Source organism: Solea senegalensis, linkage group LG6 (assembly GCF_019176455.1).
Source record: "Solea senegalensis isolate Sse05_10M linkage group LG6, IFAPA_SoseM_1, whole genome shotgun sequence".
NCBI classification, from domain to species: domain Eukaryota; kingdom Metazoa; phylum Chordata; class Actinopteri; order Pleuronectiformes; family Soleidae; genus Solea; species Solea senegalensis.
Genome location: NC_058026.1, coordinates 11,206,673 through 11,783,388, shown reverse-complemented (window position 1 = coordinate 11,783,388; position 576,716 = coordinate 11,206,673). Strand labels below are relative to the sequence as shown.

General features: G+C 40.8%; 23 protein-coding genes across 38 annotated transcripts; 13 read left to right on the top strand and 10 right to left on the bottom strand.

Moving 5' to 3' along the window:
- The first annotated feature begins 15,659 nt into the window (after nt 1-15,659).
- LOC122771156 (GTP-binding protein Rhes-like) lies at nt 15,660-17,288 on the top strand. The gene has a single exon (XM_044028536.1). It carries the CDS (start codon nt 15,907-15,909, stop codon nt 16,531-16,533), a length of 627 nt encoding a protein of 208 aa, XP_043884471.1. The 5' UTR covers nt 15,660-15,906; the 3' UTR covers nt 16,534-17,288.
- Nucleotides 17,289-19,787: 2,499 nt separating this feature from the next.
- LOC122771155 (phosphoribosyl pyrophosphate synthase-associated protein 1-like) lies at nt 19,788-30,195 on the bottom strand. Of its 2 annotated transcripts, XM_044028534.1 has the most exons (11): nt 29,593-30,195; nt 26,545-26,597; nt 26,154-26,220; nt 24,777-24,949; nt 24,070-24,185; nt 23,836-23,891; nt 23,509-23,654; nt 23,295-23,339; nt 21,883-21,953; nt 21,293-21,439; nt 19,788-20,262 (listed from the first exon to the last, which is right to left on the bottom strand). In XM_044028534.1, exons 1-11 carry the CDS (start codon nt 29,748-29,750, stop codon nt 20,104-20,106), a joined length of 1,191 nt encoding a protein of 396 aa, XP_043884469.1. In that variant the 5' UTR covers nt 29,751-30,195; the 3' UTR covers nt 19,788-20,103. The 2 variants fall into 2 exon arrangements, with proteins under 2 accessions (XP_043884469.1, XP_043884470.1); XM_044028535.1 differs by lacking the exon at nt 23,295-23,339.
- A 1,436-nt stretch (nt 30,196-31,631) lies between these two features.
- On the bottom strand, nt 31,632-36,620 carry si:dkey-45d16.4 (trichohyalin). Its single transcript, XM_044028862.1, has 7 exons — nt 36,507-36,620; nt 35,279-35,401; nt 34,612-34,753; nt 34,406-34,514; nt 33,393-33,483; nt 33,008-33,193; nt 31,632-32,763 (listed from the first exon to the last, which is right to left on the bottom strand). Exons 1-7 carry the CDS (start codon nt 36,541-36,543, stop codon nt 32,636-32,638), a joined length of 816 nt encoding a protein of 271 aa, XP_043884797.1. The 5' UTR covers nt 36,544-36,620; the 3' UTR covers nt 31,632-32,635.
- A 1,593-nt stretch (nt 36,621-38,213) lies between these two features.
- Nucleotides 38,214-50,995, bottom strand: LOC122770513 (bMERB domain-containing protein 1-like). The gene is made up of 6 exons (XM_044027410.1): nt 50,760-50,995; nt 46,766-46,886; nt 45,165-45,238; nt 43,446-43,560; nt 42,207-42,277; nt 38,214-41,637 (listed from the first exon to the last, which is right to left on the bottom strand). Exons 1-6 carry the CDS (start codon nt 50,836-50,838, stop codon nt 41,525-41,527), a joined length of 573 nt encoding a protein of 190 aa, XP_043883345.1. The 5' UTR covers nt 50,839-50,995; the 3' UTR covers nt 38,214-41,524.
- A 1,160-nt stretch (nt 50,996-52,155) lies between these two features.
- Nucleotides 52,156-71,571, bottom strand: LOC122771574 (phosphoinositide 3-kinase regulatory subunit 6). Of its 3 annotated transcripts, none has more exons than XM_044029220.1 (22): nt 71,478-71,571; nt 63,989-67,077; nt 63,157-63,332; nt 62,882-62,986; nt 62,509-62,600; nt 62,320-62,388; nt 61,677-61,809; nt 61,385-61,454; nt 60,962-61,154; nt 60,122-60,269; nt 59,377-59,463; nt 58,018-58,261; nt 57,313-57,579; nt 56,725-56,824; nt 56,177-56,311; nt 55,057-55,164; nt 54,839-54,941; nt 54,580-54,641; nt 54,325-54,415; nt 54,148-54,200; nt 53,890-53,996; nt 52,156-53,516 (listed from the first exon to the last, which is right to left on the bottom strand). In XM_044029220.1, exons 3-22 carry the CDS (start codon nt 63,206-63,208, stop codon nt 53,360-53,362), a joined length of 2,376 nt encoding a protein of 791 aa, XP_043885155.1. In that variant the 5' UTR covers nt 63,209-63,332; nt 63,989-67,077; nt 71,478-71,571; the 3' UTR covers nt 52,156-53,359. The 3 variants fall into 3 exon arrangements, with proteins under 3 accessions (XP_043885155.1, XP_043885156.1, XP_043885154.1); XM_044029221.1 differs by having other exon boundaries at nt 63,157-63,238; XM_044029219.1 differs by lacking the exon at nt 63,989-67,077 and having other exon boundaries at nt 63,157-63,238.
- Nucleotides 71,572-72,246: 675 nt separating this feature from the next.
- pik3r5 (phosphoinositide-3-kinase, regulatory subunit 5) lies at nt 72,247-93,141 on the bottom strand. Of its 2 annotated transcripts, XM_044029152.1 has the most exons (18): nt 92,876-93,139; nt 83,634-83,749; nt 81,229-81,344; nt 81,062-81,130; nt 80,346-80,484; nt 79,213-79,282; nt 78,366-78,540; nt 77,610-77,778; nt 77,397-77,465; nt 76,407-77,269; nt 76,119-76,235; nt 75,863-75,994; nt 75,652-75,745; nt 75,267-75,343; nt 74,943-75,036; nt 74,627-74,709; nt 73,798-73,913; nt 72,247-73,700 (listed from the first exon to the last, which is right to left on the bottom strand). In XM_044029152.1, exons 2-18 carry the CDS (start codon nt 83,731-83,733, stop codon nt 73,550-73,552), a joined length of 2,634 nt encoding a protein of 877 aa, XP_043885087.1. In that variant the 5' UTR covers nt 83,734-83,749; nt 92,876-93,139; the 3' UTR covers nt 72,247-73,549. The 2 variants fall into 2 exon arrangements, with proteins under 2 accessions (XP_043885087.1, XP_043885086.1); XM_044029151.1 differs by having other exon boundaries at nt 75,652-75,994; nt 92,876-93,141.
- Nucleotides 93,142-96,959: 3,818 nt separating this feature from the next.
- Nucleotides 96,960-152,474, top strand: ntn1a (netrin 1a). The gene is made up of 7 exons (XM_044028854.1): nt 96,960-97,141; nt 97,323-98,359; nt 126,754-126,942; nt 135,060-135,209; nt 137,393-137,446; nt 145,712-145,786; nt 150,385-152,474. Exons 2-7 carry the CDS (start codon nt 97,336-97,338, stop codon nt 150,714-150,716), a joined length of 1,824 nt encoding a protein of 607 aa, XP_043884789.1. The 5' UTR covers nt 96,960-97,141; nt 97,323-97,335; the 3' UTR covers nt 150,717-152,474.
- A 1,487-nt stretch (nt 152,475-153,961) lies between these two features.
- stx8 (syntaxin 8) lies at nt 153,962-190,958 on the bottom strand. The gene is made up of 8 exons (XM_044028559.1): nt 190,832-190,958; nt 188,799-188,898; nt 188,605-188,699; nt 187,811-187,921; nt 184,183-184,316; nt 183,088-183,180; nt 161,426-161,527; nt 153,962-154,713 (listed from the first exon to the last, which is right to left on the bottom strand). The coding sequence occupies exons 1-8, from the start codon at nt 190,846-190,848 to the stop codon at nt 154,649-154,651; spliced, it is 717 nt and encodes a 238-aa protein (XP_043884494.1). The 5' UTR covers nt 190,849-190,958; the 3' UTR covers nt 153,962-154,648.
- Nucleotides 190,959-192,468: 1,510 nt separating this feature from the next.
- LOC122771172 (TBC1 domain family member 24-like) lies at nt 192,469-196,808 on the top strand. The gene is made up of 11 exons (XM_044028558.1): nt 192,469-192,718; nt 192,899-193,041; nt 193,129-193,390; nt 193,583-193,699; nt 193,890-194,306; nt 194,402-194,641; nt 194,739-194,894; nt 195,416-195,479; nt 195,570-195,668; nt 195,784-196,081; nt 196,180-196,808. The coding sequence occupies exons 1-11, from the start codon at nt 192,513-192,515 to the stop codon at nt 196,338-196,340; spliced, it is 2,163 nt and encodes a 720-aa protein (XP_043884493.1). The 5' UTR covers nt 192,469-192,512; the 3' UTR covers nt 196,341-196,808.
- Nucleotides 196,809-198,242: 1,434 nt separating this feature from the next.
- LOC122771686 (zinc finger protein 239-like) lies at nt 198,243-202,384 on the top strand. Of its 2 annotated transcripts, none has more exons than XM_044029394.1 (3): nt 198,243-198,350; nt 199,890-199,961; nt 200,074-202,384. In XM_044029394.1, exons 2-3 carry the CDS (start codon nt 199,913-199,915, stop codon nt 201,174-201,176), a joined length of 1,152 nt encoding a protein of 383 aa, XP_043885329.1. In that variant the 5' UTR covers nt 198,243-198,350; nt 199,890-199,912; the 3' UTR covers nt 201,177-202,384. The 2 variants fall into 2 exon arrangements, with proteins under 2 accessions (XP_043885329.1, XP_043885330.1); XM_044029395.1 differs by having other exon boundaries at nt 198,243-198,386.
- Nucleotides 202,385-202,916: 532 nt separating this feature from the next.
- cfap52 (cilia and flagella associated protein 52) lies at nt 202,917-214,181 on the top strand. Of its 2 annotated transcripts, none has more exons than XM_044027458.1 (15): nt 202,917-203,057; nt 203,193-203,281; nt 203,870-204,069; nt 204,808-204,944; nt 205,033-205,161; nt 205,282-205,381; nt 205,476-205,592; nt 205,872-205,972; nt 206,169-206,339; nt 206,828-206,976; nt 207,159-207,304; nt 207,868-208,016; nt 209,137-209,239; nt 212,531-212,642; nt 213,135-214,181. In XM_044027458.1, exons 2-15 carry the CDS (start codon nt 203,221-203,223, stop codon nt 213,314-213,316), a joined length of 1,857 nt encoding a protein of 618 aa, XP_043883393.1. In that variant the 5' UTR covers nt 202,917-203,057; nt 203,193-203,220; the 3' UTR covers nt 213,317-214,181. The 2 variants fall into 2 exon arrangements, with proteins under 2 accessions (XP_043883393.1, XP_043883391.1); XM_044027456.1 differs by having other exon boundaries at nt 202,917-203,066.
- A 1,470-nt stretch (nt 214,182-215,651) lies between these two features.
- On the top strand, nt 215,652-225,986 carry LOC122770960 (ubiquitin carboxyl-terminal hydrolase 43-like). Its single transcript, XM_044028196.1, has 2 exons — nt 215,652-216,584; nt 225,822-225,986. The coding sequence occupies exons 1-2, from the start codon at nt 215,961-215,963 to the stop codon at nt 225,984-225,986; spliced, it is 789 nt and encodes a 262-aa protein (XP_043884131.1). The 5' UTR covers nt 215,652-215,960.
- Nucleotides 225,987-226,036: 50 nt separating this feature from the next.
- Nucleotides 226,037-296,627, bottom strand: LOC122770959 (receptor-type tyrosine-protein phosphatase delta-like). The gene is made up of 39 exons (XM_044028195.1): nt 296,488-296,627; nt 294,263-294,404; nt 288,627-288,815; nt 287,392-287,400; nt 285,194-285,211; nt 283,441-283,551; nt 282,276-282,287; nt 281,498-281,767; nt 278,472-278,581; nt 277,888-278,085; nt 277,399-277,524; nt 277,118-277,265; nt 276,685-276,830; nt 276,402-276,546; nt 275,287-275,589; nt 274,049-274,242; nt 273,799-273,825; nt 272,930-273,047; nt 272,044-272,631; nt 271,566-271,660; nt 270,979-271,235; nt 269,809-269,899; nt 269,116-269,340; nt 268,867-269,027; nt 267,501-267,512; nt 266,535-266,647; nt 265,770-265,867; nt 263,666-263,789; nt 261,067-261,242; nt 258,835-258,858; nt 256,340-256,459; nt 255,653-255,807; nt 253,919-254,204; nt 250,588-250,766; nt 250,374-250,500; nt 249,309-249,434; nt 249,046-249,200; nt 248,037-248,172; nt 226,037-226,066 (listed from the first exon to the last, which is right to left on the bottom strand). Exons 3-39 carry the CDS (start codon nt 288,778-288,780, stop codon nt 226,037-226,039), a joined length of 5,367 nt encoding a protein of 1,788 aa, XP_043884130.1. The 5' UTR covers nt 288,781-288,815; nt 294,263-294,404; nt 296,488-296,627.
- A 3,919-nt stretch (nt 296,628-300,546) lies between these two features.
- On the bottom strand, nt 300,547-301,647 carry LOC122770958 (dynein regulatory complex subunit 4-like). Its single transcript, XM_044028194.1, has one exon. The coding sequence runs from the start codon at nt 301,645-301,647 to the stop codon at nt 300,547-300,549; it is 1,101 nt and encodes a 366-aa protein (XP_043884129.1).
- A 4,575-nt stretch (nt 301,648-306,222) lies between these two features.
- LOC122770957 (stress-70 protein, mitochondrial-like) lies at nt 306,223-315,296 on the bottom strand. Its single transcript, XM_044028192.1, has 8 exons — nt 315,248-315,296; nt 313,017-313,381; nt 310,730-310,957; nt 310,431-310,653; nt 308,419-308,513; nt 308,197-308,289; nt 306,773-306,913; nt 306,223-306,588 (listed from the first exon to the last, which is right to left on the bottom strand). The coding sequence occupies exons 1-8, from the start codon at nt 315,294-315,296 to the stop codon at nt 306,502-306,504; spliced, it is 1,281 nt and encodes a 426-aa protein (XP_043884127.1). The 3' UTR covers nt 306,223-306,501.
- A 7,243-nt stretch (nt 315,297-322,539) lies between these two features.
- On the top strand, nt 322,540-402,545 carry LOC122771064 (ubiquitin carboxyl-terminal hydrolase 43-like). Its single transcript, XM_044028364.1, has 15 exons — nt 322,540-322,789; nt 346,684-346,787; nt 356,226-356,318; nt 359,872-360,007; nt 361,182-361,326; nt 371,206-371,374; nt 373,589-373,700; nt 378,135-378,238; nt 382,662-382,739; nt 383,289-383,418; nt 385,941-386,060; nt 388,271-388,520; nt 392,522-392,680; nt 397,356-397,517; nt 397,984-402,545. The coding sequence occupies exons 1-15, from the start codon at nt 322,574-322,576 to the stop codon at nt 399,111-399,113; spliced, it is 3,108 nt and encodes a 1,035-aa protein (XP_043884299.1). The 5' UTR covers nt 322,540-322,573; the 3' UTR covers nt 399,114-402,545.
- A 10,704-nt stretch (nt 402,546-413,249) lies between these two features.
- On the bottom strand, nt 413,250-417,586 carry mchr1a (melanin-concentrating hormone receptor 1a). The gene is made up of 2 exons (XM_044027725.1): nt 417,529-417,586; nt 413,250-414,744 (listed from the first exon to the last, which is right to left on the bottom strand). Exons 1-2 carry the CDS (start codon nt 417,584-417,586, stop codon nt 413,723-413,725), a joined length of 1,080 nt encoding a protein of 359 aa, XP_043883660.1. The 3' UTR covers nt 413,250-413,722.
- A 9,653-nt stretch (nt 417,587-427,239) lies between these two features.
- Nucleotides 427,240-437,129, top strand: gga3a (golgi associated, gamma adaptin ear containing, ARF binding protein 3a). Of its 2 annotated transcripts, XM_044028549.1 has the most exons (17): nt 427,240-427,287; nt 427,870-427,954; nt 428,267-428,342; nt 428,444-428,542; nt 428,628-428,751; nt 428,974-429,077; nt 429,902-429,982; nt 430,149-430,286; nt 430,553-430,634; nt 430,777-430,896; nt 431,678-431,890; nt 431,985-432,049; nt 432,136-432,515; nt 433,119-433,405; nt 433,952-434,121; nt 434,265-434,375; nt 435,164-437,129. In XM_044028549.1, the coding sequence occupies exons 1-17, from the start codon at nt 427,251-427,253 to the stop codon at nt 435,272-435,274; spliced, it is 2,283 nt and encodes a 760-aa protein (XP_043884484.1). In that variant the 5' UTR covers nt 427,240-427,250; the 3' UTR covers nt 435,275-437,129. The 2 variants fall into 2 exon arrangements, with proteins under 2 accessions (XP_043884484.1, XP_043884485.1); XM_044028550.1 differs by lacking the exons at nt 434,265-434,375; nt 435,164-437,129 and having other exon boundaries at nt 434,016-434,115.
- Nucleotides 437,130-437,885: 756 nt separating this feature from the next.
- On the top strand, nt 437,886-440,744 carry sumo2a (small ubiquitin like modifier 2a). Of its 2 annotated transcripts, none has more exons than XM_044028552.1 (4): nt 437,886-437,966; nt 438,918-439,037; nt 439,601-439,672; nt 440,208-440,744. In XM_044028552.1, exons 1-4 carry the CDS (start codon nt 437,946-437,948, stop codon nt 440,271-440,273), a joined length of 279 nt encoding a protein of 92 aa, XP_043884487.1. In that variant the 5' UTR covers nt 437,886-437,945; the 3' UTR covers nt 440,274-440,744. The 2 variants fall into 2 exon arrangements, with proteins under 2 accessions (XP_043884487.1, XP_043884486.1); XM_044028551.1 differs by having other exon boundaries at nt 437,888-437,966; nt 438,906-439,037.
- Nucleotides 440,745-441,827: 1,083 nt separating this feature from the next.
- Nucleotides 441,828-451,292, top strand: jpt1a (Jupiter microtubule associated homolog 1a). Its single transcript, XM_044029426.1, has 5 exons — nt 441,828-442,032; nt 444,018-444,160; nt 447,766-447,863; nt 448,025-448,052; nt 449,710-451,292. Exons 1-5 carry the CDS (start codon nt 441,977-441,979, stop codon nt 449,904-449,906), a joined length of 522 nt encoding a protein of 173 aa, XP_043885361.1. The 5' UTR covers nt 441,828-441,976; the 3' UTR covers nt 449,907-451,292.
- Nucleotides 451,293-452,369: 1,077 nt separating this feature from the next.
- zgc:174863 (uncharacterized protein LOC100136852 homolog) lies at nt 452,370-461,387 on the top strand. Of its 2 annotated transcripts, XM_044029211.1 has the most exons (9): nt 452,370-452,492; nt 455,427-455,509; nt 455,592-455,930; nt 456,330-456,644; nt 457,354-457,473; nt 458,044-458,076; nt 458,912-458,956; nt 459,094-459,135; nt 459,670-461,387. In XM_044029211.1, the coding sequence occupies exons 2-8, from the start codon at nt 455,437-455,439 to the stop codon at nt 459,132-459,134; spliced, it is 966 nt and encodes a 321-aa protein (XP_043885146.1). In that variant the 5' UTR covers nt 452,370-452,492; nt 455,427-455,436; the 3' UTR covers nt 459,135; nt 459,670-461,387. The 2 variants fall into 2 exon arrangements, with proteins under 2 accessions (XP_043885146.1, XP_043885145.1); XM_044029210.1 differs by lacking the exon at nt 458,044-458,076 and having other exon boundaries at nt 452,406-452,492.
- Nucleotides 461,388-462,910: 1,523 nt separating this feature from the next.
- On the top strand, nt 462,911-467,199 carry si:rp71-81e14.2 (uncharacterized protein LOC100002239 homolog). The gene is made up of 4 exons (XM_044027704.1): nt 462,911-463,476; nt 464,022-464,363; nt 465,752-465,897; nt 466,230-467,199. Exons 1-4 carry the CDS (start codon nt 463,284-463,286, stop codon nt 466,323-466,325), a joined length of 777 nt encoding a protein of 258 aa, XP_043883639.1. The 5' UTR covers nt 462,911-463,283; the 3' UTR covers nt 466,326-467,199.
- A 1,919-nt stretch (nt 467,200-469,118) lies between these two features.
- sept9b (septin 9b) lies at nt 469,119-535,474 on the top strand. 7 transcript variants are annotated; one of them, XM_044028139.1, is made up of 11 exons: nt 469,119-469,291; nt 494,898-495,560; nt 519,082-519,267; nt 523,611-523,739; nt 523,865-523,946; nt 524,559-524,696; nt 527,990-528,107; nt 530,392-530,487; nt 530,619-530,715; nt 532,719-532,770; nt 533,480-535,474. In XM_044028139.1, the coding sequence occupies exons 1-11, from the start codon at nt 469,270-469,272 to the stop codon at nt 533,682-533,684; spliced, it is 1,788 nt and encodes a 595-aa protein (XP_043884074.1). In that variant the 5' UTR covers nt 469,119-469,269; the 3' UTR covers nt 533,685-535,474. The 7 variants fall into 7 exon arrangements, with proteins under 7 accessions (XP_043884074.1, XP_043884073.1, XP_043884072.1 ...); XM_044028138.1 differs by lacking the exon at nt 469,119-469,291 and adding an exon at nt 481,019-481,109; XM_044028137.1 differs by lacking the exon at nt 469,119-469,291 and adding an exon at nt 489,019-489,238.
- Nucleotides 535,475-576,716: the final 41,242 nt, after the last annotated feature.

The following is a 576,716-nucleotide window of genomic DNA, read 5'->3' as shown; positions in this document are numbered from 1 at the left end:
CATTTAAATAATCATTGATCACAGATTGGACGGCTGTTATGGGATGATGAAGTGTTTGGTGCTTAACCCTCAACTCGAAGATACTGCAATCAAGGGCAGCTGCCCAGAGCAGCTTAATTCCCCATGAGTCTAGACAGTGGTGATGACGGTGGTTGATGGCTGATGAATGTGATTAAGGAGAAATATAACGGAAGGAAAAAAAAAGATTCTTCCTTGACTAAATTTACACTTTAGAGCTTTGTGAAAATCACAAGCTCCTTTCTCAGTCCTGGTCCTCATGGAGGGACGCACTGCCCTGCACGTTTAAGATTTAAGATGTTAAGATGGTTCAAGATGCAAAACAGATGGTTGTTATCAGGCTTTTGCAGAGCCTGATGATTTGAATCAGGTGTGTTGGAGCAGAGAAACATCTTAAACGTTTATCATACAGCGTATCGGCGATGACACGTTTGCATCACTCTGTCACGTGTCCCAACTTTCAGAGACACGTGCCAACATTGTGGTTATTACGGTAATTTCACCATTTTTTGGCCTGTTTTTGCACACTGAGACATAGACTGTGTTTTACACACACACACACACATATATATATATATATATATATATATATATATATATATATACACACACACTATGTATACTATTTTATACTCAAATCAAACAAATTCCATTTTTTGTTTCTCTTCATTTTAAATTGTTAATACACTATTTTAAACATGCAGTACATTGTAAATAACTGCCAGATATTCAAAGTTATTCTGGAAAAATTGTCAAAAATCACTTATTCGGAGGACATTTCTCTGGCACTTTTATGGTTAAAATAAGCAGGACATTTCAAAGCTTAGATGTTAAAGGGTTAAACATGCAGGACAGGGGCCCCGAGGACCAGGATTGGGAAACACTAACCTAATGTGAGCACAGGTTTGCACAACTATTTCTCTTAAGACACTGCATTGACTTTCATTCATCTGGACAGACTAAACAAAGCCCTTATTCGGACCAGGTTTTGGTCTTCATGAGGACTATTGGTCCTGACAAGGTCACTGTTCATGCCAGAAAAGTCCTAAAGAGGTAACAAATACAAGAGCACACACACTCATGCTAATTATTTTCTAATTGAATGTAAGGGGAATTCCAATCTGTGGAAACAGTTTTTCCAGAAAGGAGCCTATAAAATGGCGCTGTGGCCATTTAGATCAATACACTATATGTACCCAGTGAGTGATTACCTCTGCCACTTCACTGCTCCACACAACCATTAGAGCTCCCGGGGTCAGTGGTTTACAGCCTTGACCCAGTGAAGATTATACCACAAATCTGTGTTCAGACAGGTATTTTTCTGCAAAATGACACAAGAGTTCAAACTTATCTGTCACAGAAAGAGAGGAAGCATGAAGAGAGAGAGTAATCAATCAGATTTTTTTAAAAACACCTCTGAATGTGCTCATTTAAAGCTATTAATAATTAAAAACGATTTGTGACAAGCTCGGTTATAAAGCGAGAGTAGCATGACGGCAGCTCTGTGTACGTGAGCGTCCAGCTGAGTCTGGCTTACAAGCACAGTGAGGGACAGTGAGACAGACAGAGGAAGAGAAAAACCTTTTGAATCAAGCAGCGAGCGTGAAACACAAGCCCACGTGCTACGAGAGGATTGTAGTAGTCGTCACTTGCAGTGTTCCAACATCCACTGAGCTGCATGAGCACAGCTGACGGCTCACACAAACATAAACAAGAGAAGTGCTCGGTAAAGCAGCAGAAAATTCTGTGGTTTCAACAGCGAGTTATTTATCACTTATGAGTGTGTTGTCCTTAGGGCTGAAACAGTTACTCAATTAATCGATTATTAATAGATTACTCAGTGCGTTTTTAAGGAATTTTTCAGTTTCTTTTTTCAGAGAAGGAGCGTCTTTTTTGCCAATCAAAAAAAAAGGCCACACCAGTTGCTGCTGTCAGGTTCTGACGCATGTAAAAAATTATTCTCCAAACTTCCAAAATTAAAGTAGTTATTCCTTCCATTTCGTAAACTTAAACAATTCCATTTAAACTCAAATTCACAACAGTTATTCAGTGGAAATATAATTAAACCAACCATTCTCCACGGTCAAAAAACTGTACACTCCTCCTCCCGGTTGAGCAACAACCAACGCTTCCCATTAACCTGAGGTACATGGCCTTTGCCTAATGGAGAGCACATCCTCCTGCTAAGTGGCAGGAGGTTCCAAAAACAAAAACACCACAAACGACTCTTACACAGGATATGTTTGTGAATATAATAGAAAGCTCACTCACATTACACCTTTATTTCCATCATTTGTCTGAATTTATGGCATCGCCACATTCATTAGCATTTCAGAAGCAACCTGGGTGATTATTTTACATCTTACTATTTGCTTGCAGAATATGTCTACACTACAATGCACACAAAAGGTCATTTACAGTCAAAATACCCCGCAGTGTGTGGCCGTCTTGGCGCGTGTACAGTTGCACTACAGGTCCAACTGTGAATGTAATGGTCTCTCAATGTCTGTTGTTGTTTTTGCCTTTTCTGTACTGACTGTGGAAAGGACCACATCAGTAAACTGAACACTATTATGTGTCCCTGCTCTTTAATTGGACAACAACAGTGTGAAACTGACAACAAACCTGAGCTGCAGCATAAAAAAAAGAAACAACAGGAGCAGATGAATCAGTGTGGATCAGTGTGGACTTCCTGCCCGTTCTCTTGACTGCACTCATTTTCAAACTGCCCACTCTACTTAACGCTGCAGTGCATGTATATATTTTGTTGTTTTTATTGTGCCTCTGTTGGGTCTTTGTGAACACAATGTGTTTGCATGCTGTGTCCTTCATTGGAAAATGAGCTCTGTCAAGCAAAACTGTCAGACCTGTCTATCAAACCTCTGAACAAGCAGCAGCATTCACACCTGCAGCACTTCTTTATGTTATAGTCAGAATTCAATGTTTTCAGCCACTTCATTAGTGAAATGTTGCTCTTGCCTGCTTTCGTTGGTCTTGACATAAAACAAACCTCTTCCTGTTTGCAGCACGGGAATGTCGCCGGGTGACATGAGCTCTAAATACTCCTATTCTGTACAAGTACAAGTACTCGAAAATGTACTCAAGTTAAAGTAAAAAAGGAGTGTACAGTACAGTTCTTCCAAAAAAAACATATTTAAATAAAAGTAAAATTACAAGTACACAAAAAACCTACTCAATTACAGAATTCATTACTTCCACCTCTGCTGACAGAACACAACTGTATATATGTGACATTCTTTACCGTTAAGCCTATTTCAGGCAGCCTAACGCCTAGAAGGAAGGAATTAGGCTTGCAACCAGAGGCTGGGTTGCCCATGAGCAAGGCACAGAACCCCTGTTGTTCCCCACGTACAGAAAGGTGCTGCCCACTGCTCCTGCACCTGTGTGTTCACTACTGCTGTGTAGAAAAAGGATGGCCAAATTCACTGTAACTAATTTCTTCTATTTCACTTTTTTCTATTCATTTATTTATGTCATTCTACGTTTCACCGTTTTTTACATTGCACAGAAATAAAACCAAATTTAAACTGTGAATCAACTTTAAGCTTGAAAATCATAATTTTATTGAAATTATAGTTATAAAAAGTAAACTATACCAAACAATAAGGTATATATCATCACAAATTGACACAGCTTATCAGTATACTGGTAACTGATATTAATAACCAAAAGGCAACAAGTCACTGCCTGTTTTAGCGTTAAAACAGCATAAATAACACATTCACACGTCGGGGGTGAAAAAAAAAAGAAATAAATGCACATAAATAAGACAAATGATCACAACTGGCATGAGGCGACACCACGATGAGTCATTTTGTATCTGTCTAAATAAACAGGGGTATGATATAACTGTCATCTGACATGGTCACTTCTCTCACAACATACCAGCAATATGAATCAGTGACTGACTCAGAAAAGATTCTAGACAGCAGGAGAGAGACAGAAGATTAGAAAATATGTATAGTTGTGCTTATAAGTGGTTTGTGTGGGTGTGTTTTCTGTGTATGGCCTTATGCACCTCTCAACAAGAGTATAGAGATATAACAGTGATACGTGGTAAACGTGCAAGTTAACCAATGATCTCTAAAGTCTGCAGGGTGTAGGTCTCTGGCTAACAGGATAACAGTTATTGGCACTGTACCAAAGTCTCTAGGACATAAACAAAATCTGGCGAGCACCACAGTTGTCTTATCGTCAACATTCTTCAGCATACAGGCTGCAGGTCAACGTGTAGGAGGAGCAGCGACAGACTCAAGCATCTGAGCTGGCGTCAGAGCAGCAGCCAAAGTCAAGTGCACAATTTGGTTTAAGAGTTGTACAGCTGAATTTTCACAGCCAAAACAGCATCCACTGCTTAAAACTTTGTCTAACAGTGCTTTAGAAAGTCTTTAACATGGTTAACTTGGAATGATTTGTTTTTGGACATTGAGACAAAAACTCAAACAAATGTTATTTAAAATTCAAATTTAACACGCATGAATTTGGAGTTTGTGCATAACTGCAGTGTTTTTTCAAGATAAAACTTTTCCTTCATTTTAAATTGTTAATACACTATTTTAGCATGCAGTAAATTGTAAATATCTGGCAGATATTTAAAGTTATTCTGGAGATGGGCAAAAGCACTTACTCACGGGACATTTTCTGGCCCTTTTACGGTTAAAATAAGCAACAACAAAAAAGACCAGCCTGACATTTTGAGGCTTACCCTAGGGTTAGGGTAACTAGGAAGACCACACATCTCAGTTTCCTACAGTGTCAATACACTCCGCTATCTTGCAAGATGAATAATAAAAAAATTTAAATCAGAATCTGGATCTGGATCTCCCAACAAAATCAAATATTTGTTTCTAGGCCATGATCTAATCATCAAGATATTCACTATAGTCAGTAACTACACTAAATGACCTTCAGGTACAAATTGCCAGTAATCACATTCATTTAACATCACAATACATCCCCCCTCATCAGAGTGACAAAAGATGCCGTTTAATTGAACTTGATGATGGCTCTGTGCGTGACGCAAGATTGTTTAGATTTCTAGGTCAGATCTACAGAGCTGCATGTGTGAAATAACTGATCGTCTACCACGCAGAAGAGGCCCAGTGCTTAGACTCGGTGTACAAAAATAAATCATGAGATGAGCGAAGATTTGCACTACACAGACAATGTGAAAAAAATAAAGTGCTCTTCAGATGAAATCAGAAACAGTCATGTGATAATTTACGTACAAAATAACTAAATGGAGGATTATTCAAAAATTAGAAATTTAAATATTGTCCTGATATTTCATGTTTTTTCAAACATGTGGGAATATTGATTGGTTTTAGGGCTGAAACAATTACATTCGAAATGATTATAATTCGATTACTAAATAAATTGTCAACTATTTTGATAATCGATTCATCTGTTTGAGTGTTTTTAAGCAATTAAAACAAGTTCTTGGATTTTTCAGCTTCTTAAATGTGAATATTTTCTGGGTTTTGTTGCTCCATGTAACAAAGAAATCATTAAAAAAAACTTTTTTGGTTTTTGGACAAAACAAGACATTCCAGGTTGGAGAAACACTGATCAACATTTTCTGACATTTTATGGACCAAACTAAAGGTGCAAATAATAAAGACAAATCAATTATGAAAATAATCATTAGTTGCAGCTCTACTTGGTTTATACATTTCTTTACAAGGGCCTCAATTAATAAGACGCAGTGAAACCACATGTTCACATACTAAAATATCCTTTTCCATTAGAAAACTGAGCCTGTGGCCACAGCAGCTGTGTCAGTGACAGTGCGCACATCCTGGTTACATACTGTACCAACAGGGAATGAATGCTATTAAACCAAAAAAACACTGGCAGAAAGAAGGAGAGTAAAACATAACAGAAGTACATGAAAATCTTTTTTTACATATACACACACATATATACTGTATATGTAAAAAAAAAAACCTAATTTTTAATGCACATATTAAAAATGCATGGCATTTGCCAGTGAGTGTGAATACAAACTAGCACCGAGAAGAACTACAGGAGCGCCACATTTGACACTAACTATTAAATCTTATGATGGCTATACTTTGAAAGCTTCCCACTGTTTTTGTTTTTAGCGTGAAAGCGGTTTGAAAACAGAGCACAATGTAATGGGCATCAAAGTGTGGGAGGAATAAAATGTAGGGCGACGATCTGAGGCAAGTTACACAACCCGTTACAGCGTCTCTCCACATGAACCTTCACCTACAAGAGTACCCTTACTAACGTGGAGGGCTCTTGTAGTTGCCACTGCTAGAGCAATTACGCTGTTCTCTTTTTCTGAGAAGAGGTCATTACTAATAACGTGCCATGGGTGGCTCAAACAGACACACAAATTATGAGGACTGTGGATAGAAGAGACCACCTGCCTGAGACTACATGAAATTCACAGTTAAGTCAGATATTTAGACAGAAGTTGCAGCATGTTCCAAATCAGCAAACCCTGTACTAATTGCTCCTTCCAATGATGGCCGAAGACAAACATGTAAAAATCTAATCTTAATTACAAATATGCACACTGTGTACAGCGAGGTGAACTGAAAACAAAGTTTTGTCGAAATGCGTCTGCCTTCCACATTTTCATTTTCATGATCTCTGGAACTGCTGCCACGATCAACCAACGGGATGTGGCGTGACCGATCACCCACCTGTCACACTTTGTAGCACAATGCAAAGTGACAACCCATCTGACTTCTGATGATGACTCTCACGTGCACGCAGAAATAAATGTACACAGAAAGTGATGTAACACAGAACCTACAGCGAACCATGCAGACACTCTCCGACCGTGAAATTTATGTGGACTGAATGCAAAAGGCAGTGATGGATTTTTACGAGGATTAGATCCACTCCTGTATCATATTACTCAAAATGGATGCAGCGGAACTAGAAATAACAGTCCTGCAACTCAACCAACAGCAGCACTTCACTCTGACATCAACATGTGTAGTGAAGAAGCAGAGTTCACACGCTCTTGTTTTAAACTTTAGGTCCGCCGTCTCGGGTTGCCAACCGTTCCGTAAAATAAGGATCTGTTCCGTATTTGAAAGTTCAAAGACATGTTTCGTATTTCCTTGTTTTGTGCTAAAAAGTAAAGATTAGTCCACTAATTAAACATTGAATGACAAAATTAATGACAACGTCTGCCATTCATTACTATCCAACAGAAAATGGGCGCGCTTAACTGGTCATCCAGTCACTGTGCATCGTACTAAGCACCGGTATTTTGTTTGATAGAAACGCTAATGTAAAACAGCATAACTGCATCTTTTGAAGTGTAAAAGTTTGTGGTGTGTGGGCTTAATGTAGCCTATGTAGAGTGTGAGTATATCAGGCACATCTCAGTAGAGAATGTGAGAAGGTCTGATTCACTACATAATGTTTGGTTTAACTTGCACAGTTGTATGTCCCACATTGTAAACAAAAGGAAATTGAAAACATTGTATGATGGGTGAAAAGGCTGTCTCAAATTGCCCGCAGAGAAAAAAACAAATACACGTCATATGAACCCAAAAAGCTTGTATGAAATCTGTTTACAAACTACATTTTCACAACAATTTTAGCCACTTTTGTAAACACACAATTCAGTTTCAGTTAAGTGTTGTGTTTTGGTTTCTTTTAATAAATGTTTTGCTCTTTCAGAAGACTCTGTGGTGAAACTAAAGCACTGAACCAGAGCAGCTAAATCAGTCCGGCTGTCGCTGGTGAAGAACTACTGTAATGTTCATTTTTACTTCATCTGAATACAACAACGCTCCACTAAACAGCCATTAAAAATGTCTTCATCAAACAGTTCAACACTAAGCAAATAAACTAAACTAAACTAAACTAAACCAGTGTGTCATAAAAACAAACCCACTGAACACATGTCAAAACCAGAGGAATACCACTGCTTTAGCTTCATGCTAACAACACAAGCTATACATACGAGTACAACACTGAACCAGCAGCCAACGAAGAGCAAACAAACAAACAAACAAACAAACAAACATACATCTTACACAGTGATGTACAGAAATGTCTTACCTTTGCTTCTTTCTCACTATGAAAATCTTAGCTTCTAATGACCCACACTTGTCTAGACTATTTCTGACCATTTTGTACTTCCAGGTCAAAGTTCAGCTGTGAAATCAGTCCAACCTGTTCAATTCACAAAGAGGGCAGCTGGCAACCAGTGTGATGGGCGCATCACTACCACCTTCTGCTCCGGAGTGTGGATCAGAGATTATTATAATCTACCCATTCATTCTTTCTGTTTCATAAAATCAAAGAAAATACAGTTTTTTGTTTCCTTAACAGGTTTTTGATCCTCAGAACCTGAAACTCCTGAAAATATACCCAGGTCTTCTCTCATCTGTCTTCTTTCTTAAAATATGTATAACATTCTTTTATTCTATTAAATTAGGCGTCATTCATTCATTCATTTGATTCACACCTGTAGAGGCTTTCTGTTGAATCTATTGACAGTTTGAATGAGATGCTCCTTGGGCTGCTTAGATACTGCCCCACATAATAGCACAGTTAAATTATATTACACATTGGGACATAATGAACTCTGTAAAACTATAAAAAGAAATTAATTTGCTTTGCGTTGTGTTTGCGTATTCATGACTTCATGATTATATAGGTGATATTCACTCTAATGTGGGACCTTTTGTTAGGCAGGGATGAAATCTGTAATCTTTTTAACATAATTCTTAATCACATCATTACACTCTGAATATTTATATATCATACACACCGGGGTAATAAATCAGCAGCTCATTTTCGAGGTATCATTTTGAGCAGAGGCCTGTAAAAGGGGATTTAAAGGACGCTTTCGTTCACAAATGAGAAATAACGAATGCTTTCATGTTCATCATTTAATTAATTTAAATGCAATAATGTTTGTGAAATGGCAAACATTTGGTTCTTCATCTTATATAAATAAACATATAACTTTATATTAATCATTTGAGGCGTGTCTCGGATTCAAAGTTTGTCTCCACAGCGTCTTTATTATCATTATTATCATCTGAAATAACTAGAAATGTAAGTCCACGTATAATCTGCTCCTCTGGTGCGTGGTGTCGGATAAAATCATCTTCAGATTAGAGAGCGACCGTTTGTTGCTACAGTGAGAAACTGCACAGTGTCATATTCCTCTCCTGCTGTCTCTATCCATCCCTCTCTCTCACACACACACACACACACACAGAGCAGGTGTATATCCTGAGGATATACATGCTGAGTGTCCGTCTCATTTTCAGAAGCATTTTCAGGAGCAATGACTCACTGTGATAGCGACAGTTTTATTATAGACCATGCAGGACACATTAATCCATGAGTCATCAGCTTGAGCTGATTTCACATACACTTCCTGTTGACACTATTTGAGGGATATCATGTACTGTCAAACATTTGAGCTATTTATTGTTTTGTAAACCTGCACATCATTCCATTTTCTCCAAAGCACTTCATCAAATTTTCTGGCTAAATAAGGTTAAAATTTACATCATACAATTTACACGAAGCAAATCCCATTTCACCCTTGTGTGGTGTTCATTTGTGAACAAATAAATACTGAAATATCCCTGCAACCCATTTTAACTTCAGTGAAACCCTTTGCCTTCCCAAGTATTAAAACCACTTATTCTATAATGAGTGCGTCTCATCGGTGCCTCCTTAATTGGCCCTCTTTACTTACTTTCCTAATGAATTGTTTTTAATTCCCTTCAAAACCAAGTTTCCAATCGCTGACTTTATTCTAATGTCAGCAGAAATATTCCAACACCATGTGAAGAGCGGGGCAGAGAGGGTGTGAATAATTGAACCACTTTATCCAACAGTCCTTGTAACATTATACTTTTCTTTCTTTTCTTCTCTCCATGATTTAGATTCAGTGATCGGCAGAGCACGTTTCACTCCATCAGTATTCTGAAGTTGTGTTTTGTGATTTGCAGTATATTAACATAATGCTATGAATCTTTTTTTCTTTTTTCTTTTTTCCAGGGGCTCAGGGGCAAACAGCATTCATCAACACGTGTCTACACACACATTATTTATTTATTTGTTTGACTGAAAGGAGGCAGTTAGTGTGTAATGGCTTTCAAGTTGGTTATTACACCCAAGAGATATAGCTAATGTGGTGACGGTGCAGCGTGATGTTTGTCGAGTAAAAGTCCCCTGGTGGTGTTTATTTCTCTGCTGAGACGCTTATCAACCAAGCACCACGAGCATCTCTCCGTGACTCGAAGCATTTGACGCGAAACCACTTTGGTTTCTGAAATAATCCTATATGTGGTGTTCAAAGTGCAGTAGAAATTAAATGAATACGGGTTTTGGTTCGGGATATTGATTTTGCAGTATTATCCGTGATATTTTTTTTAATTACAATTGTGGCAGTGCATCAGAGGTAAACACACAAAAAAAAAACATAGCACATTTTTTTTTATTGAAGAAGAAAATAAAGGGCAAGGACTGATGAAACTAAGTGCCACGTGACAGTATGACATAGGCAGCTAAAATAGAAGAGGGCATGGTAAGAGTAATAGTCAGAGTGCATTGAACATCACTCCAAAGGTGCTACTGTATTGGGCTTTACTGCTCAAAATAAAATCGTGATGCAGTTTGGAAGCAGGACAGATGGAGCCCTATAAATAGCATGAGTGCGACCTGCAGGACACACGACAAAGGAGAGTAGAAGAAGACATCTTATCTCCTCCATCTATGGATAATATCTCCATGTTTCAGTGAAGAGGAAAAACAGAGAGGCTACACGTGAGGCATTGGAACCGAGGTGAAATGGCGACTAATGATTTTCTACCCCATCCTTGGCCGTTTACAAGAATGCACACACACACACACACACTCATGCTCATGAACAATACTGAGATGTACATCCTCAAAATCTAGTGCAGTGGTTCCCAAGCTTTTAATATTCCCGTACCCCTTCAGACGTTTGACCTCTAGCCATGTACCCCATACTCCTGCACACTTGAAAAAAGAAATTGTGTCTGTCTGTTGGATTTAAAGAAACCTACTGCTACTACCCCTGGGGAGACGAGTACCCCATTTTGAGACTCACTGATCTAGTGTAATGTATGTTTTTTTGTCCAAGATTCTGTCAGCTCCTTAAACAGCTGACTGTTATCTTTAAGGTAAGTAAAGCACTTCTTTTCCAGCAGAGTACAACAGTGAATATTATGGAAAACAACAATAGCACATAATCTGCTCTTATGTAATTGAAAGCGAAAGGACAAGGTGTCCGCTCTCTCTGGTAGTATCTGGTAACCGTTATCTCCACGTGTCCATCTGTACATTGACGAAGATGAGGACACTGATAGCGGTCGCAGCCGCACAGGTGACTCGCTTGTTGACTTACATGATCCTAGCAGACATCCCATCAGTTCATCAAATAGAGGAGCACAGCAGCGATTCAATTTGAAGCTTTCATACCTCACAAACAATGATAGCAAAAAGTGTTCTCTTAGCTACTTGAGCCTTTCTGTCCAAATTAAGCAAATCTTGATTTAAAGCAAAACTGTAAAAGGGAGGCAACAAAACATGTGTGTCCATTTAAGACATGAGGTTCATGGCAGGAGGAAACAAAAATAAAGTATAAAGTGAAAAGACAATGATGACATTGTCCGTATCAATTCTCTTATTAATATTTACTTCTCACCCACTGTACATGTATGACTCATTCCCATTGCGGTGACATTGTAAACCACCTGCACACTGAAGGGACATGTGAAGTGGAGTCACGATACAGACATTCAATTGATATCTGATTCTCAGCTACACCACCAGCTAAAAACGGTGGTCGCTGAGATCCCATGAAAGCACTAAATGCACACATCTATGGGGGAGTTGCTATACCAACAGATATTAGGTTAATCAACTATTCCATATATAAGATGGGAAGGCTGAAAGAAACACTCCTATGAATTGCAGTGAGTGCACAAAGAGACAGTGTTCACTGTTAAACATAGCTGAGGTAACACAAGTGTGAACTCACTTGGAGGTTAAGTGTGAAGCATCAGTCGAGAGCCTGAGGCAGTAATGCATCATTACAGATGCCATCTGCCACAATAGAGGGAAAAGAAGTCCTGCAGCCTACTGTTATCATCTGCCTTTTATTGAAAAGTGGTCGACATGCAACCATAACCCTGGCAACTGCTGCCCTCACACTTCAGCATCACCACAAGAAAACATAAGTATAGATTTTTTTTTTGTACTAATTTTTACAAAGCATTGCTTGTCTAAAACCTGCAACCTTCACCAAATGTGAATCAATCTGGGGAAAAATAAAGGACACTTTTTCCTCCCAAAACTACATCTGTATCCAGAAATTGTTTTGAACCCACTTGATTCATCGCTTCGAGGGTCATTTTACAATGTTCATTTTTATGAGTACAATAAAACATCTACAGTCCCTCCCCAACCCCAGCACGTGTGGTGTGAGGATACTCCAGCACCACTGAAGGTTAATTCATGCGTGAGGGCAACATTTATATTTGGCACCTGTCAGATCTTAACACCATCATTTTGACAGGGTGACAGTGAGTGCAGCACATGTTTTTCTACAGGAGTACATCAACAGAAGCGGTTCTTCCTCCTCCGTGGCACACAAGGGTCACAAAGCTACCAGAAAATCAAATGTGTGTTTTTATTAGGGCTGAACCATTTCAAATAAATATGTCACTGTGATTATTTTGACAGGAATCGCGATTGCGACGTGATTTGCAATATCAGCGGGAGTGGTCATTTTTACATCGTTATTCTCATTTTCACTGGAAAAACATATGTAAGACGATTACTGTGTGACATTTGTGCAGATCTGTGAGAAGCAAAGATGTTCTCTTCAGTCTGTAGAAAAAGACGTACGGGGTTTGATGTGTAGATCCTTCGATTTGGAAATTATATTCCGCAATTTCGATAACATTTCGATTAATTGTGCACATATTCGGAGGATCAAAGATGATTTTCAAAAGTATTTGGTGGGGGCGGGGTTATGACAATGCGTCACAGTAGACAATGGGATTATTTTACAACCTCCCCATTTCTTATTTTCTTTTTCAGTTCTTACTCCACAGTTAGATTTTTGTCACGTTCTCAGCCACTGTTTTCTTACATATACAGTACTTATATAGTATTATAGGATTATAAACAGCTGTATGATTCACCTGTTACACCAAACAGGTGCTAATGATCGTCATTAGGTTGAAACACAGTCATTCACTGAAACAGGAACAGTGGAATCGCCAGATTCTGTTACCAAGGTGAGGTTGTGGAAGACACGGACAGGTCACAGGTCACAGGTCACCATGGCGAGACTGAGTACAGCGATAATACACAAGGTACTTTTGAAGGCGCACAAAGAAACACTGTGGACACAGTGGTTGGTCAAGGACATAGTGTGGCAGATGAATGACACATCAGGCTTACTTCACATTGGAAGCTGACCAGCATCAGCTCAGAACTGTCAGACACATGTCCAACCCAGGTACACCCATCTACTGTCCGGAGAGGTCTGGTCAGAAGTTGTCTGGGATTACATGAAGAGAAAAAAGGATTTAAAGCAGCCTTCTGTGGTTAGTTCCCAAAGTTCCTTCAAAAACTTTGTACAAGTGTACATATACTGTATAAGAACAGATAACTGATGCTAGTTTGAAGGCAAAAGAGGGCCACACCTTCTTCCGTTCGCCCATTCTATGATTTGTAAATTGATAAAAATCAAGAATCACTGCACCACTGTAATGTAAAGCATAACCACACGTTAGGTATGGCGCGCTTAAGGTCAACCTTCAAATTAAAAATACATCTTGCTAATTGTTACTTCATTTGAGTGTTTGACCTTCACTGCGCAGAAAGCTGTATGTGCAGCATTTGAGACTAAAAGGCTGTTGTCATGGTAACCTTGTAACCTAGCAAAGTATAGTGAGCTGTGCTCTAAACTGAGTTAAAGACTTGTGTGTATGTGGGAAAGCAAGACGTTATGAAGAAAGCTTAAAGCTTTCCGGACGTTTGAATTCAAATGATAGACTTGATAAAGCCAGTACTTTGGGTAAATGTTCTCTACAACAGGCCTATAACAACACAGACCATGAGCACACAGAGGTGAACACGTAAATTCACCAATGGCAGATTCTACCACAAATCAAGATTTAAATTCCACAGCAAGAAGTGCAGACATCAAGGTTTGTCACACAGTGTGCCAGGACTAGGTTCCCCCACTAATAATCATACCATGCTTTGCTCTGCTTCATTGCCCATCAGGAACATCAGCCCCCTGGAGAGACAGTGTATGAGTGAATATTAAGTGTGTTGGTCAGACAGCAGGAGGGGTTACGGTGTTCCCCAGGGCTTACCGCAGTTCCACACTGTTTGCGAACCTAACAAGGCAAGGAGAGGCGCCGTCTCCAAGACGATGCCGGTCTCAGGGGAAATTCAGGCAGTTCACTCCTCCACAACGAACTCTGACTAACTGCTGGCTGGCAGGACTCGTCCTCACAGTCAGAGAACGCACCGTGTCTCATAGGACACGAAGGACAGCTGAAGGTGATTCACGCAGACATACATTGCCATGTGTGACACACGTGATCTATAAGCTGCTTTCTCCAAGTATGAGCAACATTTCATCATTTTTGCAGAGGCAACACTAGATGCTAATCGCACAGTTGTAAGCATCAGGCTTTTGATGAGGCTTTGATGTCTTTTCACTACCTTTAGTACTGGGGTAATGAAAGAGCAAATACAGAGACACTGGTGTAACGGTTAAAGTGATTTTCCAGAACTACTGTAGATCTATACCAAGAACAGATGGCAGAAAGTCAAACACAGTCACAGGACTAACCACTTTAGGTTTCAGACCTCCAAAGGTGAACAATGCAAGTAAATTAGAGCACTGCTTCATGTGTGTCAAAGAATTTATGACTGAAATAATGCACTAGTTATATATACATACATATACATATATATATATATATATATATATATATATAACCAATCTAGTGATTCAAAAGAGGAAATGCACATTCAGAATAACGTTCTCAAATTTGTCAATTTATCCTTTTATAGTTGACTGTACTTATGGTGAGGTAGAGTCGGGACATAAATGACTTATTATGTACCCAATATGCTACTTTGCATTCTTGACAGATTCTTTGCTGCAGTCTAATTACTGGGTCAACTCAAGACACATAACTGGATTCATATGAAGAAGTGTCAGGGGGCACGAAACATTAGAATTCATGACACATCCTGTCGTTTGTGCATTTTAAGGTATGCTTTTGTTTTTATTTGCTATGTAAAGACATTTTCTGTCACTTACATTGCATGCTTCCTTATACTGCAACGACCGCAGCATAAGAAGAATAGACAAATGGGGTTCCTGATTCAACAGCAATTTCCACACTGCCTTCTGTTTATTCTTTTTCAGACATCGCCTCCTCTCTCCTGAATTGGCCCTTTATGCTGATTTGCATGCTCTGCTGTCATTGGCTGCCTGCGTGATGCACTTCAACAGGCTGCCTTCTGCGGATTGGCTATAAATGCAGGGGGGCATGGGCGCTGGCTCACCATAACAGGCATAAAAGGCAAGATACGGGATTAGAAACACAGAAGACACCTAATAAGCAAGTCTGAAGGGCTTTGACAGCTTAAAAAAAAAAAAAGAATAACTGAAAGGTGAAAAAAAGCAAACAAAGAAGCTCAACAAGAGAAACTTAGACACTTAAGAGACAACTAGGAGTCAGTGACAGAGAGTGTTCAAATTCTGTGGTGTCACTTCTACAGCAGATACCCACCAAGAGGAAGTGACATTTTCTTTGCTCATCTTAGCCTAAAAACAAGACTAGCATGTCCCTGGAGGTGAAGGAGAAGACCCATGTGCGTGTAGTGTTTCTGGGAGCAGCAGGAGTGGGCAAGACGGCCTTGATCCAACGCTTCCTTCAGGACACATTTGAGCCCAAACACAGGCGCACGGTGGAAGAGCTGCACAGTAAGGAGTATGACATCAGTGGGGTTAAGGTCACAGTGGAGATCCTGGACACCAGCGGCAGCTACTCCTTCCCTGCTATGCGCAGGCTCTCCATCCAAAACAGTGATGCCTTTGCACTCGTGTATGCTGTGGATGACCCCGAATCGCTGGAGGCTGTCAAGAGTCTTCGAGATGAGATCCTGGAGCTCAAGGAGGACAAGTACACACCCATTGTGGTGGTGGGGAACAAGGTGGACCGGGAGGAGGAGCGCCAGGTGTCCAGTGACGACGTCTTGTCAACCGTAGAGATGGACTGGAACAACAGTTACCTGGAAGCTTCGGCAAAGGAGAACGCCAATGTGGTGGAAGTATTCAAGGAGCTACTGCAGCAGGTGAACCTCCCCAGCCGCTTAAGCCCCGCGTTGCGAAGACGCAGAGAAACCTTCCCCAAAGACACCGACTTCCGGCCTCCAATGAACAAGACCAACAGTTGTATTCTGTCATAGAGGAGAACTGTCTTAAAGGATGGGACAAGAGATGAGCCGACGGGCGGTGTGCTGTGAACCAGAGTGCCGCTGGACTGCAGTCAGTGCTGGTGTGAAGTGAAGAGACGCCCGATTGTGAGAAGCAATCCGGACCAACAGATACAATTTGGGATTCACAAGCGAGAGAGAAACTGAGGGGGAGAACAAGGTTTCGAGTGAACAGAAACAGACTGCCACTTGCAATTAAACGAAGAGAAAGAAGACACACTCGTGACACAGTTGTTTACTTAATGTAATGTTGTTGCTGCTTATTTTTGGTGACATGCTGCTGTGTTTAGATCAATACATGGCTGAAAAAATTGTAATTAAAAACCTTCACTCACATCAAGGTACTTGTATGGTTTACTGGGGGAACGTGTAAATATATGTTGTGAGTTGTGCAGATTTTGTATTTGTCATGTACATTTTTTAGAATGTACCAATTCACCTGTAGCACATTGTCATGTTTACAACTGTTTGCATTCAATTCCAATTGACCATAAAGCACAATGCAACTCTTATGATTAAACAGAAGGGGTGAAAGAGACAAACATGAACTGTAAATGCACTTTTTATCATTTTGGACTGATCATTCTAAATGATATTTGTAGGGATTATTTTATTGTTTCAGTTTTGTATCATCACATCGACTTAGAAGTTACTACTCTGCTGTTTTTTTGACGTGTAAAAGTGGAACGTGGATCTAAATGTGAAATAAAAGACTAAATAAAAAAACTGTTTGGTGGTACTGCTGATTTTAAGATGTGGTTTTTACCCTTGAGTTCACGTAAGGGTAAAAAATATGTAGAGCAAGTAAGTCTTAAAAGGGTTTTGTAATAAAAGGATCATTAATCACAAAATACACCAATATCTCAATTTGCCCCAATATAATTGTCTCAAGGACAAATAACTTCATATTTCATAATAAAATACCACTTTTTTGTTGAAATTCTGTTATTTATGCAATTAGTGTACAATTATTTAATACATTTAAATGTGTTTGTGCTGAAACACACCTGTAAATATTAACAATACTTAATACTTATATTTGAGTGATGCCTGATTCACGAGGTCAGAAAGGGCAACACTGAAATCTGTCACTTTCTGTATAAAGCTTGTATGAACAGATGTATCCAGAAATTATCACATCATCTCATATTAACAAAATAAGAAGTGACAGTCGAGTACACAACAGCATCCACAGTATAATGCTACTTCACATATTGAGTGGGGTCCACACACAAAAACAGAGTGTCATTCTCTATTGTGGTGTTATTCATTGATTTGGATCAGACCATTAAATTGCCGTGTAAAGTGAAGTGAAAAGGAGAAGGGAAAGCTCTGGTTTTCTCAACTGTCTGCACCGCACACAAACTAAAGACATCTGTCGCCATCTGTTGGTGCAAAACACTCAAGGCATTCACTAAAACTAAGGACATTTGTATTTATTACTTTACATGTATGTAGTAAATACACTGAGGTTTCAAAATTCCTTCAAAGTTCCATTCATATTCTCATGCACATCTTAGTTTTTAAGAAGGTAATATCAAGTATATTTTATGTCCTGATGTACGCACACATACCTCAATTAGACTGTGAGGATTAGGCTCTTAATTACAATCTAAACCAGATTTGTTAGGTTCTGAATGTATAAACAATGTGTTCTGAAATGACTGCTCATCACGCCAGACTTAATGAAAAAAAAAAAAGACAATTTCATCTCCGTGGAATATGATTTAAAAATAAGGATGACTGCAAATGTGACCGATCAATTGCAGACACAGTGTGGACGGTGCTAACTGGCTCTAGGCCTGAGAGCACAACTCCCACAGCAGAGGAAAACCAAACTGAATTTGAATAGAACAACTCAAAAGATTCTGATAACACTCCTGTCTAACCAGTTCAGAATGGGTTCTCGGTGCAGTTCCTGAAATAGCTGTGCATAGTTCCCCTAAATGCGACACACACACAGCTGTAATGCTCAGGTAGAGCCCCCCCCCACTTCCATCAGATTAGACTTAAGTTTCCTGTTTTAATTTGAGGAAGTGGCCGAGTTAACGTTCGCAGGCAGTTCCTCTTTCAGTCCACATTTAAACATCCTTCTGCACTTGGTTCTCGTTCATTTGCGAGGAGATGGAGACGTAGCAGCTTCACCGTCATGCAGGTGTGTGGACTTAAGATCTGAAAACACTGAGCTCTACTTTAATTTTGGGGAGAGGGGATTATCTGAGGACTTTTAGCTGCTTTTGAACACAGCTTCACTTTCAGTGCTACGGTTATTAGCATTCAGTGGTCAGATTTCAGCTACACAGACACTCCACCTATAACTTTTTTGTTACAGTTTCACAGATGTCCTTGACCCTAGACTTGGTCAAAGCTCCTCAGCAGATTCAAGCAAACTCTGAGGCGTTTAGAACAAGTTCAGGGTCCTAGACAGAACCCAACGAAGTACTAAAACAAATGCAAAGTGATGTTTTAGCAGATTGTGTTGCTTGTATAAAACTGAAATTAGGTCTATGTCACCGCAATGCTGTTTAGCACAGTAAAAATAACTGTAATGTGTCACATGACTATATTTACTCTGACTGGACTTTTACATGGTCATGCACCAGCCTGTGAGACACACTCGTAAATGTGGAACCCATTCAAATAACGGACCAAAAAATCTTAACCAATGCTTTTACAACTGAATGTACATCAGGAAGTGGGCATAAAATGTCATTAACAATCTAATAAACAGTTTGTATCCAGAGCGTTATAAAACGTCAGAGCTGTAGCACAGAATTTAATGTGCATTAAACTTCCATTATTTATTTTTTTTAAATCTAATTCCAGAACCCTACAGTCATTACAATTTTATCTTGCACTGTGTTGTATTTCATGATTAGTGCTGTACTGTATATAATACATCTCAGCCATTGCAGAGATCTTTGGAACAAACTCTAACAGCTTAATGATTTTCCTCCAACTGCAGCTGAAAATGCGATGAAGCATTTCTGAGTTGGCCATGCTTCATGTAGCAAGCAGCTTAGGCTCTGACTGAAACCTCTACTGAAAGTTTAGCTTTGAGTGTAAAGCTGTTGTACTGTACAATTCTGGCACTTCCTCTACAAAATATAAACCACATCAGGTCTCCACATTTCCAGCTGTGCTACTGTCATCCACTGACACAAGCACAAGTATAACATTTAACCTTAAATCTACAAAAGTCAAAAAAAATAAAAAAATACAGTATCTTACTCATCCAAGAATAGTTTTATTTGCCATGATACATAATGTTACATTTGTTTGCAGATTGTTTGAAGCATAAAGTAACAGTTCGTTGTGTATACAGATAAACTGTGAAACAACAGAGAAAGCATAATTTTAGTTTCTCGCGCAACATCGAGCAAATGGAACAAAGAGATTTGCCAGCAAAACAAGCAGATTAGATTAAAATAGAGACTGGATTCTTGGCCCTCTGTCTGTGTCTGTGTCTGTGTGTGTGCTTTGTGTGTGTGTGTGTGTGTGTGCTTTGTGTGTGCAGGAATGTAAATGTGTGAGTGCGTTGCCTCAGTCATCCAGAGCGATGTTGCGGAAGAGATAGGCCATGGACTCTCCATTGTGGATGCGCCGGATGGCTTCAGCGAGGATCATACTGACGTCCACGGTTTTGATTTTTGGACACTGCAGCTTCTGAACCTCATGAGGAACAGTGTTGGTCACCACCACCTGAAGTTCCAACATGTCAGTTTTAGCATTAGTTTCATGACTAACCACCTCCGAGGCAGCCCTACAGTGTGTGCTCATGCTTAAATTTGCAAATTTAAGACCAACTATGGATCCTCTTCATTTATAACGCTGTAATTTTAAACATAAATATCTACCACCAGCTTAGAAAAACATATGATGAGTCTGAATTCAGGGGATAAGTGTAACAAACCTTGCAACAACTGACACCAACAACACTGATAAAGTCATCACGAACACTTGCTGGTTTTGTTATGAGTGAAAGTTTCTTTAAGTAACTTTTCTGAAACAACCAACCAATAAGGTAACAATTCAAGACAAAATGAACATAAATAAACATGTAAAGCTCCACCCAAAAAAGACTGTCTCTATTCTTTAAGTCAGAAACAGAAGGTACTGTATATGATAAAAATGTTGCAATTTGTGTTTGTGTGTGCATTCTTTTAATGGTATTTTCCTGAAGAACAAAAAACCAACAACTTATATAAACTATGCAGAATAAACATATTGCCTGGTCCTTAAATGTTTTAAGGTCTTTTTATGGGTTAAGACCTGGTTTTACGGTTAATAAGGCATTTAGTTGTGATTTTTTAGGTTAGGGTAAGGGACGAGGGAATGCATCATCATCAATACAAAGTGTGTGTGTGTGTGTGTGTGTGTGTGTGTATACTAGTATTGTCGACTGTGTGTGTGTACTTGTGTTTTACCTTTTCTGGCAGAAACACTGACATTGTCAGGATGAGTTGGTTCTCACAGACCAACCACAACCTATTCCTAATAAGGTAGAACCTAATTGCTGAGGAACTGGTTGAGTTTAGGGCTATTTAAATGGTTGGTTAGGTAAGGGTTGGAAATGATCTTTGTTAAAGCTGTGACAAAATTAATGGAAGTGAATGCAGTGTCCTAACAAGAATAACTGTGCAAAGCTGTGTTAGTATCTGTGTGTGTCTGTAAGAGCGAATGAATGAAATGCACACAGCAAGATGAGACAAAATTACATTATTTATTTTACCTCATCAATTGCAGACTCCTCGATTAACCTTGGTGCCTCTGCAGACAGCAGGCCATGTGTAGCCATGATGTAGATCTTGTAGGCGCCCCTCTCCTTCAGGATTTCTGCTGCTGCAACAAAGTCCCCCACATCATCTATAATGTCATCCTGACAAAGTGAATACTGGATTAGCAATCACACAGGGGTAAGCATGAATGCATGACAACAGCATATATTCTAAATGTGACTTAAAACATTATAATGTGAACAACGTAGGCCAATGAATACCAACATGAATCTGATTAAGCACAAAAGCACCAGAACTATGACATAAACTTTCATACAAGTACAAAAAGTATTTCAAATAATAAAATGATTGAACTTCCATCCTTATAAAACACTTAAAATTTGACTCGGGCATTGTTAATTATTTATATTTATCATTAATTAATTTTATCAGGTATTACCAGTACACTGCTAGATATTTGGCATGTTAGATTCCCCACTACTGACCAGTGGAAAAGTGTGAGCTGTGAACTGGGATGTGTGTTACATGGAGCTATTCATAATAAAGTTAATAGTAAAAGAAACATAAAAGCTTGACGTCTTACAATAATGATGGCAATCCTTCCTCCTACATCTCCAACAACAGTGATAGGCGGCTTCTCCTTCGCCATCATCACTGAAAGACACAGATGAAGAACAGTGATGTCAGGAAGTGAGATCCGTCCTATGAACCTGGAACCCTCAACCAGGAATGAGTTCTTGATGGGAGGTTACATTAGGGGAGATTTAGTGAAGAGCCTTTATTTCAAAACAAACACCATGCAAGACAGCTCCACTCCAACAAGTCTCAAGATACCACAGCACCAATCCAATGAGTAAACGACACCATAAAAGACTAGTGAGTTTGTGCATCTGCTGAGCTTAAACCTAGATGTAAAGGTCCAGTGTGTAAGAATTGGTGATGTCGACGGTAGGGCTGCAGAGTGCAACAGACAGATGATCGCTCTGGTCACCCATCCATTTCCGGAACGGTGTAAAAGACCTTTTGTGGCCTTCACATACGACAAAGGATGTCGTCTTCACCAAGTGCACTGAGTTGTCCGTCAGCTCATGTGGTTCCCATGGATGAGGAAATTGGTTTATGGGTTATGATCGTGTGGGGAGAAAACATAAAACAGACTCTTGGCTGGTTTGTATATTCCGTAAAAACATGGCACCCCAAGATGGCAAATACATGGCTCTTGCCTAAAGTACACATAAAAGCCTTATTCTGAGGCAAGAAAATAACAATATAGCCATTATCCACTTATATAAACTATTATATACTTGTATCTCGTATGTTAAATTTTGGGCCAATAAAGTTACACACTGGACCTGTAAGAAGAGTTTAAACAGTGCAGTTGCAAAACCACATTTGTTATAGTGTTAGATGAACAAGTGGGTGTAAAACGGAAGTCATTTCAATACCACAGACCAGGATTGATTATTATTTGTAATCTAATCAAATAATAAAAAGAACATCTCTTCATATGTTCATCTTAAGGTTTTTTGACAAAATGGAGGAAGTATCCAAACTTCGACATTAAAGGTTCTTCAGAGATTTCAAATAATAATCTTTCCATGTCTCCAACCCACCACGTCCAACCTTTTGGGTCCCCCACTTGGACCATGCCAAAAACCCTTTTTACAAACAACAGGGCACATTTAGAGGTCAGCCTCTAATTAGTATAGGACTTACAATTCTCATGCATCTACTGTTTATTTACGCACCATGGCATATATCATATTGTTCTCTGCTTCTTACTCTGGTCAATTTTTTTTTTTTCCCAACTGACAGGATGAGAGACTGATGGCCTCCAGAAATGACACAACACCACTGACATTCTAATTGTTGTGTGTCCAGCTATAAAATGAAGTGGAAGCCCTCAGTTACTCATTCATTCATTCATTCATTCCATGCAGGCAGGAATAATCAATCCGCAAGAAACACAAGTAGCATCATGGCACATGATCATACTTGGGAGTTCTATCCCAGGGAATGGAGCATGAAGTCTGTGGCTTGCTGTGGCAAAAGATAGGGTGGTACATGGCATTATTGTACAATGAGACATACAACAGTCACAATCACAAGGAACTCAGTGACGTTCTGAAGAGGATATTCTATATACCAAAGCAGCTGTATTCAAAAAGTAACAAGCCTTCCTTTCCCGTTTCTATGTTATTTGTCTTACATGGTAGCTCGAGCCCTGTGTGTCCTGTGGTGGTGCGAGACAAAGGGGGAGAGTTTCGACCATCAGCCATGTCCGACTCTGATTGGTGGGCCTCCCCGTGGATTACTGCAAGCCCAAGCCGCAGCCTCTCGGCGTAGGATTGAGCTCTATGAGATACAAACACGCAGACAGACCAAACCAGAGTCAAAGAAACTGACACAGACAAGACATGTATACAAATAGATAGGCAAGAGAAAGCAGACAGATGTTTGCACAGATGCCCAAGCATACCCACAGAGGCATGAAGCAGTAACATGGTGAGACAAAAGTGCAGTGAGTACTTTTTACCTCTTGGCAGCTGAAGGGGATTTTGCAACAATTATGGCATTCCTGTAATCTGGAATCTGTGGAAACAAACATTCTTCTCATTGGTGGATTTAATGTAAACCTATATACTACATTAAGACTAACATAACTAGTATACGATTAGAATAAAACTAATACAAGACAAATATAACACTCCAAGAAATAAAAATGGCTTGCCCTTGTGACATTATGCCTGTATGATTAACATGTCCTCACCTCCTCCTGGATGTACTGGATGAGGAAAGGTGAGGCTCTTAGGTTGTCAACAGGGAAAGTGAAGAAGCCCTGGATTTCCTTCTGGTGGAGGTCCATGGTGATGATGTGAGTTAGTCCTGCGACACATACACATACATGGTTAAGAACAATTTCCAGCAGTGTTTAAAGCAAAGGGTGAGCGTGTAGGTGTTGTATGTTAACAGACATGGAGCAATCAGCAAAATACTTAAATGATGTACTGAATTATTGCAATGCAGAACACGCAATAACTGCAAAGATTTATCTATGAGGTGTGGCCCATGAATTGTTAATTTCAAAAAATGAATCGTCACAATAACCTTTGACTATCAGTTTATCTTTCAGTCAGTGAATGTGAAGCCAGAAAACAAGGCAGCAACAGCTGTCACAGAAGGAATCATTTTTGACACAAAAACCTCTTTGAAAGATTTTAGCATCACACATGTTTCAAACCTGTCTCCAGGGAAGCATGTGAAAACAAGTGATGAGGACACAGGTAAAGCGGGTTTCTGCTGCCAGATAAACACAGCCACAACAGTGTGATCATAAAAGTAAAAAAAAAAAGTGTAATTGTAGGCAACTGTATCACAGGCACTCAACATCAGACACATGTCGGATGTCTTCCTCCTCTTTAAATTCATAAAAATTCTTATCACATAGGCAAATGCAGGTGTTTATGTAGTCCATACCAGCTTTAGCCAACATGGATGAGAGCAGCTTGCAGACAATGGATCCTCTCTTCCTCATCTTGCACTGCTTGCTGTATGGAAAGTAGGGAATGACTCCGATGATGTTCTTGGCACAGGAGGTCTTCAGGGCATAAGCCATGACCAGCAACTCCATGATGGCTGTGTTCACATCTCTGGAAAAATAAAAAAAAAATATTGTAAGCAAACCCGTTTTGTCTTCATTCCCCCCACAACACGATTTCTTAATTAGTGTGGGAATGTGCCAAGCTAAGAAATATAAATCTTAATATCTGCAGATATGATTGCTCAAGTTACAACAAAAGAAATAACCCCATTAGTCTACAAAATGTAACAAGAAGAAATATTAAATATGTTTAAGAAAACACTTCCACTCCATACATTTGCTTTAAAACAAAATACTTCACTGTTCATGAGATCGTTGAATAGGCCAGTTCCACTACTTTAAAATGCTGCAGAGCAGTTGTCAGTGTAAGGGGATACTGTTTGTAGCCATTTCAGCCTTGAAACAAGAGATCCCACACAGGCAGGTCAGTGGCCTGCTGGATCTGTCCACACTCATAAGAAAGTCAAAAATGTGATGTCCTCTCCTATGACCTCTGCCCATTTTACAAAGTCTGCCTTTTCCTCAAAGCTAATAACTGATTAACAAGGCCAACAGCCATTAAGAGCTTTATTTGCAGTTTCATTTGCAAGTAAACTTGATTTCAACTCAAAGCTCCCTGCTTCTCATTAAAATAAAGCACATAATACCAGGGGAACGGAGCACAAACAGAAATGATTAAACCTGTTTCTGTCAGTAGCAGAGTAATGACATTGAGAACTGGCACAGCTACTGAGAAACTAAAGAGTGCTCGCTCCTTTTTGTCAGCCAAAGCATCATAGATCATCCGTCGTGTATTCACTATTGCTTTTGAAGTGCGAGAGACATATTTTAATAGATATTACTTGTATGCGTCAGTTATTAGAGAATGATATTTGCATATATAAGACAGAACAGTAAAAAAAAGCAAACACATACAAATTTGTAGCATACAATTAACGGCTGTTTGAACAAGAAGTTATCTACATCCAAAGTTCTATAAATCCAAATTAGCAGTAATCTAGTTTCTATCTAGTTTTAATCTAGTAGTTATGTTTTAGCTACCCTGGTTTTTAACCAACCAACTGCCCTTGTCATCTAGTTATTAACTTTGTTCTCGAGCCATTTCCTACCCCCACAGATATATAATGGGTTTATTTATGCTATTCGCTGAAAACAGCTATTAGAACTGAACCAAATATTTAATTTAAGTCCTGCAGAAATAATTATTTGATCATAGAAAATATTAAGGCATCACAAGCATCCTTGGGTCTCACCTGGGAATGGTTTGAATGATAAAGATGTCTTGTCCACGAACGGACTCTTTCACATCAACTCTGGTTTCTGGAGAGAAGAATAAAAAATAAATAAATAAATGCCTCCATTACTGACCACACGGATCTCTTATCTGTGCACTTCATGTAAATACACATAGCGGTACACACCACGTGTCCTGAGAACAGAATATGTCAATGCAGGCTCTGAAATGGGGTAACGTGAATCCCCAATCCACCTCCAAATGTGGCTTTTGTGATCTGATCTGAAGATGCATTCAGGATGTGATGTGATGAAGATCTATGCTTAGCACGGTCACATGTGGGACAGGTCTGAATGGGTTCTCTTTAGACAGTCAATATGGGAATGGGATAAAAATTGTAAAACTCTTACCTGAATTTGACTCTTGATAAACCACTGACTTGCCCAATTCAACACCCAGGCGCCTGGAGCAAGACACAATAGTGCAGGGTTGAGTGATGAAAGAAAACTTAACAGGTCATCAAATATTTGAAGTGTCAACTACAAAGTTTGTTTCAGCCAAATTAAAGTGATTAGGTAAAATATTAAACTAGAAGGATGATCAAAATAATAAATTAATTCAAGAAATAGAGATTGACTGCTACGGCATGAATTAATTCAATAAAAATCCCACAGCCTAAAAAAGGTCAATTTTCACTTGACAACACTTAATTTTTAATTATCTGATATTTTATTGACATAAGTATCAATAACAAGTTTTGTTATCATGACAACATCTTTGGCCATACCATAAAAAAATAGTGAGCATGAAGCACCGACAAGGTAACTTATTTATAGGAGCAACAAATGGAATGTGTTCAGAGTCCAATTGTAAGATTTACAGAAAGAAATACACCAGCTCAAAAAGAGGAAAAACAAATCCACAAAAGCACTTGGCACAGACACACAACTTAATTTTGGGCTTCACATCATAACAAACCTCAGAACAAGCCCAGGCATTATGAATGCCACTGAGCCTCAGGCAGAAAATGATTGCTGTTCATTTGAAAAATGAACAGTTGCTGGATAACAGCACAAGTTATAAAGATTGAACTTGGTGGCTCTTTAAAATGCACCACAGACGAGTGTGTACTTATCCCAGTGAAACTATGTGAGTGCAGTCAGCAGTAATCTGTGAGACAGGGTTAGCTGGCACTGTAGCCTTACAACACTCAATCTCAATTTTCCCTTTCCCTGTGGCTGGGATCAATCTAGAGTGTCCAATTAAACCAATCTTGACCTGTTGGCATTTCAACCGGCAACCCTCTGGTTACAAGCCAAGTTCCTTCCCCAGAGTTGCAGGACTGTCGTGCCAATTCTAGCTGACATGGTAAAGGGTGCAGTAAACCCTGCACAGGTTGCCAGTCCATCACACAGAGACTAATAATCATTCATTCTCACACTTACAGCCAATTTAGAGTGCAAACTCGGGGCAGAAAGGCCCTGGTTCTGACAGGGTAGCAAAGCCAGGTCTTTTTTGCTGTAAGGCAGTAGTGCTCTCTCAATCTCAATCTTGTCCCAATTTATGACTATGCTCGGAATCAATACTACCATTATGTTTATACTGTACATATGCAGGTTCTGCCAATGTGAGTTGAATAACACATATTTTACATACTTCAAATGTATTTTCTTTTTTTAGAATGAATTACATGTTTCTATTTATTTTTGTATTTCAAGCACTTGTATTTATTATTTCAGTCTGCATATAGTTATGGTAGGTTGGAGCAACTGGAACAAAATGATGCAGTACCATCATCTATTGTGATATCAAAACAGGAGACAAATGGCATCCTTTTCCTATTATGAATACACACACATATGGATATACATATGCACATATGCATGTGTATGTATATATATATATATATATATATATATATATATATATATATATATATATATATATATATATATATGTATGTATATATATATATATACACACACACATATATACACATATATATATATATACACATATATATATATATGTGTGTGTGTGTGTATGTGTATGTATATATATATATATATATATATATATATATATATATATATATATATATATATATATATACACATACACACACACACACACACATATATACATATACATATAAATAACTTTATAACAGCCTCATAGACTGTTATAAACAATGTGGTTGCCACATATACACCGCAGTAAATATTAAATCCGTTTGACATTTTCTGTGTGCTCATGTTAACCTTTGTCCCACATCAGAAAGCTACTCCGTTCCAGAATGGCTTAATAATCACCCAAACAATGAAAACTGAGAAAACCAAGCTATTTTTCACTGTGTGAGAATTGCACATTGAGCTTGGTTGCCTGACAATTCAGTGGGGAGGGGAAAAACCTTGCAGCTTACCGATGTCAGTAGGCCAACAACAAGATGAGAATCTCTGCACACAGGTGTATGCATGGATCGGGATCAGTGTTTTCATTGAGATTTAAATACATGGTTTATTTTCAAGTAATTCAGGTCTAACTAGGTTTAACTTCATCATAATGAATCACAAACAATTAAAACATTGTCAGCAAACAAAGAGACACCTAGTATACAGTGTCCCAGCACTACTTATTTAATTAACAGAGAGCAGCGTCTGTATAGTATACGCCTTTAATAAGACATTATTCTCACATTCTTCCAACACCCAGAAAAAATGTCATAATCCAAGAAAACAAATATTTCTCTTCACTGTAACATGCCAAGTTAAGTCTGATGTTGATCTACGTCGACACTTTCTGAGTTGTTTTTGTTTGGTCATTTTCCACCCATAATTGCTGTACTTACTAACTGCAACACCCTAAAACCCCAACTGATTGGTTTGCAGAGGAATGAGAGGACAAGTGGTAAGACAATCACTATGAAACATTGAAGATAAACTTAAATTATCATGAAATTGAACTTGAAAAGGAGGTTGCCTTTGCTTTGCATTCCAGAAAAGAGGTCGCTCTCGTTTGGGGAGTAAGCTTTAACTTCAACACGAGAAACAAAATTGATGGGGTGTCCATTGGGACTGCTAAAGAAAAAAATATGGCAGTGCAAGAAAGTTGCCTCCATAAAGCAGGACCCTTGCCTAAATTACATGACAAAAAAACCTAACCATAATCCCTCCCAAAATGTTATATACTGGACCTTTAAATACTAAATGTCATTCTACCATTAGCACATTCAAAGTTGATCGAAGAGGTGCAGCACTTGTTCCAAGTGTTAGATGACATCACATGGATGAGCTGTAGTGTTAGTGTCATGACTGAAGTTACCATTTATTTCCATTATATATGAATGGAGGTGTAGCCAAAACCTTAACTGAACTACGATCACTCGTGGTCGTGATGTTATGTCAGGGACGTGGCAGTTAAAGAAAGACAGTCATCCATTTTAAAATAAAACCACTTACTCTGTGATCTTCTTTGCCAGCTCGGTGCAAGCGGCGCTGGAGTTGGCGGAAAACACACGATAGCCACTTCTGGAAACATTCATTTTGGTGAAACCATACGACAGTTTGGGGTTTTGAGAGACCAGAGACCTGTGACCCCCAAAACGCCTGATGGGCATATTTCTTTGGAAGTCAATGTGGTGTTTAGTTACGACCCCACGGAGTCGCCAGAAAGAGAAACAAACAAACAACGCCTGTTATTTTACCCGAGGAACCGTTTTAACACACAAATTCCAGCGGTTGGACTTGCGCTGACACCGACAGTGTGTATCACATCGTCGCAAAAAAACTGAAAAATACAAGAAAAGCACACGCTGCGCCTGTAACGTAAGTGTAGCTCTCGTGCGGATGACGTTAGCCAGCCACAAACAACCTAACTCGTCGAAAACAGCCCACACTTTGCTCCAGCCTTGTTTCCATGCGGGTCACCGAGTCTTTACCACCTCCGAAGTGTGCGCGTGTTAGCCTTTACACAAAAAGTTAACAGCCAAATGTGTACACACTGCAAACTTCCTAACAAAGCGGTCCACTCCACTCTAGGTAGCAGGGACAAAACACGTCACGGGCACGCGTTCAATGAACAAGAGTGAGTGGCCATTAAGACAGCCAATCAGAGGCCACGTCAACAAAAAAGTAGGCGGGTAAATACATTTCTGACCAATCAATGCGTGGGAGTTTCATGACGTAAATTTAAAGCGCACTGACCTAGGATTCATTGGCGACAGTGCTTCCTCCAGTGTTTACACTGAAAACAAAACACTCTGAATTAGTATCATTTATTTCCAAGCAAGTTTAATTGCCATTTACGCACAAAAAACGCATAAAATGTTATTAATTAAGATGGGTTATTGGAAGATATTTAACATACTCTCAGTAAGTATGTTTGCATGTCTGAATAATATTTAAAAAATGTTAAATTTTTCTTCCCTTAAAACATTTAATCGATATACAGGGTGTTCACTACCGATATCTGCAACGCCATTCATTATTACCAGTCAGAACTACAGTTTCAGATATCTACAACATCACTATAGCACAAGACAACTAAAAAGGTCTAACAATGTAGATATCTTCAATTGAGGAAAATTAATTACATTACATGTCATTTAGCAGACGCTTTTTATCCAAAGCGACTTACAATGGAATCAAGTACAATTAGCCAGGGGTGGAATCGAACTTACGACCATGATGTCTTTGGTACACAAGGTAGGGTCTTAACCACTGAGCCACTCCACCCCAATTAATCATATCAATATCAGATCATAATGATGTTGCAGATATCTGACACTGGAAAAGAAATCTATAATGACAAACCTCATACACATAAATGAAAAAAGCGACGTCATTCTGACTAGTAAAACTGAGTTGCAGATATCTGAATCTGTAGTTTTGACTAGTAAGGATGAATGACATTGCAGTTATCGGTAGTGGATATCCTGTCTGTCGAGTAAATGTTATTGCCATATGTCATCCTTTGTGGTAAGCAGAGGCCACCATAGTTTCCTGACGTGCTAAGAAACAGGAAGGGGTGGATAAAATAGAGGTCATACAGGTAAAGTATTTAAGTGCAAACAATTCCTACCACTTTATATAAGCTTCACATAGTTTAAACAAGTGGTTAACTTTGCATAGTTTTTGCATGTTCAGTACAAAAACTTCTGCAAAAGTGAGGTGCATTTACAGGTGCATCCACAGTGTGTCAATAGTACATATATATATAGATATAGAGTAGTATATATCATAATAAACATCCATCACTCGGTAAAGATGACATTTTCTTGAGTTTACTGCCATTTTAGGTCTGTTCTACAATATTACTCATTTAAATAGTCACTTTATTATAGCGCAATCGATATACGATAGTAAATAACCAAATGTCTTTCTTCTGCAGTAGCAAATCAATGGTTTAATTTGCAGAATCTAGCAGCTCATATAATAGTTATAGTATAAAAGCAGCATTTTATTTCAAAGCAATATAAAGAAGGCCACAGTAACAACTGTTGTGTAATAAAAGCCACGTCGTTTTAATAACTCTTAAGCATAAAACAAAATGGTAAGTAGATCAGTGGGACATATAATCAAAAGCTCTCTTCATCAATTACACGTTTATATAACACTGTAACTTTCACCAGTGCCAGTTAATCAGACAATGGTTGATAAACTACTGTAGCAAAATAAACATGCACATAATCACTTCCTCTATTCAGTTAAAACATTTGAAACAGTTTCTGTATCATCTATACAGTATGGGTACAAACCGTTGTACTATAAAAGTGCTTAATAAGTGTGCAGTGTATTCAAGTTTTACTTCTACTTTAATCAAATGAAAAAGTGGGGACTCAACAAAGCGGTATGTACAATTGTTCAATGCAACACTACACCTATGGTGTTAACTGATTAAATGTACAGCTATGCAAGTTATTCTTCCGCGTTGTCCTCCACGACACAACGAAAGACTGCACAGTGTCACTGGAAACATATTGCTGTTGATCACACGGGAGAAGCCATTCATCCACTTTGAACCAGCACATGTGGAGAGAGCCTGTCTTCCATTTCTGTTCTGAGTGGATCACCGCAGTGAAGATACACCACACCCTTTCTGCATTCCACTTCTCTGGTGATAATTCGTCACCAAGACTGTGCCATGCAGCACAGGGAGTTTCGAGTATGATCTAGTGTATATCAACTTCCCCATAGCTGGTTCAGGCAAACAATGACGCTCTTATTGTCAGCAAATGCTGTCTTATTTGGTCATTTGAGCATCGTACACACTCTGTGTGTGTGTGTGTGTGTGCACAAACCGACACATTCATATTACTGCAGTGCTGTTAAGACTGACAGATGCTACAGCACACCCCGAAATTATAAAATCTCAACCGCTCTGTCTTTCTACTTCGTTGTTGCCTTTCCCTTCACGGACGTCAGGAATATAATTTCCTGTATGTCATTTAAAGATTGCACTGAATGCAAGAAAATACAGTTGTTGGTTGTTTGTTTTTTTCTTTCAGCCCTTCAACACCTTCTCTTTTAACAAGTCCAAGATGACCTGCCTCTCCTGGCTTTCCAGCTCAAATCTTCGTTCCCTCTCTTTTCTCTCTGCTCCCAGACGTTCCCTCTCCAGCGCAATCTTACCTGAGAATCAAAAGAAAGGCAAATTACAACAGGCCTATGGTTATTGTCTCTGTCCTCCTAAGATAATTTCATATTCCCTGCATGTGATGTGTTTAATCCTGTAGTGTAATGGTTTCCATCTTACAAAATGAAATGAAAATGGACTAAACTGACATTGTATGCATTGCCTATTTTAGTAACAATTAATTGTGGCTATACCCATTGTATTTAAAGCCATAGTAAACAGCCTAATGAATCAACATACTCCTCTGAATCTCGAGTTCTTCGCGACGAAGGGCAAGCTCCTCCTCCCGCAGGCGCTGCTCCGCCTCCGAGCGTTTCTCCAGGAAGCTGAGGATTTCAGAGTATGTCTGGCAGCAGCACTGACAGGGTCGCTTGGCCGTGGGCGCGGCTGACAGCTCAGGTGTATCCTCACGATCCTCTTCTTGTTCTGTTGGGACAGAGCTTACTCATTTAAATCAATTACGGCTTCTATTTAGTGGACATCGCTTACTTCTGAAGATGTGAATTCCTATTAAAAGTAAAGTCAATAAAGTCTTATAACAATAATTAAACAAACGCCATTGAGATTGTGATTGAGAAGGAGTGACAGTGACAGTGTGGAGAAATTATGTCCATGCGGTTTATACCTGCACTATGTGTGTGTGTGATGGTGATGTTGGGTTTGTCCTGCTCCGGTAGAGTTAATTCTTCAATGGCTCGCTTTCTTAGCTCATCATCCTGGAAAAAGAGATGGACAAGAGCACCGAAAAACAAGGGTAATGAGTACCATAAAAAGCAGTGTTAGTTAGTGTAGTAATAATAATAATAATAATAATAATATGTTGTAGCATCTTCAGTAGTGTAATTGGTAGATTGTATAAGCAGTAGTTAGACTTGACATCTAGGTTAACTTGTGACTACACATCACCGCGAGGAAGAAAAGGGGAAGTGAAGTTGTTTTGTTCCCATTTCTCTGATAAGACTTAGTTCCACTGAATTATTATTATGACACATCTATTGTCTACAATACGAATAGACTGTTTAATGTGACAATAGGTGCTGCAGTGAGAGTTTGTGGAAGGTTTCGAGATCAAACAGTAAAAATAGTGTAGAGTGTATGAATAAATTGTTATGCATTGTTGACTTAGATAACAGAGGAAAGATTTGGATAGACAGACCGAGCCAAAACGACTTCAAACTAACAGTGTTTTTTTATATTTATGTCTCTGAAACCATGATGACCATGTTTGGCCAAAAACAATAACTTAAACTGCAAATGACTACTGATGTCCTTGATGAACTGTTGATAATATTACGAAATCGCAACATGGAAGCTGTGTGACTGTTACTGTTGGCCTGTCCCTCAGCTCAAGCAAGGTCTGATTAAAGGCACTTCTTGAATTTTCTTCATTAAACTATAATCATTATCACTATTACATATATGTTTAGTTGCTACCCGGGTTTGAGCCCCAGTTGGAACAAGGGCCTTTCTGCATGGAGTTTGCATGTTCTCCCCGTGTGTGTGCGTGGGTTTTCTCCAGGTTCTCTGGCTTCTTCCCACAGTCCAAAAACATGCAATACTGGAATTAGGTTAATTGGACACTCTAGATGGACCGTAGGCGTGAGTGAGAGAGTGGATGGATGAATCACTGACACTGACCTGGTACTTTGTGCCTTCACTACTGACCAAGAGCCCCTTCTCGGCCTCCAGCTCCAAAACCTCATGAAGAAGATCCTCCTTTTGGGCATATAACCTCTCGGTTCCAAACCTGAGTCCAGCAAATGCACACACACACACAGTACAAATGTCTTAAACTTTGGCTTTGTTAAGGCACAACACATCCATACTATGTTGTCGGTACCAACCTTCGCAGGCTGGGGAAGTCTTGCTTCTTGTAGTAGTCCAGCAGCAGCATGGTCCTCTCCCTGCACCTCCTGGCATCCACCTCAAAGTTTTCATCTTGGAGGGCTGCTGTGATAATTTCACCCACACGGGCCCAAATCCTTCCTAAAAAAATGTTTGTACAGCAGAGATTAAAATTTGTATTCAAAAAGCTAATGGATAAACAGACTGGGTGGATTTGAAATAATAAATAGAGTGAATGATTAAGTCATGTTATGTGCTTGTGTGAATTGTACATTTGTTATTGTCTTTGAAGACATGGTATCAAAAAAGAAAAGGCAGGGGAGGGAGAAGGAGGATGTGACAGGTTAACCAGTTGTAACTAGTTGGGGTTTTTTTTTAGAAAGAAAGGTAGACTATTTGCCTTCCTTGGATCCCTGTAGCTTAACCACCTTATACTAGATTAGAGATACCACTCAAATAAGTAAACTGTCAGTTGTAAATTACAGAAATAGGTATACACATATAGGCCCTGTATTCTTTTACGGAGCACAACATTTCTCATGCCAAAGAAAAAGACACCTTAGACAATCACTTTACTGTTTAATTTATGGTAATCATACTCGGACAGTTACAGTTGTGAATTGGCTTCAGATTAAAATCAGCCACACGTCTCACTAAAGGACTGACCTGGCTCTTTGGAGGCAAATGGATTCTGGGCAATGACCTCTCGCAGCAGGATGATGTCGTGCCGTGCCGAAAAACGCACCTGGCGCTTTCGTGGAGTTGTGGAAGGACCAGCGAGGGAAAACCCTAATATTGATTAAATAACAGAAAAGATTTTAGTACAATACCATAGATGCAGGGCCACACAGTGGTGTAGTGGTTAGCACTCTCGCCTTGCAGCGAGAAGACCCGGGTTCAAGGAACAAGGGCCTTTCTGCATGGAGTTTGTATGTTCTCCCCGTGTGTGCGTGGGTTCTCTCCGGGTTCTCCGGCTTCCTCCCACAGTCCAAAAACATGCAATGTGGGGATTAGGTAAATTGGACACTCTAAATTGACCATAGGAGTGAGTGTGAATGGTTGTTTGTCTCTATCTGTGTGTGGCCCTGCGATGGACTGGCGAACTGTCCAGGGTGTACCCCGCCTGTCGCCCGATGTAGCTGAGATTGGACCCCCCGCGACCCTCTGGTGGAGGATAAAGCGGTTAGATGACTGACTGACCATAGATGCAGACTGGCTGAGTGCTATAATAAAACCACACCGGTCCACACATTTGCCCTGAGCCTATTTGTACTTACAATAAAAAGAGTTCTTGATCTTTATTATTATTCGATTGTGAGGTAAAAACCAAACAGTTATTGCAATAAATCCTTAAATACACTGATCCATGATGAATGTAATGAAAATAAAAAGCAAAACACAACACATGAATGTGATTACAGTGTGTTATTTCACTACCATACATGTTATTAATGCGTCTCTAATGTAGGGGCACACGTTTGGCCTGTGTCTTTGCTGCAGAGAGGATAAGTGCATGTGGACCAGTCTGTCAGCTGCACGCGCACACACACACACACACACACACAGCTGATGTTCGACAGATGTCAGCAGCAGTTCTCTCAGCCCTGTCTGTGCCACACGGAGCCACACGGAGCCCTTCTGCAGCTACACGCGTGGACCGTTTACAAGAGAAACGAGGCGAATGGCACGAGTGGAAAGTGTGAGCCTCTTGATAGCCACACACAGGCTACAAGCAGCACCCGTAACCAACCGAAGCGTATGCGTCACAGGAAGAGGAGGCGTCCTGTGCACGAGCCGACTCCGAGAGAGGCACCAAATGTGTGTGAGGACTGGAGATGTTCGTGTAAGTGTGTGTGGACTGCGCGCTCGGCGTGGTGGTGACAGTGTATCTCACCGTTTTTGATCGGCACCTCCACCACTACTCGTTCCATGTTTCTGTTTCGTGCATCCGGGAACTGCCTGACGCGCGCCGTACACGTCCGCTCACCAGTACAGGTTCACCGCTGACGTGTAGCTCAACTTGGGGGGAGAATCGCGATCATCTGGCCAAACGGTGGAACGACTCCTCTTTCTCAGCTGCACTTACTCAACTCCACCACTAGATGGAGCCATAGGTCAGCTTTTAACTAACTGACAGTTGTTACAGCAAGAAGCTCATGGTGCAGTTAATACACAAAACATCTCCAGTAGCCTTACAAGCTTCAAAATGTGGAAAAGGGAATAACTTCTTCCAGAATGACTTTCAACATCTGAATTCACTGCATGTTAAAGTAGTGTATTAACAATTTAAAATGAAGGAAACCAGTAAGTTTCATTTAAAAAACAACAACAAAAAAACCAGAGACAGCATTTGCATGTTAAATTTGACATTTGAACAGTACAACACATATTTACAATTGCATTTGTTTCATTCATTCAGTTCATTCTAACACGCTCCTCCCTGGCGACAAAGATTTGCCGTCTTTCTGCAACAGTGTGAGTGAAATTACCGCAACGACCACATATTGGTTTTGAAACCATTGCTTTTTTTATCAGATGGCACAAACCGTCGCTTAACAGCAGCGATGCAGAGTGCGCTTGGGCAAACGTGTCGTCTGCAACACGCTCGCTTTTAAAGGGTTAAATGTTTCTCACCTTGTGTTTAAACGTGGTGTAACAAGGCCAATTATGAAGCAGATTTCTCTTTTTTTTACATTCAGTTCTCAAATCGCTGACAGAACCAGACTCAAACATGTGCAGCCATCTGCCGCGACAGGTTGGGGTGAAAGGAAAACGTGGGACAGAGGAGAGAAAGAAGGACGAGAGGGAGACAAGGGAGAGACAGAAGTGAGAAATCAGGGGAAGATATAACCCTAAAACCAGGTTTTAACCCTGAAAAAGCAATTTTTAGGGGTGTCAGAATGTGAGAACCTGCAATTATGTTCTCACTTTCTTAGGTAGACTATATATGTTTTTTTGGTCCTCACAAAGATACCTATACAATAACACACACACACAATCCTTGGACCTTGAGTGAGTAAATAAATTACAGCTACAGTCCCTGCTCTCGTCTCCAGTGTTTCTGTCACTGATACAGTGATAAACTATGATACACGTGAGAAACAGTATCTGTGTCTGTAATGGGGGATAAAAATGGGGCAGAGACTAACAGCTGCAGCATAATAGAAAAACCATTAATGTCATCACACTATGAGACCCGTGATTATAGAGTGCAAATCATCTCCACGGTCATGCACATGAAAGAATAACAAGAAAGGCAGCAGACCTCAGGTGCCTGCACAGCAGAGGCTGTCATCCTCTCTGTTAACCTGTCAGTGGATTGTTAATAGTCCAGGACACACAGCACCTCATCCTTTTAGGATCAAAGGACTGTTCCAGTGAGTGCATCAGAGCAGACTGCCCTTCACTAGAACATGAGCATAAGGAGTTCTTATTCATAACTGCACCGACACCCCTACACTCTTTTTTTTTTATGTCTTCTGAAAAGCACACTCCTGCCTTTGGATACATTTCAGATAATCACATCATATTCACTGGGCTGAGTTGCACGTATGTATTTTAAGCAAATACTGTACGCAAAAGCAAATGAGAGTGTACAGAATGTCTTTGCACTTTTAATTGAGGGTATATAAGATGAGGACTGCAAGACGAAATGCAATATACATTGAAATTGATTTGTACAACAACAGTAGTAATACATAGTGGAAATAGACATTAGAAACACACTATACTGACATACTAAGTCTTCACATATTGTACATTATGTTATTGTGATATAATAATTCAAAAATGAAAGTGGACACTTTTGGATAATATAATATAAACATTTCAAATGGACTGAGTAATACACAACACCCTCATAAAATAAATATTTTAACACACACATACATATATACATATATATGTATATATATTGTGCTGCAACTTAGCGACATGAAGCATAATTGCACATAATTGTGGGTTCAATTCCACGTCAATGAAACGATCCTCCGATCACTGATGCCCACTGAGCCTTCCGATTTTCTTTTGAAGTCATCTACTCTGATAGCTAATTGCTTTCATAATATCCATAATTTCACTTTAAGCTAAGAGCACATGTGAAAAAGAAGTACATTTCAAAAGAAAGGTAAATAATTCATTTAAGTATATCTTAAAGGTAGTATACTCGTTGCTTCCATGCCGGTTTAATATCATTTTCAAATTGTGCTTTTCCGTTTATCTTCCTCAATAAAACAAAACACAGGAAGCATTTCATATTTTTTTTTCATAAAACCTTTAAAAGCAAGATAAACACAATACGTCCTCTGACCAGCGCTTCTTCAGAAAATGGACACACACTCGTGCATATTAAGAAATTGACAAAATAAGGGCAGCCAGAGTTAGGCACACAGGATTTTGTTATTTGCACTGGTTTTAATTCCCCATCAAAAAACACAGTGACATGTTGTGGCACATACAAATGAGCATTTGACTGGTCAACACAGTCACTGCAATAAGACAGAGGTAAGATTGAGTTCATTTCATTGATTTGATTGACTCAAGCTGAGCACATTTAAGAACCCTGATCATTATAAAAATAGATCCTTACAGTCCTACCCTATTTTACTGTACATGCAGCCTTGCAGTTGATTATTATTATTTTTTTATTTTTTTTACATTGCACAACCAAATGAAACACGAACGAGAGTAAACCATCAAGCCAGTGTAACCATAGTAACAAAGCGGTGACAGCTACAGTTCCTCTCATTATTACCCCGTTTCACTGTGCGTTAACAAGCACAGGTATGCACACATATGCTCACACATTTTCACGTTTGTTTTTATTTGTTTTTTAACATATTTCTCCTCCCTATACTGAGAGAGCTGTACAGGATTATAGTGTTTTTTCATGAGGGGTTCATAAAGTCCTGCCCTTGTGGAAACTCACACTGAATATTAGACCCCCTCCCTGACTCTGTGCCCGCACGCCCTTTCTGTATTTATCTTCATCTCCCCCCGCTTTTAACCACTTCATTCCTCTTAATGTTTCCTATTCTCAGCTCCCTCTGCTGCAGCACTATACATGTGTCTCTCCTAAGAGGCGACGCTGTCTCCTCCACCTCTCCACTGAAAAGTCTTGAGTCGCACACAGCAGTGAGAGAGAGTGTAACACACCCTCCATCTGGTGTGAGCTGCGAGTGTTCAGTCCAAATGACAAAGGTGAACAAAATATATTGTTTTTAACTGATTATTTTCCCCGCCATAATCTAGTTTGAGCAAAATTCAACAAAAGTTCTTATCTCAACTTTGCTCGTGGATACATATTTGAACCTCCATGGCAGCATCAGACGTGGTTGCTGAGTGACATGTGACCCATGCAGCAACCATGTAAGTGCAGGGTCTGAAAAAAACAGAGTTGTATTTACCTAATCCAAGTCATGGACTCGTACAAATTCTAACAAGAAAGAAAGAACACTGTGTTTTCTCTTGATGATGCAACTCAAGTGTTTTTGTCACACCTTTGGATTCTCATCTTTATCACACCCACCCAACCTCATTTTTCCTCATTGTCAATATGAGAGGTATATATGGTTGCTATAGTGATTATTCCTCTTGGCAACACAGAGACCAGCCCCACTGTTTGATTGGCCGCCACATCCCTCTGGTTGTGTAAACCACTGGCTGATAGATACCGTCCACAGATACAGTCTGAGGAACGGATCTAATTTGGTTAATGAAAAATGTAGTAGAAGATGTAAGGGGTTTCAACCCTGGCTCGTAGAAGTAATATATAATCATATAGTGTATGAAACACATATTTCTTACACTTGAAATAATTCTATAATATTCCGCTCTGCGTAGCATTTTATGTTTTGTGCACAGCACTTTGTTGACCTCTGGATTAGATTGGAAAATGTGCCTCCTGATGCACATTTCCTGATTTTGTGAATCAATGGAATATTATATACAGTACTGAACTCAACGTTGATCCACAACATCAATGTAAATATGTATGGATGGTAAAAGACAAAAAAAAAAAAAAGGAAAGTAATGGACCAGGATTCATTATTCATACTGAAATAATCTATATACACACACACACCTTGGTCTGCTCATGTTTGCTTTGAATGGATGTGATACTGCACGTACATATTCACACTGTATGTACTCACCTTCTTCTTTCTGCTGGCAGTATTTCAGTTCCTATAAATAATAATAAATAACAAGTAAAATACTGGAGCAGGAGAAGTTGGTCTTGCCAAAATAAGTAAGAACTGGCAAACAACCCACCACTTTCCAAAAGGTCATAGTCATTTTCACAGGTAACTTCATCCTGACAGAGCCTCAGATTAATGTCACATTCATTAGTGTTATCTCTGAAGTGCTAATTATGAAGTCCCAGCTGTGTGTCTGCACTGACCTGCAGGCTCCCGCAGAACAGTTCATTTTTAATGAGAGACGACTGTTACTAACGCACCAATTAAGTCTTTCAGTGCAAAACAAAATTGTGGGTGTGTCGTGAATTCAAGTGGTTTTTTGCTTCTGACTTGAAATAAAGATTACACGAGGAGGGCATGTGACAATGAACACGAAGAAAGAATGGAAGAATGTATGGAAAGAGAGAAAGTGACAGTAGTGATGCAAAATAAAATGAAAGTGAAAGACGAACACATCAGCACATCCTTTGGGAAACTGCTCCGTCCATGTTTCTAAGTCTTTCTTGGACTAAAAAGCTGAAACTGGAAATACTGTCACTTGTTCCTGTGTGTTTTTGTTCTGTTTTCTACTTACTGTTCCTGGTTCAGCGACCTTGGGTTTTGTGAAAGGCGCTTTAGAAATCAAAGTTATTATCATTATTGTTATTATTGTTGTTATTATTATTATTGTTGTTCTGCAGTGGTCAGTTTTGGAGCTCTCCACTTTGGATCCAGTCTACATGATAGAGCAGGTGAAGCCACAGCACTCCTTCAGCAGGGTGAGGCCCGTCTTGGTGAAGGGAGAAGAGGTCTGCTGAGCCCTGGACGGCACTCGTCTGGTTGGTACACCTGCAACACAAAGAAATCACACAATTGCGTGGTGCTTTGTATTAAGTATGTGGCAAAAGACAAATTGCAGGTGTGGTAAGAGCTTGTAATCCACTACACGTTTCAGTCAGTGACCTGCATTTGCAGAAATGTTTTCCAAGGAGCTGTTGGGACTTTTAATGTGAGGAGTTATTAAGCGCTGTGATGGGGATTAATTCCCTGAGAGCACAGCCAGGTATTTTCAGCACTGCAAACATTAATTATTTGGTTTGCCGCTTTAACATTTTGAAAAGTGAAATAAATAGGTAACCATTGCTCCGACCAGTCAAAAATGTAGCACAGCAAGCTCCACCTGATGGTTTCTGAACTATCTGAAAGTATTTACACCCAGCACATTTATTTTTTAAGTGATCTGCCTGGTAGTTGCATTTAGTTCCTGGTTCCTGTACCGTGTGAAATCTAAGAAAAAACATTTAGAACACGGAAATTGTTTTGTCACTGAATACTTCCTCCTCTGCTTCTTAATCTTGCCGTCACTTATCAATACTTCGATGGTGAACAGAGATACTACTGGCTTTATGCTTTGTTACCTGTCTTCATTATATTTTTGGGAAATTTGGACTTGAGGAAATCTGCCATTTCTTTATCTTCTTCTTTCTCCCTGTAGAAGAAAGACATACATGCATGAACATTCATGATTATATGCAACGTCTTCTTTTGCCAACAAAACAAGAAACTGTCTGAACCTTTTAAAAGGTGAGTGAGGTACTTTTAATTTCCTTTGTCGCTCTGACTGCAAGAAAGATAATTTTTACAGAAGATACGGTAAATATGCCGAGAGAAACATCTCTATATTCTAACATGGTCAACGCGGCCTTGAGCACTGTCACATCCTCTTCTCCCACTGATCCATTAGCACAATGCTATTCACGTGTTTCCTTCCTCTCACCTTCCCCCCCAGAAGCCCTTCAGCTCTCACAGCATGCTCTAAGCTGCCAAACAATGTTTGACACCCTCAGACTTGGAGAGTAGAGAAGATTATCCATCCTTGTCCATCCATCCATCTTCTACAGCTTAATCCTCCACATGAGGGTCAGCTAACATAGGGCAATATGCGGGGTACACCCTGGACAGTTCACCAGTCCATCACAGGGCCACTCTCACAATATATAGTGCCCATTTAACCTAATCCTAATATACCTAATCCCCCAAATCTGCATATCTGGGCCTTTCCTGGAGAAAACGGGAACGTTTCGAACGGGTCGCAGACTTGGGGTCTTCTTGCTGCAAAGGCAAGAGAGCTAACCACTACACCAACCGTGTGGTCCTTGTGTATAACAAAAATATTTTGTTATTCATTCATGAGCTTTGACTGGTTCCTACAACGTTTTCCTATGGTGTGTAATTTTTGTGTAAAATGGCGGTGCAGCAGTGTCAGAATGGATCTGTCAGCGAGAGCACAAAAAAGATGCAAACAATCGTATCTCAACCAATGGCACCACCTTATCCACTGACGCAGGCTAATATATCTTTAATTGGAATATGGCTCTGTGCTGTGCACTCTGTATGTCACTCTCCACAGCTCTGTGCCTCAGGAAACATTCCAGGGATTTAATGAGGAACAGCAGGTTGGCTTTGAGGAACTATGAATATGAATGATAATTAACTGAAGACCCAGCTTTACCATCATTAGTGTTACTAGCAGTGACCGTGATCAGCCAATACAAGAATTCTAACAGAGGATTTTCTACTTCAGTAAGAAAGAAAGAAAGAAGGAAAGAAAGAAAGAAAGAATTTGAAAGATTTGTGACAGAGGTGTAGCGACTAACCTTAGTCGTTCAAACTCCACATCATCTACAAGGTAATCTCTTGTCTCAACCAGTTTGTGGATTTGCTGCAGTAGTTCGTCTTCCTTCTGCCGGTCCTCGTTGGACTTGTCATTATCTACAGCACAAAAGAAGAAGGAAACTCAGCAGATATCCATTGTTTTTCCCAGTTTACCTGCATGAGGACAAATATGATGGGGAACTAAAAAACAACATGGAAATAAGTGACTGTATATGGAAATCTGTTGTTCATAATTTGTTGTTCACTAGCAAGGACCATGCCACAAAACTGTGCAGTTAGGAGAGTTTATTGTAAACATTAATGAGGACGAATTAGCTGGATGGAGACGGATGAATGATGGTTGCTCTGGGAGGATGAGTTTGTCGGTAGTGAGAGACTCAGTATGGGTGTTACGTCTCGCCATCAATCCATTCAACTGCTTAAACTACACCAGACATGCTGAGTGGGGCCCTTGCCTGCCCCCCCCCTTCATGTCATTCACCACGGAACTGCGCCTCATGCCTCATCCATCTCTTTCCAGGGGAACATCATGACTGAAGGGTGTCTCCAGATGCTGTCACCTCCTGGCCAGTTTCTAGCTTCTGCAAACAACTGCAAAGTTTCCTCGGGTTTGCCAACTTCGCTTCATCCACAACTTCAGCTTTGTGGTCGCTCACCTCACAGTTCTCACCGGTTCCAAGACACCAAGAGGCATTCCAGATCCTTATATTTTAAAAAGATTTATCTTAGCACCAATCCCCCAGGTGCAAGACCCTGATCGCCTCAGACATGGGGGGATGGGACCTGTCCTCAGCCTCTGAACAGAAGCTTGCACCTGGCTCCGGTCAAGAGGACCTATACGGCAGTGGCAACCGACAGCTGTTGGCAGTGAGGATATCCCTGGAGGAGTGGCTGATTGGAGGGTACCAAAGAACACTTCATGGTTTGGATGGAGCACAAAAACCTTAAATACATCCGCACCACCAAAAGGTTGAACTCTCTGCTTCACCCTCCCTCCCCCACCGTCCAGGGTCCCACAATGGCAGAAGTGGGAGGATTCTGCTGAGGGGCCTGCTACCATCCTTCCTCCTGGCGTCAAGGAGTCCACACATTCTGACGCTGTGGACCACCCAGCTGAGGTGGTGGACTGGTCCGGTTTTCAGGAGTTAGTGCTACATTCTGGTGTACCTTCAACCTGTTAAACGCTCGTTTATTAAAGGTACTTACAAAGTGCCTTTCTGTGTAATGACACTTTTTCATTTTCTACATAGTAAGACTGAGAGCTTACAATATGATGGGGAGAGGTGAAACCCAACAATTAACACTATTATGCAAACACTTGGCAACAGGAAGAAATCCCTGGCAGGACTGGGCTCAAAGATATACAGATTGGATGTGAAGGCGTTATGGTCGAGAAGGATGAAGGAGTCAAGGTAAAGTGATCTGAAACAAATGGAGTTTGTTGGCTGGTTATTAGAGGGATGGTTGAGGCATGGCCCTGCTGCTGAACTTAATTTGATTTTTTTTTTTTTTAGAAGAAGAAAGAGGTTCATGCAAGACTTGTTGAGAGCTAAATTAAAATATCAACACGTTTGAATCTAGTGGCAGGATGAAAAGCCTGGATCCTTTCATCTAATTCTCAACAACAAATTGAATTTGCTTCTTCCTCTTCCACTATCCACAGCCAATAATACTCAAAGAGGAAAGGTGTTGAGCGCTACCTGGTATGGATACTAATTTGTGCAGCTCCATCTTTAGACGAGTGATTTCCTTGCACAGCTGAATGTCATCCATCCTGTGACGGTACAAAACAAAAACACACAGCAACATTTATGGAAGTACACTTATCGCAAATTATACAAAGGAAATTGAGACATCTTGACTTGAGTGAACAGGAAAATAAAAGTGTAAAGAGAGAGATCTTGATAGTGCTGATGCTGTGTTTCCCACAGGAATAGACACAATCTCTTCTCAACAACAATCCCAGTGGCACTCAGAATCAGATCGCTGTCACTCGGTGAGTGTGTTCCTCACTTTCTTTCTCTTCCAGTGACTATTCTAAACAGAAGATCATTACTGACACTGAGCTGGGATGAAAAACCTCCCCAGCCGAATGGTCCCTCGTGTGACCCAGCATCACAGCATCTGAATCTGTTAATATCAGGACCCTGATAATCTGTTATTATCAGGGTCAAACTAAAAAAATGACACATTACTACACACACTCGTCATTGTCAGTAGGGTGAGTGCCTCGTCACCGTGCCTTGTCCACACGTCTCAGAAGATGCTCTCCACACGTGTGTCGCTGGAGAAATGGCCATAAGGTCTGGAATACAAATGAAATGAAGGAAACAACTCTCCCATCTCCAGCCTCTTCACTTCTCTTTGATTCTCCCACTTAATCTGCTTGCTGCTCCACACACAAACGCACCACTCCAAAGCAGTGTGAGTGCCTTTATTTTCAGAGGAGAAGAAGAAGCCTGCGAAAAAATAGCCTGCATAGCTAAAGCAAAGGGAAAGACAATGGAATTTTACAGGGGGTCAGGTTGGGGCGTGATGAGTGGAGGGAATAGAGGGCAACGTGTTTCAGATCACAATGTGGTCTGATCTCTGTTGTTCCAACACTGAAATGTTGGTACGTATATTCTTAGTCTACACGCTTTTTGATTCATAATCACAAAATGATTAGATGTCACACTCCTTCTCTGGGTGTTGATCTTGAGCCTCTGATTTTGGTAGCTTTTACATTTACTGCAGGAAACCCCAACCCCTTTAGTTGTTTACCATCTTCAGTAAACAAGCTTCCAATGTTTTTTTTTGTTCTTTTTAAAGCTCCCAAGTTCAAATTGTTCTATAAATGGCGTACAGCAATATGCTATGATTTGATATGATGTACAGCATAAAGACAGAGAGAAGAGCTTCTTGGTCGGGGCAGAAAATGGTTTAAAGCTTTCAGTTGAAGGTGATTCTCTAGATTTACTTCCAAGGAGAGATTGCTCTTTGGCTAAAGAGGCTTCAAACATGGAGAGAGAGATAAAACAAATATTAAGGTTTAATATTGGTCTGGCATTTATTAGATAGGGGTGTGCTCAAGCCACAAAAGGATTCCACAGTGGCTTTCATTTTTAATCTTCCCTGGAGGAAGAGCTGCGTCTCTTTGTCATTGATGCATTATTCATACTTTTTGATGTGCGATGAGCAGTTCACGCCATATTATTTAATATATCACGCCATTGCCAAAATATGGGCTCTCTAAACTTATACTCAGAAACAGAAACACACCAGCATTGATTCTATATGCTGTCTTTCTAATGGCACTCACATGTATCTGAGCTCCGACTCCCTCCTGACCAGGACATCTCTGATTCTCTCGATCTTCAAGAGCTCGCCCTCGATGTCGTCCACAGTGATGGTAGAGTCGGCCATGGACACCACATCATCATCTGAGGGAGAGAGAGAGAGAGAAAGACTTTTGAGTTTCCAGACTGTTGTAAAGAAAATGTGTTAAATCAGTTATTCTCAAAGTCTTTGTACCACCAACATTAAAATACAGTGGTGTAAATAGGCCGAGCAAAGTCAGCTGGAGACTTTTCACAGGAGGCAGATTTATTCCCGATGAGATCATTTACTTTGTCATCATCCTCCTCTTCCTCACATATACTTCACACACTGGTATAGTGAAATCAGATAAAGATGGAGAGAGAGAGATAAGGTGACTCTAATTTATTATTATTATATTATTTGTTATTTGTTTCATGCAAACATTTCTCAGCTCCACTCCACGATCACATTCCCCGCTATATAGAAGAGCAGAACAGCACTTCTCGCACGTGTACCACTGGTGGCCCATGTACCACAGTTTGAGAACCATGGTGTTACAAGATGACTGACACAAGAAACATTGCTGTGCTTTTTTTTGTTTTAAATGAAAGTCAGTCAGTCATCATCTAACCACTTTATCCTCAACCAGAGGGTCGCGGGGGGGTGCTGTGCAAATCTCAGCTACATCGGGCGATAGGCGGGGTACACCCTGGACAGTTCGCCAGTCCATCGCAGAGCCACACACAGATAGAGACAAACAACCATTCACTCTCACACTCACTCCTACGGTCAATTTAGAGTGTCCAATTCACCTAATCCCCACATTGCATGTTTTTGGACTGTGGGAGGAAGCCGGAGAACCCGGAGAGAACCCACGCACACACGGGTCTTCTCGCTGCAAGGCGAGAGTGCTAACCACTACACCACCGTGTGGCCCTTAAATGAAAGTAGTTGACAAATTACAATGGAGATGGAATTTCTGCATGGAGATTGCATGTTCTCCAGTGTGTGTGGGTTTGACCCTGTGGAGGATAAAGTGGCAGACGATGGCTGGATGGATGGAGTTTACAATATCACACAGAGACAGACAAACTATAGCTACATACAGTACTGTATTCATCTACATTTCAAACGTGTATAAACAGCTGCAGCAGATGTGGTTTAAAACTGCTGCTTGATTAGGTGCAAAGTGGAGCATCACAGCAAAATTGCAATGTGTCATGCTTTGGCACATCTCTCTCTCACACACACACGCTCACACACAGACTTGTGCAACTACTCTTGTTCGGACCCTGCACTAACTTACCAAAGAACAGCCTAACCAAAATATATCCTTAACTGTAACCATAGCTAGTTTATGCCCAACACTAACTCTAACCTTAACCACAATAAGTTAATGTCTCTTGACTCTTGATTTTGATTCTATACTTGACAGTGTTAATTCACTGCTGAGAGGGCCAGTTCTTTGTGGGGTTCTAGGATCCTGATTGGATACAAATGGGACCCTCAAAGTTTCTTGTAGATTTACCGTCAGAGCCCTGAGACTGTGAGACCAATGCCACTGATCAAACTCTCAGATCAGACAGAGCAGTTGGAATGTAAAACTAAAGAATCTCACTCAAGACAGCAACTTAAGATCATTTACACACTTGCCATCAAAGAGTTTTAGCACACAGTAGAATGGATTCTGACGATAACATGGACTAATGAGATTGCAGTCTGAATCTCAATAGGAAAATTCTCTTTCTGCAGCAGCAGCAGCAGCAGCAGCAGCAGCAGCTCCGATTTCATGCAAATAAATAAGGATATTCTGCACAGAGGGTTCCTCAGTGGTAACATGGTAACCACAGCCTTAACCATGACACTGTGCCACACTTTGAACCACATTGAACACAGCAAGCATTTCATGATGACCTTTGACATTTCCGTCTTTAACAGAATATAAATGTATATGAAACTGTACAATGTCTACCGTGCAACACGTCTGCGATGACACTGTGTCAAGGGCCAGACATCTGTGATAGGAAGGGACATTGAATCAGAAACAGCTGAACCACCGGTCTCACTTCAAGTTGGGCAACTAAAAGACAGATTTGGACGGAATTATCGAGGTGATGTGCACCTGTGTTCACTTTGTTTTACCTGTCGCTCTTTGATCCCATGCCCATTTTTACTCCCTGCCAGTTTGTCAGTTCAGTATTGCCAGCTTCACACAATCCTCTCTTTGTTTCTCGGTGTAGTGCTATTAGGTTAGACCTCATCATGTCACCTGGTGACATTCCTGCGCTGACACATGTGATAAAGTGAAATGATTTATTAAATAAATGAGGGTTCTGGGAGGCAAAGGGGCCAAAGACAGCTGCGCTGAATGACTGGACATCATTCAAGCGCTTGAGCTGGGGACAAAAGTGATGAGGCAGAGAGTTGGAGACTGATGAGCTGCAAATTCACGGCCACACTTTTACAGAATATTCAAAGGCATTTTCTCCTAAATGTGTCACATACTCACTGCAGTTCATTCAACACTTGCATTCCTGCAGAGACCTCAAAACAAGCTTCACTTGCAAAGACTGCGGGTTCTTATAGTCTACTGATGTGTTATTCCCTTTTAGAAAATGTTCAATATGACAGCACCGGCATGGTTTGCTGTCTTCTTATATTGTTGGAGACATCATGTTCCTCTGCAGAGCCTCTCAAGGACAGGTTATGCTGCCACTGAGCAGTTATGACTCATCTCTGAGCACAGCACCGTTTTCCCAAGAACCACCGTTCGTTCCTTTACACTTCCTCCGTTTCCGTTCATCTCTTTTTGCCTCTCCTCATTTCACCCTGCATCTCTGCTACGCCTCCCTCTCTTTTTTTTACCCAAGCACCTTAAAGATGTGAATTACAGCAAGAGCTCAATTTACAGGCTTTGCACCAAAAAGACACAGAGCAACATACTAACGGACAGATCAAAAAACAAAGGTCAGAAGGAGAAGAGTGGGATGATGAGAATGATTGGACTGGTGGGAGGCATGAGATAAATGAAAGTGTGAAATCTTCTAGTATGATGAAAAAAGCTTTGCAAACTTTCAGCTGACTCATCACATGAATTCACTTGTTATTGAGCAAGAGCAGGGAAGATAAAAAAAAAGGGAAAACAATCGGTTGTTTAAACAATTTCTTCACCTATAGCTCCTGTAATGTGAAAGTGCTTTTCTCTGGTTTTAAATATTTACTGGGCTCTAAATATTAAACAAAATGTTAAGACAGGAAAAAAAAACAATTGTTAATTGTGGGTTTTTAAATGAAAAGTGACTGTGAGGAGCTGACACATTATTACATTATTGAACCTTTATAAATTCCCACGTGTCACCCTCACAGCCAAGAAAACACACACATACACACTGATTTGTATTCTTTGCAAATCAGTGGACAATCATAGACATAATGTATTCTTTACCCAAACCATAACCAGCACAACTAAATGCCAAACCCTAACCTAAACCTAATTCTAACGCCAAAACCAGGTCTTAATCCTCAAAAAGCCTGTTAAAGTTGTGAGGAGCAGCCAAAATGTCTCAAAATGAGATAGGTTTGCATGACAGTTGGTCCCATGCACACACACACACACACACACACACACACACACACACAAGCACAAAGGACAGACACCTGTGGATTCTTGACATTTCTTTTTCATTGTCTGTCACACTGATCTGTTATATTAAATCTTCAAGTCTAGAACTGCAAATCTGTTAAAACAAACCCCATATGGAATAATGTGACAATGCCATAGATTATAAACAGGCTATATACAACACAGACACATGTGAAGATCCCTCAAAATTCACTTCACTATCACAAAGACAATGTCTCTCTATACTGAAGATGATGATGATGATGAAACTAAAGCAAAGAGAAACATAATTTTACTGTGGCAAACACAACATAGCCTAAGGTGCATACTAACAGACTGACAAATAATAACACTGCAGTGTTGTTTGGTTAACCTGGTTTGCTGGTGTCACTGCTCCATTCAGTGCGCTCCAATGAACCGTACTGATGAGAAGATCCTTGCTTTCTCTCCATCGGATCGGCAGCAGAGGCAGCTCTTACTCCTCTTATCGCTCCTCCAGCTGCAGATGCTGAGAAAAAAGAAGAACCTCAGGGGAGGGTCTCACAGACTCTGTGTGTTGTTGTCTTTCAATGAGTCATCAGCAGGCAGTCACCAGCCTGCAGAGGCAGAGTGAGAGTTCCTGTTGCCCCACCACCACCACCACCACCACCACAACCCTCCTACCCCAGCTCAGGCAGGTGTCAATGTGTCAACACCACTGGTAGTTGTCGCTGGATAGTGGCAAACTAGTGCCATCTGATGGCCACTGGACGCAGTAACTGTGCAGCAGACCTGAGTGTGCGGTGCATCAGAGCAAAACCACTTCCCTATCTCAGTCAACTCACATGTAGTTGACTCACGACATAAAAGCAAACACGGCACTGTTTCCCCAAAAACATTTATTCACATCGTCATATTTTACATTTATAATATCATCCTCTTCACGACATAATATGAAAATAATGTGCAAAATTGTTCAGGAATTCCCAGCTCATGATTCTATTCTCCCCAGAATAGAAGAGACACAGACACACAGGCTCACACGGTTTTAAGTCATACATCTATAATTACACATCACTGCTAGTTACTAAGACTATGTGCTTTTACAGCCTTCGATCTCAACCGATCTTAAAGGATGCACAACACTGAAGCTCCTGAGCCATTTATGTGACAATATATTAACATGTGATTGCGAAACAGAGTGTCTGACTCTGACTTAAACTCTGACTTAAAACCAGCTATTTGACCATATTGTGTCAAATATTGGGACAGTATAGCACAACTGTACATTATGGGAGTTTACCCATCAGGACATAATTACACAAAAGTCATATATTACATACTTACAGCAGTTCTTTTGGCGTTTACCCTCCTTGAGGAATCCAAAAACAACAGCCCTGCACTTTCAGTGCAAATAGATGGCGATTAACACACCCACGTGGAATGCACCACGCTGAGTGAAGGTGGGTCTGGTACATTTGAGACATTTTCTGACAAAGTTTCACTTTCGAAAACATCCCAAAAATAAACTCTACGTCTTGTTCAACATGGAGCACAGTGCTAGCAAATATGATCAGCTGCTTTCTTATTCTGTATCCACAGGTTTCTCCTGATACTATCAACACGAATGTCTCTTCTTTCTCTGTAGTCATTTCTGACATTGCAAATAAACATATATATATGTATATACAGTATGTATATATATATATATATATATATATATATATGTATTTATACATACATACATATGTATATATACATATATATATATATATATACATACACATACATACACACATATATATATATGCATATATACTTACATATAAACATATAGCGGCGCATATTTAACAAACACTAAACCCCAGAATAATGTCAATGATTTCACAACACTTAACCCAACAAGAAACAGGTCAAATTTGAATTTGAAGACAAATGATTCAGTGAAATGTCTGCTGTCATCGTACCAGTCATTCAACAACCACGCATGCATTAACAGCTGACAACAGGTGTCTATCTCTGCATTATTCTGTTTTTAATATGTGTGTGTGTGTGTGTGTTAGTGTGTATGCTGTTTGTATTTGAGGCAAAACCTAATTTCTGAGGAACTGGTTAAGTTTAGAGCCAAGAGTTAGGTTAAGGTAAGGGTTAGGCTTTAACTGGTTATAATTTAATGTTAGGGATAACAATTTATGTTGTCCAAATGTTTGGAACTCAGAAGAACAGCTGAGAAAACACGAGTGCATGTGTGTGTACTTGTCCAAAACACATACAAACCTATCTTTGTGAGGACATTTTGTCTGGACCACACAACATTTTGGCTTTTTCAGAGTTAAGACCTGGTTTTAGAGTTTAGAGGATAAGGCACTTGGTTATGATGGTTATGGTTTGAGTAAGGGGGTAGGGAATGCATTATGTCAATGATGTGTCCTCACTAAGATATAAAACAGGTTTGCGTGTGTCAAGGAGGCAAAAAAGGTAGTGTGTCAATGATGTCATTGTCCAGTATTTACATCCTGTGGAACGCCAGCAGCTTTAATGATAATTTCCAATGACTGCTGATCCAAATACTAGTAGTTTTGACAGTGTCACTATAAACAGGTACTTACTGTGTCTGTACTTACTTGATTTTCTCTCAGTCGCTTGTGATATTGCTCTTGTTGTCCAACTGTCTTAAAGTACACACAGCAGCTCACCCATTAGGAGCAAAACCCTGTTAAGAGTTGACAAATCTCCCTTTATGTTACTGTAATCACAGCGGAAACTGACACCAGTACAGTGTGTGTTGTACCCAGCCTTAAGGTGCTTGAGATGCAGTCTTTGTTCACACGTGGCTGTCAGTCCTGACTCACAGAACTAATGCTGTTTTGGGAGCAGCTCAGTATGACTCACAGGTGATTCATTTTGTCTGTTCATGTTGTCAGCCTAGAATTCTGTCATCACCATTCATGTGATCGAAGCACAGTGTGGACAGTCTGGAGTCTTTGTGCAACATCAGTTGATGATTCCAGCAAATGTGTTGATCGGCAGAGAAAGTCCTTTGGTCATGTATTTGCTCAGTCCGGTGTTTTTGTCGTCTCCCAGACTGAATCTAGATCGAATGGTCTTCTGGATGCAGTATCCGGGATCGAGACACGGGGCGATCTCAATGCTATAACACAAGCATGTTAAAAACAAAACAATCAGTTTTGGAGGTTGCATGGAATGACATTTAAAATGCTTCAATTTGCACAACAAAATTTACATAACAGTAGTGGCTACTGGATCAAAGCTGAACTTCTCATATGAAGAAAAAAAAGCAATTAAAGAAGTGGTGCAAATCAAGCTGTGGCACATTCTAGACACCAAGAGAATACTTACAAACTGTAGGGTTCCACTTTAAAAGTCAATACAGCTGGTGCCCTTCATTAGTAGGGGCTCTTTTTTAAACTGCTGGTGATTTGATGGCAACTATGACAACTAATGACCCGTTCTTTAGTCACAAGTCACAAATTAAGCACAGCAGAAGGCAGAGTGTCTTTCACCTGTGCACGTCGGTAAAGGTCCTGTGCGAGTCTCTGTCCAGTGTGACGGTGAAAGGTCGACCCTCCAAAGAGCGAATCTTGATGCTGCTCGTCCGAATCTTTGACTCCTAGAATGTAAAGATAAAAGGGTAAAATTCCTTTTTATAACACAAACCACTTACATTTTAATATGATATGAGTCTTTGCCAGGATAAATCACAAAAAAATAGTAGAATAATAATAGTATCAGCAATTTGAGAAAATATTGCCTAAACCTACCACAATGTTGCGATGTTGAGATTCAGTGAACGTCAGTGTTAAACAGTTCAGATCTGTGTGTGTGTGTGAGAGAGAGACAGAGAGGCATAGAAAAGGAAACTGGATAAGTGTGCAGAATATTGAAAATAACATATATTTCTCTTGGGACATTTGACTGTAATAGAGATCATACTGTACCATCTGCTTCGCTGGAGGGAATGGCACTGATCTGAGCACCTGCTATTCTTACTGAGACTCCTTTGTCAACGTCTCTGCCGCTTAAAATTACCTAGATGCGCGCGCACACACACACACACACACACAGAGTGAAATACCAAGGCAAACCAGTGTCAGAGGCTATTTCCATAATTACATTTAACTATACTGAAAACCCTATGATGAAAGTCTATAAAGGAAAGGAAAATAATAATTTAATGTAAAAAAGCAAAATACCTTTTTGTACTTCACTGAGACCATAGCTCCAGATACTTCCCCAGCACTCCTCCTGGCTTTATCTGTTGGACGGACACATGTACAGACAAATGGGAGAAGAATGCTATTACATATGCAAAGCACTTCAAAAACAAATATAAAAAGAAACATTGGAACATTGGAAAAAGCGTAACTAAAACACCCTCTTCTGCATGTATATAACTCTGTTCAATGCCTGATTTTGACTTTACACTGAATTGTAAAGGCTGAATGGAATCACCTCGAATGGATGCTGAGACCTGTCTGAATTCCGGAGACTCCATCTGCAGATGAGTGAGGAAGACATCTTCCACCGGATCCTTCATCAGACTATTGAATGTGATCTAAAGGAAAACAAATATCACATAAAAAAACAAAAAAATATATGAAAACTTAACTTTTGAAAATGTGATTCTCCCATATTTGACAAACAAAAATCAACACACAGGATAATTATACCTTCACAAAATAGATTGTGAAGTAGATCGGCTGCTGGCCCATGCGGATATAGTAGGAAATGACATCAGAGATGATGGGGTCGTTCGGTCTGCCTGGGTTTGTCGGTTGCTATGGATGACAGAAAATACATAAAACATTTTGGTCACACTTGTGTCAGAGCAACGGAATATTCTTCTTCTCCTTTCTTGAAAAGATTTTTACCTTCCTGGTGCAACAATTATCTGGGCTTGAGACCCAGTGACTGGTCATAGCAACTGAATATAATGAGTCACTACATGGTCAATGGCTTGTGAGGTAAAACAACACAATTCCAAATTTGCCTTCAGCCTGGGGTCATATGAATAGACTCGCCCAAAACGATATCATCAAGGTTAACATTATACTGTAAATCACATTTAATCAAGTTAAGTGTGGAGAGGAGATTTAATAAAGGAATCAAAGGCATGACTGTTGAAATGAAATTCTCCTTCATGAATTCTTGTGAAGAGAACTCAACTCAAAAGCTTTCGCTCACAAGGGCAATAGACTCAGTCACAACCTATTCATTTTCCCACAGCAAATCTGAATATTATATAAGCTAAAACAAATACATAGAATCATACTTCTCCTTCTAATCATTCTCAAAGCTTCACATGAGAAAACAATGAGTGTCATAACTCTTACAAAACAATATATACCTGATAATATTTAATAATAAGAGTCAGTCTTTCTAAAGGCAGGAATTCTGTTATTTGGTCCCAAAGCCTCTTGGAATTAGGAGAATATTTATACTATGGACTTTCCAGAGAGTAAAAAACATTCTGCGTTTCTTCTCATACAAACAACAGTTTCCACTGAACGGTATGCAGTATCATGAGGATATTAAATGCCCTCATGATAATGTGTCATGTGCCTGTAAGACACTGACAACTACAAGACACTGACAGTGAAAGAGGATTTTAAAATGAAATGTTGTTAGACGTATCTGAAGGGAAACACTTATAGTAAATGGTCTGTATCTATATGTCACTTCCCTACTCTTGATGACCACTGAAAGTGTTTTACACCTACCTAGCTTCAGTATATAAAAAGTCTAAGTAATTTAAACAAACAGTTACATTTCTTTTGACTAGTAACATACCATTTTCGCCAGTTTGGGGATCATGGAGCCTAAACTCTTGATGTTACAGTTGTACCATGGGTCCACCATGCTCAAGTACGAACCAAGAGTGCAGATTGCAGGATTCTCCTTGGACTGACTTACAGCATGGCTTACCTATAAAAAAGGGAATAAGAAAGCAGAAACAATAATACATCAAATGTGAAAGAAACTACAGCAGTTAGGACAAGTTGGAAGGTTTTTCTACTTTGATTAGCCACTGGTTTTAGTTATACTATTAAAAATTGCATGTGTATTTTATGCGTAACTAAATGTGCATTTATTTAACAAGAAAAGCTCAGTGGTGTCACACAAAGAACAGCAACTGACAGAGAATGTAATTGTTTTATGAAACCATATCAATATTTTTAATAATTTTTTTCCATGTGTGTGTGTGTGTCATACCATTGTATCTATTCATTACTATAGACCAACATCACCATTTTAACAGAGGGCAGTTAACCTGTTCCCTCTAGAGGTGTGTTGACTTAACAAGTGAGTGGTGTGTTGACAAGAAAAAGCTGTCTTACTTTTATGGAGGAGACATGAGTTGGAGCTTTGCAAACGGGGATGTAGTAAAACTGAAGGTTGACTTTCATCGTCAGAAAAAGCCGCCGCGCTTCCCTTTTCCTGCAAACCAGAGAGGAACGACATGTTTGATGGAGCCGCTTAACTATCCCAACAAAAATGTTTAGGATCGCAACATATGGCCTTTGCAACATAATAAGTAGTGTTCAGCTTCCTAACCCAGAAAACATTAACACCATACATTTACATGCTTAATCTTGAGGCACAGAATCTATATATAGAGATGCAAGATTACAGTTTTCCAAAAAAGGGATTGTCAGGGGAACATGCTGTGTGCTGTGGAATAAAGTTTCCATCATTGTATCACTCATTGTTCGTTGATCAGTGCTGAGTAATTGTGTCACTGACAAAGACAAATGCAGAACTCAGACTTCCCGTCAACTATTCATGAATGAGTGAGAACCACAGATCATAACGCTTGCAGACACAAACAACTACTGGAAGCTTTAGATTTTTACAGCTCAGACACATGCTGTACAAAGCAAAGCCATGCCCTCCAGCTGCTTTTAAAAAATGAATGAATCTCTCACCTGAAGGAGTAGAAGGCCTTAGCCAGGCGGCCCAGGACCCTGTCATCCCCCATGGTGACTATTCTGGCAGTAAAGTACCTCTGGTGCTTGGTTAAGGGGTTGTGTATTACTGTGCTTCCTGCCCGCCTCTGTCGAGGTTCCCCTTTTCTTCCTCCTCCAAGACTTGCTTGATCCTCCAGGGTATTCTGCATCAGCACCATATTTTCCTTCCAAGTTGGTTTCATCTTGATTCCTTTACGCCGTGACAGCCTTCCTGGGTCTGGATCACTAAGAGAAGGAGGACATTAACTGTTAAACTCCAATATAGAATGAGCATCACTGACATTTTCAATTAAATCCTTTAAAGAGTTTCTCTGTGCAAAAATTAAGTGACTTAAGTGATTAACAGTCTTCAGTGTAAAATGGAAAGCTATAAATATCAAGTATAACTAGTCTACGATAACAACAACATATTAAGTTATCTACACAAACAATAAAGTCCCCCTGTGCATTTGTGCAGCAAATGGCAATGAGTAGTTGTGTTTCATTAGTAAAATAAAAACACAATAACATAAAAATAATGAGTAGCACCATATATTTCACTACTCACTCGTTTCATAGGCGCTCAACAAAATATAACATAGTTTTTAGATATATAAATGTAGTAATTTTACATAATTTATTTTTTTTAATTAAAAATGTAAGGGAGAACCAAAAACGGTGTACCTTCTGCATTGTTCCCATGACGTGCGTAAGCTGGCAGTGTCCAAAGATGATGACAGGGAGGGATCAGCACTGGGAGGGAGGTCTCTTTCGATGCCACTGTCATTGGACATGACGGAGAAGCGAGTCTTGTCAGATGGCACTGGGTCACTGGGCGACTCTCCCAGATCAAAGTCCTCCTGTTCCTGGCTGAGGGAGAACTGGTCCGACATGGAGCTGGATCGAAGCCACTTGGCCAACTCTCGCCCTGTCAACATTTTTATGTATATTTATAATTTACAGACGGCAAAGAACAATACTTCACCCTTTCAGTGAGTGTTGCAGCGTCAGTCAGTAATTCTGTACAGTCGGTCATGACGTTAAGCGACCTGGCTCGGCACAAAGCACACAGTGCAAACTCAAAAAGACGCGTGTGTGTTGTTCACTGCCAGCTGTCATCAGAGCCTAACATACAGCTCATCATAAACCAGACCACAGTGTTTTTTCCTGCTACATGCAAATGTGATGTAACTCAGCCTCATGCTACGTGGTCTAATGGTAAAGTTCAATGACAGGAAGTTAGACTTCTTTACCACTGCAATCTGAAGAATCTATTCCCTAAACAGTTTGGTCAATAATATTTATATAATAATATAAATATTTATAATATAAATAATATAATATTTTATAATGGAGCATATATGCTGTGCATTCAATGAACACATGAAACCCTAGAGCTTTTTACACTGAATAAAGAAGAACCTCATGAACACACCTGGTATTAACATTCGTCCTGAAAGATCTGATTAAGTACAACTCTTCATTCTCGACATTAGCATGTGTCCTGGATGCTTCTCCTGTGACCAGTAATGTACTTTGTGTTTTGTGGCTTATAACAAAGTTGTACAATAAAAGATTAAAATACTTGAAAATGAATAATAATGTAATAAGAAGAATGCTGAGAAGTGTAAAAAAAAAAAAAAATACTGTAAAACTGCAGCAGGTCAGAGGACATCAGTGAAGGAAAGTGACCTCTAATGCATCCTGAGGACAGATTGTGTTTATGCGCACTCAGGAATGTGAACACACACGTCCCCAAACCCACCCTCGAATGTGGTTTGGTGGTCAGACGTAAAGACATGTTCAGGATGAATTGAGCTTGGAATATATCCCAAGTCTGAATGGTGTCTATGATGATTTATAGTTTTACTAAGCATCCTATTCTGGGAGAAAAGTACCGTAAATACACTGAATGTATATCAGCTTCTGTTCAGTAAATGCGTGCACATATAATGAGCTAAGTTATTACATAGTCAGATTAGTTCTGTGTGATTTGTAGTAATAATTTCCCCCAGGTGCCACACAGTGTTGTGAGCCACTCACAGATATCCAGATCCTCTTTCCACAGGTGGAAGCTGATCTCTGGGTTAGGAAGAGGGCAGTCATTCAGCACTCCACTGGACAATGGCTCTGCAATACACACACACAGAGGAAGAAAGAGAGGAAGAGACCAAAACTGTCACAATGACACTCAAAACAAAGCACCCTATCCCTGTTCCAACAACTTCCTCAGTGTCAACACTTCTGTCCATCCCTCGCGCGCCCAGCTCGGATAAGCAGAGAGCAGGTTTATCAGAAGAGTTACTGACATGATAATATTGGGGATCAAAGTGGAAGTCATGGAAATGGATATCCGGAAAGTTTTAAAAATACAGACATGGGACTTGACTGAATGAGACCATGGAGGAAATCAGTAGATAAAACCGAAGCCCAGACACGTCATGTACACACGTCATGTCTCTTTTACAGCTCTCGTAGACTCATTTGAGTAGGAGCTCAGTAAGATGTAAAGTATGAGGATTTATGTTGACTCAAAATGCAACTTGCAAAAAATGATATTTTCCATCTACTAGGTTTGACTCATTTCACAAATCAAAACTTTCACCTGCATGGACAAGCAGGAGTCCAGTGAGCCTCACAAATGTGTCCTGTTGCTTCTCCACTCCTACTTGACCCCACTTTGTTAGATAAACACATGTGACAATGTATGCCTCTGATAGAGCTGCTGTGCCCAAAAAGAAACTTTGATTGCATCCTTTTTCTGAAGAGATTTGAAGCGTATTCCTACCCGGGTCTGTATCAGTGACAATCTCACTGTACAGCCGCTGAAGGCAGCTTCTCAGCGCTCCGCCTTCTGCTCTGCCTCCCTCCTCCATACTCTGCTCTCGAGTCGCCAACACTTCCTGGAAGTACTTTTCGACGTCTTGACCCATGTCCTGTCCAAAAAAAACAAATAAGCAAACAGACGTGAGTGAGTGAACACACAATTACACGTCCACACAAAGGAAGATCAATACATACAGACTGTGTATTAATAGCAAAGAGGTGAGGGGCCAGTTTTGTGTGTGTGTGTCAGCCTTTGTCTGTGTCCTGCTGAGGTGTTACTTTAGGACGAGTGCCAAGAGACAAGTCCACCATGCGGACCAACGGACGACAGCCACAATTCAGGAAGTTTCACATGACATGTACATGTGAGACAGGGACACATGGAGTATGACTAATTTTAAGCAAAAACTGACAAACTCTACTGACAAATACTGCAAGAAAAATCTCCAAACACGCTGTGCATGCTGTGACCATGCAGGTTTCACACATCACTTCTCTGCACACAGAGGTCATTCGCTTCCACCCTGAAAGTGCAAGAGTCAGCTCTGCAGATGCGTCCTGCTTTAAACAGAAACGGTAACCTAAACTTTGTGTCTTCAGACCTTGGACTTCCTGAGTGTAGAACTTTGACACTTATCTTCCCAGTTCACAAACGCTTGAAAGCTTCTCACAGAACAGGCCAAGCAAACCTGCAGTCAACTGATACAGAACAGGCTAATGGTGACAACAACAGCTAAAGAGGGACATACAATGCAGTGACCAAGTTCAACCCAATAGTATTTGTGCGTATAGTTTCACTGACCTTCAGAGCCTGAGCCAGTTTCGGCCCACTGCATTGCTCTGGCCCCAAAGCAGCCTGGATAAAGTGTTGGACCACATTGCTCATGCGATCTACGGGACTGGGAAATCCACCTGATGCTGAAGCTGCAATATCGCCCAACAGCACTTGTTCAAGGGAACCAGCAAAAACTTCTGGGTCCGCCAAAACAAAAACTCTGTGAAGAATATAAAAGTTGCAGACAAAGTATTAAGTATTACAATCAGAAAAAGAGATGCAAATGTTAGCAAAATGGGATGGATGATAATGATAACGCTAATAACAATAACATGTTGACTTGTCATGCCTTAATAATTACATGACAAACAAGTAAGCCAGTTTGTCTTCATGCTTTCAGTTTTTTTCTGAATGTACCATGAAGTAATAGATTATGTATTTTGGACTCACCGCTCCTGAAAGGGATAGTGCTCATTTTTAAGTCCCTGCTCTGCTGTGAACATCCTCTGGTACATCAGACCTGTGGGCAAAAGTAGCATTTACTTACAGCATGTGGTTTTCATATCATCATACAGATTAATTGGGAATTTAACATTAAAACAACCATGGCAGTATGTTACATGTTGTCTCCTGGTGGCCCCTGTAGTGAGTGTGAAATGTGCTCATCCATTCTAACCATCTGCTGCTTTATTTTGTCTAGCTATTCGATATTTTAGTAGCTTAAGTTTATAGATGTCTGTACCTGGAATGGAACGTTCCGTTTTAATTTGCCTTGTGTAGCTGAGTCCTACTGTGCAGTAGGGTTGAGGGTAGGTCAGGAGTCGCTTGCAAAAGTCGTAGATCCGCTTGTATAGCTCATCTGGAATGTAGGCTGTCTGGAATATCAACAAACACAGAAACATTGCAACTATTACTGCGAAAAAAGGAAACATAATTAACATAGACAATGCTTCTCTGCAATGTCTATGTTGGATCCACAGGAGTAGTTACTCACTGCAGGGGACAGGGGGGCCTTTTACACAATAATGATGTATTTCTCTTTTATGGTTCACACGGAAATTATCAAGTTGTTATTATCAAAGTATGCGCAAGCCTAAATTCCACCATTTCAAGTTCTCCACTTCCTTGTTCAAATTTGTTTCTGAAATAAAAACACAATTTCTTCCTTCTATTAAACACCATTTCATGTATTCATCACCATTGTTTACTTTTTCAGAGTGTATGGAAACGACAGGGTGCAGTTATGTGCAGCATCCTCTGTCCTTATGCCCTTGGTTTGGTAATCAGTTCAATATCGTTCTGGAAACTTGATTAAAAAAATCCCTTCATGTAAATATTTAAACAATGGTTCTAAAAGCATGAAGGATGTGTCAGGAACACCGTACCTGAATGATAGCATACATGAGAGTGTGGAGCAGAGGGATGATGCGTTTGCGAGAGTCCCATCTCTCAGCCTGCAGGGAATGGATGACACTCCTTGTCAGTAAATGAAATTCAAATGAACCAATCATCAATGATTCCAATACACTGAAATGTGTAGTTTCACAGTGTTTAACAGTTGCACTGCAGAATACCTTCTCCAGGTCCTTTATTAGCACCCACACCAGAGATAAGCTGTTGGCAGGATTGTTCTTAACCTTCTTATGAAGCGTCCATCTCAGCACTCCTGTGAACACAGAAAAGCAGACAAGACATTCACAGCTGCAAGTTTCCCACCACAATCTTGTGAAATGTGTCACATTTTTCTCCATTACACTGTTAATCCAAAATAAGTCTAATGACTCACAACTGAACAGCCCTCAGTCTGCTGACACATAAATATTCTAAACATGAGCAGGCTGGTTGTACATAAACAATGAAATAAACATCATGAAGCTGGTGCTTCTGCTGTTTTCACTGCCTGTTCTTTCACTTTGTTTCAGAGTGGCGTGGTAAATTATATTGAACCTTTGTTGTAACAGTCCATGGGCTGCTGGTTGTCTGTCTCCCTGGGCAGCAGAGCCTGGATACTGCGGTACAACTCTGGCTCTGGAACTGTGGGTGAGCAGCCAGCTAAAAATAAAATCGAGAGGTTGGGTGTTGAGTCTGGACATAAGAAAGTTTTTGCTCAAAGTTAAACACACATGAACACAGACCAGCCCTGAAGACTATTGTATCACACATTCTACTTGTTTGAAGAAAGAGAAGGGAAAAATAACTCTTGATGTGCATGTGGCTGTTACCTGTTGGCTCCATGCTGTGCATCAGGTTATCCCAGGGGGCCTTGTTGGCCATGTCTCACATGCATCGCAGGTCTATCATCAACTGTATTTTGGAGAAAGACACAGAGTGTAAGTGTCACTTCTGTTTTCTGACGTCCAAGGTCACACGCTGAGTGGGTTTATAGTTGATTATGGGGCTGAAAGAGAGTATAGATAAGAAAAAAGGTTGTTTTTTTTCCATTGCCTGCTTGATGTTGGTGGGTAAAATCACACAGATAAATTGGATGTAGCTTTTTAAAACTTACTTCTACATTTAGGGACATATTGACAACAACGCCTTGTTTTTCTTTTTTGCACTGCCCAGTTTTCAGTTTTTTGTATTGACCATTAACAATAATTTAATTTCTAATTAAGTTACTCACCTCCATAAGCCTCGCGACCCTCTGGTGGAGAATAAAGCGTTAGAGGATGACTGACTGACCTCCATAAGCAGTGTTATATAAATAACTTCAACTTCCTTTGACCAAGTAACCTCTTACACCTCGCACCATACTAATTTTAGTGTCAAAACTTGTGTAAAAAAATGTACTTGTTAGGTTGATTTCAGTTGCTTGAGTGAGAATTTAAAGTAATATAGCCGGCATAGATAAAACTGCAAGAGCAACAAAACCACAACAAACAATAATCTCAGGTTTACAATTTCCTGCAGCAATTACATAACAGCAGGCCGCTTCTTGTAGATGCAAAACTTTCTCAAAAACAACCAAAACCACTCTCAGCAATGTCCCACTGTTAACTATTACCAGCCAAAGTGTGACAGGTGTAAAAGAGAGATAATAGAATATAAACTTACCCATACAGGCAGGAACCAAACAGTTTCACTGTCTTTTCTGTTCTGATACTTGCACTCACAAATGCAATGGTCTCTATGCTGAAACTAACATGTGTGTGTGCGTGTGCGTGTGTGTGTGCGAGTGTGAGAGAGAGACTGAGAGCAAGTGAAAACGAGAAAGAGGCAAGTGAGGACAGTGGTTCATTGCCGAGTGTATTTCCTCTTGTGGGTTGGTACGAGTCTGTCAGAGTCGGGGAGCAGCACTGTCGTGAGAGTCATAATGTATTTGAACTTGTGTCAGTTTTTTCCCAACTTTACTCTCATTCTTCTTTCTTCTCGCTCTCTCTCTCACACACACACACACTCACACACACACAGTGGCAGTCATTCCACAGGCTGTGAGTGCACAATGAAAGGCTTTAGTGTGATGGATTTAGTCTTGATCCCTCTGAGAAAAGCAGCACTTTCAAACACAACAAGTTACAGTGCTGTCTCAGCAGATAACACTGTTTTTTGCTTTTTTTTCACTCTGACTCTCTAAGAGTCTCTACTTTTTTCTTTGATACAAACAACCAAAGACACAAAAGCACGCCGGACAGTAATTGTCCAAGTATGTGCGCGCACACACACACAAACACATGCATACATAACACATTGTTGTGTGTACACACAAAGACTCGCGCCCAAACAAATGTAGAGCTTCACTGAGTTTTTAACCTTTTTCTTGTAAACTATAATGCAGTGTTGGAGCGTACACATACACATACACACACCACTTCCTCTCTGACTGAATGAGTGGGCAGATGACACTATATTTAGACAGACACACACACACACACACACACAGACGAGAGAGAGAGACAGAGAGGCAGACAGAAACAGATGGAGCCACAGTTTTACGAAAAGTTTAAATTTGATTTCCAACGTGACTCTTAACCTTTCCAAATAAAAACTTGGAAAACCACAGTCTGGAAAATGTTTGTTGCAAAAAGACGAGTCACTTAAAACCAAATTACAGCTTTCTAATTACGTCTGAAACTTATTTTAAATGAAACACAATTGTCATGGTTGAATGAGAACACTACATCAAACAATAAGATGTCTTGTGCAAAATTCACAGGAATTTATGAGGTGATAAAAGCATAGAGTCATAGATTTCAGCTGTTCTTAGGTGTTTTAGTACAAACTGAGATTGTTTATAACATTTCATGTTACAGAGATGAAGACAAGTTATGTAAAAGTACTACTTTCAACAATACTCACTTTGCATTGTGCAATATGCTACATATATATCTTGTGTGTATTTATTATTCTCTATTACAGTTTATGCATCAATGCACAATCAATAGAAGGATTTAGACCATGAGAAAAAACAAGGTACTCAAAAGGTGAACAACATGTCTTGTGGTTGTGGCTTTGAAAAGTCAGACAAAGACCAGAAAAAACATTCATTGCTAATTCACCAGAGACTAGAAGTCGGCCGCTATATCAGGTTGATATTTAGCATTTTTTGAATCTATCTACATTGGGTGGAAAAGCCTTCAACAGTCCTGGGAGAAAGCTAAGGCCTAAATTTAGGGATGGGCATTCCATGCAAAAACACTATTCAAATCTTATAATCATTGAAAAATCAGTTCCTGAGCCAGAGCCAGCATATGATTATAACAGGACATGTAGAGGTACTGCTGCTCTGTACCAGGCACTGTGATTGCTGTGCGTCTGCATTAGTCACTGCTGAGCTACATATATACATATGTCCTCTCTTGATACATAACACTTGTCACAGTCAGAGAGTTTGACTCTTTTTGTGGGGTGGAGCTCACAGATACACTGCAGCGTGAGTGAGGGCAACATTACTCTGTCCTGCTCACAGACAGCACCATGCTCTGAGACAGAGAGCTGCTCAGATCAGTGTATAATTGTAAAGTTTGTTCGTAAGCATGGTTTATTTGACGCTGACAATGGTTCCTCTATGCAACTTGTTTGCATTTGAGTATGGAGATTCAAATAATTTGTCAGAGGTCCTGCAAGACTTTGTTTGCACAGTTAGCTTCCTCATTAAACCTGTCTATCTGTCACTGATGGTTTGCATTGTCCTTGCATACAGGGCTGTGTAACACAACAACGTGATTTTACTCATTTATTTGTGATCAATAGATTGTGTGTTTGTTGGTCTGTAAGCGATGTCTGTTAACAAAAAAACCCAAAAACATGTCTGTAAGAGGTTTTAGTTCTTATATGTACACTATTACTATTATACCATCATGCACTTAGTCATAAAAGCTCTTCTTCACCCCAATTAAGAGTGTAATTAGTGAAATGTACATTAGTATGACATTTTATTATGCAAACAGAGGGAAAAACAAAAAATCTGTGAAAAAAACGGCAACATATCGGCCATCAGCTAACGCTGACTTGTTAACATAGAAAAACCCCATAGTCGACCTCTACCAGAGACTGGTGTCAACAGCAGAATAACCACTAAATTATTTTGACACAAACCATGAACATTATTCAACAAAAGTATTTTACCTCCCTTTTTGGACACACGTTTCATCTAACTCATTATAGCTCATTATGTGCAAGACACTCCTCCATGTTTGTTGCTATAATTGTCAGCAGAACCAAGTCAGACGACATAGAAAGTTGGAACAACGAAAGCACAAGCCTCAGTGCCATTACAGGTGCCAAGGACACATACCTTTGTAAAAAAACTTCCTCTATGACTGTTTGACCATTTACAGTTAATGCGAATCACTTCCTGATCCGGGTTTTGGTGATAATACAACAAATAGAGGCAGCGGGTTTGGTGCATCATAGCGGTCAAACTGAAGCCCCCAATAAATTAAAAGTAAAGTTGATAGCAGCTGTAATTTTAATACAGGCATACTACAGGAATCTCATAAAACAGACCTGACAGAGATGCGTGGAAGTGTGTGCTGAAGTGAGAGTGTGCTTGATTTTGTTTTTTTATGAGTGGAAATCCCCAACCTATAGTATGATAGCATGATCGAACAGCCTCGCCATTCTTACATTAAAGCCTGGTCAAACTGGAAGAGGGTGGAAAGTACCTGCAGAGTAGTGTATCCTGTGTGGCCAGCAAGCATTACCTGAAAAACAAGTGCAGATAATGACACTTGAATTTCCTGGCAGGAAATATTTAATTATTAAATGAATGCGGGGGGAAAGCTGTATCCAATGTGAACGCGTCATGAAATTCCCCTACTGTCCTCTGTGCAAGGAGAAGAGGACTTAAGATCTTTATTTGAGCTAAATGTGGACTCACTAAACACAGAAAGACACACATCACAGCAAAAACAAAAAACAAAACACAAAAAAACATTTAAACTGGCGGGGGACATCAATCAAAGTATATCCTGCATCAACAACCTGGACAATATGAGGAAGTCCTCTTGAACCAGTCACTGTATGCGTGTGTGTGGTGTGTGCATACGTGTGTGTGTGTGTGTGTGTGTGTGTGTGAAGTAAACATATGAATGGATATGTGACAATATATAAAAAAGAAAATTAGGATTTTGATTTGGGTGAACTGGTATAGCTATAACAATAACAAACAATCACAGGTCTGTAGAGACACGGTGAAGATTTACGCCGCTCGGTGTGGTGTGCTAAATCCATCAGGCAAGAGGAAAACAGATAGGAAGAGATATAAAGGGATTTCCCGGGAAGGTGTGTTTGTGTGCGCGGTACGGTCACTTCTGTGGTCTATGACAGTAACAACTGGGTCAATTGTTTGGAGTCACTTGAGGATGTTACGTTAAAGCAAAATGCATCCCTCTGTGCATGTTTTGAACACGGATCACAAGAGCAAATGCATACACACAACACGTTTGCTGTTAAAGTCAGTGCATCAGTGTTCATAACTTGCTTCATTGTTAATCAAGTCGGTCGGTTTTGCGATATGAAAAGAGGCCTAAGGATTATAAAATTGTATTTTTAAATACTTCATTGAATCACAGACTAACACAGGTTAATAACAAACAAAGAGAGGGTGGCAGGATTTGTATAAAAATGAACATAGACTTGCAGATGAAACACAAACTTCTATTTTGAAACCAAGCACCTATTGGTAGTAATAGCTGCCCATCACAGAGCAGTGTCAACTCATCTGAGCTGTATGGTGCCACTGCTGTATGTAAGAAAACATTGGTGAAACTGCTGTACCGATTCTACCGTGTCCATGACAGTATAAACTGTTCTGTGTTAACTTGTTTTGCCATATATCTGCAGAATTATGTGTGTCGATACAGTATATGACATTACTCGTGGCTTAAGGCAAATTACATTGTTTGAAATAACTGTGTTTGGGGATTCTCTGCGTATCTGTTCAATCAATTGCAATGCATGTCATTAACAAAATATTTTGAATATTCTACAAATGACATGTGTGGAAAATAAACACACGTTGTTTCCAGAAAAGATGAAAAGCAATATGTATGTAGACACTGAGATTGTGACTGAGATTGTCACCCCACAGCGACTGTGGGTAGGATGAGGCAACCCAATAACATGGTGATAAACTTTCACAAGAGGTCACGGAGTCTAAAGTGATCTGCTTCAACTACCGGATGCACCACATGCGTCACATAAACATGACCAGCAGCACAAATATAGCCACACACAAACACAAACACACACTTGGCATGATGTAGCGTGAGCCATGGTGGAAACTGCTTTCCAAGGAGCTCATACAAGAAGACACAGCACTATACTTAGAAGTGTTGTCATTTGTTTTCCTTTAGGACAAACAAACGGGTGGCGGCTCACACTGAAGAGAGTCTAACGCCTGTCTGCTTTTTGGGAGCTGCAGCATGAGGACTGAAGGGTGTTTCGTAAAAAATTTGGAGGAAAGGTTATTATTTAAAATGTTGGCAGACATGCACACAGCACTGCAGGGCAATGGTGTCGACAGGTTTTTTCAAAATAAATCTCTCTTAATGCACAATAACAATTACTCTATAATTAGTATAGAATTTCAGGCAGACACTCTCTGGAAGGTTCCGCGTGTTTAATCTCTGTGGATTACAAGTACATGCTTAAATACCAGGTTAAATACCTGGAACTTCCAACCAGTCAGACAGAACTGAAGAGGCCTCTTGGATGAGAGATCAATCAACAAACGCTGAAGATACTGTACATGACCTGGATGACTGAGAACCCTCACAGACATGAACAATGGAACAAGAACATACTAAACACTGTGTACGGTTCAATAGCATGACAAACATAGGGTTTTTTGTAGATCATTAAAAAACAATCAAATGTTGCTCCAGTTTATGTGTTGCTAAGGAGCAAAACTAGTTCTTGAATAGTAACCAGTAATGGCAATCACGCCACCCCCAATGATCTGCTCATGTTAGCCGAAAATCTTCTCTGACAGCATTCCCAACAGAGCCCAAACTCTTGCAAGCAGCACTCAAGTGTTGATCATGTGGGCCCAACTTCCCCCAGCATCATTTTTTTCAATCTTTCAATCTCAATGGAGCAAAGATTATTTTGGTGTTATGATGCCCTAGGGGAAAATTGGTCTAAATGTTGCTTTTTTAGTGCGTAACTGAGAGGTCTTTGTGGAGAAAGGTCAAAGTTATGACACGTGACGCTGACCCTTGTGGGTTGGAATGGCCCTGTAGCTCAGACCCAGTCCATCCATTCACTCATCCAAAAAACCTTTAGCTTTTGCTTGAGAGATTAGACAGATAATTTCAAATGTCTTCACAGTAAAAGGTTTGGATAAAAATCAAAAACAGATCAGTTTATCACATTTTAGACAACTGTGGACAACCCTGAAATTGAAACACATTCTGTCAAACCCACAAGGAATGCTGAATGCTACCGAATTACCAACAATATCTCTTTGTTCATCTAATAATTTAGTGAGCTCATGTGGACTGAAGGTTGTTTTTACCTGCTGGGAATAGTCAACTTGATCAAACGTTTATATAACAAGCAGCAATGAGTTGACGGATCACTTTGATCATTGGCAAATCCTCACATGTACTTGACAAGTACTTGGATCAACTCCACGTAAGTGTGTGTCCACTATGGTGTCACTAACTCAGTCTCTCTACTTTGAGTTTGCCTTTGGATCCTGGCCATCATTGTAATAATAATAACGTACATCATTGTACATGATGTGTTTTCCTAAAAGAGTAGAGTTGTAACCAGGAAGCAGTCAAATTATTTTGCTTACTCTTGTTTTGAACAGGAAAAACAAGAAGAGAGCGATTGCTTACATGTAGCCTCAACTTTCTCTTGTAAATATTGAACATTTTTCATACATAATTAGAACATTCCTGTGAAATAAGCAGTGTGGCTGATATTCATTAAATCAACAAATTACCTACAAAATGAACAGTAACATACAGAGGTTGAATTCTGGGCCTAAATTATCGATTCAGTCTACATCTGCACTTTGAGGACTGCAGCCTTTCACAGAAATATTTAACTGTTGTCTCTCATTTTCACTAAAATCAAGCTTCACCCGAAACATTTCTAAACAACTCTGTCACTGTTTTTTAAGACCTCACCAAAGGATGACATCACCAGCCCAATTACCTAATCATGGTTAGACTAAGATTAGAAATGGACATTTTATGCAGCTGTGAAGAGTGTCAACATCTTAACTTGGTCATTCTTGGACATTACATGGCCTATAAAGACTCAAAGCACGTTTTATTGCCAACGACATAAAATACAATACAGACAAGCAGCAAGCTATCTGCACTGTGCATCCCTCCCTCCAACCCAACGTGGTACCACCAGGAAGCTGAGATGTAAAACAAGGAAGCTGGAGGAAATACAGCTGTGCTTTCAGACTCTGTGCAGACACAACAGAGAGCTGAGGCTTCAATCACATCAGGCACTGTTATCAATCCCCCGCTATTATCTCAGGAGGGGAAAAAATAAACCACTGTCCCTCTTCCTGTGTCATAGGGCATTAAGATTATTTTTTTTCCATGTAAAATCTGCTGAATGTAAAAGAGCCCCATTCAGAAGAGGCAGTGAGTGAGGAGGTACTGGAGGGGTCTAACATTAGTCACAATAGCCAAGACAGGCATGATTCATAATGTACAACAACAATAATTTAACTCACATTGACATACCCTCCTGGTGCAGTTACAACAAAAGCTTTGGGTGGAATTTAATGATTCTGAATCTTGCTCAAACTCCCCAAATGGACAGGTGCTGTTTATGTGTTTGTATGTAAATTCAAATGTAATTGTACCCGCCTTTTTTGAGCCTGAGTACTCTCGTTTTGGAAACACTGGCATTTGTCGAATGTGAAATTGAAAATTAAACGACTGACTCACAGCAGACAGACACAACTGTCATTATCATCATCTACTATCTCAGCAGTTCGCTGTCTGTCGTCGTCGACACCTCGCGACAATAATAAAAAACAAACACAAAAAACAACCATAAAGTTAAGATGTTTAAATGTCACCAATTAGTAAAATGTCACATTTCATGTCTTTGGAGCCAAACTTACCTGTGGTTCAGACGTACACACGCCTCCATTAGCCTGACTCGTGGTATTTTTTGTCGACTCCCTCCGCTCTGTGTCGGTGACACTTGCTCTTTTACTCAGCTGGAAACAAGTGTGACAGTGAGTAGACTGTTTGACCACGCCCACTCCCGCAACCGACCAATGAGGTGTCACGTAGAGCTTGCATTAGGAGCCAATCAGCGCACAGATAGATAGATAGATAGATAGATAGATAGATAGATAGATAGATAGATAGATAGATAGATAGATAGATAGATAGATAGATAGATCTGAATGATTTATATCTGGCTCCTGGTTTATTGTTTTATTGATTATTAATTATTTTTCAAGGAAGAAATGATTCGATTTTGGTGTTGATTCCTCATGTGACTCCTTTACCAATCACCCATGTTGATGAGAATTATGCTTTTAAGTGTACTGACACTGTGGGACACTAAGCTGCTTTCTCTAGAAGGTCATTTGTTTTATTATTACTATTAATATTTTATTTATTATTTATTTAAGGAAAGGGATAATGCATATTACTAAACATTTTTTAAAGTAAATATGCTAATTTCCACCTGCAGTCCATTGGCAGGTTGATGTTATATAAGGGATAAAAATGAAAATACATTTTGTGTTATGAACAGAAAACACACAATCAAGACAGAAGTCTGTAAAAATAGCACCTCAATACTTGAGCTAATGTTATCGGCAACATTCCATCACAAGCACATGTTCAAATTAAGATACAATTCAGGATGAAACTTAATCTGCGAGAGAAGACGTATATATATTTTTAATGATCAATGATTTATAATGTCTCCATTTCATGGCTGACACAGTACAATCATAAAACTAGGATTTCATGTGCAACTTTTAATCAGAGAAGGCAGAGGAGGAGAAGAGGACAGTGGTGTCAGATATACCTGAGCAAAAAAAAGAAGTACCTCAAATATTTAAAGTTCAAGTGCTTTGATTCCATTAAAAAAAAGGTCTGGGCACTTTTTCACTGTCAGATATCAGGGTGTTTGTCTCATTACAGCAACAAAAAACATATAAAAATGTCATAGTTTACAGTGGAAAGACAAAGTTTTTTTTGTTTTTTTTTTTACAAAGGATAAAATGTGCATTTGGATGTATTTATAGAACATGAAAATCAACAGTATAAATCTCTGCCCTGAAATGAATGCTTTACAGTCTTTACAATATGTTGCAGCTACATTAAAACCAGTACAAACTTAGACTTTATTAAAAAAGAATTAACTACTCAGGATTGATCTGTATACCATTTGAAATCAAAGGGAATATCAACAGAGCCCCCTACTGGACATTTTCATAACTACAGTTATGACAGAGACATCAGTAAAACTCCTTAGGAGAAAATGTTATAAGTAAAAGCCCATGTACAAAAAACATCACCGTTCAATATTTTACAAATACCGTATTTACATATTGTTTTAGATTCATAGTGTCCATTCTCAGATGTACTTACACTGATAGTTGCATAATACACTCTTGTCAGAAGGATTAAAAATGTTCAAAAAAGGTTTATCTTCTACAGTAAAACTCCAACACATCTGGACTCTAAGGTGATATCAGTAGTATAGACATTTGTCTTCAGGTGCCATCCCATCTGAAACTGAGCAGTTTCACCCCGTTTGACCCTAGTACATTCTGATGTTACTTCTCTACCAAAAGGGAAAAGATGAACTGAAACCTAGAGAAGGAAACTTGAACAGCTTTGTCAACAATAGTCAATGACTGCTTGGAACATAAAAAAATGGATTAATATACAGTAATTGAAACTGTTGTATCAGTAGACATTCTTTCTATCTCTTGGTATGTGTTTGTTTGAAGAGTTCAGCCATGTCAGCAGTTCCCTGGCTTCACTGTCATCTCACATCCTGTCATGGATGACATGGATGACATCCATGTGTTTCCCTCTGCCCGCAGCAGAGTGAACGTAGCAGTCTGAAGACGTACAGTGTGTTCATTGTGTGCACTTCTTTGCAGTCACTGTCTGTTATTATTCAGACATGTGGATAACCACATGAACCGGCGCTCCAGAGGTGTCATGGAAGAGCCCCACTGAAAGTGACAATGGGCAGGCAGAGGAGGGAGCAGAAGGTGGGGTGGAGTGGCTGGATTTGCGCAGAGGTCTGGGATTTTCTTAGTCTCCAGTCCGCAGAGCTGTCCGGTTTATAGCACACTGATATCTCACACCTTTACAGGACGGATGGAGACACAGGAGTTAGATAGACAATATCACTCTCAAGTGTGGAATGTGTGTGTGTGGGTTTAGATTAGATTGACTCCACACCTGGTGACAGACTGAAGTATCTTCTTCTCATCCTGGTCCAGACACACAGCAAAGGTTGTGTTTGCAGCACCACACACCTGCACCTTGTCCACCTTCACCTCTGTCACATTCAACTGCTACAAAAGGCAAGTGCAGAGCATTATTATTATTAAATGCTCTGGACCTCATGAATATTCTCTCAAATATGCAGAGATCCCTGCATATTATTTTATATAATATTATTGATTGTATTTGACAATCATCAACGTTTTTGCTTCAACTTAAACTTAAAATGTAGAGCAGGGGTCTCCAATCTTTTTTCTTCTAAAAGCTACTTTGACGAAATGAAAAAGTGCAAGAGCTACTTGCTACAAACTGAAAAAGCTTGTTTTGCCTGTTTTTTTTTTTTTTTAGAAAATGTTGATGTCCACACTTTAGTGAGATGAGTGGCACTGCTTGGAGTCAACGAGAGAGGTGGTCACTGAAGTGTCCTTTAAATGTCCATCTGACAGTCTGAACTTTGATTTGACACACACACTCATCAAGCCGACAGCAGCGCAACTGTTTGACAACTAATTGGTAAATAATCATTTATTGTTGGAGGGGCGGGACACCTCTGAGTTTGATTGGAAAAAAATGTAAGCGGGGTATGTTTCATTGCTGAAACCTTTGGTGAGCTACTTGGAAAGGGACTGGGAGCTACTGGGAGCTCAGGAGCTACTTGTTGGAGACTACTGGTTTAGATTTATATGATATGATTTTGAGATGTTACGCAGGGTGCACTGAGGTCTCTGTCCTGAAATAGTGAGTGTGTTTCAGAGCTGTTGAGTACAAAAAACAAGAGGCTCACCTGGTTATAGCCCTTCTTACTTTTGCCACTCTGTCTCTTCAGAACCTCAGTCATGACGAGCTGCAAGCACTCCATCTTTGAGTCTGATGGAAATGGTTTGAGTTAAATGACGAGTTACACATCTGAGAGTAAATGCTTCGTTGTTATCAAGTTCACATTGCAAAGGGTACATTTCAATGAATTGAAAAATAAATATTTGATGACTTAATGAAATTAATTTACGACTTTAATACATGCAATGTGATGATGAAGCAGTAGAAGTAGACGACAACTACAGGAAAGCATTCCCTGACTTAAATAAGTGACAGCAACATACCTAGTTCCTCTGGGTTTTTGCATGCTTTGGTCAAATTGACTGACGTGCAGACTTTTGCTTCTCTTTTCCATTGGCTTCTCCCACTAATAACCACCTGATGAGAAACAAGAGGGGTTATTGTGCTTTGCTTTGGAAAAACACAAACACAATCTGAGATCATGGACAAATGAAAATTAAACTGCAACATCATGTTTACCAATCTGCCTGGTATATAATGACATGTATATATATGTAGAGCAGTGACCAGAGAGACAAAAAAAACTCCCTCTGATGTATGCAGTTCTGTGACAGTGAATAATAGTGAGTGCATTCACTCCATCTCACCCTGTTGTACACCAACTCCAACATTAGAGGCACTGCTTCTCGGTCACCATCAATACCAAAGCGTTTACTGGCAGCACCTATATTCAAAGAGAAAAGTTATACGTTACGAGCAGCTCACAGTACAGGAAAAAAGACCAGATCATTTTGTGAGTCATGGAGTAAAACACAGTTGGTTCCCCAGTGACTAACACGAAACATGAGGCATAACCACCTTTCCCTATTTTTTTTTAAAATTTCTATAAAGGAAATGGAAAATCAGAAGTGCAAGTGGCGATGAATGAAACCAGAAAAGTAGAAGTGGACTGAATCATGATATAGAAATAACAGCTTCATTTCACCGCTGTCTGACATGACTGTGTGTGTGTGTGTGTGCGCGCACACTCACCCATGGCTTTGATGGCTCGCGTCCCTGCGGTGTGGCCAAGCTCTAGGGAGTGGACAAACACCTCAGTCCTCTTCTGCCCACTCGCTAACGTCAACTGTGAAGTCAAAGATCCTCTGTTACTCACTGAATCTGAAACTGTGTATTCCATTGACGTGACCGAGGTCCTGTTTCTTTTCACAAGTGCGTGTCTGTGTGTAAAAGTGTGTCTAACCTCAGCCTGATAGAGCTGGATCAGAGCTGGCCGGGCAGCGTAGCGACAGTAGTACAGGACCAAGTCAGCCAGGATGGGCAGGCGCTGCTCATATGAACCATCATAGGACTCTGACTCTGTCTTTGAAGTTTGCTGCAGGCAAGCAAGGCAAAAATAAATACTTCATAGAAATAAATAGCATGATTTCAAGATATCAAGCCAAAGCTCTAATGTTGTTTTCATTTGGTTAATCACTAAAGATATCAAACTCCTGTACCTGGCAGACGATGTTGGCAGGGAGGTTCAGCAGGCTGAGTGTGTTTCTTTCGTACCAAGGGTCCAACATACCAAGCAGATGGGCAATGTCATTAGTACTGTCCCCTGTGCCCAGAACCTGATTTGAACAAAAGAAAAATCATTTAAACCCGACTACAGACTGCTAATATTGGTGCAGGGTATTCAGATTATTCACTAATCTGGGTTTCATTACTACACGAAATAATAGATGATGATGATCAATGAAGATGTTGCTTTAAAGAAAATATAAACACATTCTTCTTCTTACATTAGGCAGACTTGCTCGTTTTGGACTTCCAGCAGGAACCAAAGGACTAGAAGAGTCCCTCCTCACTGGCACAAAGTAGAACTGAAGCTTGAAGACCCTACTGAGACGTGGACATGCGCTCTCCTTCCTCCGCAGGCTGTTATAGGCCCGGGCCACCTTCCCTGCCACATGATCAGCGCCAAACACAACAACCCTCAAAGTTGTATTTTTGCTGTCCTCATCACTGCTAAGAATGGGCCTCCTTCTGAAGCAGACGTGTCTGAGAGTTTGGCTTTGTGGCTGGAGTAGGGGCTCAGAACTTAGCAACCTGACTTGCTGTGGTAGAGAGTTGGAGCGCTTCTCTCGCACCACGAAAAGGTCTTTGGATTCTGTGTTTCCTAAGCTTTTCGCCCTGCAGAGAGACCCAGGGCTCTTGGAGAAGAACTTGTGCAGGTGCTGGCTAAGCCGGGCCGTCGCTTTGGTAGACCTTGGAGAACATTTTTCTGAGATGGGAGAGGAGCCCGTGTAGTCCTCATATTCCTCACAATAGTCACTATCGACCCCAGAAGTGACAGAAAACAGTGATTGGGCATAAGACTCTGAGGCCACAGACAAGGTGGAGAACATTGAGTCTTTGGAGGCAGTGGAAAGGGAGGAGATGGTGGAGAAGGTGGAGGCACGGTGGTTGTCACTGTATCCATTAGGGATGAAAGTCATTGACGGCACATGCTCCTCTTCTCTGTCTCCTTCCTCCTCATCGTCTCCATCTGTCAAATTCCGTTCTTCATCATCATCATCGTCCAGGTCAAACTCCTTTTCATCCTCAGCGTGACCATTAGCGGTGAAGTCATCAGTGTCATCCTCCAAAAGGGTGTTCAGTACATCTGCACAAATGAAACATCTATTATCAAGAAGGTGCTCTTCAGCAAACCCAGGGTGAAAGGAGCAAAAACAAAAAGAACAAACATGTTTTGAAAATGAGTTGAAATGCCACACACTGAATACATTTACCAAAGTTATCTTTTTCCCAGTGAAACATGTAACACTTGGCTGTAGGCAGCGGGAGCGTCTGGAGCATTCCTGGGAAGCAGAAACGGGGGAAAAAAGCAAAAGAACACGACATCAGAGCTATTTACTAGAATTTGAAATATGATATGTTTTTTTTTTTTTTTTCAAACTCTACATCCCTCATATGTCCCTTATTCATTAAGTCTGCCTTCTTACCATCAGACTTCCTTCCATTGGACGCTGGGATTCTCATTCTCTCCCTCAGTTCCTCGAGTCCCTGGATCACATGACTGCGCCCTTTCACAGGGTCACTGATGGCAGCCGCCGTCTCCAAGATGTCACTCACTCCCGAGAAAATCTCACCCAGTTCATTCACAGTTTTCGCCTGCAAAGACCAGTTATAGTGCACTACAGTAAATCTTAACTCGTGACATTCATCTATTAAGATAGATCGGTCTAATAGACAATTACAGTTACATCTAGTCACATGTTTGAAAAGGAGTAGGCAGAAGTATAAACTTATATGTACCTACCCCCATTCCTATTACACACAACTCAATTTATACACAACTTTATCCCATCACCAAATATTTACATATTTACATATATACATATACAATATTCTCAGTACAACACAAGAATATATCTGTCTTTAAACACGACCATTTCCATCACCGTCCTGGATTAAACTGCTGTTTTTCATCCCTATATTTCATCCCTATATTTATATCCCTATATTGCAATTTTAATTTTTTAATTTCACCAACAATGTATCTATCTACAATCTTGTGTGACAAAAAAAACTAATTTTGCTTGATGCAAGAAATATTATCATCTGCCATTATTCGTTTGAAATGCAATTCAAACAGAAAACTGTAGTTTTAATTGATCTATTGACTCTGGACAAGTTTTAAAGACACATTTACACCCAGGATACAACCCTCTATGGATGCTTCAGATGTGAACACGTACCTGAAGCACTCTGTGGATGCTGTGCAGTGGATACTTGGTGCCTAGTGTGGACTGGAAGGCGTGTTTGATCAGGATGATGTAGGTCTCCTTCTGAGAATGTCTAATGTGACAGAGCTGCTCGGCCACTGACAGAAAGTCCACAGGCACCTCACCCGGGTTCATCAGCAGCACAGTCCTGCAGGCAGCACACATGTAACGTCACACATTGTCAATATAAAGATTCACATGGGAAAGGACACAAAGATAATGCTTTGTGGTGGCGGCGAGGGTTAAATGTGTGGAGATGGAGATTTAAAGAAAAGGACTATGTGACAGCCACATCAAGGGTTTCATTCAGTAAGTGACTAACCCTCGAGGCGCTGAGTGCTGAATGTTTTTCTTTTTGATCAGTTTCCCTTTTTTAAACAGAGATCAGATTCATTTACAAAGAACCACCAGCATGCATGAGAGGAAAACTGTTTGTTTTCACCAGAAAGCAGAAGATACAGAGATAATGGTGTGGTACTCACAGTACACACGTGACAGATCCCTTACATATACAGATTTATGAAAAACAACACAGTGTGATAATCATAAAGTCACAAGCTAAACTGTCAGAAAGTGTAAGAAGAAGTTTTTCACTCTTCGATACAGTATTAATTCCAGAAATATACCTAATTGATAACAATAAAAAAAAAACCAGACTGTTGTTGTAACTACTCTCCCACCTTGACAAGTTATCTTGCTGAATTGGAATTGGGTCTATCTGCCTTCTTACCATCAATGGTTGTGGGTTGTTTTACATAATGCTAAGTTAGGGAAAAATAAACAAGCACTGACAAGTTTCAGTAACACAGTGTGGACTTACACAGTCTTGGAGCGCTGGCTGGAGTCAGTAAGGCCTTGCTCCTCTCTCACGAGTCTCTGAAAGGAGATCCCTGGGAGAAAAACAGAAAGATTTGATTTAGTTTTTAGCGTACATAAAACAAAATCCATGCTGTGTCATTTCTGAGGGATCGTAAGGAATCACAATATAATTATTTATCAATGGGAATTGAACACATTGATTCAGATTTGTTTATTCATTCAGTCTTTTGTTGTGTTTCTTGTACGTCCTTTGACCCTTCCTGTAAATTTCAGAGTGGGCGTTCACGTCTTGCTTCTGCTTTTTTTTTTTTTTTGATTAAGCCTAAAGTTACATCCACTTTTTACACAACAACATTATATTAGTTATGTAGAAGTGGGCAGTTCAGTGTGAAACACTGTCGTCTTCCTCTCGTTGGTTGTGTTGTGAAAGATGTTTGTATCACACGTAGAAGAACGTTGTACAGGTGACATCCTAATGCAGTTCTTTCATTTGCCACTAGATGGCAGAAGACTGCAGGAGTTGGACAAATGGATTTTGACGTTGATTTATTTGTGAGTCAGAGTCAGAGACTCTGACTCTGACTGGACTCCTTCAAACATAGACAGTGCTTAAGAGATTTATCAGAACACCTGTCATAAAAACGAGGACACATGCTGTATATTTTGCAAAATCTTTCAAAACCTTGTTTAAAACTAATAATAGTAGAATTATTTAAATAACAAATAACCAAATTAATTCACCCTTTTATACCCAAACCTGAGCCGGCTCACTGGGCTTCTCTGAGAAGTCTGAAGTTAATCAAGCATTCAAGTTTCAACCACTAAAACGTTTTTTGTTTTGTTTTTCTGTGCGGTAATGCAAGTAAATAACTAAAATTTCACATATTAAATAATGTATTTTTTTTATAAAACAGTACATTTGAAAATTCATGCATAACAATAATAATTATATTTTAGCATTAATTTGGGTTAAAGAGCGTCTACATACTGGTGAATTAACCATTACAGAAACATAAAAAAAGGATTTTATTTAGGGCAGCTGTGGCATAAACCTTACATTGGGTGGTGGTCTAACACATTTGTTAAGCACTGTGGACAAAAAGAAAAGGCTTTTAAAATTAATGAGCGCTTCACCTGGGGCCTTGAGCTCCACATGTAGTGTGGACAGGAGGTTTTTACACACACTGCAGTAAGGCTCGGGCCAGGTGAGAAAGCTGCGGAACACCTTGATAGCTTCTTCAAGCAGCTCTGTGTCTGGGGGACAGTATGGTGTCTGCAAAACAAAGCACAAATCATTCCAAATCATTCAGTTTTCTCATGTTTCACAGCATATATACATATATATTAAAAGAAATGAATAATAAAACATGTTAAAGTGATTAGTCACACACATGTGGTGCATTAACTAGCATTATAAAGAATACACCACAGGTTAAAAAGAGACAATAATTAATATGTCTGATCTTGTCTTTGATTACAGCGCAGTATCATTATTATATTATATATGTGTATATATATATACACATACATAATATAAACAGCCTGTCTGATAATTCAGTTTAGTGTAATAACCTGATGTAAAATAATTATTATTATAAAAAACCTCAGTCATAGTAAAATACCCTCCATGCTTTTTTTTCATTTCAGAATTTAACTGTGGGACATAAATGATTTGTTTACCTCAAAAACACAATGTAATAATGTTAATGTTAGTTCAGATGAAACCAAAGGAAAACAGCATTGTGACGCTTTAAATGACACTTTTTATGGAAGTGTTGTGAACAATTTGTTAAAATGTAAAAACACTTGTTCTTAATCATTGATACGTTCAAACTGAGATGAAGACATACCTGAAGCAGTGTGGAGGAGAACATGATGGCGAGTGGAGCCACCAGCTCATACTGACACTGCTCCTGAACCTGGACTCGGAAAAAAAGAGACAGTATAGTTTTTACAGTGGACAGTGGACAGTATTGTCTCTCACTTTGACCATGAGCTTTGCTCTTCGTTGGCTCACCTCTTTGGTCTTTATGAGGATCTGCTGTAAGAGGATGAGGCAATTGTCTGGGTCTCTCTTCACCAACTCTTCCAGGCTCCAGCGATTCATTGACTGACCAGCAGAGCACATCAGAACTGGAACACAGCACATAAAGAAGCCACATGGATTATTATTATTTTTATTTTTATTTTTTATTTAAATTTGAGCAATCCTGTGGCACTCAACATCTTATAGTGATGGCAGATACAGTGGTGGAGATTAAAGAACTATAATTAATGACCAATTCTACACATATGACATGAAAGAAATAATAAAGAAAGAAAGAATGATCTGGAAAAAGACAAATGCAGCGCAAAGAAAATACTATTTCACTTATTGCACTTTCTCACTAAAAACCCAGCAATGCAAACCTGTCACACAAAGGCAGTATGTGATTGACCGTATTTGTGATCGACTAGAACATAGAATGGAGACATTTTACTGATGATCTTTGTTCTGTCATCTACCTTGACTGATATTTTGCACCTTCATTGCACAACCTCGCCACCGACACATGAAAACACTCGACTGAGGCAGGGTATGGTTTTGCCAGGTTATTGAAAAAATTCATGACACAAACTTATATTAATTACAGCAAACTAGAACTGGACATGAGGCAGTTATAAAAGCCAAAAAATTTAAATAAATAAAATAATCACAGCCTGTTCTACAAGGCCCATAACTGTAACTATTCACTTTGAGGTGTGTGCATTTTCATGTTTTGTTCAGGGTTCAGGATGTTTGTACATGAAGAAAACTGGCTGGATGGATTTCCTGTTGCAAGAAAACAGTGACAGTGTCGTGGTCCTATACATCTCAACAAAAAGGAAACTTGATATGAGTGTTTTTGATTTTAGTACAGTAACATCTGCGAAGCTTAGTGTCCAAGGAAAAAACACGTCAGCTGTTGTGTTCACGTTACACAGAAATGTTTCCCAATATCCTGTCAGTTGTACAATTTGTTACCTAATAATCTCTAAGAATCTGTAAAAAAAAACAACAACAACAACAACAACGTGTGTTGACTTTAGTTAAAGGTCAAAAGTAGGGCTGAACAATGTAGCAATTTCTCTGCATGATATTGTGATTCAAATGTCTGTTGAGTAAGTGTCACTAGAGTCTGATGTTGATTTGATCTGCCCTGTTTTCACCCTGCACCACAGTAACTCCATGCCTCACGCTGCCTCCCTCACTCACTCACTCACTCACTCACTCACTCACACAGTGCGGTCTGTGGCACCACTTCCTCCCAGCTGTCTATTCACACAACTTCCTCTAGCACCCAATAACACATTTCCCTGATGAGCTGACAGCAACGGTGTCGTCAACAACAACCTCAGACAAACTCGTATGACCAGTGAGCTGGTGGAGTGTCCCACACACACACACACACACACACACACACACACACACACACACACACACACATCGTCGTCCTTGTGTCAACACAGTGAGAACAAGAAAGACAAAAACAAACAAACCTGACATCTCCTGCCTGTGCTGAAATAATTTTCTGAGAAAAATGTGCTGCATTTGACTTTTGAGAATCAGAAGCCTCGAGTAAGGCTGATGACTGTGATTTAAAAAGTAAATATTAATTTGGCTGATGCAGGAGCCGGGACCGAACTCTACCAAACCAGAGTCACATGTGAAGAAACAACATTTATGAGAGTTCCATCACTGTAGGTGTTTGAGGGACATCATTCCAGTGAGGCAGCAGCACACAACACCAGGACTTCAGCCAGCATTAATAATATAATTATAGACACCAGTGCTTTTACCGTATTTATATCTCCTTTATATATATATTTTTTATATTTCTTATATTGTAATAGTTGTTAACGATCTACAGTAAAACGTGTTTCCTGAGAAGAACCTGCCAACCACCTGTTGTACAGCATTAGCCGCAATCATAAAAAAAAAACCTCTCTGTGTTTCGATGGTGAATAACATTTGATAAATAACTTGACTAGTATGGTTTAATGTAGACAGGAAGTATCACACAAGTTAGTTGAACACTAACACTCACTGTGTATATATTGTATATATTGTAATAATACGTCTGCATGAAGAAGCAAAGTAAAATTGTAATCATTAAAAAAAAAAAAAAATAGAGAATAGTACATATTTAGAGATGGATTTACACTCTAAGTGCAACTAAGTAACCACAGGCTCTTCCATAAGAAATAGAAAATGTTCTCTAACCATTGTCATCTCTAAAACGTACAGGACAAATGCATCAGAATTCAGAAGTGTAATCATTTATCACACCTAAACTTATTAGGCGTTTACATGACTTACATGAGTCACTGCTGACTCCTCTGTCTAATATCTCCACTCCTATATGAGCCAATGTCACCACTGCCGCAGTCCCGGAGTCTTACCGTTCCAGTGGTGCGCTGCTGTGGGGCTCTGTCTCAGCCCGTCCAGACATCTGTCCAGAGCGTGCTGGATCCTGTCCTCTGTACACGAGGTGTGCTGCATCTTCACCACTCAGGTTCTGTGGAGGAAGCGGAGAGAGTCCTGACATTAAATGTCCAAATGCGAGACAATACTCTTCCATTCTCCATTCCAATATGGAAAAACACAATTCAAATTCTTTTTGTGTGAGTGCATACTGTTTATACACACACACACACACACACACACACACACACACACTGACACTCACACTTCTCTGTTTTCATGAACAGCGTGTGTTATCACATCTGCTTTGCATATAGGCAGATCACCTGGTAAGTATGAAAATTGGTCAAAGAAGATAAACAACCCATAAAGGGACAGTTTTGTAGAGGAGGGAAAACACAAGAGCTTGCGTTTTTGTTTTGTTACCATAGCTCCTGAAAATCACAAGCAAGACAACACGGAAAGTTGGACGTCTGCTTGTTGTTGTTGTTGTTTGAGTTTGCTGTAAGGAGCCTGGCCACAAGCTGTAAATCATTTTGCTGGATATAAAAATGTCCTTCATTCAGCATCAGCTATGTTCAGATGCTACAGCAAACAATATAACGTGGACGACGTCCAGAACAAACATGAACCTTCTTATTGACATCAGCTAAAACCTATTTTAGAAATAACACAACTCTTGCTGACAGGCAGCACATTTTAAAATGAATGAGGATAGTATTGGATTTACTCAAAAGGCTGTGACACCATTATTTTATGGTCTTAAAGGTTAAAAAGAGAGAAAAAAATGTCATATTTGAAAATCAGAATGATCAAATCAGTCCGACATGTCATTCCAGTGTTACCACAATCTTGTCAGTACATGATATCTACACCATGGAGGATGCACTGACCTTTAACTTTGAGTTCATCAATGCATTTGACTGTTTTTTTTCTTCCTTTCATGCAGCAACTGAGGACAACCCAGGTGTGGCAAGTTGTTTCAGTTCCTTTATGAACACATCGCATCACAGTTTACGCGTATAAAACTGACTAAAAGAGGGGAGTAACTGATTTATAAAGCAATGGCGTTAATGACATGCAAGGCAGCAAAAGAACTTTGGGTATTTCCCTTTATATTTTACGGCTGTAACAAGTGCTGTGTTTTGACCTGATTGTTTCAAAAAATAAGTTGACATTTCAGATTGACTGGAATAGATTAAACTTGTATCTTTCACATACTAAGATTGTTCGGGATTGACAAGGCAAACTAAGGCAAACTGGAAAACTAAGATAAACCATACTTTATCTGAACTGGATCAACATTGAAATGTGGTTTGAAGCAAAGCTGATGTTTTGCTGCTACTTGACATATTTTTAGCTTCTCTAACCTCAGCTCGGATTTATTCCACAGTGATACAGTAAATATGTGCAAATACTGGGAAACACTGAGAAGCAGAAATACTTCCCTAAAGAGAAGAAGAAAAACTTTTTAAAGATTTCCTAATTTAGATATTAAGCAGATGAGTTGTTTTTAGGGTGGCTCAGTGGTTAAGACCGCTACCCTGTGTGCAAAAGACATCATGGTCGCAGTTGCTTTGGATAAAAGTGTCTGTTATATGACATAACACGGCTTTCTTTTACGAATACATAGTACAAGCATGCTATTTTGTAGTCACTTAAACATCACTGTTGCTGTGATGTTCTCCAAGAAAGACTATGGTTACAGAGTGAAGTCAAAGCAAAGACAGAAATGAGCGATGACAACATTAAGTGTTTCTCTCTGATTACATGTTCTCAAAATTTCCCGAGAGCGACAAATTCCCCAATTCAAATGAAAGCCAGATATAAATACATGCAAGACATAAATAATGATGAATGACTCATAAACATAGACCAAAAAAAAAAGTCCAGATAAGACAATAGGCCCCGCACATAAGTCACAAATGACACCAGTTTGTTGCTTTCACAGCTTTCTCCTAACAAACAAACCAAATATAACGTAATTTAAGTACACTTTTAGTTTTAATGATAACTGAAGGCATAGGTTCTCGCTCAGTTGGGCCGCATTTTCAAACACAAACATTTTGCTGGGCCAGACATTTTCCACCGCCAGTAAGCAGCAGGCGATGACACATTTATGTAATTACATAATTTAAATGTATGTAAGGCACATCAAAAAGGGCATTTAAAAAATAATAAAAGGACTAGTAATACAAATATTTAGGTCAAACCTGTCCTTCGCACACCTAAAAGCATTTGTGATATCTGATTCAGGTGCAAAAAATCAAAAAGGTGCACAATATTATCTTAATAATATGAACATATGTCATATATATATATACATATATGTATATATGACCCAAAAACATCTAAAAAACGCAAAAGATCTATCAATACGGGGGCGTTCATGGTCAGTGCTACTGTAGGAATTTATGTAGGAATCTTTTTAAGGACAGTGAAAAGTGTTTCTCTAGTTATTTCTCAGTGTTTCTGGTGGATAAGACATCCTCTTCTCCAGGCTGGGCCACTAAGAAGTCGGTTATGGGCCGCATGTGGCTCAAGGGCCGTCATTGGATGGGTGAACTTCAAAGGTGCAGGTACTGTTCCATTTCAAACTATTCTTTTAAATGTATGAAAACTAAATGCATGCAAATATAAACAGAAACTGTGCACAAGGCACACAAGCCCAAGGGAACATATACACTCAAAAGGTCACCAGTTCAATCGCTTGTTAACATAACCCTAACCACATAACATAAATATCAAATCACATGGCAGCAAGTCAATGTACGTCGTTCAAGACGACCTGCTGAAGTTCAAACTGGGTGTCAGAATGAGGAAGAAAGGTGACTTGAGTGACTTCGAACATGGCACGATTAGGGCAGGATGCTGTGATTCTATTGAGATGATATACAACAATAACCCTGGTGGCTATTCAATATATGTTTTTACTTCAGGGTTAGCCTCATGCTGCAAACTGGAAAACAAGGTTCACTTTTTGTACACAGTCTATCAAGGTTTGCAGAAGACTATCTCTGAACGTACTGTACATCACATCCAACCTTGAAGCAGCTGAGCTAAAGTAGCAGAGGACCACACCAGGTGCCACTCCTGTCACTCAGGTGTCCTGTGTACCAAATAAAGTGCTCAGGAAGTGTATTCTACATTCAACTATCTACTCATTCACTTTACCTTACGAGATATACAACACACACACACACACACACTGTGCATGCACCTGACCTGCAGACCTTATCATTAACATCAATGGAGAAGTAAGACAGGAAACTTCAGGTTCAGGAGGTCAGAGGAATGAAACTGAAGTACACACCACCACTTCAGTTTTTTTACCTCGCAACAACAATAACAACAATACCACCAGGAACATACACTAAGTAAACAAAACATCGACTGTATGTAGTCCCTTTTCTCAGCTGCCCCTCCTCCCCAGAGAGGTATTGTGTCTAAAGAGGTGTCCCGAAGTGGCACTGAGGGGGCGCATGTTGGACACTGCTGACGGCTCCGGTCTTTGTCAAAGTTGGACAGAGCTGGATTAGAGCCCAGTGAAGGTGGAAGGAACTAATAAGTCAAAGCTATGATGACTCGTTCAACCAGGATGGAGTTTCAATGGAGACATGTAAAAGTAATAATGATATGATGACCTAATATGAGGCGCCACAATGCAGTGAAAGTGTGTTACTGCCAACAATAACATTTCTGGTGAAGATAACAGGTTATGTTTTCAGCCAAAATCCAGCTTTTGATGCTTTTTAAATAGAATTGCGTCCAGGCTGATGGATGTATTATATTACAATATATGTAATTTAACTAGTCAGTTTTATTAGGGCTGATTAACATGAATTTAGGGTCTGTTGCTTAATTTTGCTCATGTTGCGTGCAGCAGGAGTTGAGTAATGTTCAACTTTCCAAGCAGCAGCAGCAGCACAAGCATCAGCCAATCACAACACGTTATGAAAAATAATCCAACAAAGGCGTTGCATTCAAATACGTTTGGCAAAAGTACTGCCTCCTGTCTCTTGGACGCGGTTGTTCCCCAGTTGCAGATGTTTTTTTTTGCATCCCATACTGGTGGACACATGTGGACGTCACCGTCACTTTAGCCACAAAGCATCAATCACTTTAAAGTGATGCATATGTGCATGTCCGCCATTAGTGGTAAAATAGAATACGCTCCCTCAGCACTGGGTGATACTGCAGTTTGCTCTGACTCTGATTTTAACAAAAAAACAACAACAACAGTATGCAGTATGTCAGAGTTGTTGTTGTACAGTTGCGAGTCATGTTGCAGATCCACGAGACTGTGGTGTTTCATAAGAGGATGTATGTAGCACGTCCCTAAGAGTCAACAAGGTCACTTCCACTTTTTCACGGCTTGCCACTTGCAACAGTCGTACACTAACAAGCTGAGTGTGTGAGGTGTGGAACAATACGAATCTCCACAAAGGGGGAGGATTTATAGTGAATTCTTCCATAACATGTATGGAGACATGCAAAAATGTGTCAGCCACTACGGTGTTCAGTAAGAAATTGAGAAACCACTGGCTCCAGACAACAACACACTCATTTTCTACCGCTTTATCCTCCACACGAGGGTCGCAGGGGGAATCTGACACCAATCTCAGCTGACATAGGATAGGGTACACCCTGGACAGTTGATAAATTCATCACAGGGTCACCTGTAGAGACAAACAACCGTCCACTTTAACGCTCATGGTAAATTTAGAGTGTCCAATTTGCCTAATCCCCATATTGCATGTTTCTGGACTGTGGGAGGAAAGCCCACATGGTCAGTTAAGAATAATTAACATCAACACCTCACCCACCAGCATCACCGCTGTGTCTCTTCTGTCTTCATGTCACTTTTTCCGATATATATCTACCTCTAATTTTCCGCTATCTGTCACTATACGCTTGACTTCTTCTGTCTCTTATTCTTCTTTTCTCCTCCATCAGCTCTTTGCTGACAGTGAGGTCACCAAATGTCTCCATCCAGTTCTGTCTGCGACACCTGGGTCCAGGTCCTACTGACTCGACAGAGGTCTGTGTGTCAGGTGGTGACCAATCCTGTCGTGGCTGGAAAAGGTGGATCTATGATGATCTCGTACACCTGCCTCCTGCATTGGCCAGTATTTTCAGGGTTCCTGCGAGGCTTCTCCACCTCGAGTACCATCTCCACTGATGGAAGGAGCCTTAGCAGACAGTCCCCTACTTAACTGTTCACCCTTTCACCATGTTGACATGCAGGTGGGGACTTTTTGACTTCTTTGTATCACAAATCAAAATCACAACCACAATATATGTCAGAAAAATTGCAAGTAGACATTTCTCTACATCACTATGTTGCTTTGTATGCACTACAAGTACAAAGCACAAAAGCTTTCTTTGCATCCTTTGCCATCTCTCTGTTTGGTTGTTTAATCAGCTTCATGCCCTCAAATCCTCCTCATTATTTCAATGTTTCCCAGGGAAAACCAAGCTGTCCCAATGCTCCACCTCTACCTGTGTCTTTCTTCCTCTTTCTCATACCATCCTAATCTTCCTCACCTTCCATCTTCACAGGCTGCATCTCCCCCACCGATCCCATTACCAACTGCTTCCTAACAGGAAGATAGCTCCCCTGCTCAGCTGAGGAAGCAAGGAAGCAGGTGCCTCCCTATTGTTGTGGTGTGATCAGACTCTGAGATACACTCCCACAGACCAAGCAGGACAAATTGTGTGTGTCTGTGTGTGTGTGTGTGTATGATTGAGTCTGATATACACATCCAGTCTTCCTCCGCTGGCCCCCACGACTGTTATCCCCCCGTTCTCTTCACAGAGCGAGTGGATGTGAACCGGCCTCTTATGACTTTAGGAAACAACACTGGTCCAACTCCAAAGCGCTGCTGAAACGAAGTGTTTCCCTTCCGCCCAAAGCAACCACTGAGCTGACCTTAACCCTACCCCTAACTTCAACCCTAACCCAGTTCACAATACTGTCCTTTCACTTCAAGAGCACTATAATGGATATTTTGTTCACGTTAAGTTGAGACATAATATAAAACATTTATGATTTATTCTATTCAAAGTAACAGATTCCTTTTGGTCGCCTTTTAATGACGCCATTTGTTGAACCTTAATCGATGCTATAACGTCCAGGACAAACCGCCGATGAGACGTCAAAGAGAGGAAAGGAAATATTCAACAGTACTAGTTAGTAATTGTCTTCATTTTATTGTGTGTATCTGTCACTAATGGATCAAGACTACTCTTTGCCGTTTGCTGTGCATCATGCTGCAGAATCTCTCCCAATATAAAAGTGCAACAATAATCACCTCCATCACGATGCCACTCTGATCCCTGATTGCCCAAGTTTTTGGTCAATAATTCTGTACCACCAACTGACTGTTTTATATCACGCTGAAGAACTACACTGTGTGCAACTGCATGGAAGAAAATCTAACAGGAAGTATCAGCTTTAAAAATACACTCATTTGTAAGAATTCGTTTAGCATGCAGAGCTTAAACACAGAGCTTGTTCCGTCACTCTCCAAAGCCTTTGGTCACTTCCTCAAGAAACAGTGATAAGAAAAAATAATGTAATGTACTGGACTCAACTCCAAAATATTAGGCAGTGATGACTCCGCTACTCAAACTTTGTCTTTTTATACATTTTAAGGATGCAGATATCCATGAACTCTACTACTATATGGGGAAAAACTTGTTGTAACAACAGGTGTGTTGTGAATGTGCACATACACACAACACACGGGGGTGTAAACCGCAAACTCTGTGTTGTAAAGGTGAAAATGTAGATTTCACTGATATCGCAGCCATAAAGAGACAAACAGGAAGCAATACTGCGAATAACACAGTGTTTATTCAAAGCAGTGCGAGATGTAAAAAGAAAAAAAAAGAAAGTCACTGTGACAGAATGAACGCTTCATATCCAGCATCTGTGCCATAATATCTCCAATCAGTCATGAATCTGTGATTTTATTTTATTTTTGCCTGACACATGGCGAGTCTGTCTCCCTCCCAAGAGGAAAAGATGGTTGTACTTTATTTTATTTATTTATTTATTTATGGCTGTAACTCAAACAAACTACTTTAGTAAATTGTTTCACTATAGTAAATCACTCCTACACATACTACTGTTCAAGTTTTATATGCAGGCATATCATGGCTGGGCTGGTGCTGCTAACAGGTGAGTTGATGTCACTCCAAGTACTGACCTCCGACCTAATCTGGATGCTTTGGCAATAAGTTTTCATTTTCATTCATTTAATGTTTAATTTCAGTGCCTTTGTAAAGCACTTTGAGTTGCCCTGTGTTTGAATAGTGCTGTACAAAAACTTGCCGTGCCTAATGTAGTATTTGTCCTCGCCACACAGGCAGGTAAACCATGTACAGTAGCTTTTTTTTTTTTTCTTTTCAGAGAAAACAATGTCACGGCCTAATTACATAATACAATCACCGATAAAGATAATTCTAAAACATACACAGTATGTGATTGTAATTTTTGATATTTTCCCTGCTGCTTATTGTGACATGAATCCCAGCAAATGCATTCTCTACACATGGTGAAGTACCAGACAGTTTTATTTTGAAATAAAAATCACAGAATGAATACGACTGTAGATTTTGAGACACATGGCTTCTGATTTTAGATAACACTTACAACTTGGACAGGGACATTTTAATATTAATGAGTTTTTATCGCAGCACAAGTTTGCTTTATCAGGATCAGTGGACATTAGATTTATTAGATTCATACTTTAAATAATATGCCAGCTTTATTAGCAAAGCCATTAATGAATGCAGTGCTCCAAATCCACATGTGGCTGACAAGTGATTATGTAGTAAAAAGGATGTTGAGTACAGGCGTTGGCTCAACAGTGTTTCTACTGGGTGGAGTCCTTGAAGACATTTGAAAGTCTGAATGGTTTCTGGATATTGCTGGTTTCAGTTATTGTTCCCTGTCACCTTTCAAAACACAGTCTTTAAATCTATCCAAATAAATGAAAAAATGGCATTTGTCATTACATGACCTTTCAGTATAACCTGCCTACATTTCCATAAATATAACTTCACACCCTCACTAAAGCAATCTAACACAATCCACATAGACATAGAAAATAAGCCGAGGAAGTGAACATTTGAAGTCAACACATCACATTACACTGCCTTAAAATATTGTTCCCCATCTATTGACGCGCACTTTAAACGCAAGAAAACATTAAAGCGCCTGACACGTGCTTCTCCCTCCTCTACTTCCTCTCTCTTTTTTTCTTTTTTTTTTACTAAAAGTATGAATCATACAGAGCTGCTGAAAAAGCAGAAGTTCCCAAAGTGGCATCACAGCGGGGGTCTGTGAGCTCACACATGGGGGCTGTCTTACAGCCCTGCTTTTCCCATCACAGTGATGCTGACATCTGCTCCTCTGACACATAACAAGACTCCTAAAGCTTGCACATGACAGAAAATATGCCCGGTAACACACATTTACATGACTAAAAACAAGAGGACACAGTTGACTCTCTCTGACAAGAACAGCAAACTTCCCAATATGAACATATATGTCACCGTGAAGCTGAATAACAGTGACACAAATTATTATTCTGTCATATATATACATGTAAGTAGAGGTGTAAGAGGCACTTATGCAGTTTATTTGGAGAAATGGGAAAAGCTGGGATACAATTTACATGTAAACAGGGACAATAAAGAAGGTTTTATGGACAAATAGAATTATGTACACACTCAATAAAGTGCTAAAGTCTCAGGGCACCACTTTATTGTTTTTTAAGTGGGTCATATTCTGTGATCACTGGCTTTGGGATTGGTCAGCAGACTGTCAGCGCTCTGTTACAACGTGCAAGTCTTGAATCAACCTGGTGCAACAGATCTTATTCACAGCTGATGTTTATGGACATGGACTTGTAGGGTAAACACAGGTTGTTGTTTTTTTACGATTCCAAATATAACTGTAAGCACATCACTCCCTCTGCTCACATCAAAACAATTCATTATATCACATTATATTTGTTTTACCCCATCTCCTTCACCAAACAGGCAATTCTATTGTAGATAAAACAATGTCTCCCCAAGATGTTCCTCACCAGCTTCTGACAAATTCACAATGTATTAAATAGCAGAGGGGGGAGAAAAAACCTTAAATGTGTCAAACTTTCCCTTTCATGGCATCAGTACGACTTAACTTAAATAAAATGCACCTTACCTGCGGTTTATTGCCCAGCATCCATGCTCTCTGTGCGCGTCTCACAAGCCCATGAAAGCGTCCACGGTCTCCAGCTCGGTGCCTCCCTCTGCCATTCATTCACCAGCGCGCACATCACCGACTCAACACACGAACCCACATCCTGGACGCGGCAGAGAGCGCGGCGCAGTAGCACAGCAGTGACATGAGTGTGAGGCAGGTATGGGACTGTGGCTCTCTGCTGCGCCCAATGATTTCTGAGCTCCACACACACACACAAACAGGAAGTGCGTGTGAGCACAGAGGGAGGCGGCTGTGTGCGCGTGGAGGTGGGAAGTGTCAACTGTGTGCTTGTCGGTGTTGTTTCTCTGTGTGTGTGTGTGTGTGTGTGTGTTTGAAAGGCAGCATGTCGTGGATCTTGAAGGGATGTCGCCCACCGAACAGGAAGTCATCTGTTTGTTTTCATGCTATTTTTCCACGTATGCATGTGTGGAAATAAAGCATCTTTGTTTGGATGCTGTTGCTTTATTGTTTACTATTGTATTCAGAGGGACAATACGTTCTATTGTTGTTGTTTTCAACAACATACAACTTTTGTTTTGACCAATCTATCAGTTGTGCAAAAAGGAATTGAAAGAAGTTGACTGTGACGCCAGTACCTATATAATGTTCACGTCACATTTTGCAAACAATAAGAATGAAGTCGCCACCTGTACATTATGCAACTTGTATTTCTATTTCTCAGCATCTCTCTCTGCATCCCCTTATGTCAGGGAAATGCTGGCCTTACTTCCCCCTCCTGCTTTGCCTGTCATTTACATTTCACATACTAGTGACTGTAGTGAATTCCCCTTCTTCTCACAAAGGAGGAGGAGAGATGTGTTGACAAGTCATACAAAACAGTGACAGTAAACATTAGGACAGTAACATCAGCTCATGCCACTCATTTGCACAGTTTTTTGTTTGTTTGTTTGTTTGTTTTTAAACAGAACTTGAGAACTTAAAGCAAAAATACCTTCATGAGAATGAAATTGCTCCGATTTAATTGAAATGTGGGGTAAAGGAGTAGAGGCAGGGATGGGGTTGGAGTGGACTCATATGAACCATCCAGACCACTAAGGTGATCTGGGTCAGGTTTGGTCTGTGTCCCCAGAACCAGGACTAAACATGGGTGAATATCTGAAACAAACTAAATCTACTAAATCAATTCATTCTTTTAAATCTAGCCTGAAAACCTACATGTTTTACCACTGCGTTTAATAAAAATAAAATAATCATCACTGCTGAACCTCAGCCTTAAGTGCAACTTTTTGTTTCTTTTTCCCCTCTCTATAGTTTACCTCTCTTTTTAAATGTTGTTTTTGTGTTCTATTGTTAAATCTTTAACAATACAATTTTTTATTAAATCTTTGCTGCTGCTGTATTTCTCTTTATTGGAAAGTCCTTTGAAATGCCTTGTTGATGAAATGTGCTGTATAAATAAACTTTAAACACTTTATCCTCCACATGAGGGCCACAGGTCTGCTGGACATGGGGGGTGGAGGAGAGCCTGTACATGCAAACTTCATGCTGTAAGGCAATTCTGGCCACTACTCCACACTTGGGCCCCTTATACAATATACATTCAAATAATGTAAATGTATTTCTGTTGTACTGATTGTTTGTTGTTATTATTACCTAATGGCACTTCACAAATGCAAACCCAGGTGATGGTAAATAGACCGATTAAGAACCAAATTAAGATGAACGTGAGGAAAAACACAAATCACTTGCGTCACTGACTGAGTTTATGGAAGATAAAATCAAACACGAGGATCCTAAACTAGAGGAATTGTGTGGACACATCAACAACAAACACAATTATTATTGAGATGCAAAACTGAATAAAATAAAAAATAAATTACTGACAGACTTACGAAACAAAGAAAAAGAAAATCACAGTAGAATAGTGAGAGGTAAATCCTTGTGGTTCTTTCTTCATTTCTCTTTATGCTTATGTTGCATGTTTCACTCTGTACATAAGTCTTGTTCCTTGTGTTATTTGCATATTTTCTTTCCACTGTTATAGGTGTCCTGGTAGATGATAAGGGAAGTTATTCCACTAAAGTACAGATTAGTCACAGCTCTTTATGAACCATCCTTCCACTATCACATGATGAGAACATTGCCTCTGACCTGAACCATGTAAACAGACTTTTACAGACCTTCCAGTTTAATAAGGAAAACTGAAAAACTCAGTCCACCTTGATTCAAAATGCCGTCTTCAGCTCATCTTGGGCAACAGTAATGTGTAATGTCTGTATTTTTTTTCTGTCCTGTATGTTTTTGCAAACAAAAGCACTATCATATCATTTCATATCTTGGACGATTGTGTCCCACTCATCCCAGTTCATTTCCCCCAAAGAGACCAACAGCTGTCAAACCTCAAGATTTTTGTTAGCAGCTGCTGTCTGAGTGTCTCCACACAGCAAATCTGCTCCGGCAGAGATTAGATAAAAAAAAAATGCTTTTTGTTCATCTTTCCATGTAAGAGCAGATATAAAGCAGACGAGCTGATAACACAGAAACAGAGAAGTGAAGCCAGAACAGCAGCTGCAGGACTGATAATACTCCATCACACGTGAACGTGGACGGAGCAGCAGCTGAACATGAAACACTGATGAAAAACATGACACGCCACGTGTTGCTTGTGAGGGTGAAACCAAATTTGACTCCAAAGATTATTAGACAGATGTATACATGTTTTCGAAGTTTATTATTTGCATCATGTAGACCTATGAGTTCATGTTTGTATTTCACAAATATTTATAAGTCCACATGCATCACATCCAGCAAAGAACAGTATACATTCTAAATTCTAGCTAAAATACAGACACATTCAAAAAAACAAGAGACATCTTCACACCCCTCTGTGGAGTTTAAACGGCCCTGCAGAGAACAAGTGTCCCATCATCCTCGTCAAATACACAGTATGATGCCTCCACCGCCTGGGAGCAGTCCACACTCTCGTGTTAGATGGTGTTTTCCCTCTATGGACACAAGATGGCGCTGGTGCCTCTGCTGCCAACATGCAACAGGTCTGCTGGGGCGACAGCAGAGCCAGGATGAACCTCGCAGACTCTGCACAGGAGGAGGGATGTGTTCTGCAGATGATCTGCAGATGTTTCATTTTCAGGACCTGGTGTTTTGTTTGCATGCAAGTGCCGAGTCTTTGCTTTCTTTTTGGGTTGCCGATTGGCTCGTTCACCTTAAGATGCTCCACGATAAAGAGGCGACACCAGTGGTTCTTGAACATTTTATACCAAGTATCACAACTTTGAAAGGCAGATTTATTCCCAATAAGATCATTTGCTTTCTCATCATCCTCACATGTACTTCACACACTGGTATAGTGACATTAGGTTTAAATGCAGCAAAAGATAAGGTGACTCTAATTATTATAATTTTGTCATTTGTTTCATATTATATGTCAAATCTCCGATCACATACCCTGGCATGTGCAATAGAACAGTATTTGTGATTTTCCTCCATTTACCACCAGAGGAAGCCTGCGTACCACTGGTGGTACACGTACAGCAGCTTGAGAACCCTGGGGCTACACAATAGATATTTTATTGCCTAAAATACTGCATTTCTGTGGACGTTGGGTTCATTTAGGTCACTTGAAGACATGCAACTTGACTATTCGTTGAGTTGTTTTCTGTTTTCCAAAGACACTTTTATAATGTCTTCTGACAGGAACTCACTCAGATTTGAGGTTTTAGGTGTCAACATGACGCTGTCAATGCTTCTAAATCAGATTTTATTTGTGTAAAGGCTACATCATTTGTTAATACTTTGATTGTGCCTCATGTCCCCCCCCCCACACACACACAGAATGCAGCCACATCAGGTGCACTTTCAGATCACTGGTTGATTCCCTCCCTCTCATTTGAGTCTCATCTCATATCTCCACCAGTGGATGTCGTTGTCCCCCAAGTCTGGATGAGCTGACCTGAAGCTGTGCCAACTCCAGCGAGGTCTGATGTTCACACACACACACACACACAGAGAAGGAGAGAGAGAGAGAGAGAGAGAGAGAGCGAGAGAGAGAGAAGACCAAAAAGACCGGTAGGAGGAGTGAGACTTGTTATTAGGACACTCGCAACTCTTAAATCCCGCCGCTCCTCTTCTCTTTTTTACGCAGGAGATTAGGAGAAACAAACAACTATAAACAGGAGGATCTGTGATTTGCGCCTGATAAAGAAGAGGAGCTTTTCATCGCCGGCATTTTTGAATTCTTCCCAGGTAGTGAAGCCTTTATGGAAACCTATTTTTTTAACAAATTTGTTTAACATTGTCCTTAAATTCAGCTGTGACAAAACAGGCTTTCTACAAATAAATCGTTGTGAAATGTTTGCAAACTGTATAACCAAACTTCCTTCTGTCTTCTCACATGTCCTCTGTCTCCCTGGTCTTTTGGACACAGAGGGAGAACAACCATGATTAAGGCTGCGGATGTTGTGCTGTCTGCGCTGCTCATCCTGGCGCTGTCGTCCGGGTGCGTCCTCGGCGGTTACGGGATGAGCCTGTTCGCGGCGCAGACTTCGCCGCCGGATCCCTGCTACGACGAGCACGGCAACCCGCGCCGCTGCATCCCGGACTTCGTCAACTCCGCCTTCGGGAAGGAGGTGAAAGTGTCCAGCACCTGCGGGAAGACGCCCAGCCGCTACTGCGTGGTGACATCGGCGGAGAAAGGAGACGAGAGGAGCAGGAACTGTCACACCTGCGACGCCTCGGACCCCAAGAAGTACCATCCTCCCGCGTACCTGACGGACCTCAACAACCCTCACAACCTCACCTGCTGGCAGTCCGAGAACTTCATCCAGTTCCCGCAAAACGTCACCCTGACTCTGTCCCTTGGCAAGAAGTTTGAGGTCACTTATGTGAGCCTGCAGTTCTGCTCGCCCCGACCTGAATCCATGGCTATTTTCAAGTCCATGGACTACGGTAAAACTTGGGTACCGTTTCAGTTTTACTCCACTCAGTGTAGGAAGATGTACAACAAGCCCAACAGGGCCGTCATCACGAAGCAGAACGAGCAGGAGGCCGTGTGCACGGACTCCCACACCGACATGTACCCACTGACCGGCGGCCTCATCGCCTTCAGCACGCTGGACGGCCGACCGTCGGCGCACGACTTCGACAACTCCCCGGTGCTTCAGGACTGGGTAACTGCCACTGACATCAAAGTCACCTTCAGCCGCCTGCACACGTTCGGCGACGAGAACGAGGACGACTCAGAGCTGGCGCGGGACTCGTATTTCTACGCCGTGTCGGACCTGCAGGTCGGAGGCAGATGCAAATGCAACGGGCACGCGTCCCGGTGCGTAAAGGACAGGGATGGGAGTCTGGTGTGCGAGTGCAAGCACAACACCGCCGGGCCCGAGTGCGACAGGTGCAAACCTTTTCACTACGACAGACCGTGGCAGAGAGCCACAGCCAGGGAGGCCAACGAGTGCGTGGGTAAGTCCAGACTCAGTCTCTCATCTGTGCTCCCTCGTGTGTTGGATCCATTTAATTAGTCCGGGGTGGTTTAGTAGGATTTATCAGCTGCAATGAAACATTTTATAATCAAAGAAAAGAGAAAGATGAGGAACAAATGTAAAGGACGATATCATTTTTGATGAAAAACGGATATAATGATGAATGTAAATGCACAGATATACCAGTATACTAATATAATATAATTTACACTGTATTTGCGGCTAATGTTGATGATGATCTTCCACATGAAATAAAACCAAAGCCACGGGTTTTTTTTTTTTTGCTGCAACTGCGACGCAGTATGAAAATGAAAATATAATTTTAAAGTCAATAATAAATCTTGGCGGAGGCCCCATAATGAGCTTTTAAATCACTTCACACGGAACCACATGAGCTCGGTAATCCACAGGAACGCGTCACACAGCTCCACTTCACCACTGCCTTTTAATTCTTTAATTGCTATTTTTTTATTGTCACGTCACGTGTGCACATTTCCCACATAAAACGGTGACAAAAATGTCACGCGCTGCGATTTAGAATTATTATTAGTAGTATTTATTATCGGTGTGAAGAAATTATTTTTATTTTACTAAATTGTTTCAGGTTGCAAATGAACAACAACAATAATAATAATAATGATAATGATGATAATATGAACGTACATTTATTAAGCAAAATGGTCGATGATTAAAAAAAATTGTCTAATGTCATATATTTTTTATTCTTTTAATTTAATTTAAATTTTCTATAATTTCATTTGTGATGAATCCAAACCTGATGGTCGCTCAGACATCCTGATAAAATACAGTATTTTCAGTCCAAAAACTGAGAATAAAAACGTGCAAAAACATAAAAATAAAAATGCATTAAATGCCTGATCGCATCTATGCTGCTGATCTTTATGCGTTTCATCATCTGCCCCAGTAATAATCACAGTGATCAAACTTGTTTGATGTATATTACAACCTGGCACCATATGATTAGACTCTATAAAATCACAAGTCTATTTAAGCTCAGTATTTGAGGAGAAGCTATAAAAGATTAACAAAACCAAACCTGTGTTTGCTGCACTGAAAGTGGAATATGCAGCACACTTTTCCTCTCTGTGTTCACCTGTTTTTTTAGCTGGTTGTAATTATTGTTTTTGATTTAATCTGATTATAAGAACCTTTAAGTGTCATCCCTCATTGCACAGCTGCAGTAATGTGTTGTCCACAATGTGAAAAGAGGAAACAGAAGAGATGGTAGAAAGATGTTCACGGTGGAACGTGAAACGGTGACTCCCCACACAGACACCTTGCAGAAACCACTTCAACCCTTTATTCCTCCGTGTTGCTGCAGGTTTGCAGGCAGAGAGGCTCTATATTGTTTGGCAGTCACAGCACATGTCACCCACTTTGACACGTAGCAGCTGTCCAAAAGGTTTTTGTTTGCTCGGTGTCGCCTGATTCTCAAGCTCTGAGACTTTCTTAATGGTAGATGTGAACGAACGTGTTGTGAAATCAGAAGAATCAGCTCTGTGACTCCGGACAGAACCACGACGTGCGAAAGGAAAGATATGAAACCAAGGATTGAGGTTTCTTGCTTCTCTCTTACACGTGTTCTCTCTTCATTTTACGCATTTTAAAAATCTAAATTCTTGAGTGCAAACACTTGGCACCTCCATGTTTTCTTTACATTTAACAATCTCCACATGAAAAGACTGATTCATCAATATTGAGGACAGTTTTTAATGACATCATGTAGTTAATGTGTGTGTGATGGAATGAGATGTGTGAAATGGATGAGCACAAGCATCAGTACATGTTTAGTAATCAGACTGAAATGTGAGTGTGCGTTGTCACGTGCCCGACGTTAATGACAGTGCTTTCGATGTCACTGAACTCTCATAAGGATGTAGTTATCGCAGAAGTGGTTCAGTGTGTAGTAAAAGGTTTGGCACTATAAAGGTCGGAACTGACGTGAGCTACAGGCCCCTCCAATATTCCTTTATTCTCACTCTTCACTGAAAAACAGCAAGAAAAAAACCCCCACCACCACCCTCAGATCTGTCTCTGTTTTTGTTTTGAAGTGCATTTTTCCCAATTACTCCCATCTGGATCTGCAGCATTTCTCATGGTCCTGAGTGTGCACCTCAGTCCGTTTTACAGGTTATTGCCTCCCTGCAGCAACAGGAAAGCTTCCCATACAGTGAGTTATAAAGTTGGCACCACAGGCACAGACCTGCTTCACTCTCAGGTCCTGCAGCAAAGGTAACAAGAAAGGCACAGGAGTCAAACTCTGAACAAGAGTCTGTCAAAAATGCTGCTGCAACTAAATAAAAATAGTTCATGTATTCAGCTCAGCTGGATACTTCATTGTCTCAAAATTGTGCACGTTCTGTAATGGGTCTGTTACGTTATGCTCTCTTGACTCAGTAATGAATGTTTTACTTTCATTTGATATTACACTATCATTGGTGCTAATGATGTGTCCTCCTTCCTCGGCTGCCTTTTTCACAAGTGTGAAAGTACACCAGTTGGCTCCCCCCCCCAGTAAACGTTTTGTTTGTTTTTTAGCATCATAGCACACAAACTGAGACACCGCAGTCGTTTCCACATAATATTCTACTTTATGTTGAGAAGTCTTTTATTGCAATTTAAACCAGACCTGTTAATGGAATGTGATGGGTGAAAGTGTCTTGAATAATTCAGGAAGATTAAAAAAGAAAAAAGAAAAAAGAAAAAAGAAAAAAAAGAATAGCTTGAAGGCATGTTGAATGAGAGGACCTGCACGACGCTGCAGAGAGAAGCGGAGACAGAGGGAGGAGCCAGAGATGGAACGCAACAACAATAGTGAAAATGAAAAAGACGGACATAAGTGAGAAAACGTGTGAATGAGATGAATGAGGAAATAAAGGGATACAGAAAGGAAGAGACGTTCTCTTTCTTCCTCCCACTTTGGAAATGCAGTGGAGGCCAGGTTGTTGTGAAACTCTACCCAACCCTGCTGCTGTTTCTCGATATATATACATATATATATATATATATGTTTATATATATATATACTTTGTGTGTAAAACATATATATATATATATATCTGTTTTACACACAAAGTCTGGATGATTAGGATGTTTTTGCCTCATTATATCACAATCTACACTACAGCGAGCTCTGAATGTGCTCAAATGCTCCCAGGTGCTGTTCAGAGGACTCTGACTGACAGGAGTAAACGTGTGGTGCAGAGGAAGTTTGACATGGTTCATTTGATAGCCATTAAAATAATTGACTTTTAAAGCCACAAGCACTTGTATCGAAGGAAAATAATATATATTTGAAGTAGTTTTGACTCGTCGTGGCCGTGTTTCCAACTTACATTCAGGGGTAAAACTCTTGACTAAAGGCCTCCTGCTTTGATAAGATGTGAATATGAACTCAAACCAAGTGTTCCCGCTAACATATGTAAACACTTAAAAAGCAGATGTGCCCATGCTGAGGTTTGGTTGAGTATTTTTCTTATTTTTGTGGATTACTGCCCAAATCTTAATGAGGTTGCAGATAACACCAGAACAACCTAAGCAGGGTTTGATGACAGCAACAGTTCATTTCTTTATTTTTATGGTCTCACTAAGAGGATGACCACATTTTAATGTAGATTGAACATATATACACTGTAGGAAAATTAGATTCAGCGCTGTCAAGTTACGTTATCTCTCAACAAGCATTGGGTGGGTCGTCATGTTTCGTAATTGTGAATGAAATTTGAACAACTCAGGTTGGGAAAAAAAACAAAAACGTTTTAGTACATCGTAAAACTATCAACAAGAACAAAATCAAAGGACGTAAACACCGCTGACGTCTGACAGTGGAGGTGGATTTTTCCCTTTCACACAGTTGTTGTGCTCAGAAGTGTTTACAGGCGTCCTCCTGCACATACAGCATGTCAGCGACTGCAATCCAACCAGGGAGGCACACATTTACTGCACCTTTGTACATAGAAATGACAACTTCAAATGTTTTGGTTTTTTTTCGTTGGAAAAGCCGAGATGTTCCACAGGGCTTTTTCGTCAGGTGTCTCTTTGCTGTCATGTTTGTTTGGTACCTTTCAGGCATGACTGAAGTCTGGTTAATGTTTGAGCAGCTCAATGTGCACCTTTCAACTTCAAAAGCACCGCCGGGGATGCGTTGTTACTCCCCGTCACGGCAAACAAGAGTGGGAATAAACTGACTGAGGAGCTTTGCACTTTGCACTGTCTCAGTATTCCTCACCTTCACTTCTAGAGCGAGGACTCACCTATTTCTGTTGACGTGCGCGCGCACACACACACACACACACACACACACAGAGTTTCTTAGCTTCTTCAGTCGCATGTTCAAACAGAGAGCAGTTACTTTTCTCTGATTTCCAGAACCTCTTTTCCTGAGCTCTTATCACTGTTTATGGCTCGTTTTGTAAACGGTTGCCAAAATGAGTCGCATGTGGTCCAGACGGCCGGCTCAGCCTTCCGAGACCTGTTATATGTCCCAAACAGAAACACTGACCATCAAGTGTACTGTAAGCAAGGCTAAAAAAAAAAAAGCTGTAATCAAACACTAAAATGTCAGAAAGCATACACACGCATACATGTGAGTGTGCTGTGTGTATAGACTATCGTGACAACTTTTCTGATGCATGTTTTGGGATCATTGCAGGGCCCTGCGGTCTCATTATGACTTGGATGTCATCGCAGGTATTTCACTTGTTTAATCATTTAAAATTTAAGGAGCTGCAAGTTTGAACTTCTTAGCCTTCGAACAAGTAGGAATGCTCAATGTTGCCATCGCGCTGGAACTCAGACAGTATTTACAAAAAAAAATATGAATACATGCTTTTGTCTTGATAATGGACACATGTGCTGTCTACTTTCTGTATTGTAGGCACAGATTACACGGCCCCTGAATTGTCCCACAGGACCAAAAACACTGCATAGCCCTGGGTCACTGGACAATAAAACCATTACGATCAAAGGACTTTTGTAAAACGGCTACTTTGAACAGTTCTGCCACCACATATCATTACATCAGTGAGATCACCCACAATCACACTCACTTTAAGCTCAAATTGAAGCAATATATGTGACAAATAATGCAGACTGTGATGAATCATGGGAGATCTTAAAGCTATTAATGTTGGTGTTTGGCAGCAGCCCGCTGGATGTTGGAATTTTGGAGCTAGTTGTTGCTTGTCATGAGGGCTGTTCAAGAGGCAATTCAATTTCCATGGAATTCTGGTTTTGCATGGATAATAGATCCTGACAGGCCTTTGAAGAGTATAAATGGGTTTATATATCATAAAAATGTCCATGCACGACATACAGATTGGACAGCAACATCTCGCTATAATGAAAGCGTGGAGCCTTGTTTTCATTTCACTGCATTTATCTGCATTTAACCAAAGGTCGATCGTCTTGGGGTGATGAAATGAGTAGTGTTTGTTGTTGTCAGAAAAGACTAAAATCTGTTGAAACTCCGTGGCCCGTGTTCCTTGTTGTTCAGTTCACATCCTTTGGGCAAAGTGAACCTTTCTTGCAGCCATGGTTTTGTTTCATTGCTTTGGCTACAACATATAATGCAATACAGATTCTGTTCATAGGGCAAGTCTTCATTTTTAGCCAGTGTCCCAGTGTGTGTGTGTGTGCACACAGGTCTCTGTGCTTGTAGCAGGAATGGAACCTCAGCCTTGGTTTTTGAGAAACGGTTTGGTAGGAGGCCATATTGCTTTGGAAGGAAAGACATACTGTATTGCGTTACTCCGTTGGCCTCTGGCCTGTGCTCACTTCCTCTTGCCACCCTCACTTGTGCTTGAACTCACCACTGACTGAGGCTGCTGCCTTATTACAACATCAGAAAGTTGTCACAGTGTCAACGCCACCGAGCCAGAAACCCAGATCATCGCCGTTGTTATCATCCTCCCCCTGTTTCTTATAATCAGAATCACTGCTGCTAAATACCTGCGGTTGAAAACTTGCTCCATGTGTGCTAATCGTGCATTGAAAACACGGGTCCATCCCGTCAGAAGCACTTTCTTTCCGCAGCTGGCGATAACTGCAGGCCCTTTCCTCCTCTATCTCTCCTTGAAACTCAGCTCACCTCTCACTGAGTGCAGAAGTGGCTCACACATATACGCGCACGAGAGAGAGATCTGGGCGAACTGCACCCGTCCACTTTTCCTGATGTTCAGCAATCTGATTAATCTGTTTCAAACCACCGACATGAAGTAGGTTTTTCTGTGCGGCGATGACAGCTGTTTCATTATTTTCTTTGGAGGAGCGCAGAGAGAGAGAGCTTGATCTCAGCTGTCGCCTTAGGTGCAAAAAGTTAAATGCATTACAAATTCACCCATATAGTGTTCACACATGACTAGGATGGCTCCCAACCCAATGCAAAAGTGCGGGGGATTGACTTTCTAGGACATATATATATATATATATATATATATATATATATATATATATATATATATATGTGTATATATACATATATATATGTATATTGCGTGGCTCCTTGTGTTCAATTTTGTTTAATTTGAGGAATTGGTTCCTTGCAGTCTGTGTGGATAGTACATCTCATTGCCACATTCCTGTTTACATGAGGCATGTGGCTCTTTCTTCTCTGGTGGTAGGCTTTGACAACTATACTGCATTTCTTTCCACCATAGTGTGTGTGTGAGTGTGTTTCTAAAGCTGCATTGTCTACAAGTGGGTGTTCATGCAAACAACGTTTCTGTCCAAGATGTGAGCAACTATTCATTGCCCGGGGAGACATCTGTTAACAAATTAATTAGTGACTTGATGCCGCAGTGAAAGCTTGTCTTAGCCGAGGGAGGATCACTGTGTGCTGCGGGTTTGGAATGAACCACAGGATGAGTCTGGAGGGGGGGAGGGGGGGGTGGGGTTGCGGGCGGCAAAGAAAGAGAGAGGTGTTTTGTGTGTCATGGAAAGGTTTGGTTTCAGCGGGTAGAGACGATTAGGGGATCATTAAAACCCATGGCAGACAACGTTGGCATATGTTCACACATTAGTCACGAGAAACTTCACTCATCAGGTCGATGAATTGTAAACTGCGCTCCGTGCTGCATATCCTGCATTTATATCAACAGCCGTATTTTTACTATAAAGTAAACCCACATGGAGTTTGACAGTGTTGTTGTTGTGTCGTTAACTTGCTAAAACTTATATATATGAAATGGACGTGGTCTTCTGGTTGTATGAGAAATTCCTGTTGTAAAGTGTTGAGATTCGACCGTTTTTGCAATCGATCACTTTGCAGACGTCACCTGCAGCAGCACCTACTGAATGACACCGGTATCCACTCACATGTGCCTCTAAATTGGGTGAAATTCATCATTTTCTATCGAAGAAGAGGGAAACTAGGGATTAAGGCCACAAAGCCCCTCAGGAAAACCTTTATTGACTTTATAAATCATGTGAGAATATAATCATTTTCCAATGGACAGTTCTTTTTGCCACCGGTGGAGTCGCCCCCGACTTTCTAGGCTTCACTTTTTATAGTTATTGGTTTGGATTTCCTGGGAACATGTGACAAAAAGTTACAATGGCTGGACTCACTCTATGCATAAAACACATGCAGAGATTTAATCACTGTTGCTATAACTGTGCGAATACTTCAGAACACTCGTTTTTACTGCACACAGGAGAGAATTACAGACTATTCATTTGGAAAATTCCAAATATTGTCTTACATGGAAGGCACAAAGGACATTTTTGCAATCAGTTGTTTCAGCTTTGGCGCCGATATGCTTTCTTAGCCACACCTCTGAAAAAAAAAAACACTGTTCCTGCCGGTCTCAGCTCACTTCTCTTTTACTCCCCACACTAATTTTTAATATTTTTAAACGTATGGTAACCAGACCCAACGACGGCTGTCTCGAGTGACATGACTCGAGGCAGTTTATCAGACGTCACACAGCTCCCTCTAGAGCCACAAAAGGCTTTATACAACTTCCTTCACATCTGCAACAGTAGTACGTCTTACAGTAAGACCTATCAGCAGACTTTGATATGTAAAACTGCTTTAGTTTATGCACAGGCTATAGTATCACTCATTCGTGCAAGCCACTAGATCTGAAACACACTGTTGTGCATGATACTGAGTCATTGCTGTCATAAACGGAACAGACTGTTCTCGGTTCTTAACAGAGAACCATAAAGGGACCAGTAAACAGGGTGGGAAAACACTATGAGTGTGTGTGTGTGTGTGTGTGTGTGTGAGAGAGCAGGATCTGTGCATGTGTTCGGGATGATGTATTCAAAGGTATTGGCAGCTTTTAAGCATTAAGAACCAGTGAGTGTGTATGTATATGTGAGATCTGATCCTGAGGCTGGGGCCAGCATTGCTGTAGTGGATCAGGGCTGATGACCTCAGCACCTCAGCATGGCTGGCAGCAGGTTACTGCACAGTTACCAAGAGGAGGGCGAAGCGTTTGCGGCCAAAGCAAATATATAATGTGGAGGCAATGACAGAAAGAACAAGAAAAGAAGAAGTGAGGAACAGAGTAAGTGATTTTAAGAGGAGAGAAAAAAAAAACCAACGAGTCTCGCTCTCCCGTGCTGTGCCCTGGGCTGCGTGGTGCTGTCAGTGCATTTATATAACGTGAGAGGAAAAACAAAGGATTGTGTTAGTCTGACTCAAACCCCAAACCCGGACTGGAATACAGGTAAACATGTTGTTTCATTCCCCAAAGTCGGATTTCACACACCCAGATAATGAGATAATGAAAATTAATCATACCTTTAGTCGGACCAACACATGTGCCACAGTTCCCACCCAGAATATAACAAAAGAAGCCAGTACACAGAAGACTAAGATGACAGCAACAAAAGCATTACCAAATCCACTGAAGAGGAGACTGACTTTGTGCTCTGTCAGCACTTGACTTGCTTACAAACACACGTCAGTCAATAAATCAGCTAATGCTTATATATACTGGGATCAGGGCAGTGGTCCATTTAATGAACAACTGTAGCCCGACTTAACTGGAATTCATCAATTTGAATTCATATTCACGAGGCAAGCGGTGAAATCGCTGCATGTTTAACTCCTTCTCGTACCGAAGACGTCACAACAAGCGATGAAGCCGGTGCAGCGTGCATGTGCTGCTACATTATGCTACAATTACCCAAGTCTGTTCACACTTAAGAATGAAACGTCTTGGCGGGGCTTGTGACAACTCCCCTAAACTCTCACTGGAGCAGCTGTAACTCCATCAAAAACACTCCGCGTATGCGGCTGCGCGCGAGAGACACTTTTGTATTCTGCGGCAGCTACGTGTTTGATTCAAGGTGAAAGTCCTGGCGAAAGCTCCCTGCTTACAGTCACACCGCTCGCAGACAGGACCACCAAGCATGAGTGTGAGCACATCGGGCCCAAAGCAGGGGTCCTTAACACTCACAGCTATGTTGGCGATTAATAGCGGGATGAAGTTACAAGCCTTCATAGCGGCCTGCTGCGTAGATCAGAGCGCCCCTGCTGTTTCTGTAGCACACTGTCGTCATCTGAGTGAACTGCAACCAGCTGCAACCTGCCTCTGAGGAGTTAAGTGTCTAATTAATGATTAGACTCTAGATGCAAATAAAGCTAACAGACCCACAGTTGGTCGTAAGTGATGTGGGACGGTTAGCGTTGAATTCTCATATGCTTCTTTACCTCTGTTGTGTTCTGCTTGACTTACACACACACACACACACACACTGTCCATGTCCTGCTCTCTCTCACACACACACACACAGAAAAAGCACCTGTGACAGATCAAGTAGAGTCAAACAATTTTCATTGCGTGTCAAATATGCTCACACAGTGCCAAAAAATCTGTGTGTGTGTGTGTGTGTGTGTGTGTGCACACATTGTTAAAAAGTGTGTGACGTTGATTTATCACCAATGTCTTTGTCGTTCCCATATAAGTCATGGCACAGACCGTGTGTGTGTGTGTGTGTGTGTGTGTGGCAACCCAGCAGGTCACCAGGAGTTTGTAGCACGTGGTCCATGGATGCCATTAAGTCCCATTTGTGTGTGTGTGTGTGTGTGTGTGTGTGTGTGTGTGTGTGTGGGCTTGTGGTTGTTTATATAACCAGCAGTAATACAGGCAGCACACACACAGTCCTACGTCAGTTCTTTATCTTTGGTCTCCTCACAGATGCAGCAGCCTGTAAATAGAGCTGTATTTGAGCGAGTGGCAGGTCGACATGGTTGCACAGAGTGATCTCGGTCAGCAGAGGTCAGCACAAAGTGGACACATTTATTCAGAAAAAAAAAAAAGGCAGTGAATACTCTTCTATCCTATCTGTGTGCTTTTTTTATTATTATTATTTATTTATTTATTTAAATGCAGCCCCTGTTGCTGGGAATCAGACTGAGCATAATGTTTGTATGGATTTGATTTCCACGACAGTCCCAAATGAACAGTTAAACAAATGTAAATCTGTATTTGATGCACACACATGTTTTTGACATTCCCCAACTGAAAAAAAAAAAAACTTTCCTGGAAAATTGTCACTCAAAACAATGCACAGAAATATTTTAGTTTTAATGTAACATGAGAGTGCATCCAAGTCAGGACCATCTGTCCTCACTGGGACCTAAGGTTTCTGGTTAGGATTAAGATGTGAATTAGGATTAGGTTAAGGTTAGAGTTAGACATTAACTCGTTATGGTTAAGGTTAGGGATAAGGCTGAGTTATTTGAAATGAATGAACATAGTGTCCTAACAAGGATAGCTGTTCAAGCCTGTGTGTGTGTGTGTGTGAAGTGGAATGCAGACTTATGAGAGGGCACTTGGGGGAAGGTTTGTGGGGTCATCTCAATTTGCCAGGGGGTGATCCCAGGTTAATCCATCACTCATTAGCTCTCACAGATAAGACACATAAGTGGGGTGAAGGGCTGCTAGTTCACACTTTCTCTCCCTTTCTCATCACCCGACTCAAGAACACAAAACATTCTCACAAGAAACAGGGAGCATCTGATGGAGGAAAGCCAACAACGGCCTCCTTTATTAACCCTTTCCTCTGCTGCCTCTGGGACCAACCGGCCAATTAGTTGGGCTCAACGTCCAACCGAGAGCAAAGAGAGAAGCTCAGAAAATCCTGTGCTGAGCTGATTCAGCTCCTCTGTTGAAGGTCAATTACACACTGAGAGAGGGAAGGGAAAGTGAGACGACGTGATCTGATAGAAAGATACAGAGATGTAGTGGTGAGTGTGAAGGACGGTAAGCAACTGCTGCTGCTGCTGCTGCCACGCTGTTCTTAAGCTCTGTGTGTGCGTGAAGAACTCCTCAGGTTCCCACACGAGTGCCTGCTCTGCTTTTAATAACAAAAGGCTCATATCACTAGAGGATGACAAAGCAAACAAATGATCCTAATTACAGGGGGGCTCAATAAGGACATTATAAGGAAATTGAGTCATTAATGGTAATGTTTGTGGGATGAGATGATAATTTGTGGTGAAAATGAATTTCCAAAAGGGGCCCCCTCTCTATTTTCTCCGAGGGAAAGACGTGGACCTTAATGACAAACGGAGGAAAAACCTGGCCTCAGTTTCTGGTCCTTTCTGTCTATCTCTTACTCTCTAACCTCAAGAGACATTTGCAGATATTGAAATGATTATGTACCAGGTCTCTGTAGATATCCAGATGTCTGTGTGATGATAAAAAAACCTGGAGAATACATTCCCCCCCTTGTTTTGGTTGTATTTTTCTTCTTTGTATTTTCTCCTGTGCAGCAAGGACAGGTCATTGGCCAGAGATGAAAGTTGAGGTAAAGCATGATGGATAACCGATGGGAGATGATTCTCCTGTCTTTCAAAGTCTCTAAGGAAGACAGAAAGTTTAGGGTGAAGAAAGAGTTTGATGGAATGAGCAATGGAGTCCAGCCAGAGGTAGATGTGAGGAGGCAGTTTGCTCCTTTGCCTTATCCTTCAGACTCAGTCATTTCTACTTCTTTTCAAGTTCACTCTAATGCTTATTTTTTATGTTTAATATAATTAAATGCAACAGTATTTCATTTGTCTCCAGATTAGATTGTCTTTAAAGGAGATCTGCAACCTTTAGTATGAAAAGAGACATTTTTGTTGCCTCTCCACCCAAATAAATTTAATCTGGAGCCGCAAAACCTATTCTTGGAGCTGCTGAACTGTGAATTTCTCTGTGAGATGATTAAAGTATCTATCTATCTATCTATCTATCTATTACATTTTTTATACAGATTGTTGCATTTATGAAATTTAAGAACGACAAAAAAGAAAACTGTTGACATTTCGATGCTCTTATTTGAAATAAATAAGACAATATTTGGATTAAGATGGACAGGACACGTTAGAACACTTTTATTTATCGGCTTGCTCTATAAAAAATGAGGTGTTAAAAGAAATAAAGTAAAATAAAATAAAAAATATCGCAGAGGGGCTGAAGAGCCACATGTGGCCCAAGAGCCACAGGTTGCAGACCCCTGCATTAGGTCAAAGGTAATCGGTTTCTCTGATACATTTGTTTACAATGTTAACATCAGTATATTTGTGCCATCTAACACACCGGGACAAATCCTGCTGAAGCCCATTCAAAAACCCATTATCTCTGTGCACCAGTGAGTGAGGACGCACATGAGAGGATGCTGTGTTTGTGTGTTCCAGGTCTGTGCTCACTGTCACACACACACACACACACACACACAACCTTTACTCTCAGTTTACGCTAATGGAAATTTAAATCAGTTTCACCTTAGTTGTTGACAGCTGCTAAACCTTAATGTATTGGGGAGTGGTGCTCTCTGTGCAGGTTTACCTTGTAATCTGATTACGTGTCTCGGCTGTTTTCTTCAGTTATTCAATTTCCTTCAAGGATCCAGAGACAAAGAGGATGCAGTGGTGATGGAGTGTAATAGAGGAATGCTGAGGAAGGTTGAGAAAAAGAGGAGAAGGTTTTGCAACAAAGCTTCACTGTCTCCATCCTGAGGGCGGACTGGACATCATTTGACTCACGATCACAGATGTCTGCGCAAAACCATACGGAGACAACATCAAAACGTGCAGAGCAACTGAGTCATTTGTTTGTAATACTGCATTAGCACCGTTAGGTTCACACTCTTTATTGCCTTGTCAGAATGACTGGCACTGGCATTGTCAGACAGCCACTTTGAGCAGTTAGTCTTTAAAGCCCAAACACTTTGGTCCCGTCTCCTGTGACAGCCACCGTTTCATTATCCAGGGACATTGAGCAACACCGCTTTTTTTTTTTCCCCTCTTTCTCTAGATAGAAAGACAGTGTTGGGTTTCTATGAGGGGCGGTGGGCGGGAAATGAAATTAACTCCGAGCCTTAAAAACAAACAAGGTCAGTGAGAAAATAAAGAATGAGGCGATTGCAAACAGAGATAGAGCGGGGGGAAAAAAAGAAACACAAGACGGGGATCTAAGGAAAAGAATAACAGTCGCTAGTGTTTGGGTTGCTGCCTCTGCCAGTGACCTCATCGGAAATGACACCTCTCCTGCCTGCACAGGATTTCACATTTTAGGCTACAGCACAATGGGCAAGTTGTCTAAGTATTGACAGGAGATTGTGTGCACAAGATGAGAAAATAAATATTTCAACAATTTAAAAAAAAAAATTAATAAAAATCCATTGACACCATCGTCAAGTTGATCCATATCAAAGGTGGTGGATCGGCCGTCTGCCGGGTTTCACAACTTCATAAATCAGCTGCACGGTGTTAAGACAAGAAGAAGAAGAGAAAAAACGCGCCAAAGGGGTCAAAAGTATTTTCTGAAGTCATTTTCATTAGATTAAGTTTAAGTGGGCTATTTGATAATTACAGTCCATTTTCCCTGGCGCACAGAGCACAGCAATCATCCTGTAACTGGGAGTCCGTATCCCGCCAGAGCAAATATAAAGCAGTATAAACACAATCAATAACACATTGGGGGTAATAGTATTCGTGACACAAATTACGCAACCACTTTCAATCCAATAAAACGTGTGTTTTTCAGCTTGTGAAGAATAGTTCCTTTATATGCAACACCCTCACACGGATGTGGTAAGATGTTGAAGTGTCCTCCTCCTGTCTCTGACCAGTATGTCCATTTCGGAGGAAATGGAAATGTAAACCAGGAAATGCTCTGAATTGTGTCTGCATTGGAACAAAATGATCTGAATTGACGCTGTACCTTTTTAAATCGCCTTTACTCAGTTATCTGCACAGTTCACCGAGTGATCGTCCGCAGCACACGGCACCACGCTGCGTTTTTATGATCCAGGCGTGTGTGTGTTTTATCTCCACTGCGGCGTTCCAGAAAAAAAAGTTTGAACTTTTGCCTCAGCCTTGTCTGAATAAATCCTCGTTTGAAATGAGGCAAGAGACAAATAAAGAGGTGCTCCTCCTCCTTTAGTTCATCTTCTACGTGAAAGGTGCATCTATAAATCTTATCCCCCATTCCCTCCCGGTAAGGCAAGCGTTGCAGCCTTTTTTACTCCAAAAAGTGCTGTTGAACTTCTATTTACTTTCCTTTCCATAAAGATAAATCTCTCCCTTCATGTTCTCCCTGAGAGTTTCCACGTGCACTTCTTGCAATTATGTGAAAAATAACAGCCATAGTCTCTTTTCATATTATTAGTGCTGCAAAATTGTGCTTTCATTAAAGAGCCCAGAGTTTATCCTCAGTGTGTGTCAGCCGTTTGCTTGCTCTGGCAAAGACCAGTTCTTCCCTCACTAATTGCCTTCCACCGATGACTAAATTACAATGAGGTTTTGGATTTCGGGATCAGAGGGGTCTCTTTTCCTCCATCTCCACTTTCCCAACTGTATCCTTCCTGCCTGAGTCAGAAGTGTCAAATTTGGTTACAGTAGATATGAATTGCTGTGTTTTTTTGTTTTTTTGTTTCCTCTAGAAGAGTTAAAAAAAAACAAAAAAAACAACAACATTGAGGAGCTACTGTATATGTGCCGCATGTACGCAGCAGTGTGTGCACACCAGCCTGCAACACTTGCTGCACACAGCAGTATGCAGGCACTGTATGGGCCCCGGCAGATGAGTGGCCCTGGAGTCAGTACAGTAAAAACATCTCGGCTCCATCAGTGTCAGAAACAATCTGCGTGGACCGAACCGGCTGCCGCGCGGCCTCGTTCCACTGAAGCTGCTGCAGGTCAGGGTGGCAGCACTTGAGGAAGCTGCTTATGTTGAGCTGTTGTCATTAAAGTCAAGGTGGAGGAAATAGTAGTGTTTGGTCATGCTGTTGTCACCACAGATTTCTATTCTCATAGATTATTGATGAAATGATTTAGAATTCTTCATTGTGTTTTTTTTTTGCAGATAGAATAAACTCATTTTGAATGAGTGAATCTGTTGTTACAATCACTTTTCTGGGGATAAAGTGGTAGAAGATGGATGAAGGAATTAATTATAACAATAAGAAAACAGAGCAGTTGCCATGTGTAACTGCTTAAACAGGAAAAACATTTTTTGATGATCATGTGAAATAAACATTTTATTCCAACAATAATAATATCAGCTGTTTAATATTTATGGCTCCACGATCGGATCATAATGTGTTCTGACGGTTGGCTTCATGCCATGAAGTGCTTGAATACGTGAAGATGAATTTGTAATTTAAAAGGCAACGGCACTGGTCAGCGTTACCTTTACCTGATACCTGAGTGACCGAGCTGCCCCGGAGAACAGCACTGTTTTTAATTTGCATTTCCAGCATCATGTTCCTGACGCCGCTGGACTGTGAGTCACGATCGCCGAGGCTGAAGTAGCAGAACTAACTTCTTTTGGGAGCCCAATGACAACATGTTCCATAAAAGTGATGCATATGCATTCACAAACCCCTGCCACATTTTGATCCCTTTGATCCTCTCCTTCTCTTGGAAACATGTTTTATTATTTGGCCTCTTAGCTCCTCAGCGCCGTCTGTAACTGAGTGTGCGCTCACTTTCCCACATAGTTTCACAAGGCAGCCATGTTTATGTTGAGCCCAAAACTAAAGCTTGTGCTTTACAAGTGAGTCGGAGAGAGATCGCAAGAGATTACGATCAATTGCAGAAAATGCAGATGGTCCCTTCTTGATTCACCATTAATCATATCCTGTAGCGTGTAGGTAATCGCCGAGTCCATCCTGTCAGTCACTGGCGTTCCCGCTCCATCACAGTTGTTGCTCTGGCTCCAACAACGTGCACGAGTCATCTTGTCTGATTGGTGCTTCATCCTGTATATTTTGACTTCACCTTGGTTTTTTTCTGCCACAGCCTGGCACAATCTGGTTTTCGTGAGCTCATCTCTCTGCGTGCAGCTCCCCTCTCTGCTGCCTCTTCCAAGAAAAACGTCTGAGCTGTATCAGAAGCAATGCTCGCTGCAGTGTGCGCACGGTCGTCTGTGACCCAGAGCAACCACCGAGAACTGAGAAGTCCAGATCACGAGTGGAGAAAACGAGCCGATTTCTACCTCCCCTTCCAAGGTATATACTAAATGGTTTCAGAAACTAGAGCACGGGGCATCGAGGGAATTCAGGTTAAAGTTTAAGTCTGCACGCTTTAAGAAATGGATAAGAGCTGAGGAAAATATAAGGAGAGGGGGCGAAATCAAAAGAGGACAATAAATGTGTCACAGACGTGAAGGAGCTGTGCTGTGGGCTTTCAGATTTATGGCCTCCAGCAGCTTCCTGTTCACTCCCTCCTCTGGATAAGAGACTGTGCTTGACTTAGACAACACACACACACACACACACACAGTGACTTGTTCAGCTACACAGCCACATGCTGCCTTTAAAGCCAGATTCAGTCGAGGAACAAATATGTGACCCCAGGTTTGTTTACATTCTGCCTTAGATGGATAATCACAAACCCAAAACCAATCTGTGGACAGTTTTTACGTCCTTTGCAGTCACTTTCCAACGCATGGTGCCTCATACAGAGTGTTTAGAAGAGAGTTCTCAACATTTTTCTTATTATTCTTGAATCAAATCGTGTCATTTGTTTCAGCAAACACGTGTAAACTTATCTACCTCTCATACTCGTAACAGTATTTCTCACAGAAGTTACAGAAATCATGAAAATGAATGCGGACGTGATTTGAAGCTTTTACCATGAGCTTCACAGGAACTGGAATGCATTGTTAGTCGTACCAGGAGAGACTAACACTGAGGAAAGGGAATGTTGGAGAGCAGCAGTAAGACCTGAGACTGTCAAGCTTTTAACAGCAACGCGACTCCAACACCTCTTTTCCTTTTGCCACGAGATCAACTTGTGTTCCTCCTTTCCTCTCCTATCTATGTTGTCATGGCTTCAGAGGATCGTATCAATGCTCAGCGTACCACATTCACTAATGACATTTGCAGGAGTGAAAGCCCAGATTTTCCTGAGGGAAAAAGGAATAGAGGAGGAGGAGGAAGAAGAGAGTCACGGTCCGTTTAGGAGGAGTGGTAACTCGGTAATAGGGACGTGAAAAAAGAATGCATATGGGTTGTGTGTGAAGGTCAAAGGTTTCCCACCTGTTTAGCACAGCAGTAGAGCTGGTGTGGAGAGCAGAGCGGGGCTTATATTTAGGGTTTACAGTCCAGTGAGGAACATTCTTCCGTAGATGCATTTTTATGTATAATTCTGTTTGGAGTAAGGACGAAGATGACGGTCATAATCAGTCCAGGTCTTGAGTTATCGGAATTTATCTTTCCTCTTTGGTTTTAGGATGGTTTTCCTTCGCACAAACATGTACATTTAAATATTAAGATTTCCAGGACAGACAGACAGCTTCATTTTCTCAAGATTATAGTAGTTTCAGTAACACGCTGTCGTTTCCAGAAAACTATCAATAATTTCCACCAGGGGACACCTCCAGGAAAAATGTAACCAGATTTATGCAAAGTGTGTTTTATTGTATTAGGGAGTGGATATCATAAATGTTTACTGAGCAGAGAAAAAGAATTCAGCTGAGCGTTTCTGTCTCATCCCTAATCCGACTCATGTGCTCACCCTCAAGGCTACGTCAGTTCAATATGGAAACACTTGCCAGAGCAAGGTAGGGAGTGCCATCTCCCACAGGGCTCTTATTCACACACTGTAGGTAGAAAGAAATGTGTTGGGGAAGGGCAACAAGCAAGCCAGAGAGACAACGATGAGCCATTATGATGGCTGATGAAGATGTCTTTCCTTTGTCTCTCTCTCTGAGTCACAACAGAGGAAACACTCTGTGCTTTTTCCTGCCTAAAGGGATGAATTAACTCGTCTAATCTTCCCATCATCTAATCTTCAAACACTGTTTATTTTCTCAGCTCACTGCTGCCAATCAGTGTTGGCCAACTGCATTCTGTTCAAATTTGCCGGGTTTAAAATCTTTACTTTATGTTGTTGGAGCGGAGTGATTGCCTTAATTGCAGAGGCTGCGGGATTAAGATGAATCGCTGCTACGGAGGAGCGTGAATTAGCCTCCGTCTCATTGTCTCGCACCGTCAGCACCGGCCCAGCCCAGCGAGCCCCGGGGGCCGGCAACGCACACGACGACCTGCCAGAAGTCATGTGAACCCAAAACACGATGGATCTGCTCGTCACGTAGAAACCAAACTCGCGGGGGTAAATAGACTGCAGGTGATGTTTGACATGAGAAAGGAGAGCCGTTGTTTTGGGTGGATCTGGGGGTTTGTCTCGAGTGTTTCCGATGTGCATCTTCTCAGTAAAAGCCCTCAGTGTGGTGTTTGTGGATGGCTGTGCGGCTCTAGGCAGAGGAGACAGGGTTAGGTAATGGCTGGATGCAAAACAATGGAAAGCAAAGGCGGCGGAGAAAAAGGTTATTATAGCTGGCTTTGACAGCCACTTTGATGGCATCGCGCTGCTCTGCGGTTGAGAGACATTGCTCAATTGATTTACAGCTAATGCTCGAGGAGGAGGAGGAGGAGGAGCAAAATCTGAAATAGATCATGCTGTGATGATCAGATCAGACAATGATGGCAGGAAGAAACGTCAACCATTTGTTTCAGTAATCCGCCCTTTCTCTGGAAACATCTCTCCATCAGTCAAACACCATTAGCATTTCCACACCGAGCTCTTCAGTGCAAACTCCACCGCTCCACTGTCCGACGTGAAAATCAGAAGTCTATAAATCCAAGTATTCCCAATCAGCATCTTTTTCTTACTCAGCCACTACATCGGTTCACACGTGACATGACTTAATATTGAGGTGATACGTCTCTGCCAACACTGTCCGGTTCATCACACGTACGAGTAATAGAAACGTACAGGCCGGACTTGTATTATGTTATCACACACAGCGGTGCATTGTCTGGAACGTCTGTGCAGATGCTGCTCGCATCGCTCCTAAAGCTGTCAGTCCCTCATGCTATTAAGACAGCTGCTCTCAGTGGGCATTGTTCCGTGGGGAGCTATGGGGAACCTGACAGGCCTAAAGAATCTGCATTCACCCTAAAGACTCTTTCACGGCGAGAGCTCTGAAAAGGACCTGCCACTGTCACCGTCCACCCATGGCATTTTTATGGCATAGCTGACATACACATGACGCGCTCTCGTCAGCTGCTCCGTGGCTCCCTTTATCTCTGCACTTAATGTCAGCAGCCCCAAACACCCACCCACCCATTGATTTGAATTAGAAGATCTTTTCTAGGCAGCACCACTTTATCTCGAGATCCTTCACATGCAAACACTCCCATGTACATACACACACTGAGAGCGATGAGCGCACAAATAAAGGAAGAAGGGTCGAGAGAATGTTTTACCCATCTCTCTCTCTGTCACACACACACACACACACACACACACAGACACTACACCATGCACACCACTCGTACAAAGAACCCTTGATTACTCAGCAAATGGATGCACCACTGATCACAGACCAGCCCTTTTACAAACTGGCCTATTATGTACTCTCGGCGTGGGGTGGAAGTGTTGCAGGGGCCCTAGGCAGTGCGTCTGTGTGTGTGTGTGTGTGCGTGCGTGTGTGTGTGTGTGTGTGTGTGAGAAGCTAAGAAGTGCTCCCATGCTGCGCAGCCTAACGAGAGGGCAGGTCAGCCATTAAATGGGCACTAATGCGGGAAATTGGAGGCCATTAGGCCTTTCTTTGTTGTTTTGCCTCTGTGTGGCTAGTTAGACTCTTGAAAAAGGAAAGGCCTTATTAGCCCCCACATGGGGACAGAGAGTGAATATATGGGCCATTTAACTCAGTGTGCAGCAGGGTAGTCTGCTGCTGGGGCCTGCTGGAGGTTGTAAGGTGGTGTGTACACAAATTTACAGTTGATGAATTTACTATGGCGCGAACGTCTCTAAAGGGCTCCCCGGTCACGTTTGTGTTCCTCGATTTGAAAAGATCGCAGGTCATGGTGAGACTCAAAGATGTTTTAAATGATTCATCCTCTCTAATGGCCACAAAAGCAAAGCAAGACACTCCTGTACGACACTCCTGTCGAATGGAAAGACTACCATACATTTAGAGGCTCACAAATTGCTGACTTTTTAAAATTCAATTGAAGGTAAAATCACTTAAATATATATAATTCAGTGTATATGATCAAATTATTCTCTTTACAAAAGTATTATTAATAGTTGGAGATTTGGATCTGGACATTCTTTTGAGTCTGCTCTCCACATGTGACAAATGTTTCTTTTTATCGTATCAGTGTTTTTATCCAAATGGAAACAGAATTTTGGGAGCCCTAAAACACCCTTGTGTTTTCATGTAAACAACCAATATGCTACTTTGTCGCTTATCTTTGTCGTTGCCATCTTCCTCTTCTTGTGTTTAGTGAGTGATTGTTACTTATACTAAGCACCTTCGTCTCTGGTTTTCGGTGTATTTCTGCTGCACGACCACATACAGGCCTGGCATGTGTACTACAGTGTTTAGAGTCATTTTGGGTTTTTTGTGTGGATATAAGATATTTCCTGGAGCGATGCCATGTTTACGGAAAACTTTTTTGAAAAAGACAAAGAAAAAAGATTATATACATTTCCGTGTGGATCGGGCATGAGTGAGACAGGTAGAGAGAGGAGGATCCCTGGACTTTCTCACAGGAGAATCTCTCTTTTGTGTTTGTGTTTTCTTAGAGAATGTCTGATAAACAAATAAACACACGTAGATTTACAAATGGTTTAAAAAAGAGAAGAAAGTATGTAAGTAATTCACTGAAATCAACCAAGTGCATTTACTGAAATGGAACGTAAGCAAAAGGTGAATGGGTTTTTATAAATACAGCACACATTGGTGAATGAAATGAAGTTGCGCTGTGCGGCTATTGACTTTGCTATCTACTGTAAATCCTGTGCTTAACATTAACCTTCATGAGGAAATGCCCTAAAGTAGTTCTCACAGCTCTTTAATTGCATCAGTTGGATAATCAGACTCCATTTTATCACCCACTGACAGACTGCGCCCTCCGGGCTCTGCCTACATGCGCTGGGAGTTGCACGAATTGCCCAAAACACGAGAAAACATCAGAGTGTTAAATTATGAAAGAAAGAGAGGAAGAGATAAATAAACAGCCCGAGTGATCTGGAAAAAAAACGGGGGCAGACACGAGAGCGAAAGCAGCGTCGCTGCAAAAGTCAGCCTTCGCTGCATGTTTAATCTGCCTTTGATAAGCCTGCAAGTCTGATAAATATGCTGTAGAACTTGATAGCAAATAGTCTCATCGAGTCAGCCTTGGGATTAAGCAAGCAGCATAGGGATCTCTGTCCCTCCCTCTGTCCATTTTGTTTTTTTTCCTCTAATATTTTCCTCTCTCTGTTTATTTACCTCGTTCTTTCTCACTGTTTGCCATCGTCTGTGCAGTGTCTGCGACACAAACTTCACATTAAATAATAAGCAGATGTGAAACACGGTCATCTTTTAGGGCCGGCTGACACCCAGAGTTCAGCTGGGGCCGTGGAGTGAAGGGGTTAGAGGGCTCGGGGGGCTAAAGTGCTGCAGCTAATTGGCTGCAATAAAGGAATTAAATCATCCTGACATAATTTCTGCAGTGGGCGCTTCATCCTGCTTTGCCCTTTCTCTTCCCACTCGTTTACAACCCTCGCTTCATCACCCCAGAGTTTTATGGTTCCCAGGCTGCACCCCGCGACACACAGAGCGGGTCCACATTCACATTTTACCGCCGACCTAAGAAGCAGCGAGCGTCCTCGTGTGCATGCCCTTCTTTTGTGCTCTTCCTCGTTAGACGCTCTTTGTTTGTGGAATCTCTGCAGCAACATGGTGGCGATGACAATCAAACGTGAGGGGGAAGAAAGTAACCTGATAGTGATGAGAGTTCATTCCTATTTTTCAGTCATTCACTGACATTTTTGTCTGAGAACCTGAGACTTAAAAGTCATGGTTTCTGATGTGTGATGACAGTTTAATAAAGTGTCATCAAAACATCTTTACTTAGGGCTTTTTCTTTTTTTTCAAAATAAAAAAAGTGTACAGAAAACATGACACAGCAGATTTTCAGAACAAGGAGTGATTGTTGAATTAAAACATGGGCTCCTACTTGCACCATGACATTTTTTATGAAACGCTATGTGAAAGAAAATCCATGTAAGTAATATAAGGCCCCATCTTTGGCAACATCTTTCATTTCAATCCCTTACATTATTGTAAATGTCTTGAATCACTCACTGTTTTAAAAAATTGTAAACTATTTGCAAATTCCTGTCTGTGTCTGGATCAACCGACACAAGACACAACCAGTTGTTTGTTTTTGATTTATAAGAGGTTAAATAAACAGTTGGAGAGGAGGCAATTAAATTAATTGTTGTTATGAGACATATTTCACAAGTTGATTTGCAGAACGGGGGCAAAAATATTCAGGCGCATTAAAGCAACAGAGACGACATAAATATGTCGGTAATGTCACATTATGCAATGTTTTGGTTCAGCTTATTTTCCCGAAAGGCTTTAAAGAAAAGTGCAATTCTTCTCGGCCTGTTTTGGTAGAAACAGTCATTATCAGCCGTCATTTCACCGCCGCCGGTGAATCACACCAATCCTCCTCAGTCTTGTGGTCCACACGAAGTGAGGCACAACTCGAGGTACCTGTCACCAGGGTAGTGCTTTTAGACGACGCCTCGCCGAGACAATATCAACAGGGAATTAATCTGTCCTCAAAATGAGTGTTTGTGATGTCTGCGCTCAATGAGAAATGCCAGAACTTGAAAGGAAAAAAACGAGGCGTCCTTTTACTGAACATGTTTCAGGCGGCGTCAGCGCAGTTACATAACGTTACACCGTCCAGGCTTGTACAGTTTTTTTAAAAAAAGAAACAAAACAATGCAATTTTATTGTCATTCATTGTGATTTTTATTTAAAACCCGTGCCGCATTAGTCACACTCTACCTGCCGACAACAGCGGTGGAATGGAACTAAGCACATTCACTCAAACACCGCACTTATGTGTAACCACTGTGACGGAGTGATCGACTGCACATTACGCTCGCTTTGATTTCAGTCCTGTCCTCGCAGGTTTTGATCTCAGCTGATTGTTTTTCTGTGTTTCTTCTCTTTTTTTTACTGCTTTTAAATGAGGCCTTGAAAGATACTAGTTTTAAAAGGTCTCATTAAAAGTTTTAAAAAAACATGTAGCATTCAGGATTTCCTTAGTGAGATAAGAACATATCTCTATCTATAAATCAGAATTTACAACAAGGAATTCTTTGTTGGGAGTTGTTGTCACGAATGTAGTAAGTGTATAATAAAAATATGGCGGAAAAAGAAAATATTAATGCAAAACAAACAATTAACATGTCTGATGACATGATACCTGAGTATGTTGTGAAGAACATATCTCATTTTTTCAAGTTTCTGTGCACTTGTTCATAACAAGAACACACACTTGTACAGGAGAAGGGTAAAATTATGAGAAAATATACATAGTATTACTCAGTGCGACCACAGAGTCCAGATATTATGGCAGTATGACAGTAAATCCTCCTCTTGTGCGTCTCCCCTGCTCCACAGTCTTGTAGACAACTGTGTGACTGTGGCAGCTGTTGCTGTCATCGAGCATCACGCTGAGTTATAACGTGTTGCTGAGTCTGTCTCACATGAATAATCAGTGTTTTAAAAGTGCTGCTCTGTCCACTCAGATCCCTGCTCGTCTTCTGTTCACTGTAAGAGCTGCTCTCAAATAATTAAACCAATTTGGCACACAAATGTAAAAACAACATATTTATATATATATATTTATATATATATATTTTTTTTTTGTTTGTTTGTTGACATGCTGCACTGCCTTCTTCTTGGTGTAGTTCCACCTTTTTCTTCACATCATGTACAAACGAGGTGTTTAAAATGTTATCTAATAAAAGACGTCTGTTGTTGAGAAAATGTAGTTATACAAACGTAAAGCGAGGGATTCCTCTTTTCATAGTTAATTACTCAACTTTATATTATCAAAAATGTATTTCGCCTGTTTATATATCAATTATCATAATAATCGAAAGACATTATGTACATTATGTAAAAATGATTTGATTCCATATCTGATGGAAATGTTATTTCCACGTTGGCAGCAGACACAGACAAACAGGTGATAACTAATCAGACAGCAGTATCTGTAGTAAATGAATAAACAAAAGGAAAAAACAATGGACTTTCCATTTTCCCTCATGCCATTTACGTCTCGCTCCTGCTTGTATCGTACCATCACGCATCAGATGTTTATACAGCCGATCGCTGAACTGAATCTGAGTGCTGTTTTGGGTTTGACACATATCTGATCCAGTGTTCGGTCATGAAGAGGAGTAAAACTTGCATTTTTCTGGCACCTATGTTAGTTTTTCCTGTCAGCCACATCTCCACACACGCACACAGAGAAAGCAGATAAGGAGAGTAGAGGACAGCTCACTCAGACGCCGCGCATTGAGTCGCACAACGGTTGGGTTTGTGATATAAGAAGAAAAATGTCATTTTTATTTCTGTGAGGGCAGACACGTGTACAAAAGGAGCACGTGCGGCGTTATGTTCAGGAGAGACATTTACGTAATAGTTCCGAAAATATTCTTCTTCAAACTGTCTTTCTCTTAAACTCTCTACAACCCCTAAAGCCGGGGGATGTTTCGCTGGAGCCATACGATTCAAAGTAAACTCTCTCAGTATGTTGACTCCCCTTGGTGTTTGTTTAAAAAGTGGGAGACAGAAAAGCCAAACTCCTGCTGGTCTCCGGCTCACAGGCGGTGGTGTTGGGTTTTGGTATATTCCATCCTGTTTGGGTGACGCAGCAGGGGAGGATGAAATGTCCCGAGAGCTTTGAGGGAAAGTCACGCGGTCTCTTTGTCGGTGATGGTGAAAGTCATTGTCACCGGTGGTTACTCGGAGAAGTTTGTGATCAGGGAAATTAAGAGTCCAACATGTGGAGTCAAAGTGGCAGGGATCAGTTCTAGAACAAATCGAGGCTGTGACCGTTGTTGCTCAATTACCCGGCTTATCGTAAGTATGCCGAGCTTAACGTCAACCTCCTGCTCCGTGGTGGGATTTTTCCTCTAATTAGCCCGAGCGAAGGCTGCCTCTCTGCTGCTACGGGACTGAGGTCAGTTGATAAGAGTTGGGAACCACTCGACGAAACTAATTAGCCGACTTTCCAAAACAGCGTTTCCTAGGATGTGCGGGAAACAGCAACGGCGGATAAACAAATCAGTTTCCTGCTAAATTCTCCAGTTAGAGGTTGAAGTCTTCTGACAGCTGCGAGACACAGATGAAACTCCGGATAGTTGCGGTTCACGTTACACGAGGTGTTGAAAAGCTTCGGGTACACTCGGCTTTGCCCTGCTAATTCAATTACTCTTGTTTTAAAAGGTATAATTTCGCACTTCTTTTTTTAACTGCTCAGCTGGTGTGTATGTATGTGTCGTTTGGCTCCGTTATCATAACGGCTCTCCTAAAAACAGATGGCGGGTAACAGTGCAGTGTTTTCTCAGGTTCTCGTGCTGAAAATGTCTCTCACTTTTATGGAGGAAAATAAAACGGAGGAAACCGCCGCAATGTGGCTCTGTTTCCCTGAACAGTTGCTGTTGTTCATTTCCAACTGAAAGGAAAAAAAAAACTAACTTGTTCTTACTCTTGTTTCTTTTTGAACTTTCCCAACAGCGAAAGTCAAATTGTAAATTTCAATCTGAAAAACAAATATATTAAATAAATGAGTGCTTCTTTTGAACATCATTACAACGTGTTGATTATTTGCTCGATCAAGAAAGTAAAGAAAGTGGAGAAAGCACTCCGAGAGCACAAACTTCTGCCAAAGCCTTTCCGTTTCCCATCATTTCTTCCTTGGGCCATAATTTACATCCCCAGAAGTTTCATCCAAATATGTCCTCGACTTATTGAGTTACGCTGCTCACACAGAGGCAGACAGACAAAGGCTGGCATCAGCTCCGTGGTGGAGGCAGTGAACAACACTCTGAATGTGTCTAAATGACAAGCAGGTGTTTTATAGCACTGCCAGAAACCTGATAAGCTCATGGCACACGAATCACACATCACCTTACAAATCTACTATTGTTTTAAATAAAACTTACTTTGATTTGGAACGAGGTGGCGATGATTTAATCTTTTTAAACGGTGAACTGTGCACTTTGGGCCAACAATAACACACTTTTCTGGTTTCTGCTCACAATCATACTTTAGACAAAGCTCATCTTCAGTATCTGAGATCATATCCTCCTCTCTTCAAACGCCTTCACACCCAGGTTGGATATTGTCTCCACAATTACCAACATGCCTTCCAGGTTAACTGCAAGTCCAGTGGGCTAGAATTCTCCCGTCCTCCTTTTAGGTGGCTGTGAGACAATCTTTGTGGTGTAACAGAGACATGACGGCAGGTCTGGGGGCCATGCACTGATCCACCATCAGCTTTAATCCTCGATATAATGATCCTTGTTACCTGCAGGCAAGCTTACAGATAGCTTTCACCAGCTGTGGTCCAGAGCTGGTCTGACAGAGCTGGACTCGCAGCCAGCTTGAGTTTTTCCTGACACAGATCATTTGAGAGTACGTCTAAACAAGTTTAATCCACCGGCGTTCATTTATGATCTCTGAGGGTAAAAATAAAAAGGCATTTTCACCGCGAAGTGTTTATGAAAGACACATTTGTTCACTTTTATCTCTGTAACGTCTCCCTGCGTTATCGGAGAGTGCGCTTTTCGGTGTGAAAGGCTACAAAACATGAGTCACGCAAAAAGGTGTAAATCTGTATGAGAACAAGGAAAACATTCAATCCAAGTCAGGCTGAGTCATAGGGGGTGACTTATTTTCAATGGAAATATCAAGTTAACGTCATCCTTTTTTTGGCTATTTAAAAATAAATAAATATATATATATGCATCATTACAGACATGCTGAGAGAGCTGATAGACATACCGCTAATTAAACCGCGGCTTTTCTGTAGGAAAGACGGACAGCTGGGAACATCAAGACAATGTTGACAAGGCACCGATATTTGTGTGTCCAACTGGACGTAAGATAACCTCCCATTTCCATATGTACACATATTAGAAGTGATGTTAATAATGCAAGAATGTGTCTGTGGTGGTGGAGGAGGAGGAGGAGGAGGAGGAGGAGGACCACTGTCTAGGACGGCGAGCTTTAATGAAGTTGAGCGTGTCTGCTTCACTGTGCTGCGAAAAAGTCATGAATAAACATCAGGCAGCTAATTAAACTCCGGCTCCGGCAGCAACTGTACTCTTCGGTAAACAAGCAGCGGTGAGGGGTTCTTGCACTTGCTCAGAGGGATTTGCATGGAAGGGAAGGAATGGTATTACCAGGCCTTCACTTTCTGTTTAGTTCAGCATGGACTCTGGAGAGCCAGAGAGGACCTTGAGGGGAAAGTAAAGGGAAGCAAGGAGCGGAGAAACAAGAGACAGAAAGGGCAGGTGAAGAACGCTAAAGAAAAGGTTGCACTTTTACCTTATTATCAGGAAAAAGTTCCCCCACAGTACTGACTGCACCATCAAAGACTCTTTTTTTTTACTTCAGTAAAAGTAGACATTTTTGGAATACAAATACACTTAAATGATGCAGCAGGTGAATGTCACTTCATGTTATATACATATGTATATATATATATATACACACATACATTTATGTGTATGTATATATATACATAAATAATTATATTTTTAACCCATGATAAAAATGCATCATAGTCTAAATAGAAATGGAAATGCTCAAGTAAAGTATAAACAGGTGCTGAACTGCAGTACTTGGTGAAATGTATTTGGTAACTTTCCACCAGTGGAAAATTTGAACTGCTATAAAAAAGTGGAAGCTGCTGAATTCTCCAGTTGAAGATTGTTTTTGATGACTGGAACAAAAGTCTGCTGTAAGCGTTGCTTTCGTTTCAAACACATTTCTAACATATTGCACTCCTGTGTTGACTCCTCCACAGCCTGCAACTGCAACCTCCATGCCCGCCGGTGCCGATTCAACATGGAGCTATACAAGCTGTCAGGGAGGAAGAGTGGAGGAGTCTGCCTCAACTGTCGCCACAACACGGCGGGTCGCCACTGCCACTACTGCAAGGAGGGCTACTACAGAGATCTGTCCAAACCCATCTCACACAGGAAAGCCTGCAAAGGTACAGTGCTCATTTATGGCTGGACACCACATTTGCCTGTTATGTTGTGTTATTTATTGTAACGAGAGATAAACAAGACACAGAAATGAGGTTTTAAAATACATGCAAGCTTTGTTGATGCTGATGTTATCATTCTGCCTCTGTTTTGTCTTTGTGTAACATCATTTGTATGCTGCATCCTTCACCTGAAAACAGGCTCTGTGTAAAGGAAAACTATCAGACCTGACTGAGAAAGCATTTGGGCAGCACAGGGGCCTCAGACGAGAAGCATTTATCCTGTCAAACCGCCTTCATACTCATGTGTCTTTATATGAAACAAATCACGTTTAAATGAGCGTTCAGTTTACTTGGTCACAAAAACAGTCAGTCAAACACCAGAGGATCAGTCCAATAAGGCAACACACAGAATTAACAACAGGCTAGATTCCAGGCGCCAGGTAGACTATAGAGCTGCACTGTGGGAAATAAACACAAGAGAACCTGGCAGAGGTGAAGGTGAAAGTGAGCTGGTTTATATACAGCCGAACTAACGAGCTGCAGGTGAGGAGGAGAAGGGGCGTGGTGAGCAACAGGTGAGGTCAATGAGCTGATTGCATTGCAGGTTTGTGATGAGGTGGAACAATAATCAGGAAAACAAACAAAACTGTGGACTGTGACACATTTGACCAAGATTTGAATCTAATGAACATTTGCACTGCAGTTGTAAAATAATGTTGTGATATGCCAGCGCCGAAACTTATTCTTTGACTGTGGGATTAAACATTTACTGCTTTGCTGAAATTGGTTAGGACTGATACGAAAGCGGCTCAGATGGATTATAGGAAACGAGGGGAAGTCGTCGGTTTCTACATTCCTGAGTCTGTCTCACCCTCATCTCCCTCTGTCAGCAGAGATGAGTTGGTCTGTTGGGATTGTGGAGGTTGTGGTGGTATGGGCGTGTCGGGCTGGGTGCTCCCTCATCGACACTGAGTTATTTGGCTTCGTTTGGGTGGGTTAAGGAATGACAGGACAAGCAAAACAAACACAGCCGAGGTGTGAAGTGATCCCCACTGCAAGTCAGGAGACGAGCGAGGACCCTGGAAAATTGGTGGAAGAAAAGTGTGTGTGTGTGTGTGTGAGAGAGAGAGAGAAAGACTAAAAGGAGATCTCCTACACAGCTAAAAAGACACACATAGGTGTTGGTTGGTCGTAGGAACAAAAGTTGACAAAAACAATCAAAAACCAACACATTCTCATATGATATGACTTGCATTTTGCCTGTGGCTTACTCAGATTCAGGTTTTATTTACCTATCCGTCCATCTTCTACCGCTTTATCCTCCACATGAGGGTCACGGGCCCTCTGGAGCCAATCCCAACTGACACAGGGCGAAGGGCCAACATACAGAGACAAACAACCATTCACACCGACAGTCAATTTAGAGCCAGAGAACCTGAAGAAAACCCCCACCAAACATGGGGAGAAACCCTGGGTCTTCATTCAGAGGGGCAGCAGTGGAGTGAAACATGGGAGGAGAGCGATGATTTGTAAGAGGAAGAGTAGGAAACGCGAAGGACAAGAGGAACACACCCCCACGCAGGTGTGCTGAGTGCTGCGATGAATCGCCTGCCATCAGCCCTCACCATAGCTAATAAGGGTCAAAGAAAGAGAGGTGGAGGAGGAGTTGGTGGAGGTAGATGGAGGAAGGGGGGGAGGGGGGGTCTTGACAGAAAAGAGAGAGGGGTATGTTTTCTCACCTCTTCTACTGCTGCACTGAAAGATAACAGGAGCCGAATCCCTGTGCGAACAAGCCCGGAGACACCCCAGAATGTCGCTTCATACATGGATACAGCTCGCACGCACACACACAACACTCACACACGCGTACCTGACTGAGAGTTCAGGAGTGCCCACCTCCAAAGGCAGTGCAGGAGAACATATTAGCTTCCTGCTGACAGTTTAAGCCTCAGTTTTTTTCATATCATTCATCGGGGAGTAAATAAATAAACTTAACCAATCAGTCAATTTGACCGAAGGCACATCTGAGGAGTAAAACCCCTGCAAAAGGAAAAAAAAAGAGTGGTGAAGGTTGAGATGAGAAAATAATCTGTCTTCCCCCCCCCCACCCCTTCACATTTTATTCCATGATGCCATCCATACCCGGTGCCACTGCAATGAAAGCATGCGTCAAAGCCAGCGCACATAAAGGAAACGTCACACGTGTTGCATTGAGTCTCATTAAATTCCTGACACCCAGCGACCATTTCCAACATGTTTCCTTCTCATGCATGCACACAAACTCACAACAAAGCGGTCTGACAAATGCGTCCATTTATATTCGCCCCTGCAGCCGCTCATGAGTGATATTCCTAAACTGACATTAACACCTTCCGTGGCTTTGGGCCCATTCTCCTGTCGAGCAGGAATGCAAACAAACATTCATCACGTCGCAACGTTGTGTATCGTTAACCCTGATCCTCTGCTGTGTCTACCAGGCAAGCCGATCGCGGCGCTTTAACCCCTTTTTTTTTTGTTGTTTTAACATCCCTTCTCATGTGTCCAAGTCTTGATTCTTTCAGCATCCCATAAGTCACTTGGATGGGGGTTTGTTTCTTGTAACAAAAAAATCAAGTTAGACGCCTTTCAGGCCCTGCTGTTGATTTCCCTACTCAATTAAGAGATTTTAATGAATAATGCAGAGTGTAAAACAGCATTCCATTTCCAACCAGCATACAAACAATTAGTACACTATATTTCCAATGATTCCACTTTTTTTTTAAATCACTTCTCAAAGTTCTACACTCTAAAATAAAATGAGAGCGCTTATAACAGCCTGTCTGCAGTAAGAAAAAGCCAGTGATATGGAAATCTGTGCTTTCCCTCGTATGAGATGGCGATGACTAATTTTAATGATAGGAAACTTTGAATAAATGCGTCATGAAGTAAAAATGCAAACAGTGAGTCAAAAGCAGTGAAAAAGGCACCTGGTATGGACCTTTGGCATCTGGAGTAAACAGATGGTGTGGCAGACATGTTCATGTGAACATTTGGGGCTGTCTCTCGCCTTGGTTTTCATCTGTATATACATGGATTCTGTCTCCACGCAGGCTCGTACACAGCTCTTCTAACTCTGCCTGATGCTCATGCTTTCAATCCACACGTTCAGTATTTTAACACATTCATTGACAGATCATTGACATCAGAATGGAAAATAATGACTCACCAGACACCCTGAATATACTATATTTCTAATCTAATAATTATAGTCCCATAGGCTCGCAGCATGTCATTGCACCCACTACATCAGTCTCTAAACTACAGTGCAGACTACCTTTACATTCTCCTCGGTTTCTCTGCTGCCTCTCAACAACAAACTGATGAACACATGTCGTCATCATTTATAAAATTGCCACCTCACCCAGAGCCGTTCTGTTTTTCGTGTTTAATCTATGAGATTAGCCAGAGTTTATGCGCCTTCCATCTCCTTCACGTCACGTCTGCAAAACACCCTCCAAGTTCCACTGAGGCTTTCAATGACATAAGAAAAAAAAAGAAAAAGACGCCGACAATAAAGGCTTGTGGTAATTACCCCCAAGCTGACAAATGATACAGAGCATGGACTGTTTCTCTGGCTAGTTAAAACTTTTTTGCACACTGTATTTGTAAAGTTACAAATGAAGACTTAGAGGATGTGTGGGATTGTTTTACACGCTGCCCCCCACACACACTCTGTCACTGAACTCACCACACTGACGACCAAACACCTTTATGTGCCTCTTATGACATACTCCTGTTCTTATTATTTTGGCTTCTTCCTGTCTGAGTGTTTCACAGAAGGGACAGCCATTAAAGAGCTTGTTTTTTTTATTCAAAGAGAGCGAGAACCTGTTGGAGGGTGGGCACGTTGAGGAGCACAAGCGTTCGCTTTGACATGTGTAACATAATCCTCCAAGAAAGCAGCTCATTTTCATAGTTGGCCCGACGAGAGCAAGAGTTCAGCACAGAGAGAGACCAATCCCCGTGGATACATTTACATGCTGCAATCCCTCACTTCACTATCACTTCACCCCGCACTGCGTCAAAGTGTTAACACAGAATACGTCTGCCTAATCTGTGATCACCGCGTGTAACCAGCTGAGTGTCACCCCCGTTTGTCACCCTGGTGTTGAATGGAACTCCCTCAAAGGTTAACCATTAGTGACTTCCCTAAGAGCCCATGTTGATGTCGGTGTCTACTCTGTTTTGAGTGACAGCAATAACTACACAAAAGGTCTTTGCCAAATAATGACTCCTGCTCCTGATTAGTCCTCCTTGGAGGACCGTCGACAAACGTAATAAAATCAAGCTTGAGCAGGTTGGCATTTGGTTCTGTGACTGATGGATCGAGTTCAGGCCTTCACATTTAGAACCTGAACTTCAACCATCATGTAATTACATCGGTCAGTGGGATGATTAGGAACATATTTTGCATACAGAGGGAAATTAGGCTTTGATTGAGGGACGGTCTGTTTCAATCAGAGTAACATGCTAAAAACCTTCCTCTCCCCTCCTGAGCATATGTCTTCCATCTGTCTGCTTTTGTTTCTTTTCTTTCTTTTTTTTGACCACATATATAATGCTTGGGATTCCAAAAATACTGTTTTTCATGACTTCACTTATAGCTTAGGATTCTTAGCGGGTGTGCTGATTTCAGCATAATGTCAGTTACACAGAACACACACACACACACAATTCATTGTTGTCATCAAACATCAGTCACAAAATGAGTTCATGTGCACTGTTTTAGGCGCTCTCTGTGGCCAAAAGTACAAGCGTTCAGGCCATGACAGCTTATTATTCTGATCAGTGAAGCACTAAATAACACAACAAACACAAGATTTGGAATGCTGTTTATGTGTGGCTCTTTCTTCTTCTGTCCAAATGTACTTGTTGAGGAGCAGAAAACTAATTATAGTAGAACAGAGAGCTGAGTGGAGCTGGCTTGGCTTTATTCCAGGACCAACGTCTTACAGCATGACAAACAAAAAAAAACAAAGGTGGGGGTAACCGAGGTAAACAAGCTCAAAATCTTTATATTGTACAATCTCAGACTTCAGCCGGACTTTTTTTTTTACCTTTTAAGTTTTCATTCTTTTTATGGCACCATGATTAGAAGAACATCGGGTTATACAGGACTAATGTTTTTTTTTTCCAATTAATTAATCACTTATTTCATTTATACAGCCAAAAATCACTCAGTGAGCTGTAAAATCTTCAAATTCAAATATATCTTTATTGATTTTTGTAAATTTCCCAGAATAAGAAAACCCCCAATTTACCACACCACCAAGAACATAAAGCTCGCCTCACAAATACAATCATATATATATATACAGGGAAGACAGATTCTAGGTAAAAACAATGAAAGAAGCCATAGAGAATTGTGTTGTTTTGGAGAGGATAACACTCCCCTTACAGACACACACATCTCCACTTATTATTAAAAACCGTCCGTCAGGTTTCCTTGCTGGACATGTTGAAACAAAAAGGGCCTCTTGCACTCTTGTCCCCGTATCTTCCAGAGCCATCTGGAGTAGCCATGAAGCACAGCACACAGCCACTTAACCACTAAGTGGACACACACTTAAACCAGCAACTCTCACTCCCCTCAGTAAACCAGCGCTTTAGCCAGCAGGTGGGTCATCCAGCCAGCGAGTCAACCAATTTGTCACTGAACCGGACAGTGAGTCAGTCCACCAGCCTGCAAATGGATGAGGGGGAGGAGAGGGAGGCTTCCCACCTGTAGACCATGTGCTAAGCATGTTGATTTACGTTTGGCAGGCTTGAGGCTCTGAGCAGCGGTTACAGGCAGATGCTCTTAAAAATATAACCTGAGCTTTCTGAAGCTCCAACCACAAATGCACTTTGCCCTCCGAAGCCTCCAACTCCCCTGACACACTCCTAAATTTACAGGCCTGCAGACGTGCCGGACTGGCCTCCATGCTGTTTATTGGGCTGCATATGTGTGTGTGTGTGTGTGAGTGTGTGAGGGCAGACGTGCATCGTTCTTCACTTAGACAGAGCACTGCAATGAAAGCGGTGACAGAGTGGTCTGATAAAGGTGATAATGGGTACATGCATTTCAAAGGAGGCTTTCTTGGTCTGATAAGGAGGAACAAGATGCAGCACAACATCTCTCTGACACACACACACACACACACACACAACAAGAGATAAGTGAGGCAACAGAAGCTGAATCACAGGAAACAGCTACTAGTGATAAAGGTGAGACACTGTATGATAAGGAGGCTGGAAGTCATGGCCAAGATGAAAATGCACAAATTGTGGCCTTAACTCAGGAAAGACTTGTCTTATCAAACTTGTCAAAACACCTCACACAACAACAACCACGTTGTATTGCATTACCTCTTGAAGCGCTGTTTTGCCCGAGACCTGCGGTAATATGGCTCTCCCAGAGAGATTGTCTTTCACGCAGGGCTGACTGAATAACAACTGAAGCAACACTCAGAGGGTCAGAGTTAAAGCTAAAGACCACGACACAGTCACATCACATCCTCTCCAGGAGTAAAGAAAAGAAATTAAAATATTCAATATAATAAGAGTAGGACAAAGAATTGCCCTATAGGAGCTTCAAAATTGTAAAAAAAAAAAAAAAAGATAAATGGTCATATGGCACAGCTACACACCAAAACAAACCATTATCTTTAACAGAATGTAATTATGTGGGGTAAAACAACAACAGTTTATACATAAGAGACCATAGAACCTACATAAACAAACACGGTGCCCCGTGTGCAACAGTGGGTGGAGTAAATATGAAGTTGATAACTGAGTAATGACTCGACAGAACACTAATTCAATTAAAATAATTATCCTTTATTTACACAAATTAATGACTAATTTGGCTGCAACGGGGTGAAATGACCAAAGTGTTTTGAAGCTATAATGCCGTGCTGTGGGCTGAATAGTCTGTGTGGTTAAAAACAAAACAGGCCAAGCCACTAAATACCCCCACAAACCTCAGCGTACATAATTCAACGTTGCCTTTGAAGGCTTTCAGAGTGACAAGTGACACAACACAGGGAGAAAAAAAATCTGCAGGGAGGGGCAAGCGGGATGAACACGGCCAACCCAACCCTGTGGCTTAAAGTCAGCACCGCTGGTTTAGTGGGAAATAAACAGAAAACATAACACTTACACCATGAGGAATAAAGTGGTGAAAGTTTAGTGACAAACAGTGTTGTTGGCTTTATAGGTTTGTAAAGCGAAAGACGCTGAAAGAGTATCGAGACCACTCTGGTTTGGATTAGACTTTTGCAAGGATTTACTGTAAGGACTCTGTGGAAGGTCATTAATCCAACCACCTCTCTTTGCAAAGCGACGCCACTATTTATACCTCAAAACAGATGAAAAGAAACAACTCTCAGACAACTATTTTTCAGCAACCATTTCAAACCCGACAGGGGTTTGGCTGTGAAATGAGTTAAGGGCTGGGGCGAGCAATTGGAAAATGATTACATTCCTGAAGCATATGTGTTCGATAGACCCCCCAGTTTGGGAGGAAGGGTGACATACGTCTTAGGCTCACGTTCAAAGCTCGGCATTAATCGGAAACAGGCAATTAGGATTATCCACCATTATTTTATCATTTGGTAAACATGCGCAACCCATTCTCTTTCACTCGCATACAGCTGCAGCCCCACACTGTGCAAAGACTGGCATACGAGACCAAAACGGCTCACAGCAGCATGTGGAGACTCGTCTGTGTAATTTAGCCTCGCTGCTTTTAATGGCGGTACATGTGATGGTTAATTAGCTAATCATCTAAACAAGCACTAAAGAAAAAAAGACTGAAATGATTGAAGACGACGACGATGTGTCGCTCTTTCAGCCGTGACGCCACAAAACGAGGGGCGCGGCGTTCAGCGTTGGTTTTGTCTGTGTCTGTGCTCGCCTCCACTCGTCTCACCACCACCCTGTTATTGTTGCCACCACTGCCGTCGTCGTTGCCGTGAACCCACCTGCACTCTCGATAGATAGCGTATGTTTGTATCTCCCCACGTGTTTGCATGTGTGTGTGTGTACATGTGTGAGACCACTCACTGTGCCTCTCTCTTCCTTCCTCTGTCTCCTCACAGCATGTGATTGCCATCCCGTGGGTGCTGCTGGCAAAACCTGTAACCAAACCACAGGACAATGTCCCTGTAAAGACGGCGTGACTGGTATCACGTGCAACCGCTGCGCTAAAGGCTACCAGCAGAGCCGCTCGCCCATTGCCCCCTGCATAAGTACGTGGAACCAGCTTTTACTATATCTGCCTCTCTGTAGGATGACATAGCCTGGCCTCAGGTCTGTTGCACACACCTGAAAGGAAAGTTCACACCTGATGCTACATTAACCTGGAATGATAAACACATGTGCATATTCAAATCACACACAGATAAATGAACGCACAACACAGAAACCCTACACGCTAGAACAGCAGACACTCCTACAAGGCTTGAATCCTTTTCTTCAGACAAGTGCTTAGTGTCCGACTTTTGGTTTTCTGACCAGTAAATCTGCTTTCTTAAACAAACACACCATTAAACTGGACCTCAGGGTTACAGCAGCAGAGAACCACTGTCTCCATAAATTTGAGGAAACCCTTTGGGCCGTTAACTCTTGAAGCTCTGCAGTGTCTGAGACAATAGTGAAAGATTGGAGTTGACTCGGGAAGTAAACCAACCAAAATATACACGTAGACTTCTTCTTCTTCTTCTTCATTCAGCTTCGCCACGGCGGATCATCTGCCTCCACCTTTCCCCACATCTCTTGTGACCTCTTCTGTTAACACCAGCTCATGTCCTCCTTCACAACATCCATGAACCTTCCCCGCAGTCTTCCTCTTCAACATCCTCTGTCCGATATAATCACTACCGCTGCTCTGCACGTGACCAAACCATCTCAACCTCTCTCACTTTATTTCCAAACCATCTGAACCTGAGCTGTTCCTTTGAATGTGCTCATTTCTAAACCTGTCCATCCTGGTCACATCTCAGCATCTTCAGCTCTGCCTCCTGTGTTTCAAACAGCACCACCGTCTGCAAACCATACACCATACACCAGAGCAGGTCTCTCTACCGTCTTGTAGACCGTCTTGCGGCACTTGTCTCCACCCTGCATGTCCTCTCTTCTTCACCTCCTCTCGTGCACTGTCCATAGCTTTGGATGGTTGACCCCAGATATTTCAAATATATCCATAGCATTGCCCTAAAGTAACAGCCATTCGTGGGCATCAGTGTTTGAATTGGGACTATTTTGACAAGTTAAAAGGAATTAAATGTTTACTTTAATCAAACATATACATGGATACGTAAGTAAATCAACCTACGAGATAGTCTTAATCCCTGGGAATGTCAAACATGCGGCGATTCCTGTAGTTTAATCTACGACTGTCTCCTGTTCGATTCATCGACTGCGCGCGCCTCGTTTGATTTCAATAGACAGTCGTATTACATCTGCGACTGCATGTCGACCCTCCAGAGCTCTCAGACATAAATCTAAAGGAGTCGCTTACGGGAACCAGACTCATTATTTAAACTGGCACGTGTGGTGACTGAATACAGATGGAAGATCGCTGATGAACAGCGGTATCAGCGGGGGATCTCTGGGCCTCAGGCACCATTGTTTTGGCAGTGGTTGGATTTTCTTATCATTAAATAGACCAATTCGTCATGGCGGAGAAGACCTCATTATGTACACAAGTCAATAACTGGCATACACATCATTCCACAGAGTGTGATTTATAGACATTACTGTTGTGTATGTTCCGAAAGTAGGCGGCGGCTAAGAAAATCTGACACCACTGACATTTGTGCACCTCTTTCTTTGACATGCTGTCACCGTTTCTTTCCATATCAAATCAAATCAAATCCATTTTTACTTGTATAGCAACAAATTACAACTCAGATTCTCTCAAGGCATGTGCACCCTTATATATCCTCTTGCTGCTCTCCACAACACTCAAAAGACAGCTATGCCTCACGCATGAGCGTCAACATGGTGAATACAACGGCATGAAGGAAGGCTACAAGGCAACAACAGAGGCAAACACCTCTGTTGTTGAATATTAGAGCAGCAGAGTAAAATGGACGAGTATAGGAAAACAGATGAATAACAGCTGAATTATAAAAGCCCTATTAAAACTACATTAATTGCAAGATTATAACGTCATTAAGACATCTGGGGGAAACATTGCTCAATAAACTGGCTGCGATTTGTCCCGTCGTTAAACATAATGTGTGTATGTTCACACTAAAAGCTTGTCTGATAGAAAAAAAAACACATCGCCAAACACTTATTTCACCTTCCTTATGAACTAAGACGTACACATTTTGCACCAACACACTCGCACACAAAGACAATTTTGCCGCAAGAAAACTCCCAGAAACTGATCTTTCTTTGTCTTTATCTTTTTCTCTTGGAGTAGAGATTCCAGTTGTGCCTGCTACAACCCCGTCCAGCAGCACAGAGGAGCCATCAGGTGAGTCAAGACGAGAGTTGTGTGTTTATCCGCGCTTCTACATATCCACTCTGTATAACACATGGGGCCTACTGGGCATGGATGATGTGAATATTGTGGAAGTGCATAGATGGAGACAGGGTTTAAGGGATTTCCACAACATGAGATTTTTCCACAAGTGTAAAAAAAACCAACTGCAGAATAAATTGGATCCCTGTTGCCTTCCCTCACTGTGCGAAGAGGTTCATGAATATTAAATCCATTAGCAGCAACCGGGGATGTGCCCCCTTTAATCTCTCACACTTTCACAATTAATCAGTCTAACTGCAGCACCGTGGGGTGTTGGTCTTGTGAACAGCATTTGGGGCTGGCAGTTTGTTTGATTTGGGGATTTTTCATCTCTGCAAACTCCATCTCTCTCTCTTATTTCTGATGCTGTGAAGGGAGAAACGGGGCTGACTGAGGGGACTGCGTCTTGTGATGAAATGGGGGGTGGGTTAGTTTGTTTTTCATCTCATCACCTTACATTTTAGTGAAAATGGTTTGACTTAATATCTGTTCATCAGAATCGATGGGTTCTTCTGCAACATTAACTGTAATGTAACTTACTTTTTTAAGGGACTACCAGAGTATGTTTTTCATTTACTTCAGAATCCACGTAGACTTTTCTTCTTTGTTGAATTCGTGGCATGAACGCACATTTCCCTGGCATGTCATTTTCGACTGTGAAACACAATCTTGTTTTTACAGTACTAAACAGATATACCTGTTGGAATAGTTCAGGCTTGTAGCATGTTTGCTCTGTCGCACCCATGAAGGTGCAGGAGGCCCATCGTACGTGTGTGTGTGTGTGTGTTTAAGAGGCTCCTGCAGCTGTTGTTGGGCCCTGCTCGAACCTCAGCCTTCCTCAGACAGCTTCGATTGACAGCACACTCAGGATATCGCCGGTCCCCAACCCTCCTCCACCTCTTTCTCTCTCTCTCTCTCTCTCTCTTTCAGTCTCGTTTTGCACTCATCCACCTCCTTCGTCTCCCTCTGTTTCACGCTTTGTCTTCACATAACACTGTGGGTGGTGCCGAGCTGGAATATCTGGAGTTTCTCTGGGCCCCCTTGTCAGGAATCTGTCCACTTTTGGAGCATAGGACATTTTCTTCACCTCGCTGAGGGATTACGGGATAAATGAGAGACCTGTCATTTTTTTATTAGGTCAAATAAATGCTTAAACGTGCATTTTTATTTATTTTTTTTGCTTCTTCTGCTTTAGTATTTCAACAGTAAAATCTAAAAATATATGATGGATGTTGTGCACCATTCCCACTGGTATTTGATCAATGATCAAACAGGGTGCGCTGCGTTTAGTCGGCATTCACTTCCCAGTAAAATGAATGCAATGCCTGCAGGTTTTTATCAGCTTTGGCTAGTATTTGTGGGAATGAAGGTCCCGGGTTTCTTCTTTGTCTGTTTCATTTTCTGGCAGTGACGCAAATTCCTGTGTCATTTCTGGCACAGCGCTACAACGCTCATTCACTTTATGGCCATTAGCCTAGCTGTGAGACATGAACGTACGTGGCAAACCCGACTTTTTACAACTCGGACAGCATTTTTTATTTGATTTTTTTTCACTTGGATTAATTGAATGATCACTTGAGAGAGGGACTGAAGTAAATGATAGAAGAGAATGACCACCATGGTGGTGTTTTGTCTTCCACTGACTCATTTTTCATGATGTCAAATTCACAAACTGGTGACAAACTACACTGACAACTGGATCACTGTTCACCTGAGTTCAAAAACCCTTTTTTTAGTGTGAAAAAGGCGACAGAGTGACTTTGTATGAAAGCTATAATTACCTATTTTTCCATTTTGCCTGTTGCTATGTTCTCCCTCTCATAATCCCACTGATTAACCCGTGTCATTGGACGAACGTAAACGCGGCTTGAAGATGGCTATATAATATCTTAAGGCTATGAAGCTCACATAATCTAATCACAACTAAAACGGCTGGGAATCCTCTCTGTCTCTCTCATGTATGACGGGCAGAGGGGCTGCTCGGCCCAGAGAGGTTGAAAACAAGCAGACTGCAAGGTGGAGGACCTCGATGGAAGTCCTGCGCTGTTCATGTCAGAATCATGAGAAGCCGAGGGTCCCACTGGACCACCTGGGCTTGAGGCCCAGAGGATGCATACATTACCCTCTCTGCCTCTTCAGAAGGTCACAGAGCAAATGCACCTCTGCTCAGCCTGGTATTCAAGCAGCTATGATATCACCTAATACAGTGTGCGATGGAAAACAGATGTGGTGATTGTATCATTGTATAAAACAATAAAACTCTATATTCTCCCACGCCCCCCAAACAAAAGTACCCCTAGAATATGGGTTATTTACGTTTTGTTTTTTTAAATGATTATTTTACTGTTAGAAACAGTAGCAGGAGTGGTAGAAGTAGCAATGGAGAGAAAGTGGTTCATTTTTATGGATTGATTTGAAATATAAGATGAAAAAGTGTGACATTGCAGGCATTGGATTGTGTCGTCAAGGAAAACAGATCAAGGAAAAACATGCAAAATGGGATAAAAGAAAAATGAGGCAGAGAAGAAAACATTTTGAGGAGAAATTAGAAGGGAAATTGCTGCAGAAATGAGGGGGGATTAAGCGATTAAGTAAGAAAATGTGATGAAGGGAAAATGCATGCGTGTGCGCGCACGAACGCATGTGCACATGTGATACTGGAGGCTGACAGCTGTGAGGCAGGTGTCTCGTTACGCCTCAGTCAAACAACGGGTCGGGGGGGTGGGGGTGTGGGGGGGGGCGTGTGTGTGAATGCAGGGCGTGAGGTAAAATGGAGTGGATATTAATTTGTCTCCAGCAGCAGGGCTCTCCCCCTCTCGACCACACGGAGGGCTGGAATGCATGGAGAATACCTCCGATGGTGTGGCCCAGACAAAACACACATTGTGCTGGTAGGTCACGGATGGTGTGAGTCGCCACTCCCACGGGTCGTGACAGAAACGTCTGCACAGCAACGCAATGTGGAGGAGATTAACCACTGATGACCTGCGATGGCCACCCCGGCCTGTCAGAATACACAGGATGTGAAAGTAACTGATGATGATGAGGAGGAGGAGGAGGAGAATTGGAGTGGCGATGATGAGGTTCATAAGGGTAACAAGGTTCAGACATACGTGTGTGTGTGTGTGTGTGTGAGAGAGTTGTCTGAAGCTGGAAGTGATCACAATTTGTGTCGGACCCCTCCTTAGATTTTTTGGACGCGAGTCTCGTTTCACACACCCAGTTCAGTTCCGGCCGATTTCATTGCATTTTACAGTTTTTTCAGCCTGGGTTTTTATTACACTCTTAATTGTAGGGGAAGACGTTATTGTAAAGGACATATTTTTCAATATCCAGGGCCAGAAATAGAACAGTACCATATCAGATTTTCACCATCGGTGTAATAATTTTACATTTAATGACATGAAAACCTTGGCCCGACTTTATTCCCTCTCTCTCTGTGTCTAAGCTTTTGGGGCGATGACCAACAGGAGTCCCTGCTGACTCATGTGAAAGTGACATCTCAAATCAGGTCAAGCACTCCGGCAGATTCTACGCTGGCTCTTGTCATTGCGAAAACAAACCATCTTTTGCTCCAACAATACAATGAAATTAGAAGTGAGGAGGAGGAGGAGGAAGAGGAGGAAAGCTCCTTCTTTGACTTTATCACACTCTCGCTCTGTCTGTCTTTTGTTGGACAAGATCCAAACTCTCAGCTCTGGTGTGAGCAGCTCAGCTCAGAGCAGAGGAGAAGAGAGCGGGGCAGCACACTGGGCTCCATAATCTAATTACATGCTTTATTTGCTGCAATTTGTTTCTCAATCAGTGTGGTTGAAGGAGAAAGCCCTCCTCCCGAGCCATCATTTACACATCCTTGTTTCTCTGCCCTGCCTCTGTGGCCAAGTTCACACTGTCTAGTGTCAGGATACCAAAGTGTGTCTCGATCAAGCTGATATATGTTGCATGGAGACCACTTTAGATCAGATTTCACTCATCGGGTGATTTTATCTGTGTGGAAATTGAGCGAGCCACCGTGTGGAAATAACACAAATACTGAGCATATTTGTGTTCGGCCATAAAATACGTGGTGGTGGTGGTTATTTTGAAACCTGGACCATCAACACCTGCTCCTAGATGTCACGTTAACTCGTGAGGGTGTATTTTGTTCTCGCCGTGCAATGTTGAGACAGTGATATAAGATCCAGAAAGTCCAGAAACTCACACACTAAAATACTGCACCCTTGTTTATAAAACAAAATCCATGCTTCTTTTATCTTTTATCATATGTTGCTGCATGGTAAGAATGTGAGGTAGAGCCAGCACACACACTTAAACAAGTGAGGACCACATGTCCTCCCAGTGTGGATCCTCCGCAAATCTTTGAATCCTGCCCGATTTGCACCTTCAGAAGACAGAGTTGACATGATTGAGTCATCACCATAGTCTGGATTAACCAAAAATGTTTGGGTTTTTTTTGCTGGAAGAGCCTTTTGTTTGCTTCCCAGAGTTCTCTGTGTCTTCACACTGTGTCTCTGTGTTTTGACAATTTACCTAAATGTGAGGACAGCATTTCCCAAAGTCAATCCGAATATAAAAAAGGGTGATTTCCTTGCAGCAAGGAGATTTATTAATGTTTGCTTGAGATCATTCTGATCTAGTGAAATGTGTGACATCATAATGTGAATTTACTGGATACTGAACATCAGATGATGCTGCTTTTATTCAGCTGGTTTCTTTGGTTTGTGCAGGTTTGCTGTTGCTAAAATACTTCTAACCTGAAGTGTTTTTGTAAACCAGCATATTCAAATTTTAAGGCAGGTTTTTGTCCAGAGAAGAGAAGAGAAATACTCCAAGGCTATGAATTGTTCTTGATTTCCTGAACTGATTTAATACTGATTCACAACGTGAATCCGTTTCAGATATTTCAGTTAATTTTGCTTGGCTATGAAAGTGATCTTCACGGCACCAAAAGGGTTTCGTCCAACTCTTCTCTGTATTCATAATTTTTTAAAATCCAAATCCACTGAGCTAGTGATCGCCGTAGTGAGAAGATGAAGTGTGACACCTTTGCGGTTGCATGTGCCGCAGCATGCATGGCTTACGGAGGCGGTAATTCCGCCCATGTTTTATACTTGGCAGTGATCTGAAACAGCAAAATGGCAAGTTGGGCAATGTTTGTTGTTTCAACACAGGGCAGAGAGAAAAACTGGAAACCTTTTAAGTGCATCTGTCAACCCTTTTCATCACTCGGCACCACTGAGCTACAGTAGTTGCAGCTATGACTAACCCGTTTAATTGGACTACTGTCCTTCTCCCCGTCTACAAACACTCCATGGACTTTAAATTCTTTGAGCCGGCTGAGAATAAACTTGGTCTCTTCTTCTCGCTGTTGTCCTCATTGTGGTGTGTGTAAACAATGGTACTGTGTGTGTATGCTCCAGTAAATACAGCATGGCCCTGACACACAGCTCAGCTGGTCTCGTCCAGTTTTACGTTCAAGAGCGATCTGTGAGACGTATCTAACTCCGGTTACTGAACTGATCCCAGCCGGGCTTTACGACCCCAGTGACATTATACGGCGCGGGATCATGTTGTTGGGCAGCTTTAGGGAGAAGCATCCCAAATGAGAACGATTAACTTGAAGGCTTGTACAGCACTTTGATGAAAGGGGCAAAGGTCCACCTCTCAGTTACGTGCTCCTCAGTGCTCTGAAAGGCAGGAGACAAAGCGGCGGAGTAACTGCATGTACTCAGAACACCCAAAGCAGAGTTTAGCTCAGTGCTACAGGACTGCTCCCACTTCCCCTGCTTGTAACACACACACAAAGGGAACATTTGTCCTCACGGTAGGGGACTGCCTGGCCCTAAATGGGGGTCTTGGGGTGCTCTCAGCGGGGCCCAGAGCCGTGTCTCTGGGGTACACTAATGGGGAACGAAAGGCTATCAAAGGGAAGTATCATGATGGCATCAAGGGGGGTTATGAGAAAACAAAGCTTCTTTTCCACAGCTCCCCCTTTCGTTCATTTACATGGTAATCAGGTGAAGCTCATATACTAGACTCCACTGTTTCATTTACTTTGCCCGTTTTTTGTTACTCTGTCTATTTCCTATCATTGGCTTCAGCTTTGCCCACTTGCTAACCAGGCTTCATCCTTGTTGAAATTCGGGGGTTTTACTCAAAAAAATCCTGGTCCTTCTCTGCTTCTTCTTCCCACCACCCCCCACCCCCGATAAACTTCACTCCTGCCCTCTTTTTTGTCCACCTCTCCACCCCTTTTGCTCTCTACCAGTATCCATGCGCCCACCTCCTTCTCTCTTTTTTTTTGTTTTTTTTCTGGGTGCATTTTTTCTTGCCGTGGAGTTCCCCAGGCAACCTCATTCAAGCAGAGCATAAAGGAGAGTAAAGGCACGGAGCAAAGATCTGCTCACAACAATACGGTTTGTTCATATTCAGGCAGCCTGAAAGCTCCAATCCTTCTTCCACCGCCCCATCACTCTCCTCTGATCTCTACTACTCGCCATCCATCCATCTCCTCCAGCCAACCTCCCTCCCACCCTCTTTACTATATTCATTACAGCATTGAAGTGCGACTCGCCGCCTAGAATAGAGTTAAAGCAGAGAAATCGTGAAAACTTTTTATGTGTATATATGTATATATATATATATATATATATATATATATATATGTATATGACCCTCACTGTAAGTGTTTGGCAGTGTGACAGCACTGGAATGATATGCTCCATGAATCTTGGTGCCAGTGAGGTGGATAGGGTTGCCTTTATCACCTTATGATAACCTGTCATAAAATGAAGGGTATACGCAGATTATGGATCGTGGACTGATATATTCAAAGTGTATAATATATTTTCAAAATGACCAGTAACTGGTGTGTATTTGACACACACTGCATTTGCATATGTATCAAGCGTTCGATGAACGAGCGTATCAATCTTTCTCCCGTTTTGTTTGAATCACGGAGGATACTCAAATGTTCCCCATCCTGAGTCACGCATTTAATAACCTTTAATTTGAGGTTATAATTTTATGTAGCAACACTGTCCAGGAGTACTAAATATCTTACGAATATCGGATCAAGCTGAATTTAACACCATATAGATATATGTGGGTATGCATGAGCTCGATTTGGGTGACCCTTCTGCATGCGTGAGGTATTTATTTGTTCACGCTGTCCAGAGTGGACATGCGCCCCCTCCTTCCCAAGGGTTCTCTGTCTAACGCTTCATGGATGGCTAGTTTTCCCTTCCTGACCTCCCTTTGTGTGGCATTGACCTGCTTCACACCCCCCACCTTCTACCCCCTCAAATAGCTGCCAGCCCTCAATGCTCTTTCCCACTTGTCCGCACTGCAATAAATGCAAAAGCTTGACACAGTGCTTCGCGGGGCCTTGAAGTGATCCCGGGGTTTTTTCTTCTTCTTTTTTTCTGGAGGTCGGGGGGCTGAGGTGACAAGCGATGTGAGATTTGGAGGGAGGTGGTGGGGGGTTGATGTGGGTGGAGGGTGGTCTACACTAATTCCCACAGTCACAGGGAGTGAGTTGTGTGATAGCGGAGGTCATTTTTATACTTCAGCCACACTGTCGATGGTCTCATCAGACCTTGGCCACAATAGGGCGCCTCAGTCAGACAATGGTGCAATAAAACTGGATGTGTGTCAGACAGACTGTTGTCTAAACCTGGTATTAAAAGAACCAAGATGATTGTTGTTGTTATTATTTGAATGTACTTTGTTTTTTTCTTTACAAAAATGGCTTGGTAATGGGAAAAAAATTAACTTTTCACAAAAATCTGAGATGAAGGGAATTTCCAGCGTATATATTTGATATGAGAAAAGTCTTCTAAGATATTCATATTTGATGTAAATGTACATAAATTAAATGATAAAATATGTACTGCAGACAACAGACATGCACCCTCAGGAGGTAAATCACTAATTTAATCTATTATTGAAAAATGTTTTCATTCATTTTTAGATTTCCTCTATAAAATGTTATTTCCTGGTTAGTTATTTTAATTTATTTTAATTTGTCTTCATTTGCTGTCAGTAATGCTCATATCAAAATATATAACTAAAAGATTATAGGCCCATACAGAGCACTCGGTCAGTAACAAATTCTTGACAAACTTTTTCCCTCACAACTACAATGACTCACCACAACAGTTCATTCATGGTTTGTTTTCCTGACTCTCATTTTTTTTTCCTTCTTTTTTCTTGCAGACTGTGACTCATATTGCAAGGCATCTAAAGGCAAACTGAAAATCAACATGAAGAAGTACTGTAAGAAAGATTACGGTGAGTCAACAGACTACAGAAAGGCTCATTTAAGGACTTGGATTAATGGTCATTTGCACAGGAAAAGCCTAAAGGCACGGGAGAAATACACCTTGTGGTGACTTTTGGGTGAGGGAATCTAAACGAGTGGAGAAATGAGTCGAGTCTTCTTTCTCAACGTCCTCCCTGCGTTGCCGGGGAACAGCTATAGTTTACAGGGGAGGCATTTTACTGATGGCTTACTCCAGCTTTCTGAGGACGGAGACAAAGGATCAAACAGAGGACTACAGATCTTAAAGGAGGAAGAGAGGAGGAAAAGAGGAGCAGACAAACAGAAGAAGAGAAAGGACAGGATAAAGAATTAGGCTGAGGTGTTTGTGTGTGTGTGTGTGTGTGTGTGGGAAGGGGTCATCTCTGAGCAGGCATTTAAAGCCCCCTAACGGATAAAGCCAAGGCAGTGTGACGGACAGTGGGTGCTCTCTCTTAGAGATCCTCATTAAGGCAGCTCACTTCCCCCACAGCCAGTGTGTTTCTCGCTGCATTCCTGTGGGCGTCCGTCCGCCATGCTATTCAAGGTGTGGATAAGACGTATGACCTCTCCCCTCTGTCCTCCGCCCTGACTGAAGTCAGGCTTCCGAAGCGGTCAACCAAGCAGCGGCATCCTGCAGCATACCTCAGCAGCTTGACAGACAGGCCCGAGCTTTGTTCTGCGGGCAAGGGGGTCAGCTTATAGACACCTCCTCTTCCACCAGTGACGGCTGGTGTCGTGAGAAGAGCCCCGTCTCCGAAATACGTATCAGTTCATGCGCGAACGTGCCTGTTACGTGGCCGCATTCATTTATTTCATTTGGCACCAGACGTTCTAATCGGAAATCTGCAATTGTAGATAACGAGCAGTCATTTCGTCAGTGGAACATTTATGTCAGCAGTGACGTAATCCCAAATTAGCACTTGACAGACTGCATTTGAGGGTGGAGAAGTAAAATGAGACATCAGGATTCCCGTCTAGTGAAAACATCAATGAACAGGCCTTTTGAAATGGTACTGCATTTACAGTGTGTGTGTGTGGGGGGGAACCTGCTGGTAATAATGAGTAATAGAGAGATTACTGAGCAAAAAAAGGATGGAGTTTCTCCCCTTTTACATTACTTTTACAGCACATATGGTTCCTTGCCCATGTAGGGTTATTGACATTTTATAAAAGCTGTATATATGAAAAATATCAGAAAACCAAATACAAACCTAAAGGCACATTTATATTTATGGTTAAGACCGTAACCCTAAACCCTAACCCCTATCGCTCCTGATCGATATCTGTGACGTCGTCATGTGATTTTGGATGTCCTGGAAGTTACCATTCATTTTGTAGTCCCTTGCCCGATTAAGGCTTAAGACAATACCGACTTTATATGAGGAAGTTTTGTTCATATTCAATTAAACTCAATCTATATTGCAGACTCTCATAGAATAATTTCTTTGTTTTTTTTTAGTAATAACATATAAAAATAAAACCTCAGCAATCAATTTAGAGAAAATTCATACATGGGCTATCGTATGGTCCAATACTTTCTGAGCCTGGGCAAGAACCTCTCCATCCAAGCCTCCATGATGCCGTTTTCTGATTCGTCCAAGCGACACATACTGTTACCAGCAGATAACAAACAGATATTTTAATGTATTGATTTATAGAACACAGAATAATTTGCATCGCTCATAAATCTTTTTTTTTTTGTTCTGTTTTTTTTTTACATAATTTCTAGTTTAAGTGACTTTCGAGGGCTTTTTAGATTGAGTTAGTTAGTTATTACCGGTTCATGCTCGTGCATTGTGTTACATTCAATCAATCTGTCCGCCATTAGTTTAAGTGCTACATCATCCACTTTCTCCTCACCTTGACTCCACCAGAGGGGCTTTGTGCTGACAGCGTACACGAGAACAGCGTACTGCATCCATGATTCATATCCAACCAGAACAAGACGCCCGTACAGTATTTACCTCATGTAAGCTTAGCAAATCCAATCGGGAAAGTCAGACACAGTGTACATTTACAGCATGAATGGAGGGAACTATACTGTAGCTTTGGAATGTTTGAAAAGACCAGCAGGGTAGCTGAGCTTCACGCTGCCCCAGGAAACGACACAACAAGCTTCTGTGGTCGATATACAGGCGCACATAAAGAATCACAGGAGGGGGTAGTGTGCACGGAGGGGGTGGTGGAAATGTCTGATCGCTAACTACTCTAGACTGTACACAGTGGTTGCTGTTCAAACACAAACAGGGAGAAAAGGACCCGGTGGAAGCTGGCAGGTGCCGCAGAGGCCACGACCAGGTCATTCCACATCAGGCACATCTGACCCTTAAAGTCCCTCACGTGTGAGCGGGGGAAACAAGCCGTCGTGAAGCTCTTTCACCAACACAAACGGTGTGAGGAAAATAGCAAAATGGCAGCCCAACACTGCGCAGCAGACGCAACAATGAATACATGAAGAGTGCTCCTTCACAACAGGCCGACACAAAAGCACAAACTCAGCTATTCAGCGGTTATGATTTAGTAACATGACTGAAAGACAATGTAAACACAAGAGGAAAAAGAGGGAGGCTGAATTCCAACTCAAGACCTCCTGAGTGGTTGGCTTGGTTATTTGAGATAAACAGTAACCACTGCATCTGTCCATGCATGTCTGTTTAAAATAACACCTGCACTGTCACAATCTGACGACTGACGAACTATTAAATTAAAAGACAATTATTTGTACTCTCTTTGTTGGACAAGAGTAGCAACTTAGAAACTGATATATTACCCAAGCACCAGGGACTTCCTGTATGAGGCAAGAGTCTGGCATATTATCCACTGTAAAATCACAGTCAAGTATTTTTACTGTGTCGGGGAGACGCACGGCAAAGTAAAAAGTGAACCAGTGGTGTTTTCTGTGAAGTTTTAGCTGTGGAAAATGTCTTTGTAAAATGTGACTCCCTGAATGTATGGCTCCAAGCTTGACCTTAATGTAAAATGATATACAGCGCACTTCATTCCACCGTGATGTTCAGCTGCATTAACTCTGTACACACTGAAGGTGAAACCAGTGACCCTGAATGGTGGCTCATTTCAAAAGCTGTCCCATCAGCACAGGAGAACCATCATAGAGCTTCATTAAGATCTGGTCAATATAATCCATTTTAATATTTCCCGGGCAAGGATCCATGAGGAGCAGCCCTTTTCTTCCCTCTCTCCCTCTCTCCCCCTCTTCCTCCCTGTGCGAGGACCGAAGCACTTCATTCATCATCTGAATATCACCAAGTGTCTCCCGAGCTATAACGTCTCTAATAGCCATACCCTACCTCTTGATCACATTACCAATCACACTGCACTGTCACTGGTAATGGAACGTAATGCATGTGCAGCCATACAGTATATCACAGCTGGACCAGAAACCAGCAGCAAAAACAAAACAGCTGTTCTTTCACACGCTTTCACAGTTTTAAGTTGATAGTAACTTAAGCATTCCTGTCATTTATTCTGTAAAAGAAACAACCTGAGGAAAATCATCTCTGACAGACATAAAGACAACAAAGAAAGCTGACTTTTGCACAGTACTTATATATAAGTAGATGTCTTGACCATCAGAAGAACAGCCGCCACTGTGTGTTTCATATTTATATTCATCGACGCACTGCAGTGCAGTTTACATTTAAGCATTTAAGCAGACGCTTTTTATCCAACGCGACTTACAATAGAGGAATAAGCCACATAGAAGAAGTCTTGGAAGAGTCAAGGAACAGTGGACTGACAGATGCAGAAGGAGATGCTCCTGGAAGAGCTGGGTCTTCAAGAGCTTCTTGAAGACAGACAGAGACTCCCCTGTCTATCTTCAAGAGCTTCTTGAAGATAGACAGGGACTCCCCTGTTCTGGTAGCGCTTGGTAGGTCATTCCACCAGCGAGGAGCGGCACACGAAAAGAGAGTCTGGATTGTCTTGTGCGCGGTGTTGGCGCCGCCAGACGACAATCCTTTGATGAACCGAGTAACATAAGCCTTTATAAGCGGGGAATACTCTAGGTTTAAATAAATCAAGGCAGTTTTATTTTTGGATTATTGTGGCAAAGCAACCGATGGCCTCAGAAGGTGGCACTCACTGCACGCTGCTCTCCACACCACAGTTTTTATCTGCCAGCTCGTGGTGCGCTGATGATTGAATCGTGGCCACAGTTGGAAAAAACCCCAGCGTACTTGGAAGAGAAACAGCCCCTTTTTCTTCCAACGTGACAGAGATCTTAGAGAACAGTGGTTACTCCTCAGGAAATTGAAGCAGAAAAAAAAAATCAAATTGTGGTGGTTAGTTGACCCACTGTATCTTATTTAATTACCTCATTAAATATCCAGTGACACACAGTAGAAGTCGTTATAAGGGAAGACTTTGGCTCGGGGTGTAGTCGCCTGCGTTACCATGGTAAGGCATGGAAAGACCATCGAAATGAGGCGGCGCCTCGGCACGAAGCACTCGACCACATAATAAATTGTGATATTATGTGGTCGTACGCCTTACCTCTAATCCAATAGATCAGATGTTTGGAAAAGAATTTCAACAGAGAGTGATTTTGTGCAATGTCTTCAATCTGCAGCCGTCCAGGTGCACATCCTGAAGGCAGACAAGGCCGGAGAGTGGTGGAAGTTCACCGTCAACATCATCTCCGTCTACAAGCAGGGCGAGAGCCGCATCCGCCGCGGGGACCAGTTCCTGTGGGTCCGCGCCAAAGACGTGGCCTGCAAGTGTCCCAAGATCAAGCCTGGAAAGAAGTACCTGCTGCTGGGGAACGACGAGGACTCTCCTGGCCAAGGAGGAGGAGTGGTGGCAGACAAAGGAAGCCTGGTTATCCAGTGGAGGGACACGTGGGCACGCAGGCTGAGGAAGTTCCAGCAGCGGGAGAAGAAAGGCAAGTGCAAGAAGCCATAAGCGGAGAAGCGGTGGAGGATGTCAGGGTTCGAGGAGAAATTCAAGAGGAAATCTGAGCAGGTGATTTTAATAAAAGAGAGAGAGAACAGGAGGGACGGACAGAGACCACAGACAGAGAAGAGACTGTTTATGTTGCTGCTTTTTTGTGTAGAAGCATGAAGAGAATTATTTAGGATGATTAGTGAACATTTTGTTGAAGGAGCTCACCTTGCAGATTTGGTTTTATGGTTTATTTTACTTTGAGATTCCTCTCTCTTGTGGATTTGCCGAATTTGCACCTATTACCAGTATATAAAGTTATTTGTGTTGTTTTCTTTATCGCAGTATGAAATCAGTATATTTTATTGTTTTTTTAATTTTATGGATGTTTTCTGCAGGTGCAACAAAAAAAATGACACAAACCCCCCCCTACTTAATAACCACTGCAAGTTTGCCTCTGCATGGTTTTCTTACTGTATTCTTCGCTAAGAAGTGAGCTTGTTTCATCAAACGTCTTCGCTGAGACAAATGAGGCAGAAATCTCTCTCATAAATGTGCCATAAAAGACCAACTTTAGCCCTCAATTTGAATCCCCCTTTTGTCAATTTCAGGAGGAGCTGCAACTTAAGAAAAAAAAAAGGTCACATTTTTACATTTTAGCTGTTTCAGTAATTGGCACATGGATAAAATGCAGTCGTGACTAATCTTTAGTGTTTGTCCAGTCTTCCCCAGATTACATTTGGTGGTTCGGTATTTGTACAAACTTCATTTACGTTCCTCATGTTGAAACGTGTTTAAAATCACTGATCACACCTCCAGCGCAGACAGTAACTGTGATATTTTATTTGTATTATTTCAGAATTATATTTAAACAAACAAACAAACAAAAAAAAAGGACATCAGGCCATTGACTGCTATAAAAATAAGGTTCAAAGGTTCATATCATAGTACAGTAACAATATGATATAATAGTAATGTCATTATTTTCTCTTCGGGGAAATAATAATAATGTGGTGCTACCATTTTATTTCTATATTAATCACTAAGTAATAGCTTGGTATTAACAATGGAAGACGTTGAGTGGGACATAAGAGAGGATGCATTTCAACTGTACAATATGGTAATTATTTTGATTCTGATAATACATTGATAATAGCCTATAGTTATTAACATTAAAATGGTGTTACCATAGCATTTTCCTCCCTGTTACAAATGAGATAAAGATAAAAGATAAAACTCCCCCCATAAAATCATGAGTCGCTCTTATAGAAGAAATTTAAAAAATCTATTGAAATAAATTAGCAACTTTTTGTTGTTGTTTTTTAGAGTATATATATCAGTCTTGGTCTACATGAAACTGACCACAAACATTGTTTAGGTAAACATTGGGTAAAACAGTGACAAAGAAGTGCAAGTCTTTGTCTCCTTTTCTCTGTAGTCTGTATACTGTTTGTCAAAAAGTACTTTTAAAGACAAATGTCCTTTTAAGGGATTTAAAAGTCATACTAAAAATAAAAACGACACGCATCTAAACCTAATCATTGCTGATCGTAGAAGGCAATGGAAGTGCAGGAGGTCAACTTAACCGCTCAAGATTTCAGACACATTTTATCCGCAGTAACCTTTTTTTTGTTTTGGTTTTCCACACTTTCTGTCGCAAACACAACGTATGACTGCAGATTCACAAACAGATCACTGTGCAACCACTCCGAAGCTGCAGTCTCCCATTGACCTGTCACGTCAATTCTCTGCACTTCTACACTGCACGGGGAGAAACTGGGGTGGGGGGAGGGAGGGTGTGGGGTTGGTGGGGGGTTGCAATCACTTGATGCTGCTCAATTCAAAACACATTGCTCATTTATTTGTACGCAGTCCCGTTTGGATTTCACTGAGGAATGTGTGGTAGAAACACTGCTCAGGTTTGTCAAAAAGGAAAGAAAGAAAGAAAGAAAGAAAGAAAGCCCACGGTGTCTCTGATGTATCATAAACTCGGCTTTCTTTTCAGTCCATCCCAAAACACTCTGAGCAACACTTTTGATGTTACTGGTGTTTGTTGTTTGACAAAAATCCCATTTATGGCACCGTTTAAAATGTTCCACAGCACAACACAATCATTTCAAGACACCTGGTTTTAATCAAATGGATTTTCATGATCATATTTGATTCCTCTATTTCAGAAACCTCTTTGTTTTTGTGGGGATTTTTTTTTGTCTTTATTGTTATTATTATTATTATTATTATTATTTTGAATGGACTAAAATGCCTCCTAATTAAGGACGAATGAGAAAACGCTTTTTTAAAAACTCAGAGAGATCAAAATGACCTGTGCTACACTGAAAGATGCGAGGTACACATGATTCAGACAAAGTTGCAAAAAAAAGAAAACGTCAGTATTCACGTGTCTGGTTTGTTGTGCTTTTTTTTTTGTACAATCAATCAAATGATTGTGTTTTCAGTCCAACATGGTGGTATAATATATGCTGGCGGCTGTTCCAATCCCGATGATGACAACACACACATGTGTTCAGTAGACTAAACATGTAACCTGCCTTTTGTCATTAATCCCTACAACATAACATTACATGAGAATTCTTTCTCAGTTTGGCACAATGTAACGTGCAATCACACCTCTATAGTCTCTGAAGCCTCATGCTGTACATTATATTTTTTTCATCCAACTCCTGAGCAATGGTTTGACAAGCTTCCTGATGAAACGCTACACACACACACACACACACACACACACACACGTCAAAGCATTGCTTTGTGTTCATACTATGAATTGTAAATGTTGTTTAGTTGTCACCATTGCAAAGATTTGTTTTGCGATCTTGTTTTTCAATGCGTACTAATATATTATGGTTATTATATATGAATATATTTAATGACACAAGACATTGTGGATTTTATTGTCTTTATCAATTTTTTTTTTACTTGTGGTTCTTTAGATCATTGCCATTAAAGAAGGAAATAACTACTGAACACACCAACCTGGTAGAACTTAATTAAGATTTTCAGCTGAAATAAACCTGTTACGTTGAAAAAGTTGTTTCTGATGATTGTGTGTTCTGTGTTTTAACAGTGTAGCTGCGCGCCAGGACAAAACAATGCGGCGCAGATTTCATAACGGAAATATTGAAGCATTAATACGATGATGAAGCTCTGGCAAAGGTTCACCCCAGCTCAATATCGTGTTACAAAACATTGCAATCCTCCAGAGTGAGTCCTGGGCATGCACGCAGACAGACGGGAGTCCAGGGACTTTAAACTGGAAATGTCATTTATTAGAAATTACAAGCTGAATTGATTTACAAGAAAGGAAAACAGCCGTGTTAGTAACAGAACTGAGCTGTTAGCTTTGGCTCAGAGCGACTCTATAAACAGAGTAAAATCCCAAGACAAATGATAACATTACACAGTTACAGTAATGCATGGGTAGATATAAGTAAGTGTGGATACTGCACAGCTTATGGAATAACTGTACCCAGTATGAGCCTCAGCCCAGACCCAGACAGACTCATGGAAGAAATGCTCCCGATACCTGTGTGAGGTCTAAATGTTGGATCTATATTCACCATAGACCAGGCTAAAAATATTTCTTAAAAAAAAATAAATATTTTACTGTTTGATGAATTGCCAACTTAATGAGCCACACGTTTACTATGAATGAGGAACAATTTACACCCAATGGCATTATACAGTATATTACAGGGTTAACCTGCAACCAAGCAACTGTAAAGAAAAGAACGACAGTGTCACAGTGATGCACTTCATTTCACATATGAGGAGTGAAAGTAGGAAAATAAAATCTGATGACAGACGGTGTTTAAATGGGTATTTGTGTTTGTGTAAACACACTGTACTGTACATGTGCTTTAATATGGCATTCTGCACAGCACTGTCACCGAAGCGCTCGTCCAGTGCAGGTCCAGGATCACTGGTGTCCTTGTCACCTACATGGGCCACGCAGCAATCACGATGATGGCTATTAGGAGCAGCACGATCACCACCAGCATCCCTGGAAGAGGAATTCAAAAAAAAAAAAGATTAGATGATAAAAAGTGAACAGTTTGCAAAGATGATATCTGAAAAGAAATGTATGAGATCATAAAAGGATCATATCTCATCAAAGATTAAGGAAACATAATAATAATCACTACTAACGGTGCAGCAAGCATATTCATAAAATGCACTTTCATTAAAGTCTGTTTATGTTTTGATTTCTTGCATCATCCACCAAATTACGCAGCTTGTATTACTTTAGCACACGTGGCACCAGAGCAAGAGGCTGCTATGTGTCTAAATGTTACCAAACCGAGCGCTAGGCAGCTTATTATAGCAGATTTAGCTCATAAAATCTCAGATTTTCTTCTAAAATACAAAAAGAAATGTTGCTTTTATTTTCTCTGGTGGGATTTAAACAAAATCGTCTCAAATCATCTCACATGTAAGTATGAACAAGTATATAAACAACTAGGACCTGGCATTGTAAACAACAGAAAGTAATAATAACTTTTCAGCCACTTGGTCGCACATACCTGGGGTCAAAGGTTTTTTTCAGCATGTGGATAGAGCACAACTTTTCAGCTGTATAAAGGGACGCCACATCTTAAGCAATAAGCAACGCAACCGCATCAGTTATAGCCTTCCAACTTCCACCGGGTTCCTTTCGCGTCGTACGGGACACAATGTGAAAATGACTACACTACTGAAGACTGGTTTTTTTTAGCGGGTGTTTATGGGCTATGGTCCTTTAGCTCGTGCAGCGAACAACAAATTCAAATGAATCGACACATTTATGCAAGATTTATCATCCAGCCATAACCAAAACAGATTTTCCCACAGAAACTCTTCAAAATCTTGAGGAAAGTCTCCCAAGAAGTAAGAAAGCTGTTGCAAAAGATGGACCAACTCCATATTAAAGTTCTGTATGTGTCATGTGTAAAGGTGTAATGGTCAGGCGTCCTTGTAGTGTATCACCTTTAAAGCTTCATGAGGTAAATTAACACATGAAAGACAGAAAAATATGTCACAGTTTGTCACATTTTAACTGAAGTTGGTTTGTGTCTTATTTTGACTACTTTGCTATATTAATTTGTTATTAATCCCATCGTTTTCCCGGGGGTTAATGTTGAAAATGGAAATGTCAAGCAGCTGAAGAACTCCAAACCTGATCTGAGACAGACTCCAAGAGAAGGAGGGGAATGCAGGCAGCAGACACCGGGGAATACACACAAGAGGTAAGAAACCTACATACCTCACTACCAATTTACAACGTCCTTGATCTGACACAAGTCTCAAGTACTTATGCCCCTTGCCGCATATCACCATTCCTCTCTTGATGACTTAATGCAATTTACATGCATTCAACAGCCACAAAAGCTTTATTGCCACAGACTGCACACTGTGATAGGCATATGTTTCTGATTGTGCCTTGAGAGGATAATCATTGTTTTTCACTGATACTATGGAAGCAAGGGGAAAAATGTGCAAAAGCTCACTCACACTTCATCAAAGTGCTTTACCCTCAGGACCTGAAAATATTAGAGTTTTTTTTATTGTCGTCACCACCCAGGGAAAAAAAACAAAAAAAGGTGGAATTGTCATCCTTTGTGTAAAGATTATCTAAACGACAGGCTTTTGTTTGTTTATGGAAGACATTTTTACATGCAAGGGTTAAAAAAAAAAAGAAAAGTGAAAAAAAAAGGGTGTAAATAATAAAATGAATGTTGGCTGAAATCCATTTTTTTGCTTGACTTTAAGCACCGTGGCAATATGCACACTGGTTCACTTTTATACAGTCACACTTCCATACAACGGAGGCATTGTTAACGATATAAGCACCTGCACTTTTCAGACTCGCGTGGGCCAAAATGTCTGTTGTGGGAAAGACAAATTCCCAGGATGCTTTTAACTTTTAGCCATTTGCAGACATACAGTATATCTGACTGGACAAAGGATGAAATGCATTTTTAAATGAGTCCCGAATAAAAAATAAATTCAAAGAAAGTCTAATGCTAGTATGATAAACCATTGGGCCGCACAGGAAGTCAATAAATTGTATGTTGAATGTAATTTAGACACAGTGTCTTGTCTCTGAGTCAGCAGTATCTGCCTCAAATATCGATGGAAACTCAAACTGAGAAATCTTTGGTACATCCCATTAGAAATGTAATCAAATCCTTTGTATTTGATAAAATGAAACGTCTTCTTTAGGAGATACAAGAGAGAAGTGATGGTGGGTGGTTTGCATTTCAATGTGCCTTTAACATGTCGTGGTCTCTCCTTCTTTGTAGTGTGTATTAAAAAAAGGTCAATACCACAAACCATAACACACATATGATATGGAAATCTTTCGATTTCCTACAGCTTTTCCCCACTACAGTGGCCCAGGAGTGAAGAATTCAAACAACTGCAGCCCCGACTGCTCTGAGCTCTGTCACCGACTCAATGTATCCCATGTTATTTAGCATGCGGCTGGTATTTTCCCTGGCCTTTCACTTCAGGTTTACATTTCTCTCATTCTTTGGCTCTCTTCTCCTGCGTTCGCCTCCGCATCCTAATTAGTTGTCTTTCCCACAGGGAGAGAGACGGGGCGAGATGGAAGCCATGCTGCACTAATTGCTTGTGGTGGTACTGGTGGTCTGATGAAATGTTAGGCTGATGCTGCTTTCTTCGCCAGGATTCGGGATATGGCTGTTTTTGGGGTCCAGATGTCTTAGCACCTCTTGGCTCTTCAGGCCACTCTCATTTTTAAGGTATTATGGTCTGACTTTCTTTGCACGAGACCTCATCCACATTAGTCCAGTTGTGTTTGAAAATGGATAAATCTGCTTGAGCCCCAAATACAGAGACGTTTTGCTTTCACCTCGTCATCAGCCTCATGGCTAAAAGCCTCGTTCTTACTTTTCACCACTGGTTAAATAAAAAATTTGAAAAATTCCAAATTGCAAAGGCAGCAACTGGAGCACTTTTTGATTGTTTGTTCTAATGTCCCAATTGAAATGTAATCCATACAACCATCTAAAAGTTCCTCGCATTAAAGTAGCATAAAATATGATATTTACATCTGTAAATATCTAACTGAAGCTAGACTTTAAAAAAACTGAACACCGCAAATGAAACAGTTGCGATATATGTCAGAGAATTCACAATTAGATATTTGACCCAGGTTAGTATGGAAACAAACTATCTGAAATGCCTCACCTCTTGGTAACACGTAAAAAACAAGCACACATTGCAGGTTGTTATCTTTTTTTCCCCAACAAGCATCTGTCAGCAGCTATGACAACAATGCTATTAGAGGCTAAACTGTATAAAGTCTGCATTTATTACTTATGTCAAGTAAGAGCCACTGGTGAAGACACACAAGACCCGCTCTGACACTCACACTCTTGTTCTCTTAGGACCGTCGCCGTCTGCCTCAGTAACTAAACAAGCTACTCCTGACCCTCAGGAGGCCTCCAGAGACTAATGACAAGAATGGCGTTTGCTACCCAAATAAATGAAGGTTGTGCTGTGACACTGGTGCTGAGGGGGATAGTTGGTGTCTGCTGACAGACTGACCACCCAGGAGCTTTGGAAGTCAGAGTTTGAGTTCATCCCCATCATAGCAATTTTCAGACACATCAGTAAGACAAATCACAGAGAAAATGAATAATTGGCGAGAACCCCAGATAAACAGAGACAACCCCCTGAATGCCCCGCACCACTTCCACCATGCCCCCTGCTTATGGTTCAAAGACCATTTCTGGGACACAAAAGGCACCGGCAACCGTCTGAGAGACGGGGGCAAAACTGCTAATGAGGTTAGTATGAAGATTATCATTTTCTCAGACAAAAAAATGTTCAATGTGTTTGAAAGCTATTTAAGGGTCAAACCAGTTGTCTATACTAGTACAACTCTTTAAGGTACAAATGTAAAAATGTATTTATTTTTTGTTAATTACTGCTTATCCAACAACATCACAAAGCAAATCCATGTATTAGACTTTAAGTTACCTGCTCATGGCAGGAGAGGAAAAATAACTTAAGTCACTAGTACTTGTTCCCTGGGGACCATGAATGTCCATATTGATTTCCACTGCAATTCTTCTAGCAGTTGGACAAGGCAGTGGACACACCAACCAACTTTCCCAATTATTTGTATTATTTATAATATTTAAATATTATAAGATAAATATGACTAAAAAGTATGTTTATTTTAACGTACAACTCACGAAGAGACATCTAGGAAGTGGAAATATCATTTGCAGAAGGATTTGTTATTTTAAGCAAGGTTATTGCAAACCACTGGGAAAAAAAATAGTTTTGGCTCCAACTTCATATCATGTCAAAAAAAAAAAAACAAGGAATGAAAGAACTCATTAAAAGTTAGACCGTCCTTCAGAACAAAGTTTGTATTTCCTTGACAACTCACACATTGCATTTGGAGACTCGGTGTACTCATTTGCTGTATATTCTCTTCTCCCAATTATCAAACGCTTCCCTTCAGCCACAGTTTCTTTAGATGCCTCCTCTAGTCCAAACAGTTCGAACCTTCTTGAGAAGCGAGCCACCTGCGGGATTCATGCGGCTGCAAAACAGACCCTCTCCAAATTGAGGATTAGCTCTGATAAGAAGAGTTGTGTGAGCTCTGGTGCCTGATTCAATTCACACTGCTCTTCAAGAGGCCCTTTGGTGCTATATAGACTAATCTGCCACACTAATCCAACCAAACTATTTCCCGACATTCAAATGCTTATTAGTGATCTCCAGTGCAGCATATACAACACTGCGTTGCCCATAATTCAAGATGATTGATGATTAATACAGATAAACTTAGCCTCTACTCTAGGTCATTAATTCCTTCTTCCATTAAGACGCTGAATGCAGAGTAGCCAAGAATCAATACATTAGACACATTGGGATGTAACTGGCTTTGAATGCCCACACATACTGTGTGCACTTTTGCTTTATTTACTCTTTTAATGTTATAGATATGTATTCATAAACTTGATTTTAATGCATTCAGGCTTGCCTGTGTGTATAGTAGATTTCCATAAACCATACCATACTGTTTCCTCTGATTCAAAACGTGTCTTCTGCATGTATCTAAATTTCTGAAACTGTTTCCAGGTTTTAACACAAATTTGGTCAGTAATAAATAAATAAAAGCCTCGCTCACAATATGCCACCTACCAATAGTTATGTTAAGAATGCTCTCAGCTCGCAAAGTCAGACGTTCCAAACTTTACAAGGACTTGACTAAGACATAACATCAAATGCTGGCTTTGGATGAGACATGGTTTCAAAATAAATAAAACCTTAAAGCTTAGGAATTACAAACACACTGCCATGGAGAGCGAGAGGAAAAGCCCCCCCAAACCATTCGTGGCATGTTGTATTTTCAATTCTTTCTCTCCTTGACACAAAGACGAGTGTCAAACAACCGAGTAGACGAACGGGGAGATGACAGAGAGGAATGGAAAAAAAGAGAAAGAGCATTGAGGTGAGAGTGAAGAAGACCATGGGGGAATTTTCCATCGTGTGTCTAAGAGAAGGTCTGACACACACTGACACACACACACACACACACACACACACACACACAGAAATAGCCCCATGCATGCACATATACATACTTTGCAAACGTCAGTTGCACTAATTTACATGGACAGCTATGAACTCCAAACATTGTGCATTATGCACAGGACACATGCAATGCTTAAGGTATCACATGACCACTTGCTAAAAGATACACATGCTCCATGAATATTCTTCAGCCAGGAACTGGAATGAGGAAGGAGGGAAGTTTGGTGGCAAAAGAAGTTAAACAGAAAGAATGCCCGAGAAGGAGTCCTGATTTTAACACAATATAAGCTCTGGGATCTTCAAACAAACTCACGCTTGGGCACCATAGGGACACAACCAACAGAATGAAGTATTCTGGGGGCTGACCTCCCTACTGTCTGCTCTGCTTCTCTCCACAACTGGCTGTTTCATGCGTCTCCAAGCAAAACAATACAGGCTTTGCCAAAGCAATTCTGTCTGGCAATTCTGTGGGCAAACTGAGACTGGCTCGCACTAACACATTTCATAGGTCGGCTATATCCATCTGCCTCTAATGGCAGCCATTTTCCCTGTGAAAAGCAATAAACACTGACAGAAAAGAGAAGCTGAGACTTTGTGCAAATGAAAAAACAAATGTTAAACAAACTGAAACAGATCTGTAGTAATGGCGAGAGCAGGCCAGTCTTGCAAAGAACAATTCAACTTGACAAAATCTAGTAACAAAGGTCGATGACTGAGGGCCTGATTTGCAACCCTCTGTCGACATCTGAAGACTCCTCAAAGTATTAGTATGAGAGACCCCCTTGCAATGCCCAGTGCGCTATGTTAGCAGGCGTGACAGACAGTCATAGCCAGTCCAACCACCATTCACCAACTACACACTCTGTGTCTCTGTGCCAAGAGGGCTCGTCCACATCACCAGTCGATGAAGAAAGTCGAGGTACAAATAGCGTCAACATTACTCAATTCTGAATGGAAAAATAAGATGACTTTGTATTAATCTGACCCCAAATTACATTCTACAATCTATGGCTATAAATAATCTAAATGCTATGGTACATTAACTGCCCTTTGACCTGCAGATATGTATTCATATCAATAAAACTAAAGGGCAAAGGTCAGGGCAGATTTAAGTTCATCTGACTGTTCCATCGTAAAGGAAAACAAGAAAGACTCACCACAGGAGGCTGACTTTGTCTCCACCAGCTTCACTCTTCGGGTCTCATTACGAATCCTGTCATCTGTTTTGTCCACGAGATGCGCAAGGTCGTCGATGATTTCTGAGAAGCAAAGAACGAGAGACAAAAGAGGAGGTCAATGAAGTTAATTTCTGCTTTGTATTATGCCATTATCTGCCAATATTATGACTTCACAGGGTTTCATTTTATTATACAAAAGACCTCCCAATATGTTTCGCGTAGTAAATTACCCTAAATTATAAAGTGACAGAACTTGTGCAGAACCTGACATCAGAGCAGTCAGTAACTTCAAAAGGCAGAGGCAGCCAACACACAGACATGTGTGTGAGTGGTGGTGAGGGGGGAGTGGGCTGTGTGAAAGCACTCCTCGCCCTTTCAAATGGTTTCACTACTTCCTGAATCCATTCTGGATTTAATCAGGTCCTGATTCCCTAGTTTCTCACCCATGTGCCTTCAATGCGAGACAGAAATTGTTACTCTGACTCACTGTTTTTGGTCATGTTGTAAATCGCAGTGATACTGGTCTGGGGTGCTGTTTGAACGGGAAAAAATATTGGGCTTGGAGCTTGAACTGAAGCCAATATCTCCTGTCCTTTGATTCCAAACCAAGAAATATAAAAACCTAAACAATATGAGACTGTATTGTACACACTTATGCTGCAAAGAAAATTATTATTGCAGATGATTGACAATGAGGCATGCCAACTTTAAAAGTACTGCCTGATCTAGTATTATTGGAGTAACGAGGAGATGCGCTAAATTTAAAAATCTTTATTGCATGAAACCACTGTACCATAGTATAATGCTGTGGTTTTGACTTATCGGTTTATCTTGTTTTTAGTATCACATTATTAATGTTGATTTTTGGCATTGGTGTGTTTGGTCGTGTTACATCTCATGCAGATTATACTGTATACTCCATCAGTTTTTGACTTGGGGTAAAAGTGAAAATCAATAAAAACAAAACTCCTACTTTGTGCGCTCCGTCCCTAATTACTCAACAACAAAAAATCAGATCCTAATTGTTCATGAGTTTTAAAGACTTCACTGATTATTCCTGCGTGTCCAAAGAGTTTGTATACATGTGTGAGTCTGGCACTTTGGCTACTTCTGTAGGAGTTTCTGACTTGATGGTTCTCCAGATGGAAGTCAGTATGATTTGTTGGAGCAAGCAAATGTGTTGACATGTCATCTCCCGGGGTTCGTCCTCACAACAAAAGCATATCTGCTGAAACACTTCCAATTTCTTGATTTATGATGGCTAGGCATTAGAATGTGGTACTAAATAGAGATAAGAATCAGTCAAAACGTAAAACAAAATCAAAACTAATATTCTTTCATCCAGTTTGCTTGTATATTAAGGTAGGTGTAATTACTTTTAACAGGCTATATCATCTTTATCTAGTTAGCTCTGCTCTACAACAGGAATGAGGCCTGTCTTAGCCTTCTCAACTGAAAAATATGTAACAAAACAGAACAAAATGGCTGCAAAGCAAAGGCCAGAGAAAGGGCAACTTCACAGATTCATATAAGCCTCTGATAAAATCAATGGAAGAGGTAGCTAAACTCTTCTTGAAGCCAGAGCTCGTTTCCAAGTGAAAGAGTTGAGCAAGGGAAATACATTTTATTGCTTCTGCTATATTGTAAAAGCATTCAGTCTGCATGATTTAAGATTTTTTTCCCCCCTCAGAAATGGGTTATGTGACTGAATTCCCACAAGTGAGCGACGAGGGTCATCTACGGCATTTGTCTTTGTGAGCACGACCGCCTTTCCCTCTGCTTGCCTTTCAGTTGAAATGGTAAGAAAACACGTTTCCTCGAGTAATAGCTGACAATGCTTGACAAGATAATTAAGTTGCACAAAAAATGTGAAGGAAGAAAGTGAAACGTGTCCATGTGGAGGGCCAGAGGATGGAGGGGCAAGGACAAGGGGATGGAAGACGTGAGAGTGCCGTATGTACGGTGTCCCCGGAGACTCCCACATCATCAACGAAGCATCAGGCAACAATTTGGAAGGAGGAAACTCCTTCACTGGCAGGGGAGGAATCATTTGTGCCGCATGCCACTTCAGCTAGTCATAAAGGATGTTTTTGGTTTGCTCATGCCAAGTTTCTTGAATCAGTCCTGACCCTGCAATAATAATCTGAGTTCACTGATGAATTCACAACCGTGCCAACATACATCACAGCTCGGCCGTGACCTTTAAATACAGCTGCTATGAAACGCTGAATTAAATTTTTGGAACAGCAGCCCTACAGGATATTGACTTTACACATCCATCGTCATTCAGCTCACCCCGTTATCAAGCCACATTTCTAACAATATAATTCTAAATTTCCCAACAAAACTTTTAGCTCTCATGTGTGACAGCTGCTGGCCATGGGTTGGATCTGCCAGACCGCAAGAAGGCCCAGATCAGGCAAGATCACTTCTGCCAAGGAAGTTATTTTAAATGCTATTATACTGGTTAACCCTTAAAAGTCATGTGTGGGAGAGCATGGCACATGTGCAAACAAACAAGGTGCTGTACATTTGATAGTCAGAATCTTTATTTGCAGAGTAGAGTAACTCATCCCATCTTTGCAGCTTATTAAGGATAGTGCTCTGAACAAAAACTGAAAACCTAGTATAATGTTATTTATATAATAAAATCACCACTAAATACGGAACTGTATCATCAATAATTATATAAGTTTTTCAACATCGCAGAAAAACTTTATTTGAGGTGCCCACCCACCTCCAAAAAAGCGATTTATTTATTTTTTATGAAGGGGAATCTTGAATAAGGAACAGCGCTGGACCCACAGCCACCACCTCATCTGTCAAACATGGCAGTGGCTCTGATCTCAGTCCAGCTGAGCAGCACACGAGACCGCACAACAAACAAGAGCTGACGGAGGCTGCAGTGATTTTCTGGGAGAGCATCTGCTGCAAAGATACAAAGTGTCTGCTGATGGCTGCAGGTCAGACATTTCACGCAGTCATGGAAAGCAAATGATTCTCCTACAACATATCAAATGCCATGATTTTGGTGTGACTATTTAAAAAAATTGTAACTGCAAACTGCTTACAGTAATGATTCTTATAAGATCAGCTGTAAAGCATATAGTGACTTATGCAATGCTGTCTTTCAGTGGGCAATGTGTAAGAATCTAAATTGCACATTTAAGAATCTATACTGTAACATAAACTCTGTCAATCATCAAAAAAAAATTATACATGGATCATCAGTGGATGAAGAATGGAGAGACAACCTGGTCCATCTGTGTTCAGGTTATTCCTGCCCAGACCCCGAAGCACACACGGGAATAGGAGACAGATGTTCTCATGACGTCACCTACTAACCCACGCTGGTGACTTCCAGTGTAATCTCAGCACATTTTTTTTTACTTATTATTGTTTCCAAAATTGACAAGTTAATCGTGATACAAATTAGATGGAGTATGGCTCTTGTGGTTGCTGCGTTGGTCAAAGAAAGACTTCGCTGCCGTATGATTTCTTGCAACGTCGTTTCCTACTTGAAATTTTGGTGCATGCACAGAAAACCAAGTCCGACTCCAGACGTAAGTATATACATGCAGTAATCGCACTATGAATCGCATTATCCAGGTATGTTAGTTCGACTAAGACTAGATGGATTTTAGTCGGACTAAAGCATTTCCCTGACATTAAGAAAACCGAATTATTGTCTTAGTCCGACTAAAATCAGACTTTTAACATGCATGTAAATGCATGTGTCAGCAAGGAGGTGCCGTAAAGGACTCAACATCACTATTGTGGCAGTGGCCCACCTATGGAAGAAACATGACCTTTCAGGTTGTTGAGGGTAAATTCTGGGTAAAAAGAATGTGATAGGACTTATTTGGAATGAATGATCACTTATGAATCGCTGCTGACATGGAGCCACTCCACCTGTTGAGCATGTATTTTATAAACAAAAGCCCAAGATACTTGAACTCTTTCACACTGAGCAGTGACTCACTTCAAAACCAAAGGGAGCGCTCTCTTCCGAGAAAGTCATCTTCCCTCCAAGCCTAATGATCTGCACAGATTTTCTGACAAGTCAAACTCCCTTGCAGGAGAGCGCCATCTTCCATCAGCCAAGCTCCTGCATCATAACTAATAACCATGATAAGCCACATGATTGAGCAATTAGTGGACTGTCTGATTCAATTTAGGAAACAACAAAACAAGCCAGGTCCAAGGTCATGATAGAAATGCAGAGCTCTGATACATTGTCCAGATCGACAAAGGCAAGTGGGGGAGAAGGATAATGGAAAAAACAGAGCACAGACAACACGCAGGCCCAGATTAAGCCTGTGATATGTATGTTGCTTGTTGAGTTATGATTACTGTTCATTAAAGGGAGAGGACAGTTGTGGTAATGAGAGACACATCATGTCCATGTGTGTAAGTGAATGCTAAGGTTGAGGTTCAGGGATTCACAAATATAACATCCTGTGCAAAATTTCCTCTGGTTTCATTTTTTGGGAAATGATTCAGAAACACAGAGCCACGCGCCACTAAAACAGTAAATGTTCCTTGCCAATTGCCCAACAGATTTTTATAATGCCACTGTCGGTAAATCAATTTCAACACAAATTACACAATATTACATAACCTTGTTTCACAGACCACAGATATGTCACTTCAAAGGTTTGGTCTCTATTTTAAATTGAATTCTCCAACCCCAGATCTACATCCGCGTTAAGTCTCTAATATGCTGATTCATATTTGCAAGCAGTCGTGGTTTTGGTTTGTGTGTGTGCATGTGGTGGAGGCACTATCATAAACAGCGACACCCCAGAGTGGCTCCAGGATGTGCTGTATTAACTCTGTGTGTTATTGCAGGACTCATTCCCAGAGAGGGCACAGCGCACAGAGAAAATGCTTGTTTTCTCTCACCAATTTAAATACAATCTGACTCAGTGGGGCTAATTCTGTTGTGCTTATTCAGTGGATGATTTCTCCCGAGGATATGGAGAAAGAGGAAAGTAAAGACAGACACCCCACCTCTTCTATCCCTTGTTGTAGTGCAGAGGGGGGGCTGACCACAACTGTTACCAATTGGCCCTTGTGTGACTGTGTATAGAGGGTAGTGCTCTGTTGCCAACCAAAACACACACACATCTCTGAATGTAATTGGAACTTTACTTGGCACACACAGAGGCACTGAGCATGGGCAATTATGGTATTTACAAGAAGTTGCACAGTCTTGGACGAGTTTCTATCAACTTATTTCAACTTTTTTTTTCTTCCGCTCTCGGCTGCTCATTGTAAACAATCTCACCCTGAAGGTCTGTTGGAAGTGAGGATTGGGGGAGTTTTAGCCACAACCTCAAGAAGTTACCCATTTTTTGAACCAAGTGCAGAATCTGACAAATCATTTGAAATCTGCCATAATAGATCTGACATAAATACAAAAAAACAAATGGTCCTAATAATGTTTTTGGCCAATGCAATACAATAGGAGTGAGGACACATAAACACACATAAAACAGACACTTTCCTCTCCTAAAAGTCCCCTAGCATACAATAAAAATGTCACTTTACTTCTTCACACTGGGCCTCCTATTGTTGTTTAAATATTCACACTGGTGATGGGAGTGAATGACTTAACCCTTTGTGTTCTGGTGTCCAACACCAACAGTTCAACGAAGGCAACTATATGTTTCACATCGATGCCAACCATGAGAAATTACTGAATACAAAGTACCATTGTAGGAATTTGATGTGCCGCTTGTCACATACTTCTTTGCTCATGAGAAATTAGCAGTATTAAGACAGGTTACAAGGAAAACATTCAATATTTTATGATATGTGAAATAATATAAAATAAATAATAAAAAAAAAAATGAAAGGACCAGTGTGTAAGAATTAGTGACATACAATGCTAAGACTGCAGATTATAACACATGGGGGACTGCTCACCCCTCCCATGGCCTTCACATACTAGAAGAGATTTTAAGGCCCTTGCATAAAGGACATATAAAAGGTTCTAATAATAATAAACCTTAAATAAATGTGTTTTTTTTTTCTTTAATTTCTTTTTTTCCAGTCTAATCCCGAAAGAATTGTGTGGACATACTAAAACAAGGTCAGTGCAGATAGGCAGCACATACTATGTCAACATGGTAAACATCCAACAATTTATTGTTCTGAGCTTGGTGTGAATAATAGTATGTACTTCATTCTTGGCATCCACCCTGTTTTTTTTATGTATTTTAAGAGCACATGTGCTGCTGGGGTTTGTGAAGACATCACCATACACACGATTTACACTTCTAACATCTGGCCTTCTGAAGTGCTGGGTCACATATGTACAGATTAGTCTCACCACTGGGCTTTATCAGCCACCCCCAGCCCCAATGAATCTCTGGGTCCCTCCAAATCAGGGTTGTCAAACTCAATCACAAAGGGGGCCGAAATTAAAAACTGTGTCCAAGACGAGGGCTAGACTAAGTCAAATAATATAAAATTCAGAATAAACCAAGTTTAAGTAGATTAAATCAAAAATCTAATTTGAAATTCAAGATATGTTATGTTAAGGATATATTAGTGAAAGCAATGGATATAGGATGATTTTCCCATGTTATAGCCGCAGAAAGGCTAGCTATCAACATTGGACTACTGTTTCAAAGTGATGTACACATCAGGCTGAGAACTCACAAAGCATAAAATGGTTCATACTATACATATATATAGCACAAATCCCCCCTAAGGTTCCGGCTCTGTGTTTTCAGTACGCATTTAATCTCTAGTAGTAGTACTCAGTGTGGTACTAATGTGTGTCATATGTGGCCCTATCTTACGCCCAGTGCAAAGTGGTATAAGGTGAAGCACAAGTGTCATTGTAAGTTACCAATGGGCACAGGCGGTATTTTCACTCCCCGCGCCCACGTCGTGTAGGTGGCAAATGCGCTTGCGCTCATCAGTGTGCCCACGACAGGTGTGTTGGTCAGGCACAATGTTAGCACATTAATCTTGAGGCAGCAGAAAGCCACTGTGCCATTGACCAACAAAAACTGGTCTACACATGGCACACATCACTCCTCCTCATCAGTTTGAATGTTGCAATTTATTATCCTGTGCAGTCTAATGGAGTGAAAGTAAAGGGTCCTCCATCCCTGATTTTTTTTATTTTGCATCGAACAAACCCTCATGTGCCTTTTATCTAGTGGGCCAAATACAACTGTATTGTGGGCCTGACGTGATCTGACAAAACCCCCTCACTCCCAGGTAAACATGTTGGAGTTCCATTGCATCATTAAACATTGTCTTGCAATATGTACAGTAACTTATTACATGGCCACACTTGCAAATGATCATAATATCTTGTAATCTATGGTTGTTCGTCACACTGTGTGGTAAAACACTTTTTCAATGAAAACTTTGTGTTGGCACTGTCTCTGTCAGCATTGGACTAAAAGTAACTTCACTACTCCAGCAGGAAAAGTCATAGCCGAGTAACAGCTGCAAGACATTGCCTTCGACCGCTGAATATTCATTCATGCTGATGCGGCAACATGTCAACTATGGAATCATTTAAATTGCTAACTGCAGTGTCACCAATGAGTCAAGTTCTGACTGGTCACACAATCGTCAAGTGAGCACAGTGAGAGGTAAATGTGAACTACACCAAAAAGATGGGGTAATGACTGACCACTTTGACTGCCATTACATTTCCACAGTTACAGCCACAACCATTTTTGTGCTCGATATGAAAATAAAAGTAGTTGAGAGTTTCACTTCTCCAGCCCCGCTCCGTTTACTCCAAAATCCATCACTATGCATGATGGACAGGAAAATAATGACCCTAAACAGTGAATGCCAATGCTTTACATACAATTAATACACAAATTATGTGTTTGGTCATTTTGTAAAACAATGGTTGTAAAAATGGTGTGTAAACCAAAAGCACTGAGAAGAACCCTGGTCGTTACTATGCTTTTGCCACTATTCTTCTTATGGCCAGGTGCCACTGAACAATGCGCACATGATGAGCATGAGGGTGCCAGCAGCAGCAGCAGCGGCAGCAGCAGTGGTATTGGAGGCGGCAGTGAGAGGCAGGGACCACCCTGTCATTGGCACAGCACCTCCAAACCAGCTGCAGTTACACTACGATCACACTTCATCAGCAAGGACACCCAAGAGAGGATTGCATATTGAGAAGCTAGCATCTAATGAAAATTTAAAAACAGTCAAGGTTTGACTAGACGAGGTTCACGGGACATGACATCAACGGGTTTAAAAAAAAATCTGGCTACTGTACTCTCGCTACACTAGTACATTAGTTCTCGTACAAAGTCTATAAAAAGCAATACTATTCATGATTAATGAAAATTATTGTTTTGGAAAATTATTATTCAGTTACAGCACATAGCCAGAGTAATTTTTGTGGTGTAATGTATTTATTCGGCAAACGATGATGTCATGAGTCTGCGACTTCTTAGAATGACAGCTGTGAACAACAGTAACAGTGGCAAGCGAAGGTAACGCAACAATTTTATAGGTGCAAAGAGAATTTGTTGCTGACACTACATTTTACTTAAAAAAAAAAAAAAAAGGATTTCTCTAAGACAAAGCAATAGCCGTGGTGTGTTTTTGTTTTGTGATGTAAATCGGAGTTTCTAAAACTTTTGTGCTGTGCTAATAGTACTGTTTGTTTAACAGTACTATTAGCTTTCTCTTTTATGACTGATTTGTAAACAGATTATTAAAACAACATAAAAAAATCAAAAAAAATTCTGGTTTTTAATTGAAATGATCTGAGTCTAGTAACTCAAAATCCCCCGCTGTGCGTGGAGATTCCCGGCAGTGTGCTGAGTGGCCTGCCAACTGACTGACTGAGGAGTTATGGAGGGTACTTTGATCTTCACGCCAGACTCTGTTATACTCATAATGCGCTCACACGCATGGAGACACGTATGCTCTCGTGCACAGACGCTGACACAAACATGCATGCATACACGTGGTCGATGAGCACTATACAGACAGACACACCCCAAACAGATGAACACACACTTCCCGGACGTGATACACTTCCGACTGACCTTCGCTTCCCAGACTGTATGCTCAGTGATGTTAAGAGAGAACAGGAGCAGCAGTAACACATACTGAGCTGTATTACACTTGATAGAGATGTTTTATAGTGGAAAAGAGAGTTTGGGGCCAGATGGTATTTATCTGTTGCAGATCTGTGAGAATGTGGGACATGAAGCATCACCATGTTATTGTTCAGCCTGGAAATTTCTCAGATAAGGTGGGATGAAATCTGGACTGCACTTTCAATTATGCACTACGCATGAGTGTTCTTTTGAGAAGTCTTTCAATATGGACCTTGAGTTCAAAGTCACAATTTATAGAAAGATAATGGATAGTAAATAGTGGATTATAGAAAGATAACAAGCATCGCAAAGCTCTTGAAGCTTACTTCAAACAAAAGTCAAGTGTTATGATGTATTTAATCATCACATTCAGGCATGGCAGTATAGTTTTATGGAGATATCAATCTGTTTCTTAGAAGCCACCCAACATTGCTACACTTGCAGTTAAACAGAAATGGGTAGTGTAAATGTCTGCGTAAGCAAACAGAAAGGCTATCAGAGACATTTCTTCTTATAATGCAATAATATGCAAGAGGAAGATGTGCATAATTTGGTAAATCAACAAACATGGCAATACATAAATACTGAAGCTCTACTTGCTTGTAATGTTCTGTAATGTTCTGGGGATGAGCCGATACGATAAGTGTCAGTATCGCTCTTTAATGTCTAAAATCAAATAAAGCCTAAGTCACAGGCAGAAATGTTGATAGGTGGTACGTGCATCAGCACAAATGTCTCATTAGAGCCAACTTGTTTAAAAGAAATTAAAGGCTATGTCTGACTGATATTTGTCTTCAGAAACAGACTGATATTGGCACTGGTACATACATACTCTCATATTATTTTGAATACAAAACTGTGGTAACGAACCATCCCCTGCACCTATAATTGATTATATTTCTCTCTGACCAATACAAGAACTGTGATAAGCTTGAACACACTCATGCCAGTGACATGGCAGAGGTGGGAAACACATGGCTCACCTGGTTGACACATAGGATGAACATAATTACTGAAAGTCCTTAGTGAGTATGTGGTGCATTTAGGGTAATTGCCCTCTACAAATGGAGGCCAGAGTAAATGTTTGGTCAATAGTACGGCTGAAACAACTTCCTATCCTGAGAGGAAACAGCCTCTCACATGGCCTGTGGACAGCCAGTAGTGGAGCATGGCAGTGAGCAAACAGTGAAACTATGATGCAGAGAGCACACGCACCACTGTGAGCCACATGCCTGGACGCAACGACACATAGACACAGAGTAAAACCACTTGCCTACACACAAGACACATGAATAACACACAAAAAAATACAGTTTAAATCTCATACTCTGGGCTACAGCCATTTAAACAGCTGTACCTACAGCTGTCATGTAATTACCCAGCTCCTCTAGCTGAAAGGGAGGAGACACAGAATAGTAGAGGTAAGAAAGAAGAAACCTGCGCCAAGGAAACAAAACTAAGATGTAATGACTCCCTCTTCACCTGCCTTTAACTTCACATAATTTCACCACCACAACACATTCATCCCACAGAGGAAAAAAGTCATGAACTATTTCATTTGGAAGGTGTAACAACAGTGTTACAACAAGTCATAACTGTTGTGCTTACAGTGACTCTACTGCCCACGAGTGGTTCATGTGTGGGCTGCACAAAGAACTCAACTCATGTTTCTACAAATTTGAGTGCAATTTCAGAACTAGTGAAATAGAATGAAAGACATTATTTCAACAGATCATTAAAACAATTTAGTCATTTATTTTTTATGTTAGATTTAATATGTAATGTCTTGCAAGGCGCCAAAAGGAATTTACTGTGCTGTATACCTTGGCATTACCTTAAAGACTTTGACACAGTAGACCATGTCACATTGACAGATGGAATCATAACACTGGCTTATCTGAGCATGCTGTACTAGTTTTCAGCTAGAAAAACAATGTGTTCAGTTTGGGTGTGCCCCTGGGTTATATCCTGGGGCCACTCTTGTTTCCTATATATGTAAAAGAGCTCTGTGACAATTTATGAAATGCTGCCTGCCTGTCATGATACAGTCAACTACAGTTCATCCTCTTCAGTATCGAAAACTCTGTCTGTTCAGACCCACTTAACTCAAGCTGGTGTTAAATACAGAAAATTGCAAATTCATGTTATTTTCAAGTGGCAAAGATCTCTACCACGCAAGAGACGGAAATGGTCAGATGTTTCGAGTACTTTCAAGTGCTGGATTATGATGATTTACTGTTTATGAATGCCCCTGATGAGTAAAGAAGTTAGACACTGTGTACCCCTATGCTTTGCGCTTATATATATATATATATATATATATACATACATACATATATATATATACACATATATATATACATATATATATATATATATATACTATTCTTGACCAGGTTCCTTCCTATCTGTCTACCTACATGTGCAGAAACCAAAATCAATATGGCCTTCACTCAGATGATGGACCTGAGAGTGAGAGCAGAACTTGGGGAAAAAAAAGCTTTTAAATATGCTGCTCCTTTGACATGGAATATCTTACAGAGTGATCTGAAATTGTCAGAATTGATCAATTTTGAAGGATCACTCCCTTGGTAGATGTGACTGCTTCTAAATTGTTGGCAAGCCCATTTTTAGAAACTGCACCTGTATCATGATTGGTAGTGTCTTTGATCCTGTACAGTTCAGATGTTGTGCTTTTACTTACATGTACTGTTTATATTACAGGCATTGCTATTTTATTTAGATAAATATAACATATACTATATAAAAAAATATATATATAAAAAAGGTCTCTATAGTCATGGTCAATACAGACACCACAGTACAGAGCATAGCTTGTTTTAAAAGTGTAACAATAGCAACTTGCAAACAATGCGGGGGGCCGGTATTAAGCCAAGACTGAAACAGATGAGAATGATTAGATAACAGATCAAAAGCCTTTTTAGGGGAGCGTGTTTGCTCATGTGCGCAGTGCATACAACACATAAAACAGACGTCAACATTTTATACAAGAAAGAATCCAATGAAGAACCTCTTGTTTCACTTGTGAGATAAACCAGTTTTTTTTCTCCCTTTTTTTTGGCTTTTGTCAAATAATGCGTCTCATCGTTCGTTTGGTGTGCAGATTGTGTCTGATTGCACACATGCAGGATTATCAGATCACAGATTAAATGAATGGGCCGTAAAGTGTTTCCCACTTGAAAGGTGACACATTTTTACAGCATGATTAAAGACTCGTAACTGTTTCCAGAGGGATGAAAGTAAACAGTATCACTTTGAAGGTGAGGTGGGTTAGGTTGAGACATTTCTGTACAGTGTCGCTTCAGTGCACTAACAATGTATGTTGTGTCTACAGTTACCTGTGCCAATCAAGTGAAGGGTTATGACAGGGGAAACTCTTAAAAAGAGCATATCCTGAGCACACAAATCAGAACGGTCCTTAAGACACTGGGGTAAAAACTTATAATAAACATAAAATAAACAAAATATATAATAAATATAAAACATTTGATTTTGGTCTTTCAACTTTTTCTTTTTTTCCCTTATCCACTTTCCATCGAAAATCGTCACTCACATTAGGAAAACTTACAATTACTCCCCTTACTGTCTTTGCACATTCAGTGCATTTGTAGGATTAGCCCACCCTATTCTGTGCATCTGTGTGTGTGGTCCTTCATAACCTTAAAACCTAAAACTTCATTCAATCTCAGACTGGCCAGTGGCCTCTGTGCTCCTCATGCAGATACAAATATGGCCCGTATGCCAATCACAACCTGACAACATGTGCTGGACATGTGGAGTACACTTTCAGAACAAACACAATGATCTCACACTCAGACACTCTCAAATAGACACACCAACTTTGCTGTGCACACACACAAAGTTGTGTGTGCATGTGTTGTGTGTGCACCGTGATTAGTGTGTATGCTGCTGAGGAACAGATGTATGTGTGCACTGCACGCACACATACACTCACTCCAAAAAAAAAAAACAGCCAGCGGATGAAGGTGCAATCTTCCCCCTGTGCTGAAATGGGAACCACGTGCTGGCTTGGGGTTGAGGTAGACTTGGTAAAGTAAGTCCTTCCACTCATTATTTGGGATGACCCATGTTTCCCTGAGGCTGAGTGGAATGCAAGGCAGCTCTCTCTGCTTGTCGTCCCTTTGAACATGGCCTCCAAACCAGAGTGGTTAGCAATTAAATAAACATAGGGAAGACTTGTTCCCGCCGTCACTTGCATTAACCTGCCGAGCCAAGCCTGAGTCAGTCTGAGGTACCATTAAATGGCAGGGAATCCTTTACCCAAAAAAAATGCAGAGGTTCCCAACCACCAATACCACCAACACATAGGGCTAATGTGCTTCCCCTGGACAACAACCTGCCCGCAAAAAGCTCTCCAGGGAAAAATTACAGCACAGTATCAACATCAGTTTGCCGTTAAATTGTACACATACCACACGCACGAGGCGATTCTCCCAAAAAAAAAAAAAATAACAGCAGTGGCTTGGCTGTGCAAACAAAATGTAGTGAAATCACAACATCCTACTACTGAACAGGTAATCCAGTGAGGTAATACCAAACAGTGGACACAACTACATGTTTAATGGCTTAAACCTTGCATTTCACCTGAGGATTAACAATATTACAGCATGATGGTCAGTAGAAAATGTTTTACTTATGTTTACCATTTATAGTAAGTCATTTCCATAAGGACTACAGTAGAAACCAGGCAAATAATGTAAAATGTTGCTTTCAATGACTACTGTGTGTATAGACATTTGATAATGAAGACGCTGCAGGACAAAATGTAAAGAATGTTTATTGCATAGATCAAGTTCTTATCCAAAACTATACTGGATCATTAAATGTAATGAACATGTGTGAGCATGTGTTCAATATGTCTGTTTCCTAAACTCCAGTGTCGTTTGCAGACTGCTCTAGCTTGCTTTGATTTATGTTTAAAATCAAGCAAATGTGCACATCAAGGATAAAACTATGAATTATTCATGACAGAATCTTGTGTGTCTCTAATAAAATATGACATAAATGTTTTTTGTATATAAATGGCATATTCAAATAAGTTATTAGATGATAGATGTGACAGATATGAGATTAATGTTATGGATACAAGGTTGTATGGTGCTGCAGAATCTAACATCAATGAAATGAAATACTAACTAAACTCAAGACAGTGTAAAAAAAACAGATTACTCAAAAGACAGTAATAAGACCAAACCCTTCAAAGAACTCACACAGTCCCTGAGTGTTTGTTTCCAAGCCTTGCATCATCTTACTTCACAGACAGTAATGGGGAAAAAACAACAACTGTGAAATCACACCTCTTTCTTTTTTTCAATAATGTGTGCATTTTTAGGAATATTGCACAAGTTGATGAAAACCCGTGCAACTGCCAGTATGGTGGCCATGCATGTTATTGAGGATGGATGGTGCACAGGGAGTGGAAGGGGAAACAGCCTCACCCAGTCTCTGCACAGACCTGTGAGTGAACATCTGTATGTGATCCGGGTTTGCAGATGAGCTGAGCAGAAGTGACCACGCCTCACTCCTGCATCATACCGGGTTTCTCTAGGTACTCTCCATCATACACACAGTGTCTGTCTGCAGTGAGTTTGTGATGGGTGTCTTAGACCTTTTACCATCTTTCCTTTTAAACATGGTTTATGTTTAGGTTGTGTTCTTCTATTAGGAGCCATAGAACCAAGCCATATTACACATTATGGATAATAGAGTTTACCTGGCCGAGTGTTTCGCAGTCCTGGTCCTGGGGACCCACTGCCCTGCATGTTTTAGATTTTTCACTGCTCCAGCATACCTGATTCAAATTGATGGGTCGTGATCAGGCTTCTGCAGTGCTTGCTGACGAGCTGATCATTTGAATCAGGTGTGCTGGAGTAGGGAAACATGAGGGTCCCCAAGTATGGAAGGAATGGTGGAGTCTTTTCTGGGAGGCAGTCATATCATTGCACTCATTGCTAAACCCGAATGAAAAAAGAGACAAGTTCAAACTGTGGGTTAGAGTCATGAACTCTCCACAATCTTTCAAAATCAAACTCAAAGCTGCCCTCTGCCTAAAAAAAATTTGATCCCAAAGGTATTTTTACATAGAAAAAAAATAAAACAGATCTTTTTACTGCCATCACCTGCCATGTCAGCAAATGTGTGAGCAAATATACGATCGCATTCTAAATTGTTTTTTAAGAGGTGTTTGAAGGCACCACTGTTTTGAATTATAGTGAAGTACTGTTTTGCAGTATTGAATTTGATCAAACTTAAATAAGAGATGACTCTTTAGGCATTTTGAGGTAAACAAAATCGCTCAAAAAAAATGAAATGTGCCGAGTCGGGTTCATTTGATCCATAGGGCTATGGTGTTGATGGTTGCTAATGTACTCTGATATCACTTACCCGACAGACAAAAAAATAACTACATAACAGAAATGGAGGCGCCACTCTCCATAAAAAAAATAAAACTGGTACACCTTTTTCAAATGAAATGATATGAGCTATATAATACACACTCATTATAGCACCTATTAAAACTATTTGCATGAGCGAAAATCCATGTTGGAATGAGAAACATAGACCAAAAAAAGAAAATTATTGTGTTAGCACTCGCCATCATCTATATTCCTCAGAGTCAAACATCAGTCAGCCAGTCTGGTGGTCACACCACCAGACGATGTTCTCATTTCTCTGATGACAACAGCACTTTGCTAAACATCATGCCTCTGGAAAGCACTACTCACTACTACCAGCCTCATTTTCAAACCCAGCAAATCAAACAAACGGTATATCAATCAATCAAGACTTTCTGCCCAGTGTCATCATTAGTACGGTTTATTTGCTCACAGAGCGGTTTCTAAACGCAGAAGCAAGTGGAGAGCTGTGCTCTCTCTGGGGTAGCCGCCTGCTGATGTCACTGTGCTGCAGCAGCATCTCGTTCCTCTCACTCTGCTGTTTATTTGGAAGTAATTAGTGCTGCCCAGCTTGGCCTGTGCTGATGTAGAATGAAATTATAAGCCACATATTAAGTTCATTATCGGAGTAAAGCTATAGTTGTATTAGCTGGCTGATGAACTGAGAGAACAAGGTTCTTTGAAAGCAATACTATCATCGGTTGTCCTGTATTTATAGCACTATGTAAAAGTATTAGGCCACCATTAGATTTGTTGATTTAGCAATGGAATAGTGACCATAATACAAATATATCTCAATCAGTTTATTGAAATACACCCAAGTCTTTTACACCAGGTTCAAGACGTGCTTGAGCATTACATATATTGTATGAGTTAAACTCATCGACAGTTTGCTGATATATAAGACCGACTTTCAGTCACATCATTCCAATCCAAATACCAATGTTGACAGAATTTGACAGACATAAAAGCAACAAAGCCGAAGGTGTCCAAAGACTTATAGTACTGTATATTAGCTATAGTAAAACAGTAAAATGTCAAATTTATCAAGACTCATTGATGAAGTTGCATGTTGCAGCTGTATATCCCTCATCTCACCCTTCCCTTCCAAATATGTTGGAGAACCTATGTGGCCTACACATAGCATCAAAATAAAAAAATATTTTTTTTGTCCTTTATGGGCTATCACAAATACATGTTGGTCCAAAATGGTCAATCGAGGTGACCCGGCAGCTGTTATGAATATAAAAGTCTAATTCTGCCATGATGAAAAATAATAATTTATATCAGATGGTTGTAAACTTAAAAAAAGTATCTTCAATTTCTGCCAAATGAAAATAAATTTAAGTCCCCAAAGTGCAAAAGAGAAGAGACACAAAAAAAGGCTACATAATACATGACTGTCCCTGGACCAAAGCTGCTTCTATGTCATGCCAAAATGGGATTCACTTTCCTTATCTCCAAATCTCAGACAAATGGAGTGCACATGTGGTCAGACCTGTTGCAATGAAAGAATCTCTTGGATCAATCTAAAATTTGTTCCAGACCCTCATTTCAATACAAATTAAGGTCTTTTTCTCCCCACACATTCTGTGGCTGTAACTGTGTTCTCAGTGAAGATGGGTCGAATACCGAGCAGGAAAAAAACATTTTGTATCACGGAGAGGAAAAAGGAGGTCAGGACATGGAAAGGAAATGGTTGTTTTAGTTAATCTGAGAACAGATCTGCTCGAGCTGTCAAAGGTCTATTAAAATTACGTGGCTGTGGAGACAAGCGTGTGGGAAAAATGTCAGAGTCTTGATTCATTTGAATAATTTTTTTATGGCGATTTCTGAGGCAGATACATTTAACCTAAAAAGTCCAGATGAATTCTGTTTGTTTCATTGCTGATCCAGATGAGGCTGTGAGCAAAACATAATGTGTTGTGCTGTATTTATATATGTATACTGTATATATATGATTATAAATTCTGTGTTTGGCTATATCACATGCTTTTTAACTGCACTGTCTGTATAAGATGTAAAATTAAATGTGAGTGCATGAGCTTTTAGAGTACATTCCATATGGTGTGTCAGAGCAGCAGTATTTTATTACAACTAAAACACAAGTCAGAAAAAAGCACCAAAAAGAATCTAGCAATTGAGAGAGTCTTTAACTCTTGCAGTCACATTCATGTTCCAAGCCACAAACTGAAAAATATCAACACTAATAAAGTGAAATGAATGTTGATTTTTCTTGGTAGGAGGAGAGAAGACTGCAGATTCAAGTAATTTCAGTTGGTATGTACTGGACTATTTTTGGCAACATTTATAGTGGAAATGAAAATAAATGAATCGTTGGTAACATGATGTAAGAAATATATAAAAAAAACCTGATGACAGAGCATCGTCTAGCTAAATTTAACACAGAACAATCATGACTGAGTTTCCCATTTCGTTGCGACTGGCAAGTACAATGGGAAAATCTTCAGTATGCAATGAATTAATGTTATGTGCCACATAAAGCCCAGACAAACTGATTTCTACAATGCAGTCCATTTTTATCCAGTTAAAATTGAGAAGAGAGTGACTGAGGGCTTTGGGTTCATCTCTAAACCTCAGAAAAGGGTCATCTTCCTTGCTGACCTAAGCCGGAATCGTTTCTCACAAAAGGAAATGACTGCAACCTCCACTGCACTTGGGTCATGAGCTTGACTTGGGCAGCCAAACTACAAAGAGCTTAATCTATTTATAGGAAAACAGTGACACAGTACAGTGATCAGGGGGGAAAGGAACCCTATAAGATGGAAAGACAGTCGAACGCCAAAGTTACACACCAATTGTCAAGACAACAAGAATCCTTGCCTTTACTCTGCTTTATTACTCAAATCCATCCGCTCTTCAGAAGCATTAAAATATCCTATAACATTTTATATTGTGGAAGTAAGAAGTATCAGAACCCACCATATCTCAAATAAAGTCTGTATCTATGCAGTTCAACAGGTCAAATCACCATACCCGGAATGCCCAGTAGAGATCCCACAAGGCTCCATACTTAGACCTATTTAATTTTCCTTATATATAAAGGATTTTTCTCATACATATATATATACATATATATATATATACATATATATATATATATATATATATATATATATATATATATATATATATATATATATATATATATATATATATATATAAATATGAATATCTGTGAGTTGTAAGTAATTTATGGTTGTACAAAGTTTAGGTGTCACTGTGACTGGCCATGACTGTTAATTTTTAAATGGTGCTTATGATACATCAACCTCCCTGGGTAGTACAGATGGGAAAAATTGCCACAATGTACAGATTCATTCCTGAATGTGTACTGTCCCTATTTTCTAAAGAATGAATAAGTTATCGCGATAATCATACAATATAGAACTATATCCACTATAAGTCAGAAAGCTACATTCCTTATTTACATTTTTGTTTTGCACTGAATTGCCACACTACTGCTATTACTACTACTACACTGTAACTTTATAATGTCAGTAGTAGAATAATTTAAAAAAAGTCTGGATGAATAACAACACAAACAACGTACTGTATAATGGGTTGAAAAGAAAAAAAACAAGCAAACAACACTACCTACCTTTTAGAGACATTACCAGACCATTTCATGATGGTTAAAAAAAACCCACTAGGATTGGTCCTCATAAGGAGTAACAGGACATGGAAAAGCACTGATATTTGCTACATCTTTGAATGTGGTTCTCCAATTATTCATTAAAAAAAAGTGTGCGTTACTACAAAAACACCACACCAGGCTTCGGGAACACCTAAGCAGCCACTAACCTCTGAATCTGTACATATGATTTATTTTCTGCATGTTTCAACACTTTACAACTCAACATGAGAAGGTATAAGATTCATAGAAGGCAAGGCAGCAAGGGAAATGAATGGGGATGAGGTCCTTAACAGACTGATGAAGTGAGGCAAAGGAGAACAGGAAGTCAGAAAAGAGAGGTGAAGAAAAGCTATGGAAGGCCAGGGCCCTGTAGGCCAAGTGAATCATTACCTGATGTCAGCGCGTCTTATAAACCAGAGGCTTACCCATAAATTGTGGATTCTGAAATATGAAGTCAAATATAATACAAACAGGTGCTATAGATATTTTTGAGCAAAGTGTTGAGTTCACATCAAATTTATACTTAACACTCCTGTGGGGTCTAAAAACAAGAGTAGTGACAGACAATTGTTTCAAGAGCCAAAACCATTTGCCTTCATGCTTATTTGCAGTGGAGATGGTCAAATTCTCAGTTACAGCTCTCCCATCACCCACTCAGGTTCATATTATTGGAAACACTGACATCAAGCTGAAAAACCGAGAAGAAAAACATACCAGTCAGAGCATTAGCGCAATGATCCGTCTCTTGTTCAATATTGGTAACAGGAGGGCGGTCTAACACAATCAGCTTTCCCTTCCCTTCTACCACTGGTGTAAACCAAAATCAGCCCAACATCTGCCATTGTTTCCCAGCAGAAGGCAAGATCGTTTGTTCCTTTGGACTTGTCTGGGTACAACTGTTCAGACAGGATATTGCAGAATAGTACAACACCTTCTTTTCCCAGGTGGAAGCTGGTTGCTAGGATAAAAATACAACAGCTCGCATACCAGACAAACTCGGAGGATTGGCCCAAGTGAAGCTCTTTTACTGTGCATTGAAGGTCTATGTTGGCAAACTATGGAGAGAGACATACAAGTCTAGACTCTACACACTGCTCCTGCGTGAGTGTCTGTGACTCAGAGACCAGTCCGCTGCAGTGTCACTCAGTCTCACTACTTCTTAATTGTTGCTGTGGTCTACTTTGTAACACTGCTCTCCTTTAACAACCTAGAGGTTCTTATGCATTTCTGTTCATGCTTATCAGTGGAGAAGCTGGCCAATTAATGCATATTCTGAGGAGCACCCTGTAAGTTAGAAAGTAGATTTTACAGCAGGCATGTGCAAAGTCCGACCCGTAGGCCACTCACGACCCTCGGTTTTATAATGTATTATTTATGGTTTGGACTTTTTTCATTTTTTCGCTCCTGCGTGGCTTAGATTAAATATCTAAATATATTAAATATATAATAGATAAAAGTGACATTATCAATTCTGGCCCTCGTTAGAAAAAGGTTTGGAATAAATAATTAAATAATTGATAAGAAAATTGCATACGCCCATTTGACCCATTAGTTTTTCAAAATGAAAAATGAAACTATAAATGCGACAATGTACGTCAAAGACTGCTGCTGTTAGCTAAACAGCCTCTAATCACAGTATATCATGTGCAGGTGTCGAGCATTGAGTAATGATGTGATTCAGTGCAATTGACAATGACTATATCACCTTACAACATAATGATAAAAAAACAATAGGAATACAAGCGTACCTTTCGTCTACTCTGTAAATAAACACCCCGGAGCATATTAACTGCTATAATTTATCTTGTGAAAGCGATGCATTAAAGGATTTTATTGTTCACCCCTTGATAGATGATCATACACAGGTTTTAGGTCTCAAGTACCACCTTTCTGAACCTGGAATGATGCCCTCTGGTCTGTGCAACACTTTCTATCCTTGATGGAGGCTATTTATGGACTGATGAGATGTATTTAGCCAGAAATAACTCAAAGCCCCATTAGCAGATCTGTTTCCAGAGAACAAAACTCTTAAGTTAAGGACTTTTAGTAGTAGAAAGAGAGATGTTCTTTTCCCTCTGAGACAAAGTATAACAAGGTTGTGACAGCTGTGATGTGTGAGTGCAAGGTCACTAGCTTTAACAAAGGGGATTGAGAGGTGTTTGTATGTGTGTGAGTGCTATTGTCTTTGTTAGGACCAAACAACATAGAAACAATACAGAGTGAGGACATTTTGGGAAAGTGAATGAGTGGGATTGCATTATGTCTATGAGGGTCCTCACTTCAAATGTTGCACAAATGTGTGTGTGTACAGCATGTTACATGAGGCAAGTTGTTCCATTGCTGGACAAATGGGTCTGATTGCTTTCACACTGCAATGTGTAATGTGTCTGGAATGTTTTTGATGACTATGTTCAGACACACATGAACATTAAACTTTACCGTTGTGTTCATCCAGCTCATTGCCGATCTCCTGGCCCATTATCTTCTGTCGGCTGATGACAGCTGCAAGTGCATCCAAGCCTGCATCCTGGGCTGGGAAGCGAGGGGAAATAAATGTTAAATATGACACATTTCAATATGTGTTTGCCAGGAAACAAGGCAGAGAAAAGAATTTTCACCAGAATCATTTTGTGAGTTACCAGAGGGTCAGAACTTTAAGAGGGGGACAATTAAAATATACTCTGCTGGTCATATAATGAGACAAGAGTTTAGGAAATAGGTACGACCAGTTCATTCAGGACTTCACACACATAGGGCTTACTCTTGCTATCAGAAGAAAAGAAGAAAAACAGTGAAGGTGGATAGGAGAGGAGACAAGAGCAAAAGAAAAGAAAAGAAAAGAAAAGAAAAGAAAAGAAAAGAAAAGAAAAGAAAAGAAAAGAAAAGAATTTGGCTTATAGAGTATTCCACGTTTGACACACTCTCTGCCACAGGATTTTTTTTATGACCTTGGGTTCAGGCTCAACATTACCCAACTCCACAAAGAATCCCAGAAGTCAAAACCACCATGAGGTTTGGTTCCACTGTCTTAGCAGGAATCTCTGATCCCAAATCGACAATAACCAGAGTCATCATAGAGACACGGCAATGAAGTGTCACATGGAGTCAGGTGAACCAACATCTGGGTGTTCAACTTGTGTCAAAGTCAGGAAACAGGAAAAAAGCAGGCAATGGCTGACAATACGTCATTTCGATGATGACCATTTAAATAAAGCAAGGCTGTTATGGTTCAGTTCATATCCAGCACACATTCTTTTAGAAGGTGTTTCATATCTTTTCCCCATATCCCAATTTAACCAAAGGTAACACTTTAAATGGAAACTTATGTGATACACATTCATGACAGCACTGCGACAATAAGCATCATCAAAAATTAGATGCCTTATCCATTCATCTGTATAATATTTGGTCTAAATGTTCATTTTACTGTTAACCTGGAAACATGATAGCACAATCACTTAGTAGGAGAAGATTACTGACAGACCAGCACTGATTAATATTACAAATGGCTCTTATTCAATCATGTGTAATTACCTTCAATGATTCGATGTTGTTGCTGTTTAATCTCCCCAAAGGTCAAACCTCTGGTCTCCTCCGACTCATTGACGAGCCATGGGTTGGCTGCATCACCACCACTCATTCCTGCCCCTCCGGCCATCAGTGTCGTCCTAAGAAACACGGTCAATTATTTGTTCGGGGAAATGGTGCAAATGTAGTCGTCTTGGAGACATGAAATCATGAAACAGCAACAGCCGTTTAAGTATCACAGACAATCATAATAATAGGATGCTACAGCTGCACGTAGATTTAAAAAAGTACCCTTTGTCTGTCAATCACCATTCACACAAGCCACATGCATCACGCATCAGGGAGCTTTATCCATATAAGTAAACACAGTTAATATTTTCTGGCTAAGATAAGGGGTACAATACACATCTGTATAGCTCTTACAGCAAACACATCTGTATGGAGCATGGTCCTTTTTTTCCAGTAATGGGATTTTTTTTCATTTTGACAAAACCCTTAGATCATAGTGAAAAGTATTTATTTGTTCATTTAGTGTAAAGTTCTTCAATGATTGAAAATGACCAGGTTAGCTGGCGCAGTGTAAAAATAGTGCATGTAAATCTGTCACAGGACTATGGACTGCTGGGGAGTGTTTCACTCAGACACGGCGACAGACCAGAGAACTTTTGGCGCTTTACAGTGAAGTGCTAAACACTGCTGTGTGTGGTATGAAAACCATTCTTCTACTAATAGCTTAAAGCTGTGTTTCAGACCCCTACTGTGTCTGTCTTGCAGTGATGAGTGCAGGGTTTCTGTGAGAAGCTGGATTTATCCATGTCGGCTGAGAAGGAGGGAATAGTGTCCTGAGCCGCGTGTTTTGGCTTATCGATGGCTATGGCAATGATAATAAAAACCATCCGCCAGCAATATGGCCTCTCTTTTTTTGAGGGTCATGAGGTCAACCACAGGGCTAACATATGAAAACAAGAGGCAATCATTCTAACCATCACACACCGCTGTGTCACCTTAGATATAGAAAATAATAATAATCCCACTATCATAAACTATATGTAGTTCTCTACTGCTCAGCTTGTATAGCTTAGTCTTTTCTTGGTACATTTAACTCAGTCTTTCAAAAAGGGAGAGCTGTTGAATGTCTGCCTTTAATGTCTTTTTTTTTTCTTTATGAGCAATGTTTAACAGTGCTTTTCTCTCACCCAAATAGTGTGGAGACTATTTCAAGCTGCTTTTCAAGTGGTCAGTAAACCATTGTGAGACCATTCACAAAGCTGCCCGGCTGAGCCTGATACCATCAGAGGAGTAGGTGAAACAAGGCATTCGGGGTAATCTCACTGACATGTTTGATTACTATGATGCTGTGTGCCAGGCCTCCACTTCCTCCATGCAAGTTCCCAGTGTGTGAAGATCCAATTAACCAGTCAGTGAGGAGTGCCAAAATCAGTCAGGCACATCTTCTGGCAGCCACAAAGCACTAGATTGCCGCCATCAGATCCTGAGCACCCAGGTCCTGACTGAGTGACTTGGACAGGCAAGATTTAACCAATTACAACTATTTGAGCTTTCAAATCTGGGCACCATGTCCATCTCTTCTGAAATGGAGATGCTCAGAATGCATTGTTTTCAGGTTAGATTAAATTCCACTTTGCAATCTCCATGTCTTTTCTCTTACTCAAAATGCTCAGTAAAAAAAAAGGAGATTAGATTATTCAAGCATGGCCAATCCACCACCTCCCACATTCTGTTCTCGAAGACCACACAGCGGGAATGGGTCCTTGTCCTACCCACAAATCCAAATTACCCACTACATATCACTGTTAAATTTAGGTCACACTGAGCAAACTAAAAACCATATGACCACATGATTGCTGTATATGCCACGCTAATTTATTAGCAACAAACATTTGAGATTCTTTAACGGAGCCTTTTATGTAAATGGGTGTGTGGTCTGTAAAAAGTTGAAAGTCTGTGCACAGCACGGCAAAGGAGATCAATCGCAAAAACCACAGCTTGAGAACAATATCAGAGAAAGGCAGTCTCATTTCAATCAGTGAAAGTGATCCTCTAAACAGTGATTACTGTTCTCACTCTAATGTTATTTCAGTTACCACTCAAAAAACTTATATGGCCAAAAAACGTTCATTTTCAGATGACACCTAGATTTTCCACCGAGAATTTAACTTTACTGTGAGTGCTGCAAAAATGTTTTTGAAAGCAGTCACCTTCATGTATCAGACAACGCAAGCCAAGGATTACCTCCACAATAACTGTATATAAAGACGGAGATACACGCCAGCCTTCCAAAGGAGAAGCCAAATATCTCAAATGTCCTCTGATGGCTGACTGCACTAAATGTCATAAACCTTGCCCCCTTCATGTTTTCAGATAGAACACAGTTAAATTTAAGTTAAGTTGTTTTTGACGCGAGAAAAAAATAAGGAGACATGATTGACAACGGAAATAGACTCATCACGGTACCACACCGCAATCCTTCATTCATCCTCTTTCATTAGCGTGCGTACACACAGTTGTGTTTACATGACTTCAGAGGACATTGAATGTTGAAGTTTAAAGCTGCATTGCATGCATTTTGGTTATTTTTTTTCCCAATGATTACTATTAGTATAAAAAGTGATATTATTTTAATCCTGCATACTCCATCTGAAAACAGGCTCTGTCAAGCAAAATGATTACAGCTAACGGGAACTTTACGTCACTTTACTAGCCCAATGTTGCCTCAATCTGTGTTGACATAAGACAAATCACTTCCTGTGTGCAGCACAGGAATGTCGCTAGGTGACACAAGATCTTAACACCACTACACTGAGACGGTTTTAATGAGAAAAGACAAATTTAGGTCCCCACAACACCACGTCTGTGTCTGTGTGTGTGTGTGTGTGTGTCCATCTCAGGGAGCGCCAAATATGTGATCAACAGTGCAAAGCGAGCAAATCTCTTAATGAAAAAGAATTAGCCATGAAGTCATGCACCTTGTCAAAACCGCAGACAGACAGACTTCCTTTCAAGCGATAGCACAGGGAGAGGTCATGGCACATGGGTCACACCGGATGTGCAAAGACTTTCACAGAATGTTACCAGTGGTATATCATCGAAGCAGAAAAGACACTATGACCTCTCTAGTCAAGGAGATGGACATTCATTATTTTTAATTGGGCACACTGCAGTAGATTTCCTATATTTAGAAACACAGACCTCAGAGAGGAAAGTCACAGAATGAATAGTAACATCTTAGACAAAAGGGACTTTCTTGAACTAAATAAACAACAAACTTGTTATTACAGCACTTTGTCCTTCTTGGACAAAGGTCCCACCATACCATGGGGATACGACAACAGTATATATTTGTAGTTTGAAATAAATCTATAATAAAAGTGACCAATTATGTCAATTAATAAGCTATTGTTTTGGTGAATTCAAACCATCTCCAGGGCTCACATGGGGACTCAACTGCTACACTTAATTTAAATAATGCTTTATATTGATAAATGTGTTTAGATTCACAGATATGCATCAAACAGTGTAATAGAGAAATTGTAGAACTTGTTTGATCACACCGATAAAAAATAAAAGTGCTTAGTGACATTTTGTGATTATTATTCTACCAATTTTGAAATACCTGGAGGTTTCTGGCTCTGTGATATCTCCCTTGAATGTTGCATTGAGCTGCTTCTCTCTGGTTAGCAGGTCATCAATGAGGTTCTGCCTCCTGTCTGCTTCTGCTTGCATTCTGATGAGGCCATGTTAAGGTCATGCAAAAGGTTGACAATACTTTAATTTGAAATACTATGGGGTTAACCTTTTTAAAAACATTCTAATGCCCTCTACCGGAACCAAACTGCCACTGCATGCAGAGGAAAACATCCAGACCAAGGTATGATCATATCTGTGGTTCAAATATTTTTCCTAACCATTCTCTTTGAAAAGATGTCTGACTAAATAAACATAAATTCACTATCACTAGGCTTTTTTTAAACCAACTTTATTTTTAACTTGGAAGATGAGTAGTACTGCTGCAGGCCTAAAATTAGAGTTAAGTTTATTGACCAAAACAGAATCACATCTTCTAAAGTATGTTTTAAATCGTGCAACAAGCATAAAATGTTTGCTCTATTGTTCACATGGATACACTTCAACAAAAACTACAATGACACCCTGTTTTAAATATTGCCACCACAAGGGAAATATTTTCCTTTTCAGGAAGGATAGTATAGTGTATCCTATGCTGAAGGAGATACGCAAGAAAGCATTGACACTCCTTTCTATAGCATTAGAAGGAATTGATACAGCTCTATTAATGGCTGCCACCTAAATCATTTCAGTTCATTTCACTCAATTTGGAACCTTGCACAGCAAAAAATTTCAAATGCAGCTATGGTCTCAGAACCTCCACTGCTGAAGGAGAAAGGATACATGCGTCGAGATGATGAAGCTCGCAGCAAACTTTCTTTGAGCTGGGCAATGTTCTGTTTCAGCTTCTGCTGTGAAGCCCGTAGTGTCATGTTAATCTGAAAAGACAGAATACATTCAAAACAGCAGAATAATAAGAAAGAAAGTGCTGTCTATTTCAAGACAATGATACTTTATTTGAGAGGGTACCACCTTACCTTTGCAGGGTTTCCCCCTGTTCTCTGCTGTCTGTTACGTTCATGAATGTTTTCTGCAATTTCCTGTGCCAGGCGACATGTGGCATCATAGTTCTGTAACCTATAAATAAATGAATAGAATAGAGATACCATGTAACCTGAGCCAGCACTGATTTAAGACCATTTAACACAAGGAGCCACTAATTCATAGGGAGCAAGTTATGAGGTAATGATGGTGCTGCCTCCTAGTGGATTTAATCATGCATTACAGTATCTATCCTCATAACAAACATTCATAGAAAACATTCTGAATGCCTTCTATCAGTGAGGAAAACAAAAGACCAGTCAGACCATGATGAGAACAAGCAACAAGTGTGTTTCCAAATCTTATACATTTTATGAAAACTTGAGAATTGCATTAATAAATCGTAGTTTAATATAAAAAATACCAGGTAATTGTACTGGCTTTCTCATCATTGTCAGTGATTTATACACAGACTACTAGGGCTGAACAATGACACAAAATTGTATCAAAATCGCAATATCGCCTACTGCAATTTTCAGGAGGCACAATATTTATTAAAGCCGAAATGTGTTTTAAAAATATAATTTTAGTTTATATTAATCCCCTTACGTCTTAGGGGAAAGTATTTTTGACCCATCCTAGAATTAGGAGCAGTGGGCTGCCAGGGAGCATTGGGAGTTGGGTACCTTACTCAGGGGTACCCCAGCCCTTTTTGGCCGGGCTGGGATTTGAACCAACAACCTTCCGGTTACAAGTCAAGTACCCTTTGCACTTGGCCACAGGCTGCCCAAAAAAGATGAATTATCGACTTGCCCTGTACACATCTTATTCTACAGACTGAAGGGAACATCTTAATTTCTCACAAAGCTGCATAAATATCACACAGTAATCATTTTAAATGTGTTTTTTTGAATGAAAATGAGAATAATGATGTAAAAATGATCATTCCCTCTGATATTGCAATCGCAATTCCTGTCAAAATAATTCGATATTTATTCAAAATCGTTCAACCCAACAGACTTAGATTTATCCCCTGTCACTCTTTGCATCTTCATGTATAGAAGGCAAAGTGTAGGGCTTCATGGCCAAGATTTTAAGGACTGCATTTCAGATGCTGTGTTCTTATTTACAATGCCCTATTTCAGACACCTTGAATGGTTTAATGTTGTGATACTACACACATTTAAAAAGGCAATAAGGCAAAATAATATTTAAGAAATGTGGATAAAATGTTCAGCAACATAATGCGCCCCGGTGCCCCAATAAAACTGCAATGTATTGCTTTAAATGATGTGTGAAACAACATTTTGTCAATCAAAGTAAATCATTCAGCTATAATTTAACAATTTACAAAAATAAAATAACGACAAATTGCCGTTGGTCTGATAACAATCCCATGACGCGGGGGAATCAGCCAGCCCATGGACAAGTGGAAAGAGAACTTGACATCTAACTAAAGGGTTGCTCGTTCGATTCCCCACCAGGTCAAAGCGTTGAGCAAGGTACCAATCCCCATTGCCCCCCCTGCACTGCTGCTGGTTCTAGGAATATTGCAAATAGACGGTGGGTTAACTGCAGAAAAAAGGTTCCCCTAATAAAATCCAACAAATACTCCCATTAACTTTCCGGGAAAGTTGAAGGAGCCCTCTCATACTCCTTAAAGCTTCAATGACACTGCATTAGCATAGAAGCGCTAGACTGTCAACATGTAATTGCGTAAATCAGAAGCGTTGCATTCATCATGTGACATTTGTAGGCTTTCCATGTTCCTACTTTGAACCAAACGGAACCACGTTTTAACCTGATTTGTAAGTAGAAATACGGTTGTACAACGTACGATTTTCTTCCCCATGGCCGCCATATTTTAGACAAGTGTATGTGTTTGCTCGGTGAGGCTGTAAGTCAGCTAATGTTTGTTGTTTAGCTAATGTTGCGTTGTAAGAGGAGACAGAAAGGGAAACTATCAGTGACATTAGTGTCATTTATAGAAGTAAACTCTACGCTATTGCAGCATTGCATTATTACTTACCACAGATCCTGAGACATTATGATAAAAACTTGGCTATGAAGAGAAATTCCCCTTGGTTTAAAACCATTCGACAGTGATCAGAAGCTAGATCTGTTGCTTGTTTGGGTCTGACGTCGGTACAGCAAGCTAAGAGGGACAATTGACTCCAGTGTCGCGGTTTCGTTTTGCAAAATGCGCCCCCACAGGCAGAGTTACAAATAATATTATTTCAAGAATATGTGCAATTAGGATGCAAAAACAAATTATTTGACATACAGGGATATCATGTTTTTGAACAACTTTTTAAGCCATTACAGCCAACCTTACACGACCCATGTGTAATGTGATCATCCCACTGTTCTAGAAACATTTGTTTACCTTTAACCGTTTTTTAAGGCTGAATGACAGTCTTATGCAACATCAACAGTTGCAAGAGTCAGTCTCTCTCTCTCTCTCCCTCTCTCTCTACTTCAAGTTTTAAAGGTTTAATCCCCCCAAATCAGCAGCAAAAAGCAGACACGATCAAAATTTCTCAGCAGAATTTTCTTTTATTAAATGCCTTTGTGACCAGATGGGTTTTGAAAAATTGCTTCATACTATGTTTACTACCATTTGTGTAACACCCTTTAGATACGTAAAGTAGATATTTTATAAAGAAAAATATGTTTGACAAATGAATCAAAAATCTTTATTTAATTTTAGTGTAATTAAACTGTAAAATGAAAATACTCATGAATCTTAAGTAAGTCCTCCTGACCCAGCCTCTGAGAATGCCTGGTGTTGATCATGCCTACATGCCTAAATGTTGCATGTTGCTGCTGATCAGACAATTGCATTGCTAACCCTAACCCACTGCAAGGAGCAGTTGAACATGTGTCCCTAATAAATGACTTAGTATAGTATGTAAGCATAAATTCATATAACCCCAACCTCCATGGAAAATGATGCATATGATGCTGCCTGCTTTCGTCACTTACAGGATTCAAGAGTTCATCTTGATTACATGTGAAGCCCACATCTGAGATAAGAACCTGTAGGTTTAATGTTTCATAACCAAACAGTGTCTGTTTGGATCAAAAACACTTACCTGTTGTGTCAAATAATAACCTTTAGGAACTTCTTGGAATATATTTGTTTGGCATTTTCTTTGTTACAAGAAGACCCAGCATGATGACACACCATCTCTGGGATAACCCTATTCTGGGAAAGGGATATTTTAATAACTTTCCATGCAAGAAAAAACATGTCATTGTTAATGTGTAAACTGCAGAAGTCTTAAAGAGCCCACTGTGATAAGGGAGAGGTTGTACTGTGCGCCACAAGAAAAAAAAGCAGTTTCACTGCAGTGCGTAGGGTTATTTGAAGGACACAATTTTGCGTATACAAATTGTCACGTTAAAAATCTGTTTTTTAATGTGATGTGGTACATTTTAATTCCTTTTAGTATGATGGCACTGTGGATGCTGCCCAGAGACTGATTGCTTCAGTTCTCAGAAAATGACACTATATGTTGAATGTATAACAGAGAATACGTGAAACAGTTCACTCCGAGTGCCTCAAATTACCGTAAACAAACCATGTTTGTAGTTCACATGGCCACAGCCCACAGGCTTATATAAAGCCCTGATCCTTACAATGGACAGTTGATACCAGCAGACATAGTCAAGTCAAACTTGCATTTCTTTGGAGAATAAGTCTGGACATGATTCACATTTCAAGAACACCAGAATTCTCCTATTGTGAAAATATGAATTCCGTCTCAGTTCACACATCCCCTGACCACGACTTGGAACGTGTCGTAGGAGGCAGAAGCAGGCAAAGATCTCACTCCTATTACAGCCTAGAAGACAGTAAGAACTATGGCACACAGCCACAGACAGACCAATCTTCTCTTAGACCTCGTTCCAGGTATGTTGTTACATTCACACTCTTTTATGATAAATAATGTATAATCTTTATTATGTTAGTAATCAGATCAGGGCGCAATGACAAGTTTGCCTGTATGTGTGTTTAATGTTGTAAAAGTGCAGGAGTTTAATTATTACTGAATACGTAACTAATCCTGATTTAACTCCTTTAACTCCCCAGGTCCTTTTACAGTTATGATACTTCAGAGCTTTTCTCCAACTCGAAACAAGCAAGCTTGGTATCACAGCATCAAGTGCCAAGAGTCACTGCCAAGAAATCAAAGTCTAAACCGCACAGACTTTCAGCCTCTAGAGAACTTAATGGTACTGAAAGTTTTATATTATCATGTCGATTTGATTATATAAATATATATCTCAAATATAATGCATGCTTCTGTGTTTTGCTTATAGGCAGTAAAGGCAATCTTAAATCAGTGTCCATGATGACCATCTCAGAGTCAGACAACTGGGAGATTAGCTCCAACCCTGGAATGAAGTACGGACAGTTTGTAGACTGGGAGAAGATCGACCCTGAAGCTGCAGAAAGATACCAGCACATCGTGGAGAGTGAGCACCGGCAGCTGAAAGCCATGGGCCGGGAAGGATTCTGGGCAACACCGCATACACTGAGGGCCAAAGCTTACTATCACATCATTCACAGCATCAATTTTAGGTGAGAACAAGCATCAAGTATCATGAAGGCAAAAAACAATAAGAAAACGGTATTTAAAATGTATTTTCAGTCATTACGAAACACATTTATGTATGTATTTTATTAACTTTGCAAAATCAGCATGTAGGTTACTTTTTTACTTAAATCAACTAAATCAAATAATCTGAATGTGGATTAATGTGGTATTTGCAGCAAGTCTGTCACTTCAGACAGAGATGTCTACTATGAATTGTCAAAGAAGCTCTTTGGAGAACAGAAAATGAGCAACCACCCTGTCCCAGAGTACATGGAGGCAGAGGAAATACCAAGGTACATCCATCCATCCGTCTTCTATATTAAGACTGATAGATGTTAGTTCAACTATCATAGACATGATAGTAATGTTATAAAACAAGAGAAATGCTAAAAACAAGATTTTTACAGTATCTTATGAGCATGAAAAGAGTTTACAAATAGGCTAAATAAACTGTATTATCTTTTTTTCTCTTTTCATACCCAGATATTGTCTCAACAAAGCAGGGCTAAACTCTGTTAAAAAGATCATTCTTTGTCTTGGCGAACACTTCCCCGACATGAACTTTTGCCCCATTCTGCCAGCCTTGGTCTCCCTCATCCTCCACTTCAGCCAGGATGAGGCCGAGTGTTTCTACAGCGTTTCAAAACTCATCTGTTACCATGACCCCAACAAGCGCTACATTGACCAGACCTTCCTCACCTACCGCGCTTCCTGTATGACTTTTGGAGATCTTGCTAACAGATGCTGCAGGGGCATCCGGAAGCTTATTGCCAGCTCCCACCAGAACCTCTTTGAGTTTTACTCTGACTGGATCATGTGGATTTTTGCGTACCTTCCATTCACCTATGCCATCAGAGTGTTGGATGTCTACCTATTGGAGGGTTACAAGGTCCTCTACAGGTTTGCGGCTTCATTTTATAATCAAAATCCTTACTTCAATGTGGTTTCTTGTGGAGAAGCATATCAGCTCACCCGTTTCACTTAATTCTTTGAAGGGTGGCACTGGCTTTGCTCAGCCTCTACAAAGTGTCAGTGTCATCACGAGTGGCGGACGTGGAGGACTTCAGAGCGGACATGAAAAGTTTCGTGCAGAACATAGCTCGCCACTGCACAGCAGAGAAGCTCCTGCAGAGGGCGTTCAAGATCCCAATGGCTATACGAAGAGAGCTCAACCTCCTGTTCAATGCCAACAAGGACTCCCTCATGCAAAAAGGTGTCAGCATCCACCAGAGGAGGTTGGTATTGGTATTGGTATATAAATTGGTATTTTGTAGTAGCTATGTGTCATTTTAAAAGAAAAAAAATAAATATATATTTTTAATGGCTTTAAAGGCAGACTGTCGAGACAGTGGACTTCACAAACTTCAGCTCCAGGGTTGTGACAGGGACTGAGATGAGAGTTGTTTGGGCGTGGATACCTGAACGCTTCGCCCTTTTCAGTCCCATTAGGCTCTTTAGTACTGCTGAACATGGAAGAAGTCTCGCTTCGTAAGTAACCTTTAACATCAAACGCCTAATGGGTTTATATATACTTTATATGCATGTGCAAATTATCATCATTATAGATGAATTGCCTCTAATCATCACGTCAAATCCAGCAGATTCCTGTGGTTCTGAATGTACAACAGCACTAAGTGGTGTTGTCACTATCAACATGTTTGTTTGAGCAGGAATGTCAAGTGACGTGCAGCTCAATGGTGGCATGTCAAGTTAAAAGTTGAAAACAATCATTTTCTAAATGAGCTGAGCGAAAACAAATGCTAGATCAAATGCTTCACATAGAAAATAATTATTGACTGATTTGCAAATTGAACTGACATTTTATTCTCCTCTTACTTTGATGTTTTACAATAAAGAATAAACAAGACATCGCATAAAAATGCTTTATTGCTCAACAAATTGATCACAACTGAGTAATGTAAAATAACATTTTCAGTTATCAGTGATACTGTAGATTATAGGTTCTAAACATCATAAATGTATGGGGATATTTTTTTTCTTCCATACAGATTGTATTCGCATGTGGAGGGACATGAACCAACAGTCTTGATGATCAAATCAACGGATGAAGAGGTAATTCTGGTTTCATTTCATGATTAAATGTCATTACGCTAATAATGATCATAGCCAATGGAGAGAGCTGAAAGATTTGTCATTTCACAGGTCTTTGGTGCCTTCCTGTCAACAGATATGACAGAAAGAAGAAAGTATGACTCAGGAGAACTTGCATATATTGGAACTGGGGAATGCTTCGTTTTTACGGTGAGACACATTCCTGTAAAAATGTTTGTGTCAACTTCATATGTGGAGTATTATATTCACAGCTATATACCGGGATGCCTCTTAAACTATGTATGAATTATAATTGCTTCTTCAGCTTCGTCCTAACATGGAGCACTACCAGCAGACTATGGTCAACATTATGACCAGAAGAGCTTTCCCACAGCAGGTTCATATCAGGAACGATGGCTCCTCCCATGTGTCCATTAGGGGCAGTTCCCCAGTCACCACCACCACTCTGGCCTGTCCTGCTGGGACTCCACAGGATCCTAGCTACCTGACGATCCCCTTCACTGCCCCAACAGATGAGCCCACAACTGCCAAAGAGCCAAAGAGACACAAGGAGCAACAAGCCAACAAGTTCATAGCAGGCACTGACAAGCAGCTCATCATTGGTACAACAACTAACTCTTTTGTCAGAATAATTAGGCGTCTCTAACCAGTCCACAGCAATGTCAGCCAGCTGATATAATGTGTGTGTGTCTTCTCTCAGGTGGTGATGGGGGGCATGCACTTTGCCTGCAAGAAGACCTAGAGGGAGGATTCACAGAGAAATGTGACACATTTGAGAGCATCCCACTCTGCAAGGCACATTTCAAGATCCAGTCCCTGGAAGTGTGGGGCATCCAGAACTCTATTTCTCTCTTTTTCTGAGTAAAATAGCAAAAGAGCAGCGTTGCTTTTTCTTTCTTACTTTCTTTCTTTTTCTTTTTGATAATTTGTGATGTTGTTTTACTGGACTTGATTTCTAAATGCAAATACATTATATGTATTGACCTGTTGTGAAATCTGAGGATTTACTTTACTTGATGTCAGCAAATTCACTTGTGTCGCTATTACTGCCGAACTTTACAAGCTTACTTGAACAATAGTTCACATCCTCAAGGATTTCTCACAAACAAAATAAATATACAGAACAAATGCAAATCTACCAAACAAAACCCTGTAATCTATTATAAAGGAAGAATGAATAATGTTGTCCAGCGTAATGTACAATATTTGCATTCTGACAAAAACTATGCTTTTCCTGGATTTATGTCGATGTCTAGCTGTTTTCCTGTGTTTGATACAAAACTATGCACCATTTTACTATGTGATGATTAGATTAGTTCTCTCATTGTCTGCTTGTGTGACTTATTTAAAACTTTTTTTTTTACTTTGAGTTTATATCAAAAGATATTTGACCCAACCTTTACATAAATTGCAAGAATTTAAAATGTCCAAAATGGTCAAGTGTGTATTTTCAATTCACAGTCGGCCAATGAAAACTTTTCCTTGTGGGGAGCTGACCATTAATGTGTCTAAGTAAAAGAAAAATCCCAATACAATTTCTCCAGTGTTATTAAATGATCAAACAGTGGAGCGTGTACAAATACTTGGCACGATCCTTAACAACAAACTGACCTTTGATTTGCAAGAAAGCCCATCAACGCAACTTTGGGGTTGACAGAACTTTTATGAAAATGTTTTATTCATGTTTTATTGAATCAGTTTTAATCTTCACTTTTATCTATTCAGAAAAACAGGACCAGTTTACATGGCATTGTAAAGGTGTGACATGCTCAATCTTGAATAATCTCCCTCACATGTACAAGCCCAGAGTTTTAAAGGCCAGGTCAATTCTTGCTGACCCCAGCCATCCTATAGCAGATGAATTCAGGTTGCTGTCTTCAGGATGCAGATACAGAACAAACAGATGTTATTATTTCATCATGGCTGTGAATGACTGATTTGTGTGGCTGCTTGACTTGCATTGTCACTAAATGTTGCAGTGCCTATTTTTATTTACTTTGGTTGCCGCTGGCTGTGCATCAATTTTTTCCTCAGGGGATGATAAAAGCGAACTTTTAACTTCTGAAGTTTGAAAAATGACAAAAGAATGATAGTGCTTTATTTTGCATAGCTTGCATTTTGAACACAACTGATATAACCTATTACTTAGTAAACACATTGTTTGAATAATTTGATTTATGAACGAGACATGATGGCAGGATGCGATGACTGCAATAACATGTCCTGACTATGACATATGCAAGTAGATTTCTGTTGTTCATTTTAGTGCCACAGACATGGAATCAGAAGTTCCAAAGTGCCAATGCAGACCTGCTCAGGCTTTGACTGAGGTGCCATTCACACTGTTGTTAGTTGATGAACCAGCAACATAGTCGTTGAGGTGTTATTTGAAGGTTGACAAACTAAATTGTGTTGCTTTAACAGCAAGCATGGATTGGACAGTCAAATAATAATGAATAAAAAACATCTTTCTGTGTTAACATTTGCTACCTATCTTACCTAGGTATAAGAATATAGTGCAAACGGGGGCGGATGTTTTGACCATGCTGAGAGTGAATGGCTGCGGGATTGACTCATGTTTTACTGCAGTATAACACGCACTGTAACATAAAAAAAGCATTTTATCGTTCCATCTGAGATGAAAGGAGACCCGCCTCTATGTGGCTCTTGATTGGTTTATCTGTCGACATGAAGCGTAGTGATTTGTTAAGGTTATACAACCCTGCTAGTATCCACCAATCAGAGACAGGGTAGGGAATCGTTTCGTCGCCCACCCCGGATGTTAACGAAAGTAGCCCCGTGCTACAGCTTGCAAAGCTACTGCGATTATTTACATCAAACTGTAAAGCATTTTGCCACGGGAAAAAACAGGTTTGATCTCCGTTGCTTCGAACGATTGTTATAAAGGTGGACCACAAAATCATATTTCCCGCTGAATCGAAAACGATGTTATTGGCGACCGCCACAGCGTTAGCATCTGCTAGGTCGTCACTGTTAGACAGTGTAGCTTTGCTAGCCACTTCAGCGATGCTAACGTTATCCAAAGAGTGGTAGGGGTTTGTTCATCTATGAATATATGAAAGAAAACCAGAAATAAATATGTCATATTAATGCGATATATTGTAAATCACCCGTGCAAACTCCCGTGTAGTTTAAAATGCCCTATACAGCCGCGTTTGCTTGTATAGCGTCAGTTTAATACATTTGTTAGTGCAGCGTTGCTTATTACGAGCTAAATACGTTGGTAATATTTGTGTCTCATCTTTAAAATAAGCCTTTTATATGTACTTTTGGCTGGGTCTTGCTTTACTTAGGCCACCATTTTACCATTAAAGCTGACTCATTATAATTTAATTTGCTGTAAGAAGGAAAATATATACTGTATGTATCTTAATTGTATGAACATCACTGGTGGAACCAAATAACTGAACTCTTTTAGTCTTTCATGACAGCAACACATCTCTAAAAAGTTCATGTTAACCATTGTGTAGTATCACCTATTCTTTTCACAACAGTCTGGGAAGTGAGGAGACCAGTTGTAGAAGGTGTGGGAGAGGAATGTTGTTGTCATGCAGGATTCTAACTGCTCTACAGTCCTGGGTCATTGCATGATTTTTTTTCTCTCATGATGCGTTAATTATTTTTCTTGACTTTTCTTGATGTTTCTACTTGAAGACAGTCAAATGCAAACCTGGCCCAGGGCTTTGCTGTCCCAAACCGCACCACACTGTACTGTACCATGATGGAAACACGGCATTGGTGAAATTGATGGACACGATATGTGTTTAGTATTGTCTTGCTGAACTATTCAACAAGCATGTGTTGTTCTAAAACCTTCAATGGTTTTCAGTATTGATAGAGACTTTGCAGATGTACAGTATGTGCCGCCAGCGCCATAGGCACTAATGCAACCTGGTTTTTGAACTGTGTGCTGACAACAAGCTGGATGGTCCCTCTCCTCTTAAGTCTGCAGGACATAGCATCTGTGGTTTCCAAAAAGAATTTCAAATGTTGGTTAATCTGGCCATAGAGCAGTTTTCCATTTAGCCTCAGTCCATTTTAAAGTAGCTTTGGCCCAGAGAAGATTACTGTTTCTCGACCATGCTCACGTATGGCTTCTTTTTTGCATGATACAGCTTTAACTTTGCATTTGTACCCACTTATGTTACTTGCCTATTGCCAGTTAAGCTATTTAGTTGAAAATATGCTCTTTTTTTTTTAATTAGTGCCACAACCATTTGTTGTACCTCTCCCAACTTTTTTGAGATGTGTTGCTCCCATCAAATTAAGAAATTTCAACACTGAATTTTTCCAATTCAGTGTCACTTAGGTTTTATTATATACATCTGATGCGATCAGCACTGAATCACTGGTGTACAATGCTGATATCATTTTTCTCTCTGTTTGTAGTGCTTAAAAAATAGGCTGCAGTCATGGGTCCAGACACATCACCTGTCATTAAAACAGAATCGTCAGACGAAAGTAAGTGTTGCTGCTTCTTTGTATTTTTAACATCATACGACTAATGCACAAGTCAAATTAGTTGGTTTTCTGAGTAAAGTTGAAAGAGTATATTCTTTGATGTGTTTATCAGGTCCAGCTGAAGTGACTGTGAAGGTCATCTCAGACTCCGACATCACTGAGTCGGAGGACTCCAAAGAGCCAGCGAGAGACGTAAAAGACAAGCGTCACTGTTGCTCTGTCTGTGGTAAGGTATTTAGCAAACCGAGTAGGCTAGAAAGGCACAAACCTGTGCACTCAAGGGAGCCCAAGATTGTTCATACATGTCACATTTGTGAGAAGACATTCTCACAAGAAGAGAAGCTGATTCGACACCAGGTTTTCCACAGCAGGACTAACAAGCATCCCTGTCCTGACTGTGGAAAAGTTTTCAATAGGCCTTCACGGTTGGAGAGGCATAAACGCACGCATTTAAGGAAACCAAAGGAGCCTCATCAGTGTACATACTGCCTGAAGACGTTTAATAAACTTAACAAACTGGAGCGTCACTTGCGAATGCACACTGGGGAGAGGCCTTTCACTTGCTCCGTCTGTGGGAAGGGATTCTCTGAGGCTGGCCACTGCAAAGCCCATGAAAAAACCCACGAGGAGCAGCCAGACAAACCTCACAGCTGCCCAGATTGTGGGATGCGTTTCTTCAAGGCCTCAGCAGTCCGTCGACACTTCCGCTCCCACACCGGTGAGAAACCTTTCAAATGCAGCTTGTGTGAAAGTTGCTTCTCCCGCTCAGAGGGACTGAAAAGACACATGCGGAGCCACACTGGGGAAAGACCATACAAATGTATTGTCTGTGGGAAAGGATTTTATACTCGTCAAGATTTGAACATCCATGCGTTGATCCACTCTGGAGAGAAACCGCATCTTTGCCCTGTGTGTGGTAAAGGCTTCTCACAGCTGGGCAACATGAAAGAACACATGCAAAATGTTCACATTAAATCAGATAAGTATATTTGCAACGATTGCGGTGCAACCTTCACACGGTACACGTCACTGATTAAACATCAGAGGACACACACAGGAGAAAAACCCTATCTGTGCGCCACCTGTGGCCGCAGATTTTCATGGAGCCATTCCCTAGCCAGACACCGGAGGACACACATACACAAACAGATGTCTATGGAGGCATCGGAAGATGTAGAAAGTTTTGTAAAACCCTCTGAGAGTCCCAGCAGTTGAAGGGGAAGTGAGGAAATACTATCTCATCATCTAACACTCTTGTGGTTCATTGAGAGCTAATGTTTGCTGTTCAATTAAACACTTAATACAGAGCTCCTAATTCGCTTATCTTCCTTTTTATTGAAATATGTTGGCAATTAAAATGAATATTTCCTTAACATATGGTTGAGCAGTATTGGGCAAACACACACAATCATTTGTGGCACCTGGAGTCTTTTTGCCTTGAAGATTTGACAGCTTTCTCACTTGAGACAGTAAAAGGTCTCCTGCACAACAGGACCTCACAAAAGACTGAAGGCTGTTAATGGCAACATGCAGTATGGAGAAGTAAGGGCGTAAAAAACGTTTGATCACATACCATCTCTGTATTCTCCCTTATTGTCATATTTTTGTTTAATGATTTTGCTATTCTGTGATGCTTTATAATTTTGATTTAATTATATCATTTACAGTTTAAAAAAAAGAAAATACTTTTGCCTGATCATTCCTGATTTCCTTACAGGGTTATGTGTCTTACAAATGCGTGGGGCAGCTTTGTTAATGTCCTCATGACAGAGTTGAGAAAACAAATTTGAAGGCTTGCAAATGAAGTATGTGCACGTTGCAGTCAGTGATTGTCATACTGCAGTGCTTAACTCAAGAATCCAAATTTCCTTTGCCAATTAAAACTGTTTAATTAAAATTCCATGTTTGTAAATTTAATATTTGCTTGTATGTAAATAAAAAAAATATTATTTTAATCAAACTCTTGCAGACTGCGCTGACTGAGAGCAGGAAAGTACTGTTAAACTGATACTATGCGGACACGTTACCTGTTACCTTTACTAATGGGAAACGCCTAATGTGAGTTCAAGAGTGGCCAAAAGTGCAATGGGTTTGAACTTTTAACTGGCGCAGCACTTATCTAGTACGAGTTTTGTGTAATTAAAACTATTATCAAAATTTGTCCTTTTCATTCTTTAATATAATTTCAATATGATTTTTATTTTTAGACTTGTATAGCTAATGTAATGTATAACGTAATCTACCTTTGTGAAACATGCGTAGTAGCTTACTGCTAATCAACAGGTACATGACTGCACTGCTGTAGATTGCTGCATCACAAATGCAAGAGGCCAAAACATTCGTTAATACATATGCAACTGAAGTACTCGAATGTATTTTCATTTGTGCTGATGAAGACGTGAATAAACACTGACTTGTGAAAACATATCTGGGGTGGGTTTATTCAAAGAATGTCAGAAAGAAGCAAGATCTTTCCTCTGAAGTAAGACAGTTCTCTGAGCCAACAAAGAAGAAAACACCAAAACATGCAAATCCAAGTCTGGAGCAATGCCAAAAATGCCAGGATTTGGTTTGACGCAATGGAAAGTTTCTGAAATCATTTCAAAGACAAAATGTGACTGAGAGCAGACAGACACGCAACATGGAAGGAGTGAGGTCGATGCCTCAAGAAAGGTCTATATCAGGGTACATTCGATTCAAGATGGCTTAGACAGCAAGTACTTTTTATAACTGCCATAGCTGGCAGAGTCATTTTGAAGTTTAAAGGTTATAGAGTTAGTGGATTTAGTTTGATGTAGAGTTTGTAAAGAGAAATACATAGTCTGGGTTGGCCGGAGGTTTAAGAGGAAACTTGGATAATAAGTACTTGTAAGAATCTAAAAGAAGTGAGTGTACCAGAAATGATCTTGTGCGCACGAGCAACGTTTTTTATTTATTTTATTTTTTTCCATGTCCCTTTAGGGGCTCCGTAAAATGTCTTACTCTTTGCACAAAGCAGTTACGGGCGCACCACTTTTAAAAACAGGAAAAAAATTCCGAGTGCACGTGAAGGCATCACTGGCTGAATTCCGGCTGTTGCTAAGTAACGTCTGTTTGGTGAGTTTGGTGAGTTCGATGAGTTCGAAGATGATTTTCCCAAAACTATGAGAGAAAAGAACTCTCGCGTTTGTTTTCCCGGTAAAAATTGAAATTGAATTTTTGAAAGTAGGTCTAATTTTTAACATTTTACAGGAAAATAAACATCTAATCGATCCTGGACATGGCGCTTGAAACACAAGACGTCCCTCGACTTGAACTGGAGGCCGTTATTGGATTCAATGGTAAGTTTTCTTTTCTCTACTGTTGTTGCTATTGTTTGCCAAGAAAGATGAGAGTCAACTTACAGGTAGTGAGGTGGCATGCTAATTAATATTCATGAATTACCTGTCATCAAATGATAATCACTATTTGTTTTGCCGATGAGTAATCATCAGTACGTTTTATTAATTAACATGTACTTTATTTATCCCAAAACTGGGATACCTTGTCTTAGAGCAGATACTGACTAATACACGACATACAAACTCACAATAAAGGAACGTTCACATCTATGGTAAGAAAGTATTAGAACATATGCCATACCTATACGGGGAAATAAGAAATTTAATGTTAGAATGTGATGCATATGTACAGAGTGCAAAAAGAATATGAATGTGTTTATTCATGAATACAGTGTCTATTAATGAATGTGATGTTATTAAATTCACTGCTATTTATTTAGTTTTATTTTAAACACTGGTTGCATTTAAATAGTTTTTTTTTATAATGGATAGTATGAACTATTAAATATTAAGAGACCAAACATCACAACCACAGGTCTTTGTTGTCCTTCACTGTAATGAAACATGTCCCATCTTATGTTTCCTCAGGGCACGTGTTCTCTGGCTTGAAAGTGCACCCAGACGGAGAGCACCTCATCTATCCGCTGGGATCCACAGTCATTCTGAAGGGAATCGCCGATGGAAAGCAGCGGTTCCTGCATGGACACACAAACAACGTGTCCTGTATTTCAGTGTCCAAAAATGGAGAGTATATTGCCTCTGGACAGGTCAACTTCATGGGCTTTAAGGTAGAAATAACTCAACTGCATCACAGTAATCAAAATTTCCCAGTATTATCAATGGGCTTTTTGTACGGCAGCCATTATGTCGTCATCTTCTGGCAGTAAAGTCACAGGTGTTACTAATCACCTAATCAATGATGTTCCTACTGTGACGTGTCAAAAAGAGCCCACTATCTGCTCACAGCAGCCATTGTGACAGTTTAGAGTAAGAAAATCACAGGAGTAAATAATCAACATGATAATGATGGTTGAATTCCATTTAGCCATCGTTATTGTGCTACTGTTTTAACACATGTGCTCAAATTATGTCAAAATGGCCGTCTTTTGATGTTGCGTGTAGAGCTGAAACAATTACTCAATTTATTGACTATTCATCGATTATTAAATGAACCGTCAACTATTTTGATAATAGAATCATCAGTTTGAAGCTTTTCTCATTATTAAAACAAGATTTCTGATTGTGTTAGCTTCATAAAAGAACCGTACCCTCCCCTCCCCCTGTACGATCTCCTTCTGCACTCTCATCCGCTGCCATTCCACTGTTCCAATCAAGTGGATTTCTTTCCAAGACTTCTTCTACGTAGCTTATTCCTCTTTGTCTGCTCAATGCTTAAATGTAAACGTACATTATTCATGTCTCTGCATCCAGCGCATGTGGGCTTGAATCAATGTAAAAATAAAGGATGGACAACAAATTCTTATCACTTGTATTATTTAAAACATTATATTTATCTTTACCTATAGGCTATGATAATCATCTGGGACTACGCACAGCAAACAATCTACGCCCAGCTGCTTCTCCACAAGGCTAAAGTCGAGGCTCTGGCCTTCTCTCCTAATGACAAGTACGTGGTGTCCCTTGGGGGCCAGGATGATGGCAGGTACAGAAACTTACCTTGAGCTTAAAATCATGCAGAGACATTGTGTGACATTTGTTGAATGTGTGTTGTGTTTTCTGTGTATTTACAGCATTGTCGTATGGAACATAGAGACCAAGCAGGCCATCTGTGGGAGTCCAGCCTCAGCTCACAGCGCCGGTCACTGCCTCACTGTGCAGTACTTAAACACAAATGACAATGTCTTCGTTACTGCCGGGAGGTGAGAGAGACGCCTCTCCTGGGTTTTAAATCCTTACATTCGTAGTGTGACTGTCATCTTCCCTGTGCTTGATTTTAAAATTCATGTTTTGTTTTCGTGTATGCGTGTGTGTGTGTGTAGTGGAACATTGCGAGTCTGGGAGCTGGACCTTGCAAACAGAAAGATCCGGCCCACAGAGTGTCAGACTGGAAAGCTGAAGAGGACTGTGAAATGTGTCGAGGTTCAAGGGCAACAGAGTCTTTCAATTCTGAGCAGCAAAATGTACATCAGATGTGTGAAGTATTGCTCAGGTTGCCTGTTTATGTATTGCACAGATCTCCGAGGATGATGAGTTCATGTTCTGTGGCACCACCAGCGGAGACATAATGAAAATCAACCTGAAAACAGGGCTTCTGTGTGACTGTGGACCAGTTAAAACAAAGTACAGCCTGGTAGGTCAACTAGAATGGGTCATCCAGCTGCTCATTTCTAATGTCCCTGATTCCAAGTTTCCTGCCTTGGAGCGTGTTCCTTATTTCTTTTCATTTTTATTCAATTTGCAGCTGTAATTTCTTGTGGACATGTTGGTTTCCAACTAATGTGCTTTATTCGTAAAATATGGCAGGTTTTTTAGTTCCTGGGAGTAATTCAGACACTCCAGTGGTGTCCAGTCTTCAGCATGTTGTCCGCATAATAACCGTTTAGTACTCTGTTTCACCGTTTCTGCGCAGGGTGTCAACGTCCTTAAGATACTAAAGTCTGGAGATCTGCTTGTGGGCTCTGGATGTGGCATCTTCACTCTATGTTCAAGGACTAACTTCAAAATTCTGAAGTGAGTTACACAACTGTATTAAGTGTATAAGCACAATTTAGTAATTGTGTAATTTAGATTTTCTTCTCTTGTCGTCAAGCACTTTACAGTTGACATTTGACTTCCTACGATGGTTTTGCCTCTTTATTACGTAAACAGTTATACTGTGCTATCTTTACAGCCACTTTCATTTATTGTTTTTTTTTTCCATAACCAGGAAAGTCCAACTGGAAAAGGGAGTGACCTCCATCGCTTTACGAGGAGAGAGCCAGCAGATCTTTGTCGGGACAGAGGCCGCTCAGATGTACCGCCTGACTATTGGGGACTTCAAAGCTCAGCTCATATCCACCGGCCACAGCACCGCTGTCAGTGACATAGCCATCCCTTTGTAAGTGAGCTACAGTTCAGGGGGGAGAAGGTGTCATCAGTCAATCATCGGTGTCATTTGTCCAACAAAAACAAGTACTTTTCTTAAGCTTGACATCAAACAAGAGCTTAACAAAGGGTTTGCTTTGCCTCATTTGGTGTGGAGGATTACTTTCATATGACGTTTGCCATCTGAAGGATTATATGAACTCTACACAACAAAACTCCACTTGTTACTCATTATGCAGGACTTCAGTACCACATTAAGGTCACTAGAGGGCGACATATGATCACCTCAGCCGTGTTACTCTAACAAAAGCTTAGAAAAACAGTATAACTCATAGATATATCTTCTATATTAGTGCTTAGTAATATATTGAATTCGTTTTCATTGTAATATCAGTAAGCATGTGGATACTTGCATGTAGGATTATTTTATAAAAACATGGTGGTTATACTTAACTCAATAATTCTTTGTACATCTTAATCTTTTTTTTGTTTTTCGGTCAGTGGGACATCTGAATTATTTGCAACCTGCTCTGGGGAAGACATCCGGCTGTGGCACATCGACAAGCCCAAAGAGCTGCTGCGCATCACTGTACCTAACATGACCTGCAACTCCCTGCACTTAATGTCTGATGGACACAGCATCATCAGTGGTGAGGAATCAGCTCAAACTATACACAGACAAGACACTGGAGCTCGTCACTACAAGGAATAGTCAGAGTTTGAACCACCAACACTTCTTCTTACCATTTTCCTCAAAATATTGCAAAACTTCAGTTATTCATCGTCTCAATAATAGCAGACTGTTTCTGACTTTGTGTCTTTTGTCTGCCAGCATGGAATGACGGTGTTATACGCGTGTTTGCACCGGAGAGTGGGCGGCTCATGCTCATCATTCATAATGCACACAGAATGGGTGTGACAGCCATCGCTGGCACCAGGGACTCCAAGAGGATCATCAGCGGAGGAGGAGATGGACAGGTCAGGAGACATAACAGTGATAAACCAAATATCGCTTTGTTAAAGTGACCGCATCAAGGACAAGCCACCAAACAATTAGGTCCAGCCTACTTTTAAGACATTTTTAAAGTGAAACCGTGAAGCTAATTAATGCAGTCACATGATATAATCTATTAGAATTCCATGTTACAGATGCTGGATGGTATCACATGCATTTTTACTGAGAATATAGTAAAATTGGCAAATTATGAAAGATATTTTAGTCAAACATCTCTATCTCTATGTGCAATTTCTTAAGATAAGGAAAGATAAAAAATACCTTAAAAATAATAAAGTACTTTTATTGATCCCCCATGAGGAAATTCACATTGATACACACACAGTAGTTTGAAGCTATATACATGATAAATGAGAATGAAATTTCTTACTTTAATTTTCCATTCTTAATTATCTTGTGTTCTGCATTCTGCTTCATCAATCATTAAAAAGAAAGACAACAGTGTGGATTATTTATGCATCACAGTTGGCGAAAAAAGGATATTCTGTGAGGGTGAATGGGTTCTCGCATTGTTCTCATATTAAAGGTGTGCGTGTGGGAGCTGCATCCGTGGGGCCAACGACTGCTGGAAACCATGAAAGAGCACAAAGCCACTGTGGCTTGCATCAAAATCAAGAGCGACGACAAGGAGTGTGTCACTGCCAGCTCTGGTGTCTGCATCATTTGGGACATTGTGTGAGTAGCTCATCTGCATGCACAGACAAGCCCTGGCAAAGTGACAAGTCCATGGCGAGGACACAAACACAGCATTTTATTTTATTTTGTCTTGAGGAAATCTTTAAGTTGTTGAATGAAATACCTGAAATTTATCGACCTATTGTCATTCATGGATTATTTAACGAATTCAGCAAACAACCTCAAATAAATTCGATTCTTATGACACTTCCTCTCTTTTAAGATTAAGAATGGTATAAATTGAAAGGAATGTTATTTGACCTCTGATACATTACAGTATCCAATACAAACATATTGGACATAATAAACATTGTGATACAAAATGCCAGAAAATAAATGCCAATGTTGTCCTAAGGTCTTACAATGTTGGCGTTTTCCAGTGGTGTTTGGCTTATTCAATAGAATAAAAATGCTGTGATTTCTTTTTAATCAAGAAATGAAAACTTTGACATGAGTTGTCTGTCCTCTAGTTTATGTGATATTGTTTTCTGATGTTGAAAACAATATTAGACGGACAAGAAGCTACATGAGGGGTGGGAAACGAGCGTCACACGCCTGCTAAATGACTGAAATGCATCACTCAAACCTCTCTTATGTGACAGACATTGTTTTCCAGGTCTGGGTCAGTCAGTCTTGGACAATAGGAGTCTTTCTTCTCAATATTTGTTTTTATCTTGTGGGTTTGTCAGGACCATATTTGCAAATATGTTCATGTTTTCTTTTTGTTTGCTTTTCATGTAGTGCCACCTCTCAGACGGCCTGAGGGGAGTTTTGCACACTTAGATGTCATATGAAGGAAGGAGCTCAGTGTATACACAAAATTCCCCAGTTCTAGCCGCTCTGCAGGTGCAACAAGGCAAAGTCTCTTTCTAAATCAAGTTGCAGCTTCCTGCAAAACACAGTTTGTGTCATAATGTGAGACTGAGGGACATCATGCGCTGCGTCCACAGACATTTTGTGGGAGGATGTATAGGACAATTTATTTTTATATATATATATATTTTTAAAATGATCTTGGTCTTTTCTTTGTCATTTGTGTCGTCACAGAACTTCTCGCGAGACGTAGTTTTGATTGAAAACGAAGCAACATTTTCTTCCTCTTCTCCGTCTCTTCCTGTAGGAGATTTGTGAGTCTTCAAAGGGTCATCGCCAACACGCTGTTCAGGACGGTGTGCTACCACCCGGAAGAATACCAGATCATCACCAGTGGCACAAACAGAAAGGTATGGTTTGGGACCACGAGTATATTCCATCAGCCCATTTACCTTTGCCTTGAGATTTGAGACTCATGTCTCCGGGGGAAAAGATGTAGTGATTGTGATTGATATTTACTCTGAGTATAAAGAGGCTGACACTCGGCACTCACAAATCTACCAATCTCGTTATTAATTTATTATTATTGTTGTTAGAATTTCCACTCAGTAAGCATGAGGGAAAAGCCTGTCATCTGGCGGGATCAGCAGACTTGCACAAGACTTGCATGTCTGTGGATGAGTTTAAAAAGCTTGTCATTTGTTTCCTCGGCTCGACGTAATTAAGCCATTGTGTCGGTGTGTGGCAAAAACACTCAGCCCCTCACAAAGTCAGTAACTTTGTGAGCAGTTGTGATTAACTCACCACCACTTGTGCATTTTTTACGCCAAGTTCACAGTGGCGGAATGAGACGCTTATTTCCTTGATTGTGCACTTTCATCCGAACCCCATGAACCTTGCCACACACCAGACCCGTATTGTTGCCTCCCACTCTGCACGGTGAGAGGTGAGGACAAGTTGTGCTGATTAACAGAGCGCTGTGGATGTGCCGAACGAGTGGAGAGTGAGTGAGAAAGAGCGATTCATGTCAGGAGAGCGAGAGAGAGAGAGAGGAGTGCTGTGGTGTTCCTGCCTTCCTGTGGATGTGTCTAAGCAACCCAAGTGCCAGCCAGATTCACCATCTGCTCATCCAGGACACAAGCTCTCTTTGTGGGGGAACAAATACCAATGCACTCTCTCTCTCTCTCTCGCTCTCTCTCTGTCTGTGTGTGTTTCCTTACTTCTGTGTTTATCACAGCACATCATGTTTCTGTGAGGAAATTCCTCACTGTGAGAGACGGAGAGAAGAGATAGAGAAGAAGTGCACCTGACAGGAGGTGGTGGTGATGATGATGGTCGGGGGGGGACATGACATGACATGAACAAATGCAATGCCCAAATTCAAAGACACTGCACTTATTTGATTAATCTTACATCCAAAAAAGGATTATGATGACATTCTGCAGTGTTACAGGGATTCACAATTTGAAAATGATAGTTAAGACGCAAAAATAGTATGACACATCACAATCGCAGTATCTGTAATCTGTATAAGTAATGGCCCTATGATTTAGGGCGATCTATTATTAATCGATTATGGACTATTTTGATAATCAGTTTGTTTTTTCCATTAAAACAAGCTCTCTGATTTTTCAGCTTCTTAAATGTAAATATTTTCTGGTTTCAAATCATTGAAACTGATGTCTGAGAACATCCTCATTTGGAGGTTTGGGGATCACCAATCCACAACATTTTATGGACCAAAGAAATACTTATTATTATCAACTGATGAATCAATACTGAAAGTAATTTTTAGTTGCAGTTGGGTGATGATATTTGCAAAGCTTTTCCCAAATGTGAAGGTGCGTTCTCTTAGAAGGTAGTGAGGTAGTAGGAAGGAGAGCTTCCCTTTGAGAGAGTGTATCTGTGTAAATGTGTGTTGTAACTGATAACCTTCTGTGGCTCATTTGAGTGTAATGATGCAATAGCAAAAGGCTTTAAGGATGGATTTCCTCTGGTCGAGCAGACAGGACTCAGGTCTTACCTGTTATAAGGTGAGCAGCTCCGACCTGATGGTCCAGTTTCCAGGCTGTGGTGGAGTGAACACACATGGGCTCAGACAACGCACGCAAGTAAGAGTCTCTAATAAGCTGCTGCAATCAGATCAGGAAGGAGGAGGCAGGGGTTTGTGACTGTGGCAGGGAAGAAGGGATGGAGGCATTTCATACAAACTGAAGCATTCACGGTGGTATTTTCAGAGACACTGTTTTTGTTTGCCGTTTTGAAAACATTGCTTGCATAAGAGGCCCCATATTGGTAAATGCATCACACCTCTGTTGAATTAATTTACATAATCTCTGCAGCTGTGAACCTTATATTCTGATTTGAGGTTAATCAGCAAAGAAGAAGAACTGATTGCCGATCCTTTGGTGTTGTGGTGACTGTGTTTCCCCCTCACTTATACTTTGCAAAGTTATTTTGTGGAAATATTAATATCAGCATGCAATTCAATCTAAGTAAGCCACGCCGAGGCAGAGGAACACAAAGCTCCCACAGACACACACACACACACACACACACCCTGTGGCTTAAAAGGGTTATCTTATTGCTTTGAGAATCACTCGCTACTACTGGAACTATAAATAACACCATTGTCAATGTCATTCCAAAATAACCCACAGTGTTTGATACGTCTGTGTGAGATGAAATTTCCCCTCCCAAAATGCATCATGGACATTGTCTTGTGCTGAGAAATGAAATCTTTGTCTCGGCGGATATTCTCATGAATGTTGATCTTATTCTGAACAGCTCTGCGTAACAGCGTCGCGTTCAGATTATACATAGATTATTTCAATCTGTCGATGTACTGTAATGCCTGGTTGACTTTTGTTTTCCTCAGTTTAGGCAAAATGGCATTTGGACTTTTAAATACACAAAGGGACTGAGATCGGTGACACGTTTTGTGACAAAATCTTCTCCAGGAGGCTTATTCATTCCTCACAAGACAGATTTTAATAGAAGAATCCATCTGGGCACTTGTTTACTTTGCTTTGACGATCTAATCAGTTTGGCTATTTCCTGTAAATACAAGAGGGACCCCTTGTTGGTGTGCTGTGTTACTCTGATTCTGTTTCTTTTGTCATAAATATGTTCGGCTAAGAAGTGAGATTTGTGAGACATTACACCTTATCGGCTGTTAAGCCCGCTGATTAAGATGATTTCATCTTATTTAAAAGAGCAAACACACTGTTGGTTAAGTAGCAGTGTGTGTGTGTGTATGGCAGATAGAGTCGAACCTGCTCATTTCCTCACACAGTGAGAATAATGAAGCAGAAAGGGTAATTGTTTGGTGACATGTTGCACGTTTCACGATGAGTGTGGAGATGCAGCACAGATGTGTTGTTTGCGACGTCGTTTGTTTTGTTTGTCATTAGCTTTCCCAACAATTACATTTGCATATCAGCAGCAATTAATACAGCTGTATAGCAGACGCCTGTAGTTTGAAGAATACAATTGACAATTTTGATGACGCATGCTGGGTATTTTCTTGCCTTTACTTTAGCCTCGATGAATTCTATGACATAAAACGGTGCAGAAAAGTGTGCTGTCCTACATCTTATGGGGCACTGTCTTTCTTCCACAAAAAATGCCCGTGTTGAACATACAGCGCAATGCCCGCAGCTACATTTTCAGGGTTGTTGCATGTTAATGACTTTGTGCAGGTCGCATACTGGGACGTATATGACGGCTCCACCATCAGAGAACTGGAGGGCTCGCAGTCTGGGGCCATCAACGACATGCACATCTCACATGATGGTAAACACTTTGTGACAGGTATGGACCATTACACATCTGCTGCTTACTACGTTACGCATTGCGTAACCAAAAGTGAATAGAATTTTGGGTATATGAGCATATATGAGCATTTATTGCTGGGTCACATGATTGGTGTAGTGGTTAGCACTCTTGCCTTTGGACCAAAGTGTGTGCGTGGGTTTTCTCCGGTTTCCACTGTCCGAAAACATGCAATATGGGGGATTTGTTAAATTGGACACTCTAAATTAACCATAGGTGATAGTGCATGGTTGTTGGTCTCTGTGTCCCTGTGATGGACCAGCGATGTGTCCCCCACCTACCTATCGCCCCAGGTCAGCTGAGATTGACACAGTTCCCCCCACTGCCCCTCATGTGGAGAATAAAGTGGTTGAAGATGGATGGTTTATTGCTTAAACATGATCATGATGTCGCTTTTATTGACAGAACTGTATACCGATGACAGATTTTTTTTTTTTCATCTTGGACTTTCTGATCCTCTTTTCATACCAGGTGGAGATGACAAGTTGGTGAAAGTGTGGGATTACATGGAAGGTGTAGTAACCCACATAGGAATCGCCCATGGCGGTTCTATCACCAGCATTGGGATCTGCTCCAATAACCGCACCTTAGTCAGCACGAGTGCAGATGGAGCCATCCTACGTTGGAGATTCCCTCACCCTCCTTCCTCCTAATGTGACAACCGCTTGAAGCAACCGAAACGTTTACCACCACACTTACGTATAATCACATTTACTGTTGCCGTTCTCCTTTAATCTGTCTCTATGACATTGTAATGAGAACCTAACAGTCTGACATTCACACGGCAGAATGAGTTTTAATAATGAATGTGATTCGACGACTACAGGTCTATAAAGTTGATTCCTTTTCCAATAAAGGACAGAATTGAAAGGATGAAACATTTTCAGTAGTGCAGTCTCTCGGATGTTAATTCCTCAGCAGAGGAATTCTGCATCTACAGACTGTTTGATAATGGCATACTTTCACAGGGCTATATGATTTAGTACATTAAATACATATGCCACTTAGAAGTGATTTGTCTGACTAGTGCTCAGATTCATGACACTTCAACACATGGCTTCTGTCAGCTCATCTATCAGCAGTGATTCCCTGAAAGATACTCGTTAAAGAGTGAAGCGCTGTACAACAAAGTGCCTCTCCGACTGTCTCGGGTCTAAACCCATTCTCCTCATTATTCTTCTCTGTGGCTTATCTGAATAATTAATAGCTCACCCCTGCTTCCCCCCAAAAAAGTAAAATAACAAACCTACATTACAAACTAAGTCAGCAAAAACATCCCTAGATCAGTAAAATAGGGCATCTTGGTCTTTACTCTTTTCCACCCTGCTAAAGAAAGTAAACATCTACAGTGCGTTTGAAAGGACAGAAACACACCGCTTGTTATGATGGTTTATCACATGTGTGAGTTTCCTAACTGGCCTAATAGCATTACAGAAAGGATATAACGTACTGGATGAGGCCCCGGTGATCTTTTTCAATAAATCGCTACATCTGCTTCAATAAATCCAATTTTTACTACTGGTGAGCTGTGAAATTAAGCTTCCAATGATTAGAATCTGGATTTAGGGTAATGAACACGCTGGATCCCCACAAATAGACCCAATGGTTCTTTAATAGCCATGTCACTCACTTTGTGGCACTTAAAGGTGTATTAGCAGCAGCATTAATGTGCCTGGAGTTTTTAACGAATAAAACTGTGAAAATCATACATATATCACACCCTGTGGCAGCAATAGGAACATACTTTAGCGATATATAGTGTTATAGGTATTTAGTGTTATAGGTGGCCATGAAGAGGTTTAGATATATGGTCATACACTAAATGTGAGAGTGAATGGTTCTCTATATTTGCGACCTGTCCAGATTGTACCCCATATCACCCCATATCAGCAGGGATTGGCTTCAGCCATGTGGAGGATAAAGTGGTAGACCGTGAATGAAAATCATCTCTTTTTACCTTTAAGTATGTTTAAATCTATAGGTTCTTTAGGCTTATGTAAAGTACATAAAAAGGCTTACACTGCCCTCATGACCACAAACCAGCCTATGCATGCATTATGCATTTTGAAGCAGATGTTGACGACACAAATAACAAAAAAGCAATGCATCATTTCCGGGTTCTGGTACCTTTCTGCTGACTCTGCGAAGGACGGGGACAGGACTGGACAGAGCGACGTAGCACTGCTGATGATAAAAGCAGCTATCGAAGAATTTGTGACATCTAATGAGGCAAAAAGTTGCGACAAAAAGTGGACCTCTTCACTCACCCCTCCCTTTCCCATACATATTAGGTGCACATGGGGAACTATAGTGGCATTAGCACACCAGAAAGAATGTCATTCATCCCTGTTTGCATATTAAAGGTGAGGTGGGAGATTATTTTATATATATATGTATGTATGTATGTACATATATATATACATATACATATGTATATATATATTATCTGTATCTAACTATACTATCTATGTTGTTATTTTGTTATTTTTTGAGATTCCCACATGTGTGAAACATGCTTTTCATATATATATCTATATAGATATATACCTATATATGTATGTGTATATATATATAAATATACATATATATGTATATATATATATATATGTATATATATATATATATATGTATATATATATATGTATAATCTAGACATAAAAAAGAGAGCTTTGGTCGTGCATGAGGCAGCTTGAGTGAGGCCACAGTGATAACTCATTGGCCAATTAAAGACAGTTACTTCCTTGTAACCAGTGTGTTAAACAATACATGCAAAGTTTCTGTCTACAATTTGTTCTTTGTTGTGACATTATTTCTGATACTAGATGTCGTGATCCAGGTTAATTGAATTCATATCTTGGGGGGCGGGTATTGGAGGGGAACCTCCAGACAGACACTTGTTCATTGTGGCTCCACAGACGGGAGGGAGGGAGAGAGAGGGAGGGAGGGAGGGATGGATAGTGAGAGGAGAGTACAGACTCAGAGCGGAGAGCCGTCGATGAGGAAGTGCGACTCGACCTGCGGCGAGGAGGGAAAGAAACGGCTCGTCTCTGTAGTTCCTGGAAGGAGCGTGTCACCGAACACAGCGCGCACACTGGCGACAACAACACCGGGAATATCACCGAGGATGTCAACAGAATGAAACCAGCAACTGACTGGCGCCGCCACAGCGGTAAAGGGTTTGTGGAGAGAAGGAAAGTGAGAGAGGAAGAGGAGGAGGAGGAGGAGGAGGGGTAGACAGGCTGGCAGACAGGTGCGACTCTCTAGCCTGTTCCGTTTTCTCTCGGTACTAGTACAGCCATGGATACCCGCAAGGAGAATAAGGCGAGAAAACAACCCATGAAACCCAAATCGGCAACGCGAAAAGAGAAGAAATACAAAACCGGGAGGTTTATGAGGAGGAAATCGTTGCGCTCGTTTGGGAATTTCATGGGAAGGATCCTTAAAACTTTGGGCACTTTGAGGCACTTTGGAAACGCGGAATCTCCGGACGCAGAGGACGACGACGGCGGCTTCGGCCAAACCGCTTCTTCTTCTGGGGGTTTCAAAGACGACTGTTCCCATGGCCCCAGAGAGGGAGCCGTGAAGAAGAGCTCCACGGTGTCCTCGCACGGCTCCGTGAAGGAGAGGCTGTCGTGGTGCTACGGCGACAAGACCCCCGGAGTGCTGGGTCTGAAGAACCACGGCAACACCTGTTTCATGAACGCCGTGGTTCAGTGCCTGAGCAACACGGACCTGCTGGCCGAATACCTCGGGCTGGAGCAGTACAAGTCGGATCTTATGTGCCAACAAGGAAGGGTGAACGGTGAGCTGAAGGCAGAGGCGGCTCAGACCGCCCGTGGAGAAGTGACGGAGCATCTGGCGTCTCTGGTGCGAGGGCTGTGGACGCTGGAGTACACGCCTCACCTGTCCGTGGAATTCAAGGTGAGGACTGACACAGTAGCAGCAAGCAAGGGGCTGGTAGACGCTACTTAATTCATATTCCATGTGTTTAAATAAAGGTTAACCATGTATCTCAATGTGTTTGTTTTGACCAAACTGAAGTTTATTACATTTTTATTAATTAGATGTAGGGCCTAACACAGGGGTGTCAGGGGCCAGATACAGCACCATTTGACCAGGCCAGACCTGGAAAAGAATAGCATCATTAATGTTTTACATTTATTGAAGTGTCTTTTAACAAAAGATGAAATTTATTGAAAAAAACAAGTGGAATTTCAACAATATTATGCTTAATGTGCATTACAACGTACAGATCACAGTGGATCTACAAAGGCACAAACATGTAGTCACAGGTGTCTGGAATGGAAAGAAAATAGTATTTTTGACAGCCCTGGCCTAGTTATCGTGATACAAAATGTTCAATACATACAGAAAATGATCACGACAACTGATAATAATAATAATGAAAATAATAATAATGATAAAAATACTCTACTATAATATAATATAATATATATAATACTCTAATATACTAAGTGTGTGTGCACAACGCAAAAGTCTGTGTTTATGTCCTGAAGAGGTGACAAATACAAGCAATTCATGTTAGGACAGTGCACTGACTTCCACCGTGGCCTTCCAGCCTCAGAAATGAGGTCCTGTGTCTGATTAGGACGAGGTCTTCACGAGGACATAAGGGTCCTGACAAATATCTGGGAAAGGAGAGGTTCTCGAGAAGAAAGTAACAGTAAATGTTTACCTCATTCAAACCATGAATACACGGATAAAGAGATATAAATGTCAGGCTACATTAATGACTGAGGAGAGGGACCAGTTTGTCTTGCGTTTGGCAATAAGCAGGCTCATACCAACACAACAGGTGTCGTCTATTATATAATTAAAGAGTTCTGAGGTTCCTCGTGTTCAGTATTACCAACTGCTATGGCCTGTAATGTTGGCAAAACAAATGTTTGAATACATGTGTTAGGTATGCACTTCGCTGACTGTAGCTCAGAGGGCAAAGGTCAACTTCCGTGAATAATTCGTCTGGTGGCAGAGTTGTAAGAAAAACCAAACCCTTATCACTTTGCCTCATTTTATTATTGTTTGTTGAAGCAGTGGCAGGTCTGTGTGGTTACTGATTACACGCAGGTCGCTCTGGGTGGTCATGAGACTTCAGGTGGTTCGTCTGCATTCCCTGGCTGTCAAGTGGAGGGTGGGGGACGCACCCACACAAACTGTTAATGCGCGTGATAGTAGTGGCATAGGCTGTGTTCCGAATGCACGAACGGCAGCGAAATATCCGTAAGTTAAATTAACATGCGGCTGCGCACTGAGACACAGAGGTCATCTAGTGGCCTTCCCCCCCCTCGAGGCTTTAGCAGATCACGGTCAACGAGCAGACTCACTGAATAGTAACTACTTTTACTGACATACACACACAATCACTGTTCAGTTTGTACACGGGACAGTGAATTTGAGTGGGGCCTTGTCAGCCACAACTAACCTGATGTACACGTGCACAGTATGAGCACACCTGCAAAGCAAGTGATTAAAGCAGAGGAGTGTGATGGTTGATGGCAAAAAAAAAAATTGAATATTAGCCCTTTAAGTTCAAGTCTGAATGCTTGAAGGCTTTTTCTCAAATAGCCTTGTTTTTCTCATCATAGCTTGATACGGCAACAAAATGAAAAGTGTCCCGTCTCTTTTTCTCACCTCGCTCACTACAGCAACACGGTGATTTGTGTCTGACTGTTCATCCCAGAATAGGGGATGTTTACTGTATCAAGTGCATTCAGCCTGGAAAAGGACAATGCCCCCTGCTGAGATGCCTCCAATGGTGTGCACTCAGATGAAGAGGACAGGGAGAAAAAAGGGGGAGGGGGGGGGCTGTCTGTGTAAACCAAACTTATTGTCTCTCCCACGATCTTTGCAAGACTCCCCTTGTCTCCAATCAAAAAAAAGGGGACAGACAGCTCTGACAAGCGATCGTTGTTGCACAAATGTCTCCACAGTGGCCTGTGAGAAGGATTTATAAACTCGCCAGTGAGACGTCTCCAGCGTCCCGGTGAAGATACCAGAATGACCTCAGGCATTTCACAAAGGCAGAGTTAAGTCAACATTTAAATGCTAGTTGCATCGTCCTTTGACAAATCAGCACTCTGGCACCTGCTTCATTCACGGTGAATAACCACATTTAAATTCACATTTTATTGGCCACATGACGCCAAAACCTTGTCCCAAATCACAATATAAGTCATTGTGTGGAAAAAGTAGATTTATTTGACTGTTTTTCTGTTGACTTTTTCTCTTTCACATGTAGAGGATGAGAAAGGAGAAGGTTGACCCCTTCATTCCTGCATTAGGTCCCTCTTTGTTAAAAGCCCCACGTTCCTGACCATGTATTCTCCCACCCAGACGCATTTGTGCATGCAAATGACAAAGATCAGCCTAATGGAGGTTTAAATGTCTAACTTTGCCACAACCACTTCATGACACGCGTGATGTAAATGAGATCTGGAGGGATGAAGTGTCCTTTTATGAGTTGGTCCAACAGTTGTCTACACCGATTGAACTTGATGACAAAGCACGCTCTTTCCATTTGACTGCTTTACACTCCCGACCTAAAGGATTTAACGACACTTGCAGAAGTCTAGAGCGAGGAGTCCGGATTCATCTTTTTCTGCTTGATGGAATGCAGCTCTGCGAGGAGTTCAGCCGAGAGAATGGAGCCTGGTGCTTTAAGGAGTCTTGTTTGTTCTGGGAGCGGAGGAAATGTGTGACAGTGCAGGCAGCGGCAGTGAGAAGGATGGGTTGTTTGTCTTTTCTTGTCTCCAAACTCCTTTCAGGGCCACTCTTATTCCCACCCTCGGTGCTGAAAATGTATACATTGAAGACAGACCCGCACACAGCAGTCGGGATATGTACCACCTGGAATCTGTGCTGAATTTGCACACTTGTGCTGCCCCTCTTCGCTGTTTGATTGCTGCAGTTTGTCAGTGGAGCAGATGGGGCACTGTGTTGAGATTTAATCACTGTAAACACAACAGTATGAGGCAAGAACACATTCTGTGTTCCTTTTTCAGCACTCGACAGATGCAATAGTCAGTGTATTTTACATTTGGCCACAGCTATACAGCAGGACCATGCAGTCAGAATAGTCGAAACACTTTATCTCACACTTGGAAACACCAGTTCTGTAACGGAGCCGCTGTACGCTGTTTTTGAAGCAGCGTGCATTCCCACGACTCACTGAGCTGTACTCCATTATACCTACACTGCTGTGGCACAAGGCAATAAAACGACACAGTGTTGTATCTGTGTAGGAAACTACAATGGGAGGTTTTTAGAGTCCCTACTATGATTTATATAGTAAGCTTGAATAACATGGTGGAGGGTTATATCGTTCATCGTCATGTTCCGGGCTGGAAGAATGTGATCACTGAATCATGGAGGAGAGTTTGCGACCACTAATCTGCTCTCTGTCAGTGTAGATAAGCACCACACATACAGTACATATACATATATATATATATATATATATATATATACATATACTGTACTGTGCAAATGTTTTAAGCAAGGGTGGAAAAAAATAATGTAAATTAAAAGAATGAAATAATGATCAGTTTACAAAATGACAGAGTGACAGAAGAAACGTTTAATTCAAATCAATATTTGGTGCCTTTTCCCTTAAAACAGCATGACTTATTCGAGGTATACTTGCACACCTGGGCAGGTTGTGAACCAACCACATACTTTCTGTGAATGAAGGCTGACTTAACTCCATCTCTCTCTTCACGTAATCCCAGAAAACACTTGACGATGTTGAGATGAGGGCTCATTGCAGGTCATACCGTCACTTCCTAGACTCCTTGTTCCTCTTTTATGCTGAATATAGTTCTTAATGACATAGGCTGTATGTTTGGGGTCACTTTTTTTGTTTTATTAGTTTTAGCAGCACAGGCAGCCAGGTGATTATTTCACCACTCACTGTCCCTTCTTATATTTTACAGATTGATTTGCACAGTAAGTTCTGTGTGCAAGGCATCTGCGGATATACGGGTTTTGTTCAGCTGACACTTTTTTTTCCTACAGATTTGCATGTTCCTCAGCATTATAGATGCATGCTCAACCCTTTACTGGTATGTAGAAAATCAAGGTCCGTGAAGCTACCATATTTGGTTCCTTGCCCAGTCTGTGGTAAAGAAAAAAAAATCCTAAAAGAATATATATAAGAATATACAAGAAAAAAAACACTAATAAAGTGAAAGGAACATTACTTTAGAAAATGATAGACATTTTATCCCCAGTCCTGGTCCTCGCTGACCCGGCCCTGCATGTTTTAGATGTTTCCCAGCTTCACTACACCTGATTGATTTCATCAACTTTACCATCATTGGTTTTTGAGAAGTTGAAGACCGAGCTGTATGATTGCCTTCTGAAACGGCGCTGAAGTTTCGAGCGTCGCTGATTTCAGGATAAAGCTTTTCTCTCTTTCTTCTCATTTCTACGATCTCGCCGTAACACGTGGTAACAAAGTTACTTAATAGAGTTCTTAGGCTTAATTCCATTTCACCACTTAGCCCTACCCCTCCGTTGTGTGCATTCACATGTAGCTGTAGTAGGGTGTCGTGGTTCTTGTTGAGGTAGAGGGGTGGGGTTTAGTGTAAGGACTTAACTCAGGGGCACACTTCAAACTGAGGGCTGTGAGATATTTCCTAGATTAACACAATGTAACTGTCATAAAGTGATAACAGCATGTTGAATCCGCTCACTTGATGACACGTCACATTCTTGAAGGGGTACATACCACTTATTATATAAGATTATTGGATTATTGGTCTGACTTCACAGTGTAGCATTTGTCATTAAAAGTTGCCTGCAGTTGTTTTCTGCTCTTGTGAAGGTGAGTCCTGTGTGGCACAGCAAGACACAGGAAGAAGTTGAATTAGATTAGACTTGGAAAAATTGTGGAAAGAGGAGGGGGGGAAGGACGGATGCTCAGAGATGCTCACTCGCTTTCTCTCTCTCTCTCTCTCTGTGTGTGTGTGTGTGTGTGTGTTGTCTCACAATACCTGGGCTGATAGGAGCTCAGCTGGGACTGATTAGTGGAAAAAATGGTTCTTATATGATAGAGAGAGAAAAAAACAGCCATAATAGAAAAAGAAGAATTCAGAAGGAGGTGTGTATGTGTGTGTGAATGAGTGATAGAGAAAGAGCGCGAGATAGAGAGAGATGAGATGAGATGGATGAAACACCACATGAGGGCAGAAAGAGTGGTATTCATGGAGGCTGTAAGTGATGATGCCCTGCGTCCGCTCTGCTCTGACAGTAGAGGTGAGACGGCAACATCAGGCGGCTGAAAAATGAAACAGAAAATGGAGCACCTCGTAATGACAAATTCTGTTCAGCCTCATTCCAGCCATACCTGTGTTGGGGGTGGGGGGGGTAGTGTGTTTGGAAAAGATGAGTGTGTGCAATCCTTTTAAAGTTCATATCCTGTCACAATCTGTCAATATCCCTCTCATGTGCGTCACTAAGGAATCTATCCAGGCCTGTTTGGCAGGCCGGACCACGGCGAGGTGAGGTGGTGTAAATGAGAATTCAGCGTCAATCGTCTGACGTATGTTTGTGGTAAATTATCAGCCTGCCATCATGTGCCTCCATCTTTGTTTACAGGGTTGGAGGATGGATGTGAGGCACAGGGCATGCGGGGGTAATGGTGTGAGGTGAAGCAGAGGTGAGGAAGATAGAGCGAGATAGGATGGTAAAACAGACAGTGTGTGGAGAAGAAGGGGAATCCAGCCCCGCCCCACCACAGGGAGGTCATGACCCCCCCCTCTGTGGAGACTAAGCAGGTTTATCACTGTCTTTTGTCATTGTGGCATCTTATCTTAAATGCTGGCAATTTTATTTGTTCTGGATTCTTTTGTCTGCTCCTTACGGTTATGGACGCTTTTCCACTATACTTTATTCTATTTATTCTATATTATATATATATATATATATATATATTTTGCTTTTCTGTTAGGTATGGTACCAGGTACCAGGTGCTACTTTTAGTACCTGCTCTGGTGAGGTTCCAAGCGAGCTGAGCCAATATTAATTGGTCAGAGAGTGTCTTCACATCTATTGTCCCTTTCCTGAAGTTTAAACACAGAGCAACTTTCTGTTCTTATATTTATTTTATTCACTTAAGATCTACTCAATGTACTTTCATTTATTAAACAAGCACTAGCCTCTGAAAACAATCAACACAGACACATTTTCTGGCTGTAACTTCATGCACGCCTTGAGAGAACCAATCATGAGTGCTGTTGCATCTCAGTCAAACGGCATGCTGCATGGTGATTGGCTCGCTGAAGCTGATGAGACTCATTTAAATGTTTGATGTTAGGTGATACTGAAGACTTTAGACCTTAGCTGAGCTCGTTTGTACCCAAGTTTGCATGAGAATACATTTTTGAACAAAAACTGCTCTGATCTGTTTTTAACATTATGGTGTGTGAAGATGGAGTTACAGTTTAATACCTACAGGTGGGAGTTAGGTATAAACGGTCATTTTACATTTAAAAAATAGCATCATGAAGTGAGAATTATGTCATCTCTGCTTTTGAAATGTAGTTAATTTCATACACAAACTTAGTTTCACACGCTCTAATTTGATGGTGAATTAAGTCAACAAATGAAACACAAATCAGATGATTCATTGTGATGATGAATGAATTAAGTGAAATTCTTCCTCAACCCACCACTTTGGGTCTGACCCTGTCAGATGTGGGCAGAGAATCCAATCCCTGGTCTAGTCTGATCAATAACTCTCAGAAAAGGTTCTGTGCTCCTTCACTTCAACCCTTTATCCTATTGTTGTCCTTGCCCTGACTCGCTGTGAAGTGTTTGCTTAGATTCCACCAGAGATGTGCCCAGGTCAGCTTTCAACATTGCTCGTGTTTGCAGAGGAACTCAGTATTTGAACCTATTTTTCTGTCCCCTTGCTTTTCTCAGTCTTAATGAATGTTCTTTCTTTCTTTTATAGCTCCTTGTTACAAGAAAACAATTAAGATGAGATTGTGGGGTACATTTCACCAGAGATGCTCTGAGAACCACAACTGTAAACAGATATCAAAGAAATGAACCTGTGATACACACACACACACACTCGGAGAGAAAACAGTAGTGATAAGACCAGCGCAGCAGCCTCCTCTTCCTTTTAATGCTATCATATCTTTTCAACGCCGTCGGGTCGTGTACCAGCCGTACCGTTCTGACCTTGGAAACTCCTTTTCCTTGTGTTTTCCCTTCTGTTTGCGTCCCCTTTTATTTTATTTGTTGCTATGAAAAACTGTGCTGCCTCTGTTTTCTCCCTCTTCTTCTCTGGACTCAGCCACAACCACGGCATCCGTTATGTACGGCTGACAGAAGAACACTCTTAGGTCTGTTGAAACACGGCCAGCATCCCTCCTTCCTTCACACCACTGCGCCCTCTCTCCATCTGTCCCTCATCCCTCCATCCCCTGTCAGTGCATCCTCATAGCGATGAAGCTCATTAGCGGGCTGTCTCTGTCAGGTGTGTGGCAGGGGGGTCAGCACCATGTTTATATTTAGATACGGCGATTCTGCAGGTATGATGTGGTGATTTTTTTTTTAATGAGGCACAGAGCAAAGCCTGTGTTCTGTCAGTCACACAGTGAAGGAAAGTGATGCAAAGACGGGGAGGGAGCGGCCTTGCGTGTCACGATGGCGCTGTCAAACTCACTACTCTTTACTGATTCTCGTGTGCTGTCAGACACAGTCTGAGGATGTAGTTTTACTTTTTCCTCACTGATATGTGAGGGCCTCTGTTTGGAATGGATGTCAGTTGATTGTCCTGTAAACCCTCAAAATAAGTGGCTGTATCCTTTAATGAATTACTAATTAATCTGTTGAGCATTTTCTTAATGGGAAAATTGTGAAAAAAGTCTAGTGTTGCGTCTGAAACATCAAATTGACGATGTAATAAAAATTTATTTTTTATGATATGACATGCATATAACCGTGTGACATGCATATCGCGCCACACAGTTGGTGTAGTGGTTAGCACTCTTATCTCTGCAGCAAGAAGACCCGGTTCGAGACCCGGTCTGCATGGAGTTTGCATGTTCTCCCTGTGTGTGCTTGGGTGTTCTCCCACAGTCCAAAAACATGCAAAAACATTTGGGGATTAGGGAAATTAGAGTGAATGGTTGTTTGTCTCTATGTGTCCCTGTGATGGACTGGCCATTTGTCCCCGTCTATTGCCCTATGTCAGCTGGGATTGGCACAGCTTCCCTCATGCGGAGGATAAAGTGTTAGAAAATAGATGGATGGACATGCAAATCAATTAAAAGATTAAAATGATGGCTGGCAGTTCATTTAGTATTTGATTGCTAATTGATCAATTGACAAATTGTTGCAGCTGTAATAGCATTGTTGTGTCTCACATACACACACACACACACAGGTTTCTGCAGCTATTCTTCTCAGGACAGTGTGTTGACTTCCATCAGTAACAATAACCATAACCAGTCAATGCTTAACCTTAACCTCACCACAATCGAAACCTCTGTCCTAAACTAAAGCAGTTTGGGTAGTTTTGACCTCATTAGGACAAGGTTTTGGTCTCCATGAGGACTACTGGTCCTGACAAGGTCAGTGTTTACTTAACACACACGCAGACACACATATCTGCAACGTAAAGCATTTAAAAATAGCTTCATTGATGTGGAGAAGCACTTTATTTGTTTCTGTACCACATCTGTTAAACACGACTTCATCTGTGTGGGCTTTCTTCTTTTTTTATCATTCTTTTAAGATGATATTAAGAGAAAAGAGTTGCATCAATGAATCAACAACATAAAGTTGTAACAATGGCATAATCGTTTTAGTATGTGTTTCAATAACAAATACCAACTTTTTGTTTGTACAAGAGTCTTAAATGTGCTGATTTTATGGTAGCGTGAACGCTCCGTGTGACTGGTGCTCATTTCACACTTGTCAGATATCATGAGCTTGTATATAATTTTATCCAATTTATGGTCTTATTATGGTCAGATAGTATCAGAAAGACGTTCTTAAATGAATCTACATAATGTGATGGTAAGAGGAGATTCTCATGTGAACGCTCGGAGCTGATGTAGGATGTCAAGACTCCTGAATCCGCCGATAACTAACAGGTTAATCACCATTTCTCTCCTCTTTCAGAGCATTGTGGCAAAATATGGCTCTCAGTTTCGTGGGAACTCTCAGCACGATGCCCTTGAGTTCCTCCTCTGGCTTTTGGACACAGTTCATGAAGATGCCAGTTCCAGCCTCAACAATAACAACAGCAGCAGCAAGACCAAAGCTAACACCAAGGTGAGTCCATAGCGCTGATATTTCTTGCTTTCATTGGTTAAGAAATCTGTCTCTTTTTTGTGTCAGAGATGTTCGTCTCCTTCAGTCTTATACTGACACACAAACACACACAGATTGACTATTAAGTCTTAACGACTAATTTGTGCAGAGGCTTTTTGTCTCAGATAAAAATGTGGTATTATCAGTTTGTGCACCAAGGCAATGTCAAGACAATGTGATTTATGGTTTTAATTAAGTCAGATTTTCTTTTGACATCATGCTTGAGAGTCGAGTCATTAACTCTACCAATATTTTTATATGCCTCAAAACCTCACAGCAGAGTTTACCTACCTTTTAAGGTTTGATTGTAGTTAGTAATGATTTATTTACATTTTTTTTATTATGGTGTCATTCATAGAAAATATGCCCAGCTCAAACAGGTTTACAAGATTACCATTATTGAACTACGGAAGGAAACTGGAGACCATGCAAACTCAAGCGCATAAAGGCTAACCCTTGCTGCAAGGCAACCGGACTAACCACTACTCTGCCGTGTGGCCCCATTACAGACATTAACCAAATAAACCTTATTGATGTTTTTGCAGGTATTAGCCACAAAGGTAGACATTAAACTTAAACAAACACTGTGCACCAGAATATTTCTATTTTTTAAAAAGACATTTCATTCTATGTATGTATTTTTTATCACATTATTTTATATTTTTAAAGTGTGACTCATCCTCAGTTCTGCCTCATTCACAAAATTCATTGAATAGAGTAGAAATAAAATGTGGATTTTCACTTGCCTTTCTCCTCTGCAGTTTTCACTCTCAAGTGCTTGAGCGTGTTACTTTTCAAGATTCAATTTCGTTCTGTCATTAACTGCACAAAAAGCTTCCACAGTAAGACAGCGGGATGCCTCTATAATCCAGATTCAGTAGCAGGATAGTTCTGCGTGCAGCACCGAAACCCCCGTGTGTAATGAGAGAACAACATCTGTTTGAGACGCAGTCGTATGATCAGCTTCACTGTTGTAGCAGAGCTGTGATCAGCTCCGATCACAGTGGACGCTCTATTGTTGTTTGCCTGCGCCACAGTGACAGCAGCACATTTGTTTCACTTTAGTCAAAGAAATCCCTTTTTTTTTTTCGTTTCTTGTCCTGCACGCACGAGTGTCCCTAATCTGAAATGAACCTGTGTGCAGTGACTCTTGGAATAAGGAGGGGATGTGGTGGCCAGCCCTCTGTCTTTGATATGAGCTGCTCATTTGTCAAGCTTTTAGTTGGAAATGAGCCAGCACCGGATGAGAGCGACTGAAGGGCAGACGCACCATGACTGAAATGATGACTTTTTATCATGACTGGAGTCTGACATGAATGCTGGCCAAGAAAGGCAGTTAATGTCGTCTTTGGTGGCGAGCAACTGAAGTGCATTGAAAAGAACACACTAATACAACCACAACAGGTCATTTCAGTGTAGCAGTACTTTAGTGGTTTGTGGGTTGTATATCTTGATTTTTGTTTCCTCTACTATGAACATAAAACCTTGCCCAGCAACAAAACATCTGTTACTTTGTCATTAAAGTCATATTACCATGTCAACCAATCAATTTCTCTGTATCTGACTCTAAACTCAATACAGCACAGGAAAGGGTTGATGGGGATTTGTACTGCATCTTTATTTTCATTCAAACGTTATCGTTGACTTTACAAACTTACCTCCACTTAGGAACATTTATATTATACTAATATTAATTGAGCACATATTTTACTCAATCAGCGATGAATATCTTAACTTTGGTAGGTATCGATTAAGGGTGGGTCAGAATATTAATTTGGTGATAGATCGTCTTCCTTCCTCGTTATTATCGATACACCAGGGTAAATATTGATATTTTAATTAAAAAAAGGAAGTAAGAAGTAAACAGTCCCAAGCGCCACTACTTCATGTCTCCTCGTGGTGGCGCTGCTACAGTGAATGAGGGAAACTTGGGCTGAAGTTATATAGGAGAATGTTTCGTCAAAAGACGCCCTGTCAACCTTCAATACATAGACTTTATGCACTTTGTTCTCTAAGTTGTGAAGAAATAGCGCAATCTGGCACTTTTAACTTTTCACAGACGTTTGGTTTTCTCCAGTTATCTCCAGATATCGTGACGTATCCCCGTATATGTTGATTATCAAAGAATCGTTGTATCGTGATATTATTGGTGTCGTGGACCGTCATATTGTGAGTTACCCTGTGGCTCCGGCCCCTAGTATCTATCCGACTCCCATTAGTAAACGCTGTGAGCTGAATTGTCGCCGTGCCACCCATTGCCTGGCTCCCCTTCTTTGACAGCAGCACTAATAGAGGCAGCCTTTATTCCACATACAGAGCTTAGCCCTTTGGCTCTCATTAGACTGCCAATGAATCATGCTATCATAAAGCCGGCTTTCCTCCAATGCTGCCATGAGGCAGAGAAGAAGAGAATCGCGGGCTTTTCTTTTCTTTTATTCCGCACTGGGGGGGGAACATGTCTGAATTTCTGAAATGAAATGCTTTCCCCCGTTTGTCCTGTAAATTGATTTCCTTCATGTAGCGCAGCGCACTCACGTTTATACTGCAAATGTAATGTGAAAACCTTGGAGCGGCAGCTTCGGAGATTACATGCTCCTCTATGGATGAAGAATGAAGAGTCATTTAACCTCGTGTATGCGTTAGACATTTTCAAGAGTGATTATAGAAAAGCACAAGAACACATTACAGACACACACATCACAATACACACTGCATTAAAAAGGTAAATCACCTAGGGCTGCTTGAAACAATCGCCACAATCACAGAATGAGCAATCAGAGCAGACTAGACCAGAGTGTTTCAAGGTTGGCTGTGGATGCTTGTTATGAATATGTGTTTTAATTTTATGTCTGTGTGTTAAAATATTTAATATGTCAGATTTGGGGATTAGGCAAATTGGACGCTCTTAATTTAACTGTAGGTGTGAGTGTGAGAGTGGATGGTTGTCTGTCTCTATGTGGCCCTGTGATGGACTGGTGACCAGTCCAGGGTGTATCCTCACCCTATGTCAGCTGGGATTGGCACCAGTGCTCGCAACAACCCTCATGTGGAGGCTAAAGTGCTAGAGGATGGATGGATGGATGGATGGATTTCTCACCAAAGTAGGATAAATGAAATGCTTAACATCTCTGCATTCTGGCGGCTATTACTGATCTAGATGGTCTGGTCAGTGAGTGTCGTCTCGTACTCTCAGGGCTCTGACAGTAAATGTGTTCAATTTAAATCAGCAGCCAGGAGTTCACAAAGATGCAGTCCTCTCTGTGACGTAGGTGAATTAGAGGGGAAGGAGGGGAACGCTGCTGAAGATGAGCTGAAAGGTGTGGTCTCTTCAGCTCATTCATATGAGGCAGCTGTCAGTCTGGTCACAGCTGTTTCCCTCTATTACTCTAGTGTGGTTCCATATCACTCCAGAGAAGCATTTTTAGCTTCATACCAGAAGTAATCTGCATCCTCACTAATACACCTTAAAATGCATTCATCAACAAAGCTTTATTTGAATAACAAAGAGCTTCACATAGAAACACATCTTGCCCACAAACAAACACACACCTCAATATACACAAAGGTCAGAGTTGATGGAGCCTGTATATCATGTGACCTTCAGTTTCAGACACTATTACTAACACGAAACAATGACTTTGAGGATTTTTGTGTATTAGACCGATGATGTAGTGAAACTGAAAATGGAATTATACCCGGCTCTTTAATGGGAGCGGCATTCACTCCAGGGTCATATCACTCTGCAATGCAGAGCTGGTTTCAGCTCTGATCGATATCAATGGGGAAATGTAAGACCCTGGTGAGCATACTCTATCAAACTAAAATGGAGGCAGCAGTGTTTTCAAACTTCTGAAATGCAGAGGTAGTATGGCAACAGGCGTATCCGGAGTAGAGCTTCAAAAGCTCTATTTTGGAGTACTTTTGCAAAAGTCCTTTTACTCCATCTTGATGAAAAGGTCAAGTGCTCCTTTACAAGCCAGATGATAATAAAAGTCTTTTCAGGGCAGCAGGACGAAAACACAAAGTCAGATGGAGTTGCGGCTGTTTTTTTTGGCAGCAGACGGAGAGGTGGGGGAGGAAAGTGACTTTGATTGTTTTGTCTGTCACCGGATGCCCTGGGACAGGCAGCCAAAATGATACAGGTCACGCTGAGCTGACAGAAATAAACGAAACAGTGTCAACGGTGTCGCTGTCACTTTCACACACAGTCAGTGAACAGTTCACCCCTAACCCCCCCTCTTGTTTCTTATGCAAACTGTCTGTGTTTAATTGTTGGTCAGCGCTCTTCTTCTCACTCGATATGTGATTCTGCTCTGCTGCTGCTTTTCACGTAATCATGTGAGCATCTCAAGTCCTGATAACCAGCGTTTTGAAATGTGAAAATGAACCAACATTGAATTTATATTCAATTTGAACTAACGTTGCGACTTGCCTCTGACACACTTTTCGTCATCCCCCCCTAATGCTGTGACATTTTGGGTCGAGTTTTGTTCCTGCCATGATTTCTCTGGAGATGTGTTGAAATTCTCAGAGACGGAGTGTAATGAGTTCTTCTTAGAGCAAGTGCATAATCATGTTTGTGTTTCACTGTTTCACTCTGCTCAAGGGTGCACACTACATTGATTGCCAGGGAAAAACATATCGTATTTTGTTTATACAATCAGTTTTTTTTTGTCTGGTGAGGGAAGAACACACTGACCTAATCACTTTGTCAACATATTCAGAACAACTTTGGTAATTATTGGATGATGTGAGTATGAAAACAAACGTCACGTTGATTGTTATGGGATATTGACTCATCGAGGACATACTGTTTCTGGATATTTGTTTATCGGTTTTAGGCACAAGACCCAGTTGTCACGAACCGGTCGGAACAAGGGCCTTTCTGCATGTTCTGCCCGTGTGTGCGTGGGTTTTCTTCCGGGTTCTCCGGTTTCGTCATGTTGTCCAAAAATATGCAGATTTGGGGATAAGGCAAATTGGACACTCTAAAATGGCCATAGGTGTGAGAGTGGATGGTTGTTTGTCTCTGTGTGGCCCTGTGATGGACTGGTGACGGGTCCAGGGCGTACCCCGCCTTTTGCTGTATGTCAGCTGGGATTGGCTCCTGCTCCCCACGACCTTCATGTGGATAAAGCGGTAGAAGATGGATGGATGGATTTTAGGCACGTAGTAGAGGTCCAGTGTGTGAAGTACAATGACTTGATAGTATGAATTGTTGTTTTTCATTACACCTGATTAAGCCGTTCATATTCATATCAGGAGCCAGGTCAGCTCTAGAGAGGCCGTCATTTTGGACCATCATGTTTTTATAATAGCCCTCAATGGACAAACTGAACATCTTTTGATCATCATCAAAACGATGATAACAGAAGGCTACAGAGGTTCTTCAACACACTTGGAAGGGAAGGGTGAGGTGAGGAATATTCGGCTGCAACAACTGCAACTTCACCAATACTTTTTCCACATTGCACACTTCAAGACAACAACAATTGTTAACTAAACACAAATTGTCCCAAGGCAGAAGTGTGAGTGTAGCTGTGACTCTGTGGCAGACTACTGACCTGTCCAGGCTGTACCTGCCTCTTTCTCAGTGCATGATGGGATATGTTGAGTGGTTTATAGAGTGCATGGATGGATTTATTGATTTATTTGTATTTTCCATTAGCAAGACTCTGAGAGGCAAATGCAATAAGAGCCATGGCCTTCAAACTAACGAGCTAAACTTCTCTGACACAGTAAAAAAAGCATGTTAAAGTTTGGAAGAATTGGAAAAAACAGTTACTCTTACAGTGTTGCACTGTAAGAGATCGTACTTGTGAACAGAATTTTGTAAACAGCGTGTAAGTCAAGATAAATACCTTCATAAAGAACCAGAATTGTGTTTATGTGATATGCAGAAGGCTTTAGTAGTATTAAAAACCTTGTTTGTGCAGTGCACCTGATCTATGAGCTGTGTGACTGGTCCAGCAGCTTCACCCGCGTAACGTTGCATAACACCAGGCTGAACACACATGAAGGCAGCTCAGTAATGTTAATCCTGCTCCCAATGGAACCTCACCAAACCCGCTTGGTTTCGCTCCCGCTTCACTGGCACCACGTACGCAGTTTTCCCTACTGACTAACAAAAGACCACATTGAAGAGATTTGCTCAATAGTTTTGCTCTCGTCAAATCGTCATTCTTTTTTCCCCACTGTCAATGATGAGCAATGTTTATGGTGCTGCAAAGATCTGAGCACATGTCACCAAACAAACAGCTTTTATCCCCCAGCAGGTTTTAGAGAACGGGGAGGAAAAGCTTAAGGTACAAGTGAGCGAGGCATTCTCTTGACCGACTGGTTTCAGCTGCCGAACATAGCTGGCACTGCTTTTGAGCCATGGGAGATAACATGATATCAAGAGTCATAATCACACTCAGAACTGGTCCATTACATTCAACCCCTCAGGCCTCAGCAGTTCTCAGAATATGAGGAAGATTTGCTCAACTCTCCTGATATCTCCAGTGAGAAAAAAAAGCCTCAGACTGACAAACTCACACTTCATATTGCTGGAGCGAGTGCTGTATTTCTCTGTGTTCATCCAGTGGAGCATAGTTACATTTTTGCCCGCTGCAGTAGACTCTGATGTGTTGATCACTCTGCTTCATCCCTATAGAAACAGGATGGAGGATAAGGTTCATTAAAGGGAGATAGTCAGTACGCTAACATGCACATTTTAATGAAGCTAAGGCCGTAGTCCCACTAAGACAGGCAATCGGACGACTATTGGCCGTGTATGTCTGACTGTATCTCTCTATAAGCCGGTGCATATTGAATCAGTTTCCTGTTGACCTTTACGTCACAGAAAAAATAAACTATCGCTATGGTTCTGTATGTTTCGTACATGCTGTACATGTCAATTATGATACAGATTAGATGGAGCATGGCTCTTGTGGTTGCTGTGTTGTCAGAAGAAAGACACCACTGCAACAGTACTGAAGCTTATACATCGGCTCCTTCTACTTCTGGGTCAAAGACCGGGTAGGACATTTTGGTGCAAAACTGCAGTCCGACTAAGCCTATACACGCAGGACTAATCTGAATATGAATCACATTATCCAGGTACGTTAGTCCGACTAAGACGTGCTCGATTTTAGTTGGACTAATGTGTTCACGTGACATTAAAACTTAATTATTGTCTCTTTTGATGGAATGAAAACGCACTGATTATGTGATGTGTTGAACACTGGGCTGTGTTACACATGCACACGGCCTTTTAATGCAACAGAGTTGACATACACATTGTGTTAGATTGGGTGGCCACTGGACAACGTGACAAACAATAGAAAACAATATAACAATATATTAATATACAATACTGTGTGCACCAATTTCAGTTTAAACATGACCCAGGTTTGAATATTTACTTGAAAGCTGGAGGTCATACTTGAGAAGTCAATGTCCTCACATATTCTCCTACTGCTATACAACTGTGTCACAGAGAAGCTGTGAGGCTCCAGTTGGTTGGGCCATTATCTAATAGCTGAAGCTCATACTGGCAGGGGGATTTTATACTGAGTTAATATATACAGTACATGTCTGCTTGGACCGGTGGATTTGAAGGATTACTATTTTACTGCCCTCCCCCGGGTTTTTGTGTCACATCCAGGTGAAGTCAAAGTCTTGTGTGAGGCCTTTAGTTGCCGTTAATTCACCTTCAACCTCCAGCACCCAGCGGCCCGCTCTCCGCTCGCTCTAAAGCTCATACAGGTGACATCAAAGCAGCATAGCCCTGCTGCCACAGCTCCCACCCTACGCTCGGCCAGGAGCCTGATTCTAACTGTGAGTGACATTTCTGAGATGCCACAAATTCCTCCTGACAGAGCGGGAGAGTAAGGATTCATCCTGGAGTTTTTTTCTTCTCTTTGATGGCTCTCTTTTTATAAAGAGGGTTGTTGTTGTTGCAGAAATAAGGAAGAATGTTTGAAAAGAAATGATGGAGCTTGTCGTTGGGTACTGTGAAGATGTGGGAGCCTCCGTAGCACATTTTATTTCATTTATTACTGACTGTTGATACTCTGTCAGTGTGAATGAGTCTGGACAGAATGTTCAAGGTCAGTTAATTCTCCTATCTCTCTAAAGGGAGGTTGCACTTTTGACATAGACCTGTCCATTTTCCTCTTTGAAATATCTCTTATCTTCTTCTTTTTTGGCGCTGGCTTCGTCCTTATTTCACATTCTCTGCTCAAGTGTCTTTTTAAAGCATCTTTCATGAAATAATGTCTCAATTTATCAGAGAGTGAGAGGTGAGTGAATGAATAGGCCTTCTCGTTCCACTGCCTTCAGCTCTGTCACTCTGGTGCGCGTATACGAGATGGATTGTTTGGTGGGGTTTGTGCTCGCCGTATGCATTGGAGATGAAACAGCAGCTACGGCTATGCCCGTGGTTGTTTATTAGGGTTTTCTTTGAAATGACGACATGACTGTGGCTACAGTTGGAGATTTTGGCTTCTGCCTTCTATACCAGCTTTGTTGTAATCTTCCTGACGCACAAGTCTATCAGTTTATGTGATCTATGGAGTCCTTAATGGAATGATGTGACATAAAGTCGGTCTTGTGTATTAGCGAGCCTCCAATGAATCAAATGTGTACGACGTGTGTGTTCCACTCCAGGTGATAAGAGAACCAGGATCCTGCTATTCAAGTGTTGGGGAATCTCATACTAAAAACTTGACTCTCTACCCCTTTAGAAGTGATTCTTGAAAGTGGTTCTGAAAAGTGTATAACACATTCATATATCGTGTATTTTCATGTTGATTTTTAATAAAAACCTTGAGAAATAATCATGGTCATTATAGCATAGCTAAATCGACAAAGCTAAAGGTTTTGGCACAGCACGACTGCACTTTTTTTTTTCTTTGCTTTTCCGTCAGTGATATTCTCTTTCTTTAGTACCGGCTATGGCAAGGTTCCAAGCGAGCTAAGCCAATACTAACGTGATGTCAACAGACTGCCAGCCACTGATTGGTCATAGTGTCGTCATGAGCACGATGTACGAACTATAGATCAGTTGAAAAGACTTACAAATCCTAAAGACATGCATTCATCTAAAACATATAGCAAGGAAATCTTAAATCTCAATATCTAACGGGGAGGAGTCTGGTGTATTTAGTGACAGCCTTGCTGAAAGCAGCGATTGAGAGCGATGAGCCGCACCACAACCCCTTCCAAGTCTTTTTAATTAAATGAATCTCATGGTTCAGTACACCGAAAACCATGCTATGATGACTCCACGCGGAGGAGGTACTATAGTAATGGAAAACAATACCACACCGTGTAGAATCGAGCTGTTGCTGAGCTGGAACTGTATAGTGGAAAATTGCCATAAGACTACTGTGTATTACTGTTGTGTAAACTTGTTGTTTGTTAAGGCCTGTACATACTCCACAACAGAGAAATGTGTTCTCTCTTCCAGGACTGCGGGAAAAGAATGATGCCATCATTTTCTCACAGCCCTCATTTGGGAGATCTTGCCGTTTGTTCTTGACACATCGTCTGGGCAGAAGTTATTTTCTTGTGTGATGTCCGACAACTATTGTGTGAACGGCCAGAAATTTGACGTGGGCGTGGTTAATGCGGAAATGTATCTATGAAACGAGTACGTACAGACCTTTACTGTGTCTTTAGGTGTTTCTGTATTTGTCAATATGGCTGTGCCTGCAGTTACAGTCATTCAAAGGCTGTGTATTCCATACAAATTGCAGTCTAAATGAATGTGAACCACCATGCACCCTGCAACTGATGAAGCAAAGTGGAATCAAGCCAGAGTTATTTGATGTCTGTGACTCTTCTCCTGTGACCTGTCAAAATGGCTGCTCTGCAAAGTGCCAATTTGGATGAATAGCTTTACCATGCTGCTTAGCCAGCAGTGCTGACCCACACTGTGTAATGTCACATCGGCACATGACCTGAATGTTGTTTAAAGCCCCGAGTGTCAAGGCTTTAATAAAGTTATATAGCCATATAAAGTCTGTCAATTACAACCTCTTTTTTTATTCTATAATATTCCACCACAGCAAAGGGTATATGCTCACAGCTGCTTTAGGTCCCGCTCAAAATAATATCAGTGGACCTGATAAAGATTCATTCTTATCTTAAGAATGAAGATGTTATGTGTAGAGGACAGGGATGTTCTTTAAATGTGTTGCATAATATAGCACAGCTCACAGCACACTGCCCACTTTTCAGACCATTCGTTGTCTGGAAATGTATAAAATGTAGAACACGACTTCATCTCAGAGGGAACCGGTTTAAATGTCTCGCACACAGTATTATGTTAAGAAATCCTGTGGAAGAAAAAGAACTGCAGCATATTTAAATTGTCTCTTGATGATCTCCTCTTGGTTTTCCGCATTCGTTTTCTCACACTGCTCCGAAAACAAGTTTTCTCGTCACAACAGTGGGTGGGAATGCACAGCTTTGTGCAAAGAGTTTAGCATTTGAATTGAATGAAGAATAACGCTCATTAACATTTAGCTGAAATGACCATGCGTCATCGTGGATAAAAAAAAAAAAAGTTTATGCAGCTGAAGAAAAGGCTTGTCAGTTGAGGGTATGGAGGCAGCAGATATTTGTTTAGGGGGAGTGGCTGTATAATAACTGTGTAGACATGGTGCATTTTAGCGACTTCCACCGTTTTCGTGTCGACAGCTAAGGGCTAAAATATGTTTAAGCGCATGTGATAATGCTCCATAAATAGAGGCTGGGATGAGCTGCGTTGTCAAGAAGCAGGAGAGACGTGACGAGATTGCTATTTAGAGTTTTCTGACTCAGCATTTTGTATTTAATCGCTTTTTATTATAGGGTAAAAATGTCCAGCAAATGGTCTTGTCATCTTGTGTTGTTGGGCTCATATCAGATGATGGTGACCACAAAAGAATTGGGAAAACCTGCATATCCTCTTTCTTTCTATGAGCGTTGATAGCAATTGTGTTTGCAGACTAGAAAATAAAAATTTTGCATTGCTTAAAGGTCACAGTTTGAGCACTACTGCGTGAATTATCAGAGGAGTCGAAATCATCCTGTTAATTGGACCTGTTATATAAAGATGAAAAGTGGGCTGCGTGATGAAACAGCTGCACATTCATTTATTTTTCTCATGACATTTCAGAGAGTTTAGTTGAGAAGGTCAACACGCATTATCCTCATACAGTATCTACACACCGCTCAGCGTCTTAATTGCAGTGTCTGCATGCACACTGAATTGCTGTAGTCGAAAGAAACCCAATTCTATAAGTTCAATAGCACTGGATCAATGGCAAGTCTTGATAATTGGTTGCTGGTTTCATGTAGGTTTATCATTTACTCGTTTAATGGGGGAAAAACATTGTTTATATAGTATGAGGACCTGATGGAGGGTGTATTGTTGTACATGTTCTGTAATTAACCCTGAATCCACAAAGAAAACCTGTTCTCCCTAAACAAAGACACTTCCCCCATTCCATGAATGTATGGGTTATTAATCATGCTACATGACATATCTATGTATGCTCCTGGTCCCTTTCCTCTGTTTCTGTCGCTGATTTCTTGCTGTAAAGGGGATGTTTTTTTGTTTTTTTTTACTCTCCACTGTCGCCAAGTGCTTACTCATTGTGTGATCCGTTTGGTTTCTTTCTTTTTCTCTGCCTTGCCATGGTCTGCTCCCACCGACTTAAATGCCCTCATTAACACCGCACACAAGACAATCCAGACACTTTTTGTGTGTACGACCAGAACATGGGGTGCTCTTCTGTCCTTGCACTTACCTACTCCCCCTGCACTCTCACCCTCTGTCAGTCCACTGTTCCTCTCTAGCCGAGTTCTTTCCAAGACTTCTATGTAGTTTATTCCTCTTTTGTAAGTTGCTTCGGATAAAAGCGTCAGCTCTGAATGCTTGAATGTAAAAGTTGAGAGATCTGATTTGGTTTCAGACGAACGTTAAGCATTTTGTAACATTGTTAAGAAAAGTGCTGTCTAAATAAAGTTTATCTTTTATTATTATTAGACATTTGCTTTTATGGAAGTGTATCCCCGATATGTTGTCTACACCTTCCTGGCATGAGTATACATGAAGAGATGTAAAGCATATGCTATACCAAGAGTCTCTACAGTCAGACTTTAAGTGTTCACATTTGCTTTGAGCATATTTATATCATTTCACAGACTTATTTCAGGTAACACTGAATATTTTTAGCCTCTTTGAAAAGACACTTCAAATACGTGGTACAAAAAGACCTCTTTGGTGTACTTTTAGAAAAGATGGGGGGAAAAAAATTCAAGCTGTGGGCTATGACTTTATCAGCTGTTTATTTGCAGTGTGCATTTCACACGTGTGAATTTCCATTTGTTATTTATAGGTGTGAATGTTTACAGCATGTTCGATGTGTTGCTGGATTACATTTGCTATAGCCTATCATCTATAAAGTTATGCCTCTTATACGAGTTTATTTCTGCGTGTGAAATACTTAAAACTGTACTGCTTTCTGCTGCCTCAACACGGCTCGAGACTGTGATGATGGATTGTCCCTCATGGTGACACTTGAAACGTGTCCTAATTACAGCCATACAAATGTGGAACAGAAAGTCAGCAGAAGCTGACTGTGGGTAGGCAAGCAAATGATCGTAGTTTAACCACAACGGTCATCCATTATCCATCAGGCACTGCGAAATGTCTCATCCATTCTGTCCAAATCCTTCAATCAATATCAGTAGATACTGCATTTTTGCTGCAGTGGCTGTAAGCACATTCCTCTGTGAAGTAGTGTGTAAACAAAGTCATTTGGTCATTTTTAAAGGCTGGGCAAAGTCTCTCCGCTGATGAAGGCCCAATGACGTGCAGCCAATATCACGGACCTAAATCTAGTCAGTGGTCCTTGATTGAAGAATCATTTCCGAACACTCTTAATACTGAATAATATAAAGACTACAGCCATGCTAGCAGCTCTGTGGAGCTCAGCTTGTGCATCATTGCCTCACAATTCATTCAAGAGACATTAGACAAATTCAAGAGTTTGAAAATTGATGGTCCAGCTTGATGTAAAGTCAGAAGATTGTCAAAATCAGTCATCTTTTTTGCAATTATTGGACGGGACGGCGAACCATGAAGGGAGGAGGAGGGGAAGACATGCGGCACAAAAGCACAGGCAGAATTAAACCTGGGTCAACAGAAAAATGGGAACATTGTCCCATGGGATGCCAGCTAATGAACTATCCAGGCCCCCAAAATCACTATAATCCTCTTTATTCTTCTTTTATGTGGAATACATGGATGCAAAACCGTTTCACTGCCCTTAAAGTATCTGTTCTAAACAAACATCTTTTTAGAATTCTTCCAGCACATGCTGCCACCAGGTGTAAGGACATCAGTTCAGAGTAAGACTCAACCAATTCCCTATTCAGGAAGCCAATTCTTCTCCCAAGGGGCAAAAGGAAAAGTGTGAAAGAGAGCATTCACATGCGACACGCATGACCATTACATGGCCTTAGGCGGAATAAAAACAAAACAAGCATCACAATATAAGTCATCTAAAAACAGCAGGTGTGCATAATTGCAAGGGTTATATTTTTTTGAGATTATAGTTGGTGCTTTTTGTTGCATATAGATTAATACACACATACACACATATATATATATATAGATAGATAGATAGATAGATAGATACTGTATGTACTTTAGGGTACCTTTTGAAACCCAAAACATTCACTGTCCCCAATTTCTGTCCGTTTGTCCTTAAACAGAAAACACACACACCTGTGTACAAACACGAACAGTCTGTGCTTCTGTGGACACACATCTTGCAGCAGCTTCTTGTTATTCTGACCTAACCTTCCAGTGTTTGCAGAACAGAACAATGATATTTGTCCGGTGTGTAATGCATGAGCAGTGTCGGTCCCGAAGCACTAACAAACTACAGTACGTGTAGTTGTTCTCACTTTCCTTGGCGCTCATTAATGCACAAAACTTCTCTGTACATCTAATAGTTTTAGAAAAACATACGGAGACAGCTTCAAGAAACTGTGAATTAGTGTCAGCTGCGGCTTTCAGTCACTATGAATAGTTCTTTCCACTTTGGACCCAAACACACATGGGCGTTAGAGGTATACAGCACAGTGTGACGCAGGTTTTTGTATTTGTTGTTCTACGATATTCACCTTCAGTCCACCCTGAGGTAGATTTGAGCCTGTGGTTCTGTAATCTGTTTATTCAGACATTTTCTTTTGTGACTTCTTTTGACTGCCGTTAATTTCCAGAGGGAGGTAGAGTGTGTAAGACGGAGGAATAGAAGTGGAGAAAATAGACGGTGGGGAGATGGCAGATGTTCTTATAAAGAGGTGTTTAACACAAGTGTAATTTAAATGTAAAGGCTTGGCCAATAGTCGAGGAACATCGGCGTGAAACTATCCCATGTGGTGTTGTGCCTATTTTCATATCCTGGTCATCATTATCTCTGCAGAAATCAACATGCAGCATAGCCTGAATGTTACCATGGCAACAAAACATATAATTGCTGCTAGTCCGTGTAGAGTATATTCTCCTCAGTAAAACATTAACAAGCACATATTTCAGCACTTCATAAACAAGTGACCCTGTGTAGTAGAGAATATACTCGACAGCGTCTATAACCCACTGTTCAACTCGGTTTGCTGCAGCTTGGTCAAATATTTGGTTATATAAAGTGTGGTACCTAATGTAGCAAGTCTCCAGCTGAGATGTGGAGCAGGCTGCAAATATCTGTCCAGCTCACCCTTTTCTTATACTCCTCATTCCCATAATTATTTTTCATTTTTTCCATTTTTAAAGGTGACATCACTTCAGGCAATTTTTCAGACACAGCTAACTCGGGCACTCTGGTCCATGTTTTTTTTGGCACAAGAACATCTTGGCTAGGGGATTGTATAATTCAGGTTATCATTATCATGACCATTCATTCTTTGATGGCTGTAGCAGCTGCCAATTTGACATAAGATAAGAAGCAATTTACAGCCCAGACAGGTTATCGGTCAAGCACAGGGCTGACCAACACAGACAAACTAACATTCACCTTTACGGTCATGAATGAATGAATGAATGAATGAATGAATGAATGAAGTGAGTACAAAAAAAAAGGCATGAAACGAATACAACAGCCGTGACGATCACAGCTTGTAGCTGTTGTTAGGCAAGCTGTGAGGGGAAAACCAAAACAAGGGCACGTCACAGGCTGCACTGGATTTTGTTTAGCCACTTCTAATACATTTCTTGCCAATGTCAACAAAGCGAAAGGTGAGCCAGGAGAGGACCATAATCCTCAGATGGAATCAAATGGAATTATATTTGCTCTGACATGTCCACAGTGGAATGAAATCTCTCCAACCAAGAGTGACAAGCAGCACAGAAAAGACGATATCTGTGAGGCCTCATGACTTTTTCACAAGCCCTGTATCGTCTGGGTCTGAGGGTGTGGGATCGACTTGGATGACGGACACAGTATGACATCACAAGTTCTCGTGTGGGTCTGATGTTTCTTACAGCCTTTTGTTTACCATAATCTCTGCATGTGTGTATATGTGTGTATATATACATATATTTATTTATTTAATTAAACTACAGTTTGATTACTTTTCTATTTTTCAATTTGTTTGGAAGCAAAAAATCCAATTCGTCAAACAAACACTGCACGACGTGTTAGAAATGAGATGACATAAATCCTCATTTGTTGGAATACTTCTTTTGCTGACCAGTCTGATTGGAATCTGTCTCTGAAAAATAAGGATTTGCAAGCTTCTCCTAATGTTTTTGAGTAAAACCAATGAGAATGGGTGTCACAGGAACATTGAGGTGCACAGATAGACCCCAGAGGGCCCTAAAGCACCTCCCCCTTTTCCCTCTGACCAGGTAAGGGCCCCAATTTGAAAGACATTTCTACTCATTTTGAATATATTTATGGTTGACCCTTGCCTCTGTAGAAGACTCTGGTTTTTGACACGGTCAGAACAAAGATCTTTCTGCATGGAGTTAGCATGTTTTCCCCGTGTGTGTGTGGGTTTTCTCTGGGTTCTCAAGTTTCCTCCCACAGTAAATTGGACACTAAAGTGACCATAGGTGTGAATGTGAGAGTAAATGGTCGTTTGTCTCTCTGTGTCCCTGTGATGGACTGGTGACCTGTCCAGGGTGAACCCCACCTACGTCAGCTGGGATTGGCCGCCCAAGTGAAGGATAAAGCAGGTGAAGATGAATAATAATGCCCCAAAACTTCATCTGAAGTGCAATGTCTGCAAGTCATTTTGTAGAAACCTGTTGAATGGACCCAGTTTGACGTGTAAGTAAATATAAGCTGTGCTGCTGTAATGTCATTTTTTCAATGAATGATTATTATTATTTTCACTTGCGCTCAGCCTCCCTCCCTCCCCAGTAATATCTGTGCACGCCATTGGAACCAATGACACTGGAAGACTTCTGCCTCCTTCACAAACTGAAAATACTAAAATACTTTGAGTCTTTGAGTATAAGTTTTACAAAAATCTCAGATACTAAAATACTTTGAGTCTTTGAGTATAAGTTTTACAAAAATCTCAGCTCAACTCCCCAGCAAATTAAGCACTTAATGATTCAAGATCCCTTCCAGCTATTCCAAACAAATGACATGTACTACTATACCTAGCCGAAAAATGAACACAATTTTTTTAGCTCCGTAATTACTTCCTCAGCTAATGACGCACCATTGCAACATGCATGTTTTGATTTATTCATTAACCGGGCGCAGCTATTTCTTGACACATCATTCTGTCATGTAGCCAATGTTCTTTCACTTATCACATCACCGTTGTCAGGAAACTTGACACAAGAACAATTTAATATGAATATGAAAGGATGGAAACCTCAGGTGGAATGACAAGGCAATCTCTCTCTCTCTCCCTGACATCTGTTCTTGTGAAGTTAAAGCAAGGATGCCACTAACAGTTTACCCCAGATACCACAGACCCTCTGGCAACAGCATCTGTCTAATGAGGGAACCCAGTGGCTCCTGTGAAGCTAGACATAACGCTGCTTTGATATCATGACGTTCCCGAGTCTTCAAGAAGCGACTACATGATGACGGGTATAAGAAATACATACTTTTATAACATTTAGCAAAACCCAGCGAACATCTTGACTAAAAGTCAGTATCTTTGTCCAGTGGCCATGAAACACACAAAGCAGTGAGCATGTAATGAGCTGAACACACTTAAACTTTAATGTGGATGGGTTTTTTTTTTCACTCGGTGCCAGTTTGGGGCTCCAACTCGAGGCTTATTCCAAGAATCAATAATGCAACATGTCGAAGTAAGCTGCACATTGTATAAATTGCAGGAGTTTGTATGACCACAGACGTAACCCCCCCCGTTAATAAATATGAAATGCACATGAACTTCTGCATGAATGTTGTTCCCACAAATGTGTTTTTAATGTGACTAAATGTTTTGCCCAAGTGTAGAAAATCTTGTCCCTGTGTTTAAAATAGTTCCAACAGAACAGCTGTTGGTGAGGGTAATGTGTTCAGTATCATTTTAATGATTCTAAAATAAACTAGGACTGCACAAAGTCATGACAGGGCCCTCGCGCACCCCACGCAGGCTTCACTGTCTCCCTCACTCAGCAGTCGCTTTTTTTAAATCGGTATGACGAATGCGCTTGGACGAGTTTGCTCAATTACGGAGGATGCAAGTCGCCAAAATGGATGCCAAAAGACTTCTTTGTTAATCTTGGTCTGTAACATCTTTGGAAATTTGGTGGAACAAGATTTTGCTGCAGTGGCTGTAAACAACAATTTTGCCTCTGTTTTCACCTTAGGGGGGGTGCTATAGAGCCCTTGAGGGATGCAGGGGTCCAGGAACTATGCCAATATTGCATTTTTACATGACTTGACCTCCATGCAGTTTCAAGAGATTTTATGCACGTTTACCCCCTCAAAAATGGCCGCAAATCCATGGATATAATAATAATCTGAAGGATAGGTTCCTCACACAAATTTGTGCCAGGAGCTGTTTTGGCCCCTGCCATTTGTGGCTCGTGCCCTAATAAATACATTGCATAGAGGTTATTTACATATTTTTTTTCATCATGTTATTTCACTTTGGACCCTTTGGGCCTCCATGCAGCTCAGTAGGAATAAAGATTATGCTTCTGATTTATTCCCAACTTAATATTTGGTATTGTGTTTGGCCCAAACTTTGGTTTCATCTTGGATGTAACAATGGTAGCTTGGTTGCAAGTACCCACATACAACCTTATCTTTCCAATTTAACGGCCTTAGATTCCAGAGATGATAACATGGAACCACTTCTGCTAAGCCCTCTCATGTGCTTGTGTAAAAAAAAAAAAAATCTTAGATGAATGAGGCTCTTCCCTGAAATCCATCATCCTGATGGAGTAGGCAAGGTCACCTTACAGGTAATCAAAAGCCTTTTTTTTTTTTTTAAATGAATAGATAAAATTGTTCCAAAAATGTAGATTGGGGGTGTTGATAAAGCTGCGTATTGAAAGGCCATGTCCATTCCCCTTACTACAGACACTGTCGTCAAATATCAAACGAGTGGCAGCTGAAACGTTCGCTGTCAAAGGCTTACTCCACTCCCCTGCTTTGAACATATTTTTAAAAAAAAACATTCAGATCTACATATACAGCAGCTTCAACCTCATGGAATATGATCGAACCCTTGAGATATCAGGAGATCACTGGTAAAAAAAAAAGGGCGGTGATGGGACCCGGAGAACATGGCACACATAAATCATGCATAAAACATGGACATGGCCACATAACCTCGAGTAAAACGGTCGAGTGAAAGCCAAAGCGGGCAGCAGATGAATGAGGTCTCGGGTCGATCTGGTGGTAAAATACCTGAGGAGGATTCAAATGTGACAGGGAGAAAGATGAGCGGGGGACTCGTCAATGCAGGAAAAGGTTGTGAGCTGGATGGCCTTCAAGTTCTTATCCGGCCTCTTCTCTCACATGCACAGAGAATGACAGGGGGAGGAGCCCCACTCGTAACATCAAGGACATCAAGACATGCACACGTGGTATGAACGGATACACAACAGCACAACCTATGGGGTGTGTTGTTTAATGTACATTAGCCAGGATGCTTCGGTGTTATTAATCAATAATTCCATAATAACCTTTTAGCATAATGATCTGACAGAGGGATACGTAGAGCAACTCACCGTCTCTCGGCTCTGTTCACAGCTGTCTGGTTATTCTGATTCATCACAGGAGACTATGACTATAATCAGGGCAGCTCTGAGACGGAGACAGAGACGGAGACTCAACTGCTGAGCAAACAGGTGGAACATGTGGAAATATTGCTTCTCCAGTGCTGGCAATGACTGCCTATTGTGCAAAGAAACCTAAAAACAAAAAAAGGAACAATAAACAACACAATTAGACGTGTGAATATTGGCTGAGAGATAGGGCTGTGATACTCAAATGTAAATATTCTAATGTCCAGTGGATAAAACGCAACAATCAGCCATTTTTGTCGTGATCCTGCTTATACTGCAACTTCATCTGGATGGAGTTGTGGATGTTGGTTGACAAGACGAATGAATGGACAGACAGACAGTGTGGCTCACATAATCAGTGAGGGGACATTGGTCTTTCTCCTGTGTCTTTTGACTTCCACTTGTGTGTAATTCCCCCTGCCTCTGTGACATATTTAGTCTCTTAGTTTGTGTGTGTGTGTTCAGTTTTACCATGTGTGGCTGCATCTATGTGTTTCGAGGTCATTGTGTATGTTTCTGTTCTGCCTTTACCTTTCCCTTATGCCTTTGGTTTGTTTTTGTCATTTTCTTTAGTATTATTTTTTTTTATTCAATACCTTTTTTTTGACCTGCAAATGTTCATGACAATATTGTATGATATGGAATTGTTTTGCTCTTTTGATATTCACAATAGGGTATGTGGTTCCATACTGCTTAGCATCTTACATGGAAGTCCAGTTCTTTTCTTACCTCTTCCACCTTAGGTCAGAGGTCAGGGTCACAGCAGCTTCCCTGGAGCTGCATGCTTAAATGCATCCATATCAAGATTCATTGTCCTGCTTAGGCATGGTTCAGTTGATGGCTGATGGCCAACAGAAGGGGTTCATGCCTCTCTCTCTCTCCCGCTTGGATGAACCTACCTCTCTCCCTCCCTCCCCCCCCCCTCTCTCTGTGTATACCCTGGCTGTCTTCCTGCCCTACCATGCAGTGAGAGCCCAACAGTTATGGCATACATGTTGGAGAGGATCGGATCAGCTGCTGCCTGACTGACCGCACTTCCCTGCCCTCGGGGGCGTTACGAATTGAAAGTGTTCGTGGTGGCACACACCTACGCGGAGGCAAAGAGCGAGGAGAGGCCGGGAGAAGGTGAGACTGACTGAGACCAACACCTTGGCACCAGGTCCTCCATGTAGCCGTCCTTGACTGATTTTAGAGCAACCCGTTTTCCCTTGAGCCTGCATACAATTAGCTTGCAGTGCTGCTGTGAAGCGTAAAACATACACTGACACTGAATTATTATCACTTCGTTGTTTTCAACAAAAGGTCTAAAAATGTCACGTGCCAATATAAATTTTCGAGTGGAAGAAGAATATGTGTTTAGTTGTGTTATGAAGTCTCTTGGCTGTGTTATTTAGTGGAAACGTCTGGTAAAAAGAAAAAGAAAAGCAAAACACATCGTGGACGTCCAGTCAGTTGCGCGCCTACGCCGTGCGTCATTGCGCACCGGCGCATCGAGAGTAGTTAATGAGATTCCGCTGACAGAGAGCAGCCAGTTGTTTGAGCGCTCTTGTGTGAGCGTGGATCAGTGGCTGCTGACTGAAACCAACGTGGGTGGAAGTCTCGATCACAGCCACAGTGATTTGCTGAAGGCTCTTCATTTTAGGATGCGCCGACATCTGTGACATGCTCGCGGAGATCAGCGGCCACAGGTAAAGTTCGGGCTTTAACTCGCGCACCCTCTCTGGCTTTTGTTTCTTTTTTCAAAAACATGTTGGTGTTTGCTGCGCGTGACATGGAGACGTTTGTCGGGTTTCTTTCTTCTTGTCACCAGCGCGCATTTGAATGGAGCGTTGATGGACACACTTGGACATCCGTCCTCAAAAATTGTCAAAGTATAGTATGTTTTCCAAAATGAGACAAAAATGTCATAGTTTAGTATGTTGTCCAAAATGAGACAAAAATGTCATAGTTTAGTTTATCGTCCAAAATGAGACAAATATGGCATAGTTAGATGGCTAATTTTAATTAAACAGTGCATTTTCCCTTGAACATCTTCAAATCTATCAAATCTGGCCCTCGTTAAAAAAGGTTTGGACACCCCCAGTCTAAAAGCATCATGTCTTAAAGGTTCAATCCACCCAAAATTGGCAGCAAGAAGCAGACACGCTCGAAATGTTGCCACAGAATTTTCTAGTTATTTCATGTCATTGTCTGTAACTCACTGCCAAGCCCTCTTTTTTAGCCCTTCAGTTGGAAGGGTGGAGTGGCTCAGTGGTTAAGACCGGTACTCTATGTGCGAAAGACATCATGGTCGCAAGTTCGATTCCACCCCTAGCTGATTGTACTCGATTCCATTGTAAGTCGCTTTGGATAAAAGCGTCTGCTAAATGTAATGTAATGTAATGAAGATACCGCTGCTCTAAAAATAGTTAGGTTTCAGTTGGGGGACAGGTCGGTTGTTTTGTCCACTCTGAAATAAGTTTTGAATCTTCATCCTTGATGAAGCGCCTGAATCAGTTGATGAAGGATAACATGCACAGACAGACACGGAAAGTTCTTTTTCTTCTTCATATATTGAACAGAAAAGCTGGCATGAAAGGTAAAGCTAATTAGATTTTTTTCTTAGCTAAATACATTCATTAATTCAGTGAAGCTGCAGCCACTTCAGTCAATCTCAGAAGCTCCCCAGTTAGGTTGCTTGGTAACGAGAGATGTGATTTTTCTGCATTTTTTCCAAAGCGTTTTTTAAATGCTAAGTAATGTGAAGTAATGACGGTGAGAACTCTTACCTCTGTCTGAACAATAGCAGGTCTCTGGGTGCGGAGCATTTTGACGGTCTGGAAGATGTCCACCACGCCCTCGTACCGCATCCTTTCCAGCACGATGCTCAGGGTGATAAACACTCCAGTCCTCCCTACTCCAGCACTGTCGGTGGACAAGTGGAAACAACATTTATAACTATATATATATTCATATGTATATATGTATAAATATATATAGATAGATATATAGATATATATGTCTTAATTGGTGTATATATGGCACAGAGCTAAATTCTTGTCTTCTCTAACCCTTATGCCAAGTTAACCCATCCTGTGGCTTGACAGATCTTCTCTGAATGGTTTTTCAACCCTCCGCAGGACTTTTCACACGTATTCTATTGACTTTTTTAAGTGAAGTGGACAATCTATGCTAGTTCAAGCGTAAAAACAGATTGTGGAAGAGAAACATTGAGCATGGTTGTCAGGGTGTGCAGTGTAAATGCAGAGCAACATGTTTGCTGAGGAGACACAGGCTTGAGTTTGATCGTGGTACACACAGTATCTTTGATAACTACATTTCATTTACTCTGCTCATAGTGCTTTCTAATAAACACCAATATTCAATGGAGATTTTGTAAAGTAAGACTAACACAAATTAGTTTTCCTTACTGCAAAAGACAGCGGGACAAATTGCAAGCAAATAACCCCTTTGATGAGCCAACGTTTTATTTAAAAACGTAGTAAATTACAATACAAGTCCAAAGCAAAAGAAAATTGGCAATTACCACCAACATCTCAAGGTTAATTTTTAAATAAGATACAGTCAATACTTCTCTTTTGCTGTCAATGGTGTTGTTTGTCTTTTGGTGTTGCTGTAATCGTGTTTTTGTGAAAGTGTAAATAAGCTTTGGCTTTAGCCGACATCAAATTCTGAAGTTCTTTTGTCTTGCAAATTAACTGAAATAAATGAATATCAAACATATTCACACGGTACACTGAAATGCGAAGCAGGGCCTGTGTGAAGGATGCGTCTTACCTGCAGTGCACTGAAATTGGCCCATCCTGGCCAAATTGTTCTTTTGTTTTATGGACCTGGCCGATGAAATCAATGAATCCCTCCCCTGACTTTGGCACTCCTTGCTCGGGCCAATCAGTGAACTGGAACTGACGAACCGTTCGTGATTGTCCATCCTAAAAACGGAAATTCTTATTAAAAAGAGACGACAACAACAACAACAACAACAGTACAACTGATTCTGTCTGTCTCTCGCTCTCTCTCGTGAATATTGACACCCTCACCCTGGCATCAGTGACTTTAAACTCTCGGAGGATGTACTGGGGCATGTTGTACTCAGCCATGGGATCCACCACAAAGTACTGGTACCTGGCTGAACGCTCTGCAGGCCAGTACTGATGACATTTCTCCTGCAACGCAAAACAAAACAGAGGCTACAGTTCAGAGTGCTCCATAATTTCTGAGGAAGTCAGTGCGAAAGGATCGATTCCTCGCTATTTTGTCAAGAAAATGTCTCCCTGGTTAGAGAAATTCATTCATTCACTTCAAAGACTTTTTAGTTTTCTTCTCGTGTCGGATAAGATATGATGTTGGTGAACTATGACTCTCATCAGTATCCCTCCCTTTGTCACTCCTGTAACTGTGTTTGTTGCATTTACATAATAACAAAATCACACACCATTCTCCATGAATGAAATATTTCCATGGAAGATGTTTTGTTTCTTTGTCCACAAAATAATGTAACATCCATCAGTGGAAAGAAAGACTGTGATGATTAAGTGTTCCCCTTAATTTAGATGAGGTTCAGACGAGTGCGTTACACTCAATTACATGATCAATTCTCCTTAACACATACAGGTATAGTTTGCATATATAGTATCACAGTGTATTTGCTATTTTTTTTTTCTAAATATTTTTTGTTAGTTTCAAAACTATACTTATTTGCAGCATAATCAGCAGCTATTTTGCATTCATATGTCTGAACTTCATCTACTTTTTAATATGCAATTATTATTATTTACTGAATTTTCTCATGGACCATATAAAAAATAAAGACAGTTTCATAGTCCTTGCAATGATGACATTTATGAATCTTCCATATGACTCATAAAAGTGCCTTTTTTTTTAAAATAAACAATGCAAAAAAAATAACCTAAAATGTTAATATATGAAAATGAAATTAAATATACAACATAGACAAATCTATATACAAACTAGAACCATCAACCAAAAAATATGGTGTGCCAGTATAATCCTCAAATCACTTCAAAAAAGAAGTAAACAAGAACAGAACAATACACTATGCATAGTGATAACAGTGGTGTGTGTGTGTGTGTGCACATTCATACCCGTCCCATCTCTCTCAATTTGGTTAACATGACAACGATAGTGGAGTTGTGTTCCCACAGCATCCTCCAGTAATCCTCTGTAGTTTCAGCCAGTGGCCCTTGAGTGGCTATGTAGGCCTTCTGCTGCCTACACACACACACACAAATGCATTAATTACTGTATGAGAACCACAACATTCTCTCTAAAGATCAAAATAACATGTGCTCTCTTGACCTGTAGCCATCGATGAAGCTGGCGTTGATATAGTCAGAGCCCTCTACTCCTCTGATTGGCTGCAGACACACGCGCGTGGTCTCATAGGGCATGATGTTCACCAGCCGGTTCTTGAACTTGTTGCATGGCAGGTTGGCACTCACGAACCGTGATGTGTGAGCCTTGGCACTGGCTAGACGCTGGGAGAAAAAGCAAAAAACAAACAAACAGCATTTAACAAAGTCACTCAGGCTGACACGTGAAGAAACTTTAAGGTATGAGTGTCAGTGGTAATGAGAGTGAGGACAGATTAACGGGAGGAAGGAAAATTAAAGCAAGTTCAGATCAATTTCAGGTCTTCCATTTAAACGTATTCAGCACAAGGATTGATTTTCCTCGCTGGACAACTGTAATTAGAAAATCAGCTTGACTCTGCAAGCCCGAGGATATTAAACCAGACATCTTCAATTGAATAAACAAAGAAGAGCCGACAGAACAAGAGCAGCGGTGGGGAATGGAAGAGGGAAAGAAATAAGACGAAAGAGAGGAGGAAGACGAAAATCAAGAGTCGGGGGTACAGGAAACCACAAGGCCCCACACTGTCTCAACGCACATATGTGAACCGCGGTTGATCCTGCACCAGTGAAAAATAATAATAAAAAAACCCTGGAACACACACATTCATATGGATGAGTGCAGACAGTCAGATGTGAGGACGTACCGTACACTCTCTCTCACACTCGACCATTGGATGACATGGTGTAAAACGAAGGAGAACAACAAAGAGTAGGCAGAGGGAAACCACAGACTCTGGGGAGAAACAATGGGGTTCTCGTGAACTGAGCCACGGCCATCGGTGGCTACCGGAGCGCCGTGGGAGAAACAGCAGTGCCTCATTTTCTTGCAGACAGACCAAACTGGAAAGTCCCACACTCGCTCACAAAAGTTCACCAGTTCATTTGGAAACTCTGAACCCACTTTCCTCTGTAAGTGACAGCAATTCCTAATGCCTTTTGGTTTGAGTTCTCACGCTGCCTTATCAATAAAGCCAGGTAAACTCAGATTTTCCACACTTTGATGCGTGCCATTATACTCACCATCTGTTAAGCTTGGATAAAATCATGCCCTGTTGGCAGCCTCTTTACACTCACCCAATAAACTGTGTGTGGAAATGAAACAAAAACAGCGTGTTGAATTACCAAGCGCAGCCAGAACAGCTCTCTCTGCCTCTCTTCTCTCACACATGCTTCAAATTTCTGTCATTTCATTTGAAGAAATTTCATCCATTGTGGTGTTTTATTGATGAAGGTGGAAAGAGCTGCTTCAGATGACGCAGCACAATGACCCCACAGGGGTTCTAGAGAGATGAAATCTGGTGACTGGAACAACACTGGCATATGTTTTACATCAGTTTGAGGCTGAGCAAACAGCTCCATTCATTGTCATTCTGGTGGAGACGGCTACCATTAGGACAGGAATGCCAGAGCATCGAGATTGCTTGGAGTGGCCTTGTGTTTACTTTGCCCTCGGAGCGTCGGAGAAGACATAAACCCTCTCTGAAGGAAATTTTTAGCCTGCTTTCAATGTACACAGCTGATTCTCTTTTCTCCCAGCCAGACGAAATAGATAAATACCAGCAGACACAAAATAAAAACAACACGAATAAATGAAACGCTCCTGATTTGACTTCTAATTGACTGCCTCCATGTTTGAAAAAGGCCCACATGACCTAGATTATTCGATTATTCTACATCTGCCCATCAAACTTTCAAAACTACAACATTTTCCTTTCCTACAGCCTTGGATTCAAAAGGCACAATCCCATAATCCTCTTCTAATCCAACCATCCGTAATGACTACATAAAACTCTCAACGAGGGACTGAAAACGTCAGAACCCTTACCGTCCCAGGAAAAGCATGTTCAGTGGCTGTCAAGGTCAGGAATTTAAGACTCAAGCACACAGTGTGTGTGTGTGTGTGTGTGTGTGTGTGTGTGTCCTCGTCCCTGTCTTCAGCAGCTACTGAACAGATCTGGAAGTATTCAAGTTCAAGAATTACATTTAAACCCCAGACTTTTAGGGTGAAAATGAATGATCAAACTTAATTACTTTTAATTGTTTTCATCCTTCTCTGGCACTGTTATACATCAAGTCAAAAATGTGCTCAAACTTAACACTATGTTTATGAATATTGAATATTACTTGATGAATATTTTGCTCTTATTCACTTTCTTAGGTATACCGTTCCCATGAGATGACAAATACAAGGCTGGGTTCACACAGGATGTGTGTGTGCAAGAGCGTGATGGCTGCGTCACTGATCTGCTGCATCTCACTGTGCTGTTCACACCTTTAAAACATCATTAAGATAATACAGCCCTAAATGAACAGTCTTAGTAATGATCAAAATAATTGTTTATGTGATATTTTTCATGCTAAAAATAATTCTTATTGTTGTACATTAATATTCAAATGTACTGATTAAAAAAAAGATAGTAACGGACATAATTATTTCTCGATTAAGATGTCAAATTATAGCTATTTACTTGCATTCCTGAACAGCTCAAAATGTGTGTAAAAAAAGGTGAATTCAGTTTGTTATTTTATTATTTGTTAAGCACTGTTCTTTTAAATATGCTAATTACTCCTCTGCATTCAACTACATGCCAGGACTCCTCACTATGAAGTTGCACATGTGTTATTGTTGATCCTGCAAATATTTCATAATAAAGAAAAAGAAAGAATGGATTGAAGGAACTGAAACACTGGATGCTTTTTACTTTTTTGTGTAAAAATTGTCTATTTTGGCTCAAAAATAGGCGACGGGTCTATCACCAAAAAGAGCATCTGAGACGCACGTCTTGCGTGCATAAAAAAAAGCAAGATGTTCCACAACGCTGCTCATGCATCCAGTGTAGCCCCGTGCCTAAAGCTACAAACGCAGGTTAGCTTAGCTCAGCACAAATCCTGGAAACAGTCGGCTACAGTAGCTTCCCTCTGCTCCAACCTAACAAAACTCACTATTGAGCGAGCAGCTCAATAATTAACATGCTACATGTCATTTGGTCTCTGAAGTGACCGTCTACTGTATTGTCTTTATGGGAGTAGGATGGGCCATTAGCTTCACAGAACATCAGTAAGGCACTAAATAACACAGCTCCAACTTCAGGAATGCTATTGTGCGGCTGACCCTGAGGTCTGAGGTCCCATGTGGAGAGTTGGCAAGAGAAAGGTAACTCTCTTTCATGGTCCAGTGAAGTGTCACGTTATTATCATTAATTGGTTTTGTGAACCGTCATAAATCAGCTGAACCTAATGTATCAACCTTCAGGGACACTGTGAACGGTTCTCACCTTGAACTCCAACTCCATGCCGGTCACATTCTCTCCTGTTTCAATCTGCGTCAGCCTCTGGATGTAGGAGAAGAGGTTGCGAGCGGGAACCTCGGTGTTCCCACAGGTCACAGCCTCCAGCAGCGCGTCATGAATGAAGATGTACTGGTCCTCCGTCTGGACCATGTAGTTTCTCTGGGAGCGCATCAGTGTGACGTGACCGTAGATGTCGACGGCCTTTTCATGCTTGATTCGCTCCGTCATGGCTTCAATCACAATGAAGCAGCCTGTGCGACCCACTCCAGCACTGTGCCAAAACATGGAGAAAAAAAAACAAAAAACAAGGAGGAGGAACAGATGGTGATGTGATTTTCTCATAAAACCTGGGGTATGAAATGTTTTTTCTGTGTTTTCAAATCTGGTCCTGGTGCCTACTGCAAAAGCTCAAACATACTTTGCCTAAATAAACTAAATTTCATAAAGATGCCAGCCAGCAACATTTCCAGCAAAAGACCTGAAATTGACATCAGCGTTGAGTCAGCATCGTGTCTCACAAGCATTAGGCAGATATCCTCTCCTATCGACACACAATCCAGAAATATAATACATTTAGCTGTCCACCCAAACACTTGACATTTCTGCTGTGCTGGTACCTGAATGGTGAAACGTCCTGAATAAGCAAGTTTTTTCTGCAAATGAATAAAAATTTCTTATATGGTTAAATTAATACCAGAGTGTGTGTGTGTGTACGTGCGTGCACTAACATGTGTGTGGTGTTCAGGTGGAATGAGATTTGGTTCTCTGTTAAGACACATTATGATGGAGTTTTGCCTGGATAATTAAATTTGACTGATAATCCTGTTAGATACTCCATCTGACTGCTACAGGAGATTAGGAAGAGCTGCTCTCCTGCCAACCTTTTCACCCCCTCCTGCCTTCATCTCCCTGCCTCTTTTCTCTCTCTCTCTCTCTCTAAATACCCTTGTGACATCCTCACACCAGCTCCTCCACTTTTTCACACTCTTTTTTTTAGACGTCAGACTTCATTTTCTCTCCACCTTGCCTTTTCCTTAATTCATCATTTCCATTCAACGTGTCCCGAATTTGAACTCACCTTGTCTCTCATTCTGCACATACAGTAACTCGCAGTCCTTTGCTCACTCTCGACACTCAATCATTGTCTCAATCTCCCTTCCCTGTCCTCCACACCTACACCTCACTAATTCTTTCTCCAAAGAGGTTCTGCTCCAAAGTTTCCTGTGCTACCGTCTTCTCATCGCCTTCACTCCCTGGTAAGAGTAAATAGCGGCTTCATTCCTGCTCTGCTGCACAACACTGTGCCAAGACTGTAATGACAAGTCTCTAGAATCATAATGCAACAAATGCACAATCTTACCACCACTCACACAGCGGCTCATTTGAATATAAACTTATGAACCCAGATCAACCAGCTTAAATGGTAAGTAATGGACAAATTTGTAGAAAATAGGGTCAGCATGTTTGCTGCTGTTTTAAATCTTTCAGATGATGGAGGTTGTTATGGAAGGAATGCCGCTGTTAAAGCCAGTAAGGATGGTTTGCGGTTTGCTTAATGGCTGGTCAATCTCGTGTCAGTTCTGGACCTCACAATGATTTTTATACGGCTCTTGCACTCTTGATTTTCACAAACCCCAGGGAAAACGATGTCGCCAATTACAAACCCCAAATAACAAGCACATGAATCACACATGCACACAAGCACGTATGCATGCACACCTGCAATGGACAACCATGGGTCCTGCATCTGGAGGATTACAGGCCTTGACCCTGCGCAGGAAGGCCAGGAAGGGTGTGGGGTGTTCAGGCACACCATGATCGGGCCAGGCTGTGAACTGGAAGTGACGAACTTCCCGCTTCTCATTGGATCCACTCTGGACAAGCAAAAGAAAAAGTAAAACATTTTTTATTGTGTTTCTAAATGTGATAATATGGACATTTTAAGGTTTTCACAAACATCAATAAAACTCTTGTGAATTAATTACACCTTTTCATGGTTTACAGTCAATTAGCTGATGGTTTTGCTTAGGATCTGCTAACAATTTAAATAAAGAATATCACCACACTTAAATTTTATAATGTATAACAAAACCTGATGGCGTGTACCACTTATATGACTAGTGTATGAATGTACTGTTCATTTGTTGAACCTACAAACTGATCCATTCTGGTGTTTTTTATAATTGGCCAACAAATGACAACACAACAACGTGGGTCAATATATAATAATAGCTTTAAATCTAATTTGAATGATCAATAATATACCATAAGGTGTTTTTTTGTCATGTTGTGTCACAAATACTGCACATTGAATCAAGTGCCCAAAGCAAAAACGAGTATGCATGAATATTTCAACGGATAAATGCACTTTCAACCTCGTTACCCTTCACTGCATGTAGCAAGTACCTTGTAAAGAGCAAAGGTCCTGACAGAGTAGGTAGCCAGCTCCACTGTGTCCAGCAGAGTGACCTGAATGAGGCCATAGGTCTCTGTGCCTCGGGTTGGCCAGTATTGATCACACTTCACCTAGAAGGGAAGAAGGGAGAAGCAGTGAGCTATGCAGTGCACTTTAGACGTGACTGCACTTCACTGCACGTGCATGTGTGCAGACGCAAAAAAGGAGAAGGGGAGTGTTGAAGCAAATCAGTGTGAAGGTTTGTAAAATTCATACGGTAATGTTGAGAAAAAAATGTGCATATACAGTCAAGATAATCCAGTGTTGTGACATTGAGTGGTGTGTGTGTGGTGAAAGAGAGACAGAAGGAGACAATTCTGCTTTCTGGGGCGTGGGATTAAGCAAGTTGTAACAAATACTGTATTGGTGGGCTTTCTTGAGGATCCACCACAGTGCTGAGAAAAGTCTAGGGATACCTAAAACTCACATGCTTGATGCTTCTACATCACGATATATTCCACTTCAGCTATCCCTACACTTCACATCAAATCCCAGCGTCCCCGAGCACCAAAACACCTCAAATTCCCCTGTTTCAAGCAGTCATATTTGTAGTTTTTCAGTTCAGCCTCAGAGACCACAGATGTGAGAGGAAAAAAATCCCAAAGGAAAGAGAGGGGGGGGGGGGGGCCTGGGCAGAATCAGGCCAAACCAAATGTTATGTGCTGATCCCTCCAGTCCTCATCAAAGACAGCAGAGAGCTCAGCTCTGCTCGATCTGCATTCCACTGCTCCAGACTGGGGATTATGCGTTTTGGCCCAGGACATTCAGGCTGTAATTACAGCTTTTCTGCTGTTGTTGTCCCACCAGACCTTGAGACACTGATGAGACAAGAATGGTCATCCATATAAGGCTGTCTAGATTTTACTGCCAAAGATTAAAGTGGCAGTATGTGGGTATCTCGTCAGTTTATTTGCTGATCCAGGCAGAAATCTTCACAGTTTGGTGTAAAGTAGTGAAATTATACATGTTGTGGTACACATCTACTGCCTCTCTGGTCAAACACCAGCTACTGCATTCAAATTTTACCATTGGCCCATTTATACTGTATGTGAAAGACGGCGACACAGACAGACGGAGCCTTTCGTCCATACTTTGCATTCATTTCGCCCGTCATTGTGCACCAAGCAGGTAAGCTTACTATGACGGACGAAACAGAGCAATACCACCAGAAATCATGGGGGCAGGAAAACAACAAAGACACAGCCTACATCTGCAGTGAAACAACTGCACCCTTGGTGCTCGGCACTCCCCTCTAGAGGAAGTATTGTGTAAACATCCATATCAACGCAAAAGACGCACGGAGGTACAGTATGTAGGGTAGTAATGGACATAATGTTTGGGATGAAAGGACATAAAAAAACGGACGAAAATGGAGTATAAATGGGCCTTATGTCCACTCTTGTGTCACTGGTGCACTCCCCCTTTTATAGACGCCAGAGCTGTGCCTTTGTCGCCTTTCTCTCTCCACCGCTTGTGTGAGCAATTGAGAGGTTCACTGAGAACCTCACACAGCTGCAACTCAGTGTCAGATTTTATCGCCAGACCACGCCCACCTCTACTACCCCCACACACACACACACACTCACTTCGCTCTCAGCCCACGTCTTGGCATTTTTCAAAGTGAGTCACTGGGCGGAGTTAGCCTCAGAGGTAAAGGTTTATTTGCCCTTTAAATGGGATCACAGTAAACGTCTGGTGTGAATACTTTATTATCCATTAATATATGATCTAATAGCACAACTGTTGGTCTCATATAGTTTGACTGGTGCTAAATGAGCGGATTCTGGCAGGATTCCCACAGTGGGACCATCTGTGATCATCTGTGTTGCTACAGTGTAAACCCATAATGACTTAATGTTGAGAAGTGTTAGATTAAATCATTTTCTTCAGCCCACTACTCCCTTAAGCAGGAGATACAGAGGCACTTCCTTTCTACAATTAACGTCTAATGATATTGAGAACAAATGTTGTAACTGCTTTATGGCTTTTATGAACTAAAACTTCATAATGCTCATGAGATTTCAGCTTACTGCTCACAGTAAGGTACTCTGCACTCCCAAAAAAGCCATACAACCCCTTTATGGTTATATAACCAGGGTATAAAGAATGACACTCTTTTATGGCTACATATTATATGATTATACGACAGGAAAACAGGAAAAGAGAAAAACAGCTGTGGGTGTGACCATGCAAACTGTAGACAATAATGTGCACTCCTTCTGAACTGCTGTGGTTAGAATAAACCAATTTCTAGTTAATCATGAATGCCTCGTGGTGAGGTGAACAACAATTCCGGCATTCTCACTTTATTCACTGGCTATTTGAGAGAGAGAAGGAGGGAACCAGCAGGAGAAAAGGGCAGTGCATTGAAAAGGTAAGGAGAAAACCATGAGAGGTGTGGTTGCACTTTAAAAAAGATTAGAAAAAGAGAGAAGAGAGGTCTTGCCTTAGAGTAGAAATAAGAGGGCATCTGAGGGTCAAAGAGACACAACAGAAACAGTTGGAAAAGTGGAGAAGGAAACAGTTCAAACACAAGGCAGGCACAGGTTAATAGGAGAAGAAGCATAGAAGAAAGGAAAGGATAATTCTTTGAACAGGGACTGGACTTGACAGGACAGGACAGCACCATGATTCATATCTCAAACCACTCTCATTCATTTTGTTCTTACATGACATTTTAATTATAATAGATTTTTTTTTACTGACATATTCTTTTAACAACAGTGAAGTGCCGCCGAGCCAAATGATTTTCTCATCCATTACCGACCCCCAGTTGAGCTGTACTTGTAATTCACTATTCCACTCCATTGTGTTTTACTGTATTCTGATGAACCAGCGCCGTCGTGTGCTATCCTACATTCCCACCGTGTCCTCTCTTCACTGCAATCCCATCACTTAACCCATGGCACTTTTCACTTGGTCTCATACAATCTCATACTCAATGTCTATGTGACTTTTTGGTTTATTCTACACAGGCTATTTTTGTAGAACATGACATGTTCCGTCTCCTCTCCTTTTCCATTCTGTTCTCTTAAAGCCCACCTGGACTCTACTGTCCTTCTAAATCCTAAATAATGAACATCCTTCCCTTCCCTGTCTGTCTAGTACAGTACATCTCCACTGCTGTCAAATCAACTGCATACCATTCTACCTTTATATAACTCTAATATCTATTTTCTCTACTCAGATTTAATCTGCTGTAATCTTTAAAATTCCTCCTGACACTAAACTCATTCCTATTTTTCCTCAGTGGTGAGTGAATGAGTGAATAATTAACCTGAATCCAAAGTGAGTCTGCGATACCATAAAGCATTTAGATGACCTCAATAACCTCTATTTTAACAGATATCAGGACACTGTTTGAATATTTTGTCCTGATCTACAGTTGTTGAAAACCAACCAAGACATTGTGTTACATGTGTCAATAGAAAGTATTTTCTTATTTATTTCTTCAGTTAAAAAAAGATGGAAGATCTAAAACTTTCTGTCCATACTGAAATCAAATGAAGGTAATGGAATCATTAAAGTCTGGAAAACGTCTGCACCCCACGCGGACTCTCTGGAGGTCTGCGGAAAGTCTGTTTGAGGCCCCTTGTGGACTGGATGAATTATGGGTTTGGACATCCCTCAGCACTTCCCAGGAACGTGCCCACAAAGTCCACGAGTCTGCTAGTGCAGCAAAGTCCAGACATTTGGACTCAGCCATAGAGCTGAGTTCATGACCAGGTTATACCATTTGGTTGTTTAACCAACTCTGCCAACCCTGTCATTTTTCAAATTGTACTGACAAGAATGTGTCTCTTCCATTCTTAGGGAGATGTTAACAGGTTGTGTTGTCAACTCAGCTAATTTGAAGACTATTTCATTTAATTTTCCAGAACCCTGTAGCAACTTGAACTCTGTTCAGTAAATGGCAGAGAGGCAGAGCAGCCAACATGAAAGTCCTTAGTCTGTATAGTATTTGAGACGATGCACAGATACAAAGATAAATGAGTTTAAACCAGTAGACCCTGTCCCACACTCCTCGACTTCTCCTGTCTTTCTTTATGATAGTTTGACCACTCATTTTCCACCATACATTATCCCACAATTTTACTATTTTACAAAAGCTGCTTAGTCCACTCGTCATGAAACTCATAACTCATAGTAGACTACGTACACATACACGCCACAGTAACGCAATGACAGTGGACAGGCCAGTGATTTGGTGCCAGAGGTGGCTTCTGAATCAGCAATGGAAAGAAAAACCTTGTCCAAGAGCTCCATTTGGGCTGTGTAGTGTTTGCGCTAAATGCATAGACATGATTTGATTAGCTAGTGCCTGTCGGTATATTTGCATAACGTGATCTGAGTGGCTGCTGCTGGGAAAGATGAAAACTTCTGTAGCATGCAACGCGAGGCAACACTTGACATCGCTCCATTCAAAGTGAATGAAAAGCATTTCAGCATTTCCACCGCATACATTATGAGTCTGCTATAACACCTTCTCTACCTCACCCTGTCCTATACCACTAACTCTATCCTATATTTATACCCTAGACCTTTTATTTCAGCCAGTCCCAAACTATACTGCCCCTCCAGTCCATTCTGTTCCATAGTGCCATATGCTATTGTTGACGTGCTGCTGCTGCCTCCCCTGTGGTTCATTCCCTGTCTTATTCTATCCTCGCAGTCTTACCCGTGACTTCTCCTCTAGCTTGGTCATCATGATAATGTTGGCTGTGTGCTGCTCCCAGACCATTCTCCAGAAGTCCCCGAAGGTCTCAGGGAGGGAACCCTGAGTGGCGATGTAGGCATTCTGACGACGGTAGCCGTCAATATAGTTAGCATTGATGTAGTCGCTGCCTGGAACACCTGCAACACAAGGAGAGAGTGTCGTTTAAGGAGCGTGAAGGGAAAGGATTGTAAGAGAAATGTGCAACATGAGAGGCCACAGTGTAGTGTTGGTGTAGTGGTTAGCACTTTTGACTTTGCGACCTGGTCAGAATAAGGGCCTTTCTGCATGGAGTTTGCATATTTACCCCGTGTGTGTGTGTGTTTTCTCCGGGTTCTCTGGTTTCCTCCCACAGTTCAAAGACATGCAGATTAGGGGATTAGGTAAATTGGACACTCTAAATTGACCGTAGGTGTGAGAGTGAATGGTCGTTTCTCTCTACGTGGCCCTGAACAGGGTGTCCCCCTGCCTATCGCTCTGTCAGCTGAGACTGGCACAGCAACCTCATGTGGAGGATAAAGCGGTAGAAGATGGATGGATGTTGTGTGACATGAGGAGGAGAATGAATTTGAACCGAGAATACTGATAAAAAAAACACCCTGCATGATTATGTTTATCCACTACATCATGTGTATGGCTATGATGGATGGCATTAGGCTTCAATGTCTCTCTTTGTGAGATGTGATTTTCTTTTGCAGATGAACATGAACCTTATATTCTGATTCACAGTAAAATAATCTCTATGGATTATTCGAAATCTAAGGCAGGTTTATATCCCAGTAATAAAAAGTGTGGATCATGTGGGGTCTCGGCAGGGAGATTAATGATTTCACAGACCAAGCATCCTTTACTGTTGGATTGTTCAGCGGTCTTGTTTTATAATACATGCTAAGACGATCATGGGACTAATCTGAGCATACTCTGGATGTGTCGCTTTGAATGGCAATATGACTGTAAGGCCGTCTCTGTGTAAGACTCGGCTGACACTGCTTGTCCAGGAAGAGATTGTCTGTGTGTGTGTGTGTGTGTGTGAAATGTGAGAGACCGTCAGTGTGCGTTTGATTTAGGATCAGTCCTGCTCATCTGGGGCCTAATACCATAATCCCAAAAATCACTGAGTCACAGCGCAAACACGCACACATACACCAAACCCCCAAAGTACACACATAGACATACACACAGACGTGTACATGTACATTCAGCCGTGACCTGACTTTACTGAAGTGGGACAAAAAAAACTGATAATAGTTTACGTTTAAAAAGATGGGAGTCAATGAGCTAAAGAACCCAGGCAGGAGGAAACTCCTGGAACAGATTCTTCTTTAGCATCTTCTATTATGAGAACAAATCAGGGCCATAAAATCATAAAATCCCAAGCCATCATTACACATGCACGCACACTTACTGAAATGACAGAGGAGTGTGGGTTGTTTACACAACTTGTTTTAAATGGGATGGGGACAGATGGTAAGAAGAGCTTTGAACATATGTTTATCAACCTCAGTCTTTAAAAGACAGCTTGGCTGAATGCTTTGATGTGCTACAACTTTATTGCGAGGGACTGCAGCAGAAGCACTGAGCAAATAAAACAAACTCACTCGCACACATATTCGGTCCCTCGGTGGCTACACTGGCCTGGCAGAGAGTGTGTGTGTTCATAAACGTGTGGAGGAGACTGTGAGCAAAGGGGCATATCTGCGCCTGTGCACATCCTGGGCATGTGTTTTGAATCTATAGTGGTATACGAGAGTGTGTGTGTGTGTGTGTGTGTGTGTGTGTGGCCTGGGTTTACTATATTCATGGGGTAGAAAAACTGGGAGCTGGCCAAAACCCCAAAACCCCGTTCTGGGTTTTAGAATTAGGTATATATTAAGGTAAGGTTATAGTTGTGCATTAATTTGTGATACTTAAGGTTTGGATAAGAGGTAAAAAAAAATTCATGATGTCAATGATGGTGCCCATGAATATAGTAAGACTGAATAGGCTCAAGGGTATGTGTCTGTATATAAGTGTTGTCTAAGCTGTTTTCTAAGCGGAGAGAAGGACAGGCTCCAGGACAGGCGGGGGTGGAAGGGCTGCTCACACATGCTCTGCCCAGATAAGGCTCATCTGTTTGGGTCTGGCCTCCTACTGTACGCCTCCCTCTCTGCACACAGAAGCTGCCAGTTTCTTTGCCTCAGGTCTTTCCCAGCCGAGGTGGGTGAGTGCGCTTCAAATCGCACTGAGAAAAAGGACTGAGACCATTTTTTTTTTTTCTCCCTTTAGACCTTTAAGAAAGATCAAATCTAAGGCCATGGATGCGTCATGCAAACATAATATTGACTGGGCTATAAATAAAGTGTCAGCATAATTGAGCAGAATTTCCATATGAGGAGAGACGTGATCTGTAGCGATAATTTTTATCGTGGCCATTTTATGTGTCGTATAGGTAGATACAAAAATCAACACAGGCGTAGACGTACAATGACCTAAATGCCCTTCTGTGTTTGTTGTTCTGATTTCCGACTTATAGTGCAAGTGTAGCAGGAGCAAACAGACGCATTAAGACGCTGGCATGTCTTACCCTCTATACTGGAGAGTATAACCCTGGAGTGATCATAGGCAATGACGTTAGCATAGCGGTTCTTTGGTTTGTTGACCTCCAAGTTGGAATTCTCCCACGTGAACTGCTGACCAGGGTCGACGGACTGCAAGACACAGAACTCAAGGTCAGAGCAAAGAACAAGGATCGACAGACGTGAAGAATTACGACAGGGCTCTCATTTCATGTAACGACAGACAATGTTTGCGCGCACAAGTCATGTTTTCTTTGTTTTGTTTTCTTTTCACTAATGTTCTTGTGTGTCAGTAGCTTTATGTTCTGAGGAAAAGCCACAGCAGACGTGAGTGAAATATTCATTACAGTAAGGAAATTCCATTTTTGTTTTAAAACACTGAACACTATTATTATAAATACATCAAAGTCCGCTTGTAAAAGAACCTAAGCTAATGTATATCCTGCTGCTGTAGTATGTACTACTGCACTGTAATAATATCATGCACAGACTATGAGTATTAACCACTTAAAGTGTTGGAATGAATGTCATTATTCCTTATAGACAAATGTGATCTAGAAAACAGAACTGGACAATTCCATCAATGTGAGCGTACAGGCTTTGCCCAGTGCTGTTGAACCATGGCCCCCACCATGAGATGAAACCAAGTATAATCTGAAAATTAACCAGGCTTTACTGATATCAGAAAGGAATGCAGGGGAACGTGATATTCCACTTTCTAGAAACAACAGACAGTGAGGTAGGGACTTTCCACTTTGGACAGAAAAAAAAAAAAAAACTGCTCCCGGGGAAAGATGATAAAAGCATACATTTCTCTGGGAGAGAAAGGATGGTTGTGTTAGACCAACACATTAAGTTCCTGGAGGGTAATTACAGTGTAACCATTACTGTTTGCAGGGAGAGGCAGACATGAGGTCATTACGAGGCTGTCAATGGAGAGGGACGAAGACGAGAGAGCCAGAGCAGTTTAGCAATTTTGAATATTTTATGACACATAATTATGGTTTGGTTGGGGGAAAAATGGACAAGGGTGGTACTGGATGAGTGGTTGTATACGTGTGTGCATATGTGTGTATGTTTGAGCCTGCTTTCCGCTCAGCTGCCCAACATCATGTGTGTCTGATTATTACACCGCAATCGTTTCTGGCCGCTCTCCTTCTCTCGTCCTCAATCCTGCTCCATCCATCTCTCTCACTCCCTTGTTAAGGGTTCAGCACCGAACAAAGCACACAGTCATGCAGAGAGAATGTGAGGCTCAACCGAGCGGTTCCAACGCACACCACAATTACATAGGGCTTCTCCCTCACTGTCTCTTCTAACCTCCTTTACCCTCTTTCCCAACACGCTTCTCCCCAAACATCCTCGCTCTGCTTTTCTACTCTTTGAATAATATTTCCTCGTCGTCCTCCACTCTAAGCGTCTCTGTCACACGCAATCTGTCTCTCTCTTCTGGTAGCCAATTAAAGCTCTATGTCGCCCGCTTCACCCAGAGGGCTTCAGTTTTTTTTCCCCCAAGGAAAAGACAACATTTTTACCCGTTTAATAAATCTCCACGGAGTTCATTGTAATGCTTGGGTTATTTGCAACACAGCCAGGGAAATATGGTGAAATACTTCGATTAATGTTTTTGTTTGGTGGCATTTCGTTATCTTCATGTCGAGCTTTCTGCAAGAAGAAGAAGAAGAAGAAAACTAATCAAGTCCTCTTTTGACGGGGTGAACTTGCTTCCTGTATCTCTCAGAGAGTCAGCTCTCTGCTGCTTCTCTATTTTCTGATTTCTTCTCACTTCACCAGAGGACAGTAATGTGCACTTGATAATCATCTGGCTGTAAGCAACCTCTTGCTGCTTGCAATTTCAATTTCACTTTTACATTTATAGAGATAACACCGCGACAGCATCGAGATGAAATGTGCTTTATCTTGTATCATTCTACCAAGACAAATCAACGTGCAACATAACTGTTGAAGACATGCTATTGAAATCGAAGCTGAACAAAAAAAAACAAAAAAAAAAACGATGAGTCAAAGATAAATCTGCGTGCGACTGCATCAAATCCAGATGCAGTTCCCCGAAGATAAATATTTTCAGGGACGTAGAATCAGCATTCCTACCTCGTACTCTTGAGAGAACTTGAGATTGTCATTTGCCTTGAGGCGCTCAATGTGATCTGCCATCTCAGAGATGGGGATGGGCGGGTGACTTGCCATGCCTGTCGAGCACAGAAAAAAAAAAAGCCATTTTGATATGTGCACATTTGAACTCTTTGGGAAGAAAATGTTAGGAGCTGGGACTGACGGAGGAGGTGTTGTTTAGAGCTCAGTCTATGATCAGCAAAGGAAGCAAATGGAAGTGTTAGATGATCATTTCTCTCTTTTTTTTGTTTGTTAAGTGACCAGAAAATAACAATATGCTTGTGCTGAAAGTTACTGAGGTACATGTCCCTTGAGTATATGCATACTGCTGGTGAAGAAAAAAGACACAGGTGGTTAATAAAAAATAAAAAAAAGCATTAGCAAGTATTCCAGAGGCATTTTGATGAAATGTTGTCAATTTAAGCAGCTTCTTCCTATTTGGGATGGATAGTTAGTTGGCATGGAAATGGACAAGAAAGAAAGAAAAAAAGAAAGAAAGAAAGAAAGAAAGATGAGGAAAAGAACATCTACGGTGGACTAAGACTGACTAACTTGACAAACGGCGATAACCGCGGTACACTGATACACGGTAGGCTGAAAAGGGAAACAACACTGGGTTTAATCCTGTTCATTGAAATACAACCAAATCCTTCACACGTCCACTTGACATCGCGTTTGTGTGTACATATACATTATTTATTTATATATATGTACAAATGTACCGGATGCGAGAGCTCGTGCTACCTGGAGTCTGGAAGTTAATGCGGCGTAGCTCCACGGGATCCGTGGGATGGTGAGATGACATGGCTTTGCTGCAGGGAAAACTGCCCTTTCTGCCTTCAGCCTCAGCTCTTTTTCTGGAATAACACATAAAAACATCATTTAGATGCAGCTCAAAATAATTGGTTTTCCCCGTCTATACGTCTATAGGAATACATGTCATTTGTATACTTAAAGATAAACTATGTGACATTTCGCCATTAAAATAATAATAAAAACGACTATTATTCTATGTTTTGTTGTGTAGTGTACTTACATTAGCCAGAACATTGCCAATATTTTTTAAATCTATATTTACAGTAGGCAATTTTTAATGACGTCATCAACTTTGCCTGAAGTGTGAAATGACCATGGAGCCTTTACGGAACTTTAGGACACTCAACTCCCCTAGATAGTGTACATAATCTCTTTCAAGACTCCTCTGTATTACACAGTGCTCGACGACTCACTGTCATAAAACTACGTCTTCTGTTACTGTTTTGCTAGAGAGACGCCTCACATCAGAAATGACTCACTAAGTGTTTAAGCGCAATCGCAATATTGAAGAATTGTGATGCGAGTATTACAACTTCAGAGACATTTACAGGACTAGCTGTGATTCTGGCTGTCTGCTGGTTTAGCTTTTGAGCAGTTGATTACCACCTTTCTCGCCTGAGACGGTGTCGGACGTGTGCTGTTTTGTTTTTGGTCTCATCTCGAGTGACATGAAAAACGCAGCGCAGTGTTCATTAATTTATTACTCTGACGGTTGACAATGTGCTTGTAAGTCCACAACTTTATCCACTGGGTCACTCTGCAGTCGTTAAAGAAACATTAGGGTAATTCTGACTCTATTGGGATTTATTGTCTGAAGTATTGTTTGCAAAGGCTTTTCAAGACAAATTCCCCCTTTCGGGGCGGAGGGAATTTTAATGAGTCGTGTTTATTTACCTGTCAGGTTTGCTGGATCCAAAAGAGGGAAAAACAGCAGGTAACAAAGAACAGAAAAAGATAAATCGCATTAGTGTCCACTCAAAAAGACATCATCTACTAGAACAACACTGAACCCATCATTCTGTCGCGATCATTGAAACAAAACAAGCAAAAGAAATGAACGGATTACTTATGTTCGACTTAAAAACAAAAAACAACTGCATCCACTGATTTCACGAAACCCCCACCTACATGTTATGACCCAGCGTCCCCCCCGCACTGTGACACCTACTACATGATTACATCCTGGCAGCGTATCGCAAAGCACATTTCTGCTACAAGTGAGACATTAATGGCTGACGACCACCACAGGTCACACGAGGGCTTATGAATTCAAGATTATTACCATCAAGGTTAACAGTTCTGCAATGCCACTTCGGGCCCAGCAATTATTCATGTGCATTACCCACGCTCATTATCATAATGACCAGAAATTATCGTGAAGAATGCTGATGGGCGAAAAATGTTATCTTACCCTAACTGCTCTGTTCGCTAACTTGGCTCCCTGTACGTCCATTTTAAAAACAGATTACACAGAAATCCCCCTAAATTGCAGCAATGATTAGTAACAGATTGGGATATTAATTGTCCCGTTGTCTCAGGGCAGAGGAGCAATAAATATACTTTAATGTAATAGGTACGTTGCATAAATAATGGAAACACAACACAAGCCTGGTTTTGCTCAGCCACAGCCTGCTTCTGTTCTAGAGGAACAATTTTAGCTTTTAACTGCAAATATGAGACTGTCCTCCAATAAAACATACATATAGGTCGTATGCAGGAATTACGACCTATATTTACGTTTTCAAAACATGCGCCCCTAGCGGTTATATATATAACAGCAACCACTTCCGCCTTAGACGCTGTATCTAGTGGCTTCGCCGCTGTCGGCACCGGCAGTCGGCACCGGCAGTCGGCTCAGTAGCGAGAGCGCTGCGCCGGAGCGCGGTCGACTATGGTTCGGTCCCTTACTATACCACCTTTGTAGTATTTTTTTTTTATTTTTACTACCTAACCCTGTCTTTTTTGCCCTAACCCTACCCTCAGTAACATCTGTGCATATTCGAGTTGGCAAATACTACCTTTACGTCGCATTCAGGGGTTTGAAAAAAACGACCCACAGTCACGTTTTCAGAGAACGACCTATATGTACGTTTTCAGGGGTTGAAAAAACGACCTATATGTACGTTTCAGTTGGAAGACAGGTTGGCAAATATACAGAGTCCATAAAATAAATAATACTTCCCACCAGGAGCAGGGGTTTTCAAGTTGAATGAGGGCAACGGGGGCTCGTATCAGAGTTTGAGCGTCTCTTTGTCCTTACCTCTTGAACAGCAGAATGGCAATGACAATGCAGACGATAAAGACGACCGCCAGCACAGGCCCGACCACCCACAGCAGTCCTTCCTCTTCATCCACGATTGGCTTTGGATCCACATCCAGTGAGGTAACGGGGTCAGAATAAGGGCTAGTGGCGTACATGGTCTGCAAGAAAACACGGTTTCATTCTCCAATGATAACAAAGCGTTTGTCGATCGATCAACTCCGTGCGTGTGTTTCTACTTTCACTCACATTCTCAGAGAGGTCGAGCAGCCCAAGCACAAAGAAAACGTACTCCTGTCCGTTCTGCAGCGCACGGTTGCGGAAGCCTCCGTGGTTTTGTCCATCACCGAGCGTAAACTCCAGGGGGAGCGTTTTAAAGTGAGCACTGACATAAGCCCTGGGATCTGACTGGCCAGCCTGCCTGCGGATGCGAAGGGCACGACTGACACTCGTCGTGTTGATCTCTTTCAGAAGCTGAAAAATGGATATAAATGAAAAGTATTGAAAGAATAGAACGGGGGTCTCTGCATGCTCTCAGTGTCTATGTGTGGGTTTTCACTGACTTCCTCCTACACTATAAAGACATTCAGGTTAAGTGGAGTTTATAAATTGTCCATAGGTGAGAATGTAAGCACGAGTTGTTATATTATATATAAATTATATACAGTATATTCATATTTTACTTTCCCTCTGTTCTTAATTGTAGATTTGTATTGTTTCTTATTTTATTGGTTTTCCTTACTGCTGTATTGTGTATTTTATTCCTGCTAACTTAGTGAGTTAGGGTGTCTTATTCTTTCTTTTTATGTGATGCTCTTTGAGTACCTTGCAGATATTGTAACGTGCTATATAAATAAACACCGACTGATTCAATTTCAGCATTACCATATAAAACCCCTATTATTGTTGACTCTATTGGCGTTAATCTACTACACGTTTTACCTCATCCAGGTTCATCTGATCAGGCTCCTCCCAGGGGTTCAGGAACTTCCCTCGGAGCTTCTTCAGCGGCACCACCACCACATAGTAACCCCTGAAACATAGCAAGCGTGCACAGAGTTCAGACTCAAGGACATCAAACTTTTCTTCAGTGCATCAGTTCTTTAACTTCATCTTAGTTATTTGCAATTGTGGATCAGGACGAAGAGCAGGTAGAGTGTTGATGGTTCATATCCAGTTACCCTACAGTATACCAGATAGGGGAGTTTATATGAATGGTGTGTGTGTGTGGGGGGGCACTAATCCCAAGTCTTGTCAGTGATTGTGAAAAGATACAGCCCAGTCTCTTAGCTTATCTTTAATGACTGAGAACAAAGAGGAATTACTCCCATCTCTGCTCACCAATTAGTATTTCATGTCTCATTCAGTCATTTTAATTCACTTGTTTAATTAGTTAGTTAAAGATGCCGGTTAGGCCGGCGCTTCTTGCTCCCTTCACACAGAGCCAGGCTAGCAGCTGTTTCAAGTTGGCTGCTTTGCTTGTATTTGTCATGCAAACGTCAAAAAGATATCAATCTCCTCATATGTCAAACGGTGTGGTTGTTTTTGGAACATGTCTGAAACACACACATTAAAATCAGTGGTCTAGAGCCTTTTCAGCAGCAGTCAGGGCACAAATACCACAATCCACGATGTGTCCTAAGACGACAATTCACATGGAATTGCTCCATGTTGAAATATATATGGCTATACAAAATAAAATATAACTGGCATCTTTGGATTCAGAGTGGAAAAATAACTGGATCCCATAGCTAATAAAGTTTAAAGTGTTTGCTGCAGTGTTTGTGAGTGAGATTGCAACCACCTCCAAACATTTCTGAGGCACACAAAGAAGTGTCTATGAGTTGAACGTGCAGTGATTCTGGCTGTGACTTTAAGGATGAACAAAAACGACCTGCTTTCACTGGAAGTATTTGGAGTTATAAGAATCAGAAGGATTATCATCTCTGCTGCCAACTCACATCATTCCTGATAATCCAATTAAGAAAAAAAAACAATTTCAATATGAACAATTTCAAATTCTGCTGTTAATACAAGACACTCCGACACATATTCATCAAATCAAACCAGTATCGTTCACTAGCTAACATCAGCCTGTCTCGTAATCTCTACCTGACTTTGGCTGTGGTCTGCACAGTTGGTAGCTGCACAGTCACCATGCCGTCTGCGTTGGTTTTTCCCACCACGGTGGGTTTGGTCTTCAGGATGTCTGGGGCTGTAGTGGCTGTGACGCGGTGCTGGAGGCCCCCGGCGCTGTTGGCCCGGTTAGTGAGCAGAAAGGAGTACTGAGTGTCTGGCTCCAAGCCCGTGATCAGCTTCTGAGTCTGCTTGCCATCCACTTCCACAGACTGGCCTTTTCCATACAGGATCTGAACACAAGTTGGGTCACATGAGCGAAAGTTATTTATATTAACATGTTATTAACACATTTAGTTTTCATTAATCTTAGTTATATTCAGTTTGAATAGCATTTAATCCATTAATCTCCTCGCAGGTGGCGTTTCAGTTATCAAACAAAATGCAGTTGAGCAGAATGGACATTATACACAATCTTTTATGCTAAAATCAGCATGTGAACTATTGTAGCCTTTGACTGAGCTCTTTAGCATGTTTTGTTGAGCCATGGCTGCATTTGCAATATGTTTTTTTTAATTGAACAACACCTAAAAACATGTGAAAATGTGGAAATCTTTACTTACAGTAAATGGTTGGGCAGGATTCTTGTCTCGGATCTCCCAGGACAGTAGGACAGAGTTCTTCATGGCTGCTTTGACTCTGAAGTTGGTTGCAAAAACTAAGATACAAAAAAGGAAGAAGAAAACAAAAGAAAACATGAAAAGTATTCTATGATCTTATTCAGTCTCTCTGCTGAATCAAACCTGGCCTTACCTGTGTATCATACATGTCTCAAGCTACCTATTTTCTCTTTTCAACACAGAGACAGTGGGACTTAACAAGGGTACTTGCCCCAAACCCAAAGACTCTTACCTTGATTTAGGAAAATGATGCTGGGATTATGACTACAGTGACAAGACAATGAAAAAGGACACTTAAGATGTTGTGTGTCGGACTGTGCATGTGGGACATTATGTGCACAGCTGTGCTGTTAGGTGTGTTAAGCGTGTCTTGCATCCTGAGCAATGAAGATGGGCTGTTGAACCTGCGTGTGTGTCCTACCTTGGTCTAGACGCTGCGTCCTAAACTGGACACTGGGGCTGTACGGCCCAGGGCCGACAACTGTGAACGCGCACACCCTGACATCATACACAGTATCGGCACTCAGACCCTCCAACAACACACTCGATTCTGGAGCGGGCACCGCTACTTCTGAGGCGTTCCCACGGCTGTTTATATCCTTATACAGCACAGAGTACTTAGTAATTCTCCCATTTTGCTCAATTAGTGGCACTGCTTTCCATGCCAGTTGGAGGAAAGTGGCAGAAGACTCTTCAGAGTATATGTTTTCTGGGTATCCACTTGGGTTGTCCTCTGGTGTAGTCACCTCCATTACCGCCTCCTCCCCGTACCCCATTTTGTTACGGGCTGAAAGCTTGAACACATAGTTTGCTCCCTTGTGGATGTCATGGGCGGAATAGCGGTTCTCCTTGGAGGGAAACTCCACCACCGTAAAGGGAAGGACATCGCTGCGGCCAAAGGTGAGGCGGTACCCGAGCAGTGGGGTCGGTGGGTTTAACGGCGGATACCACTGCAGCAGAGCAGTACCTGTAGCAGTGGCACTCACCATCAGTTTGGGCTTGTCGGGCACTAGAGAGGGCAACATGGGGAAATAACAGAGATAATGATGAGGTAATTAGAGGATAATTGCAAAATACATTATTCACAACCTCGAGCAAAACTGCAAAAAAATATGGCACCAAATTGCTTTTTTACTGGCAGAGGAAGGTGTGACAGAGTGAGGAAAAAAAAAACAGTTCAACTTAATGGACTGTGATGATAATTAGCGATGCAATAGTTTAAATTCATTAGCGGGTGTGTGTGTGTGTGTTGTGCATGTATTTCGTAGCATTATGTCTGTGATGAGAGTTTGTTTAGATTCTCTTACGTGGCAGGGCGGTGCAGACTGTAACAGGTTTGCTGCGAGCACCATCGCCTTTGGCGGTATAAGCCCCGACTGATACAGAGAAGGCAGTGTCTGCCCTCAGGTCTCCAAGAACCGCCTCCTGCAGGACAACAAAAAGCAACGTCAGTTGTCAAAAGCAGCTACTTCATGTGTGGCCTCAGGCCAAAGCAGGCAGACTTTGATCTAATAGCAACATTTCTAGGTTAAACCCGAGTCAAAAAGGTGCACCCTTGGTGACAAAAAGGTGCAATTAAGTGGCTTTTTTTTGTCACTATAATGATCAGACAGTACAGACAGTTAAGGTCTTTTCTTAGATATTTTCTTTCCTTTATTGTGCAATTAGCTGCTGCAGCTCTTGTGGGAAAAATGTACTGGGGATTGTAGCTGGTTTGTGACCAGCTCAACAAATCTCAGAATTTAAAAATAACCATGAAATTATCTCACAAGGGCTCAAAATAGGGGCCATTTCTCAGCACAAAATCTCATTTACCTACACAGACACTCAACACTAATTCACAACAGTCTCAATCTTAACACTAGAAATTAAATTCTGTAATTTCTTTGCCTAAGGAGAGAATGAATAAATACAACATTTTGGCAATATCCCCAGATTATTCTTATTGTTAGTTTTATTGTGTTTTCCAGTGCTGCTTTATTAAAAATCGCAAAGAACATGAGCACGATACAGAAATAAATAAATAAATTTAAAAAAAAAAGGATTTCCATCCACTTTCTGGGTTAAGCCCTCGTTCTGGTCCTAGGTGATTTTAAAGCTTCAGTCTCATACGTATGACTCATCGACTCTGTGTGCTTTATCATTATTATTACTAATAAATGAAAGGTTTACTCACGTATTCAGTTGAGTCATCATATTCCCACTGAACGATGGCATAACATCGAGAAAAGAGGAAAAATAATAGAAAGACGCAGTTGTTAGTATGTGGGATAACATCTAAAAACACTAAACCATAATGTATGTATAAATAAATAGAGATAAGTGTGAGCCTATGTGTTAGTGGTGATTGAGAATTCACAATAAACATCACAGTTCAATAAATGAAATGGTGCACGCATCAAATGTGTAGTAAATGTTCGTGTTACCTGTGAGTCTTCCATGAGGATGTCCTTGATGAAGGGCTGCCCCTGCGGCTCACCGTAGTTCATCTTCACATAGTGGACTTGGTAGCCTCTGATCTGACCATGCTGCCGTTCAGGCGCTGGTGCTCGCCATTTCACCCTAATGGCCGAGGCGTTCACAGTCTCTGCCTCAACTCCTCGTGGAGGACCACTTGGAACTAAAAATGCATTTTGGGATAGAGGTCAAGGATCACAGATGACGGACACTCAAACTGTTCATGTAAAAGTCCTTGATTCTAAAAAACAGATCGGTTTTGGGGCAGATAAAAAAAAAAAATCTAAATATACCCCTTCAAAAAGTCAGTTTAAAACAGTTTTGATGTCTTGGAAAAAAGTCAAAATAGTGGAAGAAAAAAAAAATTGCTTGAGGAAAAACATGGGAGGAAAAAGCAGTGGAGAATAAGAGGCAAATGTAGAGAAAGATAAGAATGGCAGACAGAAAAGGATTGTTGCCAGGGGCAGATTAGCAGTGGCAGGCAGTCAAAGACAAACGACAAAAAAACATAAGAATTCTGAATGAAAACACTCCAGCCACTGCTTGCTATCTGACTAACCCAGACATAAGCACTCTCTGGAAAAAAAGGAGAAAATTCTCAGTGGAGAGTTTGGAGTATTCATGTCTATCAAGAAAAATCTGTGAAAATATTACAAACTGCTGTCGGCACACTGAAACACTTCCATTAAAAGTGAACTAAAAGACAAATAGTTGTAAATAGAAGGGAAAGCAATCACTAGGAAAAGCCTGAATGAAGGAAGGCCAAAGTATTGTTACGGTATTGTTAGTGGGAAACATTGTTACGTCATGCCAGGGAAATCCCAATCATCCTTTTCCCCAAAAAAGAGGGGATTAGAGAAGGGAAAGTTAGGAAAAAACAGGCTGATTAAAAATGGGGGATAAAAATTGCTGCTGGAGGGAAAAAGGAGTTGTAAGAGAAAGCAGCGGTGAGGAGGATTTCCCAGATGTTAGAGGTTTCTGCTGGTTATGAAGGAACAAAGAGGAGGTTTTCCGTACAGGAGGGTCTGACAAACGCTCTTAAGTGCACCATCCATTTAGACTGCAAGGAATGATTAACTGGCCAGCAGAGGCAACTCACTGTTAGTTTCGGTTTGCTTTGTGCTCATTGGGGCTATGTTAGTGGGTAACCGCTGTTAGTGGGGCGGACCATCCTAAGACAGGTATGGGGATTTGTTTTGGAACATACCATCCTCCTCTGTGCGGATAAGCAGCTGTAAACTTTCCGGTCCATCGCCCGCTTCGGTCTGCGCTCGTATCGTTATGCCATACTCAGTCCATTTTTCCAGGTTTTCCAGGAGATAGGGGGAACTCTCCAGAGGGATTCCGTCAACTCTTCTAGTTGTTTTGTTGCCCTCTGTAGTGGAGTACTGGATGGAGTATCCTGTAATGATGCCGTTCTGAAACTCCAGAGGAGGTGGAGCCCAACTTACCAGGACGCTGGTAGAAGTCGGACTCGTGCATGTGATGTCCTGGGGAGGTGCTGAAGGAACTGGTCGGCCAGTTTTGAGGAAGCACAGTAGGGATTGTTTGGGTAAATGTTATTTGGTTGTGTGTGCAAGTTGTTATTGGTGGGTGGAGGAGTGAGGGAGTGAGGTTTGCCGTGGAAAAATGGGGATGAAATTGAGTAGACAAGAGACAGAGAACAGAAGACAAAGAAACATAAAATGAAAACAAAACACTGGAGAACTGAAGGTCATACGAAAAAAAATGAGCCTGCTACTAGAAAGCAAGGTGGCTGAACAAAGATACGGAATGATCGGTTTCACCCCTTTTTTTTTGGTAGAAATGCTTGAGCAATGAATATGGATGAATGGCTTAAAAGAGATGCATTACACAACACTGACTATACCTTTGACACACAAACATACCTTCCCATAACTTACTTGTCCTCACAACCTGCCCAAGCCTCAGGGCTTCATCCGTGATGGGAGTTCTCATCATCTCTATCTACAAACCACTGACTTCTTACCTTGTTTTTTTTACTGATTCTCTGACACACCAACAAAAGACGCATCACTATCAGTCATAGCATAAGTTGCTGTGTAATCCTATCTGGTGTCATTTATCTGGGGTTATATTAGTTGAGATATATCACATCTGAGGTCAGTTAACGTATAGATTCATTACGTCCTCCTTGTGACAATGCAAAAACGTTTGTGTTACTAGTGCATATTCACACTCAGTATATGTACACCGACTGGCTTTGTTTCAATTGTTATTTTTGCATTGTCACAAAAAAAAAACACACATGCACACGCACACACAAACAAACCCGGCATCAGTGTATGCAGTTAGACCTACGCGTCTGTGGTGTGTCGATGAACACTTCATTGGTATACGCCCCGATTCCATGCTTGCTCTTGGCAGCCAGCTGGAAGGTGTAGGTGGAGAAAGGCTTCAAGTTCTTCAACAGGTAGGAGGTTGTAGGCTCAAAGCTTATTTTCCTCTGAGGGGATGTGAAGACAAGAGGACAGCGGGACATGACAATCAAAATAAAAATGGCTGCGACGATCCATCCAGTCATGCATTCATCCTTCTCTTCCGCCAAACAAACGCCCTCTCAGCTACCGCTCTTCATTCTTACCTCCTCTGTTTCGTCAGCACGTCGGTAGACCAGTTCATATCCAGTGATCTGGTTGTCAGGACCCACTTGGGGTGGGGCTACCCAGGACAGCAGGATACTGGTCTCAGACTTGGCCTCGCCCTTAAATTGTAAAGGTTGTGATGGAACTAGAGTGACAGAAAGACAGATTCAGTCAGGAACACTCTCGTCATTATTAAATCAATTTATTGCAACATGTGGAAATGCACTTAGACTCAGCATTGCTGATTAGATGCTCCCTGAACAGGGAGCGCTAACTCTTAGCCCATACAAGACTGAGCCTAAGCAAGACATTGAATAACATTTGAAACATTTGAGGCTGTTCTACTCTGATCCAGAAAGATGGAGGCTGAGGTGGAGCTGATATGACTATCATGTCCTGCATGATCTAACACTTGATGCTCCTGTCTCTTACCTCCAGTCTTGGCTATGATCTGCAGGTCCTGGGAGAGCGGTCCGTCTCCTACTGAGGTAAAGGCCAACACTCTGATGTAATAAGTCTTGTTAGGGGTCAAACCCTGAATGGTGATGTAGTTGGCACTGCGCACCATCAGCTTCTCCCACTGCACAACACAAACACATTACGACGCATGACCGCAGCAGTCGACATACAGGTGCACAGTGTTCAACACACTCAGAAGCAGTGGCAGAAGAAAAACTGAAACCATTTGACATTGTCTAGTGCGAGGTACACACCTGGTTGACTGGCAGCATGTTGTCGGAGGTGTAGTACACTCTGTAACCCACCACCTGTCCATTAGGTTCCTCAGGTTCATCCCAGTGGATGATTGCTGTTGTTGTGCTCAGCATACGACCTCTGACCTGAAGAATAAACAGGATAAGATATTATTAGGGGGTGGGCAGTGGTGCACTGTATGAAATGTGATTTCTATCGATGTCGTGCTTTTCTTATTTTGTTATTTATTATTATCTTTTCTACGTTTGAAGTGTTCCTTTCAAACCGTATTTCATGCTGCAGCAGCACGAGTAGTACTTTGATTAACTCAGTTTCTGCTGTCTCTTTATTCTTTCTCGCTCTGTCACTTCACACATACAGTATGTGCATGCATACACAAACACAGACACACCCACACACACACACAAACATATTGACATTAGACACATGTATCACTAAGGACGGATGTGAATACCAGGTCTGAAAGGGGCTAATGCCTTCATCCTAACCTGTCGAGGAGGCGAGGAGGGAGCCTGCTCGGCTGTGCGAGCCTCCACCGCATCGCTGGAGGGGCCTTGCCCGATGGTGTTCACGGCTGCAACACGAAAGTCATAGTGGGAGTAAGGACTGAGGCCGCCCACACTGTAGCGCGTCGTAGCGATGCCGTCAATCTCTTTATAGGGATCCTCCGAGCCTTTGGCACGGTGCTGGCAAGAGAAGGAGAAGTCAATAAACTAAACTACTTGTGAGATAAGAGTCAAATTTAGGGAAGAGGTTTTGGTTTTTGTGAATGAAGTCACTTGTGTATCATTCTTTATTTCAGTACAAAGTTACCAGAATTACATATACATGTACATATAAATATATATACACATATGTATACACATATATACATACATACGTATATATACGTATACATATGTATATATATATATATATACATATACATATAAGCTGTTAATAACAGTTTATGTTCCTATAAAAATATAGCAAAGCCTTAGCTCCAATTGTGTCTCAGATGAGTAAGGCCGTGTGAAAGGTTGTGCATGAAAAAAGAGCAAAAATTGTATGCGCTTGTGTGTCTGTCACACACCTGTATGATATAATAGGAGACAGGCTCTGGGTTGCCAGAATCCCAGGTGAGGGTGATGCTTGTTGCAGTTCTCTCTGTTACCACGGGGATGCCAGGAGCCTTTGGCAGAGCTGAAAAAAGAAAGCATCAGAGAGACGAGTTAAAAAGTCTTGAAAAACAGTAATGAGATAAATCAGTTTGATCGCTGAACAAAACAAACCCTGTCAGTTCAAAAACTCATTAAGTTTCACTTCAAAGACGGTTTTTGAGGAACTTTATATTTAATCAAAATTGAAAACCATGTATACTGACAAACTAAATACAGACACAGTGATAAGATCTAACTGGATCACAATCAAAGAATACAGCAATCAGAGAATGATGACAGCCTGAGTGAAATACAAAACCTACGGACAGAAGACTATTTGAATTAAATATTAACATTTCTCAAAACATACTGTATAACAACAAAATACTTCCTTCCCTTCCAAGATTAATTCAAAAAAAGTTTTGATATATTGCAACAAACTGAATTTCTCTCTTTTTTTTAATCTTCAGAGTATTTATTATTTACTTAATTTAATATTCACTTTGATTATTCATGTCTTCAGTGTGCATGTGTAATTGGAGCTGTCATGAAAGAGAATTACTTTACTCACTCATCTTGCTTTTATTTCTTTCGTGAGGGGAAACAACTTAAATATACATCAAGGGCCTATTTACAGACCGACAACACTGCATTATTGTGTCCTAAAAAAACACTTTGCTCTTTTGAATAAAGTTATGGCTCACTTGAGGTAAGGTCAAACTACCACTTCCTCTCTTGTCTACTTCCCCTTCACATGTGCACTACAAAAGGGCAAGGATTTCCATGTAACCACTTAAAATGTGCATTGATACGGATCAACACTCAAGCAATTTGTTTTAGCAAATAAGTGGTGGGGATATTGGCCATTTTCATGAGAAAACTACACTATATAGACTAAAGTATTTGAACGCCGGATTATTACACCACCAGCGACCGTATTGATGTATTAAAACGCATATACAGCACTTTCACATGGTGTTGCCCCAGCTATAATGGATTCAATAATTCTTGGAAGACACTGATGTTGGACGAGAGTTCATCCCAAAGGTGCTCGATGGGGTTGAGGTCAGGGCTCTGTGCGGGCCAGTCAAGGCCTTTCACACCATACTCAAACCCGTCAAACCATGTCTTCATAGTCCTTGCTTTGTGCACTGAGGCACAGTCGTGTCGGAATAGAAAAGGGCCTTCCTCAAACTGGTGCCACAAACTTGGAAGCATAGCTAAAATGTCTTGGTATGCTGAAGCGTGTGGTGTAAAGCCTGATTGAAACACCTGAATTTAATATTTAACAGGCGTGGCCAAATAAAATTCATCCTGTGCCGTTTCGCATACCGGTCTGACCGAGGGCCTATCTGTGAAGACTGTGCATCTTTTCCCCATGTGCACATGGGTTTCCTCTGGGTACTTCGGTTTCCCTCCCACCGTCCAAAAACATGCAGAGGTTGAGTGGACACTCATATTGAGTATAGGTGTGATTGTGACAGTGAGTGGTTGTTCGTCTCAGTGTGTTTGCCCCGTGATGGACTGGCGACCTGTCCGGGGTGTTCCGCGCTTTTCGCCCTATGTCAGCTGGGATTGGCTCCAGCTCCCCGTGATGACCCTCATGTGGAGGATAAAGCAGTAGACAGTAAACGACTGGCAACCCATGCCGCTTTGAGTGGGTTTTATGTGACGAGGTAGAGTGGGCTGGGATTGACAGGCTCGGACTGGTTTAGTAGCACAGCGTGCTAATGCATCATATAGTCATAATATACAACAAAGGTTACAAAGGTAATGGAAGCAAGCAACACTTTTTGGGTGCTTTAAACAGCATGACCCAGATTTCAAGATGGGAGCCTGACGCTAACATTACTCCCACTGTTAATAGAAAGTTTCCGACAAGAAAACAATTATTACAGTAACAGCCTGGGCTTATGTGTATTGCACACATTCTTTTTTGCCACAGCAGGGAATGTTATACTCAATGTCTGTGACTGCAGAGCAGCGCTCATCATTTTTTACGATGTTCTTGTTTATGTCTTCTAAGAGCGTCTCGGATTGCAATTTCAGTAAATAACATTGCTTGCTAGCACCCTTCTTCTCTATGGGAAACCCAGGCACGGCACAATATTAACTTTATCTCCCACCATGTTGATTATCTAACCAGCGAAGCGCAATCTGTTTTTATTGTGTCTACATACAGGTTTATAGTCACTACAGTAGACCACACTACACCACTGCCCACACAATAGTTTATTTGAACAACAACACAAAATAGATATGTTATTTAGAATAAGATGTTAGTACGTGCTTAATAATTACTAATAAAAGGCTAGTATAGGCTAGGCTACTTATATGCATGTTAGTAAGCACCTAGTTAATGGTGAATATGTGTTCCCTGATATAAAGTGTTACCAAAATGTTTTTTGCATAAATAATATACAGTTTTCTTTATGGTGACCAGTCGTGACATCACCCATAACAATCAAAACTCCTGTAGATTTGCAATGTGATGACAAACAAAGTTCTGCCAGCAACCAGGCAACTATTGGATGACATCAGCTGTCAATCACACTTATATGTTCTGTGCGTCATCATCTATTTCCCTTTAAACAGAAACATAATTTACAAACCCAAAACTGGCCATTGAGACCATTAACCACTCAGGAAAATGTTTAATTCATATGAGAAGTAGGTTAATGTTTCCTGAGTTCTTTTTGTATTACAATCAGGATGTATTTTCTTACATCCTGATTGTCTTCACCGAGAACACCAGTGGACTTGATACCGAGTCAAATGGCCAAAAGCCGGCCAACTAGCAATTGGAGATAAATAGGAGAGAAATAAGCCACTGTCAAGAATATTCACCCTATACCAGTATCACTAAAATAGTTAGAGTTTTAAATTATACCTATCATGTCATGAAATATTGTGATATTTCAGTGTACTGATACTTTTTTCCATACGCCGGTGAACCCACCTTTCACAATAATCTGTGCCACCGCCTCAATCACGCCAAGTGTTGACATGGCAACACACGTGTAATTGTTAGACTGGCGTATGTCCGTCAGCTCCAGGACATTGCGGCCGATGGGCATGTCATCCTCAGGCGTGAGGTCTTCTGCCCCCAGCATCCACTTCACGTAAGGCATGGGTGAGCCAACTGCCACGCATGTGATGTTGACGCTTCCCCCGGGCATAATCTCGCTGTCTGCTGGGGGGATGGAGAAGCGAGGGGGGACACGGCGCACTGGACCAGAAAGCAATGAAAGCAGGGAGGCAGAGGAGGAGAGAAGAGGATTAGAAATTCATGACAATGTTGTTGAGTACAGTGCAGTACCATGCATAACAATCAGAGTCTATATGCAGTGGGATGATTATTTTTGTTGAGCTCTGAAATGAAAGTTTATGGCATTCAAAGAAGACTGTGAGCATTCAAACACTCTGATACATCACCACTTGGGAGCATGTGATACCAAAATGTTTTATTCATGGTGTTTTTAGGTGTGCTCCATTAAATATTTTATGAACTGAAACACAAAAGATGCTCACAACAAAACTCACAGGAAACACACACATGCACTCGCAGGGGAAAAGTATGAAGAAGAACATGGGGTACAGCATATCTTCAAGGAATACACTGTACAGGCAGGTTCAAGCCTTTGTCACCACACGTAAAAAAAAAAACCCAACTAAACACAAACACAAACGGCAGTTTAACAGACTCAAAAGAGCCACACAGTCTTTACAATACCAACCTTCTCGCAGCTCTGCAGAGGGAGGTAGGACAGAGCACGGTTGGAGAAGATGGAGGAGGAGGAGGGAAAATGGAAAAGATCAGAGAAGAGACAGAAGAGACAGGGAGAGAAAACAAGTTTAACAAAGGTGCATGGCAAGGTGACAATAGACATAGGAAGCGACAAAGAAAAAGGGTGCCAAGAAAGACAAAGTCAGAGTGAGGAGCTGAGAGCGAGAAAGAAAGAAAAGAAGAAAAAAAAAAACAGGCCGTAAAATGGCCAAGTTTGTTGGTGAGAGGCTTCTAGTGCCAGCTGCCTCCATAGCTCGCCTGTCAAACACTCACTGAGCAGCGCCGCAAGATTTTACTGCCCCTGCAAACACTGTTAGACACACATCACTGGCTCTGTCCTGTTTGTGGTTCCTGTGTATACACTGCACATTAAATGTACACATTATATATACATGTCGACATGTATAGTGTAGTGCACGACATTGTTGTCATCATATGTGTGTTTCTGTGTATGTATCCAGTCTTGTAATAATAATGATAATAATAATAATAATAATAATAATAATAAGAGGAATATTATCTGTATTTAAACAGCGAAGTTAAGTGCTTCACAAATTGACATGAACCAAAAATCACATGACCAACAATAAAATGAACAAAAACTAGAGGATATACTAGATATACTATACTGTACTAGGAATGATGTTGCAGAAAAGTTAACCTAATGAAAGTTTTTTTTCCCTTTTCCTTTTTTTGAACAGAGGACAGACAATATCAATATAAATATAAAATTGCCTCTTACATTCAAACATTTGTTGTGTATGAGTGTGTATGCTTGTGTGTGAAGGAACTGAAAGAACTGCAAAGAACTGAAACGTCCGTCAGATTTGGGGAGAAACACAAATCCGGACAATGGTTTGGAAGTTTGCAAAGGTCTAAAGGCTAAGAAGGAAGAGCAGAGAGATTAACTGCCCTAGTTAAACATTCAGCTCTCGTCTGGAAACCCACCCTATTTGATGACTCCACAGCTAAATACTTATAAAACACAGACGGTTTAATAGCAGTGTATCACACTGCTACGATCACGAATCTAATAAATGTATGAATATCGTCGTTAACAATGGGATCCTTAAACCTAAGTGCTCTAATTAGACTGGTTTTTATTCTCCTCTTACCTCTGACATAGAGGTTAGCTGGGGTGGAATAGCGTGTCCCATCGCTGTTGGTGGCAACACACTCATACTTCCCTTGGTCTGACTCCTCGCTCATCTCTATCTGGAGGGCACCTGGATGGATGGAGGGAAGTAAGAGAGGAGGAGTAGAAGAAGGGAGCGAGAGAGGGAGAAAGAGCAATCACACAAAACCACATTTTAAAAAAAGATTACTGGGTTTAGTCCTTAAATACTGTACATCAACATATAAATGGTAAAAGCTGAAGAAAGGGCAAATGTATCCGAGATTTCAGCAAAAATAAGCTGAACTGTGTGTGAGGAACAAAGGAAGCTAAAAAAAGGATCCAGGTCTATAGGGGCACATTAAGACGTTTTTACCACCCTCAGCAGTACTGCCTAAAACATGGCTCAGCTTCCTGATTTAGAAATGGGAAGACAAAAAAAAGTTCTGATACAAAACCTACAAAAACAGAGAATGTAGTCTTCATGCAAGGCAGAAACAAAGAAACCAAGCAGCCAAAATGTGGAGAAATCCAGACACAAGTATGTTATTTACAATTGTTCTTTGCTGAAAATTGAGATGCAGTTATTTTAGGGAGTTTCCAAGGATATAATTTGACAAATATATTGCCATGGCAATTCTAAGACATCTCTAACCCTTTTGGATCCACCAGTGGGATCAGGAGTGTGATGTGATTTTAGAACCATAAGGAGGTAAAGATATCAACCGACCTCCATCAAGGCCAACAGATAAAAAAAGGAACGACATACGCAAAGCCTTGGGAAGGGACCAGTGCTTTCTCGCTCCCTGAAAATAGAAAAACTGTCAAAAAAGTCAACCAGGTTTTTGATTCATTAAAGATGGTGTGGTAAGGCAAAAAAGCGCCCATTAAAACTTTATCAAAAAAGTGGTTGTTTGGGGCGTTTTATTGGTAATGAGAGAGAAAAGAGAAAGTAATGGTAAAAACCATGAAGAAATGTATATGTGTGTGCAGGTCTATGAGTTTATGTGTGTGTGTGTGTGTGTGTGTGTGTGTGTGTGTAAGCCCACTAGTGTCTGCAAGTCTGTCTGAGTCTTTGCCATCTGGACTTTTCAGGCTGAGCGAATAACAGCTGGGAGGGAAAACAAAACTGGGACGTTTGATTGGGCAAATATAGAGAAGGTAGAAGGCTGGGCCAAGTTCGGGTCAAGACCCAAAAAAAGAAGAAAAAGGCACGAAAAAAAAAGAAGTAAAAGTAAATCGGGTCGTTAAAAAAAAAAAAAGCAATTAAATGTGATAGTACGCTTTCCGACCTCAAACTAAGCAAAACAAACAAACGTAAAAACACACCATGCTTTAGATAGGAGACAAAGACTATGTTAAAAAGCTAAATGACGTTAAACTGATGAACACTGAAGAGAAATCACAGTATGGCAAAGAAGAAAGCAATGGACGTGTGTGCTATCAGGTGATCGCTGAGGCTGGGATGGAAAAATGAAAGGATGTAGAGAGGATGGAGGACGAGAAGAGGGGAAGTGATTAAAATCATAGTATAATGAATTGCTTGCTCAATTCCAATTCCCCCTCTTGTCCCCAGCCCACTGTAGATCTAAAGCAGCTGGATGGAATGATCGATATGGCAGAGTCTTAAATCTTTTGGACTATATTGATTAACCCATACAAAGCTGCTTTTCAAGATCTGTGAGACAAGCAGGAACTTGGGGTTGAAAAGGAATCGGGCCACCGTGTGACGTTGATCCTCCCAGCGGTCTTACCTCGTATGGGCGTGCCACCTGAGTGGGCAATGAATGCACGAGATTAGAGAAGGAGAAGAAGAAGAAAATGTTAGTACCACAGAAGGAAAAGGGGCACGGTAGGGAGGGGGTTGAGGGGGCTGGGGTGGGGGACTAGGATTTGTGTATGTGGGAGGGAGTAACTTGGTAAAGAAAAGAGTCAAATTAGAGAGAAGGACTCAAAATATAGATCCTTAGAGTGTAAGAGGAAGAAGAGGCATCAAAGAAAAAGACAGAATAAATGAAGACAGATTAAGCCTGAGGAGAGAAAGACTAGATTCTGGAGAGACAGAGTGGCAGACAGTGACAGAGCTAAAAGGAGATGGGTTATTGATTTGACTTCATTGACTTGTAGAAGGGGCAGATGTGGTCGTAGGAGTGGGGTATTGTTCACAGCTGGCTCTCTAAGAAGTAGACTTAGAGTAAATGAGTAGAGTTAACTGCCCTAAATCTAAACCATGCTCTTGTCCTTCTTATAGACCAAGAACAAGGTGTAATCCTAACAGCGGAATCAATTAAACAAATCAAAGAAATCCACTCTCCAACACTGAAATGCCATTGAAACATTAGCTCTAAGATTCAATTATGCTGTTTTATATCTGAAATATTAGAGATTAACTTGCACATGGACAAGGCCAAGAGGAAAAGAGGGGCGCCCCTGAGCAAGGCATCCAATCCCCATTGTTCCCCAGGCGCAGATAAGTGCTGCCCACAGCTCCTGGCTTGTGTGTGTTCACTACTGGTGGTGGGTTAAATGCAGAGGTCAAATTCACTGTCACTAATTGGTGTGTGTGGTAAAAATGAAACTAACTCTAATTCTAATTTTAGTTGACAATGTCTGACATCAGCTGAACTGTCAACAAATAAAAACATCCTGTGTAAAAAAAAAAAAGTCCACTAGCAGTAAAGCTGTGCATAAGAGAGAAAGACACACACACACCATTCTCCCTCTAACAGTGGCCTCAACTAACGAAATAAAGTGAGGCCGCAATAAATGGGTTTGGTGTGGGTGCTGCAAAAATGTTTTTTACCATTAACATTTCAAACACTGAAGGTATTTAGAAATTACGAGGTAATAGAGAACGTGAAACAACTACCATTTATATTCATTTCCATTTGATGTACCTGTGATTTTCTCAGTAAAACATTTGGTCAATAATATATCAGAGGGTAGTTTAAACTGAGGCCACTGTGATATCGTCACAACACAAAAAGTAGAGTAATAGGCAGTTTAAATTGCCTGTATTCATTTTTAATGACTATCAAAATATTAATTTATGAATCAACACCTTGGTGTCTCACTTTGTCTCGCAGCCAAACATCTAAGCTTTGGCTGACCACACACTCGCTTCATAATGTACACACAGTGATATATTGCAAGGTTTGATTCCTATGATAAAAGCAGGAAACTGGAAATGACAACATTTATGACAAAATGTCATCAATGAACGCACGTTCAACAGTGTTGGAGCATCGAAGGGTGGATTTACTGCACTGCTCATTGTACCATGGTTTATATTGTGGCCAGACTATTTTTACATGACTGTAGCCAAGTTTGGTACAACACCGCACTACAGTTAGACAGCACTGTCAAAGTCTACAAGCCTGAAACCTGGCAGCTATTGATTTTCTTAACAGTCTTCTTAACAGTCATCTGCAGTATTGACTGGTAACTTTATACAGCAGAGAAGACAGTGAGTGAGTGAATGACTGAGTGAGTAAGTGAGTGAGTGAGTGAGTGAGTAAGGGAGGGACAGACTAATTGAATAAGAGAAAGGAGTGGAAAAGTAAACAGGCGAGTGTGGGGAGAAAATTATTGCATTTCTTTGGGTGTGGAGAAGCTGCAGGTGCACAGGTGAGGGTGAGGTCGTCTACCTCAGGGGTGACAAAGATGTGAGAGAGTTTGTGTGTGTGTGTGTGTAATTCTGTAACATGTATGGTACTTTAGCCTGCAGAGATGAGCGTATTTCTCTCTCTGTGCCTGTGTGTGTGTGTGTGTGTGTGTGTGTGTGTGTGTGTGTCACATTATAAATTTGTGTGTGACTGTTAGTAAAATGCATGCCATGCATTTTAAAAACACCTCAACATTTGTAAAGGTGCAGCAGCAGCAACAGTAGCAACATTAGTGTATACAGAGAAGTGGAGAGTGAGGGTGTGGGCCTTGGAACAGCAGCACTTACCAAAGGACTCTGTGGTTAAAAAGATACAAAGAGAAAAGAAACAGCATAGACATGGCATTACAATCGGACCCTTAGTTACACAGAGGAGTTGACTTTGTAGAAACACCTTATACAAGCACTGGAACTCCAAGAAAACACGAGTCATGAATACTGATCATTTACACTGAACTGTGGCTTCAACGCCGACTACTCTGCAATCATCACATACTGTAGTAGAAGCAATTCTAGATAGCTGACATTTTAAGTTGTAACAGTTTGTAAAGTTCTACATTTACTGTTTTTTATTTTTGCTTCATAAAATAAAGGTCAAATAGGGAGTGTAAGCAGGAAGTGGGTGGTAGAGCCAGAGACTTAACACAAACATAGGGACAGAAGCCAAGAGGTTGTTATCTGTGAAGAAGCCAGAGAGCTGGTTGTCCAACCACAAGAAAAGGGGTTTTGGTTCCAGAGTTGGTCCCTGGAAGCAGAGAGGGGGGGCTGAGGAGGGAGGAGGCTACGACAAGTTGGGATTTTACACACTACTGTGGCTATAGAAAGACTGATTGAAATGGATCGAGTTGCTTGACCTGAACAGAATTTCTTTCCGTGTTTTTCCAAGTAACAAATTCTGTCAGTGTATTTCCTCAAAAAATGTCTTCAAACCAACGCAAGACACAGTTTCCAGGAAATAGGGAAAAACAAAAGGTTATTTGATCATTTAGTCACAGCAGTGAGCTATATTAGGGAGGCCAATTCCTCAGTGCATACCACCGCCACCTGGGTTTACCTTCCAAATTCTGTCAGTCAAGAAAGTTGCTGAGATGTGAGGCATGTAGCGCTTGGATGCGTGCTGTTACAAATAATTCAATGTTTTCGTGAAAAGTGAACATTTGCGATGGTGATATGCACGGGAAGACCTCAGAGAGTTGGGAGAAAAGATGGGAGTTCACTTTTGAAGGCCTTGAAGAGTTCAGATGGGGTTGGCAACCACACACAGTCAACTCATACCACAGCAGCAGCAGAGAGGGGCAGCTGAGGAACACAGCCAGCAACCACGGTGTGGAACAGCAATAAGAAAGTGGGGTGAACGAGGACAAAAATAACAGGTTTGCGGGACCAGAGAAATAAAATTGGGGCTGGGGAAAGGCAGAGGGGGGATAAAAAGTTGGAGGGGAAAAAAGCAAAGTAAAGGGGGGAGATAAAAGCCAGGATTTAAGAGAAAGGGAAAGAACGGTGGGATAAAAGCATCATCATACCTGAGCGGAGCTGCTTGATTCGTCCATTATTATTGGACGTGTTGACTGGCAGGAAATCCTTGAACCAGGTAATTTCTGGATCAGGGTTGCCACTAGCAGCACAGAGCATGGTGGCAGTCCGAGAACGCTCCACCACTTTCAGTTGGGGGCCCATGTCTATGGTGGGGAACCCTGAGGGTAGCTGGTCCTCTGGAAAAATCAGAAACACAAGTCAAACAGAGCAGCTTTTTATTAAGCAGTGGCTTTCAACGTACTGTCCCACAGTCGAAAGTAGAGAGTGCGTTTGTTCACACCTGCCATCGGAATGTGTCTTCACTTGTGATCAGATCCCACTTTTCTTTCACTATATGCAAATCCAAATGTACTTAATTTCTGTTTGTGAAGACCAAATGACGTTTTTTACCAGTCTGTCTATCCAGATGGGTTTATTTTCAGTGTGTTTTTGTGTGAGCGAAACATTACACCATGTACCCTTTATTTTATTTATTTATAGTTTATTTATGACCATAAACATGTTGCTATGCTGTTTGTGTGTGCAAAATACCACGTAGAACAACTTGAAACTGACCCATAACAACATAACATAACAAATAGTCTGGGCTCACTATAGGAAATACAGCGAAACAGCTTAACCCGTGAACTGACTAGATTCAAAATATGTTCTGCACGAGCCTTGAGGCAATCCAGCAGTGAGGTCAATCAGAATAAGTAACATTATATTTCACCTGACAAACTACTTCAATAAACCCTTAGGCAACTTGCTTGTCAAACTGGAATCAATGCTAAGTCAAATACTCTATTCTGCTGGGAACCAGCTACACTTTTTTGTCCAGCTGGATCTATTGCCCTCAGCGCTCTTGAAGAGTTCACCCACTGCATAAAATCAAATGAGTATAATAAAGTGCATCCATGGGGATTCGCACCCTTTTGGGACGGCATATCAAAATGCGATGCCGCAGACATCTGAGGCAATTACATCAAACATGAAGAGTCTTTCCAGTGAGATAAAGGAAATCAAAGGCAGGGGGGGCAAGCTTCATTCTGCACAAGAAGGAGACTTAAGAGAAGACGGGGACTATGCTTGGAGGACGGGGAGGATCAAAGGCGACAGAACTCTGTCAAACTGATAAGATTACTGTATTCACACTGGGAGGCACATAGGTGTAAATTTTTTAAAGGGACTTGAAAACTGTGAGGTAAAAAACGTCTGATTCATGAGTCATTCACGAAAAGTGGATAAAGATATGAGACAAAAGGAGCAGTGGAGCATGTGTTGCTGCATGTGTCTGAGATGTATTTGATCTAGAAGGCAATCTATTTTAATATTTACTCTACTGTCCCTCGTGACGTTATCCTGCTCAACCACAAAGAGCCTCATTAACGGGAAACCCTAGCACTGAGCACCTCACCAAGGAGATGCTAATTCTGGTACTAGCCCATCGAACCGTAGCCGGCGGGTCATGAGACGCTGGCTTCGCGAGTGCATGTGTGGCCTTTTAACAGCTCCAGTTTCAATCAATCACGACACCCAGAAAAATGGAAACAGACATGATAAACCAAGAGAACAAGATGAGAAGGTGTTTGTGTGCGCAAGTGTGTCTGTGTGGGTGAGTGGTGAAGGAGGGCTGAAGTGCAAAAGGGAGAATAAAGGGAGACAAAGAAAGAGTGACAGAGAGAAAAAACAAAGGGAATGAGCAAGAGAGAAAACAGACAGAAAGAGAGGGGGAGAACAAGGGACCCACACAGCATAACAATTCTGATATCCCTCCGCTTTCATTATGCAAACGCTTACTTCAAAGCCAGCCCCTCGTAGACAGGAATAATGCATTCTATTTCATCTACCTGGGGTGGGACAATGAAGAGAGTTAGAATGCAACTCCCAGAGATCATACATATTTCCTTTTCCCCTCTTCTACAAACCATTCACATGTGAAAAAATAAAAGACAACGGGAATACCACATGCACCGGAAGAAAATGTAAACGTGCACAAACACAGACGCACATAGACACACGCAAGTGCGCACGCATTCACACTAGCCTTCCACCAGCCATTACTGGGACAGGTGTAAGCAATGCCAAAGTGTATCTGGAACAAAGCTGCTCCCCCATGTGTGTGTGTGTGTGTGTGTGTGTGTTGCTGAACAGTAACGGTTAAGAACCCCCTGAGGTCAGAGCAGATGTGTAACCCTAAACTCCCTTGTTGACGGAGCCTTCCACACATCCCACTGTTTCATTTGGATGTCCTCCCACTTCAATGTTTCCACTGTGAGCTATCCAGATAATTTCACAGCTCATAGAAATCCTGGTCTCCTAATCATGGGAACGGCTGCGCGAACACTGTCCTCTTTATACGAGACCCAAAATGAAATCCACACACATTGCTTGCTGGGGTTGTCATCTGTGATTCTGGAAGCCTGGCCTTATAATCATGGGAACTAAAGTATGAGCTGGCTGCTGTGTTATATGTGCACCTGCAAACAAACCTGTGTCTGTCGCTCAATATTGACACAGCGGGATCATCAGTGATGCATTAATACTTGTATAATACATTGCAATCCAATGACCTGACACTGAGTCATCTTCTGAGAGGTTACAGTTTTCTTTGTGCCTCCATTTTCGTTAAAGTCACAATTTTGTATGTTATCACAACTGCTTTTATGAGCGTCACCTAATCAATTTCACTAAAGTCTTGCAGTTTTAAAACTTTGATAGTTACATAAATCCTCACAGTTTGGTGACAGTGCCATTGTTGGGTCTAAACTAATTGCTCCATGGCTGAACATGGTTTCTAAAAGAAGCGTCAGTGGATGAGATTTACACACCCACTCTCTGGTTAAAGTTTGACCTACCACAAACTGAGGATGTGGTAGGTCCAAATAACTTATTTCACTTTTATAAAGTGGTTCAAATTATGTGACCCCAGTGGTCAGGAAAAAGCCCCACAAATTTAAATGCGTGCAATTAGTTAAAACCTAACGTTTTCAATTTACAACTTTGTTTTTTTTTTTAACCACATCCTTTTTTTTCCCCAAGACATGCTCTGATTCACCGTCAACTTTTAACCCAGTCATGAATTATACAGCACATAAGGCATGTAACTGTTCTCAAGTTCAGCCATTGCCAATCACACACATTGACTGGAAGCTAAGATTTCAATTAGCCTGGTATTAATCCTCAGTAATTAAGCCACCTGACCTTAACACTGAATCCCTGCTGTCAGACAGTCAGTCAGACAGTCAGTCAGTCAGTCAGTCAGTCTGTCAGTCAGTCACTGGAGACTCTTTGCAGAGCCAGGGGAGGCGGAGACACATGAATGACAGGACTCTCTGTGTGCCCTGAATCAACCTGTGTGTGTGTGTGTGTGTGTGTGTGTGTGTACTCTGCAACTGACATTTGGACCGACAATCTATCAGGAGCTATTAGTTGCTCCCAGGTGGCCTCTCATTCATCCACAACACAATGACTCCTCAGAGAAGAAGAAAAGGACTAATGACTACAATCTACTAATCTAAGACTAACTGTCTTAGATTAGGGATATTTTGTTTGTATGTGCAGTTGTGTGTAGAGCTAAAACAATTAATCAATGAATCGATTATTACTCGATTACTAGATTAATCAACAACTATTTTGATAACTGATTAATCGGTTCAAAGCTTTTTTCATGATTAAAACATGTTTTCCAATTGTTTAAGCTTCTTGAATGTGAGTATTTTCTTCATTTCTTTGCTCTGGATAACAAAATAAGACATTTGAGAACATCATCATTTCCAGGTTTGACGAACACCGTTTAACATTTTTGAAGGTTTTCTCACATTTTATGGACCAAACGATTCATCGAGAAAATAACTGACAGATTAATCGATTATGAAAATAATCGTTAGTTACAGCTCTAGTTGTGTGTATACGTGTTTATACGTGTGTGTGTGTTTATGTGGGACATTCTTGATAAAGACAGATACAAGCGAATAGGATCTTCCCCGACGGGTGCCAGGAAGACAAAAAAAATATAGAGCAAGTCTGCACGTACACACACACATACAAACACACATAAAGTGCACATACAAAGACCCATGTGATACAGGGATGGATGGATGGAAGGATGGATGGATGGAGCAAAACAGTACAGAAGATGCAAAGAGTGTTCTGACATAAATAATTTAGAGGCTGCTGTGAAGTAGACCTTAGAGAATGTGCAGCGACAGAGAGAGAGAGAGAGACAGTAGGCATAAGGAAGGAAGTGTATAAAAGATATAGAGAGAAAAAAACTTAAGTACAATGGGATGAACTTAGGGAGACAAAAAAATAGATGAGACAGAAAAAGAAGTGAGTGTGTAGCTCTGTTATTACCCCTCAGACAGACGAGAGAGAGCGTAAGAAAGATGGTGAGAGAGAGAGAGAGGGAAAAAGAGAGCAATGGTAAAACAATAGGAAGCACGTCCTTTTCCCATGAGTATATACTGTAAAGGCAAGCAATGTGATTATCCACACTCGAGCAGCTTCACTCACTAAGACACTCTTGAGCTTCAAACTACCGGTACATAATGTTCTCCTAATGGACTCCACTAACACTAACATCACTATCTGCATTAATGGACTCTCGCTAACACTGATACAACCATCTACAGCGGCGGACTCCAGCTTACACTTGTATATTTATATCGCATATCTACATCGCCTCCCCCAAAAAAAAAAAAGATAAAAACATCCTAAGACCTTCTAGGATGAGCTTTGAATGACATTTTAAACTTTATCAATCAGAATGTATGAGGAGCTTGCCAATAGTCAAGCTAAAACCCATTTGTAATGTATACATTCATCCTGCCCATTAGGGTGTAGACATTATTATGCTTTTGTAAGTACACAGTATGTGCTTACTGTAGCAGAGGTGACTGCTCTATGACAGCAAGGGAAGCTCTGCTTCCTCCAAAATGTCATTAAATAAATTTACATTTCATGACTAACAGCGACTTAAAGCGTGATCAACTAAATGAATAGTCCGTTCGGAATCAGCTGTTCATCACAGATCGTCTGACGCCATTTTCTTCTCGTACATTCCCACATCGACACGGTGCATTAAAACCAGAGGAAGCTCAGCTGCTCAGTGTTATCACTGTGAGATGTGGTGAGCGGGAGACACTGGTGCTGATTGGATTCATGTGGCAAAAACTTCACTTCCAGGGAAGCTCGGCTTCTCTGGAAGTCAATGGAGCAGTGGGTGGAATATATGTACAAATAGCTTCTCCTGTTTTAAAGACCAGCAACTGAGTTATAATGAAGAATTATCAATGCATAGGCCTAAAGTAAATCATACTGTATAATAAATGACTACGTGATATTTGAAGTTAATATAATATATGGTAACATCTATTATGATGTACAGTATGACTTGAGTCATTATCTATTCATACATTCATTGCAATAAATAAACAAAGAATGCTTCACAGGTGCAGTTATAGTTCATGATTTATACAGCATATGCACTTAAAAATGCCCTTACATCTACTTTTGTAAATAATTAATTAATCATGTATGTATACCTCCTAAAATGAAGGGCATTGAAATAATAGTTTTTATTTCATGTTGTTAACAGTGATTACAGAACTGTGTTGGACAGCCTGTGTGAGTCTGTACTAACCTCGAAGAACCGTTAGTTTTGTGGAAGCGGTGATCTCTCCGGCAGAGTTGGAGGCGTGACATTCGTAAACAGCCTCATCTCTGGGGGTCCTCAGTGGCTGGATCCTCAGGACAGAGCCGGACCCGTCGTCAAACTCGATTACCTGTTAGATGGAGAAATGTCCATTTATCATACTCTTTATTTCCACTGTCTAGTTTTTGTTTCAGTTTTCAGATAAAAGCAGGAGCAGAGCAAAACTGAGCTTAAAGGAAAGTTACCAAGAAACCAGAAAAACTACTACGGTATTAACACCTTAATCAGGAAAAATCTTAATTCATGTCGTAATAGAGGTTATGTGTAATAAGGTGTTAATATGTACTTAATAATTACTAATAAAGGGCTAGTGTGCTATTTATGCATGTTAGTGAGCACCTAGTTAATAGTGAATATGTGTTCTAAATGTGTTCCCTAATCTAAAGTGTTACCACAACTTCATATGTGCTTGCTTTGTGCATAAAAAAACTGCCGGCTAAAACCTTTGCCACACCAGCATTATAAAAGTAATATGTCAATGGTACAGACTCTTTCTTCTTTGGTCAAAGCTTCAACCTCTAAATCTGTGAAATATTGTATTGTGGTTTATGTACTGTATACAGGCTGCAGGCTTGATTTCAGCTGAAGCGCTGAACCCTTGCTGGTATTTATTTTATATTCAACAGTGTTTGTAGCTCAGTGATCAACAGTTCATTTTAGAGACAAAAAAGTTTTTGAAGTTTTTAATTCAATAAGGGAAGCTGAGGGGACAACCCCTCACAAACGTGAGAGCTCTAGTCTGGTTTAATCCTTAGCCACAGGGCATTCTTGTATCAACAGTCCAGGATCAATCACTACACCCATTAAAATAGATTTACAGCGGCACTGCACCAGCTGCCCTCGAATTAGGAAGGGAATTGGTAAGAATACAAATATCTGGTGCTCTTTTCAGACTAAGGATATGTAGTAAATTCACATCTTTCAACATTATTGGATTGCATATATTAAATGCTCCCGCACACGTTTAATTCATGCATGCAGTGCATCTGGTTTCTGAGTTCCGAGAAGGTTCCTGCTGACTGAAATCCAATAAAAACAAATCCCACAGTAACTCCTGATGGACAGGACAGCAAAAAGAAAAATACAGTGCGTAGGCTAGATTAAAAAATAAAATATCTCCCCGAGTGATTTAATCACAAACAGGAAGACAGCAAGATGAACTTAAACCTGGGAGGAAACTTGACTTATTAAAGTAGAAAAGCACCCTGAGCTCAGGGTGACACGGAAATGGGTGGAAGAGAGTCTGGTTCAACATCTCCATCTAGGAGTGAGTTGTGAAGTGAGGTGGAGAAATAAATCAAAGGTTAGAGCCTGCAGGAAACTAATAAGGCTGATCATATAAGAATCTCATATACTGTAGCCCACAGCATCATCTGACATATGAAGGAGTCGAGGTAGATAGCGTTTCACAATGTTGTATAACCTTTGGAGTACAAATCAAGAAATGCAGGTAGTTGATGTTCTTGTAATTCCAGTAAAAAGGGCTATTGTGTGTTGTACAAAAATCAAAGCACATCCCCTTCATTATTGAGTTAAAAGTCAACTTTCATTGCAATAATGATCTGGGGCAATAAATCCCTCCTCGCAGCGAACACGCCGATTTGTCATCAAAGGAAAAGCAGTGGCGTAACTAACAGCCTTAATGACTGCCCTGTTTCATTTAAAGCATCTGTGAGATCTCAAAGATCTTTTCAGTTTGGTGTAATTGGCACCGTCACGTGGAACTAATAAACTCACAACATCAAGTCTGATGGACTCTGTGTAGACTGATAAATCAAGACAGTATACAAGAATAAAATGTCATCCATCACCTCGCATCTTCTTGATTCACTTATGAGTCCATAAAATGCCATGCATTGTAAATGTCAGCAAGTATTTACAAGTGAGGGTAATTGACAAGGCAATGCTTTGCTTTCCTGCTTGATCAATTGCTTTTATTTTTGTTTTCTTTGGCGTTTGATGAGCAGAAAATAAAGTATAGAAATCTCTCCTCCGTCCGATATTAAGCAACCCACAATTACAAATGCGTGACTACCATGACAACTGCTAGTTCTGTTCTGATGACTCTGAACCACCCATCCTCATATCACTTTATGACATTTTCTGGGCAGAAAATCCGTGCTATAACAAGGTGTCCTAACTCGGTATCATACCTCAAATCTCTGGTTGCTGACTTTTTTGCCTTTTTTGTTCCAGACGATCTTGGGCTGAGGATCCCCTGTGGCCTGACACACAAACGAAGCCACTCCCCCCTGGACTCCTGTTTGGTCCTCTGGGGTTCGTGTGAATCTTGGGGGTGCTGTGTGGAGAGACGCAAGTTAAGTGAAGTTAAAACGGTATTTGTACAACAACAAAAGCAGTTTGTGTGTGTGTGTGTGTGTGTGTGTGTGTGAGAGAGAGCGAACACATGTGGATGCAATCCAGAAAATGACAGCACATCACTGTCAGTTATTAATTATGACATACATGTGCACATGTATATAATGCAATGGATTATTGTGCTTTTCTGGAGTAAATGCACTTAAACCACCGAATACCTCTTTATCTACAGCAATAATCTGGTCTTTATGCAACTGCAACACATATGTTTAAAAACTACTTTATAACTGAAAAAAAGGACGAAAAAGAGAATGCCAGATGTGTGTGTGTGTGCATACTGGTATTTATGTCATTGTGAGGACCAAACAAAATTTATGAAGCAAAGGAAGCAAGGACATTTTGGCCGGTGCTCTTTCAACTTTAAGAGCCTTTTCAGGGTACAGACTTGAGCTTAGGGTTTCACTTAGGTTCAAGTTAAGGTTCGGCATTTAGATGTAATGAGTAAGGGGTTAGGAAAGGCAATAAGTATTCTTGCTAAGGATGTTGTCCAAGAACTTGTGTGCGTGCTAACTCACTGTTGAAATCCAAATTAAAGCAGAACACAACATTGATTTTGTATGTTTTTGTATGCAAGTCTGCATGTATGTCTACGTCTGTACGTCAGACCGCACTTGTGGGCGGCTTTGTGTCTGGATGTATCGTTTTTCTGCCTGTATGTGTACATGTCCACCACGTTGTCCCCTTTGTCCCCAAAGAAGATTAATATTTCCATACTATAAAGGATTTATAAAGACTTACTCCTGACATGACTACTTAAACCCCTCACTCCATGGATGCCAACAATATCATAGGCACAGCGTTCTTTGGATTGTGACATCATGACATCAGGAAGATTCGGCACGTCAGTCGCGGCACGTCACAGCCAGCTCGCCTAATGGCATTCCAGCCAAACCAGAAAATCCCTACTTAAGGGCTTACTGCCATCTGCCCTGACAAAGGGAGAGAAATTGCTTTTTGCTGTTAAAATGGAGGGAGACAGAGAGGGAGAAAACGCAAAGCTGTTGAGAGAAGGAGAGGAAAAAGAGAGCGTGAGGAAAGAGTGGGGAGAGCAGAAGAACAGAAGAGTGACGGAGATAAAGAGAACGAACGAGAGAGGAGAGACAGATGGAGAGCTGAGTGGGTGAGGGAGAAATAAAACATGAACAAAAGAAGAAATGGCCATACAGAGTAACCTGGAGAGGATCTGTGTCGGAAACCTTGTCCTCTTACTACTGGGGTCCCTCAGGGTTCTGTCTTGGGCCCTCTCCTCTTCTCTCTGTACACCAACTCTCTTATTTCTGTTATTCACTTTCATGTTTTTGCTATCACAGCTACGCTGACGACACCCAACTCATTAGCTTAAATTAGCAAAAATGCATATCCAGTGGAGATATTAGCAGGTGAAATGTGACCATGTGGCTTTAAAGGAATGATTACAGATCAATACCTGGAAGTAAAAGCTGAAATGTTGAGCTCTGGTCATGAAAGGACCCTGCACTGTGACGAGAGCCACATAACCAGCAGTCCAGGTTGAAGCAACATGGTATCATCTGAGCCAGTGCACGGAAGTCAAGAAAGTGTTTTCTCAGCCATGCTGCTCTGCATGTTTTGGATGTTTACCAGGAAGAAGCCTTTCAGAGTTGGAGTGACAGCACATGACGGACTGCATCAAGGATGGACAATGTCTCACTACATCATTGTCATCTTCATATGAATAATCTTGTAAACCCATAACTATTCAGTTACTTCTCACATATAATCATCATTGTATATTGCTATAAAGCTCATATGACAAATCTATCATTTATAATTAGAAGTGTTTCATTGATACTGTTTGCATTTTAAATTGTGTTGGTCTTCACTACAGCTTGATCAGTTTTCATGTACGAGTTTAGGCTCATTTAACATTACCCAAGGTAATGTGTGTGATTTATTCCAGATTCATTTACAGTTAAATGATGCAGTAATATTATTTTTTTTACTTTATTCCTCTACATCAGTGGTCCCCAACCTTTTTTCCTTGAATCCCCCCAAACCAGGGCCCCCTGACCCGAACCCTTGTCCAGGGTGTGCACACAAAAACAATAAAGTACAAAGTTTAGGTTTTTCTTCCTATTCTCACAATGTATAGATAAAAACTGTCCTGTGCTTCCGTTAAATCAAAACCAAGGTATTGCCTTGTTTTCTTTTTTTGATCCCGGGGAGTGTGGTACTTTTACGTTTCTCACACAACAGGAACGTGATCAGGACAAATAGGTTAATAAATTGAAAGGTGGACCAAACAAATGATAGTTTTTATTTGGATGATACTGACTTCTGATTATTCAGTGTCTGATTGGGATGCACAAATATAATTATATTAACCTCACAAACTCAGAGCAGTCAAAGCTCCGTGCCCCTCCCCATGTGATCTCTGGCACCCCCTAAGGGGGACTTGGACCCCACATCATAATATGTTTTATGATGTGGAATGTACCAAACGGGGGGACTGAGGGAGAATTTTTTCACTCCTACATGTTGATAGTGTGAAGGATACAGACTGAAATGTTTGATCAGCGTGAGTCATAATGAATTTCAAAAACCTTACTCCAATATTAGTGTTTTTGTACATTAAGATTATCACATGACAGTCCTGAATTATTACAGATAATTTCACATTGAGTTTAGTTATCACATACCACATATCATATTTTTTACATACAAATATATGTTACATATCACTTGACTCATATATGACAAATCATCATATTTCATAGATACAGGGTGTGTCTTTTATGAGAGTGTACGTTCTGAAAGGGGGCATATGTGGAAGTAAAATTAGGAAAGGTCAAAGGTCAGTGAACAAAACAAGGAGCTGAGCCAGGAAAACATTTCCTAAGTGTTAAATCACAGCATTGCTCAGTTGGTTAGGAGAGATCTCCCTGAAGTTATCGGATGAGTCAATGTTTTGAGTAAAATACGCGCACCAACAGGACATGCTGACCCCTCAAAAGTGTTGGGAGTGGCTTCAGCTGAATTCCTGATAATGCCCTAAGTAATGCCATACACACATGGGTGCACTCTCATTGAGGGATGTGCTGAGAGAAGGTTGGAGTATAAAAGATTGTTTATATTTTAGCTCAGGAGAGACTATTTGACTGTTGCTCCACTGCTGTGGACTTCACATCTGTCTGCATTGTCAATTATTTTCTCCACAACAGCAAAACCTTTTGAGTGTTTTCCACAGTCTGTTCCCAAATCTACAGACACTTAAGAGCAAAATGTGTCCACGAAAATAACACTGCTGCACGTGCAGGTATAAGACAGGAGCCTGATCCTAACAATATTTGTCCACTCAATAAGTCCATAAGTTGTCCATAAGCAACCTAATGCATTGCAGACACTACAGCAGTTTTCTTTTTCTTTAAAATCGCTACATTTTTTTATTATGGGAACAACTGATATCAAAAAGGTGTCTTCTAATCATTTTCAGCAGGCTGTATACTGACACATGTAATGCTGCCTTCCAGATGATCCGCTGTGGCGACCCCTAAAGGGTGAAGCCGAAAGAGAAAGAATGTTTTTGGGGTCAGAATCTGTCAAAATGGAAGGAAATCAAATGAAGGAAATAAAAAGGAGCTTTTTTAAAAAAGAATAAATAAATTAGATCTATGTGGGTATTAAGGTCACATGTTCACTGTGCATGCCTGTAATCAGGGAAAACAAGCAGTGACCATAAAAGCAAGTCAGGGAAGCTGTCACTTGATATTCCAAACATCTGTGAGAGATTATGTTCAATCAATCAAAAAAATTATAACATCATAGCAATATCACAAAACCTTTCAAATTAAATTAGTTTGAAGTTGATGGTGTTATTAGTTAGAACAAGTTTGCATCTCCAGGCGATCTTCAGTGGCTTTCAGCTCTGTCTCCAGCTGCACACTCTTCAGACCTGCTATATGCTTCATCTCTATAATTTCCTGAGACAATGACTTGCAGAGTTCATTTCTTTCCATTTGAAGCTTTCTGAATTTCTGTTTCAGTGCTTTATAATCTGTTTTGCGAGCATTCAGCTGCTTTTCTTTGAAGTTCTGATAGACGGTAGAATGAATACTTTTGAGTATGTTGACTTTTAGCTCTTTTTGAACAGCGTCCTTGTCGACCTTCAGGAGACGCTCAGCAAGACATTTATTATCTTCCAAAATATTTTTTTTCACAGTGTTTTTCTGCTTTAGTGACATATTCATTTTGTCCATAGCTGTCTTAAGTGACTCACAATTATCCACTGTGGGCTGTATGTCTGTAGTGCACTCCCTTAAAGCTTTGAGAGAGTTGTTGTGGTCTTCTATGAGCGTAGCAATGTGCCGCTTCCATTGATCCTTTATGTCACTGAGCTCCTCCTTCCTTGTTTCCTCCAACTCTTTCAATTGTAATCTTTTCTCATTGGTGGCTCGAATTTCTGCACGTTGCTCCTCAAATTTGTTCCTTGTTTGAATCTTTTCCTCCTCATGTTTCAGTTCAAGCTCCTTGATAATATGGTCGTAATCCATTTTCACGTTTTTCATGGTAGAATGTATTGTGCTTTTGAGCTCAGTCTCTAGGTGTTTTTGCTCTTCCCATCGCTGGCTAGTGGAGATGGAAAAATTAGATTTTACCTTAGAGATTGTCTTTTGTTGTACATGTAGGAGGTATGTTGCCTTTTGCTTGTACAGCTCGATCTCTGCTTGATGCCACCGCTCATCCTCTTCTATCTCAGTGTCTAAATTTTTCAGTTCTAGTCTAAATATTTGTAGCTCTCTTTCTGTGACCTCCAGAGTGGTGTGGATCTTGTCCCTCTCCAGCTGAAAGTAGTTTTTATCTTTCCTCTCCTTATCCAGCTCCTTACGAAGGTGCTCAACCTCTTCTATGAGCCCCCCCAGGTTCTGTCTGTCTACTTCTGCAGGCTTTTTACCCGCACCTTTCTTTTTCGGAGGCATTGTGTTTTACAGCTCATATAAAACAGAGAATCAGTTGTAGTTCTTGAGGGTGTTCTTGGTGTTTTACGGCAGTTGGCATCAGTCACATTGCAGAAACGCCCTCTATATCACCTCACTGTTCTATCTCCAAGCCTTCAAACTGTGGAACGTGAGACTCATACTTCGGAATCCTGTTGTTCAAAGGCATTATGTCATAACTGAATATGTCACAACATTGTCATCGATAATGTACGGGCAGCTGTACAGGCTGTACACCAAGAGCTGCAACATCTCTTGGTGTACGGCCTGTTAAATATTATTAGAGGAAGAATTATAATGTAGATTAAATATATATATTTTTGAGGCAAGAACAAATATGCCCAGCCATGGAATAACTAGGAACACTCTCACAATATTTTTATTAGCTTTTCACTGTTACAAGTAAAGTATAATTACACAATATTGTACACAGAAATAAAAAACAAAACATACAAGTAAACAATACAAGACAAACAAGTCAAAAAAACAAAACAAAACACCAGCTCAGATCCATATAAATAATACTAATAATGTGCGGTATGAGCAGTCAAGAAAATCCTTGCAGCATGATATTAGAGACATCACGCTCTACATAGTTCAAATAGGGTTCCCATACTTTATAGAATTGGTCTGTTTTTGAATGTAATATACATGTAAGGTATTCTAATGACACTAGATCAAACACCACTCTTTGCCAGCATTTAACATTTGGTACTTTTTCATTAATCCATTGTAATAAAATATTCTTCCCTGCTGCATATCATCATCATCATCATCATCATCATCATCCTCTGCTTATCCGGGGCCGGGTTGTGGGGGCAGCAGTTTCAGCAAGGGACCCCAAACTTCCTTTTCCTGAGCCGCATTGACTAGCTCCGACTGAGGGATCCCGAGGCGTTCCCAACCTCTTATTATGTTGGATGTTAAGCGTCGGCCCAGTATGAGAGAGACAGGGTTCATCTCCAGTTCTAAGCCCGATATCTTTTCTATTTCGGATAACACATTAGCCCAGTGCATTTGCAGTTTCAAACATGACCAAAAACAATGAGTTAGGGTAGCAATTTCTATCTTGCATTTAAGGCACATGGGAGAGAGAGTAGGATTGAAGTGATGCCTGCGGTTGGAGGATATGTGCATTATGTGTATAATCTTTAACTGTATTGCTTTGGTGCGATTGCAGGCTGAAATTGATTTAGCATGTCTCCAGAAATCCTTCCATTCTTCATCATCAATTGTGAGGTTTAGCTCCTTTTCCTATGTGCCTTTAAGCCTCTGTAACCCAACAGGATGTGTGAAATACATAGCTTTATAGAATAGACTCAGAGTGACAGATATCTCTCTAGCTGTTATAAATAATAATTTATCAACAGGGGAGCTTTCATGGCTCTCTTAATTAAAGTAGTACTGTGCAAGATTTAATTCAATTTAATTTTATTTGTATAGCGCCAAATCATGACATACATTATCTCAAGGCACTGTACATAGACAACATCAAGGAGAGCAGAGAACCCCAACAGTTCACACAATGAGCAAGCACTAGGCATCAGTGGAGAGAAAAAACTCCCTCTTAACAGGAAGAAATCTATGACAGAACCAGGCTCAGAGGTGTGCAGTCATCTGCCTCGTCCGGTTGGATTGAAAGGAAAATGGGGGACAGAGGAGAGGTGGGGTAGAGACAGAAGACAGAGAGAGAGACCAGGGGCAGACAACAACTATATCAAGTTACAAGTCACCCAGCTGCCCCGTTTGTCTCCCGGCTGGAGGGGAGCTGCTGAGGGAGCTAATGCTATGTGGTCTGCACCGACTACAGGGGACTGGCTAACTGATATAGCTTCTATGGTGCGAAGCTGAGTTTCTACCTCACTAAGCCTCGACTCCATCAGCCAGTAAGCTACACTTTTTACAAGTACTTTTATTGCTAAAGAAGCACAGCGAGACACACAGCGAGACACTTTTTCTGACATTTTTCTCTTATCCTTATCCATGTTGTCAACAAAATTCAGCGTTTGCGCCAGAAAATTAGTGATTTTTAAAGGAGTTTGGTCGAATGTGAACAGAGTAATCCCGGTTTGCAACCTACTCCTTCTGGATTATAAATGTTTCCCAGTTTTTTCTTTTTCTTTCCAAATATTCTACATATAATGTCTGCCCAGACTATACTCTAAGAAAATGTCTATTTTCTTATTTATTAATAATGCATCCACTATTATGAACAAATCCCTAATAAAATTTGGTATTTTGCTCGTCACTGTAAAGGACCATCTCTCCCTCAGCACAGACTTCATGTCAAAAACAGCTTTTCCTCCTCAAGATCTGAAGACTGAGTTTATGTCAACACACACATAAAACAACACAAAGCCATGGCACACACATTAAAGCATCACAGACCAACACAAGACAACATTTAGTCTAAATCTTAAGTTTTAACACATTTTGTTAAAATTTTCTCTTTTTCTCATCCTCTGCTCTCAGTCATCTAGGATCGATCCATTTGCATACCGCTTTTTTTCCTACTGAATTTTGTTTCCTGGCCTGGCTTCTCTATGATTATCTATCCTTGATAGACTTCTTCTCCATGTGTGCACACTATTAACCTCAACTTTCATCATCTATTTTCATCTGCAGTTTCACTTCTTTGATTAAATAAACCCATGCATGGGATTTCACTTCTTTCCATTTTCCTTTTCTTCCTCTCTTCAACTTAAGTTTTACAACTTCTATGCTCAATTTTCACTTAGTAGAAGAATATCATGTCTTGCTGTTTCTTTCCAAATGTGGCAACGTATATTTAACTTACTGTTTTGTTACTCATTAGCCCAATTTTCACGCTTTCCGCCCAAAGTACATGACTTACAGGGACTTTATTCCCTTGTAGTATACAAATAGTCGAGTCACTGCTGCTCATTATATTAACTTTTTTAATCTCTCTCTTTCTCTTTGGTTAAATAAACCCATGCATGAGATTTTACTTTTATCCTCTAAAATATACACCTGTGCACAGTTTTTTATCTCCTTTTCACTACCGTTTAGATTTCCCAACAGGTTAGATTGTCCCTACCGAATTTATGCTCAATTTTCACATAGTAGATGAAAACCATGACTTAGTTTCTTTTGAAATCTGGCACCGTATATTCATCATACTGTTTTGTTACTCATTAGCTCACTTTTCACAAATTACTAGCCTCATTTTCTCTAATTTCTTATTCTTTACATTTCTTAAATTCACAATTCTGTTTAACATGTCATGTTTAATTCCGTATTCTCTTAACACTTCTTAGAGGGGACCTAGCTCCCCCCTTTTTTCCATTTATACTTAAATAAAAGCAAATTTAGATGAGGCCTCTACACCATCAACACACCGCAGCCTGTCCCCACACAAATGATTCTTTTCAGTGTGTCCACAGAACCGCTGCAAACCAAATCAACAAATTCTCACTGGCTCCCACTGAGAAAAACACTCACCCTTTTTAAGTGCTGGCTAGGAGTGAGAGTGGGTCCACCTGAAGAGGCCACCAGAGCTGCTGACCCGAGCAAAAATACCCCGTCAGGACACCAAAATGTCGTTTTAGCCAGACTTCCTCCTTCTTACGAACAATAGGTGATGAGTTGATGGTGTAGAAAGAACCCCTCTGACACAAGACTTGTACCGAACAAAAGGGATTTTATTTGGTTGTCAAGCATCAGACGGAGCACTGCAGCATCTCGGGAGAATGTGTTCCTGACGAATCACTGAACAATTCATACTTTTAAGGGCTTCTCTAACATCCACTTCCTATATAACACATGATCGTAAATGTTTAGCGAATCAACAACAGGTTTGACCTCGGGACCCCTTAGTTCCAATATAGGAAGTATCTACATTTCTTCAAAAGGCCTTATTAACCTAAAACTGTCCTGGGTCATGCTCGTGACCCCCATGAGGAATTTCCTGGTTACTTTTTAACGCAATGGAATGCACACCTACAAATACATCTACTCTTCAATATAAAGCTGTCGTACATGTGAATCCATACTCCATCCCATCATGAGGAAGCCTTCTCCTACATATTTGAGACGGAATGTAGCTGTGTTAATGTGTTCATCTAAGTCAGATACTTCCAGTCATCAAGTTAGTCTCTGAGCGAGTGTTGCTCAGCTATTTGGACAGAGTTTGTGCCCTATTTGCCAGTGTAATGCACGATGAGAAGATAATATAAGGTAAAAAGTATAGGCCAAGTACTGAGCCCTGTGAAACTCAATTAACACAGAGATAACACAATTAACTTTTGTTTGTAATAAGGCATTTTCATTCACATTAACAAACTGTAATCTATCAAATAAGTATGATTTAAACCAGCAGAGGGCAGTACCTGTGATCCCAAGAGTCTGCTCCAGTCTCTGCAATAGAATATCAAATAGTAACAGTGATAGCCACTACACCGCCACATGGCTTGCAACTGATTTAACAAAACTTAAAAAAGCCTCAAATTACCCTTTTAATACACTTCTTTGGCCTGTACTGCACATTGCTACCGCCTGAAATAATGTCAATATAACATAAATTCCCACAAGTCAGTGTCACATTCCAGATTTTATTAGAAAAACATTTCTTATTTAATTCTTTAATTTTCCAATAATATAACCATTGTACCCAAGAAAAAAAACAAAGACCACCTCCACTGTCAACTCCTCCTTCTCTCGACATGTACACACACACCATGTGGCAGGTATACAGCACGATGACAACGAATATGATTCACCTGGTTGCTCCAGATTCCACCTTACCCACCCAGCCCACCCCGGAACCCATCAGTCCTCTGTTGTCATGGAAACCATGAGACAACGGAGTGGATCCCTCTACTGCTGGCCTTCTTTCTTCTCTCCCTCCGACGAGTTTGAGCTGCTGCTGCTGCTGCTGCTGCTGCCATCTCGCTCTGCTGCCATCTGTGGGGTGAAAGGAGAAGTTTACAGGTAAGTCATTTGTGAAACGAGTCTGTACCCAATCACTTCCTAACTATTGCAGAATTATTTCTTTTTGTGAGAATTACTAACTTAAATAGTTTAAAGATATTGTATACATTTGCTGCATTTCCTGATAAGATCCATTTCAAGTGTCAGTGTTTCCTACCTTCTTGTAGGCCATTTCAAAGAGTTTGAGCGATGCCTGCTGCAGGCTGGTGGCTGCCTGTTTGATGTTCTCTCCTGTTTCCGAGTCTTTGTTAGCCAGGAGATTTCTGACCTTAGATATCTCCTCCTTCAGTTTGGTGCACTGAGGAAACATGAACATATTAAACTGGGTCATGTGTGACGACATGAGCAAAACGTATACTTAAGCTACTTTAACATGTTTATATGCTCTTTGAGACTATCTTAGTGGTACAAACACTAGGGGTGGGACAATACTTTTTTTTTCTACCGATACAGATATTAGTCCAATACAGTAATTTTAGACCACTTATGAAGATGTTAACACATTTGTGCCGAGTCATTTCAAAGACATAATTCTCCAACTCACCCAACGATCACCCAAAAAGAAGAACTCAACAGCCCAGACAGGATTCAGCTAAATGCTTTTGCTGATCTTTATTTACATTTTCACAGTCTGCATAGTGAAGCATGCAATATAAGACTTTTGTATCAGATTTGACCCCTATTTATATTAACTGTGCACCCTCTGAAAAATTCTTCTTTTTCTTACAATTGGTTCTTATTTATATTTAGATATATACATTTATTTATTCTTACAAAAAGCCATCTTTTGTTTGTCTCTTGTAAATGTGTATATCTGCTCTACGTGCCTTAAGTTACCTCTCTGGGACAAATAAAATTCTTTAAATCTTGGACTGAATCCAACACACACTGTGCTGAAGCAGTGCTTCCCCAAGCCCCCCAGAGCTACCAATCCAGCCTGCGACTGAATACCTAAGAAAAAATCTTGTGATCTGGGGTTGGGTGATTGAACAAATATATTGGTATCGGCAATTGTCATACTCATAGTCCATTCTTGTCACTTTATATTATTTAATGTATGACATAAGAAAATGTTTTTACTGACAAGCTGAAGCGTGACTAGCACACTCTCAAAGTTCTCAGTGCACATTCCACAATACACTGTTCGCACAGTTAGCTTGAAAGATTTCCGAAATCAGTTTTTTGGAGGAATTTGATGTGTGAGCCCTATTCTCTCTCAGTGCACCGTTTACTGTCGTTTACTTGCTGCACTCTTAGATATGTTAAGATATATCGTTTAACATGCTGTTTTATTTACACATGTCCTTGCTTAACATTTGCAGATGAGAATTGTAAACACACGACCATGTAGAAACAGAAACGGCATGTAAATGACATGAACATAAGGCAATTTAGTTTGTTTAATAAAATGTATAGACCTGTTTTAGTAAGGTAAACTTAAATGACTTCTGTTGTGATCTGGCTCTACATAGAAAATAAAATTAACTTGACCTTCAAGGGGGTGTGCCTCCCTAATATAATGGTAGGGGAAACACTGGCTGAAGACAGTATGAAGTAATCGTCAGGTTACAAGAGTTTTACCTCATCAGCAGGAAGCTGGTCCTTGAACTCTTCCATCTTTGATTCCGTGTCGTGGACGATTCCCTCGGCCATGTTGACGGCTTCCACTCGGTCCTAAATGCAATTAATCACAGTTGGCTAAAAGGATCATTGCCTTAATATAGATTAATACTATCTGCAGTAACAACTGCTTAGAGCAGCTGAGTTTTCATCTCAACATTCAGACATGTTTGGGATCCTCACCTTCCTCCTCCTGTCTTCCTCTGCATACTTCTCAGCATTCTTGATCATATTCTCAATATCATCTTTATTGAGTCCTCCTGATGACTGGATCACAACTGAGGACGAGAAAAGAGGATTAAAATACACCAAAACAACATGAAAAGGGATAGCATTGTGCTCTTCTCCGTCTCCAAGTGGGCTCTCCGTATCTAACGCAGCCTGGATCATTTCGATGCACTCCCCACATCCAAATAATGAGCTTTATGACGACAATCCAGTACAGTCGCGATGAAGTGCAGGGGATCTGAGTGAATGTCATGGGGAGTTCATGATCTGCGCTGTATGTTACCAACCAAGCTGGCAGACCCGCGAACCATAGTAAGGATACCTCCGAAGACCGATAGCTCAGAAAAGCTTGTTATGGCAACAACGCACTAAACCACAGGAGTTCATCTGCGTCGAAGAACGGCACTTTATTCACTGCACTGCAGGGTGATACACGGCCACTCCTATTATTGTGCAGCTCTCAACAATAAGAAAAATAACTCCAATGATGACAGAGATATTCACCTACAGCTCACCAATATAGATACACGGCACACATTACTTCCTGCTTCACCTACGCACCTCTGACGTCACATGCTACACTCAGTACACACACAGCTCCTCACACACACATCCTGGGGGCGTGGCATTACGAAGGTGGCTCTCCATCATGATGACCATCGGCACAATGATAATTATAAAGTATAAGTAATTAGCTCCTGGTGGATATGGTCATCTGGCACAATTTGTAGGCGACATTAGAGTGACTGTGGCCAGACTTAAAGTAAGTAAGTAAAGTAATCAATAAACTTTTTTTTTTCTTCAACGCCTGCAGTCTATTCTCATACAACACTTGACATCTTGTTGAGACACACAGCCACAAACCAAGCAAAAAAGAGGTGCTGATGTCCTCCATTGTTGTCCTTTGTGTTGTTGTCTGTTGTGACATGTTCTATGTCAGCTCTAACAGAAAGAACTAGGCATTTCTGCAATCAAAACCACACCATACCACCCACAGACTGATGGCCTTGTGGAAAGGTTCAACCAGACCCTAAAGAGGATGCTCCAGAGGTTTGTTGATGACACCAGAAAGGACTGGGACCGCTGGCTACCCTTTCTGCTCTTTGCATACCATGAAGTTCCCCAGGCATCAACTGGCTTTGCCCAATTTGAACTGTTGTATGGTTGGGATGTGCAGGGCCCACTGCAACCTTTCATCTGGATAAACTCTATGAAGGACCACAACAGTCACCTCACAAGATGGTACATCTCACTGCAACTGTTCAAGTTCACCATCCAGCACAGGACAGGCAAGACTAATGTAGCGACAGACTATCTCTCCAGATTGCTGCACCTCGTCAATCCTCGAGAAGGGATGATGATGTGACGGAGCGGTTTCCTCATTGAGTGAGGGCAGTTTGTGCACGCGCACACACGTCACCCACATACGTGACACGTCAATCATTTCCCCGTCTTGCTCTGCTTCTCTGCATCTGACATAAATACAACCATAATCTATTCCTCATAGCCCCATAGCGAGGGTGCACACTTATTAGCAACAGATGCACTTACAGGCACACTCACCAGAGACGCTGGTGTTTCCCTCGCTGCTATCAGTCAAACAGGGCCGTAGCTATCCCAGCTAATCAATAGGACTCTTTGTGAGAGAGTGACCACCTGACTGTTCTTGTCTGACTTAGAGGCAGTGCAAAAAGTTAAAGAGGAACTCTGTTCAACACAGAAAACTCTTGTGGATTTGTAAATAGCTTGGTTATTCTTTATTGTTCGTTTGTTTTGCATCTATTTCTACTTTGTCTGTTTTTTTGTTATTTTGTAAATATTTTTGTTTTTTGTCATTGGTTCTTTGGGCACGGTGAGAATAAACATCTTGAAACTCAACTAAGCCATATCATTGAGGAGGGTGTCACCAAGGACCCCGCAACAGAGGGTCTTTCTTATTTTTACCTCAACACACCGAGATAACTTACTCTGTTGTTCACGGCCAGTGCCCTTGTCCTTGGCAGAGACGTGGACGATACCATTGGCATCAATATCAAAGGTGACCTCAATCTGGGGAACTCCACGTGGGGCAGGGGGGATTCCCACCAGAGTGAACTGACCCAGCACCTTGTTGTCTGTTGCCATCTCTCTCTCTCCCTGACACACTTTGATCTCCACCTGAGTCTGTCCATCAGCTGCTGTGGAGAAAACCTGACGCAGACAGAAGCAGAGTGGTCATAACCAAGGTTTAATGTCATGTTGTGTTTGTGTGTATGGGGGTATGTACCTGACTCTTTTTGGTGGGTATTGTGGTGTTTCTGTTGATGAGTTTAGTAAAGACTCCGCCCAGAGTCTCAATACCCAAGGATAGTGGCGTCACATCCAAAAGGAGCACATCAGTGACATCACCAGCCAAGACACCACCCTGAATAGCTGCTCCTATGGCAACAGCTTCATCAGGGTTGACAGATTTACTGGGAGCACGACCAAACAGGTCCTGAACAGTCTGCTGAACCTACACAAAAACATACAATGAGTTTCAAATGATGCTGTTGTCAATGCAAGTCACACTCTTCACATTATCATCCATCCTGGGTGTTCAATCTGACCACTCCCAATGTGTTGTCAGATTCAATCACAGAAACCACATTCAGAGGTAGTTTGAGGACACATGTCCACATTCCTGAGCCACATGAATGCTAAGGCTGAGCATCTTCAGTTGTCTCAATTACAATCATTGCATTTTGAACTGTCTATATACTATACCACACGGCTATTAAATTTAATTTTAATTACTCACATAATCTTATAACCACACAGCTTTAACTTACGAAAAGACAAACTAGAATAACCTAAAAATGGTTTTAATTGGTCTGACCAAATAATAAATCCACAATATCAATTCTCTTGCTGATGTACAAGTTGCATTGTCTGGATAGGTTCAAAAAATATTGTCTGAATAAATCACATGGAAAAATGTATCTGCTTTCTGTGAAGTCAGGTAATCTTTAAATTAATACAGTATGTACAGTAGGGGTGTCACCATCTCAATTATAAATCGAATATTGATCAAAACAACGCCGTTATCTTGACCTTCGAATGCAAAGGTGGAATTGTGCTACACTAGTGCAGTCATATTTTCATCTGTGTTGTTTATTTTATTTTTCAAATAACAGTTAGCAGTGCAATTGCAGTAAATATGTCAGTGAAAAGGTGCTTATTGTTACTTAAAATTTTAAGAGTATTGTATTTTTGAATTAATTACTGTATATTTGTCATGCAGGAAAGAAATTAGTTTGAGCTGTTTATTTTATAAAGGGTTTGCCTCTGGGAAAAAAAAAATCCAATATACTATAATGCTTTGGGGGAAACCCAAATTACGTCACAGAAAAAATATCAATATATATCGAGCATCGCTATTCAGCTAAAAAATATTGAGATATGACTTTCAGTCCATATCACCCAGCCCTAAGCACAAGTACACATTGCCTCCTCCTGCTAACCCTAAGCTGCTGCCAACTAATTGCAACAATTGCAACTGCTGATTTGGGCGACATATTGACCAAACACAAACCCCCTCCCATTTCTCTGAAATCACCAGTGTGTAAATACTTATTTGTTCCCCGTGAGTTTTGTCAATGCTCGCAATATCGACAAGAAAACCACAGTGTGTAAGTTGTGTTGTGCGCATGTAGCATCGCACAGGACATCTCCGCATGTATCATAAGGACAACTCTGTTAACACAGGCAACTCTTCCGTCCTCATTTGGAGCGAAAAAGCGATAACTAAAGCTATAGGCGTGTTTGTAACATCACTATTTGGTGGTGGAAAACCCTTGATTTAAGCATTGAATTAGCATACTGGAACCACACTATAAAAGGCCAAGCAGGTCTTCATACAAAAGTGTTGCCTTCCATGTAAAATGTATAACTTCTCTTCTTTTTACAATAAGTTTCCAATTGACTGGTTATGGCTACATTAATATTGTTAATAAAGGATTTAAATTTGACAATAAGGCCTTATTTTAGTACAATGCAAACAAATGGACATTATATCAGTATTGTGCCATGGAGACAATCTAAATGGGAATTAAATGAGTTATGACATAAAACCAATGATCCTAGACTAAAAGAGACAAGTCTAAAAACAGCAGACTCATCTGTACTAAAATAGAGAAAAAAAGATCGAGAATCAGTAGAGAGTGGATACCTGACCCAAGCATGTCAGGACATGGGTTGGGCTGGGTAGAGACTTTTGGAAGATTTTTGGAATTAAATGTGGGTTGTAATAGGTCATGATGTCTGCTGGGCCACACTACTTGACACAAAGCTTTCATATAAAACTAATGGATCTGTTGTCTATATTGACTAAATCTTGATCAGTACTAGACCATGTTAAGCTATATATAAGGAATGAATACAAGGAATAGGGCACAACAGCATCACTGCTGAAAAACATTCTAGAGAAAAAAAAAACCTGGCCACTCAGAGTAGGGTTTGCTTCATTAGTTTTTTCTCAGGCTCGGTTTGGTTTGACACAAAAAGCAAAATAGAAAAGTGTGGCATTTATGTACCTTGGGCATGCGGGTCATACCCCCAACCAGCAGCACTTCTCCAATGTCTCCCTTGGACACTTCTGCATCCTGCATGGCCTTCTGACAGGGAGCTATGGTGCGGCGGATCAGGTCAGCCACAATACCCTCAAACTGCGAGCGGGTCAGCTTCATGTTGAGATGTTTGGGTCCAGAGGCATCCATGGTCAGGTAGGGAAGGTTGATGTCAGTCTGCAAATGAGAGCAAACACAGATTGTTTTATTCTCCAATAAAACATCTGACAATGTCACAGATGCTTTGTTAAATGTAGTTTCTGAATGATTATTATCACAAATCGATTTGATATGGATTAGAATATTTTCTACTTTGTGATATTTGTCAGCTTCTTAACTTTGAATATATTCTACTTTCATTTAGATATACACATTTTCCGTACGCAAAGAAATAGTTTTTTGTTTTTATTATCAAGTTTAACACTTGATAAAAACCAAGCACGTACACACACACACACACACACACACACACACACACAGGGACGAGGAAGAGGAGGGTTAAAAAAGTTATGTTAACACACCTAGAGGACCAAATGGTGGTCATAAAAGTACACAGCTATAAAAATAGTATACATTTGTAGTCAAAAACACAAAAAGGTGTCTAGGTGTGTCAACTGTAAACACAACAGTGCCTAATTGCCCTAATTTTCTGAATGAAGGATGTGGTTCGTTTTTTTATAACAGTAAGAATTATTACAAAACAATTCTCAATATTGCTACACCTACTAACAAATCGTCATGTAAAGGTTATTAACCCTTAGAACTCCAGAGTCACGGATCCGTGCCTTCAGTGCACCTGTGGTAAATTGCCATGGAGCGGGTCAGGACAATACATGTCCTATATGGAAATCCTGGCGGTGTGTGTTTATAGGCCACATCTTCAGGCTTTCCAAAATGCCTGAAGATGTTTTCCTTCATCTTATGTGTTGTTGAGACAAAGTTATGATTGGTTTTATATCGCATATTTATTTTTTGAAAAACAAAGTCACTAAATAGATAATAGTTTTTCTTTTATTTTTGTTCATAAAAACGAGCCTAGTGAACTTTGAACTGTCACGTATTTTATTGATGATGTCATTCCAGCTTACAACCCAGGAAAACTCATTTGTATAGGGAGAAGAAAAGGAAAACTATAAACTAGAATAACAGCAATAATACAGATTGCATCTTGTAATCTTGTAATTTACCTCCGCAGTAAATTGATGACAAAACATAATTGGGACCTAAACTAATGATATTCGTGAATGCATATTGTGATATTTTTCTTTTGTAAAATGAAAATGATGACACCGCAAATTGATAAAACATGATTGGTGTGTAAATTTCTTTATATTCTTGATTTTATGTTAAAATACTAAAATACGTAAACAATATAAATGTCTGACCATTATTGTGTAATGTCATACTAAACACTTTAAAATTCATCCCAATATTTTAAATAATTCTACTGACCAAATTATAATAGTAAGCTAGGTGTCCTGTTTCAATGAACGGAAATATCCATGGCCTAAAAAGATCCTGTAGAAAAGCTGAAAGAACATGGAGAAAAACTAAGTTACAGGTTCACCGGGCCATTCTAAAAGAAAAAATAGCAAATTGAGCTATTCAGAATGAAAGAATCTACTTCTCTAAGATAATGGCTCAAAACAGTGGACAATCTAGAATATTGCTCTCCACCATTGACAGGATACTGCATCAAACACCCTTTGACACACTCAGCCAGGCATCCTCTCTAAGATGTGAAGAATTTGCAGATTTCTTCAAAAACAAAGTAGTTTCTATAAAGGAGGCTATTGGTAACATAGGTAATAAATTTGATAGTACACCCAAAAAACAGCCTTCCAAAATTAAGATTCTTTAGCACTATTACTCAATCTGAGTTTAGCAAAATTATAAGTCAGACCAGCTCGACCAGTCTATACTTCTGACTGCTTTTAAAACCACGGTCGTGAAACCTTAACTGAAAATGTCAAATCTTGACCAAACTATCTGAGTAACTACAGGCCTATACTAAACCTACCTGAGCAAAGAACTTTTTTTTTTCAAAGAAAAGTTGTTTTATTCAGCTAAATACCTTAAACGAAAACAGTATCCTTGAAAAATTCCAATCAGGTTTTAGATCAAATCACAGCACAGAAACGACCCTAGTAAAAAATAGTAAATGATCTCAGACTTTAATGCTAATCTTTCAATTGTACCCAAAGTGCAATTGTGGAGCAGCAAAGTGGAGAATCTGCTTTTATCCATTATGCCCCAAATCTATGGAACACCCTACCTCTGTAGATCAAACACCAAAAGACCTAAAAACATTCCTGCATAAGAGAGCCTTTAGTTAACTCATCTTGTAGACTACTTTCTCAGATTATTCTACATTCAACTGCTGCTCTGATATGCGGATTAGATCATAAACGAAGAGGAATGACTGATTCTTTTTATTACTGTGTTACATGTTCCAGATGTAAAGCAATTTGAGCTACACTCTGTGTATGAAAGGTGCTATACAAATAAAGCTTATTATTATTTTTGTTATATTGGTGCCCCTCTTTATATCGCCAATTTACATATTTGATTAAACATGTGCTACACATACTACACATGTTGACATTCCACAGTCTAATATATTTAAAGGGGACATATTATACCCTATTTCCCCCATTAAAATAGTTCCCTGGTGTCCTAATGAACATGTCAGTGACATGCTTTGGTCAAAATACCATAAGGATGAAGCATCATAGCAGTTCAATAACTAGCTATGATAGTTCTAGTTCTAATAGCTAGCTAATCCCGCCCCTTTCAGAACGCTCAGTTTTCGTGCATGGTCCCTTTATATGCAAATGAGACACAGGTAAACACACACCCACTTCTTCCAGGGCGTGATGTAAATGAGATCTGGAGGGATGAAGTGTCCTTTTATGAGTTGGTCCAACAGTTGTCTACACCGATTGAACTTGATGACAAAGCACGCTCTTTCCATTTGACTGCTTTACACTCCCGACCTAAAGGATTTAACGACACTTGCAGAAGTCTAGAGCGAGGAGTCCGGATTCATCTTTTTCTGCTTGATGGAATGCAGCTCTGCGAGGAGTTCAGCCGAGAGAATGGAGCCTGGTGCTTTAAGGAGTCTTGTTTGTTCTGGGAGCGGAGGAAATGTGTGACAGTGCAGGCAGCGGCAGTGAGAAGGATGGGTTGTTTGTCTTTTCTTGTCTCCAAACTCCTTTCAGGGCCACTCTTATTCCCACCCTCGGTGCTGAAAATGTATACATTGAAGACAGACCCGCACACAGCAGTCGGGATATGTACCACCTGGAATCTGTGCTGAATTTGCACACTTGTGCTGCCCCTCTTCGCTGTTTGATTGCTGCAGTTTGTCAGTGGAGCAGATGGGGCACTGTGTTGAGATTTAATCACTGTAAACACAACAGTATGAGGCAAGAACACATTCTGTGTTCCTTTTTCAGCACTCGACAGATGCAATAGTCAGTGTATTTTACATTTGGCCACAGCTATACAGCAGGACCATGCAGTCAGAATAGTCGAAACACTTTATCTCACACTTGGAAACACCAGTTCTGTAACGGAGCCGCTGTACGCTGTTTTTGAAGCAGCGTGCATTCCCACGACTCACTGAGCTGTACTCCATTATACCTACACTGCTGTGGCACAAGGCAATAAAACGACACAGTGTTGTATCTGTGTAGGAAACTACAATGGGAGGTTTTTAGAGTCCCTACTATGATTTATATAGTAAGCTTGAATAACATGGTGGAGGGTTATATCGTTCATCGTCATGTTCCGGGCTGGAAGAATGTGATCACTGAATCATGGAGGAGAGTTTGCGACCACTAATCTGCTCTCTGTCAGTGTAGATAAGCACCACACATACAGTACATATATATATATATATATATATATATATATATATACATATACTGTACTGTGCAAATGTTTTAAGCAAGGGTGGAAAAAAATTATGTAAATTAAAAGAATGAAATAATGATCAATTTACAAAATGACAGAGTGACAGAAGAAACTTTTAATTCAAATCAATATTTGGTGCCTTTTCCCTTAAAACAGCATGACTTATTCGAGGTATACTTGCACACCTGGGCAGGTTGTGAACCAACCACATACTTTCTGTGAATGAAGGCTGACTTAACCTTATCTCTCTCTTCACGTAATCCCAGAAAACACTTGACGATGTTTAGATGAGGGCTCATTGCAGGTCATACCGTCACTTCCTAGACTCCTTGTTCCTCTTTTATGCTGAATATAGTTCTTAATGACATAGGCTGTATGTTTGGGGTCACTTTCTTTGTTTTATTAGTTTAAGCAGCACAGGCAGCCACGTGATTATTTCACCACTCACTGTCCCTTCTTATATTTTACAGATTGATTTGCACAGTAAGTTCTGTGTGCAAGGCATCTGCGGATATACGGGTTTTGTTCAGCTGACACTTTTTTTTCCTACAGATTTGCATGTTCCTCAGCATTATAGATGCATGCTCAACCCTTTACTGGTATGTAGAAAATCAAGGTCCGTGAAGCTACCATATTTGGTTCCTTGCCCAGTCTGTGGTAAAGAAAAAAAAATCCTAAAAGAATATATATAAGAATATACAAGAAAAAAAACACTAATAAAGTGAAAGGAACATTACTTTAGAAAATGATAGACATTTTATCCCCAGTCCTGGTCCTCGCTGACCCGGCCCTGCATGTTTTAGATGTTTCCCAGCTTCACTACACCTGATTGATTTCATCAACTTTACCATCATTGGTTTTTGAGAAGTTGAAGACCGAGCTGTATGATTGCCTTCTGAAACGGCGCTGAAGTTTCGAGCGTCGCTGATTTCAGGATAAAGCTTTTCTCTCTTTCTTCTCATTTCTACGATCTCGCCGTAACACGTGGTAACAAAGTTACTTAATAGAGTTCTTAGGCTTAATTCCATTTCACCACTTAGCCCTACCCCTCCGTTGTGTGCATTCACATGTAGCTGTAGTAGGGTGTCGTGGTTCTTGTTGAGGTAGAGGGGTGGGGTTTAGTGTAAGGACTTAACTCAGGGGCACACTTCAAACTGAGGGCTGTGAGATATTTCCTAGATTAACACAATGTAACTGTCATAAAGTGATAACAGCATGTTGAATCCGCTCACTTGATGACACGTCACATTCTTGAAGGGGTACATACCACTTATTATATAAGATTATTGGATTATTGGTCTGACTTCACAGTGTAGCATTTGTCATTAAAAGTTGCCTGCAGTTGTTTTCTGCTCTTGTGAAGGTGAGTCCTGTGTGGCACAGCAAGACACAGGAAGAAGTTGAATTAGATTAGACTTGGAAAAATTGTGGAAAGAGGAGGGGGGGAAGGACGGATGCTCAGAGATGCTCACTCGCTTTCTCTCTCTCTCTCTCTCTGTGTGTGTGTGTGTGTGTGTGTTGTCTCACAATACCTGGGCTGATAGGAGCTCAGCTGGGACTGATTAGTGGAAAAAATGGTTCTTATATGATAGAGAGAGAAAAAAACAGCCATAATAGAAAAAGAAGAATTCAGAAGGAGGTGTGTATGTGTGTGTGAATGAGTGATAGAGAAAGAGCGCGAGATAGAGAGAGATGAGATGAGATGGATGAAACACAACATGAGGGCAGAAAGAGTGGTATTCATGGAGGCTGTAAGTGATGATGCCCTGCGTCCGCTCTGCTCTGACAGTAGAGGTGAGACGGCAACATCAGGCGGCTGAAAAATGAAACAGAAAATGGAGCACCTCGTAATGACAAATTCTGTTCAGCCTCATTCCAGCCATACCTGTGTTGGGGGTGGGGGGGGTAGTGTGTTTGGAAAAGATGAGTGTGTGCAATCCTTTTAAAGTTCATATCCTGTCACAATCTGTCAATATCCCTCTCATGTGCGTCACTAAGGAATCTATCCAGGCCTGTTTGGCAGGCCGGACCACGGCGAGGTGAGGTGGTGTAAATGAGATTTCAGCGTCAATCGTCTGACGTATGTTTGTGGTAAATTATCAGCCTGCCATCATGTGCCTCCATCTTTGTTTACAGGGTTGGAGGATGGATGTGAGGCACAGGGCATGCGGGGGTAATGGTGCGAGGTGAAGCAGAGGTGAGGAAGATAGAGCGAGATAGGATGGTAAAACAGACAGTGTGTGGAGAAGAAGGGGAATCCAGCCCCGCCCCACCACAGGGAGGTCATGACCCCCCCCTCTGTGGAGACTAAGCAGGTTTATCACTGTCTTTTGTCATTGTGGCATCTTATCTTAAATGCTGGCTATTTTATTTGTTCTGGATTCTTTTGTCTGCTCCTTACGGTTATGGACGCTTTTCCATTATACTTTATTCTATTTATTCTATATTATATATATATATATATATTTTGCTTTTCTGTTAGGTATGGTACCAGGTACCAGGTGCTACTTTTAGTACCTGCTCTGGTGAGGTTCCAAGCGAGCTGAGCCAATATTAATTGGTCAGAGAGTGTCTTCACATCTATTGTCCCTTTCCTGAAGTTTAAACACCGAGCAACTTTCTGTTCTTATATTTATTTTATTCACTTAAGATCTACTCAATGTACTTTCATTTATTAAACAGGCACTAGCCTCTGAAAACAATCAACACAGACACATTTTCTGGCTGTAACTTCATGCACGCCTTGAGAGAACCAATCATGAGTGCTGTTGCATCTCAGTCAAACGGCATGCTGCATGGTGATTGGCTCGCTGAAGCTGATGAGACTCATTTAAATGTTTGATGTTAGGTGATACTGAAGACTTTAGACCTTAGCTGAGCTCGTTTGTACCCAGGTTTGCATGAGAATACATTTTTGAACAAAAACTGCTCTGATCTGTTTTTAACATTATGGTGTGTGAAGATGGAGTTACAGTTTAATACCTACAGGTGGGAGTTAGGTATAAACGGTCATTTTACATTTAAAAAATAGCATCATGAAGTGAGAATTATGTCATCTCTGCTTTTGAAATGTAGTTAATGTCATACACAAACTTAGTTTCACACGCTCTAATTTGATGGTGAATTAAGTCAACAAATGAAACACAAATCAGATGAATCATTGTGATGATGAATGAATTAAGTGAAATTCTTCCTCAACCCACCACTTTGGGTCTGACCCTGTCAGGTGTGGGCAGAGAATCCGATCCCTGGTCTAGTCTGATCAATAACTCTCAGAAAAGGTTCTGTGCTCCTTCACTTCAACCCTTTATCCTTTTGTTGTCCTTGCCCTGACTCGCTGTGAAGTGTTTGCTTAGATTCCACCAGAGATGTGCCCAGGTCAGCTTTCAACATTGCTCGTGTTTGCAGAGGAACTCAGTATTTGAACCTATTTTTCTGTCCCCTTGCTTTTCTCAGTCTTAATGAATGTTCTTTCTTTCTTTTATAGCTCCTTGTTACAAGAAAACAATTAAGATGAGATTGTGGGGTACATTTCACCAGAGATGCTCTGAGAACCACAACTGTAAACAGATATCAAAGAAATGAACCTGTGATACACACACACACACACTCGGAGAGAAAACAGTAGTGATAAGACCAGCGCAGCAGCCTCCTCTTCCTTTTAATGCTATCATATCTTTTCAACGCCGTCGGGTCGTGTACCAGCCGTACCGTTCTGACCTTGGAAACTCCTTTTCCTTGTGTTTTCCCTTCTGTTTGCGTCCCCTTTTATTTTATTTGTTGCTATGAAAAACTGTGCTGCCTCTGTTTTCTCCCTCTTCTTCTCTGGACTCAGCCACAACCACGGCATCCGTTATGTACGGCTGACAGAAGAACACTCTTAGGTCTGTTGAAACACGGCCAGCATCCCTTCTTCCTTCACACCACTGCGCCCTCTCTCCATCTGTCCCTCATCCCTCCATCCCCTGTCAGTGCATCCTCATAGCGATGAAGCTCATTAGCGGGCTGTCTCTGTCAGGTGTGTGGCAGGGGGGTCAGCACCATGTTTATATTTAGATACGGCGATTCTGCAGGTATGATGTGGTGATTTTTTTTTAATGAGGCACAGAGCAAAGCCTGTGTTCTGTCAGTCACACAGTGAAGGAAAGTGATGCAAAGACGGGGAGGGAGCGGCCTCACGTGTCACGATGGCGCTGTCAAACTCACTACTCTTTACTGATTCTCGTGTGCTGTCAGACACAGTCTGAGGATGTAGTTTTAATTTTTCCTCACTGATAGGTGAGGGCCTCTGTTTGGAATGGATGTCAGTTGATTGTCCTGTAAACCCTCAAAATAAGTGGCTGTATCCTTTAATGAATTACTAATTAATCTGTTGAGCATTTTCTTAATGGGAAAATTGTGAAAAAAGTCTAGTGTTGCGTCTGAAACATCAAATTGACGATGTAATAAAAATTTATTTTTTATGATATGACATGCATATAACCGTGTGACATGCATATCGCGCCACACAGTTGGTGTAGTGGTTAGCACTCTTATCTCTGCAGCAAGAAGACCCGGTTCGAGACCCGGTCTGCATGGAGTTTGCATGTTCTCCCTGTGTGTGCTTGGGTGTTCTCCCACAGTCCAAAAACATGCAAAAACATTTGGGGATTAGGGAAATTAGAGTGAATGGTTGTTTGTCTCTATGTGTCCCTGTGATGGACTGGCCATTTGTCCCCGTCTATTGCCCTATGTCAGCTGGGATTGGCACAGCTTCCCTCATGCGGAGGATAAAGTGTTAGAAAATAGATGGATGGACATGCAAATCAATTAAAAGATTAAAATGATGGCTGGCAGTTCATTTAGTATTTGATTGCTAATTGATCAATTGACAAATTGTTGCAGCTGTAATAGCATTGTTGTGTCTCACATACACACACACACACACAGGTTTCTGCAGCTATTCTTCTCAGGACAGTGTGTTGACTTCCATCAGTAACAATAACCATAACCAGTCAATGCTTAACCTTAACCTCACCACAATCGAAACCTCTGTCCTAAACTAAAGCAGTTTGGGTAGTTTTGACCTCATTAGGACAAGGTTTTGGTCTCCATGAGGACTACTGGTCCTGACAAGGTCAGTGTTTACTTAACACACACGCAGACACACATATCTGCAACGTAAAGCATTTAAAAATAGCTTCATTGATGTGGAGAAGCACTTTATTTGTTTCTGTACCACATCTGTTAAACACGACTTCATCTGTGTGGGCTTTCTTCTTTTTTTATCATTCTTTTAAGATGATATTAAGAGAAAAGAGTTGCATCAATGAATCAACAACATAAAGTTGTAACAATGGCATAATCGTTTTAGTATGTGTTTCAATAACAAATACCAACTTTTTGTTTGTACAAGAGTCTTAAATGTGCTGATTTTATGGTAGCGTGAACGCTCCGTGTGACTGGTGCTCATTTCACACTTGTCAGATATCATGAGCTTGTGTATAATTTTATCCAATTTATGGTCTTATTATGGTCAGATAGTATCAGAAAGACGTTCTTAAATGAATCTACATAATGTGATGGTAAGAGGAGATTCTCATGTGAACGCTCGGAGCTGATGTAGGATGTCAAGACTCCTGAATCCGCCGATAACTAACAGGTTAATCACCATTTCTCTCCTCTTTCAGAGCATTGTGGCAAAATATGGCTCTCAGTTTCGTGGGAACTCTCAGCACGATGCCCTTGAGTTCCTCCTCTGGCTTTTGGACACAGTTCATGAAGATGCCAGTTCCAGCCTCAACAATAACAACAGCAGCAGCAAGACCAAAGCTAACACCAAGGTGAGTCCATAGCGCTGATATTTCTTGCTTTCATTGGTTAAGAAATCTGTCTCTTTTTTGTGTCAGAGATGTTTGTCTCCTTCAGTCTTATACTGACGCACAAACACACACAGATTGACTATTAAGTCTTAACGACTAATTTGTGCAGAGGCTTTTTGTCTCAGATAAAAATGTGGTATTATCAGTTTGTGCACCAAGGCAATGTCAAGACAATGTGATTTATGGTTTTAATTAAGTCAGATTTTCTTTTGACATCATGCTTGAGAGTCGAGTCATTAACTCTACCAATATTTTTATATGCCTCAAAACCTCACAGCAGAGTTTACCTACCTTTTAAGGTTTGATTGTAGTTAGTAATGATTTATTTACATTTTTTTTATTATGGTGTCATTCATAGAAAATATGCCCAGCTCAAACAGGTTTACAAGATTACCATTATTGAACTATGGAAGGAAACTGGAGACCATGCAAACTCAAGCGCATAAAGGCTAACCCTTGCTGCAAGGCAACCGGACTAACCACTACTCCGCCGTTTGGCCCCATTACAGACATTAACCAAATAAACCTTATTGATGTTTTTGCAGGTATTAGCCACAAAGGTAGACATTAAACTTAAACAAACACTGTGCACCAGAATATTTCTATTTTTTAAAAAGACATTTCATTCTATGTATGTATTTTTTATCACATTATTTTATATTTTTAAAGTGTGACTCATTCTCAGTTCTGCCTCATTCACAAAATTCATTGAATAGAGTAGAAATAAAATGTGGATTTTCACTTGCCTTTCTCCTCTGCAGTTTTCACTCTCAAGTGCTTGAGCGTGTTACTTTTCAAGATTCAATTTCGTTCTGTCATTAACTGCACAAAAAGCTTCCACAGTAAGACAGCGGGATGCCTCTATAATCCAGATTCAGTAGCAGGATAGTTCTGCGTGCAGCACCGAAACCCCCGTGTGTAATGAGAGAACAACATCTGTTTGAGACGCAGTCGTATGATCAGCTTCACTGTTGTAGCAGAGCTGTGATCAGCTCCGATCACAGTGGACGCTCTATTGTTGTTTGCCTGCGCCACAGTGACAGCAGCACATTTGTTTCACTTTAGTCAAAGAAATCCCTTTTTTTTTTCGTTTCTTGTCCTGCACGCACGAGTGTCCCTAATCTGAAATGAACCCGTGTGCAGTGACTCTTGGAATAAGGAGGGGATGTGGTGGCCAGCCCTCTGTCTTTGATATGAGCTGCTCATTTGTCAAGCTTTTAGTTGGAAATGAGCCAGCACCGGATGAGAGCGACTGAAGGGCAGACGCACCATGACTGAAATGATGACTTTTTATCATGACTGGAGTCTGACATGAATGCTGGCCAAGAAAGGCAGTTAATGTCGTCTTTGGTGGCGAGCAACTGAAGTGCATTGAAAAGAACACACTAATACAACCACAACAGGTCATTTCAGTGTAGCAGTACTTTAGTGGTTTGTGGGTTGCATATCTTGATTTTTGTTTCCTCTACTATGAACATAAAACCTTGCCCAGCAACAAAACATCTGTTACTTTGTCATTAAAGTCATATTACCATGTCAACCAATCAATTTCTCTGCATCTGACTCTAAACTCAATACAGCACAGGAAAGGGTTGATGGGGATTTGTACTGCATCTTTATTTTCATTCAAACGTTATCGTTGACTTTACAAACTTACCTCCACTTAGGAACATTTATATTATACTAATATTAATTGAGCACATATTTTACTCAATCAGCGATGAATACCTTAACTTTGGTAGGTATCTATTAAGGGTGGGTCAGAATATTAATTTGGTGATAGATCGTCTTCCTTCCTCGTTATTATCGATACACCAGGGTAAATATTGATATTTTAATTAAAAAAAGGAAGTAAGAAGTAAACAGTCCCAAGCGCCACTACTTCATGTCTCCTCGTGGTGGCGCTGCTACAGTGAATGAGGGAAACTTGGGCTGAAGTTATATAGGAGAATGTTTCGTCAAAAGACGCCCTGTCAACCTTCAATACATAGACTTTATGCACTTTGTTCTCTAAGTTGTGAAGAAATAGCGCAATCTGGCACTTTTAACTTTTCACAGACGTTTGGTTTTCTCCAGTTATCTCCAGATATCGTGACGTATCGCCGTATATGTTGATTATCAAAGAATCGTTGTATCGTGATATTATTGGTGTCGTGGACCGTCATATTGTGAGTTACCCTGTGGCTCCGGCCCCTAGTATCTATCCGACTCCCATTAGTAAACGCTGTGAGCTGAATTGTCGCCGTGCCACCCATTGCCTGGCTTCCCTTCTTTGACAGCAGCACTAATAGAGGCAGCCTTTATTCCACATACAGAGCTTAGCCCTTTGGCTCTCATTAGACTGCCAATGAATCATGCTATCATAAAGCCGGCTTTCCTCCAATGCTGCCATGAGGCAGAGAAGAAGAGAATCGCGGGCTTTTCTTTTCTTTTATTCCGCACTGGGGGGGGGAACATGTCTGAATTTCTGAAATGAAATGCTTTCCCCCGTTTGTCCTGTAAATTGATTTCCTTCATGTAGCGCAGCGCACTCACGTTTATACTGCCCATGTAATGTGAAAACCTTGGAGCGGCAGCTTCGGAGATTACATGCTCCTCTATGGATGAAGAATGAAGAGTCATTTAACCTCGTGTATGCGTTAGACATTTTCAAGAGTGATTATAGAAAAGCACAAGAACACATTACAGACACACACATCACAATACACACTGCATTAAAAAGGTAAATCACCTAGGGCTGCTTGAAACAATCGCCACAATCACAGAATGAGCAATCAGAGCAGACTAGACCAGAGTGTTTCAAGGTTGGCTGTGGATGCTTGTTATTAATATGTGTTTTAATTTTATGTCTGTGTGTTAAAATATTTAATATGTCAGATTTGGGGATTAGGCAAATTGGACGCTCTTAATTTAACTGTAGGTGTGAGTGTGAGAGTGGATGGTTGTCTGTCTCTGTGTGGCCCTGTGATGGACTGGTGACCTGTCCAGGGTGTATCCTCACCCTATGTCAGCTGGGATTGGCACCAGTGCTCGCAACAACCCTCATGTGGAGGCTAAAGTGCTAGAGGATGGATGGATGGATGGATGGATTTCTCATCAAAGTAGGATAAATGAAATGCTTAACATCTCTGCATTCTGGCGGCTATTACTGATCTAGATGGTCTGGTCAGTGAGTGTCTTCTCGTACTCTCAGGGCTCTGACAGTAAATGTGTTCAATTTAAATCAGCAGCCAGGAGTTCACAAAGATGCAGTCCTCTCTGTGACGTAGGTGAATTAGAGGGGAAGGAGGGGAACGCTGCTGAAGATGAGCTGAAAGGTGTGGTCTCTTCAGCTCATTCATATGAGGCAGCTGTCAGTCTGGTCACAGCTGTTTCCCTCTATTACTCTAGTGTGGTTCCATATCACTCCAGAGAAGCATTTTTAGCGTCATACCAGAAATAATCTGCATCCTCACTAATACACATTAAAATGCATTCATCAACAAAGCTTTATTTGAATAACAAAGAGCTTCACATAGAAACACATCTTGCCCACAAACAAACACACACCTCAATATACACAAAGGTCAGAGTTGATGGAGCCTGTATATCATGTGACCTTCAGTTTCAGACACTATTACTAACACGAAACAATGACTTTGAGGATTTTTGTGTATTAGACCGATGATGTAGTGAAACTGAAAATGGAATTATACCCGGCTCTTTAATGGGAGCGGCATTCACTCCAGGGTCATATCACTCTGCAATGCAGAGCTGGTTTCAGCTCTGATCGATATCAATGGGGAAATGTAAGACCCTGGTGAGCATACTCTATCAAACTAAAATGGAGGCAGCAGTGTTTTCAAACTTCTGAAATGCAGAGGTAGTATGGCAACAGGCGTATCCGGAGTAGAGCTTCAAAAGCTCTATTTTGGAGTACTTTTGCAAAAGTCCTTTTACTCCATCTTGATGAAAAGGTCAAGTGCTCCTTTACAAGCCAGATGATAATAAAAGTCTTTTCAGGGCAGCAGGACGAAAACACAAAGTCAGATGGAGTTGCGGCTGTTTTTTTTGGCAGCAGACGGAGAGGTGGGGGAGGAAAGTGACTTTGATTGTTTTGTCTGTCACCGGATGCCCTGGGACAGGCAGCCAAAATGATACAGGTCACGCTGAGCTGACAGAAATAAACGAAACAGTGTCAACGGTGTCGCTGTCACTTTCACACACAGTCAGTGAACAGTTCACCCCTAACCCCCCCTCTTGTTTCTTATGCAAACTGTCTGTGTTTAATTGTTGGTCAGCGCTCTTCTTCTCACTCGATATGTGATTCTGCTCTGCTGCTGCTTTTCACGTAATCATGTGAGCATCTCAAGTCCTGATAACCAGCGTTTTGAAATGTGAAAATGAACCAACATTGAATTTATATTCAATTTGAACTAACGTTGCGACTTGTCTCTGACACACTTTTCGTCATCCCCCCCTAATGCTGTGACATTTTGGGTCGAGTTTTGTTCCTGCCATGATTTCTCTGGAGATGTGTTGAAATTCTCAGAGACGGAGTGTAATGAGTTCTTCTTAGAGCAAGTGCATAATCATGTTTGTGTTTCACTGTTTCACTCTGCTCAAGGGTGCACACTACATTGATTGCCAGGGAAAAACATATCGTATTTTGTTTATACAATCAGTTTTTTTTTGTCTGGTGAGGGAAGAACACACTGACCTAATCACTTTGTCAACATATTCAGAACAACTTTGGTAATTATTGGATGATGTGAGTATGAAAACAAACGTCACGTTGATTGTTATGGGATATTGACTCATCGAGGACATACTGTTTCTGGATATTTGTTTATCGGTTTTAGGCACAAGACCCAGTTGTCACGAACCGGTCGGAACAAGGGCCTTTCTGCATGTTCTGCCCGTGTGTGCGTGGGTTTTCTTCCGGGTTCTCCGGTTTCGTCATGTTGTCCAAAAATATGCAGATTTGGGGATAAGGCAAATTGGACACTCTAAAATGGCCATAGGTGTGAGAGTGGATGGTTGTTTGTCTCTGTGTGGCCCTGTGATGGACTGGTGACGGGTCCAGGGCGTACCCCGCCTTTTGCTGTATGTCAGCTGGGATTGGCTCCTGCTCCCCACGACCTTCATGTGGATAAAGCGGTAGAAGATGGATGGATGGATTTTAGGCACGTAGTAGAGGTCCAGTGTGTGAAGTACAATGACTTGATAGTATGAATTGTTGTTTTTCATTACACCTGATTAAGCCGTTCATATTCATATCAGGAGCCAGGTCAGCTCTAGAGAGGCCGTCATTTTGGACCATCATGTTTTTATAATAGCCCTCAATGGACAAACTGAACATCTTTTGATCATCATCAAAACGATGATAACAGAAGGCTACAGAGGTTCTTCAACACACTTGGAAGGGAAGGGTGAGGTGAGGAATATTCGGCTGCAACAACTGCAACTTCACCAATACTTTTTCCACATTGCACACTTCAAGACAACAACAATTGTTAACTAAACACAAATTGTCCCAAGGCAGAAGTGTGAGTGTAGCTGTGACTCTGTGGCAGACTACTGACCTGTCCAGGCTGTACCTGCCTCTTTCTCAGTGCATGATGGGATATGTTGAGTGGTTTATAGAGTGCATGGATGGATTTATTGATTTATTTGTATTTTCCATTAGCAAGACTCTGAGAGGCAAATGCAATAAGAGCCATGGCCTTCAAACTAACGAGCTAAACTTCTCTGACACAGTAAAAAAAGCATGTTAAAGTTTGGAAGAATTGGAAAAAACAGTTACTCTTACAGTGTTGCACTGTAAGAGATCGTACTTGTGAACAGAATTTTGTAAACAGCGTGTAAGTCAAGATAAATACCTTCATAAAGAACCAGAATTGTGTTTATGTGATATGCAGAAGGCTTTAGTAGTATTAAAAACCTTGTTTGTGCAGTGCACCTGATCTATGAGCTGTGTGACTGGTCCAGCAGCTTCACCCGCGTAACGTTGCATAACACCAGGCTGAACACACATGAAGGCAGCTCAGTAATGTTAATCCTGCTCCCAATGGAACCTCACCAAACCCGCTTGGTTTCGCTCCCGCTTCACTGGCACCACGTACGCAGTTTTCCCTACTGACTAACAAAAGACCACATTGAAGAGATTTGCTCAATAGTTTTGCTCTCGTCAAATCGTCATTCTTTTTTCCCCACTGTCAATGATGAGCAATGTTTATGGTGCTGCAAAGATCTGAGCACATGTCACCAAACAAACAGCTTTTATCCCCCAGCAGGTTTTAGAGAACGGGGAGGAAAAGCTTAAGGTACAAGTGAGCGAGGCATTCTCTTGACCGACTGGTTTCAGCTGCCGAACATAGCTGGCACTGCTTTTGAGCCATGGGAGATAACATGATATCAAGAGTCATAATCACACTCAGAACTGGTCCATTACATTCAACCCCTCAGGCCTCAGCAGTTCTCAGAATATGAGGAAGATTTGCTCAACTCTCCTGATATCTCCAGTGAGAAAAAAAAGCCTCAGACTGACAAACTCACACTTCATATTGCTGGAGCGAGTGCTGTATTTCTCTGTGTTCATCCAGTGGAGCATAGTTACATTTTTGCCCGCTGCAGTAGACTCTGATGTGTTGATCACTCTGCTTCATCCCTATAGAAACAGGATGGAGGATAAGGTTAATTAAAGGGAGATAGTCAGTACGCTAACATGCACATTTTAATGAAGCTAAGGCCGTAGTCCCACTAAGACAGGCAATCGGACGACTATTGGCCGTGTATGTCTGACTGTATCTCTCTATAAGCCGGTGCATATTGAATCAGTTTCCTGTTGACCTTTACGTCACAGAAAAAATAAACTATCGCTATGGTTCTGTATGTTTCGTACATGCTGTACATGTCAATTATGATACAGATTAGATGGAGCATGGCTCTTGTGGTTGCTGTGTTGTCAGAAGAAAGACACCACTGCAACAGTACTGAAGCTTATACATCGGCTCCTTCTACTTCTGGGTCAAAGACCGGGTAGGACATTTTGGTGCAAAACTGCAGTCCGACTAAGCCTATACACGCAGGACTAATCTGAATATGAATCACATTATCCAGGTACGTTAGTCCGACTAAGACGTGCTCGATTTTAGTTGGACTAATGTGTTCACGTGACATTAAAACTTAATTATTGTCTCTTTTGATGGAATGAAAACGCACTGATGATGTGATGTGTTGAACACTGGGCTGTGTTACACATGCACACGGCCTTTTAATGCAACAGAGTTGACATACACATTGTGTTAGATTGGGTGGCCACTGGACAACGTGACAAACAATAGAAAACAATATAACAATATATTAATATACAATACTGTGTGCACCAATTTCAGTTTAAACATGACCCAGGTTTGAATATTTACTTGAAAGCTGAAGGTCATACTTGAGAAGTCAATGTCCTCACATATTCTCCTACTGCTATACAACTGTGTCACAGAGAAGCTGTGAGGCTCCAGTTGGTTGGGCCATTATCTAATAGCTGAAGCTCATACTGGCAGGGGGATTTTATACTGAGTTAATATATACAGTACTCTCTATATATATACTCTACTCTCTCTTTTTATAAAGAGGGTTGTTGTTGTTGCAGAAATAAGGAAGAATGTTTGAAAAGAAATGATGGAGCTTGTCGTTGGGTACTGTGAAGATGTGGGAGCCTCCGTAGCACATTTTATTTCATTTATTACTGACTGTTGATACTCTGTCAGTGTGAATGAGTCTGGACAGAATGTTCAAGGTCAGTTAATTCTCCTATCTCTCTAAAGGGAGGTTGCACTTTTGACATAGACCTGTCCATTTTCCTCTTTGAAATATCTCTTATCTTCTTCTTTTTTGGCGCTGGCTTCGTCCTTATTTCACATTCTCTGCTCAAGTGTCTTTTTAAAGCATCTTTCATGAAATAATGTCTCAATTTATCAGAGAGTGAGAGGTGAGTGAATGAATAGGCCTTCTCGTTCCACTGCCTTCAGCGCTGTCACTCTGGTGCGGCGATACGAGATGGATTGTTTGGTGGGGTTTGTGCTGCCGTGCGTATTGAGATGAAACAAAGTTGTTGACTCTGCATTTTCCTTTTGCTGCCTGAAAGTGGCTGCTCTGATGCCTCTTCATTATTCCTTTGAATTGACACTAAACACACTGTATGTTGGTGCTTTCAAAAAATTAAATCTCCTGCTCACTTAGAAACCTGGAAATTCAGACACTCGTTTTGCCTTTTCACCTGGATTTATATATCTCAGCACAACTTTGTCTCATCTCTTAAGGAAATTAAAAGGAAAGATGTACAGATTTTTGATATAAAGTGATGAAGACGGAGGAGTGTTGGCTGTTTCAGTATACTTCTCAAAAGTTCCCCCATGAAAAACATCTGTTAGAATACTAAATGACAATAAGGATGGATAACTCAACTTTATTCAGTTTGAGACTAATTATGAGTTTAGAATAGAGAACCTTAAGGGACATAAAACCAGACATGAAATTGGGTCAGTTGATGATACCGTCCTTTATTGCAGATGGCTCACAGTTATCAGCCATCATCACAACAATTTATATTCAATCAATGGACATTCATTTTGGAGAATGCAATTCATTTATTATCAATCAATTACTAAAATAACTGTCAACTATTTTGATATATTGAGTGTAACAAAGATATTGTTAAAACGGAATCGTTTTGGTCAATGGACAAAACAACAATCACATAGTTACAGCTGTTATAAATGACGTTGTATTGTACTGTTTTTCTTTTTTCTATTTGAAAGCAAATACTATAAACTACCACACGCATGTTTGTTATTTTAACTGGTGACAAGGACCAGATTTTCCTGGTTTCTTGTTCTTTTTTTTTTTTTGGTCTCCACCAACAATCTAGCTTAATATAACTGCTCTCATGTCTGCTCATGTCTACACTGTCATTCAGTTTTGTCATTCACCCCTTCCATGCGGTGGTCCATGTGGACAGACGAACATGAGCACACCTCTAGTTTGAGTCCATTGAGACCATGTGCTCCCTGTAGCACAACACACACATACCACACATCTCTACAAGGAATGCTGTTGACTGTCATGCCAGTGTTTGCTTAAAACCTGGATGAACCTGTTTAGCCCTGCAGTAGAAATGCATGGGAGTCATTAGGATAGAGGCAGATCAAAGCCAGATGAGCCACAGCTTAGGAGTCAAGGGATCTGTAAGAAGGGACCACACTACCACCACCACCACCACCACCACCACCACCCAACCCTGAGCAGCCGAACACAGGAGTGCTGGGACTGAAATGCCATGCTCCGGGATGTTATGAAAAATTAAATAAGTTCTCTCAGGGGGCAAAGAACCAGCACAGAGAGAGAGAAAGGGAGGTCAGTAGGCGGTTGATTCATGCTCAAGCGATGGAAGTAGATGCAGCTTCTTGACCTTCTGACCTCTAACCTTTCTAACCTTTTAGAGTTGCCTTTGCCTCCTCTTTCTTTAACTCTTGTATTCTATTCCAGGCACTGAGCCAGAAGAATGTGTGTTTTTCCATACGTTCAGCTCAGTCTTGCTCGCACACAAACACGTGCCAGCACTTGACCAAAGCACAGTTGGGTATCACAGACACTGCCACCCACCTGCAATTGGGCATTTACTGGAAAAAAAAGGACTTTTGATGTGAATTCAAGACATTTCTTAGGAAATATTTAATAAATGGCATTAAAAATGTAAGGAATGTTCTTTTCAAATAGTTCTAGAACATCTGAAACCTAAATGTCTGTCTTTTATCAAAACATAGAGGGGAATGAGTGTGGAGGGGAGTTTAGTTGAAGATTTGCTGATCAAGACCGAGGTGAATTGAGGACTAAGTGAAGTTAAGAGAAGTTTGACTCACACCATCATGTGCTGCAGAAGTCAGTTCATTTGCATTCTTGGCAGCAAATTCTGAAAAAGCGCTGCATAAATATTTAATTCAATGGTTGTCACATTCTATTGTTTTATATCCCTTTTATTAAGACTGATATAAAGATGTGGAGGAGGCAAATTCTACATGTCCCAGTGGATTAGAAAACTGAATCGCATATCTGAAAGTATGCCAAGACGTAAATGCCTCCAGAAAGAAACAAATCACACTTATTCTCTGACACACAGACATTTTTCATACACAAAATCCATTATGAAGTGAGTAAATAAAACTCATTTTGGTGCTTTGAGGGATCGACAGCTGCTTCTAGGGCAATAAATCTCAGATTGATGCATCTGAAAACTGAGGACAGTATAATAAATTGCATTGGTTTTGATATTGTCATCTAGTAAAAGTGTTTTTTTTCCGCAGTAAATCTTTATAATCGTGGAACAAATGCTTCAGTCATTTCCTAAAACAGCTGTACAATCGTTTTTTTGTTGTTGTAATCTTGATTGTGTATTTACAGCAACTTATTTGGTGTTCATCTGTCCGGTATGTTGGATTTAAGTCAAAATAAACTACAGAGTCCATATATCGCTCAGTAAACAGTGTGTCTTATTTCCGAGTATAATCAGTTATTTTGACAACAGTGGAGCTCTAAGATTCAGTTTAATTAAATTCATTTAACAGTTTAACAGTTTTATTTGTCCCCACAGGGCAGTTCAGGCAGGACAAATCCAGAAGAATTACATTTTATACAGCGAGTTAAAGAATTAGATTTTCCCACAAAACCTGTCCATGGCTCGTGAGTCTGGCACAGTTATCAGTGCAACTGCAGTAAAATCCTGGGCAAATGTCTTTGTGCAGCAGCAAGTCATTTGTCACCGGTCAGAGAAACAGCTGCGATAACTTTGTACTGTGTTTCTCTGCAGGAGAAATGATTTGTGACCACAAGACCTGGTTGGCTTTTGGCAAATTTCTTTTGAAATGTTATTAGCGTTACCCTGCAGTCTAATCTAATCCAACATTAAAATGTTTCCAGTCCATATCATTTATTCTTTTTAAGATGAGGTTTTATGTCACCGGTAATTGGGAATACTTGAAGTATAATTTAAGAAAGATTTATACAAATGTTCAGCCATTTCATATACATTCACATTAATAACAGTTCCCTGAAATTACCTGGTGTTTGTAGTTTGATATTTATATACTGATGGTTGTAGGTTAAACAGGATAAATATATATAAATGCGTAATATCCCTAACTTTTGTACTTAAACAACGAATGCAGCCCATATTCATGTGCGCTGCTCAAATCCCCGTCGGCTGTCGAACACACGCAGCAGGTTTTGTGACGAGAGCGACTGAATGAAAGGTGTAAAATGAGCTCTGTGCATTCAGAGATCTCATTTGGGGCTCGTGCTGTAATCAATGTGGAGATAGAGATACCCTGTGGCTATTAGCCACTCGCATTATCTGCCTGAGTCAGTCAGACAGACAGACAGACAGACAGACCAATGCTCCGAGAGACTCTACGTGACATTTGGCATGATTAGTGTTTGGTGTCGGGAACTGGTTGTGCGAGAGAAAAGTGAAGAACTGTGTGCTTTTTGTTGGTGTTATTCACGTAAACAAAGTCTGTCCTGTAGGTTGATTGTTCAGCGTTACTTCCACCACGCCCACCTCTGCGGCCTGATATGGTAGTGTCTTCCTGATGCCTGTGGGCCTGCTGAGCAGGATCGGTAGCTGTGATGCAGTCTGACCTGTTCCTGTCACCTGTTCATTGTTCACGACGTCCTCTGTGGCCTGAACTGGAAATATTTATAGCTCGCTCAAGCGAAAGCCGTTTAGTCTCACATTTGAGTCATGAAACCCCTGTTCACAATCAACAGTGTTCACATATTTGCATTTATCGTTCAGTAGAATACTTTGTATTGGGATGCAATTCAAAAACCTTCATCATCAGCACGTGGTGGATTCTTAACACGTTTCGGAAAATGTAGACTTTTATTTCATTTATGTTGGCTCGTGTCGCTTGACATGAGTCTGCGTGGATGTATGTGTGGTTTTCCCATGGTTTTACTGCAGCTTATGTGTTAATGTGCCAGTGTGGCAGATTGTGCAGAAGGATAAAGGGTTTAAAAAACAGACAAGGAGATTGTGCAGCAAACAGTAACAGCTGCAGTTTGTCTTCTGTAAGGCAGAGGAAGCAAACCAGCTTATAATCATATCATGGAATGTTTTTATTATTGTTATCATTAAAATGTTTGTACATTTTTACCATAATATTTTTGCATTTTATTCTTCAGCCAATTGCAAACCATGTACAAACAAAAAGAGCAGAGCAGTGAATCAAAGACTCAAAAGGTTTTTTTTTCTCAGTGGCTCATAAACACGCTGCTAGAAGTCAGACATAAACAGAGTTCCTGCAGTGAGTGATAGAGATGCTGCTGTGATGAAGACACATCTAGTCTGACTAAGAACAGACTTTTAACATGCGATTCATAGTCCGATTACTCCTGCATTTATAGTCTTTGTCAGACTGGAGTCGGACTTGGCGCTCAGCGCATGCACCACAATTTCTGACCAGGTCAGAAGTCCTCATGATGGGAGCTAAACTTAACACAGAGAAGAAGATATCATCCATCTCTCCTCTCTTAGTGTCTCTCAACACTGTCTCTGTAAGTCGTCCTCGAGGAGCCCCCTCACCATGGAGCCTTTCACTACTGCTCCTCTTTAGTGTCTTAGTGTTTAAGTGCAGCCTCCTCTCCCCCACTGTCTGCTTGGTTGGACTCTTTTCCTGCATCTGTTTCTTCCCCCTGGTCTCCTTCATTATCAAGGCTCCTGCAGGTGCTATTAAAAACAAACGGGTACGTTGTACAAGTCAAATCTATTGTCTTGGGAAAACCTTTTGAAGAGTTCAATTATTTACCCCCTAAAAGCAGTGGACTGATCTAAAGAAGAAATTGCATCCATTTACTCTCACCTCAAACGTCCCCCTCCTCACGCCACAGCTTTTAAAGCTCCTTCAGTACAACATACAAACAGATATACCACTCGTTTTTGTTTTTTTTATAGTTGAGGTGCGTGTCACACGGTTGGTGTAGTGGTTGGCACTCTTGCCTTTGCAGCAAGAAGACCCCGGTTCGAGCCTGTGTGTGTGTGTGTGTTCTCCGGGTTCCTCCCACAGTCCAAAAACATTCAAGTAAATTGGACATTAAATTGACCATAGGTGTGAGTGAGAGAGTGAATGGTTGTTTGTCTCCCTGCGATGGACTGGCAGACTGAAATATGGCTGAACGGTGTGGGTTTTGGCTCATAATCGCCGGCTTTTGGCAGTGCTGTCGCTAAATTCACCTGTTAAATATTGAGATTTTAGTGATTTCCTTACTAAATGTTGAAGATTAAGTAATTTTTCTGGATTTTTTCATCTTAACTGATCTACAGTTCGGCATTGTTTGTTTTGATTCCTGTGTCGGACGTTGTGCTCATGACTCTTCCAGTAACGACACTCACTGCTCACTCAGTCGCCGGGCAGTCTGTCACATTTTAGTATCGGCTCAACTTGGAACCTCGACAGAGCAGATACTAAAAAAATACCAGGTACCAGGTACTATCCCTGGAATGGAAAAGCAAAAATAAACCAAGTAGAGTTGCGCCGTGCTGTGCCGAGTTGTGTTAGGACTGAAAAAAAAAAAGTACAAACCTGTTGTGGAAAACTGTAAATGTTACTTATTTGCTCTACTTTCAAAGTGAAATGATTCATGGGCTCATCATGCATTAAAAAGGTATATACATTATATTTGTCTGAGGAAAAAATGAAGTAATTGTAATGTATTTAGTACTGAGATAACCATGTAATAAGAGGAATGCAGTGGCAATATGGCTGCATTTTTTCTAGCAGGGTTTCTAGGCAGAATCTGCATATAGTGCCTGTGTAAAAGTGCATTATAGCTTTAGAATAAGCCTTTTATATGTACTTTAGGGAAGTGTTGGGCTTTATCTTGCATCACCAGATACAAGAGCAGCCTAAATGGACAGATGGACGAAGCTTACTACACAAACCCAGAAACATTCTGGCAGGTGAAGGCCACTGTAGTTTCCTGACGATTGGAAAAGGGAGAGTTGTTGCAATTTGCAGTCTTACCATTCGATCTGGCTCCTATCACTCTGAGATTAAGGAGACATTAGGCGGTCAAATGAGGTAATCACATTTCACTTAAAAACTGCCAGCATCTCTTTTGATATGAAATCTCTGTATTTTCGCCGACTGCCAAGCACAGATCAGCAGTGCAGCTTCCGTTCTATTAGGATGAGAGAATCTGTCACCAGCTATTCAGAAATCATCTCCGATCAGAGTGCAAACATCATCCCCTCATGTCCTCCCCATCTCAATAAGTTATGCCCATTCTTTTTTATCGCTATATACCTGGGAATAATCTCTTCCACTTGTGCCTATTAGACTCGTGGGACAGAAAAAAAAAAAACATAGCTCAAGTGTCTGCTGCCAAGCCAGATTTGGCTGTAACTGCTCTGCCCGTGGCTCTTGACTGAGGCTGCTTATTTTTTGTTCTGCCTTTGTTTTGGCATGTCTGGCATCTCCATAGTAACGGTGAAAGAGTGGCGGGCGGTCTCTCCACACTGGAAGCCGAATGAAATGGAGTGGTTCATGTAGTTCTCTTCAGATAGGCATCGGCCTAAGATCAGAGGAAGGTACTGGTTTAACAGCGGGTTACACTCAATAAAAAATCACTCAAACAGTGATCAACCCGTTAAGAGGAGGCACGTGATGAATTGGACACAGCTTTTTTCTTGTGACACTGGAAAAGGTTGGATGGCTAGAAGATTGCAGAGGAAAATGGTGAAAGAGAGGTGGAAGAGGTGGAGCTGAACATGCCTGTGGCTTTCACTGTTATCTTCTACTGCCTTGTTACCATAAGCCAGCTTTGAATAGGTCAAATTAGTGGCAGCTGTTTGGAGCTGAAAGAACAGGGGTGAGTCAGCCAGTTTGTTGCATGGACTGCGATTCTTTCATTCTTCTCCGTCTCTAGAGCGGTGCCCGGGTCCCTGTTTCGCCTTTTCTCTTAGTCAGTGTTGTTTACATGGTGTTAGTTTACATGACAGTAGAGAAAATGATTATTGTGTTCGTCAGACTACAATTGAACTTACATGTTCACATGTGAGTCAGACTGTAGGAAATCACATTTCTAACAAGTCGGACTAACAAGCCCAGGTAATGCACCTTTATTTGGAACAATAGTCAGACTCTCCCTGCAAATGTGCCACCGTTTCTACCCTGGCTCTAACACATACTGTATATACAGTATATATATACATATATATATACATACACATATATATATATATTAGCAGAATATAAGCAGTCCTTAGTTGGACCAGCCCAACTAAGCGGACCAATTATTTTGCTTTGTCAGCTTAAAGAACGGAATATTTTAACACTCATGGATGGAAGCAAAATCAGAAGCTAACAACTGGCCGCAAAGTAAACAGGAAACAGGAAACTGCCTAATACTAAGCTGTGAAGTGCATCATGCCCACTTTATTTTGTGAAATGTAGATGATAACATCATTCTCTGTTCCATGCAACAGCAAATCCTGTCTTGTTGATTGATGAATGTCTTTGCTTCTCCCTCCTTCTATAAATGTGACTTTACTGCTTTTCTCTGTGTTGTATCGTAAATGTTCATGTATATACTGTATGTTTTAACATATTGATAGTAATGGAAAAAAGCATCCAAAATGCTCTGTGTTCTAAGGCCCTTCCTCTGGTGCCATCATCAGGCCAAACTTCATTTGCATCACTAGAACGAGTGTTGCAGCCTCCGTGGGCAGCCACTGTGGCCTGTTAAGTAATTAACTGAGCACTGCTGCACACATTTTCATTAACAGCGTCCCTCCACGGCCCAACTTATCTGCGTGGCTCATTATCACCTGCTCTATTTTACACATTTCTTTTCTTATTGTCTGTATCTCTCTTTATGCCTTCACCTTTTTTTCCTACATCTTTACTTTTTGACTTCCTCCGCCCTCTGCCTCTTTACCGTTCATGTAAGAACAGTCTTTGATATTAGAAGATGCTTGATCGGAAATCGGGTTGAAACTGTTTTGACTTTCATGTTAAGGACACGGGCATGCTCACGTATGATAAAACCTGGCCTCTGTTTGATACCATTGCCGTCAAAATGCTTTTCCTTTCGAGAGAGGGAAGCGGGTCCTGAAGTATGGCAACATTGGATCGCTTAATTTTGCACACGCTCAGTGAGAGATGTCATCTCTTCCTGCAGGAGACCGAAAACGTCAAGCTGACACCAGCAGCTTAAAGTGTGGGGTAATTCGGCTCCTCTGAAATGTTCCCTAGAAACGAAATTACTGGTCACACACACACACACACACAAATGCTCATATAAACAGGCTGCACACACATCTCATCAAAGAGTTATATTTAGCTGATATCCTCCAGATTAAGTTTCCTTTTTTACTTAATTTTTCACTTATCTTTACTCTTGCATCTTTTATGAAAAGGAAGGATGATGCGTTCTATTAGTTAATTTTCAGCCATTTCATTTTTTTTATAGAAGGAAAGGTATATATATTGAGGACCTTGTTTTGATATTTCCATGTAATAAGAAGAATGGAGTGGTAGTTTGTCTGCCTGTTTTCATAGTGCTTTACTGGGTTTTGTCTGTAAACTCCAACAAACGCAAACCTGACAAAGCAGAGGAATGCATTTGCCAAATGACACTATTTACTGTTAATAATAATAATAATAATAATAATAATAATAACTATTCTAACACCATTATTCTTGCGATTTATCTTGTCTTGTGAATGCTATGTGTTTGCGATTTAGGTTATTTTAGATGCTGGAGTTTTAAGAAGCAATGAGCTGATTCAATACTCTTCGTCTGATCGTCTCAGATTTAATTGAATCTGAGACGATCCAAGAACTATGAATATCACATAAATGCGTCACTGAGTAGAAACTGTAAAGAGAGACGTGTACCACGAGCGTCATCTGATCAGATGTGAGTGAGAAAAGCATGCCACAGTGCAGTAATCATGTGAGCTATGTGGACATTTTTTTAAGATAAAAGCAGAAAAAAGGAAAACAATTTGGTGTATTTTTTTTTATACAGACTCTATCAGACTAATATCACTATCAGTGGATCTTCAAGGCTGTGATATCAGTATATGACATAGAAAAAATGGTATCAAGCTGTGCAATTACGAAACTACGATTATGCCTCAAATGATTGGAAAAACAAAATTATCGAAACAAAACAATTATTACAAAATGGGGGCTTTTATTCTGAAAATAGTGCTTTTAATGTTGTAATAGTGTTTGACTTTGTGTTTGACTTCCTGTCCCTGTGTTCTTGACCACAGACATTCAGTGGAATCCCTGTGTTAAACATGCAGCGTGAAAGGATTTATACAATATTCAATAATTCATAGTTATTTTAATGTAAATTCATTTACATATAATTTAAAGACACTTTTTTTACGTGTAATAAATTCCATTTGTTTCCAGTTCAAGTCAATGAGTAATCGTTTGAAATCATCGTGATTTCAATTTTGATCCAAATATGCTACTGTATGTCCAAGGGCTTGGGCGGGAAAAAAAAAGTTGCTCTTCAGACTCAGAACCACTTGGCTTTGTTCAGTCATTTGTCATTCACTCGTCATTTAAGCCTCAGGTTTGATCTCGTCTTAGACTGAGATGAGATTACATGTGCGGTCGCTTTTGGGTTGAAACGCTTTCCCTCCCTTTGCTAGACGGAGACTCATGGCAGCATCTGAAATTCCTGAACGCAGTTCTTCAGGCATCTGCGAGGCTCCACTGGAACAGTCTCGCCTCATGACCTCAGTGAATGTCATCACATTTGATTCAAGACTATGAGCCGGAGGGCTGTTCAGTTATTGTGTTTTTGTGAGAAATAAAGTGCAGTTGTGAGTCTTTCTGGATACACGTGTGTGTGTTCACACATGTGAGAGACACAAACGTGTGTGACGTCTGTGTGAGTGAGCACGTCTCTGTGTGTAGCGATGACTCAGAACAGGGTGCTGACAGTTAAGGTGAATGAGCTAAGCCCCTTGAGCGAGCCAGTTGATTAGAAATGTGGTTTGAGATGATAACTGAATCAGCGTCTTTTTTCAGTTGGGGGCCCCCTTACATATATATATATATATATATATTTATTTATTTTTACAGGTTATTTTTAGTTGCACTAAAAGTTTCGTTTTTCTCCCCATGTGCAGCTTATGATGTTCAGCACACCTTCACAGAAGAGTGATTTCAAAATGACATGTCCTTATTGTGATTTTACAGACTTTCAGGTCAGGTCACTTCCTCTCCAGTGTGGAGCTGCTAATGTCCAGATATTGGCCGACATTAAAACATTTGAACTTTGTTTCTGTTTAGTAGAAATTAAAACATAATATGTGCTGCAGTACAGAGTAAAAGAGAGGGGACTGGCATCTGTTCTCAGTTGTACTCAATTGAGATGCCATTGGTACACATAAGGGGCTTTAAAGCTTGAATTTGTGTTCAAATGTTTACACATTGCCACACAGTGGGACATGTGGCGAGCACTGTTGCCTCACAGCAAGGAGGTTACTGGTTCACACCCCGGTCTGTTGGCCGTGTGATGGACTGAGATGAATGTTTACAAGTTGCATTTCACGAGGCTATAGTAAGGGTGCATTCACGCTAGACAGTCTGCTTCGTTGGTCCGCGTCTGATGTATGGACATGGATGTAATGCAGCTGATTCAGGTCATGCTCATCTTTAAATGTTTAACTCTTTAATGACTTTCCTTCACACCCGCACAAACTCTTCTACTAAGAGGTAATAAATGCACCAGGGTTTTATTCACACACAATGAGGCCGGCATCGCATTAACGACGGCTCTGTTGTATTTAAGTAGATCCCTGATTCATGTAATTAGTAACACCTGTGTTTAATGTTTTCAGTCAAATGTCAGCTGTGTAAAAAATAGATAAATAAATAAATAAATAAATAAAAACCATGAGAGACTGATGCTCCTGGCACTTCCCTGCAGACTGTAGAGGAACTCCTCAGAAAAGTCAAGCATGACGAGTACATGCCATGGGGAATCAACAGGGGTTTGATAAGAACACATGTTTTCATGTCGCGGCTGGAGTGTGAAGATCTCTGGAGGGAAGCTGCGCTTCTGCCAGCAGACAAATTGACAAAAAAGGGCATAGGGCCATAGAGATTTACAGGAGGGGCCGCACCGGAGAAATCACGCAGACCCACTCCCAGACTGAGCGTTCACCGGAGCAAAGATCTGAGGTTACAACAGGGAAGAGAAGTGGGCTCTTATCCTGCCAACCAAATAACATGTACGTCCTTCCTGATACAGAGGGATTCCTGTTATGAACAATGTAAGGCTAATGAATACACAGCATGTGTGCCAACATTGTACCCATCATGCTATGCGCCTGTTTTCAGCATTTTGATTTGAGCACACCAGTGATTGCTTTTAATTTGCTGACACACAGTGACAGCGGCCAAAGGGTTTTCTAGAAAGAAATCACAGGGTGAAAGGTGCGAGAGAGAACAGGGAGGTGGAACGAAAAGGGCGTCACGCTTTTTTCTTAGACGGAAGAAAATTAGACCATAAAGTCCAAGAAAGTTTGTTTTTAACCTCGTGTGCACAATATTATGTGGAGAAACATTATTATACGTGACGACACACCTATAACAGGTGTTGTTGTTGTTGTAAAGGCCAGTTACAATAACAACACCTGCTATATGCCGCCATGCTGAGAGGCATGTTGTGGAAATTCTGCAATATATATTGTGAAATATGTTGTTGTGAAAATGAGGTGTGTCCGTGGGACACATGGACAGTGAGTTTGATGCGTCCTTTTAGATGCTAATGCATGTGTACCTTCAGTATCAACATCCCTGCATTTAATGACAGACTAAAAAAGCCTATTGAATAGCATCCAATGCTTAATTAGCATAAGGGAAATAAAAACATATAGTAAGAAGGTGCAGCACCCCTGTTACCTGGTTTAGGGGAAAAAAAACCCTGGTGGCTGTTCGATGTAGTTGTGTTGTTGCTTGTTGTGATGTCCTGCAGTAGTGCACAAAGGAAAAATGGTTCTTGCGTCTACTTTAAAGTGCTAACTGAGGCTGACTCAAGCACAAGCATGAACTTTCTCTAATTTAATAATGCGATGGTGCTGTTTGCAGCTGTGCTTCCTTAAATTGTGTACACAGGCACTGGTGAACCTTCATTTTTGCAGGAAACGCAGTGTTCTCGCTGATACGCAACACCCAGGAGTCCTGGTGGTTTTGTCCTTGCGGTGCTGCTCCTGTGATGAGATGATGCTGAGCTGATGTTGCTGATGGTGGTGATATGTACCCGTTTGACCTCTCATTGCTCAGAGCGAGAGTTTACAGAGAGGCAAAAACAAAAGAGTTAGAGGACACATTGTTCTTTTCAAAGTGACCTTCGCTCTTTTTTTTAATGCACCAGAAACACACACACAAAACTGACTAATTAAGTAATTCAGTAGTTCAAGTAGTTAGAGCATCACTGTAATAATGGAAACAGGCTCATTTTAGCAAAGGTGAATAAATACATATCACAAATGATTCAGGGTTTCGTCTAAACAGTAGATGTGTCCACTGTCAATCACATCAGCTGTTTTGTGCTTTTACAACCAACACATAGAAAATGGCATGAAAAAGAAAAAAAAGGTGAAACATCCTCACTCTACAGTTCCAGTTGTTACTTATTCAATGACTTTTACACAACAATGACCTGCATGAATGAGAATCTACACAGTCATGAAAAAGAGAAACCTTCCCTGATTTAACAAAAAAGCAGAGGAGGAGCTTTTCCTCCACTGTTGGCTTGTTCTAATACATTTTACAGAGCAAGGCAGACACTGCAATTTATGCCAGAACATGGTGAGCTCTATAAACCAGGACCAATATGTAAATCTTGGAAATCAATTACACTGCCAGAGGCATGCAGACGCCACCAGTCATTTTGTTCCCAAGCAACAGGAGACAGTTGATATTATTAATATTAATATTTACTTAATATTATTTCTTAACCTAGTGTTCTTCCTGTTATTAGGCCATGCTACTAGCACTGCTAGCTTTTGTGAGGAAGTATTCAAAATGGTCGCCACAGTAAAGGGCTGTCTCCTTCTCCAAAAATCAAGTTCACATCGGTGATAAGCTATTTATTTGAAGATATTCGGATATTTGACCTGTCCATACACACTATGTATTATTACTTATTACATTAGTAACGTGAGGTTGAACACTCGTCTGTGATGCCTTCTCTGCTGCTTCACTCTGGTGAAGCTAACAGCTAAGCTAACTGGTCAGTTGTAGATTTTCAGATTCTTAGGGTTCAAGTTTGAACCTTAAAAGTTTGGTCCTTATAATTGATTCATTTATTTGTGTCACTGTCGATGTTCATGGAAAGGATTTGTTGATAATTATTATTTTATTTTAAGAGAATATTGCTCTCAATGTGAACATAGTCACTTGAGCTCAGTTCAGTCATTTGAGTTTTTAGACCTGTTTTTGCCAGTCTGTCTGCCAGCTGGAGCACCTGTGAAATACTAGCATATCAAACAGTACTCTCATAAGCACATTTCATCATACTCTGTCAGACAGTCAACTTCATGCGTACAACGTGCTCAATGCACCAGTGCAAAAGACATCACATCTTTGTGCTTTCAGGAGAAGAGTTGTCAAAGCACTCGGGATGAGTTTGTGTATTTGTTCACGTAATGAAAATGTGCACAATAGACACTGACATGGTGCTGCAGAGAAAAGTGAAAGCTTTTCTCTTTATTTTTAGGACATTGTGTAAAATAAAATCCCAGTTTCCACATGTTGGATTGGGGAAATGCGGTCAGGGTTTCCATGGTGATTCTTGTAACCTGCTCTGAGAATTGTTCTCCATTTTCCATCAGAGGCGTGTGGAAGAGTTTCTCTCACATACCTCAGCCTGTAATAAGCAGAAAGATGATCTACTTAGTTCCAAAGTTCCATCTTAAAATCATATGCTGTCCATCACAGACTGAGAAACTGCATTTCAAATATTGAAAATAATTCACTCGCTTGCCTCATTTTGAGCAAACAGATCAGCACAGAATGGAAATTGGAGTCAACTTTAATATTTTAAAATATCTATACTCAACAGCCCATTCACAGTAACATTTACTGTCAAGGTTACTTTCATTTAATTGTTTTCTCTAAATGTTGCCTTTTGTCTCTGCTTGTTTTAAAGAATAACAAGCCATTAAATTTAAGATAAGACCAAGGCTGGGGATCTGCTGTCACACCTGTGTTCAGCATTCATTAGATTTAGTTTGAGCATAAGAAACACTTGAGAGAAGTGTCATCACAACCAGACCCTGTTACCAAACAACTGTGTTTGCTGTTTAATACAGTGGTTTGATTCTGAATAGTCTGTTATTTTTGATTAGTACGTCAATTACATCACAATCTTTTAGAAGTGTTTTAAACCACATCCTGAACAAACAGTTTTTCAGTGCACAGGAGCAATGGGGAGGATCACCAGGATTACAAAGCTCTTGGTGTTGACAATGAACATGAGGGCTAAGACTCCATCCTATGCATGAGCAGCGTAAGATTAAAAAATAAAAAATGTATTTTTTTTGTATTTTTTGGGAGAGATTAACAACGATCTGCATGTGAAGCAAATAAATGAAAAGGTCAATAACGATGCATTATGGTTGTATTGTTCTGCCTCCCTTGCTTTTTCAAAGCCGGCGTAGACATGATCTGAAAATAAGCGTGAAAATCTTGTTCTGCATATTCACATGCAGCATCTGATTGCATGTAAAGATAGTTAACGTTGGGTCAGCTATCAGGTGCGCGAAAGTCATGATGTTAGCCAGTGAGCTCACCTAAATGGAATGCATTTGTTTTGTTTTTCTAGTGTTATTAATTGCACCTGTGCTTGTGCTGTTATGAGGTGCCAACATTTCTGCCATAAACAAGTGTGAATCTGCTTGATTTATGGCCAAATGCTGGAGAAAACATATAGGAGTGAGGAGAACAAGTGCTATTTTTAAGATTTTCTTACCTAACATTGTGATTAAACACTGATATTAAGCATGTTTTTTTTAATGACTAAATATCAACATTTCATGTGGTGATGGTTCTCAGTGAAAACAACATCACTGTGCCGGTTTATTTCTTTACAAGTGTGCATTTTCTCCAAAAACGTTGATGTGTATTATTTACGCTCTTGTTTGAGATACGTCTGTATATTGTAGAATAATGCATATATTCTTTCTATATGTCCATATCTTCTATATGCCTATATATTTTTTTAATGGTCTCGGATCAATACAGAGCTGGTTCTAACTTCCTGCCTTATCAGTCATTACAAGTGCCCAGCTTTAGCTGACAGCTCTTATAGATTCATTAATCTGCTGCATTATATCAAGTCATATTTGTCCATCTTTTATTCATTGCCAACATTTGTAAAAGTACCTTTTTTCCCTCCTGCTGAATCCGACGCAGCATGAAGAGTCTCACAGCGGTTTAGTTTACTCAGTAAATATCGACGTGACAATGAGGATGTTTGACATCTCAAACACTGATTGTGCCGTTTGAACTTTGCTCGTCTTTTGCGCTAACGTGTTATGAATGACTTTTGGTTTTCAATGTCATTATTTCTTCTTTGCACTGTCATGTAAATAGCAAGTAAGTGTACATTTTACACATAATCTGATACTGAAAATAGAACGGTACATTAGGATCTGCAGCTTTTTTTTAATATCATCGAGAGGATGATGATTGTTTTTGTGCATTTTATGCATCTGTGTGCATCTAAATATTGCTGGAAAGGTAATTGTAATACCTGTGCGTTGCTCTTGTCTTTGTCTGCAGGGACCCAGTCCATTGGACGAGTCTTCCAGTCCCACTTTAGCCAGCACTCAGCAGCCTCGAGGTCGCCACAGTTTTGTCCAGGAACACTTCCAGGCTCAGTACAGGTGAGAGGCATGAACATAGACAACATGCTCTGATATTTCTGAAGCTTTGTTTTCATGGTTGAGTGAAAATCTGCAGACGCAGAAGAAAAGGTCCAATGAACACATCTCAACGCTCTTGGTAAAAAGTAGGATCGAAACTATCCTCATCAATTATGCAGGATGCACAAAAACAAATGCCCCGAGTTTATGTTTGAATGAACAGAGTGCATTTCATACCATTAAACCGATAGATATTCAGCACAGGTGAGAATGTATTTACTCTCACGTGGATAAGAATCAGTGGCTTGAGAAAGTAGGTCACAGACGGGCCTGCAAATGATTTCAGGGGATTTATCTTTAGTACTGGCTTCTGGGTCTTATTGCTTTATTCACAGTGGAAAGTCGGAGACCGTGGTTCTCAGGTTTAATAGACCCTCTGATAGAAGTGACTCGAGACCTTTCAGCAATCTTGTCAGCGTATGTTGACTTAACAGTGAACTTTGGTCGCTGGATGGTAAATCAAGGTGAATTAGTCCAGGAGATGGTTTCACTTCAGACTTTAATGTTGTGGCTGGATGATTTGAAATGACAACCTTTGGAGACGAGCGTTAAACTCATACCAAAGATCTAATCTTTTCTTTTTTCAAGTGTTGTTTTTAGGCCTTTATTGTAATGAAACTTCTGAGAGTTTATAGATTCATTAATAAAATAATCAGAAATAAAGAATTTGTGTGACAACACAACATGATATAGGCATTGCTAAATATCAGGAACTAATTAAATTCAAAGGAATTGTGTGTAGAATTTTGCAACAGTTGCACATTACAGCTAAATATCCTTCACCTCACCTTTCCCTTCCACATGTGTTGGAGAACAAATGTAGCCTTCAGGTAGCATCAAAACCTGTTGTAAAACCATGCTGGCAGCCCTTGTAGAGCTGACCCAGCTTCTGATATACATATAAAAGGCTAATTATTGGTTAATTAAAACAGCCATTCATACAATCAGGAGATTGTACGCCTAAAAAATCCCGAATTTCAGAAATATTTTACACACTGGGCCTTTGAAAGCAGATAAAAAAATGAAGGGAGGGAGGTCTAGATAAGCTTTTCATTCAGTTTGTCAAGATTACAGAGTTGCCCTCATCATCACCACCCTGCTGTGTCGGACTTCAGGATCAAATGAGTTACAAACAGGTTCAACTTTCTACTCTTCTCCGCTTCTTTGAATCCAATTCTCTGGTTTCAGTCAGCTGGAAAATGGGCAAAGGCTTATTTGTGTGAGTTGAGAGGAAAGGTTTACAGAATCATGTCGAACGCAAAGCATGTGCAAGCTTTTGAACAAGCTTGAAATCGTAAATGCATACGAACGCACGAGGTCTGTCAGTGTTAATGCCAGATGTAAATTATGGTCCACTCAGAAAATGGAAACATGTACTTGATGATCATTCTTCTTACCATCTGAATACAATCAGCAGAGAGTGCACCTCGTTTGTGTTTGTGTGAACTCAGTCACCTAAAAAAAAAATATAGATAACATGCCATTGCAGCCTGGCTCTGCTTTGTCTTTGCCACAGAGGCTAAAACCCCGAGTCGTGATCACTGCCGAGGCAAACTTCTCAATGAAATACTGATTCTAGGTCTGTAAGTTGTATACATTCACCGTGATTGGTTCAAAGAGAGTGTTGCACCTTAAATAGAGCAGCTTTTCTGTGGAACTATACAATTCACGATGAGCAGCATCTGGCACAGTTACAGCGCCATATATGGGTGCATTTCCTGTTACTTAATAACTCCATGAATAAATGAAGCTCTTAACTCTCTTGCCTTTCCTACAGTATTCCCTCTTTCCTTCCCTTACATTTCCTCATCTCTCAGAGCCATGATCTGCCCTCGTTAATCTGTTGTTGTTTTTTTTCCTCACTGAACTTTATTCAAAATAATTTCAAACTGTCATTCAAACCCTCCTCAATATTGCCTACTACGAGTCTGTGGTAATAAGATCTGAATGAAGCACCAGTGGCGGCCCCTATGCTGCACAACTCACCACATAAATTCTGATTGAATTAACTCAGTGTTTAATTCTGAGACAGTTTTCTTCCCATGTGACTCACTCACTCACTCCGTCACTCAGATGGTTGGGAATATGTCGTCTTCCCTGCGTTTGTTTGGCCCATTCTGCATCATTATTCTGTCTTAGTCTGAGGTGGATTATTATGTCTACAGACTAAATCCAGATCAGACTTGTCAGGAGTTAAGAGGTGTATTCCTTCATCTCCATTCCTTCAGCTCCTCTTTACATCATGTAGTCATCGGGGGGAACTGCAGTCACTTTGACTCTAAGTACAGACTAACAAAAGAAGCAATGCCTCCTTCACAGTCTCAGTGTCTACTTTTTGTTTCTGGCTGCAGCTTTGTCTGTCTCCGTGTCTCTCTGAATCTCTCTGTGTCTGTAAAACTTGGTTGGCTCTTTCTCTCTTTCTTCCCTCCTCTTCCTTCCTGATTCTTTTTTTATCTCACAGAGATGCTCCTCAGAGGCATTCAGGGGAGTTGTCTGATCTGAATAAATGTTTGCGATTAGAGCTAGGGCTGTCTTGTGGTTTGGGCTGCTGAAGTGGGAGCCGGTGCCCTAGTCACAGTGAGCTGTGCCGCAGCGTTTAAATGAGTCCATGACAAAGCCTCCCTCCGTCTGTCACTCTCAGTTTGTGGCATCTATATTTAATGGCGTAGGAGACATGCAGAAAGCCCCAGCATCTATCTGCATCTAGATAAAAAAGAGAGTTGCATCTGTTTTTTTTCTGTAACAGTGCCCTTTATTTAGATGCTACAAAGCCCCACACGTGACATGGGAAGAAAAAAAACTCTCATTTGTGGCACATGAAACACTAATTAATAATATTCATATCATTCCCATGAATTACCCTGGGCCCGAGCTGCACGATGGACAGAGATAATGTGATTGCATTTCATTTTAGATTGGGAATGAGGTACAAAGATATTCTCAAAAGCCTGGCATTGCAAGGAATGATCATTACAGAATTATTACATGAAATGGGTATAACAAGCATACGAAATATTCATTTGCACGCATATTATACCTACATTATTTCATGGCCACAAATGAGCACTTTGTGCACATTATACCTATGTAATTATATCTATACCTTCTTAAATGTGAATATTTTCTTCATTTCTTTGCTCTGGATAAAAAAAAGAAATCATTAAAAGTGAATCATTTTGTTTTGTGGACAAAACAAGATATTTGAGAACATCATCATTTCCAGGTTTGATGAACACCATTCAACATTTTTTAAGGTTCTCTGATATTTTATAAACCAAACGATTAATCGATAGTAAATAGTTGCAGCTCTAGTAAATACAGCTCTAATCAAACAATATAAATAAATATAAATATCGTCCGATAGATTCTCATTTTAGAATGTAAATATAAAAATACAAGCATACCACACTGTTTGGCTAGACCGTGGAAGTTGAGGCAAGAGTTGTAAACAGTTAATTTTGTACAAGTCACAGCTCAAAAAACCTTTCAAAAAGTTCTCTCTGCCAATCAAATGTTTTTATAGCACATTCTTCGAAGGCTCGACACTCCTCACGTCTTCAAAGCTGCCCTGCAGAGTCTCCACTTTCCCCCGAATGATTCACTCAGCCTGGGATGTGCTCGCATTCACCTCTCAGAGGCATCTGTCTAATATTTCCACACCACGCAGCTGAGTGACTGCTGAGAAATACAGCCAGACACTGACCCTCCTCACTTTGATTTGGACATTTTCACCACCCACAGCGTTTTCTACACGTGCCACTCTCCCTCCCTCTGAAACCACCCAGGTCCCTGTACTATCAGACGCTGAAGTGGATTCTTGGCAGTTATTACAGGCCATTATCAAATCATTATCAGAACCCTTTCATCTCTTTTTATGACGCAAACATGAAAGTTGAGTCATATAGTGGTTTACTGTCACTGTAATCTCAGGCTACATCCCTACACATCAAATCAGACTAGGTCCAAATGAGAGTAATCTCACCTGAAAATGTACAAACATACAGTGTGTCATGTGACCCTTCAGGTACACCAAGCATGCGCCTGTGATTGTGCGGTTAATGAGAAACAGCATAAGAGACAGATTCTCTTTCTGTGAGGCTGATGAGGGGAAATTGAAAACAAGAGAATAGCAAATAGACATTTACTCAAATTTGACTTGGCTGTGCCGTGATGGACATAAACATCCCTCCGTTTTGTCTGTTATGAGACAAATTATTGTCAGAAATTGCAATTTTTCATCTCATAACTCATTGGTTTATGTTATTATTTGTCTGATTATAAAGAGTTCATCAGTTAACGTGACTATGAGTGAGTACATTTAATAAATACATTATTAAGACTGATGAAGCCGTCCCTTTAGACTGATACATTTATCTTTTTACGATGAATAATCGTTGGATAATACCCAGTGAATGTCAACAAGCATTTTTGCTTGAAATGCCCACCGTTGGTGTGGCTCCAGTCCCTGGATTAGATCCTGTCAGATAGATCCAATCCCCGCTGACTTTGTGTGCGAGGAACGAGATGTTGCCTGGCCTGAAGGGCAAATATACAGACACTCATTCACACCTGCAGGTAATTTGTAGTCTTCAATTGAGATGAACCCCAATTTGCCCCAAGTTCTAAGAGTGTGGGAGAGAAGAGAAGAGAAGACTTGTGGACACACGGGACGCACACACACACACACGCAGACTACAGTACACACACAAGTCGATCTAGGTTTCAAACTGAGGAAAGTTTTCCTGTGAAGAAAGCAAGGAGGAAATTTAGAAGGCATGAAGATGACGCTGAGTCTGCAATCACGTCTCCAAAACTAGAGTGAAATTGACAGAGACTGTGCATTTGAGAATGTGTGTGTGTGTATGTGTATGTCTGTGAACTATATAGGCATGGAAGCGTGTGTGTGTGTGTGTGTGAATGTGAATGTGATTTCCCTTGACAGGAGGTCTCTCCCCATACTTTTTGATAGAGGAAGATGAGTGCCCTCCAATTCACAGCCAGTGACACATGACTGACTGACTGACTGACTGACTGACAGACAGGCAGGCAGACAAAAGCAAATTAACTAACTCAGTCCCAGAAGGAAGAGCATTGACCTTTGGAGCTGGAGTTGTGTTAAGCTGGTAGTTTGTTGACTGCATTAAAAATGTGTTTTGTGTCACCTTGGCAAGAAGACAAACAATCAATTTAGCCTCCTAAGCAACAATATGTATGCAGGTGCTCCAGGTTCTAATGGTCTTATTTTACTATTAATGCATACATTTTTTTTAGCCCAGCTATTTTTGGCTGGTCTATAAAAACATGGTTGTTATATTTGCAATATAATATATTGCTATTAACAGAATTCAAACATGATGACGCTTTTATCATGTGAAGTACCATCAAAATATGTATATATTATATAATATAATCATTGAGCTATATATATGTATATATATATGTATATATATATATAAATTACCTGGCCAAATTGGTATGGAAACTGAAATATCTCTAAATGAATCAAATCAAAGCAAAAATTGAATTGAATGGGGACCTTGTGTGTTTGATTGTTTTGTATTTGTGTCAAATGTCTTTGAGCACTTGTTAAATGCACTATACAGATCAAATGTTATCAGAGATACAGAAGACACGGCAGATCAGTGATTAAGTGTGAGCCGTGATGTTATAATCAAATAAAAAAAAAAAAACTAAAATCAGTTCATTAACCTTGTTTGGCAGCAGCAGCAGAAACTGATTGTGGTTGTCATTGAACTGTATTGTTTACCCTTGATTTGCAGACACATTTGAAGGGATTGTTGGTACAGTTGAAACTGACTGTACCTTATGAAGCTTATTTGCTATAGGCCAACTCAAAAGAAACTCATAACCTCAATTTCCTCTGTCTCCTTTTTTCTTATTTTTTTTTGTTTTAAAGTTAGCCTGTAGCCTACCCACTGCACCTACACTTTAAATGAGGTTCTGAGTGCACAGGCTGTTTCTTACAAGTGCAGACTCAAAGCAGTCAACCTGTTTTATTACAGTTGTTGCCGAACACTGGGTGTAAGCCGTGTTGATTTTAGCCGTCAATCAAATAATCAAGAGGTGCAACTGAATCTTAATTAGTTGTGTTTGTTTCACAAACTGTGCAAATTAGAAAGCTGCATCGGTTTTGTTTTTGAACCGAGTGAACTGTGAATCATACACCTGTCAGGCTCACCAGCTCATTTTGAAATGATTAATTAGCGTCAGTCTGTTTGAGCAGCGATTGAGATTCGTTATTCGAGGGGCAGCTCAGGTTTAACGGTTTGGAAAGAAAGTGAGGTTGAGACTTTTTGGTCACGTGCAGAGGTGGGATAGGGATTATATTGGATAAAGGTTGTTGAAGATGGAGGTGACAGGCAAGAGGAAAAGAGGAAGACCACAGAGAAGGTCCATGGATGTTGTGAAGGGGGACATGAGGACAGTCAGTGTAATAGAAGAGGACGGGACAAGATAGAGGTAGATGATCTGCTGTGGCCCACCTCTAAAGGGAGAAGCCCCAAGAAGAAGAGGAATTGGTTTCAAAAACATAAATCTACTATCATTGACGAGGAAATAACAATACCTACTGTATGTAATAGTGAAGCAGATTTCTTCTTAAATTCTATTTATATCAAACCTTTTGAACAGGCTCAGCTCATTCCTGACACATTACATAATAAATTCCATCACTTTTTATTATTGTCCCTGTACAGCATGTATTACATCATCTACACCACTCAGTGTCTCAGTTCTTTACTGCATGTTTCTGTATTTGGTTTGTGTGTTTTGTGGTGCATGTGTTGTCAGAGACTGTTGATGCCCTCTTCATTTCATCTCCTTCTTGCATTCACGTGTCTTCTTCTGCACTGAGCTCGCTGTTGCTCCAGGTGTCTGGTCGAAGTGAAAGAGTGATGGTCGTTTGGTTTGACAGCTGAATATTGTTCATAAGTTACACGTGCGTGCACACACACACACACACACACACACACAGCGGTGAGACTACACGGAAACACTGTCAGCCTCATCCCGAGCTTTAGAGCGGTGTGTGCGTGCACAGCCTGTCAGTCTGCCTTACAGAGAACAAAACTGGCATCATTAGTGAGCCTGTAGATGTCTGTCACGGCACACCAGGTTGAATAATGTCAGCGAGGAAATGTGGAATATGAAAAGTATTGTAATATTTTCCAGCGTATTAGTACATTTGTTGAGTCTGCTTCATGCAACTTGCACAGTATGCATCTGCACACACTCACCGGAAAAGAAAATTGTGCAGAATTGTTGTAATATTTTTGTCTTTGTGCAGCAAAAAGGCACAGTAAGATTGATCGATTCTGCCAAACGCAAGCTACTACTTTACAATATGTCCAATAAACCTTACATAAAAAGTCTGTAGGAAAATGATCCGACTTCTCACTTGATTGTTTACATCAGTAAACATTTCAGTCTCAAGTGATCGTTTCGGGTGTTTTTCAGTAAAACACAATTTTAGTAGATTTTGTTCCACATTTAGAGGAAAATAGACAATAAAACACATATGAGTGGACACCAGTGTTTGACAGCTGGTGTTTTCCAATAGGAGCCTGGATGCAGGTGACATCTGTTTGCAAAACATCGCGTTTTTTGTTTTAAACTACATTTATAAATCTACACTAAGTAACCAAGGGTTAACACGTCCACATCAGCATTTGCACACTTTGAACCTAGAAAGGATAAAAAAGGTCATGTATTTTAAGTTCACAGCTTCCAACTGTAGAAAACTGGAGATGACAATGAACAATCAAATGCAACATGCATTTTAAACATCTATGAATGTATAATTAAGATATTATCTTATCTAGATCTTACTGTTAAGATAATAAATAGAATATGCAGTATCGACGGTATACAGCATGAGCTTTTCAAGGATCGCGCAAATGAAAGATATGGTATTACACTCTCACACTGTGAGGGTTGTGTGACATTCCAACAAACCGATCTGCTCTTTTCCCCACACATAATTCCCCACAAAGAAAGTATTACTGTTGGGGTTAGGAGAGAGCAACATATGCTTTGAGGCTTGATTTGGGTCATGGTTTCTTAAGGTAAAAGAAAGAAAGTGTTCATGCTTGACTGGAGCCTGACTGTGGATTTGTAGTCGGAGAAGACTTTTTTTTGTATTCGCTCATCCATCCCTGCTCTAATTCCACTGCTTGTTTCAGTCACACAATCCTCTTTGCAATGAAGATATGCCGAGGACTTTCTGAGGAATATCGGAGACCTGGATATTCTTATTTTATTTGACACTGAATGAACCACAAGTTCAGAAGTAACTATTTTAGGAAGAGCATTTCGCTCTCAACAGCAAGTATAGTTTATATAGTTAGATATTTATGAATTCATCAATAAATGAATGAATTAATGCACATGATATGCTGTATATTACAGTGATAACTGTATATATGATACTATAATCCACAAACACACAATCATCCTCTGTGATCAGTTCTGTGATCCTGTTAGCTCATGTCTGTGTCATGTTAGTTTTTGTTCCTTTGACTGTCCTGCTGCCAACTTTCTGTTCATTCTTAATCCTCTGAGCTCTGCATGCACTTTGTTGTCCTTTTCTTCTCTGTGCCTTTGTTTCTCCTGCTTTTCCAACAACCACCATAAACCCTTTGCCCTTCACTTCACTCGTCAAAGGTCACCTTTATTCCTTTTCCCCGCCGTCTCTAAATATATGACACTTTCATCTTTTACCTTTCCTTTCTGCTTTTTCGGTTAATGCAGGATCTCATCTGCCTAATGCACTTTTCATTTTGTGCAAAATATTCTCAGCAGCATCCCACCTCTGTTGCGTTGCTTCCCTTTCTTCCACAGCAGATTGAGTACAGATGTCCCCTTTCAGTACTTAGTATTCACCACCACCATTTAACCATCAATGACGATTCATTTCTATTCCACAATATATTCAATGCTAAGGGGGGAATGTCTGTGAGGGTTCTCCGTCTTCAAGGTCATAGTCATCTTCAGTAGTGAGCTGTAGGCAACTGGACTTGTTTGAGTTCATGTGAAGATGTTTCACCTCTCACCCAAGAGGCTTCTTCAGTTCTGAGGGGGAATGTGGCAATTTGGGTTGCAGACATTGATTTTCCATCTGTTCACTGTGTGAATTCTTATACAATGAATGGTTTTCATCTCATGGCCATTCAAAGGAAGGTCACTGGACCATCAGCCTGATGTAAGAGGAGATTTTATTTGGTTTAAACAGGATCATAGTAGAGACCGATGTGTCATAGGTAAGGTAAACATATGTACTGTATGTAATAATGTTTCCATTCAAGACTATCAAACTCTGGGTGCGCCGAGTTCATACTTGTAAAAGATGATTGAAATGTTCTTGTTTTTGTGTCTCCTCAGGTCATCGCTGACATGCCCTCATTGCCTTAAGCAAAGCAACACCTTCGACCCGTTTTTATGTATCTCCCTGCCAATCCCACTTCGACAAACCAGGTGATGTATAACAAAATCATAAGCATATTTATTAGAATTTATAATTCTTATAATGTCTAATAAGAACTAACTTTTGCATGGGTGTGTGGGTTTTAAAAAACATTGTGTCAAATAGTACATTTATTGAGTGTATGTGTTGAGAAAATTATACTGTACTGTACTGTAATTCATTCATTTATTTATTCATTCATCCTCTACAGTGTTTGACAAATACTGTATTTATTCTAACGAGAATCACCATATACATAGCAGTGATCGGCAGACGTTATCTGATACTTTCTTTTTTATGCCACTTCGCGATGCGATAACATGTTGACGCGCCACGTGCTGACCATAAGGTATCACAGGTATCAACAGGGCTTAACACGTCAGCATCATCATCATCATCATCATTCACTTGACATACAAATGACTTACACCTGTAATGAGGACCTTTTGTTGTGGAAAAATAACACCATAAATTACCTAAATTTGGTCGTACTTTTATTGTGGTAGGTCATCTGTTCAAAGGCGGTGCTTTTATTTTGAAAGGCTAAAATACCGGAAGTAGAAGGAAAAATGAGAAACGTAGTGCCAATTAAGTCCGCAAACATGGTTTGTTTTCGCACCTGGCTGACAAGGGCACAAGGTCTGTATATGTTTTGTTGTATTATGTGTGTTTTGAGTTGTTTTTAATCTCAGTTAGTCCTTTATAGAGTTTCATGTGAATGTGTGAATGTTATGCTAGTAGCATCACTTCCTTATTACATCATTAGCATCATCCTATATGTGAGTTATTTGCACAGTTAACTCTTTTACAAGGAAACATACAAATTGAAGCTATTAAGTTGTTGTTTAGTAAACTATAAACAATATGTTTGGTTAGAAATATTGTGCATTTAGTACTCCAGTAGAGGTTGTCCGAAATAGCGTTAAAAGGGCTAAAGAGGAGTTAAAGGGAGATAACTCCTATGTCCATGTGAGTAAAATGGCATGTTTGGAGTGAATTAAGTTTTCATTAAAGCATTCTGAACCACCAGTAAAAAAGCCAGACTATTATTCAGCCAGGGATGCTACAGATACCTCTACCCCCTACTGATAGAGGTCATGTGCATGTTGACGTTTTGAAATTAGTTCACTGTGGGTCATAGTGACCATGGCATACTAGGTAACCACCATTTTGCAGATTATGTCCCACGTTTAAACCATTTCCTTTATACATGTGTCTCCCGTCATGCCATAAAACAAAATTTAATTTGTCTACATTCAGTGCTGGACGAAACCTCCTATCTTCAAGCGTACAGACGTCTCTGCTGTGCGTCCTCTCTGCATGGCTTCCACAGAGCTAAACCCAGACTTGGTTCTCTGACAGTGTGTGGTTTGTCCCTCTCTGCAGTTGCTTGAGCCCAGCATAAAGGCAAATTCATTCAGGTTCAGGGTGGACTCACTGCTGGCTACATACTGAATGACCAAACACACATGCACATGGATACACAAATACACACACACACACTGGCCTCATTGCACTGTCCTGCTGCAGCAGCAGTATCCCAGCAGAATGCCTGATAAGTCTGAGGCCCCCTGAGACACAGCAGGGTCTGGCTCACAGTTTAGCATCAGTGCCTGGGTGCTGCAGATAATAGAGAGAGAGAGTGAGAAGGAGAGGATGTAGTTTCATTGTAATCATTTAACTGTGTACATGTAAGTATTGCCAAGATTGTCCTCTGTAGAACACTTTGAAATATTTAGAGTTCTTAGCTTTGCCAAGATGGTACTCATGGGTGGCTTATTCATTAAGGTGAAGTGAATCAGTTGGTTTCACACAGGGCTTTGACACCAGAAAGCACCAGCACGGCTTCCATTCAGGCTCTAGTTCTCGGTGCCCTCAGCAAACCAACCTGCATTCGCCCCTCCCGGAAATAAAGTTCCATCCATCAACGGGTTCATCCATGGCAAAACATTGTGTTAATCAATCAATCCAGAATGTTGTTTTTTCAGTGTGAATGTACTGGTTCTAAATGTGGTTTCAGAACTGGAACCACGCCGGAGCCATGTCACTGTGACAGCACTAACCAACTTGTATGAGTACAAAACATGGCAAACAAGCTACCCAAGCCTTAGACCGCATGTGATGTGGGTGGACTTAGGGATCAATCTTGAAGATGTCGTGACATGATATTTACACTTGCTGTACCCTAATCACACAGATTCATGCTTTGTCCACAAGCTATCCAGGTCAGTTGGGTGGTCATAGATTTTCTAGGTAAGCAGTCAATGTGGTATTTTAAAGGTCCAGTGTGTAAGAATTAGTGACATCCGATGCTGATTGGCTGAGACTGCAGATTGTAACAAACAGAAAACTTCCATTGACAAGGTTTGTCATTTAGAATGCTGTAGAGACATGGACGGCCTCTACAAAACAAGGCCCTTGCCCTAAATACATATAAAAAGGCTTTTTCTAAGGCTATGAAAACCATAGGCTTTTATTTTGTACACACTCATAGTTATGGATAACATGACCATCCAGTGTCTTTGATGGAGTATTGTGTTTAAATGGAGTACATCCACAGGTTGGTTTGTGATAGGAAGAAAGGTGAGAAATAACATTGTTGATAGTGATCTTACATAAATAAATGTATCTTGTCAACCCCAATAATTCAGTTTAATCCATGTGAACAGGCTCTAAAGCAGCGCCATGAAGGATACTGTCTTCTACAAGCCAACTCTCATCTTGTTTCATTTCACATCTTGGTGTCTCGAGCATTAATAAAAAAAAAAAAAAGCTGCTCAGATCCCCACTATCTGCTCAGTACATGTACACGTTACTCAGTTGAATAATGCATGATGGGAAACAGGAAGAGGTGTCTGCCATCTTCTTTCCAAATGAGAAGGCGTGACCTTGATCTTTTTCTTCTTACACTTGTCTTTTACTGTACTCCGTATTGTCTTTCTTTCATGTTCACTCAAATCTTATCAAACTCCATCCTCAGTTACAGATCCCACCCTCTTTTTCATTGGATTTTCTCTCCCCTGTTTTTCTTGTTCTCCCAATTTCCATCCCTGCCATTCCTCAGAGGATGCATTCACATTGCTGTAAATCAGGCATGTTCCAGCACACAGCAGCTTCCTGTGGGACCATTATCAGTCAAACACAAGACACGCGCATGCACACACACTCAAATACACAAGACAAATGAAACACAACATCCCAAAATAATTAAATCAGGCACAGACAAATCAGACAGTTTATGCCCATGAGATTTAAACAGCTCAACAGTGAATTTCAACTCTCATTTCATCAAATATTTTGTTTTGCTGTTTAGTAGCAGAAATAAAAGTCGTACTAACACAGTAATTATTTTCTAATGTTATGTAAATGTACTGACTGACTCCTTTTAACTTCAACAGTGTAGAAATATTCAAACACTTCAACTTCTACAGTAATGTTAACATTGTATTAAAATATTATCTGTCTTCTCCCTGTCCTTGTGCCCCTCCCTCCATAACACAAATATACACACACAAAAATGCACATACTCCCCTGTCCTTCCCCTTCCTTTTGTTTACCTTACAGACCGCTGTGTGTCACGCTGGTGTTCAGTGCAAAAGGTCAAAGATATCTGCGGGTTGGACTGGCCGTACCTCTTTTTGGTAACTTGTCCCTCCTGAGAACCATGGTGGCAGAGGAGGGCAACATCTCCCCAGACCAGGTACACACACACACACATACATACACATATGAATCTGTAATGTATTATAATAATCATAAACTTTCTTTATTTTTATTATAGTGCAAAGTGCTTCACAATAAAAGGAAAATAACATTTTAAACAGAAAAGAGATGCAAATACAACAATAAAACAACACAGGGTGGAATGAAGTAGGAAAAGTCTAAAGTCAAAAAGTGATGTTTTATATAAAGCAAAAGATGCAAATAAAACAGTAAAAACACAATTGTGCCGATTTTTTACCCTACGTCTACTGACTTGTTGATAAAAATACAACATACAATTAAGTTTTGATAAAGGGAGCGTGGCTAAATACCATTGAGAAATGCTCATGTATGCATAAAACTAAATTTTCTAGCTTCCTTTTAAAAAATTCCTCCTGCCTCTTCTTTTGATCATACTGGACGTTGTACCCAAGTACATCCATTTTGTCCAGTGTCATTTGTCATGATCTTTGCTGAAATCATCTGTAGGATGCTTTAGACATTCTGAAGGTAAAGACATTTAACCCGGGTTTCAGTTTCCATATTATGGTTTCTAGTTTAGTACTTCACGGCTTCTGCAAGAGTTATTTCTATATTCAAAGCAACAACCTTCAGGGTTTTCTTTGATTTCTTTGAGCTGTTGATATATATGTATATACTGTATATATGCATTTCAAGTCGCTCTCTGTATTTACCTGGTTTATTTCTCGGTCTAGTGTATTCTTTAAATATAAACACTGTTTGTTAATTGTCAAATGGGTTCACACAATGTTGATTCAACCTATCAGCTCCACATGACTCATTTCAGTGTCTCTCAAGCTGTATTTGGATCTTGTGTGGCCACGCCACATTTCTGCACTGCACAAAGGAAGCGATTAGTTTTACGTCAATACAGACAGAGGCAAGACAGCTGCAAACAGGTTGGAGTATGAATGAAAAAACAAAGAATTCAGAAGGGAAAAAACGTTAAAACATACACACAAACGCTCCCTCAGTCAGGTCTGGTAGTATTTCCTGACAGTGCCCAATTCAGATAAAGGATGCAGCATAAAACTAGTCTTATATTGTACAAACCAAACGCAGACAAAATAATATATTTTAACAACTACAAACGTCACCAAAAATAATGCATTTATGCAGTTTTAAATTTGTTATATTGACCTTTTCTCCAGGTCATCCTGTCAGAGTTGTACTCCACGGGTTTCCAGCGATCCTTCTTTGATGACGACGACCTGACAGTCGTTGCTGACAGCGACGTGGTCTACGCTTTTCAGGCTCCTCCCATCTCCAGTCGCGGAGGCTCCGCTCCACACTCAGGTAACTGATGAACGAGGCTCCCGTCAAAAGCACTGCTGACTCTGAGACAGTCATCCTCTGTGTGGCATCTTCATTAGCTTGTCTTCACACCTGTTTGCACTTGCACTTATTATTGTTTTTCACTTTCAGTGAGCACTGACATTTCATCGACCACAGTGTTTCTCACTGTCAGATTTTTCACTTTGCGGCGTCTGCAGTGTTCTTTGTGTTTCTCCACTCAGGCTTTTTTATGCATGATAGAACGCATATTGAATTAAATGCGACTGTGGGTTTATGGTCAGTAACTTGACCTGCGTTGGTAGGCAATTAGGAAAGTTGGGGGATTTTTTTTTCAATACAATAGTTGCTTATTGGTTCCTTTATGAGATCAGTAATATACTTCACACGCTGTTGACCGATTAATTACTCGGTTTTATTACATATTATTAAGTGTTATAGGTGTAGATTTACACATTTCATTCTCAGAAACAATTGATAAATGTTACATGTTACAATAGTTACATGTACTAATTATAATTATAACATATGATTTGGAGAACACACACACACATGTGCAAATCAAGTTGGTATTAAATCCATTACTGTTATATACTGTATACAGGGTCCTCAAACAGGTTTACAGCAAACACTCACACAGACGGAGAGACAGAGACAGAAATGTGTATGTAATGAATCACACTTAAGTGCTCTCTGGCAAATGTGGCTCCCATTCTTGTAAGCAGTCTGATGAAAATGATGAATGGCCCTTACCTTGGAATAATTCACAACATCACAGCAGGGCCAGATTATAACTTCATTCAGTGGGATTTATGTCGTGAGATATAAAGTGTAGCGCATGGATTTACACACTTATTACTGCTGAGATCATAAGGTGTCAATGCGGAGATAGAAGATGATGAATGGTAGCATTTGCAGTGTAATTTAGTTTCAGTAAAGAGGAGAGCGGCTTGAAAACTGCGTTATAATATAAAGTTTTTACAAAGAGCTATAATTAATTTTTTATGGTCTGAAGCAGAACCAGACCTTGTGCTTTTTTGTCATAGGATTGTTCACACAGCTGTTGGTAGTTTTTCAGAACTTCAGCTCTCATTGGCGTGTATGGATTAAAACTGCATGAAGTAAAAGAAGCTTTATTGGTCTGAGGTATCATTGTGTTTAGTGAGGGTATAAGAACATCTTTTATTTAAGACCTATGTCAGTACAGTATAATAATTTTATACTTTACTCCAAGGTTATTGTATGTGAAACATTATGGCTGAGACCAATAATCGATTACTTATCGATTTTCTGCCATTTTATGGACCAAACAGCTAACTGATTAATCAAGAAAATAATCAGCAGATTAAGCAATTATGAAAAGCGATAAACCGATAAATCACTCATCGTCCTTCAGCAACACAATCACTCCCCAAAATGACCCTGGTTCTAAAATGGCTTAGTTTTTTAAAGTAGTTTCTCACTTTTTCTTCAGGTATTATATAACTATGTTCTACACATTGGTCTTATGTTGCTAAGGTCTCTATAGTCTCCACTATGGTTTTTAGTTTGTTTTTTCAGTTTATGAGAAAACGTGAAAACTGCTGACTGATGGTGGTGCAGAAAAGCCTGCAGGACTAACAGTGTAATGAAAAATGCAGCTTCCTGGGCAGGTCTGAGATGTGTTTGTTTGGCATGTTCATGGAATCATTTCATTTTTTTATTTGTTACCTTTGTTTGAACAAGTTTATTGATGAAGAAGAGAGTGAATACATGTGTGCTCATAGAGGTTTGAGCATTAATTGATTGATACCACTTGTTTGTGTCTGATACCGCTCGCACAGCCTTGAATATCTACTAATAGTTATATCAGTTGAATTGGCTGTTTTGCTTTTCTTCTTTTATCTCAAAATAATCTCCTGATAGCCTGTGCTTAATGATCCATTTATGTGATATGTTAGGGGTTTTGGATTCATGTTTTTCTTTTACAAATATCCCATGTAGTGAGTTTGATTATAGGCCCATCCCTATTTTAACGAAAAGGGACAACAGTTAGGAATAAGCCAAATTACCGGGACGAGAATTATGTTGTGTTGGAAATTCCTGTGTCTGTCTCCTCCTCCACATTACTTGACTGTGTGAAGAAAAAGGTCATGAGGATGGAAAAGAGGTGAAGGGAGAGGAAGAGATAAAAGTGATCATTGATATGGACCCACGCATGATAAGTAGACATCAATTTATGGCAAAAGGCAACTAGAGAATATAAACCTCAAGTAATTGTATTTCATACAGAGAATTCCTCTGTTTTCCTATGTATTTTAACATGGGATCTGAAATTCTCCAGCTTTATTAGGAAACGTTCTCTGGGATATTGAAACAGCTCCACTTTCAGGTACAATAATGAGGTTTTGCATTCACTTGAAATGCAGCAGAAGGTCTCATGATTGAAAATACTGAAAAATCAATTGCGTCCAGAACCCCACAAGAGCAACCTATTTCAGCTCCAGCAATTCAGGGAATTTGCACATAAATAGAGTGATACAAAAAAGACCTTGAATTGAGTATGAGCTCAGGGACGCTTAGCGTGCTAAATCTGTGTGATGTTCAATTTGGTGTTCTGGCAGTGAAAAAGTAAACGTCAGGCTGGGTTATGCGTTTCATGAGAAATCGAGGGGGCAATTAAGATTTGACGGAGACCGACTGGGTCAAAGAGAGCGCGGGGTGAGTGTGTGTTCGTCACTGCGTTGGATTTTGTGGAAAACATGGTAAAAAAACAAACCTCTCACAGAATCTATTGGGAAGTGACTCACACTAATAGTGTCTACATTTGGAGATTTATACTCAAACCTTTTTTTTTTTACTTCTGTCCCCTTGTATACTGTCACTCCTCAAACTGCAGCAGGTTATACGAGTGTTGAGATCCTGTTACAGTGAACTGCAGAGCTGAGAGGAAACCACTGTGTCATTTCCATCCACTCACTGAAGGCTACATACACACAAGTGGAGGGTCAGTGATTTCTCATGCCTCTGAGGGGTTTATCTGAGCAGTCGCTTCAGTCAGTCAGCTCCCCACAGTGGAGCTATTACTGCTATGTGAATGCGAAAGCACTTTTATACGCACACATACACATGTTTGTGCAGCATTCAAAGTGAAGACGCTCATAGACATAATGCATTCCATCCCTAATACTTCACCGATTTGCATTTAGCCTAGAATAGCGGTAGTATTTTTGAAAAATGATGCTTCCCATCCTCAGTTTTCCCTGAGTCGAGAGATATCTTCATTTTTTTTTTTTGTTACGTGCCCACCAGTGACACTTGGTCCAAGCCTTGGTCTGAGGCTTGAAACTGCAACGCTAATTCCACACTTTTTAGACCCACTCGTAGGGGGGCGGGACCTCATTCCCAGAATGTAAACGGTGTCCACCATCTTTGCTAACAGTTACGCAGTAACAGGACTAAGTGTCACTGGTGGGTATGTAACAAAGAAAATAATGAAGGTATTTCTCAACTCTGGGGGAACTGAGATTGGGAAGCACAATCTTTCAAAAATACTATCCCTATTCTAGTAATACAAAGCTAAATGCAAATTGGTAAAGTATTCCTTTAACCATCACAAGTAAATGCCTAACTCTAAGATGTGAGTACCAGCCAAACATCCTCACTTTCCCAAAATGTCCTCACTCCCTATGGTTGATATTTTCTCTTGGTCCTCAGAAAGCTACAAATACAAGAACACACGCACAGTACTGTATTCAAGGGACTAAACCTTTTTTTATGTCACAACATGGAAACATTGGTTTGGCATCAAGGGATATTAGTGAACAAGCACAGAACAGATTGGACAGTAAAAAATACAAGCACAAAGGTGGGAGCCGACATGCTACAAAAGTCTTCTGCTGGATTTGAATATGTTCCTAATTTTTAACCAAAAGCATTAGGACATTGCTTTTAGTTTAAAATGTGTAAATGTGTGATGAGCTATAATTATGCAATAAAATGCATGACTTTGTTTTTGATAACGTTGTAATGTATGCAGCTTTCATCCACAGCTTTAAAACTGCTGATGAGTACGGGTACACTCACTGCCACACGTGTACTCTTGAAATTGTACCGACACTGAGACAAAGACGTCACGAATGCAAGTTGAACACAGTTAAGTAGCTACGCATCCTGTGTAGTTCCATTACAGACAGCCGCGGGTGCCCAAAGCAAACTGGTTGCAAAGAAGCAAAATTATTCCAGGAAAATTTCCCTGGGGACTTCTTCTTGCTCCTCTGACTCAAAATTTTAAAATAACCTGAAGAGAATGACAGTAGAAATAATGACAGTCGATGCTCTGATCAGCGTGACTGCCTCTGGAAGGTGTTCGTTCTCAAGTCATCTGGTAAACAGCAAGACTCGGCTCTGCTGCTTCATTTACAATGACAAAAATTGATAAATGTCTGTGCTAATAATGCCAACCTAAAATCTTCTTCTGCCCACAAACAGTATAATCCACAAAACAACTTAATTGTGTTTAGGGGAATCAGGCCACAGAGGATGATAAAGTTTAAAAAGCCTCACATCCCAGCTTCTGATATAACAAATGCAGTCCAATTTACTGATCATAACACAGCACAGTTATAGCAGCTAAGCACTGTGGTGTGGTTATTCTTTTTGCATAGGATTTTACTGAACCAATATTTGAGACATACCATTTCAACGATTGCAACTCAGCTACTCTGTTGTTTCCCCGTAACACAAGGAGACAGCATCGTGTTGTGGCCGTTGTTTACATTATATTGTGCTTTTCTTTTTTATGAAAGGGTAAAAAGAAAAGCAGGTTCTGTGTCATTTTCAGTTTTCTTTCAGAACCTCTGATTCATCCAGGGCCAAGCCCATGGCCCCCTGGGTATTTTTAGTCAGGTGTGTGTGGATCGCACTGACAGGGTCACTCATCTCGTCTTGGACCACTTGGGAAAAAGTGTCATTTCTCGTCAGTATGTGCTCAAAGTCCTTTTTGTGTGTGTGTCAGTGTGTGTGTGTGTGTGTGTGTGTGTGTTAGGCAAGTGGTGTTATTTTTACACATCAGTAATGAACAGTGAAGTGAAGTGTTTTGAAAAATAAGACATCAATGTTAAAGACTTTGCCTGTGGTGCAGAAGCAAAATGTGATCATCTACTAAGAGTTAATTGTTTGTGTGCAGAAACTCATCATCTATAGATAATTACACTAAGCAGACTCCATTTTTACACTGTGACTTAAAAGAGGGTCTTTACATGAGATTCTGAAATATCAAATGATTGTGTTTAGCACGACTGGACTTTTAAAATACGTGTAAACATGCTAGTGCAACTGTAATTACAAACAAAATATAAATTTCAGATGATTCCATTGGCAGTCATGACTTCTTCTGGTGTACGTTAAATCAGACCCAAGCTGGGCTTGATGCTCTGTCCCATACATGCACTAGAGAATAGAAATGAATAGAATCAAAGATGAAGCTGGTTAACAAAAGGAATGACAACAGCTAGAATAGTGCATTTGTGGATTCACACAAGCCAAAAAGAAAAATGCTGCAGGCTAACGTTTGGTCTCTGATGTAATAGGTCAGCCTTACAATGCCTTACAAAGGAAGGGAGGCCTGTGGCCACTTAGTGTAGAGGAGGCTGACACACTTCATCAATAAAGTGCTTGTGTACTGGAACAAGAATAGAAGTAAAATGATATGATGAGGTCAAGCTACAATCATAGCTTCAACAACAGCTAGATTTAAGAAACATTCCTTGTCATCATTTTTCATTCTTCAGACAGATACATGACATTTTGCAACTGTAAAATCTAACTGCAGTTGAAGTTAGGGGCGGGAATCACAGGTACCTTCTTTGGCCGGGTAACGTCCACCAAAGTTCCCCTCATTCATTTGAGCAGTGCTACCGTGAGGAGACGTGAAGTAGTGACGTGAATTATTGTATTGCACGCAGAAAGACCACAGCATATCACCAAATCTATATTGTGACCCACCTCTAGTCCTTATTGTGTTTCGATGTGAGAGTCTCCCTTTCAGGCACAACAGTCTGTCAGTTATCCTTCTCACAGAATCTGATACTGGCAACTGTTAGTATCTGTTTCCCGCTTTAATTTCCTGCAGCTTGGGACTGAGGCATTACAGTGTGTGTGTGAGAGGGGCACGAGTGCAACAGGGGAGAGAGAGGAGTAAAGGATTATACAGAGAGACGGAATGGAGGAAGGTGAGAAGAGCAGAAGAGACATATTGTGCTCCTCCGGGCTGATCTGTTTAAGATCATCTTAATCACCACCAATCTCGAGTGATTTCTGTTTCTTCTCTCTCGTACAGTTTCTCCAAATCCCCAAATTTCTCCATCTGTTTCGTTTAATCCCCCTCTTTCTCAGTTCACCTTCATTCACTGCTGTTAAAAAAGTAGACTACTACAGGATACAGCGCTGTATTTTTTTCTTTTCACTATCATCGCAGTCTCTCTGTTTCCGTCCACTGTGTGTCCTTTCTCTTTCTTTCCCGTCTTTGTCTCCTCCCTCTGCTAACACCTCCTGCTGTCTTTATTTCTCCTGTGCCTATATCATGGAGGGAGGGAAGAGGAGGTGAGAATGAGAGTGTACGGCTGGAGGTTCTCCCAGGACATATTTTGGACATGTGGGAGAAATCTCATTGCTCGCCTGCATATTACTTTCTGTTTTCTGGAAATACTCTTGTTTTTTTGTTTTTTTTTGTCAGTATTCTAGAAATAAACAGCTTCATCTCATTTATTTATTGGATAGTTTTGAAAGTGAGCACCTCAGCTGATTCTTAAGGAAGGTTATTCCATATTTGATTATCATTATTCAAGTTGCCAAAGAAAGGGCAACTTGAGTAATGATCTAAAATGAGTAAGAATGTTGTCAAGTGTTTAAAAAAAGTGAGTAATCGTCATTAAATCTGACATAAATCTCAATTATTCATTTAAATCAATGGAGATGATATGATTAACCGCCTCCCTAATATTCCTCTGTTGAACCAGAACATCAACTTCATTCACTGAAAAAAAAAAATCTAAAAGAATCATAGTGAGTTTTCTACAAACAAAATATTCAGTCAAGCTAGTAACGGAAAATTGTGTCTGAACACAATGTGATTCATGTATGAGGGAGTTTAACCTGACAACCTTGTTATCATATGAACTTTGCCTGCACCCAATTATTGCATAGTTCTGCTCCGATAGTGACAGATCTTCAAAGACAGTATTTGTTTGACTCGACCCCTCCAATGCACTCTCTGAGAAACAACTGTGAGGAGGTGCAGCTCTAAAAGACCTCGTTCAGACCTGGTACTAACATCAACAGACCACATTCTGTTGGCCCTATTTTTAAAATGTTTTTAATTTCGCTGACAATGTGGAACATAAAGCTGTGCAGGTTAAACATTTTGTTATGTAGTTAATTGGGTTAAGTTGGTTCCTCTAAGTGAATCAAACCTTCAGTCTTTTGTTGGGTTTATTGGGTTTTTTAATTTTGCTCATGTTTTTCCTCAGATTGAGCTCCTGAGACTCCCGGCTCACAAACAATGTGATGTGTTTCATGAGAGTTATATTTATTATCATTAATGTTATGTTCATGTGTGTTTTTTTTTACCTAATTACACAGAAACTTTATCCAACCTCAGCACTATGATGCACATTTTCTTGTAGACTGTTATATTTGAGTCAGGGATGGTTGTTCATTTGTCCTGATACATTTTTAAAATGGCGTCTTTAGCTGTTTTTTTATGACCACACTTCACTTTATCACCTTTTGAATCTTGCACCTGGCAAATACTCCATATTACTCCATAAAACTGAACTAAAACTGAGCATTTACACAAAATAAAATCTAGCAAACCCGCTCTAAGTCAAAACTAAATAAAAAGTAAAACTAATGAAAAATTCTGAACTATTATAACCTTGATTGTAACCGAAGGAGTTGTTGTTGGCCGGGGCCCAAAGCATCACCTGGTTGTGCATAAGGAGATTTGTCTGTGAGCAACAACTTTCATTTTGCTTTCTGTCGGTTTATCACTCCTCCTCAGCACCCCGTGTTTATTGAAATGAGTCATTTTCGTACTCTTTGTGTATCACTGTCCAATTGTTTGTAATGTGGTTCTCCATGGAGATGTTTTATAAAAATGTTTTTTTATAAAAGCAGTAGCTCACATTAGGCTGTGATATATCGTCATATCACAGCTAAAGGGTTTCGCTTAGAACTACACCCTTAGCTGTGATATAATGACAATATGAGCTATTGCTTAATTACATTGGCACAACGTTGGTAGTTACTGTAGCGTGGGGGTGTGGTTTCAGTCCCTGTGGGGCAGGGTTTTATACACACAGCAACATGACAGTGACATTACTGTTCATTAAAAAACACTTAAAGACCCCATTGAGACCTGGCATTAACGTCCGTCCTGAGAGATCTGATCACAAAGGACGGCGCTAAGTGCGGGCTGTTCACACCTGTCTCTCCTGTGAGCGCTTGTGATCCCTGTGCTGTAAGCGAACACGCGTGATTGTCACGTCTGTCTGCAGGAAGAAAATAATGGTTTTAATTTCTCTGACTGTACAGATATGTTTATTGTCAACGTGTGTGTCAGCGAGTCTAAAGGTCATCTAAAGGGCAGGCAGCATGCAGACCACAATACATTTGGTTTGCTTTTGTCTGCTAAGAAATAATAAAAGGAAACGTGAGTCATATTTAAAGCATTTCCTTTTTTCATCTGATCAGCAATTTGGCCAAAAACATTACCAAGATAAAAATGTTTCATATGAGTCACCACGGAAAATGATTGTATTATATAATATTATATAAAAAGTTTTGCTCCTGGGTGAAGGTTGAAGAAAGCAGTTCACTTTCTTTCTGCAATTCTTTATGGACAGAAAACAAATAAACACTTAGTCAGTCAGTCATCATCTACCGCTTTATCCTCCACTAGAGGGTCGCGGAATAAACACTTTTGTTTACTGATATTGAACCTAATATTTTATTGATATTAAAAAAAATGATCGATATATATGTACTGTTGTTGAATGTTTTATTTACACAGTAATGTTGGCGAACAAGATGTAAGTCATAGTCATGATATTACATGTCATTAAAGGTGTAGGTGTTTTGGCAAAGAGTATTTATGAATGGGATTAGCATATAAAGGAAATTAATGTAATTCAACATTGTTTGTGTGTGTTGGATCATACAGACATATCTTCTGATAACATCAGAGATGATGTTTCCATGGAGAGAAGAGGCTGGGCCTTGTGTATCCCCTTCAGCGTAACATAACAATTTTTTCAAGACCTTTGCATAGCAGTTTCTCATTTTGGCACACAGCACTATGGTGTGATCTCTGTCAATTTTAGTCCGGCCTACCCGCTTCATGGAATAAGCAGCATAACTGCTTTGAACTAGACTTTTTTTGCCGGCACAACCATTGGGAGCAATGTGTCTTGCCCAAGGACACATTGGCACGTAGACTAACGGAGCCGTGAATCAATCCCATAACCTTCCAGTTGAAAGACGACTCGCTCTACCACTGAGCTACCGTCGCTCTAAAATGACTAATGCTTTTATTGAAGAAGTGCAGTAGAAAAGGTGCACTAAAAAAAAAACCCGTATAATAATAGCTTTTTATTATCTAATGCTTGGTGCCTTGTTCTTTTCCATCTACACTTGAAGATTCCACACGTTGATGTTTCTCACATTGCAAGAACAAAGCTAATCAACTGGGTAGGAGATTAAAGAACAGCACCAACACACTTGGTCATGAAAACTCAGCATTTTACTGTGATAACTATAGATATTGACAGAAAAATCCTTGTGAAAACTGTTCTTTATAAAATCTATGTTTAGGATGTTGGCCTTTTTCTCTGCTCTGCTCAGGGTATCACCACAGCCTCCCCTCCTCCCCCTACACCTCCACGGCTGGACCTGACGGTGAGAGGTTACCTCCGTCTGGCACGCTCTCCTCTGAATACCTGAACAAGGGCGGCTCCTCGAAGATCCTCCTCCTCATCTGTAACACAGCGGGGTCCGGACAACAAGCTGTCAGGTGAGCGGCAAACCTGATAAACCTTTGTTGTTGGTTTGGTTTGGTTTTTTTATTTGACTGAATATCACGCAGTGGTTTTATTCAGCTGTTAGTGTTGCATCTTGTGGATTGTTTCTGTTGAGCATGCAGTAACAGTGGCCAGTTAACGTGCATTCATTTTTACGAGGGTGCATTTGAGGGTGTCTCCTCAGATTTGTTAGACTGTGTTTTACAGCTTGTTGAAACAGCAGGCACGTTTTTGTATCTATTGCTCTGCTGTTGTCTTAATAGCCCTAAGATGAACTAAGTGTTATTTATTATTTTTGCATCATGCAATGCTTTCTCTATACTTTAAACTGCTTTAATTACAAATCACAGAAGGATTCACTCTTTTATATGCAAATTAATTAGGAGTCTGCATACTTATAGTGATTATTATACTACACAACAATGGATCATAGGTAAAACAGGGTTGATGTCAGTTTCTCTTCCAGTCTTTCACTGGAGAGAGAATTATTTTATAGAGTGAATAAAGCAAAGTTAACCAAATTATCACAGAGAGTTTGCAGGTATGTATTTGAACAAGATTTTATTTTCTATTTTTCTAAATTTTTTTGGTTTTTGTAACTACAGGAATACATATTCAGATTAAGCAAAGGTTTTAAAAGTTGTAATTTGGCAAACATGTGGTAGGACAATCCATGTGAGTGAGTGTTCTGAATGGAGAGTAATGATGGATCGAATCCTTTTTTTATGATGAGTCGCTATAATAACTTATTGTTTACTTAGTTTAGCCTAAAATATTTGAGATATTGATTGAGTTTATACTGTATATTCACCTTGGTGTGTAATGACTGTGTAATCACACTTAGTGTGATTGATGGACCTGCAGGAGAGCAGTTAATTGCGATAGATAGATAATCATTATGTTACTGAACCCGTGATTAAATAATGGGGGGTATTTTTTGTACCACAGTGCATTATTTAAATTGAAATATTTATCTGACATGTGGTAGACAGTCCATGAACACATGCCTGATGATTGTGCTCTGAGATTAAAGGGTCTTCAACATCGTTATTAGTGCTTTTCAAGACAGAATAAAGCGATAAAAATATCTCATCTGTGATCTCTGATCATATGTGTCACTAACCACCTTACCAAATGTGAATGATTAAAAAAGTCATAAAGCAACATTCTCTGCTCTAAAATGCTTGCAACATGTCCGAGTCGAACACAAATACACACACACACCAGTCATTTCCACCTTAGTGGGGACCACAACACCTGACTATTGCTGTTTTCAAACCACTTGTATTTTCACCATTTTGGCCACAGTTTAACATCATACTGTACATAAACACAGAGCTGGTTTAGCTACAGTCCTGCCCCCTCTCTTTCTCTCTCTCTCTCTCGCAAAAGTGACTGAGCTTTTCTGCTTGTTTTTGCATCGAGGTGAGACAGCATCACTGAGTCAGAGTTCAGGCACACCTCGGAAAGAGTGGGGAGGAACTCTTTCAGTCATTATTCTATAAATATTCACTCTAAAAAGAGGTGAAAAACGCACAGTCACAGTGCTAGGATATATTTCAGGGATGTTTATTGCATTAGTTCTAGTTAGGTGCAGTTTGATACACTTTCACTTGAATGCATTGTGTGTTTTGTACACTGTCAGTTTGTATGTATCTCTCTCTCTCTCTCAGCCACACACACATTCATGAATAATAGAGTCTTTCATTTTCTGCCGTGCTCATAGAAATAATCGTTGAACGATGATGATGTACTTGACTGTCTAGACAAACACAATTGCCTTCCCCATTAACCTCCCACACAGTGGCCTGTAATATACTGTAACCGCTGCTGTGCAGTCATGAGGAATAAGAGCCTCGAGTGAACCCAGAGACGGAGACTCCAGTTTGAAGCGCTGATGAAACACAGACTCTGCTTCTCTCGGCTTTATTTGGCTCCTGACCAGTCACACTGTAATGTGGCTCACTTCAAGCTTTCAGTACAGCACATGAAGCACCGACAGTGAGACCTTGACACGTCTGACACCGACTCTCTGCACAAGGACGTTAACCACCAGTCAACCTTTCCATAAACCTTTTTGCTCAGTTATCGTCTGTTATTCACTCCAAGCAAACCAAAGTGCTCAGATTTTCCCAGTTGATTCTGCGATTTAGAAATAGCTTATTCTCCTCTCCTCACCTCTCCTTTACTGTCCTCTCTTCTGTCAGGTTCGGGCCTCCATTTCTCATGCACGAAGACAGGAACATCTCCTGGGAGCAGCTGCAGCAGAGCATCCTCAGCAAGCTCTATTATCTCATGCTGAATGGATCTCAGGCTCAGGTAATACCCTGCCCACAGTCTGTCTGTCCACTCTGTCCTGTGTCCCCTACTCTAAACTTCATGGGTTGTTTCGACTTGGTTCCAAAGAGTACAGGTTTGAGCTATTTTTAATATTGGTTTTGTGTTTAAAGTATTATTTGTTTTAATCTGTTAGGTCGTTAAATCTGTTCTCAGTTGTCACCCGAGAAGCTGTTTTTAAACTAACGGCAGCAGTTAAAACCGCATAATGTGTTTTGAAATAAGTAGTCCATCAGATGCTTGTTTTTCATGTAACTGATGATGGACTTTTAATTAGAACTCGTTGCACTACTGGGGCTATAAAATAGATTTCCTGTTTAGTATGTTGAGTGAATAATTCTTTGTCGATGAGGCGACAATTATCTGTTTGTGTATTTCTCCACAGTTCATTTAGGGTCTTTCTTTCTTTCTTTCTTTTTTTTTTGCCATTTGTTGCTTAAATCCCAAAAAAATCCTTAAATCTTGTTCTGACACCAGAAGTGTGTTTTCCTCTTAAAAGCTGTAGAAATAATTCATGGTTGAACCAAATTCACAATTCTGTGTCCTTTCCTCTCTGGGTGTTCCTTGGGTGTGTCTTTTTTAAGAGCACAATGCTCACGTCCTTAGTTCTTTCAGTCGAGTGTTACAACAAATGAATTTAAATTAACCATGCAATAGAAGCAAAGTACAACTGAGGACACAAATGTACACAGACAATGACAAAGTAAGTAGTAGTGCCCCTGTAAAGGCAGCTGCAGGGGGTGGCGGGGAAATGTCCCCAACAGGCCACCAGCGCCCCCCCCCCACTGTGAGATGTACTGGGATGGAGGTGACACATGAGTGCACAGTGAAGACCCTGCAGCTGACCTAATGCCATAGGCCTTGTGCTGAAATAGGGACCAACATCGTAGATTTATTAAATTTTTTTATCAATACCAGAGCACCACAGACAACGGATAGCTTTTAGAAGGCACAAAAATCATTTCTTTTAAGGGAAAACTGTGGCTTTTATATTATTATTATTATTATTATTATTATTATTATTAATAATAACAACAATAATAATAATAATAATAATAATAAAGGAATACTTCACTGATTTGCATTTAGCTTTGTATTTTTAGAATAGGGGTAGTATTTTTGAAAAATTGTGCTTCCCAACCTCTGTTTCCCCTGAGTCCAGAAACTTTGCATTCTTTTCTTTGTTACATGCCCACGCTAACAGGACCACGTGTCACTGGTGGACACATAACAAAGAAAAGAATAAAGATATTTCTCACCTCAGGGGAAACTGAGGTTGGGAAGCACAATTTTTCAAAAATACAACCCAAGTATTCCTTTAACCTGCTCGCCTCAAGTGGTGTAAATAAAGGTAGAAAATGGATGGGTTATTATTATTATCATTGTTGTTATATTATCCACAATCCATCCTGTTAGCCTGAATTGTTTGTTAGTTTACAGCCACAGTCATGAACCCTGACAAGCACATCTCTACACGCAGGTCTCATAAACCCGTAAACCACAGTTTGCAAACACACAGACACACAATAACAGTACATATACAGTGAACACACACACACATATAGCCATCCTCTCTGCTGGTGTTTGGGTTGCTGTAGGCAACAACGCCATGGTGACAGGTAATATTCGCGGTGGCCTTATCCTCGTGCAGTTTTCTGCTTTACAAAAAAGAAAGACTGGAAAACGGAAGAAGAAAGAGAAATATCTCAGATCACTATCTCAGTCCCTTAGTTACCCCTCACAAACTCAGTGAACTCCACTTCCTTTAAGGTCTGAATAAAAACAATCATTGGTTTCCTTGGGTTGTAGATTGTACTGATATTTTTAGCTGTAAAGCTCACACATGTTCCTCTGTAGGACTTAAACTACATCAGACAGTGACTTGTGTAAGAACACTGTAACGTGGACACCTATGTGTTTATTTTAGTTCAAGTGTGTGAGAACTTTGTTGCCATGCATCTGGTCGTCAGTTTGTCGTCATTATGAAAGGTTGCAGTGACACCTTGTGGTTTGTTTGGCAAATGACAACCTTCAGTTCATAGGATGGAAAAAAAAGATCTTCTTTTACAACCATGATGTCCTGTTTAAAGGAAAATGTCAAAGAAAGGAAACAAGGCAGAGTATGAATATGATTATTATTCAGATTTTTGTTTTTCAAATATACATTAGGAGTGCTGCTTGCCCTTCAAACATTAGAAATGTGGTAGTAATGCTATGTGTTTGGCTTTTTCTTCTTCAATACCAAACATAATATTATGCAAAGTATCTGCAAATTTTGTGATAGCACTTTATCTAAAAAATGTAGGGGATGATCCTTTGCTTTACTGTTTACTTTCTATATGTATTCATTTGTTCTCAAGATACAGACTGTGTTCAGAAGGTAATTGTCAGGTCTTTTTTCCCACCTATTTCAATATATTTACGTTGACTCAACAAAAACAGTTTTGCCAAGTAATTTCTCATTAGCGCAAAGTGTCCTGTCGGCTCCTCTTCATTAAGTCCCATGATAGATAAGGCCGGCTGAATGTGTGCTTGCTCAGGCAACTTTGCTCCAAAAAGCGGGCCTGTACCTTTTTAATCTGCTGCTCTATGCTCCTGTTAAACAACTCATTTATTTCTCTTTGTGCTTAGCTACTGTTCCTATTCTCTACTGGCAGACTGCTCAGTATGAACACATTAGCAATCAGTTTCTGCTCTCTGCTCTCCAATAGCAGCTGCTGAGGTAGCAGAGGAGTTATTAACCGTCTTGAAATCCTTTCTCCCTCCATGTGTGGAGGTGGCAGATGTAAACATGCAGGTATACAGTAGATCCAGCAGGATGTTCTGAAATTTTAATTCTGAATCACTTTCATATCCATGCAGTCAATTCAAAGTCAAGGGTTTATTATTATTTGTTTGCAATCCATCATTTTTTTTACATTTTAGAAGGTTTTTAGGGAAACTTACGCTTCTAAAGCGAGGGGTAACCCTCGTCTTCTCTGGGTTAGAGAGATATCTCATTCAGTTTACAGCAGACTGGTCATGTGTCACCATTTAGAGAAATATGTTATGCCAGGATACAAACCAGTCCTCAGAAAACCTGTATTCTTCTTTGATTTCTGACCCTTTGCAGCTACAACGTATGGATTTCCCCAGTGTGGGGGGGATTTGTACCCAAATGTTTAAATGTACTTTTGTAAGTCGCTTTGGATAAAAGCGTCTGCTAAATGACATGTAATGAAATGTAAAGTGTGGGATCAATGAAGATACAAAACCTGAGTTATTCACTGGCAAAATAGTTGAAATATTTTGCAATTTAAAGATATCAGCCATGTTTTCCACCCACCTTCAGAACATTACTGTCCGTCTCTTCTGACACAGACCCCAAACAGTCTGCAGCTTCACTCCACCAGGTGGCACTCTTACCAGGTTCTAAGGATTTATTTACCCTGAACTTCAGGAAAGGCCTTTTCTTACTTTACCTCCCTTACTCATGGAATCATTTGCAAAAACGTGGTCATATATTTGAGAAAAAGGTGTGGAAAACTCCTGTTGTTTTAACAGAGTTGGATTATGTATGAGTGTTGTTTTATATCGGTATTTTTAGATATATTTTTATAAAAGAAGACTCAAAACGTATCTTTTTATTCTAGCCTTCAATGTGATCCTTTTTATTCCACCCTGCGTTGTGTTTTATTTGCATTTTTAGTTTATTTTAAAGTTAAATCAGGGTTTTTAAACTCTTGACTCTTGCCTTTTCCTATTTCATTTCACCCTGTGTTGTATTTTATTGTTTTATTCAAATTTCATTCTCCTCTTATTGTGAAGGCGCCATACAAATAAAGCTTATTTAATTATATTATTATATCTTATATCTTATATCTTAACCACACATTGATCAACAGCTTGCTGCTTGAGCATGCTGGCAAAAAAAAAGAAAAAGAAAAAAAAGAAACCTCTTCAATCTGCAAAGCTTTTCTTTGCATTTCATTCCTCTCAGATTAAGGTACAGTGTGTACATTTTAGCAGTATGTCCTGGTCTAGTCAGAACGCCTATGCAGCTGTCAGTTAGTATCACAACTCAAAAGATGTTTGGCTTGTCCTTTGAGGCCTACTGGAAAAACATGGCGGTCCTCTGTAGAGCTGATCCAGCTCATGATTTATAAAAATAAGGTAAATTTCTGTCTTCTATTTCTGTGAAATAGGCCTGCATCCCCTTAAAGACTGAGCTGAAATTATGTATTTCCTCCTGTAGCAGCTGCCTCCTGTTGATGGCAGTATTTTGTCGTGCCTCTCCACTAATACCTGTGGCTGTTTGTAGTTATACAGCCTTTTATAAAGAAAGCTTCCACTGAATATTTTTGAATGCACTGACCAGGGTAGCACTCTTTTATGTCGTTGTAAGACTCTCTTTTTGTTGTGTTGCTCTCTCTGCAGAGTGCTGGCGTGCTGTTTAAGGTGAGAGTGGTTGGAGGATCAGCAGCATACAGCTACCTGTCGCCACAGGACAACAGACCACTCCACCACCCTGCAGTTGACAGGTGGGACACACACACACACATAAACAAGCCCAAATGTTTAAAAGACACATATACTGTACATGCTAAAAACCTGATATTGTATGTATTGATGCACATGATCCATTACTATGTTAAAACAAACAGTATATATAGAGGCTATAAGAATGTGCAATAAAGTGTCTTATATCCTTTTTTTCAGCACAACCTAGACAATTTGATGACATTCTTTTTTCATTTTCACCAACTACCTGTGCAAAAATTACTCAAAATGTTTAAAATCGTATTGAATTTGTGAAATTTGGAACTATGGCACAGTTTTTATGAACAATATGCAAAGAACTACTTTATATCACCACTAAAAATGCAGTGCATGCAATGACTCATAACTCTGTCTCAACCACACATAAGAAGATGAAAAAACAACAGCACATTTTTAAAGCCTGAATATGTAACCTATAACCCTCCATGGCAATTTAGCAAATGTGCACCTTCAGCACAGATCTGTGCCATGTGAGCACTAAGGGTTAATTGATAAAAACGTAGGTGTATTAGTTTTCAGATCTGAGGCTTTTTTAATGCAAGAGACAAAAAGGCATACAATTCCTTTCAGTAGCCAAAGGGCCTTAAGAAGACTACAGGGGACACAGTGGGATGACTGCAGTTGGAGGGTGTGAAGATGAGGCCTTTATTTCCTGTGTAATAAAGATTGTCAGGGGAAGAGCTTAGTACAAATCTCTGCTGGTGTTCTTACTGAGCTGCAGTAAAGGTCAGGCTTTCACACAAGGAGTGAGGAGGTGTGATCCATGTCCATGGTAGACTTGGTGTGTGTGTGTATATATATTGTGTATATGGTGGACAAAGCAAGACATGTGTTGCAGCCCTACTTTACACTACACTGTCAGGATTTGGATCAATAAATATTACTGGATTCCAAAGATGGGAATCGGTATTGGTCTGAAAATCACTGGATCGGATATTATCGGACAGACACTTGCACAGACTTTAAAAATGTCTGAGTCATGTTTGAGAGAACAATACTTGTTACACAGTTAGAGGAATATGTCTCGGAAATGACTCAGCACAAATGTGTTGTTAACAGTGTCATAGTTCATATTTGGTCTAAAATGACTGTGTAGGACTAATCTCCGTATCGGTAGATACTCATGTTTATAATTTTGGTATCTTATTGGACCCTATACATTGATTTTCACCTGAAAAAAAGTGGTTTATTTACACTTTAGGGTTAGAAGGGTCTAGGGAATGCATTATGTCTATGTGTCCCCACTGTTTGTCCACATTATTCCAGCAGATACAATCAATGTACAGGCAAAACAAATATATATGTCACATATTTAGTTTATTATTATTTTTTATTTCATATTTATTTGTACGGGTCCAGTGGTATTCACCACCTGATATATAGTATATACAGTAGGTTTGTTATACTTTTAAAATGGATGAAAGAAACAACACAAAAACACCACCATGTAATTACCAGAATCCCATTATTGGGTTTTGTCTAAAATGTTTTCAACAATTTTTTCAAAGTAATTAAACATCAGTTCATCAGTCCCTTTTTCTGTAGAGGCAACTGAATGCCTGACATTAGAAGGTCATTTGGTATGTGGGTGTGTGGCCTCTGGCTGTCAAATATCTCATTGTGAAGAGTTTTCATTGAGATCAAGGTTCTTTGAAGTCCACATGTTTTATTTGTAGGATAAAAGCAACCACATGAAATAAAGAAAGCCTCGTTATATCATACCACTCTAAAAATCTAGAAACTGTGAATCGGTACAAAATCACTTTGACTTGTACCCCACCAGATACCATCCAGTGACACAATGTCAAATAATGTCTCCAAGATTCATCAGTCTCATGAATTTGACAAATGGAAGAATTTTTATGTCCTGTTTTTTGTTTGTTTGTTTTCAGGCCATGTTATTGAAGGCGTCTCATCCTCTCGTCATAAATAGAGTGATTCAAACAAAGTGTGTCCAATGAAAACTCAACCTACACAAACCAAAACACCGTCGTATTTTTTATTTCAAACATATATATTGAATAATTAAACAGTGTTATTATATTTGTATAAAATGCTATTTAACAAAGGCGACTGAACCTGGTCTGAAGATTTTTTGCACAGTATAAGCCGTGCTTCAGAGTTTGACGGGTTTACGAGCACAAATCTTACATAGTGTTACTTTAGATTTGTGTTCATTTTTGTAATTTACTGCTCTGCCGTACAGTTACATATCATGTTTGTACTTATGTAATGTTGGTCCACAGTGCTCATACAGTAGTGTCGTCACTCTGAGACCCTTAAAGTGTTTAACTGAGCAGCTGCTATATTCTGGCAGGTGTCTGACCAATTAAGACAATTTTGATGTCATAGAAACGGCTTTGTAGAGCATATACCATTCACCGAGAGTTACTGAAACATATAAACAAGTTTTATATAAATTAAACACTACATTGAAACATTTAATATTTTATGGTTTTTACACATATATATATATATATATATATATGTATATATATGTACTCTGGGACTTGGTTTAATGTAAACATGATTGATAAACTCTTTAAAAATGTATTAATATATGAGAAACTGGCTGTTTCATTGTCACTTTCCTTATTATTCATTGTACGTGTCACACACACACCAGTTCCTCAGAAGTTAGATTCTGCCTCATTAGGACCAGGTTTTTGGTCTCCATGACGACGACTGATCCCGAAATGGTCACTCAAGATTTAGAAAGAAGCAGAGCCTAACAACTTTTATTATTTTACTTTTAATTGAGTTTGTTGTAGAGGTTGTATTGACTTGAACATCACTGGGGAGAGAATCTAACATTTTTCCTGGGGTAATTATTTTTACAGTGATTGGTGAAAGGAAGATAAGAGAGAGAGAGAAGTCTAATGTATCTACTGATTAATTTAATTGTCAGATTTGATTATATGCTGCTTATATAATCCGTCTTGTTGGTGTGAGTGTGAGGGTGGATGGTTGTTTGTCTCTTTGTGTCCCTGTGATGGACTGGCAATCTGTTCAAGGTGTGACCGCTGACGTCCAGTGGTAATACATTCGCAATGAAACATATTTGTTTTGTTGCTGCCATCACTAGAGCTGCGTCTAATGATTAGTTTGGTCGTCGACTAATCAGCCATGATTATTTTGTAGTGAGTAGTCATAAACCCATAAAAGAAAAAGCTATTTGTGTGATTTTACTACACTCATTAGCAAACGTCTTGGTTGAATACTCAACCCAATCAGTGGTTATTTTACAGAACAATGTCTCACAATGTGGAACTCATCAGAGACATCTCAGCCACAGTGGAATATGTTTCTAATATTAAATTGAATACATGTGGAGAAAAGGAGGTGTTCTTTCATTATTTTAGTTCAAAGATCTAAGTCAAGGAGCACAGAGGAGACTTTTATTGCTTTTAACTGGTGTAAAAATTCGGGGTTACCAACACACATGAACCAAACCTTTGGCTCGTATTTATTTACAGAGAAATTAGCCTCACACTGTATGTACACTGCTCTGCTACCACTGCTGTGTGCTGGTATAAGTGCTTGTTAGTGTGACATAACTTCAGCATTATCTTTAGTGTTAGCTGAGCTGATGGCAAATAATGTGCAAGGATGTTTTTCACCAATATGTTTGGCAGATTTTCTTTTTCCTCCACATCCATTTGGTAAAAATAAAATGGATGGTTTGGTTCTCCAATCTGCATTTTTTATTTTGTCTAATAAAAGTAATGTATAAACAAAATATTGAATACATGAACAAACTTAAACAAAGTTTTGGATTAAAAAAAATAAAGTTTCTAAGAACAACAACATCAAGTCAATTATTATCAGCCTGATCGATGAATTGCCTCTAATTACCATCCCCCCTCCCTCTGCTCTAAATCATCTCATGAACACTTCTTTTGTTTTGTTTGACCAGACTCGGTCAGACTATTGATTTATTTTTACACATATTTTAAGCATTTCACTCAACCTTTTTGAGGTAGTCAGGTCTGTGGGACCCTTTTTCAATGTTTTCTAAAAAGACAAATTATGCTATTTATTGTTTTTCAACCTCACACATGCTATGTTTTTAGGCTTTCTATTTTTACTGTTTTTATTATTGTACTTTATAAATAAACACCGAGTTACTACAATTATGAATTATGGTTCATCGCCAGAAATGTAACATTTTACCTTTAAGTATGTTTTTGCGCTTTATTTATACATTTTTATATAAAGATTTAAAGTAAGCCTTGCATTACAGAGGCTGCTATCAGCATGTGTGACGGCCACTATAGTTCCCTGACCCTAAGTCCTCTGGATGTTATAATCTGCAGTCTCACATTTAGATTAAGATGTCACCAATTCTTTTAAAACGTGTATGTACAGTAAATGTATTGTAATCTTGCTTTTCATCCGTTGTAGAGCATTGAAGTTCTGTGGCACTGGTGGACCTCTGCACGTAAAGATTGTCATTGAGTGGGACCACAAGACTAAAGAATGGTAGGCACTGTACACAAACTACCCCAACCCTACACCCACCAACCAAATCTTGGCCCTCAAACCCAAACAGACGTACGAAGGATAAGTGAAGCATGTTCTCACACACACACACAAACAGAAAGGTTTGTGCAGCTATTTCACAGACTTCCATTCCCTCCCCTGAATATAACGAGTCCATTCCGAACCCTAACCTGAACTTAACTACAATTCTAATGTAAGCCCTAAATCTAACCAGTTCCTCAGAACTCAGGTTCTGCCTCATTAGGACCAGGTTTTGCTCTTCATGAGGACTGCTGGTCTTGATTAGTCAGTGTCAGTGTTTATACCAGAAAAGGTGCTTAGAACATAAGACATACACACACACACACACACACCTACACACACATATGCCCACAGTTAATTAAGATTTTTCAGATGAGCCTCATGACCTCGACTAAGTTTAAATTGAAACATTTTCTCAATTTTTCAACTCACACTGACCTAATGTTAAATATGCTGTAAATAATTCTGCAAGTGAAAAACTAAAGTGTGTGTGTGTGTGTGCTGCAGTCTGTTTGGCAGCATCCAGGAGGAGGTGGTGAAGGATGCAGAAAGTGTGAGGAACCAGCAGCAGCAACACCTACAGCAGCACAGCTGTACTTTAGACGAGTGCTTTCAGCTGTATACCAAAGAAGAACAGGTGAGTCTGAAGGCCACACAGCATTCACAGAGAGCCCATCCATCCATCCATCCATCCATCCATTCACCATCGACCTTCTACCTCTTTATCCTCCACACAATTGTCTCAGGTGGCACTGTGCCAATCTCAGCTGTCATAGGGCGATAGGCGGGGTCACACCCTGGACAGATCACCAGTCCATCACAGGGCCACATAGAGACAAAATCCATTCACTTTCAAACTCACAGATATTTTATAGTGTCCAATTTACCTAATCCCCACATTGATTTTGGATTTGAATTTTGAATTTAAAAATTGACTGGCTTCAAAGAAAAAATTCAAAGAAAAAGTTGACTGGCTGCAGAAAGTCTTTGAGTCACTGTGACATATAATCTGTTTGAGGATGTGGAGGAGATAAAACAGACTTAATCTCATCAGAGCCGTGTAGGATCCTCCTCACCTCATGCTTGAAGCTAAAGGCTGGAGGTGACATAGCACACTGACACCTGCAACCACATTATCAAGTCACGTTGTATCATGGGTAAAGTATCAGATTTTGACAAGAAGAAAAAAAAAAGTGGAAGGCAGGAAAGCTGCCTCTACACACGCTGTAAACGTAAACTGACTTTCTGTTTACTTTATCAAAGGCGATCAAATAAATTGCAGTGTTTTTTTTCACAGACTTTGTGATTTTCAGACTTCACCCTCAAACTGAAATCAACACTTTATAACTTGCCATTCTTAAGCTTGGTTTATACTCGCCACAGTTCATCTGCTCCAAGGCTGTACATGCCAGAAATGATGTCAAGTTCATAAAGAGGTGTTTTTATCATGAAGTTAACAAAACAACATAAGGAAGAATATATGAGGTGTATCAAACTGTTTGAGACACAGACTTGCCAAATCTATCATTTAATGAAGCTGTGAATGAAGAAAAAGTGATTCCCAGTGTATCTATTCCAGTGTAACCACTTTATGCATTGGCATTATCTTGTTTATTTCCTGTTTGTCCAGACAGTTTCTCAGTATGCCACGAATCCTTCTATTTATATTTTAAATGCTTTTTGTAAATAATACAGTCAATACATCACTTAATAAATTCTTTCATGAATATTAGATTTCATGAAAGGCAATTTAAAACGTAATCCCAAGAATATAGATTTTACATCAAGCATTTTAAGTCGGGCATGCCAAGGAATAATACCCTATACCTGGACTATTCAATTACAAACTCAGTTGAGCCACATTTTCAAACCAAGAAATGTAGCTGGCTCAGACATTTCCTGCAGCCGGTAAGCAGTAGGTGAGGACAAATTTGTCCTCAAAGTGCATGAAATCAAAAAGTTGCACAATGTTAGCATTTGTTTCTCTTTGAAATAAGGTAAACATATGTCTCATATGAACCACAAACATCTCAAAGTGCCTTTAACAGAATACAAAAGAACTATCAATGCTATCAAATATATCAGACTACTGTAGCAATGTATGAAGGTATTTTTGAGGGACAGTGAAAAGTGTCTCTCTAGTTTTTTCTCAGTGTTTCTTGTGGAACCTCAGGCTGGGCCACTATGAAGTTGGTTATGGGTCGCATGTGGGGCCGTATTTGCCATTATAGACTGGCCCTATACCATTGCTATTTTCCCATATTATCAATTGGATTTTCTGAGTCATTCCGCTTCTCCTTTTAACCTATTTTGGGGCCATGTGCTGATTAACAATGCAATAAATCCAGAAGATAGGTTGCTAGTCAACAGATGTAGAATGTGATGTAATTTTCTATTGTTGTAGTCAGCCCACGGTGTCCACCTCAAGCTGCAATGTTCCGTTCAGAGATGCCACAGTTTAAAAAACTTGAATAACTTGAATTGAATAACTGCATAGGCAGATGAAGAAAAGGTGCCCAAGGTGCTGCTGCCTGTAAACATAGCAGCAATATATATTGCTGGTCTATTAACCGCTATTATCTTGTATACACTACACTGCATCAAAGCAAATTCTGCGTTATCTGATCTATATTCAGCAAGTACAAGTATTTTGTCAAATGTCATAGAGGTGTCAGTCATACATGGATGGCCCTTCACGTCAGTTTCCTTTTCGCAGTGAAAGACCTTTAGAAGCACAAGGCAATTTCAAAAGCAAATACCCCTGACCTCTGCTTTTTGAAATAACTAATCTAGTTAATGTTATGTCGATTTCACAGAATGAAATCCATTAGTGTGTAATAAAGATTAGTTAAAGGCTTTATCAGGGCTTGTTCTTGTTCTTCTCCTCATGCGTGGGTTTTCTCTGTATACTCCAGCTTCCTGCCACAATTCAAAGATAAGCAGGTTAGATTAACTGGCAATTCAGTAGCTGTGAATGTAAATTTGAATGACTGTCTCAATGGCTGAGATAGCTACCAGCTTGAATCTTGAATCTTGAATCTTCTCTCAAATACACTGGGTGGATGGGTGAACTGATTTACACCTGCTTCCCTACAGAGGCAATTCTTCTTCGTCAGTAAACACAACACCTTGTAATCATTGAACTCACTGACTTTGCAGCTTGCCCCAGATGATGCCTGGAAGTGTCCTCACTGTAAGCAGCTTCAGCAGGGTATGGTGAAGATGAGCCTGTGGACTCTCCCTGACATACTGATCCTCCATCTGAAGCGTTTCCGACAGGTAGGAAAGCTGTATTACACCTGTGTCACCTTCTTCTCTGCACCAATAGTTTTCCATTATAAATGGATCAAATACTGTGGCACAGTACCCAACTGGGTCTGTGGTTCTTTTTTTATTATTTTTATTATTATTATTTTCTTTTTTTAAATGAGAACCAACAATTCACTTGACAACAGGCACCATCCCTGACCTCTTTCCGTCACTCAAGGTGGTTGATCTTTAGAACAGGTTAACAACATCCAGCAATACCATATGCACAGTCCACAGCACCATAATGTCTTCTGACAACGTCAGCCAGTGCAATTATGACATAAGAAAAAAATGAATTATTGTGTTAGTCCAAACTAGTAGCCTCTCAGCACTCCCCTCACTGCAGGTGCTCATTCTGGCCCCATATGTCAAAACACAGCCATCACATTCAGGTGCTGACTTGCAAACTTACAGACTATTGTGTCAGCAACCTCTTCTGTTTTACACAGAGCGCACAATACAGTTTCTATATCATCTATATCTAACTATACAATCTATGTTGTTATTTTGTTATTTTTTGAGATTCCCACGTGTGTGAATCATGCTTTTCATATATATAGATATAGATATATATCTATATATATGTTTGTGTATATATATATATATATATATATATATATATATATATATATATATATATATATATATATATATATATATATATATATTTATTTTTTTTTTTTATTATTTTTTTTTTCACATGATTACATAAAACTGACACCTCTCCTAGTAGTTGTAGTATTTAGCATTTTAATGTCTAGGCTGAATACGAATATACAGAGCCCCAAACATGACATGACAAAAATGATTCATGGCCATGAAATAGGTATAATATCCATCCATCCATCTTCTACCGCTTTATTCTACACATAGTGGGGGTCGTGGGGGGCACTGTGCCAATCTCAGGGACACTCATAGAGACAAACAACCATTCACTCTCACATTCCACCTACAGTCAATTTTAATGTCCAATTCACCTAATCCCCATATCACATGTTTTGGACTGTAGGAGGAAACCGGAGAACCCAGAGAATACCCACGCACACACGAGTAAAGTGAGCAAGCTTCGGGATGGACAAAGATATTCTCAATAACCTGGAACTGCAAGTGTCTTGCCAAGGTAGTTATCCCAGACAGGATTTGTATCCCCAACTCGCTGAATGCATGCGATACAAATCCTGTCTGGCATAATTACCTTGGCACGACACTTGCAATGCCAGGCTTTTGAGAATATCTTTGTAACTCATTCCCAACCTAAAAGCAAGCTCTATCACACGATCTCTGTCCATCCCGAAGCTTCAGCCCTCTTCTCTCACTTCACTTGTGCAGCTCTCCCACCGGTAGTTCATGAGAATGTTATTAATATTATGCGTGCGCATGTTTTAACTATTCCGTGGCCACAAATTCATGTATGAATACATGAAAAACATCGATGTTATATTTTTAGACTAGTTTTTAGCAGTTGTAATAGCTGTATCACTTAAAGGGCAGATCTCTCTCTCTCTCTCTCTCTCTCTCTCTCTCTCTCTCTCTCTCCCCCTCTCTCCCTCTCCATCTGAGTAAACAAAAATCATGTGACATTTCCTCTCAAAGATCAATCCATCCACTTTCTACCGCTTTATCTTCCACATGAGGGTCGCAGTGGGCACTGTTCCAATCTCAGCTGACACAGGGTGATACCCTGTCAGCAATGCATCAGAAAATAAAATCATGAACATATTGGTACACGTGTGAGACCCAGCGGACATGCATTCAGTGTGAACCAGGCCTTACTCCATACTGATAAGACACTGGATCTCCAGGAGTGAAAAATGAAATTTAATTTAATTTAAACACTAAATTGCACTGAAGTAAAGTTTCTCCCATCAGTGGATTCAAACCTTTTTCATGTCTGGTAACTATGACATGTCGTAGAGGGACAGAAAGTCACAGGGGCATGGACATGGATAATGGTCCATAACTGCAGGGACAAAAAATGTCCTTTCTAAAGAGCAGTTCAAAACACTGGCATGAGACACAGGTGTATGGAGCCTGTGTCAGGGTCTGCAGACAAAAAGCCAAACGTCTGTAAACCTAATAAATCCACACGTCCACATTTCCAAACGGTGACTGGTAATATGTCATATCTGCACACATGCAGCATGTAGCTTTGATATATGAATAAAACATTGTTGACACAGGTGGGTGAGCGGAGGAACAAGCTGTCAACTCTGGTGCGTTTTCCCCTCACTGGGTTGGATATGGCCCCCCACATGGTGAAGCGGACTCAGAGCATGAGGAACCTGAACCTGGGAGCCTGGGCACCTTCCTGGAAGCAGCCTTCAGGACAGCGCCACCAACCTGTCGACATGACCCTCCCACTCGACTATCAGTACGACCTTTATGCTGTGTGTAACCACCATGGAGGAATGCATGGAGGACATTATACCGGTATGGAACCATTTATTTTGTGTTGTTTACTGTATATCATGTTATTTAATACATTATATTTTACTGACCTTTACAAATATGAATATCTGTTTAGCTCCTACTTACTGTTTACCTTTGACCATAGATTGACCACTGTCGATCAGATCTTTTGTCCCCCAAAATCTAAATACAGCACTTTTATTTTTCTTCATTCAAATAAAATTTAGTTTCAACTCCCTTTTATTTAATTTGACACCAGACAGAGGTAGACTTTAAACATGATAACTTCTGGTTCCACTCTCACTGTCTTTATAGACGTGGACTGCATTAAAGAGAAAATATTTAAAAATAAATAGGAAAATGTGTGATCCATCAGCCCTATCCTGTCAATATGCAGAATCTCATCGGTATTTACAGTGACAGATGAAACTCTGAGATGTTCAGATGTTATTAAAATCTGATTAATGAAGATCACCACCGCTATTTCGTTTTCTTTTGCTTACTGCACTACTTTCAGCCTTAAAGTGGAATAAGGATCAATGCTCCAGTTTTGTTTTGTTTTTCCTCATTATCCAAATGCAGCACACTTTCTTTCCTCTATATCTCATTCAGTGACGTCAAGGCAAAATTGGTGTTAACGGCAAGTATGCTGAGAACGCTCCCACTTGTACATTATACTATATAATATATAAATGTATTAATTCATGTCGAAACGACCATTAACTTAGCCAACATGTGCAGGGATTTTCAGACCCCACTGCACTCATCCTGACATACTGTTCCTTATGGTGTACGAAAATGGATGGTTTTACTGTCGTTATACTGTAGTGGGTTTACATTTTGTTTAGAATTCGAAATTAAAGTTATGGAGAAGTTGTAACACAAAAGATCCCTTTCTGCCCACTGCCTATTTATCTTACTAATGAGTTGCTTCCACCTAAATTGCTAAAAGGAGCCCTGTTGTAAAGTGTAAGCAAATCATCATTGTTAATGTGTTGCTACATATATATGTATATATATGTATGTATATATATATATATACATATATATACATATATATATATACATATATATACATATATATGTATATATATGTATGTAATATATATATACATATAATTGCAACAACAAGGAGCCTTTTGTCCCACCAAATGTCTCACCAAATGAAAAGCTAAATATTGTACCATTCTGCATATGCAAGGTACATGAGGAGCCACTCGCCTGGTAATTATGCAGAAGGCTCCTTTAAGCAGGCTGAAAATGTCAGCATAAGCCCTAATGTATGACTTGTTAATATAATAAGGTAAATGAAACGTTGTTAAGTTAAGCTAACAGCTGTGAAATACTGGTGACTTATTAAAAATGTCTGATGAAGCTGACAAACATGAACGTAGCTGACAGAAAAGTCAAAAGTATGCAAATGTCAGGTGCGGCGCTGAGGCGTCACAGTAAACAACTCTACACTATCACTATTTGCCAAGTAGTAAATGATTGTTAGCTTTTTTCGGGGTTAATGTTTGATGTGTAACATCTTACTATCATCACGATTGCCATTGTGTATTTTTTGTTTTCCAATTATAGTGTTGATGAGATGGTTTTCGAGCACCAGCTCATTCTGCGACACAGAGCGTTGTGAAATTGATGTCAACAACTTCATTAATAACTAATTATAAAGCACTGATAAACGACACTAATAGCACTCCTTCTTTCTCATGAATTGCCATCAGGGAACGACTCCACCGGTTGCACAAAGGAAAACCTCCTCTTGATTTGACTCGTAACCTTTTCGGGCAGCTACACACCAAACCAATCAAAGATTAGTTGATTATTATTATTATTATCATTAATAAAAAAAAAGTAATTATATTGTTTTATATTATATATTAGTTTGTATACCCGTACATCAGTCATTCATACTTTTTTAATCTCCCAGCAACCATTCACACGAGCACCTTTTTTTTTCTTAACTGCAAAACAACTTTCCGAGTTTGTCTTTGTCTTTGAGCCTCTCTCTGTTTTCTTATATTTTGTTTTCTTCTGCATCATTCATGGTTGTTGGCTCAGTGGACAGGTGCTTTTGGTAACAAGGTCATGAGGGAGTACAGTGGCCATCACATCAGCAGCGAAGCAGAAGTCTTAGATATATTTGTCTCAGTTGTTCTTAACTTTATGATTTTATTTGTCCTCAACTTTGGCTGTTATATGATGATTGATACATGATCAGAACAGCTGTTCAAACTGTTGTTTTTTTATCATAATCACTCTTGTTTTTGGTCATGACACGTTGCCTTGTGTTTTCTTTATTTGAGATCCAGGTGCGTATTTACGTTATGTACATTTTACATGGCCGCAATCAGGGGAAAGGCACAGTGACTGCGTCACAGGAACACTGTGTGCAGCTTATAACTGCATGAGATTTGAACTTTAGAAATTCATAAAAATAGTCGTGCTGATATTTCCACTGTATATTCTGAGCTCGGCTGGTACTGGCACATTTCGTTTCAGCTGATCGTGCTGTTGTCAGACTTTGTCAAGAGTGGAACTTTAAAGCTCCCGTTCTGATTCGTCTTGAATATTTTCTTGAATGCTTACGGGGCAGAGGTGTTTTTTTTAGCAAATGAACCCAATTTCCCAAAATAAAAGTCTTTTGATTTGTTTTGTCCCAAGTACTAACTCGGAACCCGGAGTTAGTACTTCGGAGACATCACTTCTACAGAAAATTTGATGTAAAACCACTTCCCCGTCTTAATTATTTTGGATTTCATTTTCCCCCACAACAATCTGGCGACTGCCAGAAATTATCCTGCAACCCCAACAGTGTTCGGGGACCTGAGGTTGAGAATCACTACCAAAAAATATGAAGTACAATCCAACAGATGCCTGTGTGCACATGTGCACATAATGTGCAAGTATTTTTATTCATACTCTTTAAAGTATTAAACTTTAGTTTAATACTGTGGCACTGACACTGAAAGCTTACAGCAGTTTGCTAGGATATTCTCTGAGATGAGTCTGGAGATTGATCAGCGTGCAATTGTCGAGTCCAGCCTCTGAGCATGAGGAAAAATCCTCTGTGGTCTGAAGAGAGAGACCAGAGAGATTAATTGAGCTGTTGGAGTAGGACTCTGAGCACAATGCTGGTTGAAATCCAGACACCCCATGTCACCTAGCTAATAGTTTCTGTACAGCGAGGGGGCACTTCTCAGTAGCAACGACTGGGAGACTCTCCAGAACTGAGGAAAGGAGGATTCAGCCATATTACCTCCACAAAAACATGTAGAAACTGAATATTGGAATGGGTTACACTTCAAAATGAAGCTTCATCTGCCTGTACTTATTTCCTGTGTAGTCTACGATTGCATCCCCTTAGCTTTTTGAGAGTCATCATAGCCAGAGTACTGTGTAGGTGTTGTCAGGTGACTATTTTAGGATGAGAAACTTTGCAAACAGCTGAGGCAAGACTATGGCAGTGATTGCATGGGCATGGTTGTTGAGGACATGCAACAAGACAGCAGATGTACCAACCATTACAACATGCTTGCAAGGTTGCATCATGTCCTTGGGTCTTTCATGACATTAAAGTGAGAGCCGTATATGCTGTTACATAGACACATAGACAACTCTCTGGCTTCCTTATAATTGGAATGGTACAGCATGATAGTCTTGTGCTATGTAACTGTCAGTAGAAATATGTGGAACAACACCATCTACATTTATATAGGTTCCCGAAAAGTCTTGTTTTCTTTCTGGTATTCAGCTCCTGGGATGATGGTTTGATTTACAGCACAAAGGAAATGGGTTTTTCCATCTCCAAAACAGGAAATAGAAGAGCGTGCGTTTACTAAAGGGCACTGAAGGTTAATGTAGGATTCTCTCTATGTAATATTGTCTCTTCTGGCAATATATATTCAGGGATGATAGTAATAATAATAATCATAATAATTGGGACCTTTAACTTCAATGACTTGATTTCGTTTGAGAATGTTTATGTCTGTTTTTGTTTGTCATCTTTTTTTATGCAGCTTACTGCAGAAATTCAGTGGATGGCCAGTGGTACAGTTACGACGACAGCAGTGTTGACCTGGTGCCAGAGGAGGAAGTATGTACCAGAGGAGCCTACATCCTTTTTTACCAGAGACGCAACATCATTCCTCCATGGTCGGCCAGTAGTTCCATCAGAGGTATGCTGCCACACGAAGAGCCATAAAATGCCATAAATACCACAGGAATGTTTGAATTGTGTGAAGCGTCAAGGAGTAACTCAGGGAGCAGCATAGAATTGGGGTCACCCAAAAGATGCCCTCACATAACCAGACCTTTCTCTCCACCATCCCTTCTAAAAATGTCAGGGGAACTTATTTGGATGGAAACGTTCCATATGAGGAGATGAGCTGAGATGTGTCATTAAAAAGGCTAATGCCCCGCAAAGAAAATACCAATGGGCTGTCACTTAAAAAAAAAATAATTTAAAAAATAAGTCACATTTGAGCACATTTATAATGACCCCAATGTTCTGTTCACACATGATGCAAATTTCACGTCATGCTGAGCCATTTGTGCTACCGGATCATTTTTGTCATTTTGTCATTTTGTTCTATCTCAGCTGCTGAGTGTCAGTCCATCTGTCACTGTGAGTGTCATTATCGGTTGCTGTCTATGGTTTAGTTTATTGTATTGACCCAAAATAAACAACAAAGGTGTGTAGAAATGAATGTTATTATGTTGCTGTGATTAAAATAAAATAATAAAAAAAGAAATACCTATACCTATCCTGAGCAAAACATTACAAGTGCTCAATCCATATTCAAAATAACTTAATCAAGAGACATAAACTATGCTGCTTGCATTCAATGTAGACATGATATAGTTAACTTCAACAGGTGGTATTTGTTTTTCACTGCTAGTGCGTGTTCAGCTTTCCTGAAGCTCCATCTTCTCTTGTGTGCTCACTATGTGCCTACTCTATTTTCCAGTCCACTGCCTGCTGCCATGTGTGACCTGGAAGTGTCTGTGTGTGTGTGTGTGTTTGCTGCTGTAGGACACTCTGCCACACTGGGCTTAGATGGCAGAACTACAAATCTAGTGATGAAATGATGAAGATTGTGTTACATGTTTTTCATTTTGGCAGATATGAGTTGTTAATGGCACTTATTGCAGCACATACTATTCATCCATAACAACACGTAATACATTTCCAGGCGTAATATTTAGTCTTTTATTTTCCCATTTCACACAGTGCGCTTCATGTGCAGAAAATACCAAGTCCAGATTTGCCCTGAATTGTCCTTGTGCACGACTTGATTCATTGACCCACTATTTGCTCAGTCTCCTTCCTCCTTTCCTTTATATATTCTTGTCCCTGAGCCCTTTCCACGTCCTCTGACAAATGTTCTCTTAACACACAAACACACTCACCCGTTAGAAACTGGATTGCTGCACTCGCTACTAAGCTATGTAGCCTCAGGCGAAAGCACTACAATTAACAAATCCAGAATTACAGAAATGACCAGGTAGCCTGACTTTCAGCCATATTTTCTTCATTTTTATAATAACAATAATAATAGTACACTAATAATACAATACAATAATATAATAATACAAGGATTGCAGCTCAAAGTGCTTCACAATAAAACGGAAACTAAACTAAAATTTAAAAAGAAAAGAGATGCAAATACAGCAATAACACAGGGTGGAATGAAAAGAAAAAGTCTAAAGTCAAGAAGTACTCTTTGCTCGGTCTCTGTAGGAAACTGCATAATTGAGTGCTTTATTCAGCTTACACCACATGTCTCTCTTGCAAAGCAGTGGCTTACTGTCTACAGTGCTGTCTCACGTAGGCCTCATCTCCATGGGGCTGTCACTGCTGCAGCTGTCTTTATTAAAGTCACTCGGTTGGTGCAGGTCCTCCCACAGGTTACAAGCATGCTCTGCTGGATCCTCAACTGTACCTCTCCAAATGGTCAAGGCATTTCACACAGGGTCTTTAGGACTTTACAATTTCACACTACATGAAAAGTGACAGTCCCGGGTACATTTGTAGCTCCTTGAAGCGCAGGAGGTTTGAAAACATTACAAGGTAGGAAGTAGACGTGGATGAGAATGTGGATGGTGAGTCAGGACTGACACACAAAGACATATGTCAGACTATCTACTGAAGGACTAAACAAACCCAAGGCCGCTCCTGCTACAGTTTACTTTGTCAACAATGGGCACTTCAGAATTATTTGACAAATGATTTTAAAATATCCACCATTCTTTGCTTTACAGCTTGAGGCCATTATTTGTGTTTGTGTCTTGTTTGTAACACCTTTATCTCATTTGTTTAAAATCCTCTGCACGTCGGGATTGTCATCACTAAATAAAGTTGTCTCTGTAGCCCACACACAACCAGTAATATCATTCTTACTAAATGGATTCATTCAACGACCTACCTGTTGCCAACTTGCCAACCCATGGAATTAGATTTTTGAAAACAACACTTGAAGAAGCAAATAAAATATCGATTCAATAATTCAAAAATATTGTATTTTATTTTTTTGAAAATACACCTGTTCTTTGCACTCCCGTATTTGTTCTTTGCGCCAGGTTTTTTTTGTTTGCAATTCTGTCCATGGGCGGGCTTTAGAAAGCTGAAAAAATGAGTGTATATTCCAACAATAAAATGCAATATTTAAGAATGATAATCAAATCGATATTTTAGTTGCTTCTTAAAAAGTGTTGTTTGAAAATATCGACACAAATCTAATTCCACACCAGGTTCATTATGATAATGTTTCATTCTGCCTCACACGGTGTGCGTTCAGAGTGGTGCATTTACACCGGCCCCAGCCTCTCGCCAGTTATACTACGTGATTGTCTCTACCTGATACTAGGCACTGCTTTATTTATGAGATGTTCTACTGTGTGAGGGGTTGACTAATCCTCCCCCCTTTAAATCTCTAGAGAGACGAGAGATTATCCGTTTCTACAAATGCACCACCGATGACCTACGTCCATCACTCGCACTACTGCAGGGCGCTCGGATGACTGTGTCTCTGTGTACCGATCATGCAGTGAGGAAGAGAGAGCCTGAGTCAGGCAGGTCATATGGTTTAAGTAAAATAGAGGCGGTGGGTTGGGTACAGAGTTAGTGAGGAGGAGGAACTCATTGTAGCACTGTACAGTTCACACAATGAGCAAGCACTAGGCATCAGTGGAGAGGAAAATTTTTTTTAACAGAACCAGTGCGGCCATCTGCCTCGACCAGTTGGGGTAACAGGAAAAACGGGGGACAGAGGAGAAGAAGGGGGAGAGGAAGGACAAGATAGAGGTGATATAGAGACAGAAGAGAGAGACCAGGAGCAGAAATACAACTATTATATCAAGTGTAGACCACAGTTATGGCATGTTTATAGTGCTACAATGTCATTTATATATAAGCAGCAGCAGACATTGTTTGATAAAAATGTTTAAAAAGATAATAATATACTACTGAGGTTATCTCGGAACTGGTATAGCAGTTGCGTTTGTGTGCAAATGAAACAAAGACATTTTTCCTTGCTACTGCTCTGAGGATAACATCCCAGTGTGGATACTGGAAATGTCAGAATGCCTCTTATCATTAAAGTATCGTCAGCCTTTATCAACGTGATAAAGGAACTATAGCTCCTTTCCTCTACAGAGCAATAATCCAAATGCCTGACAACCATATTATAGTGAAATGTATGTGGATACACTGCCACACACTGCTGTCAGGTATTTCTTAAAGTTTTCTGTGTGTTTTTGCTGAATTTTCCCTGGTGATGGTTTTAACACACACTGGAGCGAATATTGACTGTTTGTTCCTCTGTGTTATGAATGATGTGTTTACCTGCAGCAGCTCTCTGTTGATGCTTGTAACCATCTTGACCTTATTAGACCCTCTTTAAAATGCATGCGATTCAACTCTATGGCGAGCAGCATGTGGAGTCGACTGAAGTTTATTCTGCACCAGTCAGTCAGTCAGTCAGTCAGTCAGTCCTGGGGAAAAACAACCACCAACAAACACCGACTCACTGTGGAGCAGCTGCAGATCAGCAGTGCCTTTTCAAAGCAAATGTTAGCGGGTTTAATCCCTGGGTCTAGGCTACGTGTTGTCATGTCCTTAAGTGAGACTCATATGAATGAATGTGAATGATATGTGATAAAACTCCAGTGTGAGTAACGTAAAAGAGATGCGAGGCGCTTGTTTCGTTTCCCATCTTTCTTTGCCAACAGCTCTTTTGTTTTACCTCCAAAATAACAAATGTCTCATTGAAGAAATAAAAACAGCAGATGTGTTAAATGGGACATTATCTTTTTGTTTAGTTTTAGCTTTGTTGAATGTCTGTGTGGACCAAATTGGGTAGTTATCTAGATTTTGAAGAACCTGAATAACAATTTTATTCTTTTCTCCCCAATTATGTTGTTGCTGCTGTGTGGGTAGGGACAATATTATGCCCATTCTTTGTGGTTCTATTAACATGCACCACTAAGGTCATCTGGATTTGAATAATAGCATAGCAGTTGTGTTATGCGGTAATAAAAGTGAAACATCAACTTTGATGTTGTACCTAGACGTAATCCCTTAATCTAACTTGACAGAAGTAAATCTGCACCATGTGTACATTTATGTCTGATACATTTTGCACTCATTTCAGAACATGTACAGAAAACGTTGAATGTTTCACATGTTTCTGTTAAATTCTATTTACCGCTTCAGCTATCTGGTAATAGAAGTAGAGGAGCTGTCTGGTTGTGTGCTCGTGGGTGAGAATAATTGATGCCATCAGAGCTCCCCGTTTGTGATTTGACACGTCTCTTGTGTTTTTATGTGTGTATTCTCTGTGTGTCTCACAGGCTCTACCAGTTCATCAGTGTCAGACCACTGGCTCATCAGGCTCACAGTGGACAGTAAGCGAGGCAGTCTGGTGTCTCGATCCTCCATCACCTGCCCATCTTCCATTCCCGACTCTCCAGAATCTCCCGTCTTCCTTGATGATTGTTTGACAGAGGAAAAGGGTGAGGGAGCGCGTCCAGGTTTTGCCCCAGTTCCTTTTCTATGGTTTATTTTAAAAGGTCCAGAGTGTAAGAATTAGTGACAGCTCATGGTGAGACTATAATAAACTCCTCCTTTCCCCAAGTGCTTCAGGGAAATAAGGTGGCCTTTGTTTACCAGAAAGGATGTTGTTCTTAATTTGCATAGTAAACTTTTGCTTCAAGTCACAAAACACACACTCTTTCAGGCCTTTGTAGAAACATAGTGGCACAAGATGGTGGCCTCAGTGAAGGTCCTTGTCTAAAACACATGTCAAATCCTATTCTAAATCTAAAGGATTTTATCTTAAAATGTCTGTTCCTTTGGAGAAACACATTTAATGGCAGTATTTTCCATTTCTACTCTCCTAAATGTGATGCACTGAATCTCTAAGATTAAGTCTGTGTCTCATGGTCTTGTGTTTAAACTGTTTCAATACCTATTTTCCAGGGGGTTTCGAGAGCAGGCACTTTGTCAGGGGTCTGCAGGGACGAAGCGTGAGCATGAGAGCCCCTAGCAAGACCAAAGATGCGCTGAGCAAAGTCCTTCCTTTGCGCTGGTCGTTTGGTTCCAAGGACAGACGCAAACCTGACCCAGTGCCCAAACCAGTGCAGGATCCAGCCCCAGTGGAGCTAGTGCAATACTTGGAATCTGGCCGCCGGCCTCGGTGCACAAAGGACCCAATAGTAACACTGATGAGTGAACCCCGCAGCACAAAGGAAGCTGCTGAAGGCAATGCTGCAGGCACTGCCCAGTCTGTTAAAGCAAGAGATGAGCTGCTGACAGAGTCTCCACAGGTCCCAGAAGGACAGAGGAGACCATCAGACAAGACATCCAGTCTGAGACGCGGCAGGGGAGGCCAGAAAAGAGATGAGGGCACCTCCAATATCAGCAACAGCTCTAGCAGTAACACCCTCACCAGGAGGAAGGATGCCAAAAAGCAGAGCTCTTCTTATGCTTCCCAGGATACTGATACAAAAAGAAGTTTGAGTGCTGGAGTTCAGCCCAGTTACAGTACCCCAAGTCTTAATGATGGGACTCTGAGGAGACAAAGGGGAGACAGGCCTGACAGGGAACATCCCACTGCAAATGAAGCAAACCCTAAAACCAAGAGAGGAGACGTGCCGAAGAGCCATGAGGGATTGCTCTCTTTCTTAAAAGGTAACTTTCTGAAAAAGGACAGGGACTCGAGGAAGTCCAGGGACGGTGAGTCGGGAAGAGGAGGAGATGAGGACGGAGGCAGAAGGACATCGTCAAGGCTATCACTGTCAAACGGAGCAGCGGGTGGCAGAACTGGCGTGGAAGGAGGAATATATACTGGCCATCTTGGTTACGAGCTGGCGAACGGGAAGGTTGGACGCTCGGCAGCCGACATCAAACGCTCACAAAGTTCCTCCAATATTCCGACCAAGGCGGAGCCGAGTATGCACAGGACGGCGTCTCTGCATCGCAACGGCGTGGCGGCGTCAGCGGCGCGCAGCCTGACGGCGGACAAGCCATCGTACGGCACGCTGCAGAGGACTCGATACAGCACAACTTCGCTGGGACGCAAAAGGACAGTCCCCGAGTCGAGCTTCTGACACAGAGATCTTTAACACTAAGCCTTTTCTGATATATACATATAGGGAATAACATCCTGTCTCCAAGATCAAAAGCAATAGTGCTAAATTCACAGTGAAATGCCTTTTGCTGCCAGAAAATGAACTGGCTCCACTGATTTGCACCTTTAGCTGGAACACAGAGAGCAGAATAAAACGATGTGGCTCGACTGTCAAACGTCAGACAAAGTCCATCGCTGTTTATTGTTTTTCCTTTTTTTTAAAATCACTTAAAACAAGTGCCTGATAAAATCTAATATGCAGTTAGACCAATGAGTTTCTATCTCTTTTAGCACTGGAAGCACAAAAGCCCTTAAACATAAACACACACGTACACGCAACTGCACATACAAACAAGAGATTTTTCTTATCAATTTATTTGAAATTCCTTTCATTTTGCTTGTAACAAGGACACGCTAAGTTAATCTATAAAAGAAATGTCATGTGGCCACTTGTTTGGAGCTGTGAGGCTGCTGTTCCTGATTAACATCAGTTATTTCTAATTGATCTCCTGTTTAATATGTGTGTAGAGTACAGAATGGGTTTGAATCCATGTGACTCATACTGCAGTAAGTGATTATCACAGGGGGAAAATTAAACATCTCAAGTGGAGTAACTCTGCATGCAGCAGTGGTCTTCTATAGCCTAACTCACCTCACCGCAGCAGAGGCAAACAAGGAAAAGTTCATACGTCTTTCATAATATTAAGAATTCAACAGAAGCATAATATCAGTGGAATATCCACCCTGAGATTATGAAATTCATTTCATTTCGGTTTTATCTTGTGTTTGGTGAAACAACTTTTTCCTGTACTTTACAGAACTGTCTGCTAAGGAAATGCATTTGGCCGTGGGTTAAATGGAAGAGGTGACCATTATTAGCGCAGCGAGGGAGTGTTGAGCTTTCCCCTGAACTCGAAATGCATTTCCATAATATTATTCCACGTTGTTCTTGTTGGATTTGTCGCTGATTACTTGGGGCTGCACTCCTTTGAGTGAGCACATTATAAAAGTAGTCACGTTTAACAAAACAGGTTTTCTCCTTTAATCGTTCCCAGAGTGAACAACCAAAGCTATGAGAGGTTTAAAATGCCTAAATGAAGGCAAAGCACAATAGTTCACAATCGATATGTTTTCCTATTTACTGTGTAATTACCGTGAAGTGTGTCAAGAAGCGACGGAAATGCACAGGACAGCGTCAGTGTCACGGCAGTCTGCTCGCTCACAGGAAGCTGTTGAGTGTTGTCAATGTTTGCTCATTGTTTGCCGGCGCTGGATGACTCTGGAATATCGCTCACCTCTAAACAACTTTAATTAAAGCAGCTGTTTGAATATACCATTTCTTTTTTTAATTCAGGCACTTTTAAATCTCACACACACAAACTTAGCAGGTCCTCTGTGAATCCGGTGTTATGAAGGTTGTGCTGTGCACGTTGTGTCTTTTTCCGCAGCTTAAAGTGTTATATCGAACATTAATGGTGTTTATATTTTTGGATGCTATGCTATGCTATGCTATGCTCTGCTATGCTATGCTATGCTATGGGGACAGAAACAAACCTGTTTCTCGATTGTTTAATTTTTGCTGTGCAGCTTCGTGTCATCGCGCTTCATAATCAAAGCGGTTACTTGTAAGAAAAATGCTGAGCCGAATGACACGACTTCACTCGTCGCGCTCATTTGCAGCTTCAGCGAGAATCGTAGGTCGAGGTGAGGCACTTCCATCAAGGCCACTTACGTAACTGGTGGAGGACGGCCGAGAAGGTAATTTAATTTCCCCTGTCATGACTCCATTAATGGAAATGGGTGATACCCTCGTCACAGGTCTGCATCACATTCTGATTGTTCCTCAGCAGGATAACAGGCCAGCTGTTATCGACTGTTGTAGCCATAATTGAATGCCGTGTATGACAGAGACATCCCATCATTCCCACTTAGACGGAACACATGTATGACCCTAGGTTTGATCAGGGAAACGTGAGGGAATGTTATGTATCCAGTAGCTAATCATTTGCAAATGGATTAACAAAGTGTTTCCTCTCTCTTATTATCAGTCTCAAGCAGGAAACATTGATTCTCATCATGGGAAAAATTCAACACAAACGTATTAGCTACGGCAAAATATGTCGGCGTGCTCTCACTCGCCGGAGTAGCAACTAGAATTAAGTTGCACTTGAAATGCATACGCATGTCTTTTCTAAGGGGTTTGTGGAGTTCATCATGAAGGGCAGTTTTCTATAAAACAGTGCGTTTCTCACGATTTAGTTATGAACACTGAAATCGTCTATATTTTCTTTCATTTTTTTATGTCACGGAAACAAACTGCTGCTTTCCTTTTTCAAAATAAACAATGACACTGTACCGCACCACAATTCCAAGTCTGTGAAACAAAACAAGTGAATTGTTTTGGGGGCTATTTGTCTGTTTCAAGGTATTTTGGATAGGGGGCTAATTTCCTTCCCTAGACTTCATTGCGATTTTTCTTCATCCTCTTTTGCTGCCATTTAATCGTGTTCTTTTTTTAAACTGGCTGAGTCAAGAACACTCAAACAGATCGCCCAATAAATATCTTCCAGTAACACCCACAGACCCAGACAGTTGAGTCTGGGCCTTAAGTGAGACCTTGTGTCACTGCAGAGGAACGTTGTTATTATTAGTTTATACATTAAGCCAGTGTTTTTTCCCCTCGTCATATTTAATAATCCTGCTGCAAGCTGTTGTTATAGCTTTGGTCTATACTGTGCACTGCTGCAGTTTATAGAAAAAGATATATATATATATAGAGAGAGAGAGAGAGAGAGTGAAAGAGAGAACTTAGACAAACTTTGCACAAATACACACCATATTTACTTAAACAACACTTGCATTATCCAGTCATTTTAAGCCTAAGCAATAATAGTTGAGTGTGTTGCTTACTGTTGTTGGTCTTTGCACACTTTTCTTTAACTCTGCTGTCAAAAGAATCACAGAGAAAACAACTACAACACACCTAATTCTCTGTTTTTAAATGACAAGAGTGAAAGGAAAGCTCGGCTATTTTTGAGAAGACGAGGAGGGGGAACTAAAGATGCTCGTACACAATTTATTATAAATGCTAGTCAATTCTGACTGTTTTCCTTCAATTCACACGTGTTTGGTTTCGTTCTGTAGATGATAATATATCTGAGAGATCAATTATAATAGGACACAAAGTTTAAATTGGGACACAAAGTCTGTATTGCATTATACATGTAAAGGTTTGTTTGTTTTCTTTCCATGGCTTAATCTACAGAATGTTTACTATGTTTTTGTGAAATGTAAGTTGGAGATGTTTTATATGCAATTTTTCTACATTTTATATATATAAAAAAAAGTTCTATGTTTGTGTTTGTGCATAAACAAATGAGTGAATAAATGAGGTTATTGGCATTGACGCTGACCTGTGGTGTGTCCTGATATAAGGAAAAGCATTGAGGTGTTTAACTACCGTTTCATTTCTGCATGAGATTATTTTTTCAATATGACAAAGAAAATCGGTGCTATTTGTAATGATGGCCCAGGTACTGTGTGTTTGTGTCTGCATACTTGATTTTTATTTTTTTATTTTTATGCATTGTTGAAGACATTCTTTGTTTCTCTTTGTCACAAAAGCCAAAATTCCTTATTTTCTCTTTTTCACAGTTCACACAAAAAAAAGTAATGAGCCACTTTTTTCCATGCACGACATTTGGTGGATGTGCGAATATTTTAGCGGGTACTTTTGTCCCCACACAGATTTTCCTGCTATACTTTGGCTGAATGATCTGATCAGAAGAGCCAGCTCATCTGGGCACGGGGACTCAACTGTCCACCTGTATCTGAAGGACAGGGACACCTTTGATGATCATTCTGGCCAGAGAAAACAGATGGCTGGAAAGATTAGTGAAATAAGCCATCTCTGCTTATCTGGGAAAAAACATCACAAAACGCAGGAGTTGGACAGAGATTCTTATTCCTGGTCCTCGGCACCCACTGCCCTGCATGTTTAGATGTTTTCCTGCTCCCAGGGATTTGATTTAACGTGACTTCAGAAAATGACAGTCTGATTACGCCACCAATTACGCTTCAGTTCTAAATATCAAACATGTTTAATACTTAACTACTGAAATCAGGAAGACTCTGATGGCCGAAAATGTGCTTTTGTTCATTTTTCCAGATTAACTTTCAATATCTGGCAGTTATTTACAATTCACTGCATGTTAAAATAGTGTATTAATAATTTAAAATGAAGAACAACAAAAACACCGTAGGTGTACACCAGTGAACAACATAACACATATTTAAAACTTGTCTCAATGTGCAAAAACAGGCCAAAAAATGGAAACTATGTACAGGTGTTTCTCCAACTCTGTCCTCTCTGGTGACAAAGACGCTGATTCGCCGGCTTCCTGCATCACAAAGCGTCACGTCATTACAGAAAGGTTCAAATCATGCCTGATAACCACACACGCTACAGGATAATTTGGCCAGATGGTCTGTTCAAATCAGCCTAAAAGCAGAAGAGACACACACCGGATTGTCGGAGGGGCCACATCTGGACCAGAATCTGGCCAATTATGCCCTGATGTGCAGCAGGTGTGAAACATGCAGAGCAGTGAGCTGTTTCGCTAAAATAATCAACAGTCACATACAGTGACAACAAACTCGCACAATAGCAGACTGTGTCACTCAGGCGACCCTCACAACTTTTCCTTTACACCTTGACTCATGGGGAAAATAATAACCTGAAACCGGATCAGAGGGGGCAACAATCTGCCCAGGTTTCTCTCTAATCTGGATTTGTTCTAGTCAGAGCTGAAGAAGCCTCTTGGGTGGAAGATGAAATGCCTTCAACTTCGGCTAACTCCTCAAGATGGACAACTGAGAACATTCACAGGCGTTTTAATGTCTTTGATACCTGTTTTGATCCAATGTGCTTCCTTCAAGGAGCTCTTTCTTCTCATACAATGGGTCCCATTTAGCAGATTAGGAAATTAATCCTCTTTAATATTTAACATTTGACTGCCCACTGCATTGTTCCAACAACTGAGGCTCTTTGTAGCAGCTAAAATATGAAACTACCTGATCCACGGCCCACACACACACACACACACACACACACACGTGCTTGTGTTTATAAAGAGCAGATTGAACCCGCCTTTGTTTCTGCTCAGTGTTTCACTGTCTCGCCCTGTTCTTCGGGATGAATTATGCAGTCGGCGTGTTAAGAGTGTTTTACCTCAATTTCATGAGGGCAGATAGTGTGACTAAAAAGAAGAGTAAACAAAACAAAAAAAGTTAGAGGGAGGAAAATGAGGCGACACTTCGCAGGGATCCCACTGAGAGTGCAGCTGTCAAGAATGATTCAACGGGTTTAATCGGTGGTTCAGATATGATCGTTAATCGCAGCCGGCGCTCACAGTGTCGCACTTGTAGGCAAGTTGGGGGTTTTCAGCAAAGCCGCACCTGTTTACTTTGGCTTTGATTTGATTCTTTTTTTTTTGCTAAGACAGCAACCCCTGAACAAGGTCACGATTTAAATAACTACGCTCTCACTTTTCTTCCAAATGAGGACACAGAGACGAGGAATCATGGGGGCAAAATGTGGAGGCTTAGTGCACCTGATGCTACGCCACAATACATACATTTTCCCTGAGAACCTCTTGAGTGCTGCTGTCCACTCAGTGAGGAGGAACTTCTTTTCTGCATCGACCACTTGGTCCCTCTTCAGCTGCAGCGGCTTTTGTATGATGTTGACAAATGAATATATTAGAAATGTCACTGCCAGAGAGCCCTGATCCCCGGGAGTCGCATGTTTTCGCCTGTTCCTCCGCGTGTGTGTTCTCTCTGCTGTGAGAAGCAGAGGATTAAGCCCGAGTGGCAAAGGTCTCAGAGGATGCATTTGTCAAGGATGATGGAGGTGATGAGGTTGAGGGTATGGGCTCAGTGCGGGTGGGGGTGGGGGTGGGGGGTGTGATACCTGCAGCATGTGTGTGTTCATCTTTGAATCCACGTGCTATTTCTCTTCTTCCTCTTTTTTTTCTCCCGTCAAGAAATAATAGGCCAGTGTCTCAATTCCAATACATACATACAATACATTAATAAAGGCTGAGGTGACTCTTAAATGATTTTTTTCCTATTACTCAGATCTGATTTGTTTCAGCACTGTGTGGACACAGCAATCTCAATTTCAATTTTCAAATCAGACATGTGTTACTTCAGTTTCCGGAGCTAAATCTCACCCCACGATGTTCCTTCATTTCCCCGTACAGGGGATCTACATCTATTTCCCACTTTAATATCGAGTGGCCTCACCTTATCGTGATGATTATGTTTCAGAGGTTATTAATGGGAAACTAAACAAACCAAACAGACTGATCTGTATCAGTTCATTGGTGTGTATATTCACCCAACATACTGTGTAATCCTGTGATTCTGGGAAGGTTTTCTCAAGCATGAACGACATGAAATCCAGATATTGCTTTATTTATTTCATTAATTTCCACAAACAATGGAAGGACTATAGGTCTACATAAGTTTTATTATTGTAAGTATTTTGTTTTTTCCACTTTATAAAAGGTCGACTTAAAACGGCAATAAAACATCAACAGTTAATACAACAAACTATCATTATTTTGTATATAATACATCTGTATAAAAAACCTAACATGTAATATTATCCTCATTTTGTGGATCAAATGTTTTTTACGGCTCCAGATAACATTGATTAGAGTGGAGAGGGGGACAAAAATGTCTCTTTTTTTATTATTTAGAAATGATGAGCTTCTGTGGGCACAGAATAAACTCACAGCGAGAGAAAAGGCACACTTCATGCTATCAACTGTTTTCCATATCACTCCGCTCGAGCTGAAACAATTAATCGATTCATCGATTGTTAATCGATTACTAAATTAATCGACAACTATAATCAGTTTGAAGTTTTTTTCATGATTAAAACAAGATTTCTGATTGTTTAAGCTTCTTAAATGTGAATATTTTCATCATTTCTTTGCTCTGGATAACAAAGAAATCATTAAAAGTGAATCATGTTGGTTTGTGGACAAAACAAGACGTTTGAGAACACTATCATTTCCAGGTTTGACAAACCCCGATCAACATTTCTGATATTTTACGGACCAAACGATTAATCGAGAAGAAATCGACAGATGAATCGATTATGAAAATAATCGTTAGTTGCAGCTCTACACTCCGCCCACTGCAAAACAAGAGGTGCCACCCAAAATAGTTCCTGATTCAACTTTTTTTTTTTTAAACCCCATCCATTTAATTGGCCCTCCAAAATTAAATCCACAGCATAAATCACACCGAAATAAATCTCATCTTAAAATACCAAATGATTTTAATTGAAGTCAAATAGAGTTTTCGCTTTCACGAGCCTGACAGCAGAGACTGAAATGTCCATGAATCATCTTAATCGTGTAATAATAGTTGGTAAAAGGGAACACTGGCTTATCTGAGACACACACATAGCTGGTTCCTGTCAAACAAAGTCATCTCAAGGTTCACAATCTAATAAGTCTCCGCAGTAAATAGATTTCCATCTCGTGCTGCAATTTCTAGCGCACATATTAGCGACACAATCATCACTCCTCCTAATAACATCCTGTCTGAGGCGGTGTGCTGCAAGGGTCGCTGTATGGAACAGGTGAAATATTATTATTTATTTATTTTACATTACAGAAGAGGGCCATTAGACTCATTCATCGACACAGGGATCCAACAAATCCCTTAGAGCAGGGGTGTCAAACATACGGCCCGGGGGCCAGAACCGGCCCGCCAGAGGGTCCAATCGGCCCACAGGATGAATTTGTTGAAATTTCACACTAATCTAAATGTAATGTCAAATGCTCCAGATACCCGTGAATAAATGTTTGTGCCTTTATAGATCCAGTGTGCTGTGTAAATAGTACAATTAGGCATGATATTGTTGAAATTGCACTTATATTTCTCAAGAAATTTCATGTTTTGTAAAATGATCCTTCAGTAAATGTAAAACAAAGGAGAAAAAAACAAAGGGGTTCTTTTTGTTCATAGGTTATTATGCTATTATTTTACTATTTTTACTGGTCCGGCCCCATTGAGATCATATTGTGCTGTATGTGGCCCCTGAACAAAAATGAGTTTGACACCCCTGCCTTAGAGAGATCTCAGAGATCTTTAAAACAAATAAATAAAAATAAAACAAGAATCAGAACCAGTTTGATGGATGGAAGACAGGGATCACAGTCAATTACAGTGTTTAAAAAATAAAAAATATGACATCATCATCATCATTCATCTTGGTACGTGTATTCTTTGTCTTTTTTTGGTCTAAATGATTTAAAATGGGTGTATTGTGCTCTGACAGGCTGTGACAGTGGCACAGATGTTATACTGTTGGTATTGTTATCTCCATTAGAACGCTTGGTTGTATGAGTTTAATTTCTTAAACGAATGGAATAAACTTGACAAACAAATATTTTAGAGCTTGTGCGTGTGTGTGTGTGTGTGTGTGTGTGTGTGTGTGTGTGTGTGGGCTGGAAAACAATTATACCGAGCAAAACTCGCAGCAAAGCATGTCACAAAACGTGTTCCGTGCTGCTGGACCAGTTTATGGTATGTATAAGAGACTGGAAATCCTATTGTTAACTAAGTGTTACCTTCATGAAAATGACATTAGTTTCCTTGTATGAAGACAAAGAAATGTCATTGCCCTCAGTTTGACAAGTGCGCCTGAGAAATGTCCTTTAGAAAGAGCTAAAGACGAGAGCACATGATCATGTGCACCAAACTTATCTTCTTTGTGTGTGTGTGCGTGCGTGTGTGTGCGTGTGTCATATAGCCCTACAGACCTTGAGAAACAGGATCACTCAGCACAGGAATGCTGATTAAAGTCGCCGATGCCAGCCTCCTCTGATGTGTAGCAGGTGCATAGAGGGAGGATTTTCTTGACCAATGTTCCGGTGACTTGTGTGGAACAACAAACTCCACCAGATGAACAAAACTATTTTTTTTTTTGGCAAACCAGTTTTGTTTGTTTTTTTCATTCGGTCTAGTACTTGCTCAGCATCACTTCATGAGCGCATAAATCTTCCACAAGTGACTCAGGGGGGTTTGTGTTATTTTCTCATCCGGATGAAAACCCCAACATTTCATTATTTATTTCACGCAACAGAAAGAGTCCCCACCCACAGGTCTGAGGCTGATTACATTCAGAAAGGAACAAACCCAATCCTATTACCCCGCTGTTCACTCCTTTGATCCTTCGAAACCAACTTTTTCACGAATCCTAACTCCCACTGCTGAGGTTTACCTCAAATATAATGGTGTATGTAAGGAAAGCATGCATTCACTGCCAATTGTATGGAGACCTTATAGAATGCACGAGGGTAACCCAGTGGGATCTTCTGCTGCTGTAGCCCGTCTGCTTCAAGGTTGTCTCTCCATCATCTTGAACCTTAATTAAAAACATTAAAAACCTGCTGCTAACTGGATCATTTGTCTTTCTCACACCGTTCCCTTTAGATTGTTGAGCCTGTAAATCCCAGAGTGTGTCTCGCACCAACAACCGTGCCACATTCAATTGTGATTGTGTCTCACTTGTAATTTAATTGGATTTGTACTACACATTTCCCGGGGCTTCAATCAGTTATTGGATTCAGTATGTGATAGGGAGCCAGTGAAGTTGTTGGAGGACGGGGGGGTGATGTGCCCTATGCAGGAGGAGATTCCGCTGATGATGCGGGCTGCTGAGTTTTGGACCAGTCGGAGTTTTTGGAGGGATTTGTGCGGGAAAACCAAAAAGGAAAGAGTTGCAGCAATCCAGACGGGATGTTACCGGTGCATGGACGAGGATGGCGGCGCTGTGGGGTGTAGGTGTGAGGTGGTAGTTAGCAGACCGAGTGTTTTCATTGACGTTGGCAGTGAAGGAAAGTGTACCATCGAGGACGACGCCCAGACTCTTTACCCGAGGGGAAGGAGGGACAGTGGAGTTACAGATGGTCATAGTGTGAGTGCGGAGTTTTTACCAATGAGTAGGACCTCAGTTTTTATTGTTCAGTTTAGTTTAGCTTAGTTCAAATTCCACATTTCAGCAAGATCCACATGGACCAACGTGAGTCACATGTGGATGCTCTCTCGCTGAGTGACAAAGTCAAATAATTAAACCGTCCAAGTTAGCCAGCTGTAAAATTGTCATCACTAGGTTTTCGCCTTGGCCTCAGTGTTTCAAAGAAGGCCCACGTGGTTATGTTTTGCCTCAGTTCATCAAAGCAGCCAGCGGTGATGAGTGATGTGTATGATCAGCGCTTTACGCTGTGGCTTGAATGTTTATGGGCCAGAAACAAAGTCCAGAGAGAGGATATCTCTGGGTCATGGCAGCCAGCTGTCATTTGAAATGTCAGTGGCTTTGGCAGGTGCAGCAGAGGCTATCACCTTCTTTTTCTTTCCTGTGCATGATTCGCAGCAGTGAGCCATTTATTTCATTCCTGTTTTGCAACACAAGAAAAGATTTGAGAAAACTCAAAATGTGAGCTGCTCTGAAGAAAGGAATCCGTAACGCTGCGGTGAACCTTTCACCAGGGGGACACGAGTCATGCTGCGGTGTAATTGAAATCAATGTGTTACTTTAATCCATAAATTGAGGTGTCTTTTTTTTTTTTTTCCACAAAAGAGAATAACACCAAAATAAATGCAGCTGGTCCATCGCCAGCTGAAAGCAACGTCCAGAATTTACACAACATATTAACATATGACGCTGTGTTTCTTGAAAGTGGAGAACTTAAAAAAAAAAAAAAAAATGTGACCATGAACTTGTCACAAACTCACAGCCATCACCAAGGAAACCCATTTATCCTTTTTGTGAAAAAATGCACGAGTAATCAGAGCGCAGGTTGTTCTGGTGACTGATTCCCTTTCTTTAGTTTCATTCACTTTAGGTTCACTTCAGTGCACATTTGCAAAGGCTCTAATAAATGTAGGGAAAAGATGAAATTATTCTTCACGCACGGGAAAAGTAAGACGACCGGTTCAACCGTTTGACAAGTGAGGACTTACACGACCACTTAATGTGGCCAGTAAGACGATTCAGCAGAGAACCAGTGAACACATGAATGCGTTCACAATTTGTGTGTGACCTGTGTCCATGTGGTCTTAATAAAGAAGCTGAAGTGTGTCTATCTATCTATCTATCTATCTATCTATCTATCTATCTATCTATCTATCTATCTATCTATTTATCTATCTATCTATCTATCTATCTATCTATCTATCTATCTATCTATCTATCTATCTATCTATCTATTTATCTATCTATCTATCTATCTATCTATCTATCAATCTATCTACCTACCTATCTATCTATCGAATAAATGAATGAGGGAAATCAATAGACATGAACAAATGCACTAGTTTTTTTCAAGCAGTCTATTTTCACAACTTACGCCACAGACAGACGAACAAATTGTTTCATAAACAACAGAAGAAAGAAGTTATTACAACAAACAAGCACTGGTGCACTAGAGTTGCGACGACAAAGGATCTTAAAGACAAAGAATATAAGAACTTTTTCTTAATGCCACAAAGGGTTGACTTATGGCAGCATTGCTGTGTATAATCAACTCAGAGTTTTGTTTTTTTTCTCAAGTCAAGCGGGCGTAATTTCATTCTGAAAACCGCGTCTCAGCTCAAAAGAGGTCCAGAAACCCTGAGTTTTACAGTTTTACACTTACTGATTGAGAAACGTCACCGATATTATGCACACATGAGAAAACTACAACACCCATTTCCTGAAAAGTTGGAGCACTTTATAAAAATGCAGAAATAATGTATATATATATATATATATAAAGTGGTTTCACTGACACATGGAATGTGACGCTTGCAACTCACTCAAAAATAAAAAAATAAAAAGTCAGGAGAGTTTGTTCTGGGAGGTTCCACAATCAGCAGGTTAATTAGTAACAGGCGAGGGAATCAAGATCGGGTCTAACAGGAGCGTCCACCAAACGCTTCACCTGTGCACACACACACGCATTCAGGGGACAACAGAACTCTCTGCGCTGAAGGGCCAAACGCGCCGTTGTGTTGCATTTAATGTGAAACTGTCACGCTACCACATGGACTCCAGGGTGAGTTAAGAAATGCAGGCTAAAACTGTATCACACGGAAAGGGAGGGGGGGAAGTCATATTATTCATTTTTAAATGCTTTTGGGCCCCAAGTTCATCTGCGATGGACTGAAAGACGGTGGAAATGTGTTCCGTGTTTGTTTTCGGGGGGAAATGGACGTCAGTCAAGTGTGATTTATCTTGAGAACTGTTTTTATTTGCCTCACTTTGACTGCGAACAAAATAAAACATTAGACATTATTGCCACTGTTGAAACATTCACAGTCCCCTCCTGTAAAACATCAAAAGATGAATATAATAGAAGAATCCAGTATTTGCACTGGGATAATGTTAAACAACTTAGAAGATAGTCTAGTTTGTACTGGAACACGGTACACAGTGTTTTAGGTGGGCAAAAGTATTGGCATGAAATGAATAATGCCTAATATTTAAGCATTATTGTTGATCCTTTTCGATGTTAGATCAAATTTCTTGTGTTGAAGGAGCTGCTTAACGCCTCCTCCTCTTGACAGTCCACGCAGCAGAGCACAGGTTGCAGTCTGTGCTCTACTTTGGTCGTCGCCGCTTCTGTTAAAGTGCTGACACGGTAACACAATCACATGCTTGCTGCCGCACACCTGCTCAGCAGTATCACAAATGCAGTATTTACAAATGTGAGAATGAGTGGATGATGGTACAAGTGTGTGCATTGTATGTGAGGACTTTGAAACTTTGGATCGACATAGTCTGTCTTCTCCCCTGAATGTCTCTGTCTTGGAAAATGCAGCAGATTTGTACGAATGCTGGCTCCTATTGGAAAAGTATGGAGATTCAGAATCATCCACAGACTCACGTTCATCACTACTATTACTTTCTGCACTTGCCAAACAACTGGCAAGGTGACGCGCGCAGTGGAAAACTTCCCTCTGCCACCGACCTTTTTGCATTGCGTTGCAGGGATTCATTTGTAAAAGTTTGTGTTTAATTAGCAGAATGTGAAGACACCGGAAATCTATTCTGTGTCCTTTTGTGTCGCCAATTAAAATTTGAGTGAATCGCATCTGGACACAATTGACTGTAGGTGTGAGTGAATGAGTGAATGGTTGTTGCCTCCATGTGTCTCCGTGAGAAGGATAGAGATGAAGAAGAGTGAATTAACAAATAACAGATCGTTTTTTGGAACGTTTTCCCAACTTTTCTAGAAATCCGCATTGTGACGGCTACAAAATGTGAAAATTATATTGGATAAATAAGTGATACATAATATCAACACTAACGCACAAAGTGATCGCCTTGTCAGATGCCAAACGATGCCCACAACTCACATCTTGTCTATTGACCAGTGGTCAATATTTATTCCACGCTGAAGAGGTTATTGAAATCTCCATACAAAAGAGCAATCTGACACGAGGGCGCGAGGGAGTAACAAAACGTGGAGTCTCGTCTCTTTGTCTCGATCCTTTTTCTTGACCATTGCTGCATTACTGTTTTTTTTTTTTCTCTAAAAAAGGCGGGGTGGCGGGGGTGGCGGTAGTCTGCTGAATGTAGTGACAGTTCATTTTAATTTGTGTTGCTTCTGAATCGCATGTGTGCTCAGGCTGAAGACCGCAGAAACCGCCATCTCATTATGCGCCGTTTGTTTTCTTCAGAGGTCGGACGATCACAGTGCACAAGAACAACAAAAAGAAGACATAATGACAGCCAAATCCTTTTTACAACAACTCTTAATTGTCCGAAGCTCACATCTTGTTTCCCCTAAACAACAGTTCACAGCTGACGCCTCAGCTGCAGGCAACTATATACAGAGATATTTTATTGTTATTTGCATTTGTATGTTTGCATATGTCTGGATACGTCGACAGCCTTCCTATATTAGACGTGATGCCTGTGTTGATAATAGTTTTGTATTTTACAGTCATTATGCTGCATCATTTATTTCCACAGCACAGTGTAGTGAAACATGAAGTGAAGATTTTTTTTTCTCCTGTGACATTAAACATCTGCTTATCTATAGTTCTGTTAAATCATGACGTAAAATAATGACGGCACAAACACTGCAGCAGAAAATAGCAACATTTGCATGAAAAGCAGGGATTCTGGGAGTCCGTGTGGGCTGGTACATTAGAGGTTAGTTTTTCTAACTATTTTCACTGTGTATGATGTGGATGTGTTTAGCTGAGCAAAACTATCAGATTGTTTTTTGTTTATCTACATGCACAGGCACAGCGCCACCCGCGACCCTCATGTGGAGGATAGAAGATGAATGGGTCTATATGCAAATGCAGTTGTTTCTTACTTGAAATGTTAAGACGGATATTTGACGTTAGCGTACTGTGAGCTCAGGTGGTTTTTTTGCATTTTTAAACCACTGAAGCTCTGTAAGCAGCTGCATAAAGCTTTGAAAGCCATCAGGTGTTGGAAATCAGTGACTATGGACTGAGTAATGGAAAGCAGAAGAAATCATTTCGACTTTTTAGCCGCATATTTTTGATTTACTGTGGGGCCACATTAGACGGTATCATCTCCCGCGGCGCTGGCCCCTGCTGACCCCCGTCTGGTACCATTCGCATGCTCACACTGCCGCCATCGGTGGTGCTCGTGTTGACGTGAATCTTCCTGTTGATTTGATGTACAGCTCTGAGAAACTGCCTCTTGAAGGTGTCACTGAGGATGATAAAGATAAATGGGTTGATGCAACTGTTAGCGTAGCCCATGCTTATGGCTATGTTGTACGCGTAGGAGAAGGCGAGGCTTGGCTTCTGCACGCCGAGGTGGATCAGCTGGAGGATGTAGTAAGGAGCCCAGCAAATGAAGAAAGCCAAGCAGATGACCACCGCCATCCGCGTCACCTTCCTCGTTCGAACCCTCAAGCTCCGCGGGGGCAGCGGCGCCACGCTGGTGGACATGTTTTGGAGGATCTTGAAGAACGCCAGGCAGATGATCACAAAGGGCATCGCAAAGGCCAAAAAGAACTGGTAAAGAGTAAACCAGTACGTGTTGTTGACCGGGTCAGGCAGGAGGAGCGCGCAGGCCACCAGGCCGTCTGGAAGAGGCATCAGGCCTGCGTACATCCACACTGGGATGATGGTAAGGAAGGACAGACCCCACACCATGACAATGACCACCGCTGCCACGCAGGGCGTGCGGACGTAGTTGAAGCGAATGGGATGGACGGTAGCCAAGTAACGGTCGAGGGTCATTGCAGTCAGGATGTAAGTGCTGACAATCTGGCTGTTGGAGTCAAGTGCAGTGATGACCGTACACATCGTGGCTCCGAAGTGCCAGCTACCATTACCCAGCAACTGGTGGATGAGGAATGGCATCCCAAGGAGAAACAGGAGATCTACAATGGAAAGATTTAAGATAAAAATGTCCGGGACAGTTTGCTTGGCGTGGCACTTTGTTTTCTTCATGATGGTGTACAGGACAATGGAGTTGCCGATGATACCCAGAAAGCAGATGATGCCAAAGATTACAGGGAGGATAGCACTGGAGTGAGGCGCCCCATCAGCAGCTACAGACAGGGAGGAGAGATAGGTGTAAACATTTAGTCATATGATACAGAGTCACATTAAATCACGTATAGACTTGTGCGTAATTGTTTTTCTTTTTCACACTGGGGGAAACTGAAGTCACATTTTCAGAACAGGAGATTATATATGTGAAGCAAACCATAAATCGTTTTTTCTGTCAGTGACCACATTTTTCAAAATCCACTTTTCTCCTCCATACTTTTTGAAAGATTGGTTGACTGGTGGTTCTTTTTCAATTCAATTCAATGAATCTATATTTATGGGGGGGGAGACATAGTGGACATAAAGTGCATCTGATACACAGACACATAGAGTATATTGCAATTTGCTCCTGAATATACACTATATTACTGAATATAGAATCTATAATTATACACTCCTGTCCCTGACTGGGCTTTTCAGAAACAAAATTTAATGTTTTTAAATCTTTTATCAGTTCTATTTCATTAGGGAATTGAATTCCAGATGTGACTTCCTTTTGATGGAGAAAGCTGTGGTTGTGTGGTGGGATATTTTACAGTTGTTATTGACAAAGCTCCTGGTGAGTCTGCTGTCTTTGGATGCAACCACAGGGTGGCTCTGGTGCTAGATTACTGACACGTCCGTCCATCCATCCATTTTCTACCGCTTTATGCTCCACATGAGGGTTGCGGGGGGTGCTGTGCCAATCTCAGCCGACATACGGCGATAGGCGGGGTCACAGCCTGGACAGATGTCCAGTCCATCACAGGGACACAAACAGCCATTCACGCACACTCTCACACCTACGGTCTATTATGAGCGGTCAATTTACCTCATTTGAAAATGAATTTAACAAAGCAGAGGTCAATAAAGCTTTCACAACTCAATAGTTTATATTTGTGCAGTATATGACAGCGGCGGCGCCAGTGAATTGGCTCTTTATCTCGAATTTTCAGGGCTTTATTTTATCATGAACCTACAGTCTATGTTTTATTGTAGAAGGAGCTGCTTGTGCCCCAGCTGTCACACAGTATGAGATGTGGGAGAAGATTGTGGCCTGCATTCATTTGAAGCAGTTCAGGTTGTTTTTTATTGTCTTTACATGGTGATTAAATTTGAGTTGAGGCTCCAGGTATTTGAATTCTGTCACCGTACTGATGTCTTGATCATGTATGTTCCCTTTGAACTGTTGACACAGCAGATGATTGATGGTCGTGTCGTGCGTTTAAACAAACACACCTGTTACACACATCACATCAATCAAACGCACGCACCGTGTTTTCAAAACAGGTAAAAACACCTTCAAAACAAGAACATGGCAAACACGTCATGTGTTTGTGCAGTTGCCGTATTGAAATGCATTATAGATAAGAACGGAACAGTTGAGATATGAATAACTTCAGTTGTTGGTGTCTGGAGTTGTTCTTTTTCTGGCCACGCTGTGGGTCTTTTTTGGTAAAAAGAAAAAGAGAGTGTAACGCTGTAGCATATAAGGCACAAGTAAAATACTTTGATGGGTGGGGATGTTTAATCCCACTGCTTGTATACAATTTAATTTGTGTTTCAGGTTGTAGGAAAGATTTAGAATCACCCAAGGCGGTTTGTATTGAGCACTAAAGTTACACTAAAGTTAATTCAGGTAAAAGAAGTCAAAGCCCCATCAACATAATTCATGAGTTTATAGTCTGATGTTTGAACACATGGAACCAGGTGGGCGAGACCCCTGTTATAAGTGTTTTTAAGTCAGTGCGAGTGTTGTGAGTGACAGTGTAGACTGAGACTTTGTGCAGCGGTGGAACAAGTTTATTCGGAGCTTATTCTGCACTAGGATTGGGAGATTTTTGTCAGATTTGAAGGTCAGATTAATTACTAGCGCATGATGGATGTTTGTAATAAAAACCGTGTGGAGAGTAATGAAAGGGTGCCTTCAGTATTGACCAATGCTTATTAAGAGCGAATGGAAAAAAGAAAAAAAAACTGAAGTAACATATCTGGTGTGACAGGGTTGTCATGAAGCAAGGTATATTATCAGACACTAAAATAAGCACCTGTCACGTCCCTGTCTCCATCCACAGTTGGCGAAATAATTTACATACCTGCGTGTGTGTGCTTGTATTTGTAACTTCTTCAGGAGCTTTTCTCTCGTCCTCATGGAGACCAAAACCAGGTCCTAATGAGGCAGCACCTCATTTCTGAGGGGCTAGTTTTAAGTTCAGGGCTAATATTTAAATTATGGTTAGGTTAAGGTTAAGGCCTCGGTCAGGCTGTGCAAATGAATGAAAGTCAAGGTGAGTCTTAAAATGCAAGTGTGTGTGTGTGTGTGTGTAAAATGTATAAACCTAAGGAAGCGAGGACATTTTGGCTGGTCCTCATATTCTGTCATCTCTTAAAAGTGTCTTTTTTTAATGCTCAAGACCTGGTTTAGGGTTAGGGTTAGGCACGTATGGTTAAGGTTAGGGTGATGGGGGCTAGGGAATACATTATATGTCTATGAGTGTCCACACAAATAATGCTGCACAAACATGTGTGTTTTCAGATATCCTATGTAATGTGAGATATTTGATCTGAACACGTTTTATACACAAATGTCACAAATATCTGAATGACCAAACTGACTCAAGTGACATCCTCTGAAGTGTAAGTAAATGAAAGTAATTCATTTGTTTAATTGATTCTTTCGTTTCTTTTTTTTTATTATACTGTTATTATTATTTTTGGTATTTTAATGCTGAATTAAGTTATGGGGTGCTTTCACACAAGGTGTGTGATGAAAAAGTGTGTGTGCTGCTGGCTGCTCAACTTACCTCGTGCTGATGAATTATTGTGTCCGAGAGAAACGTGAGTGTCGTTATAGAAATCCATCGGTTAAAAACAAAAAAGAAAGTATATTTTAATCCAAGTGTTGGTCAAAAGGGTCTGCTTTAATCCAGATATGTTGTTGTTTCAGCAAGTTTAGTCTCTGGGCATCGTGCATCAATCTATGAGCAGACTGTGCGCTCTGCTCCTGCAGTGATGATCGTGAAGCCTCTCCCAGTGAACGAGAGCATCTTCACTCAGAGTCAGCGGCGCTCTCTCTCTCTCTCTCTCTCTCCCCCTCTCTCCCTCTGTGTGTGTGTGTGTGTGTGCAGCTACGACTGCGCTGCAGGTTTCAGATCAGTAGCCTGGACATGATTTGCACATCAGTTGGGTTTGTGCGCGCAGACGCATAATTGGGTCATTTAGACAATTTAATTGAATAATATTAATGATGATGTTGATATATTAGAATTGATTGACAGATTGTTTAGAATTTCACAGACTGGGCAGATTGTAAATAAGCTCAGTTAAATCTTGCATTTGAAGTGTTTGCTCTGAGACAGTCTGTCCTCACTTTGCAGACTAATGAGGACACACCTGAAGAAACCCCTCACCGTGATAAATGAGTCAAGCGCCCAAAAAAAAAAAACATCTCTTATCTAAATCATTGCAGGCTTGATTGGTTGATCCACGTGAAACCCACCGGGTGTTTCCAGCAACACACCGCTAGATGTCCTTACTGCTCCCGTATTTGAAGCCCGCACACATCGCACGTCTCTCTCCGTGTGTGTACTTGTATTTATATCTTTGTGAGGACATTTTGTCTTGGTCCCACAACTTTAATCAGGGTTAAGACCAGGTTTTAGGGTAAGGGGCTAGGGAATGTATCATTACTATGATGTGTCCTGTGTGTGTGTTTGTACCTGGTTTTCCTTATGCTGTGGGGACCTAGTTCACACAATCACACCATGGGGACTTGTCTTCCTTATGGGGACAAAAATCAAGTCCCCATAACACAACATCTAGCCTTCATCCACTGTATATAATGTCCATGTTTTTCTTTTTTCGACTATAGTCCTTTCCTTAATCCCTTGCTTGTTGTTGTGTCATCTAATTTTGCTGTCTGCACACGTCTTAGCTGTTTTTTTTCCCTGCTGTAACGAGTGCATTTCCCTTTTGTGGGATAAATTAAGTTTATCTTATCTTATCTTATAAATGACTACATTTTAAGATGAAGTCATGTTTTAAAGTTAAATGAAATTTAGAGTCAGGGTTAGGATTAGGATTATGATTAGGTGTCACATACACCCTGCTGGAAAACAATTATATCTAGAGGAACAGCAAATGTGCCTCTTGGAGAAGACTTGGGACACAATGTCGTTGACAGATACAGATAATATAAAGTCACCCCTCTGACAGCCAACAGGGAGCAGTATTTTGTATTTTCAACATCCCATTATAGGATATTGTTTACACGCTGAAAGAGTTCTCCGACAATGTGCACCACAATCCCAGCTGACATAGGGTGAAAGGTGGGGTACACCTTGGCCGGAGTCTCCAGTCCATCACAGGGTCACACAGAGACAAACAATTCACTCTCACCAGTGTCCAGTTATTCTGGACTCTGCATGTTTTTGAACATGTGGGAGGAGGAAACCGGAGAACCTGCAGAAAACCCAGACTTTACAAAAATCAATTCCCAAATAGCGGTCAGACAGTGAAGAAGACTAGCACTGACACCTCACAGCTGTTGTTGTTCTCCCCTCATGTGTGTGTGGGTTTTCTCTGGATACGCTGGATTCCACCCACAATCCAAAAACATGCAGAGGGTAAAGACCCTCATGTGGTCATGTGGAGGAGGAAGCGGTACAAAATGAGTGAGTGAGAATTTCCGAACGCAAAGGCTGTTAACAGTGAAGCTGCAAATATGTTCTTAGATATTAATCTGAGATGAAATGTGTTTTTTCTGTGACTCTTTTAGCAGTCATATTGTCAGTGACAGCATCCAGTGCCTGTCTTACGCTGGTTCTAGCTGCATGGGCCCAGCAGGAGGTGCACACAGCTCAGACTATGGTACAGTACTTTTTACAACCACATTACAAAAAAAAAACTGAAGGATCACTTTGAGCTCAAATTGCTTCTACCCCAAACACTGTCTCAAACTTAGAAAGTCATCTGTGGAGTAAACAAGTTTAAAAAATGAAGCCTTTTTGAGACATTCTCATACACAGCTACAGCCCAGTACAGCCAAAAGTTAATATCCACAATTCAGTATCCAGCTCGGAGCCACTTTCCATCGACATCAATTAATCATTGTCTATATTGTCCTTACACTTAATCTCATGGGTCTTTCTTCAGATGCTGCTGCAGGTCCCTGTTCACACTTCCAGATAGCTGAGTCACATCTTTAACATCTGATCAGGGGAGGCTTGTGTGGTTATATATAAATGTCACTGTGAATGTCTAGACTCTAGAGTGGTAGAAGAATTTTTTTTTTTTATGTCTTGTTATAATAACAATCCACAGTGCAAGGCTGCAGACTTCCTTCATCAAGAGTCTTGAGCCATTATTAGACACCAAACGCCGGAGACTGGGTCCCGTCATCCTCTGGTGTTTGTTGTTCATGTGTGATGAATGAAGTAGGATATTGTCTTGGTGAGATGTGCTTTGCTCGAGCATGCACGAGGCAGGACACACACCCATTCACTTGCAGTTGGTTGTCTGGGGTTTCTCCTGCTGTGCGATTGCACATGAGCTCACTCGGATATTATCCCGAGATCATAGGAAGCTGGCAGGGCGGTCTTTGGAGAATTTCTGGCCTTAAGTACATTTTCTGAAAGCATCTTGGTCCCTGGACATGTGTCTAATATTTTAATTTGTAGCACTAGCTTGAACTATTATGTTTTGAGTCGATACAACATCCATATGCTGCAGGAACAGGACATGACTTGGGAATCAAACATTTCTCTTCAGGCTCATTGATGCTATCGCCACCGACGACCACGTTTAACATTCTTGTCTGTAGATCTAACCTTCTCGTCTTGGCAACTCTATAATCTTCTTTCAATTCATGCCATACATGAACAAAATGTTTGCTTGTTTCAAAGGAAAGTTTCAAGCATTAGCAGAGGGAGAGATATTACACATTTATCTGGGTTCATCAGTTCATGGAGGCCCTGGACATTGCTGACATTGGCATGAGAGGAGTTTTCAGTGTGGAACAAAAATAAATCTCCGGTCGTACTTAAATTTGCACTCAAGAGCAATCAGTCCTTTTGTTTGAAGAGTGCTTACATATTGAGGAATAGAACTGGACCAGCTCTCTAACCGAAGCAAAAAAGGTTGTATATAATGTCTCGGTAGCCTATTGCATTTTGTGTCTGATGGTCTCTGCTATAAGAGGCTCGTATGACAGAACCCTGTGATGTTCGGTTCACAGATCAAACATCTCTATAAAGAGTAGTTCAGCGTATGCACAAATAAAAGTTCATCAGCCTGTCTACAAAGTCCCGCTGTGATGCTTTTCATGTACAAATTGAAGTGTGTTTCTAAAGTGATGGAACTGCTTAGCTTAAGATGCTTAATCAGTGCCTTGATTTGGAACCACTTTATTTTCATCTCTAGTTCACAATAAGATAATATAATATAAGATAAGATAAGATATTCCTTTATTAGTCCCCCAGTGGGGGAAATTTACTTTGTCACAGCAGCAAAGACAGTAAGGATAAAGATAATAAATAATAAAAATGCATTTCCACATATGTGAAAGTACAATATAGACAGATATTAACAATACAGCTATAAAAGCTTGATGCACATTATAAATCATGAGGAAATTTGTACCTACATTTATGACATGTACTCTCATTTCTCTGAAACTCATTTGAAACAGTAACCAACCACTTCCAAGAGATATATGTGTTTGATAAATGAATCCCAACTTCATTTTATGCATATTTTATTCAATAAATCTTAAGAAGGGAAAATGGAACATCAGCTTTCTGCTCAGAGTCATAAATTGTTAACTGTTAACTTCATGGGATTGTCACGATTTAAACGATTATGCCGATCAGGGGATCATGGGGAATGATAATAAAGTGTGCAGAGAAGTTATTGGAGCCTATTCAAGAATGCTGCCATGCTTGTTCCAACTTTGTTACAACTCTTAATTCAGCCCAATTTGGTTGGAGTACAGACTCTTTTTTCCTCCGTGATCACGTTAACCCACGTGATTCTCTCAAACCACAGGAAAGACGTGTGATACATTTGCATGTCATCCAGATGCCCTACACACATCACTCATTTACCCTAAAAAGCTAATACTGCACCTTCTGAGAACTGCTTTTAATGTCCAATAAATATTGCTCTTGGGCATGTATGTATTTATTTTAGTGCTTCTACTACTGCTTGTTTCATTTTGTTGTTAAGTGCCATTGAGCATTGTTGGAAGAGCTATACAAATAAAATGTATTATTATTATCAGTCTTTGTAGTTCTATAAAACCAGCTCTTCTTTAAAACCAGAGTGGATGACTGCTGAATATCTGCTCATCGTAATGTTAAGACAGACAGGCGTTAAACATTCACTCCACTATGAGGAACTTCACTGAGGTACTTGTGGCAAGCCATCCACGTAATAATCAAAATAATAATTAATTTTATTTATGGCCTTTCACAAAACAAAAGGTCACGTCTGCAATTGAAAATGTACTACTACTACTAATCATCATCATGTCATATTCATATCTGTTTTCATACCTAGTTGCTGGAGCTGCCTTTTAGGACGTTCTGGTACAAATTGCCCCAGTTGATAATGGTCCTGTATCTTCACTTAATCTACGCATTTGTTGTCAGGATGCCTTGTATGTATGTCGCAGGCCAAATAACTTGCTGCAATAAGTGTGCAACACTCTCTTCTGTCTGATCCACAGCCGCCTCAAAGACTAATGATAGCTTTAGTATGACACAGTGCTGGGATGAAAGCATTTTTCACATTTTCTTCTCTAAAACCAGTACAGTGATGTGACCCCATCAATAAAGCCTTTTTAAAGTGCTCCAAAGTGGTGTGTCAAACAAGACTATCAAAGCTTGGCTGACAGGACGGTGCAACACTATCATCATCCTCTTGGTTAAAGCTATTTTTTTTCTCCCCTTCTCTCCTTTTCGTCCTGTTTTTGATTTGTCAACATTTCATTATTACTAACATTTGAATTCATTTGCTGTCACAACAATGGCTTAAATGCTGAGGTGGAAAGTAATGAGTTACATTTACTCGTGTTACTGTAACTGAGCAGGTTTTTTACTGAGTAAAAAACAAATGTTGGCCTGAATAAATAAAAATGTACCGGAAACTTGGCAGTGAATTATGAGGACAGAGGACAGGTGAATGATTTGGACAGGTGGCAAGTGAATGATGAGGACAGGTGAATGATAAGGACAAGTGAATGACGAGGACATGGGATAGGTGAATGATTTGGACAGGTGAATGATGAGGACAAGGGAATGATGAGGACAAGTGAATGGCGAGGACATAGGATAGGTGAATGATGAGGACAGAGGACAGGTGAATGACGAGGACAGAGGACAGGTGAATGATGAGGACAGAGGACAGATGAATAATGAGGACAGGTGAATGATGAGGACAGAGGACAGGTGAATGATGAGGACAGGACAGGTGAATGATGAGGACAGAGGACAGCTGAATTATGAGGACAGATGAATGATGAGGACAGAGGACAGGTGAATTGGCACTTATTAAGGTCCCTGAGTGAGTGACCCATTTTGACTGATACATTATGGCTTTACGTATTTTATTTTGTTAGCACTTTAATTTGTGAAGGTTTGCCTTTAATTAAAAATAATGAATGTGAGATTTGTGTCCCCTTGAACCCCAACCTTGTTAAAAAAGTAACTAAACAGTCATTTTAAACAAGCTAATTTTCTTTAACTTGAGTACATTTTAGAACAGTACTTTTACTTGTACTGTAAAGTGTTGAGTTGTTTCAGTACTCTTTCCACCTCTGCTTCAATGCCATTTTTCTTATTCTGTCTAATGATTTGCTGTGTTTTGGTTTCAGAATACGGACAGAAATAGATTTGCCTTACAAAATGTGCCCACAAGGTGAAAATGTCCACACAACAATAGTTTTTTTGGACCCACAAAGATATAAATTCAAGTACACACACGCGATGATAGCTGGAAGACACTGGAAGAGAATTAGGAGGCTGATTAAACCATTCTTTAGAGTTTGAGAGTTAAGGCAGTTCAGACTGCCTACCTCACTTTGTCACCTTAATTTGAAGACATGAAAATGTTTGCAATTATTCAAACTCCATCTGGGGACCTGGGCCTTTTCCTGCCTGGTAATCCATCATCTTAGTCCATCATGGTGAAAGGAAATAATTAATAATGTACAATTCACAGTAGCCTTGTCTCATGTATTAACTGGTTATGTTTATTCAATTTGACTGGTATTCAAAAAAAAAGTCAGACAATGTTTAACATTTCTCTTTCACAAATTTGGGAAATGCATTTTTTACAAATGGTTACCTTTTGGCTGGTTTATTAATTGGCAGATGTATGGCATATTATTGGTATGACAAATGGGGAAGGAAGAAATCACAAAATAACACTCTCTAATTATTATTATTATTATTATTGTTATTGTTACTTTATATTATTGCTGCTGCTGCTGCTGCTGTTGTTGTCGTAGTATTTCATTAGAGTCATTGTCAACCTCTTTATCCTTGTTTTAGTGCTTCTGGCTCAAACAGATTGCTGGGAGTATTTGTCAACACGAAGTTGATGGCTCTGAGTTTATCCTTTCTTTCAGGTCACTGGTCATTTCCATAAATCCATCTCTATGCATTTTTTCTTGGCTGTAGAAAGCACAATTCTCAATCAGGGATTTTTCACTGTGTCCTGACTGAGCATGTGAATGAAAGACTTTTAATTTGTTTGATGGCTGCTTGAAATGAAATTACTCCATTTCTTTTGTTTACTCTTTAATCCTCGTACAGCAGGAATGGCAACAATGTGCAGCATTTAGACAATTCACTTGATGGCAAAAGGAAGTTTGACTCACTGGACGAGTTGGTGAAGTATCAAAACCAATCGAGAAAACTCCCAAGCTAAAATATCATGGCTCCATGATCTGACGGAGATCAGGGGATAGTGGAAAAGAGAAATACACACTTGTAGAACACAAGGATATACACCATCATTTGCACGCACAAACTGAGAACTTTTAATTGTATGGCACAATTAACTTCTCAGCAGATGTTTTCCTAATTGTCATATTAAAATTTTCATTATGTTTTTCTAATTAACGAGCAACTCCATCCCAGACCCTTCTACAGATGGTTGTGTTGTAGGACTGAAAGCTCCAGTATGGCTAAGTAATGGATCTTACTTTGAAAAGTTGTTGTTGTCAGATGCTGTTTTGAAAGTCAAGATAAACAAAGCTGCCTCTTTAATCTCAGCTGGGTTTAATGTGCGTGCGTGTGTGTGTGTGTGTGTGTGTGTGTGTGTGTTTTCCAGCTCCGTGCACACTGACTGAATGCATTTGCAGCTACTTTGTTCAGTACATCTATTCAACTGATTGTTAATGCAAATACTGTAACTAATCAGCCAGTCTTATGGCTGCAATCCATATTGCATTCAGACATATAGACATACCTGCTGAATTTCAAACTGATCATCCTAATGTTAAAAATTGAAGTGACTTAGAATTTTTTTTTTACACATAACCATCTTAAGAGTTAACAAAAAAATCATCTGAAAAAGAGAAAATACCCAGTGAGTGGCAACAACCAAGGTTTGCAGAAGTCCATCATCTGAACACACAAACAGATGGGCCACAACAGCATGAGAACACACTTCTGTCCCTTTTTATTATGTGTCCTGTGTACTTAAGTGACTGGTGAGTGTATATATACAGCAGTCAAAAGTCATATTGCAGATGTAAAGCTGATTTATGGTCTATTCAGTTTTCATTAACTGTAACCCTTGTGTCCCTGTCTTTTTTATTCTCATCAGGATGTGAACGACAATAATCTCATCTTGTGGAGAGATCATTCTGGTCTTTGATGGAAATCACACCAAATGGAGTGAGAGAGAGTGTCCCAGGCAGATGGACATGTTTCCCATCAACACCAGTCCAAAATGAGAGGAAATATGTCACTGTGAGTTGAACTTTGTCAATGTGTTGCTGTAATACTAAGCTGAGAAGACCAAATTGGCAAAGTTGCACTAATTACATAAAGAGGATTATGTAATTCTGTGTTAATTTACATTTGGCTACATTTTGAGGTGGTAACTTATCTTTTTTATTACCTTGGAAAAAGCAACTTCCACTGAACAGAAACAAATTATGGTAAGATATATTTGGAGACCAAAGACTGATTTTTTTTACATTAACCCTGAGTCAGGAAACTGGATGAGGTTCTTTGAATTATTATTATGTAATGTGCTGTAGTGTAAGTTCAATCTTTCTTGTTGATTGTTTACAATGTCATTGAGTCAGAGATCAGTACATCAGCAAGTTTTTTGTACTGAGGCATTTATTCTCTCAGAAAGAGCAAACATGTTAAAAGGAACATCACTTTCCTTTGTCAGTCTGTGTTTAAAAATGCCTTTCAGAGAAATAATAATTCATGTTTGTCAATATTTGTGTGTGTGCCTTGTGTTCCAAAATAGATGAGAAATGATGGAAATATGATGCATTTATAAAAGTAATCGATTTATACAGTCATTGTGTTGTCATGAGCAACAAGTGACAAGCTGTTTTTCCCTTGCCACAGATAACTATCTGAAATAATGAAAGCATCATGTTCATCAGAAAAGTACAGATGCACAACCCAAAAACTCCTAATCAGGGATTTTCCAGACATTAAAGCAGGTAGTGATGTAGAAAATCACAAAATTAATTTTGCTGCTTCCAATCTAAACGTTATGGGCCTGTTCACACTATTTTTCAATTACCACAGTACAGCAATGTTTGGGGGGGAAAAGTACATCTTCAAGGACTTTGTACTTGCTCCACGACTTGAGTGTAAATTAATCAAGAGTTTTTAATCATGGTACTGCCTTCAATCCACAAGTGTCAACTAGCATTTGCCCAACTAGGTCCCAAGTTGGGTTGACAAATAGAAAACTTTGTTTTCTTTCTTTGAAAAAACAACCTTTTATCAGCATGACTGCTCCACAAATATATAATAATAATAATATATATGTATATGTGTGTGTGTGTGTGTAAAAATGAGTCAATGAACAGAAATCACAACTAACATTTGTCCTACAGCACGTGAATGCAGCACGAGTCACGCTGGTTGCATGGCCTTGCTGCTTTTCACACAACTCAAAGTCGCGAGTTTCAAAAAGCCACTCATGGCACAAAGATAAATATCAGTCCTCCAGATACTCCAGTCCTCTCCAGTCTATCAGCCATGTCTTAAAAATAAGTAAACCTGCAGGAAAATAAAATACTCACATGTGTTTGGACAGTGAAGCCCGAGTACATGCAGAAAATTGGTTTGACAAGCTCGAAATGACAAACATATCTCAGCAAGTGACTGAGAGAACCCCCACAACACCGTGCCATTAGTTACATACAATTTCGTGTTATTTTGTTGCCACGATGCGTCTGTCTGAGCACGAAAATAAGACTTTTGAATAAGGAGTAGATCAATTTCCGAGTTTCATGCAATGCACCAGCAGAGTGACATCAAACATGGCGGATGATGGAGAGTCGCTGGAGTCCTGGCTCAGTAAGTCCACCACCAAACTCCCATTTCTTGTCATTTTATACATTTTATTGATGTGCAATACTTTTCTGTGTATTTGCAATTATCAAAAGTACGAGTTGGACTCTCATGACGGTGATGTTAATGAAAAAATGTCGTGCTAACTCGTCTGTGTTGACAAATAGTGGCTAGCACTGACAGCTGCTGAGAACTGATGAACGCCACTCGCTGAAAACCAGCTTTGGCATTTCTGTGTTTGACTTGTGTGTGTCTGGTGCATACGGAGCATATGGTGAATTATTTATCAAACATATAATTACTATATTACCACAGTCGGTTTTAGCATTTGCTCCCCGGAGTCATCTGCTCCTTTAAACAGCCTGAGGCATTAACTAATCCAATTCCAAACCAGACGAACAACAGCAACAACAAACTGGATCAGTAAAGTTTCTAGAGGCTAGTAAAATAAACAGAGAACGTTCCTTTTGGCTTGTATTGAGGCGTCAAATCTTGGTCACACATTTGTGTTTGGAAATATGTGAAATATGGTGTCAGGGCGACGTTGGATTATGAAATTGTCTATACCTGTTTTTTTTCCGTTTTCAGACAAAGCCACTAACCCTTCCAACAGAGAGGAAGACTGGGAGTATATAATGGGATTCTGTGACAAAATCAATAAGGAGCTAGAAGGGTATACAAATTCAATAAACTCAACATATCATATAATGCTGTATCACACTCATTTAATGTTCTCTGTGGTAAACACTTACTGTAAAGAAGGTCTGCTACAAATGATTGTTTTATTGAAACTTAGCCCAGTGGTTTTCAATTATTTTCTGTCAGGTGGGCATGATTTATTTGCATAAAACTTCTATCCAACCAGAAAACAGTTACACATGAATTAATAGTAGCTCAGCTGTAAAGCTTATTATGAAGCACACTTTATTGCTTTTGTTACTTATATTATGTTGGATAGTTACTCACTTACTGTCATGTTTTTCAGCCCTCAAATATCCGTTAGACTGTTGGCTCACAAGATTCAGTCCCCACAGGAATGGGAGGCGATACAAGCATTAATGGTCTGTAGTGTCAACATTTCACCATGTATTTCATTATGATGTCTTTCAAGTGTTATCGTGGCCATTTCAGTGATAATTATTCAAGCCTGTTTTCCTTGTAGGTCCTTGAGGCTTGTATGAAGAACTGTGGGCAAAGGTTTCACAGTGAAGTTGGGAAATTTAGGTTTTTAAATGAATTAATTAAGGTGGTTTCACCCAAAGTAAGTAAGAAAAATGTTTAAATCCACTTCTGATGCTAATGTGCTTGCTTAAATTGATATCTGGTATCACTTTGTTATTTTTCAGTATCTAGGAGACAAAGTGTCGGAAAAGGTGAAGTCCAAAGTTATTGAGGTGCTCTACAGTTGGACTGTGTCTCTACCAGATGAAACAAAGATCTGTGAAGCATATCAGATGCTGAAGTCTCAGGGTGAGACATCTGCCAATTGTTAGCTGTCTCTACCTATATGTGTATCCCCATAAGATGTAATCCAAACCAGTCTTTCACCTTTTGAGTCCTGCTGCTCACAGACAAATGCAGTCTAAATCATTACCTCCTTGACAGAGATCATGTTGTCTGTTGTGCCTAAAGGTCATATTTAAATTGTCAATTTCCATCAACATTACCTGCCTGTTGTCATTTTTATTTTAGGTATCGTCTTGGTTAACCCAGAAATTCCTCTTGATGTTGCATTAGTACCATCACCCTCTCCAAGAACCAAGAATCCTGTGTTTGATGATGAGAAGAGAAGTAAGGTATGAAAAATTATTCCCGGCTCTCATTAATGTTAACATTCTGCAACTTTCTCTCCTGTCCCTTCTGCAGATGCATTTTCAGTTATTTTTTAATAATGTATGTTGGCACAATTATTAAAACATTGATGATGTATCTCAAATATTCTACATTTTATTGCACGTTTTCAGGCCTGCATATGAAGCCATTATATCCGGATCATCCACTGCCAAAGACCATTTAATGAATAGTTTGACACATTATATATCAACATATAATGTGATCTTTATACTTGTACAGATTCAATTACGATACACTTCAAAATAATGTGTTGAACTATATTAAAGTTGATCTTATTTTAGACTGCAAGAAAGAAAATAAGTGCATGGCCCATCAAATTAACATGTCCTGTTCATTTTGCTATTATAGTGTAGCTAATTATTTTTAGCATCCTGTAAAATAAACTATGTAATGATAGAATAACTAATCACTCATAGCAATATACTTTCATGTTTTTATACATTCTTTATTGGCAATTTTGTTTACAGAAATTTAGAAATGTTTCACTATTGTCTAAAGGATATAAAGAGAAAGTAGTCATAGCAAAGTGCAAGTCTGCAACTTTCCTTTTTTATTTTGTTTTTATTTCATTTCCTGACTCACTGTTTGCACAGCGCCAGAAGAGGTCATGGGTACATGTTTACTTTGGGTTGACTGCAGCCAATCTGTTGATGGAGTTTGTTATTTTCTGGGTCTGAGAGTTGGCATGAGTTTGCTGCTTGTGCTTGGGTCTGTGGGAAATGAGATTGTTTTTTTTCACTCACTGTGGGTTTTCTTCTCCTTGCAGAGGTTAGCAGAGCTACTCAAGAGCAAAAAGCCTGAAGATCTGCAAGAGGCCAATCGGCTCATCAAGAACATGGTCAAGGAGGTGTGTTTTTGTCACATTTTTACATTGTATTGTTTGTGTTTAAACTAGGCTCAACAATAAGTTTTGGTTGCTTTCTGTAAGAGATATTGCTACCAACCCTGTGTTTTGATACCAACAGTCAAGTTTAATAAGTTGTTTTAACAAATGCAATTTTTATTCCTCTCAGGATGAAGTGAGAACACAGAAAGTGAGAAAACAAAAAAGCACACTGGAGGCAGTCAACAACAGTGTCAAACTCCTCAATGAGATGCTTGCTCACTTCAGCCCAGATGACTCCACTGACAGTGACAAAGAGCTTATCGGGGTGTGTTCTGGTTAAATTGAGGCTCTTTGACACAACGCTTGATTCAACCTGTATAAAGCAAAGATTATTGTGTGCTTTCTGGTTATGTGTTAAAGCATACTCACTCAAGTGATTTATTTAAAAAAAAAACAATTTGTACAAAGAACATGTTTCCTATCCTAGTATAAAGTGACATTTATTGTATAACGTACACTTTTTTGTAACCTATGACTCAACAGTTTCTAGGTGACATTAAATATGTGGATTTTCACTTATTGTCCCCACAGGAGCTGTATAATGATTGTGACAAACTTCGACAGACAGTAGCCCAGCTTGCTACTGAGTCTGAGGACAATGACAGCAGCTTGGGTGAGAATTTGTTGCTTAGTAGTTTGATGCTATTGAAACTCATGGCGTGCTAGTACCAAGTATAAAAAGGTTGAGCACAGAGGTGTTCTATTGAACGTTATAAACCCAACCTTCATTCAACCTTTGAAAATGCACTTATCAGGGGACATCCTGCAGGCCAGTGATGACCTCTCCCATGTCATTAATTCCTATAAGAAGATTGTGAAAGGACAGAACATCAATGGAGAGACCGAAGCAGCACAACAAACATCAGGCAAACAAGGTGAATTAGAAAAGAACGATTACAAACAGGTGATAATATAAGGTTGGTACCTATGTAACTGTAATAAAACCTCACAGGCAGTAGAACCTGGTTTAGAACATGTTTTTACACATTTATATTTGAATATAGTGTTTTGTTAGATATAATGCCCATTGAGTGCAGTTTATGTGCAAAAAGAGTTCAGGATTGTTGCTTCGCATTAAAGTAATAACTGACCTTAAAGTGTATTTATTTTGGAATGTTTATCAGTGAGACATACTGAATATACTATGTGTGAGTTTTACACTGGACCACAATAAATGATATCGTACACATAAGTGTGTGGAAAAATGCGAGCACAGTCCATCCACCCATTAGCTAAACTGCCTATTTGAATGTTGTGGGGAAGTTTAAGATGCATCTCCATTACGTTTTTGCAAATTATTCTCTCTGAACTCTGTGAAAAGGAATTTGCATATTGCTCCTATTTTTTTTCTTTAGTGAGTGAAAAGAGTGTTTTTGCAAGTCTCTTGTGAGTCTTTGATAATTGTCTGTGACAGTTAGGTGCATGATGGTACTGAGCAACATCTCTTCTTGATCTATTTCGGATCATTATTTTGTTAGTCAGAGGCAATCCCATAGATGGGTAGTTTTATCCAAAAAGACTATGAGATCTATACTGCTATCTATGGTGCTAGTTGGCTTTTGAGCATGTATTTGGGTGAATTAACTATTTATTGTTTTTTTGAAAAGTTGATTAACACAGTAGTGAATGCCCCTTATGTTTTTCTTCATCTGACAGGCTCCGGCAGCACAAACCAGTCAGAGATTTTGATTGATCTGGTGGGTTTGGGTTTACAGAGCCCCTCTACACCAGAGAATCAGCCTCTGGCATCTTCTGTGGCATTTCCTACTGATCTGTTGTCTGGGTCTGCTGCTGCTGAAGCTCAGTCCCCGAGCCCCAGTGCAATCTCTGGAGCCCTCTCTCTACTGGATGAAGAGCTATTATTCTTAGGTACTGTGTTTTCTTTACAGCTTAAACTATTGTTTGAAAATATTCTTGACACCCAAAAAGGATAGATTTTTGACACATTTGTGTTCATGAGCAGGCCTCAATGATCCTGTGGAGAATACAGCACATGCACAGCAGAGCAAGTCTCTGTCATCCTTTCAGGTACTTTAATTAATCTAATTAATATACTAATTATACCAACTTAAATATTTCTGACTAATGATGTTTTGTTTTACCATGTTTTCTAGGATCCCAGTCAGGATCTTTTTGACACTTCTCTGCCTTCGGGTCCCACATCTACATATTCACTTTGTCCAGATGCCCTCTCTTCAAGTGTAGCCCCATTTAGCCCCAACAAGTCCTCTTCAGCTGCCTCTGCTTTAAGCTTCTCTAAGCCAGTGTTGCAGACATCTCCAGTTTTTACAGAATCTTTTGCAACAACATCAGTCATGTTTCTACAGCCACTCACCTCAGGCCAGACTCTTCTTCCCCAGTCACTCAGCATGACATTACCTCCTCCCTCAGCGATGCACGTCTCCACTTCACTGACAGCCCCTCATTCGCTTTCATCCTCAGTCAGTGAAATTCTACAGGATCTTTCCTTGCTGGATCTCAGCAGTCCAAAAAAGTGAGTAGTACTTGTGTAAAACTAAGGAAGGAATATACAGTAGGTAGGAATTACGCTGTCCATCTGTCACAAGTAATATCTAAAAAAATCTTTCTAAATGATATACACACTTTTCCAGTGCACTGATTGACCTGAGTGGGTTTAAACACCCAACGCTTCTTCTGCCTATTTTAATAAAACACTGACTTTTCTGTTCTGTCAAATGATATTTCAAGTGCAACTAAACCAGTAGCTTGCAGATATGCAGATGGCTCCTCGGAACTACTTTAAATCTATTCCTAAATCTGTTACAAAGGTGGCTTTTAGACTTTATTTTAGTTTATAGCAAATTACATAGTTACAGCCAGGAGGAAGCTACTACTAGCTCAATGACCACACGTCACACACCGTAGTAGTAGTTACAACCAGCACTTATGATAAACTTCATTTCAGGTCCTGTTGGGTCCCAACAGACTCAGGTTGGGTATCATGCACTAGATAGCACATGACTTTCTCTTGCCTCCATTATCTTGTTTTTCAGCACTGGTTATTAATGTTTATTTCTATGTTTTGTATGTTTAAACATTGTGTAACCTATTACATTTCTGTGATCTATCCACACAGTGCAGCTGGTGTGTTGGACTTTGGTAGCCCACTGGTCAAGAGTGAGGATTTGCACACTCCTGCTACCATGTCTTTAAGTCCTGGTATCTCCTCCACCACATCCACCTCACTCCTTATGGGACAGATGCAAGGAAGCTCCAACCCCCCGTCAGTCAAGAGTCAGGAAGATGACTGTCCTCTGCTACACTCTGATTCTCCCATGCACCCTGTGACCCATGCCAGTCCAGGCAGCGGACAGGACATGTCCCTGGCTAATGTCTTTGTTCCTTTGGATGCCATTAGGCCAAGTGAGTTCCAGGAAAAAGCGTTTTTGTGTGTCTGTTTGGTGAAGAGGAGAAGGTGGGCTGAAAAAAAGTAGAACAGAAGACATCACATGGAGTCAGACAGAGTCAGGCTAATTCCAGGCTAGGCAAACATTGTTAGATGTTATTACTAGATAGCCATTGCTAGGATGTTTGTTGACACGTTTTCCGTCGCTCTGCATACGTCATCCAGATTATTGGTCTGATTAGTTGTTGGTGTAACCAGTTGTGTGCAGAGACAGTTTCATCTGCGTATGTTGGTCACATCTCTTGCAAGAGATCTCTTGTCTTTCTAGACTCGTACTCAGTCTCAAATGAGATCTGGGTTTGTCAAATTCTGATATAATCTCCTCACAGTCCACCAGCTGTCCACTGTGTGTGTGTGTGTGTGTGTGTGTGTTGAAAAGATAGGGCTGAGAAATTAATGAAATATTTAAAATCAAAATGTTCTGCACTCACATTGTTGCAAATGTGTTTCCTTTGTGCCCCATGATTCTCTTTTCATTTATTTCTTTGTGTCCTGATTATTAGGTAATGTGTGTCCAGTGACAGCATATGACAAAAATGGTGTCCGTGTTCTGCTGCATTTTGCCAGTGATTGTCCACCAGGCAGGCCTGATGTATTGGTGATGGTGACGTCCATGCTAAACACAGCCCCACAGCCTGTCAGAAGCATTGTTCTACAGGCGGCTGTACCCAAGGTAAAACCTACTGTGTGTATGTGATATTGCTATTATTGTATGGGAAGCTGTGTATTTATGTGTAAAACTGTATATTTAGGTAAATATCTACCACTTTGAAAGCTGTTTCTTTTTACTGGATCTCTGTTCTGCTGAATTTTCAGACAATGAAAGTGAGACTGCAGCCACCCTCAGGGACAGAGCTGGCTCCTTTTAACCCAATCCTTCCCCCAGCTGCCATCACTCAGGTCATATTGCTTGCCAATCCTCTCAAGGTACAGCTCAGCTTGAAGCTTCTTTTATGTTCATATTGGTCCCGATCACCTGGTGTGAACATCCATTCTCAGTGATCCAATCGCATGTGGATAGTGCCAAGTTGGACTGTTCACACTTGGTTAAAATAATATGCACCCTGGATACATCTTCTGTGACCGATATGATCAGATCTGGTGCTCCCATTCCCCGCCATTCATTCAAATACACACTGATGTTGCAAGAACAAACTTATGTTTTTGATGAATCAGAAGTCTTCTCATGCTGTTTTAACACAAACTAAGGTCTTAACCATCAGAGAAAAAACGAATAATGTGAAGATTAGTGTTAATCTTGTGGCACTGGCATTGAGTGGAGAAATACTGTGGAACTGCCACAAATCAGACAATGTCCTCGGAGGGGGCACTCTCTAATCCGTCCTCAAGAATGTGACCACATGCATCCTCAAACCACTTGGGAATGTTGTCTCTGTGATCGGATCATCATGCATTCAGGACAGACTAGGAGTGGTCAGACGTGTACTTGGAGCCATCTGCCCATATTTGGATCACTCAGGACGAATGTTAATACCAGGTCTAATGGGGTCATATTCACTAATACATTAAGACATATATTAAGTGACAGAACACATATAAGTAGTGTTTTCCTATGTCTAAGATATTACTGTATTTCCAATTTTTAAAGTTGTATGACATCTAATGTGCCATAATTATATAATGATTATTGACATTGCCAATGTTCAAGGTGTGTATTATAGCAATCTGTCAAACCATATGTTTGTGTTTTGCAGGAGAAGGTCCGGATGAGATACAAACTGACGTTCACATTGGGAGAGCAGCCACTCACAGAGGTTTGGGAGGTGAACGAGTTTCCCCCTGCTGACAGATGGGGCGCTCTTTAGCCCCGTCTTCTCCTGTATGACGACCAGACAACAATACAGACAATACAGATCTGGTATTAACATCCATCCTAAGTGACCCAATGACAAGTAGACAGTGCTAAGTACAGGTCTGAACACACCAAATGTGTCCCGAATATGACCTTGGATCCTGCTGGTGGTTTAGGGACGCATGTGGTCAAATTCCAGAGCATGCATGAACGCAAAAAATGTCTGCAGAACACATTCAAGCTCTTCCTGGCTGCAGATGCACAGTATTATTACACTTCTCAGGACTCAGTCATTGATGGACTTATGTATAGCCATCACTGCAGGATTAACACACTTGGTAACACAAAAAGGTGATCAAAACAATTTCTTTTTTATAATGGTTCAAATCTTATTTCATGTTACAGATGCCTAAGCATCACACCTCCCAACTCTGTTTCTGTCTGTCACTCGCGCAAACACACACATGCAGACCCACACTGACACACAAACACATTATCAACATGAAATGAAACATCATTTTGTTAGTGACAACAGCAAATATGTCAGCCTGCAGATAGGAAAACCCATCACAATTGCTCACAGATTTTTTTCAGAATGATTTTCAATGCCAGGTTTGAACAGTTGTACTTAATGCTGTCCACTTAATGGATCTCTGATGAATTTCAATACCAGGTCTGCTCTGAAATGGGCCTTCAAGACTCGCTCATCAAATCAGCTCAGAAGTCAAATGAAAGTTAAATTGGAAGGGTGTTTTTAAATTGGACTTCAATTAGGTTTTTTTTCTGTCTGAGCTTTTCTCACTGAACGAGCCAAAGTCCTGTAGCATCCATCTTACAATCAAACTTAACTATAATGCCAGAGGAAGACGTGTAGTTCTGCAATAACAAATGGTATTAACCAGGTGAACATGCACAATGGTTCGGCGTGAAAATATTGCCAAGCTATTATAAAGTTTGGTCACTATATACAATATACATTTTTTGCTTTCATTTTCCTGTTGATGTGTTCTCCAGCCCCTCAGTCATATCACATAGAAGAAGAATATTTGCACTGTTGGATGCCAGACAGTCTTAACACAGATCAAAAACACATTGAAGGAGATTATTAAAACACCCTGCATTGCCCATGATTTGCTGCTTCCACGATGGCTCACAATTACTACTGAATACTTTGAGTTTTCTCCTGAGTTATGTATGAAGTCAAAGCTCCAGCTCTATGTTTTCTGTTTGCTTTCAGTATTTATTGTAATAAATGTAATATTTATTTTGGTTTGGGGAAGAATATAAAAGATCTTACTGTATGATATCGTGATCGACAACATTATTCCTCCTGCATACTCTTTCTCGTTTGCTACATGATGCAGTAAAAGTGGAATCGACTTTGGATAGTGTTTCGTCATTAATAGATAAAAATGTCTATTGTCGTAGATAAAATGTCAGCCTTTCACCAGAGATATTATTCTCATTTTTCTTGGCAGACATTGGCTTTTAAGTACCTCTGATATTTATCCCATTGGAGATGGGAAGTACATTGTTTAAAGTAATTAAAATGCAATGTATAGCTTTGCCTGTACTATAAATGTTTGTGTGAGGGTTTCCTAGCTACCTATATTATTATTAATTTGAGTATGCTTTGGTAAAATACATGAATTGTATGAAGTTGGTGGTGGTAAATTTAAAGATTTAGGCTTACTCTGCATTCATCTAACATTGTGTGCTTTTTGTCTAATTGGGGCTATGAGTGCTATAAAGGAAGTTCTCTTCATATTTCTTATAAAAGTATTTATTTGTCATAGATTGTTAAATGAACTTTTTGAAAAGCTATTTCTGTGCATGGGAAAATAAAGAAAAAGATGAGTCTATTTGTATTACAGTTTTCACACATTCTTCATTTTACACAGTGTCAAAGCATCAGCAAGTGACCGCTGAAGATGGTTTTATTTTTAATGCAGCTCTTAATTATAATCATAATCATTCTGTGCATCTGTAAAATCAGTAGTACTACAGTGTAAAATAGTCCAACCAGAGCTTCCCAGACTTCCCGGAGGCTAGAATTGAATATCTGCAAGATCAATACTGTAATGAAGTAAACAAACATATTTCCATAAATTAAAGCTATATTTTGTGTTAACAAAATAAAAAACACTAATAAAACATGGAAAAAGTGGCACATCATAATATTTTGATTAATATTATCAAATATTAATCAAAATATTAATATTTGATAATTACTCACACTTAAATATCAACAACGGTAAAAAAAAATAACCCCATCATTGTAAGATTACTCATATTTTGTATCAATATCCACAATATGTCAGAATTAAGTAAGATTTTTCAGACTAATTGTGGACAATCATTTATATGCATGAATCCATAATCCACGATGAATTTAACATATCTAAGAGAAACCCAATACATATGAATGGGAAAGTTAAGTATTTTTGTCTTGAGAAGAATTAAATCTAATCCACGACTGTAGATTTAAAAAATAGTTAATTTTGACAGTGGAAAAACGAATATCTGGGCTGCAGATCATGAATAGCTGTTAAAAGATAAAACGGCTCTCGCCCATACCTAGTTGGTCTGGCGCGATTGTGTGCACTCCTCCAACGCAAAGTGGCGCGCCAGTTAGCGCAGCCGCGGCAGAAACAGGCGCAGACAGACAGAGCACCGCAGCAACCATGGCAGACGAAAAACCTAAGGTGAGGAGTGGATTTTACACAGGTCTTTGTGTACTCTGTTCGTCAGAATCCATGTGCGATAATTGCATTAACGATGCCACGAAAATGCCAGCATGTGCGACCAGTTCGTAGATAATCTCATAATATTGAGAGGGAATGCTAAGCGCACACAGTACAACTGCCGCGCTAGCACTGTGCTAGCGGGATGTGTTAGCATAATAAGCTAACGTGGCTAATGTGTCTGAGACCCGAGTGTATTGACATAAAGACGTCGAGAAAACACAAACCCCTTCACAGTTACGGTCTGCATTTGTGATGAACACGTAACGCAAAGGGATGTGAATGTTGTGTGTCCGGGTATCGTCTAGAAGAACCAGAGAAATGTGAGTAACGGCACGAGAACCTAGTGTTCATTAGCAAAGAGACTAAATGAATAGATTAAGGAAAAACCGGTCAACTCGTATGAAATACTGAAATTACGCCTTCAATCAAGTAAAACCCCCTGTGTATCTGGATAAAGAGAGGTGGATACGTACAATATACAGTCTCCATCCCCATTAGGCCCTTGGCCATTATCCTGACTCATAGGCCATGGCTTGCTTAAGGCTAATGCTACATGCTAACTCCTAATGTTAGGGTTCTCATGTTGCGTTTTTTTCTGCAACCAACCACACCAATTCAGAGGTCTGTGCAGCCCGGGTGCAATCAGGCAGATGCAGGGCTTACAACAAATCAGGAAACCCGTGAATAACGATAGAGTTAACTCACATTTTAATCACAAACCTGTATAACACAGACCATACAAGAGTGTTTGACCCCAACCGATTGGGTTTTGTAGCTGTGAGGTCACGTCTACCTAATATGCCGAAGGTCCTATTTTTTTTAACATTATTGTTTATCCAAGCATCACATCTTGTGTAGCAATTAGAATGCAGGCATACTTATGTTTCTCTCTCTCAGGAGGGAGTGAAGACTGAGAACAATGAGCACATTAACCTGAAGGTGGCGGGGCAGGATGGCTCAGTGGTCCAGTTCAAGATCAAAAGGCACACTCCTCTCAGCAAACTGATGAAAGCTTATTGTGAACGACAGGTGAGACCATAATACACAGTAGTGCTTCTCAAGTATATGTACATTGTGTGATTTTACACTGTCCCAGATTAAAGATGACCAATGTGTAAAAATTGTTGATTTCTTTAAGGTCTTGGAAGTAGTGGTCCCGAGAAGCTTGATAAGTCTTTTTTCGTGGTCTTGCAGCGAAAGATGACCTGCAGGTGTTTCACCTGTCATTCAAGAAGCTTCTTAAGAAAAGAAAGATAATTTCATGTCAATTTGATCCTGATTGACAGACTTTTGGACAACCATCATCAGGATGAATGATAAGCTGCACAGATAAGGCTGCAGAACTTTAATAGTACAGGAATTCATTTCTGTTTTAACTTGCTATATAGACTGCAATTCAATTTTTGTCATTGTACAGGCTATATACATCATATTTCATTTATATGGTACCAAATGAGTTCCATGTTGCATAGTCTGATTATGATTTGTAAAGAATAAATGAAATAATACAGCGTGGTTGGCTCATTATTGTTTTGGATTGCCAGAGTGTCTCATAAAGTCTATTTTTAATCTCTTTCTGCTTGTCCACACAGGGGCTGTCAATGAGGCAAATTCGATTTCGATTTGATGGTCAGCCCATCAATGAAACAGACACACCCTCACAGGTAAGGAGACTTGCGTTTGTTCCGCTTACATGAATCAACATTTGTTATGTTATCACAATATTATTACTTGGGACAATGGGTATGTCTCGTTCAATACATTTAAGACATATACATTCAAAACATCTTTAAATTTCAAATTTTCATTTTGAAAATTATGTTGCTTCTTTTTGCACAAATATCCCAAGGAAACGTTGTTCACTATAAAAGTGAGATTATTAGTAGAGTCTGTGACTGACTTAATGTTTTAACAAAAATACTTTTTCCTAATTTAATTTAACACTGAGCAGTTGTACTGCCTCTGCTATTTGTTCACAGAACAGTCACACAAATGAAAGGTTTTGTTAACTTGAATGTTCCCTGTCCCACCAAATCAACTTAATGGTGCTCTGTCATGGATCTCTTTGAAGATCCCTTTATCTATTTTGTGTAATATTCAAACAACTATTCTTACATGTGCCTAAACTGTGTTAAAATGAAAACCCTACATGAATCCTGGTTGAACACTCCCATCTGATGTTTGAACTTTCTCTTACAGCTAGAAATGGAGGATGAAGATACGATTGATGTATTTCAACAGCAAACTGGAGGCTCTTTTCTTTAAAGACTGTTTCCTACAAACATCCCTACCTACCTCCCATTTTCATCCCCCAACATGTTTGTTATGCCCAGTTTCAAATGCTCATGACCAGTGTTGATACTATCCAGTGGAATACTTTTTTTTTTTTTCTTTTTTTCAAAATGCTGGAAGACCGCAGCACAGTTGGTGTAGATAGATTTGGTCACACTGTCATTCACATGTCAACATTTCTGATCTGTGCAGTGTAGACAAACCTGTGAGCTGCCGTATGTCTGCCGAAGAAATTTAAAGCTTGTGATTTTTTTGTTTTATCTTTTGCTTTTTTATGTCGGAGCTTTTGAAGAAACATTTCTTGGTCCTTATTTTTGTTTTTATACTTATGTCATCAAGGTTTTGATTCAGATGTAATTTTGTTATTTTTAAGAAAGCCGGCATTTTAAATTCACTTCTCTGTCATGAAAATGTAGTATTGGAATAAATTGAGTTTTTTTTTAACATGTTGCTGTCAATTGTTCTAACTGGAAGATACCTAGTAAGTATCTTACTGTTTCCAGTTTTATTAAACAAAGATTAAAGGTTTCAGTGTAAATGAAAAAGTATTATTATGTAATTTATATATACAGCAAATAAGATTAACAGAATAACATTAACAATAAGAATGAAACCTATTGTTGCAGGAACAACCTGTAAAGACTGAAAAGTCGGTCTCTCCTACATGAAATAAATAGGATTTGCCCCTAAAAGTTCTGATAAACTTGTAACACCTCATCCAGATGAAGAATTTAGCACAACATTGAATAACAGATCACTCTGAAATGTAAGCATTTTTTACGTTAGCCTTTTTCTCTGCAGCTAGTTTGACATGTCACACAGTAGGAAATGCACAAGTGAAAATAATCAAAGTGATGATGGCTGAGATCCACTCTAGCTTTCTCAGTTTCTGGGTGCATGCCAGCTGACATGGTTAATGTTATGACACCTTGCATTTCCTGCTGAAACATCTTACAATGTTTGAGGTGGAATAGCCCCATTGTGGTGAATTAATCATGTCCTAATTGTAATTACTATTTACACCCAGACTGAGAAACCCAATGTTATTTAATTAAAGTACAATATATCATAAAATCCGAAATGACGACACCAGATATCACTTTTGTCAAGACACATTCTTAGCATCAACTCAATTTAGACCCCCACCTCCACCAACAAATGTGAATCATAAACTTCAACCAATTAGAGACTTGATTAATGTGTCAGTATCCAATCACAGAAGAGGCTGTCCTCTTGTGGGCGGTACTGTAGGTTCCTTGCTCTGTCGTGTCACTCCTGAAGTGATCAGAGTAACCGGAAATACAGCGTATTTGTTTTCAAAATACACCCTAAATGTGTCACTTTTGTAGAAATTCGGTGCGATATAAAAACAAACTGTTAAAATTTAATCGTGTACCTTATAACTATGAATTTACGTTTGAGATATTCACCTTTCAAATAACGCCAGAGCATTTATTTGTCCTATTGCTTTATATTATTTTGAAAAATTGACCGGAAGTTTAATATTACCAGGACAGATCGGTAGCGGTTGTATAATCAGATTGGAGGCAGGTTGATCATTGAGAACCGCCGGCTTGGGTAGACAATGATGAGGCGGTGAAGCACTGCTAATGAAAGTGTAATCTACGTATATCCTGACAAATGAATTAACCGTTTTCGACTTTTCTTGTGCAAAAATGACGACGACCAAGACATTTCAAGGGATAGAGCCCGGAGCCAAAAGCAGTTCCAGGTAAAAGGCGTCGTTGCATCACCACTATCAAATCGACCACTCCAGCATCCTCTCATGTTAACATTAACGCCACACAAATTTCACTAAATTTAAAGGCATATTTGTGATAATGTCTGTCTGCAGTTGCTTCTCGACGGCATCATATTCGTTTGAGTCTAAAGAAGAGGCCACATTGCTGCTAGGAGACAGCTCAGTACCACGCCTTCCCGTTTTTGTCCGTTAGGGATGTACCATTGCCATCCTAACGTTAGCTAGCAAAATGGCACGCATGGACCATCCCTTTTGTACAGATGCTGCTTAGCTAGCAAGACACAGCAGATTTAACTATGTAGGCCTTTTACAGTGGTGTACATGTCGACTATTTCCCCATTAGGTCTCCAAGTTTAGAATTCGGAATCGCAAAGATGCTGTTGAGGTGCTCTGTGATGTAGCAGTCTTGCATGAAAGCCCCTTAGAGGCGAGGGCCTGTTACAGAGAGTGGCCACACCTGACAATACCCCAATACAGTTGCTTTCCGTCAGATGCGGCGAAAGCAATCCGCTGCCGTTTCAGTTTTAGTATCACTGGATTAATCAATGTTTTTAGTGAACTGAATTGATTCCAATTGATTTTATCAGGACAATAATGACAATGTAAATCCGGTAAGATGCCCAAAATACATTAGACTAAAACATTAACCACACGTGAAATCACATTCATTGCAATACCTTTTTATTTTAGAGAATAATACACAGTCAAGAAGAAGTAGACTGCACAGTCTGTGGACTACTGGTTTTAGTTAATATCTGTTAGACATCAAGATAAAGGTCTTATGTGTAGCATTTGATTTTTTTGTTGAATGTATTACTGATACATGCAATTGTAAAAGTTGCATAATATTGTTTAAAATAATAATTTTTAGTTTTTGTTGCTTCAGAAATAACCTTTTACACATATTTTAGGCAAGGGCCTTGGTTTACAGAGGCTGCCATCTTGCACCCCACTATGTTTATGTAGTGCAGAAGGACAAATCAGGCAAAGCGGGCATTTAGCATTTTGAACTGAAAACATAAGGGTCTGATCACATACAGCACTTGCATGCATGAACATGTCTGGAAGAAGCCAGAGGGGTTTTTAACTGAGATGCTTGAGGGTTGTGCTCCTGTGCTTGATCACTGTCACACTTTGGCACTCGCCAACCGATTCAATTGCTTTGTCTGAATGATGGAGGTTCAAAGTTTATTTCAGGTTAAACAAAGACCTCTTTTACCTACATCTTTGGCCCAAGTATCAACAGGTGCACTGAAAGCACTTACTGCATTCCAAATTGTTGAGATATTTTCATCTCATTGCAACGCAGTCACAGACACGGTGTCTTGATGTGCGGCTCCATAGAAAATAATGTATTTATGCATGCAAATGATGCTGCATGTTAATCACCCCTTATTACTAAGCAAACAAAGAACACATTCACCCTTTCTGGTTTGTAAAGGCCACTGTAGTTCCTTGATGTGCTTGAGAAAGGGAGGGGTGGGGGAGGGAGTCTCCTGTGTCTTACACTTTTCAGTCGCATCATTTGATGTCCTTTATTATTACATACTGGACTTTTTAAAACAGCAGTAAATGCATCAGTCCATCAATATATCCTTACTCTCATGAATGCCGTTGTAGTTAATAGTTCTGTTTAATTATATTGCATTATCATGGAAAGTCATTTTCAAAATGGTAAAGCACCAGTAATAATAATATATGACCACTGGTAACAGGTATTAAGCTGAAACTCTCCAGCAGCCAACACATTGGCATTCACAAGTAATTTGCTAATTTAGAGAAGTTTCCATGTCACCTCTTGCTGGAACCAACTTCCAGGAATCTTGACTGTGACTGTCCAGGCATTGTAAAAATACTGTACATTCACTTTGTTTAGTTGCAGTAGCACTCTATGACATGTGTTTTCTTTATTTATCTGGTCTGATCTGACCATCTCTCTCTCTTTCTCTTTTCAGGGTTTTGCGCCCTCCTGGTGGTGGCTCCAACATTTCATTTGGTGCAGATGGGGACAAACCACCTGTTCGGAAAAACAAAATGGCCTCCAGTGTTTTTGCTGAGCCAGAAGACCCCTATGCTAATCGAAGAAACAACCCACCAGGTACAACCAGCCTCATCTCCAAAATTATGTGGCTCTAGTCTAGTATCTTATTTAGATGGAATATATATAAATATCAGACTATTTGTAGAACAACCCACGACGAGCCAAAATTAGCTGAATCTACCATTATTGTCTCATCATCACCATGGCAAGTGTTTTCCCATTGACTGAGAAAATTGAAACTGTACAACTAACTAATTGTCGCATTCAAATAATTATATAATAATGAGATTAGTTAGTTATTAAAATACAAATGATTTTGTAGCTTGATTTGAAACAGTCAAGCTTAATTATCAGATTTCTCCTTTTTCATTACGCCCCATTGTTTAATAAATAAACAAACATTAAGTCCTGGCATCCTTTTTTAATCACTGTACTGAAATAGACTGGCTAGTTTTCTCATAGTCACCAAGTGCCTTTTTCTTTTGCTGTTTTACCCTAAAAGCAGTGGTGTACTGGACACAGCTGTGCAATCAAAGAACACAGCAAACATAATATTTAAGTCATTTTTTTAATTGTTGGTAGAAGTCCAGACAAATCTACGGAAGCATATTGTTGCCACACATACAAAAAAGTGGGCTACTCAGTATTACGTTATAACGAGAAACTATCATGTTATTTAGAGACAAGATGTTTTATAACGAGAACTTATAACGTTATAATGAGAACTGAGCACCCCAATTTTTTTCTATGTATGGCAGCAATGTAAAATCCAACTTAGAGTTTGCGTACTGATAACAATACCATCCACTGTGCTCAATAACTGGAGTATCTCGCCAAGCCTGAAGTAGAATTTAACCAAATTGTGTAAACGAGCCATTGTTCTTGCCTCGTTCACGTTATATTGTGAAAACATCTTTTCTTGAAATAATGTGATAGTTTCTTGTTATAACGTGAAAACGTATTATTTCAAAATCACGTGATAGTTTCTCATTATAACATAAAATACTTAGCCCCCCACTTCTTTGTATGTGTGGGAGCAATACGCTTCCATACAATTGAACTTTAAAAATGCCTTAATGTGTTGTTATGAATTGACCAAGGCACTGTCCCCCTCATCAATATACAGACATGTCTGTGAAAATCCGACACTACTTCAAATAGAAGACCATTTCTTCGCGATTAACATGAAGTGAAAGGGTTTATTGACACAAGCCCACATGGACAGAAACAGACCGTTATTGTTAGTAGGGATGGGAACGACACAGCATTTTGAGAAATATTCTACACTGTATTACTTCATTTTAGGCTCTGAAACATGGCTGTAATGTCCAATATTGACCATCAAAGCAGTGATAATAAAAATGAGAGACTTCTGCAAATTTCAAATGTTTATTTAAGAGCTGTAATGTCATCCCCACTCACTGCTAAATATCAATAATCCACCCAAAGCAATGTTTTTCTCAACAGTTAGCAGTCTGCTAAACAGCTGTGCAGTTCGTCTAGGTCAACTAATTACTGCCTGATGAAAAATAATATAAAATAAAATTTTGAGAATGTTCACATTTCAGATCTAGTCACCATATATATATATGTATGTATGTATATATATATATATATATATTTATATATGTATATATATATATATATATATATTTTTTTTTTACTGCAGCAATGCAGCGTGGCATGGAGTCGATCAGTCTGTGACACTGCTCAGGTGTTATGAGAGCCCAGGTTGTTCTGATAGAGGCCTTCAGCTTTTCTGAATTGTTGGGTCTGGCTTATCACATCTTCCTCTTCACAGTAAGGTCAGGCGAGTTTGCTGGCCAATTAAGAACAGGGATACCATGGTCCTTAAACCAGGTACTTTGGTAGCTTTGGCAGTGTGTACAGGTGTTGTGTCAGCAGCAGGAACCATGAAGTGCTCTAAAACTTCCTGGTAGACGTCTGCATTGACCCTAGACCTCAGAAAACACAGTGGACCAACCCCAGCAGATGACATGGCACCCCAAACCACCACTGACTGTGGAAACTTTACACTGGACCTCAAGCAACATGGATTCTGTGCCTCTCCTCTCTTCCTCCAGACTCTGGGACCTTGATTTCCAAAGGAAATGCAAAATTTACTTTCATCAGAGAACATAACTTTGGACCACTCAGCAGCAGTCCAGTCCTTTTTGCCTTTAGCCCAGGCGAGAAGCTTCTGACGCTGTCTCTTGTTCAAGAGTGGCTTGACACAAGGAATGCGACAGCTGAAACTCATGTCTTGCATATGTCTGTGCGTGGTGGTTCTTTAAGTACTGACTCCAGCTGCAGTCCACTCTTTGTGAATCTCCCCCACATTTTTGAATGGGTTTTGTTTCACAATCCTCTCCAGGGTGCGCTTATCCCTATTGCTTGTACACTTTTTTCTACCACATCTTTTCCTTCCCTTCGCCTCTCTATTAATTTGCTTGGACAGAGCTCTGTGAACAGCCAGCCTCTTTAGCAATTACCTTTTGTGTCTTGCCCTCCTTGTCAATGGTCGTCTTTTGGACAACTGTCAAGTCAGCAGTCTTTCCCATGATTGTGTAGCCTACAGAACTAGACTAAGAGACCATTTAAAGGCCTTTGCAGGTGTTTTGAGTAAATTATTTGATTAGAGTAAGGCACCAGGTGTCTTCAATAATGTCTTCTGTGTGGAATGAATGTATACATTATACAAGTTTCACTTTTTGAATGGAATTACTGACATAAATCAACTTTTTGATGATATTCTAATTATATGACCAGCGTGTGCGTGTGTCTGTAAAATAAACAAGATATTAAAGCTGTTAAGCATTGGATTCTGTATTTGATATGTAGTCATTGCTTCAGACATCTAATCCAATGGCTGTGCATTCCCATCACTCTGTCTTCTATGCTTACTTGGAGCATGTTTACTGCCATCTCTTAGGATCCTTTGTGATCTGGTAAAATGTCCTTCCATTTGCTTTTGCCTGACTATTTTGCCAATCTGGCACAACGGTTGTCCATCCACCATCTCATATTTTATGAAAACAGCTGACCTATATGAAATTGCCTGACCTATAGCTTGGTATGTACGTCTATAGATTTGAAGTGCGTGGCTTCCTGCCAAAATGGTGTTGTCTTTTTTACCATCATTGCATGAAGGGTGTTGTGTGAGCTACCAGAGCTCTATACAGTATACTGTGTATGCAAGCCTCAGTCCTGACCCACGTCATGTCTTTCAGTATGAATGTTATCTATCTGAGCCATTATAGCCATTTTCTGTCTGGACCTTCTCTGGAATTTGCAGATGGGTTCTCAGTCACCCAGGTCATAGTCATCTTCAGCAGTTAGCTTTAGGCAACTAGACTTGCTTGGGTTAGATTGAGGATGTTTAACCTTTCATTCAAGAGGCTTCTTTAGTTCAGAACCGGGTAAGGCTTCTTTGGTAGGTAGTGAGGTGTCTTACTTTGACTTGACTCAAGCTGGTCCAGTTGCCTACAGCTAACTACTGAAGTTGTGGGTTCTTTTCAGTTTAATATCTGATATGTCCTCTGTATGGGGATAAATGTTGAACAATGGGAGAGACTTTTGCAGACATTTGTCTTCGGACGTAGAGGTAATGTTCCAACATCCGTCCACATCTGTAAATAGCTAATTTGTCTTTGTTCTTCCAGGTGGAAAGCCCACAGGTGTGCTGTGTGGTGAGCCTTCAGCGCCCCTGAGGAGAGGAGGGAACCACACCACCAATCACTCAGCAGATGCCCCCGCCATGGTAAGATTGTGTTCCACATCTTCAGATGTTTGAATATTTTAGGTAAAATTTCGAATTATTTAGTACGGATGTTTAGTACGGAGACTGATGATGCAGAATGTACTTTTTATATAAAAATGCTGTTAAAAAACCCTGACATTCTTTCCTGTTTGTTTTCTTAGGAAGGAGAAAATTCTGTGTATGATCATGGTGAGTGCCATTATGACCGCGTTATTGTAGTGCTCATATTCAGTACAACAGCGTCTTGTGTGATGATGCTTAATTGGCACCCATTTTGTTATAGTTGGTTAAGTATATTCGTATTCATATCATATCATATTGCCTGAATGTAATCCTTCATGATCCCTGACTTTGCAATAGAGTTGTTCCGATTCCGATACCGGTATAGGAAATGCTTCCGATCCAATACCACGTAATTTATTAGAGCTCCGTTAGCTCCGACACGGTTCTTATTCGCCGCTCTTGAAACAGTTGCGCTGTGCTGTTTTAGAGGTGTGAAGAAGAACTGATCACCCGACACCTGTAGACAAGGAGCTAACGTTAGCTCATCATGTCGGCGGTTTGGCAGTATTTACCAGTTAGGTCTGTTAGGGTTGCTAACGGCGCTAGCTCCGTTAGCTTACCTACAGTTAAACTGGAGTGGCCTGTTTATTAAACGAAAAGAGCAGCGTGACAACTAACCAGCGTACCTGTGTCCTGCGTATGTATGCCTCTGTTTTTAAAGTTTAGCGTTACTTCAGAGACTCATTTTAACAATCTGGAGTCATGTAAAAATGATGTCACGCGTGTCATTTCCCGGTCAGTTGTCATGGAAACGTGAAGCTCTGCAAGTGCTGCGTTGTTTGGACCAGAGTCAAAAACAAACGTACAAGCTGAAAAATGAAATAACATATCACTGGTAAAAATAAATGGTGTCCATTTGCTGTATTCGTTCATGTTTTACAGAGGGTTTAACCTGAGCCAAACCTTACCACCAGTGATAATCATATCACAGTCATGCAGGCGTACTATGATATATATTTTTTTACAATGCACTAGTATCGGTATCGGTACTCTGTATCGGCCGATACCCATAGTACAAGTATCAGGAGGGAAAAAATGGTATCGGAACATCTCTACTTTGCAAGTGTTCCAAAAGGAATTGATGCTGCCGTTTCTGCGGACGAGTGCGCCTGCAGTTATTAGACTAAAACATTGAAATATGCCAATTCTGATATGTTCATATACTCAGAACGGACGGAGCAACATATGGCAGACAAGTTAGCTTACTGTTTACACAGCTTACACAGAACAGATGAACAATTCTTGTCTGCTTGATTTAAAATTTTAAATTGGTTTTATTTCTAAAGTGACAATGTATTTACTTGATTATGTAAAGCACTATGAATTGCCTTGTGTAAGAATGGTGCTATACAAATAAACTTGCCTTGCCTTGGCTTTTATATGCTATACCATGTTTGTAGTTAAGCTGTGATATGCAAACTGTTGCTTGCAAACTTTGCACTTAAACTTTGGGTCAATAATCCAGCACACAAAACAATGACTCACGAGCGATGTATGTGATTTAACCTAATAGCAGATCCATGTGAAGGTTGAATGCAGGTTTCCAATGTTTCTGTTTTAGAGAGAGAATCTTGTCCATGTGTATTTATTTTGAGTTAAATGGCTGCATACAGTAAATGTAGTGGTGCTGAAAGACCAAGGGTAAAAATGGCATGTCCCATGCAAAAAAGTCTGTCCTCACTTGCTCCAAGCAGCAAGATATTCTTGTAAGAAAAATAAACTCACTGTTCTTCTGTTTATGTTTCCACCATCATTGTGCCCTTTTCCCCCTGTCTGTGTTCAGACAAAAGTGCAGCTGAATCTGAAGCAGCTCCAGAGCAGCATCAGCCACCTCCTCAGCAGCAGCAGCAGCAGCAGCAGCAGCAGCAGCAGCAGCCGCAGCAGCAGCAGGAGGAGGAAGCCCCAGCAGCTGAGGAGACTGTTGCAGGATCAGGCCGCAGGAATCCTCCAGGGGGCAAGTCCAGCCTCATCCTGGGTTGAATTCCTACCAACTTGCCCCTCCATTAATCTATGAACTCATCTTTTTATTTCTCCATCCTTTTTTTTTTTTTTTTTTTTTTCAAAACAAGAATCCCAGCCCATTTGTCTGTCCTGATGTCAACCAGGAACCAGTGCCCTCCACATCCCCAAGTGCATTGTTTTGATACCTCTTTTTTGGAGACCGTTTTGTACTGTTTTTATTGTTTGTTTATTTTGACAGAAGCACTTTATGTATTTCTATGTGCATGGTTCAGCGTCTGCCTTTGCCCAAGTTACGCATTACGCCTGTCAGAAAGGGCACAAGGACCACATTTCTCATGTCAACTAATGATAATCCCTGCTCACCCACCCACCCAAACTTTATTACAACAGCACAAGCTGTATGTGATTATACTAATGGTTTCTAGAACACAAGCCAAGAAAAAGCTGTCACTTTTGCACTGTGTTCAGTTTTGACCCATTGTGCATGCACATCTGGTCTGTAATGTATGAATGTGAGATGAAACTGTTAACTGTGAAGATTTTTTTGTTTTAATAAGCTCTTCCTGTTTGTTGTTTTTGTTTTGTTTTTTTTTTCTGTGTGAAATAATTGTTGTATTGTTGTTGCATGAAGTTGGAATCTTTCTACTGACTACTAGTACTAATATCCACATAGGAGCCAAATATGAGCCTCATAAATTACTGTATTGTTAGGCCCCATGTCAGGCAACACAATTGGAGCAAGCCTTTTTCATATAGTAGTCACAACTGACTCTTCTTAGACTATTGTAACTCCAGTGCCAGTTTTGAGTACCCCGTGTTTTTACAGGTAAAATTTACTCTAAAAGAAAAGGTGCCCGTTACAATAACATCCAACAAGGCTGTGTTTCCTCATACTCTATCCTAACAATGTTAATAACACACTTTTTTCCACTGCGAGACAATGGAATGTTTTTGGTCATGACACTTGAGTGTTTCTAGAATACCCATCCTAGATTTGACAAGTGACCTTATGACAGCTCAGCCTTTTATTTATGTTTTACCCCCATCATTCATTTGTTGAAGACCCTGCTCACTGAAAAATACAGAACAGCCTTTTGTAGATTTCATGACACATTATTTGAACCAAAATTCAAACACAGTCCTTGCTTCTGTCTTGTTAAGTCATGTGTGTGGCTGCTGTGTTCAGCCAGCTGTCATTTAAGAAAAAAAACAACACATTTCAGGTATGTGAAATGTCCCGTGGTGTCTATTTTTAACATGTGTGATGATGCGAGAGGACGCATAGACACCTGTATCCCGTATCCATCCAGTTCCTGTTGCTTGATGTAAGTCACTGCAGAAATTTGAATTCAAGTAATGGCACAAGTGTAAATCAGCATTAAAAATCAATGACCATGTGTTTTATTTATTGTGTATTCACTGGCTGTTACCTCTGTCAAGGATGTTGTGTTTTTCATGTTTGTCTGTGTTTGAACAGCATAACTCAAAAAGTAGTGGATGGATTGGGATTGGTGCTGGCCCTGTGATGGACAGGCGACCTCTCTAGGGTATTCCCTGCCTTGCCTTCTGCCATGTCAGCTGGGATTTGCCCTAGCAACCCTAATGTGGAGGACCAAGCAGTAGAAGATGGTGGTGATGCAGATTTCTCTCTTTTTTTTTGTCACAATTGTTAATCTTGCAGAACAAGGGAGTGTGATTACAATGACTGCAACGTCCTGCTGAATCAAAAGATTTAGTACGAAAAAAGTGGAAGAGGATGTTGATGAAATGGTACACAAGGACAGTCAATTGTGATCAGTATAAATGGGAGAAATGTTTATAGCACAGTGTTCATATTGGCACCAGTGGGACTATATTTCAGGACACAAGTGGAAAAATGTGACCTGTCCCTCTAATAGATAATATGTATTTATTTGAAAATATAAAAATGAAATTCTGAGTAGTTTAGTGAACTATGAAGTGCCATTTGTAAATGGCATCAAGCTGAAAATATAAATATAAAACATTTAGCTTCAAACAGTGATATAAAACGTGATTTATTAAGAAAACGTTACCTTTTACCACATTCATAGCATGTGTTAAGAAATATATTAGTTCAATCTAAAATATTAAATCTTACACCTTACTGTTTAATCTAAATGTTAAGTATACATTTATATCTAAAAGATTTAGAATGTAGATTCTAAATTTGTATTTAAATTTAACATTTAGGTGTAACTTTTAATGTTTAGATTTAAGACTGAAACCAAATATTACTGTTAATGTGGTAAAAGGTTATGTTTAAAAAAAAAAGAAAGAATCCACAACACTTTATAAAAACATGTTGACGTTATATTCAGCTTGAGCCAATTTACAAACGGCACCTCATAAACTTCTTCCACAAATGTAATATCCATATGTGACTATTTAGAGTGGATTTTATCCTTCCATTCTTCCTTGTTGGAGACAGAACGACAGATTAATTGCGTTGACCTAGTTTGGGTTGACGACAGAACCCAGTGTAAGCACGCGTTACACTGTGAAAGTGAAAGTAAGTAAGGAGTCGAAGGACAGAGGAGACATTACTTCATTTCATTCACGGCCGCCTGGTGATGAGCTTATATGGTGAGTTTGACGTTACATTATTGTTACATGACAGTTGGTGACGTTCACAGTATCATATTTTGCTAAGCATACCTTTAATAATTATAATAATAATAATAATAATGGAACTGTAGTAAGTGGCGCCGTTGTCAGCTTGCATGTGCCCTTACTGTAAGAAATGTCCTACTTTAGATAATTAATAAACTGTTATCATGTTGTATTCGTACATGTAGCGAACTGACAGCGGGAAAACTAAGTTATTGTTGTTTACGTATTTACTTCCGGCTGGTTTTTATGTGGCTCGACCATGGATGTATGGGCTCGACTTGGTCCGAAGTGCAACTGCTCCCAGTAAATCCAGCCACTCCAACCACAGTTCCGCTTGTAGCTACTATATGTTTACTTGTCCTATTATTATATACATAAAATACGGTCATTCTCTTTAAAAAATGTAGCCATATTATTAGAAATAACAATACATAATAATACTAAACAATAAATAGGGCTCATGTTTTGTGCTGAGTTTGTATGTTCTCGTTGTGTTCATGTTTACGGCTAAGATAGATTTGGTCCCAGCATTTCAGACGCCTACGTCACCTGTTTGTTTGTTTTTTCTGGGAGCAACTACTGGTGTGCGGACATTAACTACTTCCAGACTGCAGTCTCACTCTTGTCACTGTTCTTGAAAACTAAACCTGTTAATTGTTCTGGTTCCTCTTCTCTGTGACAAAGAAACCATACACACTTTAGACAAAAGACATTCAAGGATTATTTTGAACCCGGACCTTTTCACAATGAGGAAGGAAAGAAGTTGTTTCATAAGGGAACTAAAGGAGTAAATAACACCTAAATTTTTTGTCATGAAAAGGAAGTGGCACTTTGTGCAACAGAGCTCTGTTGACAAAAATAAGGGTAGTAGACAATGCAACACACTTCCAGACACACAAGGGTGCAACAACATTTAAGACTAAGGGGAAGAAAAATCCTTCAATTTAAGTGTTAATGTCAGTTGGAATGAAGTGGCTTAGGGAACTGGGAGTGAAGGTGACACTTTCTGTTTTAAAGGTCTAGTGCATACCAAGTAGGAGGAACTATGTTTGATTGAAAATGATTTGTTTATTTGTTTAGTTTGCCTTACAATACATTAGTTTACTAGTGAAGGACTAGGAAGACATAGTGTTTAAATCCTTAATGGTGTGCATAGGACATCATAGTTCTGTGAAGCGCTTGGTAAAGGGTGGTGTGATTGGCGGATTCTCCCACTTGTTGTAGTGTCACTATTAGATGACACTATTTCTTCCAAATTCTTACACACTGGACCTTTAAAGCTCTCATACTCACTGAGCTGCATTATAGACTACAACCCACCAGAATGTCAGCTACACCATTGTATTGACTGATATCATATTTTGGTAACTAGAATTTTTTTTACATATATAGTTAGACGAACTCCACCACTGCCTGTGTCACTGTTATCTAAGATATTTTAAATAAAAAATGTGGTTAAATTAAATATGTATGTGTTATGTGGTTGTCAAACTGTCTGCAATTTGTTTTGCACATATCTAACTTAGTACAGCATCCTCTGTTATAATAGCTCTCTCCCTCTCGTTCTCCCCCTCTGTTTGCCTCTGTCAGCTGCAAGAAGAGGCAAACAATCCAAAAATAAATCCTTTTTAAAGTTGGAATATATTGGAATATTGCTTGGGCTGTAGTGTCGGCTGTTACAGTGCAGCTCCTCGATCTTGCAGAAGTAAAGCTTTCCCAGTGGTTGGGTAAATGTTGTCATTAGTATCCAGGCAGAAAGTGTAGGGACAGGTTGCGATTGAAGGGCCATGTTAACTTTGGACACTCATAAAATAATAATGTGAACCACACATGGGAGGCGTATTGAGCTATTGCAAAAACATTGTCTATCCATAGGACAGCCAAAGGTTATTTTGAATTGTAATCATGGTTGGTTCACAAAGAAGAACTTCATAAATTAAATTCTGGCATGCTACATGGACCGCAGATGTTTCACCCAGAGATTCAGATGACATCCACCAACACACAGCTGCAGTGGCTTTATTATCCTAGTGTTTTTATGAAGATACTTGTATTGTGCTTGACTTCTTTCACTTTCACTTTTTGATTGTACTTATACACATTTGGGAATTTCCAATCATTCACAAATACTGTGTCTCAGGGGTATTTAACTTCCTTCCACTGCTCCGGATGCAGGCTCCTCTGTGTCTTTAACCCTTCTAATTTACTGGTGTCATGACTTTACTGGTGGTGCTGCACTGATAGTGTGTTAGATTGTCACAAACCAAGTAATCTTTTGATTGTAGGACAGAGCAAGACCCTTAGCTTTAATCGCTTCAACTGATATTTGCCATAGTCAAACCTTTGTTTTCTATTTTCATTTTATTTAAGTAAGGGTTAGGGTTAGGTTAGAAATACATAGTCTTATTTTGGAGTTCCCTTTAAGCTTTGCTTAGTTTATGTTTTAAACAGTGCCCACCTTGTTCCTTACCTTTTGTTTATTGACGTCATCAATGTATTGCCTTCCTGCAAATAAATAATTTTTTTACCATTTTCCATCTGGTGTTATGTTGCTTCCCTTAACCTGTGCGAGCTGTGTCGTAACACCGTTTTGTCTGTATGTATTAATTAGACAAACCGAACATAACCTCTTGTTATCTGGCATTACTGATCCTAACGATTAGCATCCTAGATAACCCATATCACAGACCGTATTATCAACTGCCCCAGTAAATCCTGTGTCTCCTTATGTGCCTACGAGGACACTCGTGTAAAATAATTGTTTTGATTTGTTAAAAACAAACTTTTAATGTCATTTTGGTGACTCTATTTCTGTGCAGACATTATGTCCAATGTGAGTTTAACTGTAAATGTTTGTAAAACACTAACTCACAGCCAAAAATGTTTATTTTTTTACTGTCATTGCAGGTATGACAACATGGCCTTCCCAGTTACCCTCTTCTTGATTACGCTTGTTAACGTATGCGTCATTGCAGAAAATGCACAGAATGGTAAGATCTGGCAGAAACCGTAAGTTTCACCTGTTAAATACTATTTGCACTTATGTTATTGATACATTTTATTCCTCTACAGCATTTGTCAAGGTTGTATGCAAGCCTCAAAACGTGGGACAATATGGCCAGCAGTCTCTGCTAGAATGCGTTGTCCAAACCACCCACGAGGTTGCAGACGCAGAGATCCGAACTGTCTCTTGGAGGAAAGAGGGAGTGGAGAAACCATTATTGGTTTTCTACAAAGGAAAAGTTATGCAGCAGCCGGGCTACAGGATGGCTCAGCCATCCTGGAATAAAAAGGACATGAACGTGTCCCTGCTCATTGCTAATGCTACACTGGCAGATGGTGGAGATTATTCATGCACAGTGATAACAAACTCTGGTGATGGGGAATTCCAGACCAGCCTCAAAGTCACAGGTGAGAGTCACCAGCTAATGGCCGACCATTGTTACTCGGCACAGAGAGCTTCCTGAACTAGTTGTTCCAAACTAAACTGAAAGCATAACTAGTTGTACAGTTCTTTTCTGTTTCTGTGAACATTATTGTTTTAGTTTCACAAAGACTGTTGACTGCATGAAAGATGTAATTGAGGTCTTGGTAGCAGCAAGATTGTTTTGAGAGCATGGGACTTTCCTGTGTCTTAACATATTTTAACTTTCATGGTGACAAATAATCACATCTAGAATTACCAGCTGTTTTAGCCAGCTTGTCAGATATGGTCAACAAATGTGATACTTAATCTGTCGGATTTGGTTCACATCGACTGATGCCACGTTTAGCTCATTGTTCACAGAGGCTTTTCAATTGTCTTTCCAGCCAAATATGGTAAACCTGTTGTACACTCCATCCCTGAGAAAATCACTGGAAATGCAGATGCTGCCCTGGTATGTGACGTGGATGGCGGATACCCAGAAGGTAGAATTCGCTGGTTTGTTGAGGGCAACACGGACTGGACAAAAAGCTCTAAACTGGAGGCACGAAAAGCACAAGGTGGTCTGTTTCACCTCTCCAGCACGTTGACTTTGTCACGTGGATCCATTTTCTCCAAGTATACCTGTGTTGTCTTCAACGCCACTGGAGGCAAAGAGGCTGAGACTATATTCAATTTAGACGACCTGCCAGCATCGGAAGGTGAGTCAAGCATCACACTTGACACCCTTAATGCCTTCTGGCTTATCTTGCTGTACACAATAAAATGTTGTGCAATGATTTCAGCCACAATATAATAATCAACAGTGTTATATACGCATTTTTTTTTTAAGTATTTCTTAACTGTGATGAACCTGAAACTCCAGTCAGTGGTTAGATGTTTTTGTCAGCTCTTGTAAACATTAAGCTGGCGGTCTATATAAACTGCAGTAGTGCACTGGAAAATAATAAACTTCCTCATAGCTACCAGTATCAGGCAGGCTGCAGCATGTCTCTAAACCTGAATCAACCTCCTCTTCAAAAAATCTAAATTGTTGAAATGATCCCTGCAAAGAAAAGAAAACCGATAAGACTAGGTGATGTTGTTTGATCTACTTGTTCTTACGTGTACCTCATATGATAGAAAGTAATTTATCATCAGCTGACTCGGTTCCTATAATGCAAGTGCTGCTTCCTTGGCAAACTTTCTCTTTTGCCCTTCAAAGACATTGATATAAACTATGCAGACTATCCATTGTAATCAGAATGAAAGTGAATGAAAATTGCTGCAGTATCACACTGGGAACTTCCCACCAGACTGTGCATACCTCTTTTTCACAAACACAGACATTTTGACTCCCATCTCTTTCTTTATTTTTACTTGATGCGTTAAAGCATTTAACCATTTGTTATTTCATTCTAATTCATGCAGAGCTAGGAAGTAACGGCTTGGATGCAGCCTCCAAAATCATTGCTCCCGTGGTGGTGATTGGATCGCTGATTGTGGGATTGCTGTTGTTGCTGGTATTCCGTTGTCGAAAGCGATCTCGAGGTGAGCACCTACACAGGCACTTGTTTTGCTTTTTCAGATGGATTTAGAATGTTTTTGAGTAATGATTGGACACATTAAAAGTGCTAATAGAAATGTACAGTTGTAAGTCTAGGATGACCTACCTCCCAATGACAGTGACGCTGAAATTCAAACGCAAGGAAGTCACAAAGAAACAAAAAACAAAGAGGATTTATGGTGTAGCAATAAACTGCCTGATGAATAAAAATAAATAGCATAGCAATACTGCAGCACTTGATATATGATGGAGTCACAACAAGGAAGTTTCAGCTTTTATGCATGTGCATGTTTATGCGTGTACATGAGCACAGGATCTCATGACTGGGTTTCTGTTCACACTATGAGGAAATAGGCAGACAAAAGAAAATATTTAATTGTGGAAAAACCTGACACGCCCAGCAAGAGGCCAAGTTGAGGTTAATTTATTCTTATGTTGGATTTCGACCGTCAGCAGAGTAGAAATACTTTGTTAAGCAGCATTTAACCACATGTCTGACGAGGATTGATGATACATACAGATTAGTGACCATACTCTTACCATTTTCTTGACAGAGGCCCGGAGGCAGTCAACAACTCCCCTTATGAGTATGTGCATCTTTGGACACACTATGCTACTTTAAGGCTATGCATTCACTGTATCTATAGATATATACATGTTCTGTACATTTACTCTCTTGTGGTTGTATGACTGCAAAGTGGGACTGGGACTGATGTGGGATAAACTTATTTCACACTGGAAGCATAGCAGGGAGCCGCCAGCACTGGTTGCAAAAATAACTCGGTTTGGAAGTCGGTGGAAAATGGAAAATTAGTGTATTTCTCACTTGATTTCTCATGACAGTAAATATATCTGCTATTTTGCACAATGGTGAACAGACAATAATAAGAGTGGACACCAGTGTGATTGACAGCTGGTATCACAAATCTTGAGGCTTCACAATGGGAGTTAATTTTGCAACTGGAAGACTATGTCAATTTTTATACTACTATAACTATCAACTATGAGGATTGTTGGTGAGCATTTTAATCAACAGCTTTCTGGAGAAAAAAGCCACAATTGGAAATAACATCAGTAGTCTCAAGTCTCTAGACTCTTGGCTTGTATAGAAAGTATGCTCCTGCCCTGTTGTGAGCTGTTTCCATGAACTGCAGTCACAGTACATGTTTCTAAATGGACCAAGAAAATTCACTGCCCCTTCAGTGATGATCTTGGCATCAGATGTGGTGCTTGGGATCCCTCTAACTTCAACAGTGCTCCAGAATTAGTCATTTTTGACTAATTCTGCTAGCCACCAGTATTTTGATTGAGAGCATTTTTTTTAACTCCTTGGTACCATGGCTTGCTCAATATTGTGATGGTTTTATAGCAACACTTTGTAACCCACATTTAATGTTGACTTCATTGATTTTCTTTGCCCAGGTCCTCATCAGGGTGATAATAGGTTTGAACCAGGTGTTGAAGAAGGTAGGTCACAATGACAAGATTTTCAATCACCATAACTGTGATGAAGTAACTAGTTTATTATTTTTATTATTATTATTAGTATTAGTACTATTATTATTTTTTTACATCCACTCATTATGATGGTGTATCTTTTACAGGTCTTACTCAAGAGATGGATACGAGCCAGAAAAGCAGCTGAGGTAATTGTGGTGCCCTTTAGCCCTATTTGCATGGGGTTAGTATTACACAATTTACTGACATGACAAGGTTCCTTGTGCGGATGAACTCGACGGCAGGGCCCAGTCATCTCCGTACACAAACCGGAAACTGTTCACTGTTTGGCACCAAATGAAATCAAACAAAAAAAAAAAAACATGTACAACTCTTAGCCGTGGATCACTTGCTTTGTACATGGACGTCTTCTTATTGACTGGGAAACCCCGATCCCTTCATATCCATTCACACCTCAGTGTCTGCCGAAATATGCCAGGTAATTTACGTCGGAATTTTTACTTTGCAAGTCGCGGTCGATTCACACGGGATTAAGATCACAGATATCCTCCGCAATGACTACATATTACTAGAGATCCTTAGGTAATACTAATCCCGTGCGAAAAGGGCTTTAGAAAACAATTGAAATAGTATCACCTGTTTTTTGGGGCGGGTTTTTGTATAAGCAGTGGAAAAAGACAATATCCAATATCTAAACACTGTCTTCCATCCTCTCTCTTCAGGATATAATTCACCTGTATGTGCCAGCTTACTGGTAACAACTGAAATCAACACTTCCTTGTTGTTATGAACTCCATTCTGATTATACTCATCCTACTGCAAACCATGTAACCAGGGATAACTTGTATTACTGTGATTGTGAAGTTAACTCTTCTGATATAAATGAAAAATATAAAACAAAGCCATCTGATTCTGTATCAGTGACAATTTTATTAAGCCATGGAATTGAGGCTGAGCTTGACAACATCATCAGCTGCAAGAATGGTAGTTTTAGGATGGAACGGAGTGTCTAAGTCTGTGTTGGTCGTTGTTTTGCCCACACTGACTGTAGGTCGCCACAGACACTTAAACTTTAACTTCTAAAATGATGTAATGATTTACTGTGGATTCATGGTCCAAAAAAAAGGCAGCACGTGCATGTTTGTCTAAATGAAAGTGATGAAGCTTGCTGTTCTGACTGGATGGTTTTTAGTTGTTGTTTTTATATGCCATATGTGCTCAATAATTAACCAAAGATTACTGACATTTTTTCCATGAAAGGCTATTTTTCCTTCTACTGAGATCAAATATAAAGTTGAACTTTAAAATAAATAAATACATTTTGTGTAAGATACTTCTACGAATGATGTGTATATACTCTTAAATAGGTAACACGTGTAGACACAAGTCATCTAGAATGAATATCTTGTGTTGTTCAGCTGAGTCATTGTTAATCACTAGATGGGTCCACTTCCTAAGTAAAGAATCATCACGCTTTAGTGAAATATTGTAATCTTGAGATCACATTGTATATCACCAGCCAGATATTTCACAGGGTTTTCAAGGGTTTTTCCCAGGTCTGTGGTCAATCTAACATCAGCCTCTGCAAATGTCATATCCCTTATTTTAAACCACTGAAAAAGTAGCTGCTTCTTCTTCTTCTTCTTCTTCCTCCTCCGTGTCTCTGACATGATTTACCATTTGACATTTATACTGATATCAAAAAAGTATAAATTAAAATCCATATTTTTAGGCTTTTTGGAATACTTCAGATCTAAGATGTGCTAAAAAAAAGTTTTATTGTGAGCCAAATTTACAACCCCTAAAAATGTCATGACTGTGAGTTATTCATTGACTTAGGGGAGAAAAACAACACTTTTTTTTAGCCTTGTAATTGAAAAAAAACAAAAAAGAAACACAAGACCTGTGAGTAGCCGCCTACTGTTTGTATATAGTGTAATTACAAATATATATAAAAGACTCTGTAAGTGTGTTTTTATAACTAATATGTGAGATGATGAATGTGATGTGATGAAAGCGTTTCTTTCTGAATGAAAGTGTTTGTTTTTGACATGTTCAGTTTTTAAGTTGCTAGTGGATGTTGCTGCGATGTGAGCACACATGTGACGTCTTGGCTGCTTCCTCTGTGGCGCTTGTCAGATTCTCTACTCTCCCTTTTTTCTTTGTCCTCATAAGTTTGTGACACACGTTGTTGTAGATCTAGTTTTTGTTTTGTTTGATGTACTAGTTTTTGTTTTGTCTTCACTCACTGCTGATGGAATGATAAGAATCGTTCCTATCCGTCTTTACTTTCTCTTTTGTTTTGAAAAAAACCCAAAATGTGTAATGTTTTCTTCTCTGCCAATGATGGTTGTACATTTTAAATTTCATCCGCAGTTTAGATGAATATTACTAATTCCTTTTTGTATTATTTGTCATAAAAAAATAATTTTACACTAAACCTGAATGAGTCATTTTAATGACAACCTCTAGTATTATTGGTGTAACATGTAACTCTATATCTATTAGAAATCCTGATGAGCTTGGGCATGAATTTGCAGTTACACGACAGGTCTTGGAGATGGCACATGATAATCATTAAGATGGTGTGATAATAAGGAGGTTGTTCTAGATAAGATACATAAATCAAATATGTACAAGAAACCAAAAATCACTTTCAAATCTCAAATGATCACATGGCCTCTTACTCTATACATATATATACTGTATATACCTATATGTATATATTATATGTATATATATATTAGAAGAGAAGCAGCATTAAAATTCACAAACAGGCATTCAAATCAACACATTATGAGACTCGCAGCTAGAACTGAGATAGTGCAGCTATAATATTATGGTCTGGCAGTGACCACAACAAATACGGAAGCTGACAAGTAGATCGATGCATCAAAAAAAAACAAAACAAGAACAGGCAACCTGAAAAATACAAAAGGTCACCAAACAGCACCACACGGAGGACAAACCTGACAAAAAAGTAACCGTGACTCCATCCAACAGGCCTGCAATAAATCCTGCTCTGATGAAGTTCAGCATTTATTGTTGTTAAGCTGATGATTAAACAATTAAAATTTGTTGGATGTAGTTTGGGGGGTTTCTTCCTACACTCTATGAAGAGAATCATTTAAAAAAATAATGACATAATTACAGAAATACCTCTCTGTATAACACAATACGATTCAAGAACATTTGATGTATCACTATTCTGGACGACTTGAACTCCATTTCTTGCTTCAACTTCATGAGTTTATGCAAGAAATTGAGTTCAAGCCTCCAGAAGTTCTTTCCCTGTGATACGTTCAGCCTGATAATCAGCAGCCTTTGCTCACTCTCTGTAAAGAGAAGAGGGAAGAAATCCTTCGGTGTTCACATGCTACAATAAGTGCGGCATTATAACACTCACGGGACAAAATTGTCAAGTGCCAGGATTTTCTCATTTCAGACGCCCCTGGGGGGCAACCAGTGGAATGCAGTGAGATGTATGAAGTGAAAGTGGAGGATATTTCAAAGTATGCAGATAATGTAGGAATAAATCAAGTGAATGTGAACTTGACTAGGAGGACCCCCCCCCACACACACACACACACAGTCAGAACTTTGGCTGAAAATAATGCAATACAGAAGAAATCTGTAAGTGCAGTGAGGGTTGTTTTTCCACTTTATCTAAGTCTCTGATGTGTTATGGTTAAACTATCCCATCATGTTTATATGTGGAATTGAGTTGGGGCCACACGGTTGGTGTAGCGGTCAGCACTCTTGCCTTTGCAGCAAGAAGACCCGGGTTTGAGCCCTGGTTGGAACAAGGGCCTTTCTGCATGGAGTTTGGGTTTTCTCTGGGTTCTCCACTTCCTCCCACAGTCCAAAACTATGCAATATGGGGATTAGGTAAATTGGACACTCTCAATTGAGTGTGATAGTGAATGGTTGTTTGTCTCTATATGCGGCCCTGTGATGGACCGGTGATCTGTCCAGGGTGGAGGATAAAGCGGTAGCAAATGGACAGATGGAGTTGCAAGTGACACCGCTTCATCTGCCTTGTTGCAGTTGTTGTTTTCGATCATTTCCAGCAGAGGGTGATCTCTCATCACACTGAATCAAAGTCACACACAAATCAAGTGAGTTGGTCGATTAGTGCAGGGGATAATTTCACTTCTTTTTTTAAAAAAAAGATAAAATAATCTGTTGTATGTACAATTCCAATGTGCTACTATACTATACTACTATTTGCTACTGTCTGTCAGTATTAATTGTGAGGCAATGAGTCTATCATGCTTTACCTCTCCTGCAGCTTCGGCATCATAACCCTGTAGTACAGTCTCACAGCTTAAAGGTCATGTCGCTGTGGAAGGACAACAGGAGGAAAATCATTCTGTCTCACAAGTTGTCTTCAAAACCACATCACAATCTACAGGAAGCACATGTTTGCTGTGTGTATTTATGTGACACACACAGAGACAGTATTCATCACTCAGGGATGATGTCTCTGCGTTGGTTTGTACTTTTGCTCTTTGTCTTCACAAATGCAGGTAAGTCCATTAACCCTTAGAACCCAGAGCATTTTGGCTGCTTTTTTCCACGACTATGTTAAAACGTACAATAATGTGCAATATAGAGTGTCTTATATCCTTTTTTTTTTCTTTTATCAGCACAACCTATAGGCCATCTGATGAAAAATGGAATTCATTTTCACCAACTGTATAAACACACCTGAGCTAAAAGTACTAAAAATTGTCTGAGTCAGATTGAATTTGTGAAATTTGGAAACGCGTCACAGTTAAAATTCCGCTTGGCTCGTTTTTACGAACAAAAATAGAAGAAAAACTATTTTGTGTCTTCTGCACAATTATTGCTACTTTATATCACTATTTAAAAAAATGCGATATCATAAACACACATTTTTCTAAAACCAGAATATGTGACACATAAACAAATGACCTTATTACTGCTCTTATTTTAATTGCATTAGAAATAATTTAATATAACCATATTTTTTTATTTCCCTATTAAAACAATGACCATACTTTTATGGTGTTGGAACTGCACTGTAATATAAATATTTCTTTTTTCACAGACAATATTATGTTGTGGCGAGAGTCTGGTGGTAACGTCACCCTAGAGTGTTCTTACACAGAATGTCCCAGAAGCATTGACGGGTGTGTGGGGATGTATTTGTATCATGATTCACGGCAGCAGCAGCAGGAAGAGGTGCTTTACTATCACTCCAGCCCTGCACCTGAAAGAATCACCCCACGGATGAGATACTGGCACAGGGTTGAGAAGAAAGGACAGCTCAAGAACCACACCGTCACCATCAGGGACCTGAACATGGGCGACTCCGGCATCTACAAATGTGTCTACATAAAAAACATCAAAATCCAAGTTACATGCAGTGTCTACACTCTTTTTATAGCAGGTGAGTTTTTCCAGTGTTTCTGTTAATATCAACAGCCTATGTAAACTTAATCTCTGTCTGTCTGTTATCCACTAAATTCTACTTTATACTACAGTTTATTTAGTGCTCACACGGCACCCTTGGTAAATTGCCGTGGGAATAATACACAACTCCTTATATGGCCATCCTGGGGTTGTTTTTATTGGTCACATTTTTCTCCGTCTTCTTATGTGTTGAGTCAAAGTTATGATTCATTTTTTATCGCATTTTTAGTAGTGATATAAAGTCATTGTATATAATTGTGCAGAAGTCAGTGAGTAGTAGAGTGTTTTTCTTTGCTTTTTGTAAAAACGAGCCAAGGGATTTCACAAATTCACATATTACACATTCTTATAGCCTATACAAAGTTTTTTTTCTTTATAAAGAAAACATTTTGAAGATAGTAGTAGAAGGAAAGTCTCATTTTGCAAAATTGTGAAGAAATATGTGTAAAATATACGTTGCTTAATAATCCCAGTCTACTTCCTATCTACCTCTTTTTGACGGTAAAAATCAACACAATTGATGAATTTTCAATGATTTGAATGTAATGTGGTGTGTGCAGGATCAGACACTCTACCATCTCATCTGGGTCTGATCCAGACTACAGATTTGATGGCAAATTAAAATTTACCTTGGCAAGTCACATTTATCAAGTTCAAATGCGTATGATATTGACATTTTACCAGATCAGGATACATTTTTATAAAAAAAAAAATTCACCAACTATATAAACACACCTGAGCAAAAAGTACTCAAAATTTTCAAAATCGTATTTAGAGTTCAAAGTTCACTTGGCTCGTTTTTATGAACAAAAACTACAGAAAAGCTGTCTTTTTTTTTTTTGTGACTATTATTGCTACTTTATATCACGACTAAAAACGTGATATAAAATGAATCGTGACTTTGACTCAACAACAAATAAGAAGACGGAAAAAAACATGCATTTTTAAAAGCCAGAATATGCGACCAATAAACCCCCGCAGGATGTCCATATAAGGAGCTGTGTATTTACCATCAAAATGATAACATTTCAGGTACCAGTAGGTAAAGAATGTTTCATCCTTGGCAGAGTTCTGCACTCTCTGAGTGCTCTTGTGTGATTTTTAAATGCCACCCTAAATGGTTTGGATTTTGGTTTAGTGAGTGAGCTGTTCCATTATTTTGTTGTCAAAGAATTCTACAATTTTTATTAAAAAGTAAATATTGTGATTAAGGTGTTCCCTTGAGCCCTTCTTTTTTCTTTTTCTTTTTTGAGCAGTTCAGACTTATATGCTCACTGTGCGTGGACATTTTATTCTAGCATTTCCCTGAAGTCGGTACAATCCCTTTGCCTCGGCCTATGTTTGTATTATCTTTATTTCTCACAGGAGTAGCACAGTGTCCCACGTCATCAACGTCCAGCCTGACCAAACTGGACATGGTTTATAAACGTCCTGATCCACTGTTAGTCGTTCTTGCCACCTGTGCTGTCACCTTATTTACCACCTTGTTCTTCATGCTGCTGATTTTGAGGGTGAGTTCCGGCCTCTGTGTTCACTCTGTGTTCATGTGAAGTCTCATGTGTTGAGGTTTGTCGCACTGTTCATCTGCTCTTTTATCAGTCTATCACACCCATTTCCTCCCAAACCATCGACGTGTACGACGTTGAACATCTTAACACTCCTTATCTCAAAATAATTATTAAAGTAATATATTATTATTTGATTGTGCTTAAATACACAACCATTGAAGACTGGTCATATGAATACACATCTAAATGAGATGTATGATTAAAACCATCTTATGACACATCAACTGTATGTTCCTGCTGTACAGATAATGACAAGAATATTTTACAACCAACAGGTGAAACGATGGACTCAGAAGACAAGAAGACGCGCTCCCCCCATTGAAAATGTGTATGAAATTATGAACAAGAGCCCTGTAGCTGCTCCAGAGTAGCCGCCGTCTTGTGCCGAGCACATTATCTGCTGGGTACAATTTTCCTCTTGACTGTTTTTTAAACTTTTTTGCTGGACCAATTGTAAGTAAGCTTATTTGAGACGGAGTGTATAATAAACGGTACATAATACAAATGAACACAACAAAACCTCCCCAAAAGGATCCGATGCCACACATTTCTGGTGCGTTTTGACGTCATTTGAGCAGTTCCTGTGTTTGACTGCGGTAAAGTCTCCAAAAATGATCTTAGTGAGTCTACATTTGCGCTTTCCCCGGAGAGACAACTGAGCTTATTAAAGTGAGTACTAAAAAGTAAATGAACATGCAGGATGTTTGTGTAGGAGAGCAGACTTTAAACGACAGGGCTTGTGGTCACAAACCCTGTGATCTATGAAGGGGCCTGGGTCGGTGCACGTCTCAGTCAACGTGGGAGCAAAGAAACAAAACTAGATCTGAGTGACATAGATACAAGTAATAAGTGATGGCAAACACAACGCAGCGTTTCATCGGCAGCGACACTGATGATGGTTAAAGAAAGTCTTAATGATGTAACTCTGTGTAATATATACTAAATGTGGTTTTTATTCTTTTCTATGATATATTCCTTTGCTTTTGTTTGTTTACAATATATTATCGGGTTATGGCTGCAAATTGTGCAGATATTATGATATATTCATTTCATTTTCATTTGTGTCTTTAAACATTACTACCACTGAGAAACCTGTTTGTCAGTAAGGGACAGGAAATCAATGGAACCACAGTGTTTAGAAAAACAAGGTTGGGCAGCCGCAAACAACAACAGTTTAAATATACTGCTAAAGAATTAAGGGGAACACCTTCTGTAAGTCACAAATAAAGTGCTTACTGATATTAACTGTATTATTCAACAGCCGTCAGTGGGAAACAGAATCTTTTCTCAGACGATTTAGCTTGAGAGTTAAAAAAAAAAATGTTTGTACTGGAATAATCGAACAAACTATTTCATTTCATTATTTAGACATCTTACATCTTATAAAACATACTGTTGAATATGTTTTATCTTCTTTTGTCCAGCAGTGTGTGTTTCACACCTGACTGCACAGCTGCATGTAGGTGAGAGACATGCAACCACAAGCCAACCACACACACACACACACACACACACACACTCCTTTTTGTGGTAGAAATGATGAATACATCAATGAGCCAATTTAAGATCTTAAAGAAAAGTGAATTGTTGTAAGTCACTGTTAGTTGTAAGTCAGAGTTGTCATGGCTTTCCTTTTTTGTAGCCGATGTTAACTATAGTTATCTCAGTACATGCTAAACTAATCTAAACTGATCTTTACCAGTGCTGTACTGTAGATAAAAAAAATGTCCTTATCAGAGGCAGAAGCTTTACAAAAACATTGGCACAACACACTGTTGTGGTTACACAGAGTATATTGTATATCTATATATATCCCAGTCTATATACTATATTTAGGATATATGCAATACATTTGTATAATCATATGTTAAACTGAAGAGCCTTCAAATAAATATTTATGTTGGCTGCTATAACTGCTAAAGTGCTATTTCATCCTCCTCTGCACAAGAAACAGTCAAATCTATAGTTTATAGTAGATTGGATTCCTTTATTTGTCATTGTACAAAATATCCAACAGCCTTTTTCACACTTATGTAAAACGGATCTCCAATAAAAAAAAAATAGGTGCTTTAAAAGTAAAAATAAATAAATGCTTTAAAAGCTGAAGAATAAAAGAACACAACACTTTTCATTCACACTAAAGACACCACACAACCACACTGTAATATTGTGGTATTTCCTGTCTCATGTTTAACCAGAAGAGGGCAGCATTGGACTGAAACATGTGAAACTGAAAGTGAGACATCTGCATCACATGCCTTCAGTGAAACAGGTGCGGCTTTTAAACAGCACAGTTTCAGCCACTGGTTTGTCACGTTTGGCTAAATAAGATATTGAAAAGATCTCAAGTGTACAGTTGAAAACTAAACTCATAATATGGAAACAAAGGTTTATTATAATGCAAGTGTTAAAGTGATCTGTTGGGGTTTCATTTGTATAATTCATTTCACTTAACCTTTTAGCAGAGGTGAAAAGAGTACTGAAATACTCTACTCAAGTAAAAGTACCACTATTTTGATAAGATTTTACTTAAGCACTGGTCCTTAATTGACGCCAAGTCTTCTGTCCTCATCATTCACTGACAAAGTGAATTATTTATTGAATTCTTTTTTTAATTCAGGCCATTTTTACTTCCCAAAAAACCCATACTTGAATAAAAGTAAAATTACATAAACAATTTACAGCAATTTAATAAAAGTCTTAAGTCTTATGACTCATTTAAATATTTGAGCAATTCTCAAGTTGAAATAGTTTCATTTCTTTAAGTGGTTAAAGAAGTGTTTAAATATTTCATCGAATCATCTGCGACAAAACTGATCTAAGTGTTAACAAGAAAGAAGTGAGGTCACCATAATTGACCCACGATGTCTACGTGCCAGTTGCTGCCTTGTGATTGGCTGATGGGATATGTGCGTTAAAAACAGGTGTATCTAATATGCACCAGGTGTAACTAGGTGGCTGCTGAGTGTTTTTATAGATGTTTTAAGCTTCCATAGTGTTCAGCGTGACGACTCTCGGCCACTCGCTCATGCGAGACAATCGCATCAAGTTCTCCATGTGCGCTCGCACGCGTCTGTTGTTATTATGGTCGCGCGCACTGACTCTCAGCATCCCAGTGGATCACACGCGGTATCTGCGTCTGCGCTGTGCCATCACGCGCCGCGAGGGCGAAGTTGCTGCACACAAGCGCAAATGCAGGGAGACTGAGACGCCAGTCAAATTCAGTTTTCAGACAGACAGACGGACTTTCCCCCGAGTTTCCTGTGCGGACTGAAACTGCTTTCACCGACCGAGAAACCGCAGGAAACACGGAGCATGAAGAGGACTCCAAACCCAGGTACAGAGACAGAGACAGACACATAATGCTGGATTCCACCTTGTATTTGACTTAGAAATGAAATCACATCTAAACTAAACGTCTGAATATAAAACGTGACCTACTGTTGGCACAGAGTGAATATCTGTATCCTTTATTTAGGGACATTGACACTGTTACAGCAGCAAAGACAGTAAAGATAAAGATAATAAATAGTAAACATGCATGACCAAATATATCACCAGAATATACACAGTATGGACTTGATATTTAAAGTACAATAAATCTGCCTCCTGTGAAAACTCTGTAGCTGACTTTGCTCGGCCTTTTTACGCCACTGTATTGTAACGTTGGTGATAATGGTGTGACTGTAGGACACATATTTTAACTTTGAGCTTGAAAACAACTTGCCACGAAATCTTCACAAACATCTTCAGTTGTAAGATTGAAGGGGCTCTGAATGGAGACATGCATGATATACAAAAACGTTTGTTTTGAAACAAATATGCTTCAGCAAAGTGCGCGGAATTGGCTCCTTACTTTCAGTTTAATTTATCCTCATTTCTGTGTCTCAAGTGTCCAGTGTGTAAGGATGAGTGAGATCTAATAGCAAACTTTAACAAAGAAGGATTTGTCTGTTCACCTCTCCCTTTTCTAAAGCACGTCAGGGAACTACGGTGGCCTTCACATACCAGGAGGAATGTCATTTTTCATTGTTATTTTTTGAATAACAAATGTAAAACGCACACTCTGGCTGGTTGGTCCATGCAGGCTACTGTAGAAACATGATGCTACAACTCCACAGCCTCTATAAACCAAGGCCCTTACCTAAAGCACAATTACAAAAACTATATGATTTATTTTAAAGCAATTCTACTCTATATTAAACACTCTTAAGTGTTACACACTGGACCTTTTAAGTCACTCCTCATGTCCTTGTCTCAAGTCTTTGTTTGAGTTATTGCTCTGTTGGGTTTCTGCAATCTTTTTTTGCACCATCTATTTTTAACTATCACAAAACACGGTAGCAGAGTTTGAGTGCCTTGAGCAATCAACACTTCTCCTTTTATGGACTAGAAATGGATGAATGGTCACACATGGAGATGGGATGCTAAAGGAAGCTTATCATTCTGCTGGGTTGTATTTGTGCAGATCCTCACTGTTGCTCTCGTAGATTAGCAGGTGAATAGATGAATGTTACTGCTAAGTATTTTAGCTCCAAGTCTTTTAGGAATTTTCTTTTAGACTGTCTGACGTGTTTTTGTTGAACTCAGCATCTTGACCTGAAGGTGTCAGATTATTTGTTGGACTGCAGTATTGAAGATGTGTCTTTGGTCGTACGTCTATAAATCTCTTCACGGAAAACATGTTTGGTCCGCGTGTGAGCCGCCTCATGGTGTCACAGATGTGTTAAGTCCTGCAGATGTGAAACAAGCACAGAGCCAGATGAGGGGAAATACCAAAAAGGCGTCACAATAACTCTATAAAAGTGACCAACATGTACCCACAAAACATGTTCAAAGCGTTTAGTTTTTTTGTACATCGTCTTTGGGTTCATTACATCTGTGTCACTCTTGCTTCATTTGACATGCGAGCGCTGTGTCGTGTCACTTCTTGGATCACACGAACAATACGGCTGTCGTGTAGGAAAGTCCAGTGAGACTGGAGCTGGACTTACCCGGGTTGTTCTGTAGTTTCAAGTACCGTGAACTTGAGTGAACAGGGAGAGCCAGTGGAGTGAACTCACTGTTCTTTCTCCTCCCCCTCCTCCTCCTCCTCCCCCTTTTCTTTCTATCTTCCTACGCATGAGAGAACCCAGTCAGCTGTGCTATATATTCTCATGGTTGGGTCATTTTTGAAAACAGACTTGTCCTCAGCCTGAATAGTCCTCTTTGTGCTGGTTCATCTTTCATGGTTGGTAGGAAATGATATAAAAAGTCAGGCAGGCATATCTTGATGTTGACCTGTGGTTGGACCACAGGACGCTGACCGGTGCCTATAAAATGACTTTGGCTATTGATGTAGTTTAAAATGAAAATTAGTTTCTATTCATGAAAACAATTTACTTTGTCTTGACTTCCTTTTTTTTTTTTTTTTGATGTTAGAAGTGTAGACCAGTGGGAAAACATGTGGGAACGCATTCTCACATCTGCCACTCTTACAAGGAAATAACTTATTATTAACCATGTCAGAACTCTGCAGCAGACCAGACGGATGAAGACCAGGACTTTGTGAAGCAGATACTAGATTTTGGCCCGATACAATACACGACGGGCATAGCATATTTAAGTATTAATACATTTCTGATGAGAATAGACACAGATTCTGTCTGCATCCAAATCCAGTGGCGGAACGAGTCAGTGGTAAGGCAGGTTGTCTTCCAGTTGAAAGGTTGGGGGTTTGATCCCTAGCTCCTCTAGTCAACATGCCAATGTGTCCCTGGGCTTTGTGTACTGTGTATTTTGAGTGGTCCAGACTAGAAAAGAGCTATATACATACAGATGTCATTGACCATAGCAATGCTTTAATGATTTAGTCATTTTATTTTTATATTATACTCATATCGTGGCATTATCCTGCACATTTGAGTACAGCGTTTTTATAATGACAAAGTCTGAAGGGACACTGTGAAAGTAATTTTAAGATAATTCTCTACACCTGAATCTACAGTATAGTTTCCAAGGACTTGAAGGAAATTAAGTATGAATGTCAACTCTTTTTTTTAAAAAAAAAAATAAAAAAAGGTATCCCTTATTTAGCCAGGAAGGTCCCATCGAGACCCAGAACCACTACTTCCAGGGAGTCCTGGTCAAGATGGCAACACAAATATTACAAATCAATATAAAACCATGTCTGATATCAAACTCACAACAGAATATAATCACGAAAAGGAAGTAATTAAAGTAGAGTAAAAACCAAAAAGAGTAGAGAGTGATGCCTGGACTGTATCCTATGTAAAAGTGTGATTTATTGCTATTATCATCAGCTAAGCATGCTTTAATTAAGCAAATAGCTAACTATTTGCTTAATAGTATCCACAGTAATTTCATCACGTCCACAGGAATGAAATTTCATTGAAATATACCAAAGAAATGAAGCTTTGGTTTATATAAAAAGTAAATAAATAAATAAAATAAACAAGTCACTGTGGTAGGAACGCTCACCGGCCTCCATTGCTCGACTTCTCATTACTCTTAAACAAATAGATATTTCTCCTGTGCTGTTTCCAACTCATCTCTCTCTCAAAAAAAACAAGAAACCATCAAGTCATCCGTCCTCCCACTAATCCACACCACAGGTCCCACAGAGAACCTGCACATCAGTGAAGTCAATACAGCTCTTTCTTTCTCTTCAACAATGGCTCCTCAGTGACAGTGGAGCCGGATTCCCTTCAGTCTGAGTCATGTGTTGGCCCGCACTGCTGCGACATGTACTGCGACTCCCTGCGATAATCACGTCGTCTTTGGAGACTTCATTCTTCATTCTTCACTGGTCAGTGTCTATTTCATTCACGACGTACTGTAAGAGTCAAGCTGCGGACCTCTTCCCCGTCATATAATCCTAATCGCAGTAAAACCTCCGCTCTCGAGTATTAAACTGCTTTTACCGACATAGACACTGGTTAATGAACAAAAGTTTTTCCTCAACAGAAGGTCTGAACTTCTTTCCCCCTGGATAAACCTTTCCTCTAATCCTTTCCCTCTGACTTCAGAAAAGTGAAACTGTTTCTTTTTTTCTTCCATATTTTTATTTCTCAGCTGGGATTCTGAATAAGCTTAGCTTCGGGCTCTGAAGTGCTGACCCATGCGCCCACAAAGCACGTGTACACGGCGGAGCGTCGTGCACCCTGGCATTTGTGCACAAAATCACGCACGCGCACTTGTGCGGATGACGCAAATATGACATCATCTGCCACAGTGTCAGAGTTTCACGGCTATAAATAGAGACGGACGGTGACGTTGCGGCTTAACAAAACCTCCCCGTGAATAACATAAGGAAGAAATCGGGCCATGTCGCAGCTGGTTATCGTGATGAGCAGCCAGCCAGTCGTGAATGATCTTTCCACATGCTCATTACAGTAACACCTGATGTTAAAAGCAGATGCCATTTATTTACCGTGAGCTGATTTTGGTGTGACTGATTGTTTCATTCATCTTTGCACTTTCTGTTGTACATTGAAAGAGATTTAACTTTTCATTTCACCGTTTTTATTTATACTTTTCGTGGTTTCAAGTGTTTTCTTAAAGCCTTTCCCCTTTTTTTTTTTTTTTTTTTCAGGAAATGTGACCGACACTATTTTCAGATTCAACTCAGAAAAAACTTTTTTTAAAAAAGAAGAAATATTTGGACTGCAATAGAAGGCACATTGAGAATTTTATCACCCCCCAGCTCTAAGTGTCATTCACTCACTGAACTGCAGAACAACAAACTAATAAATCATCTGAACCAGTCTTTGATATTTGTTGTTGCTCATGGAGTTTGATGGACGCCGGCATCTGTAATGTTGCCTCTGTAATGTTATTTTCTCTGATGTTAGTTTATGTCAGATATAAGTTTACAGTATGTTGAGAAAGGGAACGCTCATTAAATGATTGAGAGATTTCACATTAGGGTCCTTTCACAGTAACCTCATTTATTCTTATCTGATTTTAAAACGTATTATTTGGTGGTACCATTAAAAAAGGAGTGTTTTCAGATCAGGAAATTAGAACACTCATTATGCAACGCGTGTCCGTTGCATAATGTATATTACGTAAATGAGTGTCTCACAGTTTGTTCGTTTGGGACGTGCTCCTTTGCCAGACCTCTCGTGAACAGCTCGTGTGTCAGGATGTCGCCGTGTGCGTCTCTGTGTGCGCACACACGTCTTCTCTCTGCACATGTGTTTGAGTGTGGAGTAAATGTAGACTGTCTGGGTGCGGGCTGTGGCTTTAGACATCAGGAGCTTGGCATGCTGATTACAGAGTTCTGAATCCACAGGGAACCACAGGAACTCTCTCTCCCTCTGCCCCACTTTCTCTTTCCAGCAGCATCTCTCCATCAGTTCGGGCTAATTTGCAGGGATGGAGGTGAAAGCAGTCGGCCCCAGGGCTGATGTGGCCGAGGTTCTTTTTGCGTTATGATAATCGGCCAAATCTGTGTGCAAGCTCAAGCTAATGCAGTTATCTAACGCACAGTTAAACACTGGATATTCTAATAGTCCAAGGCAAAATGAGGCATGTTGCACATTGTAGCACATACCAAGCACCGCTGACAGATTGTTTTTGTTACAGTTTAACAAATCTCATATGGCTTTGTGAAGCCATCATTTCAGGCTGCTTTTATTCTCGCTTCAGTGCCACTTAAAACCCCCGACATGATGGCGAAAAGATGCCAGAAGGTCTGCCTGCAGAGGCTGCTTCTGTATCTGCAGTATCTGCCTACATATTTATCAAGTGCTCCAACAGACTGCCGTCTTTCCCCGAAAGGGTTCTGGAACTTTGAGGATATCCTATTTTTATGTAGTCCACTGCCAGCTCCCTCTCACATCTAATGATCGCTTTATGGTAAGAAAGGAAATAGCCGGTAGTTTAACCACAGCCGTACTGGGAAAGACAGACTCGTAGACTGCACTAGCAGCAGTTTCACAGCCTCCAACAGTCCCATTGACCCCGAAAGTGGGATTTAAAGTGTCAGAGAACGGGAAGACAGGAGCCTGTGTGAGTTATGGCTTTAAAGGGATGGGGGTTTTCTTTCAACTTGGTTTGACTGGAGTGGGAATTGTGTTTTTGAGTGTGTGTGTGTGTGTGTGAGCCAGAACAGGGGCATGAATTGGTTATCATCATAACTTTCCAGGTTGTTGCTGCTCAACGTCAGTAACATGGGCCATGAGTTGAGTTTTGCCCAGGCTTTGTTTTGACGACCGAATTTACGAGCTGTGAAACATCGTCAGAGGTTGAGAGTGTAATTATAGAGGTCAGTGTTTTGTGTGGACTTTTATTATACAGTATATTATTTGTAGCACTGGGGGACATTTTTTGTTCTTTCTCATTTCACGTCTTGTTTTAACTTTGACCGCACTGGCAGCAGAGCTCCGGGGACGACAGTGTTGTTCTGTCAGTCCACCACTTTCTGAGATAATTCGCCAAATATCGAATGGATTGCGCTGAGATTTTTAACAGAGGATGAATATCCCACCCACTTCCTCTCTCGCCATGATTGCATACCTGTGAAAAATTATCCTTCGTTTTATTTTCTGTTCAATTCGGGAACATAAAAACATGCTAAATATGAAACGCTAGCATTGACTGATTGTGAGTAACTGGTATTTATCTTAAAGCACCACTTGTATAAGTACAGACTCACAGAGACAGTGGCTTCGCTGCGGAGACGATGCACATCTTCAGTGATGTGTCTCACATGTGTGTTAAATGGAAGTGAATCAGTCCAGCTGATATCTACATATCAGCTCATGAGAGAATTACAGTTCTTTTACTGTATCGTAGTCATTTATCCAAGTTGACTGATCTGCACCTATTATTTTCACTTAATTGAGTAGCTGGTGTGTATTTTTCTAATGTGAATCTTAATAAAAAATGACCTTTTGAGGCATATGGTGAACATTTAAGTGTAAAACTTTCCAGTGGTGCAAATTAGTACACAGACATAGAGATCGACCAGTGTGGGTTTTTCTGTTGCCAGTGCTGAGGTCGATTTTTACAAATCAGTGCAGCCGATAGCTGATACTTCAATTTTCTTTCTTTTCCCTCTCCATAAATATAACAGTGGAAAAATAACAAATTATGCGCTAAATTGCTGGTGTTGAGTATAGAGTTCAGTTGAACAACACTAACTATTGTGCTCACAGACATTTGTTTTAAGACATACAATTTTCTGAGAACAAAAATGTGTAAACTTACTAAACTACTAATATTAAATTGTTCAACATATTTCAATACAAACACAACATATTAAAAACGTCAAAAATCAGCCTGACCAACTGAGAAAGGGGGTTTTCCTGACGTCTTGTTCCATAGACATGACAATGATTACAATTCTCAGACAGTCACTCATACGTTTTATTGAGTCCAGGCTCACTTAACCCAGCAGGTCAGCAGCTCAGATTCTGCGTCTCAGCACGGAAATACCACAACAGATGATGATGGGAAGCAGCCTCAGTGATGCTGCTGTTTGCATTTACCACTTTTGAATGATGCAATGTAAAAAAGGAAAAGCACCCAAGTCAATGAGGTTATATCACAGGGCAACAGCAGACCGTGTATCCCCCAGCTCAGATTTAGTGGGAATCATTTGTTGGGCCATGTGGATGCCATCAAGCCAGTCTGGGGAAGTCTGATTGGAAAATTGAGATACAATCAGACTCTCTCTGATTCCCAGATTGCTTTAATGATTCATACTTCTTGTCTGATGGTGTCTGAATAACTCCTGGGCTTATTCTGGATGGTACATTTAAGACCGCAATTTGTCAGCGATGGATACCAGATTTAAAAATGTAAACTTGCAGTGGGTCTTGTAAAAATATGTGAAAAAAAAAAAAAAAAAGAAACTCCACAATGGCTTTGAAGATCAGTTGCTCTTTGGTTTTAGCCAAATTCAGAACAGATAAAGTACTTGATATAACAGAAGTGAAATCTTTCTGGATTACGCAGTGTGGATAACCTGCACAAAACCTGTGTGTGTGTGTGTGGGGGGGGGAATTAAAGTGTGTAACACCGTGTAAAGCAAATGCAGATGTACTCCTCTTCACACATTATATATGTTAGACTGAAAACATGTGAAACAATGACCTCTGTGGAGTAAATACTTTTGAAGTAAAAGCATAAAAACAGTTTATCTACCGTCTTCTGTGTGTTATTTTTTTTAGGCGTGTCTAAAAATGCTGTATCAGCGGTTCTTTCTTAAATAACTGCACCTGTTCCTACACTAGAATTCCTAAAGATGAGGAAATGAAGTAGAGAAGAAGAACCGGACAATATGTCGTTAAACTCCCTCCAAAATTGTGAAAACGGGACGTTTGCGTTCATATTCTATACAAACGCTAACAAGCTGTGACATTTGCGGACGTTGGTCCTCATTTAAGCGAGTAGACCAGAATGTGTTTAGCAGTCAATTAGGGAGAGAGATGTTGTTAATGTTTGTTAAATATGATCATCAATAACAATGTGTTTAAAATTCATATTCTGTATAAAAACTGATGAAAAAACACATTTTTCAATGCAAACTTGGAAAGTAACACATGTTTTTGTGGGGAAACAAAGTCAGACACAGAGACAATATTCTAGGTAGCTCCTGGTACCAGCACTGATTCAAACAGGAATCATACCCAACCTTACACCTCATTATGTGATGGTGTTTTTTGACTCCACGCTTGACAATGTTTTGTGACTGCTTTGTGTGAATACAACAGGAACTGTGATTGGACTGGTGCTGATTCAAGAATGTGTCAGTGGAAGGGAAATATCAAGAAAGCTTAAGAACAAATACATCTCTCGCTTTATTCAGTTATTTAGCTTGCTGATTTTGTTTTGCCATGTTATCTTCATGTGGATATAAAACAATGTCTCGGCAGAAATTGGACTTGGTGTCAATGATAAGCTACATAACAGCGGCTGTGATTTATTCAAGAGTCTATAAATAAGTTGGCCTGCACGTACAACATAACAAGCAGCTTAATCTTGTTATTTACACATGTGCTTTCCCCCAGTGTGACGGGTAAAATTACTTGAATAAAAAAGCCTAATATCGTACATATTAACAAATAACATGAGCAGCTCCAGCTACTCCTCCCTCCCTCCTTCTCCTCATCTCCTTTATCCTTCCCCTCCATTTACCCTTTTCACTACCCCTCCTCTCTTGTTTTGTTCCCTTTTATCTTTATATTTTCCTTTCCTCTGTTCTCTCTCCCTCGCTGTACATCGATGCCCTGCAGGCGTCCCTACAGTGTCGGCTGGCACGACGCTGGTCAGTGTTTTGTTTTTTTTGCTCAGCTGTTATGTAACTAAATTTAGCATGTGTGAGTCACGCGTGTGGTCATAGGTCACGCTCTGAAATGATGGCTTATATAAATGTTCACCCCCAAGGCTCACCATCCACTCTCTTACCCAATGTGTGATACATAGATTTCATTCTGGCCGTGTGTGTGTGTGTGTGTGTGTGTGTGTTTCTCATTTCTGTCTCGCATAAGTGAACAATTGCACGTGTCCGCCTGCGCCTCGTGAACATCTGCCTCATTGTGGGAGCAAATGTAGACTACATATTCGTTCTGTGTGTTATCATTGTGTGTTTACAGGATACACTGTCATGCAAGAAGAATCTACTCAGATAACACTTTCAGTGTGTGTGTGTGTGTGTGTACTGTTTGTTACCTTTTTAGGACCTTTTCGGGCATAAATATTGACCTTGTCAGGATCAGGAGTCCTTGTGGAGACTAAAAAACCTGGTCCACATTTTTGAGGAACTGCTTCAGTTTAGAGTGTTTCGATGCAGGGTCCTAAGAAGAACAGCTGCACTAATCTGTGTGTGTGTGTGTGAGTTCAGTGGGAGGGTCTGACTGTAGGTTGGGAAGATGATGAGTGGAAGTGGTGAAAGGTATGAGTGGGGGAGGCGAATCTCACTCTGTTATTTCTGCATCAGCACATGTGTGAATTATGTCTTTCCTTTACTGTAAACTGCTGCAAGGTGCCTAACCCCAAAGCCTCATCCAGGTTACACTGGTGTGGACAAATGGATAAAATCAAATCCCATATAAATACATGAATTCATAGGACATAACAATTATCTCACATGCCATTTCCTGGTGACTTACTTTAACTTTAGGTCCCCACAACATGAGTAATACCTGGAACACACACAAACACACTGGAAGCTCATCACATATGCACTGTATATGTATGCATGTATTGTAAAAGCTATGTTTGTGTGTTGTTTGACATCAAATGCATGAGTTTCATGTGTTTTTCGACCCTTAACCCCGTGATTCGACATATTCTTTTTTCTGGAAAATAACCACAGCAGCCACGTCTCTATTTTTAAACCACACAAACCAGCATCCTGCTTTCCATAAGGATTTTACACCAAAAGGCTCCGACAGATAGAGTGTTATTTTGATATCTCGCTCGATTCATTACAGTTTTGTTGTCTGTGTTCCCTGCTCTCATAGAGAGAGAGTTTTTTGCAGCACTGCATGTTTGGAGGTCATATCTGTTCCTGTTGACGTCTACTGCCTTTGTGCGTTTCTGTTTTCTTTGCAAGGTTGCCAAGCATTATTAAGTGGGAAGACGTCCATTCATATGGGTGTGTGTGACATTTTGTTCTGGGTTCAGAATGGCGACCGGACTCGGGACCCACAGGAATCTGAACTCCCATTTTTAAAGCCTCGAGATTCACATTTTGGCTGGCACCATGTTGACATCAGTGACACTGAAGTAGAGATGTTCCGATACCATTTTTTGCCTCCTGATACCGATTCCGATACTCATGCTGTTGGTATCGGCCAATACCGAGTACAGATACCGATACCAGTGTGTTAAAAAAAAAAATGCATACTATGCCTGCGTGTGATACTGTGATGTTATTATTAAGGCCTTGCTCAGGTTCGGTGCCTGGACTCCAGTACTCGCCGATACCAATACCAGCATTTTCTGCAGTATCGAAGGCTTTTCCACTCATGTGCGCCGTGATTAATCGTCTATTTTCCTTTTTAAACGGGAACACATGGGAAGTATAGGCTCATTTTCCCATAGACCTTCATTCAAATGGGGTCACTTTCTAGTGGATGTTCAAGATATTATTATTTCCTGGTTGGCTTCCGGAGGAAACCAGAAGACCACGTTCGTTTGGTTTATGTGCAGTTTCTAACTTAGGCTTTCTTCTTGCTCAAGCTGTGGTGTTGTTGTTGTTATGTGTAAATCGGATGGACATGCTTGTCTTCCGGAGAAAGAAAGTAAAAGAGGAAGTGAGCTGTTGAGCTGTGTCTTCTCCTTTTACACAAGAACAACTCTGTGTGTGTGTGTGTGTGTGTGTTGTAATGTCTTGTGTTTCTCACTGAGATAAGGACTTGCTAAGTGGCCATTGAACCTGTCAGAGCCAATGGTGTGTGTGTGTTACAGAATGATGATGCATTGTTTACAGGACTGGGATGAGAGATGCTGGGATCCTGTAACTCAGGCCGTATCAGTTTGGGCTGAAGTGTCTTCATACGATGACTGTGGTGGACACTCTGCTGTTTGTGGGGCTTCTACGTCCTGATGATGACACAATAGAAGTGTGTGCTGTTGGTTTACTCTTGTAATAAGTGCACAGTGAGTTTATTTTCACATGAAGACCTTTGGTCAAATGGGGTGAGGCTCTGTTTCAAAGCCATTAGTGCAGCTCCAAAATCTGAGAGAGAGTGAGAGAAAAGTGAAACACAGAAAGCTTTACTCTCGTGGGAATGGAAGTAAATACGGAAGAAAATGAAAAATAGAACAGCTGAAAAATGAAGAAATTGCATGTTGTTTATGTCTGGAATAAAAGCCGACATATATGTGAACGAGAGCAAAGAAAACAAGAGAGGGACTCCATGTGAGTAGCATATGGCTGCGGACGTCTGCTTCCCTCACTTGTTATCCTGACAGACTGAAGACATTAAAACTTGGAGGAAGTAAGAGCAAGGGAGACAGAGGGAGGAGAGAGGGAGGGTTGAAAGAGGGGGACCGGGTGACTAAGTCAGGAGAAAGGGGAAGTCTCCATGAAGAAAAAAGGGAGGGAAGGAAAGAGAAGAGAGGAAAGAGAGAAAAGGAGAGGTTACACGTGGTTATTTGAGGTAACTGTTGAGTTATGGAGCGAGACAGAATAGCCGGTAAGTTGTGGCTTTTTCCAAATCAATTGACACTTTAAATATTAATCCTTGAGAAGGAGTTTTTTTTTGTCTTTTTCTTTTCTTTGTTCAACTTGAGGGGAAGTTGCAGAAGTGGCAGTTGTCGTCTCAAAGCCACCCTGGTTGTGTTTTGCTTTGCTTGGATCTGCCGTCTTAGAAGCGTCTTGTCCGTATGTTCTGTGCCTCGTTTATTTCTCAATGATGTCTGAGCTACAGACCAGAATTCTCTCTCTCTCTCTCTCTCCCTTTATCTCTCTCCTCTCATTCTGATTGAATGAACAGCTCACTGTGAAGTGCACACAGTCACAGTGTTTGGCCGAGCAGCGGCGAGTAATACTCATGTGATGTGCTGTCAAAGACGACGTCTCGGAGAGGCGAATGATGCATGATCTTCCAGTGCAGTCGGTGGCGGCTGTGCTGTAATTGGCAGCCTTGGGTCGAGTGCTGACTTACAGCTGCAACCATATAGCGTTCACAACAACGAGCCCTTCAATAGAAGTTTAATTTCCGTCATCTCGCGAGTGGAATTTGAGCCGAGTCCAGCTGTCAGATTAAGTCTGACTGACACACATGGTTTATTTTAAGTTACGGGGGAGCAAGAGCACAGCTCATATGTCTGTTAATATGAGTTGGTATTTCAGCAGACAGCAGGCTCTAATAAGGAATGTTTAGTTTGAATCAGCGTCCTGTGTGTTGTCCTGCATGTGTGGCATCGGGACTCTGCCCCACTCAGGAGCCTCTGCCCTGGTCTGTTTGTCATCAGCAGCTCCACTTAATCAGTAACTGAAGTGGTTTTGAAAGTGTTTTGCTCAGTGTTAATGGAGACCCAAAACAAATAAACAGTAGGGTTCACGCTGCACTCTGAGAATAAGGGCTAATCCAGCGACGATTCAGGCTTGATGTCATGGTGAGCGACGCTCAAACGCAAATTGGCTTGTAATCTGACCGTTAATAAGATGGCTGTGCGGAGTGAGCCATAGGATACATACTGTACAGACGAGGCGTAGGGCTCTTCACTACCACTTGGTGGCAGTGTTGCAGTGTCATTTTGTCCTCTGTCGTGCAGCCACCATTTCCAAAAAGGTCTGTTATATTATTCCATGTGGATGATTCATATTTTTGCATTTTGTTTTTGGTAAATGAGAGGCGGCGGAAGTAAAGACTCCCGTGTGGGATGAGGACAGTGTAAAGTAAGTAAACAGTCACTCCCCACCTCCTTCCCCTCGCATGAGGAAGTCCTGCATGGGCCGAGCTACTTCCTTGTTTCTAATCTGTGATGTGTGGTTCTGTTTAGACCTGTTGTCATGACTACAGTGGCTCCCTTTACCCCGTCCACCCCTTATCCCTGCAGACTTTGTTTTGATACTGATAGGAGCTGAGGCTGTGGCCGCTGACATAGATGGCCTTTTCACGTTCCTGATTGTGTGTTTGCTTTTGCATCATCTCCACCCTTGTCTCTCAGGGCCTTCTCGTCCTGGGCCTGTTTGTGGGGGTTCATTTAGCTTCGGACGTCGCGTGGCGAGGTTTGTTTATGTGGCCATGGCGGCAGAAATGAACGTCAACAGTGCCAGTTTCAGTCCGTCAGAGTTCACTGCACTCTTTAAATCCATGGGGATCGACTCATTTAACAAAGACTGAATATATGTGACCCTTACAATGCCCTTGTGTGCATTTCAGCAGGATGGAAACGTCGCAATAAAAGTGTGTCAAATAAATAAGATATTGAATAAATTAGTGTTGGATTCCACACCTGATCTGAAGTGATCACGTCACAAGTGGAATCCACTTCTTGTGGGTTCCTGTGTGAATCACCTCTTTCGTGACGCGGTAACAGGTAATCCACCATCTTCACTTTGTGTGAACGACAGCCAGCAAAGTGCACAGTTGCCCTACATATTGTCTGGTATCTACTGTACGTCTGTGGATTAGTGCAGCGTGGCTTCCTGCCAACATGGTGTTGTTTTTGTTGCATGACGGCAGTTAATGGAGCTCCACTGGACACCTCGTCTGCCACTGTCACAGACCACACTGACTTGTTACAATGACTAATTGGTGACATGCTGTCTTTAAAACACATCAGGGACAAAGGGAACAAAAAAGTGTGGTCTAGGAACGAAAGCATTTTTTTGTGTTCCGCCAATTAAGCAGTAATAAAATCTGTCTTGTCTATTGAGGTGGCATTAATTGCAGTGTTTGTGCGGTGCCTGGTTAGCAACAAGCTGACAACCATAAAAACAGTGATTCAGTAATTGTAGTTACAAGCGGGACAATTGCAACCATCTTTAAGATGGTAGGAAACTTCTCCAATGAAATAAGTTGATTAAATCTCATTTGACTTCAATGCCAGGAGCCACTATGAGTTCCTGTGTATATCCTAAAATACTGTACATTATTTCTTTGATTCCTTGTGCAGTGAACATGCGAGACGACAAGCTGTGTTTACTTGTGCTTAAATGGTACTTTTAATGTTACGTGAGAGCATTGTTTCCCTCTTTTCCTTTGCAGACATGATTCAGAAAAGGCTGCAGATGACGTATCCATGCAGAACCTTGTGTACTCGCACCCTGAAACACACGTGCATTAAAACCCCACCCACCTCCGCAAAACACCACAAACCCCGCCCGAGTTAAAGGAAATCAAGGAAATCACTCAGCTCTCCATGTTCCATAAAAGAAGTGTACAGGATATCCTCTATGAGTAAACGCCCCACTGCCCTTCCACTATCTCACCTCATATTGTTTCTCAGATTATTATTTTTTTGGTTGTGATAACTGAGAGAGTCATGAAAACAGCACAGGCAGTACAGGAAACTGACCGGGAAGCTCCACCTTCATTCACCCCGAGGGAGGATTTCTGACAGGTGACATTTTTCAACATGATGGAAACAAACAGGTCAAGCCAAGGGTGATTGTTCATGAGCAGTGCCACTTATGGTTAGCCAGGGGCAAAAGAAACTTCTCCAATGAAGTTTTTTTGAAAGACATTGAAGGCAAACTGAAAATCAAGTAATTGTACATTAATTACAGCATGTGACGCTATTTTATTTGACTATTTAAAAAAGACCCAAACCTTTATCACCTCTCAGGTTGCACTGGAAAGGGCAGGGAACCAAATATGCTAAGCTCTAATCTTCACAGTTATGCATGCTGTATGTCAGGACAGGAAGTTTGTTTGAGTGGTCAACAGCTGAGCTACCATGTGATACCCAGGTTGTGTGCGTGCAGCAAGATATCATAAACTCCATGGATCCATGACTCAAATGCTACTTGTGCAACAGTTCGCTGCGCAGTGATACTATCTAAGTCTCGAAACCACTGCAGTCGTGTTGCTGCCAGCAAAAAACTGACCACAATGCTTTCAGGCCAATTTAAAAGCTTACTATGAAACAGCCAGGGATAATGGTTTTTCCAAAGAGCTGTCATTTTAATAAAAACATATGTATACTGTTTGAACTGTGGAATAGAGGGATCTAGGTTAAAACAAACATGTATGTGCTATGGATGCCTGTGTTCGGTAAACACGCGTTGCTTCTCTAAAACCCTTAGTTTCCATGAAATACTGTTTTTTTTTCTTCTCTTCATTCTTTCATCTCTTAAGTTTGTACATTGGTTTCACTACCCCTTCAACATTTCCACAGTGACACATATAGGTCAAGCTTTTAAAAGGTGACATTTTGTTCAGATGTAACCCGAAACCACGGACACCACAGCTCATGTGTGCAAATAGAAGTAACACACAAATAGAGAGAGTGGGTTAGTGCAACATCCTGTCAATAGTTGTTTCTGATTCAGCTGGATTTCCTGTGACGAGATGACAAAGCAACCAAGTTTAAAAGATTCCAGGCAGCATCATATAAAAATAAAAGGAATGAATTTAACGTGTTGATGCATTCTTGCAAGTGAAAACTGAAAAGAAGTTCAATTCATAATGCTTCTTAAGTTTGAGAATGCCAGGAAAGGGAAGTTTTCCCCAATTTCAAAAACACATAAGCTAGAAAATGATAAGCCAAATATAATGTTATTATGCCATTTTACATAACCAACGTATACATCAAATAAGAAAGTGAAGAAAAAGGTGACTTCAATCACGCATCTGGCAACTTCAATATAAAGAGTCAACACTTTATTTCTCAGAATGGTTTCTTTTTTTCATTAGGGTTGCACGATGTTATCAGTACGATCTCGGTGGCTTTAACTCTCTTACGAGCATCAAGATAGTCAGGCTGCGTGGACTTATATTGATTTTATGGCTGTAGAATTGTCAAAACATGATTCTGCTTCTCATTCCAAGATAACTTTCTCTTTCGCCGTTATTTAACCGTTTAGGAATAAGCTGCTGTCACAAACTTGTGACACGTCCAATCTAGTCTGTGATCTGACGGTCGCTCTGCGGAAGTCCTGAGGCCCAAAGCTCGGTTTCTCTGCTTTCCAATATCCATCCATCCTTCCGTCTTGTACGACTTTTTCCTCTACATGATGGTCGCACAGAGTGCTGTGCCAATTTGACATTGGAGCGGGAGGCGGCGTCACACCTTGGACAGATCGCCAGTCCACAGTTTTTGAGTTTTCTAGATGTCACAAACAGTCTTGGAGTTACGGTAATGAGAAGTATACATGCCAAATCCCTGCCGGATGGCACAGAAGGGTTCAAATGTATTATCGGGTATCGATATGACTAATGACTACAGCGGTTATCGGCCCAAAACACTACCGATATATCACCATATCGGATATTGGCAAAATTGTGCATCCCTAGTTATTTATTATTAAGTATAAAGCACAACTGTGGTGCTTCACAGCAGAACGATTTCGGTGAGGCAGATTTATCGTGCTATATGTAATTACCGCTGTTTATTACTTTACAGTGCTATTTCAGGGGCACCAGGACACACAGACGCAAACAAACACACCCCGTGTCCACAGTCACATTTAAGTAACCACATGTGCACAGGCACATATTCACAGACACATACGTACTTACACACTCGGGCCCAGATGTTGTTTTGGAGCTTTCCCTCGTTCTGTTGCTCGGCTTTTGCCTCACAGCCAGCGCAGAGTGTGTGTCCATGTTTAGATAAATACACACTTGCTGGTGGAGGTGTGCATTTCACATACCATGTGTGCTGGTTTAATTGAATACTTGTGGCATGCGGTTTACAGTGCACTTGGGCCGGCATGGGCACCGAGGGGCCACATACTTTGTAACATTCAGCTAAGCAGAGTGTTAGGCCTGAACAATTCATTTGAAACAAATCACAACAGTTTATTTGTTTATATTAAATTGTTCTATGTTCTAAGCACATTTCAAAATGAAGTTAGTCAAGTTTTCAACCTCGTTTTTTACAAAATGCTATCGTCATTATTATTATTATTATTATTATAGTTTCATTGTGTAGAGTTTAGGAGATGCTATCAACATAAATGCAAGACAATAATTACAATTATGTTTTCATTCATTTATCTCAAACTAATCTTCCATGGAGTCTGCCATGTGGCACTGTGATAAAGTTGTTTAAAAAAACATGTGCTTTACCCATAAATCATAAACAGGTTTTGATGATTATACATTTTGAGATTTTCAATGAATATTGAACTGAAGCTCACTTATATCACAAGTTATATCACAAATTAGGGATGAGGTGAAAGGTCACAAACAACAATATTCATGTTATAAATGAAATGAGGGGAATATTTATTCATTTGAACCCTTAGAACACAGCAATATAGTGTCTTTTTTTTCATTTTCACCAACTAGATAAACTCACACCTGAGCAAAAGAGTTCTCACATTTTTTTTAAATCTGATCAAATTTGTGAAATTTGGAAATACGCCACAGTTCAAGGTTTGGCTGGCTTGAACAAAAACAAAAGAAAAAAGGTCTATTTTGTCACTTCTGCACAATTATCACTACTCCCGTTTAAAAAAAAAAAAAAGCAATTAAAAAAGAATCATAACCTTGACGCAACGACACATAAGACACATTTTGTAAACACACACCCCCAGGATGTCCATATAAGGAGTTGTGTATTATTCCCATGGCAATTCACCAGGGGAGCGCCCATGAGTTGGTTAATGCTTTAATAGTATTTAAAAGTATTTTACACAGGTAAAACACAGGTATGATGTACTATGATGTGTGATGGGTATTATGTGCTGTCTTACTTTATTGGTACAACAACTAATTGGACAATATTTGACAGCGAGCTTCTCATGGGACGTTTATTTTACCCACTAAAGTTCCCGATTGATGTGTACATGCAAATGCTGTGCAAACACCAGCTCCATACTCCTGTTCTTCATCCTGAAACACCTTTGCAGCAGTTTTATAAAACAACCAGACTGCACCATAAACACACAGTGTTATTCTGTGTCACTATCGACCTTGTAGGTGTTAGGGTTAGGGGCCGCTGGGTGGGCCGGGGGATCCTGTTGAATGGAGCTTTTCATTCTTATGGGATTTAAAACCTCTAAATGAGCCTGTTTTGGCTGTTTTGTGCTTTGTTTTTGGTGGTGTGTGACAGTATCTCCTGGACGCTTGGAAGTGGAGATGGTACATTTCTGCTGACTTTGCTTTAATTTCTCAGTTTCGTTTTGAGAAATGATGGGGTGTCATCTTTTTTCATGAACTTGTTTTTGTGGAAGTGGTCATAGTGGCCGAAGATAGGGGAAGATTTATCACAAACCTCATTTGCCGTTCTTGTCTGGACCCAAACAGGAAGCTGCAACTCACTCGTGGCCGACCCGTAATTGCAGTGTGATACCATCACTATTGCTTTGTGTCTGTGCTAGATTCCCCCGATATGAACGACTGCAGCACATCACATGGAGAGGCAGCTTTGATCATTTCATCACTCTCACATTATTTTATCAACACTTTTTTTAAACTGCATTTCTTTGTTCCTCAAAGAACATTCACCAAAACAACTTTAAGGGCCAGTAGTGTTAACATACCCATGACATCAAAAAGCCTGCTTGTCATCACTGTTCCTCCCAGAAGACGTCGTCAGTGCTACAACAACTTCTCTAATGTGTTGAACATGCTCAAATTCCTATTTTGTTCCTCACAATTGTCCGTGGGGCAGGTTGGTACACGATTCCCACTGTGATTGCCCAGAGGCGCTGTCGCATATCTCTAATGTCAACTTTCTCTCAGGCTTTTTGTTTTTCTCACAGAACAGCGGCTTGATCATAAGTGGATGCAAGGGTTTTACGCTGCATGAGATTATGGGATGGTTCGAAAACCAAAATGCCACATCTGGACCTTTTTGCATGTTCACATTTTCATTCATTTAATGCTATTTTTGTCATTTTGTCAGTTTTTAGTTAGAGAGTAAGGTTTAGATGGAATGAAAACATACAAAATACCTTAAGATGCAAAAAACATGTTATTAATACACAATTTAGTGATGCCAGCATGTTTTGTAAAGGTCATGTCGCCGTAAACGTAAGCCTCAAGCGTGGTCCTAAACTCTGATCCTCCTCCAGCTTCTTAAGTCTGTTTGCAGAACCACCGTCGTAACCAAAGGGATTTTGTGTGATTACAGGTTAACGTTGCTAAAGTGATTGTGTGACATGTTGTCCACTTTCACTGTCAGCGCTGCTCGGAGGCTGAATGAGGGAAATCAGATCTGAGAGCACCTTGGGTCGTTAAAGGGTCTCGGGGTATGACGGGGCCTGTTGTCTACGTCAGTGCCTGCGCGTGCATGCACGAGTGTGTGGGGGGCAGGGGGAAACACACACACACACAAATACACACACAGAGTATAACACAGGGCATGAGGGAGAAGGGGGAGTGTGTTTCTCGCAAAAGGGAAGGGAGGAGAAGGGAGGAGGCTTGCCTTCTCTCTCTCTCTCTCTCTCTCTCTCTCTCTCTCCAGCCCAAATCCAGTGACACAGAAAAGTTTGTTGGTGGGAAGTTCGAGAAAATTGCTCCTTTTAAGAAAGTTGTGGTGCTATAACTTTCTCATTGACTCTATTTGTGGAATTTGTTCAGAATTAACGAGTGGCTGCTTGAGTGTTGAAAGACGGAAGATTTGTGATATCTCATGACTGAAAGGATGTCTGAATCTGGAGTCAATCCACACTTGGAGGGGATTATTTCTGATTTTGAAGGTTTGTAAATTTGCTCTCCACACATTTTTACCATGGTCAGACTGACCGTTTGTGGAGAGGAGCAACATTTGTCAGACAGACTGTGTTTGTGAGCTGTGTGCACACTGACCAACATCTTTGAAGGTGTGTGTGTGTGTGAAGGTTGCTGTGTGTGCGCATGTGTGTAAAGTATCTTGTAGTATTCCTGTGACTGGAAGAACTGAGTGTGTGTGTGTGTGTGTGTGTGTGTGTGATAGTTACTGAGTTGAAAACAGGGTGGTGGGGCATATTCCAGCCAAGTCCCTGTAGTCTATCATCTGTTATTGATTATACCCAGGTTACGTCAATAATCGACACAAACACAGTGCAGACACTGCACTATTCCAGCACCGGATAGCTCTCAGCTTAAAGCACAGTGAGGGAGACAGTGGAAGACCTCAGGTCTAAGAGTTAACATCTGTCTAACACTTCATGCAACATTCAACAACAACTGTGTCTCTTCTTTGTTTCCCTAAGTCCTTGTGGCGCTGGCATTGATCCTTTTTTGTCCTCCGTTTCCACTGCCATTCATTTTTTCTCTTTCCTTCCCAACTTCTTTCCTGTCCCTCCTCCCCGTCACACACGTCCCCTCGGCTACGCTTCGGCCTGATGGTCACAAGTAAGATGTTGACAGCAGAAGCTGTATCTCGATCGCTTGGGCAAGCTCAACTTTAATAATAAATGTCGTCTCAACATAATTACCAAATGACTTTAACGAGCAGTTTACATTTAAAATCATTTCAAGTCGACTATTGTTTTAAAACAAGTGCTTGCATGTTTCACACCACCACCATTTTATGCCAGATCATTGTTTTCCAGTACATTGCACTGTGCTGAATCTCACACTGAGGGTTAAATGGGCTTGAAGGGAGGAAGGCAATCTCATTGGTGAGCACATCAAAGATGTAATAATGCTCTATAGATGTGTGGACGTGTGTGTCGCTGTTACAGTGAGTGGATAATTGGAGCATCCTTAGAAACTGCACACAGAGACGATGATATGATCTTCTACAAGGAACTAAACTAACATATACTGTAAGTTACTCAGAAAGTAATCAAGAAAAAGCCATTATTAGTATCTTCACAAAGGCTCTGTTGAGTTCCACTTTGTTGTAGCTGTGAATGCTAAACTGAGCTTTGTGTGCAGTCTGAGGTGTTCTGTTTACAAGTGTCATGTTGTTGCTCCAATTTGGAATGTGGAAGCAGAGAGGAAATTGATGTAGAAACAAAAAAGAGTGCATGTGTGGTGCAGTTTAAAAACCTGTAGCAGAGGCCAGTCAGTGTGTACATGTCATTCTGTTCTGAGAGCAAATCCTACATTGTGTTATATTGACTTTACATAATTATGTGTAATATAGTAATATAATCCCATACAGCTACTGTATAATTAAGTTCATTAAAAAATGTTTTAGTGTTTATTAGTGTTCCGTGTTTCAGAAGTAACAAACAATGCTTGGTCTGACCATTTTAAATTCTGCTCTGAGGTCACAGAGCTTCAGTTAATCCCACTCTACCTTTGTCTTGGTGTGTGTCAACAGGTGTTAAGTGGAATGCAGCCACTCGCTTTATACCTTCTCTGGGCACTGATGTAAATCAATCTGTTCATGAGCAAGATAGTTAACCAAAGCTTGATCAAAGGAACAGAACAAGGCTTTACCTGTCGAAGGTTATAAAGCCTGAAGCTAAGCACCAGGCCAGTTATTTAACAGCTGCCTGAACTTAACTCTCTCTCTCTCTGTGTGTGTGTGTGTGTGTGTGTGTGTGTGTGTGTGTGTGTGTGTGTGTGTTCGGTGAAAATGGTTTATTGGGAGCCTCAACTTTGCAGAAAAAATAATATTGTTACACAACCTCTGCAGCAACTTCTTCCATTGTCTCTTTTTACACATTTGTACACTTAACAAGCCTGAGTGGTTATCTGCTGCTCTGGCCAACACCCTGTATCCAGCACATACAGAGTCATTGAGCTGTGCTGCCTCTGCTTAGCATTAGAAAACAGGACACCAATATTACAATTTCAAAATCGTTTTCCTGTATAACTTCTTCATAACGCGCGAGTCAAACGCAACTATCTTTAGTGACACAAAGGACAAGGAGTCCTGTATGAGATGGTCTGGTCTTCACAGAGTCCTGATCTTAACATCATGGACTTAACACAAAAAGGCAGAAGACACAGAACCAACCTCAGTCCACAAAGGAGCTCTGACAAGGTCTTCAACGTCCTTGAAATATGCTTGCTAAATAATTTGAGAAAACATGCATAGATGTCAGAGTAATTACATTATTGAGTTAGTGTTTTTTCCCCCCTCCTTCTGCACGATGTATAAACACAAAAAATGAATAAATCTTTATTTTTAAAGATCATTATAAAGCATTATCCTGCATGTACGCCGTACCATCACATAATTCCAGCTGCAACGGGGATGATAAGTGGCACTTTTGTCTTGAACTGTTTTAACCTCCTCATTTGTCACACTGCAAACTTTGTTTCTCACACTCCGGTCTCCTTTCCCCTCCTTTCTCCCTCTGTCCATCTTGTCTCTCCGTTTGGATTCCTCCCTCTTACTCCTCACTATACTTTATTAGCGCCTCTGAGTCGGGATGATACTGACACTGTGTGTTCATTGGTCAGCGTGTCCTTGACTAGGAACTGCAGATGATAAAGCGGCAGCACCTGGTCCGTATTAAAAACAAATGATGAAACAATGACATGACATAGATTTCCTTCATATTTGCTTTTGTTGCACCAGTAATCCTCGGGCTATTGTCAGTGCTGCGTTATCTTCCCACACTGATACACAGTGAGGTGCTGGACACTGAGCGACAGAATGATAAGTCGTGGAAGGACCTGGGGAGATGAGGCTCCTGGCTCCTGTTAATGAGGTAGACTGGACCTCTCGTTTTTTTCCAGCTCATTGTCTGGGAATGCTGTTTTACTGGGAACGATATTTCATCCATATGTCAATCCCACATTCATGCACAAACACTTACAACATTCAGGCAAAGACTAGGTCTCACATTTTGCTTTAGCTTAATACAAAAAAGAGACACTACTGACCGCATAAAACAGAGAAAGTGTGGTTTATGAGTTGAGTGATAGATTAAAGCTGAAAGATTCACACTCATTTCTTCCCTTAAATCACGCAGAATAGTCAAAAATACTTTGTTACGTACAAAATTCACATATCTGTACTTTACTTTGCAACCCTTACTCCACTACATTTTCTCTAACTGTCTTTGTTACTCATTTCTACCAAATAAAATCAGACGAGGACGAGTTGGTCTGTATTTTTATGGAGCTTTTCTAGTCTTGATGAGCTGTTTACACTACACTACAGTTCTGCCATTCACCCGTCTTTCATACCCATTCACATGGACAAGCAACTGGCAGTGACGCGATGTCACTAATAAGAATCTGAACAAACATTTTGCAACCAGAAATACACAGAAGCACCTACAACCAGGCACCTAATGGTTGATACCAGCTGTCAATCACACTAATGTCTACTTATAAGTGCTGAACCACCTGAAACTAGTGATTAAGACATTAACTCCGCAGGAAATTGTTCATCTCACCTCCGGATTCTCGTCATCTAGCAAACCGGAGGACTACGTCCACTTTTTATAGGTGGTTCACACATTTACTGCTCATCAAATCTGTAAAATAAAAGTCTGGACTTGAGGTGCAGAGACTCCCGGAGACGATCTCTAAGACGTTTGAGTCTCAGAGACGCTTTGAGTGCATCGCAAACTTTCAGCTCCTTATGAAACCCGCAGGCCGATTCTGGCAGACGGACTTATTCTCTGGCCAGAGTTGAGAGTAGCCACAGCCTTGGAATCGTAAAATCAAGACGGAGGAAAAGCAGGGGTAACAAGCACACAGTCCAGAGACGTTGTCGATGTGGACATCACTTGCAAATTTGAGTTTATTTTCATATGTAATTATTTTTGTGTATCATATGAAAGGATGTATTTTAAAGCTGTTTCATGAACAAACTTGTACAAAATAAGCACAAGGACTGTGAGAAAATGAAGTTTTAATGTGTTTTGGCTTTTAACACTAAAGACTCTTTGTATGGTTATTAAAACAAATCCGCACATTATGTACGTACTGCAAAACTATCTGGAGTAGCTATAGCTTGCCCTTACAGCCTACAGTACTTTGCAATGAAAAGAAAGCCACAGATGAAAAGGTAGCCATGCTTCAAGGTCTACATTGCCGGTGTTCAGGGAGGGATGGGGGTTAAAGAGATTAAGAACACAAATCACTGTAAACTGTGAGACGTGAGAGCCGATTCAGTTGTTCATGTGGTGAACGAGAATGACCTTGGTGTGCTCGACTCAGATAAAAAAAGAGAGAAATTCAGGCTGCAGCCTGAGTTTTTGTTAGGGAGTAAATTGTATCAAATGTCCACCGTGTTGGAGTGAAGCAGTAAATTAGATTAGTGGTGCCGGCTGATGTGCGTAGGGAGGCGGCTTTGATGTGATTGTGTTGAGCTCTGCGTCCGCTAACGTTGTTTTGGCTTTATGCAGAGAGCAGCGCTCTGCTGGGACATGGCGCTCGCTCAGAGGGTGGAGCTGCTTAAGAATAAACACATATACATTCCCGAAACTCATACTCACGCGTCTTTACAAGCCCTTTGAACAGAACTACATATAGTTACACAAAGTAAAGTGGTGCAGACTCACCACAGGCCACAAACGGATCAAATAATCAAATTGAGTTTTGGATCATTGGATACGGTGTATGATCTTGTATGCGTGAGCGGACTGGTCCCACTAGTTTGTCATTACGATAGCAGCTCCTGGCCACTGGCTTGGCACAGCAAGTCCATAATGGGAGTTAAATGCAAGTCGACTTAGAGCCAGTGAACTCTTCCTGGAGGCGATTCCATCTCTCTGTATCTTCGTCTTGGACACGGTGCTATTTTCTCACACCACAGCCGAGGGGAAGGATGCTCCTCTATGTCCGTGCTCATGTTGCTCATGAACAAAATGCTCAGCTGTGCGTTATAACATGTCGTGTAGAACACTACAATTGTATAGGGTCGTGCGCCTCGCCCGGCTCATCACTAAACAATGCATGAATCAACTTAAACATGTTAAACGCTGCAATAAAAAAACCTGGTGAACGCAATATAATGAGTTATGGCTCCATTTCTTTTGTTTTGCTGTTTTTTTTGTGTTGCCACCAAAATTGCCAACAACGTGTTAGGCTACCCCACCCTCAAACCTCAGGCCTTTTACTGCTTTGATTCTGCTCATAATGTCTTTCAGAGGAACAATTTGCTCTGTTTAATGCTCACTTATTTGGTGTGACCTTTTTAATGAACATGCTATGATATTGTTCCCGCCGCCTGTAAAAGCTTTATAGGGGAAAGTTGAACACATTTTTGGTTAAGAGACTGGAAATCTAAAGACTGACTGTGCTTTGAAATGTTGTGCAGTGATAAAGATGCAGTCCTGGAAAGTAATGTAGTACATTTACTCCAAACTTAAGCAGCCTGTAATGTATTAGCTCTGTAAGTGCATGAATTATTATAACATCTCCAGTCCTCAAGAGACAAAGCATCACATTTATCACACATAAACATGGAGAATTAAGAGATCGTCTTCTAATGTTGTCACTGTCCTTTACACGCAGCTCTGAAGAGGTCATTCGAGGTAGAGGATGTCGACACTTCAGCTCACTCGTCCCCTGGCTCTCGTCGGACAACCAGCTCCCCTCACCGCAACGCCATGTCACCTACCAGCATCTACTACCGTGACCTTGGCACGGCTGCTGCCAACAACAACAACAACCTCAACTACACCCAACCTCGGTCCATTATGGGTGGAGGAGGCTCCAAGACCCCCGAGCCTGTGCCGCGCCGCTCTGAACTTTCCATCGACATCTCCTCTTCAGCCAGCAAGCATGTGGATAACATCACCAGCCCCGCTTCTGCACGCTTTGTGACCAGCAGTGCCCTGAAACGCCCTGATGTCCTGGGCCACTCTAAAACCCCTGACATGAGCCACAAGAGGGAGGTGACTTTCGCCAAGCCGTCTACTGACTCGTCAGTGATACGGCGCAATGAGGGCAACAACAACAACGGGACCAGCCGGACCCTCGAGCACAATCATGCTCGCAAGTTTGAGCCCCCCAGTCCGGGGGATATACGTAAACCTGACATCAGCATCACCAGAGCTCCTCCTGAGAACAACGGCCACCACCCACACCATCCCAATCCACACCACAACACCATCGTGACGACCTTCCGCTGCTCCTCACCCAGCCATGCTGGACGCAAGTCTCCGAACCCTGACAGTAAGTTTGCTCTGACTATGTTTCCTGCATGTCACAGTCACACCTCACACCTGCCTCTGCTAATACTGCTGAGGATTTGAGTGCAACAAAGAAGCATGAATCTGTCATTTCCTGGGAAAACGGTGAACAAAGTTTATTTTTCTGTTTCATATGATAAAGGCTGTGTGCTCACTCCACCTGAGAGTCTCTCTGGCTGCTTTCCAAGCTGCTCATCTGCTTTGGAGCTTCGTTCATAGTTGCAACCAACATAATGGCACACACAGTGACAGACAGAAGCAGTCTTGTGTGAAGTACCTAAGAGGGATTACAGTGGTAGAAGTTGAAGTAACTTTTCATAATAATACTTTGACATTTAAAGTTAGGATTCAGCCATGGTGGCTCAGTGGTCGGGCGAGTTGTCTTTCAACTGGAAGGTTGTGGGTTCAAGTCTTGGCTCTGCTAGTCTATATGTGTCCTTGAGCAAGACACTTGCAGCATGTGAATGGGTATGAAAAAGGAGTGAATGGCAAAACTGGAGAGTGGAGTAAAAGTTGCTAGAAATACAAATATCTGTATAAAAGTACAGACATGTGAATTTTGTACTTAACGAAGTATTTGTGCTTTGTTACATTCCAACACTGGACAAAAGAAAGAAGTCTGGTTGGTTTGTGTTGACAATTCCTTCCAGCTAGTGGGTACTTATCACGGAGAGTATTGTATAGAATGAGTAAAAACCTTATACTTTATGATGTTTATATAAACTCTGTTTGGCTTCATGCATATAATCTGAATCAGACCCTAATAGTGTACCAATTAAGCAGAGCAGTGTGTCAGTGCTCATTACCTTGTGTGTTGGCTTTAGCAATGTTTAATGTAGTGTTATGTCATTAGTGGAAAATAGAGTAAATGGTTTTTGCTCAGGTTAAAATGAATTACATTTTCCAAAGCAATGAGGAAAGGGCAACTTTTCACCCATGGCTGTAGACTGAGCTTATACTTAAACCCCACTCACTTACAAAAAACAAAAAACACTGTCACATTTTCCAGATTTCCTTTCGTACGCACTCTCATTTATTCAAGCCTTTCCTTCTTACTTATTATCCTCTGCTCCGTCTCCACTCACACTGAGGTAACAGGCGGACCCATGTATCAGATCTCTCCGGCCAGCAACAGGAGTGGCTTGTTTGATTCATTTGATGTCTGTCAGTAACACAAGTAAGCGTGTCCTTGGAGGCCTGTCTGTCAGGAACAGCAGACTGTCTGTCTGTACTTGTGGTCATCCATGTCTGTTCTTAATGCAGAATCGGAGACGGTGTGGTTATTATTTTTTTTTTGTTAAGTGATGAAAGTTTAACCTTGGCAGCACTACAACTGTATACGGCAGTTAAATAGTAATTGGCGTGAGATTTACTGTACATGTGTATGTGCAGTGGAGATATTCGGCCAAAGGGTTATTGTGGTCCTGCTGTTTTTTTTTGTTTTTTTTTAAATAACACGCACTCGCTGTCCCTCTTGAATACGTCTAAACCAACAATTACACTTTTGTAAACGATTACACAGCATGATGATTAATCGTTTACTTATTTACACATTAACATAAATGAAGGTCACTATCTCACTCACTCACTCATTGTATAACCCTTTCACACAAGGGTCAGCTGACATAGGGTGAAAGGTGGGGTGCACCCTGCTACAGGTCGTCAACATACAGTCTCTGACCTTCTTGCTGTGAGGCAACAGTGCTAGCCACTACTGTGCCGCGTGGCCCCGTCATGGCATCATGTGAAACTTAAACCTCATGCTTTGATAACACACGCAGCTGTTGCGGCGCAACATCATTCTGCCGAAATGTTTGTATCCGCAGCTGATGGAAGTTAGTCCAAAATTCACTCTTGTGTTTGGTCTCTATTAACGCCCGAGGGACACATCTGGCTCAGCAGTATACTAACTGTGTCCAGGTTGTGTACAGTGAGCTTTTCCATGCTATTTTGCCACAAACATCTGCCTCCTGCAGTGAAATCTAAAACAATGAGTGATGAGAAAAGAGAAGAAAAAAACGTTGCACAGAACCACTTAAGAGCTTATGATGTTTTGGAGGTTTATGTGAGCTGCTGATCCATGTGTGATCCCATTCACCTGCTTGTCACATTAAAAATATTGTTATAGCCACTCTTAGAATCGCTGCTCTGCATTATTTTGTCTTAAAGGGACAGTTCAGGTTTGTTCAAGTGTGGTTGTACAGAAAAGAAAGACAGACAGATTCCCTCACTGAATAGAGTGCCTGTAATAAAAGTTTATGATATCCTGAGGATAAGTTGGCTGTTTTTTTTCTTGAGGTTAGACGGCCTGTTCCTGCTGGAAACTGAAGATGGTCACATTTTTTTCTTCCCCTGCACCAAAGTACAAAGAAAGAAATCTGTGATTTTGTATATTATGACAGACATGCAGTTTTTAATCCACTGCTGCCTTCAGTGTTTTAAATTCTTTGTTCAGATTTACCTAAGTGGCACAAACTTACCAAACGTGGCGGCTCCTTTGTCCTCTGCCTTTGGTTTGGGTCGAGTGAGCAGTTTGTAAACATTAAAAGTGGGCAACGTATTCTTTTTGGCAGCCATGTTGTCAGTGAGAGCAAATGTCCAGGTCGGTTCACAGTCACTGTTGACATTTCAAAATAACCCGAACTATACCTTTAAGTTCCTAAACTAGACTGTAAAACAGCCGTTTAAAGGGAAAACTGTGTCTGTATCACACTGAATAAATCAATGTCCTCACATTAACCACCGATTACATAATTAGCTCCTGATGAATCATAATGAGTTTTGCTGATGTCGGTCATTTGAGGTTTTGTACTTTGTACTGGCTCTAAGCCGAAATAGCGAAACGTCTCGGACATACAGCACTTTGTCATGTGGCCATTGTTTGATCAGCATATTTCCCACAGTACGTGTTAACACTGTCCTCATGTGTCGTGTTGTTCCACTGAATAAAAGCATTCATTTATCACCTGTGCCTGTGCTGAAGGTTTTACACGCCTCGTTTCTTTATTTTTGAATGCGGAAGTGACTTTTGGATCTGACTTCCTTATTTGTTGCGGCACTTCCGGTATCCGTTTCCTCCACTTATCTGTGAACGGAGCGAGTCTGCTTTTGTTGTGCAAAGACTCTTAACTATCGATAACAAATGTAAATAGCAGCTTGGTTCCACATCAGTGTAATATTAGAGAGCATGAGAGCGGCTGCGCCGTCGCTCTGTGTGTGCGCGGTTGAATGGATAAATCAAATGACGTAATGAATTAATAAACGTCGGCAATATAATCAGGTTTAAATTACACCACTGTATCAATTTATCACTTGGGACACCAACTCAGACCGTGAGCAACAGTTAATCATAATTAAGTTGCCACTTCTCTGGTACCAGATGGACTTCTAAAGGTTTATTTTCAACAAAATAAACAGACATACGAGACGCATCAGTGACTTCTCCAGATTTAAGTCTTTTGGCCACAGCGCGATTCCTTATTTCTCAGAGGAGGAAAAAGTGTGTACAGCGCTTTGCGTCCACAATCCTGGTCCGTTAAAGCCTTTCACTGAAACTGACGGCTGTCATAGCAACCCCTGACTGCACACATGATCCCTGTTTTTAGAAGCATTGTTATTTATCAAAGTTGTTGTCGTGCCTGCTACGAACAGGAAATGTCAAACCAGAAGTCACTTACATGAATCTGCTGAAAATACAATCTGTAGATCTAAGTTCACTGCTGGCCCCACATAGTATAAACATTTGAAACTACTGACATTTACACTCTAAGTACTTAATCAATGACCATCTTCATTGATAAAGAGGAAAAATGTGAAATTGTTGTGTTGCCAGGATTAAAACATTTCTCACAATTCGACCACATGTTGTCAACTTGTCACAAGCTTGTTTGATAAGGTTTCCTGCCATTCAGTCTTTCTAAGAGGAAATGACACGCGCACACACACACACACTCTAGCACAGCTACCCTTTTAAGGACTCGCATTGACTTCCATTCATTTGGATTGTTTATGTCCGAAAAGGAACCAAAGTAAAGTACACTAACACACACACACGTAGAGTATCCTGTGCTTCCTGTCTTGTTCTGTCAGTGCGATTGTTTTCCCCCCTTTGGTGTGACCTCACTGCAGTGCACTTCCTCCATCTGGGCTCATGTCATCCACGTCAGTCAGCTTCCGCACCAGTATCCTCCTTTACTCTGATCACGGCAGAGAGTGAGAATCACTGCTATGTTGATGTTCAGGTCGGCCTGAGAGTGTAAAGTAAACTGCAGTCACTTTCATGTCAAAACAGCATTCACATCTTTTGGCTCCAGCGTGAAATCCATCTTTACAAACCAATATCGCAATCAAGCACCTCCTGAGTGAAATAAGTTTGGATTCTTTTCACAGACTTAAGGTGTCAAAGTGAATATGTCAAGCTGAAATCCACAGAAAACGTGTATGTGTGCAACTGCATGAATAATAGATTCCTGGATTTCCGATTCCTGCAAAGTGAAGCCATGAAATTGACTTTGCTGTTTGACATAAATGAACTGTGATGCAGCTTGAAGCGCTGGCAGCGCTGCAAGAGTCTCTGGTGTGTGTTGTGACTTTAAACTGATGAGATAAGTGACGGTTAAATTGCTGTAGCATATTTTAAGGAAAACATGGATATCAGGGTTCACTTCAGGCCACAGACACTAGACTTGCTCTGATGTCTATCTGTTCTGCTCCTGTGTCTTCAGCCCAGATGGGGACCCTTATCTTGACAGACAGGCCTGCTGTTCATCAATCCATCGCACACTGTCGAACAAGCTCTATCTCACGGGCAGAAACCACCACCTGCAGTCACAAATAGCACACGTTCTTATCACTTCCTGGGCCACTTTTCTTAAATGAAGAAAGTTTGTTTCACTTGGATTCAGTCGGTGGCCGTTATTTCTAACTACTGTCCACGTGAAAGCCCACACAGTAGCAGAATGATACACAAAACAACTCTTTCCCCGTTTGTCGCGTCCTTTTAATCTTCTACTGGATCTACACTTAACTTGACACTTACTGAAAATAGTGAAGCTTATTGACGTATGCTTGTGTCAATATAAGTTTAAATATAGATTCTTATGGTGTCACTCTCAGCTACAGAACAGTAATGCGTTTTTAAAGAGTCACTTGACGTTGTGCAGTTGTGTCCCGTCTTCCCTGTTGTGAGGCGAAAGAACAAAAAGAGATGTCCTCGTGTTGACCGAGCAGTCTCCGTGTACCGAGACGGAATTTCCTCGGATTTTGCCTAAATAAACAGATTATCTTGTAGTGCATTTATTTTCCCTAATGGAGGTGTAGACATTGTAGAGGAAGGAGTCAAGCTATTTGTCTCTTATTTGGACTGACCTTCTAAAATTAGGGAGGAGGAGCCTGTGGTGAGCAGTGGGTGATTTGTCTCTGCCTGTCCATAGGTCAGGAAAGGGCGTGCACACACAAACACGCACACACAACCAAACTCACTTTCTCAACCTCTTCTTTTTTTGTTTTACTTGTGTTACTTTTGTCGCCGAAATAGTTACACAAGCACATACACACATCCAGGCAGCCTCAGGCGGAGGCATATCTGGGGTCAATCCTCTCCCAGTGTAATTACCCTGGACTGATCCCAGACCATTACTCAGTGTGACCTGTTGGCTAATTACCCAAAGAAAAAAGAGAGAGAGAGAGAGAGAGGCAAAGAAATGCCAGAGCAGGATTTTGGCCAATACCCTTTTTGGTGGGGGAACAACTAAGGACAACATTATTTTGAAGTTTCATTATGTAGCTCCATCGAGACGCCGAGCAGCAGTCGCACATACTCTGCCAAAGTTCATAAAATACCCAGGACCTAAATCTCCCCGCCTTATTCTCAGCTCTGTGTTTAGTTATTGACACTATTAAAACATGATGGTGGAAGAGGAAGAAGAAGAAAGAAAAAAAAAAAACAAGCAAGCCTAAGGGCGTATACAAAAATCTCCCTAATACACAACAATTTAGCAAAGTGTAATCAATCACAAATATCAGACAACAATGTTCATTTTAGTACTTTTTAAAGGGATTACATATATTAAACTGCTTTCAAGATGAACTTTTTTTCATCTTCATATAATAATATGATCACATGACAACTTGAATTGCAGTATCTTGAATTATCGGCGACGTGACAAGTATCACTTCTTCTATACTGAGCTCTGACCACACACTGTTCATGTACTTCCAAAGCTGGCCACATGGAGGCAGTGTGTGACAGTTAAACATCCAGAAACACAGTGAGCCTGGCAAGCAAGTGGGGAAAAGGCTAAATTTCCAGTTGTTTTGGAACCATTTTAAGTTACAGTTCATATATAGAAGGACATTCATAAATGAAACTGCCTTATACGTCTTAATTACTGCTTACTGTCAAGCTTCTTCCTGTTCACATAATTCTACAATATGTCACCAGGATAGGAACTAATTCAAAACAATGTCATGTTGGCCTTTGAAGAGTGCAGACATTAACATAAAAGGGTTTCCTCTTTTATGAGCATCTTACAGGAGGAGGAGGAGGAGGAGGAGGTGAGAAGGAAGAGGGAACTGAAAGAAATGGGAAAGAATCAACCCTTCTGCCCCAGATAAATACACACACACACACTGAGTTCCCCTCTCTCCAGATAAGGTTTTTACGGAAGTTGGAGTTTACATTGAGCATCTGGGGGAAGTCAGGGGTTAAAGACGTTTCCCACCACTGCAGAAAAACCTCCGTCCTGTTTTGTTATCTTGGCAAATCCCACATCGGCAGTACAAGTCTGCTCTTCTATCACTTCCCTTTGCCTGCAGTGATGCTGACAGTTTCATAGACTTTACCTTCACAAACTGAAAATGAAACTCACTGGTTCAACAGCTTACTTCTGCCCAAATTAAGGATTTTGTAACAATGATCACACATGGTCTTACACTGTTTTTTTCCCCCTTTATCAAAAAAGTGAACTCCCACCAAGTGAATCGTCACTATCAGTGTTTTTCCACCTCCATTAGATACATGATGAATAGTAGGATATAGACCGGGGTAACGTTTCGTCTTTGCTGATACTATTTTTTATTTATCTGTCCTGTTTTCCACATGTTTATGTGATTCCTTTGCCTGAGACACTAATGGCGTGTTTCCACTGGCTCAACTCGCTTCACCTAGCCTCACCTCGCCTTGCATGGCACGGCACGGCACGGCACCAAGCGAGCTGAGTAGGTACCATCCTTGACGTTGTCAGACAGCCGGCCGCTGATTGGTCGTCACAGGAAGAGACGCCCGACACAAGAATCAATCCGAACTGTAAATCAGTTAAAAAGACTGAACAATCCTAAAAGCGTTGGTTAATCAACAATTACCAGGAAAATATCTAAAATGAAAGTCACCGCAGTTTCATGCAGCCATGCAGTGATGACTCCGCCCCCATTGAGTAGGTACTATTATTTGTAGTGGAAAACCAACCCTTGCTGTGCCGTGCCGTGGTAGAAGAGTGACTGACTTAAACATCCCTGACCTGGAACTGCAACCAGTAACTTTTCATCAGTTTGCACAATTCCGTATTTCATGAACACATCTAAGGGACTAAATGACATTATTCATTGTGGGATCTGTTTGGCTGCTCTGGCTCCCTCCCACTGTACAAAGACATGCAGATGTGATGGTCTGGTGACAAGAAACTTTTCTAAAGGTAGTGACTTTGGTTAACAAATCATCAGCCTTGATTGGTTCGTCTACACGACTGCAGGTTTATTTGCACCCAGAGTGGTTTTACAGTAATGAAGGAGAGCAGTTCATGTGAGGTCACTTTTTCACTCTCTCTGCCAATTGATTTTGGCCCACTTGCTGGCTGATAGAAGACACAGTGGATAAAACAATCGTTCTCGCTCTCCCTCTCTTTCTGTGTGTGTGTGTGTGTGTGTGTGTGACAGATGGCCATTTGTGCTGCAGCTCTGCCATCTGCTGAAAAGAGTAGATGAGAGTTGATGAGGAGATTCATGTGTGAAGGTGTGTGAATTTGCAGTGAGAGGAAAATTCAAAATGAGGATGCAGTCTTATATAACTTATGTTGTACCCACTACTACCAACAGCTATCAACCGTCTCAATGATACAGCAGCTTTTAGCCCTTTAACAATAGGATGAATCTGCATTGTCACATATTTGTGACTATTGATGTATTATCATTCTAGTGGTTCAGACTGATGCAAGAGATCAGACCCACCCATTTTTTCTATAGGGACAAATCAAGTATTTTATCCATCCATCCGTCTTCTACTGCTTTAGCTTCCACATGAGGGTCTGGGGGAGGCGCTGATGCCAAGCACAGCTGACAGAGGGTGAAAAGCGGGTCACACCCTCCGCAGAATGCCAGTCCATCACAGGGACACATAGAGGCAAACAACTATCCACTCTCACAACTACAGTCAATTTCGTGTCCAATTTACCTAATCCCCAAATCTGCATGTTTTTAGACTGTGTGAGGAAACTGGAAAACCTGGAGAAACCCACACACACACACACAGAACATGCAAACTCAGGAAGACCCTGGTTCCAACCGGGTCATGATGCAAGAGTGCTAACTACACCAGCCATGACGCTCAGATTACAGATTATTTTACAATAACAGATAATCACAATACTTTGACCTCTGCCAGGTATGACAATAACCATACAGAGAGATTGTCCCGGTCCCACCGAGCTGAAGACAGTACAGATATTTAGATGTGACTCTGCAAAGTGGAACCTCTCCCAGGATATTGATCCTCACTGACTTGGTGCTTTTGTTGCCGTTTCCAGTTTCCTGACTGTCAATGCTGTGCATGTAAAATTCAGCTAAAAGTCAGCAGGAAGGAAATCACTGCAGCATTTACTGTAGGTGTTTCAGTGTCAACTAAAAACACACACAAGCGCTTTAGTACCTTCATCTTTCTTTCCCCCATAAATGAATGCTTTGGATTAGGCCAGACAAGCAGTTATTGGATCATTATGGACACTTAAGTCTTAAGACTGCAATAATTGTCACAAACCGCTGTTCTATGACCAGATCTTATGCGATGACAGAGGTTTGCACTCATGATTTAGATGTTTACAGAATATAACTGCAGCTTTGTGGGTTACGGTGCGATCGCTTTGAAGAAAGCCGTCGTCTGTTGAGACAAGCATTAGCAGTATGGCTTGGAGTGAGCAGAAGATTAACTCTCACCCACAGAGTGACAGCAGGAAGTGCACACACTGTGTAAGATTTTGGTGAAAGGGCATGGCGCCATAGACGAGTTCCTCTGTGATTCCTAATGTAAGACTTCTAAAATCTAAATTATGTATCTTGTAGACCTTTCTTGGCAAACACCAAGTTATCATCTCACAAGATGATAGCTCATGGTTGCTAAATGCTTTCTCTGTCACTATCTCTTTCTACACATGGGAAGCTTCTATTATAGATAATTATCATTACGATTTGGTTATATCTCGTGATGTGCGGCAACCGCACCAAGAGTTTAATCACAGAGCTCTCTGCATCGTCTCTTGGTTTTCGGCGTTGAGTCATTCCTGTCCCTCTCCCTCTCCCTCTCCCTCTCCCCCCACACACATCCAGAGAGCTGGGGCCAAGGATTCCCCAGAAGGCCGATCCCATGGAGTCGCTGTGTTTGTTGTTCATTAGGGAAAGCTTCCTCTCCAGAACATCGGAAAGAGCGAGTGCACGTCGGTGTGTGAGCTTAGTTACATAGATTTGTTCATGTTCCACTCAGACTAGGAAGTATACTGGAGTTTTTACATCTTGTATTTTTATTTTCTTTCTTGTTGAACCCTTTTAACAAAAAGAAGAGCGATAAGAGCCGACAGCGGCGATGACTTCTACTTGCACTGAAATATACGACCATGACATGGATCATCTTCGTGAGTATCTGCTGTTTGTGGGAGAACGTGGTTGTTTAGGCTGTCATGCTGCAGACACATGAGAAATGACTGGTTTCCATTAAGGCCAATCACGCTGAGAGATGATGTATCCTCTTCAGATGTTCAGTTGAGACAAATGTGCTTATGAGACATTTTCCCGACTTCCTTTTTAAAATCTATGTTGCATTCTCCTGAATTGGAGGAACAAAGTCTTGTCTGATTGTTGTGAAAGAAAATAACCCTGTTTTTACGGGAGAAAATAAGTTTGAACTCATGGTACTAGAAACTGGCAACTCGTGTTTTCTGTCTTATAAAGTCTTCAGTGGCAGAAGACACAACATTGTTGTAACTCTAGGTAGTGAGGGATGTGGGTAATAGACTCTGTTTCCAGGGAGAGTGTTTTTGTTTTTGGAAAGGCTGTCACCTTCTTTGTCTTCCTGGGGACACTTCAACCCCTGGGAATAAATCCAGGCTCAGTTGAGCTATCAAACTAATCTCTGCTCCTCCTCCTCCTCCTCCTCCTTTCAATTACACTGCAGCGCCACAATGCGAAGTAGATGTCGAAATGTGCGGCCTGAGGAGTGAGGACCATCAATCTCATCTCAAGATAAATACACACATCAGTCCATCTGTACTGTTAATGCATGTTCAGTGATTTCAACCAAAGGGGGGGAGGCTGAGTCTTGGAGGCCACTTTAGGGTGTTGAGATAAACCATCTTCACTCATTGCACACATGCTGTCTCCATTTGCACCACAGGGGAGCAGCAAATGAAACACAACAGGAAGTCTCAAACAGACCCAGATATCTTCCCTGTAGATATCAACGCAAAGCCAGATGTTATTCATCCCCCCCTTCTCTCGCCTGTTCCTTACTCTTCCAACCATCCGAAACCTTCCTCCACCTCCTCTTCCATCTCGCTCTCTCTTTTTTTTTTTTTACACTTTGTCTCCTCTACTCCTTGCTCCCTTCCTTCTCCTTTCTTTCAACTTTTCCCTCTTGCGCTCGGCCTCCCTCAGGAAAATCGTGTCACCGAGTCACCCGGTCGGCTGAGTCACAAAGTTGTCTCCTGTAATCGTCTCCATATGTGATTTGGTGGCCTTAAAGCAATCAGGACTGACCTCTGGGCCAATCACAGAGGGTTGTGTTCTCCAAATGTCCCTCGGTATGCCAGTCGTCACCGCACATTATTCTTCAGTTACTTCTTCAGCCCAAATGATTTGATCCAACTGAATGTTGACATGTGTTTCGTGGCAACATGGCTACTGTGCTACAAAAGAGATAATAATCAAACGGCTAAAAGAGCTTGATTTGAGTTTTTCAGTGCAGCCGTCAGCACATGACTTCACTTTAGAAAATCTGCCTCCTGATTGAGTTTTGTAGTTAAAACACAGAAGTCAGCTGTGATGAACATGTTCCACTTGAGTGTCATGATAATATGAAACGGCAAACTACACGGTACAGTGTTTACATTTGAATTCTTTAGATTAAAATTGCCCATGAGCTACACACAAACACACGTGTCCATATATCAATTTATTTTATTTTTCTCTGAGTTTTGGCTCTTTGCAGGGCAAATAAAATAATGCACATACATACTATAGACCTCTGCTGTGATCTTTTGTTCCCACTGGAGGAAATGGCAACTTTGACACTGTCGGGTCACGGGTTTCATACTGACAGCATTTTCTTTATTGTTTATGACTGTGTGGAAAACTTTCACTTCAATAAAAAAAACGAGATATACAGTGGGAATGTGTCAGACCTTCTGCCCAGAACCCAAGAAAAACTTAAGTACCGCTTAAGAGTTAAGCGGTACAATAAAAGCGTGAAGAGACATGGACCCGTGACAGTTTTATGATTGTGATCTCAAGAGGATTTGAGACTTAACTGCATTTCTTTAATCAATCGATCAATAACAGTCCGTGTGACAACCTACAACAGTGATGCAACTGCGGGATTTTTGTTTTCAGTTGAATTAATTTCACCAGTGTGCACTGATATGTTCTGTAGACACATTCATGTTTGACAGGAAGGAAACATTTGTGCTGAATGTTATGAAAACCTCTCTCACGCTTTCAGTCTGTGTGCTGATGGAAAAAGTTGAGACACATCCATGGAACTTTAGAACAAATGAATCACTCTTTTTTTTTTCCCAGTTATGGAAAAACAAAATCTAAATCCATTTGATAACCAGCATCTTTCTTTCATCTTAAAATATACTGTATGTTCCTCGTAGAAGCCTTTTACATCTCAACATTTTTGCAGTGTGCTGACTGTTGTAAATGGGAATCTCTGTGTTGTGGCTGAACTGGGACACAGGAAGTGCAGCAGAGCAATGTTTTCCAGGGAACGTTTGGGGTTTGGGCCCACGTTCATCTGTTTTCTAGCCAGTTTGGACTTCGGCGCAGCGTGATTCGCTCAAGTTGTTACAGGAGTTTTTCATATTGCTGTAAACACATGGTTTAAAGCAGGTACATGCAGATCGTGGAAAACACAGCCACAGCAGCACAGAAGAAATCATCACTGACAAGCTGAAGTCTGTTTAATGTATCAGGAAATAGTCTTCTTGGAAATAAATTTAGAAAATAAACTGTCTCATTTAACTCGGATGAGATTAATGTCAGTGTATGGCTGCAGCCAAACTCTGGAAAAGGGAAGAACAGTAACAAAAACAGCCAGTTAAGCTCCCTTGCTGAACATGTGACATTGTGTTTTATAATTCCACAGCAAAAAGAGGGATTAACATTACAAACTACTATCAGAAATCTTAACTATTGGAGGAATTGAATCCTGACATTTGTTGCCTGGCAGTTCCGATGTTCCAAATAAGAAACAGTCTGGGCACACAACCCCCCGCCATGGAATGGCTTTAGTTATGAGTCAGATCAGTTACGAGGGATTGGGTTGACTTTAGAGAGAGAGAGCGAGCCCTGGAGAATACAAGGAGAGAGATGACCAAATGTTTTCAGCACACACACACACACACATGCACATAAGATTTAGCTGGTGCTTTCCTCTGTGACACAAAGCAGTGGGAGGGAGAGAGCGGATGGATTCCCACAAAGACATGGACGTAAGGAGGAGAGAACCTTTTCTCTTGTTCTTCTCACACAAATACTGTACGTGCACAAATGTTTCTGTATCTTTAACCGCACGGTTGGAGATCCCGTATCTATCCACAATGTTGTCCATTGACTTTCTCTGAATGAGGGGTGTGGCTGCCAAATGCCTTCCTAGCCACTTGGGATGGTGGTCATATGACTGTGCTGTGGGTGTGGCCAGGGGAGCAGCAGCAACAGCCCAGCCTCACCAGCTGAAGCTGTGATTGAGAGAGGAAGAGAAAGAGAGAGAGAGAGAGAGAGGAGAAGAAGAAGAAGAAGAGGAAAGGGTTGGGTGAGTAGTCGATTTTTGTGTTTTGTGCTTTTCTGTCGTGCTATGAAAGAGCTGCGACGGTGATGGTGTTTTACAGAGAGAGAGAGAGAGAGAGAGAGGCTGAGTGTGTGAGCTTGTGGAGGAGAGAGGCAGAGAGTGGAGTAGTGATTTGAGGCTGCCGATGTCAAAGTTAGTGTCCCAGGTGTCTGGTGTTTGCTGTGTAGTGAAGTGTTGAGGCTGAGCGGTGTAAAGTGTTGACATGAGATCTGGACAAAAACTTGTCATTTAGCTCACGGGCCTTGTGCTTATTTTCTGATCTCCTTTATAACCACCCAGTCCCATTGTTTGGCCTGAGGAGAGTTTGGGGGGTCAGCTCTATCACTCGAACAAACCCCACCCCCCCCTTCCCCCCGCCTCCCTCACACACACACCCTCTCTTCCCCTCCATTGTGTCTTCAGCTCTGGAGCATGCATGGATAATCAATCCACCATAATGGGGCAGAGTCTTGACCAATCAGGATCGCCCCCGAATGCTCCTGCAGTTCCCACTTCTTCAGGGTCGTCTCCAGTCATGATTTCTCACTTGGCCTGAGATCCTGTCACATCAGGCAGTTTCCTGTCTGACTTTGAACCAGTGCAGTGGATAAGCCGTGCATGAATACACCCAAACTGTTTTTGACATGATTCAATTTTCTTTTTGAGGCAGTTTTGTTCATGTCGAGCTGAAGAGATGAACAGGGGATCCTTTCTGAGCTTAAATGACATAGTTCAGTTAATTTTGGTTCCCCACAGGCCAGAAACTTAATTTTCTAGCAACCAGAAAACGAAGTTATCCATACGTTGTCGTAGATATGCTGCTTTGTTCTTATTTTGGTCAAGACAAGCAGACAATTGTCAATGTTTTCCAGCTCTAGTCACGTAGAGGTGTTTTCTCACATGTTCCAGTGTACTTTTCTTGCAGCAGTTACACTAACGCTGACAGGAAAAGTGATGCATTTGACCTTTGAGACTGACAATGCTGTATGAATGAACTGCAGCTGAGTGCTGCTGCCCTCAAGTCATTGTACAGTCACAGTACAAAAGCATTATCACATTTATTCTCCTGCAGCTGTCATACGGTTTCTATGTCATTGTCCTATAAACTTATTGGACAATGCCACTGATTCCTAGTATTAGATTTACACCAGGCATTAATACACTATGCTTCATAATAGACACCACATAAAACAACTCAGCATTGATAATATGTCAGTTCATTATTACAGATGAGCACTTTCTTAGGATTGAGGCAAGTGGAATGAAATCAATTCCTGCAAACATTTTGTAATTAAAAGCCTGGTGTCGTGTAACTATTACTGTCAGGGATACAGTTGTCTGCACACTCTGCATTGTGCTGTAGGGGCAGGCAAAGATTTATGACCTGGTTCTCCAAAGGTCAGTCTTCCCCTGTAGAGACGTAACTTGTCTTTCCCCATCACGTCGGACACTTTACATCTGCACCATGTTTTCCTGACCAAAGAATTTGCCCCAAAGGCAACAGAGCTCAGAGGAGAAAAAGGCGTAAACTGGTTTTACAGTAAACAATCGGGCAGTTTGTCTTAAATATTCTTTCCCACATTTCAGGATGTCTTCCTCGTTCTCCAGCTAATTGTATCCATGTGTGTACAGTGAAATCTCAGACGGACTCGGTCTAAGTTGCATCAAAAGTGAAAAGTGAAGTTATGTTTTTGTTAGTGGTTTTGTCATGAGCAGTAAAAAAATAAATAAATACCCACAGTGGGAAGTCAGACATGTCATGTTCTGTCGGAGCATTAAGTTTCTTCACCATTATTATACAGAGCAAATTGATTATCGATGCAAATAATTTCTTCCTTTTTTGCTCAAATACTAATCGGCAGTTTAGACCACTAACTCTTTTTCTCTTGACACAGTTTGGAAAGGTTTTATGTATTAATATCATCTAAAGACAAGACCTGCATCAAGTACATTTTCAAACTGTTCGACGCATGCACATGTGTATGTCTGCGTAAAGTGTGTGCTATTTAACCATTAGTTAAATAGCACACACCATAAGGGTTCCATGTGAACAGCTGTTGAACATGGGTCAGTCGGTCCTAAGACACATGTCAGCTCTCATTTCCTCTCATTAAACACAACATTATTGTTAAGATATTTAAACCGGCCAGCTCCTTTTCCCAGCTCATACTTGGTGGTTGTGTGATTTAAGGCATCATAGGCTCTGTTGGTCTATTACCCTGTACCAGTTCCTCCTAATGCAGCTGCGGTGGGTGGGTTTGTGGCTGGAACCTCCCAGTTCCCCCTCCATATTTCTCAGAAATGTTTAGGTTTAGAGTTGCAGCTGATGTCAGTTAGATTCCACTGATTAGAGCTACCCAGTACAGTGGGCTCTCACAATTGCACTCCATTGGCACCACGATGGCTTCCCTGCTGCTGTGTTGGCCTTCACTTCTCTTCTCATTTTCTCAGTCTCTGATTACAGCTGTTCCGTCCAAAACATGCTCACTCTTGCTGTGTTCTTCAGCGCGTCACTGTTATTGTGCATATCATCTGTGCCCTTTTTTCACCGCTCTCTCTTTCCCTCCCTCCGATATGTTCTCCCTCTTTCTGTCTTTTTAACGTGTTAAGGGACAGGTTATGGTCTTCCCTCCGTTTCTGTGCGCGCTGCTCTGTTTCGACGCAGAGCAGGGCCATCTGCTTTGCTCCTCGTAAGGCCAGGGGGTCACATTCTCAGTGGGTCAACGCGAGTGACGGGACTGAAAGATGAAGTGCAGAATTCCTCCGACCTGTCTCCTTAAGTGCCAGCGTCTGTTTGTGTCATCCGTAGCTGTCATCATCGGCCTCACCAAAAATGTACCGCCTTACACGACAGGGAGTTATTATGATGGTGAAACATGTCAGGATTTTTAATCAGCGCATTCCTTTGGTTCCAAAGTAGTGGGGGGGTGGGGGTTGTGGTGGGTTGGATGTAATGTACATGACATCCCAGTGAGAACCATCTCTTCCTCCCAGCTCCCTTCTGTCGTCCGCAGTCTGTCAACGTAATATTATCGACTTCAAACACGGCGACGCATTAAGATGTTGACCTGTGCTGCTTCTGAAACATGCTTAAACCTGAGAATGAAATCAGCTGCAGCAGACAAAAAAAAGTATTTGGTCCACTGTCAGGCCAGATAATGGTAATATGGTAGTACAGGAAATGAGTGTAGTCGCTGCTTCAATATTAGCTGTTATGCCTCATAGCCTGGTAGATTAGATCAGATTAGATAAACTTCATTCATCCCTTTGGGGAAATTCAAGTATCCTGTATCGTACACTGGATTAACATTAACTATAAATAAACAACAATACACCCAACCATAAAAACATACAGCAGTAAAACAATATACATTTCTTAGAAAACATTTAAACAAGCTGGTAAATTATATTATTTACATAATTCTGTTTACTGCTTCTATAGGTTAAGTTTTGCTTCCGCTACAATGTTTTTGTAAAAATGTAAATTCTCTTTCGTTTTCTCTTTATATGGCTGATTTTTTTTTTTTTTTACAGCAAGTTAAATGCATCTGCAGTATAATCTGTATAACAGATTGAGAAACTCATTGTTACAGGTGGGAGTAATCCTCTGTGTGTTTCCACTTAGGGAATTAGTGCCTTCACTCATGACTGGAAATGTAAGTGAGGCGTTTAATTTAAAAATTTAAGTAGATACTGATACGTTGAGACAGTCTATTTCTCAATGGGGACTTTATAAAAGCCCATTCTTTACCTGACTGTACTCATAAGCGACTGTACGCTCGCCCATTAAATTTTAGATGATGTTAAATTGTGCATAACTTGTGCACGACTGTCATTCAACCCGAGAGCTGGCTGGCCTCTTCTTTCATCAGTTATATTGTAGAGACGGCAGCAGGCATAGAACATTAGGATCGCTTCCTCTTTGTAGCGAGCCACAAAAGGGCTTGTGGAAATATCATCTGCAAAAGAGAGAGAGAAAAATAGAGGACGGTTTAAAGTAGATGAACACACATGTAGACGAGGGCGGAAAAAAAACCTCACCCGGACTGAGAATCAGAAGTTCACCTCATGGGAACCATGTTGAAAATATTGTTTCAAATAGCATGCAGTGTTTAAAAGCTGTCAGTAACTGGGTGAGTTAAAGTGCGTGATTGGAAGAACAGACATGGTCCTTTCTTTCTTCCCAAATCTCAAACCACTGAGGAGTGACTGGGTAGCTTTGGAGCATGTGCTTCTCCAGACTCAAGGCAGGGGGTGGGAAGAAAACCAAGTATTGCATTTGACTTTCTGTGACCTCCCATTTGTCCAGGATATCCTCCCTCTCTCACTCTCACTCTCTCTCTCTCACACACACACACACACATTGATAAAACTATAGCTATATAGGGGGAAATTAAAACCACTATATGGTTGAAATTAAATAGATGATACAGTGTTGAATCAAAGGGGATGTTTTTTACCTGAGATTAAAAAGGTTTAATTTATCATAAATGAACCACCTGACTAAGAAACATTTCAAAGGAATCAAAGGTGAATAAGAGACAGTTCTTGTCCTCGGGACAGTTTGTGATTTATTTTGCCTAATCAATTTGCACGACTGAATCTCTCAATCAAAAATGTAATGTGTCTGCTGTAGAGAACATGGGAAAATATCTTTTTACGGGTCTTAATTCCCCCGCAACTGCATGACAACAGCTGCATTTTAAAACACTATGGCTAACATCAGCATGACAGTAGCACAAACTAAACGCTTCGTTTTTCCACGACAACAATTGTGACATGAACTATTTGAATCCAGAGCTGAAAAAACTTGGTATGGTCAATTATAAAATCCTCCCACATCAACGTCAGTCTTCAACTTCACTATTTAAACAGTTTGGCTCATCAAACTTAATTATAAGTTGTGCATGTAAGTCATTTTTTTACCATTTTCCTTTCTTTTTTTCCTTTTGCTGCCTGTTTTCTTTCACTTTCTGCAGCATATCCACTGTGCTAATATTTCATCTTCGTCAAACAATAACTTACTTTCTGTGTCAGGATGTGGTACGTGTGGATTGATGGAAACTGAATGTCTCTGGCTTTTAGGAGGCTTCTTGAGAATACAATGACAGCTTTGTTTCTGGCATTGGCAAGTAGTTCAAGTTTCACTCAGTGAATATTAAATGTAGGGATGGATGTGATGATCCTGGTGGGATTTTAATGAAGGCACTGAAAGGGGAGTGCTGAGTTATATGAGCATCTCGAGTGGGAAGGAGATTCTGTGTCACAGCAAAACTCTGGGTTTTGATAAATGTCAGCTAATTGTTTACATCTTGCTTTGAAATATTACCACGATGCGTGACTTGCTTGTGTGTTTGAGGCCAGACAGGAATGCTGCCTGAGAGTTGTACAGGATTTTCTGGTCTCCACAGAGCTTTGCTTCCCTTCAGGATCAACAAAAATACATTCGTACATATGCACAGCCAAATAATGTTTTTGACAGATTTGTAATGACTGCTATTAACCCACATTCATTTATTTGACCTTACCTTTAAAATCTCGAAAAGGCCATAAGGAGTTTTTGATAGGGGGCCAAGAGAGAAACTGTATGAGGAAGTCGGGAGTGGCAGAGAAGTATGTGAGGGCGTGGAGTTGGAGTGATGGGTGGGTTCAAGGAGGAGGTGGGAGTCCATCAGGGTTCCGCTCTGAGCCCGTTCTTGTTTGCAATGGTGATGCACAGGTTGACCGGTAAGAGTCTCCTTGGACTATGTTGTTTGCAGATGATATTGTTATCTGTAGTGAGTGTAGGGGACATGTAGAAGAGAGCCTGCAGAGGTGGAGGTCTGCACTGGTTAGAAGACGAATAAAAATTAGTAGGAGGGGCAGAATAGCAAGGTGGAATACCTGTGTTTGTGTGTCAATGACAGTGAGACAGGTGGTGCAATGTAGTAGGTAGTGAAAGTCGATAAGTTTAAATACCTGGGGTCAACCATCCAAAGCAATGGTATGTGCACAAGTGAGGGCAAGGAGAGTGCAGGCAGGGTGTGGAGACGAGTGTCAATGGTGATGTTTTACAGAAGGAGAGCAGCAAAAGTAAAAGGGAAGGTCTATAAGACGGTAGAGTGACCTGCTATGATGTATGGTTTGAAGACAGTGGCACTATCGAAAAGACAGCATGCAGAGCTGGAGGTGGCAGAGCTGAATTGAGCTGTGATTTTTCTTGGGAGTGACCAGGATGCACAGGATTTAGAGATGAGCATATGTGAGGGACAGCTCAGGTTGAATGGTTTGGAAATAAAGGAAGCGAGGCAAGGTTGAGATGGTTTGGTCATGTGCAGAGAACAATCATGGATGTTGTGAAGGAGGACATATGACCTTTGACATATGAGGCAGATGACCTGCTGTGGTGATCCCTATAAAGAGAAGCTGTGCACTGGTACTAAGCGAAACATACAAGATACACGGGTGAAAATGACCTGTAGGAAACTACATGAAGTACAGGGTACACCCCTGGACAGGTCACCACTCCATCACAGGGGCAACATACAGAGACGAACAACCATCCACTCTCACACTCACACCTACTGTCAATTTAGTGTGCACAGTGAACCTAATCTGCTCATTTTTGGACTGTGGGAGGAAGCCTGGCATACCCAGAGAGAACCTAAGCACACGGGGAGGACATGCAAACTCACAGGTGCCAGGTCGAACCAGGATTCAAACCGGTGACCTTGCTGTGAGGCAACAATGCTTTATGATTCCCCTCTGGCTTGGTAAATCTTTCACTCTCCTCACTTTGCAGGAGGGTTTGATGTGCTCCAAACTGAAACTGTGATAACTCTGATGATGTGATTATGACAAAGCTGCCTTCAGAGCCAGAGAAAACATACAGAGCTGTATTTTAACTGGTTTTCCAGACTCAGTATTCCTCCCCATGTGACGACCAAACTAACGTTCATGGTGTTTTAAATTGGTGTCCCTTCACACTACTGACATTTCTAGTGCGGAAATACACACTGTGGTTTTGTGTGCTGTGATACTGTTTGCGATGAACAGGAAACCAAATACAAAAAAACCCCATTGTCGCTAGTTATTTGTCATAGGATATCGTATCATTATGCAGACCAAGAAAAACTGTGCGGAATACTATTTTTTTTTTTTAAACAGTGAAGGATTCACATTTAAATGCAAGTAATTAAACCTGCAACAATGCCCATTCAACTTTGAGTGCCCTCGTTTGAAGATGAAGTGCGAGAGTCATCTCTTTGATGGGATCTATCCAATCATGCAAATAAAAGGCCTGAACTCATCTCCATTCATTAAACAACGCTGTTAAACCAGCTAATCCCTAAGTGTCATGTGGCAAAAAGCTTCCCATAACATCTGTTACCAATTTCATAAAGCCTTCATGTGGGGATTTTCTGCTGATGAAAGGAGATAAAAGAAAGGCCAAGTGCTGTGTCTTTGACATGTTTTCTCACTAAAATGTCCGCAACTGTCTCTGAAGCACCTGTTTGGCACTTTGCACATCAGGTCACTTTCCCATGTTTTTCCATTTGTATGAACTATTCTTCCCCACTGGCTCCCTTTGGCTCTGTTGGCCCCAGTTAGATAAATCTCATATTTCACTGACGTCTCACATGTTCGGAGACATTGTCCTATTTTGATATATCCGTTGGAGCTGTCTCATTTTAAGAGTATTTTGGATTTAACGACCGAGGCCATGGAGTGGTGATCTGAGTCATACTGTATGTCTCTCTGTTCACTAGAAATAAAGGCTGCTCATCCAGAGATGAAGTCATGTTTGTCGTGGCAAAGGCTGTTGATGCTTTTCTTTGTGATACATCGTAAACCCATGAGTGCACAAGTGGTTTATGGAGGGACACTTTACAGGCTTGTGTGGAGGTTCTATAAATGGCAAAGCTGTTACTGATGCAGATAAAGGATCATTTAAAAAAAAAAAAAAGTGGCAAGCTGATCTTTTTGTCGTGAGAATGAAAGCAATGAGAAGGAGAAGTGAATTTCAAAACAACAGGTTGTTTTTTTAGGCTGGGTCACACGCTGACTTTCTCTGGTGCTGCCGTTTGTCCTTCCCTTTTCCGCTCACTTCATATCTCACATTCGCTTGGTTTTGTTACTGTGTTACTGTGTGTTTATCTCTGCCACTGTGTGACTCTTTGTCTATTCTTGGAGTGTGGCCTTGGGAGCCAGCAGATGGCCGAGGAGGATGCTGTGGTCTTGGTGCCCAGAGAGCAGTTTGGCTGCAGACCTGGAGTATGTCATTAGAGCTCGTTCTCATTCTGCCATTCGAGAGGTTACTGATGTCATCAGACTCACATTTCATTAGAATGAGTTCTATGAGTTTTGCACGCACAGTAATTGATATTGCATTTAACCCATCCTTATTACACACCTGTAGTGAATAGCCCTTCACCGGCCCTGGGATTTGAACCAGTAACCGTCTAGTAACAAGCCCAATTCCTTTCCTCACAGGCTAAAGATGAATTGATCCAAAAACCTGAGGATTATTGTTTCACTTCCCAGACCCAGACCCAGTGTTACTGTGACAGGTTCCCCCGAGGAATGTTAGGGCTGGTGTTGTACTGATAAAAACTAATGTCTGAGCACGAAAAGCAGGAACATTGCTGCATTTGGGTGTGGAAATATTTTTCCAAAAGCATAACCTTTTCTAATGTAAATTTACTGACTGTTAATGGGTATTTGTTTCCAAGCATTTAGTAATGAATTTGCCGAGTTTTATCCAAGCCACATGTGCTTCCACGGCACAGTTCATCATGCTGTGTGGGATGTGAAAGTTGGAGAGGCTGACGGATACAGTTGAGACTGCTAAAGGTGTGGTGCAGTCCTTCCTCATACTCAAAGTCCAAGATTGGAGCTCCTTATTTTCTTTTGTGGGAGAGGGGAAAGTGTTCAGAGATATTTTGGCACACTAATCACTGCTACCATGGAGTAAGCATTTTTTTTTAATGATGTGCAAGTGTGTGAAGGAGGGTAAGATTACATTAATTCCTGTGTGTGAGTGAACAGGTGACAGAAGTTCTTTTTTACCAGATTATATGTCTTTAACAGCCTCCTGCTGTCATGAGTGATGCTCAGGAAGGCTTAATTCTAAATGTCAGAAAATGTTCCTCATGTCATGTGGGCTTCATTTATATTCAATTCCCCGACACACATAAACATGTCGCAGGCAGGCTGTGGTTGTTGCCATATCAGGCACACACATCAAAAGCACAAAGGCCTCTATGTTCTTCACCAAAACCTGATAGATGTTGGTATTTTAAACGAGAAAAAGAATCCACCCAAAACAGAACATGACCCTCTGGTTACACTGTAGCTGTCTTTATTCAAGTCTCTGACAGAGAAGGAAAGAAGGACACACTGTAGTCAGGATGACAGTGTTCCTCCAGTTTCCGATGTAACCTACTTGTCTGTGGTTTGTAGTTTCTTTGAGTGAAAACCTCACACAGACTCTACCACAGGTTTCTGTCACAGCACAGGAAACGCTGTCTCCTCCTACTTCGAGTGTGCGAGTCGTCTGCGTGCTGCTGATGCTCCTGCAAGCACACACTTGCACATTTGGCAGAGGTTTCTGGTCTGCTTGTGCTTTGGCACGCACCCTCGATCTTCTACCAATTGATTTACCTTCAAGTGAGGTAAGCCAGGATTTGTAGGTGGTTGAAGTGTTTGACAATGGTGAGATTCATTTCTGTTCTACAGTTGCAGTGTTTTCTTTCTTCAACTCCTCAGTTGTTTCAGAACAGTTGGCATTTCGCTGGTTTTGCTAACACAGCGTCATTGCTGGTCCAAGTTAAAGCTGCGTTTCTACCAGTTTGATTTATTGATCTTTCTCATTCATAGTCGAGGAAGTGGTGGAAGTTTGGAGTTGGTGGTGTTACATTAAGGAGACGTGTGCGGGTCTCCCTGTGAATGTGGCAGATAATGAAATGATTTGGCACATGGTGAGCTTTTAGTGTTTTCAGTAATGTTTTGTATGAAAATGACTGTGCATATGTAAATGTTGGGTCTGGTATATCCTGTTTCACACAGGAAATGAACTTGCTTCGACGGGTATCTTATCCTATATCACTCTGAATTTGGTGTCGTGCAGTCGCTTTTGGAAGTCACTTTGTGCAGGTTCATTGCCAACTTTCTTAAGTTGTAGACTCAACTCTTCTTTTTTTTTGCCTGTGTCCCTCAGGGTCAGAGGTCAGCCTGAGTCACAGCAACATGTCGGAGTCCAGCAAGCCCCACCAGCCCACTCCTCAGGTTAAGGGGGAGAAGACCCATGGCAGTGACTTCAGCTACGTGGGCATTGATGCCATCCTGGAGCAGATGAGGAGGAAGGCCATGAAGCAGGGTTTCGAGTTTAACGTCATGGTTGTGGGTGAGTGTGACATCAACGCCGCTCAATAAAAGAGACAATAATCAAAACTTAAAAGGCTGCCCGAAACCTTGGAACAATGGAAAAAAAACAACACTTCTTCTCTTCCTTTTTAACACTGAAATTAGCAGCTAAACCCTGGATTTTTAACCCAGGTGAAGCAGCTAAACAAAAAGGATTCCCATTGCATTACTGTTTTGCAAAATAAAAAAAATACAGAGCACTGAGCAAGGTTAATGGCTGTTCTAGGGGCCAGGAAATGAACGCAAATGCCAGCATTAAACTGGAAGTGACGCATCACTGCCATTAAATAAGCAGCAGAAGAAGAAATGAGCATGATCACCCGTGTCTTTGGTTCCCACTAATGCTGATCAGAGCGGAAGCCAATAAAAACCAGCATGCAACACACTGGGATTGGGCCAGTAGCAACTACAACAACTACATAATAGATAACATTAATGCTGCCGTTGTTAGTTTTTTTATCTTAATGATTATTTAAAGTTATTAAATTGGTGTCAACTCATTTTTGTATTCAACCACAGCCATAAAGAATTTGTCCTTTACTGAATCCAAGTGATTTCATTTTCCACTTTACCACAACCGAAATCTAATTTGGTGAGTTGTGAACCAAAGGTTCACAAGATGTGTGTGCAGATGTGTGCATGAAAAACAAAACCGTGTCTGTCACATTGTGTCGGTGCACATTCATGCATTTGTAAACATGGCAAAGCACAAATACAACGCCTACTACTTTTAATATGTGTTTTCTTACACTGATGACAACAGAGAGAGCCAAAACCACAGCGTGTTGTGTGCTGGCATGTGAAAGCATGAAGCCGTCAAAAATAAAATGCCATTTAGAAATGAGGCACTTGGCTTATGAAGACAAAGTTAACTTATGGCACTTTTCTGTCCTTATTGTATGTTTTTATTATTTCTTAATGACTCGGGATAAAAGTGAGTTTAAACGCTGGATCGTTTGAAAACCACTGCCCAAAATAATGCTGTAGTTTCCAAGAGTGGGTTCTGTGTAGAGAGTCGTCTAAATTAAGCACGTACAAATGTATTATTCTTAGAGCAGAGAATACCACCTCACTGCGCTAATATGAATGAAAACAGCCCCGACACCGAGGACGATTACGCGCCATTGCTGAAATCTTGACTGACATGGCTGTGTATCCATGATGACTTGCAGCTGTAATTGTTTCCAAATGTCTTATGTTTACAGCAGTCGGGTCGGTACTGAATTCAGAGGAAAAAAGATCAGACGGGAGCCATTATAAACGTTTTCAGTTTTAAGCCGCAACAACAAAATGTAGAACAAAGCAAGTAGTGCAGACTTCACTCAAGAGTTGGCACTGAACTTACACAGAAACACACGTTCTAGCACACGTCAAACACACACATTGGCTCAGCCAGTGTGGTGGCATCTGAAAATAGCTCTTTCCTTTGTGTCCGAGTTGTGACAAACACATACATACTTTAGAGAATAAAAGGAGGCTGAGAAAGAGGAATAATGATCCTTTTACCTCCTTTTTTTTTTTTTTTTTTAATTATTGGTAAACAAGTGAACAGAAGGAGACGACACAGTCATCTTATATTAGTACTTACACATCCAGTGGGCCACACTGTCAGAGCAGCACGAGTAGACACATGTCAGTGTGCACTTTCCCTGCACAAGCATGAAAACTGAGATGCACATTTGAGAAAGGTTAAAGGCAGTCCTGTCGTTCACGCTCTCACTAAAACCCTTTCTTACAGGGCACTTATTTCACATATTTGCCGCTTAAAGCCCCAACCGTGAACACGTCTGATGCCTCGTCATTTGCATCGCCCCAGTCTCTCACCTCATACGTTGTGCTGACACGCCATGTTGCTCTCTGCACAAAACTCTGCCCTGCAGGGCCTGAAAAAAACACCTGCTAATATGATTAAGCAATAGCTCAGAACAGGCCGTGGTACATTCCCGTGGTATCACACAATATATCAAAGTTAATCGATACCAAGAAAAGACCAAGATCTTGACTCTTGATTCAGAAAACCGAGTCAAGACTAAGGACAGAGAGGAAAGAAAAGCTGTGCAAAAATGCCAGCACAGAAGGAGCTGGATCAGAGGGAGAAAAACCGAGAGATGTGGAGAGGTGAATAATAGAGGATGGCAGAAACCAGGGCTAACGGTCTGATCCGCCATCTTAAGATGAAGAGGAGAACACGACTTTAAAGTTGGAAGGAAGCCTGTGACAGCTGCAGGATCTAAAATCACTTTTAAGAAAATCTTATCAAGGACAAAACAATTGTGTCATCAGATGATATAGAACCCTCTTGAGAAATGACATTTTTTGCACAAATGTTTACAGTGGAGGAGATGAAAGATGAGATTAAATCGGCATGAATAAAATGTTGATTGCGAGAGGGAACTTTGATCTTTAGTTGATTAGCAACATGTCAAGTTCTCCAGTCATTCGCAGATACTTGTCTAACGCCTCAGTGGAGTCAGATTTCTAAATGATATAAACCAGTACTAACCTGCCCTTTCTACTTAGTTCATGAAATGATAAGAAAAAGCTACCAATCTGTTTTTACTTATACTGTTACTGTAAATGTTTATTGGCTTTATTCAAGTCCAAGCTCTTGTAAAAGTGTGATTATTTAAAAGGGGGTCAAGGGTTAAGAAGATGCAGAATTCTAAAATAACACAGGGTTGAACTCAAGGTAGTTTCTGTTGGCTGATTGAGTTGTGATTCGGGTGGTGAGTAGACCTGGGATGATGTGCTTTTGTCACCATTTGAATGAACCACACTACTTACCAATTGGATTTCAAAGCACAATTCTACAAGTATTGTAATTTGATAGTATAGTTCGAACAGTTCTAACGTTATATTTATCATTATAAATTCAAATGTCCAAAATCATCAGTAGCATGTCTGATATTCATGTAAATTGAATATGACAAAATAATGTCTGTAACTGCTACATTTAACGGCCACTTCAAGAAGTCAAATAAATATAATCAGGCTAAGTAGAAAGTTGTTGTTTTTTAGTCCTGCCTTGTCAGTGTTCTCTGGGTTAGTGCTGCAAGAAATGAAAGGAAAAATACAAAGTCCAAAATGAGTGGAACCCCTCAAAACAGAACAAATGTTAGTGCAGCTGTGGCATCAGACTATTTAGATGTATTTGCCTAATCGCTGCCCTCAGCCAGCTGACCTTCTGATTTGCTGCACACAGGAAGGACAGTCAGGGTGTCTCCGTGTGTGTGTGTGTGTGTGTGTGTACATGCATGGCACTGAGCAGACAACACATAGACAATACACACACAGAGTGAGCGTGTGCGAGTGTGGCACACACACACACACGCAGTGAGTGGTTTGAAAAAGGCCTGGAATGTTGCAGAGAGCCTGGAAACTTGGCAAAATCTCCACACACACACACACACATCACTGTAGATGCCCCGCGGGGCTGTGAACAGAGGGAGCGTGTGTTGTGAATCACAAATAATTTCGTATTTCGCAAGTGTATGAACTGAGCAGACATTTCTAAACCATACAACCTGCAACCTTCTTGTATGTTTCATTTGAAATAGAGGTCTGCTGTATTTGAATATTTGACATCTGACACAGAAATGGACTGTGTGTTGTGTAAGGAGGTCATGTGAAATCAAAAATCACTATTGTAGTTGTGCATAAATAGTACTTCAGTCAGACAATACACAAGTTCACCACGTGTTTATTGAATCAGATTACAAATGCCGATAGAGACTCCCGATAATGTTACATTGACATATCGACATATCTGGGAGTGCAGAGGAAAGCATCTGAAACACATCTGGAGCCTGCAGGTGGACACTGGGGTGATGGTTGGGCTAAATGCATGAGCAGCAACAGCAGCACAGAGCAGCAGTAGCACTAATGAGCAGAGGGAGAGATGGGGAAGCGTTGCAGCTTAAATATCCCGCCAAGGGGGGGGCTGCTTGAGTCCTGTGCAGGGTTATGAGATGGTTGAATATTGTACTGTAGACCCCACACAGAGAGTGTGTGTGTGTGTGTTTGTGTGGTCTATATGATATGTCTGTCCTTTTGACCTCCACAGCTTGTTAATCTGACCCTGCAGCTGTCCATTAACATGTGATGCATCCATGTAAGCACACATCTGGAAATGAATACTGTCTTGTGCATACTTTCTCCTTTTTGTTGCTTCAGAACCCTCAAAGAAACATTTGTGTTTTAACTGCATTAGACTTTGTCCTTGTGACTGTCTCGGGTTAAAACCGCGAATGAGTAAGATCTCAGTTTCTCTAATTCCTGTGTCTCTCTATCTCTGTGTGTGTGTGTGTGTGTGTCCCTGATCAGGGCAAAGTGGTCTGGGTAAGTCCACTCTGATGAACACCCTGTTCAAATCCAAGGTGAGCAGGAAATCTGTTCAGCCAAACCCCGAGGAGAGGATCCCCAAGACCATCGAGATCAAGTCCATCAGTCACGGTTGGCCAATTTACAACATTTAGCGTCTTTAATTAGGATCAATAATGTAGCATGTGTGTGTTTCCTGATGATTTGTCATCTTGCTGATATTTAGCTGTATGTATGTTTGCATTTCCTTCGTCCAGACATTGAGGAGAAGGGAGTGAGGATGAAGCTGACCGTAATCGACACTCCAGGTTTTGGAGATCAGATCAACAATGAAAACTGGTGGGTGAAGGACTACGTTAACTTCTTCATCTTAAATCTCAGGTTCTCAGTAGCTGCTGCTAAAGTTAGTATTGTCTTTATCTTAACCTTTTAAAATAAAAACTTTTAATAAATCACAATTTTATAGGCTTAACAAAAAACTCACTTACCTCATTTAACGCGATATAAAACTGTAACATACAGATATCCACAACTGAAAGATATAATATGTAACCTTTTCTGCATTAAAATTAAAATATTGTTTTGTGGTGTACTTAACAAGAAATCCATATTTTTATCAAAGGGATAATTATTTCTATTTTCTGTTTTTGCATTTTACTGTGTGGAACCAAAATGATTTGCTATTATTTATTACCGTTATCTTTATTGCCATTGCTGCTGTGACACTTTTAAATTGTGGGACTAATATAGGACTTTTATCTTGTCTGACAAATAATGTTTACATTTCTTAACTTTTTTTAGTCTTAAAAACAGCAACAGCAATGATATACTATAGCCATTACTATGCTTGTTTAGTGACTGCTCTGTATTGAGTAACCATAGGTTTGCCGTATGTTCGGTGGCCTAAAACGAGGCTGCACGCTCTCATGTGTTTACTGTTTCCTTCGTCAGCTGGCAGCCCATAATGAAGTTCATCAATGATCAGTATGAAGCCTACCTGCAGGAGGAAATCAACATCAACAGAAAGAAGAGGATCCCAGACTCCAGGGTGCACTGTTGCATATACTTCATTCCTCCCACAGGCCACTGGTGAGATAACATATCAAAGAGACGCTAATTCTTCTGACTAAGTGCCGCACTTTTTGTTTACCCGTTTCTCCCACAGCCTCAGATGATTCAGGCCTTTTGGGAATTTTTCCCTTGACCTATTGTCTTTCCACAGATCTTTAGCTATGTCCTCTTTCCAGCTCGTCCTTTTCATGTCTCTCTCTCTCTCTCCAATGACCACATGTGGAACTCATTCTGTCCTCAGCAGTGCTAAAGTATCAATAGAAGAGTCAGATTACACACAAGTAATTGAATTGGACCCTAAAGTTGTCAAACTGGAGCGAGGTAGAGGGAGATATTCAAACAATGGTGAGGGTGTAGAGAGTGACTCATCTTGGATATTAAGTATAGTGGTAGATTTGAGTATTTACCATTAGCAGCATAAACGTATTGTTTTGCTGAATTTGGATACCAGCAGTCTGGATTTGATCGTTGTTCTATCTTGTGAAGTGTAACATGACTGTGGTCAGACACTAACGTGAATATACTGGAAAAAAAATGTAGATTGTCCTTGGTGTAAATAGTGCTAAGTTAATGTCATGATGAGATGAAGATATATGGAAGTGAGTTCAACGCAGAAAGGCTTCGCAGACACAGTGTCGTGGCAGAGCACATGTCTCTTGTTATGTTAAATAACCAGGTGGAGGCCGCTTGCTTCACTTCCGTGGCGTTTGCTTCGGGTACACTTCACCGGTGATAAAAGGCAACATTTCTCCTGCTGCTTTGCCAGTGATTAGATTCCATTTTCCTCCAGCTGAGCCTGTAATTTCTCCAGTTTAACTGTGACGAGTCATGTGTCCTTGTGTGCACCGAGGGGTCAAGGAGGACGCACTGCAACAGATGCCAAAAGGCAAACACCAGCGCTCAGAGCAGTTGGGCTTGATAGAGGCATCTGGCCCGTGTGTGTATTGTACACAAGTAGATAAAGGCGCACAAAACACTTCTGTGGACCAACTGTAAACACACTTGTGCTCTAATCATTTGACCCCATATCTCAGTGATGCTCCATCCACTGATGTTTCATATTTCTGTGCGTGGGTAACTCAACAGTTGTCCACTTGAGTCTTCTCTGTGTGAGTGGGGGGATGATCTGTGTGTGTGTGTGTGTGGACAGACCCCCTCATCATCTGCTCATGTCACCGCAGCTGCTGTTGTGGTGAGTGTGTGTGTGTGTGTGTGTCCGGTTCATGTAAAGCTGCACAGGGAGTGGACTCCAGTGTGTAGTCGACATGCTAACACTTGTAGAAACTGCACTTGTTTGTGTCAGCTTGGTTACAGCTGCTCAGATCAGCAACACCCAAACCACTCACCATTTTAAGTCTCGTACTAATGCCCTTGTCCGTCAGTGTCAGTATACACACACACACACACACTTGTCTGAAACAGGAATACATGAACATGCTCTTTAATTTCAAAAACAAAGAAGCAAACATCTGGCAGGAAGTGGTGTCTTCCTTACCACCGAAGAGAGAGTTGTGTGCACAAAAGAGATGAGACGTGTTTGGGGCTACTGTTTCAGCCTGACACAGAGATTAATACAGTAAAGTAGGCAGATTTCCATGTATATATATGTATGTTTAGATTAGACAGACTTAGAGTGCCCTACATTAGGATCTATCCTACATGCCGTTCAATCAGTTTCTTTTTTGCCCAGAAAAATCAGCTTGAACCCAAAAGAAACATGATATGAGCACTTGGCTCTGCGGTGGACATGTTTCCTTGTCCTCCCACATATCTTATCCTGCTTCATGAGAGAAAACATTGCTGGGTCTTTTTCCCTTTTTTTTGTGCCACAACAATTGAAGTTTTTAAATGAAGGCCTGTTACCAATTACATAGACTTCCTCTGAATACCTCTGCCATCTGACCACTGTCCAAGAATGACGGGCAGAAAAATTGCGGTAGAACTACCCTGGTAGCTCTTTAAAGGAAAAATAGGCAGTTTCTTGCATTGTCTTGTTTGAAGCGTCTTGAATATGTGTTTATCGTATAATTTGGATGTTGGCGATTTACTTTTAAGCTGCGTCTGTGGTTCCAGATTGATGAACTGTGCTCATGAGGCAGAGTACACTCTTGGCATCAGCAGACATTTCCGATAATGGCGGAGTCAGCCATACCATTTGCCCCCTGGGTTGTCTTCTTACTACCTCGTTTAACATTCCTTGCTCAGTTTGGCTCTGACGCTTGCCAAACTGAGAGCTGGTTTCTGAACAGTGGTAGATGGAGTCACATTTGACCTCAGAGAATATTGTTTCCTATTTCTTTGTAAACATGTCATTATAAATGTGCAATGCGTGCATACGTGCATATTTATAGACCGTCGGATATATGTTGGTGTGCACAAGGATGCACGCGTGTGTATGCTCGGTCGTGCATATAATGCATACACATGGGATGTACACATATGCAGTTACATCATTTAGAGGGGATAAACATTCACACAGAGTTTCTTCTCTTCCTATGAAAAATGCATGGAATGTAACGCTCTCTATATTTCACCGAACTCATCGCTTATCTCCTCTTTACCTCTGTGCATTTGTGTTCACCCTTTTCCTCTCCTCTCGCTCTGACGGTCACACGCTTCCGTGTGTTTTCATCTTCGGCTCATTGCGACGTGCCTGTCACTCACTGAGAAAAGGCAGCCAGGCATGTCGTGCAGCTGCTGCTGGCTCTTTGAACCGTGCTGGCCTGGTTTGGCTCGGGCTAATTGGAGGGCAGAGCATACGGCGTGAGGGTAGTCTGTCTGGAGGAGCCACTGCAGGCAACGCAGTGTTGAAACAGAAAAGAAGCTTAGAGAACAGAGATGGGAGTGGAGAGAGACATGGGAAACACCGGGACAGAACAGCACTATAGAACAGTGACACAAGGCCAGTGTTAAATGTTTTTTTTTAACGAGTAACCATGACAGAGCTGTTACAGAAAAGAAAACAATGTGAAGAGTGCACTTACACCAAACATGCAAGCTCATCGAGAGTTTACTGAAATCACACTGAGGAGGAGAAAAGTGGTTTCAGGAAAGAAGAAAAAACAGGGTATGTTAATGCAATATGATGAGGGGTAGAGTCTGTATTGCAATAGACCATGATTGCCTCCTAGTGGTTGCTCTGTTCCATTGCACTCATATCCTGCTATACGTTCTAATCCAAGTCCTGCAGTAGAGAATATTTCTGCAGTGCCACAGCGGGGTCCATGTTGGATTCAGGTTCTCACAGTTCTGTCACTTCATTCTGTGAAACTGACGCTGTACTCTGTTGTCTCTTTCCTCTCGCTCTTCAGTCTTAGGCCTCTGGATGTGGAGTTTATGCGGCGTCTCAGCAAAGTGGTCAACATCGTGCCCGTCATTGCCAAGGCTGACACGCTCACCCTGGAGGAGAGGGACTACTTTAAACAGACGGTGAGTGGTGCCAGGCACCATAAACAAAGGCCATCTGGGCTCAGCCACACCGTACCCATCCTGGGAAACACTGTATCATCTTTGTAAAGTGCTTCGTCCATACGGAAGCATTTAAGAACTATTTATTTGAAACCTTTATTTACTGAGCAGCGTTCCACAGCTCTTCAAACCTCTGCCCCGCTGCCAGCTGAGCAGGCGGGCTCTTCATCACTATAGCCAATTACTGGGTCACTGGTACAAGTCGGCCAAGTCCAGAGAGGACCGAAAAATAGACACCATGTCCTCTCTGAAACATGACCAGAATTTAAAAAGTTGGAAAGTAGTATTTTGGAATATTCATGTGTTTGTTATTCACACGGTCCATTGGTTTAGTAAAAATAGAAACCTCTCAACAGACTGTACCATTACTCTGGTACCCCAAGGCAAGGGTACTGAAAAATGTTACCGTTGGTTATTTTGGTACTATTTCTAATAGATAAGCAAAAAAATAAGTACCGTACCAAATTGAACCGTTCCACTTGGTGGAAACACGCCCCTGATTTTGCTCCTGTGCCACCAGTTTTGGTCGTGTTGATCCAAGTTCCTCCCTTCTGTGGCTTGGTATGCCGTGGTGATCACTACACTGCTGTTGCTCTTATTGGATGTATTGATGGTTTCCTCTCGATCCCCCAGTTGTCATCCATGGTCAGTCATATGTGTTTATAGATCGATTACCCATGGTAAGGATTTGCAGATATGATGCTTCGTATTGGTATCAGTCTGAATACTTGTCAAAATCACTGGATTGGTTATCGTAACACAAATAGCAGGAGGAGAATATTTTGTTCCAATTGTTTTGTTGAAAGTCATGATTCTGATATCAGTCCCCGCTGCCCTGAGGATGAATTGAATACCTGATTTACGCCCTGGTTTTTGATTAGCAGGAAAACAGCATGTGTTGCTCTGTGTTCCTTTTCTCTGGCCTTGTATGCGGTGGTAATCTCATTCGTAGCTAATGAACCTAAGGTGAGAGTGAGACCCCTTGGGCTGATAATCCTCCACTGTCACCCTCAGCCTCTTATCAACGCTTTCCCTGCTACCACAGACTCTTACACTGTCTCTACCGCGTCTTCGTCTCAGTATGTATCTGTTTGATAATTCTCTGTCCACGGGAGGCAGCACGCCACCTGCTGCCTTCCATCATTTCCTTTATCTACCCATCCCTCCTTCCAAAAAAAAAATTGGGCTTCTTTAGCAGCTTTATTCATTTTAGAGAGGTAGAAGCACCATGGGTGTCTTGGCTACCACTTTCCCTCCGTTGCCAGTAACGCCATCCAATAAGACGAAGGCAGGAATTGGACCAGACCCTGGCAGTGAAGGGAAGCCACAGGGCCTGTTGCCGAATTGTTTTGGTTGGCCGCACATGCTCTGTATGACCCTGAAGATTATTGACTAAGTCCTATAGTGCCAAATGTTGTTTTTTTTGTGTGTGTGTGTTTTTTTTTTCCGTCATTCCATTTTTCCTCCAGCAACTTGACATGCAAACTGAATAAGAGAGGTTCTTGTATTAAATGTTGGGCCTCAGTATGTACAGCTGTGAGAGTCTGGTCGCATTCCTCTACCCAGCAGTTGATGTGGCTTTTCTGTAGAATTGCACTTGGTCTGTGTCCTATAATGTAGCCATGAGAAAGCTTTCAAGGATAAACAATGAAAGTGTTTGATCAAGGACCAAGTGGAAATTGTGGGAGTCAACAGTCATTCATTAAAAGGACATTTCTCCCAGGAGCTTGTCTGTCTATTTTTTGCAGAGTCGTCTCAGTCGTTATAAAGACATACAGAGAATTGGGGTGGCCGTTTTATAAATAAACCACTCCTCTGTTTGGATATTTGGGTTTCTTTTTTTCCTGAGAGTGGTTAACCTCCTTGTTATCTCCATGTTAATATAAGAATATTAGGGACCAGTTAGTGTCAACACCAGGCATGTAACACAACCAAGTGTTTATATAAATAATCCAGTGGGTTAGAGCATCTTTAAGTCATGTTTCTGGTCCAAACTCACAGCTGCATACAAAGAGGTTTCAGTCCCAGCATCAGTAGTGTTTACATATTACTGTGAGTGATTAACCTGACAAGTGGCTGCTGGGCAAGTGCTGTGAACAACAGATTACTATTATCTTCCAAACTCTGTGCTTCAACTCTTGATAAAGCAATATTCAAATGTGCAGATTGAGAAGATATGATGTTCTTATTGTCATGTTTATCCACTTGGCCTTAACGATTCTTTCTCCCATTGTGTGTGTTACAGATTAGAGAAGAACTGCGGGCCAATGGGATCGATGTTTACCCTCAGAAAGAGTTTGACGAGGATTCCGAGGACAGGATGATCAATGACAAAATCAGGGTGAGTTCACACTTTACACCTTTGTTCCGTGTCTATTTTGTTTCCATTTTTTTTGTCTCTTTTATTTTATTTGGGACAAAACAAAAGCCATGTCTCACCACGTTTCTGTTGTTTCTGTGTTCACTCAACAGGAGATGATCCCTTTTGCTGTCGTGGGCAGTGATCACGAGTACCAGGTGAACGGGAAGAGGATTCTGGGGAGGAAAACGAAATGGGGCACTATAGAGGGTAATGATGAGACGCAAAACATACACAAACATTCAGTCACATGTCACTGAAGACTTTCTTTGCCAGCATCAGTTCAAGCTCAAATCATTTTACTATCATTTTAAATTGTATTATTACGACATATTATATATCTATATTTTAGACCAATAACATAACATTTATTTGCATGGTGGACCGCTCATTAACCTCCATAAATGTCGCTCACCCCTTTGTTCAGACCCGTTGTCTTTACACTGCCAAGGCAGCCATTTTACTTCATCCCCCTATTAAATAATATCATGGTGCTCGGTTAAATGATGTTGTTCACACAACGCTCCAGTTTCACATCTTGAACATGTGGAAAGTTGCAAACTGCAGCTTTAAAATCTGGCCGGCTTGTCGGACTTTCTGTTTTCTGACGCACAGACGTGTGTTTACACACGTCTGTGCGGCTGTGACCAGGGAGATGTTTGAGACAGGAGGAAGAGATTAAAATAGGATTGGGAGACGAAAAAGACGCTTACACATTACGCTTCAACACAATTTAAACAAATAACATTGATCACATAATAATCAACAATTCTTTAATTCATACCATTTGTAGAAAAAAAAAAGTGGATGTTTTCTTATGTTGGAGACTTAATGGTCTCAATGGCTAGTTGCAGCTCTTGTTCAATACCACACAATGACAATTTTGTAAATGACATCATGTTAACAGAGGTTAAAGGACATACAGTATGATCAGAGACCAGCGTGACTGACAGCTGGTATCGTCCAATAGATGCCTGTTTGCAGGTGGTGTCTTGTCAACATGGCACTGGTCAAAACACAGGAGTTCAGACACTTATGGTTACTTGTCTGTTATATTTGTAACTTGGTGATTATTTATTAAGAAAGCATGTTTATTTAAAACATTTTATTTTTATTTGTAAAACTTTATAGCAAGAAGACCTTCAGCATGGAGTTTGCACGTTATCTGTATGTGTGTGTGTGTGTGTGTGTGTGTGTTTTCTCTGGGTTTTCCGGTTTTCTCCCACAGATTTAGATTAAGCAAATCTGACCTTAGGTGTGAGAGTGAAAGGTTGTTTGTCTCTGTGTGGCCCTGTGACGGACTGCCGATAAAGCAAAAGAAGATGAATGACTAATAAATATATTAAGAAAATATCTACATGCTACTTGCCTGTAGGTCAAATTGTGAAACATGACCGATTTTCTTCTTAAAAACAATGACATTTCTGAGGCGCGAGAGAGAAAGAAGGTTTCTGTACTTCTGAGGAGAGGGCAGATGTTAAGACTATACATCAAATGTGGAGAGGAAACTGTTTAAGTGCGTGTGGTTGAGATATTTTGAGACGGAGGTGAAACAGTAACAAAGTGAAGGCATGCATGTACATATATTGTATATGTGCATCTATATATATACATGTACACATATACATGTCTATATGCTGTATTTTACTTATTGGACTTGAGGCTTTTTTCAAGTAGAGTAGAGGTGGAAGACATCAGCAGTGCAGCTCATTATAGGTTAGTAATGTGTTCCCCCGACGACGCTAATCAGCACGCACAGACCCAGCAGTCATTTCTCTCCCCTCCTTTCAAAGAGAATTTAATTTCCTGCCCCTGGATTTCAAAGCTTTACATAAAAAGCACCCTCATTTTTTCTTTTTCATTTACACTCTTGACATAATCTATAATTCAAACATGTGTTTGTCCTACTGGAGGCACCCGCAGCTTGTCATGGGGAGTTTGTGAAAATGTCTCACTTTAAGTCCTCCAGTACACCGAGACAGTAAGATGTATTAAATTGCTCCAAAGTGGAAGAGTCTGTTATCTTGGCTTAAGAAAATTGCTGAAGATGACAGAGGGTGCCCTTCATTTGACTTGTGAGCAACATTGCTATCTTGTGGTGGGTTAAGGGATTGCAAGTGGGCTTCAATAAAGAACGTCTGTCCAGGATTGTTGTAATGTCTCTAACTTCCTCTTTTTTGTCTTCTTTTCTTCTCCCCTGTCTTTCTTTCCAGTTGAGAATATTGCACACTGTGAGTTTGCTTACCTGCGAGACCTGCTCATCAGGTGAGCCTCAACTGCTCTCTCGGGTTTAATTTATGAATTGCATCACATGTAAGAACATCAGGAATCACTCACGTTATCTTGTGATGGATTACGTGAATATTGGAAACAGCATGGTGACTGACTTCCTGAAGACATACACAAATAAATTGTCATCAAAGGCATTTCTATTAGGGCTGGAAAGATGAATCTATAAAAAAACATATGAATGGATGATTTGAGGGTTGTGTTTAAAAACCACACACAGAGATCAGAATTGTCAGTGTTGTAAGTGTGAATATGTTCTGGTTATTTAAACCAGAACAGTTATGACATAATAGATTGACAATTTTACAATGAGATGGATTTTTTTTCACCTAACATCCAATGGATTCATTGAGATAATGATCGACAGATTAACTGATATATAATAACCCTAATTTATAAGTTACATGAATCATAAGATCAAAAAATTAGATTTTTTTGTGACAAATGTGACCGGTGTAATGGTCTGATTCAGTTAAATTACGATGTTGAACCTTTTCATCGCAGATTAGGTTATTTCAGTGTCAGACACCTGACAAAAGGTCCTGGGCCAAGTGGTCACGCATGAAACCTTATTCAAAATGTACGAGTTTGACATAATGACACCAACTAGTCATAGATCCAGTCAAAGTAAGAGACCATTACTTGCTGTTTTTGTTGTTCATACCGTCTTCTGTCTTTCTTTCAGGACACACATGCAGAACATCAAGGACATCACGGGCAGCATCCACTATGAGACGTATCGTGTCCGCAGGTTAAACGAGTCCAACGGCCACTTCACCTCTCATCCCACCGCTGAGCCAAAAACCAACGGTCAGCCTGCGGAACAGCCGAGCACTCTGCAGGCAAACGGCGTGGCTGCTCAGCACGAGGCCCTGTCCCATGAGATGTAGAGAGTCCTGTGTGGTGCCACTGTATAATTTCAGGAGACAGTCGGGCACAAAAGATACACTCTCTCTCTCACACACACACACACACACACACACTCTGTTTACATGGACAGGCCCACTCATGCACACAGACACGCACTCATGCTGTGAAGACCATTTTCCGTCACATAGAAGGACTACCTAAACACAGCTTTTAATTTATCAGGTTACAAGACACAGGACTCGGTAGTAGATCCCCGCGTTTCCCTTCTGTGGGCTGTTTTCTTGTCTTTTTACATCATTACAGCTGTGAAAACAATCGCCCTGCAGACTTCCCCACCAGCTTCCCAATGCACTCTACGTTTTTGGATTGTTAACAATGAATCGCATACTTTCACAGGTCGTGTAGGTGTCTGATTTTTGTTAGTTCTGGCTGCTTCACTCCATCAGTTCAGTCTACGTTGCAGTGGAATACAGCAGCTATGCAAGCGACGACTCAACAGTGAGACAATAGATCAGAATCACTTCACGTAATTATGACTAAAGGGAGTTTTCTTGGCGAAAAGGCCTGTGGCGTACAGGAAACCTCTCCGCGAGGCTTCACCATGCAGGACTGTCCAGATAAGGAGAGACGGTTATTCAAAATGAAGTACAGCATATCAGATTATACCAGATTAGCTCTAAACTCGGAATAACTGTTGATGCCACTGACCCGGTCTATTTTGTGTTGTGGTGTATAGTTTTGTATGGACTAGGGTTAAGTAGGGATAATTAGATTAGGTTTATAGTATTATGGAGGAAGTAAAGATATTGCTGACACCTCTGCACTGCAAAATAAAAAAAAGAAAGAAGAAAGCAATAGCAGTGTGGAAAAGTTTTGGGAGTAAAATGTGTCCGCTGGTCATTTTTCTGTCGTGTTTCGATGTTTTTAAGACCCATTATTTGTCAAAACATCCTATCTCTGACTATATAATGCCAATATTGTGTAACACAGTCATACCTTGCATTTTACATTGCTCATTTACTATTGTATTTTTATTGCTGTTGTTCATGGTCTAATATTATTGTATAAGTTGGGGTTGTGTGAGGGAATTTTGTGCAACTGTTGTCCCGTGCAGCCATTTTTTTTTTTTTTTTCTGACCTTAAACCAAATAAAAGTGATTATTTTTCCTGTTTTGAGAAGCACATGCAGTATATAGAGTTGATTTATGGATAGATATTTATGAGTATGTTTAGTGTGATCGGCATAATTCAACTGTCATTCCAGAGGTTCACTGTTCTTTTAGGTTCTGTTGCCTGCACTCGTACAGTATGTCGTGACCTGTTGCTTAGGCTCCATTGTAATTGTTTCCCCTCGCTGAGTTAACCTGCTCGTGGAGTGGTCCATATGTGTTCATTCAATATTAATACTTGTGTGACTGAACCTGCCAGTAGATAGTGGTTTGAGTGGTTTTACATTTACGCGACAAGCTTTAAGCGTCGTTCAAATGAGGATATTTTTGTGTCCGAGCATTTTAAATCAACACCCGTAAAATGACATATTCAAGTCCAAGTGATGTTGCATCCAAATTTGAACCATCTCCAATCATTTCCTAACAAGCGTATAGTGTTTATTTTGATTCTTACGATGTTTTCCATACGTGCAAAGAGGAGCGATAACTGTTGTCTTTTACCCAGAGGAAGATATAAGGTTTACTTTGTTTACTGTTGTAAAGTTCTTGTGTAATTTGTAATGGTATCATAGATCAAGGTTTTATCTTTGGTTTGCTATCTCAAAGAATAAAGATTGATATTTTTATTGTTTAAAGTTAAATGTGTTTATTGTCAAAAGTTATTAAGTAAAATGACATTATTTAAAGTTACAGTGTGCAAGAATGAGTAACTATCCCAACATCCCATTTGACATTGCGTATGTACATTTTTTGATTCAGTCCTTAAAGAGGCGTGAGAAAATATTGTCTCCTGTTACAGGATTATGTTCCGCGGTGTGACTGATATTGTCATCTGTGGTGTTATCGTCACGTAAAGGAAAATTCTCAGAATCAGGCGGAATAAGAAAAGACAGTGGACCCAACGTGGAGAAGTGAATTTGCACCTTTCACACACAGCATTGCTGTCATAGCGCGTCTCGTTTACACCTCTCATCACCCTCTTTCTCAGCTCCCCTGTTGATCGTAACGTGTTGACATTGTTGTTATTCCAAGGTTGAATGTCACCCTTTCACACACTGTTCACTGTGCTCCTGCTGTGGCTCTTCCTCACATCTGTGCCACGTTCACCGGGTTGTGTTCAGGATGACGGCGGTGGCTTAGTGACAAATGAGAAATGTGAAGGTGAGAGACGACGAAAGTTTCAGGAAAAAAAAAACAACAACCACGGTGGTTACTGAACATTGACCTATCGCTGACGCCTCTCTGTCTTCCCCTGGCATCCGCCCTGAAACATGAAGGTGAGCGATAATGACATACGTGACAGTGCTGTGACATTGCCAGGTACAAGAACAGTTTGAAGGTGGACACAAAGTGACATCTGTGCTGCTCACAAACAGGCCAATGGTTTTCATTGTGCAGAGAGTGACTGAGGTTTGAGGGGGTTTGTCCTCAAATAGTAGAAATGATTAAATAACTGTAAGGGAATTATTTCCAAAGATGTGTATCCTTTACAATAAAGTACAAGTAAAAAAAGTAAAAAGTGCAAAATCTTCGATCAAACATGCAAAGATTGTGTGTGGCACACTGCAAATGTGGTGTATGTTATTATTATTCAACAATAACATTAACAATATCACAATCGGAATACTTTATCAATCCCTGGGAGGAAATTGGGTAATATTCCTGGTGCTGGTGCTGGTTATGGGTTTACCTCTGTGTTATCAAAGGATTTTACAGGAGTTAGATAGTGCTTAAAATCCAATTAATCTACTTATGAAGATCTACTAAAACTAGTGAATAACTATCATATTTAGTCATTAAATAAATATTAATACGAATAACTTTCCTTCCAATGTAAACCTTTATTTTGAAAACGTTCAGCCAGGAAAGGGCGGTCCTTGCATGTGGCCGGCTCTGACTGGATAATTGGGAAAGATTCCGCCATTTGTGATGTATTTAAAGAACAGGTGTGAGTTTCTTCTGATGTGACCAATGTCGTGCTTTCTCATTCATCTCAAACAGCCACATTGTAAGTGTGTCATTTTAGTTGTACTAATCATTATGTTAATAATCATTTATCTCTTTGGTCTTGTGGAAGTTTAGCAGAACAGTTGAGAAATACCAACTCAAATGAAGGTGAGTGGATTAGCAACAGTGTTTTTGCCATTTTGAGCTTTAATTTGCAACACACACACACACACACACTGTTAACACACTTCTTGTTTGTTGCTCATGCCATTTTTGAAATGCAGATTTAAAATGATTAAAACGTTTATTTAAATGTAAACCATTCGCTTATAGTAGCTTCAGGACAGGCTTCCTTGGCTACTTAGGAGTTCATTTTCAAGACTCTTGATGAGAAGTGATCGCAGTTCATATGTGCATTACTAAACAGAGAGTCGCCTGGCTGGCTTCTGCAGCATCTTGCTTTTACAGATTTCTCATGTGATGTCCAGGACGTCCTCTGTGTGAATGAAATACATTTAAAATGTTTCAGGGATAAATCTGATCACTTATTGTTTGTGGAATTGCTGGACACCTTCAGAAGGTCTCAATAATAGGATTCAGCGCTCTCCTTGAAACCTGCTGTCAGCACTCGGCGCCATCATTCAATTACTCAGTTTACCTCTTTGTGGGTCTGTGACTTATCACAGCGTGTATTGTACTCCAGCTCTGAATGATTTCTCTTCTAATCAAACAAGCAAAGCTAAAGGGACAGCTCAGTGTGACATATGATTGAACCGGCCCCTTCATCAGTTCAGACACTGTGACTCGGAATCATCAACACATTTCCCCGTTTCCTGAGGAATGTGTAAGCGGCAGTCACAGCAAGAAGAGAGTATGAAAACCCTCCTTTTGAGGGACTTGAGTCATATTTCTGAGTATTCAAGTAAGCAGATGCAGCCGGTGCTGAGCTGCAGTTTGTTCTTGCAGAAGACCGATGTTTTTGGACTGTGGGACCTCCACCATTTTGCTGCTTCAGAAATACAGAAATCCATGCCAAATGTAACAGCAGGTACATATAAGTCTCAGCTGGATTGCATTGCCTCATATATCTCTGCTCTCCAACCCACCACCATATTGCTCCATGGTGGCATGTTACCAGTGTCTCCTGGCAGGATAATAGTGATTTATGTTGCAGTCATGTAGGGACAAAGCCTGCAGACAGAATATTCTGCCTACTCTATTCTAATATAGTGTGTTGGTCCTTGATGGCTCATTGTCAGATAAAAAAATAAATAAATGCATGCAGTATTATTACCCATTTGTGCATAAATTTTCATTAAAGGACATATCAGCCTTCCCTGTTCCCCCACTGGCTCCGTCGTTACCAGGCAGACTCCTTCCATCCAGACAGCCAATGAGCCACCAGGTCAGCCAGACAACCAGACATCCAAGTCTTCCAGTCAGCCAGTTCACCATCTGCCTGGTAAGCCTTTCCTGAGAAGACAGCCAACGCCTTTCTGTGCTGGTGTGGCACCAGTGGCTAGTTGTTTTTCTCATTTTCCCATTGCCCAACACACTCACACACACACTCACACGCACGCAAATATTTCGGCAGCCTCAGTCTCCTTCAGAGCTCCTTAGACACACACTGAACAGGAGAAAACTCTGTTTTTATCTGCCGGCTCCTCAGTCCTGAGCCGTGAAAAACAACCCAAAACAAAAGACTGCAACCCATTTCCCAGCTGACACACACCCCCTGCCTCGCTGCACTGTGCTACCAAAATAATCGACGCAAGGTAATTTGCTGGTAATTAATCGCTGATTGTTAATGGCTTTGCATTTATTAAACCTGTGCATGCTGTCAGTCGTCGTTTTTTTTTTCTTTCCACCCCCCGCTCACTTTCGGCTAATCGTCACCTTTCACATCGCTAACTTATCTGTATGAAAACAAATGTGTGTACAAGCACACGTACAGAGTGCTGCTCTCTAATCCTGTGCCCGATTTACCCTTGAGCCCTGCCAACACACTCTCCTGGACACGAAGCATGGCGCCGTTGTTTGTTGTTGATATATGCTAATGTGCCCCATCCATCTGTTCGTTTGCTTAATTTGGATTTTGCTTGTTCTTAGCCGTGTTTCCGCCTCTCCTACTCCACCGTTCCCTCCCCTTGCCCCCATCTAAACCTCCTGCATCTCCTCCTCCGCCTCCTCGCCATCTCCTTCCCTCTTCTCCGACATTGGGGCGCTCGTCTGCCTGGATTGCAGCCAGCTCGAGTGGTGGCAGGGTGGGGAGAGGAGGGAGGGTCTCCATCCCTTTCCTGTCCGTATGCAAATTGGCCTTGTTTTGATTAAAAGACAGCTGCATATTTCATTAAAGTCACCAGGGGAAGTAGGAGAGAAGAAGTCATTCCTCTCTGGGGAGGCAAAGGTTGTTTAGCTGGAGTGAATGTTGTGGGAGCTGCTGTTTAGTGCTGCGGAGGGGAAAAAACAGTGGAGACAAAAGGGCTGCCCAGGGACTGCTTTGGGGTTTAATGGGGCTGACTGACTGGCACATCAGTTAAGACTCACACTGATGCAGAGCATGTGAATGTGTGTTGCATGATAACAGAAGCAATTGACAATGAAATATGGACCCCCCACCAGCCTTCAAGGTGCTGCTGCATGCCAACGCTGTTGTTTTTCTACCCACCAGTGCCAGGCAACTGAGTGAAAGCAGCAGTCTCTTCCTCCCTGTAAGGAATAAAATGTGAAATGTTTTCCTGATGTGCGATGGTTCGGAGGTGCTGTAAGAAAAACATTGTTTCTTCAATCACTTCTTGCGAGGACTACACTTTACTTTTTAGTGTTTGGGTGCTGGCTGAGCAATGTTTTGTTTTGAGTAAGATTTCTTTAGTTAAAGTTATCTTTTCACCCGTTTGTTACTGAGAGTGACTGCATAGACTTTATATGGAAAAAATAGACATCTAACTCCTGTTTTCACGCCTCGAGATTTGTGATTTGGCCAGTGCCATGATAGCCGGAATTCACAGGTCACAACCAGGCACCTATTGGATGATACAACTGTCAGTGACACAGTATCCGCTCTTAGGTGCTGTGTTTTATCAGGTATTTACTTCTAAAGGAAACATCATTTACACCGCTTTATCCTCTACATGAGGGTTGGGGGGCAGCTGGTGCCAATCTCATCTGATTTAGGGCGCAAGGCAGGGGTACACCCTGGACTGGCGACCTGTCCATTACAGGGAAACATAGAGACAAACAACCATGTACTCTAACACTCACACCTACAGTCAATTTAGTGTGTCCAATCTGCCTAATCCCCAAATATGCATGTCTTTGGACTGTGGGAGGAAAGCGGAGAACCCAGAGAACAACTGGCATGTTTGATTGAGGCCATTCAAGACTCAGTCAGTCAGTCAGTCATCATCTACCGCTTTATCCTCCACCAGAGGGTCGCGTGTGCTGTGCCAATCTCAGCTACATTGGGCGATAGGCGGGGTACACCCTGGACAGTTTGCCAGTCCATCGCAGGGCCACACACACATAGAGACAAACAACCATTCACTCTCACACTCACACCTATGGTCAATTTAGTGCATGTCTTTGGACTGTGGGAGGAAAGCGGAGAACCCGGAGAACAACTGGCATGTTCGATTGAGGCCATTCAAGAGTCTATATTTAAATAATTTATGTATTAACTATATTTAAATGCCAATATATTGTCGTGAAATTTTCTACAAAAATCTATGCTCACTCACGTGTGCCTCAGGTAAACATCAGTGGCTGACTTGCACCCACTGATGTAGTGAGCAGCTGTTGTAAGTTGCATTGGAATGGAGTCAGGAACCCGACAGAAGCACAAAGCAGCAAAACAAAGCTTCTTTAAGTGCAAACTGTCAACAGATGAATGTCGAGAGCTCTCATTTCCCCTTCATGTCCGCTTTCATGTCACGTGTGAACACTGCTTCACTCAGACACTGACACGCACACAGACGCTGCTGCACAGGGTCTCGAAATGTAGTGAAGAGTAACTTGAAAGCAATAAGTGCTTCTCAAAACTAAAGATGGACACACGTCAACCGTCAGTGTGAACATTTTTAATCACTCTGCCACTCAACATAAACCCACAGAAGAAAGTACAGTCTGTCAGGGAAGTGACCTACACTGAGTGAAGACTAGAGTACTGTCAGTACTCATTTTGACGGGGAGTGACATACCTCAGGGAAATGTTTACCGATGTTATAAAGCACGCAAGACTTAGGTTTATTTTCCCATAGACTTCTATAAAAACAGAGTTTTCTCGACGTCACTTTTCAAACTGGAAGACTTCCTCCATTTTTCTATACAGTCTACAGTATTATGGGTGACTGTCACCCTACCCAGAGGTGGATGAGGCTGATGTATTGGTGGGTGTGTCCACCGTGCGAGGTCAGAGGGTGGGAGTAGGAAGGATGGGGGAGGATCTCCTGGATGGAAGCCAGCTCCAGTGGAATTCATAGATATGGGTACAGGGAAGGGAGGATGCGGCGATGGTTCCTCTGCATAATCAATCAAAAACAATAGAGGAAGAGAGCGAGTGGTTCTGCCTTTCTTGACAGGGCTGATTGCATTTATGCAGGGATGGAAGCGAGGGAGGGAGGGGCCATTAAAACGGTCTGGGTAGTAAGATGTGTGCAGGTGCAGGCAGCGCCGTAATAGGTGGCCCCCACTGCAAAGCCGAGGACATATACCCCAAGAGGAACTGATTGAATGCCATGCCAATAAAAAGAGGCAGTTTCATGCACCATTGACCGTGTTGGCATCCTCACAGTCGCACTGTGATGAAACCCACTTGGAGGTCATGAAAATGTGAATCACATTTTGTTCCTCAGTGGGATGAACTGTTCTCAGGAAGAATTAAACAGCACCTTCAGAGTTTTGTTTCTCTTGCAGTTTGTGGCATATACAGTATCTGATGTTTCCATTGTATGTCAGAATCAGGGGGGAAATTGGATTGACTGTTTGTTTGTACAGAAATGAAAAGATCAAATTTAAAGCCACAGTAGGTGGGTAAAATAATCTGATTTGAGCCTGCAGTGCACATACAACCAGAGAGATTGTCCTTTCATTTTCTCTGTAGGTGAAGCGGCATGTCCCGGAGCGGCCTAATAAAATGCTTGTCTTGTATCTTCTGAGCCATGAAACTTTTCTCTGTCACAATTACATTTGGTCTGAAAGCCTGTGTGCCTCGCAGCCAAATAACAGTTTATTAGCTAAATCAAAACAGTCAAATGCTTCTGTTGAATTCAACCAGGACTTTTATTCCTATGCAATCAGAGACGTTGTGCTCTCGGCAAAAAAAAGAAGAAAAAAAAAGAGTAGAGTGTGCTATACGTTGACACTTATGAGTCTCGAGAAAACAGTAATAAAACATCACATGAGTTTACAGTTTTCTGAGTCGTCGCGGTCACACACCGTAAAAGAAAAGCATGTGTGCAGTTCTCAAAATCGTTTTCTGCTTATTTTGCAGTGCAGAGTTTTTCTTGTTCGTCATAGGATTTGAATACGGCAATAGTTTTAGTGTTCAAAACGCATTGTACCATTATTTCTGTTCTATTGAACTGCCAAGCTTTTATACGTGTTTATATAGATTCACATGTTGGAGATGTAAAAAGGACAAATCTATACATTTACTTTGCACCCTCAACACCCTTTATTTCAACGTGTCTGTTGTCAGTTACGTGTGCGACTGCACGTTGTGTGCTAAAGCTAAGGTGCAAGTACAAGGCCACGTCCAAAAGGTTCCTCGTAAAGACGGCACAACACTGTAGTACTGTGCCGTAACGTTATACCAAAAAAACAGAGACAAAGACATTGCAAACATTAGATATAATAACAGAAATGGAGACAGAATGAACTGAGCCAGGGGAAAGAAAGAAATAATGTCTGTCTGTTTTCATTTTGAGCCATGTCCGTGTGCATATTTAGAGACTTTAGAGATATTTAGTGACAGCGCTATGAGTCGTTTCAGGGCGTTCCGTGTGGATGGAGATCACGTGGCCTAGATGGCATCACAGTAACTGTACAAATAGGTTAGTTTAGGTCAGTAATCTGTCTTGTTTCAAAGTGTTTTCAACAGTCATGTGAATGCAGTGAAGAGAACGCTTAAAGACACTGTGTGAATGGGCTACGTTCACTCACTTCAGCCTCTGATTTCTCTTGTTGACAGACTGTTATAGCCCATCTGTCTGTGCTGCTCAATCTGAGATGATTTTCTGCTTTTCACAGTCATAATTAAAGGAATACTTCACTGATTTGCATTTAGCTTTGTGTTACTAGAATAGGGATAGTATCTTTTGAAAAATTGTGCTTCCCAATCTCAGTTTCCCCTGAGTTGAGAAATATCATCATTCTTTTCTTTAGGACACTGTTTATGTTCTGGCAATGGGCACGTAACAAAAAAGAATGAGTATTCCTTTAAGAGTCGTGTATTACTGTAGCCGTACTGTCACCTTTGACCTGGGCCACACCTGACCTCTCTCTCTCTCTCTCTCCTCTACAAGATGTCTCCGTCTGCAGAACTGTGTTTCTTGTTTGCTCAATTCTGAGTAAACTCCTCCGTTTTGGAAACACTCAAAACCAAACCACAGCCAAAACAATCAAAATTGCTTGTGAATGAGTGAGTGGTGGCCTTTTTATAGAGGAATAAAGACAGTGGTTATAAAATGTACAAATTAATTGTTTCAAAGAACAATCTGTGTTGCATTCTATGACAAAATGAGAATGAAAGTGTGCAAAAGAGACTTGCTTTCATCTATCCTGCCTTTGCTGCTGCAGCACTGCCTCCTGCTGTGCATCCGCAGCAGTGAACACTTTGTGGCAGCGTGTGCAGAAAAGCAAATTCCCCCTCATTCCCTGACATTAATGCATATACTGATCCGCGGGTCCCTCGCTTGAAGCCCTCTCCACTCCACATCCATCCATTCTCCTCTGCCCGCTGCTCACTCGTGTTATCGGTTTTCTGTTTTCCCAAGGAAAGTATAAGTTAAGCTCACCTTATTTACATTTATATGATCAGATTTTCGTCCTTATGGAAGGTATGCAAATGTGCCCTTTTCTCGAGTCTTAGCCTCAGACGAAAAAAAAAAAAATAATAACATTGCCCTCCAGGAGGAAAGAGACCCAAGTTAGGATTTCTGGACCTCATGAATTTTGTAATGTTCAATTTTGTTTACCAAACCGCCTCCGAGATGCATCAGGACATTGAGCCATAGATATATACTATAAGACTGATTTACACCTGATATGTATTTCTTTCTCTCTATATAACCTTCATTGCTGCCCCGGCAGTTCTCACAATATCATGTTTCATTTTCTATCATTGATGGCTTATAAATTCCACTATTGGTTTGTGTGTGTTTGTGAGGTGGTTTGGCAGAGTGCACTCAGGCATTGGTCAGGGGGAATGAAAAGCAAATCTGATGGCTGTGGCTGGATGAATGTGGTATGTTTGAGCCTATTTGGGGGAAAAAGCAGTGGTTTATTTGTGTCTGTTTATGTTGCATGTGTGTGTGTGTGTGTTTGAGAGCGAGACAGCGAGAGGCCAGTGATTTACCTGAGTGAAACTGTTGAACCCATTGTTAAATTGATAGCTGGGCAATGCACTGCTTTGGTGTGTGTCTGTGTCTAGTGGACACCAAAGAGGGAATAGCACTCGAGGAAATTGCTTTCTGCCAGCATATTGCCAGTGCCAGTCTTTATTCCTCAGAAAGGGGAGGCCTGTCTTAGATGATTACAGCCCCCGATTCAGGCACAACCCGCTGCCTTGCCCTGTTCCACCCGTGGCTCTTGCTTTACAACACACTCGTCTATACCGTGCTATACCATACCATGCCTGATGAAATGCTGATGTAGAATATTTGACTGACACTCCAAGCGAAACCTGATAATATAATCAGGTAATAAGAGATTAATTTTCTCCCTGGCTGCACTTTGACTGGGCTGTTGATACAGGCAAGTGGGAGAGGAACCATGAGGCAAGTGTTGGTGAGGAATTGTCAGACGAACCCTGGTCTCTCTCTCTCTCTTTCTCTCTCTGTGCATCGACATTTCTCATGACACACTCTGGTAATTCGATAGCCACCCCAGTGCATCTGTACCCACACATTTTCAGAGACTTACACAAAAACAAGCTGTTGTTGTCGGCGAGGGAATTCGAGTGTCAGTGCTCGTACTGGTCTGCAGCACAGACAGGAGTGTGTGTGTGTGTGTGTGAAGGGAAGCTGTGCTTCTGACCCACTGTGTTCAGTTTGGTTTGTCCCCTCTCTTCCTTTCTATCCCTGGTCTGTTTTCTCCATCTCTCTTCTCTTTTTTATCTCTCCTCATGCATCTTTCCTCTCCCCTCAATCTCATTTCTTATCCTATGTAGTTAATTAGGAGGCAGGAGTCCATTGGTGTCAGCTCTTTGGTGTTTTATTGTTTCTCCCTTCCTGGCCCCTGGCCCCAAACAGAGACATCAACCCTCCCCCACACACACACACACACACACACACACATGCACACTCACGTACAAGAGTATCCATGGCCCTGCCTGCCCTGCCTGGCATAGCCATCCATCTCTCACGCCCCCTCCTCTCCTCCCCTCCTCACCTGCCACCCACCCTGCCGCTGTCTCTCCTCCTCCTTCATCCACCCCCACTCCTCTCCATCCCCTGCCATCTCTACCTAAGAGCATTTGTCATTCTATCGCCCTGCAACGCAATGAAAAGGAAAAAAAAAACCTCATTGGCAATATGCAAAATGCAAAAAGGTAGATGCGGGTTACCCTGGCAACAGCTCTGAGGTTATTTCCGAGCGCTGATGGAAATCAATGTCATGTGCCAGGCAGGCAGGCAGGCACCTTCGTCCCGAGGAAAATTAGAAAAAGAGGGAGGGGGGTGGGGGGTAAGGAGAAGGAGGGAGAGCTGGAAGGACAAAGAAAAATGCAGAAGAACAGAAATCAGGGTTTTTTTTCTTCTCCTCTCTGAACCTTAAGAGCTCCTGACTATTCTTCAAAGGAGCCCGAGGCATGCCGCTTTATGATTTTGGTGTTGCAAAGGGTCATTTTCACTTTCTTCTCCCTTTTGTTTCTGCTCTTCCACACCGGGAAAATTCTGCCCCTCCTCTGTACCTTTTAACACAGTCACTGGCCTTTTCTCATTTGTTTACATACAACGAGGGGGGGGGGAACAAACTCTCTGGCTGTAAGAGTGCCAAATCAAAAAAGCTAAATATGGGCACTGGAAGAGGAAAAGGTGGGGGAGTGTTGCCGGAGTACAGAGGGAGGCTGTTTGAACTAGCCCAACAACTGATTAATCTGTTGTGTGATTCCAACCCAGCAGCTACAAACAACAGCAGCGTTGTCACTTGGCAGTAGCTGCAGCTTTGCTGGACAAGTCTTGGCCAGATATCGACTATTTGCCAACCTCTGAATTGCTGCCCGCATCCCTGATGTGTAGCGTGTAAATAAAATGCACTCGTGTCTGATTAATAAAGTAGGTAAGCGATGGGAGTCGCACTTTGTCCGAGGCCTTGTGTGGCCACACTTTTCAGTCTTGACAAGGGACAAAGTGTTTTCTCCTACTTTAGAGTTTAAAGGTGTGAGAGGCTCACGTCTGCTCACGTCCAGGTCATGTGTGCAGATTTGGATCGAGACATTCGCCATTCATACGAATCACATAATGAATGCAGCAGAACTTTGTCTATGCGAGACTTTCTACTGCCGTGTCCTCTCATTACCTCTATTGTAAGCGATGATGATACTTAAGGGAGTTTGCAGGAGAATCTCCAGAGAGACGTCTGTGGACATTCGTGTCACACTAGGAAAATCTCAGGCACTGCTCCCGTACGAGGTTATTGGCTTGCAGAAAGTTACAAGTGTATTCTAACTATAATCCTTGCCACCGTCAGTTCTATTAACTTCTGTCGGGCTACAGCTTTAACCCCGCTCAGATGCACCAAGAGAAGAGGGGATAAGTCATTCGTACCTTCCTGTGAATGCTGCTTGTTGTAGTGTAGTTTTGCTAAAATGTGTGGTGTTTTTTTTTTTACTGCTGCTATTCAGCCAATTGCCTCTCGGGAATATTAAGTGTAACTGTGAGTACCTCCAGAGTTCAGTGTGGATCTAAAAAAAAAGCAGCTGATGTTTTGTATAAAAAAATAGTTCTGCTGCAGAATCTGATGCAAAAGAACTTCTCTTTGAGGGCGGAGCAACAGTGTAGCGTTCGTTCGTTCAGAAAGGAGAATCACTCAGTTTACAAGGAAAGATGGATTGAATTAATTCCCGTAGGTTGAAATCTATAACCCATTAACTATAATTTATAGTTATTGCACAAACTGCTGCAGCCACCGGTTCAGGCCACCTCTGACAAGTCTTGTGTCACTGTGGCTGTTGTGGAGTAGATGGACCATGCAAGGCAAGCCAATGGGTTCTCCTCCTCATTTGCATACCTAACGCGGTGTTCACACTCCGGTTGACACATTTGTAACCCGCCACTTATCCCATTACCGGCTGTCCCTGGTTGCAGCATTGTTTGCTGTGTCTGCACTCTTTCTTGCCGGCTGGCCATCTCATTTTCCACCGTGTGTCGAGGAGCTCATGGGCTACGTGGATGCAGCTGAGCTAAACACAACTGTGTCCACACAGTCACATGTGCACAGACGCACACGCCAGCGCAATTCCCACATGGTACCTGTTGAAAGCGCATAACTATATATCAAAGCTAGTGATTTTTGCAGCTCCTTTTGTAATTCTTTTTGGCTGTAATTGAAATTGTAATATTCATTTGTCATCGTCAGTGATAGAGAGGCTTTGCAATGTTGGGCTAAACGTTCGCTCACACTATTCCTTTTTGTCTAACTACATTATGCCTATAAGTAAAGTGACAGGTGGGTAGTACTGCAGTCATTCACCAAATCCACTCTGAAAGAGGGTTGAATTCAACTCCCTCATTGTTAAATAAGCACAAATCTAACTCTTTTAGTCTAACTTTGACACTAAAAATGTTAAATTTCACCTTATTACTGAGTGCATTTGGTCCTGAATCGTCCTCAAAGCTCAGGTCTAATAAAAAGGGTATAATGTTTTAGTATAGAACAAATAATCTATTTCTTGTTTGACCCTCTACACAAACGTCTGTTGTCTTTAAAATGTTATCACAAGTAAAATATAATTTCACTCTGATTGTGAGGCATGTGAGCAATACAGTCGATTAGATTACATAGAATGCAAGTCATCATTTGTCATTACAGGTTTGATTTTGTTGTCTAATTAATAAACTTCCAGGTCATTTTTTTTGCTTCTTCCCTTCCATTTTCATTCCCTCTCTTTAGAGAGAGCAGCATTACAGTACAGCTAAAACCCATTCCCAGAGGCAGCAGATAGAAACGCGTATTAGGGTTCAAGGATGAGCTGCCTTGTTCACCTTCGACATCGCTGCAGGATGTCGCCACTGAGCCACAGTGAGTGGTATTTGCCGTTACACCGTGTTGTTCAGCTTTACTGTTTCATGTCTTTACAGAAGGGGGTTCCTGGTATCTCTCATTTAAGACTTACATGACATTTCTGTGGAGCTCTATTATCAAATGGCTGTTTAAAGCCGCTTGCGTTGCCACTCTGAACTTGGTGAACTTAAAATCCCTGAGCCGATTCTTCACGGTGCGAGGACTACAGCTGAATGCTATGTAGTCACCCGTGGATTTTCTGATAAGATCATTTTCCACCCGGCACATCTACTGTTTGATGTGTTGTGTTGTGTTGTGTTGGTGGTATAAATACTGAATATAAATGCATATTCATGAATGGGCAGAAAGCCTGTGTGTATCATAGTGATTTCCATCCATGTCATCAAGCCATGCAAATGACATCCTCACATCTCCATATGACCACACCCCCCCTCTTTCTCCTTAATTAATGATGCTGTGAAAAAAATAAATGCTTCTCAGGAAAATTAGCTCCTTCAAGGCAGATTTTAGATATTAATGGGAAGTGATAACTCGTTTTTTTTTTTTTACTTGACATGAAGAAAAATGTATCCCTTATCTGGTGGTCATCCTTCTCCACTCTATGTGAATGTCCTCAAGTTGTAAATACTTCCAAGCAAAATGTGATGCACGAGGAACATTCAAAAAGGGGGAAATGTGATTGGATAGATTAAACAGACACATGTAAATCAAACACGTGTGTTCATTCATTGGCTATCACAAGCTGGAATCTAAACCTCAAACCTGTCTCGTCTCGATGGTCTTTAAATCATAGACGGATCATAAATAACGAATGTAGTCTCATGGTCTGGAAAGTAAAGCCAATGCACAAGTTCCTAATTATGGCGCATGCAGTTTTAATAAGTGGATTTCCCACCGAAAAATGAATGAAGCTCAAGTCCATGAGTGCATATTTCCACAAATTTCTGATCTGCTGATAATTAACATTACACATTCCATCTCATCTTCGTCTACATAGATGAAAAGATGGAGGAGGTTAACTCATGAAAACCAATAAATGTGAGGAAACGGCAATAAAGCTGACGTTAGGGTCAAAAGCTCATCTGATCTCACATTTCCTCTTCAAATCCATCTATTTGCATAGGCTCTCGTTCACACTGAGCCACGTGCATGTGGATAGCCTTCTGCTGGGAAACCTGCCACAGAGAGGTTAAGTCACACAGAGACAAGGAGCATATGGATGAAATGAAATGAGTAAAGGAGGATATCGCAAATTATTTAAGCATGTACTTACGAGTGTGTGTGTGAGAGAGAGAATATATGTAAGAGAGGAGTGAAAGGGAAAACCTATTCAGGATGGAGGCCATAGCTCATTGACAGACTGCACTGCCATGCTCAGCCAGTTCATTGCTGTCATTCCTTACATCTTTTGACATTTTCAATTATGTCTTTCACACATGGCTGGGCACTTGTTTTTTTCTTCCTGCGCGCGCCCCATCGTCCTCCCCTGCTTTTCTCTCGCTCCCTCTCCCACCCTCCTGTTCCATTTCCCCACTTCATTCCATTTCCTTTTTAAGTGGCCGCCGCTCCCGCCTCTCGTTTTTGTGTCGGCCCTTTCCATTTACGTGGGGGTCAGGCAGACGAGGGATCCTATTACCCCCCCACACACACACACACTCTGTGGCGGACAGACAGGGAGAGAGTGAGTGAGTGGGGGAACGGCAGGGTGAGCAGAGAGATAGGGCGCAGAGGGAGTGAAAAGGATGCTGTCAGATATGTCAGGAGTCCAGTTCAATTTATGTGGTGGTCCTGAGGGGGGACCTCACAGGGCGGGGTGCGGGAAGCAGAGGCAGAAATGTGGTTTTTGAAGGCGACACTGTTCATACAGCTCATTCATCTCGCAATAGGGGGAGGAGATTGATGTATGTTAGCGATATGTGTTTCAAATGTGGCATTTATTCTAATTTCTTGGCTAATTATAGTTTACTATAGTATAATTACTATATAATATTTTGGGTTACTTCTATTTAATGATTTTCTAATCTGTACTTACCTTTTCCCCTCACTTTTATGGTGCTTTTCAGTGTCTTCCAGCTCATTGTTTTGTTTTTTTTGTTCATGGACCTCGTCTGTGTCTCTTCCAGATGCAGCAGGCAACTGTTTTTTATACTGAAACAGCTTTGATAAACCCACTCAACAGATTGTGGCAATAAAGATTTTAAATTGTTCAAATTCGCTCACCCTCATCCTGGTAATTACACATCATGAATCTCATGTCGGATGTCATTATGCACATGCAGAATAATTCATTTCGATTTTCCACTTCTGCTTTAATACATTTCAAAGACCGATATGATCACGCATGCACATACAGTGACTGTAGAGGTTATCATTTCTACGCGTCACAATTTCACTGGACTATGAGTCTGTAATCCAGCCTAAATTGAACTGAATATAGAAATATACTATAATAAGAGACTTGTTTTTCTGACAACAACAAAAAGGTACATCACAGGAAATGATTAATGTCACCACGACACTTACTGTAAACATAGACTGCATTCCATGTCGTAAACACCAAAACGAACAAACGATTTTCTGACTGACTAATTGATTGAGTCTTAACGAGGACATGGCGTTTTTCCTCCACTAAGAGCATCAGAGGACACACACAACATCTATAATGCATGTTCCATATTAAAGTGAGCACAGATCATTTCCCTACAAAGTAAACTGGTGGATTTACTGACTCATTGATTAGTTGACTGACTAATTGATTGGTTTTGTTATGAGGAGAAAATACATTTTTCTCCATTAAGGCGGGGGGGGGGAATTCCCCTCGCTGCCAGTCGTGATGTAATGCACAGGTTCTAATGACCTCAGCATAATCACCCCTATTATAAAACAGGCATTGAGCTCTCAAAACCACTTCATCATCACAGTATTGCCTACTCACGACGACAGCCCATCGCTCATTCACTCCCGCTCCTCAAAGTCGGCCAAAGAGCCACCAATGCTGCTGCCAGATCTGTGGCCAAGTCACAGCAGATATTTAGCAGCGGCTGCCAACAAAGCTTTGCCGACACAAATTTGGTTTAAAATAGAGCGCGACACAGAGAGAGTGTGTTCTAGTGTGTGTGTGTGTGTGTGGCAGTGGGCCTTTGGTGGAGCCAAACTGGCAGCCCTGCTTGTGCTCACTTTCACCAGGGGGCAGTCAAGGAGGCAGGAGGCCAGATTGCTATTTTTCCAGGCTAATCATGGGAGCTGGTTGCCAGGTCTTTCCTCCACCTCATCCTCCTCCTCCCGCCGACTCTTAACCCTCACCTTTTAGCATGAGGCGTCGCTCTCTTGGCAAGAGGGTGTATGAAATGCTATGGAGAGAGAGAGAGAGAGAGAGAGAAAAAACTGGGGGAAGTCGGCGATGCAGAGTGAACAAGAGGAATGGCGGAGTCGTGGTCAAGAGCTGATTAATGAGGCTTTAATTTAATCAGCAATTCCCATCTCACTAGGGCCTCTCCACGTGGCTCTGTAGCAGCTTATTATTTTTAACCAGTCTGTGATCTCACCCCCCCCCCTCTTTCCTGTGCTCTTTTTCCCTCCCTCGGTCTGTCTTTTCCTCTTCCTCCTTCATACCTGGCTCCTATCTGTGTCAGAATCTGGGATGAGCATAGGAAGGCAATGATTAATGAAGTCCTCTGAAGGATGTCTAATCTCGCTCTCACACCCTCACTCTTTAAACAAAACTGACTGTAGGCCAAGTTTCCGACTTGGCAGCTGCTGTTATGTGGCAAATTACAGTGATGAATTCTTAAAGATGGCCCGTCAGTGGGTGGGCTGATGGGTGGGTGGTTTTTGTGTGTGCACGTGGGGATCCATGCTTTGTACATAGTATAGTATTGTACATGTATCATAAATTTTTATGATTTAAATTGACTCCTCTCTCACTTGCAACATGCTTTACACTTGCCATACAAACAGGATTGCAACTTATATCAAATGTATGTATGAAGGATATTTTTTATTACAACCTGGCTCTTATTTTGAAAGTTTGCTTTGCTGAGTCTGATCAGAAAGACTGTCCTCGTGCTTACTCCCTTCATTCCATTTCCAACTCCACTGGCCGACAGCACTGACACTCTCCGTTTTGCCAATACCTATCTTGGCCAACAATTTATTTACTGTCAAACTTGAATAGAACTGTGTCTTCCCCTGCAGCTGCTGGATGTCATTTCAGTGACCGATCAATGCAGCCTGCCACAACTCAATTCACCTTGAGCTTTAATCAAAACCCGGCCTGTAACAATCCAACGCTGAAGGTCCTGTGTGTTTGTAAAATGTTGAAACAGTAGTGTGAATTATTTTTGCCCTCTGCTGACAGAAACACACTCTTTCCTTTGTTTTTGCACACTGTAGGTGCCCTTGCTCACATTTAGGCTGGATTAAACAGTGCACTCACACGGCACCTTTTTTCTATGCAGAAGCCATTTATTTATTTCTAGATAATTGGAAATGATGGCAGGTTAAGAAAAAAAAAAAAAACTAAGGCAGAATAAAAAGTGATGGAATAAGAAAGGCTTTGTCGTGAGACAGAATGGAGGTGAGAGAAACTCTTTAATTCTACCTCTGATTACTAAGTGGCTCTGTCCATTATCTTTACACAGTGAATAGCAGAACACCATAGAAGAGAAATGTGACTCATCCATCCCGACTGGTTATCATACTTATGGGAGCTGCCCCCATCCCCATCCGTCTCCTACATTGACTGACACGGTGCTATTACATACCCTTCAGAAAGTGCTTTTAGTGTGCATATTTGCAAATGTTTGCCCTAACAACAAAAAAAAAAAAAAAATCATTTCACACTGGATGTCTAAGAGAGGCTTTTGCGTATGCAGGAAAATGCACATGTGTCTTTGCGAGAGAGTGTCGTCTGTGTCAGGTCACTGCATATGTGCCTTCTCTCTATCTGAGACAAGGGGAGGGGTATGTATGTCCACTCTCCTCTCCTTTGCCTTGGTACTCTGAGAGGTATTGCCTCTCTTATTGCTGTTGAAAAGCCCCATCAGTGCCAGGCACTGTGATTTATGTCCCTGATCCCTTCCACCTCTAGCTCCTTTCCATTAGACTTTACAATATTCCCCCCATTGTTCAGCTTCTGGCGTTATCGGCCCAGCCCAGGCTTGTCAGTAGGACCTGCCCCACACACAATCACACCGGGAGCTGCTCGAGAAGGGGAGGGGTGGCGGCTGATAGGATGTAGCAAGAGATCGAAGAGGTGGGGTACAACAGATAGGAGGAGGAGGAGGAGGAGAATGTGCAGGGAAGAAATGAGGGTGAAGTGGCAGGCAGCGATGGGTGGGGGGTGGGCGAAAAGGAAAGATGGAGGGGGGGGTGAGATGAAGAGGAAGGTGGAGGACAGCATGTTAAAGGAAGTGTAGAAATGGGAGATGTCCATCTAAGCCTCAGTTTTATTGTCTGTAAGAGGGTGGAGGAGGTGGTGTGTCGGGAAGGGTAGGGAGACATAAGTTAGGCACAATGTGAGATGTTGACTAAAGCGATGAGAGGTGGAGATGCCATTTGGCTTCAATTCTCTGGGACATTGTGTTAGTGCATGTGCATTAAGATATAGATTTTTATTGCCTGAGAATGGGTCGGGGTGGCTGTTCGTTCACCGCAGTGTCGGGGGAGATAAGGTGATGGTGATGGTCCCAGCGTGCAAAGCTCCCGATATGGACCCCACTCTGTCAATTTCACTCAGCTTTATTGCCTTTAAGAAAGGTTGCATAGAGCAGGAGTCCGCTGATGCATCCGGTTAAATATAGCTGCCTTTTCAGACCGAGCTTTACAATGAAGTGGCAGGCAGATGCAGAGGAGTTGCTGAGCGTGGTGTAATGAATGTTTGAAAGGCAGCCTCAGGAAAGGTCGAGAGGGCCACATGAGCAGAATGTGAATGAGGATGGATTATTTAAAGAGATTCAAAATCGATGCTCGCCTTGATGACCGCTGAGCAAAGAAACGGAGAACAGAAAGGCTTTTTGTGAGGGTGAGGCAGTGAAAGTTTCAGCTGCCTCACAAGACACGCAGGTTATTTTAACACACAAACACTATGATAATAATCTTCCATTGACGGTGGTGAATCGTGAGATTATTTCGTCTCTGTTAATGCAACTGGTAAATTCAGGTCGATTTCCCGAAGAAGCAAAAATGCATTTTAGTGTCATCTTTTGTAGTCACTCAGCCCCCGCCCCATTCAAGCTGCAACAAAAGTGAAATACTCACCGACTGGTAAAACAAAAAAAGAAAGAAAAGAAACCCTGTGAGTTTCCGCGCTGCATATGGCTGCCTAGACAATGACATACTAAATTTAAAAATGAATTGCAAATCGACCTGGTTTTATATGCAGGGGTCGCCCCCTCCCCTTAAAGAGCTGACTCGTTGACTGTAAAGGATCCTTTTGACAAACACCTTTAAGTAGAGGAAGATGAGAAGAGGGGGACGGAAAGACGAAGAGGAAGGAGCAAGGAGGGGTGAGGAGGGTAGCTGATAAGCTTGCTTGCTTTCAACTCTGTGGAGGATAAGGCAGAAGAAGTTTTAATATCTCTAAATCAGCGGCTCGATATTGAAAGTGTCATCTAATTGAAAATGATTTAGGGCACCAGGCTTGCCTGGCAATTGTATATAAATTCACTCCTGACACCAGCTCCAAAGTCCTCTCTATTTCTACTTTATGAGTCATTTGCATGGTGGGGGCCTTGGAGAGTATAAACCATGCAAATGATATGGAGCGCTGCACAAGGTGATGTATCCCCCCTCCTCCCCCCCCACCTCCATCTCCCTCGTTCTCCCTCCGTGCCTCAGGAGAAATGCTTTCTGCTTTGCCGCGCTGCCTTTGTCCAGAAAGTCATTTATTTCTCTTGTTGTTGGCTTGCTTTCTATTCTGCAGCCTGCTGCATAGTTGAGGGGGAAGGAGTCGGCTGCCACCCCATTCTGCTGAATAACTGTCAGCTCCCATTTGCGAGCCCGTGTTGAAAGTCATTTCCTTATTATGTGGAAAAACCGATAGATGCCCACAATAGAAATGGTGTGCGTGCCGACAGTACATACAGCGATAAATGTAGCTTAATGTTCCGCTGAAAGCCTCGGAGAACATCTTACATGTCAGACTGTATTATTAAGTCATGTCTGCACTGTTGATGACTTAAGAATAAACAAGGACTTTTGCTTTTATCTTTCAATGGCCTCAATTTCAATGGTTGTGAGGCCACGTTTAGAGTGTCCTGGAAGGTAGAATGAAATATGAAGTGTGTCAAATCAAGAGCCTTGAAATACAGAAGAAAATAAATAAACTAAGAAGGATCTAAAAAGAGGATGGTTCATAGCAATTAGATTAGTTTCACAGCCTTTTTTTTTTTACCTGACTGCTCTCTCTGCTCTCAGATGGGTATAAATAGCAGGGAGTGAGAGCTCAGAAAGGCCGACTCTACACGCTTACCCTTTATGGCTTCTATAAAACTTTTATGATTTTAAAATCCTCTATTTCTCTTTCTGGATAGAAACTCTAAGATGAAGGGAGGAGAGAAATGGAAACAGATGGAAGACGGGGAAAAAAAAGAGCATCTCTGTTGCTTCTGGTCACCTGTAAATTGACCCACGTTTGTAGAAAGAACCCTTCTTTCTGACTTGGTCCCACCACAGTTGCTATTATTATGGTGTAAGTAAAATGGCATTAGGGAATATCTATGTGCACATTATCATCTAACAGTGTGGCCTTTCGTTGGAGAAACGGGGCTAAGTTATCCCACGGGGTGCAATTTGTGTGTAAACATGTGTGGCCTTAATTTTTCCCCCCCGGATCGGTGGTTTTGGTCCATTTAACATGAGGACCAACACTGCATCCTCCATGTATGTGTTTGTGTATGTGTACATAAGTTGTTTTGTTTTACACTATATACAGTATGTGTGAATACAGTGTCGGTGCATTTTTCTTTTCTTTGTTTTTTTTCAGCCCCCAAACATGAGCGTCCATGCATGCATTATAATTTGGTGCTGAGTATTAACATATATGTATATGTGTGCTTTTATTTGCACCTACATGCATATGCAAATTCTGGCGGTCAGCCTATACGATGTGTGTGTGTGTGTGTGTGTGTGTGTGTGTGTGTGTGTGTGTAGAGGAGCCAGTGAGTGAATGACTGCAGCAGTCTCAAGTGTTGCCAAGGGAGCTCCTGTGTGTGGTGGCAGTCTTGTTTGTCTTCCACTGCTGCTCAAACAATGGTTCCCCATGGGCCCGCTCTCCACCTAATTGAGAGACTACACAGAGAGAGAGAGAGAGAGAGAGGAAGGGAGAACGCGAGAGAGAAAGAGTGGTGGGGGGTTGATAAGTCTATACAGCGTAGCACAATTACGCGTGCACACACACACACACCCTCAAACGCACCCACCGCCCCCACGCGGTGTGCACAAGTAAACATCAACACACATATACAGCCGCGTGATGAAGTGTAAAGCATTACCAGCTGTAATAGAGCCACTGTAAATGCCCTCGTATGAGCGTCAACACTCTCTCAAACACACACACAACCCAATTACATCAGACGAAGACACAACTGCACTTAATCTAGCAGCACGGCAGCGGAGCTGGAGTGAACCTAGTAGTCAATACAGGGTTGTGTTGTGTCTGTGGACACTCGCTTTCAATAAGCCACCGTCACACAACACGTAACCTCACAGGCGGTGATGTGTTGTTATGAGATCCTGTGATTCACTGCATCTTATGTAAATGCAACTTTCATCATTGCATAACGGTGTCATCAGAACATGGCAACATAATCTGTGATGGATATTTACCCGGGTGTATGCAGGCTGTTAGTGTAAAGATATAGAGTCTTTTTTACATGTATTTATATATATATATATATGTATGTATATATATATGTATGCAGGCTGTTAGTGTAAAGATATAGAGTCTTTTATATATACATGTATATGTATATATATTTGTATGCAGGCAACTGAGTTTGTAGTGTTTACGCTGGAAATGTAATTTGTTCATTTTTGCATTGCTTAGTATGCGCATTACAAAATAAAAATGTTGATGTGTTGATGTGTACTATTCACACACACACAGATCAGCCGCTCACTACTGTAAAACAAATTCATTCAATACATTCGTAAGATCTCGTCAACGAGTATGAATACATTGCACGTACATCATCTCTTTTCGTGAGGTGTAATTGGCGGCGTCTTTCTAAGTTTGAGTAGCTTCTGATGATGCACATTTGGCATGATGGTATGTTGCTCTCACGTGACCTGAACTATGAACATATTTATGAACTATGAAAATGATATACTGTGAAGATGAATAATACTAGAACATGTATATGCAAGTCTTATGTGTAATGGAACCATTGTTGGATTGAAAAGGATGAATGAGATACATGCAAAAGGTCCACTGTACACTTAATGTCTCTTAACTATCATGTATACAGTAATGTCAGTACACTTTTATATAAGGTATAACTTTGAATTTGAGATGGTGTGCATGTACTTGTATTTCTGGCATAAACACTGACCTTGTCAGGACCTGTCGTCCTCATGGAGGCCAAAACCTGGTCCTTGTAAGGCAGAACCTACATTTTGAGGAACTGTGGTTAGGATAAGGTTATGGTTAGGCATTAACTGGTTAGGGTTAAGGTTTAGGGGAATGGTTGGTTTTGTGTATGCATTTAGTACTGCTGTGTTTATTGTATCTGTGTGCTGAAGGGGCCTCAGTGTATGTTACTGTGTGATTCAGCTTGTGTGTATGTGTATTCTCTTTTGAATGTATGCTGTCCTTATTGTCTGTATCAACATTTGTGAATCCACTATTGCAAAGAAAAAGATCGTGAAAATGATGTCCTTGAAATTCATGTCTTTGCTGTAAAGTGGCGTCATTTTCATCCCAGGTGGCAAAAACGCAGCCCACAGACGTCAATAAAATTATTCGCCACGCACTAATGCTTTAAGCCTATTGAATAAAACCCCCTACAGGATATTGTTGAACAGGGTGCCTGTGATCGTCCAGTATCGGTGACACATTCTCTTGGTAGTTGAGCCCAGAGTGAGGAGGCATGGTAGTGTCGGGTGGTTGTGTCGTCAATGGGGCCTTTTTACAAGCTGTTTAAGGGGATAAAAAGCATGTCCTTTTCACTAGGACACCGGTGTCAGTGTGTTTCAAAGGCACTCTAGGGCCATTTAGGAGCTGTGGCAGCATTGCCCGCTTTGATTAAACCACTACACGGCAGAAAGGAGAGAGGCAACACTGTGCTGAGTGAATATGGAAATGACCTCCGCCATCCTCTTTTGCTCCCACGCCAACCTGTCCAAACACACAGAGCAGCGCATGTCCTCTTTCTGCTTATGTAACTGTGTCAACGCGTTAAAGCAGAGTGTCTCTGTGTCGGCACTTAAGACCGAGCTCACAAGAAGGCAGTCGTGTGTGTGTGCATACTTGTATTTGTTATCTATTTAGGACCTTTCTGACACTGATATTTGCAGGGGCAGTAATTGTTCCTAATGAGGCAGAACCTTATTTCTGGTTTCCTTTACGACTGTGATAGGAATTAACTTAGGGACAATGCATTGTTTAGGTCAAAGATCAATAGTTTGTGTAAAAACCTCTGGGGAGAGAGTATGAAGACATGATGCTCTCCATCTCTCTTGTTCTTCATCCTGGAGGAGCTAACTAAAACTGTACACGCATAAATTATCTTTTGGACTCGATTTTTTGTGTCGGGCAATATATTTCGATAGGGTACGCTCTTTCACCTCGACACCAATTAAATGGTGATTAATTACTCTGCAAGTATGAGTGGAAAGAAAAATGCCCTTTTTTTATCTCTGCAAAAATGCAAAAGCACAACCATGCGCTGATCCTCATTTATAACACACATCACATGTCCTGGCATGGCTGTGTTCTGGATGTGGCCTCATTTGCATCTATGCTCTATCATATGCCACTGGCCCTCAAATGGATATGTATCACCATAGAAGATTCCACTAATTAACCCAGCACAGCATAGTTGTCATCTGGTAATTGAGCTAATTGTTTGGCTTGTCAGTTTCCGTTGGATGTATGAAGCATTAAAAATGCAGGGCGCCATTAATCAAAGGATTATCGTGAATCCAGGGGAGGCTGAGTGCACTGTGTCTTGGTCTTGTGAGACGTTACTGTATGTCCACAATGTGTTGTACAGCTCTACCCGTCTCCTTGCAGTTTAATCTCCATAACATTTTCACAAGCTTTAAGCCTTTAATAGCTTGTGAAAGTCCTTGTTTTATAGCCCAACAACACACATCAAATTATCCACAGGTTTTACAATGTCCCTTCACGAGGCACAGTGTGGTTCTTTGAAAACTGTGTGGTATTTAATTTAGTTTAGCCTGTGTAAATCACAAATCAAAATCTGTTTTCCTCACCACCGCCATCCCATTACTGTAAAGCTCCACACTCCAGCTTTAATGTACTATCTGCGAGTGCCGGCATCAGCTCACCATCCGTGATACTTTTCTATAGGGCCTTATGTGAAGCTCTGCGCGTGTGTGTGCGTGCGTGTGTGTGTGTGCGTGCGTGCAGGCACACGCCTGAATGAATGTGTGATTGAAGGTGTGAGCAGGCAGATGGCTCAGGTCCAATTCACAGCTGATTCACGGCTGGAGCTTATGTATTTAGAAGCAGATTGCCTTCAGGTTGCTATAAAAAGTGTTGAGCTGCCACTTTTATTGGATTTTTAAAGTGGGGAGATTACATCCCGGATATGTCTACCAGTTCCCCTCACGCTGCTTATTCACTTTCAACTCCTCTGGTCAGGTTTTTGTATTGTCTGGTGCAAACCAGGAGGGTTTTGCACGGCCCTTATATCCTATGCACACACCCAGTGCATTAATAACAATAACAATAAAAAGGTAATCAAATCTGTAAAAACAATATGTACTTAATGTTGGCCCAGGATCCACGGCTAAAACCCCACCTCATCAAACTGCAAATTAGTCTCGGCCGTAACTTTATTACGGCCTGGCCCTGAGACGAGCAGCCATAAATAATTCAACTGCACAGTCTCTGGAAGCAGTGAGATTTAATTCTACTCAATGGAAAGTGTGTGCGTGTGCGTTGCTCAGTTGCATGCATGCCTGCAAGGTTTTGTTTGAGCGTGTGTGTGTGTGTGTATGTATTTGTGAAAATTACACGACCCCCTTCCTCCATACACAAACACACACCGCTAATTCCCACCCTCCTCTTTCACTCTGTTCTCCCATCGGCAGGCTGCTGGCTTTGGTCTCCCATTACAGAACATTCCCCGCCAGGTAGCACCATGGCAACACAGTCGGCCACATCTATCAGCCAGCCAGTGCCCAAGCCCTCCCAGCTACAACCGCCTAGAGGGCGAAACACGTAATGTTCAGGGAGACAAGGAGAAGTAATGGATGGAGTAGATTGGTGGAGTAAGTAAGAAACGGTAGAACGGTAAAAGGAAGCAAGAACAAGAATTTGAGGTGCAGAGGGTGAAAGTAGTCGTAGTAGTTTCAAAGATCATCAACTGCACATCATCAAAACTGTTTTGATTTAGATTCAAGATTCAAAGTGTTTATTGTCATATGCACGGTAAAGAAACACGTTTCCCTGTACAATGAAATTCTTACTTTGCTGTCCACTCAAAGTAAGAATTTCATTGTACAGGGAAACGTGTACCAACCACAGACCGTGTATGAAAATAGGCAAGCACTCAGTGTGAACGGAGTGAGCCTAATTCCCACTTTATAACATCAGTAAATATGTCCATGTGAGTTCACGCGCTCGATCATGCAATACCACATGATGTCAATTCTGTAAATTGCGTTTCCACTTAGAGGAAATAGATGTGTCGACACCAGTGTGTAGGTGCCTGGTTGCAGATTAAAAAAAGAAAAATGTCATGGAATTGGTCAAATCACACCACTTGGCTTCACAATGGGAGTTCATTTTGTAACTGACGACAAGACTGCTTCCATTTTTATATATCGTCTACTGGCCCTTTTCCACTATGGTCGCAGCTTGCCTTGACTGTTAAATATTGAGATTTTAAACATTTCCCTGGTAGTTGTTGGAGATTCTTTTTATCTGATCTACAGTTTGGCACTGTTCGGCTTGATTCTTGTGTCACACTCTGACCAATCAGTGGCTGGCAGTCTGGCGCACATCCACTCCACCCCAAACGTAACATTACTACTACTCTTTAGCCCAAACAAGTGTGTGCAGCGTGCCTGTTGTTTTGTTTCCGGTCTAGCTCGATCCAGTGTGGTTTTACTAGTTACTAGTTACTACTAACATTACTAGGCCAAAAAGAACGTTAATCTCACAATAGAAAATTGACGCCTGTTAAAATGCGTTAACGCCGCTAATAGCGCGTTAAACTGACCGCACTAATTGAAACAAATCTTCCAAATTTGGTGTCCCAGTGGCGACATGGGTTCAAGAGGCTGACCATGTACTGTGGTTGTGCCAGATGGATCAGACATTTTACAGAGGTTACAGACAGTGACAATATTTCAACGCCAGAAAAAACAATAACCTGAAAACCCTCATATTATAACTTGTAGATGTCTCCCTGTGATAGCGCAGGCAGCCTGTTCCCCTGAACTCTCCGCTACCTGTTTCTCGCCGTGTCCGAAATGGACGCACACCAAATCACTGAGCAGACAGCCGTTGTATGGACCGATGCCTCAAGACAGATGGAAGCTGTCTGCTGCTCATGAAACTGTCATCACTGTACCTGGACCATATATCTTCATTAACACAGCACAGATAGGCATCAAGGGAAATGCCCCCGGTTTGATGGGAATGCTCAAGTGTAGCACGTTAAGCTCAGTGTGCTGAACGGCAGACAGTCTGAATTCATTGTGTGTCCGGAATCAAACTATTAGCGGCGTTAAGCTTTCAGTATTGCACTGGTATTGTGTGTCACTCAGTATCTGTGTGTCCACCCTATATGATGGGGTGAAGAGGGTGAGGAGAGAGAGGAGGATGCATCGGGGGGAACCCGGGGTCTCATGTGTAATTGAGGAGTGGAATGAGAAAAATGCTCACAGGAAAAGTGAAAATAGTCATAAAGGGGAGAGGGGTGAGTGAAAAAGTAGCAGTGAGGATAACGCTCACCTGAGTGTGTGTGTGTGTGTGTACGTGCGTGTGTGTGTGAATCCTGAATGATGTAACACCGAGGCAATATCAGTGGCAATATTGGTGGTCTAAGAAGAGTGTAGAGTGAGCGAGGAGCCCTAGGGGAGTTTGATTCTCATCCTCTCTCTCTCTCTGTCTCTGATGTGTGTGTGTGTCTGTAATAGAGCTTTAGCTCTGTGACCACAAAACGCAATCAGTTCCACTAAGGAGACATTGGCACCTGCCTCGCCTTGACTCAAACCCCCTCACCCTGTGGGTCGCTGCGTCTGGATGCAGCGGCGTGAGCGATAAGGCCAATATGAGCGATAAAAGCAAAATTAGTAACTCGCTCTGAAAAATGGGCACCAGGAGCCGGGTTGTGTGTGCAGGGTGGCTGTCTTTCTAATAATATTGGATGGCTATGAGAAAAATGGCCTTTCACTGTTCCTTTAGCTTGACTTTGTGTATGATCCCAGATGTTTACCCTATGTGCTGCACTGTAATACAATTTCATCATCCCTTTTATGTTTGTTTTTGGCTTCCTTTTCTCGATTGCTCTTTTTGCCTTTTATTATCTTAAATAATATTTCAAGACATTTGAACAGCTGGTGCTAAAATAGGCTCACCAAGGCCTCTAGTGGGTCCTTTTATACAAGGACCCACTTTTTAAAGTTGACAAACTATCTGACCCAATTACTAAAAACAAAAAAGTTTGAACTGCTGTTTCCATGAGTTACAGAAATGTCTGTAAGAGACTGTAACACCGGACATAATATTATTTTCAACCCGATGCATGTGTTATTCAATACAATTCATTTTGAATCAATAGACTGAGAGAAATCATCGAAATGGCATCAGGAGACACGTCTTACAGTACACACCACCTTTGTGTCACACAAAGGTGAAGAACAGAAGCTGGCGATGCCACTGGACTTCTGTGGGTAATGACGATAACCTGGGCATCACAGCGGGTCAAGGCATGTGCTGAAAACACTACTTCAAGTGACAGCCCTATTTACTGTACGTACATCTATTCTATTTGTATTGTATGTGTGACAATGACTGAATAAAAGTTCAAAAGTAGACTGAGGTATAGACAAATTACCTGTACTGAACATATAGTTCTGTAGGGCAGGTTTAAGTCTTGTTGAACATTTCGTAATAAAGCTACAGCTGAGGTTTCATTCTGGGTCTCGTGTCTGTGAAATTTTATTACGTAATGTAGGGTCAAAATATCGGTACAACATTTAGGTATAGTGACGTATCACTCTGCAGTATATTGTGATATTATTGGTATCATGGACCATGTGCCGCGTATTGCATCGTATCGTGACTCACCATGCCTAACGTCATGTATTATTGCTGAGACCTGAGAACACGTGCAGTGAAACACAAGCGTAGTGCGATGATCCGACTGTGGTTGTCTACTTCACCAACTATTTTCAGTGAGTTGGTGAAACTGAAAGGGAGTATATGTGTTGTTATTGTTGTTGTCTAATTATTTCACTGCTGCTTGTTCATTCCCCCGTCTCACTTCTTAGTACCTGTACGTTGTTACTTCAAATCCCACATCTCGCAATTAGCGTACAATCTCATTACTACCAACGGGGTTCGTTGTAAAAGACAACAAAACAGTCCTTTAACTGGGACGATAATGATAAAAGCAAGTGAGGAGGAAAAGGAAAAGAAAGTTGTAAAACAAGCCTGGCGGATTGAACTGAAAGACGACAGCCTGAGGGGCCTGTTTGGGGCCCACAGTGTGAGACAGTATAGTGTTGCCTCCCCCTAAATTCATCAAACACATTGACATACAGACCTCAGAGAAACCCCCCCATCTGTTTCGTTTTATTCTGGCTTTCATTCAGGTGTAAGCGCTCGTTTCCAAACATGACCTATTGCCTGAGGGTGCGTGTGTGATGTGGCCCATCATTGTACAGATAAGAGTAAATACAGTATAAATGAAAGCAGCTGAAATATTGATGAGGGTCCGACACGAGCCTGCAGCTCGGTAACCTGGCTACTATGAGGTGCTTTATCATTATGGGCAGTAATTGAGCAGTGGGAGGTAGACAAGCCCTAAGGGCAGCCTGCAAGAGCCAGCAGCAACCACTCCTGCTCTCACCAAAAGAAAAACCTCCCATGATGCCTCATCGACTGAAACAGAGAGTTGTGGGAAATCTACTTTCCTGGCGTCTTGCATTAATTGGACATCATTTATCCTCCAAATGCGGCTAAGTCCATTTCTACTGGGACTGATTGCGGCATTATGTGGTCAAATTTAGCTGGTGAGTGAAACGGGCAAATGCTGATGTCTCCTCCTTATGCTGCAACCCAACGGGATTCGTAAAGCCACTGCAAGCATAACTGTCTGTGTTTCATTTTATGGAAAAAAGTTTGCATTTGTGCAGTTGACTTTCTCCGATTTGTCATTTTTCCCTCCCTCCATAATCTGAATCTTGAACACAGTGACACGACCTGCAGCTCTCCTTGCAACATCCCCTTCTCACTCTCTGAGTGTGACACTTCCAACACTCGCGCTGATTTGCATATTTAGTGTAATCCCACCCTCTGGAGGTGCCCGTCATAATGACCGTGTTGTGAAATGTCAGTGTGAACAAGCTACGGGGGCATGGTGGCTTGCCAGTTGGCGGGGCAAAGAGGCTGCCGAGGGTCAATGACTGCAATCAGCCAGTGCACGGCTGTGTCAGTGCATGGAAATGGAGATGCGGCGAGGGAGGGCTGATTTAAAGGAAGAGCACAGGGTCAAGAAAAGTTAGGAGGTGAGACGGAAGTTCAATACGGAGGATATTTATGATCGGTGGGCGGTTCAGGGACTAGACACTGCACCCCGTGTCACTCCACGACACACTCTCGTTCAAATCAGTTAATTACTACAAGGCCACATAGAGGGAGATTGACGAGCGCGTTGCCAGGAGACAACACTGATGCTAATTAAGACGAGTACTGGGAGGGCGAGGGAGGGGAATGACTGTGTGTTTGAGGGAGTGTGCGCTCGAATAAATCTGTGTTCCTGTATCTGTGTGTGCGCTCGCCTGTTGTGTAAGTACATGTGAGTGTGTAAGTAGTGCACGAGTGACACGAGGCTGACGTGGGGTGTTGTGATCTGCAGGGGAGCCCATGTGAAACTAGCGTGATTGGTGGAGGAGGAAATCTGTTATTTGGTGTAATTACATGATAATTGTGTCTCTGGCTGTCGATGATTGCTTTGTTTATTAGAGGGAGAGGGACAGATGAACTCCTGGTGGTTTAACTCACACCGTGTCATATTTGTCATCGTGTTTGTTGAGATTCAGTAGGATCCTCGTGTATTAGTGAAGCACTCGGGAAGTGTATCTCCAGCCGGCGAGATGGTGTGAGGCAAAGTCGAGAGCATTTGTTTCTCAGCCGCGCTGCTCCCGTTGTCTCATGACAGTTTCTAAATGTAAGTTTGAATCAGAGCATCTTACTGAATCCGTATCCTCGCTCGGTAAACAAATAAAGTCTGGTGGATTGCACACAGCAGTTGCAATCGATAGACTTTCATGTTGCAAATGCCATGCTCCACATTTTTATACACAGTGTTGCATATTCCACTGCTTTTATCATTCCAATAATTTAAAATTCCTCTTTTTTTTTTATCCCAGCTACAGTGTTACTAGGCGTGGCAATTATCCCAAATTCCAGTCTCCATAGCCCAAGTAACTCTGCAGCAATGAGCTATGGCAGATCGTGGGTGTGCAACAAATGTGGTATGTGCGATATGCTCATCAGTACAGCCGGTGTGCTCCAGCTCCCTTTTCAAAAGGATAACACCTTAAGCACTGAGGGCATTACCTGAATAAAAAGTTCAAAACTTAATTAACTGTCGGTTATTATTCACTTACCATGCTGACCTATTTTTTTTTTTTATCTTCACTTGTCCTGTTTACACACTGAAGGGTGCTCTGCCTTTCTGTCAATGGCAGCGTTTGGACGGCGTACTGTTTGATCTTAAACGCACACACTTGAATTAATTGGCCGGCACCAGTTGCTGGAGTATTTGCATAACATAGTTTGATTGGCCGGCACTTGCACTGCCGCTTGTAAAGCCGGACCTTCCTCGACTGCAAACAGACGTGTCCACAGAGCAGTTTGGTAACAAGGCCACTCAAAGTGGATGAGCGGCCTTTCACCTCAACTGTGCACGTGCGAGTACGGCGAAATGATTCCATTGTCCTCATTCACAGTAAAAAAAAAACAAAAAAAAACAGTATTCACCGGGCTGAGACAATTCAACTGAGGTCGTCACATGAAGATGTGCAGTTTTCTATGAATGGCTTTCCTGGCATTAAAGAGCCGTGGTGTCAGCGCTGCATTGTCTGATGAGTTATAGTGTGTACACTGAGCTCTCATTAGAGAGTTGAGGATGATGACACATAAAGGTTTCTTAGCATCTCCCACCGAGACGTATAGAGCAGCTCTGTTTTCACCTCTGTGATGTGTTAAAAGTGTTCAAAATGGCCATGCGTTTGCTTTCTCTGCGCGTCTCTGTTTTCCCCGTCTTTCACGCATTCTGCCAAAGATATGCTCAAAGAGAAAGTACCAAATGACCTTCAGCTGTCTCTCTCTCCCTCACTCTGTTTCTCCTCTTTCTGTTGTCTTCTAAAAATAGACCCCCCCCACTCCCCCAATCATCAGCGGAGTGCTGCCGCTGGCCCTGTGGGCACAGGCTTTGGCAAGAGGGTGCCAGAGATGAGCCTAATTAACTCGTTGAGAAGGAGAGAGCAACGGGGGTTGGGGGATGTAGAGATAGAGGGAAAAAAGAGGGACAGAGGCAGGGGGAGGGTGAATAATGACAGAGAGACGGAGAGGGTGAAAGATAGATTGGCGCAAAGAGGAAGATGAGGAGGAAGAGGGGAGATAATGAGAAGGAGGGGTCAGAGACAGAGAGAGGAGAGGCGAAGCAAGGTCTCTGGGGCAAGGATATAGTTGTGAAGGAAGCAGAGGGAGAGTGATGGAGAAGAGCACTAATTAGACATATAGGACCAAAGCCTCCTCTCACTTTACATGGTGGTGGAGAGGAAAGGAAGAGAGGAGGCATGGAGATAGATGGGCTGGGCGGCTGCAGCAGCAAGATATGAAAAGGAAATATGTAATCTTCAATAAAGAGAGCGGCAATCTAGCCAACTCAATTAGACCACATCTATAAAACAAACTGCTCTTAATCGGCTCTGTCAGACACTCACAGCAAATTAACTGGCTGCTTCCTGCAGGGAAGTGGGGGACCGCAAAGATAGAGAATATACCCTTCAACACCACTCCACCTCTCGTAGCACTTATCTGACCTCCATTCAAGGTGCTTAAAAACATGTTCTATCTAAATCTCTTTTTTTGCCGTTTCATTTTGTTGCGTAGATTTTCCTTCACGTATTACCTCAAATTGTCGCCCCCGTTTATTTGTCTGTTTATGTGTGAGTCTGCCTCCTTGGACACACACAATCTTTCATTGTCTACCACTTTATCCTCCACAAGCTGACGTGGGGCGAAAGACGGATCACAACCTGGACCGGCTGCCAGTCCATCGCAGGACCAACATGTGGAGAAAAACAGCCATTCACACTCACATTCACACCTACGGTCCAGTCGAGTGTCCACTTAACCTCTGTGTGTCTTTTAGACTGTGGGAGGAAACTGGAGAAAACACACACACACACACACACACAGGGACATAAACGGTCTGATGACTTCATGATATGAGTGTGTGAATCTATGAGTGTGAAAAAACATTCCAGTTTAGTCATCACCTCTCTCGCAATCCTGTGACCGTCTTAAACCACGCTGCACTTTTCGCTGTAATAATGCGCCGTCTCAACCTCATGTCCCCAAACTAACCCTGCCCGCCCCACCATCTTGTGTTCAGTGGCCCCTGATGAGTGTCCTGGGCCAGCCTGGCTGTAATTACTGAACAGGAGGTGCAAGTAGGCTAATTAACACGTTAACGAGCAGCAGCCAGCCGACAAGGGCCTACAGCAGTGCCCAACGAGGGCCTGACAACTTCATCCCCCATCTGTCACCAAGCGCGTATGTAGACGCGCACCTGTGTGTGCGTCAATGCACAACAGGGCTTATCCCTTCTGTGGGGAGGAGGATAGAGGAAGAGTGGTAAGGTTAAGTGCCTTTTGTTCATGACAGACTGTACCTTCCCACTGTGTGTGTGTGTGTGTGTGTGTGTGTACATACATCACAGTTGGCACTGGCCAGGTGGTATTGCACTGTGTGCCAGGACCAGCCATGCTGTGCAGTGCCATGCTAAGACAAGGCAGACAATTGCTTGTTTATTATCTGTGGTTGGGAAGTGAGTCCCTTTTGTGTTCGCGTTGTGTCGCAGTAGTCTGTGCAGCCAGGTGCTTATCCTTGAAGAGTCACCACAGACCCTCGTGCACTTCAAAGACGACTGAATTAAAATCACGAGAACCCAAACAAATGGAAGTGGAGCGAGTGCAGCGATTTTGGGTCCCGAACCCGCCAGACGGCGCCAGCTGTGTCACGACACCATCCACTAGGGTTAACCACGAGCAGCTGATGTGGAACACGGATTGCTGGCACAGATACAGGCGGCTCGCCATTACTGTCACACTGCTGCTGTACCATGACAATGAGATGAATGCACCCAGACACGTTCAATTGGACACACATACTGGATTCATAGCAACAGCATAAATCAGTCTGTTGCACAGAAAGACTCACAGCAACCACAGAGGAACTACTCTCAGTGGAACTCACTTTTTGTCTCGGTTGGACCGGGCAATAATTCACACTACATCCCAAGATTAGTCCTGTTAATGATTAACCATGAGTTGATTCTTTCCTGTTAATAATTAAGAATGTATCCATGATTTAAATGATATTGTATGTTTCTTATTATGTGTCATTTCTCTAGACCTCACATAGTGTTTGGGTTAAAAGTGTATACCAGCAGAGGGCGCACATGAGCCAAAGCACTAATGTAAGTAGCAGCAGAAGAAGTCAAATTGCCTGGAAGGTAAACCAATATGGATTTTTCTTAGGGCCGATGCAAATAGAAATCAGTGCGTCCAGTGATTAATAATTGATTTATTTTTAGCCAATTCTCCTTTTTTCCGCCATCTGATTAAGTAAAAATGGTACAATAAAAAACAAAAGGCTTAACTTCAGTAATCAGTTATTGAGCAGCACTGATGTTCTATCTCTCCATTCTATTATGTTATGTCTGCACTGCAGTACAAGTATACAGTATTTTCAATAAAAAAATAATGGATAAACTAAATATTGAATATATGAAACTTGAGAAACTGGGACACTCTAATGGGTGATGGCTAAAAAGACGTTAACAATTTGAATCATATCAGCAGTGAAAGCATGCCAACGCGTTTCAGCCACCAAGGCCTTCATCAAGGCAAATTTTATACCCTGTGGTATACAATGGTCACATGACCACTGCAGACACGTCAGGTCACATGGCAACATGTCCAACAGGAGAAAAAAAAACATACATACACAGAAATCCATAAGTAAATAGTTATCACAACACCCATATATAAATGCATATCTCCTCCTCTTATTGAGGCTTCTACAGACTGTATGCCAAATATTTTTAGTGTATTTCAGTTACCATGATTAGCACCTTTAGGATGTAATGGGATGCCATATGATACTGGGGTTCTTTTATGTTCAGACAATCTTGCATTTGTCTTATGTTTCGTTCTGGCAACATTCAGTAAAAGCAAGCACAAGGGGACACTCAAGTCTGTAAACCCAAATTTGCCCAGGTCACCCAGGTTTCCCTGTGTCGCTAATTTAAACCAAGAAAAAGAGGCTTGTCTCTCTGATATATTATGTTCATGTATTAGTTTTTAAATTTTAAACACAGTTAACTGGTTTCTGCAACATTCACCTAGGAGAAAAACTCTTTGGTTGATGTTTGATGTGTCGCTCATCCCTAATCCCAGATTTATGTCATGTTCACGTTGGTAGGCAGGTGATCAAGAAGGTGAAGGACAACTTTTTTTGTGTTTAGTCAATGCCTCATCTAGCACTTAAAAGAGGCCGCTGAGGCGAAATCAGTGTAGACAACTTAATGGGCTGTACAAACAGCTGTGAAGGAATATAGCCCTCCTTCACGTCATATCCTCACCACTTAAAGAAAATTAGAGCTGACTATTTCACAAAGGCTGATGCCGTATAGCACAATTCAATGGACTGAACAGTGCCCAGTCCCCAATCCCTTCTTACTCTGTCTCCAGCTACACTCAGAGTCTCGGGTGCTGCCTCCTCTTCTGTTGTCAAGACAACCGCACACAGTGGCTCTGTCTGTGTGTCCACATTTCTGTCTGCCTCAGCCTGTCTATTTTTGTTTGCCTGGTATGTTTCAGATATCCCAGTACTCTGCAGACTGAGAGAAATCTGTGGCAGCAGCGTGGCGGCTGCAGCAGCAGCAGCAGCAGCAGCAGCGTGACTGATCGCAGAACGACTGTCTGACTGATAAACTGCTATATTTCGAGGCTTATGCTGATGCGCGTGCGAATGCAATACATGAGACTCTTTCTTTTGTGTGTGTGTGTGTGTTAATTCGAGGAGCATTTGCTTCCACGACCCTGTTGTTGTCTAATCGGCATCTTATTGTGCTTGTTCCCGGGTTCCGCACTATTATACTGTCTCAGCAAACAGCACGCTCTGCCCAGCAGCACCACTATGCTGCATATCCAATCGGTTTGATTTCCTCTCTGAAGGAATACAAGGCGCCGTTCCCACACACCACCACCACCACTACCCCAGCCTTCTGAAGTGTGGCAGATAGTCCTTTCACGCAGTGTAGACCCAGCACTCTTCTCATTCATCAGCTTGTGTATTTGCATTTTCAATTAATTGCCAGCGTCACACACAGCGACTCCGAAAGCAGACGCAGCATTGTGTGTGACCCTTAATTGCAATCATTACGCAATGCAAGTAACCCGCCTTTGAGTGTTCAATTGTACACTGGGTTTAATTATGGGAACGGAGTTAAAAGCATTACTCAACAGTCTAATAGACCAGATACTGGAGTCGTTTTTCTCCCTCTGAAACTGAATGAAATGATGGTCGAATGCTGAACTGATAATTACTCATAGAAGGGATTTCTCATTTGCATAGCTGCACGGTTTAAGGGAATGTGAGTGGAATAGAAAACACGTACACCACAAATACAATACAATGGAATATTCCAACTGTTTGGCAGCTTATCATTCCACGCTGACACTCCAATGGATTTAAGATGAATTTATTCAGGAGAGATGTGCTGCAACAATGACTGGCTAAAGCTGTTTTCCCTGCGTTTCTTTATGCTGAGCCATAGGTTCATGGCTTTTCTGTGTTCACTCTAGAAATTTAAATTACGCTGGACTGACACATATTATGTGGTGGAGGCGTCAACTGAAATTCTTTTCTTTCCCTTTGAAAGGTGCAGCAGCAAGCGTTGAAGAAGTGCATTGTGGATCCGTTGTCAGACATTGAGAAATGTAATATTTTCCATGTGGTAGCACAAGCTTTGACAATCGAATCACGTTGGCAAATATACCAATACAGATGCTAGCCAATGACGTCATGTTTGTGGTTTTAGCTCAAACACTCTCAAACACCACTCGGGGGGGCCCCCAATCAATTTTTTGAGTTTTAAGGAGTCATATCAATCAGGTTCTTTAATTTAAAGACTTACTTTGCCTCAGAAATGCTTTTAGTTATTGTTCCATATCGAAACAGACAACTCCATCTTGAAATTCTATGACTTGTCGTAACAAAAGCCATTTTTGCAGTGTAATTGGAATGTTGTGATGTCATTTTAAAACTCATGTTGGCAACTCAAAAGTTTTTCACTTCACTGGCCCCATTTGGCCCACTCATTTGAGTTTGAGACCCCTGCTCTACAGGTCGTTGGAAAAAGTGCAGTGAACGATGGTGGACACAGCATCACCATCACCTTTGCACTGTTAGTGACTGTTGACGTGATACGTGCCTGTGAGTCCAGCGTTATTGTTCATGTCCACATTTAAAGATGAAATACATCATTGTTTTTGTTTTTTAATCTTCTTGTTGTTGAGAGTCTCCTTCTCATCCTGAGAATAAATAAATGATGTTGTCTGGGGAATAAAAAAACACAATACAGTGTCTGTATAGCCCAGTCTGCCTAGTTTGTGTCTTATCAGATGTTATGGCTGTTAATATTGTACACCAGGCCTGGTTAAACTATAAATGATTCACTGGTCAACCTGTCACTCACCATCTGTGTCAATGAAGCTGTCTCCTCCACTCCTGTTATTGCAACCTTTTCCCAGGCCACCAGATTTAGAGAGTTTCAAAAAAATAATATAGATAATTGTTTCAGAAACGAATTAGAAACTCGGGCTTTAATTCAAACAAATGCAATTTCTTCAAATGCATTCTGGGTCCTATGTCCGTGGAGACACACACTCACTGGCAGACAGGCACACTTACTTATTCGTATGCACACACACTCACTCACAAATAGATTTCACTTCATGCATGTGAGGGGTGAGGAACAAAGAGGCGGCATGATGCATGGGGGTGAAAAAAAGGAATTATTTTGTGTGAGGCTTTGTACCTGGGGTTAGAGCCGAGTAAATAAGTCACCGTGTGAGTGTGTGCTCACGTTGCAAATCTAAAGGGGACACACACACACACACACACACACACACACACATCGCGCTACTCCCAGGAGCAGAAACAAGGGACAGAAATTCAATCTTGCATCTTGCCACAAATGCAGAAAACACACACACACACACACACACACACACACAGACACACACACACAGACAGCCTATCCAGCGTCCTGTCACACAGATAGCCCCTGTGCTCCAGTAATGAAGCTCGGTGTGTTGCATTCACGCTCGGCCACTGAGCCAATAACACAAAGCTTTCAGCAGTGAACACCGACACCCCCCTCAAACACGCTCGCACTCCCCAGCTCTCTCTTTCTCCTCCCCCACCTCCCTTATTCTTTCTTTTTTTTTTATTTCTTATATCTTCAATTCTTGCTCCCTCCTTCCAGAGCCGCTGACAAGAAATCGTTCTGCCAGTGACAGTGAAACCAGAGACAGAGACAGAAAGAGAGGGCAGGAGGGGAAAGATGGAATGAGTGTGTTAGAGAAAGGGAAAGACGAGGAGAAGAGGGAGCAATTGTGTGCTTGTCAGTGCACAGCTCGAGTCTCTGATATAAATCTTAATATCCTATTTAAGGCTTTTCTTCATCACAGGCGCTGATTTATTAGCAGGGCTTCCCCCTCCATTTATCAAAATAAAATACAAGCTCACAGCCACAGCCACCGGGGCAAATTAAAACAAACAAGCAGACCTGATTGTGAGGTGGAGGTGACATTCATACACCCGTACCTCTCGTTTACTCTGTCCGTGCTTTACCTCTCTTCATGTGTCTGTGACGACAGGTGAGAGAGAGAGAGAGTGTGGGTGGGGTTTGGTGGATGTAAGACGGCGAGGAGAGATTTGTGGGAAAGCTGGGAAATGGCAGGAAATGTTAATAATGGTTTTCTTTGCCTGTTTCAAAAAGTTCCCCGTAAAGACGCTGTAGTACATATGCCAGCCCTGTAACGCTACACCAAAAACAGAGAAGAAGACGTTGTACATTACAGTTAATAATAACAGACACGGAGACAGAATGAACCGAGTCAGAGGAAAGAAAGGGAAATAATGTCTGTTTGTTTATATTTCGTGCCATTTCTGTTTATTTATTTATCGACTGTATATATACTGTGGGCGGAGAGTTGGACACAAACACACAGTGCACCTAAACAGTCACAGACATGAACGAGATTCAATTCAATTCAATTCAATTTAATTTTTATAGTGCCAAATCATAACATACATTATCTCAAGGCACTGTACATAGACAACATCAAAGAGAGCAGACCCTAACAGTTCACACAATGAGCAAGCACTCGGCATCAGTGGAGAGAAAAAACTCCCTCTTAACAGGAAGAAATCTCTGACAGAACCAGGCTCAGAGATGTGCGGTCATCTGCCTCGACCGGTTGGGGTGAAAGGAAAAATGGGGGACAGCGGAGAGGTGGGGGACAGAAAATGGGGGGAGAGAAAGGACAAGAGGGAGATGAGGTAGAGACAGAAGAGAGAGAGGGAGACCAGCAGCAGATACACAACAACTGAGATGGATGAACGACTCTGCTCAGACTGTGTGTGGAACAATCAATGATCTGTTTTGTCTCTTTTGTGTGTAAAATCTCCAAAGACAGGACGTGGTCTAGTGATATCTAGCAATTTTTTTCAGTGGTCGTTGGTAAAACTGTCAAACAATCTCCAAACACAAGGCATTTTGACATTTTCCCACCACTTCAGGTCCCCTAAAACGCCTCTCAGACACAAAAAAAGTATTCATATTCACCTTCCGTGTTGACAGCCCCTCATTTGAAAGGAGGTAGAACCAGGACCACAGGACTAAAACCTGGTTCAAATGAAGCAGAACCTAATTCCGTATGAACTGCTTAAGATTAAGGCTACTATTTTTCTTAATTGTGGTTAGGATTAGGGTTAGGGATGAACTGGTTGTGGTTAAAGTTAGGGATGATGCAAACCTGTGTCTCTGTGTACTGCATTGTATTGAATACAGTGTAATTAGAATGCAAAACCTGCGACATATGTATGTTTGTATAAGAGCTGATGAGATAATGTTAAGAGTGACCAGTATTTGTCAGAAGCAAACGTGGAAGTAGCAAGATACTGTCGGATATCGTTCCATATAATGAAAACCCAAATGACACATTTCAAAGCCAATCAATATACTGTGCAGCTAGACTCGTCTTCTCCCTCTCCCTGTCTCTCTCTCTGCCTGTGTGTGTGCCACACAGAGGGTCATTATGGGGATTAAAAAGCAGAAGAAAATAGGCGAGCTTGATGGATGAGCTAGGGCTGTGGAGACTTGCAGGAGAAGAGGGGTTTCAAAAACACTGAAAAAATAAAATTAAAAATGGATGGAAGGATGAGGATGCAGAAGCGAAACTCAGTATATTTTTATAAGCGTGTGACGGGGATTGTCTCCACCTTTTTTTTCTAAAATTTTACAAACAGTTTAATCACTTCCCTGAGATCGTTGTTGCAGGATATATCATCTGTAATTTTCCTCCTTGCGGGACAGTTGTGATTTCATCAGCGGTGATTTCCCTGAGGGGCGAGGCGAGACGCAGAATTGACTTTACACACCGGTCAATCACCCATGGGGTAACTGATCACCACCCAATAGTGAAAGCGCCAGATGAGGTCACCAACCTCGTCACCCATGACCTTGGTCCTCTGCTCTCTGGGTCCGGTCTGAGGGGAGGTTTCAGGCGTTGGGACGCCGCTTTAATCAATAGCAGGGGCAGCGTGTAAAAAAACAAGGGCTCCCAAGGGAGGAACCCAAACCAGCCATCAGTGTCCTGAGCAGCCAGGGTGACTGTCAGTTACATACACTACTGTTGTTCATACAAGCTGCTTTGTTTTTATTAGCAGTGACAGAAGAAAGATTTGTCCACAGAGGAGAACAAATACTCGTGAGTGTGAAGGAATCAACTCAGAGGTGGGTTTTGCCCATGTTACACAGTACGATCCACAGTAGAACAAGTGGCTCTTACGAGTGGATCATATGACCTCTGCAGACCTCTAACAGTATGTGCATGCTGCGTCCTGCATCTGACAACCAGACAATCTGGCTTTCTTGAGCACTTCTGAAACTTTTTGTGGGCGGTTCTTTGTTTTCACTCATACTTTGTATGACGGTTCTGTTTGCAGCTGCCTCGCTTTGCTTGCGCAATGTTATCCCCCGTCTGTTCTGACACCAAATAAATCACTTCCTGTGTGATTTGCGAGTTGAAATGAGATATAAACACCGTTATATTGAGATTTACAGAGGAAGTCATGTGGTGGGCTTACTCAGCATAGTGTGAACTCGCTTGACAATGATTTAAATGTAACAGACTCCGTCCTGATGGGACTTTAAAAATGTACTTGTGTGTTAAGTGATGCTGACACGAAACACCAGTTTTGCCTGTGCTTATGTTTCACGGCAGATCTATTACTTCACAGCCACCCTTTCTGTTCCCTCTCTCCTCCCTGTCTTTCCACCATCCTGCTCTTTTCCTCTTCTGTCGGATCAAACCTGGGGCCCAACCTTCCATCCCGTCCTTTCTCTGCGACCATCTCTCCATTCATCTTCCTTTTATCCCCGTCTCATCGAGGACCCCTGTGGGAGCATTGAGGTGACAGGCGTGTGTCTGCCTGGCCCTACTGTCTGCCTTTCTAATGAGCCT

Coding starts and splice junctions, on each gene's coding strand:
- LOC122771156 (XM_044028536.1), top strand. CDS start 15,907: ATGTCCCTGGAGGTGAAGGAGAAGACCCATGTGCGTGTAGTGTTTCTG.
- LOC122771155 (XM_044028534.1), bottom strand. CDS start 29,750: ATGCCCATCAGGCGTTTTGGGGGTCACAGGTCTCTGGTCTCTCAAAAC. Junction 23,655..23,835: donor TCCCCTTCAGCTGCCAAGAG/GTAAAAAGTACT, acceptor TGTATCTCATAG/AGCTCAATCCTACGCCGAGA. Junction 21,440..21,882: donor GAAGGATTGCCATCATTATT/GTAAGACGTCAA, acceptor TCACTTTGTCAG/GATGACATTATAGATGATGT.
- si:dkey-45d16.4 (XM_044028862.1), bottom strand. CDS start 36,543: ATGGAACGAGTAGTGGTGGAGGTGCCGATCAAAAACG. Junction 34,754..35,278: donor ATTTGCCTCCAAAGAGCCAG/GTCAGTCCTTTA, acceptor ACATTTTTTTAG/GAAGGATTTGGGCCCGTGTG. Junction 33,194..33,392: donor CACACACACACATAGTGCAG/GTATAAACCGCA, acceptor CTGTCCCAACAG/AACAAGAAGAGGATCGTGAG.
- LOC122770513 (XM_044027410.1), bottom strand. CDS start 50,838: ATGGAGAGAAAGCAAGGATCTTCTCATCAGTACGGTTCATTGGAGCGC. Junction 45,239..46,765: donor GAGTCGGAGCTCAGATACAT/GTGAGTGCCATT, acceptor GTACCGTCACAG/GATGGATGACATTCAGCTGT. Junction 41,638..42,206: donor CAAAAATATAATGAAGACAG/GTAACAAAGCAT, acceptor TTTGTGTTGCAG/GTGTACCAACCAGACGAGTG.
- LOC122771574 (XM_044029220.1), bottom strand. CDS start 63,208: ATGGCCAACAAGGCCCCCTGGGATAACCTGATGCACAGCATGGAGCCA. Junction 62,987..63,156: donor GCACAGCATGGAGCCAACAG/GTAACAGCCACA, acceptor TTTTATTTTTAG/CTGGCTGCTCACCCACAGTT. Junction 62,389..62,508: donor TAATAAAGGACCTGGAGAAG/GTATTCTGCAGT, acceptor CATTCCCTGCAG/GCTGAGAGATGGGACTCTCG.
- pik3r5 (XM_044029151.1), bottom strand. CDS start 83,733: ATGCAGCACACCTCGTGTACAGAGGACAGGATCCAGCACGCTCTGGAC. Junction 75,037..75,266: donor TGGAGTTGGTGTACAACAGG/GTGAGATGGAGT, acceptor GTTTCTCATCAG/GTGGTTATTAGTGGGAGAAG. Junction 74,710..74,942: donor CAAAAACCCAGAGGAACTAG/GTATGTTGCTGT, acceptor CATTTCCATCAG/ACTCAAAGATGGAGTGCTTG.
- ntn1a (XM_044028854.1), top strand. CDS start 97,336: ATGATTAAGGCTGCGGATGTTGTGCTGTCTGCGCTGCTCATCCTGGCG. Junction 126,943..135,059: donor ACACAGGAAAGCCTGCAAAG/GTACAGTGCTCA, acceptor GTCTCCTCACAG/CATGTGATTGCCATCCCGTG. Junction 145,787..150,384: donor GTACTGTAAGAAAGATTACG/GTGAGTCAACAG, acceptor TTCAATCTGCAG/CCGTCCAGGTGCACATCCTG.
- stx8 (XM_044028559.1), bottom strand. Junction 187,922..188,604: donor GCTTCATCATCTCGACGCAT/GTATCCTTTCTC, acceptor TGGCCTCATCAG/AATGCAAGCAGAAGCAGACA. Junction 183,181..184,182: donor ACAACATCGAATCATTGAAG/GTAATTACACAT, acceptor CTCGCTTCCCAG/CCCAGGATGCAGGCTTGGAT.
- LOC122771172 (XM_044028558.1), top strand. CDS start 192,513: ATGATTCACATTTCAAGAACACCAGAATTCTCCTATTGTGAAAATATG. Junction 193,042..193,128: donor AGCCTCTAGAGAACTTAATG/GTACTGAAAGTT, acceptor TTTTGCTTATAG/GCAGTAAAGGCAATCTTAAA. Junction 195,480..195,569: donor TCAAATCAACGGATGAAGAG/GTAATTCTGGTT, acceptor GTCATTTCACAG/GTCTTTGGTGCCTTCCTGTC.
- LOC122771686 (XM_044029394.1), top strand. CDS start 199,913: ATGGGTCCAGACACATCACCTGTCATTAAAACAGAATCGTCAGACGAA. Junction 199,962..200,073: donor AACAGAATCGTCAGACGAAA/GTAAGTGTTGCT, acceptor TGTGTTTATCAG/GTCCAGCTGAAGTGACTGTG.
- cfap52 (XM_044027458.1), top strand. CDS start 203,221: ATGGCGCTTGAAACACAAGACGTCCCTCGACTTGAACTGGAGGCCGTT. Junction 204,945..205,032: donor GGGGGCCAGGATGATGGCAG/GTACAGAAACTT, acceptor GTGTATTTACAG/CATTGTCGTATGGAACATAG. Junction 209,240..212,530: donor CCAGTGGCACAAACAGAAAG/GTATGGTTTGGG, acceptor GACTTTGTGCAG/GTCGCATACTGGGACGTATA.
- LOC122770960 (XM_044028196.1), top strand. CDS start 215,961: ATGGATACCCGCAAGGAGAATAAGGCGAGAAAACAACCCATGAAACCC. Junction 216,585..225,821: donor ACCTGTCCGTGGAATTCAAG/GTGAGGACTGAC, acceptor CTCCTCTTTCAG/AGCATTGTGGCAAAATATGG.
- LOC122770959 (XM_044028195.1), bottom strand. CDS start 288,780: ATGGGCCCCCAACTGAAAGTGGTGGAGCGTTCTCGGACTGCCACCATG. Junction 274,243..275,286: donor TATCCGCACAGAGGAGGATG/GTATGTTCCAAA, acceptor ATGCATTTTTAG/TTCCAAGTGGTCCTCCACGA. Junction 226,067..248,036: donor CTGCTATTGTTCAGACAGAG/GTAAGAGTTCTC, acceptor TTTGTGTGTCAG/TATAAGACTGAAGGAGACGA.
- LOC122770958 (XM_044028194.1), bottom strand. CDS start 301,647: ATGCCTCCGAAAAAGAAAGGTGCGGGTAAAAAGCCTGCAGAAGTAGAC.
- LOC122770957 (XM_044028192.1), bottom strand. CDS start 315,296: ATGGATAAAAGCAGATTCTCCACTTTGCTGCTCCACAATTGCACTTTG. Junction 313,382..315,247: donor GCTCCACAATTGCACTTTGG/GTACAATTGAAA, acceptor TTCAAAGTTAAG/AAGCTGACAAATATCACAAA. Junction 306,914..308,196: donor ACCAGCTTCCTGCTGATGAG/GTAAAACTCTTG, acceptor ATGTTTCCTCAG/TGCACCAAACTGAAGGAGGA.
- LOC122771064 (XM_044028364.1), top strand. CDS start 322,574: ATGTCAAGACTCCTGAATCCGCCGATAACTAACAGGTTAATCACCATT. Junction 322,790..346,683: donor AGACCAAAGCTAACACCAAG/GTGAGTCCATAG, acceptor CTTTGTCTGCAG/GGACCCAGTCCATTGGACGA. Junction 373,701..378,134: donor TGAATGGATCTCAGGCTCAG/GTAATACCCTGC, acceptor CTCTCTCTGCAG/AGTGCTGGCGTGCTGTTTAA.
- mchr1a (XM_044027725.1), bottom strand. CDS start 417,586: ATGGATTTCTATAACGACACTCACGTTTCTCTCGGACACAATAATTCA. Junction 414,745..417,528: donor CAATAATTCATCAGCACGAG/GTAAGTTGAGCA, acceptor CCCTGTCTGTAG/CTGCTGATGGGGCGCCTCAC.
- gga3a (XM_044028549.1), top strand. CDS start 427,251: ATGGCGGATGATGGAGAGTCGCTGGAGTCCTGGCTCA. Junction 433,406..433,951: donor TTTGGATGCCATTAGGCCAA/GTGAGTTCCAGG, acceptor CCTGATTATTAG/GTAATGTGTGTCCAGTGACA. Junction 434,122..434,264: donor TACAGGCGGCTGTACCCAAG/GTAAAACCTACT, acceptor CTGAATTTTCAG/ACAATGAAAGTGAGACTGCA.
- sumo2a (XM_044028551.1), top strand. CDS start 437,946: ATGGCAGACGAAAAACCTAAG. Junction 439,038..439,600: donor AAGCTTATTGTGAACGACAG/GTGAGACCATAA, acceptor TTGTCCACACAG/GGGCTGTCAATGAGGCAAAT. Junction 439,673..440,207: donor AAACAGACACACCCTCACAG/GTAAGGAGACTT, acceptor TTTCTCTTACAG/CTAGAAATGGAGGATGAAGA.
- jpt1a (XM_044029426.1), top strand. CDS start 441,977: ATGACGACGACCAAGACATTTCAAGGGATAGAGCCCGGAGCCAAAAGC. Junction 442,033..444,017: donor GGAGCCAAAAGCAGTTCCAG/GTAAAAGGCGTC, acceptor TTCTCTTTTCAG/GGTTTTGCGCCCTCCTGGTG. Junction 444,161..447,765: donor TCGAAGAAACAACCCACCAG/GTACAACCAGCC, acceptor TTGTTCTTCCAG/GTGGAAAGCCCACAGGTGTG.
- zgc:174863 (XM_044029211.1), top strand. CDS start 455,437: ATGGCCTTCCCAGTTACCCTCTTCTTGATTACGCTTGTTAACGTATGC. Junction 456,645..457,353: donor CGACCTGCCAGCATCGGAAG/GTGAGTCAAGCA, acceptor TAATTCATGCAG/AGCTAGGAAGTAACGGCTTG. Junction 458,077..458,911: donor GTCAACAACTCCCCTTATGA/GTATGTGCATCT, acceptor TTCTTTGCCCAG/GTCCTCATCAGGGTGATAAT.
- si:rp71-81e14.2 (XM_044027704.1), top strand. CDS start 463,284: ATGTCGCTGTGGAAGGACAACAGGAGGAAAATCATTCTGTCTCACAAG. Junction 463,477..464,021: donor CTTTGTCTTCACAAATGCAG/GTAAGTCCATTA, acceptor CTTTTTTCACAG/ACAATATTATGTTGTGGCGA. Junction 464,364..465,751: donor CTACACTCTTTTTATAGCAG/GTGAGTTTTTCC, acceptor TATTTCTCACAG/GAGTAGCACAGTGTCCCACG.
- sept9b (XM_044028137.1), top strand. CDS start 489,172: ATGACTGAAAGGATGTCTGAATCTGGAGTCAATCCACACTTGGAGGGG. Junction 528,108..530,391: donor GGGACTACTTTAAACAGACG/GTGAGTGGTGCC, acceptor TGTGTGTTACAG/ATTAGAGAAGAACTGCGGGC. Junction 530,716..532,718: donor GAAATGGGGCACTATAGAGG/GTAATGATGAGA, acceptor CTTTCTTTCCAG/TTGAGAATATTGCACACTGT.